At 44.7% G+C, this 539,858-nt stretch overlaps 5 protein-coding genes, 2 long non-coding RNA genes and 1 pseudogene across 10 annotated transcripts; 4 read left to right on the forward strand and 4 right to left on the reverse strand.

The window, feature by feature from the left end:
* The first annotated feature begins 3,034 nt into the window (after positions 1–3,034).
* GLDC (glycine decarboxylase) lies at positions 3,035–72,435 on the forward strand. The gene is made up of 25 exons (XM_075931612.2): positions 3,035–3,302; positions 3,437–3,515; positions 15,302–15,437; positions 27,940–28,104; positions 28,466–28,543; positions 29,934–30,081; positions 30,289–30,485; positions 33,460–33,556; positions 38,443–38,548; positions 39,795–39,934; positions 41,269–41,349; positions 41,973–42,070; positions 42,682–42,766; positions 42,861–42,902; positions 45,560–45,702; positions 48,989–49,064; positions 54,765–54,890; positions 60,377–60,526; positions 61,779–61,891; positions 63,779–63,920; positions 65,734–65,845; positions 67,416–67,511; positions 69,281–69,453; positions 71,405–71,485; positions 71,732–72,435. Exons 1-25 carry the CDS (start codon positions 3,075–3,077, stop codon positions 71,873–71,875), a joined length of 3,036 nt encoding a protein of 1,011 aa, XP_075787727.2. The 5' UTR covers positions 3,035–3,074; the 3' UTR covers positions 71,876–72,435.
* An 8,537-nt stretch (positions 72,436–80,972) lies between these two features.
* On the reverse strand, positions 80,973–225,974 carry UHRF2 (ubiquitin like with PHD and ring finger domains 2). Of its 2 annotated transcripts, XM_089779214.1 has the most exons (17): positions 225,449–225,974; positions 200,506–200,748; positions 188,235–188,497; positions 172,208–172,426; positions 144,731–144,840; positions 131,053–131,239; positions 126,673–126,796; positions 126,169–126,276; positions 113,840–113,943; positions 109,649–109,721; positions 99,668–99,774; positions 93,687–93,849; positions 93,045–93,182; positions 92,190–92,313; positions 91,552–91,715; positions 85,726–85,824; positions 80,973–82,074 (listed from the first exon to the last, which is right to left on the reverse strand). In XM_089779214.1, the coding sequence occupies exons 1-17, from the start codon at positions 225,599–225,601 to the stop codon at positions 81,928–81,930; spliced, it is 2,526 nt and encodes an 841-aa protein (XP_089635340.1). In that variant the 5' UTR covers positions 225,602–225,974; the 3' UTR covers positions 80,973–81,927. The 2 variants fall into 2 exon arrangements, with proteins under 2 accessions (XP_089635340.1, XP_075787729.1); XM_075931614.2 differs by lacking the exon at positions 109,649–109,721 and having other exon boundaries at positions 113,839–113,943; positions 225,449–225,973.
* Positions 225,975–226,015: 41 nt separating this feature from the next.
* LOC142829825 (uncharacterized) lies at positions 226,016–306,247 on the forward strand. The gene is made up of 4 exons (XR_012904644.2): positions 226,016–226,279; positions 235,515–235,636; positions 274,006–274,082; positions 306,158–306,247. It is a non-coding gene; the product is annotated as an uncharacterized LOC142829825 (long non-coding RNA).
* On the reverse strand, positions 298,929–321,929 carry LOC102452186 (uncharacterized; annotated as a pseudogene). The gene is made up of 7 exons (XR_016349857.1): positions 321,814–321,929; positions 315,907–316,110; positions 314,811–314,927; positions 310,576–310,623; positions 306,258–306,355; positions 304,599–304,664; positions 298,929–300,542 (listed from the first exon to the last, which is right to left on the reverse strand). The product of XR_016349857.1 is annotated as an uncharacterized LOC102452186 (transcript).
* Positions 321,930–367,159: 45,230 nt separating this feature from the next.
* Positions 367,160–369,891, forward strand: LOC106731449 (uncharacterized). The gene is made up of 3 exons (XR_001367727.4): positions 367,160–367,476; positions 367,571–367,803; positions 369,249–369,891. It is a non-coding gene; the product is annotated as an uncharacterized LOC106731449 (long non-coding RNA).
* A 38,176-nt stretch (positions 369,892–408,067) lies between these two features.
* On the forward strand, positions 408,068–481,160 carry BRD10 (bromodomain containing 10). 2 transcript variants are annotated; one of them, XM_075931609.2, is made up of 9 exons: positions 408,068–408,459; positions 408,794–409,381; positions 417,452–417,652; positions 429,614–431,034; positions 448,281–448,357; positions 459,182–459,271; positions 475,305–475,420; positions 475,898–476,085; positions 476,895–481,160. In XM_075931609.2, the coding sequence occupies exons 2-9, from the start codon at positions 408,897–408,899 to the stop codon at positions 480,524–480,526; spliced, it is 6,210 nt and encodes a 2,069-aa protein (XP_075787724.2). In that variant the 5' UTR covers positions 408,068–408,459; positions 408,794–408,896; the 3' UTR covers positions 480,527–481,160. The 2 variants fall into 2 exon arrangements, with proteins under 2 accessions (XP_075787724.2, XP_006115209.3); XM_006115147.5 differs by lacking the exon at positions 408,068–408,459 and having other exon boundaries at positions 408,466–409,381.
* Positions 481,161–490,350: 9,190 nt separating this feature from the next.
* Positions 490,351–500,316, reverse strand: MLANA (melan-A). Its single transcript, XM_006115146.5, has 5 exons — positions 500,198–500,316; positions 498,797–498,895; positions 495,192–495,288; positions 494,385–494,486; positions 490,351–494,045 (listed from the first exon to the last, which is right to left on the reverse strand). Exons 2-5 carry the CDS (start codon positions 498,868–498,870, stop codon positions 493,977–493,979), a joined length of 342 nt encoding a protein of 113 aa, XP_006115208.1. The 5' UTR covers positions 498,871–498,895; positions 500,198–500,316; the 3' UTR covers positions 490,351–493,976.
* Positions 500,317–506,022: 5,706 nt separating this feature from the next.
* Positions 506,023–517,240, reverse strand: LOC142829824 (monocarboxylate transporter 2-like). The gene is made up of 4 exons (XM_089779215.1): positions 517,061–517,240; positions 511,996–512,139; positions 510,344–511,150; positions 506,023–506,249 (listed from the first exon to the last, which is right to left on the reverse strand). The coding sequence occupies exons 1-4, from the start codon at positions 517,158–517,160 to the stop codon at positions 506,023–506,025; spliced, it is 1,278 nt and encodes a 425-aa protein (XP_089635341.1). The 5' UTR covers positions 517,161–517,240.
* Between the last annotated feature and the right edge of the window lie 22,618 nt (positions 517,241–539,858).

Consider the following 539,858-nt stretch of genomic DNA (forward strand, 5'->3'; position numbering starts at 1 on the left):
ATAGGCCTTTAGTTTACGGTAAAATTCTTATAGTTTTTTATTTGCCTCCCCTCCTACAACTGGCTACATGGCAGTATCTAAAATGCTAATAATCAAACACATACAAGAAAGATTGTGTAGCCTTTTTAGATTAAGGAAGATCATTTGCAACAAGTATAATTTAAGAATAGGATTGTCAAAATTTGTACCATGCCTACGAACAGAATGGAAAATGATAAAAGTTAATAAATACAGCAGAATTTCATCTGCTTAAATGCAAAGGGTCAGAATTTATTTGGATTATAAGGAGTTGAAGCAAAAGCAATTTCTATCATGGGTGAGTGGGTGGTGGGAGTTCATACAAATTATGGAAGTTGGAGTATGTGGGATAACTCTTTTTCAATTTTTTGGTAAGCAGTCAGATATTCTAATAATGGGCACCTAAAAAGCTAAATATTACCTGAATTCAGACCACGCTTTTCAGTAGAAGTATTATATTTATGGCTGATATTGTTTCACTCTTCTGAAAAAAAGCATTTTTTAATTTATGTTCTTCAGTGGCTAGCACTTGAACAGAACTGCAGCTGAACAGTAAGGCTATGTCTACACTGGCGCGATCTTGCACCAGAGATATGCAAATGAGCCTAAGTGTGGAATATCGCTGAGCCTCATTTGCATATCTAATGAGCCGCCATTTTGAGGCTCTTGCGCAAGAAGGAGCTGTCTACACTGCCCCTTCTTGCGCATGAAAAACCCTCTTGCGCAATGCCGTTATTCCTCAAAATAATCAGTGTAACGGCATTGCGCAAGAGGGTTTTTCTTGCGCAAGAAGGGTCAGTGTAGACGCTCCTTCTTGTGCAAGAGCCTCTTCCGCAAAAATGGTGGCTCATTAGATATGCAAATGAGGCCCGGCGATAGTCCACGCTTAGCCTCATTTGCATATTTCTGGGGCAAGATCATGCCAGTGTAGACATAGCCCAACTGTATTTTGCACTTACATAAACCTTGCCTGCCACTTCACATCACAGTTGCTGGCTGTAAATCAAATACAGTAGCAGTATCTTCTTAATAGTTTGGGATGAAGGGGAAGAGGACAGTGTGCTACAGAAATACAAAATATTGTTAGTCAGTCTTCAGCCATTTCCCCTTACCCCCCCCCTGCCCCCCGAGATCTGAATTTAGCTTACACTCTGGTACTTTTATGTGTTTACAAGCAGAAGATATTATGTAAACGGTGACAGGCACTTGGGCTATGTCTACACTGGCAGGTTCTTGTGCAAGAACTCTTGCGCAAGAACACGTCCACACTGCCATGTGATTTTGCACAAGAGCATCCATGGCTGTGTGGATGCTCTCTTGAGCAAGAAAGCTCTGATGGCCATTTTAGCCATAAGGCTTTCTTGTGCAAGAAACCGCTGCTGTGAGTCCACACTGCCCTCTTGAGCAAGAGCTCTTGTGCAAGAGAGCTTACACTTGTTAGAAAAGAGCGTAGCTCTTGCACAAGAAGCCCTCTCTTCCCATGCTTTACTGTAAATCTTCTTGTGCAAGAGTGGGCGGGCAGTGTGGATGCTCTGTGGAAGAACGGCTGTTCTTGTGAAAGAACCCGCCAGTGTAGACATAGCTGAAGAGCCCTTGGCATGTTTGCGCTGCTCCCTGACATGACATACCCACTCCTCACACCGGTTTCCAAATGGGCATATCAGCACAAAGGACAGAGTAGAGAGTGCTGAGCCAATGTGCAATTATTTCATCAAGCTATTCCTGATATTCACCCCCTCCTCCAAATGGATCTCCTCTGACAGAAAGCCCCCAAAACTAAGTGGGTCCATTTCCCCCTAGTGACTCGTTCCCTGCAATTGCAGCCCTGGCTCTTAGGAAGCCCCAAAGACACATGATAATCCAGATCATACTCCAGGGCTATGTCTACACTGGCAGGTTCTGTTCTTGTGCAAGAACCCGCAGAGCGTCCACACAGACCACCCGCTCTTGCGCAAGAAAAATGGCATCGGAAGACAGGCCTTCTTGTGCAAGAGCTGCGCTCTTTTCTAACAGGTGTAAGCTCTTGCACAAGACAGCATCCACATTGCCATGGATGCTCTTGCAAAAGCTCATGGCAGTGTGGACGCTCTCTTGTGGAAGAACATTTGCACAAGAACTTTTGCACAAAACAGTTCTTGCGCTAGAGGCCTGCAGTGTATACGCAGCCTTGATGTGTTATGTTTGCCAGTGGTTTGGTGCTTTGTTGTTCCAATACTGTTTCTGAAATAGACCTGAAAATTCTGAGTTGCTTGAGGAGAGGTATAGGGGTGGAAGCAGGGAAATGGAGGCTGGGATAGGGAGATCTGTAAGTGAAGGATGAGGAGCAGTGGGAACATGAGGAGAAAAGGAGCTGAAGGGTGAGAGCTTAAAAGCAGAGGACTGGTGAATGTGGGGCAGTGGAAGGGGAGATGAAGGGACTGGAAGACAAAATAGAAAGCTAGAAAGAGTCCAATAAGAGCCTGAGGAGCTAGAAGGGAAAAGTTGGGAGATGAGGACCATATGTGCAGGGTAAGTGGAGATACAGGGGACAAGGGCTGATTGTAATGGAATATGAGAGGGTGGAAGAGGGCTGAGGATGGAGAGGGCTGACCACCTGGGGGGATCCGGGGATGGGGAGGAAGATGACAGAGGTCTGGGGTGGGCAGCATGGGGCCTGGGGTGGGGAGGAGTAAGATGGATGGGACAGGGGGAGCATGGGGTCCAGGAGTGAGAAGGTCAGGGAAAGGGATGAGGTGGGGGATGGCTGAGGGGGTCAGGGGAAGGGAAGAGGGGATGGGGAAAGGGGGTCTGGGAGTGGCTGGCAGGACGGGGAGGGGCTGGCAGAGGAGGGGGAGAGCAGGGCAGGGGAGGGGCACAGTGGGTGTGAGGCGAGGGGGGTGGGCAGGAAGGGGGAGGGGCACGAGCGCTGAGGGGCGGCAGGTGGCCCCGTCGGGCCGGGCTGGGCGGGGCGCGGCCGCGGCCCCTCCCCGCGGGCTGCCATTGGCCGGGGCTCCAGGCGGGGCGCGGCGCCTCCCCAGCCGGCGGGCGGCAGGTGCGGCGGCGGCGGTGGCGGCACGATGCAGACCTGCGCCCGCTGGGGCCGGGCTCCCGCGCTGCTCCTGCGCCCCGGGGGCGGCCTGGCCGGCAGGTGGGGGCGGCGCGGCGCGGGGCAGCAGGGCGCGGCGGGGGGCAGCGCCTCGCGCGCCATCGAGCGGCTGCTGCCGCCGCACGACGAGTTCTCCGAGCGGCACATCGGGCCCGGCGACAAAGAGGCGCGCGAGATGCTGCGCGCCGTGGGGCTGGCGGTAAGTGCCCTGCCCCGCCCGCCCGCCTCCCTCGCGCCGGGGCTCGCCCAACGGTCCCGCTCGGGGATGAAGTTGGTGCGCACGGCGGGGCGGGCGAGGCGCCGGGGCTCACTGCCTGCCTGCCCTGTTTTCAGAGCCTCGACGAGCTGATTGCGAACACCGTCCCTGCCGGCATCCGCCTGACGAGGCCCCTGAGGATGGATGACCATGTTTGTAAGTGGCCCTTCCAGCCCCGCTGTACAATCTTCACCCTCTCCCTCCTCCGCGCCTTTCTCGTCCCTCCTGCCTGTGGTCTAATTCATCCGCATTAAAATTACTCCGCGCAGGAGCTGCAGTTGTGCTTTTCTTTATCCCGGTCATTAGTCTAACGATTCAACTTACATAAAAACTGTAACAATAAACGGGTCCCCCCCCCCCAACCAGTTGAAGTGGAAATGCAACAGGATTTAGCACAAAGAAGTAAGCCCAATCCCCCCCCCCCCCCCCCCCAAAATAAGAATCCAACTAAACTTAAATATCAGTAAAATGCAGGACAATGTAGCACTTTAAATATCAGTAGTTATTTTATCTGTGGTACAGAAGTTTCCTAGTCTTGTTTTATATTTTATTTAAAGATGCAAACGCTAAGCAATATGCCTTCAAAAGTGTTACTCCGGATTGGGAATGTTAACAAATGTTTATTTCTGTAAATGTGCAACTGCAGAATTTTTAGTAGTAACATGTTTACATGCAGGAGGGGCAGGAGGAACCCAGTGCTCGGGAGGAGCCAACTTCTAAAAGCACTTGCAAGCCAGTTCCCCCCGAGTACCAGCTCCTGCCTGCCCCAGCCTGCCTCCTGCCTGCCCCTGTTGATCTGCAGACTGTGATGTTGTACTTAGTTGTAGCCCTGTGTTGCCTAAGTATTCACCGTTCTCACATTTGAAACCAACAAGTAAACTTTTTTTATGGCAGGACGGGATTACCTCTAGATCTGTTCTGAGTTAACTGAATTGCAGTAAATCTTGGCATGCCCCAAAGGCACTATGATATGGCTTGAAAACTGCCACTCATAATAAATCTGAGTCAGCCTAGGAATTGGCAAACTGCACTTCTAAAATTACCTCCTATCCTGAATAGGGATGTTAAAGCTTATCGTTTACACAATAAACTTGTGCTCATTGGTTAATCCCAACTGTTACATGCATCCCCCCCCTTTTGCTGCTGCTCTGTCAGAGGCAGCAAGGGGTGGGGAGGCAAGAGCCTGTGGGGGTGGGTAACTGGTTTTTAACCAGTGCCTATGGATAGCTGGCTCTTTACATGCACAGGCTCTAGGGTTGCCAGGTGTCCGGTTTTGAACTGGACAGTCCAGTATTTGAACTTTCTGTTTGGGGAAACAAATTGAGAAAATCTAAACGGGACAATATAAATGTCTGGTATTTTCTAAATGAGATGTAATGTAGATTGTGATGTAATGTCAAGTGTCCAGTATTTTTGTTGAAACCATCTGCAGCCCTAAAAGGCTCCTGCCTCTCCCCTTCTCCCAATCCTGCTGACTCTCACAGAGGCAGCAGTGCAGAGGGGCAAGCAAGAGCTACCTGCCACCCCCCCCCCCTCCATGCTGCTGCTCCTGATAGAGAGGCAGCAGCGCGTGGGTGTGGGGAGACAGGAGGGACTGGTACACACGGGAATCCAGCTCCCTGCACATTTTGACTCCTGCAGAGATGCATGCCCCCCATGATGCTGGGGCAGGCAGGAGCTGGTACTCGGGGGGAACTGGCTTTCAAGTGCTTTTAGAAGTTGGCTCCTCAGGAGCACTGGGTTCCTCCTGCCCCTCCTGCATGTAAACATGTTACTACTAAAAATTCTGCAGTTACACATTTACAGAAATAAACATTTGTTAACATTCCCAATCCTGAGTAACACTTTTGAAGGCATATTGCTTAGAGTTTGCATCCCTAAATAAAATATAAAACAAGACTTGGAAACTTCTGTACCATAGATAAAATAACTACTGATATTTAATTTTAGTCGGATTCTTATTTTTTGGGGGGGGATCAATGACACGCATAATTAAACAAAGTGGAATAGAAATTTACTACATCATGAGAAACAAAGGTGACCCTTCTTTTAATCAGGGTTGGGAACCTTTTTTGGGTTGGGGGTTGCTGACCCACAAAATGAGTCAGGGGCCACACAAGTGAGAAGCAAAACAAAAAACAAACCAACCTTCACTGACACAGCTCCTGACTGAGGAAGAGAAAGACAGTCTCCTTACACACCAGAGCCTGGGGGGAGGGGCTGGTTAGTAGACTCTGTGTGCTCCAACTCCACAATGGGGCGGCAGAGGGGTGGAGGGGAAGCTGGAACACCAGCATGTGCTCTCTAGTGCAGGGTGTGGAGCCCTGGGCCTCAGGGCTCATCTCCAGGAAAGCTGGAGGTCACATCTGGGGTCTTAGGTTCCCCACCTCTGCTTTAAATATTGAAAGAAATGTAGCCATGTTAGTCTGGTGTAGCTGAAACAAAATACAGGACTATGTAGCACTTTAAAGACTAACAAGATGGTTTATTAGATGATGAGCTTTCGTGGGCCAGACGCAAGTGCAAGAAGATGGACATCATACCCAAAGAACTGAAAGTGAACAATCCATTAGTGGGTCTGGCCCACGAAAGCGCATCATCTAATAAACCATCTTGTTAGTCTTTAAAGTGCTACATAGTCCTGTATTTTGTTTTAAATATTGAACTCACTTTGGTGAAAACCTGTTTACAATATTTCAACCAAGCAGAAGTTTTTTGTAGTTGAATTATTCACCTGAAAATGGTTATTCAATTTGTATATAGAGGTGGCTTTTAATAGTAGTCAAAATCTCAACTATAATGGTACTAATGGTTACTACTCTTGGAAGCTTTAATTTGACAGGTGCTGTTAGAGTTAATTTAGTGCTCAATTATTTATCATGTACAGCATGTGAATGAATGCCTTGTAGCATATTCAGTAAGTCTTAGCAAATACTGTAATGAAGTTTTTTTTATTACTTTTAAGTCTTTGAGAAGTAGAGACAGTCTTGCGTGTGAGTCGTTTTAAGAAGTGTGTATTAGTGAGGATTTTGTTTCTTTACAGATTTAAAATGATCTGACAGGTTTGAGAATGAAAGTGACAAATGTCTTTTTCCTTTAAATAAAGATAACATTCCAATCGTAGCATATGCTATGTCCCCATTAGGATATTAAATTATCTCTACTACGCATACTAGGGAGTGTGAGGAAGAGTTTAAGATCTACTTTTTTTGAGAGAGAGAGAGAGAGGTGGGGAGAAAGTGAATTGAAAAATAAAATACATCCTTGCATCAAAGAGATTAAAAATCTGTTTCAATTGTGGTGTTTAAATTTGTATTTTATTATTCCTGGCTAGAAGTAGTGTTTTCAGGCTATAGTTTACCTAGTCGTTCTGGCTGCTGCCTGTGTTCTGTGATGTCATCTCAAACGAACCAGATTAAACTGGCCAGAAGCCTTACAGAAGCTGCTGGGCCTAAAGTTTACACTCAAATTGCAATTTGCTGATGAGCAAATACTAAAAGGAAGCAAGAGGAATCAAAATCATATGTCCTATTTGCCAATATGTTAAACACTACCATAAGCTTTGATGATGATACTGCTGTAGTGATTTTCAGGATGCTAGACATCTCTTAAGCTTTAGTGCAATTATTTAGTCATTAAGACTTCTAAAGCATTTTTGGCATCAGTGAGTTTTCCAGGACGATACTTTTATTATAGTCTTAATGCCTTATGTCCTGGGCGAATTCTGCAATTGTTGCATTTGGAGCCATAGTAAAACTGCAGAATTCGCATCAGGACTGAATTTGAGTACTACAGTAATTGTATACTTTCAACATTTTCCCTCTAATTAAACATTTGAGACATCCTTAGTTTTAAGGGATAGAAGTCCACAAGTTCCCCCTCAGCATCTGTCAAATCAAAGATTCCAAAAGTCATTTTCTGAGGTAATTTAGTGCACATTAGTACTACTACCGTTGAGATTCAGGCAACTATTAAGTAACCTCTATATAAAAGTTAAATAGTATTTTCAGGTGAATAATTCAACTAGAAAAAACATCTCCTGGGTTGAAATATTAAACAGGCTTTTACCAAAATGTACTCGAAGATTTACCTGACATTACTTGGGTCCTAAACTCAATTAATGTTTGTCTTTTTTCATTTTAAATCCTTGCTCTTGGGTAGGGCTGGAGCTGAGGGTTCAGTATGCAAGCTACCCTGAGTAGAGAGGACTACCCCAGCCCTCTCTCACTTCAACAGCTTGGGGCCAGGTGAGAAGCACCTCTCCATGGCTGCTGTAGCACCATCAGGCACAGCTGGGCGAGGGCTGCATATCCCCTTGCTGGGGCAGGTCCAGCTTCATATGCCCCCTGCACTCCTCAGCCAGAGAGAGGAATACAGGCAGTCCCCGGGTTACGTACAAGATAGGGACTGTAGGTTTGTTCTTAAGTTGAATCTGTATGTAAGTCGGAACTGGCGTCCAGATTCAGCCGCTGCTGAAACTGACCGCCAGTTCTGACTTATATACAGATTCAACTTAAGAACCCCAAGTCAGCTGCTGCTGAAACTGATCAGCCGCTGATTCCAGGAAGCCCGGGGCAGAGCAACTGTGCCTCGGGCTTCCTGTAGTCAGCGCTGGTCAGTTTCAGCAATGGCTGACTTGGACACCTGGAGCAGAGCACCTGAGCTTTGCCAGAGCAAAGCCTCAGAAGCGGGGGACCCCTCCACGGCTGCGGGTTTGCTCGCTGTGCCCCTGGTCTGCTGGAGACGGTCCCCAGCAGACCAGGGGCACCGCGAGCAAACCCGCCGGGGCTGCGGGTTTGCTCCTGATGCCCCTGGTCTGCTGGAGACGGTCCCCAGCAGACCAGGGGCACCGGGAGCAGCTTTTCTTGGCCCGGAGGTTGAGGTGGCTGACCGCTGCCTGTGAGCTCCAGGGCGAGAGAGCCCCGTTTGTAAGTGCGGATCCGACATAAGTCGGATCCACGTAAGTCGGGGACTGCCTGTACAGCAAACTGAGCACTTCCCCTTGCTCCCCGGTGAAGGGGAACAGCCAGCAATGTCCCAGTAAAAATAAGGGGGTTGGGGGAAAATTTCATCTCTCCCTTCTTTCTCTAAAGGGTGCCTGGGAGTGGGAGGCTTGGGGCTCAGGCAGTTCCAGATGGGGGAAGGAGTGCACCCTAAGTCAGCCCCTTTTACCTGCCTGGTGATTCTGCCTCTTTCTTCTGTCTGCTTCTCATAAACCTGTATAGGAAAAAAAATCACATTCGGGGTTAATCTGATTGTCCTGGCACAACCAAACACTTGCCTTGCTAAGAGGAAGCTGTAGACCAAATTTGGTCATCCTAGTTCTTACCATTTTGTAGGACTGTTGTCCAAACAGGCAAACTCTCTAAAATTATAGTGGATAAAAAGAGCACCTTTGTTTATCATGATGTGCTAAATTTCTATTCCAGTTTTAAAATTATGCATTTCATTGATTCCAATATTGGGACCAATGTTGAAACCAGCTGAAGTACAGTGTGATGCATTTTCCTGTCTAAAATGTGGTCACATACTAATTTGTATAATTAATTTATAATGGGTCTCCTGTGTCCCAGTTACTAGTAAGAGTTAGTGATGTTCTATCAAGAGTGGATTAATTTTTAAATCTAGGCAACTTAAATCATTGATTTTAAATTAGGGAGGAAGCCAGAGGGTGCGCAGCATGGCTCCAGCCTCCCCAGCCCTGGAGGAGGGTGCGCTGCATAGCCTGGCTCAGCCCTGCCTCTCCAGCCCCAGATCACGGGGAGGACAGTCACTGGGGGCAACAGCACTCTACCCCAGCATGTCTACTGCATGCATTCTGGGAGTGGAGTGTGGGTGGGGCTATGCCTGGCCATTTGGGAAGGCAGAGCCTTCCCCCACTTCACATACTGGATGCCTATGCCTACACCCTACATTGCTGCCCCTTTATCAATCAGAGATAGCAGCGTGGAGTGGCAGGCAGGAGCTGTTTCAAAAACCAGCTTGCCACACCAGAGTAGCTCCCACCTGCTACTTCTGATACCGAGGCAGCAATGCAGGATGGCAGCAGCCTCTGTCTGGGGGAGAGAGGGTCCGAGTCCCCCGTGGATAGGGGATAGGGGCTGTTCTGTGGGATGCTGAAGCAGCATCTGTCCATGGGGTGCTTGGACTCCCCACGGAGAGGGGCTGCTACTGTGGAGCAGCCTCTGTCTGTAGTGAGCCCAGGCCAACCATACAGAGGCTGATTTGAGGCAGCCTTCCCTGCTCCATCACCCCACTGCCTACCCAGCAGTGATAGAGCCAGCAGTACAGGTGGGGGCAGTTGGCATTGTGGAGCTTTTAAGCCAGCTCCCCTGACCATCATCTCCTGCCTGCCCCCTTCCCCTGCTGTCTCTGTAGGAGGCAGTAAATGGGGGGTGGGCAGGCAGGCAGATCCACTGAGCCTGCATGCATGGAGAATGGGCTTAAAAGCTGGCTCCCCGCATGTATTGGCTCTTGCCTGTCCCCCTCACTCTCCATGCAGCTGCGCCTCTAACTGATACAGAGGCAGCAAGGGGTATAGTGAGGACAAACATGTGTAGTCAACAGGATTAACCAATTAACTGATAAATCAGGGTTTATCGAGTAGTCCTCTACATATTGATTTCCCTAGACTCGGAAGTAAAATCAGGATGTCTACGAAAAGATGTGGAAAAAATAATGTAAATTGCACCAACTTAAATTGGTTTATAGCTTCTAGAAAGTATCTCAAGTACGTGGGCGCATGTGTTGGTGTGACAGGGTGAGGGAGGAGGGAGAAATTGGAAATGTACATAAGGCAAGGTAGCAGTGGGAGACCTTTCTGTTGAAAAACAGCAACATGTTTGTTTCCTGTAAGAGAAGTTGTGAAATCTAATAAATGTTCATGTTGAACTCCTGGCAGAATCTGTAGTGTTCTCTTGTCATGGTACAGTTATCTCAAACCCGTAGATCAGTGACCTCTGTTCTTGATATTGCTTCTGTCCTTGTACACTGAATTGAGGAACTAAACAAGGTCAGCTGCATATTTTCATCAAGAAAAGATTTCTCCATTAAGATACTTGAAGGATTACTAGACTAAATGCTTAATCTTAGCTCTCTCCACTGAAAATAATCTGTTCTGCCCTAGAAAACTGGCAGCAGGAGGTTGAGTGTGATGGCTGACTTCCATGTGTTGCTTAATCTGTACTCCATTTATCTATTTTTCACAGCTTGATATGATGCTTTGTTATTTCACAACCTGAAGAGGAGAGATCCAAGACCAAAGTTTTTTACAATGTAAAGTAAAAATAATACCATGCAGAACCTTTGTATGCAACAGATGTCACTGATCTTCTTCATACGATCTGTCTTCAGAGAATATGCGGGGGTGCAATTTCTCTTCAGGATCTGTGTATAGTAGGGATGTTAAAATGCATTTATTTGTGTAAACCTGTAACTCCTGCAACTTTTACACACCAGGAGTTTGGGGGCGGCAGGAAGCTGGTGCTCATGGAGAGGCAGCTTTCGGTTTCAGTGTAACTTGCAACTATTCACCTTTCAGTCTAGGACCATGTTCTAGGAATCAGGATTGCAACAGGATGTAAAAGAATTGGAGTCTGAGTCCAGTCAGGGTATAATTCAAAGGAGCAGGATGTCTGAGCTGCTATTTTAATACTGAGGCTGTCCTTAGTTCTGAGACAGAAGGCTAGCAGGGGACAAGTTTGCTTGGAGTGAAGCTTTAACAGCGGCAGGCATAAGATCTCTGCAATCAGGATCCAAGTAGCAAACTGAATGGAAGAAGTTCAATACAGTAGTGAGTTTTGTTAGTAAACCAGACTTCTAGAAGGGGAAGAATTATTAAGTAAGCACCACATTATGAAGTCTGGTTGCTTGGGGAAGAAGGAAAATGAGGCAGTAGCAGCACCACCTGAAGCCAGACAGTTCTTGATATGCCATTAAAAATTTGAAGACCTAACACCATGAAAAATTGAGAGGAGCGGAGAAGCTGAAGATTGACAGCTGGGGAGGGACAATTTGGGATTGTAAAATTAGTGTATTAATGGGTAGTTTCTTTTTTCTTTTTAAGTGTCATAGCTAGAAATGTTGAACTTAGTGTTAGCAGGTTTAAAAATTAGTACCCAAACCCACTGCTTTAGGCTCAGGGCCAATATCCAGGTCTCCACATTCTGCGACTACATTGAACAAATGCTTTGTGCACATAAAACTGCCCTCTTTGCTTTGTGGCAATAGCTGAAGACACTAGTGCATGAAAATTCCAATTAGAGAAATGGGCCCATCCTATTGAAATCTGATCAGTCTTGTCTAAAGTAACTGTGAGAGACACTTCCCAAGCAGAGTCCTTAAGCCATTAATCTCTGGGAACAGTTGCAATGAATATGACTTTATGAATGTACTAGTGGTGGTGGTGGGAGAAGTGAATTATTCATCTGCACCATAAAAAACATTATCGCGATGTAATCTAAGGATGTTAAAAGGCATTTATTTAGTCAAACATGTAACTGCTGAAAATTTCAGTGGTAGACACATACATGGGATGGTGGTGGTTCCTGTGGAGCTGGCTTTTTCCTCCTCCTTCATGCTGCTGCCTCTAATGCATGAAGGGGGGAGGGAGGCTGTATATAACAGTGAAGGTTAACTGATGAGCCCAAGCTAATCAGTTAGCCTGGTATACTTTTACATCCCCAGTGTGATCCAGGAAAGTTGGAATGTCTCTTCTGCCAATGGCCCTGTAAGCTTTCACAAAAGAGGTCCATTCCAAAGCCTACTCTACTATGAAACTGACCTGACTTACTCAGTATTGTCCTATAATTCCTTCTAGAATGAACTGATTCTTTTGTATTGCCACGACAGAATACTGAGAATTGGAGATGTAGTAATATAGTTGATTAACCAATAAGCAAAAGCTTATAGGTTAATGCTATAGACTGCCCCGCATTTCTCACTCCACCCCCACCCCCGCCAGTACACTTTTTAGCAGGCTGGCCAGCAGCCCAGCTTAGTCCTGGTTTGCACTGGGTCCTGGACCTATCCCCGCTGCAGCTCTGTATTTAAAGTGTATTAGGAGCCAGGCGGGCAGGCAGCCTGGCTCAGTTCTGGCTTGTGCTGGGTCTGGGAGCTCAGAACCCTTCCCCCTGGACAGGGGCTGCCTAGAGACTATAGGATAGTCGACTAACCAATAAGGACTCATGAGGTTAATTGACTATTGGATTAACCGATATTTAACATCCCTACTGAGAATAAGGTCAAATGTAATGTTGGCTTAGACACCTGACATCGATCTTCCTGAGTAGGAAGCTGGGCAAGTTTGACATTTCTATTTGACATGTTTCCTGAACCTTAATTGCGAATGATGCGCAGCCTCATCTAGCTGTTGGTTCTGCCAGTTCCAGGTGAGTACAGATCCCTTCCTGGAGTGCCTTTATTCAGGCATACACAACAACCCCAGAAAACATGTGGGGTCTTTAAAAAAACAAAAAACAAACAAACCCCACCCCAACATTCTTCCTTTGTGGTATGGAAAATGATTGCCTAAATTGTTATAGAGTCCAATGATTTAAGTTTTGGTAGAGGCATTTACTGTGTTTTAAATAGCTTACAATACCAATACAGTGTAGAACTAAAGCAAGAAAAAAATATCTTCTAAAATTTTTCTTAACACGAAAGATTTAAAGTTGGGCTAAGGACTAGTCAACTAAGGGATAGTCAGTCAACTAGTCGAATTCCATCCCCTCTGGATAGAGGCAGCAGGGCGGGGGCAGAGAGGTACTTCAGAGCAGCAGCCCTGCACAGCTGAGCCTGGGATCAGCTGTGTGGTGCTGCCACTTTGAAACGCCCAGGCAGTATTTCAAAGGGGCAGCGCTGCATGGAGCCTGGGGTCAGCTGGGGACTTCCCAGCTGATCCCGGGCTCCATGTGGCATTTCTGCCGAACCAGGGATCTGCTTGGGAGTCCTCCGCTGACCCCGAGCTCTGCATGGCATTTCAAAGCAGCCACGCAACATGGAGCCTGGGGTTCCCGAGCTCCATGAGGATGCTTCTGCTTTGAAACGCATAAGAGCCCCTGCTGGCATGCCCATGTGCAGCCTGGAGTCAGCGGGACTTCCTGCTGGCCCCGGCCTGCATACAGAGTTCCGCATTCTTCCTTTGAAACGTACAAGAGCCCCAGCGGGGACTAGGTGAAAACCTCAAAGGGCTTTCTGTAACCCAATCCATTGTAGTTACGTCCCACTTGATATTTAACATCCTTAAGTGGGATGTAACTGTGATGATTGGGTTACAGAAAGCTCTTTGAGGTTTTCACCTAGTGTGCCGATCAAGCCACCGATGTCCACCTTCCTGCTGTCTAGGGCTCCCCCTCTCCTCCCCTCCCCTCTCTTCTCCTCCCCTCCCCCAGGAGCAACTGGGGCTGTGGGAGCTTCTGGGGCCAGGACTGCAGTACTAAAAATAGCACCGTGGCCCTGGCTCCAGCCCCCACAAACTGCATTTCATGTCAAAAGTAAAAAGTTAGGAAGGGGCATGGGGAGAACTAAGGGGAAGGTGAGGAAAGAGGAAGGGGCTTGTGCTGAGAGGAGGGGGCCAAGGCAGGAGAAGAAAGCGGAAGGTACCAAGGAGCAGGGTGGAGAGACAAATGCCAGGGGGCCAAGACAATGAGGAAAAGGATAGGGAGGGGAGGGAAGATGTCAGTTGGGGGTGAGAAGGGAGGGGACTGGTGGATGCTGGGGGGGAAAAAGGGGAGGGACAGTGGGGGCAAGAGGAAGGAAGAAGAGAGGAGAAGTGGGTGCCAGGAGAAGAGGAGTTGAAAGGAGGGGAGGGCATGAGGAAGGCAGGGGAGGAGTAAGTCATGTGTGAGGGCACAGAGGGGCATGAGGAGAACTGGGGCAGAGGGTGGTGAGGGGGTGGGCACCAGGGAGAAGGAGGGAAGGGGGAGATACCAGAAGGGTGCAGGGGTAAGGGAAGGTGCAGGTGCCAGGGGGATAGTGGAGGTGAAGCAGAAGGGCAGACATGTGAAGGGAAGGGACGGGCACCAGAAGGGAGAGGCAGGGCCAGTGGGTAGAGTGAGGTGTTAGGGGAGGAGATGGGGAGGGGTAGCTACAGATAATCAGTGGGGCTAGAGGAGGAGTGGGTGTGAGGGAAGAGAAGAGGGTGAGTGCAGGGGTCAAGGAGGATGGGGAAGCGGGCAGGTCCCCAAAGGTCTGAGGGGAGTGAGAAGGGCAGGGGCCAAAAGGGCAGGGGCCAGAACAGCAGAGGGGGATGTGGGACAGTAGCAAGCACTTAGGGAGCAGATGGGGTGAGGGGAAGATGGGAGACATGGCAGCAGAGGGAAATGGGAGAGGTTGATAAGATATTTATTAATAACTTGGGTGCCACAGTGGCAGACATCTGAACAAACGCACATGAACTCAATGCTGGTGTGCAAGACAAAACTCACTCTGCTCATAGGTGGAAAAATCTTAGAGGGAACACTGCTAATGATCCTCATTAGCACATTTAGAATTAAAATCAGTCACACCTTATATTTCTAACTTCCCATACAAGAATGATACATGCACAGACATAGGATATGTAGTCTGAATCTATAACTTTAAAAGTGTTACACGACCCATTTTGAATAGTCTTGAGTTAGGCATATTCATATGCCAATTTTCATAAAGTATGGGGGTAGTGACAATCTGTATTCAGAGGAACCTATAAGGGAGGAGGAGAATAAATTAATGTTTAATGTTGGTATTATTCAAATCTTTTGCTTCTTGGAATATCGTTATATTTGGTAGACTTACTCTCTTCCTAAGTATTTTACTAGATTAATATCTCACTACCATTTCTTCCCTTATTTCTAAAACTTTTGACAACTGCTCATTTCTACATCAATCAAGCACAACTGTTTAGTCAAAATAACTAACATTTGGTCCGCTATACCTTTTTATAACATTTTCTTTTTAATTAGGTGAAAATGAAATCCTTGAAACACTACACAATATCGCAAGCAAGAACAAAATCTGGAGGTCCTACATCGGCATGGGCTATTACAACTGCTCAGTACCTCAGGCCATTGTGCGGAATTTGTTGGAGAATGCAGGATGGTAATGTACATAATTTCCTGATTAAAATCATAGAAACATGTCATGTATAGGTATAAGTATGATGCACAGACAAATGTATACAACAGTGGGCATGTCTTGACAGACAATGTTCTTGATACAGATGATGTACTCGTCAGATTGAAGCTTGGTTAAGGGAATTGTCAAAATGCTCATCCTACCTTCAGTGGGAGTTGAATCGATTATGTTGCAGTAGAAAGGCATTATATCCTACCCTTTCAAAAATTGAGCATTGTAAGAATTCTCGCTCAGTCCTGAGCCCCTGCCCAGTGCTCAGGCCTGTACTTCCTAACCCAGCGGCCCCTTTAGGACTAGGGGCCTGAGGGTGGGCCAGCAAATAGCTCTCAAAGTCAAAATGGTGGCCCAGGCCCTGGTTCAGAGCAGGGCAGGCAAACTGCTTTCACAGCACAAGTGGCCAGGGGGAGATTGCCACCCAATATAAGGGTGGGGGGGAAGGAAGTGGGCCTTCCCTACTCCACCGCATCCCAGCTCAGGGCCCCGCAGTGGCAGCCTTGGCATCCACTGGGGTTAGCAGGGAATCCGTTCTGAAGTATCCTGATAAACCTTACAGGGTGATCAGGTCCACCTGACCATCCTCCGCTTCCCCTGAGCCATTTCCAGACTCCACCTCAGTTTGTACCTGGCTCCCAGGCAGTGGCGGCTTCACAGGGTTGGTATAGGCCAAATTTAGGCATAGGGAGAAAAGGGTCTCCTCCTCAAGGCGTAGGACTGGTGGCCTGGTCCAGTCATCCGCCTCGGCCAGCTCCTCAGCTTCTTCAGGGTAGGCCTCTGCTCCCTACAACAACTGGCTCCTTACTGAGCTTCTTGGCTCAGCTTTTATACTTCTTGCCCCTCCCCTAGGCCTCTGTGGACTTAAAGGAGTTGGCTCCATCTCAGCCAGCCCAGGCTCAGAGAGGGATTCTTCCTCCTCGGGGTCAGTAAGTGGCCAACCCTGCTCACTACAAGCATCAATATAGTTTGGGAGATCTGGTGCCTAATGCTGAGCATTCGATAAACAGGTGGCATGAAAGAGATTATTCAAAGTGAATATATGGTGCGAGTGGAAAAGTCACATTTATTGTTCGCTTAAGCCAAACTTTGACATGAACAGAAACATTCGTAACTTCACTCTGAGAAAAATGTAAAGCAAGACCCCAGACTAAAATAGATTTATATTCTGCCTCAGATTTGAACTTTATCTTTTGAGGTACAGAGTACTTATTTTTATTCGCTGGCATCTTCATTTCTAGGTGGCTATATCTGAGTACCTTGAGAAGCAGTAATGATTGTCTTACAGGAAAGGAAAATAGCTGCAGAAATCTAGAGCCCCTGTTTCCCTGTTATTTCTCTAACTGTTTTGAATATGTACCCATAACTGGGGTTCTTCTCTTTGTTTGCCAGTTACTGATATAGAGGAACGAATGAAGTTGACCCACTATTGCTAAGAATTTTTAGATGCACTAAATGTCTTACTCAGTTTCTTCTCAGAGCTTATACACAGCAGTGCTCCTATCGGGAAGGCCCAAGAGTATTGTCAGCCAAATTAGAACTTTAGATTTAATATTTTAAAGAATCATTTAGTTACTACTTGAATTCTCTTCATACCATGTGCTTCACTGTAATGACAGTTGTGGCCCTTTACTCTTTTAAAGATCTTCCCAAACCACAAACTTGGACAGAGTATTTAAAACTCTAAATTAAAATATGGAAAAATTTAAGCGAGAATGTGCCCATGTCAGCTGTAACTGTTGCCTCTACCTCCACCCACTCTGATCAAAGATTGAAGAGTATCTAGTATTTTGACTCACATTTTATATGCACCATTGAAATTCCTTATCTTTAGATCAGTGGTTCCCAAAACTTTCAGGATTGCACCCCCTCCTGACTCCTGTCTGTAACTTCTGCTATCCAGGGCTGGGTGCAGGGCCATGGTTTGGGGTGGTAGGAGGGATGTGGCCAGGATAAGGCGCCCGGGGCTGGGAGCAGAGTTGCAGTTGGGAAGGATCTGGGTGTGGAGCAATATGGGTGGAGCTGGGTGTAGGGCTGAGGTGAGAATGGAGCTGGAAGCAGACTATCTCCCCTCTTGGGGGCTGGCCTGGGCCCTACTCTGCCACCTGAACTTTCCTCTGCATCTCTCCCACCTCCCCCCCGCCCCCCTCCCCCGAAGGCTGCACCCTCACCTCATTTTGGGGACCTTTTGCCTAGATTTTCTCTGCTCCTTTCTGCGCAATAGCGAATATTCAACTGAAGTTTTCACCTCTGCCTCTAAATCAACTTGGTCTGATTTGTAGGGTCCCAGGCATCCTGCAGCATTTGCAATCTAAATATTTCAGCACTGAGCTATTGCACTATACAAAAACCAAAAGTGGCTAGAAAGTGAATTCATGGATTAGATTCCAAGGCCAGAAAGGACCATTGTGACTATCTAGTCTGACTGCTTTGTGTATACACACAGGCCATAGAACTTTGCCAAAATAACTTCCACACCAGTGGTTTCCAACTATTTTTAAAGCACAAGATCACTTTCTGAATTCAAGTCAATCTGGGATCTACTTCAAACCCAAATACCCTTGCTCCCACTTCTTTTCCCTCTCCTTCTCTAAGGCCTGGCCCCACTCTGCTCACTTTGAAGATGGGAGTATGAGGATGGAGGGAGGGGGCAAACCCTGATATCTGCTTTCCTATGCTGCTCGCCCCCAGGAGCCTCCTGCTTGCTGTGTAGGGTGAGGAGGCATAAAAGGGGAAGGGCAGCTGAAGTGCTGGCACTTGATAGTCTCCTGGCCAAACCAGTCAGACTCAAAAATCCACCAGTAAATCCTGATTTACTGGTTGGTGACCACTGTTCTACGTGTTACGCCTTCGCAAAACATCCATTTGAGTTATGTTGTCAGTGATGGAGAATCCACCATGATCCTTGATACATTTTCCAATGGCTAATTATTCTCACTGTCAAATTTTTCCCTCCGTCTGAATTTGTCTTCAGCTTCTAGCCATTAGGGTTGCCAGGTGTCTGGTATTCAACCAGACAGTCCGTCTTTTGTGCCTTCTCTCCAGTAAACATAATAAGAAAATGTCCGGTATTTTCTGCTTTTTCCAGCTGGACGCCTGACAGAAGCCTGGCAGGGGGAATGGCTGGGGAGGCGGGGCTGTAATCAGTGCTGGGAGGTTCAGTAGTCAAAATATATCATATCTTTATTCTTCTCCCCAAAAAATTTGTTAGCTTCCCTGGAAGACTGTTTTCTATTTTCCTCTAGGAAAATAAACATCTCTATAGGAATCTCAGAACAAGCTGATTCAATCAGACAATGCTAAACAATTTTGTTTGACAATGAAAGGCTAAACAGATTAATTATATTTATATAAAAATTGTCAGACCAAGGCTATGAGTTTCCTGAATAATGCTTGTTTTTGAAGAGTGTGAAAGCTGTTACATTTTCTACATTCTAAAAAACTGTTTGATCAACCTTCAAAAATTAAACACTTTTTTATTTTGGTCTGAGGCAAGATGAGACTTTAGTCCAAAGGTAGGCTTGGTGTGTGTGGTGGTATAATTTTTTTTTTTTTTTTTTTTTTTTTGAGCAGTCAAAGTTAGCAAGCAGAATCTTAATTCTGTAATCTCCAATTTTTTCTCAATGAGGGAGATTCTGCCAGGCAACTCTTAGAGAAGCTCATTCAATTTTTTGCATGGCGTACACTGTTAATTTATTTCCATTTTGCCATTTACACAGGAATTTTACATGGTTTATAGGTTCCTTGTAAGCTCTGACACTAACTCTTAACATATTGCATAGGAAAGTTATGTGTTTTTTAGGTTTCATTTTATCCGATAGGGCATTCTGTTTTGCATTATTAGCATAGTGAGCTCTTGAGGTCTAGAAATAGAACCAAGTGATCTGCTAGTTTTTCCAAACCCATTTAGTCTTAAGTGTACAGTAACTAATTTATAGTAGCTCATATCTCTGAAATCCAGACAAGACTTTTCCTCGTGAGGCCACTTCAAAATATTGGTGATTTATCAAACATTAGCTAATTAGTAACTAGTGCTTAATCAGTATTATTACTTAAAGTTTCTGGTTGTTCAACACTACCTACCCAAAAACCCTTTTGTATGGTGTAAACTGCACAGCAGAGCAGAATTGTGTAAACTCTGAACATAAATGTGCACATGATTCCTGATGGTCTTCAGAGTATCATTGCATTGAACTGTTACCCTAGAAACAGAGCTAGTTAATTCCTGTGACCTGACTTGAATGTAAACACAACACCAAAGACTTTGGTTTCATAAATAAGTTTATAACAAGTCTAGACTTAATCTTGTGCATCTTTTGTGTTGGTATTTAGAGTAATATTCATTGTCTTTATCACAATCCTGTATTACAGACTGAGTGGTTAGTTTTGTGCACTTTGGAAAGGACAATTTTTGTAGACAAAGAGCAGGCCTGATTGTAAAACGTGTGTATATAGGAGGTTGAGGATTGCTGGAATGTGTACTCGTGAGCAAAACCACATGCAGCTTTAGTGCCCATTAACACTCAACTGAAATTGGGCTCCAAAGTCACTTAAGTACTCTTGAATGCCAATATATTATATTATGTTGAGTGTATTTGCATAATTTGTTTAAAATCACTTAAGTGTTTATTTTTGGGGGATGGGAGCAAAGCTATCATTTCATGTGCTCTGTGTGTTGCTGGCTGCTGTGTTTAGTGCAGTCACACTAGGTTATGGACGTGCAGCAAAAGTAACTGTTCAGTTTATTTGGATTAAGAAGGCACTGTTAATGAGGCCAAAATATGGTTCCACCCAAGTGGAGATAGACTGATAAAACCTTTTGAGGACCAGTGTAATTTTTTTTTTTTTTTCGAAGCATGGATAGGAAAAACCTAGTATGTGACCATGTAATTAAAGACTGTATCATAATGCATACACACAAGTGGCCAGAAGGAAGGTTGCACAGTTAAACTTAAATCGGGCATTTCTAAATATCTGATTGTTTGTCTCTGCAACCTTAAAGTTCTCAACATAAATTGTGTCTATAATACTTTGTTAAATAGACCTGTTGAATATTCTGACACATTCTTCATGGTGCCGTATGCCTTAAGTACACAATATACAGCAGTATTTGTGTATAATGTTTATTGCTACAACTTTAATTTTGTTCAAGATGAACACCTATTGCTAAAAACGAAAGCCAGGTATTTAAAAAACAATTTAAATATGGGGATTAGTGGCTTTATAATATAATAAAGAATAATATTCCATACTTTGTAGCATATGAAAATAATCATGTCAAATCCTGATAGGTATGGGGTGGGGTTCAGGTAACTTTAATATCCTAATTTTAAAAGTATGATGTCCTTTCCCCCCCCCCCCTTAACCTGTGAAGGTTTCAAAATGAATGCTCTGCATCCTGGAAACCTGGGAATCCATACATTGTAGCAATAGATGGTGTATATTTTTAGCTCTGGTTGCACATGATATTGTATTCTCAAATTTCAAGGTCCCTTAAAAGTTAATTTAAACCAGCAGGTTAGAAAACTATTAGCACTAATCCCGTGGTCCCCAATACGGTGCCCGCAGGCGCCATGGCGCCTGCGGGGGCATTTGTCTGCACCCGCCAAGTGCTCAGGGCTGGCCTGGCCCTGGGCACGTGGCGCATGTGTGGTGCCGGAGCTGGCCCCGGGCGCGTGGCGCACGGTGAGCGCCGGCCCCAGGGGCGCCGCGGATTGACCCCCCGCGGCGCATGGGGGGGAAGGGGGGGAAGAGAGCGCCGGGCGCGCGGCGCTTGGGGGAGGGGGGGGAGAGCGCCAGCGCCGGCCCCGGGCGCGCGGCGCTTGGAGGAGGGGGGGGAGAGAGCGCCAGCGCCGGCCCCGGGAATGTGGCTATGGGGGGGGCCCCGGGAATGTGGCTATGGGGGGGGGGCCCGCCCGGCGGGCAAACGGCCACGCCCCCTGGCGCCCAGAAACCCCAAATGGTTGGGGACCACTGCACTAATCCTTAACTGGGAGTAGTAATTCTTGGGCACAATGTGTAGTGATACAGGCTAGAAATAGCTAGACTATAGAAAGTATACTCTTGGACAGTTGTCCTAAGACTTGCTATGTTCTTAGGAATCAGACTTCTCATAAGCCTTCAAGCCTCTTGGGGTCCCTTCCAGTCTAACAACTCTGTGATTCAAGGAAACTCTGAAACATTCTGATTTCCACTACTTCATGAGCTAATTCTTTTGTACAGTAGCCCAATCTTACCAGCATGCTTACCCATTAACCAGAACCTCCTCCTCTCCCCACTCCTAGTTGTTCATCAGTCAGGGGCTGTCAGCTTCACTCTTGGGGAGGAGGCTCCCTGCAGCAAAGCTGCCTCCCCGTGAGCCGGGCCAGCAGGGACTGGTGGCCCTGCTCACAGGGAGGCTTCACTGCGGTATAATAAAGCTTGTTGAAACTTCATACTGCAGAGCCCGCAGTGCACGTAACAGCTAAGATTTTCAGTGGTTACACCATTACCTTTTTTAACCGACTTTTTACATCATTCGCCTGTAGGGGGTGGAGACGTAGCCTAATGCCCTGTGCAACATACAAGTTGCCATGTTTGAGGCACTATATGCAATTCCTTGGCGTAGTGGCTGGTAACCACTGTAGGCTGATGGGAGCTGATTTCAAGCCATTTCTGGCCTCAGGCAGGTAGGCTATCCCCTCCATGGAGTCCAGATGGGCCCTGATGAACTCTTTATCTTTTTTGTTGGGACCGGCATGGACTTTGGGACACTGAGAATGTGGCCCAGCCCATTGCAAGTTGCGTGCACCAGCCATGGAGGTGGAGAGACCGAACAGCAGTACTGTGAACTGATAATGTGAGCTGTTGACTGCAAATCTCAGGCATCTCCTGTGTGCTGGGATGATTATGTGGAAGTACATATCTTTCAGGTGGAGGGTGATGTCAGGCACCTGGATCCAGGGAAGGGATAATGGTGTCCGGGCAGAGCACATGAAACTTGAACTTTATGAATGTGCTGTTGTTTCAAAGGTCCAGAATGGGCCTGAGTCCCACATTTCTTTTGAGGATAAGAAAATATTGGAGTAGAAGCTCCTGCCCCAATCTCCTGAAGAACCTCTCCTATCGCCCATATGTGAGGCACGATTGCACCTCGTGTAGGAGGAGCTGCTTGTGAGAAATGTCCCTGGAGAGGAGAACACAAAACTGGATAGCATGTCTAACCTCTGCTGGATATGATCTGAGGTGATCTGGGCCCAGATCACCTCAGAAGTGGGATAGATGGCTCACAAAGGGAAGGCAAAGGATCCAGGATTAGGGCTGGTGAACCATCGCTGGGTGTACCTTCTGAAGTTGAATGTTAGATCAGGGAGCTGCTTAGAGGACTCCTGGTCCTGGCCAAAGAACTATGTTCCCGCCCTATGCTCCCCACCCTAAAAGAATACAACTGAACACTTGGAAACAAAAATGTAGCAAAAGGATGAAGGCAAAGCTGCTGCACCCAGGTCAGAAAAAGATCAACTCTGGCCTGAGATAAGAACAACTATTTAGGGTAAGAATTGGTATGTAGCAAGTTTCTTATGAGTGTTAGAATTAGCAGGCATCTCTTGCTTTTAACGTAGTAATTTACTTTGCAAGTGGAAAAAAGACAGATCAATCCTACTTTTTATACTTGGGATGGATAGGAGGAGTGCTGGCCAGCACCCCGTGACTAATGGGTTAAACTCAGGTAGCTAGAAGGGGGGTTGGCAGAGAGCCAGAAGAACTAATGTGGTACAGTGCTGAAATTTGATTTGTATAAGATACCTTGCCTGCTTTCTTTGTGTGGAAGTTAAGCCAGGAGTTGAGAGACACACAGAATGATTTAAACCCAGCTGGACTACCAGAAATCCCGGATGATCGGAAAAAGGCAAATGTAATGCCCATCTTTAAAAAAGGGAAGAAGGACGATCCAGGGAACTGTAGGCCAGTCAGTCTTACCTCGGTTCCTGGAAAAATCATGGAAGGGATCCTTAAGGAATCCATTTTAAGGCACTTGGAAGGGAGGAAAGTGATTAGGAATAGTCAGCATGGATTCATAAAGGGCAAGTTGTGCCTGACCAATCTGATTAGCAGCTATGATGAGGTAACTGGCTCTGCGGACATGGGAAAGTCAGTGGATGTGATGTACCTTGACTTTAGCAAGGCTTTTGATATGGTCTCCCACAATATTCATGCCAGCAAGTTAAGGGAATGTGGATTGGATAAATGGATGGTAAGATGGATAGAAAGATGGCTAGAAGGCTGGGCCCAGCGGGTAGTGATCAACAGCTCGATGTCAGGATGGCGGTCGGTTTCTAGCGGAGTGCCCGAAGGATCAATTCTTGGACCGGTTTTGTTCAATATCTTTATTAATGACCTGGATGAGGGGATGGATTGCACCCTCAGCAAATTTGCGGATGACACTAAGCTGGGGGGAGAGGTAGATATGCTTAAGGGCAGAGATAGGGTCCAGAGTGACTTAGACAAATTGGAGGATTGGGCCACAAGAAATCTGATGAGGTTCAACAAGGACAAGTGCAGATGGAAGAATCCCAAGCATTGTTACAGGCTGGGGACCAACCAGTTAAGTAGTAGTTTTGCAGAAAAGGACCTGGGGGTTACAGTGGATGAGAAGCTGGATATGAGTTAGTGTGCCCTTGTAGCCAAGAAGGCCAATAGCATATTAGGTTGCATTAAGAGGAGCATTGCCAGCAGATCCAAAGATGTCATTATTCCCCTTTATTCGGCTCTGGTGAGGCCACGTCTGGAGTACTATGTCCAGGTCTGGGCTCCCCACTACAAAAAGGATGTGGACGCATTGGAGAGGGTCCAGCGGCGGGCAACCAAAATGATTAGGGGGCTGGAGCATATGACCTATGAGGAGAGGCTGAGGGGTTTGGGTCAGTTTAGTCTGCAGAAGCGAAGAGTGCGGGGGGATTTGATAGCAGCCTTCAACTTCCTGAAGGGAGGTTTCAGAGAGGATGGAGAGAGGCTGTTCTCAGTAGTGACAGATGGCAGAACAAGGAGCAATGGTCTCAAGTTGTGGTGGGAGAGGTCCAGGTTGGATATTAGGAAAAACTATTTCGCTAGGAGGGTGGTGAAGCACTGGAATGGGTTACCTAGGGAGGTGGTGGATTCTCCATCCCTAGAGGTTTTCAAGTCTCGGCTTAACAAAGCCTTGGCTGGGTTGATTTATTTGGGATTGGACCTGCCTAGAGCAGAGGGCTGGACTTGATGACCTTCTGAGGTCTCTTCCAGCTCTATGGTTCTATGATAAGGTATGTGTTATACTGCCCATGGAGGGTACAAATATTTTAAATCTATTTTCCCTTTAAATTGGCATATCAAACAGTTCTTTAGAAACTTAAGCACACTGAGTTACATAAAACAGTAAAACAAGTGTATGAATTACAAATTGATGAAATATAAGTAATGGGTCATCAGAATCAAATGGTTACATGGCAAACAAGATTCTTAAGTTAGACGTTATAAGCTACATTAGATTCAAAACAGATTTCTCCCTGAATGCTTTTAAAAGACTTACCAAATTCTTTAGGTCACACTCATATGCCCAGAGTCAAACAGCTGCTTTCTTTGTCTCTTCAGGAGCAGTGAATGTGATGGATGGAGGGAGAGGGTCCCTTGGGATGTATTTACAGTTTCTGTTCTCTTGGAAACATGTTTCCAGCTGAGCATTACTAGACAGACTATATGCACGGAAGTTTCCTGCTGATTCGGCTGTTTGAAGTTTTTGTTTCCTTCCTGAATGAAGGAAAATATATTGCTTGAATGCAAAGGAAGGCAAACATGTGTTTCTTTGTCTAGGTGACTTCTGATTAGGTAGGGCTGTGGGTTTTGGACTGTGTGTTGATATATAGGGAAATCTTATAACTTTATAAGTTGTCCTACAGGTTGAACCTCTCTAGTGTGGCACTCTTGGGCCCTGACTGGTTCCGAACCAGAGAATTTTCTGGACCATGGGAGGTCATCATTGCCTAGCAGTACTTTAATGGGCTGTTAAAGGACATTTTAGGGGTAAATTAGTGCTAAATAACACTGAGAGGTCAGATTGGTGGCTGTAAACAAACTTTATGGGACTGTGGGACACTTGGCCACACCCATGAAAAGTGGACATCTGTCAGGGCTTGAGATGTGGGAGTGCAGGTGTCAGGACACTGGCTTGGGGATATGGGGGTTACGGAGTTAGGATTGGGGTATGAGCAGGGGCTGAGGGAAGGCAGCTGGAGGTGTGGGAAAGTGAAGTACTTAGAGCAGAGTGTGGGAGGCTCAGGGCAGGGGGTTGGGAGGAGTGGGCAAGCTTAGGAGAGGGGATGGGATGCCTTAGAGTGGATTTGAGGGGGCAGCCACCAGCTTCTCCCAAGAGTTGAGGGGAAGCTGTCCAGGCTGCCTGGCAGTTTCTCCTCAGGGCACTTGCTGCCCCTCTGGCTGTGTGTGAGTATAACTGTCCCTGTTATACCACACCTCTCTTGCCATTTGATTCAAAACAATCGCATGTCACGCACATCCCCTTATCTTAGCACAATCAAACCCTGTTGCTTTAAGTTATGAAAAAAGTAAGCTGCATACCAAATTTGGTGGTCCTAGCTGTTACTGTTTAGGAGGAGTTCTTGAACAAATGGACTCGCAGTCTGACGCACATTTCTAAGATGTATATATATAGAAAGATAAATTTGTGAACACCATTGCCACATTTATAACTGGAGAATTCTGGCCAGCAAATCATGATTTTTCAAATGATACCTTAGAAAACAAGCCTTATACAAACATTACTGCAGTAGCGCATTGACTGGGAACAAAGAGGTACATTCCATCATACCGCCCCCTGTACAAAGCTATAGTAAGGTTAGCCAGGGGCTGATCTGAAGGCATCCGGTTAGGTTTCGTATTTTTATACAGAGCTGTGATTGCAGGAACATTATTACTGAACTCCCCCATACAAAACTTTCTGTCTTAGTTTAGCAGACCTATGAAAGGTTGGACTTGTTTTTTGGGCTGGGTGAATTGAATGCGCGTCTCCTGCATGTTTATGTGAGTGCCCTACCCACTTGGCTAAAGATAATAAAAATGGGCATCTTGTCCTTCCTTGGGTGGTGGTGATTGTTGCTTGTGAGAGAGCTTATGCGCTTAATTTTTGGAAAGGGATTCCATGGCTGTGAGTTCTCAGCAGACAGAAGTGCCTCCCAGCAGGCTGTTGTACATTTCAAAGGCTGAGGCACCATAGGTAACTTCTCCTAGGGTGTGTCTAGACTACAGAGTTTTGTCGACAAAAGTGGACTTTTGTCGACAAAACTATACCTGTGTCTACACTACCGCTGAGTTCTGTCGACATAACGTCGACAGAACTCAGCAGTTTTGTCGACGCTGGTAAACCTCATTTTACGAGGCATAACACCTTCTGTCGACAGAGTTTTGTTGACAGAAGGTGTTATTGCATGTAGGGTTGTGTCTAGACTACAGGGTTTTGTCGACAAAGCAAGCTGCTTTGTCGACAGAACTGAATGTAGTCTAGACGCTCTTTGTCGACAGAAGTTTTGTCGACAGTATCAAAACTTCTGTCGACAAAACCCTGTAGTCTAGATGTACCCCTAGTTGCAGCACAATGAAATTGACCTGATATTTGTCAGATTTACTGCTATCTCCATCACTGGAGCTATTTAAGAACAGTTTGGATAGACATCTATCAGTGTTGATCTAGACCATGCTTGGACTGGACTTATTGATCTCTCAAGGTCCCTTCCCCTTCTTCTATGATTCTATCCACCAGAAAAACTTGTTTTAATATCTGGATCACATGGTATGCCACATTTATGAAGTGGGAATCTGTGGGCTTGATTCTGGGAAGTCTTGAGTGTCCTTAACTTCTACCAGGGCTGAGAACATTCACAGTCTTGCAGAACTGAGCCCTCTATCCTCAAAAAGAAAAAAAAAAACTAACAGTTTTTGCACTTGCATACTTGTCTGACTACATAACTTTAAGTATTTTATGCTTAGATTTTTTAAATGTCATAACAGTTTCATTAATACATTAGCTACAAACATCAGATTTCTAAACACAGGTTAAAAGCACAGTGCCAAGATACTGAATTTGTATAAGATCTAGATATTTTATGACCTGACCGACTTTCACTGTCATTAAGTTATGTTGATCCAACTAGATGTGTTCGCCCCTTTGCCTCGGTAATTAGATACTGGTTTTAAGATCATGAAATTAGATGTAACTTTTAACTTCATTTCTGTTCTAAATATGAAAAACAATCTATTTGTCAAGTTAAAAAAATAATGTTGGTGGATGGTGGGATAAATGTTCTCAACTTCCAGGAGTGTATTTTAGCGCTTTTGCACAGCTTTCCCTATTTATAGTCATGTAAAATAGAGGAGGGGGGGAGGGGAAATACTTATGTGTAAAATCACTTGCAAAGAAGTTTTAGGGACCTGATAATGTGTTTATCTACAGGGTTACCCAGTATACCCCCTACCAGGCAGAGATTTCCCAGGGTAGACTGGAGAGCCTGTTAAATTACCAGACTATGGTGTGTGACATTACAGGAATGGATGTGGCCAATGCATCTTTACTGGATGAGGGGACTGCTGCAGCCGAGGCTATGCAACTATGTCACAGGTAACACTCAAATAGGTGGCTAATTTAGAAGGAACTGTGACTTTTTTTTTGCCGTGTTTCCTTTTGTGGGACTGAATGGTTCAGTGGTCTAAAAATGATACTGTATGTTACGGTGAATCAGTCTTCTGGAGTTCCAGTCTAATGTATACAATTAATTTTGTGAAAAATAATACTACTTACATTGTTTATATTTTAGAAAGTATCAGAAGTATCAGAACTCAGAATGTTCTTGGTTTGAAATATATATTATATAATAACGTGTCTGAGTGAGGAAAAACAACTGTTCCATTATAGACTATACTTGAGTTTTTGTTCCCTGATCCACTTAACCTTTTTTTTATTCCTTCTTTTTTTTAAACAGGCACAACAAGAGGAGCAAGTTCTACGTTGATGTGCGATGCCACCCTCAAACAATAGCAGTAGTCCAAACGAGAGCAAAGTAATGCTGATGTCCATCTTGCTTAATATGTAGTACAAGCAGGCACATGAAATTTTGTCTTCTCACCGCTTATTCTATACTGATCAAATATTGAACATTACAAATATCTGGCTTCCCTTTGTGTATAGGGCACTGTTTATGCTGGTAGATTGGTATGCTTTGGGAAATGTAAGATAATCTGCAGCAGCTAGTTTGGAACTGACTGCGTATACTGTAAATACTTTATGGGACTGAGGATTTTCCCCACAATAATTCATACAAGCCTGGTAAAATTTATTTTCATTAATATCCAGCTTAGGTTCTGACTGATTAGATCCATTTCCAGTAAAATGGTACCTTAAGTTCTACTCTGTTTAGCTGCAGTTCAATATTTGTCCATGTAAACCAAATACAGTAATTTTGTGTCCTGTGAGTTTGTTTGTAACTAACCTATTTTCCCAAATAAACAGATGTGAACTCAATTCACAATTTTTAAAATGGAGATAAACCTATAGAAACAAGGAAATACGTTCCCTGTCTTCATTGTTAACATACATGTGCACACCTCAGCACTGAACTCCATTTGAACATTCTCTTACCTACCAGATGACATGTTACTTTTCAAGGAAATCAGTAAGATTTAGTTAAACTCTTAATGCATTTAAAAAATCTTGTATTAGATTCTTTAAGGCTATGTCTAGACTACAGAGTTTTTTCGAAAAAGGTGGCCTTTTTTTGAAAAAACTTCAGCAGCATCTAGACTGAAGCCACGTTCTTTTGAAATTAAGTTGAAAGAACGTGGAGGATTTTTCAACAGCGGTAAACCTCATTTTATGAAGAAGAATACCTTTTTTCAAAAGAGCTCTTTCGAAAAAAGGCGTTCTTGACCGCAAACAGGGCTTTTTTGAAAGAGAGCATCCAGATTGCCTGGTGCTCTTTTTCAAAAAAGTGGATCGCTTTTCCGAAAAAAGTTGTGGCTGTCTAGACAAGCTCTTTCAAAAGAAGCTTTTTTTAAAAGCTTCTTTCGAAAGAGATTGTCTAGACGTACCCTAAATAATAGTCTATAAAGCTAAGCCCTCCAGATTTAGGAAATGAAAAATGTAAGTTAATTCTGCTCCCTTCTATATATGTTTTATTTATATATATATCTATATATATATATATATATATATATATATATATATATATATACTTACAAGATCACATACTATTTTTAATGGCACAATATTGCTTTCAGTACCATAGATCCTAGCCCTTCCTTAACTGAAACCTCTTCACGCTGCTACACAATCTGCTATATTATAAAAAGAAAAATTTTCCCTACATTTGTGAAAGCCAAATCTGTCAAATGTTATCCCAAAGTATGAAATGTCTTGAATAACTTTTGCCTTCTGTATCTCTTACTCTGAAGTTATACTGGCGTTGTCATTGAGCAGAAATTGCCCCATGAAATGGATTTTGGAGGAAAAGATGTCAGTGGAGTGCTGTTTCAGTACCCAGATACTGAGGGGAAGGTGGAAGACTTCACTGAACTAGTTGACAGAGCCCACCAAAATGGGGTAAGATTCAATACTAGGTCTGACATTGAACTGTACTATAGCAGTAGGCATTGTAATTGTATTTATAGGTGAGGCACAGAGCAAAGACTACTTTTATACTTCAGTTTCACAGGAATGCTATAGAACAGTTTGAAGGCTCCCCAAATGGATACTATATGTATACTTTCAGCAAAGAGTCTAACAAATCTATGCTCTTTATGTTTTCAGACTCTGGTCTGCTGTGCTACTGACCTCTTGGCTCTGTGTATTTTGAGACCTCCAGGAGAATTTGGGGTGGATGTTGCTCTGGGTAGCTCACAGAGGTTTGGGGTACCACTCTATTATGGGGGACCACATGCAGCCTTCTTCGCTGTCAAAGAAAACCTGGTGAGAATGATGCCTGGGAGAATGGTGGGAGTTACAAGGTACATTTTTCCTTAATTTCTGAGCTGGAAATATCTGATATGGCCCTTAAATCATAGTATCTGACCACCTCATATTCTTCAATAAATGTATCCTCAGTACACCTCTTTCAGGTAGAGAAATTAAGATGATTTTCATTTTATTCATGCTGAACTGTGACTCAGACTAAGACCTGGGCTACGTTTTAGGGGAAGGTTAAAATAAGGTATGCAACTCCAGCTATGTAAATCAGTAGCTGGAGTCAACGTATCTTACATTGCATTTCCGTGCCATCCACACAGTGGGAGGCTGACTTGAGCAAATGCTTCCCTTACTCCTCATGAGGAGCAGGAGTACTAGTGCTGATGGCAGTGCCCTCTTGAGTTCGATGTAGTGAGAAGATCGACCAGGGCAACCTTGATCTTCTGAATGGTGGAGACATACCCGTGTGACTTGTCCAAAGCTCTATAATGGAACTAAACCAGGGTCTTCCAATCCAGTATCCTAACTATTCCACTATCCTTCTCTTAAATGAGGAGAATAAATCACTATCCTGAATTTTAGGAGGCAGACAGAAAATTCAGAAAAGCTGCTGAAATATCAAGAAATTTAAGTGAAGGAAATGTGAACTAAATAATGTGCTGAAGGTTTGGGGGTAGGAGGAAACACTGAACCGAATACCCCTTTTTATACTCAGACTAGTAGTGTTTGAGAATATGGAGAACATGCTTAATTGAGTGCGTTATAACTGTCACTTTAAATATTGTACACGTTGGAACAAAAACCCTTACAAATGCTTTGGAAACAATGTAACTTGTGAAAGTAATAGGTTTTAACGTACTTACTACCAGCACGTTTGTGAACACACATTTTCTTTTTTACATGTCGTCTTCTATTATTCCAAAAAGAACAATATGGTTGGTGTGCACACTTACCTCTTATGAGTGGCTCCCGTTGGGCCATGTGCAATCCTGCACATAACCTTTTACCTCAATCCCCTGTCGGTTGTTGGGCCCCCATCAGGCAAGTTTTGAGTGGCTCAGCCCTATGGCCAAATCACACATACACTTGCATGAAGGAACCCCTTTCAGGGCAATGAAGGTCCTACAAGGACTATTGCTTTTCCCTTGCTGGTGTCTGCTGTCCTGTCTCTGGACTCAGTCCTCAGCCCCTTCTGGGCTAGGATTAAGTTTCCCTGCTCCGTTACAGAGCAGTGCCCCAGGATGACTTCTGCCTGATCCAGTTCTCCAGCCATGTCACCTCTTACATTCAGTCCCTTTCCAGTGAGGTAATAACTGTCAACAAATGGTTCACCCTTTCTAGGGTCTTCATCCCCATTATTGAGCCCTTTACATTCTAGCTTCCTTCTTGGGCTTCTAAACAACACTTGTCCCCATCTCAGGGATTTGGCCACTCTGCCAGTGGCAGGGGAGAAGGTAACCTGGGCCCACCTACTACTCTAGGTCCTGGCTCAGAGACCCTACAAATAACAGCTACATGCTGCTCTCTTTAATCATTGCTACTGCTGTTCCTCGGGCCACTTGTCCCTTACTTCAAGGCCGAAGTTCTTCCTCACAAGAATGCCAGTGTCACCAAAACCCGTCTTCTGGTCTCACACAGAGTCCCATGACACTGGAGTGCAGAGAGTTTAAAATGCTGAACTACAGTCAGAACTATAATATTGCCCAAAGGCAGTTTGATTTGTTTCAAGTGGTGAAGGAAACAAGCCACATATTTGGAAACCCTAGGATAACTGCTGGATTCAGTTGTCTTTATCTTGGATGCCATACAGCAGGCGAGCAAATGCTGTTTGTGACTAGTTTACTGTGTGCCCTGAAGTCTTAGAAAAATGGCTGTTCTGAAACAACATTATGTTGTATACATGACTGTAGCTCTCAAATTTTCCTCTCTAGTTATGAAAATCTTAATTAGGAATTATTTAAGAATTAACTGATATGTGTAGATTGATGGATTGGTACTTAGTACAGGTTGGACCTCTCTTGTCTGGCACTCTTGGCACCTGACAGATCCCAAATGAGGGAATTTGCTGGACCAGGGGAGGTCCCCTGCTACCTGCCTCCCCTCCCTGCTTCTCCCTTCCCTGCTGGGCTGCCATGCACCTGTGGCCCCAGCAGCCTGGACTGCCGCGTCCCTACCTCCACTACTGGAGCTGCTGTGTCCCCGGTTGTGCTACCAGGCTTTGGTTCTGTCCCCAGTGCCGCCAGGCTCCAAGCCGCCAGCTCTCTTGCACTGGGGCTCCCAGCCAGAATTCCCTGGTCCAGGAACATCCGTGGTCCTGCTGGGCCATGGATGTTGCCGGACGAGGGAGTCCTGGTTTTTGGAGGTCCAACCTGTATCATCTTGTGCGTGTATCGGTGGATTGCTCAATTACCATTCATGTATTAAACAGTACTTTTATAACATAGCCAATTTTACATATACGGAGGATTCCTTCTTTCTTGCAGTGCCTGAATTCTGCCCCAGGAGTGTTCAAATTAAAAAAAAAAACCAAAAAACTGTTGAAAATTTTGTAGCCCTTGAGACAGAGAGACACATCAGTGCTTTTGTAAAACTGTAAAACCAGTAAAATGTGATCTTTACAGTACGTGATTAGAGGAGATTGACTAGATTCTCTAAACTTCCCCTAGAGATAGGGGCACTTGACAGATGTGATTTGAACAAAAATGTAGAAGTTTTGGATGTTTCAGAACCTTCTCCTGACTATTTAAGGGGTAGAGAGAAAGAAGCAGGCAGGTCTTGTACCCTTTAGTTTTATCTAAAGTGTTTGCTTCTTTATTCTATCCCTGAACAGATATTCATATTCAGGTTTGCATCAGTTTTTAGTTTACTCACAATGATTACTTATCACAGTTCTTCACCCCTAAGGAAATTCCACCAATTAGCTTCAAGTTAGCAAATTACACATTACAGATTCTGTATTAACTGAACTGTTTCAACGTAAACTAACAGCATTAATACTTTCTTTTTATGGTCCAGAGATGCAAATGGAAAAGAAGTATATCGGCTGGCTTTGCAAACTCGAGAACAGCATATTAGAAGGGATAAGGCCACCAGCAACATCTGTACAGCACAGGTGATTTCTATGGCAAAACTCTTGGAGGGTTTGCTTGGAATATTTGCTTGGGAAAAGGATGATTTTAATTATTAGTTTTCATTAAAAAAAAATTAGTCTTGCAGCCAATTTGTAATTGGGAAGGAATTCCACTGAGTTCGTATAAACTGGGTCAGGGCTACATAACACATGGCACCGCGGTGCAGTTTGGGTTTACGCGAGGCTCAACGCGCAGCCAGCAGGTGGGAGCCAAAACAAAAAAGTAGTCAATATAATGGTCTTCTGTTGATATGCGTTTTAGTAGTTAAATTCCTGGACTGTCATTGCTCATTAAAATTGCTGTCATATGGGTGGAAATCAGGAAAATATTGCATTTATTAATATAATCAGAACGGACTTAAATAGGGCCTGCATGTTGTGTAGTCTTGCCTTAATCTTTGTATTCATGCCCGTCAGTGTGAAAGAAGGTATTTGCATATATATTTGGATGTATATGCAACCACAATTAAGCTGTGGCCCTCCGCGTGTTCTGTGAGTATCATTTTGGCCCCCAGAGCTTCCAAAGTTGAGTAGCCTGAACTAGATGCTCCCTTTTTGTAGAAGTAGAATTTTAATACCCCAGACTGAAGATTTTTGCTATTTGTGCAGAAGTAATTTCAGAATTCAAATAGTGAAAATGTGAACTTCATAGGTTTCTGATGTGCAAATAGTTGTTAAATTCTTTTGATCCTAAAATAACTATTTTCAAATGGGAAGGTAAATGAAATATTGAACAAAGTAACTTTTTGCTTGAGGTTTTAAGAACTTCTTCGGTACTCTTCACAACTGTGATTATGACAAACATCTTTATAGTTAGATGTATTAAAAAAACTTTTGTTCCCTATGCAGGCTGTATTCATGCTCTTAAAGTATTTTGCCACAGTTTCTCTTTTGTGGATTAATACTAGATATTGAGAGTTTTTTTTAAAAATCTTTAGCGCTCATGGGAGATTTGATGGTAGTAAACCATTCTCCTGAGCACAGACCTTAAACAGTGATTCTTTTGAAAGTTATATTTAGGGATTTGTGAGATTCAAACCAAAAACTCAAGCTCCCTACTGAAGACTCAGACTATTGAAAACTGTGATGTATAAGGGGATATTGAATTTAATTTACCATGCAATGGTCTGAGAGGGTTCTGCCCCCAGATCAACTGCAGTGATAAGGTTGCCGCTGGAATGAAGGCCTCAACTAGAGGTTCTCAATGAGTGAATAAGGAACAAGCCTCTCTGTGTCCTGACTAGTAATGTTATAAACTTCAAAACAAACCACCACAAACGTAGCAAAGGTAATAGTTAATACAGAATGTTCAGCACTTGCATTACTCGCATCATCCCTTTTGAGAGACCCCAAAATTGCCACTATCCACATATTGGCACATGACCATGTATACCAGTTTCCACAGAGTGGGTATCCTCTTTTATAAGGAGTCACACTAATACTCACTTTCCCTATACATAGTCAGTGGTTGTTTTTATTTATATATTTCCACACCTCAATAATTTTGGGTTCTCTGTCTTGGTAGCCCAATTCGTCATTTACATTACTCATGAGCGATTATGTCAGTTAGTTGCCTTGGTATGTGTGTGGTTTGTGCATGTTTTCATTTTAAGTTCTGCATCTTTTGAACTCTCCCTAAAACTCCAGAAGTATGTTCTTGTGGTTCCATACTCTTGTTTACCATCATACTTATTTTGAGACTTATTCCCAGAGATTCGTATCATGCTAGGTCATGGTTCTACTAAGCTACCTGTCATACAGACCAGAGGCTCTACAGTAGGGTTGGGCAAATGTTTTGGCCTGAGGGCCACATCTGGGTGGGAAAATTTGTATGGCAGACTATGAATGTAGGACTGTGACTAGAGCAGGAGCTCGGGGTGCAGGAGGAGGTGCAGAATGCAGGCTTTGTCCTGGTGCTGCTTATCTCTGGTGGCTCCAGGGTAGCAGTACAATGGGGCCAGGGCAGGCTCCCTGCCTGCCTGGGATTGACATGGCTCCAAGAAGTGTTTGGTATGTCTGACGGTAGCTCCTAGTTTGTGGGGTGGCAGGGAGCTCTGTGTGCTGCTGCAGTCAGCAGGCACCAGCCCTGCAGCTCCCATTGACCATGGTTTCCTGTTCCTGGCCAATAGGAGCGGCGGGAGATGCCTGCAGGCTGGGGCAGCGCATAGACTCTCCCGCCCCCACGCTCTAGGGGCCAGAGGCAAGTGTTAACAGCTTCAAGAAATATCCTGCTTTAGCCTCACCATGATGCTGGATTGATAATCCTGTGGCCCGGATTAAAAAAAAAAACCCTGACAGACTGGATGTGCCCCCCGCGGACCCCCGGACATAGTTTGCCCAGCCCTGTATTATAGCCTTCTAATTCCTATGCCTTTAGAGACAATGTTTTTTGCAATGTGACTGTTCACAAATTTTTGTAAATGCATAGAAGTCTAAAATGCTAGAAGTCTAAATAATCAGATGGGTGAACTAGAGTACCTCCTATTAAAGGAGGATATTAATATAATAGGCATCACATAAACTTGGTGGAATCAAGACAGTGAATGGGACACAAATAGCAGGGTACAAAATATATCAGAAGGACAGAACAGGTCGTGCTGGTGGGGAGTGGCACTATATGTAAAAGAAAATGTGTAATCAAATGAAGTAAATCTTAAATGAAGTAAACTGTTCTATAGAATCTCTCTCTATGGGTAGTACTTTCATGCTCTAATAGTAAGAATATAGCAGTAGGGATATATTATTGACCACCTGACCAGGATAGTGATAGCCTCTCTAATCTCTCTCAGCATTTCATAGTCACTATCAAAATAAAAAACTCAATAATAGTGGGGGATTTCAACTATCCCCATATTGACTGGGTACACATCACCTCAAGACGGGATGCAAAGATAAAATTTCTTGATACCTTCTTGATAGCTTCTTGGAGCAGCTGATTCTGGAACCCACAAGGGGAGAGGCAATTCTTGATTTAATCTTAAGTGGAGCGCAGGATCTGGTCCAAGAGGGTAAATATCACTGGACCGCTTGGAAATAGTGAGCAGAATGTAATAAAACTTACCATCCCTGTTGAGGTGTTTTTCCCACAGCATCCAAACACAGTGGAATTTAATTTCAGAAAGGGGAACTACACAAAAATGAGGGGGTTAGTTAAACAGAAATTAAAAGGTACAGTGACAAAAGTAAAATCCGTGCAAGCTGCATGGAAACTTTTCAAAGACACCATAATAGAGATTCAAGTTAAATGTATAACACAAATTAAAAAACACAGTAAGAGAACCGGAGACATACCACTGTGGCTTACCAACCAAGTAAAAGAAGCAGTGAAAGAAAAAGGCATTGTTTAAAAAGTGGAAGTTAAATCCTAGTGAGGAAAATAGAAAGGAGCATAAACTCTGTCAAAGTGTAAAAATATAATAAGGAAAGCCAAAGAAGGAGTTTGAAAACAGCTAGGCAAAAACTCAAAGTAATAACAAAATGTTTAAGTATATCAGAAGCAGGATGCCTTCTAAATAACCATGGGGCTCCTGGATGATCGAGTTGCTGAAGGAGCGCACTCAGACGATCAAGTAATTGTGGAGAAGCTAAATGAATTCTTTGCTTTGGTCTTCATGCTTGAGGATGTTAGGGAGATTCCCAAACCGGAGCCATTCTTTTTAGGTGACAAATTTGAGGAATTGTCCCAGATTGAGATGTCACTAGAGGAGGTTTTGGAACAAATTGGAACACCGGGACCAGATGACTTCTGAAAGAACTCAAATGTGAAATTGTGCAACTATTAACTGTGGTTTGTAACCAAACTTTTAAATCACCTTCTGTACCTATTGACTGGAAGTTAGCTAATATGACATCAATATTTAGAAAGGGCTCTAGAGGTGATCCTGGCAATTGTAGACCGGTAAATCTAATGTCCATACCGGGCAAGTTAATTGAAACTATAGTAAAGAATAAAATTGTCTGACACATAGAGGAACATAATTTGTTGGGGGAAAGTCAATATGGTTTCTGTAAAGGGAAATCATGCCTTACTAATCTACTAGAGTTCTTTGAGGGGGTCAACAAACATGTGGACAAGGGGATCCAGTAGATACAGTGTACTTAGATGTTCAGAAAGCCTTTGACGAGGTCCCTCACCAAAGGCTCTTAAGTAAAGTAAGTTGTTGTGGTATTAGAGGGAAGGTCCTCTCATGGATTGGTAACTGGTTAAAAGATCATTTATTCCTACCCTTTGTTTCCTGTTAGTTTTCAGAATTGAGAGATGTAACTAGTGGTGTTCCCCAATGAACTGTACTGGGACCAATCCTATTCAACTTATTTATAAATGCCCTGAAGAAAGGGGTAAACAGCGAGGTGGAAAAATTGGCAGATAATCCTAAACTGCTCAAGATAGTTAAGACCAAATCAGACTGTAAAGAGCTTTACAAAGATCTCACCAAACTAAGTGATTGGGCAAATGAAATTTAATGTTGATAAATGTAAAGTAATGCACATTGGAAAAAATAATCCCAATTATACATACAATATGATGGGGACTAATTTAGCTATAACTACTTAAGACCGAGATCTTGGAGTCATTGTGGATAGTTCTCTGAAAACATACACTCAATGTGGAACAGTAGTCAAAAAAGCAAACAATGTTAGGACTCATTTGGTCTGACCAAATGACTAATTTGGCCATTCTTATGTTCTTATAATTTAGAAAGAAAGATACTTAGCTTTTTTCATCTCTTAACTTTGTAGATTACTAGAACTCAGTGTTCACCTTTTATTGATAGCTTTTTATATAGAGAGTTTATATAGTTACCCTGAGATATGGTTTACTGTTAGTTTAGTATGTGATGGTTTCTAAAATACGTTTGATGTTTTAGGCTCTTCTGGCTAACATGGCTGCCATGTATGGAATCTACCATGGTTCAACTGGATTAAAGCACATTGCGAAAAGGGTACACAATGCCACACTAGTTTTAGCTGAAGGTGCGTACTTAGCAATTATAAAGAGGTATGTCTTACATGTTCACACCTTAAAAACACTGACCTTCAATTTTTCACCCAATGGGTTTTAGTAGCAAACAAAATCCAAAATTATTGCACTGGGGTCAAGATAATATTTAGTGCTTTGTATATAAAGATATGCTAGTTCTTTCTGTTACAATCTATTGATTTCTAAGTAGTTTCTGCTACTGTTGTATATGGGACAGCTTCACCTATGCTGGACCAGTAGGAGTACTGTCCATTAACTTCTGACTGCTGTGGTCTAGAGCTGTTCTGATCAACTTGAAATAATCTGATGGTAAAAATGGTAACAGCTAACTTACACTAGTGCTGCTACCATCATTAATAAAGAAAGAGCTGGGCTGGTGCTAGAGCAACAATGGGGGATGTCCTTAAAATCCTCTGTATTCGCAGCCCTACCTTCAAGACTTGTGTGATCACAGGAAAGATCTCTAAACTAGTGGACTCTTCCTATTCCAAGCCAAACTCTAGGGCTACGTCTACACTGGCATGATTTTCCGGAAATGCTTTTAACGAAAGAATTTTCCGTTAAAAGCATTTTCGGAAAAGCGCGTCTAGATTGGCAGGACGCTTTTCCGCAAAAGCACTTTTTGCGGAAAAGCGTCCGTGGCCATTCTAGACGCGGTTTTGCGCAAAAAAAGCCCCGATCGCCATTTTAGCCATCGGGGCTTCTTTGTGCAAAACAGTACTGTGCTGTCTACACTGGCCCTCTTGCGCAAATGATTTGCGCAAGAGGGCTTTTGCCCGAACGGGAGCAGCACAGTATTTCCGCAAGAACACTGACCATCTTACAAGCGACCAGTGTAGACAGCTGGCAAGTTTTTCCGCAAAAGCAGCTGATTTTCCGGAAAAACTTGCCAGTCTAGACAGCCTAGGACTACTTAGATCTATAGATTTGTGTAAAGATTTGACTAATTTATTTATATTGACAGTGGGGGAGAAAATACAGAGCTTTATCTCTGTTGTATTAATTTAATAAGGTCTTATTTAGCCAACAGTTCTTTTAGCGTCTATGTACATTCAAAAGAATGCTCAGATGTAAAATATTATATGCAGAATTGCAGTTGGTAGACATGCTTCTAGATTTTACCATTCTGTGCATTCGGTGTAATGCCCTTTGTTAAAATAGTACTTGCTTGAGAGGCGAAGGGTGGGGAGAAGGAACCAAAGAAACATGGAATAACTGGAATTAACTTGTTTTCTTTAGGTCTTAAGCGAGCAGGTCACACGTTGCAGCATGACCTGTTCTTTGATACCGTGAAGATCCAGTGTGGATGTGCAGTCAAGGAGGTTTTTGACCGCGCAGGTCAGCGGCAGATAAACTTTCGGGGTTATAGCGATGGCACAGTAAGTCACATTTGTGTTTTTCATCTTTCACAAAGCCTGCAGCAGGTTTTCTTGCATTCAGAGCTATCGTAAAAGAAAAATGCTGTCGTGTTTCCAACAAGCTCATATGTCACTCCACGATTTGTTTCCCTAAAATACTTTAAAATGGGATATAAAAACATGGAATTGCTTGGCAGTGTACTGAATATTAATTAGTTTTCCAAAATCTGTCTTTCTAATACAGGCAGTCCCCGAGTTACGCGGATCCGACTTATGTCGGATCCGCAGTTACGAACGGGGCCCATCTCCCTGGTCTCCAGCAGACCAGGGAGAGGAAGCAAAGCGGCGGAGCACGCGGGCAGCGGACAGCCCAGACGCGTCTGGGCTGTCCGCTGCCCGCGTGCTTCTTGGCTTAGCTCTGCTTTGCTCCCTGCTTTGCTTCTTGCAGACCAGGGGGTCGGGGAGCAAAGCGGCGGAACACGCGTGCTCCACGGCTTTGCTCTGCTTTGCTCCCCGTCTCCCTGGTCTGCTCTAACTGGGGAGGCAGGCTGTAAGGTTGGGCTGGGTTGAGGAGCTTGGGGCTGGAGGAGGGTGTTCTGGGGCTACTGCAAGGAAAATGGATTCCCCCTTCCACGCCTGATCTTCTTGCAGTAGTACCTGGTCTGGGAGGAAAGCCACCTCTCCCTATAGCTCTGGGACTGCAAGATAGGTGCCTCTCCTTGGGGAAGGGGTGCCTCTCCTTGGGGAAGGAGCGAAAAGTTTGAGGCCCTCTCCTTCTTCCTAAAGGGCATCTGGGGGGTGGGAGGCTTGGAACTGTGGCAGTCCCAGAAGGGGAGGGTGCCTCCCTAGACAAGCCACTTTAACCTGCCTGGTGATTCTATCTCTCTCTTTTCTGTATGGTTTTATGAGAATCAATCCTATTTTGGGCATATCCCATATTCTGGGCACAACCAAACCCTGACCTTGTTTTAAGGAAGGATAAGAGGAAGCTGCCTGCCAAATTTGGTGGCCCGAGCTCTTAGTGTTTAAGAGTTCTTGAACAGATTGGCCGGCTCTCTCAAATATATAGTAGATAGCGGTCTCAAGCCCTGAAACTGAAAAGTGAACCTGGGATGGGTTAGGAAGGGGAAAAGATACTCTCTCTAATAGGCAAGAAATATTACCAGCATAACACAATTATATTGTAGTTTTAGGAACGGATGTCGTTTATAAATGATATATGAATAGGTCAGATGCATAAAATGAAATGAAGATCATATATTGTGTGCAAAACCACAGAACATGTAATGTAATCCCTGGGTTAGTGAACTCTGAGTAACTGCTGCTGCTGCTACTCCCCCCCCCCCCCCCTCCAGATTGGTGTGTCCCTTGATGAAACTGTAACGGAAAGAGACCTGGATGACTTGTTGTGGATCTTTGGGTGTGAATCTTCATCTGTAAGTAAAATATAAATCATTTAGAATTATTTAGCCAAGTGTTAACAGCACATGAAATCTGTACTTCAGTGAGCTACAAACCTATATTAAAGTGAATCAAGAACATTAATGAAAAACTCCTGGTCAGTTCTCAGGACTCTCATTCTTCCTGTGGACTCTGCTAATGTAGCTTGTGAGCTCTCTGGGGCAGGGACTGTCTGTATTCTATATGCTGTACAGGATTTGTCTTTTACTGAAGATATTAGATAAGGGTTGCCAAGGAGCGCCCTGCTCCAGGAGCATGCCACTTAATCCCCCGATTTAACCTGTGCTTGGGGGCACTACTTATTTTTGGGATTGCACTCTCAGGATTTGGCACAGTACTTGGTAATTTGCAGTAGTGCTCCTCAGTGAATTAGTGAGGTTTCTGTAATTTTTGTTATTTTATATAATGCCAGAAATGTTATGGATGCTTTATAGACACGTATACGGATAAAAATATGTGCTTCAGGGAACCTGTGACTATAAGATGGCAGTGTATTTCAGCTAACTGATAACTGCATAACTTGCTGGGAGAAAAAAATGAATTCTTTTTCTGTGAAGAGGTCTTATTTTATCACTTCCTTTTTCTCTACTTGTTAAAGGAATTGGTTGCTGAGAGTATGGGAGAAGAAACAAGGGGCATTCTGAGTACTGCATTTAAGAGGACATCCAAATTCTTGACACATCAAGTATTCAACAGGTTTGTGAAGTTTATTCCGACTGCAGACTTTCAATTTGTATGGAGATTTGGCACATCTCCTGCCCTCTCCCTCTTTTATACGCTGAGAAGGTGGTACCAGGGATTGTTACTTTATAGTAGCTATTGACTTATATTCGTGTCAATACTAAATGTCTATATTTACTCATTTTTATGTTTCTCCAAATTTTTGTAGGATTGTGCAAACCCTTCTTACTCTGGTCTGAACCAAGCTAAGAAATATATTTTTGTCCTTTTGTGGTATGCATGCATGCATACCAGATTGGTTTCCACAAAGTTTGAATTCATCTTGTTTGTCTTATTTTCATAAATTTTATTTGAAGACTTTGTCTAGTCAGAAGATTTATTAAAACGGTTTTATTCCATATGTGTGGTGGTGATACACTTCTAACCTAATAGCATTTCAGGAAGAACAAGCGTGTTAGGTACTTGTCTGTATAACACATTTGTAAAACATTAAAATTAAATACAAAAAGAAATAGCTTTTTTCCATTGTGCAGTCATTGTCAGTTCTTTTTAGAGCACTTTTGTACGGGTCATCCAGTATATGAAGTTCAACTGCTTGCCCTAACGCCACATTTTGTGCCCTCCAGCTATCACTCTGAAACGAATATTGTCCGGTATATGAAAAGATTAGAAAACAAAGATATTTCCCTTGTTCACAGCATGATTCCTTTGGTAAGAATTTACTAAATAAATAACATTAGGTAATTAATAGTTTCTTATTTTTTGGATGAATAGTAACTGAATACGTTTTTGATTTTTTTTTAAGGGCTCCTGTACAATGAAGCTTAATAGTTCATCTGAACTTACAGTAAGTTTGTCTGATAGATTTATTACTTGTTTGAAACCAGCCCAGAGTGAGCTGCTGAGTCAGCCAGAGTCCCAAACATTGTACATGTAAACACTGCATGTTGTCTGAAACTACCTGAGATATTTTAATACATTAGAGTGACATTTTCAGTTGGAGCAGAGTTGAGCCAACACCTGAGAATTTTTAATTTTTTTTCTAAATCTATAGAAAAGTAATTTTGTGGGGAGAAGGAAAGGTAAAAATGACAAATTCTGTCTTGTTTCGTTTGAGCCTATTTTTACCTAATTTCTTACTGACTTTATTCTGGGATTTTCAAAGATGCTTACGAGTTAAGTATCCATTTAGAGAGATGTCAAAATTCAGTGAAGTAGGAAACAGTGTAACTGCTGAAAATCTCAGTGGTTACACACTGTGGACTCTGTACAAGAGTTATACCATAGAGCCCTCAGTGAAGCCTCCTGTAGCCAGCAAGAGACTTCCCTGCTATAGAGAAGCTACCTCCCTGGATGGTAGGGGAGTAGCTGAGTGTAACTGGCACCATCACCTGATAAACATCATCTTACTGGTTAAACCGTTAGTCGGTTACACTCTGACATCCCTAGCATCCGATTCCTATTGCACATCCACAGCATTTGGACAACTAACTGGTCTTAAAGCCTCTTGAAAATCCTATCCTAAAATGTTATGAATGTGGTATTAATAACACCAGGTAGGATTAAGGAATTAGATTTTTTTTAAGCTCTCTAAAGAAGGATCTACTGATTATACAATGCCAAGCATAATGGGCCTTTGATCCTGATTGGGGTCCTTGGAAACTACTGCAACACTCAGTAGTAGTAATAATAAAAAAAAATCCAAATCTCCAATTTGTCTCGTCACCAAATAACAGGCTAGTCTCTTTTCAGTTTGATTTCTGAAACCAGTCAATGAAACCAGCTGGAGACTAGCTGGTAGGAGCAGCTGCACCCAAAAGCACTTAGGCATTGAGAGAACTTACTTCAGTTTTGACTGGACTTTCTCTGCCATGTGCAAATTGGCTGTTAATTCCAACCCTCATCTCCCTCCCTCAGTCTCCACTTTGGCTGCACTCCACTCCACTCATTCTCTTCTTATGCTCCTCTTTCTGGTCTGCCTCTATCCCCTCCTAATTAACCTTTGCCCCTCCCCTCCAACATAGTGGAACTAGCATGGCATTTGTTTTCATTGCATAGCTCACTCTGTAACATCCACCCTGCTTGTTTGGATGATAAATTATTTAAGGCAAAGAAAGACTGTTGGCTGCTTGTATGTTCGGAGCCTAGCACGATGGAGCCCCAAACAGTTCTTGTCTATGGACTTCTGGGATTAAAACACCATCAGCACCACTTCACCAGAGTTTAGAGCAGGGCTTAGCAAAGTATGATCTCTGGGCCAGATCCAGCTTGCAAGAGCCTCAGCCATCTCCCTGTCTGCCCCGCCCCTGCCACATTCCGCTCTGATGGACTGGCTGTTTTCTGTTTTGCTGATGATTGGTTGGCTATTTTTTTTGTTTGCCCCCGTGACACCAAAAATGTTTTCCATTTTAGTCAAGTAGTAAAGTGGGCTGCTGGAGGACAATGTGCATCTCAGATTGATTGCTGAGCCCTTGGGGCAGGGGGCGAGAGGCTTCTTACACTGCTCCCGCCCCCAGTAGCTCCCATTGGCTGGTTTCTGGCCAGTAGCAGCTGCCAGTTTACAGGACAGGCAGCATGTGAAGTACACATCTCCCAGGCTCACAGTGTTCACAGCAGAAAAAATGGCCCTGGTAGCTGCTGTGAGCGTGTACAAGGGCATGGAAGGCAGGGACCCTGGATAAGGAACCTTCTGGGCTGCTGGCTGGGAGCTGCCCAGGTAAGGTTTCCCAGACAGAACCTGCCCCTACCCCATGTAACCCAAACCACCTGCTCTTCTGCTCCCAGCCTCCATACACCTTCCCAGGTACTGCTTCCCCTCCAACGCCCCTGCTCAGGTCACATCCCTCTCCCAGACCTGCACCCCAATCTGTTGTCCCTGGTCACAGTCCAAACCCCTGTTCTCTCTCCTGCACTCCTGCCCCAGGTTACAACACTCTCCCAGACCCTCCATTCTCCTCTTCCTACGCCCCTCCCACAGGCCAGAATCCTCTCCTGCATGCATGCCCCTCCCAGACCCTACAGCCCCTGTCCCAGGTCACAACCCAAACCCCTGCACCTCTTCCATGAATATCTTGGAAGAGTGTGGCCCATGATCACTTAACAAATTCTTGCAGTGACTCCACACCAAAAACCCCCACCCCGATGTACAATCTCAAATTAATAGTAAGTATCAGAGGGGTAGCCGTGTTAGTCTGGATCTGCAAAAGCAACAAGGAGTCTTGTGGCACCTTATAGACTAACAGATGTATCGGAGCATAAGCTTTCGTGGGCAAATACCCAGTTCTACATGCATCTGATAAAGTGGGTCTTTGCCCACAAAAGCTTATGCTCCAATAGATCTGTTAGTCTATAAGGTGCCACAGGACAAATTAATAGCAGAAAGTCGTAACTCAGAGGCCTCTGTGTCTTAATTCTTCTCCCTCATCATTAACCCTTTTTACTCCAAACACATTGTTTACAAACGCAGTCTCTTGTTACAGTTCAGTATTTTGTTTTTTCCTCCAGCCTATCACATGGAAAGAATTTGCTAATATCCATCCCTTTGTGCCTCTAGACCAGGCTCAAGGGTATCAACAACTGTTCAGGGAGCTCGAGAGGGATCTGTGTGAGATCACAGGCTATGACAAAATCTCCTTCCAACCAAACAGGTAGGGGCTCTTTCACTGCACATGCACTCCCTGAACAAAACATTTATCTGCACTTCTAGTAAATGGCTTGCTGTCAAAGGCCTGGAGGCGGGGGTGTTCCAGACCTCTTTGAGATGGGACTCACTGCCCATCCCTGTGGAGCCACCTCTGCTTCAGCTGCTGGCCCTATCGCCTCTCCTGCTGAGTCTATTGTGCTCAGCCCTTGTCTTTCCCTTGAGCCCACGCAGGCCCTGAGCCAGTGCATTCCTGAGAGGGTAGAAAATGTTCTGGAAACTGGATGAGTTGAGGAGGACTTTTGAAGAAAGCCCCAGAGAAAGAGCCAGCCTCATAGCAGCAGCAAGGAGGAACGTGACCCACTCAGGATCTCCATCATGGCAAGGGTTGTTGGGCCAACCTGAGTGATGCTGCAACCCTCCCATGATCACTCACTCTATTTTCTACCTCTGCCACAATGGAAGATCAGTGGGGCCTGAGTCAGCAGGCGAGTGGCTAGGGCTGCTGCTTCATACCACTCCCAGTCATCATATGTACTGTGAGGACAGCTCTGAGCATCCCTGTTAGGAGGGGATGTAAAGTTAGCTGCTTTCACACTTTACTGCTTGAATCCAAGACTGGGACGTTGAGGCTTGACTATGGTAACACTGTATTAGAGAATCTTAATCTGGCAATGTTTTCTTAAAGTCTGAGGGTCAGGATGAATGACAGCCTGACTTTGCCCTTTCCCCCACTCCTTTCAGATTTATTTTGATGTTTGGAGTGTCTCTCTCCATTTTTTTTCTTCTTCCTACTTGTCATATGGATGTGGCAGCCTTTGGCTAGACAACTACTGTTTTAAACAGAAATCTGCATGGGTGATGGTGATTGGGAGAGATTCTATTGTACAGGGCCAAGCAAATCTCACCATCTTTTTCCTTCTGTCATTCAAGGCGACAAGGGTGCCTTGCCAAATCCCCCATTTGAGGGGTTGATGAGCAATGTTCCCTCTAATTTTTGCCATCCATGTGCAAAATCTATTTTATGTGCACTGAGGCATGTGTGAATGTGCACCACTGGTAAAAGAAAACATGCTGCAATTGACATCTCTCCTGAGTGGCTGCCTCCGTGCACAGCGTACAAGGAACACCATTGGCGAGCCATTTAATCTGCCCTCCTTGCAATAAGTGCAGATGAGTGCAGGAGTGATTGTGTTGTTGTGGAGGAATGAGAACAAGGGAGCATGGTAACAAGTATGTGCTGGCCAGCTGATTGCTCGGTTGTGCTATCACACTCCTTTCCTGAACTGCTTTGAACTTTTGGGGGCAAACATAGAGTGTTTTATCCTGTTTCCCCTCAGCCTTGATTAGTGTTGCTCTTTGAAGTACTATAATCCTGCCTCCATGCTGCTGCTATCATGTCTGAGAGCATTAGCGGAAAGAAGGCTCTTTCTAGAACCAATGAATTATACATAGATGGGGACTCCCAGATGATCTAAAATAAGACAAAGTGATCTGTCACTCAAACTGGCTGTCTCATCTTAGAGGTAAGGAATGTGAGACCCTTGGATACGTTGTTCGTTGTAACAAAGGGATAACATCTGACATACTCACGAGGAATTCTTTCTCCATGTCAAGAAGAGACACGAGTATTTCCTTTCACCACACAGGTCATCTTGATAAAGGTTTGGTCCCCCACTCCAGATGTCACACAGTAGTCTATAGTCACTATCCCTTCTGAGAATGTGGTGCATATTTGCAAGCACCTCGGTGCATATAGCAAGAAGGAGTGATTCTTCCCTGAGTTGGGGGGAAGCAGTTGACTGAGTAATATGAAGTGTTTAAATTCCTTACAGCCCACCTGAGTTTATCACTGAAGTGTAACATCCCTTAATTACTGTCCACTGACAAAATCACCATGGGCTGATTATACTGTTGAATAGTGCAACAAGCTTCCATGCGGGGGAATTGGGCTGAGCTCAGAGCCTGGGATTTGGGCTTTTGGAATCTAAGTGCGCTGAGGAAGGGCTAAGAAGCACGTTCGCAAAGCTGCTGGAGTAGCACTGTTTTAAATAGCTGTTAAATAAGCCAGTAATGTAAATCCTTGTTGGAAATTCTCTTCATTCATATGTAAGGTTTTATGAGACTAGAGAATCTCTAGGGTTTTACTGTAGTGCTCAGTGAATATTGTTGTGCTTGTAGGTAGTGGAATTACTCATTCGCTTCATGCCAAATATACTGAATTGTCTTCTGCTCTTTAAATGACTGTAAAAGGGTTCCAGTTTCTGGATATCTGTTATACTGTAATGCTTTATCCAGGCCTTTTCTTGATGGAGCTGCAGCTCTATACTAATTGTATGGGGTTTTTTTCTAGTTAAAGTAGTATTATGTGATTTAGAGACGAGGATCTATTCAATATTTACAACAGGGATGGGGAACCTTTTTTGGGTTGGGATCACTGACCCACAGGAAATCAGTCGGGGGCTGCTCACAATTGAGAAACACAAAACCACCTACCCCTTACCAGTGTGGGCTCCCCAAGGCTGGGGGTGGCCTCAAGCCTCAGGGGCCTGATCCAGGCAAGCTGGGAGCTGTATCCAGCCCCCAGGCCTTAAGTTCCCCAACCCTGATCCGCAATATTGTTGCATTTCTAGTGATGATCGTATATAAGCTAGTGATGACATAATAATATGCTTCACATAATGTTCTTGATAATGTGTGCACTTGTATCTCCTGTACATGTCAAGAAGTTTATAAGAACAAATAGCTGAACTAACTGAAAGTCACCAAGAATGGCTTGAGCAAGAATGGTTTTAATGATACTTAGGGTATGTCTACACTAGTTCGATCTAGGGAGGCTAATGAGGGCGACCGAAATTGCAAATGAAGCGTGGGATTTAAATATCCCGCGCTTCATTAGCATGTTCCTGGCCGGTCGCCATTTTAGAAATTGACTAGCCCGTAGTAACTGCCCATGCCTACATGCGGCAGTGAAATGGGATTCCGAATTAAAGCCCTAACTCAAATTAGTTGTTATTCCTCCTGCAATGAGGTTTACCAGCTAATTTGAGTTAGGGCTTTAATTCGGAATCCTGTTTCACTGCCGCATGTAGATGCAGGCAGTTACTTCGGGCTCGTCAATTTCTAAAATGGTGACCAGCTGGGATATTTAAATCCCGCGCTTCATTTGCAATTTCGGTCGCCCTGATTAGCCTCCCTAGATCGAACTAAGGGGCTAGTGTAGACATACCCTTAGAGTACTATATTGACAGTCTGGTTCATATATTATAATGGGATTTGTGTTGTTCTTACAGCGGGGCCCAGGGTGAATATGCTGGATTGGCTGCAATCAAGGCTTACTTAAATGCAAAAGGAGAACATCTTAGAAATGTAAGTATGAAAATGTGCACAAGACAACTCTTGTGGAGCAAATGCTTAGCATATGGTCCAATGGTTAGATTGCTAACCTGAGATTTGGGAGATCTAAGTTTAGTTCCTTGCTCTGCCAAAGACTTCCTGTACAAGCCTAGCCAAGTCACTTAAGCTGTGCCTCAGTTCCCTGTACATAACAGGTAACATCTCCCTTCCTCACCAAGTGTTGTGGTGAGCATCTCACAATTGTTTGACTTGACAAAATGCTACAAGAATGGGAGCCATATAAGTACCAAAGGTAAGTTCAGGTTGGACCAGAGGTATAAATAGGGTGGGACAAAAAGGGCACCTGCCCCAGGTGTAGAGCAGCCCCGAGTTGAAACCATGGGGTGGCAGAATAAGCAGCGCATGAGTCCTTTGGAGAATTTTACATGTGACCACTGGCAGCTCCTTAGAAGCCGGGTGGGCACATCAGAATCCAGACAGTAGCCCTGCAGACTGTTAGGACTACAGCAGCAGGCCTCTGAGTACCCTGGTTGGTGGGAAGGGGAGAAGGAGGAAGGGCTGAACTTTTTGTATAGCTGCATGCTGGAAGTGGAAGGTCAGTTGCACTAAGTGCCTGGGGTGCCACATAGGGAAGGGTGGAGGGGACGAGGACCATAAGGAAAGGCAGAAATTAACAGAGAAGGGGGGCACAGGAGGGGCGTGGACTCTGATATCTGCATGTCCTCAATGTGAAACTTTCAGATCCTTGGGACACAACTTGTTAATTTTCCTGCTTCAACACTACTAAAATTGAGCTTTTTAAAGCTTGAATATAGCAAACTTAATCTTACCTCTCCCCCACATAATTCCTTTCTATCAACATACATCCTTAGTGATATACTAATGTGTTTTTTGTAGAGTTAGAGGGAAAATCTGTCTTTGGTCATGGTTGGACAGACTATTCACCTACTTTTTCTCTTTAACTCAGGATTTCCATGGCATTAAGAGTTTAAATCAGATGGTTTTAAAGTAATGTCCCTTGATAATGTATCGGTCTGTGAAGGATACTTTTTTTCCCTTTTACGTTTAGAAAATAGCTAGGTACAATTTGTGTGGAGTTGAGTATTCCAAGATAGTTCTTGTCAGTCTTTCAAGGTAAAACAGAGTTTAAGTAAAGAGATGTCTATTACATTTTCTTATAAACTTCTTAGTATGAGGAAGGAAGCTTTTGTTAAGATTAGAAAAACATCAGTTGAAATTAACCTTGGGTTTCTTTGAAACTTGTTGCAATGCAGTGTCGGTCTCGCATTGTTCCATTTTTATATAAAGGTACTTCAGTGCTTATTTCTTCAGTGAGCCTAAGGGTACGCCTAGATTACATGTCGCCAGAGGCATGTAGATTAGGCTACCCGACATAGTAAAATGAAGCGGCGATTTAAATAATCGCCGCTTCATTTAAATTTACATGGCTGCCACGCTGAGCCGACAAACATTTTACTATGTCGGGTAGCCTAATCTACATGCCTCTGTCGCCAGAGGCATGTAGTCTAGACGTACCCTAAGATAAAGGCTACGTCTAGACTACACATCTTTTTCAAAAGATACTTTCGAAAAAGCCTCCTTTGAAAAAGAGCATCTAGACTACAATCACTACTTTCGAAAAAGAAAGCCGCTTTTTTGAAAGAGAACACCCAGGCAGTCTGGATGCTCGTTAGAAAAAGCACAGTTTGTTTTACATAGCACCTTTTTTCGAAAGAGCACTTTTGAAAAAAGGCGTTATTCCTCGTAAAACGAAGTTTTCCATGGTGGACAAAACTGCCATGTTCTTTTAATTTACTGTCAACAGAACGTGGCAGCAGTCTAGACACAGGTAAAGATTTTTCGAAAAAAGGCCACTTTTTTCAAAAAATCCCTATAGTCTAGACACACCCACAGTGTTTCACTTAAATTCACGCGCAAGTTTTGTTTTTTCTGTGTAATCAATATGAAGCATTTAGTCTCTTTCCCAGTTACAGTACCAAAACTGTTTTACAGAATCTTGTTATCAACAGCTATCCTAAAATTCCAATGTGATGTACACAGTGATGGGATATCTGGATTTTTGCAGAGTCTGAATATGAAAGCAAGCAAACCCTGACCAAGAGATATCTCCAGAATAAACCTCTTTAAAATTGGTCCCTGCTTGTGGGGAAAATATTCTGAAAGATGTAGGCAGTGCTCATGCCTAATCATTTACACTGTATACCAAGTGGTTGTACAACACTACCAGGTCAAAATGTAACATTGTATGTCTACTCTGAAATTTCGCAGCACAATTGTAAGTGATTATATTAGGTACAATACAGTGGAGAATGGGGCCCCTTACATGTTTTTCAGTATACCTGCTGAATTGTTAAATGTTATACAGGCAGTGCCCGGGTTACGTGGATCTGACTTATGTCAGATCCCTACTTAAGAACGGGGTGAGGGAACCCCGAACTAGCTGTGCTCCCCCGTCTCCCCAGAAGACCGCCGAGAGGCACGGCGGCACTCCTGCCGCCCGCGTCCTCCGTGGCGAGAAAAGCTGCTCCGCGTCTCCCTGGTCTGCTGGCCCCCCCAGGGAGACGCGGAGCAAAGCTGCGGAGGACGCGAGCGGCAGGACCGCGGCGCGTCTGGGCAGTCCCGCCGCCCACATCCGCGGCGAGGAAAGTCGCTCCGCGTCTTCCTGGTCTGCTGGAGGGGAGGGGGGGGCGCAGCTAGTGCGCCTTCCCTCCTCCCAGCAGACCAGGCTTTACTTGCCGCGGAGGACGCGGGCGGCGGGAGCGCCGACATGCGCCGCGGTCCCGCCGCCCCCGTCCTCCGGGGCGAGAAGCCTGGTCTGCTGCGGGGGGGGGGGGGCCCGTAGCTAGTGCGCCCTCCCCACCCCCCCAGCAGACCAGGCTTTTCTCGCCGCTGGTCAGTTTGAGCAGCAGCTGAATCAGGACGCCTGGGGTAGAGCAGCTGGGGGGCTGCCGGGTTGGTCCCACAGCGCCAAGGTGCGGCACTGCGGGGACTTACTGGCAGCACCCCAGCTGCTCTGTCTCAGACGTCCAGATTCAGCCGCTGTTGAAACTGATCAGCGGCTGATTCCAAGAAGCCCAGGGCAGAGCAGCTCTGCCTCGGGCTTCCTGTAGTCAGCCACTAGTCAGTTTCAGCAGCGGCTGAATCGGACACGCCTGGGGCAGAGCAGCTGGGGTGCTGTTGTGTTGATCCAGTAGCGCCGAGGAGCAGCGCTGCGGGACCAACCCAGCAGCACCCCAGCTGCTCTGCCCCAGGCGTGTCCGATTCAGCTGCTGCTGGTCAGTTTCAACAGCGGCTGAATCTGGACGCCTGGGACAGAGCAGTTGGGGTGCTGCCGGGTTGGTCCCCGCAGCGCCGCACCTCGGTGCTGCGGGGACCAACCTGGCAGCACCCCAGCTGCTCTACCCCAGCTGCTCTACCCCAGGTGTCCCCAAGTCAGCTGCTGCTGAAACTGATCAGCGGCTGATTCCAGGAACCCCGGGGCAGAGCAGCTCTGCCTCGGGCTTCCTGTAATCAGCTGCTGGTCAGTTTCAGCAGCAGCTGAATTGGGGACACCTGGGGTACAATATCTACCAGTTCCCACTTACATACAAATTCAATTTAAGAACAAACCTACAGTCCCTATCTTGTACGTAACCCGGGGACTGCCTGTATTTTATATGTTGCTGCAAAACAGGGTAGTTATGTTGGTGCCATAGTAGATTTTTTTTTAACAAAAATTTTACAACTTCTAACATAAAACAGCCAATTTTTAAATACTTGACTTGTAATTATATGGTATAAAACTAAAAAAAGTTACTCCAGCACTTCATTTAATTTGAAAGCATGTTATCTGTTGACTGTAAGGCACTTCATTATAAGCTATTTTAACTCAATTTAAATTAAGTAGATTTATTTACATACTCATTTTAATTTTAAAATTAATCTGTTAATCCAGAATTGGTGTTTACTAGAAAGGCATCACTGTGTATAAAAGAAGATTTGGTTTCATGGTATGAAAAGAATAGTAATGCAACATCAATAGCTGTTGGTAGAGAATTTAAAACATGTTTTTGTCTAATTCCTCTACAAAGTGGGGAAGTTTCAGTAAATGTGGTGAACAAATTTGTCAGATTAATTCATAAATATGCAAGAGCACCTGTGTTTTAAATATGCTCATGACACTTAGTAACAAATAGTTACTTTCAGGGTAGCTAATCTTCAAATTATTCCTATTATTTTTTTTAAGGTGAGTTTTATTGTCAGCATGAGTAGTTTTCCAAAGAAAACTCTATTCCATGCAGATGCCACTATTCTTTAGAAGTTCTATACAGAGATCAAATGTAGAAGAGACTAGAAAGTGTGAGTTGGGAGGTCTAGTGGAGAGCTTCTCAGTCTTCAGATGAGACTCAAGTTAGGATATGTTCCCTCCTGGTTGCGTGTGTGTGTACAGAGGATGACTAACATCTCAAAATTAGTGTGTAATATATCATTCCTCCGGAGATGAAATACAGACAATATGCAAGTAGAAATTGATAATGGAATTCTTCAAAAGTGCCCCTGGGTGTGAGAAATGCTCAGTAAATATGGTAATGTGGTTTGGATGCTGCAATGTTATGTAAACATTTCTTATATGAAAATTGTATTGAATTCTTGTTATACATGCGGTATTTCTGTTTGTCTGTGTGTACCTGTCTCTGGAGGTCTGTAGTAGGTTGTTGGTAGGGACATTTTGGTCTGTGCGAGGTCATTCCACCTCACTATGTTCCTGTGTGTCGCACACTGTTGGAGAATTAGCAGGGCAACATGCAGCCTTGGGTCCTGGCCTATAGTCAGGGCAGAGTAGCAAACATAGTTAAGACTCCAAACCCTTAATAACAATAGTCGCAAACTTGGGCTTGTATCTGGAGTTGAGCAACAAATACAGTTAAGGGGCCAAGAGCTTAGTCAGGTTGGGGCAACAAGTCATTAGGGCTCTGGCAGAGGTTGAGCACTGAGACCCAATGTAGGAGGCTTCGGCAGGGTTGAGCAGAGTCTAGCGTCCTAGTTTGGTGGACTCTAGGCTGATGTAGGCCTCCTGGCCTAATGAGAAGTACTGCCACCCTAGGGGGTAACAGGTGGGGACATAGGCCTGCCCAATTCCACAGCATCCCAGCCCAGGGCACTGACAATGACAGAATAGCTTGCACGGAGTCAGCGGGGAATCCAGCCACAACACGCTGACCAGGTCTCTGGAAACAAGGCAGCCGCACTGGAGTCAGCTATCCCTGGGCCTCTTCCCTCCTCCCACTCAGGTTGTATGTCACAGTAGAAGGCCCACAGCAGTCCCATCAACACCTCTGTGGCTTTTTCAATTCTCTCTTGGTGGCTCCAGCAGCTCTGCTCAGCCCTCAGCCCTGCAGGGGCCCATGACAGTCGTCCAGCTTTGGGAGAAGGCAGGAGGCCTCTGGCTCCTTTGGTGGCTGCAGCCCAAATGAGATCCCAGACCTACTTTTATACTTCCGATCCTGCTATTGACTTTGGTGGGAGGGATGCACATGGTCTGACTCCACCCACCAGAGGCTCAGTGAATGGTTCCTCCTTCTCTGAGTCTGTGGGAGGCCACCTCCCTCTCGATAAGGTCTGATAATGAAATGTACCTTTTGATGGAATTGACTGCATTACAATGTCATGGTGAGTCAGTTAATTAGAACTTAACTTTTTTTGTCCACTCAGGTTTGTCTGATTCCTAAATCTGCTCATGGTACCAACCCAGCCAGTGCCCATATGGCAGGGATGAAGATTCAGCCGATTGAGGTGGATAAGAATGGAAGCATTGATTCTGTCCATCTAAAGGCAATGGTGAGTGTCGCGTCGGCTGCTTACATTGGGAGGGAAGGGACATTCTTCTTTCTTTCTGGGTAATAGATTGTTAGCTGTAGAGATTTTCTGTTATGTGGGAAAATAGTGCAAATGCTAGATACCTGTTTTAAAAATAAAAGTCACTTTTCCTTTTCTTGCTAGCTTAGACACAAGCCATTAAACGTCTAAGCCCTCTTTTAAATCCTGGGGATCCTCTGTGGAAATGGTTGAAAGAGTCTGTACATTGTAGCTTCTTCCATGGCAGAGTTGTTTCCTCCCTTCTCTCCCCCGTGCTCAGTATCAGAGGCGAATGAAGCAGAATCATGTGATTCTCAAACATTTGTAGCTGCACTTTAACCTTCACCTTCTGGGTAAGATGTTGCTAGGCAACTGCCTCTGCATCTCTGAATTGACTGCTGCAGATGAACCTGAAGAAGTGGCAGAATATACTTACAAATATTTTGGGGCAGTTTGGTATTGAAATGATGATTGCACCACTGCCATAGGGGAGGGGGGAGACTGACAGCCCATTTCCTTGAAAATGTGAAAGATCAGTTTAGTTAACCAATGAATACAACTTGTCTAAAATCCCTCTCAGGTTGTGATTAAACTTGCATTTCGCATTCAAGTGACTGTGCACATATTCCTTACACTGTAGGGGTGTGTGGCCAGGGCATTCAAGTTGAAGACTTTTGCCAGCAGTACCAGTAGGCAGCACAAGTGCCCTGGCCACACTTGTGTGTGGAACTGAGGGCATGAAAAAGGTCATGTCTGCTGCCTTCCTCTCAGTTCCTTCTTACCACCCATGGCAAGTTTGGGCTCACCTCCATTCTTGAGCCTCATTTAGCTTCAAAATAGTTTTTCCCTTGTGCATAATTGTATTCCACTTCTGTGTAGTTCTTCTCTAGTTTCTTAATAGCTCTTTGGAGGTTTGAGAGTGTGCATGCCAGAGCCAGGCACCCCCCCGACACTAACCCAATGCCTCCTCTCCCCCCACCCCTCAGCCAGCTACCCACTGCTCTATTCCAATCCCCGACCCCCCAGAACCAGCACCCCCCTTCCCCCCCGCTCTAACCCGGGTCCTGGAGTTGGAGCCACCGTGGGGCACGTTCATGGAGGTGCGGGGCACATGCTCTGAGTGGCCAGCCTTTAGCATGAGCTGGCTGGGATGCAGAGCACAAGGGAGGGACATGAGCATCAGCAGAGCGGTGGAGTGAGTACGCACTGGAATGTGGCTCAAAGTGGCCCGGCCGTGAGCAACCTCGTGTGGAGCAGTCAGCGTGGTGATAATTTTTTTTTTTTTTAACATTTAATCAGGAGCCACAATTTTTTCATCAAAGAGCCACATGTGGCTCGCGAGCCAAGGGTTGGTCACTGCTGATATTGTATGTATAGTTGTGATTATTTTTTTCCAATGTTCTTTACTTTACATTTATCAACATTACATTTCATTTGCCATTTTGTTGCCAAATCACTTAGTCCTGTTTTTTGATCCCCAAACTATGTAGCACTTTAAAGACTAACAAGATGGTTTATTAGGTGATGAGCTTTCATGGGCCAGACCCACTTCCTCAGATCAAATAGTGGAAGAAAATTGGCATGACCATATATACCAAAGGATACAATAAAAAAAATGAACACCTATGAAAAGGACAAATCAAACTTCAGAACAGAAGGGGGATGAGGAGGGGAGGTAAATGTCTGTGAGCTAATGATATTAGAGGTGATAATTGGGGAAGCTATCTTTGTAATGAGTAAGGTAATTAGTGTCTTTAAGACCTAGGTGTAAAGTGTCAAATTTAAGCATGAATGACAGTTCAGAGGACTCTTTCAAGTCAGGTGTTAAAATGTCTTTGAAGCAGGATGCAGGTAATCAAGTCATTGAGACAATGCCCTTTCTGGTTGAAATAGCAGGAAACTGTTTTTTCTTTGTGATCCTGTCTAATATCTGTTTTGTGGGCATTGATCCTTTGGCGAAGTGTCTGAGATGTTTGTCCAATGTACATAGCGGACGGACACTTTCGGCACATGATAACATAAATTATATTTCTGGATGAGCAGGAATATGTGTTCTTGATCTTATAACTCAATTGGTTAGGTCCAATAATGGTATCAGCAGAGTGAATATGTGGACAAAGCTGGCAACGGGGTTTGTTGCAAGGGAAAGTTCTAGGGTTGGTATTAGCGTGGTATGTCCTGTGGTTAAGAGTCATCTTGAGGTTAGGTGGTTGTCTATAGGAGACTATGGGTCTGTCTCCCAGAGCCTCTCGGAGTTTAGTAGCCTGTTCCAGTTTAGGTTGTAGTTGATTGATTGATTGATGCGTTGGACAGGTTTAAGTTGGGGGCTACAGGTGATAACAAGTGGTGTTCTGTTGTTGGTTTTCTTGGGTATGTCTTGAGGTAGATGGTTTCTGGGTATTCGTCTGGCTCTTTCAATTTGCTTTTTTATTTCTCCAGGTGGGTAGTTGAGGTTTATGAATGCTTGGTAGAGATCCTGAAGTTTCTGGTCTCTGTCAGTGGGATTAGAGCAGATGTGGTTGTATCGAAGGGCTTGGCTATAGACGATGGATCGTATGGTGATTCTTACCAACAGCTACAGGACATACCACACTAATACCAACCCTGGAACTTTTCCTTGCAACAAACCCCGTTGCCAGCTTTGTCCACATTCACTCTGCTGATACCATCATTGGACCTAACCACTCTCTACAGAAAACCCACCAACTCATACAGTTACCTACATGCCTCTAGCTCCCATCCAGAACACACTGGTTTGCAATACGAAGCTGCAGGCTTCCCATGGCATAGGTTTTCCTACGTAGGAGGTCCAGCTTTTTAAGGTCTTTAGCCTTTGGTTTTGGCCCCAGAGGTCCCTGATGCTCCTTTTGCCCCGCTGCCTGCACAACTATGGACCCTGGAGGCGGGATGGGTAAAAAGATGTACATGCCCCACTTGTGGCATATAGTAACGCCTTTCTACCCCTTTGTGTTGGTGCGATTGACTCTGGCGTTTGCCACAGGGTCTTTGACAACCTATCGACAGTCTTGTTCAGTGGTAGTGCCACACGACCCGGGCCTGATGCCGACAGGATATCTACCATGGGGTCCAGGTCCTTGTGGATGTCTTCAGCCTGCACAGCCAGGTTGGCTGCCAACCTCCTTAGCAGGTCCTGGTGAGCCCTGGCATCCATGGAAGGGAGTTGGGGTGCCGGGTCTGCCAGAGCCTCATCCGGTGAGGACGATGACAACTCTCTCGGTGGCACTTGTCCTTCCTCACACTCCGGTGCCCTGAGGGGGGTGCCCTTGGGCTTGATGGTAGGCCCAAGGTGTCCAGAACAGCCGCAGCGGTTGTGGTTGCCACTGCGCCTGCCACTGCTGCTGGTCTGCCGAGTCCCTTTGCCCAGATCTGAGACTTGAGCGTGACCGATGGACGATCTGGCTGACCGCACGGATTCTGCCACGGACTCTGAGGAATAGTCTGATGCCGACCTGGAGAGGGAAGACGAAGCTTGTTCCCTCTAGTGCACGGTCATGGCCGATGTCTTACCCTTGTGCCCTGGTCGCGGTGCCAGGAGAGGCATCTGTTGGCCTGCATAGTGCCCATCAGCATCTGGTAGACTGGGAAATAGCCCTGTCATGCTGTGGCTGTCAGCGGCATCGAGGGCTGCTGCACCATAGGCACCATCTGCCTCTGTCCCAGTGCCGTAATAGGTACTGAGAGAGGCATCAGCGCCAGTGCCCTGTATGGTGCCAGTTGCACCGGTGCCGTCATGGTGGGCATAACGCTCGGTACGGGGGCCTGCACCGTCAAGGGTCTTATCAGCAGTGCCACCTCCTGCGACGCATAGTGGGGCACTGTATACCTCGTTGCCGTCAGAAGTGGCTGAAGATGCCCCATCTGTCCCGGCACCATCTGCTGTGCTGGGGCCTGCGCCATGCTCTGAGAGTTCCATGACCCCGATGTCGGTGCTGATGGGAGGACGCTCGTGCCGTGGGAAGGTGCAGCCTTCAGCTGCAGCGCTGGGACTTCTCCCTCGGTTGCAGTCAGTTCGATGAGCTTTCTTGTGGCATCGAACGTCTCTGGGGTAGAAGGGCGCTGAATCCCATCCCTGTAGCCTGCCCTGGGCTCTGAGCCTTGTCCAGGCTGCGCCTTCTCCTAGGCGCCTTGGAGGTCAAGTGCCCCTCCTTAGGGTGCACATTGTGGGCACGTCTTGCCATAGACCGGCCCCTCGAGCCTTTAGAGCTCCTCGGTGCTGGCGACTGTGACCTGTGTCTGGGCACCTTCAAGACGGCCGTTTGATGCTTGGCCGGTGCCGAGGCTGAAGCGGACGGTGCGCTGTGGACAGAGTGAGGACGTTTCTCGCTCGGAGGCTGCAATGCTGACTCCATCAACAGGAGCTTTAGCCTAGGGTCTCTTTCTCTCTTGGTCCTGGGCTTAAATCCTCTACAGATCGAGCAGCTCTCCTCTCGCTGGGCCTCTCCGAGGCACTTGAAATACAAAGAGTGCAGGTCGCCACAGGGCTTAGGCTTTGAGCACGAACCATGCGGCTTAAAGCCTTGGGAGCCTGGCATCCCCTACCCTGATGGGGAGAATCCCACTGAACTCTTTTTTCAACTAATTACGCTATCCAACAACTACTTAACAGGTACTTAACTACTGATTCTAACTATAATACAGGAACAGATGAGAATACAAACTGCTATGGGACAGGCAGATAGCCGTAACACATGCTCCAGCTACTGTCACTGGCGGTAAGAAGGAACTGAGGGGGTGGAGGGGCCAGCAGGGGTATATATGCACCGGTATACCAGCACCACTCCAGGGGACTCCCTGCCTGGCCCTATGGAGACTGCTAAGGGAAAAAAGCTCCGGAGTCCATGCACGTGGCATGCGCACACGTAATCAGAATGGACATGAACAAGCACTCGAAGAATGCCATGATTCTTTTTACACCCTTGGCTCCACACACAAGGGGACAGAGGCACACGTGCTGCCTTGTAATACTTCCGGCAAAGTCTCTGGCTCTACTGCATGGGGTGTACACACACTTGTATGGTGGCCTGGATGTGTCAGCCATATATATCTTGAGTGCCCATTATTGTACAGGCAGGTAACCATTTTTCATACTCCTTTTTTTCCCCTCAAACTATTGTTGATTTCATTTAGTCCTGGTGAAGAACAAACATTTCTACAAAGATGCTTCTGAAGGAAAACTAGAACTCATCAGACATTTGTCATTATAGAAAATTTGTATAAAAAAACATATTTTGACTTAGATGGTTAAATTTCTCCAAAGTCTACAACTTAGCACTAACTGCATGTGCCAGGTAGGAAGACTGGCAGTTATGACAGTAAATTTGCCTTTTGCTTGAGGAGATGGGTAAACTTGTTTTCAGGACATGAAACACTTGTGCTGGTGTACTTGATTTTTATGAAAGAATTTTGTGACCTCCTAGTGACCTTCTTCATCCCCTGTTTTCCTAAAGGTAGAGAAGCACAAGGATAAATTAGCAGCCATCATGATCACATACCCGTCCACCAATGGTGTGTTTGAAGAGGAAATCAGTGATGTGTGTGACCTGATTCACCAACATGGAGGCCAGGTTTACCTAGACGGTGCAAACATGAATGCCCAGGTATGAATCTGTTAAATCGATTTTTAACTATCAATTATTGGTGGTGGGCAGTAACTTCCAGAGAAACAATAAATGTCAGTTCTCACACGTTTTGAATCATATCACAGCTGCACCGTAAGACTAATATACCATACACATGCATGGGAAGAAACTGAGGTTATCAAAAACACCAGTAGAATTTGGATGGCAAAAAATACTGACACAATTCGGGTCAGCATCTCTCTCTCTCTTCTGACAAGGTTTTTAAAGCTGCACAATTCCCTGCCTCACAGATGATACTTCTAGCAAACCAGATTGTCCAAACAGCCCAGTGGCTGTGCTTTGCTTTTTCTCTCCAGAGGCTTTGAACAGCGGTTACAAGTTACCACCTAGCTCCTTATAAGCATGCACATTTGCTGAGGTGAAAGCGTTGAAGAGAAAACACAATAAAAGAACCTACATACATACATGAAAGCTTACCAGAGGTCACCCATCAGTCTGATGGGGCCTTCATAGATCAAGTCCTTCCATCCCTTCTGCAAGTATAGTTTTCTCTGTTGTTCCAAAAAGTCTGAAAGTTTAAAATTCAAAGTTTTTATTCAAAAGTCATGTCAGTTCAAACTGGATTCTCCACAGGCTAATCTAAGAGGATACCTCCTTGGAAGGGCTACAACCTGTCTTGTGTTAATCACCACCTTTTGTGTGTAGTTCCTGAGAGAGCTATTGTAAAACACTCTTACAAAACTATGATCTTCAAACAATGTACCTGAAAGAAACTTAAATCACTAAACTCTCCCAAGAATATGCAGGAAACTTCTGCATACCACACATAATTTAAAATGGGCTAAATGCCGAATAAGCAGAAATCTAGTATGTAGAATTATTTGTAATGTTCTGATCTGATTCAGAAGATGTCTGTGAAAAGTATCTGCAAGGCCAGAATAATCTAAAACCTTTTATCTAGTCTAGGTGTCTGTTATATGTTCAGATGAGAATTTAACATTTGTAAAAGATGTTAAACTTTCCTATACTTAATGGGGATATGACCTTTTAAAGGCAAACAAATTACCTTAATTCTAACAAATTTTTGCATCATTTGTGCAAATGGGCACAAATTGAAGAAACAACACTAATATGTTGTTCGTCATTAACAGATACAACTTTCTACAATGGTGACACCTCCCTGTCAAATGACATTGATGAGATCAGTTTGCACGTGACACTTATATTTTGAGTCCTCATTTGAGCCCTTTTGGTGATGATTCTTTGACAGGTGGGTCTGTGTCGCCCTGGAGACTATGGATCTGATGTGTCTCATTTGAACCTTCACAAAACCTTTTGCATACCCCATGGAGGAGGAGGACCTGGAATGGGGCCAATTGGAGTGTAAGTATCTGGCTCTAGCTCTCAAATTTACTTTGAGAGGAAAAGGGACCCTAGTTAAATTGTATATAACATTCCTATTGAAAGTAAGGGACCCGATCACTGATACGAGGATGGCTTTGTTTTGGCAGTTGTATACATTTCTATTCCAAGACTGGCATCTGAATACCGTTTTGTAGCCTTAGTACCTGGTTCTACTCCCAGTACACTAGAATCTTGACAAGCACCCACACCTTGGTGATTCTGCAGCCAGGCATATCCACTGTGCTAAACTGTGTACAGGAACTTAGTGACGTGGATCGATGTTAGATGTAGATATAGCACAAAGCTTATGAGTATCAGGCTATGTCTACTCTCGCGGTTTCTTGCACGAGAAATATGCAAATGAGGCTAAGTGTGGAATATCGCTGAGCCTCATTTGAATACCCAATGTGCCGCCATTTTTGCAAAAGAGGATCTTGCTCCAGAAGGAGCTGTCTATACTGCCCCTTCTTGTGCAAGAAAAACCCTCTTGTGCAATGCCGTTATTCCTGAAAATAATTGGTGTAGTAGCATTGTGCAAGAGCGTTTTTGTTGCACAAGGGGCAGTGTAGACAGCTCCTTCTGGCACAAGAGCCTCTTTTGCAAAAATGGCAGCTCATTAGGTATGCAAATGAGGCTCAGCCATATTCCACTCTTAGCCTCATTTGCATATTTCTCGTGCAAGAAGCCGCAAGAGTAGTCTCAGTGTTTTACATAGTACAAATAGTGCATTGAGACTAGGAGATATTAAGCAAAGCTAGTTTTTATTTAAATGGTGCTAAGAAATCTGCCTCACTGTGGCAGTGGCTCCCTATCTCTTTGCAGTGGGTTAGCAGATGGAAGTTCCCATAGCTCCCTTGCACTATCCATTATCCTGGAAATTTCTTTTCTATACTTTTTTGTTTTTCTCTCAATCGTAGAATGCTACATGCTGTTCTGGGTAGATGGGAGTCTTTTTGGTGACTCCTTGATTGCCTATGAGGAATGTCTTTGCAGTAGGGAAGAGATGCTTATGCTGGTGAGCTGATACTGATTCTGGAGTCTGCCCATGCAAGTTGCAGTCATGGTCAGCTGCATTAAAGGAACTGCTTGGGTAGCAAAAATGGGTGGTTTTCAAGGAGAAACTGGATACTTCACCCACAGCTGTTACTGAATTGGGTGCACATCTGGAGTTATAGTTTCCCAGTCTTTCTTCTAACTTGAAACTCTCACACTCCAGACCCTTACTCCTTTCTACATTTTTTCCCCTCCTTTCTCCCATTCCCAGTGACAAGTCTAATGCTCCCCAGGTTGGGAAATACCAGTCAGCATAGAAGGTGATGGGGGAGATTCCATCATTCTAGAATAACATGGGCAATGACCTGGTGTTTGCAAATAACAGGGAGGGAGGGGGAGGAAGGACTGTCATCCTGCTTGTTAAACCTGTTGACTTCTTGCAACATGAAAAGTCTTAAATATCATTAGGATGAAAAGCATAAGCAAAACAGAAAGGATAAAGGAAACTATTGCAGAACACTCCAATAATGAAGTGGTATGGGGAACAGCATAGTTGTGCATATTGTACTCTTGAAAGGCATTGGTAAGGAACTAATAATTGCGTATGCAAGTTCTCACTAGCTTACCCACTTACATTTATTTTTGAAGGAAATTGTCTTCAGTCTGGAGTCTATCTTGCAAAACTCACCACAATTGATTTCTTCATGGAAGGACTGAAGAAAACATAGATTGTCATGGCTATTGTTAAAGTGGATTTCGATACTTGAGTAGTTTTGTTCCTGATTTAATAAAAGAACTGGGAATCCTCTTCTAGAGCTAACCAAAATGATACAGGAATGTGTTTGTTTTAAAATCACCGTATGTGTGTTTCAGGAAGACTCATCTGGCTCCCTACCTGCCTACCCATCCTGTCGTTGCGCTGCAGCTTAATGAGAGTGCATGTCCATTGGGTACAATCAGCGCTGCTCCTTGGGGTTCCAGTGCTATATTGCCCATTTCCTGGGCATATATCAAGGTATGTGGTGTTCCCCCCCCCCCCACTCCCCCGGTAATATTTATTTTTCCTGGTGTGGTATTTCTACATTGGGGAAGGTGAAATGGAGTATTTTTAGACCTATCCAGCAATCATGCTTTCAAACGGATTCACATTTCACTGAAAATGATGGCACTGATTCACATGTTCTAATTACAGATACAGCATCTCTGTAAACTTGTTACAGCTTTCCCTGTCTGTCTTCTAACCCTTAACACAACCCATCCTTCACTGCATCTCTGTTCTACATTTCGTCTCCTTTTTCCCATCCCCGGTGACTAGTCTCATGTTCCCCAGGTTGGGAAATGTCAGTCAACAAAGATTTTGGCAGTATCAAGAAATGTCCATGAAAACTTACTAACCCAAGGAAAAAAAATCTAACTACTTGCACTTTATCTCAAGGAATTCTATTTTCCTTACATGTTAAAGGAGGAAAAATATTTTACTTGGGCAAGTAGAATGTAACAATGCTGATTAATGCCATCCCCCCCCAAAGACATGCACATGATAAACAAAATCAAACCAGTGCCTGTTAGATGTCCTAGAGCAGATTTCAGGAATAAATTTCAGTCTGAGATCTCCTTATTGTCTCTCTGGGTGCTGCTTCTCTAGATAGGGCAGTACAATTAACTAGTGTCCTAAATGAACACCTGCAATCTGTTTAATGACCTTGCTTGTTTCCTTTTAATATTTCTTGGGCCAGAGTTATAGCCACATATATAAGTAGAATATATCCAAGAAAGAAGCTTGTCCTTCTATTGTTTCTCAAAAACAATAGTACATTTAATTTCTTACCTTGTCTTAATATGCTGCAGTATGGTATTAAAAACGTTAGCAACATGCAGCAGCTAGTAAATGTTTTCAGGAAAGTGGCATCTTCAGGAGACAAAAGGTCTCAGGTGGAATCTCACCTATGAAAATCAAATCTGATTATAGTTTTTATTAGGGTACGTGAAAACTTGACTTTAGGGTTTATTTATATTTTTTGGAACAGAGTGAAACTTACAGCCTGTTCATACTATGTTAGTCGTGCTCATTTGTTACGCGCACAGTAAATTAACTATGAGAAACATGCATTCTGATACCCTGTGTAACACTTTGAACTGATATTCAAGGGAGAAGGGGATAGCATGCCTGGCTTTAAAAGTGGAATAGATGGATCCCATTTGTTCAGTTTTGCAGCTAATTTGACATCTTATTTAGTAAACATGATTTAAAATGTGCTTCAGATTCCGGAATTTGAAATGAGCAAATCTAAGTATACAAATGCCTAATTCCCATCAATACATAATGCTCCTTAGTATTGTAAATTGATTCCAATTTTGAAATATTCACACTGGAGCATATTGTTAAGTGCAGGTATCTCCCTGCTCTTTCATGCTGAGCATAGATAATAAAATGTGAACAGAATTTTGGAAATCCAGAGGTGCGTTTGGCCATGTCATCCCAGGAAACCTTTTCTGCTCAATTTAAAGCTATTGAAGGGCTGTTGTGTGAATTAGCCTGTTTGCTAAAAAGAGAACAAATCCTTACTGATATACCAATGTTCCTTTTCATATGAGGGAATGTGCTCAGTTTGTTTTTGTCAATTTAATGTAATAGAAAACTAAATATTTGAGTGAAATACTAAAACTTGCCCACGCTAATCACTGCAGAGAATCTTAGTGAAACCAGAAATACCTTGTGTGCTGGTGAATTTATAAACTGACATGTATAACCTATGAGACTGTGTTCATTGCTTATGGGTAAGAGGTTGTTTCACACTTGTGTTCTATAGTGTTTTTGCTCTTTTCAGATGATGGGTGGAAAGGGTCTTAAACGTGCTTCCGAGATTGCCATATTAAATGCTAACTACATGGCAAAAAGACTAGAGAAACACTACAAAGTCCTTTTCAGAGGGGCAAGAGGCAAGTATTGAACTTACTTTGTCTCCTGACATTCTAGTTTCTCCCAGTATCCTATGGCAGTTGGGATTGTAGATACTGCGTTTGTGGTTTTTTTTTTTTTTTTAAACTGAGGAAGTTGTTGTTTTTTTCAATCCCACTCTGAAATGCGGTGCATGGCAGAGGAGAATATTTAGTACTAATTCTAGACAGGAGTCAAAATGAAGCTAAGGTATTGGCAGAGGAGAAAACCACGCTGATGGTAACTAGTTGCAACAATAAAACTTGTAAAATGAGTCTTCTGCCTGTCTTTGAATCACAGATTGTTTTCCTCAAATTGACAATTATTTTAATTTAAATAGTGAAGAACAGTGTTCTAAATAGGAAGTAGTGAAGCTATAGTAATTCTATATACTATGAAGCACAATAAGCAAAGATGATATAAATGATTTCTTGTTCATACACCCTTTTATCATCCTAAAATGCCTGTAGTGATGGTTTAGGAGACTAATTTTTGGTATGAAATGTAACTTTTAGGGGAATGGTTTAACTGTTGCTTGCCCATTTTTTTTATTTTAAAGACAGGGTAGAAATTGTGAAGAATATCAGATTGCAAGTTTCAAGTCAATAGAAGACCTTATTTTTGAGACTGCCTATTTCAATTGAATGACATTAAAAATATCCAAAATGCATACCACATCATTCAACCATTGTGTGTAGATATGTAAATTCTTTTAAATCTGCTGACAATATTTTACAAATGAGAACTGTAGTTTACAAATACAAAACTAAACTTTTGAAAGGTCGATGAATGAAAATGTTCAATCTTCTGTTCAAGAGTAACCCAGTTTATCTCGAGAATTGATGGAAATGTATTTCAGTCTCTCAGATCATACTTGCATGATATTTTCTTTGTTACTCACCCAAGAGATAGTAATATCCTGCTTTTCTGAAAGAGCTGAATACAGTTTTCTTCCTCAGCCCATCATCAACTCTCAACGTTGGTTAGAGGGAATCATACGAAAAATAAATTAGCTGGGTTTTTTTTTTCCAGAATTTGAGCATGCTCGTTTCTCAGGACCTGCTGATTTGGGTAAGCTTGTGACCCAAATACTAATCATGTGGCAGTACAATGCTGCTGCATTATTGGACAGGACTGAGAAGGGCATGTACTTAATTGTATAGGAAGAAGGGCATGCACATAACAAGAATTCATTATTGGAGCATTAAGCTTACATATAAAAGGAGCAGCAGTGAGCATATGTCTGATTCTCTTCTTGATAAATCTAATAAGCTCCAACACGAAATGTTGCTTCTGTATGTGTATCAGGGAAATTTGTTTTCAAAGAAGTGTGGCAATGGAGAGGAAAGGGGAGGGGAAGTAACTATTCAAGTACACTTCTAGTTCACAACGTCTCTTAAATGTTCACACATGAAACTGCACTCTCCAACAGGATGTTCCTTGTGCATCCTTAAGACATGCTCTGCCGAAGCCACAGGAACAGAAATGCGGAGTTAAAATTAAGACCAATTTGTAGTTCTCGTTTTCTCCCAAAAAATGAGATCAGTGTACGTAAACTTTGTTCGCTTCCAGGTTATGTAGCTCATGAATTCATTCTGGACGCCAGACCATTCAAGAAAACAGCAAATGTTGAAGCTGTGGATGTTGCAAAGAGGCTTCAGGACTATGGTGAGAGTCTAAAAAGGACATGTCATTTACAGCAATAAGGGCCAAAATTTCTTAAACATACCTTCAAGGGCTCAGAAAGATTCTAGGCTTCTAATGTTCTATAGCCGCATAGCGGCTTCTATAATAGAACCCTATAGTCCCTATGTTGATGGTCTTTAGATGCTGGAATGATGCCATTGGGGCTATGGGCATCCCAGCACAGATGCTGTTCAAAGTACACGCAGACAGGATCTTAGGATCTGCCTTAGTCCAAGAACTTTTTAGGATTGAAATAGGATTAAACCTCTTTATGGAAAATGGGAGCATCTATACTTATATTAAATAGTTCAAATCCTCTAATTTTTTAAACATTCTTTTGTTTCGTGGTTTAGGTCAGCCTCTTGATAGAGGTTAGGCAAGAAACTCCATGCAAAATATTCCTTAGCCATTATGCCCTTTCTTGCACCTTCCACTGAAGCATCCACAACTGGCCACTGTCAGACAGGGACTACATGGACCACTATCGCTGGTCTGATCCTCTGTAGCAAATGTTAACAGTTACGCTGTTAACATGGGCAGATATCCCTAAAGTGCTATCCAGTAAGAGAATCACAATAAAATAGCTAACCCTAAAATCAGTTAACTGTTCAGTACCAGGAAATAAAAAACCCTCTTTGCTCTCTAACTGTCTGCTTGAAAGAGAATCTATTACACCTCCGCACCTACCAAATTCATGGCCCATTTTGCTCAGTTTCATGGCCATAGGATTTTTAAAATAAATTTCATTATTATAATAATTGGAGGATCCTGACCCAGATAGGGTTGCTGGAAGTAGGGGACCACAAGGTTATTGTAAGGGGGAGGATTGGTGGTACTATTCTTAGTTCGACAATGCCACTGGCCATGGTGCTGCCTTGAGAGCTGGGCATCTGGAGAGTAGTGGCTGCTGGCCAGGAGCCCAGCTCTAAAGGCAGAGCCACTGCCAGCAGCAGCGTAGAAGGATAGCCTGGTATGGTTATTGCTACCTTTACTTCTATGCTGCTACTTTCCCCCTCCCCGCAAATCCCTTTTGGGCCAGCGGCTCCAATTTGAGAGAGACTGGTCTACTCCCTTGAAATCTGTAAAAGTACACACAAAAGATCAAATTTCACTGAGGGAGACCAGATTTCATGATCTGTAATGTGTTTTTCATGGCCATGAATGTGGTAGGGCTCTAGTTTACCATTTAAAAATAGACAGGTAATATCTACAATATCTGATATGGCTCATTCCAGTCTAGCTTCTTACAGGGTGCCTTATTGACCTGGCTTCCTTAAAAATGACAACTGGACAGTTACAAGGAGCATTGTAGCAGCCTATTCCTTTTACCCTACTATAGCCCTATCTTCCTTTCCATGGAGGTGCCAAGTCTGCATCATCATCTTGACCCTATGCCTGTCGTAAGGTGAAAAAGCAACTGATGCAAGTGTGGACAGGAAGGGAAGTGGCCAGAAATATTGCTTTGGGGAAGAAAAAACTTGGCTTTGGATACCAGAACAAGGAAGTGGCCAAGCATTGAGGTTTTCACATCTCATACATTCAGAAAACTTGGAGCTTTGTATGTGCTGTTGGTGCATCATAATTGCCTCGATATGTTGCCCATCTGTAAGATTTCAGTTTGATGCTAATGAGTGAAGCTATTTCAAGAACTTTTTTTCAGCTTTTATTAAAATCCAACACATTGGTTACTTGAATACTTTTACTTGCTCACAAGTACTCTGTAATCAGTGATGGGATTCCTTTGTATTCAGGATTCCATGCTCCAACGATGTCCTGGCCAGTGCCAGGGACCCTTATGATTGAACCAACAGAGTCTGAAGACAAGGCAGAGTTGGACAGATTTTGTGATGCAATGATCAACATTCGTCAAGAAATTGCTGATATAGAGGAAGGCCGAATGGACTCCATGGTTAACCCGTTAAAGGTGAGTTGGTATGCAGAGCAATTCTATAACACCCCAGTGCCTTCAATGCTGCTTTTTGTTGTCATCTTGTTTTAGTGGTACTAAAGGCTTCCTTTCTGAAATTCAGTGTGGTATGTGTATATAGAAAACTTACTGTTTGCAAATAAGAATATGCAACAGTGAAGGAATAAGATATTCACTGATGTGCATATTTGAGTGAATAATGGTCTAAATTTCACAGATTTGGGGTGAGTTTAAGGGGTTCCATTGCCTTAAATCAGTGATGGGCAAGATACCTCTCATGGGCTGGATCTGGTCTGCCGAGCCACTGGATCCAGCCTATGAACACCCTACTGGGAACCTGAGCCACACATGAGCCTTTTTCAAGTGTAAGGTTGCTCTATGTGCTTTTCTCCTCCTGAGGGAAGGGGAGGCTTTGTGAGATCTGCCCCGCCCCCCCAGCCCATTCTTCAGCTCCTATTTGCCAGAAACAATAGGCCAATAGGAACTGAGGGATTGGACTGGGTGATGGGGGCAGAGCAAGCCTCTTTCCTCCTCCTGGAGCTGAAAGCCACATGGAGGGAGCAGCCTGCAGTTTTAAGTGGTCTGCGGCTGCAGCAGGCAGGGAGTCCACCCTGCCTTGGGAGGTGCTACAGGGCTCCTGGCCAGGACACTCTTAGGTAAGCCAGAGGCTACCTCTGGCACCGTAGCTCCCTCCCTTAGGTCACCATGCAAATCCTCTGCACCACCCTACCCCTGGTCACAACTCCTTCCCAGGCCCTATACCCCCTCCTATGTTCCTCCCTCTGGCCAGAATCCTCTCCTGCACCCAAACCCTGTACCATATTCCTCTGACTCAGGTCATAGCCCTCTTCACCCAAACTCCCTCTCAAACCACAGTCTCCTGCACCTCAGTCCCTTACCCCATGCACCATTCTAGACCCTAAACTCTCTCCATAGAAAACTGTGGCCCTTGATCACTTTCCAAAAATCTTGGCATCTTCCCCCCCCCCTCCCCCAATAAAATTATTGCCCAGCCCTGCCTTAAATGGTTTTCCAGAAAGCTTTTTGATTTGACTAGTTAGAAGTCCTGTCTGTGACAACTGATAGTCTGGAGACAAGTCGTAAGTTAGTGAACAATGTGTGTGTAATTTTATGGGTTTTTTCATGTTTGTATTTTCTGGGTCTTCTACATAGTAATGGGTAAAATACATTTATTCAGGGGCGGCAACTCCAAAACTTCATTGTAAAAACATAAAAATTGGAAGAGGCTCTTGAGCAAGTCTAGTACCCAAAACTACTCATAACTCATCTTGGGGGGAAACAGTCTGTGTTTTAAGTTGGCTAGACCTTCTCTAATGTTGCACTGGGTTTTAAAAATCCAACTTACATTTTCTTGGTATTGTAACCAAATTGTTCCAAGGACATGAGACCCACAAGATGAGTGATGTAATGTCATCTTCTGTGGATCAGCTTTGGTTGATGAGCTGCACAGAGCTCTTAGACTTGAAAAAGACTCCATATAGCTTGAAGTTCCACCCAAATGGGTTAGCAACTGTCTTGTAGTGTTGTTGAGGAATCCAGTTGCCCAGTACCAAAGTTGAGAATCCAATTACTGCTACTGTTCTTGTATTCAGAAATCTAGCAAGGGAGAAGGAACTTGGCCATAACTATAACCAGCTGCTTTGTGAACCATCTTCTTCATTTTCTTACTTTATTTTTCAGTGTTTCATTTTTGTTATTTAGCAAAGTTGAACAAATAGATATTCTGAATCATTTCAGTCTTTCCCTTTAAAAATCCAGTCTTTCATTTTGTTGATTAAACATTTTGTATCCACAAGAGATCCCCTTCAGTATTAATCTGAACTACTGAAGAAATATACATGTTGTTGTACCAGCAATAGATGGATTTAACTGAAATGTTTGATTGAACCTAGTTCTCCATGTTCTAACTTGCCTTTATTCTTTGTAGATGTCACCACACACTCTGACTTGTGTTACCTCTCCTAATTGGGATCGCCCTTATTCCAGAGAAGTAGCAGCTTTCCCTTTAGTAAGTAACTATGTAATCTCCATCTCTTAATTCCCACTGCTCATTAGTGTGTGATAAAAGGTAAATGTGGTTGTGTTTTTAGTTGCTTGTTAGGTCTGTTGCTGTGGTCTAGGTGCCATGGCATGAGACTGTGAACCACACTAGCTGTGTGGGTGGCACTCTGGAATCTTCCAAAAGACTGGTCTAATGAGAATGAACTAATGAATGATAATACCTCAAATTCTAAAGATGTCTTTCTGTATTTAGCCATTTGTGAAGCCTGAAAGCAAATTCTGGCCCACAATTGCACGAATTGATGACATCTATGGAGATCAGCATCTGGTTTGTACCTGCCCACCAATGGAAGTCTATGAATCTCCCTTTTCTGAACAGAAGAGAGCATCCTCCTAGGTTTTATCCTTTTATTTTCAGGTGGCTAGCAATTCACACTTTACTACTGCATTTCAGTTCACCAAGATGGCTTTCTCTTCCCTGCAACCAAATGGGGGAAATTTATATATCATGTCTATTTTTATAATCTCCAGACTGTTAATTGAACCACTGCTCTGTTAAAATGTAAATACAATCACTGTATTAGGTGGAAGCAAATGGAGTTGATTCAGTGCCTCAGTTTCTAGAAGTTACAGTTGCCTTGATTCAGCACCTTTGTCTTCTCTTTAGAGTGACGAGTTTCTCATTGTGTGCTAAGGACTTTAAATGTTAACATAGAATTTTTCATGGTTGTAAGGAAAGAGGACTAATTTTTCTTCCAATTATATCAGATGGCAGTATTTATAACAACTGCCACAGTAATTGTTTACATTTTTGTATAAGCACAGGAAGTAGATTTTTGTTACCTTATTTGCTGTTACAGCTGGGGTGGTTGTTGGAAGTTGTTAAATATTAAATGGTGGTATTTGTTTTTTACCTGTCAATGCTTCTATTCCAATAAATTCTACTAGTTTTAAGAATGGCTTTTTAAATCATTGCTAAATTCAACCTTGCATAGACGACTTTGCAGTAGTGGAGATGTAACATTTTGAAAGTTTATTTTCTTGGCCTCTGGGAGTGTCAAGTGATTTGTGGTCACTTATCTAGCCACAACATTCATGAATGGGGGGGGGGGGGCGCGCTAGGAAAATTTGAATATTTCCTGTGTGTTAGTGTGATTAGCAGACCTCAGCGCTGGCAGCACACCTGACCATGAGTTCCTAGGGTTGCAGACAAGCATCAGCATGGAGCACGAGGAGATCCTGGACATCATGGCTGTATGGGGAGAGGAATCTGTTCTTGTGGAGCTATGAACAGCAAAAGAAGTGCAGATATCTATACAAGATTGCAAAAGGCATGAAGGAGAAAGGATACACTAGGAATGCTCAGCAGAGTCCTGTGAAAATAAAGGAGCTGAGGCAGTTGAACCAAAAGACTAAGACAGACTGAGGATCATGGCCACAACCATGCCATCCCCAGGGGACAGAAGAGGACTAGTTTCCTGAGCCAGTAGGTGGATTCCTCCCAAGACACTTGGGTAGCAGCATGGAGGACAGCATAGTGGAAGGAGGAGAATGGTTAGCAATCAATCAGGACAACCAATATCACAGAGTCAAGAATTTTTTAATCTTAAGAGTATCCCCTTGCATGCCTGTCACCAAACCAAGTCAGCTGCTCCCCTAAGAACTGAAATGTACCTTCTGTATGATGGCTGCCTAAAAGCATTAACTGTGGCCTTGTACCTAATTAATCCCTATTGTCTTTTGTTTTATTTTAACAGGTTAGGGTTTATGCTGTACAACGTATCTCCTGTAAAGTCTGTACGTCACTTTTTGTTATAACGGGAACAGCAATAGCGTACATGTGGCCTTACTCCCTTTGCAGTACAGGCAGTCCCCGACTTACGTGGATCCGACTTACGTCGGATCCCTAGATACGAACTGGGTGAGGCAACTCCCGCACATGCGCAGCAGCATTCCCGGGGCTCGCTCACCTGGGTCCTAGGATCCTCCTCTTCCTCGGGCCGGCTCCAACTGGGGTCCCGCAGAGCTGCCAGGCAGAGGAAAAGTGCCTCCACACGCCCGCTGCCCCCCCTGCCAGCAACAGGCTGCCCCCTCCCCTGAGCAACAGGCTGCCGAACAGACAAAAGCAGCCTCTCTGCCCCTCCTCCCCTCTATACATGCCGGGCTCCCGGAGCGCAGCAGCGTCCCCGGGGCTCGCTCACCTGGGTCCTAGAATCCTCCTCCTCCTCCTCTTCGGCCGGCTCCAACTGGCCTCTGCCTGCAGCAGCTGGCCACAGGGACAGGGATCCCGCAGAGCTGCCAGGCAGAGGAAAAGTGCCTCCCCATGCCCGCTGCCCCCCCCCCCCCCCGCGGCCTCGCATCCTGCACGCCTCCCTCTCCCCGCCTGCCAGCAACAGGCTGCCCCCTCCCCTGAGCAACAGGCTGCCGAACAGCAGACAAAAGCAGCCTCTCCGCCCCTCCTCCCCCTATACATGCTGGGCTCCCTGGGCAAACAAAGACTACACCAAAACAAAGTGCTGGCCTCATTGTGTTAGCAAAAAAAGGACCCTCCTCCTAGAACCCTGGGTGGTGTGTGGAAATAAAGCTATTAGCTCAAAGCATGGTGCAGAGCTGTTTGGTATTTGATGAGTTACTCCTTTAGTCCTGAGTTTGTCACAGGGACAGAAATAGATGTGAAATCTTCTGAACAGGGGAACAGACAGCAAAACAAACAGAGGGGAGTTAACCTTTCCCTATGCTATCCAAAACTAAAAAAAAGTTTGGCTAGAGTTTCCCCTACAATATGTACCAGTTCCAACTTACATACAAATTCAACTTAAGAACAAACCTACAGTCCCTATCTTGTACGTAACCCGGGGACTGCCTGTACTCTAACTGAACGTCACATTATAATTTCACCTCAACAGGAAACAAGGAGAGTACCAATCTGAAAAGGACAGCTAAAAATAAGTTGATTGAAAATGTCTCATACTTGAGATCTGATAAAGTTAAGTTCATCTGCTCTTCTGAAATGTCTCCAGAGGTTCCCTAGTCAGTAGTACACTAGGATGTACTCTAAACTAATATAACCAGGGAAGCTGAACTAGATGCGATATCAACAGGCATAGGGATTATTCTTCTAACGGAAGCATCCAGAATCCTTATTTCTTAATCTTGCATCTGTCTTCAGAATTCAGGACTGCTGCTTTCTGTGTGCAGATGTTTACTTCTAGTTTAGTTGTTTGATGTACTTCAGCCACTCTATTTGTCAATGGATTGTTAGCTTTTCTAACCATTTGGGTGAATGATTTTTTTTTTTTTAAAGGTATCCCAGAAAAGTTATGCCATGTCCAAGGAATGCATCTGCTTTTTTGGAACAACTTCCAAAAAAGTAGATGCATTTTTACCCTGTCTGTAATCCTCATTGTATGAGGAAGAAGGGATATTCTGAAAGAGGAAGCTTTTCCAAAATTTGGGCCCATGTAGATCAGCCACACTTTAGAAAAGCCTCTTCTGAAAAAAGTGGAAAAAGATACACAAATTGCGGTTTGGAATTTGCATATCTTTTTTCAACTTTTCTTTGCAGTCTAGACATAGCCATAGCCATCATGTCTTGTTGCCATTAAGCTGAAAGTGAGCTTACTTCCTGGCTTAGGCCATCTGGGTATGGATCAATGGAAGAGCTAAACTCTTTACAACTGAATTTCCATTTTAGTGAGATGTCTACTTTTCAAAAAAAAATTGACAATGAAAGGTGCTCTCCAGAAATTGCACTATGAAAACATTTAGTTTTTAATACTAAAATAGTTAAAATGCTGTTTATAATTCTTGCCCCTCCTCCTGAATCAGAGCTCCTGGCATATCATAGTTTTGTATTCCATTATATAGTAGCCAATTGTAGAAAAAAATGGTGAAGTCATGCTAGGTACTGAGTAGAACAACCACCAGGTATACCTGTGCCAATTCTTCGGAACTAAGCTATGGAGACCATTATTCTCAATGGGTGAGGAACTATACTCTTTAGACAAGGCAAGAGAGCGAACAGCTTACACTAGTTTACAGGAAATGGCAATAGAGTAGGAAAATACCTAGGTATCCATATTTACAAACACTCACTTGATTTTAAGGATGCCTTGGTACCAACTGTACAAAGTTCAACAGGGACAGTGGTAGCTCAATACAGGGGATAAATTACAGCAATTGAACCTAAATTTATTATCATAGTGCCAATACACAGATGAGTTTATTCCTTTACAAATATTTCAATGCCATTTTAGTCTCTACATGACAAAAGGTTCTTACATTTTGAGGTCACTGTTGTATATCTTAGTGCTCAGGTTGCATATCTGCAATCATGAAATGTAAATCTTGTTTCCGTTGTGCTGCCAACTTGACCACAGTGCATACAGGCAATATTCTTACTGTTCATACTGAACTGTGAAACCATGATATTTAATAGAAGTTAATAGTGCTTAAATGAAATGCTGCAGAAGTATAGGCTTTGCAACTAAATGTATTCAGTAAAAGAAAACAGGAATTCTAAGTAATACATAATATAGATTAAAGTCTATATTCAGTGAGTTACTTACCTATACTTAACCCTCTTCACAAAAAACTGCACCATCCTATCCACCAAGAAGCAAATAATTCTTTATAATACTATAGTAGTAATGCAGGCAGTGAGGATCTGCTGGAACTTTATTTTAAAATCCCTTTAACACAAGTTTGGTTCTAAACGCCATACTTGCACTCTACAAAGTACTTAAAAGGTCTGCTTGAAGTAGTATAGTTTTGCTGCATTTAAATTCAGTGCATGATTTGTAAAATGAAAAGTCCCAAGGCTCCAGAGTACAAAGTTCAAATAGTAGCATTTGATCTCTGTAAGCAAACTGGATGAAATGTCTTTATAGCACTAAGAGTGACAGCAATAGATAGAGCACTGCATAGTGCATATATCAGCTATGCAGGCTCTCTCACCCAACTTTGCCACAGTACCTCACTCAGGCTCTGCTGTAGCCTGTTCTAATGAGCAAACCTGAATCAATGCAAATAAATACTTTATGTAACACTGCAGCTTTTGCAAGGTGCTGCCTCAAAACAAGAGGCCCAGCATGTCTGGAACACAGGATGGAGAAAAATACACCATCTGCTTATATTAGACAAGGTTTACTTAACAAATACTAAGCAACAGTTCTCTTGGACAGCTGTAATTTCACACTGGGGCAAATACTTTCCAGGGAATAATAGGACAGGTTTGTATAGAACAATAAAGCAAAAACTTTACAAGTGGTCATTGTAAGTGACACGGATAAGGGTGTGTGTGTGGGGTTTGTTTTTTTAACACTATTTCTGAGCCAAATTAAGTGGATCTGTAAAATGCCTGCTTTGGCTTTAGGAAAATGACTTTTCTTTCAGCTGATGTTTGCCTGGAGTGTTTGAAGAAAAGAAATGACTGAACAGAAAGAAATGATGTTCTCACCAGTCCAGTTGTATTAATTTCACACTTTCCAGCAAGAATAATAGAATTGGCTCTTACTAAAATTAAACAAGATTGTACATCCTTACTAACTACATTAATTAGTTAATGCTAAGTTTAATTGATTAAACAGGGTAGGCTGGAACTCCAGCTCCCACTGGTTAATCACCTGTTAAGGGGGAGGCTAACCAGTTAACCATTAACATTCTCAGTAGTTAAAGAAGAACTGTAGCTCAGACCTTGTCTGCTTCATGGAAAAGCCTTGATCACAGCCACTCGGGGAAAAAATCTAGACTATAGAGGGTAAAATAGAATAGTATCTTACAATTTTTTTTTAAAAGGGGTACTTTATAAAAAAAAAGCGAAGTACCCTTATTACCTACAGTTTTCAGACAATTTTTTTACTACTATTCCAACACATTTGTTTAAAACAACTTAATCATAGCTGGGCATAAAGAGAAAAATAAAATGCTGTAAAACTGAAAACAAAAATTCAGTTTTCTCCAAATTTAGGTTGTGCTGATGTATCCCCTGGACTTCTCTCGAGTACCCCTAAGGGTACTCGTACCACTGGTTGAGAAACACTGAACTAAAATATGGAGTGATTGTGCCCACTGCACACTTTTAATCAGGCATGAACCCCACAGCCATGGGACCAATGGATGTAACTGGTCTGAATCCTTATTGCAGACAAAGCTTAAGTTATTACTGGGAGTTGCCATTTTGCCATAACAGGGAGAAAAATGTTTCATTTCCATCCACTTCGGCTGCATTGTCTGGTTACTTCCTGCATGCAACAGTCCTCCACTTCTTTTCCACTAGTCACCATTTCACAGAAAACCAGGACCTTTTAAGCAGGTTAATACCATCCTTGGGTCCAACTATGAGCTGAGGCAAGTTAGTCCATCCCCAAACAGTGGCAATATATATCTCTGGATATGTCTCAGTTGCTAAACCCATTGTCTTTGTTTTTAGAAATGTCTATAGGCCTTATGATTCTGGCTTCCTGCCTCTACACAGTTCCTTTTCCCCTCCCCTCTTCCAACTAACAGCAGTGCACTGTACCTGCCATAAAAGGTGTGCAATTCTTTCACTTCGTAAATCTCATCAACTTCTGCAGAAGGACAGAATTATGGCTTCTCTAGCAGCTTTTCAGCAGTAGGTGGTGAAGCTGTAGAGAGCTGAAACAGAAATTCTGGACGTTGGCTTCACAGGCATACATGATAGCATCAGCCACAGAAAGTTGAGGGATCAGGGGAAAGGTTTATGGATGCCTGATTGAGATAGGTAAAGGAAATTGGAATACTGAATGCTGGGAAAACATAGGAAATATATGGAGAGTCCAGCTGATGGCAAAGAGGAAGAAACTTCTTTTTGTCAGAAAAAAGCAGTGACCTGCAAACGATGGGAAAATATCAGTTTCCTTGGTATTTGGGTTCTGTTAATTACTGATTGTCATTATGGATCCTTAATCTATAAAGATTCTTTTGAAAACAACTTACCCTGCTTTCTTAAAATGTTGCTCTTCCACATCAGGTGCCCATACACCGTCTTATGATGGGAGATTTACAGCCAACCGCATCTTTTCTGAATTGATTTACTAAAGCACATCCTCAGTATCCAAGATGTGTTAGTATCATGATTCTATTACTTTTGCAAGAATTGTATTGCAGTGTGGGGAGTTTGCAAAACACGTTTTATCTTTGATACATTAACACCTAATTGAATACATCTGTTGTAACAACCTACAGTCTGCGGGCTGGATCTGGCCTGCTGCTTCATTAAATCCAGCCTCTGGCAAGTCTCTGTGTTGCAGGCTGGAAGCCCCAAGCCTTCCCTGTTGTCTCTAGGTGCAGAGCAATCAGGAAGCTCAATGTGCTGTCCCCGTTCCCAGTTCCACAGCTTCCAGTGGTCACAAACTGCAGTCAATAGGAGCTATGGGGGCAGCACCGCCCAGAGCTGCCTGGGTCCTCCACTGACATGCCATACATGCTGACCAGTTCAGGAAGCACAGAGCCAGGGCAAACTCCACTGCACCACCAATTGGGAACCACCTGAGAGATGCTCAGCTGAATCCTGCACCCCAACTTTCTGCCTCAGCCATCTTCAGGAATAAAGGCATTGCTCAAGAGGGGTTTTTTTGCACAAGAAGGGGCAGTATAGACAACTCCTTCTGGCGCAAGAGCCTCTTCTGCAAAAATGGCAGCTCATTAAGTATGCAAACGAGACAGCAATATTCCATGCTTAGCCTCATTTGCATATTTTATACAAGAAGCTGCGAGTGTAGACTTAGTCAGTGGGTGCATCTACACTGCACAGTTCTTCTAGAAAACAATACTAGCATCCACAGCAATTGTGTTATTTCAAAAGAAAATTGAAACAGGTTTTTTTCTGATGTTGGTAAACCTCATTCCATGAGGAATAATGCCTCTTCTGAAAAAGCAATTTTGGAAGAAGGTGTGTGGCTGCTCCACTGCTGCTATGTCAAAATAGCTCCTCCCCAGGGCCTCCTGGGGCTCTAAATCGAATGTACCCTAATGTGTCCATATTAGAGGACCCTGCCTCAGACTAATTTTGAGGCTTCCCTGTAGTGTGGATGCTCTATTTTGAAATAAGCTATTCCAGAACATATCTGCAGTGTATACATACCCATATAAAACCTAACAGTTCGGATTGTTTCAAATTTAATCTCACTTCAGATTTGAAGTATTGTTCTCCTTATTCATCTTAATTTGAGGCACAACATGAACATTCAGGAAAAGCTTGAGGAACAATGGTAATATGCTACAATTAGAAAACCATACTATTGCTGAAGATCGTTCTTTTTCCATTGAAAAGTTTCTGGCTTTGAGATTTTATCTTAGAATAGTACATTATTATTAGTCTTGGAGTATCTTATGTTAATATGTTAGTGTGAGTCTCTGTTAGGACTGTCAACTGCGTGTTAATTGCTACTCATCATCAAACAAGTAAGGGGTTATCGTGAAAGGTACCATAAAAACTTTACAGAACCTAACTATTGTGTGGAAATAATGCAGAATGGAGCGTGTGCATCTTTCACATGTCAAGCTATTGTAGACTGCTTCACTACAGTGGGCATGCTGTGTATAATTAAGACATACTACAAATCAGTGTAGATTTTAACCAGAAGAATAGTCAGGTTACTGTTTTCAGATGAACCTACAGAAAGAAACTGTCAATATCAAAGGGACTTGGGCATCTAACTCTTAAGGTTGCTCTGAAAGCCTGAGTCTCAGTGTTCACAGCTCTGTTTGAAGGATGAGGTTAGAACCAATTTTATTCTATATTAAATATAGAAAACAATCAAAGGGAGAATAATTATCCTATTTCCTCTGATTTTTGTTCAGCAATAGAAGACGCTAACATTGGTGCCAGTACATTTTGCATTAGTAAACTTGCAGTGGAAATTGTCAATGAATGAAATTTTACTTTACATAGGAAGCTTTAACGGATTACGGGTCAAATACAATATTAGTTGCTTGCTAAATGGGTTAAAAATAATGCTGGTCCAAGCTTATCAGATACCTATTCCAAGGCCAATAATTAGAAGGAATAAAGTGATTTGTTTCTCCTCCAGTTTTCATAAGACAAACAACAGTTTCACATTTAGATCGTGCATGTGTGTCAGAACAGAAAACCGCTTTAAACCACTGAATTCATTGCTGCCAAGATATAAAAAGAAGATCTAATCAAAATAGGGTTTGGGTTTATTTTAAATCCTTGATTTGAAATGTATCTCTAAGGCAGAAACTCCCCAGTAACGCGAACCTTGGATTACATTGAGACCATTAGATATCTGTTAAAACCTAAAAACAATGGATTAAGCTCTTCTGTCCTTAATAAAAAAGTCTGTGGCCCAATATATTATTTGTCTTCAAAATTTGAAATGCAAGTTCATATAATACCTTATTTTATGTATAAAAAGCCCACTTGAAGAAAACATTTCTGCAAAAAAGTACTTTTTTGTTAATTATGACTTAAGCTACATGGGTGTTACAAAGCAACAAAAATTAGCAACTTTGTCTGAATCATAAAATATTTAATGTATATTTTGGGGGAATATACTGTATATAAAATTTCAGATCACAATATGAAGCGATTTGAACCCTCTCCAAGCTAGCACTGCCTTCAATGCTGTGTAAATGTATTGCCACTGATACAAGACCTACTAAAAGCATACAGTTTTAACTAATACAAAAGTGGCTTGTTTCAGATGAATTCTTTTTTACACAACTAGAGTGTCTTGAATACCCTCCTTAAGTGCAAAAAACACAGATCACTTTACACTAATGTAGCAACAATGCATTCATATTGTTCTCATTAGTCATTAGTAGTCAACTTGCATAAGATACAAGAAAAAGCACAATGAAGCTCACAAAAAATAGACTAAAAATCAGCCTGCAAAAAAAAAAAACCAAAAAAAAACCAAAACAAAACCAAAAAAACCCAGCATAATGGGGAAAAAAGAAAAAGGGATTATGCACACCACAGAATTTTTTGTTCTTTAATCAAGCTGGTTTAAGTGCTGCTTTTTTTTTCTTTTTTTCTCTTTTTTGTAAATCAAACTGTATGGACCAGGCACAACTAATATTCAGGAGGCAGTGTGTAGCTAAAACTTCACTTAACTGTTTTTAATTCCCACAAATTATTTTCCTCTGTCCTGAGGTAGTTACAAAAACTAAACAATATCAGCATCAGCTACAGCCGACCAGTCAGAGCTGAGGCTTTTGTTTTTCTTTTTAAAAACTAGTTGTCAACTGGACAAAACTACCTTTGATGGTGAAAGACAGCTGAAAATTTGAGTTCTCACTACACAAAAGAGATGGCTGTAGGGGGAAGAGAGCTAGCTGCTTCAGAATGTGATAATATGTTGAGTCCCATCAAGCTGGCTGGTCCACTGTTGAATTTCCCATGTTTATTCTCCTTTATTGTCTATAAAGTCACTGGGAGAAGTCAGGCAGGAGCTGAACATATCATCGTCCTTTGCTGTAACCAGGGAAGAACTGGTCAAGTAGTGTCTGCAGTATCTTGTTGGGAACCATGGTGTAGCCCTTCCCAAGGTCATGGCGGCAGGCAGGGCAGGTGAAGACTTCAGCTCGAAAGGAGCGCTGTAAACAGCTCTAAAACAGGCAAGGAAAAAAATTACAGCTTTTGCACTGTGCTGAAACTAGCTAAGCAACTACTAGAGAGCAAATGTAGTGCTCAGCATAGCTAGAACAGTTACTACGCTGTTACTAAGTCTTCTGCTACACATTTCTGCCTTTATACAGAGGACAACAACTTAAAGTACTCTGTTCTTGGCTACAGTAAAAGCCAGTGGGTCTGGCATGAATGAAAGCAGTGTCACCAAGAAAGGACTGCACTTCCCTCAGCCCTCCACCTCTCTGAGGGTAGAAGAGCTCCATCTGCAGAGTCTTTCTACATTCCTGCTAAACTTCTTAAACATCCCAGCCTTTCATTTCAAGCTATGACTTTGAATATGCAATTCTAGCTCGTATCTAATTTATCTAACTTAGGTTGCAAATCTTTTCCTCACTACAATGGCAACTAAGTAGCCATTTTCTTTTTTTTTTTAATGTTTTTAATTATTTAAATACTTAAAAAAAACTTTTTGTAAAGCTTACTAATTGTACATGAGACAAAAGAATCCAGGGCAAATATGTAATGGAGCAAGCACTAAACCACTTGCCAGCTGGGCGGGATCAAAGAGGGGTGGCTGCCCCTCTTCGTTAACTTACCGGCTGGAAAGGGGGCGGGGGGCAGAGGCACATGCATGCACACAAGGGTACATCCCTGGCTTGTCCCCTGCTCCAGGAGGGGGTGGAGGTGGGGGTGGGCCTGCTCTGCAGAGCTTGGTTTGGGTGGCTGGCATATGTGGCGCACCGTGAAACGCTGCACTGTTCCCTGCGGACTGTGTGCAGGTTTGGGGTGCCCCTTCCCCAACACCCTGCTGTGCCTGTCCAAGCTGGAGCCAAACCTGGGCAGCCCTTGGCTCTGCCTGCTCTAGCTTCAGAGCCGCTGCCTGCAGGCAAAGGGCTGAGCTGGGCAGCGAAGAGACTCAACTCCACCTCTCCCCACCACCCTCACCCCCCAGCTCTCCTCGCCCCAGCGCTACTCCCAGGAGGCTGCAAGTCTCAGGGATGTGGGCATAGGGATGTGGGGACAGTAAGTGGAGTGAAGGAGGATGCAGGGGCAGGATGGGAGGGGACAGGGGTTTACACTGATCGGCATGGGGCAATGCAGGGGATCATGGGGCTGAGGGGAGTGAGGCTGGAGCAGAGGGAAGATGTGAATTTTGCAGAAGCTGCACTTTACTTTACTCCCTACTTCTTTGCTCTCCCCCTCCCCCCCCTCCCCCCAACTAGCTATTCGGCTGCATTCTCACCTTTCATCATTTCTGGATTACTGCCCCAACCCCCTTCTGCTACCAAACTCTCTCTCCCACCCCCACTCCACACTCTCTCCTGCCACCGAACTCCCTCAGTCCTGCACACCACCTCCTGCATCCCCATCCCACTAGCTGGCAGTCCTGTCCTGCATATTGAGCCCCTCACTTTTGTTTACATCCCAGAGCCTAAGGTGCTCCACAAAAGCCACTAACTCTGGAACCCCAGAGTAAATCTGGCCTTTGGGAAGCCCTGAACCTCAGTCCTCCCTGTCTCTTCTCCACACCATGTGGGGGCTGAAGCAGAGAGCAGTGAGGTGTCTCAGTTGGGGGCCACATCAGTGAGGGCTGGGGGTTTTCGGAGGAGTTTGTTTGCTAAAATGCTTAACTGTTTAATCATTTAAATTAAACCGTTTTCCCCCGCTGCAGAACTAGCAAAATGGCTTCAGAAGTAATTATGCAATTAATGCTGAGTTTCCATGAGCAACAGGTAGTCTGCGGAAAGGTTTGGAGAGGGCAGGGCCACAAGAAAGGGGTGAGGTCTTGGGGAAAGGATGGGGGTAGATGCTGGCTTGCCATGACATTTAAAAAGTGATCTTGCATGTAAAAAGGTTGGAGACCACTGCACTAAACAAAAACCACATACAATCCATCTAATCTTTATGAAAGAACCCAATATTCAGTCCCCAAGAGGGGATATGTAGATTAATCATACACACTTCATTCCGGAGAATATCAAAAATTTACAAATAAAAATCCACTTCGCTTATCTGTTATCCCCAGATCTCATAGTTGCCTCTCTACTCCTTCCCTACATATGTGGGTAGAGTAGCTAGAGCAGAACCTCATGGACAGAACCAGCCTTTGGAAGCAGCAAGGACTTAACTAAGAGCAGCAGCAGGGACAAGGAGAATCTCATCCCCTGAACAGCAGTTATGTTAGCAAACTATTATTTTATAATTTGAACTTTGGACATTGTTTTCTTCCCTCATGGCCATTGTGTTGACACCTTTATTATCCTTGCGCTCTGGGATCCTCACCACTTATCCAGCTCTCTTCCCCCATCCACCTCCTCTTCCCCCCTCCCCTTACTTCTATTTAATCATCCTGCTGTGGTAGACCTGGCTTAATAGTAATAATATAAATAAAAACGAATGTAGCTTGGTCTTCTTATGTGTTTGTGCAACATCTAGAACAATAGAATCTATTTTTTTGCCCAGGACATCTTGGTGATCCATATAATAAATGATAATAAGTGACTTGTGTTATATGAGGTGCTAACACTTGCCTTAAAAATTAAACTTCTATGAGTAGATTTTGTATGTGGAAGATATAATGATCCAAGTACAGTTAAGTTGTTCCTCTTCTACAGAGCTAGTAAATCAATAATCTAAAATTACAATGCAATGGCAGAACTATTCTCAGGCATACACATCTCTGTAACCATGACCATATAGCTTATCACATAAAAACATATTGGAAGAGAAGATCTATACTACAAAGATAACTGACTGAAGCAGATATGACATGCACAATGCAGTGTGCGTATACACCCCCCTCCTCTCCCCACACACTTTCTCTCTCTCTCTCTCTCTCTCTCTCTATGTATATGCAAAGTCTTTACGGATTTTAACAGACTACCAAGCTCAACCCAGAGTAGTACAGAGATGGTACAGCTTCACTCTCTTTCCCAGGACTCTCTGGTTCGCCAGCATCCGTGGTCCAGCAGGATCACGGATATTGCTGGACCAGAAAGCCACTGGACCAGAGGGCTGGGTAGCCATGGCATTAGCCATGGCAGCCCTGGGACAGCAGAGCCATGGTGGCTCCAAAGCAGTGGATCCACAGCAGCTCCGGCAACCCAGGGGTAGCAAAGCTGTGGAAGTCATGGTGGCCATAAGGAGCAGAGCCTCAGCTACTGCAGCAGCCCTGAACTCCCCCACCCCTCGATGCCTCAAGCTTTGGCAGCACTGGAGCTAGGAAGCCGCAGCAGCCCTGGTGAGTGGAGACTTGGCAGCTCCAGAGCCATAGCAGTCCTGGCACCCCAGAGCTGGCAGTTTTGGTGTCTGAGCGCCACGGTAACCCAGCCGTGGCGATCATGGGACAGTGCCAGGGCAGTCCCTGGGCACTGGAGCTGTGGAAGCCCTAGAGTGAGTGGAACCTGAAGGTCACAGGGCAGCAGAGCTGCAGTGGTGGGGATTGGCCGGCGGAGCTGGTAGCCTGGGGGCAAAGGAATGCCTCTAGGTCTGCTGATGGGACTCCGGGAGAGCCCTAAGTCCCATCAGCAGAGGGATGGAATTGGCCTCCCTAGGTCTAGCAAATTCCCTCATTCAGGACCAGTCAGATTCTCAGGGTGCCAGACCAGGGAGGTCCAACTTGTACTTACTTTACAGACATTATGGAGGCACTCTGTTGTCACTGGCTGGTACACTAGCTCCTGGCAGCAGACACACATAAAGGATTGTTCCAGTTTCTTCAGAAAATTCTAGTGTAAGGCAAAGGAAAGAAAAAATGGATGAGAACATTCTACTAAGGGGACATCCATCAACCTGGCAAACTCCTAGGAATAATACCTTTGTGCAGATTGTCTAAAATTACCATAGCTAATGCAGTTTTTAACAAGGGCAAATCAATTGCCTTATTAATGTAGTAATCACATCTACTTAAAATGCTCTGCATAAGTCAGAAAGAAGCGTGTGGATTTGCAGAAGGGCCTGGTTCCTTTCAAGTAGAACACCAGTGCTCGCCTGACATCCAGAGCATGAATACACCTTTGCTCTTTGTTTGCGTGAGGCTTGGGATAAAAGACAGGTTAGAAAAATGTCCTGATCAAGATGGAATGCTGGATGAGGCTGAAGTGAAACCTTATCCTTGAAGAAGCAGATGTAGGGAGGCTAAAGCACAGAGCTCTGACATCCCTGTAGCAAAATAATCACCACCAAGACGACCACCTTAAATCAAAGCAGCAAAAGAATACATATGGCAAGTGACTTGAATGGCAAACCAATGAGCCTTGCACCAAGATCTGGTTTAGATCCCACTGCATATTGGGGGGGGGGGGGGGGGGCGCCTCGGATTTGAGGGAAAAGTCTTTCTAGACCCTTCAAAAACTGAGATGTGATGTTGTGGGAAAAGACAGAGCGACCTTGAATTGGTAGATGAAATGCAGAAATGGTGGCTAGTTGGACCCTCACTGAGGCCTTAGATGGAGAAGATAGTCACAGAAGCCTCAGACAGGATTATGTATCTTTGCTGAGCCCATGAGGAGAAACACAAGTGTATTGGGAGTTCTCTGCTTTCAAGGAGTACCCTCTGAATTTTGTCTGAACCGGCCAGCTCCTGGACGTTCAGCCAATGGGGAAACCACACAGTAAGGTGAAGTTGCCAGAAGTCCAGGTGCAGCAGGTGCTCATGGGCCTTGGATAAGAAGTCAGGACAAAGGGGCTACGGGACACTAGGGTCATGAGCAGCTGAACCAGTGCTGGCAGGGCCAGGCTGGCACAATAAAAATCACAGTTGTCTTGTCCCGTTTGATTTTCTGTAGGACTTTTCTGATGAGGGGAAACGGTGGGAAGGTGTAGAGAAGGCTTTCTGACCATGCGAACAGAAAGGGATCCAGCATGGAGACTGAACTGGTAGCAGAAATTGCTATTTCTTGAATTCTCCCTTATTGCAAAGAGATCCACTGGGGAGAACCCCATCCTGTGGAGGGGAGAGCAGGCGATGTCAGGGTGAAAAGTCCGCTCATGGTAAGAATTCTCTGCTGAGATGGTCCGAGACAGTGTTCCACACTGCAGGAAGGTGACACAGCCCCAGAACAATGTTGTGGAGATTGCAGAATTGCCAAAGGCGCATTGCTTCTTTGCACCTCCCTGTCTGTTGATGCAGTACACTGTGGCTGTATTGTCAGTAAGGAACCGGACCATCTTGCCTGAGAAGTGAGTAAGAAACACTATGTACACATTTCTGACCACCCTGAGCTCTTTTATATTTATATGGAGGGTCATAATTTCTGTAGCCTCTTCTTGGATCCATAGAGTATCCACGTGGACACCCTACCCATGATTGAAAGCATCGGCCATGAATTCTGTCGAATGTGGCTGCTGATGAAATATAACGGATATAACATATTCTCTCATGATCCACCACGAGTATTCGCAGGAAGTGATCCAGCAATCTTTGAGTGCTTGTTCACGTCGATTCCAATCAGGTGTATGCATATCGCATACATGAGCATTTGGAAATTTTCCCCCAGTAGCTCCCGTTGGGTCAGCTATGAAGAACTGTAGTGGCGCACCACTGTGTTAGTGCATATATATCTCAGCTGAACCTACCCCTCCCTCAGTTCCTTCTTAACATTCGTGATGGCATTGGAACCTCCTGCTTGTCTTGCCTAGGCAAGCTCCTGGTCCCTAGTGAATAAGCGAATAGTGATTTCAACTTGTCTTCTACCTTCGAGTTGAGCAGTTTTAAGACGTAGTGGGCAAGTGCCCAAGGACAGTTAGCCCCTCCAGTGTGCTGGGGCATGCCTAACACTCTCGGCTTGAAGACGTGTTCCATGTGCAAGTGGCTTATGCATGACAGTGGAGGTGCTGATAGCCCTTCCCCTGTACCCAGACCTCCTAACTCAACATCAGGGGCATCTCAGACACCCAGACCTGCACTCACTCCATCTCATGGCATGGAAGCTGGATGGTTCAATCCATTAGAGCTTCGATGCAGGCCTAGGTGCAGTAGATTTTATTGGGAAGCAGGAAGCCTTCCACCACGGCAGCGTTCTTGGCCAAGTGGAGGAGGTTTTTTACCTGGCGTGCAGAACAGAATCTCTCCCCAAGAAGGGCACCCATCCCAGTGGTATTGGATTACCTTTACAAACATTTACATTACGAACAAAGGGCCTAGCACACTCCTTGGTCAAGGTTCACCTAGCAGCTGTGTCTGCTTTTCTCCCGGGGTGCTCCCGCCATTCCCTGTTCAGTCATCCGATGGTAACCTGGGTTTAGGAAAGGCTTAAACAGGTAGTATCCATATTCTTATTTATCTGTATCCACTTGGGATGTTAACTTGGTGCTCAATAAACGTATGGGACCCCCCTCTGAACTAATGGCTGAGTGTTTGTTGCTTCATCTTTCTCTGAAGATGGGCTTTCTGGTCGCTATCACCTCGGTGAGGAGGGTGTCTGAGCTTCGAGGTCTTTCCTCGGAACCCATTGTGGTTTTCCACAAGGACAACGTGCAGTTCAGGCTGCACCCAACCACCTTACTAAAGGTGGTCTTCCAGTTCCACCTGGGTCAAGATCTCTTTCTCCCAGTTTTCTATCCAAAACTGCATTCTAGCACTAGGCAAAGGGTGCTGCCCATGCTAGACGTGAGAAGGGCCCTAGCTTTCTATAATAATTGTCCAAAGCGATTCAGGAAATCCATGCAACTGTTTGTGGCCATAGCAGAATTGATATAAGGGGATTTGGTCTCCACACAGAGTATATCATCCTGGATAGTGGTGCATACGCATTTGTTATGATCTGGCAGGGGTTATACATCCTACCCGTCACAGGCCACTTGACTACAGCACATGGCTCGTTGACTGCATTTGTGGAACAAGGTCCCCTTTAGGAGATCTGTAGGGCAGCCACTTGGTCCTCTATATGTATGTTCATGGCCCACTACCCCATCGATAGGCATTCCAGGGAGGATGCAACTGTTGGTAGGGCAGTGATCCAATCTGTGATTCTGAACTCCAGCCCCACCTCCACGGGGCAGCAGTTGGGGAGTCACCTGATTGGAATTGACGTGAACAAGCACTCGAAGAAAAGACAGTTGCCTGTTCCTGTAACTGGTGTTCTTCAAGATGTGTTATTCACGTCCATTCCAATACCCACCCTCCTTTCTCACTGACAGAGTAACCAGCAAGAAGGAACCAAGGGAAGGGTAGGGTTGGCAGTGGTATATATGCGCTAATATAGCGGCGCCACTCTAGGGATCTCCATAGCTGACTCTATGGGAGATGCTAAGGGCAAAGTTTCTGATAACTGTGCACGCGATGCACATACACCTGACTGGAATAGGCATGAACAACACATCTAGAAGAACACAAGTTATGAGAACAGGCAACTGCCTTTTCCAGTGAGTGCCTCACTGGAGCATACACAGATGCTAGCTACAGCTTGAGGGGTCTCATCTTAAGCCTGGTGAGGGGCACAATGTACATGTAGGCTGCCATGCGCCCAAGAATCCACAGATTCACTCACACGAGAGTTGTTGGTGGGTGAGCGCGTGGTTTTAAGAGGGTCGACAGGACTTCAAAATTCTTTTGGAGGGGCAACACACTGGCCACGGTGGAATCCCAAGATAGTGCGAATGAACTCAATCCTTCGGGTCTTTACTAACAATGATTTCTTTTAGTTTGCCAGGTGACCAAGGTGGCAGCACATGTCCAATATGAGTGCTACATCATGCTGGACCTTGAGCCTCATTAGTTCCTTGATGAGCCAGTCGTCTAGGTAAGGATACACCTGCACACCTTGGCACCTCAGATATGCTACAATGACAAACAGAATCAGTGAAGCCGTTGGGGGCCCATCAGCAGGCTTAAGGGCAGGATAGTAAATTGGTAGTGGTTCTGACCTACCTTGAATCATAGGAAGTACCTGTGTTCCTCAGGCTGGGGATAATGGAGGCTAGGGAGACCATGCAGAACTTGAAGAGGACCAGATACTTGTTTAGGCTACACAAGTCCAGTATTGGATGAATGCCCTCTTTGGCCTTGCGAACCAAAAAATATTGGGAGTAGAAACCCTGGTCCTTGAGACCAGACATTACTCTTTCCACGCTCCCATTTGGAGCAACTGAGTCAGCTCCTGTTCAAGGAGATACTCATGGGAAGGGTCCCTGAAGAGGGAAAGGGAAGGTGAATGGGAGGGCTGGGTGGAGGAGAGCTGGAGTCTGTAGCCATGCTGAAATGTGGCTAAAAACCCAGTGGTCTGAATAATGTCTCTCCATGCTGGAAGGAAAGCGTGGAATCTGGAGGAAAACAAACAGGGAGGATTTAATGAGTCTGGTATGCTGTGGTTGGGTGCATCCTCAAAAGGTATGCTTGTCCTCTGGTTGACTAGCAGCTCCATCCCAGGAACATACAGGCCCGGGTTCTTACAAGGTAGTACAGCAGTCCCAAAGCCAGTGTAATTTGGTGTCTGTTTGTTCTGCAAACAGGACACCTGTGTTAAAGGGGAAGTCCTGGATGGAGTTCTGGGCATCCTGTGAAAGGCCCGAGAGGAGGAGCCAAGCCACCTGCTGCATCGAGATGGCCAATGCCATGGATTGAGTCACCAAGTCTGACACAACCAAAGCCGTCTGCAGAGCCACCATATGTTGGAACTGAAAGTTTTATTCTTTTTATATTTGTATTTTAGGTTTAGTAATATAGTAATGTAGTTTAATAATGTAATATTAAATTAAGCTCTTTTAGTTAAATGTTTATTTGTCCCTACTAAAATTAGTGAATTTAGTAAATGGGCCTAAGTAAAAAGATAGTGTTAATGAGATTAAAGGGATGTTGAAGGCTGAGGCCTTAATTGCTTGATTTACAATGCCTCTTTGCTTTGCAAATGCAGATGTTGTGCCGCATAACCTTGAGAGCCCTTGTAACATTGCTTATGTGTGTGAAAAGGGCATGAATGTGTCAAGATATGGTGCAAAAGTTATTGCTCAGAACCAGATGGCCGAAAGAGGAGGTTGAGTGTGGGCGAAGACCAGACTACCTGGCGTCAAAGATGCTACCCATAATAAGGAGTGATTGGATTATTGGCAGATTGATGGACCTTGAAGCGAGCTGACACCCCCAAAAAAACAACTAATTACAGGATGAGCCTTCAGGAGATGTTCCTAGCAGTTCTCTCCCATTTCCTCTTTGACTTAGAATACAAAAATTATTTTGTTGTCAATTATTTTAGTGGCACTATCTTCATCTTTCTTTTTATGTATTATTTCTCATGCCAGCATCACGACACAGGACATATATTCACAATGTAGAAGATGATAGAGCAAATGTATTACTATTACGGTTTTTTCCAAAATCATAAATAAATCTTTTTAAAAAATTAGCATTGGTGTGTTTCAAGAATGAGAAACAAGATTATACAACTTCTCTTTCAAATGATGTAGGCTAACATGCTGGTTCGTGTGAAAATGTAGAAAATAAGCAAGCTGCAACATACTGGTCCTTCCTTAAGCGAAGCAAGCACTTCATCCCATAGTTTCTGGTTCATACAGTCTTCTCTAATCAACCACTGCTGTTGCTGAGTTAGTTGGAAAGCCTCTCCTTTCCCTCCATCTCCCATTCTCATGGCTTTGGGTGTGATTTTAGGCTCTTCTATACCTACTGAAAAATATCAGCACACACAGTGAACAGAGTGTTAGTTTGAACTGTTGGAAGGGAACACAATAAAGTACTTCACGAGTCTTAAATAAGCAACTCATTTGTGAACTAAACTGTAATACATTCTTCCTATTGTTGGGCTTTATTCTGGGCTGCATCACAAAGCTGCACATAAATGACTGTCCATTTTTTCCTTCTGAAGAAATAGAAAACATGTTAGGAAAGTAGGGGGAAATGATGCAGTATTTTCTTTTCCCCTGAAGTTTTATCCTTTCCAGCACTGAACACAATCTTATGTGAACAAACTTATCTTTTACAATTAGTTGAACACTTGCTTTACCAAGATTTTTCCTTGTTTTTTCATTCTGATCCCAAATGACTTCCCGTTTTTTTGAACAGTTTTCATATTATTGAATGTAAATATGTACAACTTGACAGAACTCGATCTTAAAAAAAAAAAAAAAAAAAAAGACATACCATTATCAATTGACCTTTTCTGGTTTCCATTGCTCTGTCTGGTTGGCTCCTGTTTCACGGTTTGCTTTTTAACCTTATCTTTTTTCTCTTTACTAGCCATGGCTTCCAGATAACCTTCTGGATACTAAACAGAAAAACAGATTTATTTTTTTAAAGTTAACACAAAACTTGTTGGAATTCAGGGATGTCCATTTCCAAAGAAAACTTCCACCACTAAACCTACGCATTGAAATAAATTCAAAGGACTCACATAAGCAAAAAAATGAAGTTACATATGTAACATCTATTTTTAATGAACTGTAATTCAGTCATAAAGAACTGATGAAGCTTGATGTACGAAGGACCATTTCAGTGGAAGATATCCATGGCCTTCAAAACGCCACAAACCATAGAGTTAAAGCTGAAGATGCTGACTTTGTGGTAATATAATCCATCCAAGGAAAAGGCTGGCCTGTTGAGAAAGGCAATACTGCCTTCAATCTTTCCAGGTCCAAAATAGGGAGTTGGCAAGCTACTTGGAAAGGAAGGGCAGGGACGGAAAGGGGAAAACTTATGTGAAAGGAGTTTTCAATTGCCCAAAGTTTCTGCAATCCTCAGAGACTGGCTTCTCTGTAAGTGAGCTCCACACTCACCGGGTACACACAGAGAAAAACAACAGACAGGTACATCTTTGTTTTCAAAGTTATCAAGAGAGTAACAATGGAACAATTCATATGACTACTATTCAAAGTGAATAAGGGTTGTCTTGTTGGGGTCTCAAATAGTCACAAATATATAAAAGCAAGGTAATTTAATGATTAGATACAACTTATTTGAACAAAACATTAAAACATATTTGTGAATTTAGATTCTAACCTGTACATTCAGACCCAATTTCTTTGATCGTTCTATTCCTTCTGAGGTCCAAGGTGCAGGTTCAACATCATCTCTTCTCAGAAGGTAACGCCAAACTAAGAATCCACATTTTCCAATTTCTGGCCAATATTTCACCACCTAAATCACAGAAGTTTTAGTACTAGTTTATGTATTTTCTCTAACAGCGTATAAAGTTGTGTCATATTAGGCCCTTAAATCACATCCAACAAATCTTGCCATAAGTCTCACTTCACTGGATTTTCATTATTTTGCTATAAACCAAGGGTGGGGAACCTTTTTTGGGTCAGGGGCCACTGACCCACAGAAAAATCAGTTGGGGGCTGCACACAAGTCAGAAGCAAAAATACCCAAACCCCCTCCCTAACATGGCCCCTGACTGAGAAAGCAGACACACGCTCCCCACAATACCAGAGTCTAAGGGGGACTATTTTCTATTATTATTACTTTGAATACTTTCATATCAAATGGTCTTCATAGAACTACTTAAGACACAATCTTTACTAAGACACCATGATCACTTTCTTCCAATGTGGTAATAAAGGCCATGATATGAAACACTTAGAATCTAATCTGTATTTTACTCTTAAAATGCAACAAGGTATAAAGCAGAAGACTGTGTACCTTATAAATGCCATCATATCTATTGCCTTCCTCAGGGGCGTATTTGCTGATTCTTCGTCCTTTGGAACTGCGCACCACTCGAACTGGTTTACCAGCTCTCCAGTTCTTAGACTCTGCTCCATTTTTATCATCCAATGGTGCATCACAGTTTAGGGCCAGTGCCCTAAAACATATCCAAAAGTCCTCATATAAGATAACGAATCATAAAATATACACTTTCAACATGTATATGACTTGGTCACACTATTTGCTTTGCCACATTATGCCTTCACCAACTAATAGAAGGGTAACAAAACAAACTTATTCCTTTGAAGGTATGCAAAAAGCTGAACATTTTTCATATTTTAGAATAATTATTTCTCAATAATGTATAAGGATTTATAATTTCTAAATGACCAGCATCAGCTAAAGCTAAACTTATATCTCAATATTCTTCTTTCCACATCATTTCAGGTTATCAGGGTTTTTTTAATATAGCATCTTTACAAAAACAAGATAGGAACTAGTATTGTTGCCAACCCTCCCCACCACACACACCTGAAGATATAAAACCTGCCAAAAGTTGCATCAGGAAAAGGTATTCAATAACCGTTCAACGAATGTCAATAGCTAAAGCATTGCTTTTCTTGGTCTGTGAATCTGCTAAACAATCGGTATTATGTGACCAATAACAATTTTAAGAATAGGCCAATGACCATCCACCAGGTTTCAAAAGCTCATACTCAAGAGCAGGAATGTCTGTATTGTACCACATCCCTAAATTAGTTGACTCAGGCCCTGAAACTTCCTCTCATGGACTTTTTTTCAGTGGCTACCCAATAAATAATGCTTTGAAAATTTTTCATTATTTCGGGGTAAAAACCTACAGAAAATGAACCAGTTTTCTGGTAAGGAATTCATCACTGTCTGAACTCTAAGGAATTTCACTAAGGGTATGTCTACACTTGCAGCCTATTTTGGAATAGGGCTGCAAATGTAGGCATTTGGAATTGCAAATCAAGCCTGGAATTTAAATATCCCGTGCTTGATTTGCATCTTCTTGGCCGGGCGCCATTTTTTAAATTTACAAGGCCAGAATAACTGCCCGCGTCTACATGCGGCAATGAAACGGGCGTTCGAAATAAAGCCCTATTTTGAACTACCTGTTAAACCTCATTGTGGAGGGGTTGGGGGTAATGGCTGCATCTAAATGCATTGCTGTATAGTGGGAAAGTGATGCATCAGCAAAAAGCAGAAGTGATTTTTATTAAAATCTCAGGTTAATAGGCTTTTCTTTCTTCAGTACAAAAAGAAATGTTTCTGGATGTACTGCATAAATGACAGCGATCCTGAACATTTTGGTGGAGCTATGAGAAGGCTAACATGAAAAAAAATGCAGTTAAAGAACAAGTGAAAGCGTTTAATGCAGTGGTCCCCAACATGGTGCCCGAGGGCACCATGGCACCCGCCGGGACATTTATGTGCACCTGACAAACAATCTAGGCCGGCACATGTGTGGGCGGGCCCCCGCCCCCAGGGCGCACGGGCGGCCCCCACCCCGGAGCGCGTGGCAGCCCCAAAAGGTTGGGGACCACTGGTTTAATGCAGTAGCTCAGGAGAGCTGTAATAGATTTGTTTTCCTGCCTGAGAATGACAATCAACGGATAGCCAGGGCATTGATGCACTGCATCAGAGATGTCATCAGAAATTTCTTTGTTATTATGCTATAATGTTTGGGGAAAGCATCATCACATTGTCAGTAATTCTATGTAAATAAGGTAGAGTTTATAAATTGTAAGGAATTTTCTGAGTAAAACAAACAAACAAAACAAACAAACAAGAGCACTTTTGAAGCACTTATTACAATCACTTCATCTGATAATAGGGAACCCCCCTATCCTCCTCCTCCCAAAAAAGCAACTACAGCTCTGAGGGACCACTTGAAGATAGCAGTAGCAGGGGAACACAAACACAAAAATACTACAGCAGAGTCTTGATTTTCCGACCTTCACTTATCCGACATTGCGTTTTATCTGACAGGTGCCGCCTGTCATGTGACGGCAAGGGGCTCCAGGGACACTTCATACCACAAGGCCTTGCTTTTCCTTTTTCCAGGGTTGGGCAGGAGCTCTGGTTGGCAGGTCTGTGGGGGCTCCCCTCAGCCCGGCACACAGTGCGGGCTTGGAAACCTTACCGCCCCACCCCACGCCTGGGGCAGCTCACACCCACGCTGCGGGCTCTCCTGGCGCTCAGGTATGCTGGGCCCGTGCCCTGCTCGGGCCCCAATCCTGGCCGTTCTGCCGCACTAGCGGCCCCGCTTTTAGAAGCAGGCCTGGACCTGCTTCCCCCTCACAAAACTTTGCGGGCGGGGGAGGGAGTTGCCCCCCTGTGGAGTGAGCCTGGCTCCCAGCCAAAGCAGGGAGTCCAGGCCGAGGCAGGAAGGGAAGAGGGCTGGATGGTTGGCGAAGGGAGGGGCCGCCACCAGGCTGAGGAGAGGCAGGAGCGCCAGGGCATTGGATACATCCAGGCGGCCCGGGGGAGGAGGGAGAAGAGGAAGGGGGAGGACACGGCCCCTCACGAGGACGCAGCATCCGGAATCTGCCGGGGAGGGGCCAGCACGTGTGCCAACTGCCCCGAAACAAAGAGCGTAGCCCGCCTGGGAGGCCCCCTCCCCCCAGCCGCTGCTACCATTGCTGCTCTGCTCCTGACCCTCTGCCAGAGCGCGCCGAGCTCCTGCCCCGCCATGAGCCAGCGTCGTCCCTATTATTCGACATTTCCAGTTATCCGACCATCCTCCAGCCCTAAGTCAGATAACTGAGACTTTACTGTACATAAAAAACAGTAAAGCTAAAAAACCGAAGATGCAAATACTAAGAAATGATTGTATTAAGGCTGCCTACCCAAAACTCCTCTAGCACGGTCAACCAAGCCGGATCCTATCCCTATCATAGAGCTGGAAGAGACCTCAGGAGGTCATCAAGTCCAGGCCCCTGCCCAAGGCAGGACCAATCCCAACTAAATCAACCCAGCCAGGGCTTTGTCAAACCACCTATATTTCTGAACCGCCCTAACCTTAGTTTTTGTTGCCCCCTTTCACATCCCTCAGTATTCTATTAAGGCTGTTCCTTCCCTTCTTCACTGTTTGGGCACCAGCATGTGGAGCACAGAGTATAGCAGTCTCCCATCTGTTTTGATGCACTGCATTATAGGCACAAATTTCCAGATTTCCCAAGGGATGCTTGATCCCCCCTGTTCTTAGGTCCCACTTTCCCCATTCCTAATACCCCACTTCTTCCTGACCCTGCTCAGTCCTTCCTCTGAGGATCCCCATATTCAACTAGGGAAGGCATGCTCTAAAGGGCAGGTTATGTTTCTCCCCTCTCCTACCACAGGGCTACCATGCTGTTCTCACCCTATGGTACCTGTACCAGTGGAGGGAGGAGGGGGGGTTGTCCTCCCACCATGTCTACTCCTTCCCCATGCACATTCTGCCACTCTCCCTGGCAGGATCCAAGACAGGGAGAAGGAAGCTGCTTTTAACACTGGCCCCATCTAGCCACTGCTCTGAAGCCCATCAGCTGCCTGAGAGTCTGGCTAGGGAGAAAACAGCTTCTGCTCCAAACCTGGGCTTAGATGCCAAGGACTCCAGCATCCAAGCCAGGGCAGGGACCAGACGCTGCCTCCTCCCACCCATGCTCTTTCATGCAGCTGCTGGGGAAGGCTACAGAACAGCATCTCAGCAACTGAACCTGGGCTTGGTCCCACGCCTTCCCTCCCAGACATGCACCGCCCATGTTCAACTCCTATTTCACCTCCCCTTCACTGACGTCATCTATTTGTCAGCATGCCAGAGGCACTGGAAATGAGGGAACAGGGATGTACTGATTGGCTAGGGCCACCACGGGGGAGGGGAGGGGCAGAGGAGAGGAGAAGGAAAGGCCCACCAGAGTATTTTTTTCCATGGGTGGTGCCAGAAGGAGTGATCACAGGGCAAGTTCTACTTAGTCTTTGCAACTCTGAACTGTACTTACGCTCAGTTGATCTATAACTGTGGTTCTCCAACTATGCTCCATGACCACCTTGCAGATACGCCACAACTTGAGGATCAGCTCTCCCCCACCCCAGTCCTGCAGCAGGGAGCACCCACCAGCGCTCCAGTCCTCCCTCCCCCCGACCAGCAAAACTGGAGCACCAGCACCAGATTCCTGCTAGGGGGAGGAAAGGAAAAGAAGCTCAAAGGGGAAAAAGCAACTCTGGGCTACTGCTCCTCTTCTCCCTGGCTAGGGGAAGGGCAGTGCATGGACACACTGCCTAGAAGCTTTCCCCACTGCTCCCATTGTCTGGAATCACTGCCAATGGCAGCAATGGGATGCAGTGCTTAGGAGGCTGTGCCTGAGATTCGTTGCCTCGGAGTGACTGGGCGGAGGTGAGTGAAGTCCAGCAAGCACTCCCTCATTCCCTGACTCCACTCCCATGCAAACCTCCCTGCTGAGACTCTGCACCCCCTGCCCACTGCTGCACCCTCCTTCTGAGCTGGACATCTAACAACCAGTTCGTGCCTGCACCCTCCTTTGTTCCTGCACCGACTCTCCTAGCCAGACACCCCAGCCCCAGCCCGCAGCTGCACCCTCCTTCTTGGACTCTCACTTCCCCCCTCCTGGCCGGACCTCAATCCTATCCCATTCCAATACCCCATCTCTCACCCAAAACCCCTCACCTGCACACTGAACCCTTCATTTTTGGCCCCATCCCACAGGCTAGGGGAGTTCACAAAATCTATTAACCTTCGGGCCCCAGAAGAATTAATCTGGACGGTGGAAGCCCTGAGCTTTTTGGTGGGAGGGTTGCCACTCACCTGTGTGTGGCCCCCAAATGATTTTTCTGTGGATCAGTTGCCCCAACCCAAAAAAAGGTTCCCCACCTTGCCATAAATAACAGTGTTGAAACCTTTTGTTTTGGACATTAATTAATTAATGTATTTAGATAAGCTACTGCATTTTGTCATCATGGGTGGTTGGCTGGTGATCCCCAGAAAGATTTGTGTTGAGCAGGACTGGCCCAGGGCCACAAAGTTTCAGAATCTTTTATCTATGCGAATAACGCATGCACAGTCCTGTCAGCATCTAGGAACTCTGTGATGATGAAACAAGACTACTGTAAGCAGAAACCTCAGAGAATATGGCTGCCAAAGTTTACAAAGACTATTGAGCATATCTAGACTGCTATTTTTCAGAGCCTTACAATTTGACCAAAAGCTTCAGTGGGTAGCTGAGTTAGTCTGTACAGAAAAAAAAACAACAAATGGCCTGGTAGCATTCATAGACTAATAAAACATGTAGATAGTATCATGAGCTTTCGTGGGCATGGTCCACTTCTTCAGATGACCGGTCATCTGAAGAAGTGGGCTTTGCCCATAAAAGCTTATGATACCATCTACATGTTTTATTAGTCTAATTTGACCAAAATTAGGCAGATTTTCATGGGAACAGCAAAAAGCATATCCCTGACATCAGGTCAACTTCGTGCTTAATGTAATGTGCTTCCTCCAATTCCTGGATGCACTAGGGCTTAAATGAAACAGATCACATTTTTTTAACATGGGTAAAACATATTTTCTGCTAACTTAATTTTTGCAAATAATTTTCACTAAATAAATAAGTCTGCCATAGGTAGATACTTGCTGTGGAAAATTTCAGCCTGAAGTCTCAAAGTTTGAAAAGGTTATGCCATTGAAAACAAGGTATCATAATGAAAAGTGTTAGGCAACCATAACCGAAGACAGCTGCCGGCTCAACCTATAATCCAGCAATATGTTTTATTGAGTTATAAATGCTGTTTTATATCAATGTAACAGGGCACTGATAAAATGGAACTGGATAGCCAGAGGTACCATCATTTACAAGGGTTTCATGAGATAAAAGGAACATATAAAAAATTAGGTTAAATTAATGGAATAACGTTATTTTTGTTTAAAGACTTTAATTTATTCTTCAAAAACTTACCTGTTCATGTGTGTTAAAGTTTGATCAAATGAATGTTCTCCAATCCTTTTATTACCAGAAAGATCTCTACCACCACTCCCAGTGTAAGTGAATTCATCGCCTCGGTCCTGTGCGAGAAGATTATCTTGTTTTAATATTACAAATGAAAGCATCTGAACTGAAAGCAAGTGCTTAATTGGTCCTGTTTGCTCAGAACAAGAACATTTCCCTGACACACATCTATTAATTTCTACATTCCTACAAGACTCACCTAGAAATTTTACCAACACAGCGCTGCTGGTGTCTAGGTTCCATGACGAGACATTGTTCATACCTGACTACTAAACCCTTAGCTTCTAAAAACATGTTTTCAGAGATGTAATACTATGGAGGGAGAGGATCATACACAGATCCTAATTATAGTTAAACCCAGAACAATTAAAGTTTATTTTAGTAGGAAATAAACTACTTACTATTAAGTATTTATAAAATATGTATTACCACAGATAAAATAGGGTTCAATTTTGCAAGATGCTGAGTACACCCTAGCACTGATCCAGAGGAACAGTTAAGCATATACTTACCTACACTTCAATGACACTTGTGCTTAATATTAAACATGTGTAAAAGGGGCTGTGAGCCTGTGTGAAGAGACATAGGCTTTGGACTCTCCTGCATCTAAGGGTCTATGAATTCCAGCTGCTGCAGTGGGGTTGAAGTGGTCTTTTGAAAATTTAGTTATAGACCCAATTTCAGGAATAGATCTATAATCTTTTGTGTGTCTTTCAAGGTATAGGTTAATGAACATACTTTGAGCTAGCAATCATTAAGATTTGGAAATATCACAATGCCTTGTTTGCCAAGGTGTGCTGCTACCACAGAAAGGACTTTTCAAGAACACCTTAGGTGCTGCTGATAGACTGAATGGGAGCACTTTGTATTGAAATGATCAGAACGAATCTTAGGAACTTCTGACAAAGTGGGTCTTTGCCATGAAAGTTTATGCTCAACACTTCGGTTAGTCTACAAGGTGCCACAGGACTCCTCACTGCTTTTGCAGATTCAGACTAACACGGCTACCCATCTGATACTCTAAATCCAGAATGGGTCTTTAACTGCTTTTCTTTTTCTGTATCAGGAAACATTTGGAATAGAAATCCTTCCCTCTCTGTTAGTTGGAAAAGGTTCTCTGGTACCTAGTTTTAGGTGGTGGTCAGTGTTCCCTGTAAGCTGAGCGCTTGGGTAGTTGCCCAGAAGAGATTCAAATTCAGCCTAGCTGATTAGCAGAGCTCCTGCAGCCTCCCACAGCTGGCAGCATGTGTTTATATTGGTGGTGCACATCTGTACATGTGCTGATGCACATAACATTTATTCCACACATGGATGAAAAACATTAGAAGAAACCTTGATGATGGTTCATCATGTAAAAGCTGCTTGTGAGAAAAGTCCATGAAGAGAGGCAGGGAGAGTGGTAAAGTGGATTGAATATCCTTAGGAGATTATCTCTAAGAACTCACTTGTCTGAAGTTATAAACTTCCAAATCTGACCAAAAAAAGAGTTAAGTAGTCACCAAACTGGGAAGATGTTTGGATTGTTGGAGCAAATGAGACTGGGAGTGGTAACTTGAGGACTCAACCAACACATCAAGAGTCATGTCAATAATTGTGGGACTGTTGGTCTCCAATATTGTAAACTCTCCCTCTTCCCTTGAGGATCATGTCTCTGTGAAGGAAGAAAGCAAGTAGGCTAGGATCTCTGAGTGTGCGCACAACTTAATGAATCTTCTTTTTTGGGCAGGAGTGTAAATACCCAGAGAACATAATGCAGCCTTAGAACCTTTCCGTGTGCGGAAGGATTTTTCCATTCTTTCTTTGAACAATTTAGATCCCTCAAAAGGGAGGTTCTCCACCATGACATGTACCTCTTTTAGAAAGTCGGACAGAGGAAGCCACTCTCCTCATGACAACTGCTACGAAGGTGGAACAAGCAGTCCTACCGGAAGCATTCAGAGAAGTCTGCATTGCTATCCTTGAAAGGAGCTGATCCTCAGCAATGATTTCCTGGAATTGCTCTTTCTGTTCAATAATGCGACATGTTCAATAATGATATTTAATTTCAGTTAACTGGTATGGTTGTATTTTACCATAACGGCTTGATAGTTAGGGATCCTAAATTGTAGGGTTGCTGAAGAATACTGTTTATGTCCAAATAAATACAGTAATCTTCTGTCATCATTTTATGTTGTCATTTTGCTGTAGTGCTGTGAACCACGTTCATTAAGTGACTCAACCATCAGTGAATATGGGGAGAAGAAAATAGAAGTTCTCCACTTTTGAGGGCACATATTTTTGTCTGCCCTTTTTCATGTTGGCAGTATTGTCCCTGGTATCTGCCATACAGTTTTCACCAGATCAAGCAGCGTCCCATTCACGGGGAGTGCAATCTTTGATGACATCTGTTGGATATCAAGCAGTTTGTGCTGTGACACTTCTTCAAGTAGGTTTTGTAGAGAAATTACTGAAGTTGAAGGCGTTCACCTTCGTCTAGCTCTCTGGGTGACATTAGAGATCCTCAAAAGTTGTTATTGTCCACATGTCATCCAGAGGTCCCAATCTGACCGGTGAGGTGATAAAAAGGGCAGTGGTGGAGGCATCCAGTAGTGTCAATACCATTTAGATGGGTCTCTTCTACTATGGTAATAGCTAGTTCTCTGGTGTTATAATGGAGGATCCTGGACATACACTGAGCATAGTCTAGCCTCATTATTTTCCTTGTCACTTGACAGAGGTGGGGTAGTCATAAATGGTAGAGTAGAATATCTCTAACATATTGTAGTGGGTTTGAGTGGCCACCCACTGACTCCGAGGGGGAAACACCTCTCCCTGAGCCTTGGTGAGCTCACCTGGATGACTCACCTGGGAGGAAGCCAGTGGGTGGGGCTGGGGATATAAAAGGCCAGCCTGCAAGGCCACTTAGGGCCAGAAACCTTCTCTCCCCAGCCAGCAAGGGAGCCAGAAGCCTGCTCTGCCCAACCCAGCAAGGCACTAGACCTGGGGGAAGCTGACGACTGGCAGGGCACTCCTGGAGGAATACCTGGAGGGCCTGCATATCTGGCCGGAGGACTTCAACCTGTGCTGTCCTGAGGACTTGGCCTGAACAAAGGTACAATCCGCGAGGAGAGAAACACAGCCGGCCCAGGGATAACCGACCTTGGTCTGGTCAAAGGTCAGTGGGCTGCAGCATGGACCCCCGCTGACCAAACAATAGGTCAGTGTATTTTGGACCAGGATCCCTGCTGACCCAGCAGCCGACTGCTCAGCTGCTGTTAGGGCCCTGGGCTGGGACGCAGTGGTGTAGGGAGGGCCCACGTCTCCCCTCTTGCTCTCTGTGACCACAGGCAAGGTGTCTGAAACCCTCCTGAACAAGAAGCTAGACTATCTACCTGTGCATACCTGCTGTGAATTAGTTTGCTTTTTTGCTGCAGCCCCACCCTGTACCAGGTCAGGGCTTAGAAACTGCCACCTTGCCCTGAGCTGGATCTGGGCTATAAACTACTAATTGCTGTGGCCTGCCCCTGCATAAAACTGCTTATTGCTGCCTCCCCGTCCTGCACTAGGACTGGGCTAGAAATTGCTTATTGTTGCAGCCCTGCCCTGAACCAGGCCCGGACTATAGACTGCTTGATGCTGCAGCTGCGTCCTGCCCTAGGACTAGGCTAGAAACTGCTTATTGCTGCAGCCCGCCCTGTACTAGGGGTACACCGCAAACGGCTTGGCTCCTGCTTCAGCCTATCCTGTGCTAGGGCTGGCCCATAGACTGCTCATGCGGTAGCCCACTTTGAACCAGAGCTCTGACTTAAACGGTGTGTAATGGGTTGGAGTGGCCACCCACTGACCCCAACAGGGACAACCCTCATTCCCCAGGTGCACCTCACCAGGCTACACATATGAAGACCTGGGTGTAACAAACAGTGGTTATATTGGTGCCTAGCAAGGGTAATTCAGGTGTCTCCAAGACCATCAAGTCTTTGGGAGAACCAATATTCCTGTGAAACCAGAACAGCCATCAGTAGTATAGAGGTCAGATAAGCAGGCACCACTGAAATGGACATACTCATTGGTACTGCAGGCCCTCTGTACTCCAGGGAATGGTTTGCAGGTGTCACTGCTGTCTTTTATGGTGCAAGAACAGTAAGTACCAATTGTCTACACCATTCTATTGGTGCTGTTTAGAAGAGTGGGTCTTTATTTGCAGCTCCTTTTCCCAAGGGGAACATTGTGCCTTAAGTCTGCCCTCATTGAGTCTTTAGGCTTACAGGGTATGTCTACACTGCTACCCTAGTTCGAACTAGGGTGGCTAATGTAGGCAATCGAAGTTGCAAATGAAGCCCGGGATTTAAATATCCTAGGCTTCATTTGCATCTTGCCGGGTGCCGCCATTTTTAAATCCCCGTTACTGCGGACTCTGTGCCCGCAGCTACACGCAGCCGGAAGTAGGTAGTTCGAATTAGCTTTCTAATTCAAACTACCGTTACACCTCATGGAACAAGCTTTGTCTACACTGGCAGTTTCATTGTTAAAACATTTGTTTTCATGATGAACAGCACTAGTGTGGACACTACTTTGTCAGTGGGCGCTCACTGGAGGCAGTTTTATTTTGTTGCCAGGAGGCCTCTCTCCCAGCGATAAAAAGAAGCTACCTAGTGCACCTTTCAACAGTGCATCTGCAGTGGCACAACCATGCTGCTGTAAGGTGCAAAGTGTAGACATAGCTTAAATGAAAGCAGTAGACAACTTTAGATTACGCTCTCCTTGAGACTGTTATTTTTCTGAATGTTGGTTGCTTAAAATCATATCCTTAAAAATGGAATCCATTTGCACACAAATTCCAACAATTTAACATTTTAGATTTTGTGTGTCCTGTGTTTCCCCAAAAATTCAAGATGAGGATGTAGATCCAATTTATCAAATTCAGGAGTACTGGTTTGGAGTCCCTTTTAACAAACTGTGTAACAAAAACACACACATGGCATTCTCAGAAAGACCTTATAACTGCCTTCTTTACCATCTTTTTCAGTTCAAATACCTTTTTATAGATGAAGTGCTTACTAAAAGAAAAGTGACAATTCTACATTGCCAAACTTTGAAATCAGTAAATTTGGATGACTCGGTTAATTTATAACATTTGGTGGAGCCTGTCAGTATCCCCATTTACTGATAGTAACAAACACTCTAAACTGAATGCATCAAATTGTTAAATCATGAAAGCACTGTTCATCTGATGGGGCAATTCAACTACTATTTGATATTCATAAACTTCCACGCCAACAAAAGTGGAAGAAGATTTATCCTTAAGCTTCCCTAATACTTTGAACAAATATTCGTTGCCAGAATTGAGTGACAGATATTAATTACTGCTCTTCTGAACAATATACAAAATCTGGTTTTCATTTTGTTCACATGAAGTTGCTTGTTTGTGCTAAATTAGCACTGTGAAAAAGGGATGATCAGAATAATAAACACACATTTCTGGAAGCAAACTAGTAAATATTATAATCACATGAAGCAATAAATCTTTGATTTACTTTCCCGTGAAACAGAGATGGAGGGAGCGGGGGTTAGTGGTGCCCACAAGTTGCTAGGCATTCTCCAAACAGCATATAAGGCATGGTGAATAGTATTACTGATTTCATCTGCAGGGACTCTCACAAAAGGAATGCCTACTTAATATCTCAGCTGACAATCTCTGCAGGCCCTAAGAATTAATCACAGGTAGCTATCACATGACTACTGAAATTACACAAACTAAGTATCTGACCTTGGAAAGATTCCAGAAAAGGAGAGACAGAAGAAGGGATGATGACTCAGTTCACCCCCAAAGAACATGAGACTATACCAACTCTTACAATGAAAAGTCAATGGTATCCAATTCTCCACAGCACCCTCAAGCTATTTAGACAGATCGGGGACCTTTAATATCTTAAATTTCACATAGAGCCTCATTGCATGTGACTTCTAAATCTGTGGTGCTCAATCCTCAGCACTGGGCTGCTAAACAAAGTTAAAGATTCTTTTTCAGGGGCGAAGGGGGGAGGAGATCAAGAATTGCTGCACCTTCAGCACCAGTCAGCAGATTTTAACAAACTGGGGACCTCTGATGTAAGATATAATATTCCTTTACTCAGTGGTACTTCAGACAGTCAACAGTACAGCATTGGACCAGGCTGAACTGAACACATCTGGAGACTCATGCATTGGGAACAGCAAACCAGTCTGAGCAGTAGTTTAGCTAAGTTAACTGTTCTGTATCTCTGGCATCAAACTAAGTTATCTCCGATGAATCTCAGGATCCTAGTACTATTAGAGTTGGGCACAGAGCCACTTCAACTAGTGGTCTGGAGAGTCATGCTGCTGTATCTTTTTCTTCCAGTCGAACCAGGGACTTTTTTGTCACTTGTTGGGAATGAAGGCATATTTAGGCCTGACAGAAGCCTGCAGTGGATGTTAAGTCTGTTCTGATAACATTTAACAGTGTGAAAATAAACAGAACTATGTACATGTGAGAAATTGCCAAATAATACATGTGCATAACACTAAACAGGAAGAAATTGCAGAGTAATTCCGTCTGTGACAACAAGTAACTAAAAAACTAGAAAAGACTGATCTGAAATAACACTAAGATTGTATTGATGAGGGAGGGAAATCAATATGGAAATGAGAAACTAATACATATCTATAACAAAAGACAATAAGTTTGTGTTACAAAGAAAAGTTGACGTATTGTCCACTGAGAAAATCATTATGATCAACTTCCCTTTTGGGAGTAACTAATCACCACGTAAAATGTATTTGTTGAACTCATCTGTTGAGTATGTAACCCTTAATCCAACACTACTTACATTGTGCCCCACCAGTTTTATGCAAATATTTCAGTCGATTGTACCAGATCCTCAGCGCCAGTCTGTCAATCCAGATGGATCCAGAGATCAACCACCACTTATACTGGTGCTAGATCACTTCAAGTAAATGGCATACCAGCCAAGAGTGCCAAATCCTTAGAAATGGACTTGCATGATTCAGACTGTTATGGGAATGTTAATGCCATGTCTAAAGGAGGTACCCAATGATTTCAACAAGCACTGCAGCACATTTTACGGTTTCAGATTCTAGGCAATTGACTTGCTTGACCTAGAGGGATCTGGGGACCTTACTGCCTCATAAATTGGGTGCCAAACCATTTCTGGTTCACTGAAATTGATGTTACCAAAGCCCTGGCAGCATGTCAACTGTTTTAGGACCTCAGCAATGAACTTAGTCTACCCACAGGGATTCCAGGACCTCAGCAACATGCTGATTGTGTCAGCATTAAGTCTACCCAGTCAACCCTGGGACTCTGATTTCATGTCAGCATTACTGGAATAGGTTGACCTGGACTGATCCAAGGACCCTATTTTGCTGTACCCACTGTACTCCAATCTCAGCACTGGGCTTTGCCATTCAGGACAACAGACTTGGATGCTTCATGAGCTGGAAATAGAGTCACTTGCCTAGTGAATCTCCAAAGTCAATGATGGATTTACACACTGCCAGATTTAGTTTCTGGGACTTGAAGATACTATGCATGAGAAGAGTGTGGCATCCTTCCTGCTCCATGTGGGTATAGATGACACACATGACAAATAGGTATCCTTTCTTCTTTGTTCTTAAATTAAGAAAAAATTGTTAATTAACTGCGAATCTAACTAAAATAAAAATAGCCCCAAAAAGATAGAAGGAAAAACTAACATAAATACACTGTGGACATTGTGTGTGATGTGAGCTTGCCGAACCTTTGGCACTTTTGAATGAACCCCAGGAGCAGCGGAGGACTCTCCTCCTCCAATATCCTTAAGAATTGCCCATAAAAGGAAGGAGAGGGAGGGGAAAGTGGCCTAAATACACACCACTCTCGAGAAGATTCTGTACCTCAACAATGTGAACTGGCAATCACACAAATAGAACTAAGCAGAGAGCTGTTGTAGAAAAAACAACATTCATTCAGATTAACTGCTGACAAAGAATCAGTACTTACATTAACAACCTTGATTAATATTCCTCAAACCAATCTGAAGGATGTACCTTGAAGTCCATTCACTGAGAGAACATGAACATCAGTTTTAATCCTGACTCAAAAAGTATTTTAACATTTCATGAAGCCATGAAAACTGACTCCAAAATCTACAAATTGACAGTATGGCATATTAAATCTTCAGCGATTTGAATTTGATACAGAGATGCTTCAAAAGGAATGAATCATGAAGATTCTGACTCCAAACTTCAAAGTAATTAAAAATGTCTAAAATCTGTAATATTGGCTCCTGATAAACATTGGTTGATAATGACAGTAGTTCTTAGACTGCTCAAATCCATGACAAATTTTGGAATTTCTTCTAGGTAGTGTTCTAGAGCCCTTTAAAAAAAAAAATCAAGAATAGGACTGAAAAAGTTTTATTTTTAACAAATCTAACAATCTGAATCACAGGGATCTAGAATTAGCGTATTTTAAATTAGATAGCTAAAGCAACTGAATGTCATTAAATTAGACAATCACGAGAAAAATACCAATATGCAAACATTTTAGATGCATATAACTTTGTGGAAATGTAGCATAAGCAGTGTAATTTGTAAGAGTGAATGAAACCCCTTTCTAAATTTGGAGCCTGATCCTACATTGATGTAAATGAGCAACTTTGGCTCACATAAATTCTGTTGATTTTAGTGAATAAAGTTACACGTGTGTGTGTTTGTAAAATCGGACAATTTCAGTTGTGCACTACAAAAGGATAAGAAAGGAAAGCCAAATAGTATTTTCCACTTCTTGCAACAAAATTTTGCAAGTGAAGACCCCCACTCATGTGATAAACAGTTGCTCATACTCACAAGGAGAGTGTAGAAGAATCTTGGAGGTTACTGGAAACCATGTAAAACATGTTATAAACGCATGCCATAAAACAGCCCCTAATATGCATTTATCACTCAATTCTGCAAACACTTACAGACAAATAACTATACTCAACTCATTAATTCTATTGAATCTTAAACCCCCTTTCCTTGGCCCTGTTTGGGATAGGAGTCCCAGCCCGTACATCAGTTTTTAATAAAATGTTTTGGTGGGGAAATGAGTTTGAATTCTTTGTCAGACAACTTTCTCCTTTAACCCTCCCCAGAAAAAAATGGGAAGATGGAAATTATCTGGAAATCTATGGAAAATGGGTCTGTGTAGGTTAGTGGAAGGGAGAAGTTACTGAAGAGAAATTTAGCATTATTACTAAACAAGCACCCAAATAACATTTTTTTTCCCCTCCATATCCTTAAAGAGCTCTAGGAACTAAGCCTAAAGGCATCTCAATAAACAGTCACTCAAATATCTGAGATTAGTAGCTGCAGTATTTCCTTCCCTCCCCTCTCCTTCTTTACTCCTTTTAAACTATAAAGCCCCACACGAGTATGATTTTACTTGAGTACCAGTATCTGCAATAGAACCTGGCCACAACATCAGTTTGATGACAGGACAGGGGATACCCTAAACTCCAAATTAATTTATTCAATATGAAGAAAAGAAGAATAAATGGCAGTTGGGATTAGTAAATTGAACATCAATACCACTGCCGAAAATAAAAGAGCAGAAATAACAGCATTCTCCAACTACCTAGCTTTGACTATATAGCAGCAGACGCAACAAGATGCCATGGCAATATGCCCTGGAGCTTGGGTTGGGGTTGATTCCACGCATGTAGTAATGTTCCAACACCAAGTACCTCCTCATGTGACTTCTTCAACAGAGACACACTGATGCCTTCGAGGCAAACTCCTGCAGCAGCAGCAGCTGGGTAAGGGCTGTTGGCAAAGAATACATAACATTCTGATCTATTTAGGATGTTTATTTCATTTCCTTGTCTAACGCCTTTCCCGCTGCAATTAACAGCAGCCTGTGTTTGTTTTTTTAAAAACCAGGATGCTTACTGCTTTGTGTTCACCTGTTGCATGATTCAGAATTCCACCTGAAAACACAGAGTTGAAGGAGGGGGAGTACCCAGTGTCAACATTATTTTGGTTACAGAAAGCAATCTATTTACACACTTATCTTGGTCAAACTCGTGAAAAGAAAGGACAGACAAGACTAACAATTCATATAGTTTGGTTACTTTGCTGAGGTGTTTATATTGGTCACAAATGTAGAAATTTCCCATCATCTTTTTTTCAGCATGATAAAATCATAGATTCACAGAATACCAGAACTGGAAGAGAACTCGAGAGGTCATCAAGTCCAGTCCCCTACTCTCACAGCAGGACCAAGCACCATCTAGATCATTCCTGGTAGATGTTTATCCAACAGGCTCTTAAATATCTCCACTGATGGAGATTCCACAACCTCCCTAGGCAATTTATTCTAGTGTTTAACTAACTTGACAGTTAGGAAGCTTTTTTCTAATGTCCAACCCTAAATCTCCCTTGCTGCAATTTAAGCCCATTGCTTCTTGTCCTATCATCAGAGACCAAGGAGAACAATTTATTTCCCTCCTCCTTGTGACACCCTTTTAGATACTTGAAAACTGCTATTATGTCACCTGTCAGTCTTCTCTTTTCTAATCTAAACAAGCCTAATTTTTTCAGTCTTCCCTCATAACTCACGTTTTCTAGTCTTTTAATAATTTTTGTTGCTCTTTTCTGGACCTTCTCCAATTTCTCCACATCTGGAAATGTGGTGCCCAGAACTGGACACAATACTACAATTGAGGCCTAATCAGTACAGAGTAGAGCAGAACGACTTCTCGTGTCTTACTCACAACACTCCTGTTAATGCATCCCCAAATCATGTTTGCTTTTTTGCAACAGTGTCACACTGTTTACTCATATTTAGCTTATGGTCCACTATGACACCTAGATGCCTTTCTAAAGTACTCCTATCTAGATAGTCCCTTCCCATTCTGTATGTGTGCATATGATTGTTCTTTCCTAAGAGGAGCACATTGCATTTGTCCTTATTAAACTTCATCCTATTTCCTCAGAGCATTTCTCCAGTTTGTCCAGATCATTTTGAATTATGACCCTATCCTCCCAGCTTGGTGTCTTCTGCAAACTTAATAAGTGTACTTTCAATGCCAATATCTAAATTATTGAAGAAGATATTGATCAGAACTGGTCCCAAAACAGACCCCTGAAGAACCCCACTTGTTATACCCTTCCAGCATGACTGTGAACCATTAATAACTACTCTCTCAGAGTGGTTATCCAGCCAGTTATGTACCCACCTAACAGTGGCCCTTCTAGGTTGTACTGCCCTAGTTTCTTGACAAGGTGGTCATGCAAGACGGTATCAAATATTTTATTAAAGTCTAGGCATACCACGTCCACAGCTTCTTCCTTATCCTCAAGACTTGTTATCCTATCAAAGAAAGCTATCCGATTGACTTGACATGATTTGTTTTTAACAAATCCATGCTGGCTGTTACCTATCACCATATTATCTTCCAGATCTCTGTGGATGAATTTCTTAATTACTTGCTCTGTTATCTTCCCTGGCACAGAAGTTAAACTGACTGGTCTATAGTTTCCTGGGTTGTTCTTATTTCCCTTTTTATAGATGGACACTATATTTGCTCTTTTCCAGTCTTCTGGAATCTTTCCTGACTTCTATGACTTTTCAAAGATAACTAAAGGCTCAGATATCTCCTCTATCAGATCCTCGAGTATTCTAGGATGCATTTCATCAGGCTCTTGTGACCTGAAGATATCTATCTTTTCTAAGTAATTTTTAACTTTAAAATTTTAACTTCTAAACCTACCTAGCGATGTGAATGACTAGTCGAGCTAGTCACTTCCCCTTCCCTCCCCGCTATCAGAAAGGCAGCAAGGGTGAGGAGAGGAGCGGGTGCTTCAAAGTGGCAGCTGACCCCAGGCTCCATGCGGTACTGCCACTTTGAAATGTCCCAGAGAGCACGGGGTCAGCGGGGGACTACTTGAGTCCCACACTGGCCCCATGCTCCCTGTAGCGCTTTTACCTTTTAAGTGTATCAATAGCCCTGGGGCTGTTGCTATACTTCATAGAATACTAGAACTTGAAGAGACTGAGAGGTCATCAAGTCCAGTTCCCTGCCCTCACGGAAGGACCAAGCACACTCTAGACCATCCCTGATACATGTCAATCTAACCTGCTCTTAAATATCTCCAGAGATGTAGATTCTACAACCTCCCTAGTCAATTTATTCCAGTGTTTAACCATCCTGACAGTTAGGAACTTTTTCCTAATGTCCAACCTAAATCTCCCTTGCTGCAGTTTAAGCCTATTGCTTCTTGTTCTATCTTCAGAGGCCAGGAAGAACAATTTTTCTCCCTCCTCCTTGTAACACTCTTTTAGGTACTTGAAAACCGCTATCACATCCCCTCTCAGTATCTTCTTTTCTAAACTAAATAAGCCAAATTCTTTCCATTTTCCCTCATAGCTCATGTTCTCTAGACCTTTAAATCATTCTTGTTACTCTTCTCTGGACCTTCTCCAATTTTTCTACCTTTCTCTTGAAATGTGGTACCCAGAACTGGACACAATACTCCAACTGAGGCTTAATCAGTGCAGAGTAGAGTGGAAGAATGACTTCTCATGTCTTGCTCACAACACTCCTGTTAATGCATCCCAGAATCATGTTTGCTTTGTTTTGCAACAGCATCACACTGTTGACTCATAATTAGCTTGTGGTCCACTATGACCCCTAGATCTCTTTCTGTAGTACTCCTTCCTGAACAGTCACTTCCGACTTCAAAGGCAGAGGCTCCCTTATCGACTAATTGAATAGTCAATGCAAATTGCACCGACTATTCAATTAGCCAATTAATCTAAGTTTAAAATCCCTAAATCTATCCAATTTCCACTAACATTCACTATGTCAGGTATCCCATCACCATCAATCTTCTTGGTGGAAAATGAAACAAAGAAGTCATTAAGCGCCTCTGCCATTTCCAAGTTTCCCTTTATTGTTTCTCCCTCTTCACTGAGCAATGGGCCTACCCTGTCTTTGGTCTGCCTCTTGCTTCTAATATATTTGTGGAATGTTTTCTTGTTCCCCTTTATGTCTCTAGCTAGACTGAGCTCATTTTGTACCTTTTCCTTTCTAATTTTGCCCCTGTATACTTGCGTTGTTTCTATTTATCCTTTGTAATTTGACCTAGTTTCCACTTTTTATGTGACTCCTTTTTAGTTTTAGATCATGCAAGATCTCCTGGTTAAGCCAAGGCAGTCTCTTTCCATACTTTCTATCTTTCCTATGCAGTGTAATAGTTTGCATTTGGGCCCTTAAGGCCCCTTTGAAAAACTGCCAACTCTCTTCAGTTGTTTTTCCTCTTTGTCTTGCTTCCCATGGGACCTTAACCTACCAGCTCTCTGTGTTGACTAAAATCTGCCTTCCTGAAATCCATTTTCTTTATTTAGCTGTTCTCCCTTCTACCATTCCTTAGAATCCTGAACTCTATGATTTCATGATCACTTCACCCAAGCTGCCTTCCACTTAGAAATTTTCCACCAGTTCCTCCCTATTTGTTAAAATCAAATCTAGAGCAGCTTCCCTCCCCCCCCCCCCCAATAGCTCTCTCAACCTTCTGAAATAATGCACTTCACAAACTTATTGGATAATCTATGCCCTGCTGTGTTAGTTTCCCAACATATGTCTCGATAGTTGAAGTCTCCCACCCACTCACCATGAACCAAAGAGATAAGATTATCCTAGACTCAAGATCTGTGGTGATTTTAAAAGTTCAAGATTATCTGCTTGACAGTTTTATGAACACGAAAGCAATAAAAGATGAATAGGGTAAGATCTAAAATGTATCCTTTACGAAGCCCACTGTCACAGCCTCATCAGATTTCACGTATTGATAATAAATTCAGACTATATAAAAATATCAGCTTTAGTGAGTAAACTCAAAATCAACTATAATTAAAGTATTTTACATGAGCACAAAGTTGCCCTCTGTCATTGATGATAAGATATTCTTAAACATTTGTTTTTGTTTAAATTAAAACAAGTTAAAATAATTATATTCATTACTCTATGAGCTTATATCTTATTTATGAGAGCTAATTTTAGCAGCAGCAATACACTTAACTCTCTGCATTCATAAAACAAAAGTCTTTATGTTGATTTGTATTTTAAAAAACATACCACTTCATCTTCAAATCCTCCAGCCAGCACAAGTGAATAAGCTCCATCATTACTGCGTCCATGGATTCCACCAACATGGGGTCTGTGAACGCCTGCTTCACTCACCTTGGATTAAAAAAAAAAGAGAAAATCTTTAAGCTAACCTCTTGAAACAACTGGCTAACAACACTAATTGTTAGTAATTCATTTTCTGTACCCTGAAGCATAATTCTGAAGAGACACTGTGCATAAAAGGTTAATATGAAACAAAGGTAGTTTAGGGCTCAATTTACTGTTATACTGTACCCTGAGCAGTGATCAGAGGTGGCTGAGTGAGGAAGGTTGTATGTGGGAACCAGTTTCAAAATGCATGCAGATTCCCAGGCCTGGTCCACATTAGGAGTTTGAATCAAATTTAGCTGCATATGGACAATTTTCTAAATGATGTGTCCACACTACTAAGCCTATTTCGTTGACCTTAGGGGCTGCTAAAGTCGATTTCAGTACTTCTGTTTTTCAAGAGGAGTGATGCAATTTTTTATCTTGACTGGGTTGAATTTATGGTAATATAGACCTGTAGCTAGAGAAAGAGAAGGTTACTCACCTTGTGCAATAACTGGAGTTCGAGATGGTTGCCCCCAGGGTGCTCCACCTTTAGGTGTGCCAGCATCGCTGCACTATTGGTTGGACACTTTTTATAGCAGTGCCTCCCCTTGGTCAGCTGTGCACATGGAATGCTGGTGCATGACACTTAAAATGACCATCCCGTGCGCACAGCCAAACACCTCCTCAGTTCCTTCTCTGACCAGGATCTAGTTGAGTCCAAAGGAGTGGGTGGTAGGGCACAGACAGGGACAACAATCTCGAAGAACTCCAGTTACTGCACAAGTGAGAGTTGTCTTCTTCTTGGAATGTCCCTGTGAGTGCTTCACCTTAAGGTGACTACAAAGCAGTATTCATGTTCGGTGGTGGGCGCTTCAGTAGTGTTGACTCAATAACTGCAAGTATGGTCCGGATGAAACACGTATCCATGTTTGCAAACGAGTGGATGGCATAGCGCTGCATGAATGTGTGGGCTGAGTTCTATTTGGCAGCTTTGCAAATGTCTTCTATTAGTACTCCCCTGAAGAAGACTGTTGTCGCTGTCATTGCTCTTGTGGAAAGAGCATGTATGGTTGCTGGGAGCTCCTTCTGGGATATGTTGTAGGCTAGCTGTATGCAACTTGAGATCCATTTAGATAGTCTTAGGATATGGTAACCCATTTGATCTCTCTGTAGATGATACAAAAGAGTTGTGAAGATTTTCGAAAGGGCTCTGTACATTGTAGGTAAAAGGCTATTGCCCTGTGGATGTCTAGGGTGTGTAGTGCCCTTTCTCTGTTGTCCTTATGCACTTTAGAAAAGATGGGTAACTATATGGGTTCATTACAGTGAAAAGAGGTAAGTACTTTAGGGAGGAATTTAGGGTGGGAACAGAAGACCACCTTGTCCTTATGAAATGTTGTGTATGGAGGGTCCGCCATTAATGCTCCTAGTTCCCCAACTCTTCTAGTAGAGGTAACTGTAACCAGAAAGGTGGCTCGAAAGGCTTGCCTGAGTGCCTGAGGACGTGGTTGAGATCTGTAGCCGGTCAGGCCTCCCAGAGGGTGGTCTCTACCTCCAGGTCAGTGGGTGGCCACTCCGCCCCACTATAGTGGGGACTAAACAAACCCCCAAGTCAGCAGCCCAAGCCTGGATCTCGGGCACGCAACAACGAAGAGAGGCCAGTGAGTAGTCCAGAACCCTGGCCTGGGCTCATGGTGGGGCAAGAGGCAAACAGTTCAGATCCTGGCCTTGCTTCAGGGCGAGTGACAGGCAAACAGTTCGGAGACAGGCCTTCTTCAGGGCAGGCAACAGGCAAACAACCACCATTAGTCTAGAATCCCCGGCCTTGGTTCAGGACGGACACTAAGCAACACAGTCATTTCCAAAAGCCCTAGCCCTTGTTCAGGATGGGCCATAAACAGAGTTAGTTCAGAGTTCAATAGGCCAAACCTTGCTTCAGACGGGCCAGCAAATACACACAGTTCAGGTGCCCTGGCCCTAGGTCAGGGCGGGGCAGTACACAAATATCGGTAACAGTTATAATCCCTGGCCCTGGTTCAGGGCGAGACAACAAACAGTACAATTAATTCAAAGATCCTTACTCTAGGTCAGGGAGGGGCAGCAAACAATACAGTTAGTTCAGGCTCCCGGCCCTGGTTCCATTTCGGCAGACATCAGCCAATTAGCATACACTTGTGAAGATGGCATGTGTGGACATCTAAGTGGTCTATCTGCCCATTTTGCTCTGTAAGCAAAGATTGGACTGGTAGGAGGCAGTACGGTGGATGTACACTCCGCTGTAACAGGTAAGGGATACCAGGTTTGCCTGGGCCAGCCCGGGGCTATGAGTATAACCTTGGCTCTGTCCGGCTTGATTATCATGATGGTATGTTGGATCAGTGGAATTGGTGGAAAAGCGTATAGGATGGGTGCTTCCCACTTCATGCAGAATGCATCCCCCAAAGATCGGGGCCCCAAGCCTGTGCTGGAGCAGTAATATAAATACCTCGTTTCTGTGGGTGGCAAAGAGGTCCACTATGGGAAAACCCCATTTCTGAAATAATGGTTCAGTATGGTGGAGCTGATCTGCCACTCATGTTTCTGTGCAAATTTTTTGGTGAGGCAGTCTACAAGGTCCTTGTCCTTGTCTGGGAGGTAGGTTGCAATCAGTATTACATTCCTCGGGGTGCACCATTCCCACAGTTTCACCACTTTAACAGTTTGCAAGATCCCGCTCCCTCTTGTCGGTTAATGTAGTACATTGTCTGACAATATCTGAATCATTTTATTCTGGATCTAAGTTAGAAAATGGATACATGTGGTTGTGTATTGCCCTGAGTTTGAGTACATTTATCTGTTTGCTGGCCTCCTCCATGTCCCACAGGGCCTGCATGACCTGCTTGCCCAAATGGACTCCCCAGCTCATTAGTGAAGCGTCTGTTGTGTTGTGGGTGGTCGTTGGAATGGGACCCCTTTGCACACATTTTGATGCAGTGTGCACTATATGAGCGTGGACTTTATTTTGCTTGGCATGGAAAAGTTTCTGTTTATCTGGTGCACGTGTGGCCTTAACCAGGCCTGTAGTGGTCTCATGCGCAGTCAGGCATGTGGTAAAACAAACATGGCTGCTGCAATGTGTCCCAGTAGTTGTAGGCACTGCTGTGCTGCCGTCGATGGACTGGTCTGTGCTAAGGATATCAGGCCCTTGATTTTTGCAAACCTGTGTGCTGGGAATGATGCTATTGCTTTTTTGCAATCTCCAAGTGTGTTCCTATGAATTCTATGTTCTAAGTGGGAGTATACACGCACTTTTCCAGATTTATCTGAAGGCCCAGAGTATCAAACAGTGTTCTGGTGGTTGCTACTGCCTGCTCTGTGTCATGCGCTGTGGGGTCTTTTTCCAAGCTATCGACTGGGTATGGGAATATGGTGATGCCACCTTTCCTTAGGTGAGCCGCCAGCACGGCCAGTACCTTTGAGAAGACCTTTGGGGCTTTGTACTAAAAATGTATGGTCCCCTATGAACCGGATGTATTGAGATATAAAAATATGCATCCAGAAGGAAGTGGGTGGACAGCCAAACTCCCTTTTCCAAGGCAGGAGTGATGATACATAAGATTGCCATCTTGAACCGTTGCTAGAGAACAAAACTGATTACTTTCTCACCACCAAGAAAACAGGGTTGGAGACAGATATTAGATCTCAAAAGATGAAGTGGGAATAGAACCCCTTCCCCTTGTGTTCCCCTCTTCTATGGCCCCTCCAATTGTAAGATGTATTGTATCTCTTGCATGAGCACTCGTGGAGATCGGGAGAGATCCTGGATAATTGGAAAAAGGCAAACGTAGTGCCCATCTTTAAAAAAGGGGAGAAGAACAATCCAAGGAACTATAGACCAGTCAGCCTTACCTCAGTTCCTGGAAAAATCATGGAAGGGATCCTCAAAGAATCCATGTTGAAACACTTGGAAGAGGGGAAAGTGATCAGGAATAGTCAACATGGATTCATAAAGGGCAAGTCATGCCTGATCAATCTGATTAGCTTCTATGATGAGGTAACTGGCTCTGTGGATATAGGAAAAATCGGTGGATGTGATATACCTTGACTTTAGCAAAGCTTTTGATACGGTCTCCAACAATATTCTTGCCAGCAGGTTAAGGGAGCATGGACTGGATAAATTGACTGTAAGATGGATAGAAAGCTGGCTAGACTGTCGGGCCCAATGGGTAGCGATCAATGGCTCGATGTAAGGTTGGCGGTCAGTTTCTAGCGGAGTGCCCCAAGGATCAATTCTTGGACAAGTTTTGTTCAACATCTTTATTAATGACCTGAATGAGGGGATGGATTGCACCCTCAGCAAGTTTGCAGATGACACTAAGCTAGGGGGAGAGGTAGATATAGGGATAGGGTCCAGAGTGACCTGGACAGATTAGAGGATTGGGCCAAAAGAAATCTGATGAGGTTCAACAAGGACAAGTGCAGAGTCCTGCACTTGGGACGGAAGAATCCAAAGCATTGTTACAGGCTGGGGACTGAATGACTAAGTAGCAGTTTTGCAGAAAAGGACCTGGGGATCACAGTGGATGAGAAGCTGGATATGAGTCAACAGTGTGCCCTTGTAGCCAAGAGGGCTATGGCATATTAGGGTGCATTAGGAGGAGCACTGCCAGCAGATCCAGAGAAATGATTATTCCCCTTTATTCGGCTCTGGTGAGGCTACATGTGGAGTATTGTGTCCAGTTCTGGGCCCCCCACTACAGAAAGGATGTGGACGCACTGGAGAGGGTCCAGCAGAGGGTGACCAAAATGATTAGGGGGCTGGAGCGCATGACCTATGAAGAGAGACTGAGGGATTTGGGTTTGTTTAGTTTACAGAAGAGAAGAGTGAGGAGGGATTTGATAGCAGTCTTCAACTTCCTGAAGGAAAGTTCCAAAGAGGATGGAGAAAGGCTGTGCACAGTCATGACAGATGGCAGAACAAGGAGCAATGGTTTCAAGTTACAAAAGGGGAGGTCTAGGTTGGATATTAGGAAAAACTATTTCACTAGAAGGGTGGTGAAGCACTGGAATTGGTCACCTAGGGAGGTGGTGGAATCTCCATCCTTAGAAGTCTTTAAGTCTCGGCTTGACAAAACCCTGGCTGGGTTGATTTAGTTGGGATTGCTCCTGCCTTGGGTAGGGGGCTGGACTTGATGACCTTCTAAGGTTTCTTCCAACTCTATGATTCTACAAGTTCGTGAGAGGGGTCCCTGAAGAGGGACGGGGTGGAGGGGTTGGTAGGGGATGGTAATGAATGGTACAGAGTAACTTATTTTGATGATCTCCAGCACCAACTTGTCCATGGTGATGGTTCGCCATGCTTGATAAAATGCAGCTAGTCTTCTGCCAAATATTGTACAGGGTTCATATTGCTGCCTTGGAAATGTTGGTGCTATCTGACCCTCCACCGGACCTATAAAACGCCTGATGGGGTGCTGTGGATTCTTGAGCGGCTTCTTGGTCAGAGGCTTGTCTGCCCCTGTTCTGTCTTGCTCGGCGTCTGTTGTCATAATATCTTGGCTGTAGGTTAAATGGGGTTGATTTATATCTGTGTAAAAGATCCTCCCTGATTTCTTTTATTCACAGATACATGGATGCATAGTCTGTAGTGTGGCTCGTGAGATTTTCTCCATACGTAGCAAGGCATAGATTCAGAAAACAGCTTTGTGCCTTTAAATGCTATATCTTCAACCATGAACTGGACCTCCCTTGGGAAGCCAGAGAGTTGGAGCCACAAAGCACACCTCGTGATGACTGCTGACTCCAGGGATCTTGAAGCTGTGTCTGCTGAGAGAGTGGCCTATAGGGCAGTTCGGGAGATTAATACTCCTTCATTGATGTTTGCTTTGAATTGCTCTCTTTTATTGTCTGGAAGACGTGCTGTTTGCCTCTCTGATTAACTGCTTCTACCACTAAGGAGTTTGGTGTGGGATGTGTGAATAGAAAGTCTATGTGGTTGGGGGCCACGTAATACTTGCGATCAGATCTTTTACAAGTTGCTGGGATTGTGGCTGGCGTCTGCCATATAGTTTGTGCAGGGTCCATGAGCACTTCATTCACGGGAATCACGAATTTGGCCTGCTGCGAAGCATGAAGAATACTCGTCAGCCTATGCTGGATCTCGGGCATAGCTGTCAGAGATACTTCCCATGTGTCTGTAACATTTAAAAAGTTCCTGAAATGATTTGAAATCATCCCCTGCATTTAGTGGTGGGGGCATTATTCTGTTGTCGGGCAATGAGGAAGACAGGTGTGTAGGTGGGGGGTGAATCTGATATTCGCTCTGTCCCTGTGATGTCAACTCCCTCTTCATCCTCTGAAAAACAGGTTTGTTTGGGAAACCGAGTACTGGGGACCCAATGCTTGGGTGCCAGTGGCAGCTGTGGCTGCTGGGGTTGCTGTCTTCTATATGCCGTCCACAGGTCCCAATATGGCCAGTTGGCTGGCATGGATGGCTGGAACCATTATGGTTGTTGCCACTGATGCACTTGCTGCATTGGTTTAGGCAACGGAGTTCTCGGAGTAAGTATCTGCATAGGTTCGTTGCTGTCATCATCACTCCTTATGGACGGTACCATGGTAGGTGTTAAGGAGAAACTGTGTCCTGTATTTAGGGGTGCCATCAGTCCCAAAGAATGGTGTCCCTGGCACTGACACCACTGTTAGTTCTGCTGCAGTGGTATACTGAGGCAGCATAGGTGGGGGAATGGGCACCGGTGGGATCTGGATCATCGGTACCAGCATTGTAGGTTGAGCCAGTGCCAGCTGCTTGTTAAACACCTTTGTGCACTTCCCAAGTGCTTGCACCGCATAAGCCTGCTCAGCAGTGCTCGGTGCTGGAACTGATTGTGGTCTTGCTGCTTTATGTGCCAAAAGTGCTTTCACCAGTGCTGTTATGGAGTTTGTCAGTTTCGGCTCCAAGCTCGGCAGGCATGAAAAAGGTCGGACCTTCTCTTTGGGGTCTCAGCTTTTGTGGGTGCCAGCCTCATTCCCTGTATGCTTCTCCCGCGCTTTAGCAGCAGTGGGGCCGAGGCGAGTTTTCCATTTGCCCAGTGCTTCCTGGGTGGAGAGTCAGAGCCCAGCGAACATTGGGACCTCTTTTGGGGCATTTTAGCTCTGTCCTGGTTCCTAGGGCTTAGGCAAGCGGGAGCCCCCTTATCAAAAGTCAACCCATGGAACATAAGTCTTGAGGCCGAGGGTCCAAGGACTGTAGCCAGACAGGCCCTCCCTGTCACATCAATCTTGCTTGCCCCTCTGAGGTGCCTGTATACAGGGCAGAGAAGGAGCAATAAAAATCAGCATAGCCATTAAGCTTCGATGCGAGATCAGGATATGCGGGCTCCTCTGACCCTTAGTAAGCTGAAAACAGATATGAGAAGAGAACAATTAAGGCAATAAGCTGACCTCGAGGCTGCGAGAACTGCCCTGGCTAGCACCTATGTTGATACGATCACACACAGTCGTCCCTGGGAGAAGAATCTCCCACTGAGAAAAGAATGCCCAATACTTCCAATTTAGTTATCTCTCTTACAAGTGTAAATTAAGTTCACAACTCCCTTGTAAGAACTAGTGTCACAAAAGACAGACCAGCACCATTTGGCATCACAGATAAGAAAGAGAAATACATGACCCCATGGGTATAAAGATGGGTCCAGCAGCACACTCACTTTGAGTGTCAATCTACCATCTATCTGCTGATCGGGTTAGGTGATTGACCTCCCAAGGTCCACGGGGACACCCACCTCGTATTTTCATCTTTCCGAGGAATTGAGGGACCGATCCTGGCCTGACACGCTAGGACCGAGCAACGAAGGGGGTAAAAATTGTACCCGTATGTGTCCTTTTGTTTTAGTGCATGCATAGAATAGAGCTCTTTAAAGATTAAGCTGTCACTTGGTACCATTACTTCCTATCTTCCTTTTTTCCTATGTAACCATAAGATCTGTATTTGCTAGCAGTTAGAAATAGAGCAATAGCCATTGTAACCATATGATTTATAAGCTTCTTTAATAAACCTGTAACTGTTTAAGTTTTAACCTGACTCCTTCAGTTGCTGTAACAGAACCAAGCACAATTTAAAAACTTCAGCCAGTCATAAGGGACAGGTACAGGAAGAGCTTGGGCATTTTGGATTGTGTGACTCCCAGGTGACAGATCCGTTGGGGCATCTCTCAGTCTTCCCTAGACTGCCCGCTGCAAAGGGATCCTGTATCCTAGCAGCTGAAATCTGAGATGTAATAAGCTCTTCCTATAAATTCTGGGGCGTCTGTCAGCCTGTTGGCTGCCCTCCGCGACGGGACCCCGGTCCTAGCGGTAAAGGCACAGGCGTTAAGCCTTTTTTCGGGGTGCCCTTCAGCCTCCTAGGCTGCCAGCTGCAACGGGACCTTGCGTCTCAGCAGTTGAAGATTTGGGTGTAACACACACACACACACACACACACACACACACACACACAGCCCTGACCATCGGCTGACAAGGTCGTACTTGGTGTGTTTTAAGATGGAGCTCTTTAGCTTTCCTGGAGTGGCTGGTCAATTTCAGGCAATGTGGGCACTGTTCTGTGTTGTGGTCCTGACCTAAGTAATGGACACACACTACTTGAAGTATCCAAGATTCCCAGAGTCACTACCCTCCACAGAACAGGGGCATTGATTGCCTTGGCTACTTGTATAACAGACTCCACTGGAGATTTCCCCACTCTGAATTGACTCCCAGCTGACTGGTATCTGGTGTGTTGTAAGTTTCCAGATGGCAATTGCAATGCACTGCTCCGCTGTCAGAGCAGGTCTCATTTGGGTGTCCTTGTGCTTCAGGGCAGGGGAAAGTCATTTGCAAAGTTCCAAGAAAGTGGTCTTGCATATTTGGAAGTTTTGCAGCCATGGCTGATCATCCCATATCTGTAGCGCTATGCAGTCCCATCAATTTGTACTTGTTTCATGGAACCAGAACCAGCATTCCACAGTGTCCTGAGGATTGATTGGTGGCTGTATTTCCATCAATGCAAGGGCTTGCCTGTACAGAGTCTCCATGGGATCCTGAGATTTGTCTTCACACTCTTCCTGGTGGAGTGACGTGCATACGCTCTCAACACAATAAACCATTAGTCGCATCAAGGCAGACATCACCATCTTAATGATTTGATGCAAAACGGGATCCGTGCTCATGCTGCTATGGTGTCTATGTGGGTAACCAGGGCCAAAAAAGGTGCAAAAAGACTGTTGCCCGTCGATCTCAAGCAAGGGAGGAAGGAGTAGACAAGTGTATTATGGGATGCTGATAACATGAACCCATAACCACCTGCTGTACAATTTTGGTCCCAGTGTGCACTAAGAGCATTGCCCAGAATACAAAGTGGTGCAGGCCCTGTGGGACAGCAATCGACAGTGCATCGCTCTCAGAGTTGTCAGCCATAGCCTTAATGGGGACATGCTACTTCAAACTACGTTGAGTTCCTCCCCACAGCGGGGACACAGGCCTTTGACTTTGCAAAATCTAGTGACCAAAAATTGACCTTCACAGATTCACCCTTATCTCATAGTGTAGACCTAGCAATCAGTGACTGGTAAGATTGGTGAGGCTAAGGAAACTAGCTAATTAAGTAGGGAGACTAGGAAAGGAAAACCATAGACCCCTAACTTTTAACTAGTTTACAAGGAAGAGCTCACAATGGGAGATAAATGGTGTGTCACTAGAATCGCAGTATACTAGAACTAGAAGAGTCGTTGAGAGGTCATCAAGTCCCCTGTGCTCACTGCAAGACCAAGCACCATCTCTACATCATCCCTGATAGATGTCTGTCTAACCTGCTCTTCGGTACCTCCAATTATGGAAATTCAACAACCTCCATAGGTAATTTATTCCAGAATTTTACCACCCTGACAGGAAGTTTTTCCTAACATTCAAACTAAATCTCCCCTGCTGCAATTAAAGCCCATTGCTTCTTGTCCTAGTATCAGAAGTCAAGGAGAACAATTTTTCTCCCTCCTCCTTGTATCCTTTTAGGTACTTGACCATTTGAGGCACTTCCTGTCTCTCTGACTGCACCTACTGGGGCCTCCGCTGGGCAGTCTGTCTCTGGAGAATTCCACCCTGGAGCTGTCTGGACTTGCTCAGACCACAGTCTGGCAGGAGAACCCTCTGATGTGTAAGATTTCTGTTGCTGGAGTCCCTCAGAAAACAGGCTGGTGAGCAGAAGGAGGGTGACACTCATTCAGGTAACATCTAGGAGCATGAGGACTTCATTGACAAAGCACACATGGAAATACCTGGGATAGAGAATACTAACCAGTTTCAGATGACTACAGCTGTACTAAAGGAGGAAGGAGAATCAGCAGCTCTATAATGAGGAGACTGGTTGCTGGTCACCTTGGGCAACAAAAAGTGATTCACCACCTATGCATATCGTTCATCCATCGCGATCAAGAACCAGTATGCAGTACTGGTAACAGGAGGTAATAAGCAGTATTCAATAACTAGGAGGAGGAACCATCCATCATCTTCTAGGGCTGGGAGGCTCATATTCATCACACACCACAGAAGAAAGCACTGTCTCGTTGGGGTCATAAATTCCCTTCTGAGGGAGACAGGTCATCTGGAGCTGGTATCAGACACATCACAGAAAGGTTGCCAAGACTAATCCATCCCTTTGACCATTTTCCCATGCTCTTCATCCACATGGGCACTAATAATACTGCCAGATATGACTCTGACCAGGTCAGCAATAACTAAAGGACTTTGGAATTGAGAATGAAGGAGTCTGGGACATCACATGTGTTCTCATCCACCCACCCATTTGTAGGTAAATTTGTAATTAGAAAGATACATAGCCTGGAGATGAATGCCTGAGTGCACAAATGGTGTCAATGAGAAATGGAAGTTACTCACCTGGTGCAGTAGCAACTGTTCTTCGAGGTCTGTATTCCTGTGGGTGCTCCACTGTAGGTGATGGGTCTTCCCCGGAGCAGCAGGATCGGACGCTTTTTCATAGCAGTTAGCAGGTGGGCTGTGCATGTGCAGCCAACATCTTGCGCTGCTGCCATTTACCGCAGAGCAACTGGACTCTGAGTAGAAGGGAGGGTTGTGGCACACCCAGGGGGGGAGAGGAGACACCTCCAAGACCAGTCATTACTGCACAAGGTGAATAACTTCATTTTCTTCTTCAAGTGATGTCCCCGTGGGTGCTCCACTGTTGGTGACTATAAAGCAGTGCGTGCTATGCTAGTGGGACTCAGAGTTACTGCTTCGTAGCGGCAGATAGAACCGCGTTAGCCATTGATGTGTCAGCAGTCAGTTGGGGCACGAGGGCATAATGTTTTGAGAACATATGGTTCGATGACCAGGTGGCTGCCCAATAAATGTGTTTGAGAGGCACGCTGTTAAGGAATGCTGTGGATGTTGCTATAGCACAGGAATGGGTAGAGTGTGCTCTTGGTGCTGTCTTTTGAGGTTTGTTACCAAAGGAATGGCACTAGAGAATGCAACCCGCTATCAGCTTAGAAATGTGTTTTGTGGAAATTGGGTTGCCCCTGAAATAGTTCACAATAGAGACAAACAGATGTGGGGACTTGCAAAATGTCTGAGTTCTGTCTATGTAAAATTCCAAAGCCCTTCTGACATCAAGGGTGTGAAGCATGGCGTGTGCAGGCGATGTACGTGGTTTTGGAAATAAACGCAGGTAAGACTATGGGTTCATTACTGTGAAAACGGATGTTGACTTTAGGTATTAAGGCTGGGTGTGGTCTCAAAGTCACTTTATCTTTAGCAAAGACCGTGTATGTTGGGCCCACCATTAGGGCTCCTAACTCCATGACTCTCCTTGCAGACGTGATCACCACCAGAAAAAGCACCTTCATTGTGAGGACTAATAGGCATGTGGCCAGACGTTCAAGGGGGCAGAGTCTCATAAGGGTCTCCAAATAAAGGTCCCATGAGGGCGTTGGTGTTCTATGAGGTGGGCAGAGGTTCTGGAGGCCTTTAAGGAATCTTTTCGTCATGGGATATACGAACACTGATGACCCTTCAATGTGGTTGTGAAAGGCAGTAATAGTGTATTTTTATGGAAGACACTGATAGGCCTTCACTCTAAGCCGTGTAAGTAGTCGAAGATCATATGCATCAGAGCCAGAATTGTTACATGTGTCCACTGTACTTCACATGTCAGCAATCAATAACAAAACCATTCTTGTACCCAAAGTGCCCCCACTTAGAAATAATTCTAAAGTAACATACCTGGACTCTGAATTTCCAGGTGGTTCCAACAGGAACGCCAGGTATAGGTCCATAGTGGTTAGAAGGAACAATAGTGCATTCCTTAGTGCGACCAACACAGGCCATACCCTAACAACATATCAGAGAGAATAAATTAATTTTACTATATGTAAGTTTCTTTTCAAAGTCTGATGCAGATATAAAGGATTTCTGACATTAATAAAATATTTTAAAAACATTTTCAATCAATTTTATACAATTTTTAATTTGAATTGATGATTTTATTTATGATCCTCATTTCTGGTCACCTTTAAAAAAGGATTTCTATTGTTCTAACTTTTAGAGACAATGAGCAAAATTCAACACTAGTTTACACACTGTGCAATTTCACTGAAAACTGCATGATGTATACTTTAGTATCAAACTGTCCAAGCTCAATGTATATATATATATAGTTACAGATATAATTAATACACATACACACACTCAAACACAAGTTATATTTATTCTTTCCATACACCTTACCTTGCCCCAGTCACGCTGACTCTCAGTACTGGCAGATGGCATCTTTGCTTTCTTTTTACTCTGCTTAAGCTTTTCCCCAGCCTTTACAACTTCATTAGAATCATTTTTGCAGGAAGGACAGTACCTTAAAAAAAATTGACAGGTTTTTAAATTATTGACCTAATGACAACATATTTACTGTAACCAGAACAGTGTTGATTAATCTAGCTTTTTAAAGTTTTGCCAACTTCAAACAATCCCCGGGTAATATAACTGCTATTACTGCTTTGCACTTGTACATTTCACCCTAACTTCTCGAATGTTCTCTTAACGCAGAGGTGGGCAGTAATATTCACAAGTGGACCACCTCCCGAATTTCTGTCTCTACCCCCCCCCCCTCAGAACAGGAGGGGACTTGGATAGAAGGGATGGGGATGGAACACTACACTAAGTAAATAAAGGTACTTCACTAGGACAGTGAAAATAGTGTAAGTAAGGAATGAAAAAAAAAAGTTAAATAATGAAAAAAGTTTTCCATCCATATGTAAGGCTATCAAAAACTGTAGGAAGTTATACTCTGTAAGTTGAAAAGTATATGCAATAATGCATATTTACAGTAAGGCAAATTTCAAAGTGTACATGCAGCTTTTACTATGGACTTTCTTGCTTAGCCAAGCAGTTTTAATGTTTTCTTAACTGAGTTTTGTATTGAATGTTAAATACTGTTTAGCATATAAATAGACTGGTTCTGATCTGTATGAGAATACCTTATCAGTATTTCCCAAACTGTGGGGTGAAACTGGGGGCTGCCACATTTAAATTATTAAAATTTAAAACGGACAATTTTCCACTTTTAAAATTAATGTATTCAACTAAGGGTCAAACTGTGCCATGAACCTAAATCAGTATGCAAGGCAGGAAGAAAATAAGGTTACACTTCTTTTGGGGGGGGGGGGGGCTCTCTCTGCAGCAGAATTGCATTGAGGAATTGTAGTACTTTATACAAAAATGAGTGCAAGGACTGCATAGGATTAGCACTGGTACATAACTCAGGAGGAGTGGCCAATTAGAAAGACCATAGCTCTGCCTCCACTGCACTGGCTTCCCTGGTCACAAAGTTTATTTACTTTCATGAATAAAACTCGAAATGCATAGTGGTAACAAAATAAAGTTAAATTTTAAAATAGAAGAAAAGTTTAATATATCTAATCAGTAAAATTTTTCTAGATGTGTAAGTTCCCAATCTTCTGACCACAACAGCGTGAGAAGCTGTAAATATGCCCTAGATACCCTATCTGATGGAATACATGGCTTTTTCAATTCTCCTGTAGAAGAGCGTTCCTAAAGCTGGATGAGCAGAGTTCCTTTACTTTAACAGAATAAGATCTATCCTCCCTAGGGGATTTTAGGTTTGCTATCTGATATTCTGTACTATTATCCATTTACATAATCTGAGAAGAAGTGGCCTGCCCTCTAAGGGTGTGTCTACACAGCAAAGTTATTTGAAATAATTTCAAATTAATGGACGGTTTATTCCAACTTCTGTAAACCTCATTCTATGAAGAACGACCCCTATTCTGGAACAGTTATTTTGGAATAGGGGCTGTGTAGATGCTGCACTTCAGCTATTTTGAAATAGCCCCTCACCAGGCCCGTTCTAAATTATTCCTCCTGGAACTCTGAATTAAGATAGCACATCTAAATAAGGGAAGACTGCCTCAGATTAATTTTGAGGCTTCCCTGCAGTGTAGACGTGCTATTTTGAAGTAACTGTTCTGGAATAGCTTATTCCAAAATAACCGTACAGTGTAGACACAGCCTAACAGTGCCACCAAACCATTACCTTTATATTCTTTAAAAACATCCTCTGTGGCTCTCCGGTGTAGTATGGAGGTCACTTCCTCTCAAGGGTCTCTCATGACAAAAGTCCATGAAGAAGGACCAGAAAGGTGAGTGGGGTACAGGAAAGATTTGAACTGAATTACATATCCTTTGGAAATTACTTGACTAAAAGTATGAGCTAATACCAGGTTCAAGACTGAGAGAATAGGAATAGATGGTTGCCAAACTGAAGAAACACTGACTGGGATTGTTAACTGTTATGTTGGAGCTCTTAAGACACCCATCAAGCCTGCTGCATCTTCAAAGACCCAACTGACCTAACACAGGGGGAAAGATCTCTTTTTCTGGCGGTGGCGGAGAAAGAGAACAAATGGAATATTGATATGTCTTTGTTTCAATCTATATTGAGAGAGCTTTTAGAATCCAAATGAATCCACATGACTACACTTCTTTTTGTTCTTCCGCAAAGTCTTAGAAGAGGAAGAATGGTACTGGATATCCATTTTAGAGCAATACTCCTGTCTGCCTCTCAATACTGAGGCACCTTTAGGAGGGAAAACAGGCTTATGCTGAGCTTCTGTACTTGCACTCCAAGAAATGCCCCAACGACTGAGGACCCTGAACTAATACCAAATGGTAGGGACTGAGGTGTTGCATCATGACCCGCCAACTAACTGTGGGACTTTACTGCTGCATAAGCCTATTGGATATGCCTGGTGAGCTCTGAATACTCCAAGTCCAAAAGGCAACCTTATGGAATGTTTCAAGAGTGAGAACTTGAAGTGACTGTCTTTGTCATCAAGTTCCATAAAAGAAATTCTGACAATACACATGCCTCTCTAAAGCTGAAGAAGCTGAGTTAGTCTGTACAGGTAAACCAAAAAAACAACGAATAGTCTGGTAGCACTTTATAGACTAACAAAACACGTAGATGGTATCATGAGCTTTTTGGGGCACAGCCCACTTCTTCAGATGACCAGAGTGTTGGATGTCTCCTAGACATCCAGTCATCTGGAGAAGTGGGCCGTGCCCACGGAAGCTCATACCATCTACATGTTTTGTTAGTCTATAAAGTGCCACCAGACTACTTGTTGTTTTTTCAGTAAAGCCGAAGAGACACTGAATATGCTCATTAGAGATAGATGTCATGCACAGACATCAGGCCATTACACAACAGGAAAGCTGATATACTTAAATTCTGCCAGGAGATGGGAATGGTGTCTTCACAGCAGTTGAGAAAGGTAAAGTCAACTGCAAAAAACACTTCTAATTTTGAATCCTACATCTATTCTAACTAATGGTAGGATGTAAACTACATGATATTGACTGACTCTAAAGATTCTGGCTAAATCTTAACAGCTCTGAAAACACGAAGAAGATATCACTATACTCCAAACTTCACTTTCACAAGTGTTAAGAAGGAACTAAGTGGAAGGACTTGAGAGGGGACAGGATAGCGGTTTTAAGTATCTGAAAGAGTGTTACGAGGAGGGAGAAAAATTGTTCTTCTTGGCTTCTGAGGATAAGACAGGAAGCAATGGGCTTAAACAGCAGCAAGGGAGGTTTAGGTTGGACATTAGGAAAAACTTCCTAGCTGTCAGGGTGGTTAAACACTCAAATTAATTGCCTAGGGAGGTTGTAGAATCTCCATCACTGGAGATATTTAAGAGCAGGTTAGACAGACGTATATCAGGGATGATCTAGATGGTGCTTAATCCTGCTGTGAGGGCTGGGGCTGAATTCGATTACTTCTTGAGATCCCTTCCAGTTCCAGTATTCTATGACTTATATAAATATGAGTGGGAAACCCAAGGACATCTAGGGCACATGCACTCCAAGAGATACGACTAGTTTAAGACTGCAAACTTGCATATCCCTGGTGTGAACATACCAACTGGATCCACATGGACAATACTCAAAGAACTACATTTACCTCTCTCTCTTCACACCTCCATACTTTTAAATAAATGTTAAACAGCCACTATCATGAAGTAATTTGAATCATCCATCTCCACAGGGAATTAAGACATTAACAGGCATTTTTTAATAAAATATGAATGTACTTACTACTTATGGAACTAACTGATCTGAAGTAAGGGTCTGCACCAATAGGTTATTAAAATTATATTGGTGTATACATAATGGATCATACGTTATATTATGTTCTATTTAATAATGGATCGATAAATGATTAATAGATATCATAAGCATGTTACAAATATGAATAGTTTAGGTTTTAAAACTAAGCACTTAAGCTGAAGGAATAATAGATGGTTATAAGCATCTTAATGATCTGTGGGACTAATAACAATTAATAATTTATTAAAGACATCTAATAACCAGTTACAAACTATTTATAAATGGAACCTTCATCCAAAGCATGACCATGACTTTTTATATTGATTCTATTCATGAAAAATACACACCAGCACTACAAGACTTCTTCCTCAATGTTCTGTATCTGTATATCCATGATATTTAGCACTTCTCTGTAGTTTCAAACAGTAAAGGCACCTTTTATAGAACAGAATTTTGCATAAAGTATCCTTTTATATTTACCAGTCCTCATCTTCTGGTATCTTGCTTAAAGGTGGATTCAAGCAGTATATATGGTAGGCCATATTACATTCATCACACAGAAGTTGCATGTGAGCATCCTGTTTTCCACCACACAAATAGCAGGAGCAAAAGCGGCATTCCGCATCGGGGTCTGCTCTACAATGCTTGCACTCAGGGCCACTCTTTCCTGTGAAGAAAAATTAGAAAAAGTGAAGCCTCATAACTTATTTCAGATTCATAATATGACATTATGGGGAGGGAAAAGGTGAAAGGGAAAATATACTTCCTGCCCTCATGGCATTGCACTTCTCTCTGTTTTTTAAAAAGTGGTCAGGCATAATGATACCTCTTCAGAATTATTTACTCACAAAACTACATATAAAACAGTGCTACATCTAAAACACTAATGGCATATCAATTCATGGTCTTGTATGAAAGACTTGCAAAACAGTCAATACCGATGAGCTGAGGCACAAAATCTCCTTAAACCCCTTGCCATTATGCTGGTGATGAAAAAGCAAAATGATACTTTACTTTTACTCCATCAAAAAGGATGAAATTCCTATGCCTATGATGCATCCCACTGATTTCGAGGAGAAAGTGCTTTTTACAGCAGAACAGATTAATTCCCCAATTGCATGGAGACTTTGTGACTGACTACTGCTGTGTATAACTATGTGTATTTTATCTGATGGAACTGCTCACATGAGAAAAGATATTCATTTACAGGCAGTCCCCGACTTACGCGGATCCGACTTATGTCGGATCCGCACTTACGAACAGAGCTTTTCTCGCCCCGGAGCTCACGGGCAGTGGGTCGCCACCCGTGTCCTCCGGGACGAGAAAAGCTTCTCCCGGTCTCCCTGGTCTGCTGGGGGGGGGGTCCAGCAAAGCCGCTGGATCCCCCCAGCAGACCAGGGACACCCGAGCAAAGCCGCCGCCTGGGCGGCTTTGCTCGTTTGCCCGGGAGCAAAGCCGCCCAGGCGGCGGCTTTGCTCGGGTGTCCCTGGTCTGCTGGGGGGGTCCAGCGGCTTTACTGGCCCCCCCCCCTGCAGACCAGGGGGACAGGAGTAAAGCTGCAGAGCACGCCCACAGCGGGACAGCCCGGGCGCGCCTGGGCTGTCCCACTGCGGGCGTGCTCCAAGGCTTTGCTCCCCGTCTCCCTGCAGACCAGCAGCTTTGCTCCCCGTCTCCCTGGTCTGACCTTGGACATCAATATGTAGCATCCTCTTCATCGGAGTCGATAGACCCTGGGTTGTAACGTCATCCATGGTGATGACCACTGTTGGTTCTGGAGTTTGAAATGTTATGCCCCTGCATAAATTGTATGGCTTTGTCCACCACCGTATTGATCTTTTTACTGTGTTGGGGACTGACAGTATTTTGGTCAGGGCTTGTAATTCAGTCTGAGCCATCACTGGAGGCACCTCATGAATAGTCGGGCATTGGGGATCACGGGGTTGCAAGATGCCACGTGTCCCAGGTGTTGTAAACAGTTGTGGACTGTGATGCATGGCATTATACGGAGTGATTGGACTAGCTCACAGATCCTCAAGAACCTGTCAAAAGGCAGGGAGATGATGGCTAAGGAAGAGTTGAGGTGCGCCCTGATTAATTGTATCAACTGAGTCAGCATACGGACTGACTTGCTGTCGTTGATTAGAAGTCCCAACGATAGGAAGTACTGTTGTACCAGATGGATGCAGCAATAGTATTTGTCTCAAATTCTTGCCTTGATAAGTCAATTGTCGAGGTACAGATAAATGGTAACATCCCATTTTCTGAAGTGGGCTGTAACCACTGCTAACATCTTGGAGAAAACCCTTAGTGCTCTGCAAAGTCAGAAGGGTAGCACCATATTTTGGGAGTGTTGCGTACCTAGGGTGAAATGGAGAAACTGTCTGAGTAGGTTGAGAGATGAAAATCAGTCACCAAGCTTGAGAAAGGGGATAATGGTGGATAATATAACCATTTTGAACTCTTAACTCTACAAATTTGTTCAGGGCCCTCAAATCAAGAATTGGGCACCAGCCTCCATTTTTTTTCTGGGTAAGTAAGTAATGAGAATAAAATCAGGTCCTCTGAAACTGAGGGAACAAGTTCTATAGAACACAATTGTAGGAGATCATCTACTTCTTGTAATATAGAGGACTCCCTGAAGAGGGACAGGATGGGAGGGGGTGAGGGAGGTGGGAAAGATGGACAGGAATGAGATGGTGTATCCGAATGAAATTGTCTGTAGCACCCATTTGTCAGGTGTAATGTTGCGCCATGTGTCATAAAATGGAAGAGGACAGTAAGTGAAAGGTTTCCTAGTATTTGGGAGGTCTGGAAAATGTCAGATGGTTTTCAGTTTCTTGACAGACACCTCGGATTTGTTTATTGGGCTGAGGTGGATGGTTGGAAGCACTGGCCTGATTGCGTCTATGCTGCTGTCTACCACGGCCACGCTGTTAGTATGGCGGATGATCTTATATTTGGTTTTGTATGTGGACTATGGGTATCTTGGCCTCTGGTATCGTTGGTATCTGTATTGCCTTCTCCTTGTTACAGGTGTCTGAACACCAAGGGAGCGTAATGTGGCCTGAGAGTCTTTTGTGGAATGGAGGACATCATTGGTTTTCGAAGAAAAGAGCTTTTCACCCTCAAACAGTAGATCTTCCATGGATGACTGGATTTCATGAGGGAAGGCAGAAGAATTGAGCCATGAGGCCCATCTCATGTGGCTGCTGTTCTTGTGGCTGTGGCCGCTTTGTCTAAGGCAGCTTGAAGGGCTATCCTTGATATTGCCTGGACCTCTGCAATGATTGCTCTAAACCACGTCTTTTTCATCTCTGGTATATTGTCAGTAAAGGTGCTGAACTTTGTATAATGGTTGAAGTCATATTTACTGAGGAGTGCTGCATAATTGGCCACTCTTATTTATAATGAGGCTGAGGTGTAGAACTTTTTGCCAAGCATGTCAAATCTCTTATTATTTCTGTCGGATGGCGTGGAATGGTTTAGCTGTTATTTGTTTTGCTAAGCTGTGTCGACTATCAAAGAGTTTGGAGGAGGATGAGTAAATAAATATTCCGAGCCCTTCATGGGACAGAATACTTGCAGTCTGCCTTTTTGCAGATGGGAGGGATTGAGGCAGGGATTTTCCAAAAGATTTTGGCAGGTTCCATGATGGCTGAGTTAATAGGCAAGGCGATTTTTCAAGGCGGCACAGCCTACAGGAGGTTTGTAAGCTCATGTTGTATATCCTGCACTTCCTGCATCGCAATGCTTAGTTCAGCTGAAACTCTCTTAAAAATTCCCTGGAAAGGGGTGAAGTCTTCAGTGGTTGCCAAAGGCAGTGGTATGATAGCCTCACCGGTCACAGATGGTGAGTTTGTTTCTAATAAAGCATACGGACCTAAATTGGTGGACTGCTGTTCATCGATTTCCTTCTGTTCCCTCTGTATTAGAGGGGATTGGGATAGGGGAGAAAGTGCTTTTATAGTGTGCTTGTCTTATATGGCCTCATTTTGTGATGTTGAGGCGATGGTCTCCAACATTGCCATTGTGGTGGATAAGGCACGTGTGGTGGTATCCCTGGCTATGGAGCCTAGGGGGCCATGCCCATGTTGGTAGAACGGCATGGAACAAAAATTGGCATGGAACAAAAGTCCTGATGTTTCTGTGCATGGTGACAGCTGGAGTGAGAAAAACCTTGGCTCCTCGTCGTCACTTGATAAAGTAGGTGATGACGAGTATTTGTATGGTGCTGAGTAAGATCGTTTGTCAGTGCTTAAAAATGGCGAGTTAAAGTTGAGGAGACCACAAGCTCTCTGATGTCAGTAGCTAATGGTAGGAGTGAAAGGCACCAAGACTAATGAAGTTGCAAGCATCGCCAGCACCTGTGGTATTAGAATCATAGAATCATAGAATCCTAGGACTGGAAGGGACCTCGAGAGGTCATCGAGTCCAGCCCCCTGCCCTCAAGGCAGGATCAAGCTCCGTCTACACCATCCCTGACAGATGTCTATCTAACCTGTTCTTAAATATCTCCAGAGAGGGAGATTCCACCACCTCCCTTGGCAATTTATTCCAATATTTGACCACCCTGACAGTTAGGAATTTTTTCCTAATGTCCAATCTAAACCTCCCCTGCTGCACTTTAAGCCCATTACTCCTTGTCCTGTCCTCAGAAACCAAGAGGAACAAATTTTCTCCTTCCTCCTTGTGACACCCTTTTAGATATTTGAAAGCCGCTATCATGTCCCCCCTTAATCTTCTTTTTTCCAAACTAAACAAGCCCAGTTCATGAAGCCTGGCTTCATAGGTCATGTTCTCTAAACCTTTAATCATTCTTGTCGCTCTTCTCTGTACCCTTTCCAATTTTTCCACATCTTTCTTGAAATGTGGCGCCCAGAACTGGACACAGTACTCCAGCTGAGGCCTAACTAGTGCAGAGTAGAGCGGCAGAATGACTTCACGAGTTTTGCTTACAACACACCTGTTAATACAACCTAGAATCATATTTGCTTTTTTTGCAACAGCATCACACTGTTGACTCATATTCAACTTGTGGTCCACTATGACCCCTAGATCCCTTTCCGCCATGCTCCTTCCTAGACAGTCGCTTCCCATCTTGTATGTATGGAACTGATTGTTCCTTCCTAAGTGGAGCACTTTGCATTTCTCTCTATTAAACCTCATCCTGTTTACCTCCGACCATTTCTCTAACTTGCTAAGGTCATTCTGAATTATGTCCCTATCCTCCAAAGAAGTCGCAACCCCACCCAGTTTGGTATCATCTGCAAACTTATCATCTGTATTCCAGGCACAGAGCATGCAGCGTCAGAAGTTGCTATGGTCAGCAAAGGTGGGTGGTGCCAATAGGCTGCCCTGTCAGTTGTTGCGATGCCATGGTAACCACTCTCGGCACCGTGATCTCAGGCAGTGCGCTGTGCAGCGCTGTACTTGGTGCTGAGTTCCGAGGCAGGCACTGAATGGCCTGTAGCCTTCGTACCAGCACCACGTGAGGCAAGTGTGTGGGGAGCTTGGTCAGCACCAGAGGTGCCTGGGTTTTTGTATGTGCTGAGATGTGATTTCTTTGCTTTTGTCACCTGCCTCAGTCAAACGCCGTTTAGGCGAGTGCAGAACCTGTTGCTGAGAGGTAGCACGTTTCTTCGGGGATTTCTCTGGTTTGTCCCCTTTATCATTGGCAATCTGCTGAGAGCCCGGGTCTGAGGAAGGGTGTTTGCCCTTCTCAATCATGAGCATTATTAAATGGAGGTCTCTTGTCTCTCCACATTTGTGCCTTAAGTTCAGCGTAGTGTGAGCAGTCCCTTTTGATCATGGGGGTTCCCAAGGCACTTGACGCATTCTGCATGGCCAACTGAGGCTGGCATTGCGTCACTGCAGTCGGTGTAACATTTGAACCCCGGCAAGCCCACCATTCCAGGTGATCTTAAACAACGGGAGAACCATCTTGGGGCGGACAGCTTTTTTTTTTCCTTTGAACAACTTGACGAACAACTAAGGAGAAGAACTTGGAGTTAACTAATCTAGGTACAAAGAACTATTGAGGAATGAAGAGAGCTGCGGAGGTCCGTCTTGAGCTGGGGACGGTATGAAGAAAGTGAAAAGAGGGTGGCCGCACATGCACGGTAGTGCCGGACAGCGCCACACAGCCCCAATGCACTGCTAGGAAGATAACAATGCACTGCTAGGACATACTGACACCTGCTGTGGGGAACCCCCAGGGATGTCTCTCGAAGAGCTACTGCTTTTTTCCTTCCCCCATTGTAGGAAACTTTCCCACACCAATCAGCAATTACTTGTGCATGCATGGGTCTAAACCTGCACATTTGCAGTAGATGCACCCTTGGATACTTTCTTACCCTTAGGAGTGAGATATTGGCTTGGAAAAAGGTGGAAGAATTTACAGCGTTGTCCCTATTTGCCTTCACTGACCCCTGAAAACATCACCTATCACAATTGCCCCATCTTGAACACCCACCCTCAACCTGGGCTGTACTCACTGTTTCCCAAAGTCATTAAGAAAGCGAGTGGTATGTTACAAGGGGTATATTTTGCTGTAATGGTGCTGACTTCTGTATATGAACTAACGAATAATCATGTTTCTCTGTATTGTTTTTTCTCTTCTGAAGACATACCATTCAGAGGCCCTCCCCCACACCAATGGAACCTGCACCCTCATGCAGCCCATCAGGGTTCTATATATGTGTCCCGCAAGACATTTTGTTTACCACTGCCCAAGCAGCAGGGTTGCCAGATTCCACTGGTTTCCATCTACCTAGCTATTTTCCAGTGGTATTACTTAAGTGACATGCATGTAAAGCAAGGTCACACGAAGTGAGGTTCATGCTAACTGCATATAACATTGACTGGGAGATCCAGGCACTCCCTGCGCAGCCAAAGCGCTACCATAGTTCAATCAGTACACCCCGCAAATTATAGGTACCCAAGCACAATTAGCAAAACTACCTTATCACAGGAGGCCATCTTGGTTACAACAATCTTATGGCCCATTGAAATGAAGAGGGACACTATTGTGGCTCACTTACTAACCTAGGTTTCCCATCACTACCTTTCACACTGGTGCAGTGCTTTTGACAGATAAAGGAAGTGAGTGAAGTAGAGCAGGAAAAACATTTTCCAAATGGCACTCCAATCCTCTGAGGTCAAAAAAAGTGAATGCGGGGAGTAGAGAGAAAAAGAAAGGCAGGAGAGTGAGAAGCACATTCTAAAGACCAGGTGTAGATGATAAAAGATGTTCTAGTCCATGAACCCCCAACAGTCAGAAGAGATGCCTATTTTCACCGCACCTAATACTAGGGATCTTAAAATGAGATTAATTTACTAATCAAGTAGCCAAAAGATTTTTATTGATTACTCAAGTAGTCAATAGGGGAAGGCGGCCTGCCCCCAGCCCTGGTTTCTACTGCATTTTAAATTGCAGAGCTGCAGCGGGGTTTGGTCCCAGACCTGCCACAAAGCAGCGATGGCCAGCACAGGCCGCAGTGGACAGGGGCTGCTGTTGGTACAGCCTCTGCCATGGACAGCAGGGCTTGGTCCCGGAACTGCCACAAAGCAGCCTCTGCCAGCAGCCAGCCTGGACTGCTGCTGACAGGGGCTGCTGCTGGAGCAGCCTCTGCCCACAGCGAGCCTGGGCCCACCAGTGAGCCTAGGCCCGCATCGTGGCAGGCTCAACTGTCTACCACCCCACTGCTGCCTGATAGAGGCGGCAGTGCAGAGGAGGGGTCAGGTGGTACCGCAGAGCCAGTGCTTTTAAGCCAGCTCCCCCAGCAGTGGCCCCTATTTCCCCCTGCCCTCCACCCCGCCCCCCCACCTTGCTGCCTCTGCCTACTCGCTTACATCTCTACCCAATTCAGAACTGTATTCCATGACTTCTTCAAACTCCTCCCACATAATCCTTGCAATTTCCTGGAATATCTTGGTACTCCGTTTACTCCACCCAGGCATAATTCCAGATACCCAAAATGATAACTCATAGTCTTCACTGCCCTTCACTGTTTTCTTCCTTCCGACCAGGCCTTTCGCGTGTGTTAATTGGTGTTTAATAAAAACAAACTCTCTGAAAGAGAACTACTTTGTGTTCTACATATAGTGATTGCTGGTAGCAATACATAGCTGTAGTTTAATCACTTTCTTAGTACAAATCCTGCAAATTCCCACAATTTTTAGGCAAAACATGATAACTGAAGTTAATAAAGCATGAGAGGGGTTTTGAGAATATTTTTATAATGAGCACCAGTAATGTATATTTTTATACTACAATCTGATTCTAACAGCCCCTCCTCTCACTAATTATGCCCTTCTAATAGCCACGACATCTGGTTGCTCAAAATCAGCAGCTAGGCAATCTGCCTCAGCGAGCCATTCTAGGAGAAACATTTCACCCTTAGCCTCACAAATATATGCAGCAGGGATGACCAAGGCAATGTTTTCCTCCTTTAGGTCTAAACTGCCATAAAGACAGTGCCAAAATGCTTTTAATCTGCCAAAGGCACATTCCACAGTCATTCTGCATCTGGTCAGCCTATTGTGGAAGTACTCCCATTTTCCTGTGTAAGGCTTCATCAGCCATGGGAATTAAGAGTATGCAGGGCCTCCCAGAGTCACTGCATGCTTTCAACATCCCCTACTAGAATCTTCTGGTCTGGGAAGAAAGTCCCTGCTTCCTGTACAAGCCAGTATTATGGAAGATTGTGTATCATGAACTTTTTTTTTTTTTTTTTTAAACACACAGACCATCCCAAGCTGGTTTCAATGAAATGACTATGATGGTCCACAAGCACCTGCAATAACATAAAAAGGTAACCCTTTCTATTAATGCATGCCATCACAAAATGGTCTGGAGCCAAAATGGGAATATACATACCAAGTATCATCCCTACATAGTTAGGAAATACCACTGCTGCAAAGCCATCTACTATTCCACACACATTATGAACGGTTTCTGTCCTTCGCAGCAGGATGTGTTATAGACCAGCGGTGTGCAACCTGTGGGTCACAACTTCCTTGGGGGTAACAGCACTTGGATCCGGCCAGCTACCTTTCCTGGCTTCCCAGCTCAGCACCTGACGTACATGCAGCGGAGGTGGGGAGTGGCAGGAGAGCGGCCTTACAGTTAAAGGGACCACCACTTTTTTGGGGGGGCGGCCCCTGTAAGGGCCGCAAATGAAAAAAAGTTGTGCAGCACTGTTAGAGACCATGCACATTTGGTGTTAACTGTGCCCTAACAATGGACATACTGACTCCAAACTGATTTGTGATAAAATGCTTGCAGTCTGGAGACACTAGCTTTCACACAGTGATCGTCATACACTTCTCTACTGAGAGAGCAAGCCTTACTTCAGTGTTCTTGCACCACGGTGGTGGGACAAACTCTGCATGCAGTTCTGGGAAGGTTGCTTTCCACAGATGAAAGTTTTGCCACCACTGTTTGTCATCCCACCACTCAAAGCTTGTTTCCTGAGCCCTAAAGCAATAGCCCACCATGTGCAGCTGCTTTGTGAATGCCAAAACTAATCTGATGCTATTTCTTCCCACAGCACCCAGCAGATAAGCAAATCCAATTCCTGTTCAGATTGGGAGCTCACAATGTAATGCACAATTATAAATGTGTTCATAACAATTACCACAAAAGTAGGGAAAAATTATGGGACCCATCGTTTAAGACACAGACTGTGGGCTCTCAGTAAACAGGGCAGCTTAAAAATGCCACAAAACACAGTCCGAAGCATGTGGAATGCCAGGGTGGAAATAAACTTCATCAGGGAACACAGAGCCATGATGTGTTGTGATCCACGCCCTCTTCCAACAAGTCCTAACTACAGAAGGCAGCAAGTAACAGAGGCAGATAGCTACTCTCACACACTGCTCTGACCATCATTGATAGAGTACCAAGTGGGGCTGTGCTTTGCCAACACAGAGTGTGGTATAAACATGCACAAGTGATATAATTATGGTGTTTTGACTGTCAGTGTAACTTGCATTGATAAAACGCTGGCCTTATTCTAATAAGATATTAATGTGGAAAAAATTAAAAAATATGGATCATTTTTATTAATCAAAATGTATTAATTAGGGTATATGTAGAGTCAGATCTAGCCTTCACTAGCAATGATCTAATCCAGCCATCTTTATTTACATCTAGAATGTGTTTTGTGAAACAACAATGCTACACCTTTGTCTGAGGAAAAATTATTCAACAATTCTTCCTCCATTCATTCTCTCCTGTTTCTCTACCTCCACATGATCATGGAAGATTTCCTAAAGAAAAGAAACATCTATGTTCAGTGGTTTTAGATGAGCAGTTATTCTTTATTCTGGACATATCAGTAGTTGGGGCACTGTTTCCCAAATCTAGGAAAGGTATTTCTGGGTTTCCCTTCACTACCCCGGAGATATGAAGTGAAGGTATAAGTATAGAAGATAAGGCACACCAGCAAAGGGAAAAGGTAGGTATAATTTAAGAAAATCTAGAAAAACAGATTGAGAGAATGATGTCACCTGTGCCAAGAACGAACCAAGGATGCCTGAGCCCTGGTGGAGTAAGCTTGGAATCTGAGGTGGAGGGACATGTACCCGCTCATAACAGATGTCTATAAACGCAGTGATCCATTTAAAAATATGCTGCAATGACACTGGCAGGCCTTTAATGCAATCCACACTAGGGTCAAAAAGTTGTGCCAACTTGAGGAAGGGATTGGTATACTCAAAGTAGAAAGCCAGCGCTCTAAGCACATCCAGAGCATGCATGTGACTTTCTTCTGCCATTTTGTGAAGCTTGGGGCAGAATACAAGCAGGAATGTGTCTTGGCCCACATCTCCTTGATCTTCCTTCAAGAACCTTAACATTTTCTATAGTGTTTTAATGGTCCTTTCCTGTTGCTATGAGATTATATCCCGGTATTCACTGTGTCTTTTAACAAGGATAGCCTATTCTCAGCTTCCTTGTAACTTTGATGTCAAGCTTTGAAAATAAGTTTGATGTTTATTAGTAATATGTTGGCTCTCGATTATGTTTTTCTCAAGATGTCCATTCTCTTGAAATTTGTTTTAGCCAGCCCATAATTTCATCTCTCAAAGCAGTAGACTCTCACTGATCAACCATGTTAGCTGCAAGAGGGCCGTCTGACCACCTCTGGCTTTTTTTAGAATTTTGTGGTGTTAGAAACAGTATCAATCTTCCTATTCTTAATAGTGATAAGACTTTCAAGCACCACACAATTTTTAGTTTGGCATTTAATGAATGTGTCAGGGCACATTTAATAAGCATCTATTGAATGGAAAATTCTAGCATGTTTTGGTTTTCCATCAAAAGTAGAATTAACTGTGTAGCCTGTGAAGAATATTTCTGCTGACCATCTTACCACTTTTGAAAGGACAAGGACTGTGGCTGGTCCAGATGAATATACAGTAACACATAGGGAGTGCATTCCTCTACCATGTCTCCAGAACATCAAACTTGATAAATTTCATGGAACACATATGGGACAGCCTCTATCTAGCTTTTGAGGTAGTATACTGCCCATTAGTATGAGTATTAGAGAGCATTTACCTGTTTAACAGGCAATGTTCAAGCATAGGTGGCAGCTATAGGGTCTAAGTATGGAGGAAATATAATTTATTATTTATGTGCATGGTGATTCACAAAAGAAACAGACTCTTTAGCCAGAAAAACATACAAAATAAAGAACAGAGTAAGAAGAGGGGTTGTTTGAAAGCAGTTGCATAAACGGAAGAATGAGATGGGCCACATGGGAAGGTTCATTTTTGAATCTTGGTGGTTAAATGTTTTCAGTTATTAATCATTTTGTACATGTTTAGAGCTTTGTTCTGAGATGCACCTGAGAGGCCGAAAAGCAAGAGCATGGGGGCAACATGAAAAAAGAACAGAAGTGGCTGTGAGAGAAGAATATAAAGTTGGCACCTAGATTAATAAATTGCACTGAACAACAAATAGTGAGGAGCAAAACAAAAAGTAAAGAGGTAAGGAGGATATTAAGTTGGGGAGGGCCCTGAAAATGAGAAGCTTCAATCTGATACCATGGATGTAAAATCCCATTTACACAGTTAACTGGTTAAACACTAATTCATTAAACCATTAAACAGGCCCATCACACCACAGGTGGCTCAGGCTAGGCTGGAGCTGCTGGGGAAGGGGGCTGCTTCAACCAGGCTGGCCCCGCTGCATAGCACTGTGGGCCTATTCCAGCTGGGCTGGGCCCACCAAACCACACTGAACCACGGGCAGGTGGGAAGCTGCTTCAGCCTTCCTGGGTTGCCAGTTAAACAGTGAAATCTCTATTGTAGCAGAATTCTACATCAGTGGTTTTCAAACTATGGGTCTCGACCCAATACTGGGTCATGGAAAGTCAGGCACTGGGTCTCATTGCTGCAGAGGGATCAGGTAACCAGTGGGAGTGCTAAGGTAGGCTACCTGCCTGTTCTGCACTGCAGACTGCACAGAAGGCCAGGCTCCTAGGAAAGATGGAGCTGGTACATGAGAGGAGCCAGTTTAAAAAATTAGTTCCCCATGCAGACTGGCTTCTACCTGCTGCTCCATGCGGTTGCCTCTGATAGAGACAGCAGTGCAGGATGTCAGCAGCCCCTGTCTCCACATATCAGCTCCCACCTGCTCTCCCTCCTCCCCGTCCTGCTAACTTTGATAAAGAGGAAGCAGAGCCGGGAGGGCAGGTGGCTCTGCAGAGCTGGCACATGCAGAGAGCCAGTTTAAAAGCCAGTTTCCCACGTATATCAGCTCCCATCTGCCTCCCTCACCATCAGCACCACTGCCTCTCTATCAGAGGTAGCAAGGGCGGGTGCATGTAGTTGTGTAGATTAACCAGCAAGTCCAGGCTTAGTGGTTAGTTGTTTAAATTACTATACACTAACATCCCTAATATACATTATTTTAAAATTAATTTCACTGCACTGAGGTAGGTAGAATATCAGCGTGTTAAACTATAACAGATTGCTCGTGGCCTCCAAAAGTATTAAGAAAACCAACTACACTCGCAAAACAAAATAATTGCATGTATAAATGCAAAGTAGATATCACTTAATGTTACATGTGCAGTTTTGGGGGCACCATAGAATTCTCTCTCAAACTGTCAGTTCCCAATTAAAATATTTTCTATTAAGAATACTCAAAACGAAATGGCCTAGAAATAGACTATGAAAAATAGTTAGTGGCAGTATTTTCATTCGCCAATCTTGTTTAAAATTAAAAACCTATAGCATAAGTGAAAAGTAAATTATTTTAAGTCTTTCCATTTATAAAAGTTAAGAGTGAAGTAGTAAAGGAAATTTGCTTTTTTAAAACAGTGATATCTAACATTATGGTATACTATGAAAGGGAAAAAAACACTGGGCACATTTAGTCTCTTGCATTACAGAACAGCTGAACTGTACAGCATGGACCCCAAAATGTGGCTGCTTTTTGTCACAACTACGACAAACATAATTCAGCAGCATCCACTAATGATGATGTACTCTCATTCACATTAGAAACACCATTTTACCTGATACATGTGTGTAGAAATTTTGATTTGGGGTGAAACTTTATTTTAAGACTTCAGATTAGAAGACACTGTCCTTTTTTGGTAGAGTCAAATTAGTTCTAGGAAGATCAAAGGTGGCCAAGTGATGGTCCTGGAGTCTGAAGTCTTCTATTTAATCACAGATTAGGTTTCCCACAAGCAGTGCCAGTGTAAGCTTCCTTATACTACCTGCTAATGTTCTTTCACTGTTCTTACAGGAGATCTGGGCTGAAGTGTAGCTCATGCATTAGGCCCATTCAGTCCTTGGCCTCTGCTGAGAATAAACAAAAATGCCAATAGTGATAGATTTTGAGATCTGAAAACTGGTCCACTAGGAATCAAAGAGCTATCAGCTGTTCTACCTATTCCCCTGCTTATGATGTTTAGATAGATACGAACATATTTTAAAAGTATTTCCCTGTAATCTATGTTTCATCAAAGAAGTGGCAATAGAGTCAAAGGGCTGTCTATGACTATATTATGACAACATAAACACACATTCATTAAAATTACTGAATCTGAATTGTTGTATCATTATCAACTATGATTTTTAAACATTTGAATACATAGTTTTAAACACCATTCCAAAACATATAATGAAAGAAGCATACTTTTGAACTCTCCATCCCCAAATGTCAGTGGATAAGCTCCTGGCTTTTCAATCTTGTACATTTCTTCTATAAAAAGGATTTTGCAATCATTTATTACGTCTTCTGGGCCTCTAGGGGGGAAAAAAAGAGCATATTTAACTTTGTTTCTTTGACTTTTGTTGCTATAACTGATAAACCATGGGGAAGAGCTGTAGCTAATGATCAGTGCCAGTTTTTATTTTAAAAATCCATAGAATTTTGGACCTGAAATGCCACAACTGTTACATTCAGCATTGAACAATTTGGTCTAAACTGACAAAAATTTACCACACTGATATAACTTCAAAAAAATTTTACATCAGCACAAGGTTAATTAAATATCATTCCAAAGAGCATTATATTGCAAAATAGCAAAGACAGCAACTGATAGTTCATTCATTGATAATATTTCATTTTCTTTAAGTTGTTTCTCAAACATTAAAATACTGTTTTATCATCTAAAGTTAGCAACAGCAGACTACACTAAATCAAAAGCTAATAATGGCAGACTAGTCAAGATCCAAAACATTAAAGCAGCAGTAAAAATATCATAACAAACCTGAAAGAATCCTTATTGTAGGAATGTAAATCATGATTAATCGACTAAGCAGTTACACATTAAGTTAACCTAATGTTTAACCAGTTAACTGACTAAGAAGGATCCTGAATAGGGAACCACTCTAGCTCTGCTGTAGCAGCCCCCAGACCACGGGGCTGGCAATGATATAATATACTGTTAGCAGTAACAGGAAATGGTGATTTTTAACTTGCAATGATGTGCACTATTGAACTTAAACAGAAAGAAAAATAATACGGTGATTAGTTTAAATTCTGTTTGTAGAAAACTCTTTCCAAATGTTTTCAGCTTCTAAATGTTGAAGTTACTTTTAAATTTTGCTTTAATGGGCTATGTTTAGGCTGTAGGCTGTTTTTGGAATAAATTTTTCTGGAAGAGATCTTATTTCGAAAGAGGGTCCACACACAAAAAGTGCAATGAAATAACAAATTGCTATTTTGTTGTGCTTTTTGTGTGTGGAAACTCTTTCGAAATAAACTGATTGGATGCTCTCTCACATTTAAGGCCACCCAGGACCAGTTCAAGCAGAGACTCATAGACTTTAAGGTCAGAAGGGACCATTATGATCATCTAGTCTGACCCCCTGCACAATGCAGGCCACAGAATCTCACCCATCCCCTCCTAGAATAATCCTCTCACCTATATCTCAGATATTGAAGCCTTCAAATAGTTTGAAGACCCCAACATACAGAGAATCCTCCAGCTGTGATCTGTACCCCATGCTACAGAGGAAGGCAAAAAACCATTAGGTCAGCAGTTGCTTCCAGGTGCTGTTGCATAAGGCTATCTGAGACATGTGCTTAAAAGGACCCCCCCGGACAGCTGTTTCTCTGTTTCTCCTGCTTGCTTGCATACCTCTCGGAGAGACAGCAAAGCATTTTGGACACCACAGCACACTCCTTGACATGGAGCCAGAGCTACCTGCCCTGATCCCACCCAGATCCCACACTGCCATGCTGCAGTTTCTGCAGCAGTTTGTGCAGGCTGCGTTCATGATCCTGCAGGAATGCGACTCCGAGCTCATCATCGAGACCCTGTGCCTGTGTGCGGGAGCAAGGCCCTTGCAACCACATCCCACAGAGGAGAGAAGATTCTGGAGGCTGGACACCAGTTCCGACTGGTGGGACCAGCTGGTGATGGAGCAGTAGGACGACCAGCAGTGGGTCTGTAACTTCCCCATGAGGAAAGCCACCTTCATAGAGCTGTGGGCCTGGCTCGCCCCTGCCCTCCATCGACGGGGTACCCAGATGCGACCCACCATCCACCTGGAGAAGCGGGTCACCATTGCTGTCTGGAAGCTCGCCACCCCAGACAGTTACCAGTCTGTGGGCAACCAGTTCAGTGTGGGAAAGCCCACCATCGAGGCCCTCCTCATGGAGATAAGGTGCTCTTGGGCTGCAGTCCTTGAAGGGGGCAGGGAGTACTGGAAAGGGGACCCTAGGGAAAAAGGGAGAAGCCCCTTCCCTGGGAGGTTCTGCAGTCCAGCCCTCACACAGCCCTGCATGGGTTGCTTCCTAGGGGGTGGCTCCCGGGATATTTGTGGGAGAAGGGGACCTCACAAGGGCTCAGGCACTCCCTCTGATTCTCTGTTTTGTGTATTTGATTTCTCCTTATGCAGGTAGTGACGGCCATCAACACCATCCTGCTGTGCAAAGTCATCCGCCTGGAAGACCTGGACCCATCATGGCTGGATTCGCCACCCTGAGCTTCCCTGACTGCGAGGAAGCCATAGATAGAGCCCATGTCCCCATCTGGGTCCCAGAACACTCAATAAAAACAGTTTTGTGTTAACAAAAATACAAAGGTTTTTTTGATAATAAAAGTAACTGGGGAGGAGGGGGGCTGAGAACCTGGGGAGGGGAAAGAAGGAGGGGGGCTTAGAGCTGAGGCTGAGAGTGGGGTGTGGTACAGCTGGAAGTTCCACCTCAGGTACAGAGACCATGGGGACCTCGCAGGTGGGGAGGGTGGGAGGGACAGGGCCAACAGGGGGATAGGCAGGAGGTTAGAGCGGGGGCAGGCATGGCAGGGAAGCGGGGACAGGAGCAGACTCAGGAACTGGGTATGCCATCATCTCAGTCCACACGTTGCGGCCCTGCTGCACCATCTCAGTCCACATTTGGGTCCACCATTGGTCGTCATCCTGGAAACTTCATGGCCACGTGCTCCCTCAAAGTCCTCCTAGACTCTCTGGTGTCTGCGAGCAGCTTGCTTGCGGGTGATCGCCCTTCAGGCACAGCTGGTCTGGCTGTGAAGAATGAAGAGGGAGTGATGGTCAGTTATCTATGCAGACAGACACTGTCCCCGAAGCCTTGCCCTCCTCGGTGAGCTGCGAGCAACAGCCCTCGGGGCACAGGACAGTGATGTCCCGGAAGCAAAGCCATGTGTGGCCTACACAGTGGGCCCAGAGGACTATGCTTTTGCCCTCTCCCCAACACAGACAGACAAGAAGGCAAAGGAAGTTTCTGGTCACACTAGGATCCCATGGGCAGGAGAGGGACTTGCAGCAGCCTGGCCTACCAACCTGACCACACACACCTATGCCTAGCAGCGCTGTCCCCAGGAGCGGGTGGTGCCTTGAGCATTCAGGCCTGCCTGTGTGCGGCACTCCTCATTCTGTATGCTAGAGGTTGTGCACCCTTGTCCCCAGCCTCCTTCCAGTGGTGGCTAATGCTGGGAGGGCGACTCCTCCCCCCCAAGGGGTCAGATGTATGTGTGGCCTCCCCAGACACTGAGCAGGAGCCTGGGGGTGTTCTAGGGCTACCTCCTGGGGCTGTGTGGCGCAGACTGGTGCTGCATGTGCATCCACGTGCACGGACTACAGTGCGAGGGTCAGGCTGACATGGCTGAGCAACGATTGCACCCCTGCCCATCAGCGCCCACTTCCCTGCGAATGTAAAAAACAAAGAGCACTCACCAGCCTTGGAGACATCCAGGCCCTGGGATACCAGCTCCAGGACTAAGGTGACACTGCTGGCCATCTCTTCCCTCCTCCTCCTCCTCAGCTCGGAGCCTCAGATGAGACACAATAGGCATTTCCAGCCCCGAGTCCATGCCCAGGGGTGGGGAAAGGGTTGCCCACCCCCCCCCAGAATGCAGCGGAGCTCATTAAAGTAGGGACAGGAGTGGTGTTCTGTCCCTGAATCAGAGCTGCATTCCCTGGCCCTCATGTAGCCCCGCCAGAGCTCCTTCACCTTGCTCCTGACCTGCTCTAGACTCATGAGATGGTGGCCCCCCCATGGCTAAGGACGTGGCCATCCGACCATAGATATTGGCATTGCACCGTCTGGAACAGAGATCCTGCAGGGTCTCCTCTTTGCCCCAGACCTCCAGGAGGGCAAGGATCTCCACCCTACGCCAGGATGGCACTTGTCTTTTTGTACCACAGGCAGGCTCCTGGGAGCTCTGTGCATGCTCCCTAGGATAGGCAGGGGGATCTTGGGGAGCTTGAGGCTGGGCAATGGGTGCCGAGGATTGTGGCAGCGAGTCGCGCAAGGAGGTGCACCTCCCAGGGCTGGATTCCTGCCACAAGCCTTGTCCCAGGTGCCTGCAGCTTTAAGAGCTGCCAGGAGACAGGAACTACAGAGTTGTGATGAGTGTGGATAGAGTGGCCAGTAAGGCCACCCGTGTTATTTCCTGGGGGGCTTTTTTTTTTTTGGACAGAACTCTCTTTTCTACATCCACAGGCCTTTTTCCAAAAAAGCTTTTTCGGAAAAAGCGTTATTCCTTATAGAAAGAGGTTCACCACTGTCGAAAAAAGTCCGCCATTTTTTCAACTTTGTCGAAAGAATGCAATTGCAGTGCAGACCCAAGAATTGGTTTTCCAGAATAACGGCCATTTTTCCAGAAAAACGCTGCAGTGTAGATGTACGCATGCTGATTTTCTCGGGCTGCTAAATGCTTCAGACAGCTAAGGCCCCAAATCCAACAAGAACACATACAATATGTAATTTTACACATTTTTACACCCTTGATGTCAATAGAACTTGGACAGCTTTACAATGCACAAATGGTTTACAGCTTTACAATGGTGCGTAGTTAGAACAAAATACTCATGTTAAGTGAGGTGATGGAGGGCATTAATTAGTAACAAAGATTTTAATCTTACAGCCTATACTCTACATAATTTTTCTCAGCATTCCAAACTGATTTTAACCGCAAAGGGTGACTGACAGAAAACTTAAGTCCCTCTCTATGCCAAGATAACTTTACAGCTGTTATTTGTGGCTCTCTCTTGCCACTTTCAGTTTCACAATATAAAACTAAATTAGGAATGGTTCATAGTCCCACTGACTTCAGTGGGCTATGTCTATTAAGTGATTAGAGGAACATACAGTTAAACCCAACAAAGGAATTTAGTTTCCAAATTTATTTTATTTCTCATTATTAAGGACATCCACTGATCTGGACATGACTTTATATTTTAGACCAGCTCATTCCAACAGTGTGGAGGAAATGTCCCTACTCTCAGAGTTTAAACTCCCTCTGCTGGACTGCTGCAGCACCATACTCTTGATTCCATCGAGTCAAAACTAAATAACCTGGTAGAAAAAGGTTAAACCACTGTGGACAGGATTATTAGAAATAAAAGAACACCACATTTCAGTCAAGAACATCGTGGTATGCGTAGGGAAAGTCTATTCATATATGAGAAGCCCCTTACCATGAAATGAAACTAATTTCTCTCACCCACTAGCTAGACATTAACGATAGGAATGATCTCTTACTACATTTACTTCCAATAGAGCAAAAGAAATGAATACAAAATGACATTTTGGAATTCAAAATAATGGACAATATACGTACTCATAATTTTAGGTCATTTTATTTTTTATTTGCTTGTGTGGTTTATCTTGAATGAAGCCAAAAAACCAACACACAGCAAAGTAGAAAAAAGATTATTATTATTATAGTGTTTATGAAAGACACTGCAAATTTCAACCAGTACACTGCAAAAGTGCCAAAATGTAAAGATTTATAGTTCTCTGTCCAAACGTCAGAAGGACTTTTTGCAGACCAACTGTCATGTTTCCAGTAGGCATCATAGAGGCTGTTTTGAATGTTTGGTATATATTCAATCGGAGCCAAAACAGAGACCAAGTACTGAGACCTTGAAGTGGTGTTTTAGACCTCTTCTGAAGACAAACAATAATATATGACTCTCATACTCAGAATAGATAGATTTTAAAGCCATTTCATACCAAAAAAAGGGAGACATTGCTTTTCTTATTGATGGTTGAGTTTAAGGTGGGGAGCCCACGCAGGCACTCCAGCCTCACCCTCCCCCTCAGGTTCAAGCACCAATGCCAACTTGGGGTAGGGGAGAGGCCTAATCATGGGATCCAACTTGCAGGGAAGAAGCAGAGCCAAAAGTGGCTCCATGCGCTGCTGCTACACCTCAGATGCTGCCTGAAGGCTTTCCCTGCTGCTCCCATTGGCCGGAATCCAACCAGACACCTTACTCCCAGACGACTCCTCCCACCCAGATCTTGCACCCCTACCCCATCCCACTCGATGGCAGCCCCGTCCTGCACACTGAACCCCTCATTTTTGGCTCTACCCCAGAGCCAAAGAGGGTCTACAAAATCTACTAACCCTGGAATCTCAGAAGAATTAATCAAGTCTATGGGAAGCCCTGAACCTCAGTTCTCCCTGTCTCCCCTCCCCCCACCCCATGAGGCTGGTGTGCCAGGGGAGTGAGGTGTCTCAGCTGGAGGCTACATCAGTGAGGGTTAAGGGTAGGTTTTGTTTTTGTTTGGGTTTTTTTTTTTTACGTTTAACATGTGTGGTCACTGATTGAGTCTTCTGTGGGTTCATGGCCCCAAAAGTTCCCCAACACTGCCATAAATACAGACAATGTTGAAAACTTTTGCATTAGACAAATTAATATTTTAATGTATTTAAATTAAGTTTGGTAAACTAACATGAGAAAGTGAAAGCGCTTAATCTGTTTAATAATTTCAATTAATATTTCCTTTCTTACTGGTTAAATTAAACCGTTTTCCCTAGCTGAAGCACTAGCAAAATGGCTAGGGCATAATTATATAATTAACAATGAGTTTCCATTAGCAGTTAGTGGTCCGTGGAAAGGTTTGCATTGACACAGGTGGGCCATGGGCCAAAAATTTGAGAACCATTGGTTTTGGGGGGAAAAAGGGATAAGAAACCATGGATTTAATCCAAAGTTGTCTTTTTTGGTTTTGAACAAGATCAGGAAAAGGATTCAGTACTATCTTTTTCAAGGAAGAACTGAGAACTTTAATTGAAAAAACTTTCATTTCAATAACTCTTCTGGCTGAAAGTAATTGCTATGAGCAGCAAACATGGAGAGACTTCCAGTTACGAACTTAAAAGCGGATTTTGTATAGTTCTGCTGACCCAGACTGAAAGTGCCACAGCAAAGGTCTCACTCCAGAAGTAACTGTAGCAGAGCTCCAATTCTGTGCCTCCTCAGAAGCTCTCCATGCATACGGAACAACTTTTGACATGCAGCTTAGCCCATTTACACATCATCATAATTCAGTACAACAATAAGAGAACCAGCTCAGTGGGTAGCCATTTGGAAAAGAAATAATGGTATCTGGAGGCTGATTCCCTTGGAGGGAGAAAGATTTTTCTCATTGATGCCCTCAATTTTATTTTTGTAATGTATTCAGATTTAAAATCTAAAATCTTGAAAAATGTTATATGACCTAGTAAGCCATTAGAAATAGAATAATTACAAGGAAATCTTAGCAGCATCCATGTAATCATTTCAGCAGGAACTCAGCCACATAACTTTTTCCCCATCATCACTCTTACCAGAAGCATACTCCCAGCCCTCTCAAGTCATACACATATACACAAACACGTATGTGCACATACAGACACACACAGAGTCTTCTGCATGCAAATTAAGGTCACTAAAAATCAGACTATTACAGACCAGGAGGAGAGCAAGTTCCACAGTCTTCAGAGAGAATCCCTTTTATAATGAGGGGATGCAGCTCAGGTGCCCCTGCTGACTGTAGTTGTGGCAATATGGCAGGTGACCCCCGAGGTAAAAGGTAAAGATAGAGCTACAATGGATGAGTAGGTAGCACTGAACTGATGATCTACTTGCATTACCAGAGGCAGAACCTTTAGCCCAAGGGTGAAAGTGGTTTGACCCAAACCCCAGTGAGTTCATGGAAGCATCTGGTCTACCTACAGGAACAAAAACAAAGCCCAGATTTCTCAGACTGAGGTTTGCAATTAGGTTCCTCAAAGTAGAAACAGGGTCCTAACATGTAGTAGAAAGAGTATATCTATGACAGTGAATGTGACTGTATGTATTATTAAATGGGATAGATGGGCTCCTAGTGGATGGGAGAAAGAAGAGGAGGTTGTCTAAAAAGCCCAATAAACACTATCCTCCTATTAGAATACTAGCCAATTAGCCCGTCATGAGACGAGATTTTCAGGTCTCTCCTCCACGTCTGTCTTCTCTCCTGAGCCTCCGGGCTCTCGGTCAATCTTCCTCTCTCTCCTCCTACCGCCTCCCACTCTCTCTCTCTCGCAGCTCTCCTCTACCTTCTGCCTCTCACGCTCGCTTTCTCTTCTCTTCCTCCTCCTGCCTCTCACTCTCTCCCTTCTCCTCTGTGTCCATCGGGGATGCACGCTCATCCAGGCTCCGCCCCCAAGGCTCATATATCACTGCCTCGCCCCCCTTCACCTCCGGCTGTGGCGCTCGGATAAGTTCTGCACCGCACAGCTGGGCCGCCACGGGGGAGCAAGCAGCCGTTTGGGCTCCCCCGCAGTGGCCCAGCTGAGCAGCGCAGAACTCAGCGGAGCACCACAGCGGGAGGCGAAGGGGGGGGGTGAGGCAGTGACGTATAGGGTTGCCAGGTGTCCGGTTTTCTACCGAACAGTCTGGTTTTCAGGCCCTCTGTCCAGTTTAAAAAAAAATCAGAAGATACAGGACATGTATAGTGTCCGGTATTTTCTGGTTCTCGGGCTGAGCGCCAGACAGAAGCCTGGCGGGGGTGGGGGAGTGGCTGGGAGGTAAGGAGCGATTGGCGCTGGGAGCCTCTAGTTGCCACTGGGAAGCAAGGGAAGCTCTGTCCCTGCTCCTGAGCACTGTTCCAGCGCGTGCTGGAGCCGCAGCTGGACTTGCTTCACTGGGACCATGATTGGGGCGGGCAGCACCCTGGGAGGTCCAGCTCCCCATCGGCTGATTGCCTTTCCTCGCCCCCTGCCAGCCAGTTCCTCCTCCCGATTTCCCACGGCCAGGCTCGCTGCCTCTGGCTCCCATCCCCGACAAGCTATGCTGCCTCTGACATGCCCCCCCTACCTCCTCCCAGCCAGCCCCGCTCCTCTCCCCTCCCGCCCCCGATCAAGTGTGTCCAGTATTTTTTTACCCTACCCTAGTGACATACACTGCCAGGGGGCAGGGCCATGTACATCACCGCCCCACCCCCCTTCCCCTCCCGTAGTGGTGCTCAGCTGAGTTCTGTGGCACTCAGCCAGGCTGCAGTGAGGGGGCAAGTGGCCGTTTGAGCTCCCCCGCAGCAGCCTGAGCAGCGCAGAACTCAGCAGAGCGCCACGGCATAGGTGAAGGGGGGGAGGGGAGGACAGGGCGGTGACGTACAGGGCCAGGCCTCACCCTCTGGCCATGTACATTACCGCCCCGCCCTCCTTCCCATCCCACGCTGGCCCTCGGCTGACTTTTGCGCCGCTCAGCTGGGCTGCCATGGGGGAGCAAGCGGCCGTTTGGGCCCCGCACTCCCCATGCAGCACAGGCCACTCAGAGGAAACAGCAAGCATTTCAGCATTACAGACATTGGGCTACTATATATATAGATATAGGTTAGATATAGATATATAGCCTGTCATCCTGTGCTGCTGCCTCAGATACAGAGAGACAGCAGCACGGGGTGGCAGCAGCCCCTGTCCAGGGAGGAAGTCTCAGCTCCAGGACCCAGAGCAAGCCAAAACTGAGCTGGGCTGCCTGCCCGCCCATGTCCTAATACAGTTTAAATGCAGAGTCGCAGCAGGAGTAGGTCCTGGGACCGTTGCAAACTAAGACTGAGCTGGGCTGCTAGCCAGCCTACTAAAAAAATGTACTGGACGGGGACTGGGGCAGTGGGGAAGCAATGTGTGTAGTCTATAGCATTAACCTATAGGTTTTTTTCTTATCAGTTAACTGACTACACTATTATACCCCTACACAGAATGACTTATGAAAATAGTTGGCAGATTGCTCAAGCCATGCTATTACTGCTAAACAATCTTTACAGTTATACAGGAACACAGTTTCAAAAATAAAAAGAAAATATCACCATCATAATTAGCACATTCATTGAATGTCATTTTAGGTGTATTTTAATCTTGAGTGAGATTATCTGAAACTGAAACAACTACAGACAAGAACATGTGTGACAAGCTTGGAAAAAGAGTAAAGGAAAATAATATCAATCACACAAACATAAAAGAAGATAATACTTTGACAACTTAAGTTTTAATAAACTTTGAAGTTAGATGTAATCACTATTTAGTTGCTATTTCACTTTTTAACTATAACTGAAATCTTAGCATACCCTGTATTTTTGACATCCTATACACAAAAATTGCCTAAAATAGTGCTTACCAAGCTGTTTTCCACAAAAGGAACCCTATGCTAGGTTCCACTATCCAAAGGAATAAATTTTAAAAACAAAATAATGCCCTCTCTGTGGGAAAGTTTGCAGAATGCTATTGCTGCACTTTCCAGCTCTGACTCAAAGCGCAGTACCCTGTATAAACCCATGACAGGCCCTCAGGAATCCGAGCACTCCACTAATAACTTTCTTTCCATTCTGAAAAAATATATATATAACTGAACATGTTACATAAACCTATGACAGATCCTCAGGAATCTGGGCACTCCAGTAATATATTAACTTTCTTTCCATTCTGAACAGTAACTGAAAATGCTGAACAATGATTACAGATGCTTGACAAAATATCAGAGGGGTAGCCGTGTTAGTCTGAATCTGCAAAAGCAGCGAGGAGCCCTGTGGCACCTTATAGATTAACCAAAATGATGGAGCATAAGCTTTCGTGGGCAAAGACCCACTTCATCAGATGCATAATATTAACTGTATTTAGCCTTATGGAGTGGAAATCTATCACATGCATCTGACTAAGTAGGTCTTTGCCCACGAAAGCTTATGCTCCAACACTTCGATTAGTCTATAAGGTGCCACAGGACTCCTCACCGCTTTGACAATAAAAGTAACCAAAGGTGAAATTTTAGCATGCTGGTTTTAAAAGTGAAGTCTCACGCAGACCTTCTCCTAAATATCAAGATAGCATATTTTGTTGAATTTGAAACACAACCTAATTCTGCTCTACCACATTGTTTAAAACAAGCATTGAACTCAGTGCAACTGTAATGAGCATTTGAGTGAAGGAACTTATCAAGATACCTTCAAGGATGTTCTACAACTGATTTGGTTACCATCGTAGAATGTACACATCATTAGAAAGCAAACAAATGATGAATTGTGTTTTTAACTTAATATTATTTTCATAATATTAACAAATCTCACAATGAAAACACAAGAATACAGAGTTGAATTCTCAGATAATTTGCCTCAAGAATAATTTTATTCCAAAGCACTAAGTTATGTAAACACAAGGTATCCTCTCTAAAAGCCTGCTACACTATTTACAGTTTGCTGTCAGACAAGCCACTCATTTTCTTAAAATAATTTGATCTTCAGGCAATGGACAAGCAGGTATCCAGGGTGGCTGGCTATTGCTCAGGACAGCAGCTAACCCAAGCATGCCCTGAAGCCAGAAAATACATAAAAGTCTGAATAGCAGATTTTTTTAAAGGTTAACTCATGGTTAAGGGTGTTCTCACTTATTATTCGGAAATATTCTTATGAATATGAAATAACTCAAATATGATTACAGGCAGTCCCCAGGTTACGTACAAGATAGGGACTGTAGGTTTGTTCTTAAGTTGAATTTGTATGTAAGTCGGAACTGGTACATATCCTTTGGTATATATGGTTGTGACTACTTTCTTCCACTATTTGATCTGAGGAAGTGGGTCTGGCCCACGAAAGCTCATCATCTAATAAACCATCTTGTTAGTCTTTAAAGTGCTACATTGTCCTGCATTTTGCTTCAACTACCCCAGACTAACACGGCTACATTTCTATCAATATTGTAGGGGAAACTCTAGCCAAACATTTTTTTAGTTTTGGATAGCATAGGGAAAGGTTAACTCCCCTCTAATGTTTGTTTTGCTGTCTGTTCCCCTGTTCAGAAGATTTCACATCTATTTCTGTCCCTGTGACAAAATCAGGACTAAAGGAGTAACTCATCAAATACCAAACAGCTCTGCACCATGCTTTGAGCTAATAGCTTTATTTCCACACACCACCCAGGGTTCTAGGAGGAGGGTCCTTTTTTTGCTAACACAATGAGGCCAGCACTTTGTTTGTTTTGGTGGAGTCTTTGTTTGCCCAGGGAGCCCAGCATGTATAGGGGGAGGAGGGGCGGAGAGGCTGCTTTTGTCTGCTGTTCGGCAGCCTGTTGCTCAGGGGAGGGGGCAGCCTGTTGCTGGTAGGGGGGGAGGGGGGAGGCGTGCAGGATGCGAGGCCGCGGGGGGGGGGGGGCACGGGCGTGGGGAGGCACTTTTCCTCTGCCCGGCAGCTCTGTGGGATCCCTGTCCCTGTGGCCAGCTGCTGCAGGCAGAGGCCAGTTGGAGCCGGCAGAAGAGGAGGAAGAGGTGGATTCTAGGACCCAGGTGAGCGAGCCCCGGGGACGCTGCTGCGCTCCGGGAGTCCGGCATGTATAGAGGGGAGGAGGGACAGAGAGGCTGCTTTTGTCTGTTCGGCAGCCTGTTGCTCAGGGGAGGGGGCAGCCTGTTGCTGGCAGGGGGTGGGGGGGGGGAGCGGGCGTGGGGAGGCACTTTTCCTCTGCCCGGCAGCTCTGCGGGACCCCAGTCGGAGCCGGCCCGAGGAGGAGGAGGAGGATCCTAGGACCCAGGTGAGCGAGCCCCGGGAATGCTGCTGCGCATGTGCGGGAGTTGCCTCACCCCGTTCGTATCTAGGGATCCGATGTAAGTCGGATCCACGTAAGTCGGGGACTGCCTGTATATAAAATACTTCATGTAACATACCATTTTAAAAATAATCTGCTGAATGTGTATTTCTATTTGTGCGCATATATCATTTCAATATTTGAAGTTAAAAATATGAGGACCATTAGTGGTACTTAAGGAACTTAATGGACAAGTATTGAGGGCAATGATCTGCATATAGTCTTGCTTTTCCTATAAACTGGGAGTATGGTTGATCTTACAAAGACATATGGCTATATCATGTCGTGCTGGAATCCATCTTGAATTTTGTACATTTCCACAGAGGTGTGGAGAATTGAATAAAGGGTTCCAACCAGTGTTCCCTCTAAGATTTTTTCCATGCGTGAGCAGAGTGAGTTTTGTCTTGTGCATCAATATTGATGTCATGTGCACTTGTTCAGATGTGAGCCACTGTGGCACCCACCAGTTACTAACAACATTATATATAAAAATATAAATATATATAATTTAAATAGTGTAAGAAAAAATATTAAAACAAGGGATAATTAAAAAGGCACATGACTCGGCTCCCACCTACTCTGAAAACCACCCAACCTGACACCCAGTCTCACTCCCACCCAGCCTTGCTCCCACCATTACTACATCCATGAGTTCCCCGACTCCTACACCCCCATCCTGTACACCCTTTACCACTAACTTTATTCTCTTGGAAGGTCACAACGAGCCTCTGAGGCTAACATTATCTGCTTAGAAGCGCAGGACTCTTGGGACAAGACAGGTACTCTGTCACAGGGCCCCAGAGGGCATACAGGCTGAGTGGCATTTTTGCCACATCAAGTGACAGTCTCAGGGGGATCTGACTAAATCCATCACCCTCACTGTTCATTACTTGCTAATCTCTTTACACACAAGACTAGTTTCCCTGTTTCATGTTTTGGATGTAACAATGCCTTTTTCCTATTGAGTGATAATGCCATATAACTAATGATGCTGAAATGAGCTTATTGTTTCACATGTGTATGATCATTTGTGGCAGATTTTAAACAGCAATCAAGTAACAGACTGATAATGTAGAAATACATAATCCAGCCTTTTTCCCTAATCTCATTGTTATATCTATGCGTCCTCTCCTTTCCTCTTTTTTAACTAAAAGGTTGGCATTCTTCGATTCTGCCTCTTTTACTTGGAATTTCTTTGGCACTGTGGGCCTCAGGCTGACCTTCCCTTTGGTTTAATCGCTCCTAAAATGAACATTTTCAGAAAAAGTCCCTCAATAATAATCAACAAAACTGGAGATAAAAAAAGTGAATTTAATATCTAACCCTAATAGTATGTATTTTAAGTGAAAAAAGAGACATTTGCCCTGTACATATATGCATACTTAAAACAGCCCATCCTCTAACTTTTACTACCAAAAGATACAAATAATCTTGCTGAATTACAGAATGGTTCTGTTCTGCAGAAGCAGTACAGACTAGCTCTTAATACATCTAAACTGTGATTTTTAGCTTCTGCATGAGATGACTGACATCTAGTAAGCAAATACATGGATTGTAAGTTGCAGTCTAGGACCTTCTAAGCAGAAATTTGGATTTAAGGACAAAGGGTAAATCTATCCTTATGGATGGGGTATAAATTAATCCCACTACCAGTTATTGGATTTTGCTCTTCTACCAAAACGTGGTAACGGCCTCTAAGAATGCCATCTTCTAGCAGAGGCTCCATCAGAAATAGGAGAACTACATTTAAGTCCTAAAGGATGGGAAAAACTCTAAGCAGGTGCACTTTGTGTGTGCATTAGCCCCTTTAAAAATTTAGTTACTGCAGGTTGGGGGTAAAACGTGTGTTCCTATATGGGCGGATGGGTAGAGAGATACTACTGCAAAGTGAACTCTATTAGAACTGCTCAAGAGCTATGAAGGTTTCAACAAACAGCTTGGGAGACTTACTGTGGCAACTTCTATCAGTTAATCAAGATAAAAATAGAGGTGCACACTTTGCCACTGCAGAGGAGTGGCAACCCTAAATAGGCACTCAGTAAATACCCTTGCAGCTGTATATAGGCCAAAAGCCAGTATGCTGAATTGGTAACAACTGTGTTTCACTATAAAACATAGGTACATCTTATGGGACATAAGGATGGAAATACAGCCTCCCTCCGAATTATGAACGAGTTACAGACCAAACACTTGGCCATAACTCGATCTATTCGTAACTCGGACCTGATTGAGTTACATAGCGACTGCGCTGTTCGTAAGTGCGGGTTGCATTCATAACTTGGGGACCACCTTTACAACTGCTCCATGAGAGCTTTGGTTGTAAATGTGAACGGTCATAACTCGACCATTTGCAATTCGGGGACCAGCTGTATGGAAGTATGCATCCTGGAAGTCAAGAGTTGCAGACACTTAGGTATGTGCACACTCATCTCAGCAGAGTTTGAGAAGTTTTCTTCCAGCTGTACCCACTGTGCCATGAACCTCTTCAGGTTATTTAATTGTAGCACCACCATGACACAGACTCTGGATCTTCTCCATTCCTTCCTTAAGGCACTGATGCAGACGAAAGGGAGGATAAGTCAGAATTACACTTCAATATCCACATCTTAAACAACTATTACAATCCAAGTAATCATTCTTTCTTCAAGTGGTTGCAGACCTGTAGTCCATTCAGGTGACAAACAGTACTAGAGGTGGAGAGGTTTAAAGTCTGTTTAAACAGAAAATGCAGTAAACTTTCCCAAAGTTTGCATCAGGATGCAGTCTGATAATGTAAACTAAACATATTTTAGAGGTTTGTCTGTGTGTTTAGCTGAGAGTCTGTTTGTCCAAGAACTCTCCTAAAGCAACTGACTCTGCTTAAGAGGGAATATCAGCTAGGTTTATACATTTATAGAAATAATTATTTTACCCAATGGATCATGTGCTATAGCAGCACTGTTTAAAAATCCTATACTGTAGTTTAAAAAAAAAGTAGAGGTGTAAATTTCAAAATCTGCTCAACCAACTCACCACAGATCTTAACTGCTTGAAAGCTGAGGCTTTGTCTACACTTAAACATTTAAAGCACAGCAGTATGTTTAACTGAAAGTGTGGCCATGGCAAGAGTGTTGGGAGAGGTCTCCTAGAACTCTATGTAAACCAGCTTCCACATGGGAAGTGGCTGGTTCACACTGGCACTTTACAGTGCTGCTGTAACTGGTTGCGTTCAGGGGAAAGGAGGGCTGTTTGAGAGTAGGTACAAGAAATCCTCTGGATTGCTGTTGGAGGATTCACTTTTCCTCATAACATTGATGCCCCAAAAACAAACAGAACTGCTCTATTCAGAACTGAAAATACAGAAGACCAATTAGTGCATTTTTTGGGCCTTGTTTGTACTCTACTCTTTCTGCTGGAAAAAATGAGTAGTCTCTAAGGTACACCTTAGAGCCGTGGTCACCAACCAGTAGATCGCGATCTACCAGTAGATCTCAGGGGCTCTAAGAGTAGCTGTGCAATACATTTACATTAGATTTCCTCATGTAATGTAGGCAGGGCTTCAAGGAAGGGGCGGGGAAGTAGATCTTCGCCTGTTCTGAGACTTAAGTGATCTTGGGTGTAAAAAGGTTGGAGACCACTGCCTTAGAGACTAACAAATACATACATTCTCATGAGCTTTCATGGGCAAAACCTACTTCTTCAGATGACCTGTCAAGTGTAGCACAGGTGCTAATGAGGCTGCGTGGACTGAAAGTGTCCCATACTTAGCTTTTGATGTAAATGGGTGTTAAATGTAAGGAAGGCTGGTTTTATAATGGGACATCCAGTTGACATCTTTGTTCAGGCTGGGGAAACAGTGTTAAGTTTGCATATGAAGGTCAATTCCACACACACTGTAATTGGCTTGTGAAATTCCTTTGTAGAAGAATTGCTACTTTTAAACCCATGACTGAGTGCCCAGGAAGATTAAAATATTCCCCTAAAGGTTTGTGCGTCTTCCCATTTCTGAAACCTGACTTGCATCCATTTATCCTTTGTCACAGACTATCCAGTTTTGCCAATATATATGGCAGAGGGGCAGTGTTGACACTTGAGAGAGAACTCCTACCTCAGAAAGCTCCTTGCTTCAAACACGACTGCCAAATTAAAGGCTTGTCTATAAAACACAGGAATACATGCCAGAGCAATGCAATCTGGAAAATGAACTAACATGCTTTGTTCTAAATGCCCCATGGAGGTACTGCTGGCATGCAAAAAAGGTACCTATAAAAATGAGGAGTCCTGAGGCATCTTATGCTATGTCTACACTGCCTCTTTTCTGCAAAAGAGGTAATGCAAATGAAATGCTCATTAGCAACTTCACACTTCATTTGCATATTCTCTTCCAATGCTTTTTGGGGAAGAGGTTTTTGTGCAAAAAAGCAGGCATTAGGTTAGAGCAGTGGTCTCCAACCTTTTTACACCCAAGATCACTTTAAGTCTCAGAACAGGCGAAGATCTACTGCCCCGCCCCTTCCTTGAAGCCCCACCTACATTACATGAGGAAATCTAATGTAAATGCACTGTGCAGGTGCGCAGTTCAGAGAGGGCTCAAGAGCTACTCTTAGAGCCCCTGAGATCTACCAGTAGATCGCGATCTACTGGTTGGTGACCACGGGGTTAGAGCAAGGGGGAGGAAGGCTGGGAGTACCTGGCTCAGGGGGAGGAGGGAGGCATTGGGTTGGGGGAAGAGGCTGGGAGTGTGTTCGCGTATGTCCACAAGAAACTACAGTGGACAATAGTCACCGGATAGGGAATGTTTCTTCTTCACTCCCATCAGTTTGTGGCTGGCTTATGACCTGAAACATGGGTTTTAATCTGGTTTTTTTAATCCTACCTATGGTATTTTAGATATTTTCATTATCAATAAGGCTTCATCCTTTTAAAAAAAAAATCTTACAAACTTTTGACCTCACTGCTATTTAATGGGAGTGAGTTCCACAGATGAATTGGGTTAAAAAAAAAAAAGTCCTTTTTTCAATTTTTAAATAAATGTAAAAAGAAATTCAATGAAGCCAGGTTAGGGTCCACCACTAATCTTTGTAATGCATTACAATATTTTCAGTGTTATGGATTTCATCCAATCACATGAATAATGATATGCTTATGCAAAATCTCAAACTTACAAAATATTTCAAATTTTCAGCAGCCTATTCTATTTAAATAACCACGGTCTATACTTGTTTTTATATCAACAAAACAAATTATGTATCATATAAAAAATTTAAAAGTACCTTAAATTTATATTTAAATTAAAATTATATATGAGCAAATAATTTTACACAAATTATTGTATTATAATCAAACGACTAAAATAATTATGACTTTCTGATGGAAGTACATTTTCTTTGGTATCCCTGAAAGCTATTAGTTTTCATTTGTTCAACCCTCAGTAGGCGTCAAGTTTGACATGCCTGGTCTAGCCTCATGGTGTCCAACTTGCTAGCCATTAGGTCTTGCCAGAACCTAAGAGGCTATTTGGCCGACTGAGTGTGGCTTGAACCCTGCAGCCACTTGGCCAGTTGAGTATGGCTAAAGAAGTGGCTACTGCTTCAGAACTGGTTGGACACCCCGAATCTAGCCTAAACAAAACTTTGGAATACTCCCTGGAACCATCTGTTGACCCATAAACAAATCCGGTATTCTCCCTGAACCATTGTTATATCCCTACAAACACTTCTACCCCTGCTGAAGAAAAATGTTCTGATGCCTGTATCTAAAGTCTGGATCAGTTCCAGCAAAACTACTTCCATCATTAGAGGAGGTTTTGGAATTAATTGATAAATTTAACAGTAACAAGTCACCGGGACCAGATGGCATTCACCCAAGAGTTCTGAAAGAACTCAAATGTGAAATTGCGGAACTATTAACTATGGTTTGTAACCAATCCTTTAAATCAGCTTCTGTACCCAACAACTACAGCTAATGTAATGCCAATATAAGGTGATCCTAGCAATTACAGACCAATAAGTCCAACATGAGTACTGGCCAAATTAGTTGAAACAATAGTAAAGAATAAAACTGTCAGAAACATAGAACAACATAATTTGTTGGGCAAAAGTCAACAGGGTCTCTGTAAAGGGAAATCATGTCTTACTAATCTATTAGAGTTCTTTCAAGGGGTCAACAAAGGTGGACAAGGGGGATCCAGTAGATATAGTATACTTAGATTTCCAGAAAGCCTTTGAAAGGTCCCTCACCAAAGGCTCTTACGTAAATTAAGTTGTCATTGGATAAGAGGGAAGATCCTTTCATGGACTGAGAACTGGTTAAAAGACAGGAAACAAAGGGTAGGAATAAATGGTAAATTTTCAGAATGGAGAGGGGTAACTAGTGGTGTCCCCCAAGGGTCAGTCCTAGGACCAATCCTATTCAACTTATTCATAAGTGCTCTGGAAAAAGGGATAAACAGTGAGGTGGCAATGTTTGCAGGAGATACTAAACTGCTCAAGACAGTTAAGAACAAAGCAGATGGTGAAGAATTTCAAAAAGATCTCACCAAACTAAGTGATTGGGCAACAAAATGGCAAATGAAATTTAATGTGGATAAATGTAAAGTAATGCACATTGGAAAAAATAACCCCAACAATACATACAGTATGATGGGGGCTAATTTAGCTACTGCTAATCAGGAAAGAGATCTTGGAGTCATCGTGGGTAGTTCTCTGAAGACGTCCACGCAGTGTGCAACGGCAGTCAAAAAAGCGAACAGGATGTTAGGAATCATTAAAAATGGGATTGAGAATAAGACGAAGAATATCTTATTGCCTTTATATAATCTATGGTACACCCACATCTTGAATACTGCATACAGATGTGGTCGCCTCATCTAAAAAAAAATATACTGGCATTAGAAAAATTTCAGAAAAGGACAACTAAAATGATTAAGAGTTTGGAATAGGTCTCATATGAAGAGAAATTAAAGAGACGACTTCTCAGTTTAGAAAAGAGGAGACTAAGGGGTGGGGGGTCGCGAAATTATAGACAGGGCTCAACAAATACACTTGCCTGCTTGCCCGTGGCAAGTCGATTTTACCAGCTTGCGAGTGCAGGGGCAAACTGGCCCAGTGGGCCGTTGTGACAGGCTGGCGGAAGCCTGCACTACTGCCGGTGTGGCCTCATCTGATCCGCTGGCTGGTGGAGAAGCAGAGCACTGCTGGGAAGGGGGAAGTGTGGCGATTCTTGCCACCGGGCTGCCTGTGTGCAGCTCCGGTGCGAGGAAGCGGGGCGGGATGCCAGGATGCTGGCGTGATATGGCCCCACTGATTTTGAAGGACCGCGGCAGCTCGGCTCTGGCCGCGTGTCCCTGGGAGCTGGCTGCAGTGCGCAGCGCAGCCAGAGGCCAGCTCCAGCCCTGCCATGGCCCCAGCCCCCCTTTGTCTCTGCGCCGCCCGTTCTCCCCGGACCACCTGCTCTCCCTCTTCCCTGCGACCCTTTGGCTCTGCACCGCCCTTGCACCCCGCATCCTGCTCCCCCCAATTCCTCCCCCCCCCTCCGCTCTGTGCTGCCTATTCCCTGCACTGCCCCATGACCCCTATCCCTCTGCCCATCCGGTTTCCCGCAACCCATTCGCTGTGCCTCCACCGCACCCTGCTCCCCGATCCCTGCGTCCTTCTGGCTCTGTACCTCCCATTCCCCACAGAACCCCCGTACCTCCTCACTGTTCCTTGCACCCCTCTGGCTCTGTGCTGTTGCTGCACCCTGCTCCCCCTGTGGGTCGGGAGTGAAGGATGCTTGTCCATAGGGAGGGGCTGGACAGGGCAGGGAAAAGGCTGCTGTGACCCAGCAGTGAGTGAAAGGTGGAGTTAACTTGAAGTGCCTTTGCCTTTATGGAAAAAAATGAATGAAAATGCTATTTGCTATTTATAGGGCTAAAATGCCAGGACAAAAAACAAAAACAAATCAAAAAAACCCATTGCAAAATGCAAACGTGTAAAAGACAACAAAAAAAGAAGGGGGTGACCAAAAAATGTTTTGCTTGGGGCAGCAAAAAACCTAGAGCTGGCCCTGGGGGAGGGGAAGGGGCTAGGCTGGGCTATGGGGAAGGGAGAGAGGAGAGGAGAGGAGAGGAGGTCAGGAGAAGAAAAAGAAGAAGAAAGGGGAAGGCACCAAGGCACCCTGTGGCTCTGTACCAGATCTGAAGCTGGATCTGGTGCAAAGTCTTGGGATTCTCTCCCCTCCAGCCCCGCCCCCCCATGCCGCAGGAAGAAAGGAAGGCAACACAGGGAAGGAAGGGAACACAAGAACGTGCGCGCTCCTCCCCTGCCCACAACAGCATGTGCGTTTTCTTGTCTGCCTTTCCTTCCACAGGCACTTCAAGTGCTGCCTGCAGATCCTGCCCCTCATCCCTGGCCAGACCCCTACCGCCATCCTGCACCTTCCCTCTAGCCAGATCCCCACCAGCATCCTGTCCCCCAGGCCAGACCCCCACTAGGACCCTGTTGATGCTCCCTGGCTAGACCCCCACCACCACCCTGCTCCTGCCCCCTCCCTCCTGGCCAGACACCTACCCCCAGTTTATTCCTGTACCCTACTTTCTACCCAGATTCTGCACCCCCATCCCTATCCCATTCAATAGCAGTCCTGTCCCACACACTGGATCCCTCATTTTTGGCCCCACCTCAGGAGCATAGAGGGGGCCCACAAAATCCACTAACCCTGGAACCCCAGAAGAGTTAATCTGGCCTGAGGCCTTGAACCTCGGTCCGACCCATCCTCCCCATGGGGCTGGAGTGCCAGGGTAGTGTGGTGTCTTAGTCGGGGCCATAACAGTGAGGCTTGGGGGGGGGGTAGGTGGCCCCCCCTACACACACACACACACACACACACACACACCCACCCACCCCTCACTTGTGTCGCTCCCAACTGGTGTTTCTGTAGGTCAGTGGCCCCTGAACCAAAACAGGTTCCCTGCTCCTCACATAAATAAGGACGATGCTGAAACGTTTTGTGTTGCACATAATATTTTATTTTAAAATGAAGCCTGGCCAATAAGCCTCCAACTGGGGCCAAGCCCACCTCTGGCCCACATTCAGCTGCAGCATCATAACACTACAGCACACACAAACCCAGATTCCAACCCTGAGCCCATCATACACCTGAACCCCCGTCCTGAACTCTTCACATCCCCAGTATGGTGCCACAACACTCCTGCACCATCTGCACACCACGAACCTGTGCACTAAGCCTGCACCATTCACACACTGCTAACCTGTTTTAAGAATACAGGATATAGAAGGAACTCACTTTAAGACTGCTGGATGGGAAGTATTAGGAAACAGTAATTGAAATCTTAAGAACAGCAAACTACAGTAGAGTCTCGTTTATCTGACCTTTCTTTATCCGACATTCCGTGTTATCTGACCTACCTGTGGCTGCCCAAGGCAATTGTGCAGAATCTACTGATAAAGGCAAAAACATTTTTTTTTAGAATAAGTTCCTAATTCCCTAACTCGGTGTTTTCCAATTTTATTTGGCCACAGAACCCTTTAAAAAAAAAAATGCCAGGGAAAACTGGTCAGGGGAAAAAAAAAAGCCACCCCGCCCCTAAGTCCGCAGTGGCCCCCGCCCATCCCTAAGACTGGTTGTGGGGTGCGGGGTTGGAGAGGGAAGGTGATCAGGTTCTCGCGGAACCCTTACTTTTACTTCATGAAACCCTGGGATTCCGTGGAGCACTATTTGGGAAACACTATCCTAACTCCATGCTCTTTTGCTTCCTGGTCAATAGGATCAGTGACATCAACCTAACACTGAATGAAGGTGCCAATAGCTTTGTCTATGTAGATTCTTGCAGTAGTACCCTTCCTATCTAGATGCTATCCTATGATCCTTAACTGCTTCTTTTAGCTACCCAATCTTTAGGTGCTTATAGACTACCAGCTCTGCCTACTTATTTTTCCTTTTGATATTTTCATACCCACTGCTCCTTGTTTCCCGCCCCCTACTTTTTTCCCCTCCCCCCATCCTTTCCCTTCTCCTCCCCGCCCCCTACTTTTTTCCCCTCCCCCCATCCTTTCCCTTCTCCCCCATTTATTTTGGGTCTGCACCTCCTAAACTCAAAACTCCGGTCATCTGAAGAAGTGGGCTGTACCCACAAAACCTCATGATACCATCTACATATTTTGTTAGTCTATAAAGTACTACCAGAACATTTGTTGTTTTTTTAAGATCACCTCCACAGCGCATCTAGAAGTAGTTTACACAGGTGTGTCCTTTGCATTTCCTGCCCTTCAACTAAATGCATGAAAAGTTGTGTCAAAAATCACTCAAAAATCAATTTAAAACCCTACCCCTATTTTGGCTCTCAAAATGTAATATCCTTATGGTATTAGACAGTACATGGGTAACTGCATATTTGCCTATTATTTGGAACCTTTTGAAAAACTATCCAGTCCCTCCCATACTACTATAAAAATAATAGATTTCTAGTGAGCTATTTGTTAAACAACTTCAGCCAAAGTGTATCCCAACAAACTACATTCTGCATTAGGCATACTCATCAAGGGCCATTTTCTACCATTCTTAGAGCAGTATATTCCTCCCTGATCAGTCATGTTGATTTTAATGAAATATTTGCAGAATAATGTACCATTCAATGTTAATAAACATGGCAAAACCCAGCAATAAATAGTTTTTGATGCAGTATTCTGTACTTTTTGTTGGTAGAAAGTTATTTACTCTTTCAGATGTGTTGTCCACACAGACTCCATTCTTGGACAGCATACACTCCATGCATGCAAGGTAAGACTGATTTTGACTAGAAGCATTTGTTGGGATCATGCCTGCTGTGCTTCTGCATTTAATTAATGTAGGTGGATTGGACCCAACCACATCTCAGTTCCTTTGCCAATACAAAAAAACCTATAAGATCAGGGCTCCACATCAGCAAGGAGAGCAAGTCATGAAATTCTGTAGATGCTTGTTTACAGATGCCACTCTTGGTGACAATCAGGTGGCTGCCAGTTTGCTGGGAAGCAGGTAAAAACAATTCCACTTGAATACTGATTAAGAGTCCTACCAAAATTTGCATCCAATATAGAAGACTACACATTTACTACACACTATTCCCTAACGAGAATCCATTCCACATTGCAACTCTACACTTCTCAGGTATAGGATTACTTGTGGAATCAGGCCTGGGCCCTATTAGAATGAGCTCTAATAGACCCAGGTGACTCTTCCTATCTATCTTATAACAAGTTCTGATGCAATCTGAGAACCACTTTATGTGGAAATAGCTTCACTCTTGACCCTATCAGAAAATGCCATGAGTAGACTAGGTGTGTTCCTGAATTATTTTGCTCTAAATAAAATAGCAATGTCTTCTTTACCATTAATAAGATTCTACCTTGGATGAAGTGAAGCATAAGGCAGATAAGAAACCAGGAAGTGAATGGACTGATTTATATGCAACATGATTTCTTAAGCAGGAACTTTAAGGTGAGCTCTAAGAATAACCTCATCCTTCTGAGACACTGTATGGGGGGGACCTGACAGAAGGCCTGAAATTCTCCTGTCCTCCTAGCTGGTATCTTGGCAAGCAGGAAAGCAGTTTCCACTGACAGGTTGTAAAGAGAGCAAGTTTACTAAGGGCTCAACTGTGCAGTCAACCCTGACTGTACATGTCCAGATCCCGAGATGATGATTGACTCTCAAACAGGATGATGGACAAGTGAAGGGTGTAAAATAGTATGAGCTTAGTTAGGAAGGGGATTTGGAGATACAGCTGCCACATGAACTCTTATTGAGCTGCTGAAAAAGTCCAGATTAATTTAAGGCTAGCAAACAGTCCAATATTGGGGGGCAGCAAAGGAGATATTAAATGGTTGCCTCAATAGAAATCCCTGCCTCCTCCTCAGTGGCTCAGAGAATCATAATGGTTGGCATTAATGTTCCATCAAGGAGCACCATCTGGAATAAGACTGTTGGTTTGGCAGATTTCTTCTGGAATTCAGATGTAGAACCCCAAAGAACACAAAGTGGCTCTGGAATCCTTCAGGACAGAGTGTATCCCAATGTCAGTGATATAGCAATTTTTTACTTCAAAGAGGGTGGGGAGAGCACAAGTTTTTCCAGGATCTCCCTAGAGATTCCTGCCCCTGTAAACATTGATGCCAATGCTGCCCTGGACAAATAGGATCTTCACAGAAAAAGTCTGGGACCCTGGAGTAAAACCATGGCTCATAAGGGCACTAATAATCATGGAGTGATTTGCACATAGAGGCATCTCCTGGAACTTGAAGATGCCTGCATCAACTTCTATAGCAGGAAGTGTGTCAGTTTCGCGACTCACCTACTGGGTGTGCTTGGAAAAGGAATGACAAATGGAACATCATTCCGTAATGTCCTTCCACAAGTAAATGAAACACTGAGAATGCCCATCATTTACAGTATAGTCACATGATCAATAGGTCTTGCAGACAGGTAGCTCAGCCTCTGCTGTGCTATGATCCTAGCACCCTTATAAAAGAGGGCTGTAAAAAGATAAAGTATTCTGAACAACTATTTTTTTTAAATATATATATATATGCCAACAGGCAAAAGAAAATTTAATCTATGAGCTAAAACTAATGAATTTATCTGAACGTATAAGGCAAAAGGCACAGTTTGCAATAAAAATTGATACTGCCAAGGATTTCAAACAACAGCCATAGGTAGTAAGGCAGACCTAATTTAGCAGCTGGGAAAGCTCCACCGCTTATGTCCTTGAAGGAGGTTATGAGGCCATCAAAGGCATTGGTGTAGCTCTAATCAATACTTCTACCCCTAATTCATGTGACTGCACAAACCTGGAATCCATGTGCACCAAAAGCAGAATATATATGGACAATCACTTGAAGAACGGTAACTGAGAACTGTATAGTGAATATAGTTAGCATCAAACTAGAGATTTTGGCCATATCTACAGATTTATAGATTTCAGCCCAATTAAGTTAGTGCAGCAAAAAAAGATTATGGAAGTGATCATCTCCTAATAAGGTTTATGCATTCTAATCAGTTATCGCCCAGTAAGATGGACAAAAAGAAAGGCTATTTGTTTCAAAAATCTTTTTCTTGTGATATGCCAAACAAAACAGTCAAATACTTCAATCAAGGATATTTACATTAAATAGGGATACTATGTTCCAATAATCCTTCAGAGAAATTTCTATATCCAAGTTAAAATATGCTGCTTTGATTCACATGAACTGTGTTAAGAAAAATGTTCTAAATGTATTCCAAAGGCATTACAGCCTCCATTGCTAAAAAGTCTGCTTCAGGGTTTAGCAAATACTCAACATCCTTAGCAGTGTATCAGGTAACTGACTAATCCAATAGTCGATGCATTTTTGCATCAACTATTTGATTAGTCAATAGGGCACCTCTGCCTTTGAAGTGTAACAACAATCCTAGGGCTGTTGCTACACTTCAAAAGGTGAAAGCACAAAAACCCAAGGTCAGATGGAGACTTCCCAGCTAACCCCGTGCTCCATGCAGCACTGCCACTTTGAAGAACTGCCCTCTTCTCCATCCTCATCCATCTGATAGAAGCAGCAGGGGGAAGGGGCGACTTAGCCAACTATCCTGTCGACCACCCTATAAGCATCTGCTTATCACATAGTCGACTAGTCCTTCACATCCCAACACACTACTATGAAAGAAGAGAGGCCTATCTGTCCAAAATCCAACACTAAGTCCACATAAAACTCAGAAGAATGCACTCTTATTGTTGCCTCAAAATCCTGTACTACAGGTTGAATCTCTGCTCTGGGACTCTCTGGTCTGACAACATCTGTTGGCAGGACCACTGATGTTGCTGGACCAGCAAGTCCTAGGAAGCTGGTATCATGAAACCCAGTGATCAAGGCTGGCCAGTGAGCCAGGAGCCCCAGGCTGGCTGCCGAACCACAGCAGCTGCAGCAGCCCCAGGGCTGGCTATGGAGGGCAGTCAACCCTGTAGGCAGTTGACTAGGTGACCCAAAGGCAGGGAATCCAGTTGTAGAGCTGGGGGGACAGGAAGGGAATCCAACTGGGTCTGCTGACAGACCAAGGAGAGCCCGGAGTCTGTCAGTAGAGGGGCCAGAATTGACCTCCCGTGGTCCAGCAAACTCTCTCCTCCCTCCCTCAAGTCCCCAGGGTGCCAGACCAGGGAGATCCAACCTGTACAGACTTGTGGAAGTAAATTCTGCCTCTGAAGTGCTGTCTTCAAGTACTTCACATAAGAGTCAGCTGAAAAATCTGAACTTTTCCATATAGAAATCTTATAGTGGAATTAGAGAAAACACATTCTGTTAACCCACTAGCCATCTGCCCCTGAAGAGTCCAACAGGACCACCTCCATCCCCCCAGCCATGCTGGAGCAACCCAAGCTGGACAGCCCGTAAACTAGTTAAATGTTACAGTTTTAGTCATTTAACTGGTTAACTTATTAAACAATTATTTACATCCCTCCTACCTATTAGGATCAGGCTATTCCCAAGGGGCCTGAACAAATAAAAAACAAACTGAAAAGGGATTGTTCAGCTGCTAGTCTGATCCAATGGGATCACACAACAGATCATCCAAGATTAGCCCACACTATACACACGCACAAAAAGCAATAAAGCCACCACCAACTCAAAAACTGACTTTTTTCCACCTGCATTTCAAATGCATTCATCTTAAAGTTTCCATCTGCTGAAGAAAAAAGACAAGTATTTCCAACACCAAGACACAGAGGTAAAACAGAATGTTAACAATTTTAAGCTAAAAAAACGTAATGACCAAAAATGAAAGTTGATATGTTTTTCTGTATACCACATGCTTTCAAAACTGGTCAAGAAAAATCTTACCCCAAAAGAATTTTGGCATGAACTTCTTTGTTAGTCCTTGAGATTTCTCGCAGGGAGGTAATTTCTGCATCAAACCAGAAACCTCTCTCCTCTGGAGTCTCTACATTGTAGTTAACCATCACCATATCACCCACATTGAGTTCACTCCACTTCAAAATGGTTCTTGCTCGTGGTCGAAGATTATTAGCACCCATTTCTACTATACCATTTTCTGGATACCTTGGGGAACAAAAAACAAAGAAAAAAGATATAAATTAGTATTTCCACTATTATAAGAAAGGTCAACATTTTAAAAAGTGCCTCAAGTGACTTAAAAAGCCTCAGTCCTATTTTGAAAATAGGATTGATGTTATTTTGAAATTTTTGCCTGTTCTGACTACGGTCTTGGGTAGCTGAGATTTGAAGAATTACACTTACGTAAATTTTTTGCTAGAAAGATGCTAAAACAATTTCAAATCTGAGGACAAACCTGTCCCAGTCTTGATTGTACTCTGGTTAATAGCAAAATTCCTGAACAGGCCCACAGTGAAAGGAAAGAAAGATTAGGAATGGGTTTAAGATACTAATTTAACTCTACCCCAATGAACTGGAAAATTTTCCATTAACTTCAATGGCATAGTTTTTGAAAATCCAATCCACAGCATTTACCAACAGAATTATGCAAGATGAAGCTACATTGAAAAAAAAATACATTTTTATTCAAACAGCAAGTAGAATAGTTCTGAAATTCCACAAACACACCTCTAACCACAGAAAGAATGTTTCTACGACTAGCACATAAAATGGCTAACTGTATTAATGTCTCATTTTATTTTGGTGACTAGCACTTTATTAAATGACAACATCTACAAAGCTAAGCAGTACCATATCTAAGGATTTAAATCATCAAGAATATATAGGTTGGACCTCCCTGGATTGGCACCCTTGGGACCTGACCCATCCCAGACAAGGGAGTTTGCCAGACCAAGGGAGGTCTGGAAGCATGGGGGTGCCTGCCTCCCTGCTGGGTTCCTCTCTTCAGCCCTGCTGCCCTCTGAGCTGCAGCGGCTCTACTAGCTGCCATCTCTGCTGCCCTGTGAGCCCTGCCCTCCCATCTTGCTTCTCCACCCCACCAGCTGAGGGATGCCTCAAGGGACCCACTGGCTCTGTCAGCATTCTCCGCTCTGAGCCACCAGCAACCTCTGCTGCTTGGGCTCTCTAGTCCCACAACATCCATGGTTCTTCCAGACCACAGAAACCCAGACTACAGAGGTTCAACATGTGGTAAGGATTGCAATATTGTAAAATCGGCTTCCTAAAAAATTAAAAATCTTAAATCACACTGGAGTTCTTCATTATTTAAATAAAATCCTGTTATTTTTTCAAATTATTTTAAATGAGACATGAATTCTTAGGTTATCACAAACAATTGATCTCATTTTCCTCTGAGTGCTGGAATATATTACTCCAGCAGAGATGCACTGCACACTAGAAATGTACTGTAGTAAATACTTCTAATGAGTTCCATTCCTTTAAACTGGGAAATGCCTATCTAGCAGGTTAAATGTAGAGATATCCATTTGAAAGTAACTACTTTAATACTAGTCAATTAGCCCATCATAAGACGGGATTTTCAGATCTCTCCCCCACCTTGGTCTTCTCTCCTCCTATGCCTCCCCCTCTCTCTCAGCTCTCCTCCGCCTTCTGCCTCTTTCTCCATCTCTCTTCTCACTCTCTCTCCGCTCTCCGTCGGGGATGCATGCTTGTCCAGGCCCTGCCCCCGGCCATGTACGTCATCGCCCCACCCCCCTTCGCCTCCTTCCATGGCGCTCGGCTGACTTCTGTGCGGCTCAGCCGGGCTGCCACAGGGAAGCAAGTGGCGCAAGCGGCCATTTGGGCCCTGTGCTCCCCATGCAGCACAGGAGTGCTGCATGGGAACTGCGGGGCCCAAATGGCCGCTTGCTCCCCCGCGGTGGCCCGGCTGAGCGGCGCACAAATCAGCTGAGCGCCACAGTGGGAGGCGAAGGACGTGACTCAGGCAACAGCATTTCAGCAACAGCGCCGACCAGAGGGAACAGCCAGCATTTCAGCATTACAGACACTGGGCTACTATATAGGATGAAATGAACATAGAATGTGCTCAGGCTTTTGGAGGAATCAAACACTATAAAAACACTTTCCTTAAATCCTCTGCATAAATCCATTTTGTAGAAGCCGCCACAGAGTTCTACCTACATATACACTTGGGAAAATGACAGAAGGAAGGCTGAACACCAAGAGGAAACTTTGTTGGAAGGAAGCAAAATTAAGATGCTCTGTTACAAAATGGAGAAGTCAGACTCTTCAGACTGAAATAAAGCAAGACTACAAAAAGTTCACTTTGTCTGGTCTGACAAGAGTATAAGGAGATTCCATTTTGTAACAAATTCCAGTCAAGAGGTCTATGGACACACACCCATTATGTGAGAACAGATGTCTGTACAAATTTAAAAAAAAATGAAAACAAAGATATTTTATAGTAAAATGTTTGCTTTAACAAATATTAATCTGAATTCCAAAGCAAACAAAATCCCCACTTAGGAATTTATACTGGGAGTTTCAGCATTACAAATTATACCAAACTGAATTAATGCCAGATAGTAGGCCAAAAATCCTACACTTGTCAATCTGAGGCCTGCTGAAATGTGAAGGAAGCCCGTTGCTCAGAGGCCACAGGAACACCAAACTCAATCCTGTACTTTACTGTTGCTGCTCCAAGTAATAATTGTATTTCCACAAGTCCCTGCTGCTGATGGCAACTTAAATGCTAGGACACTGATCAAACCATAGCTCTAACTCAGCTGCCCATGCCTAGAAGACTGATGCAAAATCTCTGCAACTAGTTCTCATATTGTGACCCGTTACTGCCCAGGTAAGCTATCCTATCCCTTCTTACGCTCTATGCATTGAGACCCTAGGGTTCTACCTGTCTTTCTGGTCCTGCACATAGACCTAGAAGTATTTCAAAAAAAACTACCATGAATTTTATAAAGCTAGTCCTGTGTGGAGCAGGAGTAACATTGGGGGCCGATTTAGAGTCTAAGAACTGTGAAAACCAGTGTTGGTCACCAATATACCCTTTTGTGTATATGTGAGAAAGAAACTCCATATAAAAAGGACAGACAGCCCACAGCTCCCTGACGTTTGTGTACACAGATGCTAGCATAACCGAAGACCCCATGTCTGCAGGTGTCCCAAATGAGCTCCCTACCCCCATGTCTGAGGCATCTGTGATTAAGGTAGGAGTGGTGAGGTGTGGCAAAAGCAACTCCCTTACATACTCCAGGCAGATGTGTTCACTCCTCTAGATAGGGCAAAATGTGACAGTGTATGTGCACTAACATGTCTATGTGGTGCTTTCTTGGAAAAGAGATCTATACTACACAGTCCTAATGGAGTCTGAGGTGCGGACCGTCATACTGGACTACTTAAGTACACACTGCCATGTGCCCCGAACACCTTGAATATCTTTCACCCCGGTGAGAAGCTAAGATCCCGGTGAGAAGCTAAGATTAAGTTGACAATAAGGCTTTTTATTGTATGAAGTCTTATCTAAAGCAGTAAAACCCTGGCATCGGTCAAGTCCAGGTCCACCCCCAATAAATTCTATGTTGGCAACAGGATAAACTTTGTCATCTGATTTGATCAGGAGCCCAGCATGCCAAAGGTGGATCAGAATATGCAAATAACCACCATCAGCAACCTGCATTGGCATTATCAGTCATCCAGATAAGGAAGCACAAACACCTAATCTCCAGAAAAATGCTACCACCACCTCAGCCTCTGAAAAAGCAAGTAAGGAAGCCAAGAGACCAATGGAGAACCGATAACGGTGGCTGCTGACAGCAAATCTTAGAATTTTTCTGTGACCCTTATGAACTGTCACACACAAAAAAAAGATACCCTTTAAGTCAAGAGTCTTGATCAGTCCCCCTGAAAGTACTAATGGAAGCTAGAGTGACCACCAAAATTCTATTTTTTTCAAGAACTGGTTAACCACTTTAACCCAAAAATAGGCCTCAGGCCCAATTTTGCCTTCAGGGTCAGGAAGTACTAAGAGTGAAACCTTTCCTGATAGAGAGGTAAAGGGAGGAGTGACCTCCTCTGTAGCTCCTACAAACTCTCTTGCAGAAATATTTTCTTATGTGAGGGCTCCGTGAAGAACAATGGGAGGGTGGGATGAAATGTATATGCCACTTTGACTATGTTTAGAACCCACCAATCTGTAGTGATGAGGTCCCAAGCATGATGGAAGTAGGACAGGTGATTTTCAAGAGCTTGGGGAAAAAGAAAGAAGGAAAAGATAGGCCTCTTAGAACTATCAGATTGATAGGCAGGTGGACAGCAAAGTGGTCTCTTGGAAGATGCCACATTCCTCAATGAGCCAGTGGCTATGAACACAGAGGTAGATTGTTAAGTTGCGATCCCTGCCTGTTTTCTTTGATAGGTCTTGGACTCAAGAAGCAAACCCTTGAAAATGATGAGACTGATTAGCACAGAACACCTTCTGCTTCACTCCTGGGGTGTAAATGCTCAGGGATTTCAGAGTTATTCTACAAAAGCGACGAGGAGTCCTGTGGCACCTTACAGACTAACATTTATTGGAGCATAAGCTTTTGTGGGCAAAGACCCACTTCGTTAGATGCATATCAGAGTTATTCTAGAGCCTGAGACTATCCAAGGAGTCTTATCAGTCTTTTCCGATAATAGTGACAGCCCTTCAAAAGATAAGTTCTGAACTGTTATTCTTCTGGCCTCCCTCCAGAGGTGCAGCCAGTATCGGGATGAGAACCCGATCATGATAAAAGCCAGGCCGCAAACCTGCAGAATCCTCTGCGACACCTAGCTATAGAGCTATTCTGATGACCAACGTCTCATCTACTAAAGACTGAAACTCCTGTTTCACCTCATACGGGAATAGCTTACTGCTGAACTTGAAAGCCATATCTAACAGGATGGAACCTTAGGATCCCAGTAAATCTTACTGATTTACAATACAAAGCTACAACTGATCCATGGAATAAAAGCCGCCTCCTCCTACATAAACCCAGCTTCTTGTCCTCTGTATTTGGGAAAGGGGGATCCCAGCTTTTTCAGTGGCTGCGTGCCAGAGAACCTGGATTGCTATATAGGTGCTCAAACCTCAGGAACAGGACACATACCATCTCTCCACTCATTTAGAATCAGAGGCACAGAAGGTGGAGTCTGTCAGAAGACTTTGTTAGACTCTATGATAGCCCCATTCAATTAGAGTTATTCAAGCTGATGTCAAAATGTCCACCAGTTAAGAGATTTTTTTCCCTGGACTTCCTCTGGTTGAATATCTTGGACTAATAACCATCCTCTGGAACAACCCGGCCGCTGGAAAATCATCCCCACGGTGAAGAAAAAGGTTTTGCTACGACTTCTTCATCTGAACAGAGTACTAACAGTACAGAGCTGGCTCAGTTCTTGCTCTTCTTGTGGCGGTGTGTGCGAGGAATCCTGACTGATGAGAATCAATGCTCTAGTGGTTGCAGAGACAATGCTCCTGACTTCCAGTAGATGGAGCTAGCTGACGTAATTGGGAGGTCATTTCTTTGGTATCAGCCCATGGATTCCAAAAGGACCACACTCAGAGTAGGCATCCCTCCTAATGGGACTGACTAGGAAAGGATAGATAGGAACCTACTTCAGAGTGTGGTGATTAAGAACCTTATTCCTGAAACCAAGATGGTACTGTTCACATTGGTACCAGTAAGAAGGCACAGGGTCTGAAGAAAGGGGAGCCAGTGAGACCATCCCTGGCTTTCCCCTAGATCTGTGGTGTCCAACCAGTTCTGAAGCACTATAGTGGCTATTGCTATAGAGAACTAGCCACACACAACCGGCCAAATATCCACATGTGGCTAGTGATTAGCATGGTGGACACCGTGGCCCTAGATATTCTCGACTCTGGTACCCACATCCAATGGAGCTACTTAGTACAGAAGTGAAGGTACAGGATGCATCCCACAGATGACAGTGCCAAGAGAGTCTCTTAAATCTCTGGAGATGGGGACAATTGGTTTAACAGCTCTTTTGCCACTACAAATGCCTCAGGAGTAGACTATACTTGAAAGATACCCTGAAGTACTGTGGCAAGAGGAGATGTTTCAAGATCCAATCTCAGCAAGTTCACACTGCGCTCAGGAGTGAATCAGCTCCCTGTGCAGATATGTGCTTTGGGGAAATACATCCTCCTTTAACACCATTCTGAGTTATTATATCATCTCATCCCTACTTGTGCCTTCTATGACCCCAGTACCAAGTATGATTCCGCTGATTCTTCACTGGTACCACCGATGCTAATCTGCCTCTTTTGTTCCAGTAGCATGCTAAAGACTGATGTTGAGTTGTTCTGTATCTGCACTGAGGTAAAGAATGCAAATGAAGGTAGTGATGCAAAAATTCCATCAATTTTTTTTTTAATCTGCCTTATCTCCTCTCTCCCTCACTGATAGAGAGGTTAAAATCTTTACAAATATCATACTTGCATTTACATAAGTCTCCTCCCTCAGCTCTTAAGTCAAACTGGGGTAACTATTAAATACTGACATGCCACAAGAGTGGCAGGGTTTGAAATCATAGCAGAGACAATGACATTTTTCTGTACTAGGGCTAGTACCCAAACTGGACAGCAGAATATAAAACAAAAAGCCACCAATTAGTTTGTTTAAAAGTAAGTAACTAACTATACATAGGTACTATTTACAGGAAACGAAGTACAGATATGAAGCAGCAAGGATCTAGAGCTTCAACAACCAACATGGCAGATAAGAAGAAACTGAGGGTGACTGGGGCAGCACTGCCTTTTGAGCCTGCAATGTCTGTGCAAGACAGCCAGTGCTGTTTGGGCTGCCCCCAATAGGTACTGTTGGGGCAAAAATTCTCTAACTGTAGATGTTTGTGTGGTAAACTGGACCACACAAACACCTAGGCTGCGTCTACACTGGCATCATTTTGGGCAAATATTTTTAACGGAAGACTTTTTCCGTTAAAAGTATTTGCGCAAGAGAGCGTCTATACTGGCATGTGCCTTTGCGCAAAAGATTTGCGCTTTTGCGCAAAAGCATCCGTGCCAGCGTAGACACTCTCTTGCGCAAGAAAGCTCCGATGGCCATTTTCAGGGCTCACCAAACCGCAGTGAGCCACGCTCACCAGCCACGCTGTCCGGTGATCTTCCGGGTTGCAATCTACTCGGCACGGGCGAGTCGATTATATTATTTGTCGAGCCCTGGCCATTTTGGCCATTGGACTTTCTTGCGCAAGAAACTGATGTTACCTGTCTACATTGGCCTCTTGCGCAAGAGACTTATCCCTGAGCGGGAGCATCAGACTATTTACGCAAGAAGCACTTACTTTGTACATTACAATGTCAGTGTTCTTGCGCAAATACTCACGGCCAGTGCAGACAGGCGGCAAGATTTTGAGCAAAAGTGGCCGCTTTTGCACAAAATCTTGCCAATGTGACACAGCCCTACAGTGGAATGGACATGTGAAATCCATCTTGTATTCAAGATGGACTAATTTGTTTGTTGTATAGGCAGGGTATAGGATAAAATTAACTAGAACAATGACGTGTACTACAGAGTAAGAAGTTATTTCCATGTGCAACTTCCCAAATTATTAAGCAATTTTTAGCAATAAATTGGTCTAGTTTTATAAAATGGTGTATCAATAAAGCAAATCTGCCCCCCACAGAGCCAAAGAATTTCAGCTGAATTGAAGCTTACAATACCAAACACTGCTTCTGAAAACACTATTGGGTGTAAGTGTAATTATTGTCAGTAATAGAGGTTGGACCACCCTGGTCCCGCACTGTTGGGACCCGACAAGTCTCAGGTCAGGGATTTTGCCCAGTCAGAGGCCGCAATTTCTGGACACCTGCCACCAGCCTCTGGTTATATCCCTGCCTGGGTAGCCATGCACTGGGGCTCTGGGACCCCCCAGACAGCCGCCACTATGGCTCCCTGCCCCACTAAGCCACTGCCACTATGGCTCCCAACCATGTGCCAGGTCTCCCAAACTCACGGGGCAGCCCCGCTGCCACGCACTGGGCGGTCCCACCATTAGCTCACTACAGACAGACAGCTGCACTTCTGGCCCCACAGGAGTCCCTGCTGCTGACCCTCTACTGGTACTATGAGCAGAGTGTCTCAGTTTAGAGAGTTTCAACCTGTAGTCATAAGAATTTGAACTTATAAAATCTGACTTCAAATATAAAGAATTAGAATTCCAACTAACCAGTAAGTTCCCTATCCCATGTCCTCAAATCTCCTTCCCCACAAAGAACAAAAATAGAAGAGGTAAGAAGTAGGGACGTGAAAGGTTAACCAGCTAATTGGTAAGTATCACCCCTAACAGCTGATGCTTACTGGTTCCAGTTAGCTGATGAGGGATGGAGCAGCTACCCACCTACCCTTCAAAAACGTGACTGATTAAACATGTTTAACCAATTAAATGAGATTTTTACATCCCTAGTAAGAAGAGAAAGGATAAATGGATCGCACACATTTCAGGTTTACACCAGAACTCCTACTGTAGTGGTCACCAACCAGCAGATAGGAATTTACTGGTAGATCTTGGAGCCTCTAACAGGTGGCCCTGACTGGTTTGGCCAGGAGGCTATCAAGGGCCACCACTTCAGGTGCCCCTCCTCTCACTGACATGTTTCTGCTCTCTGCCTTGAAGCTGCCTCCCCAGAAGCCTCTTGCTTGCAGATCAAGACAGGGCAGGGCAAGCCGGCAGGCACTGATGTCAGGGCGGCCCCTCCCACCACCCCTATATTCTATCTCCAGAGCCCAGAGATGGTGGAAGGGGTAGGGAGTGACAGGGTTCAGGATGGAGGGAGTTTGCTGGCTGCTTTCAGGAGTGGCATAAAGCCAGGGCCTGCCTGCCAAGTGAGGCCGGCTTAGCCCAGCTGCGCCACTGCCCAGGAGCTGCCTGAGGTTAATGGTGCCCAGCTGGAGACCCCATCCTGAACCTCTCCCAGATTCCTGAACCCCCTGCTGTACCCCAACCTTCTGCCACAGGCTCAACCCAGACCCCCTACAAAGTCCAAACCCCTTGGCCCAAAACCAGAACCCACACTCCCTGCATCTCAATATCTTGCTCCAGCCTGGTGAAAGTGAGTGAGTATGGGGGAGGGAGGAAGGAAGGATGGAGTGAGCAGGCTGGGGGCTTGAAGAAGCAGTGGGGCAGTGGGCCTTGGAGAAGGGGTGGGGAAGGAGATGGTGCAAGGATGTCTGGGTCTGATGTATAAGCTGAATTGCACTTAAATTCAAAAAATGATCTTGTGTTTAAAAAAGACAGGAGACCACTATCCTACTGTATGCCTATTTTAATGTGGCTTTATTTTATTTTTTTAATACAGTTTATTTATACTCTAAACACAAGTTTATATACTATAGACCTCCATTACTGTGGTAAGATATGCCATTATGGTCTTAAGAAAGGAGAAAATGTAGGGCAGTGTAAAACAGATATACAAAGAAACAAAAGGAAATCTTTCAAGAACACAAACTAAAATAGCATTAAGCAATTCTCTCTATTTTCACTAAAGAAACTAGGATGTTAGATATCATGTAAGTGACTAGTCGTGTAACCGCATGAAATCTTAGGGGTTACACAACTATTCGATAGTCCTCAGGGGGTGGGACTGGCTGCCACTACACACCCAGCCCCACTCCCAGGGATTCCCCTGCCACTCCACACTGCTGCCTCCTTATCAGAGGCAGCAGCACAGTGTGGCAGGTTCGAGCTGGTCCACGAGGAGAGCCAGTTAAATCACTAATTCCCATGCAGATCAGCTGCCTGCAGCTCCTAATACAGAGGTGGTAGTGTGGGGTGGTAGCAGCTTGTGGGGTGGGGTGGGGTGGCAGTGTGGGGTGGTAGAGGCCCAAGCTCCCTGCAGACAGAGCTGGTCTTCGCAGAGTGGTGAGTGTAGTCGACAAGATCAATCAATAAGCCAAGGCTTATTCATTAATCATATAGTCGACTATATGTTGACATCAGGTTAACAAAACCCTAATACAATAACTCAGACTCAAATGTGGCTACTTAAAAGTTATTTTTATTGCCTCTTTTTAAAGCTTTCATCACAACATTCAGAAGAAAATAGAAGGTGCATGCTTTTCTGTGGATTTCCTACCTAATACACTACACTACTAATAGTGGGCTAAATTTTGCTATTAGGGTACATCCACATCTCATTTAAATACTTGAAGCTAGCCTGTGTCTGCAGACTTGGGCTTGTAGTGTTCAAGATACACAAGGCTTTTTAATTGCTGTGTAGATGTTTGGGCTTGGGATCCAGCCTCAGCCCTGGGACTCAGAGGGAGAGCACCAGAGCCGCAGCAACAGCCCAAGCCCGAACTGCAACAGAACAGCCCTGTAGCCTGAGGCCCCCCCAAAACAGCTAAGACAGTGGGAGTTTAACTTCAGGGTAGGCATTAGGGATGTAAAATCCAGATTAATCAGTTAACCATTAAAAACTAGGTGATCTAATGTTTAACTAGTTAACCAATTAAGCAGGATCCCAGATGGGCAATCATTCCATCCTGGCTGAAGCAGCTCCCAGTGCTGGAACTGGTTTCAAGTGGGGTGCTGCTCCCAGGCACCATGTAACCAGTTAATTGGTTACCCAATCACACCACTAGTAGGCATACCCTCAATTGTAGTATATTTTATATAGTATCTTCTAGCTACAAATGTTCTTTAGAAATTATATTCACAATGGACTCGTGTGTTATTTTTAAGTTATGAACTTAGCATAATATTAAAAAGGAGACATTACAAAAATAGGTATAATATTAAAGATTGTGTACATACACACACACACACACACACACACACACACACACACACACACACACACACACACACCATTACACCCCTTTTGTTATCTGTCCCTTTACTGAATCTACTTCTAAATTTTAAATATTAATACTAACATAGCAAAATCCTTATGTCGCCTGACATCTCTATGGAAACCTCTTGGCAATAAGTTGCCTAAGAAAGATTCCAGTATTCCTTGGTCACAAGCACTGTTTTTGAGCATTACTAAAATGTGAGAGAGATATTTAGCAATCCTAAATCACATGGGCTCACCGAACCACGGCGAGCCCCGTTCGCCAGCCGTGCTGTCCGGCAATCTGCGCATGCGCAGATTGTTCTTCACATGCGCAGATCGCCTGAACCTGGCTCTTCCGGGTTGCAATCTACTCGCCATGGGCGAGTAGACTGCATTATTTGTCGAGCCCTATAAAATCACTGAACAAAATTTTCCTGGTACAAAGGAATTGCAGAGCATCCTTTAATCCTTTTCCCATCTCTTATCAAAAACTGTTGTAACTGAAGACACTTTAAATTCACACATTGGAACCAAAGTATGTGGTCGGGATTTTTCAGGCTAGGATTATGTTAGTTCCAAGACAATTTGCTACAATTCCCCTCCCCCCCCCCCCCCCCCACCGTATCTGTAATTTAAACAAAACCCAAGCTCATTACAAAAGACCTTTTAAATACACAATTAGCACTAGTAAATGTGTGAAACACCTAACTGAATAATAATGTTAGGGCAGATCTTCAAAATTAAATATCTTTACAACTTGTAAATTAAGGGTGTATTCTACAGCATCTTACCACACCCCTCACTAAAGCTTTTTCTTAATCATTTCCTTTTAAAAAGGAAATGATTAAGTTTAGTATTATTTTAAATTACCACCACCAAATAGAAGGGAATTTTGGTTCTCTGTAAGCTATCATGTGAATTTGGACATAGAAGTATCTCTTTCACCTCCCACAGGTAGAGACCTCATCTGGATTTGTTCCTCTTTACCAGTTCAACCATCTCCATTCTGCTAACCTAAAAAAAGGTTTCTCAGCCTGTGGTTGGGACCCAAAATTGACAGCTCCTGTCCATCCCAGGGCCTCCACTCCCAAACTACGTACTGTGGCTCAACAGGTCAAACTTTTTACAAATGGGTCCTGAGCCCAAAGACATTGAGAACCACCGATCTAAAAGATCTAAAAGAGGCTTCTGTAAAGTCATGCTTCCCAAATCCCTCAATAAAACAGGCAAGAAAGAGGAAAAAAAAATCAAATAGAAGGACTTCATAAGCGCTAATTCATTTTTCTTTAAGCAACCTGGGCTCTTAGGAGTTGTCTATCCCACTTTGAAAAGGGAACAAAACAAACTTCACTACCGAACATTTATTGGGTAGCAGCAGGGTATATATACACACACTCAAGAACCCAGTGCAAGGCAGATAAACACCCCAACTTGTCACAATCTACATGTTTGTGTAGACAAAGCTCTTAGGGATTGAATCTGGAAAAAAACACTACTAACAGAAGAGTTCAAGATATATCACTGTATACTAGTACCGGAGTTTGTCAGTTTTTCTTGATAACTACGACTGACTCGTTCCTTTCTTCTCCATACTTAACCCAGTATGTTTCAAATCAGGGTAATCGGAGGTCTCATTCCTCAACTTCCAAAATATTGCTTCAGCTGTACATTTCCAGATTTCATAAATAAGTTCCTTGAAGATATCTATGCCGCCCACTATTAGGAGACCTCAATGATGTACTGTAAATCCCCATTAACCCTCTCTGGGAAATGGGGAAAGCATTCCTAACAATATAGTTTTCCTCAGTCTCTTCAGCTAGAAGAGAGGGCAAACTTGGAACAATAACCAATCAAAAAGGCTCTTCTCTCCCATTTTTCTTGACAGGATCACCGTTGTGCCACTTCCTGCATTTGTTCCTAAAAGGAATACTGTTTTTCACTTAGATCTGTCCTTGTTTTTATATTCTGTTCCATGACCTAAACAAACAGTTGCACATCTGAAATTTGATCAAGTTAGTATCTTTTAGGACTCATGATTAATCAAAATATATTTAATCGAAAGATTAAAAATTATAAGTAACAGCACCTTTAATTGATACCTATTTAAACGACAAATATTTTGGATTGTTTTTCCACATTTTTGAATATTAAAGTAAAAAATATAAAATATTATACATTTAAATTGGTATTCTATTACTTAATAGTGCAACTGTAATTAATTGTAATTGAGTTAATTTGTTTAATTTCTTGGTCAACAGCAATTAATTGATAATCCTAGAATTCTGTTTATATACAAATAAGCCTTGAAGGAAGTCCAATAGATTGCTCTATTCTGTGTTCATACACAGATGAGTACAACAGGGTCCTAGTACCTTACTAGAGCGCGTAGGCTCTATGAAAATACAAATAATAATGATAATACACATTTTAGATAGGGGGTAAAGTGCACAAGTAATACTATCCACCTAGAAATATTGTGTCAGCTATTTTTCAGGTCTTCAGATGACTACTGAAGATCCCTGGGACAAACAGGGCTCATACGACCAGGTCCAACGGCAACTTCGAAACTATAAGCAGAATCATACAATAAGAACTGCCATGCAGCTACGTGGTCTTAAGAAACTTCCTCTACTTGACTCCACTTGACTCCAAGATGGTATTGTTTAGCCTCATGTGGCACACTTTTTGAATGAGTGTCCTTCTAGTTTCTCTTCCGTGTTCTGCAATAAGCTCTTCAACAACAAAATGGGTTGGAGAACAAAATTTTGCTCTGGTTCTCATGTCTATCCCTCCACCCCTCAATGTTCTTGGAGGATTTTTATTACTGCTTACTATTTCCCATCAATCCTAGATTAATGGAACAGTGGGTACCCACATTAGGAAAAAGATAAAATTAGTATCCTTACCTGTAGTGTTCCCACTGTTCCATTAGAACCCACCCTGTGCTTATATAATGTTGTTCTAAGTCTCAAATGACTTGAAAGAGCACAGGAATAAACATTTCTGGTTTGATAGGAGGAAATCTGGAGAGTAAGAGAAAGTGTTTTTAGTGGAGCACTTCAACTATTCAGTTTGTAAAAGAAGTTGTGACCAGCTGGGACCAGACCCCACTAACCTTTTTCAAACAAACTTAGTAGTCTTTTAGTTAATTTCTTAGCTATGGTAATAATGTGTGGGCTTTCAAAGCTGCTGTGCTACCTCATGTACCTGCAGTGGGAGCAGACATTCAACTGGGATTGGGTAGGATCAGAAGGATCGTAAGTCTGCCTCAAAAGAATGGAAAGAAGGCTGACACACACCAAGAGCACTCATCTAACAGAAAAGCTGGTAACTACTTAGAGGATTGATCCTACCCAATCCCAGTTTTGTTTTAGCACAACAAAAACTAATTTTTAACTGTGTCTAACGGTGAGACTTCCACGTCTCAAAAGACTATCCACTAGAAAATAGATATGACCCTGCTAATTTAATTCCATTTATATTTTAAGGCAAGTTCAATTAGTGTAGAGATACTCTTTGGTACAACATTGTCAGACTTTGCGCAACAGTTCTCAAATTTCATTTGTTTGCTCTACTAAAAAAGATGGAGGCTGATAATTCTTGAAAAATACTGAGTGCTGCTTTCTATTCCTTTTGTAGCGATTTACTCTTGGAATTTAAGGATGTAAGTGACTAGTTAACTATCCAATAAGGAAAGCTTATTGGATAGTTGACTAGTCCCTCAACTAGTCGCTTCCCCTCCCCCTCATGCTTTCTGCCTCTAGGGGAGCAGAAGCCAGCGCTTAAAAGCTGGTTCCCCCCAGCACCATCTCTGTGGGGGGTAGGGGAGTAGTGGTGCAAGCCAGGAATCAGCTGATTCCCAGCTTGCACCCAGTCCCAGACATTGCAACTCTGCTTTTAAATATATTAAGAACCTGTCGTCCCTTAATACATTTAAAAGGCTACAGTGCAGCAGGCTCTTAATACATTTACAAGGCAAAGCCATAGAGGGGCTAGCTCCCAGGGCCAGGAGCTAACCCAGCTGTGGCTCCCCCGCTTATCGACTAGTCAATGGAAAAATCCATTGACAAGTCGATTAGTTAATTAACCTATATTTAACATCCTAATGGAATTTGCAGACTATTTCAAATTTGTCTTGTATAGAATGCGGTTACATCTGTGTTATGTGTTTGTACGTTACAAAAGGAATGAGTTATGGCTTAATGCTGCTTTCTAACTGTAATTTTGAACTCCCTCTCTCTGGAATCCAAATTTCCCTAGTACAATAGGAACCTAGTCCATACCTGGGGCTCCTCAGTGCTCTCAACACAAACAATTAATAATATACATGTGGACACAATCTTTGGTTTATATGGATTCAGAAGAGGTGGTCTTCTAAAGAGGAACAAAAATCTCACTAAACTCAAACTACTGAACAAATTCACACAGAAGAAAAAGTCAACATCATTTGATTAAAGTTGGAGCTTGGGTAGATTTGCACCACTCATCTCTATTGCTAGCTATCTGTTTTGTCTGCCAGAGATAACAATTTCTAACTGAAGCTCTCACTACTAACTGAAAAAATTCAGAGATCTTCAGACAACTTCAAAATCTGACAGTGTAAATATTTAGCAACTTTGGTCCAATGAAAGTAGATAATCATGACTTACAGGCAATTACGGATGGTTAAAAAGAAGAAAATAGACTGCAGTATGATGGTCAATAGCTAAGAATACAAACTTGCTGCAAACAAGCACCAGACTTTGCTCCCATTAGAGTTTTTCCTCTTCATATGGACTTCAATGGGAATAGTGTAAATTTTAAAAAGTTATAATTTATACATATCTGATGCAGGAAACTAAATATAGAAAATCTGATTTTTAATTTCACTTTTGTTAAAGGGTGGTTTTTAAGAATCATAAAGGTGAGCCACAAGTTAAAATACTTTATAAGAATTCAGGATTAAGAAAAAAAAATCATCACACCCTGATTAGTCATTACATCCAAAAGAAATGCATTATGGCTTCTTAATACTGCTTTTTTGGTTGCAATTTTGAACTTGCTCTCTCTAGAACCAAATTTCTTCAACCATATTCTTGGTTCACACTAAGCAAATAAATTCATACCGAGTCCTCATAACAATATCAGGAGACTTACTCATCATACTTGATATGATAAATAGCATCTTCATCAGTATCCATACAGTCTGAATAAGATGTTGAAGGTGCACTGTCCAAATTATTTGTCTTGTCTCTAGAATGATCTTGACTTAAGTTTCCATTAGTCCTTCTGTAAGTATTGCCACTTTTTGCTTGAGCTTTACCATTTTTATGTCCTTTTGTTGCTCGGGTTACATTTTCTATGTGAGCTTCAAACCAGGATCCAATGCTGACATCACGAGCATCCACCAATTCATTTATCTACAAATGGAAGTTTGACAAGGAATTAATGTTTATTTCCTATACATCAGGTTAAATGGGGAGCAGGAAAGAACAACTAACTAAAAAAAACCCTGTCATTTTGAGCTAACCTGTACACAGTTTCTTAAGAGCAATATTCAGCTATTATTTACATCTAGTAAATGTAACACAAAACCAAACTCCTACACTTACATTGTGTGCTTTTAGGAGATACTTTAATATCTGACTCACTTATAATGTAATATTTAACATGTTTATAAATAGTTAAACAAAAACTCATGCTCAGTAAGATTAATTTTTATAAGAAAAGTTCGACTAGTTGATCATTCTCCTCCTCCTCCAGAATATTGTTCCCAATCATTAATAAGAATTGATGCCTTTAGGGACAGTCTTCCCAAGGACTGGAACTCAGGATAACTCACAACCTACAGAGTTTTTAAGACTTCAACTGATTCCTCAATACTAGAATAGTTATTTTTCTCCAGATGCATCTTTCATCCTTCTTGGCCCTTGATTCTCCCAACCAAGAGAACAAAAAAAGGCTCTTCAAACTTACCAAAGCTGTTTCCACAGCTATCCAAGATAGAGATTTAAGAGGCATGGAAACCTCAAAGAACTGTTTTACACTACAACTTAAGTCTATGTAACTTCACTCAGTTACACCTTTGGGATCTAAAAATCCACCCACACCCCCCCACACAGGGTAATTTACATCAGTCTAAGCACTGACTACACTGGCACTATATCACCTCTACAAGAGGTGGAAGCTATTATGCCAAATGAAAGAGCACATCTACTACAGTGCAGTTGCATTAGCGCAGCTGCGCCAACATGTATCTATCATGTAGACTTCTCCTACAAAACACAATTCTGGTCACTACAACATCCGTAGCTTCTGTGCACTTGAACCTGGAAATTTAGTATTATTGCTCAAAAACTGCCACTACTACCAAGAATCCTTCCATAGTATCATTCACTTAAACAAGAAAGTTTGTCTAAGTTCTTCTGCTAACTAAAAATATTACTTTAACTATATTTTAGTCAGTTCTCTGACTAAAAAATTACATGACCACTTAAGTAGAAAACAGATCAATTGCTCAAGGTTTTTTGAATGGACAGGGCCAGTTTACACTTGAATTCTGAACAAACAAGCACAGGTATTTTCTTTAAAACATGCAACAGGACTCAAGATGGTATCTACAAAACTCTAGCACACTTAATAACCTAACATCTCCATCCACTCTGTATTACAAACAAATGTTGTAGCAGTCTTGCAGAATGGTGCTGTACCACTCCCAAAAAAGGCATATAAAGTAGAAAAAAGTTACCTACATTTAGTAACTGTTGTTCTTCAAGATATATTGTTCATATCCATTAAAAGTAGGTGTGTGCACACTATGCACAGTCACCAGAAGACTTTTTCCCTAGCAATACCTGTTGGGTTGGCTGTGGAGCCCCCTGGAGTCACGCTTTCACGCCTTTTCAGTCCCTTCTTGCCAGATACTCAAACACAGGGGAGGCAGGAATGGACATGAGCAACACATCTCAAAGAACAGCTAATGAAAGGTAACTGATGTTCAAGTGATTGTTCATATCAGATTCCAAGTAGCAGAGTCCCAAGCCATTCCTAGGAGAAGGGATCAGAGTTCAGCATCTCTCACTGCAGCATGGCTCTTCTAAATGGAGCAGTCTCTAGCCTGCTGTGTAATGGAGCAGTGCAACATAAAGGCCCATTGCAGGTATCTGGAATAGGAACCTGCACCAGGAATGCTGCACAAGTTTGTGCTCTTGTGGAGTGCACTTCTAATGCTGGGGCAGATCTCTTTGCTATGTCATAGTAGTCCCCGATACAAGCCATGATCCACAGAGAGATCCTTTGGGACAACACCTGCAGCACCAAGCTTCATCAGTTTCCAAAATTGCTTTGTGCAACTCAAAGGCATCTATTCTCATGTATTAGCATATGGCTTAAGGAAAAACACAAAGAAAAAGGTGTCATGATTTGCATGAAACTGCCAAATTACCTTCAAGAGGAAAGCTAGGTTGGGCCACAACTGCATCTTGTCTTTATAGAACACAAGGGCGGGAGGGGGGAACTTTGTCTTAATTCAAGGTACTGAAGTCCGTCTCCTGGCTGACGTTATAGCCACTAGAAATGCTATGTTCCAAGAGAAGTGAAGTAGAGAGCATGTTGCTAGAGGTTCAAAAGCAGGATCCCATTAGCTTCAAGAGCACTAGATTGACATCCCCATGGGGGAACAGGCTGCCTTAATTAGCATACAGTCCATGTATCCCTTTGAGGAAACGGCCAACCATGAGATTAGCAAATACTGATCATTCACCTGATCCAAGATGGAAAGCCAAAATAGTAGCCAGATGCATGTCTACTGAAAATACTATTTTAAGTGAAGTAAATACTCCAAGATGAAGGGCACTCCTCAGTTACAGTTACAGAACCTTTTCCACTTAGCCATAAGTGACAAACTGCTTTCTGCTGCTAAAGAGAGCCTCCCTGACTGAGTCTGAGCATGCAAGGTCTAATGGGTTCAGCCATGGGGATTCCATGACCTGAGGTAAATAAATTCTACACTAGGATGTTGAATCCAGCCATGATCCTGTGTGATTAAGTCCACAGAAGCAGAAGAGCAGAAGAGCTATATGCATTTCCATGGACATATCTAGAAGTGTGGTAAACCAGTGTTTATGTAGCTACGCTGGTGCTACCAAGATTATTGAAGCTATCTCTGGTCAGATCTTCAGAAGGACCTTGTGAATGAACAGGAAGAGGAACGTATACAGTAGGTTAAGGACGTAAGCAACTACTTGAGTAGCTGACTACCCAATAAGCTTAGGCTTATCGGGTAGCTGAGTCACTACTCGCTCCCCTCTCACCAGAGCTGCCTCTGTATCACAGGCAGCAAGGGGGGGGGGGGGGGGGCAGGACCTGGTGAAGGGGGGAGCCAGCTTAAAAGTCAGTTCCTTCCAGAACCATCTCCACAATACAGGGTCATTTCATGTCATAAGATCCATGAAACATCCATGAGAATTAAAAATATCAATGAAATTCAAGAAATGTTAAGTCCATTAATTACCTCTTTAATTTCATAAATATTTAAAAATTTCCTAATTGTTAGGAAGTTACAGATATTCAAATAAGAGCAGCTGTTAGAAATTAAAGACCACTAGAAAAAGAAAATGTTGTAGAGCTAATAGTAACAAAATTAACAATTTAAGAAAAATTGGGTACAGAAGAATGAGAACAGGAACAGATAGAAGTCAGACCCCTAAAATCCCTCCGTTGCCTGTCTTAGGGACAGTAGTAAAACTAACTTCAACGGTTGTGTAAATGGGCCCCATGTTTGCCCCTTTTTGAAAATCTGTACTGCTATGACCTATTTCACTCCAGTGTATTACCTCTGCTATTTTGAAACCTAAGTGAGAAATTTTACTTCCATTATACTCTGAAGACTGATAATAAGCCTTTAAGTAACAAACCATTACACAATACCCCTAGACTTCAGCTGCAGCAGTATACAGTGCAGTATCAGCAAGTTTCCATGGTAACTGAATATTAAATGAGACATGTGAAAAGACCTCTAGATTTTTAGCCAAATCAAACCACCACTGCAAGCTTAGCTGTAGCTAAGAATACAGAGTAACACACCATGGAAGAAAATGTACCGCCATGACTTCAAACATAAAAGAAAGATACATGCAAGTATCAAGTACCGTATGTAATCAGCAAAAGGGAAACATGTTATCCAACAATTTCTACTGTTTCTTACAATACCTGAATTTGAGAAGGATTTGACAGCTGCATGGAAGAAAAATTCCTATGTCTGTCAACTTGTTAATAGAAGAGCAATGAAATTTAAGAAATATATGCAATTAACAATTGTTTAAGAGACATGAAAAAGCACAGTACGAAATGTACAGAGTCAAATTTTATAAAGATAGTGCAAGGAATAGAAAGTGCATGAGTTGGTCTATCCTGTATTAATAAAGTATTCTGAGCCAAAGACAGGATTCTGCCTTGTCCAGAATGATGTTGGGGAGGCTATGGAAGGGCAACTTCAATTTGCCAAAACTCTATAAGATGCGTGCTCTGGCTAGAATCTCAATAAACCTATAGAATCCGCACAAATTACAACAGTTTCCGCTACGACACATTTTTGGGGCCACTTCTGCTCACTTGAACTACTATGCTGACCCTTGGTGTTTACTCACCTCTTCATACGCTAATGCAAATGTGTCCTTTTTTATGGTAAATCATAATTCTTAAGCATAGGGGGCAATTTAGTGGAACCAAACTTGTAATACATATAACCTTGCCAGAAATCACGTTTTATAACAAACATCAATACTATCCAGCAAAATCATTTTAAACATTACTCTATTTATATCCATTTAAATTGTGAGAAATTGTGGAGGAGTCTACACAGCATGCATCACCTTGCCATGAGTCTGGCTAAGTCAAGTCTAGGCCCTGCTCAAGTCTGGTGCAAATGTGCATGTAGGTAGATCTGTAAAAAAAAGTATGTGGAAATGTAACCTCTTGCCCTAACTCATTGGGTAAGGCTTGACCATAAATAAAGTATCAAAATGCTGAAACTGCTACGTGTGATCATAAATAATAAGCATGGCTGAAATTTCCAGAATTATTGTTGCTACAGCTTGCAGGAATAGGGAGCAAAATAACAGACACACCTTGCATTTTTCAGAAATGCTAGCCAAAAAAAGGGGGTAAACGACTTGGGAAAATGGCATGCATTAGGTTCTGGACAAATAAGATCAAGTAAAAGAGGTCAGCCTAGTAATGATTCATAGAATAGGGGACCATGCACAGTTGGATGAAATGTCGCAATTATGGATGTGAACAACCAAGTGTTGCTTTGTTATAAAAATGAGCTTTTCAAAAAATATAATTGGGAGGTAGAAAATAGGATAGAACCACAGATCCTGCTCACGTAACTAGAAGCAAAGACTTTTCATCCAGCCATGCAGCACAAGACGTCTTTAAGCATGGGAGTCAAAGAGACCACGAACCTCCAGCCTTGACCAATGTAGGGGGCAATGAGTGAATTTTAAGTGAACTGAGTTTAAAGTTGTAGTAATTGGCGTGCAAAACTTAAAGGATTGTATTAACTGCTTAAAACTTACAATAAATAAGGAAGTGATTAAGTGTTTCTGGTGCGTCCTGCTCTTTCGGATCTAAAAACTCATATTGAATGACATGAGAGAAATTGTGTGAAAGCCAGACTTCAGAAAAAGAGAAAGAAAAATTCTGACAATTATTAAATGACAGAAGTTGAAATTTAAAAAAAAAAGTTTATAACCATAATACAAATATCAACATAATGTGTTAAAAATATGCAAAGTAAATAACATTAGATCATCTTATTAAGCTCTCACGCATCATCATTCTTACATTGCCATCTGTACATTTTTTTAATAATGGAAGTTTTGTTTGCATACATTAAAATGAATACTTACTGATAAAAATCTAATCTTTCCAAGCCTATATGAAAAAAGAAACCATGTTTAACAGCAATGTAATATTCAAGTAAATGACTGAATGGAGAGTTCTACAATTTCAAAAATCATGGAAATTCAAGCTGTGGGGATATCAGTTGTACTAAGAATAAAGAAGCTATTTTTATCAATGTTGTGAAAATACTGAAATACAAACAGGGACTGAATTAAACTCTTCGAAGGACGTACAACAGATTTTACTTTAAAAATCGAGGATAACTGGACAGCAATAAACAGAGCTCGCTGAACTGTGGTGAGCCCTGCTCGCCAGCCACACTGTTCAGCAATCTGCGCATGCACAGATCGTTCGGGCAATTGCCCGAACTCGGCTCTTCCAGGTTGCAATCTACTCACCACGGGCGAGTAGATTGCATTATTTGCCGAGCCCTGGCAATAAAGATTCAGGACAGGTAAAAATGTTTCCAGGTTATCTCCAAAATCTTTGTCCTGTATCTAAAGAGGTTTTGAAAACCCAGAGGAACAGGCCACCCAAAGACACCAGCATGCATGAGGAATGCAGATGATATACAAGAAATACCTTTAAGTTAAGAAGGCCTCACCACACAGATCAGGAAGAAACATTTCTCAAGTTCCATGTCACGTGTGTTTTCGTAATTAAATGAATAGTGCATACAAAGCCACAACAACAAAAGTGAGAACCTCTGTTATCACCCTGTTCAAGGGACCTGACACTAGAAGAGTAGGATTGCAACAAAAATCTAAAAGACTTGCCAAAACTGAGAAATTGAAAACAACCAAATATTCTGGGGCATTGTTGAGTGCTACCTCACCAGCAAAAATGTGAACTGATGGAAACAATTTTTTATAAATTGGAAGGTAGGAATCTAATATAGCAGGTAGGAGAAAGATCATAGTAATTGCATAATAAATTAGACACTCATCAATAACATGTTTCATGATGGACAATTATGGAAACATGATTAATGGAGAAGTTTCCTCCAAAACTTCTTCCTCCAAGAAAGTTAGATAAGGTTGAATACATTGAGGTAGACATTTTAGCACCCAATTTTCTGAACTAGATGGTGCACACATTGGGAACATGCAACAATTTGATGTAGTTTGACGCATCGCTTTCCCAGTAGAGTGGCTACCATAGACTGAGAATAATGCACTGTGGGTAGCTACTCATCAGCGTCTCCGCCCTTTTGTATTCTGGCTCATGTCCCCAGTGCACATCAGGACCAAAACTATTCAGCAGGTGAATCTGGATGCACGTTGTCAGTGTCCCATAATGTACTTTTTTCCTCCTTTCCCCCTGCTTGAGCAACAGGGGTCTTTTTGCACCCTTTTCTCCCTTGGTTATCCACACCGATGCCATAGCAGCAGAAGCATAGACCCCCATTCTACATCAAAGCATTATAATCATCATTTTAACCTTGATGGGCCTAATGCCGACGTATGACCAGAGCATATCCAGGATCTGACAGAATGAGGAAGAATCTCAAGAAGCCACGAATATACACTTTTGCAAAGCTCTTGAGTGACTGGCAAATGCTGCTTGCGATTGATCCTCTTGACCCATTAGAACATCAGCCCTAGTGCTTAGAGACAAGCACAGACTGGTGGAACTCACTGTGATGTGGGTATACAATGTGGCTGCGAAACTTGCATCTGTAAGGCCACTTCCATGGAAGTTATCAAATTGATTTCCCCCATCCTGAAGGGTAAGAATACTAGAACGAGACCCACTCTGATAGCAGAGAAGCAAGTGGCAACTGCTCTACAGAAGCTTACAATGCCAGACAGCTACTTGTCAGTTGGGAATCAATTTGGAGTGAAGTTAATTTGGGTTGGGGAGGGGCAGAGGGGAGGGACACCTACTGTAATCCAAGTAGCCAAGGCAACCAATACCTTCCTACTATGGAATGTAGTGACTCTAGGAAACAGGGAGTATATACACAAGAGGGGCTTGCTGTACTGGGGTTCCCTAAATTTGGTGAGGCAATAGATTCAATGAATATCCCCCATCTTGGCACCCAATCAACTTGCCAAAGAGCACATAAATCACAAGGGATACTTCTCTATGGTGCTACAGATGCTGGGGGAATCACAGGGGCCATTTCACTGATACAAGAGTCAGGAAAGATGCATGACACGCACATCTTTAGGAGCTCCGATCTTTTTCGCAAGCTGGAACTTTTTCCCCAGACTAGAAAACTACAACTGGAGACACTGAAATGCCAATAGTGAGCCTTGGCCACCCAGCCTACCCCTTGCTCCTATGGCTCATAAAGCTGTACAGGGGTAGCCTGGACTGAAGCAAGAAGCAGTTGGACTGCAAGCTGAGCAAGTGCAAAATGGTGGTAGAATGTTATAATATGCTTTTGAGCATTTACAGCAGCAGCAGGGAACCTTTTTTGAGTCAAGGGCTGCTGACCCACGGGGGGGGGGGGGGGGGGGGGAGGCAGGGGAAAATCAGTCAGGGGCCACACCCAAGTGAGAAGCAAAACAAAAACAAATTCTCACTGACGTGGCCCCCGACTGAGGGGAAAGACACTTTTTACATTCCCCTTGCACACCAGAGCCTAGTAGATTTTGCGTGCTGCAGCTCCGTGGGCAGGTGGAGAGGGCACTGGAGTGCCAACATGGGCTCCCCAATGCTGGGGAGGGAGCCCTGAGCCTCAGGGGCCAGATCCAGGCAAGCTGGGGGCCACATCAGCCCCCAGGCCTTAGGTTCCCCACCCCACTTCAAAAGGGAAAGTGTTAGGAATCTACTGATTAGATTAGACCTTAAATGAAACATTCCCATTATGATGGCCTGCTTTGTTCACTTTATTTGTGATTAAGAAGGAAGGCATCTTGGGCGGGGGGGGGGGGGGGCACACACAGAACAACTAGCTAGGGATTTTGAGCAGCCTGACACCAGGGCAATAAGGAGAACACAGCAAGGGGCAATGAAAATCAGAGACTGTGAAAGACCGTTTTTTATGAACGGCCAGTTTTGAGAGTTGGGTATGTTACTCTCAACAAGGAGCCCTCGCATTCACTGTGCTTATTGTAAACCTCCACCCTTTCCACACAAGCAATAGAGAGATTGTTATCAGAAATAATGCTCTTTTATTTAGGGAGCACAGCAGGGGACAGAAAAGGAGTCCAGGGCAGAAGTTTCATGTGGTGCGGTAGGGATATAATAGTATAGTTGATTAACTGATTAGCAAAACCTTATAGGTTAATGCTATAAACTACACACATTTTCCTTGCCGTCCGCCCCCGTCCCGCCAATAATTTTTTTTTTTAAGCAAGCTGGCCAGCAGCCTGTCTCAGTCCTGGCTTGTGATGGGTCCAGACCCCCCTTAGACAGGGGCTACTGCCACCCTGCACTGCTGCGTCTCTATCAAAGGTCCGCGAGGGGAGCTGGTTTTTAAACTCCAGTGCAGAGTGGCAGGGTGCTCTGCAGGGGTGAGGCTGGAGTACACTGGCTGCCAGCCCCACCCCTGGGAACTATAGAATAGTCAACTAGCCAGTAAGAATTTGAGATTACTCGACTATTCAATTAACCGATATTAACATCCCTAGGATGGAAGGGAGTAGATCACAATTGCAAGGATAGCCTTTTGTTTCTCAATGCATCCGTGGGGGTTGACTGTGAGGCTGCCCTTGGACTTTCCCCGCCCCCACTTTCTATGACCCATGGTAGAGGAGGCTACGGAACTATGAGAAGGAAATCTGATGCGATTTAATACGCAAGGGCTCAAGGGGCTGGGTGTGCATCCTGGAAAGCCATCATGTGGTCCATCACATCCATCAAGGATGACACCACTCTCTCCTAGTGCTTCACTTCCAGCTCCCCTCATGCTCTGTTCACTACTCCACCAGCAGCATATTTCTCCTCTCGCTTAAGCTCTCTGTCCAAGTTGACAGATTGCATTTCCTCCTTGAACATCTCTTCCCTAGTCCATTTTTGCTTACATATTTGTACCAGGCAGACTGTTGGTGAACCCAGAAGATTACACAGCAGCTCTCTGCTGTTTCTGCTGTAACAAAGAGTTAAGGGAAGACTTTATAGGAGATACATTGAAGAGTGTAAAACAATCTATTAGAATAAAGTCAAGGTCCATCTAAAGACATTAGGTACCAGGCCATGGTTATGCTTTAAAGCAGTCTACAAAAAGGTACACTTCTATTTTTACCCGGATGTGGTGGAAGAGCAGAGCAAGGTGTTTTGCACCCTCTCCCCTTTGCTGGGAGAGTGCAACTTCCCCTTCCCACACGATGTGCAGCAGGTCTGGATGTGGTGGCAGAACAGGGGCTCATGCAATGCTTTATTGAGGATGAGTAAACAGAAGTTTATTGCAGATGCATCAGCTAATAGACTCCCTACTTCACCTACATTCCTATGCGAGATATCAGTCTTCTCTCAATCACACAGTGTGACAGGAAGCAGTTGCTGACTGTGTCCAGAAATCTGGACCTTGCTCTGCAATGCTGTGTCGCAAAGACACCAGACCACTTACTGCTGGATTGGCATGGAAAAATGTCTTATTGGGGAGACTAGAGTAAGGCAGACCTTCCCAGAAACCTTGAGAGATGAATAAAAGAGTTCCTGTACGAGAGCTTTAAGATGTGCAGAGAAGATTCCTGCTCCATCTCCAGACACAAGTTGTTCCAGGGAGTTCCTCCCCTCCCCACTCAGTGTGTAGGTACAGGGGCAATCACAGATCACATCAGACTGCCCTAACCCACTTGTAGCAAGATAATAAAAAATGTAACCTCACAGAAGTGCCCTCCCCAACATCAGGGCCCAGCAGAGGAGGGGATTGTTTCCAAGGTTATTTAAAAAAAAAAAAAATTCTTGGCTCTCTGTGACCTCAGTTGCCCTGCTTGCCAGCTGAACAGTCTCCTCCTCCACACGGTCTTCCATGCTGCTCCCCGAGGCTGCCCAAGTGTCTTGGGAGGAATCCAGAGGCTGGCTTGGATTTTTAATACCCCTCAAGAAGTACTTAATACCTTTTGTATGCGAAGACAGAATGGCCATGAATGGGGTAGTAAAAAGAAAGGATTGCCACCACTTGTATCCAAAAAGAGCTACTGGCCAATCCTGACTGCTCAAGGTATCAAACGTAGTTAAGACTAAATGGTAGCAGGGCCTGTGCTACATCAACCAGGTGTGAGGCACTCCAGTAGTCAAATCTCATCCGTTTGCAAATGTACATGCATCTGGTCACATCACACCTGCAGTTCAAATTTATCTGACTGCATCTGAGCTGGTTGTTTCCTGACACAAGAGGAGGAACCAGGCTTTGAAGTGGAGGTCAGTGGATTTGGATAGAGAATGCATCTTTGAAAGGAGCCAAAGTGTAAGTGTAGAGATATCTGTCAAGGCCACGATAGAGCTAAGCTCAGCATGCATGAATTTTGCAAATTACTCAATAAGAGAGAAGGAAGGTACGCACAGGAGAACGTGTCCCCCAGCAATCTGCATGCCAGGCTCACTAACATAATTGAGGGCAACAGGAATTCTGCTGAGTGAAAAAGAGATCTATGTTCGCATGGCCCCACTAGTTAAATATTGGATGAAATGCTCATATATCCAGCTCTCGCTTGTAATCATGCAAGAATGTCTTGCTTAGTGTGTCCATGGTGGTATTCTGCTGTCCCAAATGGTATGAAGCTGAAATTGAGATGCAATTTCAATATACCAGTTTCACAGTTTGATCAACTCCATGCATAGTAAGTGGGACCTCACTCCACCCTGCCTATGGATGTATTATATGAAGGCAAGATTATACATCATCATTCTTATGGTAAACTGTTAGACAAGAGAGAAGGATGTTGGCAGACGTTGCAGACTAGTCATTCCTCTAAGAGACTGATGTATAAAATAAGTTTGGTTGACAACCATTTTCCCTTTGTATTCATGTAGATGCATTTCCCAACCAATTAGGGAGGCATTGGTTGTTAGGATCATAGTTTGTGATGGTTCTAGGAACCAATCTAGTGTCCCTGTTTTTTCTAGTTTTGGGTTTCAGGTCACAGCAGTGGGAACACTTCTGGGTAACGAGTCTTTCTCCCAGACAGTGGATGTGCTACAGGTGGCCATCTGTTAAGGAGATGGCCAAGAACAAGGCATCAAAGGAAAAAGGCTTTCAGATGAAATGGGATGAGATGAGAAAGAGACCAGGTTTTTCCTCATTCTTCGATCAGAAACTTCGGCATCATAATCCAAACACCTAAATCCCCAAACAGAGAAGTTTATCTAATGAACCTGCTTGCTGTAGTAGATCTTTTAACCAACTACTTTATTTAGAGATTTGTTTAATCTGGATAGTACAACTGGCCCTGATTCTCCCAATACTTGTATACATGCTTAACCTTTAAGGAGTACAGACCACTCGGACTTAAATGTAATATTAAACACAATAGCGTTTCTCAAGAATCTTTGCCTATATAAGCTGTAGAACTGAACCTGGAAACTTCAAAACAAGATGATTTCTATTTTCAAAACTTGCAAATACCTTATACAATCCAATGCCAGGATCAATGAGAAATGAGCGAGCTGATGTAGATGGCTGATTGGGCGATCCACTCCCTGTTGTTCTCTTGACTTTGTTCTTACAGTTGGCAATAGCACAAGGATTGACTTCTCCATCCTTATTAGTCAAGGAAGTGGTAGGAGCATCAGACTCAGTCCGTATCAAAAGCTGAACTATGTCATTTAGTCCAACGTTGTAATCAAATAAAGTATGTCCATCTTCCAGCTGTCAAAAAAAAATATTTTATTTTGCAGAGCCCCATCTAGGAGAAAAATCTTAGCAATGTTTCCATACAATAGAAAATTGTCAAGCACATTTTTTATCACTGCAAGAAAAACTACAAAACCAATGATCACGTAGAAGTCAACAATAAAACACAAATTCAATGGGATAAAGATTTAATCCAATATAATTACTCACGGACATAAAAACTATGCACGTGCATCCTTGCAAGATTTGGACCTTACTGTGCAGTATCTGAGATACTCCAGTTACTTCCTACTCAAAATGCAGACCATAACTATATTGTCTCTGATACCGTTATGTGGTTCAGCGTGAGGAAACAGTTTTATTGACAATCACTATATTGTATATAACTCCACAATTCACCCTTTACCAACCTTTCCAAAGCAGCAAATCAGTATCTTAGGCTTCATATTTGACTGGCACACAATTTCATAAAATAAGCAGATAACCACAAAAGCAGTAAAAAGAAACACTTTTTATGAAAGGTTATAATTAGAGGAAAAAGTGAAAGATGTACAGGGGCCTTCACAGTTCTAGTGAGGAACTCACCTGTATCAAGTGTGGGGATGTAAGCAATTAGTCCACTTAGTGACTCAACTAGTTGCTTCCCCCTCCCACCCCCCACATACACCCTGCTGCCTCTGTCGAAGAGTGTGCTGAGGATTCCCTGCCCCAGCCAACACCCTGACACCTGTTCCCACTGGCACTCTGCTCCCACTGGCACCCTGTCCCTTGCCTCCACTGACACCCTGTCTTCTGTCCCAGGCCCTTGCCCCGGAACCTACTGCCCCCCTTGTCCCTTGCCCCAGCCCTCATTGGCACCCTGCCACTCTTCCCCAATACCATGTCCCCTGCTCCCACCAGCACAGTTGGGGCAACATTAGTGAGGCTTTTGCATGAGTTTTTATTTTGCATCTCACTTGTGTGGCCCCAACTGACTTTTCTGTGGGTCAGTGACCCGACTCAAATCAGGTTCCCTGCCCTTCTCAGAAATAAAGACAATGCAGAAACTTTTTGTTTGACATAGTATTTTATTTAAAAATGAAGCCTGGCCAACTAACCCCCAATTGGCGCCAAGCCCCGCTCTGCCCACAGCATCGTAATACTCCTGCACTCCCCCTTCCCCTCTATCCGAACCTATCATACACTGGAACCCCCTGCCCTGAGCCACTCACATACCCTAACCCAAATTCCTGCACCCTCATGTCCACAAGCCTGTGGCTTGCTGAGTACCCTAACTCTACATCTGACCCCAACACTGCCCGACCCGAAGCTCTCTCCCTGACCCAGTGTCCCCTTCTCCACCTCCTCCTGCATCCAGATTTCCTCTCAGAGCTTTCACCTCTCACCCCTTCCCACACCCAAATCCCTCATTCCAACACCCCAGAGCCTACACATCTGAGCAAAATTAGGCTGACTTTTTTAATGCTCAGGTTTAAACCTAATTTTTAACAGTCAACTCAAAATGCTATTATCCTTTGGGTTCTTAAGGAATAGCCAGCATGGATTTACCAAGAACAAATGTTGCCAAGCCATCTCATTTCCTTAACAGGATGGATTACTGGCCTGGAAGAAAAGGTGAAACAGTAGACGCAACATACCTTGGTTTTAGTAAGGCTTTGTAATATAGTTCTTTCATTCTCATAAGCTAACTAAGTAAATGTGCTCCAGATGAAGTTACTATTATATGTTGCAAAACTGGTCGAGAAAGACAACACTTGGAGTTATCAATTATTTACTGTCAAACTGGGAGGGCATATCTTTTGGGGTGCCCACAAGTGTCTGTCCTGGGTCTAGTACCATTCAGCTTTTTCACTAATGACTTGAATAATGGACTGGAATGTACACTTAACCTTTGTGGATCACATCAAGCACAGGAGGAGTTGCAAGCACTAAGCAGACAGGACTGCAATGCAGAACAACCTTGATTAACTGGAGAATTGACCGGATATGAATTAGATGAAAATTCACACAATGACAAGTCAAACATTCTACACTTTGGGAAGAAAATCAAATCAAATGCACAATTACAAAATGGAGACTAACTGGATAAGTGGTAGTAGTGCTAAAGGGAATCCAGGGGATATAATGGATCACAAATCAGATGTGAGTCAGTGTGAGGTATCTGCAAAAAAGACTAACATTCTGTTAATATGCAAGATATGGCAGGCAATGGCCCATTCTATTTAGCACTGGTGAGGCCTCAGCTGGAGTACTGGGTCACAGTTCAGGGCATCACATTTTAGCATGTGGACTGGTGAGAAGAGAGTAACAAATAAAAGGTTCAGAAAACCTGACTATGAGGAAAAATCAAACAAGAACTTAGTATGTTTAATCTTAAAACAAGATAGCTGAGAGTGTCGGATAAATCTTCAAATGTGCGAAGGGTTATTATAAAGGCTGTTCTCCACATCCACTGAAGGCTATTTGCAGTCAGGATGGTTTGCAGGATAGTTTTATATATTGGAAGAGGCTTCCAAGAGGCTGTTGAATCCCCTTAATTGGAGGTTTAAGAACAGGTTAGACAAAATCCCAACAATAGATATGGTCTATTTTGGTCCTCACTCACCAGAAGGGGCTGGACAAGATGACCTCTCCAGGTCCTTTCCAACCCAACATTTCTGTGATTGATGAACTTCAGCAGAATTTTCAACTATTTTGTTGTGTAAAGGCTTCCTTGCAAGTGAGATATCACATTAGAATTACTGTTTAGAGCAGGGGTGGGAAACTTTTTTGGGCCAGGAGCCAATGCTGACTCTCAGAAGAAAAAAATCAGTCAGGGGCCGCACACAAATGAGAAGCAACCCCCCCCCACCAAAACCTTCACTGATGTGGCAGTGGACTAAAGGAGAAAGACACTCCCCACATTCCCCCTAGCACACCAGAGCCTAGGCAGGCCCACCCTAGTAAATTTTGTATGCTCCAGACCCGCGCAGAAGTGGCAGAGAGGCTGCAGTGTCAGCACGGCCTTCACAATGCTGGAGGGAGAGTCTTGAGCCTTGGGGACCAGGTCCAGGCAAGCTGGGGCCACATCTGCCCCCTGGGTCTTAGGTTCCCCACCCCTGCCTTACAGCATTCTCCCTTTCCTGAAGTCTATTAGCATCTCTAAAGACACGAAGGTAAAGGAGGGTGGAGATCGTGGGTCATAACTCAAAAATGTTTCAGTGAATAGCCCAGGTGGCTGCTATAACAGAGTTGAAATTTGTTTCTAAGTATTATCCAAGATAAAGAACTTGTATACAGAACTAGAGCATTAAAACATAATGAAGTCTCTAGAAGAATCTTGGTGGTTGGCTTTTTTTTCCCAAAATGAGGAGCCAAGCATAAAGGGAGAGTTAAACCGAGAGCACTGGTCAAGACAAACATCTATTTCTGGGCACCTTGCTGATGCAACAGATTCAATTTCTTCAGAGGGTTAATCAGAGTTCTTCCATTTGCTGTATTTACTGACAATGGCATCTCTTGGACCAATTAAACTAATAGAAGTAAATGAGGTTAACAATATTTGCGAACTAGAACAGCCTGCAAGCTCTACCTTGCAAAACTGCCGAATTCCTATCCAACAGCCTCATGACACAGAATGCTAAGCGATCTTGCGTGCTATGTCTCCCCCTGCCGAGGTAGGTCACGGAGACAAATGTATCATACTTATTTTAGCCTCACTGCTCTTTATGGGAACTATACTCTTCTCTAAGGATTACTATGACTTTGCAATAGAGACAAAAGTACTGAGTACACCGTTAACAGATGAGCCTTGCCTCATTGGTTTTGCATGCATAGATACACACAGGTCCCTCCCCTGTGCTGCTGCCTCTGTATCAGGCAGCAGCACAAGAGGGAGGTGCCCAGCCTGCACCAGTTCCCGCCTCCTCCCACCCATGTGAAACCACTGAAATTTTCAGCAGTTACACAATTACATAATTAAATGCATTTTAACATCCCTAGAATGAGGAGTGTTAACAGCTAGTCAGCTAGCTGTTCAATTGATAACCAAAAAACTTAATAGTCCCACTTAACTGTAACAAACCTGTGTGTGATCTGCATTTGAAACTTGGACTAGCAGGCTGGCTCAGTCCCAGTTTTCAATGAAGAGCACATAGGGGAGCTGCCTGCCACCCTGCACTACTGTCTCTAATACAGAGGCATCTGCACAGGATGGCAGGCGGCTCCCCAGAAGTGGAGCTGGGAGCATACTGGCTGTCTGCCACCACTAGGGGCAATGAGTAACCATGTAACTCACTTCAGAAATTTGTGAAGTGGACCTGGGTCACACCAGAAGGGGCAGAGCACCTTGGGCAGAAGGGGCACGGCCAGGACACTTCCATGTTTCCCTGCCCACAGAACCGGATTAGCCTGGGGGTAGGGGGAATGAGTGAAGTCTTTGCCCACCCACCCCCCAAGAGAACTGTCAGCTGTTCTGAACAGCTGGCAGTTCCCTCTAGGTACCCGTGCCCCTAAAGGTGGGAGGAAGTTTCACATCAATTAGGGCCTGAGGGTGGAAGAAACCAGGGAAGCCTCTTCCTCCCTCCCTCCCTCCCTCCTGCATGGGGCACGCAGCACTAAGAGTCAAATCTGGTTGTTAACTAAGCGTCACATGCTGCTGGTGGGGGAGGGAACATTGCACACTCTCCCATACCCAGGCTCTAATTTGCCTGGGGGTAGGAGAGCAGCAGGGCATCCACAGGCCAGATAAACCCGCTTGGTGGGCTAGATCTGGCCGATGGAGACACTTTTGCCCAACCCCTGATGTAACCGCTTAGAAATTTAGCGGTTACATGATTATTAAAATAACTGCTTTCTAACATCCCTATATATAGAATGTGTACAAATATTTGAACACTAAGCAGGAGACCAGAGAAAGTCATTTTACATAGATTACACTTATAGGAAAGTTCAAGAAATCAAATATATGCAATAGAATTTATTAATGTGCTTGAAAAAGGGAAGTAAAACAGCTTTACATTTGTAGGATTTCAACTTCAAACAATATTAATTTCATTGACTAATTATAATAAATAACTTTTGAATTATTTGATTTATAACAGTAAAAATTATCTTTGCACTAAAACAACAGTAGAATAGGCAACTCGATTTTAATTGTTAGCAAATTATTCATGAATTTTAATAAGTCATGACATAAGAATGGCCATACTTAGTCAGACCAAAGTTCCATCTAGCTCAGCATCCGCTCTTCCAACAGTGGCCAACATTAGATGCCCCAGAGATTGAACAGAAGCAGGTAATCAAGTGATCCCTCTCCTGCCATATGCTTCCAGCCTCTGACAAACAGAAGCTAGGGCACCATTCCAACCCATCCTGGCTAATAAGTATTGATGGACCTATCCTCCATGAATTTATCCAGTTCTTTCTTGAACCCTGTTAAAGACCTGGGTTTTCACAACATGCTCTGGCAAGGAGTTCCACAGGTTGACTGTGTGCTGTATGAAGAAAAACTTCCTTTTGTTTTAAACCTGCCACCTACTAATTTCATCTAGTGACTCCTAGTTTTTATGTTATGTGAACAAGCAAATAACTCTTCCTTATTCACTTCTTCCATACCAGTTGTGATTTTATAAACCTCTATCATATCCCCCCTTAGTCTCCTCTTTTTTAAGCTGAAAAGTCCAAGACTTCTAATCGCTCTTTATATGGCACCCATTCCAAACTCCCTAATCATTTGGTTGCCCTTTTCTGAACCCTTTCCAATGCCGACGTGTCTTTTGGGGGGGATGAGGCAATCACACCTGTATACAATATTCAAGATGAGGGTGTACCATGGATTTATATAGAGGCAATAAGGTATCCTCTGTCTTACTCTCTATTCCTTCCCCCCCCCCCCCCAATGAAAAACAAAAATAATTATTTAAACCTTTCATCCAGCATACTCCAGTGTAAGAAGTAGTGCATTCTAAAGATGTTAAATTTTGATTAATCAACATATTGAGCAATCGATGGAATTGCCATCAACTACTTGATTAGTCAATAAAGGATAGAGCGCTCGCTATCCTTGCTGTGCCTCTACCTTTGAAACATAGTAAGAGCCCACCACTTGATTCCCCACACTGCTTCTCACTTTATTGTAGCAAGAGCCCCACAGCTCTTGCCACATTTCCAAGGGAGAGGCACAGCAGTCAGACCAACGCAAGCAGGGACTGAACATTTCCCTGCTGGGCCCCCCACCCTTGAAAACTGTGCTGGGAGGAACCAACTTTGAAGCCAGCTCCCTCACCACCACTGGCTCTTCCCCCACCCTCCCACTGCCTCTCAAACAGGCAGCAAGGAGAGGGAGCGAGTAGTCACATCACTACTCAACTATCCAATAAACATAACAACTAGTCACTTACATCCCTAGTGCATTCAGCTAATTTAAGTAGCAGGATTGCTTATGCAAAATTTGGTATCTCTAGGTCAGTGGTCCCCAACGCGGTGCCCGCGGGCGCCATGGCACCTGCCGGGCCATTTCTGTGCGCCCGCCAAGTGATCAGGGCCAGCCCTGCCCCCGACACAGGAGCAGCACCAGCCCCGGAGTGTGGTGCCAGCACCCGGCACGTGGCGTATGAGCAACTGTGGCCCCCGGGCACGCAGCATATGGACCAGGCCCATGGCGTATGGGCAGTGACGGCCCGTGGGTGCGCTGCCCCGCCCCCAGGTGCCCAGCATGAGTGGCCCCGCCCCCCAGCTGGCCCAAAAGGTTGGGGACCATTGCTGTAGGTAATTGTGAAGTATGACTATTTTGCATAAACAAATTCACTCTTCAAAATAGATTCTCTCATGTGTGTGTCGGCTTAAGTGAACCACTGTCTTTTACCCAAAATTCTGGCAAGATTTCTGATGTACTATATAGCAAAGTAGAAAAAACATCATCATCAGAGTTAGTAGCACAAGTTGTAACTCCCTTAACCACGTCTCCCTGGTCCAGCAACATCCATTGTCCAGCACCGACCCCAAATGTTCCTGGACCACGGAGGTCTGACAGTGAGGCAGAAATGCCATAGAGAGCACCAGTGACTCAGTCAGGAGCCCTAGTGTGTGGGGGAGCAACAGAACAGGAGACACCAACAGGGAGTTCTTGCCCCAGTGACACCCAGGACACTCTGCCCTGGCTGCACAACTCTAGCCATGGTACTAAGGCCGCGACTTCAGCAGGGCCAGCAGCATCTATAGAGCTCCGGTGGGCTGCGGCGGCAGCAGCAGGGGCAGGTAGGTGCCCTAATCCAGTGGCAGACTGGGTCAGGAGAGGAGGGACCTCCCCTGCTCTAGCAAATCCTCTCGCTCAGGACCAATCGGGTCCTGAGGGTGCCAGACCAGCGAGGTCCAACCTGTAGTAAATCATTAAACTCGCAATTTGAGCCAGCTACCTAGTGATAAGTCATAGTTTCCCCAACTAAGGCCAGTCATAGTTTCCCCAAAGAAAAATGTCAACTAATCCAGAGGTCCCCAACCTGTGGTCCACAGATCCCTTGTGGTCCAAAAAATGGTACTGCAGGGGAGCCATGGAAAGTTTAAAAATAAGGGCCCGATCCTTACTTTCCTTGTACTTGTCTTTTCCTCCTCCAAGGACATGGACCTATAAGATTTTAACAGATTGAAAAGGGGTCCATACACAAGAGGGGTTAGGAACCACTGATCTAATCTACAAGTAGAAAATCAGAAGATGACTGGCATTAGCACCCAAAAAAGTGACCACTCCCTTATGAAGTCAGAATTCCTGCCACTCTCCTCCCCTTCTCTACAGGCTAGTTAAAATTAATGGTGGTAGGCCTGGTCAGAACTATTAACTACTTCTGATCACTAGTACCAATAGACAAATATAGAAATAGAAGAGTGATAACTATGGTCAGGGCTTGACAAACAATGTAATCTACTTGCCCGGGGCGAGTAGATTATACCCCCGGAAGAGCCGGGGCAATCTGCCCATATGCAGAATGATCTACACATGTGCACAGCACAGAACCGTGCGGCTGGCGAGCGGGGCTCACCGCCGCTCAGCGAGCCCTGACTATAGTCATTGTCTTCTTCCTTGCTTACCATAATTTTGTTCAACTAGTATTTAGCAAAAAGCTTCTCATTCCAAGTGATTGTTCTTACAGCCACAAACTGCATTAGAGACTAACTACAAGAAAAGTTAAGAGTTTTGAAAAGAGCTCCCTTTACCTGAAAGCTAAGCCTCTGTGTCAGTAATGTTACTTCCATGTAATCCTATTAAAAGCAATTTTCCTCAGATGTATAAAGGATGATTCAAGTGTGTAATTCAATTTTAGTTCAAATAGAAGTTTTAAAGGTTTTTAAAAAAAAAAAACCACATACCACACTGGTTTCATTTGTTCTCCAAGTTTTTTAAGCATGGCTTGCTTAATTAAAAAGCATTCTAAAAGCACTGTTCATGATTCTATTGAAGTTGTATCCCTTCAGGAGGATTTTACTTAACACTTCTCATATGCTTTATTGAGTTTTAAGAGAAAGTGGGTGATGAAATATCTTATTGGCCCAACTTCCGCTGGAGAGACAACCTTTTGAGCCGAACGGAGCTCTTCTTCACATCTGGGAAAGAGACTCCCAGAACCACAGAAAAATGCAAGATCAGACTGTTTGGCTTTAGTAGTTAACACATACTGGAAGGCACTATTAAACAAAGTGGCCAGTTAAAACTACTGCAGTCATACGAACAAGTGAGGGGGCTAATAGAGTACAGTTTGTTTATTCTAAGAAAGGGGTAGGCAATAATTTTTGTAGGTCGGCTACTGGGATGGAATTTGGGTGCAAGAGGGAGCTCCAGGCAGGGACTGGAGTGCAAGAAAGGACGCAGGGCTTGGTGCAGGAGAGGTTTCTGACCTAGGGCACGGGATTGGAGTGCTGGAGGGGATGCTGTGTGCCTACCGACCAGACCCTACACCTACCAGCATAGGCTCCTGACCAGTGGTACACTGGGGCACTCAGGTAGGCAGCGTTTCCAGCCAATGGGAGCTGTGAAGATAAGTGCTGGAGTCAGGAGCAACCAAGTGGAGCACAGAGACATGCTTGCCAGCAGTCCTTGGCCATGGCACTTCCAGAAGCAGAATAGGTGGAGCCACGACAGACAGTAAAGACTACCTGAGCACCTTCTGGGCTGCAGGACATTTTCCTAGAGCCCCAGCTTAGAAAGTCACGATGGTCTGGATGTGGCATGTGGGCCCCGGTACCATGACATAAATCCAGTGTCTGTGTTCAGTCCATGATTTTCAATGTCTAGCACAGGCGTCGGCAGCCTTTTTAAACCAAAGAGCCAAACTACATCAAAATTCAGAAGAAGTGGTCAACAAAGAGCTATATAAAAATGCCTGTTTGCATGACTGAAAATATACAACTTCACAGGTGCTTAACTCCACCCCAAAGGTTTGCCAAGGCAAATGCTAGTGTAAAGGGTGCTCTCCTGATCACAAAACAAAGGCTGCTCCTGGAGAATAGAAGCTTTTTGTCAGAGAGTATCGAACAGCATTTACACTGCCCAAGTTTTGGTGACAAGGCCCTGTCACTAAAACTGCAGTATAGACAATGACTCAGACTAGAAGTTAAAGGGAGGTCACCCAGAAGCAATGTGCCTTAAGGCAGGTTCCAACAGACAGGAGGTAGGAGCTCTCTCTCACTGGCTGAGTATTGCGTACAATGGGTCTATTTGCATAAAGTCAAATGCTAAAGAAGCAATTGCAGGGATTTCAGGGTAAGAATTTAACAAGAAAAGGTTAACAGTGGGAGGGTAAACGGAATCTTATGTACTAGTGAAAAAAATGATTAATCTAATATTTAGGGACGTGAAGACACCACAGCATTCTTCAACTAAGGAAATCAAGTCTGCTGGCAGTCGGTCTTACAAAAAGGACAGTCTGTCAGTCATCCTGGTTGAAAAATACTGCAAGAGGGACTTGGGCTAAGCAGTGCCTTATTAGATGAGACAATACCTTTTTATGTTAAATTCAGGCTTTAGTATGCATTTTTTCTTTTACATGTAACCAGGTTTTTTCTTTCTAGTTATTAAACTAATTTATTCTTGTTTTTGTCAAATCTAAATGCTGTGTGTTAAGCAAATTGGTGATCCAAGGTGTAATTGGTAAGCTGTGGTGTACTGTTTCTTTCAGAAAGAGGATCTGAATGCAAGTGACCAGTGGACCAGGATTTGGTTCAGGGAAAGCAATTTTTAATGGGCGGACCCCCCACTTGAACGTTTTGACAAGCAGTCAAGGACTGCATTTCTATGGATGGGGTGTGGGATCTGGGACTGAGGTTGGGTGCAGAAAACAGTTTGGGGTAGGGAACTGTGGTGCAGGAGCAGGTGTGGGGTTTGAGATAGAGTTTGGATGAAGGCAGGGACTGTGATCTGGGACAGGGGCTTGGGTGCATGGTCCAGGAGGGAGTAAAGAGTGCAGGAAAGGATTCTGGCATGGGGGAAAAGTGGTGCAAGGTCTCAGAGGGAGCTGTAACATGGATCAAAGCAGAAAGTTTGGGTGGTGACCTGGGGTAGGGATGTAAGCGACTAGTCGATGAGCCAATAAGCATATGTTCTCAGGTAGTCAAATAGTGACTCAACTAGATGCTGCCTCTATCAGAGAGAGGCGGGGGAGAGGGGGAGCAGGAGCTCATGCCAGGGGAGCCAGCTTAAAAGCCAGGTCCCCTCGAGTACCATTGGGGGCGGGGGGGGGGGGGGGGGGGAGAAGACAGGGGAGGCAGAGCAAGGAAACGGTGCAAGCAGGGACCGAAGCAGTTGGATTCCTTGCTGCACCTCTCCCTTTGAGAGCAGCTGGCTTTTTACAGCATGGGCTGTTCTCTGCCTAAGGGTTCCAGTGAGGCGGCTGCAGGCCAGATCCGGCATACTGGCAGCCTCTTGCACCCTGATCTGGTCACTCCAAGGTGACATCTAGAGGACTTGGGAATTCAACTGTACCTATTGCTAACCTGCCAAGGGAAGGCTGAGCCTCTGTAGTATGAGAGAATACTTGAGTTGCCTATGACTGCTGAAGTCAGCCCCTATCATAAACATAAGTAATAACGGTGAATGCAATTCCATCTTTACAGTTCTAGTAATATGCTATTGTGAGAGCAGGAAAAGGGCAATTGTTGATCTTCCTCTGCCATTAGTCAATGACACCACTAGTAAAGTAGTGCTACAAAGCAATATACACAAATGCCTATTAGCAAGATTTGTTGTATATGTTAGCTGTAAAGATTAACAGAAGTAAATGTGTAAACATAAAGCAACAGCATTCAGATTAACAGAAAGAATAGAGTTTAAAAATATCAGACAGTATTCCATGCTGTAAGTTACAAGAGATAACTGTCTTGAGTCACACAACTGTATTTTTAAACAAATCAGGCTTTTGATAAGCAGGTACCAATTTTAACATGGCTTAAGTGTATTAAGTCTTCCCTTGCCGCTTAATTATTGTGACATTCAAGGAACAGCTAGCCAAAAACTCAAAAAACAAAAGCAAAATGTTTTTAAAGTACATTAGAAACAGGAAGCCTGCTAAAAAACCAGTGGGTCCCCCCAGACAATAGAGATACAAAAGGAGCAATGAAGGACCACAAAGCCATTGCGGAGAAGCTAAATGACTTCTTCGCATCAGTCTTCACCACTGAGGATATTGGGGAAGATTCCCAAACCTGCACCGTCCTTTGTGGGAGATGAATCTGAGGAACTGTCCTGGATTAAAGTGTCATTAGAGGAGGTTTTGGAACAAATAGAAAAACTTAATGTGAACAAATCCCCTGGAGCGGATGGCATTCACCCAAGGGTTCTAAAAGAACTCAAATGGGAAATTACAGAACTGTTAACTGTGGTTTGTAATCTATCCCTTAAATCGGCTTCTGTACCTACTGAATGGAAGATCGCTAACGTGACACCAACATTTAAAAAGTGCTCTAGAGGCGATCCCGGCAATTATAGACCGATAAATCTAACGCCGGTACCGGGCAAATTAGTCGATCGTTATCGTGGATAGTTCTCTGAAAAAGTTCACACAGTGTGCTGTGGCGGTGAAAAAGGCAAACAATGTTAGGAATTATTAAGAAAAGGATAGAAAATAAGACCCAGAATATCTTACTGCCCCTGTATAAAACTATGGTACGCCCACATCTTGAGTACTGTGTACAGATGTGGTCTCCTCACCTCAAAAAAGATATTTTGACCTTGAAAAGGGTTCAGAAAAGGGCAACTAAAATGATCAGGAGTTTGGAATGGGTCCCATATGAGGAGAGGTTAAAGTGACTGGGACTCTTCAGTTTAGGAAAGAGAAGACTGAAGAGGGATATGATAGAGGTCTATAAAATCCGTGAGTGGTGTAGAGGATGAATAAAGAAAAGTTTTTCATTAGTTCCCATAATATAAAGGACTAGAGGACACCAAATGAATTGAATGGGTAGAAGGTTTAAAACTAATAAAAGGAAGTTCTTCTTCACACAGCACATAGTCAACCTGTGGAATATAACAGTTTAAAGAGAAGTTAGATAAATTCATGGAGGTTAGGTCCATAAAAGGCTATTAGCCAGGGGGTAGGAATGGTGTCCCTAGCCTCTGTTTGTCAGAGGCTGGAGACAGATGGCACAAGACAAATGGCTTGATCATTGTCTTCAGTCCACCCCCTCTGGGGCACCTGGCATTGGCCACTGTCGGCAGACAAGCTACTGGGCTAGATGGACCTTTGGTCTGACCCAGTACGGCCATTCTTATGTTCTAAAGTTGAGAAAAAGCTTAAAAAAAAAATCAAATGATCCTCTACGATTTCTAATGCAATAAAAACCAACAGAAATGTTGGTATGCACCTCCAAGGCACATGGTACTAAACATGTCAAACTGATAATTTCGGTAATAGTGGCTAGCAAGAATCCAAGGACAAAAGTAAAACACTGCGTATGTCTTTACATACAGGGACACCCCACACTAGCCAAATCTTCTTGATGCCATTCATTTTGGCCTTCAGTAGCTGCCATTCTTTCATCACAGCTCTGCAGACAGCAGTGAAGTAATAACAGTGACAACATTAATCCGTGCCATCCTTACTCTTGTGCAGCTGCTGGCAGCAGCTCTGCATTCAGAGCAGGACTCCTGGCCAGCAGCTGTCACTCTCCAGCTTCCCAACACTGAAGGCAATGCAAAAATAAGGGTAGCACTACTGCAAATGCCCCACCATAATTTTCTGACATCTTCCCCCAAACTCCTTTTTGGGGTCAGAACCACTGAAATTTCATGGTGGTGTAATTTTAGATTTAAATAGCTGAAATAATGACGCTTGCAATTTTTGAAATCCTAGGACTGTGAAACTAAAACGTACAGTACCCTACCTGATTTTGGTAGGGTACTATACATAACCCTTGCAGTGTATTAGACATGCTCATCACATTTTCCACTTGCTTGAATTCTCAGCTACAAGACATTTTACTCTTAAGTATCTATTTGTGTCTTACATAAAGTATATTTTCAAATCCTAAAGAGACTAATGCCAAATACCACAAAGGATAATTACATTTCAAAAAATTTGACCAATTTCCAAGAGAAACAGTTTGCATTTTTATTGGAGTTGTTTGTTAATATAGCAAGCAATTGATTTTTCAGTAAAAGCTCTCCTGAATTGCATAGTTTGAATCTATTATCCAACTTAAATTACCATTAACCTCAGCATTAACTCACTGTCAATATTATTTCAAGTACATTCTAATACAGTACTAATTCTGCTGAAACTTCAGGCTCTTGCAACTAAGGTACCCAGTGTCTTAACACCACAATTAACCAATTATAGATGGAGCTGACAATGCTACCTATAGTTATTGCTTTCAGCTGCTTTTAACTTAGCCAATTTTTATTCACTTAACCGGGGACAGGGAAGGGGGGGGTGTAATAAAATGGCAGCTCCCCAGGATTAGCCACTGGAAGGGCACTACTGCTATACAGGCAGTCCCCGGGTTACGTACAAGATAGGGACTATAGGTTTGTTCTTAAGTTGAATTTGTATGTAAGTTGGAACTGGCTCCAGATTCAGCCGCTGCTGAAACTGATCAGCGGCTGACTACAGGAAGCCCGAGTTGCTCTGCCCCCAGCTTCCTGGAATCAGCCACTGATCAGTTTCAACAGCGGCTGAATCTGGACTCCTGTGACAGAACAGCTGGGCTGCCAGGTAGGTCCCTGCAGGACCAACCCGGCAGCACCCCAGCTGCTCTACCCCAGGCATCCCACAACAAAAGCCTGGTCTGCTGGGGGGGGCGGGCGCACTAGCTGCGCCCTCTCCCCCCCCAGCACAGCAGGGAGACCCGACCAAAGCCGCACAGGCGGCGGGACCCCGCTGCCCATGCGGCTTTGCTCCTTTGCCCCGGAGCAAAGCCGCACGGGTAGCAGGGTCCCACCGCCTGTGCGGCTTTGCTCAGGTCTCCCTGTTGTGCTGGGGAGCCCCCCCCCAGCACACCAGGAAGACCCGGAGCAGCTTTTCTCACCCTGGAGGACGCGGTGGTGGGACCGCTGCGCTCTGGGCGGTCCCGCCTCCCGCGAGCTCTGGGGCGAGAAAAGCCCCGTTCGTAAGTGCGGATACGACATAAGTCGGATCCACGTAAGTCGGGGACTGCCTGTATTTACCTATGCCTCTACAAGTATGTACAACTGCAGCTTCTGCTGGCTGGAGATCTCTGTTCCTGGGTGTTAATGGTGGATCACCATCAACAGGTGATGCTTATGGGTAACGGTTAACCAGGAGAATGGTTAACCATGTATATAACCAACGGTTAACCATGTATATACGGTTGTGCCAATTTTCTTCAACATATTGATCTGAGGAAGTGGGTCTGGCCCACGAAAGCTCATCACCTAATAAACCATCTTGTCAGTCTTTAAAGTGCTACATAGTTCTGTCTTTTGTTTCAGCTCTAACAGAATCACTTACGCTAAGTTTATACTTAAAACAGCGGCAACACTTGAAAGTATGGCCCAGCACTGTATGTAAACCACATAAACAAAGGGCATAGCTCTCACTGCTGGGAGCTCATTTACATTAGCACTTTACAGAACTGTAATCTGCTATGCTGGGGGGCATGTTTTTCATACCCTTGTGAGAGAAAATTGAAGGACAATAAAGTGGCAGCACAAACGTGCCTTTAAATATGCATTTTTATGTAAAAAGCTAGCCTGAAAAGATTTCAAAACTTTCTGTTTACATGAGAAGTTCAGATGGAAGACTGACATGGTGACTGCATAATCCCAGCTGAAAGGTGAGTCATCAAAAGGGAAGGACACCTTATTTACAACTTGTTCTCCCTTATCCACTTCACATTTTGGATTAAGGGTGTCTCTCGTGACTTTACAGCACAATATTGTCAATAAAGCAGAAAACACTCAGCATAAACATCTAAGACAGGGGTCAGCAACCTTACAGAGGTGGTGTGCCAAGATTTGACTTCATCTCTATGTACAGGTCTGAGTGCTGGTGACAGTTTTTAAAGTTAATGATACTTACATCAGCTTCATTAATAAAGAAAGATGCAGATCTTACCTTTTACTGCAGAGGTCGGCAACCTTTCAGAAGCAGTGTACCAATATTTAACTTATTCACAAATCTGTGTGCCAGGGAGGAGGGGTGAGAAGGGGAGGCAAGGTCAAGCTGGGTATGGTAACCATATTTTCTGGACCAGTTGCAGCTAGGGAGAATGGTTTAATTTAAATTGTGAAACAGAGTAAGTGCTTTAACTCTCTCATGTTAGCTTATCAAACTTCATTTTAAATAAAGAAAATATTAATTTATGTCCAACACAAAAGGTTTCCATGTTTTATTTATGGCAAGTGTGGGGAACCTTTTGGGGGTCAGGGGTCACTGACCCACAGAAAAATCAGTTGGGGACCACAAAAAACTTCTCCAAAAACTCCCAACTGAGACACCTCCCCCAGCTTCATGGGGTGAGGAAAAGGGAAGGGGAAGACTGAGATTCAGGGCTTCCCATAGACCAGATTTACTTTTCTGGGGTTCTCGAGTTAGTGGAATTTATGGGCCCTCTTAAGACTCTGACAGTGACAAAAATGATGGATATGGTGTGCGAGACAGGGCTGCCAGCAAGTAGGATAGGAATGGGGTGCAAGATCTGGGAGGGAGGATGCAGAAGGGAGAGAGGTTGAGAGGCCTGAGTGGGGAACAAGGTGCAGAAGCAGGCTGGGAGAAGGGTGTCTGGCCAGGAGGAGGGAGTAGGAGCAAGGGAGGGTGCAATGTGTGGGGCCAGGAAAGAGGATGATGCAGCAGCAACAATGGATGCAGAAGCAGGGTGGGGGTGTCTGGCCAGGCCAGGGTGGAAGGTGCAAGAGCAGGGTGGATGTGACTGGTCAGGGAGGGTGCAGGAACAAAGGAGGGTGTCAGAGAAAACTCGGGGTGCAGGGTCTTGGGGAGGGGATAGGGAGGTCTGGGCATGAGGGGGGACCTTACCTGGCTTTGCGTTCCCTTGCAGCAACGGTCATGCTGTATTGGAGCCGGCCCCAGAGGCCCCGTTGCTGCAGGAAGGAGGGAGAGCTTCCCAACCGCTGCAAGGGGGAAGGGGGCGGGGCTGAGCCCCCTCCCACGTGCCACTGAAAATTGACTTGCTTGCCAAAGTGGCACATGTGCCCTAAGTTGCCAACCCCTGATCTAAGGCCTCAAAGAAGTGCTCCAATAAAACCAGAAACAAGACTTAACTGGCCTAACATTTACGGTTAAACAAGCAGGAGAAGTTGAACTCTCATTCAGGCTCTCTCTCTAAGTCAGGGAACTAGTTATTAAAAGTTTTAAGACTTCATAAAATAGCAAGCAAGCAAGGAAGAACAAGGCACATCTGCAGAAATAACTGGCCTTCAAGATGTATGTTGCAGATTAGTCTCATTTCAAAATCCTAACTTTCACTCTGCAGAGAGCCTTCATGAAGCAAGCTACGGACGAGACACCAAAGCACGAATAGGGGCGGGCCATGTGTTCTTCTGTGCAATACTGAACGCAGTAAACATTCATGTCTGTACGCAAATGTTTTAGTGTGAAATCTTAGCTGTGCATAGGGTTAGTTCCCTGATTAATTTTACTCCCCTTTTGGGCAAGAGTGCTGGATGCTTCAAATACATAGTAATGAAGGAAGTGGATGTCACACTACAATGGCTAAGTTTATGCTAATATATATGCCTGAAACAATAGGTTTTGGAAATATATCCTGAGAATGGGGTCTCAAACTGTAATGTGACTGCTTCTTTTAGAATGCAATTACATGTATTCATTACTGCTGAAACAAAATGAACAAGATATATTAAAACAAACTGAACACAGTACACCCTCACGTTCCACAGAATATACTTGAGGAGATTAAGTCTTTGTCCCTTCCACTTGCACAGCTGACTAACTTCCAACAGGAAATGTGTGTGTGCGCGCGTGCGTGTGCGTGTGCAAAACCACTTATTTTTAGCAGTTACACATTTACACACAGGGAGGACAGCTGGGAGGCAGTTCTGGGGAGGAACTGGCTTAAAAGCCAGCTCCCCGCAAGCACCAACAATCCCCCCTTCTACCCCCCTCCCACTGCCTCTGATGGGAGCCAATAAGCCCAAGGAACCACCTTGAAAGCTGCTTCCCGCATGTGTCAGCTCCCACCTGCCCACTCACGCTCCTCTCTAAGAAAGGCAGCAGAGCGGCGGGGGAAGGAGGGACAGGCAGCCCTACAAGAGCTGGCACACATGGGGCTGGCTCCCCATGGGCACCAGCTCCCAGTTCCCTCCCCCCACCACGTTGCTGCTTCTGATACAGAGGCAGCGTGTAGTCATTACGATTAATCAATAAATCTGGGTTTATCAGTTAATCATATAACTGACTACATGCTAACATCCCTAAAAGGAAAGGAGTTCAGAACCAGAATTTGTTTCAACTGTCAAATTAAAAAATTGTAACTTCCACCCCCTAATCTTATGAAAAAAGTAACCCATATTGTAAGTCACCCAGAACATCACATTAGCCACACAACAATTTGTCAATTCCCTCAGTAATCCCAAATTGCATTTAATCCTACAAAACAGTGATAAAGTTCTGCATATAGGCAAGAGGCAGAGTTAAGAACGGTTTGAAGTTTGTTTTCCCTGATTTAAGTTTTGAATTTCAGCCTCTTTTTAAAGCACAAAATATTATTCTTATTTAACCTCTCTGCAAGTGTGCTTGCCTTTTGTAAGAGGCCACCAAAAGAGTTCTTTACAGGTTTGTCTGAAAGTAATACCAATATGAATAACTCAGTTTAGCTGCAGCCTCATTAGGGAGTTTTTAACTATGCTGGTTGCTAGGCAGAGTGAAATGGTATTAAAAACCTCTTTAGACAAGCCCTTATTGTTTCCTATGTTTAAACATGAGCTTTTCAAACTTTGCCTGTTCCTCCATCCTGAGAATCAAGGACACCCCCCTATTCATTTTTAAAGCCACCTCTTATTCCATTCATAATTTACAAACAATGTTACAGCAATTGCTTACACAGAAAAGAAATATTAAGAAAACATTACATCTAGTTCAAGTAATATTAATGCAGGTTAGCTGCCTTCTTTTCCTTTTCCAAGAAAAGGCAGCAGCTAACCTACTAACTCCATTAGCTCTTTATAGTTAGGTCAACCTAACCCCTAGCACAGAGGCAACTAGACTAACAAAATTTTTTCCATGCACCCAGTGATCAGTTCTCAGAGGTGGATTAACTACACCAACAAGAAAATCCCTTCTTTTTGATGTAGGAAATGTCAACACTGTATTGTTACAGCAACAGCCCTGCAGCCTTGAAACTGTGCCACTCGTGTCGAGATCCTTAATTCAGAAACCTTCTTTTTAGTTCTGGTACAATTTCTTGATTCGCAAGAAATCAAATCTCAACGGAACACTATGCAGTTTAACTTTAGGGGAGAAGGAAAGAAAAGTATTTTATCAAATTTATAATTTGCAAGTTCTTAAATTTCTCAAACTTAAAAATTCAGATAAAACTATAGCTTTGCTGAGAATCCTAAGTGTCCATTAAATTGCTTTAAAAAGTACAATTGAAAAGAAATAAACACAGGAAGATTAGAAGATTTTACTGTTAATTTGTGGATCTGAACAGGTGATGGAGAAGCTACAGAGGGCAGGAGTCATCAGCCTATGCCAGTAAGCCATATCAAATATGGCTCTTTTGGCAGCTGCTGGAAGTTCCCTCAAAGGCGCCCACCTGCACAGTAGTGCACAAAACTGTAATCCTGCCCATCTCCTCACGCAGCAATACTCACCTTCTTTAGATGTGGAAGGTAAGCTGCTGCTAGTGGTGGGCTTGCTGGGAGAGTGGGGAGCTAGAATCACATGGTAGCTTCCCAGAAACTCCCAGAGCAGAGCCACATAGCAGGTGGCAGCCCTGCGAGCCAGGGCTGGAGCAAGGGTGCCAGCACCAGTCCTATCACATGGGACGGTTACCAGCCAAGCGAGCAGCTCAGCAGCCACCCTGCAGCCCTGGCCCCATGGTCAGCCCTTTCCCAGGACTGGCTCTGCAGTCAGAGCAGGCTGCATAGCAGCTGACGGAGCCAGGGCTGCAGTGTAGCTGTTCCTGGGGCCAGAACCACAGTGCAGCTGTCTCCACTGGGACAGCCACACACCTGCTTCAGCCCTGGCATATGGGGCAGCCACCCACCATGCAGCCCCACCCCAGGCACAGCTTGGCAGCCACCATGCAGCCCTGGCCCTACCTTCAACCCTTCCCCATGCTGTTTCCCCTTTATCCCAGCTGCTTGTAGGGTGAATTGCATGGTGGGCAGCTGATGGAGCCGGGCAGTAGTGCGGCTGTTCCATGGTCTGGGGCGTACTCCAGGAGCAACCACACTGCAACCCAGGTTCCAGTAGCCACCATGGGGCCCACCTTGGGAGCAGCTGGGGAGTGATACTGCTCTAGCTCCAGCTCCAGCCCTGGGTAGAAGCCAGATGGCTCTGGCCTCTCTGCTCTCACCTCCTCCAGTTGCTGCGAGAAGCTGCTTCCCATCACCCCTCAACCTGCACTGCAAGGCTGGTGGGAGCCCTTGGCAGGGGAGAGCTTGGGCTCAATGATATCGATGAAGGAGGACTAGGGTGCCCTGCAGGGTGCGCATGGGCCCTGCTGAGCCCCAGTGCAGGGTAAAGTCAAACATGTAGCTCTGCCGCCGCCGCCTCCTCCTCCTCCTCCTCCTCCTCCTCCTCCTCTTGGCCCTTCAGCAGCCCCGCCCCGTACCTCTGTAGTGCTCGAGAGGCATATCTCCCTTACCTGCTCCTTTATGTCAGGCAGAGCAGCCTGTATCTAAACCCTCACAGATGCTGTTGCCACCTGGGGGGAGGGGCCTGATCCCCCGCAACCTTGTTCATAGCTGCAGAGTGCTGCTAAAGGGCTGCAGAGTGACCTCTTTGCCAGAGGGAAATGTCAGTCCCCCCAGGGCAAATGGGCATTCTTATATGGCTCTTCGTTGATCACTCATTCTCAATGTTGATGTAGTTTGGCTCTTCGGTTTGAAAAGGTTACTTAATCCCTGCTGAAGGGCAACACCATAATCAAGAGTAAATGTGGCCTTTGCCAAGGTAAATCACGTTTAAGGGGCTCTACTGTATAATCTTCTCTGCCTTAAGAGCCAGTTTACCAAAAGCAAGATTTACCTCTCCACAACTACAGCAATTGTGGAAGTTATAGTTTAGACGGGGTCAGGGTTCTCTAATTCTCTAGGTCTGTAGCAGGTTTGGGCAAGAGGCAGCTAGTGGGCCCGATCTGGCCTAAGCCAAGCCACCGGACCCAGCCCACAGCTGCCCTGCTCAGACCCTTAAGCACTGTGGAGCAGCAGTCACTTTAAATGTTACTGCTCTATGCTCTGGAAGCTGGGGAGCACTGTCCCACCTCTCCCAGCAAAATCTCTCAGCTCCCACTGACCAGTTTCCAGCCATTAGGAGCTGAGCAATTTTGCCGGAGGCAGGGACAGCCAATGAAGCCTCCTCCATCACTCCCCCCCCATACTGCCCCAAGCAGAGCCATGTGGAGCAGCTTGCAATTGCAGCTCAGGTTCCTGCAAGGCTGTTGGCTGGAAGCTGTTTAAGTAAGTGCCTGCCAGTCACAGCATGCATCTGGCATCCCCCCCTCTTCAACCCCTCCCAATTATCTGCTTTAAGCCACCATTAAAATCCTCTGAACCAGACCCTGCACCCAATTCTATACCCTTCCCCCAGAACCTGTCACTCTGTCACTCACGCCTCCCTCCCTAACTGTGCCCCCTTTTCCCCTGCCCCAGGTCACCACCCAAATTCACTGCACCCCCTTCTACCAGCTCACAACTCCCTCCCAGACCCTGCATCCGCATTTGAGTCCCTCCCCAAGGCCAGAAGCCTCTCCTGCACCCATACCTTCACCTGGACCCTGCACTCCAAGCCTCTGCCCCAGATATCCTCTCCTTCACCCAAGCTCCCACTCAGACTCCACACCCCTCCTGCACCCTAGTCCCTTACCCGAAGCTCCCTTCTGCACCCAAACTCTGTCCCAGACCTCAGAGATAGAAATGCAGCCCTTGACCACTGTCCAAATTCTTGGAGGCCCCCCCCCCCATTAAAAATTATGACCACTCCTGGTCTATAGTAATAAATGCCTACCGAGATATTGTTTGGTTGGGGTTTTTTGTTTGGGTTTTTTTTGGCCATAGTTGCTGCAGGAAAGGGGGAAAAAGTAGTAAGTGGGGAGGCGGGGGGAGGACAAGTGAAAACAAAAGCAGTGACTTCCTGCTGTAACAGCCCTGTGTCCCTGCAATTAACAAGACAGAACCCAGTCTCCTTTTCAGGAAGTGGGTAGATGTACTGACATCAACATGACTAAAGGAAGGTCAAACTGACAATAACTGTGACCACTTCTAACTGTTCAAAGCTCTGCTTCAGCTTCTGGCTTTACAAGTATCAACTTTCTCAAGTGAAATTTTAACTTCCAGATTCTAATTCTTATGGCATGAGTGTTAATCTTAATACAGAACCTATCACAAAAATGATTCTCTCACTCTATGGAATAGGGATGTAAAATCCCAGTTAATCAGTTAAATGGTTGCTGCAAGGAAGGGAGAGCAGGCCCCTTCCAATGGGGCTCCCACCCTCAGCCCTGCGCTGGAGTAGCCACTTGCTCCCAGCCCCCACACTCTGCCGCTACCAGCCTCCCTGCCCCCAAGCAGCCTCTGACTGCGGGCTTCCCAGATCTGCTGCTGTGGCAAGCCCCCTGCAGGGCTGGAGCAGCCTCATGCCTGGGACAAGAGAGCTGCTCCAGCCCCCAAAGACTCCCAGTTAACCTTTCACATCCCTACCAGGAACACTAGATACAGTAAAACTTATGAGGAGTCCTGCGGTACCTTAAAGTAGGGATGTTAGCGTACAGTCATGTAAACGATTAACCAATAAGCTTGGCTTTATCAGTTAATCCCAACAACTATGTGCATTCCCCCCCCCCCTTGCTGCCTCTGTATCAAAGGCAGCAAGTAAGGGAGGGCAGGAGCTGGTGCCCGTGCGGAGTGGGCATTTAAGCCAGCTCCCCATAAACACCAGATCCTGTGGAGCAGCACAGAAGGTGAAGGGGGTAGGTGGGATCAGGTACATGTGGGAAGCTGGCTTTCAAGTCCGCTCCCTATATGCATCTACCCCCATGGAGTTGCCTCATCCCCACACTGTTGCCTCTGGATCAGAGGCAGCAGCACAGTTGTGGGAGGGAGGGAGGGAGGGAGGGAGGGAGAGGACAGGACTGGTGGGACGCTGCCTCTGCCCAGGAACAATTCAGACCTCATGTGGACTGGGGCTGCTGTCTCTCTATCAGAGGTTTTTTAACTGGCTCCCACCTACCATCTTGTGCCGCTACCGCTCTATCAGAGGCAGCAGCACAGGGTGGAAGAGGGGCTCCTGGGAGCAGAGCCAGGAGCATACTGGCTGCAAGTCCCACCTCCAGGAACCGTCAAATAATCATGCAACTGCTAAGATATGGTATGGTTACACAATTATTAAATTAAACAATATCTAACGTCCCTACCTTAAAGACCAACAGATGTGGGCATAAACTTTCATGGTTTTTGCCCATGAAAGCTTATACCCAAATACATTTTCAATCTTTAAGGTGCCAAAGATCACCTTGGGTTTTTTTTTTTGCAGATACAATAGCCATCCCTCTGATACTTGTTACAATACAAAGCATGGAATTTAGCCACATGAAGTAGAAAGCTATCAATTTCATGAAAAAGCTGGCATAAATACAGACTGATAGCATCTGATGAAGTGGGTTTTTGCCCAAATAAGTCTGTCTATAAGGAGCCATAGTACTCATTGTTTTTGCACATACAGACTAACCCTCTGATAAAGTGTCAGTAAAACTTTTGGTAAGGATTACCTGTTGGTGATTCATATTAAAATCCCATTCCATAGGACTACTGTTGTTCACACCAATAGATATCTAGTCTGTTAAATTTAAGGTTTAATTTTAGAGAAAAATAACCTGGCGATATTGGTTAGGGCCACACGGAACCCAATGGTAGCCTAAATCACTCTTTCTAGTAGTGATTTCACTCTTTCACCCACACTTACGTGTGCACCTCTGGTGCCATCACAGCCAACCTCTGTTTCCTTTCATCTTCTATGTGCTTCAAGAGTAGTAGAGGAAGAGTTCTGCATGTCTCATTTCCCACTACCATATGTCTAGGAGATGACGACAGCTCTACAGCTAGAGCCACAAACTGGGTGAGGTCCTCTTCAGATACAGCAGTATCTGGCAATGCTCTGGCCACAGCCTAGGTAGCCAACACAACGATTTTAAGCACAGGACGGCCGAATGTTCAAACCAGGGCCAGGCAATGCAAGGGGGAGGGCATCAGTGGTACCTTGTCTGCGGCAGGTCTCCCACTGGCGAAGCTGCAACTGTGGGAAGTTCGGGAGGGGTAGGGAAGAGACAGGCTCGTGTAGACAAGGTGCGCGCACAGGTCGTGCAGGGGCAAGCTACGCGCAGGCTTATACCGTTCTTTGCAAGCGAAAGCCAAGGCGGAGGGAGACTGTTTCTAGGAGCCCCCGCCCCTCCGGGCAGGGTGGCGAGAGCGTACCCCGCCCCACAGGAGACGGGCGAGTTCCTAGGCAGGCCCAACAACTCCGCAAAACCGTTAACCCGCAACGCCAGGCCAGGCCAGGCGGGAGGGAACCACCCAGCCCGGCTCCGGGCAAGCCCCGCGCGCCGGGCAGCGTCGCACCCGCCGTCCCCTCCCCCCGCCACATACACACGTGCGGGGCCCGAAAGCGGCGCTCCGCCCTGGAAACAGCCCCACACACGCAGCCGGGGGAGGCGCCTCCGCTGCAGCCAGCGGGGACACCAAGGGGGAAGCCTCCAGGAGCCGCCGCGTCTCCTCCCATCCCCAGGCGGGAGGAGGGAGGCGGCGGCGGCGGCGGGGGGGCGGGAAACGAGGCTGTCCAGCTGGGAAAGCAAACACAAAGGAGCCGATACCCTCTCCTCCCGGAGACGCCGCCTGGTTGCCTGTTCGGCGGAGCCGGGCTGCTCGGCTTCTCCTGCCTCTCACGTTGCCCTAGGCCCAGCGAGAGCGAATAAAGAAAAGCCGGAGCCGCCGGCTCGCCCGGCCAAGAAGCCCGGAGCGCCGGCCCTGGGCACACAAAGAGCGCGGGGCTGGGAGGCGCTGGCGGGGGGGGCAGGTAAGGGGGCGTTCCCGCCTCACCTGCTTGCCCCGGTAGAAGAGGCGCTGCCGCTCGGGGCTCACGCGGAAGCTCTCCTGGATCTTCTCCCGCAGACACTCGATCTTGGTCAGGCGACTCAGGTCGTCGATGGTCTGGGTCTCGGTGCCGTCTATGGTGCGGACCTGGATCCACATGGTGCGCGGCTGGCGACCGCTCGGAGGCGGAGGAAGGGGCGGGGGGGCTGCCGGTCGCGGCTCCCGCCCACTCTCCGGATGCGTATAGGGTGGGGGGCGTCTCTCCCGCTCCTTTGTTTCGGCTCAGCGGGGCAGGATGGCAAACTCCGCCGAGCAGCCCGAGCCTTCCCGGGCCGTCGGCCTCGCTCACAGGGGCGAGACCAGACGCCCCCCTCCCCGCCCCCGGCGCCCTGAGCGCGCCCGCGGCGACGGATGAGCGGGCGCCCGAGCTCCCGGCTGCAACGCGCCAAGCAGGAGCGCCCTGCGCGACCCGCCGCGGCCAGGTCTAAGGGGCACCGCCGGGAGCCATGTCCGAGCCCCGGGGAGTGTTTACCACCACCGCTGCCGCTCTCACATGGAGGTCACGGCGCCAAGGCTGATATCGCGAGAGTCTCCCGCGCCCCTCCTCCCCCTCCCCGCCTTAAAGAGACCACCTCGACATCATCCGGGAGGCAGCGCGCACCCGCCGCCTGCGCCTCCCGCGGGGCTCCGCCCCCAGCCCCCTTTTCCCGCCCTCGCGCTGACAGGCGGAGGGTTCGCGCGGTGACGAGGCGCAAGGAGCAAGCGGGGGCCGGGCCAGGTCGCCACGGCCCCCAGCACCCTCAGGGCGCAGCTCCGCTTCGTTGCTCCAGGCCGAAGGTAAGAGCGGGGCCTGCCACACCGAGAACAACGGTAGCGCTTGGGCCACGCACCGAGCCACGCCAGGCCCCTGCAGGGCGCCAGGAAACCAGGCCTCAACGTGCTGCCTTGTGAGCCCCCAGCTCCTCCTGGGCCCCATCCTCACAACGTGCGCACCGAGCAAGAGTGACTCACACCCCGTCCACTACTCCGTCGGAACCCAGCACCACAGAAACCTGGGGTTAGCCACGTGTGTGCCCTCAACCCGCACATCCCACAGCAGGCTAGCCACGCCTGTCCCCATAGACCTAGATCTTAAGACCAACCTGCACCCAGCTAATCAAATCTTAGGCCACAAGCTCCAACCAGAAGAATTTAAATAAAGAGCAAGTTGCTCTCCTGTTTCACTGCAAAGCAAAATAAAGAGCTCGGTGCTCCTACTTCATTACATTATCTGGATCACCACGTATCCTGGCCCAAAGCAGATCTGGCATCTGGATTGAAGAGGATCCAGACCCTAGCTACAGGCTTTTGTGACATTATTGCATCTGGAAGCATTGATGTCCATGTGTTATGTAAGGCAGTGGTTCCCAACCTTTTTGATACTAGTGACAAGCAAACCCGTTCACAAACTTTTGGCAGACTGACAGCATTTTATTTGCTTATTCATTATGCAAATGAAATATGGAAATAAACATTGCCCAGCTGCCAAAAGCCCAGCCCTACCCTAGAATCCCCAACCCCTCCACTATCCTCTGCTGCCAGTCACTGACCCTCAAGTCCCCTGCATTCAACACTCCCAGTTCCAGCCTCCCACCCTCAGAGCCTCCCGTGCCAGCCCCTCATGCCAAATGCCTCAGGGCCAGTCTCCCACCCCTTAGTGTCCCTATCACTAGACACCCCCCCCCCCCACCAGCCTCCTGTTTCCAAAGCTCCACTACAACCAGCCTCCCCAGAACCTCCCTCACTGCCAGCCTCCAATATTAGCCATATCCCCAGCGACCCCTCCCCATGCCAGCCCTGCCCCCAGAGCCCTCCCCCACTACTAGCTCAGCCTCCCAGCACTAGACCGGCTCCATCCCCCCTCAGCTAGCCCTGCACTGCTGCCAGCAGCTCTAGGGGCCGGGGCACACCACCAGTCATCTCCCCTCCCACTGCAGCTGTTGGGAGAGGCATGTCCTGCCCCATCTCTCAGCCAACCATTGCCAGGCAGGGGCGGGGTCTCCTCCATGTTTTGAAAGAGCAATTCCCTGTGCAATGGGACAGTATACCCCCACCTCTGCCCAGCATTGGTTAGCTGAGAGGCGGGGCAGGACATGCCTTTGCTAACAGCTGGGATAGGAGCAGTGTACCCCAGCCCCAAGAGCCTCCACAGCCTGGCAGCCAGAGGTCCCTGAGGCTCACTGGAAACCACTGCTGTAGGAATTCAGAGCAGGTTTACCTGTATTCTATGTGAAAATTTGGGAATTGGTGTCAGATAGGGTACAATAGGATTCAGTTGTTAAATATGTATTAATGGCACTGTTACATTGGAATAAAAGCAAACATTCCTGCATTCTAATTCCAGCTGTAACTGAACAAACTGACTGTAGCCTTGACCAAATAATTTATGACTTATTTACAAAAATGCTGAACACACTGGTGCATCTACAGTTGGGGAAAAAATGGGAGCTGCAAGTTCATGTGTGTCCAAAAATCAGCCCCTTACTCTTTTGCCTTCATCTCTAGGTCTCTAAAATTAATACAAAGGGAAGAAGAGGCTTTTGATTATTTAATCCCACTAGAGTAAGTCCAACATTCCATAGATGTTAACATGTTGACCTGAGAACAAGCATGGATTCCAGTAGCATAGATGGTTCAAGCACTAGGCACTTGAGGCTCTGGCTTTCTCTAAGTCCCAATGAACACTAACACACTTCAGGTAACAGAGAAGGAAGCCAGAAGTACTGTAGAAACAGTGTGAATAGGTCTCACAAAGAGACCCAGCCAAGAGTTCTCATTCCAACCATTTAGAAGCAATCTAGTCCAGAAGTCTGAAGCAACAGAGTCCTAGTACAACTCCACACTGCAACGTCATTCTTTTTTTCCCTGCAGAATACAGCCCAGTGTTCTAAAACTGCTGTCTCTCCCTCCTCTGGGTTAGAATGAAAAAAATTCAGACGTTAAATAGGAGGTTGAAACAGCTGGAATGGTGGTAAAAAGGATCATTATTCTGAGGAAAATCTGTGTGAAGATGTCAGGATCAGTCTGATCACAAGATCTAATGCCAGAGGTTCTATTTGCTTGGAGACCATGTTTTGGGGATCCTTTGGTTTGTCAGGCCTTTTGGGGAAAGAGGATCAGTTAATATAAGAGTTGTTGGATGTGAGGATGAGATCTCTGACGGCTGGTCAGAGACAACGGATTGAGCTGTTGTGTAGAATATGGCTTGATGAGTTTAATATGACATAGGATGGATTAGATACCAGAAGAGAAACCACTGGAAGAGAAAGATAAAGCATCTACATGTTTTGTGGGGCTAGTGGGTTCTCATAGCAACTAGTTTCTACTGATGAAGGAGAAAAATTGGCTGAAGAGTACAGGATATATTGGGGACTGGGCAAGAGTTGCACTGGGAAGATATACATTAGAGAGAATGGATTGGAGCAGAAACTTTGGACATGGAGATAAGATACGGTGGAGATGGTGACAAACTGTCACCAGATTGATTCATTGATTCAACTGGGAAACAAGAGGGTATGAGCAATTAAAAGTGGATGAAGTAGTGGGGGGGGGGGGGGAAGAGAGAGAATGAGAAAGTCTAGGTGAAAGAAACAGATCCAGGGAGAAAAGAAAAGAAAAATGTTAAGTGAAGAAAAAGAATATAACCAAGGAATATGCAATGCTTTTGAAATTTGTTAAGTAATGAAAATAAAGTTATCTAGTAAAATATAGAAAAATGAAGCATTTGTGCTTATGGTAACTTTGTGGGAAAGTGCTGGGATTGGAAAATGTGACTGTGGATGGAAGGTGGGTATTATCTACTAAGGAAAATAGAGGCTGGTTGTGAACCCGAGAGGTAGAGAGGAGGGGTACTTCATGGACTGCCTGTCCTGCAAACAGGCAAGTCCTATTGGTTGGAAACCGGCCATTGGGAGCTGCAAGATGGGGGTGAGGGCAGAGGGCAAAGTCTTTTCCTCCTTTCTCCCTGGGCTTGCAATGCTCACGGAAGAACATGGTTCCTGCAGCCAGGTGCTCTGACCAGCATGCTGGGGAAGGGTAGCCAGAGAGTCTGGCTGAAGGTCACCACTGAGTGAGGGGCCAGATCCAATCCATGGGGCATATTTTGCCTGCCTCTGGGTTAGTGTGATTGGACCACCCTATGCTTTATGTTATGAAATGGACTTATGGACACAAATATGCATAACTCGAAGATACTACGGAAAAATTGCCTCCTGTTACCTATCAGTCTAAAGGTCGTAATCCTCTGGGTCTGTATATCTTATTTTGATGTATGTATCATTCTTGTGTAAAGTTAGATATATGAAATATTGAATGGTTTATGTTTTTTAAATGTGCAAATGAAAGCCCTCAAGGGCATTTCCAGTGCTGGGAAGCCTCAGTGTCTGGGCAATCATATGCAAATAGACCCTTTTGTCCTTTAAGTCTTAGCAGTGGTTAGTCTTAAGAAGTCATGTGCTCTCCCTAACTGGTAGGGGCTTGCCAGGCCATATAAAAGCGGAATCTATAAAACATTGGGAAGCTTAGCAAAGTTTGGGAGTGGCATGCCAGCCAAAGACAAGACTGTAGGGAGGAGATTTCCCTAGGTTTGAAGGCTTGTCTGGAAAAAGAATAGTTTTAAGGTGAGTTTAAGGTGAGTTTGTACTGAGGTTTTAGTGTAGAATTAGCTAAGCATTTTCTGTTATTTAAAATTTGTAATCAACTTAGCTCTGCCTGTTTTCACTTACAACCTCTTAAATCCTACTGCTTCTACTTAATCAAATTACTTTTATTTACTATCAAGGCCACTGTAAATAATTACTACCTGGGGGAGCAATCAGTGTGTACATCCTCCTTTCATCGTTAAGGGGGGCTTACCTAAATAATTCATTTGGGGTTCTGATCCTATTTGGGGAGCGGTATCCCAGGAAGCTGGGCCCAATACTGCATTTAAACCTGAAGAGTTTCAATGTCTGTTCTGCTCCTGAGGGGGGCAGTGATCTCAGCTGTGTCTTGGCTGGGGAAGACCAGGAAGCTGGCCCAGTTGGACAGGGTAGCGAGAAGCCAGAGAGAGCAGGAAGGCAAGTGGCAGTGGCCTTGTCAGCTCCCCGGGAAGCAACCCCAAGGGATCTTCTGTAACCTCACTCCATCACAGTTAGAGAGAGAGAGATGGAGAAAACGTACAGACTCATGGGAGCCAAGAGAAGAAGCCATAGGTGAGTCCTGGAAACACGAGTGGAGAGATAGGATGGAGACATAATAAGACACAAGGGAATGGAGAACAGAAACAAACAGCAAAAGGAGAAAAATGAGAGCTGTTGAGGTAAAACCATGGTAGAAAACTCCAGCCCTGCTGCCAGACCTCCCTCTTCCTGGGCTCCGTGGGTCCAGGAACATCCATGGTCCATGCCAGACCACTGATATTGCCCAACCAGGGAGTCCCAGTTAAGAGAGGTACAACCTGTACTTGGATGTTACTTACATACAGCTGTTTCTTGCATCATGTAAAGAGAACTCTGGTAGAGATCTTAGTTGACAGTCAATGGATGCTGTGATGGTTCCATATTTTTAAATGAACCTGTGGTAGAAGAAAAGTCACCATCACATGTATCCGGTTACAGCTGTGTGTGCGCGCGCATGTATATATAATGGATATAGGTGGAATAATATCCTTTTCCTCTCCGACAAGAAGGACTGAAATGTTGGAGCTAGTTGATTTCATGCAATTTAGAATGACAGTCCGAGTGAGAAAAGTTTTTCTTAAACAAATGCACAAGGAATAGAGATATGAGTGCTTGTTTGGAGTTACAAAGTCGTGAAGAAAAGCTACATACAATGAGAGACAGTCTGTCTTGAAAAGCTTCCAGTCTATATGCTAGGGATGTGAAAGTGTAACTGTGTAAAGGGTTAACAGATGAACCTGGGCTCATTGGTTAATCTTCACAGTTACACACAGGCTCCCTGTACGTGAGGGGAGCACACCGGCTCCTAGGGAGCTGACTGCCTCCCTGTGTATAACCACTGAAATTTTCAACGATTACACGATTTCTTAATTACACTCATTTTAATATCCCTACTGGGTTCAAGATTCTACCACCCTTATTTGGGTTAAAATCAAACAGACTACCAAGGAGTAAGATGCTACTGACTGAGAGTAAGGCGAGTCCCAGACTGAAAGGGTTGTCTACACTTACAGTGTTGCATAGCCCAGCTCTATCAGCCACCTCTACCACTGTTTCTCAGGGTACATCTAAACTACATCCCTTTTTCAATAAAGGGTTACAAGATCTTTCTAATTGGGCATTTGTCTTGACCGCGTTTGTTTTTTTTATCCAAAAAGCCGCTTTTCATTATGTAAATGAAGTACGGGAAAAGGGATGTAGTTTAGATGTACCCTCAAAGTGGTCCCTGGATCCACACTGAGAAAGCTGCTATCGGGTCTCGCTCCCGTTTGTTTACTTACCTGCTCTACAGTCACAGAGCCTCGCAGCTCCCATTGTCTGCAGCCAAGGGATACTGCTTCCCACTGCTCCCCTTGGCTGCATACAGCAAATCCCAGCCAATGGAAGCTGCGAAGCTCCATGACTACAGAACCAGTAAGTAAACACACCAGAGTAGCCCAGTAGCAGCTTTCCCAGAGTGGATCCAGGGACCACTTTAAGAATCACTGACCTATACTTGCAGGAAAGCTTTTCCTGTCCATGTAGGTACTCCATCTCCAGAGGTGATAGCTAGGTTAATGAGAGAAGCCCTTTCTGCACTGGAGGTTAGACTGATATAACTGTCAGTCTGAGTGATGTAGTTATGCCAACATAAGTTGGTAGTATAGACAAAGCTTAGGACACTATGCCGTAGTTATAAAAGACAATGTACAAAGATAGGGAGATATAAAATAAGAGCACTATCCATTTAATAAACTTACAACTAAGTTTGAAAGTTGAGTCAGTTTGCCAAACTATTTCATTAGAGTTACTCTTGGTTAAATTAATTCTTAATGTATTTTTCATGTCTTGAAAAAAATCACTTTAATTGTAAAGCGAATAAGGATGTCAACTTAAAAATTGACTAATACACAAGAAATTGCTATTTTCTGAGCTATGTTTTTTAAAACCCATTTTCTTCATTTTCAGAGGTCTCTGGCAATACTCACTACTATGAAGGTATCAATAAAAAAATTACAGAAATAAGCAAACCTATTTGTACTATAATAAAATCTTGAATAGGCTTCTGAGTTATTTAGCATTCAGATACATTCCATGTCCCCAATCCTGCAGCATATACACTTGAAAGAAAATAGAGTACCTCACAAGATTTTATTTACGGATGAAATGTCACATAGATCTTTTATGACTCCCTTATATTAAGAGGCCTAACTTGAGTGAAATCATTGTGTTGATTATAGTAATTATAGTATAAATAAATGGTTTCTGTATATGATAAAAACAGCTTATTATAAAGATCTGTTATTGACTACTTAAGAAATAGATGATGTAACATTATATGTAGGGGTCGAGTCATTAAGAGTCAGCTCCTTTGCCCTGCTTAAACTACACAAGTTGGAAAATCAGCAGTATGGTTGCTGAAAAAGGTCATTTTTCTCATCAGTAGTTATAGGAGGGTATGTTTGAAGGATGTTAAGTAACCGTTATTTTACTAGTCAGGTAGTCGATAGACTTTCCATCAACTACTCCATAAGCACTTCTGCATGCTGTGGATCAGCTGTATGGAGCTTCCCCTTTGAACAACGCCTCCACATTTCAAAGGGACAGCTGAGTCCAGCTCAACTGTGCGGCTTTGAAATGCCCTCTTCTCTCCTCTCCCCTCCTGCCCCCCTCCCTGCCGCCTCTAATAGAAGCAGCAGGGGGAGAGGCATCAACTAGTCTCATGGTATAGACTGACTATACCATAAGCATTTGCTTATCCAATAGTCGACTAGTCCTTAATGTAGATACATCTCAATCTCTGTAAATCATTTTCTCATTGAAATTTTTATTTTAACTTTGTATCAAGTCCTTTTAGCATTGTAAGGAGTTTTTAGCTTTGTTGCATTAAGTCCTTTTATATAGCAACTTTGTATACTTTCATATAGAACATAGAAACTTTGTTTTAAGTTTTTTACATAGAAACATATCTTGTAGAATTTGTACCCCCTTTTGTTTAATTCATTGTCCTGTTGAGTGAATGGATAAGGCATGAAAGAAAAGCACCTCTGGGCACTTGCAAAGGTTGAAGAGGGGTGAAAGCCAGATCCAAGAACAATCAGAAGAACAATAGGACCTGTGAATTGGGCTCCTTGAAAGACAACTAGACATATTGACACCTTGGCAGTCAGCAACAAGTGCCTGCTTTTGGAAGCACCCTCTTTGAAGGAGAATGTGGCTGCATTGGAGACACCACCCAAAAGAAGGTGCCACAGATGTCTAACTACATATGCATATGAGGACTCTCACAGATGATACATATGCATGGGATGACTAACTGATGGAGATCTGCAGGAGAGGGAAGACACTCTTAAGTCTAAGGCATCTTGTAGAGGGACCCTGGATTTTCATCTTGTCAACATGGGAGTACCAATCCAGATCCACAAAAGCCCGGCTGGACCCCTAACTCACCTGGCCATTTGAGGTTCCTAAACTCTGGAAAGAATATAGTAGAGAGGGCCAAGGGAGAAACACTCTCCACAATAGTATTACCCCTCTGATACTTGACACAATAGTATTGTTATCCTCCAGATCTACAGGGATTTCCCTGTGAAATATTGTACTGTCTTCATAATATTGAGAACTATGCTCTTATAATTTTGTCCTGCAGGAGGAGGAAGTTGATCCAAGGAATAGCACAGAGGCACTGGGCTTCTGTGGAAACACATTTGACCACGGCAGATGTCCTGATTTCTTCACAGCTTCTCTTACATTTTCCCCACCATTACAATAGAATGATTGTGCATTTCTCTCGTCTTGGTCATGATTTGGCCATAAGATACATAGTTAGCATAGAGCTCAGTTGGATAAAATTAAGGATATTATCTTGTTTCCCAGATGTGGCTGTATTTGGCTGAAAGTTAAAGTGAAGTTCAGTATGTAGTTTGTAATTCTATAACCGTTATTTTGCAAACCAATCAACATAACTAAATAGTAAGACTAATTACTAAACACAGCTCTACTGAGATTAAACAGAGCTATCACGTGGTAAAATATTAGCATATTATTTCTTCCCATTGAGCTACTAAATATATGTGGGGTGTAGATGCAACATGAGTGTTCAATTTAAAGGAGACTTTCCTTTAAAATATATATTTTTATACCATTCTAAATGTGTGGTGTTCCCTCAAAATTTTTGTTCAACTACTGCACTTCCTCCTTCAAAAACAGAACTGATAGGTAATGGGCCTGGAAGGAACCTTCACCGTTGCCATGGCAGTATTCCACTGCTGACTAAATCATTCCAACAATTTTATACCTTATTTTGAAGTGTTTGTTACTGGAAGAAGTTCATGTGAAGTTAATAAGTGTTGTTAAATCCTCCATTGGTTTCTTGGAACTTTTCCAATGACTCCTAAATTAGTTTGTATGTGATATAAATCTTCTAATAGTTTCAACTGAGAATCAGTATTGTGTCTGAATCAAGATAGGATAGAAAAGCTAATTTAAAATCAGTGGAGCATTGCTAAAGCATCCATCTTGACTTAGGATTTGATAAAAATACTCCTTGCAAACCAATGAAGCAATCCTACTGAATCTCCATAACTAGCAAATCTATAGGCCATCTCCTTTAATTTAAACCATTTTACTCCTGGGGTAAAAGAAATAACATCCAATTTCATTAGTTATTGGGCATGCGTAATAACTACCTGTAATGCTGCCTGAACTGGCTCAGAATTGTGACTGTCAACCTCAGGACTAAGAAAAGAAATGATAGAGTTATTACAAAATTATATCAGGCAAGTTTACACACAAATGAATTACACCATATGGTTCCAACAGATGACAGAGCTGTAATAATCTGTCATCTCTGAGGCTGACTCTGACTTATGGCTACCTCTTCTTCTCTTTTGTAGGTCTGGCCTTATAAGAATCCAAACAGCAAAGAAATGAAGAAAAAAAATCCAGTGTTTTGTTTACTTCTTCCAGAATTCAGGCTGATGGGATGAGCCCTTTTGCACATAGTCTCTTCACAGAAGTAAGAGGCAATTAACAAAGTATTTGTATTGTGATGTCCCACAATGGCCCATTTAGTTTTGATAGACCATCTTGAAAGGCAGGAGACATCCCTCCTCACTGAGTTCAGTTTCAGTGAAAACATTTTTTTAAAGTTACAAAGCAAAAACTTAAGTAGTGCCTGATAACGTGTTAAAGAAATTGTAATTGAGAGTAATGCATGGAGCAATTACAAGCTTTTCATAAAGTTGCAGCATATTATTATATGTTCAGTACCATCTTAACAGTTCTAACAAACAAAACAGAACAATAAATTTGCAATGCTCAGCTGAGGCCTAAAGCTTTAGGAGGAGATGGCACCTCTTCTGCCAATATCACACTTTCTTTTGAGCCTCAGTTTTTCAGTTGTTTTAAAGTATTATTCCAAGCCTCTAGTTTAAATTGGAGTCCTAGAGCCTGCAAAGTTCTATAGAGCAGCTCATTAAATAGATTTTAGAAACAGAAGTGAGAATAAAAACAACCTGGGACTTAGTTCAGCTCCCATTAAAATCAGTGGAAAGACTTCTGTTAATATCAACAGGTCCTTGCTGAAGTTTTTGTTTGTTTGTTTTTTAAATATTGAAAACACATTTTTCTCCTGAAACAACGTGGTAAATTTAAGTTCAGTAAGAACCTTTATTGCAAAATAATAAACCCTCAAAATAGATTCATGATAGAAACTGTAATGTTACTATAACTATCTGGGTAATACTAACATCCAGATCCAGTCTTACCTGTTTCTGCAGGACGTAAAAACTGCCTTAGGGTGGGCTGAGCTCTATTTGTTCCAATCCCCTTTTCCTCTTCTTACCAAGAGTTTTCCCTGCACTCACTCCCAGTGAGGAAAAGGAAAAACATCTATGCTCTGACACAGCCCAATGCAATGCCATTTCATTGCTGTCCTTGTCGCTCACATTGTCATATGCATCTGAGTCTTCGTTCTCTGCTTTTAAGTGCATAAGTGGCTCTGCCACATCGTGTTATATCCTAAGCACATTTAACACAACATGGGAGAGAAATCTGGGAGCCATGATTTCTCTGCATTCAAGTGGAGTGGAATAAGATGGAAGCCCCAAGAGGGCTGGGAAGCAAAGAGGTAGTGGTAGGCATTTTGGGAATGTGAAAAAATGTCCCATCAGCCATGTTGCGCATTCCCACAGCGCTCAGAGACTGGAAGTGAGCCTAGGCACTGTGGGGTGCATATCCACAGTGATTTGCTCTTTCTGTAGACAGGGGAGCTAACAATCTGGCCATGATGTGGTAACAAAGGGTAGTAGAAAAAACAGGTTTGTTGAGTTTTCAGTTTTGGCAACTTTTGCATGTCAATAGCACTTTCATTGCTAAACATTTCCAGTGTAGCTATAGCCTGAAAGACCAAGATAACTGGTAAGTGGTTCTGAAGGGAAGGGTCCATTGTGATTTGGACCTGAAGCAAAAATCAGCCAGCCAGCCACTCAAAATAAAGAATAGTGATAGAAATGTAGCCGTGTTAGTCTGGGGTAGTTGAAGCAAAATGCAGGACAATGTAGCACTTTAAAGACTAACAAGATGGTTTATTAGATGATGAGCTTTCGTGGGCCAGACCCACTTCCTCAGATCAAATAGTGGAAGAAAGTAGTCACAACCATATATACCAAAGGATACCATTAAAAAAAAAATGAACAAATATGAAAAGGACAAATCACATTGCAGAACAGGAGGGGGATGCGGGGGGGGGGGGGGCAAAGGAAGGAAGGTAAGTGTCTGTGAATTGATGATATTAGAGGTAGGGAGAGTGGGATGTTTGTGAGTTAATGGTATTAGAGGTGATAATTGGGGAAACTATCTTGGTAATGGGTGAGATAGTTCAAATGTTTGTTAAGTCCTTGTTGGAAAGTGTCGAATTTTAACATGAATGACAGTTCAGAGGATTCCCTTTCAAGTGCAGATGGTATTATTGGGGAGGTTATCGATGATGCCACCATGGATGTAGAAGCTCTATATACCAACATGCCACATGAAGACGGATTACAAGCAATTAGAAACACTATCCCAGAGGACACTACTGCCAACCTGATAGCAGACCTATGTAACTTTGTTCTCACCCACAATTATTTCCAGTTTGAGAACAACTTATACCTCCAGATCAGCGGCACAGCCATGGGTACACGCATGGCCCCACAGTATGCTAACACCTTTATGGCTGACCTAGAATAACGTTTCCTCATCTCCCGTCCCCTTTCACCCCTCCTCTACCTACAGTACATCGATGACATCTTTATGATCTGGAAACACTGGAGATATTCCACAGAGATTTCAACAACCTACACCCCACCATCAACCTCAGCCTGGACCATTCTACACGAGAGATCCACTTCCTGGACACCACCGTACAAATCAACAATGGAAAATTAGACACCACTCTCTACAGAAAACCCACCGACTCATACAGTTACCTACATGCATCCAGCTCCCATCCAGAACACACCACACGATCCATCGTCTATAGCCAAGCCCTTCGATACAACCGCATCTGCTCTAACCCCACTGACAGAGACCAGAAGCTTCAGGATCTCTACCAAGCATTTATAAATCTCAACTACCCACCCAGAGAAATAAAAAAGCAAATTGAAAGAGCCAGACGAATACCTAGAAACCATCTACTTCAAGACAGACCAAGAAAACCAACAATAGAACACCACTTGTCATCACCTACAACCCCCAACTTAAACCTGTCCAACACATTATCAATAAACTACAGCCTATATTGGAACAGGATACCATACTCAAAGAGGCTCTGGGAGACAGACCCATAATCTCCTATAGACAACCACCTAACCTCAAGATGATTCTTACCAACCACCACAGGACATACCACACTAATACCAACCCTGGTACCTTCCCTTGCAACAAACCCCGTTGCCAGCTTTGTCCACATATTCATTCTGCTGATACCATTATTGGACCTAACCAAGTGAGTTATAAGATCAAGAACATGCGCATCCAGAAAAATAATCTATGCTATCATGTGCCGAAAGTGTCCGTCTGCTATGTACATTGGACAAACATCTCAGACACTTCGCCAAAGGATTAATGCCCACAAAACAGATATCAGACAAGATCACAAAGAGAAAACAGTTTCTTGCCATTTTAACCAGAAAGGACACTCTCTAAATGACTTAGCCACCTGCATTCTGCTACAAAGACCTTTTACATCTGCACTTGAAAGGGAATCCTCTGAACTGTCATTCATGTTAAAATTCGACACTTGCCAACAAGGACTTAAACATTTGAACTATCTCACCCATTACCAAGATAGTTTCCCCAATTATCACCTCTAATACCATTAACTCACAAACATCCCACTCTCCCTACCTCTAATATCATCAATTCACAGACACTTACCTTCCTTCCTTCGCCCCCCCCCCCCCGCATCCCCCTCCTGTTCTGCAATGTGATTTGTCCTTTTCATATTTGTTCTTTTTTTTTAAATGGTATCCTTTGGTATATATGGTTGTGACTACTTTCTTCCACTATTTGATCTGAGGAAGTGGGTCTGGCCCACGAAAGATCATCTAATAAACCATCTTGTTAGTCTTTAAAGTGCTACATTGTCCTGCATTTTACTCAAAATAAAGATACTAGAACTGTGCATCAGTATCTCTTAAGTCCAAGGATCAGTGTGTTCAGCTGTTAGCTTGTTGGGGTTTTGTTGATTTAGATTCTGAGACGATTTGCATACATCTCTGGGCTTAATGTAAATGCATGCATAAAATCCATACTAGTGCTGTTAGATCTCTCAGCAGTCTTCAGTATCTTTGGAGTTATTAATTCACTTGTAGGCTGCGGTAATGGATGGTAACAGGTTCTGGGCTGGTAATATATAGAGGTTGTTCATCTTAATTTGGAGCACCATTATTTGGAGTTCCTGCAGAGCTCTCTCATGGCTTTTCTCCTGTTCAAGGTGTAACTGAACTTGTTAGGAGAAATAGTTTAAATCGGGGTGGGGAATCTTTTTGGGCTGGGGACCACAGACCCAGAGAGAAATCTGTCTGGGACCCCACAAAATGAGAAGCCAAAAAAACGAAGTCACTCATTTGGCCCCCAATTGAGTGCAGGGGGAAAAAAAAAAAAAAAAAAAAAAAAAAAAAAAAAGAGTTCCCTCATTCCCCTTGAACTCCAGCTCCAGAAGGGTGTGCTGAAGCTCAGGGCTTACCCCCAGGGGCTCAGGACTAGTACATTTTGTGGGGTTAAAACAAGGAGTTCAGTGTGCAGGGAGGGGCTGCTGAGAAGAGAACTGGGGTGGGGTTGCAGGGTCTGGGCGGGAGGTGGGGTACAGGAGTGGAATGAGGGTGTGGGTCTGGTTGGATTGTAGGGTTCAGGAGCAGGCTGAGGGTCTGAGCAGGAGCTGAGGAGCAGTAGTAAGGTGGAGGTGTAAGGTCTGGGATAGTGGGGAGGAATAGGGGGGCATGAGGGTAGGGTGCAAGAGCAGGCTGGTGGTGCTTACCTGGCATAGTTCCCAAGGGGCACAAGTGGCTCCACACCACCTTGCACTTTCAGCCCTCCCCCAACTGCACCTATTGGCTGCAGTTCCCAGCCAGTGGGGGCAATGGGGGTAGAGCTTGCAAGTGAGTACAGGGACAGAGCTTCCTCGCTGTATCAAGCTGCTTCCTCATGCCTGCCATGTAGCACTTGAGGGCCAGAACCAGGTGAGCTTGCGGGCTGCAGCCAGGCAAGCCGTGGGCTGTAAGTTCCCCATCCCTGGTTTAAAGATATGGGCTGGAGTATTTTCAATGGGCCTCTCTCCTGTTCCAGCTAGTCCTGTTGATCTAGCACAGTGTTTCCCAACCAGGGAATAAATAACGCTGGGCAGGGCCTGGAGCCTCTGTCACGCCCTTCACCTCCCACCCTGGCGCTTGGCTGACTTCTGCACCACTCAGCCAGGCCACCATGCGGGAGCAAGCAGCCATTTGGGCTCTGCGAGTGAGAGGCAGGAGGAGGAGGAGGAGAAGAGAAAGAGAAGAAAAAGAGAGAGTGAGGCAGGAGGAAGAGAAGAGAAGGAGAGAGAGAAAAAATGCTCCATTTTTTTTTTTTTACACACACACACACACACACACACACACACACACACACACAGAGTAAGCTGACATATATAATATATAAAAATGAAACCGCTCTTTACAAATAAATTTTCTTGAAAATTTTTTTAGCAGTAATTGAATTGCGCTCCCCGCTGTCAACTTTTTCTGGACATGCAAACGTTTTCATAGGTAGGGGTTCCTTGGGATATGAAAAATTATTTTATGGGTTCCTCCATGGGAAAAAGGTTGGGAATCACTAATCTAGCCGTGTCCAAGAGAGACTGAGGCGTGTATGTGAGGTAGCTGACTGAAGCTTAGTCCAAATAGCACTGACATAATGCTAGTAAGTAGGGTCCCTTGTAGAAACCAGGCTTTAGGAATCTGCTAGAAATAGACATTCCCAATGGCTGGATCATTTTTTTCAAAGAATTGAAAGGACAGAAATCAAGAATACCATGGCCCAAAATCATTGTCTTTTCATGGTCAGAAATCTCAGAAAACGAGTGTACAATAGAACTGCAAGCCCATCCACAACTAATTTGTCTCTTGTGTGCATAGTTATTCACTTTTCCTTGCACTGATCATGATGAAAAAGATGAACACTAAAAAAGGACTGAATCCACACAAGTAATGTAACTACTACTAATAAATAATAACTTGAGAGCATTCACATTGATTTCAGCTGAAGAACTTGCAAAAGTAAAATTATTTGTGTTTCCAGGATCAGGCCCAACAAGAGACACTGATTGTCTAAATAAGGTCAAATTTAGATTAAGGGCAGAGAGGTGTTATGATGGGTGATTCCACAAAGTCTCCTTAGGTTTTTCCCCTAGTGTGCTGATCATGTCACTGATGCCCACCTTCTTGCCCTCTGGGACTCCCCACCACTCTGTCCTGCTGAGCCAGATCCTCTGGTCTCCTCAAGACGAGCTGCAGAGTTGAGATTACTGGCCCCCACAGAGCAGCACAGACACCGAATCAGTTCAAAGCTGGGAGGGTTCAGCTAGAAGGGGTCAGCACCCAAGAAACCAATCCCCACATCGGACCGAAAGCCCAAATAAACCTGTCTGAAAGCTGATAAGATGAAATAGAGATATGCTTCCACCCCACTCTCCCAGGTAAAGTTATTTACACTGGGCTTGATAATAAACAAAAGTGTTTTATTACATGCAAATTCTTATCCTACCCAGCTGTTCTTATTTCAGGTAAAAGCTTCACATCAGAGTTGATCTTTACTCTCACTTGGGTCTCCAGCATATTTAGAGTTATTTGTATTCCTTTAGGGTGGGCCAGGTAGGTTAAAAAGCCAGCTGAAGACAAAAGGTTGATTGCTTCCCATTGCTTAAATAGACTTTCCCCCACAGCAGGAACCTTTTGTTCCACTCCCTATCCCCATGGAAAAGTAGCAAGATCACCTCTTTCTAGGACCAACCACAGTTTGGGTTTATGGGACAAACATGGTTTAAGTGTGGAACTGGTTGCAGGAAGTATTGCCTTTCTCTGAACTAGCAGGTATAATTCCACTGTAGAATTATTATTTATATTATCTTCTCAGTCACTGGAACATAATAATCTCTTATGTGACAAGCCACCTCATTTTTAAAACAATTCTTTAAAAAAAATAGAAAAATCAAAATTCAAGTACACCACCTTTTGTAAAACATGGTGGGGATGGGGAGCAAGTGTTATGGTAGGGAGAAGCTTTGTAAATACACAGAAGTACTTATCTTAAGTTTCAGGAAAACAAAAAGGGCATTTCCCAAAAAATCCACATTAACACATCTGGATGGTTGGATTTTAACTATATCCGCCAAACAATTCTGTTCCTCTCCCTTTTTTCCTCCTAATCTGTTTTTTTATTTAGGAACTAAAAAATTCTCTTGTTTCTTTCTGAACATATTTGGCTTAATTTAGGTCTGACCTACATCATTTGCAACCTCTGTGGACATGCTTAGGATGTAAGTCAACTTGGGTCCAATTCTAACAATTAGGTGTTTTGGTTGCGTAAGAGCTTCAGAGCTGGACCCTTTAGATACACCTGCATGGCAGCAGAAATCTGCAGAAAAAGCCCCAGGTCTACAGACTTGAGCTCGTCCTGGCACTAAAAATAGCAGTGTAGATGTTCAGGTTGTGAAATCCACCCCATCACTAGGCTTCAGTACCTAAGTCTTAAGGTCTACACCGCTCTTTTTAATGCCATAGTATCAACCCTTAAAGTGCATATCTGTCAACCGTATCTGAAACCGATTTCTGCTTGCCATGTAGATGTTGCCTTAGGGCTTGAGCCAAAGCCAATTAAAGTAAATGAAAGGAATCTAAATTATTCAAGTGGGGCTTTGAATCAGGTCTGTATATAATCTGTCTTCAGAACCTTTCTTCGCAGCCTGCCTGCCATACTCTCTCAGGATTTTTTTGTGCTAATTACAAACCAGTCACAAGAAATAAATCTATAAAGTAGGGAATATTTTTCAGAAAGGACCTATAAGCGTCTTTGATAGTTGTAGCCCAAAGTTCAATAGAATCATAGGACTGAAAGGGACCTCAAGAAGTCAGAGTCCAGTCCCCTGCCCTCATGGCAGGACCCACTACTGTCCAGACCAGTGGTCCCCAACCTTTAGAGGCTCCCAGGAGGCCGGGAGGTGGGGCCACTCATGCGCCAGGTGCCCGGGGGGTGGGGCGACTCACGCGCCTGGGGCACGCCAGGAGACGGGGATGCCCTTGCACCTGGCGCCGGCATGTGCCCCAGGGACAGGGCCGAGGCTGCCCAAGTGCCTTGTGCTATGGGCCCGGGGCCGGCACCGCCGCCCGAGCCGCGCGCCTGGGGCCAGCACCAGCACCGCTCGAGCGCCACGCGCCCGAACACCTGCATGTGCCCGGGGCTGGGGCCGCCCAAGCCCTGCACACCCAGCGCCGGTGCGTGCTACGCACCTAGGGCCGGCGCCTCCTGTGCACCACGCACCGGGGCAGGCCAGGTTGTCAGCGGGCACGCACAAATGCGACGGCGGGCGCTATGGCGCCCGCGGGCACCACGTTGGGGACCACTGGTCTAGACCATCCCTGATAGACATGTATCTAACCTCCTCTTAAATATCTCCAGAGATGGTGATTCTACCACCTCCCTAGGCAATTTATTTCAGCATTTAACCATCCTGACAGGAACTTTTTCCTAATATCCAACCTAAACCTCCCTTGCTGCAGTTTAAGGCCATTGTTTCTTGTTCTATCCTCAGAGGCCAGGAAGAACAAGTTTTTTCCCTCCTCCTTGTGACACCCTTTTAGATACCTGAAAACCGCTATATTCTCTTTTCCAAACTAAACAAGCCCAATTCTTTTAGTTTTCCTTCAAAGGTCATGTTCTCTAGACCTTTAATCATTCTTGTCAAGTATCAGAGGGGTAGCCGTGTTAGTCTGAATCTGCAAAAGTGGCGAGGAGTCCTGTGGCAACATCATTCTTGTTGCTCTTCTCTGAACCTTCTCCAATTTCTCCACATCTTTCTTGAAATGTGGCGCCCAGAACTGGACACAATACTCCAACTGAGGCCTAATCAGCACACAGTAGAGCGGAAGAATGACTTCTCGTGTCTTGCTCACAACACACCTGTAAACGCATCCTAGCATCATGTTGGCTTTTTTTGCAACAGCATCACACTTTTGACTCATATTTAGTTTGTGGACCACTAGAACCCCTAGATCCCTTTCTGCCGTACTCCTTCCTAGACAGTCACTTCCCATTCTGTATGTGTGAAGCTGATTGTTCTTCTTAAGTGGAGCACTCTGCATTTGTCCTTATTAAACTGCATCCTGTTTACCTCAGACTATTTTTCCAATTTGTCCAGATCATTTTGAATTATGACCCTATCCTCCAAAGCAGTTGTAACCCCTTCAAGCTTGGTATCATCTGCCAACTTAATAAGTATACTCTTAATGTTGATATCTAAATCATTGATGAAGATATTGAGCAGAACTGGTCCCAAAACAGACCCCTGCAGAACCCCACTTGTTACTGCTTTCTAGCAGGATTGTGAACCATTAATAACACTCTCTGGGAACGGTTATCCAGCCAGTTATGCACCCATCTTATAGTAGCCCCATCTAAGTTGTATTTGCCTAGTTTATGGATAACACTATCATGCAAGACCTTATCAAATGCCTTACTGAAGTCTAGGTATACCATGTCCACCGCTTCTCTCTTATCCACAAGACTTGTTATCCTATCAAAGAAAGCTATTGCATTGGTTTGACATGATTTGTTCTTTCAGAAGATAAAATGGTTAGGTTAAAAAGTTATATAGGCCAGATTGTAATTAATGAAATAGCACTTGGATATCAGTGCACTGTTGTATGTGCAGGGACTTAACCTAAGGTGGAGGGTGAGCTTTGTCCTGATGAGTCCATTCTCTTAGGCTACAAGGTTTTTCCTGCAAAAACAGCTGGTTTTGCACAAAAGCCAACGGAGCGTCCACACCTCAAGCATGTTTTTGTGCCAAAACAGTAAATCAACAGGACAGAGGGCTTTTTCCAGTAGAGTTATTCCTCTCCCCAAGGACGCTCAACAGTGGTTTCTAGTGCAAAAAGCTCATCAAAGAAAGCACAGGTACTCTGATGGCCATTCTGTGAATGGCCATCAGAACTTCCTGGCGCAAGCTTGTCCATGAAATGTCTATGCTCTCTTGCACAAAAGCTCACCACTTTTGCTATGCACTTTTGAGTTGTGGATACGCTTTTACACAAGATCTCTTCCACAAAGAGCTTCTTGCACAAAAACCCTGCAGTGTAAACAAAGCCTGTGATGATTTTTTTTTTTTTTTTTTAAAGAAAAGTTGCTTTGTACCTTAACTATGGATTTAAGAAACTAGTGGACTATCCAATAAGCATTTGCTTATCAGATAGTCAACTACTTGACTAGTCGCTTCCCTCTATCAGAACACCAATGTGCAGAGCTCGCCGAACTGCAGCGAGCCCCACTCGCCAGCCGCATTCCGCTCGCCAGCAGCGCTGTCTGGCCGTCTGTGCATGCGCAGATCGCCCGAACCCAGCTCTTCCAGGTTACAGTCTACTCGCCCATGGCGAGTAGATTGTATTATTTGTCGAGCCCTGCCAATGTGGTTTATGATCCTATTTTAATGGGTCACCAGGGCTGGCTTAGACTTGCTGGGGCCCAAGGCCAAAGCCTAAGTCCCACTTCCTTGGGCTGAAGCCAAAGCCTCAGGACTTCAATCCTGGGCATTGGGACTCAGATTACAGGCACCCTGCCTGCTTGGGGCTTAAGTGCTTGAGCTTTGCCCCCTCTCCCTTGCACGGTGAGGGGCCCAGGGAGTTTCAGGTTTCCTTCCTCTAGGGTTGTGTAGTAATTTTTATTATCAGAGGGTCATTGTGATGCAATGAAATTTGGGAACCCCTAAATAAGATATCATATATAAACTGATAACACACTCGTCCTGCAAATCATTTTGTGGTGTATGTATGACATGTGTACAAAGTGTTATAAGTATGTGTTGGAAATACATTCTTAACATGTATTTGGCAAGCAGTGCCTATGCCATACCTGTTCCAGACAAAGGAATGTAGTTCTGACTGCTTGAATAAGTCTCCAGGGTAAATTGATCAAGGTGTGACAAGAATAAAGAAAAGCACATGTACATGCAAATTAAACAAAGGCTCAGGAGAGCAATTATGGAAAGATGACTGTCACAGTCTCAGAGGATGGAGACAGCACCCCAGGAAGCCTTCCTGCCTTTTGAAACATTCCTGCCATTGGCTCTGGTTCCCGTCTGCAGCCCAGGGGAGCCACAGGAAGCGGTGGCCCGGGTCACACTGCTTCCTGCGGTTCCCCTTGGCTGCAAATAGTGAACGGCAGCCAATGGGAGTCATGAGGTTCTGTGGCTGCAGAGCCGGTAAGTAAAGCAAAGTTGCTATCCAGCCGCTCTGGTTTCTCAGAATGGGTCCGCAGACCACTTTGAGAAACACTACCTTATACTGAAACCTAGTCAGGGTCATCAGCTGCTGGGTACTGTCTCTTTAAGGAAGCAGTGAACTTATCCTCTCACTGAACACTTAAAGAAGTTAAGACACTAAATTGCAGTTTGGGGGAAATTCAAGACTGAGAAGTATTGGGGTCACCCTGCAAATAGTAAACAAGGATGGAAGCAGCCAGGCTGTTGTGTTACCGGCATGCTATTGGTGCCCGGACTATGAACCAAAGCTGAATATCACAGACACCCTTAGGGTTATAGAGCAGGGAGTGACAAAGCTTAAGCCATCTGGAGCTCAGCAACATCCAGTCAACTGTTTCTAACTCTAGGTCTTTAAGGGTATGTCAGTACTTAAAACAAAAAAACACAACACACCATGGTAATGAGTCTCTGAGACCAAGTCGACAGACTTGGGCTTATGCTGCAGCACTAAAAATAGCAGTGCAGATATGGAGCTTCGGGGGTAGCCGAGTTAGTCTGTTACAGAAAAAAAAATGGTTGGGTAGCACTTTTTAGACTAACAAAACATGTAGATGGTATCATGAGATTTTGTGGGCACAGCCCCACTTCTTCAGATGACTGGAGTTATGAGTAGGGGATTTGAAAGCTCGAAATAAATAGAAGGGGGGCGGGAGGAGAACAGATATGCATACTTAGGCTAGGACCCACATTCCTTGCCTGGTTCTAGCTCAAGTTAGAATGTCCACACTTCTATTTTAGCCCCATAGCACAAGCCCTGAGCCCGTCAGTTGACGTAGCCTGTGAGACTTACTGCCATGGGTTTTTCCCCAGTGTAGCCATAACTTAAGCTTTGTTTCCTCTTCCTTGGGGGATTAGAATGTAAGCCAACATACCTAGGCTTTGAAACCAGTGCTCTAACTTCACAAGCCTCCCTAGTTAATTACCTGAGTTCTACCTTTGTGGCCACTTTGGTTCATAGATTAAATTTCTGGAGACTATGCAGCAGGTAATGTTAAAAAAACCCAACATTTACTCTCAGAACAGGCAGGCATTATATATCTTTAGCTATTTCAATGAACACCCATATTCTGCCTCTCCCCTAAATCTATGGTCACCCCTTCTTTTGAGTCCTTATGCCCAGTTCACATCATATGGGTAGATCCCTCCTGCCCTCGACCTCGTGCAGTCCTATTGCCCGATAGTCTTGCTGGTGAGAGTTCAAAAGTCCTGTCACCTATATCATGTGATCAATTGGTCAGCTTTATACCCCAGTCAAGTTGGTTGCCCTCAAAAAAGTCCTGATTATGAAAGCCAGTTTTTTTCAGTCTAATAGTCACTCCCAATAGCAAAACCTTTGTCCTTGGTAGTTATTCTCATGCTGCCTGCAGTGGCTTACCCCTGAGCTTGCCAATCACAGGTCACTGTCAGAAAACAGGGTACATAAACCCAAATTGGTGGTATAGTCTATATCAGGGCTTCTCAACACGCAGGCCACATGCAGCCCTTTAGTTTGCGATCCACGGTGTGGTATGTGTTTACACGGGGCTCAACACATGGCCTGCACATAGGATCCTTGTGAAAACAGGCTCTTTTCTGGCCAGGCCTCGTGCGCATAGCCTTCCTAGCCCAAGTTTACCTTCCCCTCAAACCAAAAATCCTGCACTATGTGACTTAGGATCAGTAAAACCAGGAATAAAACACTAGGCAGGTAAGGGTCATACAAAGCTCGCGCCACTCAAGGGCCATCTCACCCCCTCCCCTTCCCCTTCAGCCTGTCACTAGGCAGACTGAATCTGTCAAGCCTATCACAACTAGGCGCGGGAAAGCTCTTGCTCTCTCTATAAAACAGCTACCCCTCCTGCATGCAGTTGAGGGTTCCCGAACACTTGGAAGGCAGAACACGAGCCAGGTTGAGGGCTGATCACCCGAGGACCCCCTCCCGCTCACCGAATCTACAGAATCTTTTGCAGAGAGTAATGAATAACGAATATGCTGTTGTCTCTTGTATGTCTGATCATTGTGAGTATTGCTGTGTAAAGTTAGTTAAAGGGTTGATAAATAATAGTGTTAAGAGTAAGTTAGTTAGAAGTTTGTTAAATAGTACAGTTAAGAGTTAAATAGATGTTAGAATTTATGAGTAAAATTAATGCAAATATAACTGATAAAAATCCCTGGGGTGTTATTGATAATTACTTAGACTTAGAGAAACCCCAGGGCATTTTCCTCTATTGTATTGCAGTTTGTTTGTTGTTACTGTTAATTATCTGGTGCCCATGCATGTAAAAAGTTGATAAATAAAAAGTTATAGTTAAAAGCATTTTAATAAAAGTTAAAAAATATTCAATACAAGGCTGCCTGTTTCTGCACCTCTCTGGGGCTGGCCACATTCTCGAACCTTCCATTTTACCTTCCACAATCCTTTAAACATGGCCTCCACTGGGAACATGCTCCACAACAGCTCCCTATCTCCCAGGTGGGATAAGCACTAAAAGATGTAAGTAGACAGGCTGGCTGGAACAGACGGGTACAGGGTGTCAGTGTTTCTGGCTCTAAGGAAGTAGGTGCCAGGAGCACCAGGGCATTGTGCGCAGTGCTGGCTGCTTAGCCATGTGTGCAGAGCCTGAGAGGTGCTGACTGGCTCACACTGGCCATGTTTGGGTGTGGCGCTGCAGCTTAAGGCTTAATTTTTGTATTCATGCCTGTCAGTGTGAAAGAAGCTATCTGCATGTACAGGCAGTCCCTGAGTTACGCGGATCCGACTTATGTCGGATCCGCAGTTACGAACGGGGCTTTTCTCGCCCCGGAGGACAGGAGCGGCGGGACGCCCAGATGCGCCGCAGTCCGCCGCCCCCGTCCTCCGGGGCGAGAAAAGCTGCTCCCCGTCTCCCTGGTCTACAGGGAGATGGGGAGCAAAGCCTTAGAGCACGCCCGCAGCGGGACAACCCAGGCGTGCTTGAGCTGTCCCCCTGCGGGCGTGCTCCGCGGCTTTGCTCCCCGTCTCCCGACCAGCAGACCAGGGAGATGGGGAGCAAAGCCTCGGAGCACGCCCGCAGTGGGACAGCCGCGGCGCGCCTGGGCTGTCCCGCTGCAGGTGTGCTCCAAGGCTTTGCTCCCCGTTTCCCTGCAAACCAGGGAGACGGGGAGCAAAGCCACGGAGCACGCCTGCAGGAGGACAGCTCAAGCGCGCCCCGGCTGTCCCGCTGCGGGCGTGCTCTAAGGCTTTGCTCCCCGTCTCCCTGGTCTGCAGGGAGACGGGGAGCAAAGCCGCGGAGCACGCCTGCAGCGGGACAGCCCAGGCGCGCTTGGGCTGTCCCGCTGCGGGCGTGCTCCGCGCCTTTGCTCCCCGTCTCCCTGGTCTGACCAGCAGACCAGGGAGATGGGGAGCAAAGCCACGGAGCACGCCAGCAGTGGGACAACTGCAGCGTGCCTGGACTGTCCCGCTGCCCGCGTGCTCCGCGTCTCCCAGGTCAGCAGACCAGGGAGATGGAGCAAAGCCGTGGAGGACTTGGGCGGTCCCGCCACCCCCGTCTCCCTGGTCTGCTGGGGGGGAGGTGCAGCTAGTGTCCCCCCCCAGCAGACCAGGCTTTTCTTGCCTACCCCTGGGGTAGAGCAGCTGGGGGCTGCCAGGTTGGTCCCGCAGCGCCGCTCCAGACCAACCTGGCAGCACCCCAGCTGCTCTGCCCCAGGCGTTCTGATTCAGCCGCTGCTGGTCAGTTTCAGCAGCGGCTGAATCATGACTCCTGGGGCAGAGCAGCTGGTGCGCTGCTGGGTTGCTCCAGTAGCACCGAGGAGCCGCTCTACTGGAGCAACCCAGCAGCACCCCAGCTGCTCTGCCCCAGGCGTCCCCAAGTCAGCCGCTGCTGAAACTGACCAGCGGCTGACTACAGGAAGCCCGAGGCAGAGTTGCTCTGCCCCAGGCTTCCTGGAATCAGCCGCTGATCAGTTTCAGCAGCAGCTGACTTGGGGATGCCTGGGTTTCTTAAGTTGAATCTCTATTTAAGTCAGAACTGGCATCCAGATTCAGCCTCGGGTGAAACTGATCAGTTTCAGCAGCGGCTGATGCCAGTTCCGACTTACATACAGATTCAACTTAAGAACAAACCTATAGTCCCTATCTTGTACGTAACCCGGGGACTGCCTATACCTGCAACCACACTTAAGTTGCAGGCCTCGGAATGTGCTGAGAGTACCACTGTGGCCTCCAGGGCATCCAAAGTTGAGTAGCCCCAGTCTATATTTAGATTTTACCAAACCAACAACAAATGCATTGTCGTAGAGCACTACTCAGAGGCAAAAGTAATTGGGTGGGCCCTGGTGCGCAGCTCTGGGAAAAGCTGGCTGAGTTGTGGCAAAAACCAATAGGGAGCTATGTAAGGGATGTCAGGGACCTTGGTTGCAATAGGACAGTGCCTGTAAAAAAAAAAATCTAAGTTACTTTCACCAGTGACTATTGCTTCATTCTGCAGAGTCACAGACAGTTATAGACATTGCACTCTATATTATGTCCTGGACTTCTTGAAAGATTATTAAAGCCAAAACTCACCACATTAAGTTCTTTGAACCCCAGAGGACCAGTCACTTACCCCCCCAAACAGAGCCATCCCATTCACAGGACAGCTTCGGGCAGCTGCAGGGCTCAGGGCCCCTGCACTCACCATAGCAGTGGGAGCAGTCTGCTCCACTGCCATTTCCCAGCTAAGTCACTCTGCTTCCTGCTGCCATGGTGAAGTGGAGTGACTCAGCTGGGAGATGGGGGCAAAACAGAGCAGGCTGCTGGGTCGCTCCACTTCCTGCAACTCTTGATGCAGCAGTGAGTGTGAGGAGACCTAAACCCTGCTACGCCCCCCCAACAAGTCCCCAGTAATCCTCCCATGTTGCATCTCTTGGAGGGAAGAGGGCTTTGGAGAATGGGAAGCAATAGATGGTGGAGTTGGAGTGGGGCCTAAGGAGGAGGGGGGGGGTTGCCCCAGGCCCCATATTCCCTTTGGGACAACCTTGCCCCCAGATCAAAATGTACTCCAGATTAGGGATGTAAATACCCCTTTAAAAGGTTAACCAGTTAAAGGATATAATTTTAATCATTTAAATGGTTTACTGGGGGTCTGGATAGCCCACAGCGGGGCAGGGGAAGAGGGGGCTCCTCCAGCCTGGCATCTCCCTGGTGGGGATGCTCCAGCTGGCCACAGTCCAGCCATGCGGCCACTCTGGTCAGCAGGGGTCCCGTGGCATGGTGGGCCTGCGTGAGCTGTAGCAGCCCCCCACTCAAAATGGGTAGGTGAGAGGGCTGCTCCAGCCTGGCCAGACCACCACTTGCCTGGCAAATATCACCCAGTAAGAGCGATGCTTACTGGTTAACCCCTTACATCCTACTCCAGATCTCACCAAATATAACTCTGTAACCTGTCCTTTAGTAAACTAAATATTTATTAAGTAATAAGAATTATTAAATGGTTAAATCAGGTAAAATCATTGCAGTTGGATCAATGAACATAGTCCACATTATTAGCGGGGATGTTAAATCTGCTAGTGGTTGGGTTTTGTTTGTTTTTTTAAATAAGTTGCCCAAATAGTTTCTCCTTTAAGCATTCACCAGACCAGAGATGGGGTAGGAAAGAGGTACCCATGAGCCTTGTGTTCTCCTCTTTTATATCTTTACCCTTTCTGATAGAAAAAACACGGCCTGTCTTGTGAAGTAAGGAGCTCTATGGTAGTGGTCCTCAACGCGGTGCCTGCGGGCGCCATGGTGCCCACCGGGCCATTTCTGTGTGCCCACTGAGTGATTGGGGCTGGCCCCGCCCCTGGGCGTGAGGTGTATGGGCAGCACCAGCCCAGGCACCCGGCACAGGGGTAGCACCGGCCCCGGCCGCGCAGCACAGGGGCGGCCCCACCCCCAGGTGTGTGGGCGCTGCCGGTTCCTGGGCGCACAGCGTAGGGGTGGCACCGTCCCTGGGCATGCAGCACATGGGCAGTGGCGGCCCTGTCCCCGGGCGCGTGGTGTATGGGCAGTGGCGGCCCTGGGTGCACGGCACAGGAGCAGCGCCAGCCCTGGACGTGCATCGTATGGGCAGCTCCACCCCTAGGCGTGCGGCACAGGAGCGGCCCCGCCCCCGAGCGGCCCTAAAAGGTTGCAGACTACTGATCTATGGAGTATATGCTTTGGTATCTGTTCCTCATATGAATTGCTAATCTTTGCACCTTTCTGCATATACTCAGCCTGATGTATCTCTGGGGTGACACGCAAGTCTCTTGTTTATAGTCCCTTTGTTATTTCCGAGAGGTTAGTCCATTGGTGTTTCCTCGATTCACAACATATTTTAATAACCAACATAGCAAAGTCCCATAACTTTGTATATAGTGATGATGCACACATTTAAATTGGAAATACTTTTAAATGATACTTCACGAAGTTCACTTTGCACAAGATTTACTTGTATGGACATGCATAAGCCATCACATTTTTCAGGACTCAATTTTTTTTCCAATAGAAATGGATTTTAACCACAAATATTCCCAAGACATCTTCAATAGTGTGCCCAAAACCTCAGCTATGGACAGGGAGCACAGAATTCAGCTCAGGCATGGGATGTAAAGGTAGAATCCCCTGCATCAATTCTGAACGGGTTTGCTAGCGTAATTTAGAGAAGAACAAAGGCTGCTGTAAATTATACTAAGTTAAAATGGTACAAAACGTCTCATACAGCAGCTGCAGGTTAGGCGGGCAAAGAAGCGTGGAAGGAAGTGATATAGCAGCTGTTGTGCCTGCTCTGTGTCACCAAAGGCTCCCCTGCAATAGGCCTGTACATATTGTAAATGCAGAATTGGCTGGTAGTATTGTGCAGAGGGGCCATACTACACCTCACCAGATTCTCAATACAGTATATAGGGTATACAGGCCCAGACAGACAGAGTTTGAGCAAGTGAGCCTGTCTATTCAAGAATTCCTCCTAAACAGTAAGCGCAACCACCACCACATTTGGTACGCAGCTTCCTCTTTTCATAACTTAATGCAAAGTAAGAGTTTGCTTGTGTGGGGAAGGGAGGAATGAAGCTTGCCCTCTCCTTCACTCCCCCCCCCCCCCCCCAATGCATACAGGGGCACATAAAACCATACAGAAAAGGAAGAGACAATTACCAGGCAGGCGAAAGGGGCTGACATGGGGCACACGCACCCCCATCTGGAACTGCCCCAGCCCAGAGTCTCCCACCTCCCAGGTGTCCTTTAGAGAGGGCTGGGAAGACTGCAGGCTCTTTCCCTCATTTGTTCAGGAACATGGCTGGCGGTCCCCCCTTTGTCAGGGAGCAAGGGGAAGTGCACAGTCTGCTGCATTCCTCACACTGGCTGGGCAAGTGTGTGGGGTCGGTGAACCTTGACCTGCCCCAGATGGGGGAAATGGTTCCTTCCTTCACTGTGCCTACTGGAACTGCAGCAGCTATACAGGGACACTTCTCAACTGGCCCTAAGATGCTGCAGTGGGAGAGGACTAGGGTGGTCCTCTCTCCCTAGGGAGGCCTGCATACTGAATCCCTTAGCCCCAAGCCCCATAAAGAGCAATCATTTAAAATGAAGACAAACACAACATATTTGAGTTGAGGACCTGAGCAATGCCAGGTAAATTTGATATATATCCGAGTGTGTCTGTCTGCGAGTCTGTTTGGGAAGACTCACCGGATTGGTTATGCAGCTTCCTCTCCTAACTTAAAGCAAAGTTACAGGCTGGTTGTACCAGGAGAACTGGAAGCCTTGGGAAAAGGACAGTTTTCCATAACATGCCAAGGGAGTGGCTGCTGTGCCAAGGGACTCAGTATGCGAGTGGCCACTGGGGGCAGCGAGCTCCCAGGGGAGAGCTATCCTGCTGAGTGGCCACTGGGTGGTGTCCTTACCACCAAGGAAGTGGCCAGAAGCATTCAGGGGCTCCACCATCTTGTCTGTGAGCACATCAATAAGGAGACCCCTGTTACAAACCCTTTGGCCCCTCCTGGCTCTTGACAATTCCCCCTCCCGCCCGGGCTACAGGACATGGCAGGGGTGGTCCACTGGAGGCCTAGACTGGCCACCAGAGTCTGCCCTGATGGTAGACAGCACAGGCTGCCGCTGGATGCCAGCCTCAGGCCTAGAGCCTGTCCTGCCTACAGACATCCAGCATGCTGTGGGGGGAGGGCACTGCAGACAGGGGCAGCCCTCAGAGCCAGCCCCCTCCACGCAGAAAGCCTACAGACTATGAAGGGGGGGGAAGGCACTGGAGGCCAGTGCCAGTCCTTAGAGCCTTGCCCCCCTCCCTCACAGACAGGCTGCAAGTATCCCTCCCCCCTGCCCTGGACAGGCTACAGGCCATGGAGTGGGCACTGGAAGCCAGGGCCATCCCTTTGAGCATCATTCCCCACCCCAGTCAAGCTGCAGGCCTGTGCCAGCCCATGCAGTCCTGGCATCCCAGGAGGAACCACCAACTGGGGATTGCAGCCCTGGCCCCACAGAAGGAGCCGCCAGCCCGGGAGCACTGCCATGTCCCCCTCCCTCCGGGATAAGCTGCCCCCATAGCAGCACTACCCTAGGTGGTCCCAGTAAGCTTCCCTCCAAGCCCCCTGCCCTGAGTCCTACATCTCTCACTACTGGACTTCATTCCTGCACCTCCACCCCATACATCCCACACACCCAACGCCCTGCTCTGAACCCCCCTCTCCCATCTCCTTGCCCTATGCATTCATGTAAATAAAGCATCTACATTTTCCTTTTGAATTTACAAAAACAAACCCCAAACATTACTACAATTAAGGACCCAAGCAATGGCAAGTACATCTGCTAGTATTTAACATAAGATGCCCTGGTCTTTCTTGCTGCTTAGGCAAATATAAAATTTCATTTTATTAAAAATATTTTCTTCAACAGTTTCACTTTTTAAAGCAAACATTAAGAAAGCAAAAATAGTAACATTCATTTAACTCACATGAGCAGTTCCATAGATATGTTACCATAATTAATAGTGGCAAACAATTCAAGCTTCAGTGAAGGCTTTTACCACCTGGTGTAGTATGTATTGTATGCCATATTTCCTGCTAACTGAAACCAAATAGAAAATGTACTTACTAGTTCTTCATTTTGTCATAGAAACTCTATCCTCTGGTTTCCTTGCTGGTTGTTTTTCTCCTTCAGTTTGTTTCTTTTATAGTACTGGCCAGAAGAACTGTCTCTTGACAAAGCTTGTTTTCTGTGTGTTGGAGGGGAAGAAAGATTAACAGATAGACCCCTCTGTACTGACTTTCAGCAGAATTGAGAGTGGTGAGGAAATCAAAATCAATATTACAGGCAGTCCCCGGGTTACGTACAAGATAGGGACTAGAGGTTTGTTCTTAAGTTGAATTTGTATGTAAGTCGGAACTGGCTCCAGATTCAGCCGCTGCTGCTGAAACTGACCAGGGGCTGACTACAGGAAGCTGGAGGCAGAATTGCTCTGCCCCCAGCTTCCTGGAATCAGCCACTGATCAGTTTCAACAGCGGCTGAATCTCGAGCCTGGGACAGAACAGCTGGGCTGCCAGGTAGGTCCCTGCAGGACCAACCCGGCAGCACCCCAGCTGCTCTACCCCAGGGTCCACAACAAAAGCCTGGTCTGCTGGGGGGGGGCGCACTAGCTGCACCCCCCCCCAGCAGACCAGGGACACGGGGAGCAAAGCCACAGCGGCGGCGGAGTCCCGCGCCTCCCCGGCTTTGCCAGAGCAAAGCCTCAGAGGCGCGGGACCCCTCTGCCTCCCCGGCTTTGGTCCAGGTGTCCCTGGTCTGCTGGAGACGGTCCCCAGCGGACCAGGGGCACCCGGAGCAGCTTTTCTCGCCCCGGAGGTCGAGGTGGCGGGACTGCTGCGCTCTGGGTGGTCCCGCTGCCTGCGAGCTCCGGGGCGAGAAAGCCCCGTTCGTAAGTGCGGATCCGACATAAGTCGGATCCGCGTAACTCGGGGACTGCCTGCACTCTCACCTGTTTGTAAAGTTTTGGGGATTGGTGAAGAAATTTCTCTGTTTAAATAACAGTAACAGAGCTTAAAGGATTTGGAAGTTTTAAGGTATTGGAGTCCATATTTTTGCAAATTGAAGAGGATAAAGAAAGATTGAAAATGTAATTTCTATTCTGGAATATTACATTGTCCTTTCATATTTTACATTATTACATACATTAGTAGGTTAGAAGTTTCAAAGTAACTTTTTTTTTTTATATAGACACACCCATGTAATATAACTGCTAGCTGGGAAAATAGGGCCTGATTCTCTCCCTCTGTACAGGTCTTTCCATCTCCTCAGATGCTGAAAGGGTAGAGGGTCAAACTGTCCAGATCAGAACTAAGGATTCCCTCAGTAAGGGGGTGCTCTCTGCCGGCATACTGCTGCTATAGCCATCTTCTATTTTACCCTCTATATAGCTGCTGGCAGGGTGGGCTGTGACTTGAGTATTATGATGGGTCAGCCATTTTCTGCTGGACTCTTTCGGGACTCTTGCAAGTCAGCACATAAAAGCCCACGCTATGCCCATTGTTTGCTGTGCAAGTCCTAGGAGGAGAGAATCTAGTCCAGGGATTGTAAATAAGACAACTGCTATGTAGCAGACCTTCACTCTGGAGTGGAGAGGAAGGCCACTCTCCCTCACTAAAGGCAAACTGCAAGTCATTGTTTCTAGGGAAAACTCCAGCCCACTGGGTGGGGCAGAACCACAAACAGTCTATAGCCCAGCACTTTCTGGCTGGAGCCAAGAATAATTAACTGTTTATAAAGGGAGCAGTAGAGAATACAAACACTTTAAACAAATCTAGCAGCCTGGACCCTTAGGCTAGGCAGGGCACAAAACAAAACAATCAAGCATCCTTACCATAGCAGATGGCTGACAAACATAGGCCTCTGGGCCTACCCTGGGGAAAACTGTCACCCAGGGTGGAGTGGTAGGATGATGGGGATCTGTGCCCTCCTGATTCCACCACATCCTAGCTCAGGATCCTAACAGCAGTAGAATGTTAGGATAAGTGGGGAATCCTAAACCAACTTGCTGACTCACTCTAGTGGCAGAGCCAAGCCTGAATCCAATTTTAGGCTAAGCCCAGAGACACTGCAGCCCCTTTGCACTGCTTCAGTTTCATCAGCCAGCTGAAGAAGTGTGGTGGTAATCCTTGATTGGTATAAAGCAGGTACAGCTGATTTCAATTCACAAGGGCTCCATGAACAGACACTAACTTATTTGGTTTTCTTAGAGTTTTTGGGTTCATGCACATTAAAATCAACAGGGACTCAGGGGCTATGTCTACACTCGAGGCTTCTTGCACGAGAAATATGCAAATGAGGCTAAGCATGGAATATTGCCATGCCTCATTTGCATACACAATGAGCTGACATTTTTGCAGAAAAGGCTCTTGCACCAGAAGGAACTGTCTACACTGCTTGCACAATGCCGCTATTCCTGAAAATATTTGGCGTAACGGCATTGCGCAAGAGGATTTTTCTTGCGCAAGAAGGGGCAGTGTCGACAGCTCCTTCTGGCGCAAGAGCCTCGTCTGCAAAAATGGTGGCTCATTAGGTATGCAAATAAGGCTCAGTGATATTCCATGCTTAGCCTCATTTGCATATTTCTCACACAAGAAGCTGCAAGTGTAGACATAGCCATGGAGCTCAGCCCCTCTGAAACTTAGGCCTTTCCCATGTCATTTCTACTCAGTACTATGGAGCAGCCTTGGAGACTTAAAGCTTAGCATAGCAACAGGCAAGCAGAGAAGCTGACTATTTCCTGCTCAGCTACTGCTGCAGATCTGTGGTGGGTGGGCAAAATGTGAAGTTAACGGTATAATCTCAAACTCCCTTACTCCACCTCCTGCCCCACCCAGAGGCCATGCACCCCCATTCTCTGAAGTCCTGTTCCCATTCAATCCATTCCCTTCCTTCCTCACTTGTTCTCCCTCACTTGCATTCACTTCCCCAGGAGGAGATAGCGAATTGGAGTGCAAGCTCTAGACTGGGGCTGAGGAGTTTGGAGTGTGTGAAGGGGCTCAGGGCTGAGCCGGGGTTAGAGAGTTGGGGTGTGGGAGGGTGCAGGTTCTGGGACAGGGAGTTGAGGTACGGGGAGAGTGAGAGGTGCAGGTGCCAGTCAGGCAGCACTAACCTTAGGCAGCTCTTGGTCAGCAGCACATCAGGACTAAAGCAGGGCCTGCCTTGGCCCTGTGCCACTCCCAGAAGTGACCAGCATATCCTAGCAGCACTTGCATGGGCAAGTGACTCCATGCATTGCCCATGCCTACAAGCACTGGCCCCACAGCTCCCATTGGCTGCAGTTCCTAGAGGATGCAGGGATGTGCCAGCTGCTTCTGGGCGTGGCAAGAAATCCAGGACAGACAGCCTGTCTTAGTCCCAATGCACTGCCAGACTTATAACACCGTAAAATCTCATGGTTTGGCTTCCATAGCCTCAAAGAGATAGAACCCATTTCTGGGAGACTCCCAGTGAAACTGGTAGGGTTGCTAACCCTATGAGGAAGAGTCTCTCTGGAATACTTGTCCTTTTCTGGGTTCTGTCATCTCCTGTCTTGTACACACCCCATCTTCTGGGATGTCTCCTTTCCTTTCTGGAAAGCTGCTCACACTTTGGGGGAGCCTCCTACCCTCTCTCTGACAACACTGACAACGCTATACCTACTTCTGGGACATCTCTCTCTCTCTGCAACACTGCACTCATTTCTGGGACATCTCCTCTCTCTCTTTCTCTGCAACACTGAACCCACTTCTGGGGTGTCTACTTTCTGTTCTCTGGAATGCTATGCCCATTTCTGTGGTGTCTCCTCTCCTCTCTCTGGAGTGCTGCCCTCTCTTCTCAGATGTTTTCTTTCTAGTCTTTGGAATGCTGGATCCAGTTCTGGGGTGTTCCATCCCATGGATGTTTGCACTCACTTCTGGAGTGTCTGCTCTCCACTCTGGAACCCTGTGCCTTGTTCTGGGATGTATCCTCCCCACTCTGGAGCCCTACACCCAGTTCTGGGGTGCCCCTTCAGAATTTTTGAGGGAGGAGGAGATACCCCAGAAGTGGGTACAGTATTCCGGAGGGGGAAGGAGACACCTCAGAAGTGGACACGTCACTCTAGTGTGAATAGGGAACATCCCAGAAGTGGGCACAGTGTTCCAGAAGGAGGGGAGGAGTCCCCCAAGAAATGGGTACAGTGTTCTAAAGAGAAGGCAGGAGACACCCCAGAAGTGAGCACAGCATTCCACAGAGTGAGGGGGAAGCTCCTCAGAAGTGGGTGTAGTATGTCAGAGAGAGGAGAGGAGACAGTCCAGAGTGGGTGCCTAATCCAGAATGAGGAGTAGACACCCCAGAAGTGGGTGCAGCATTCTGGAGGGGGAAGAACACCCTAGAAGTGCATGCAAAGATCCAGAGTGGGGGAGGCACAAAGGGCAGCAGATGGGGTATGTCTACACTACCCCGCTAGTTCGAACTAGCGGGGTAATGTAGGCATACCGCACTTGCAAATGAAGCCTGGGATTTGAATTTCCCGGGCTTCATTTGCATAAGCGGGGTGCCGCCATTTTTAAAACCCCGCTGGTTCGAACCCCGTGCAGCGCGGCTACATGGGGCTCGAAATAGGTAGTTCGGACTAGGATTCCTATTCCGAACTACCGGTTCCTACACCGAACTACCGGTGGAACGTGGTGTACCGGTAGTTCGGAATAGGAATCCTAGTCCGAACTACCTAGTTCGAGCCCCGTGTAGCCGCGCTGCATGGGGTTCGAACCAGCGGGGTTTTAAAAATGGCGGCTCCCCGCTTATGCAAATGAAGCCCGGGAAATTCAAATCCCGGGCTTCATTTGCAAGTGCGGTATGCATACATTACCCTCCTAGTTCGAACTAGGAGGGTAGTGTAGACATACCCATGGTGATGAAGGAAAGTGACAGCTATAGTACCTACAGGGCAGTAGGGACAGCAGTGTGTTCCTGGAGGTAAAGGGTAGCTATACTGCGTTCCTGCCACTGGGGGCAGCAGAGGGTGAAAGGGATGGTTATATCACCTAAAAGGCATTAGGCCAGCTGTGGGCAATAATTTTTGCCTGGGGGCCACTGCAAAAATTTTGTAAGTAGCCCTGGGCCACACCGGAAGGGTTGGGACCTAAACAGGAAGGAGAGGGCTACCCCACCCCCAGACCATGATTGGTCTAGGGGTGGGGGATCTCCTTTGCCCTCCTTCCCGCTAGGCATCCATGCACTGGAAGAGGCTTGGCACGTTCCCCTACCCCCAGGACAATCAGCGGGTGCAGAGCGGAGAAGGCTTCAGGTGATCCCCCAGGCCCTAATTGGCCTGCAGGGCAGGGGAGCAGCAGGGCCTTCATGAGCTGGATCCACCCGCTTAGTGGGTCAGATCCAGCCCTCAGAGGCCTTTTTGTCCACCCCTGCACTAGGCCATCTGGTAGGGATATAAAAGACTAATTGACTAGTCGCTTCCCCCCCAGCCCTTCCTGCTTCTACCAGAAAGAGGCAGCAAGTGCGGAGGGGGGAGGAGGAAGAGGGAAACATAGGGGGTGCTTCAAAGTGGCAGTGCTACATGGAGCCTGGGACCAGACCCCAGCCTCCATGCAGCACTGCTGCTTTGAAATGCCACATACTGGAGTCCCCAGCTAGCCCCAGGCAGATGCAGTATTTCAAAGCAGCAGCGCCACGCAGAGCCCGGGGTCAGCTTGGGGACTCCCCCACTGACCCTGGGCTCCATGCAGCACGGCTGCTTTGATATGCCACAGGGAACATGGGGCCAGCAGGGGACTGCTTGAGTCCTCTTGCTGGCGGGAACAGCAGGGTCACAATACTGTCCAATCTGTCCCATGCTGGTCAATACAAAGCTGAAGAGGTCTGAGCCTGAGTCTGGCATGTTGCATCTTGTAGGTACATGCAGCCATGTGTCCCAGAAGCTTCAGGCAGTTCCTTGCTGTGGTGGTGGGAAATTGTCTGAAGCCTTGAATAATATCATCCAGGGCCTGAAACCTTGCTTCCAGCAGGTATGCCCTAGCTTGGGTCAGGTCTAGTACAACCCTATTAAACTCTCTTCTGTGCATGGGGCACAAAGTAGATTTTGCTTCATTTAGAAGGAGACCCAGATTGTCGAAGGTGTCTTTGATGAAGTTGACCTGAGCTTCCACTTCAGCCGTGGAGCGTTCATTGGTCAGCCAGTTGTTGAGATACAGGAATCTTAGAATCATAGAGCTGGAAGAGACCTCAGAAGGTCATCAAGTACAGCCTCCTGCCCAAGGCAGGACCAATCCCAACTAAATCAACCCAGCCAGGGCTTTGTCAAGCCGAGACTTAAAAACCTCTAGGGATGGAAATTCCATCACCTCTCTAGGTAACCCATTCCAGTGCTTCACCACCCTCCTAGTGAAATAGTTTTTCCTAATATCCAACCTAGACCTCTCCCAATGTAAATTGAGACCATTGCTCTTTGTTCTGTCATCCGTCACTACTGTGCTCACGAGAAGGATTCCTAAAGAAGCACAGGCAAGAGGTCTAGAAGGGCCCAGAATTGGATGGAATATCACCTGTCTACCATGCATCAGTCCAAGGTGATAAGGGACCATGCATGGTAGAAAGAGGATAGTCGGGACGAGAAAGTAAGGTGGGGCAGATTCATTGCCTGGTGTAGTACACTGTGCCTTCAAAAGATAGGCTCAGAACCTGAGGATGATTTCATTTGTCCCAAACTCTGGCCAGACGGTTGACACAGTCTCCTCCTACCACTTGTATTGTGCCTTCTGGAGACATCTGATTGGTTTTGCTGACCAAATTGCTGAGTGGGCTGCAGGTGGCAGTGCCTCTGCTAATTGGAGGGCATTTTGAGGCTGAGGAGCCTGAGGATGGCTCTGGAGTCTTTTAGGCTGTTTAGCCTTTTGTCTGTTTTTTCAGAAAACAAAGTCCCACCCTTGGAAGATAGGTCTTGGGTAGTCTGTTGGACCTCAAAGGAGAGGCCCAACACCTGGAGCCATGAGCTCCTTCCCATGGCTGCCCCTGTGGCCATGACATGAGAAGCTGCATACTCTGAGTCTCATGCTGCTTCTAGGCATGCCCTGGAGGTCAGCCTGCCCTTCTCAACCAACTGTAACAGGTCTCAGTGCTGAGACACAGTTCCATGGTCACGTCAGTACTGTAGGTGCTGTCATCTGGTGAGCCTATGATGTAGCAGATGTAGTATCTGTGCCAGTGTCATGGTTAGTGCCATGATTGTCATCAAGGCTGCCGGTTCTGAGAGTGTGGCCGGCATCATGCCTGGGTAGCCAGTACATCTGGCACTGAATACAACAGTGGAGCAGAAGCTGCCATCAGCATCGGCACCATTGATGTGGATGCTGGCAAAGACTCCAAGAGGTATCTGCTGGGTTGATGGGATAAAGGTGGTCAACACTATTGAGCTGTGTTCTGCCATTGAGGAATACATTGTCTCAGTGAGGTCCACCTCTGTTGTCTGGAAGACTACCATCTTCTTCTGCTCCTGCTATATTCAGAACAGTAGGAGTCCAAAACCTCAAGAGTATGAGGACCAAGGCAGAGCTCTACACCCCTGGAGTACCAGGAGTCTGATGATCAGTTCCACTTTCTGGGAGCTGGTGCTGTTACCTGCATAAATGTCTCTATCCCTTCCACACTGTAGGGACACACACCTTTACCCAATTCCTAGGGCTCAGGGCAGAACTTGCTTGTGAATAGGTGAGTGCTAACAGGGAGTTTAGAGAGGGAGTTGGGAAGGGGAGAGGGAAGGGCGTGAGGTTCTCTTGCCTTTCTTTTTTAATCCCTTCTCCAGGACAGCAGCCATGGATGGTGATAGGTCTGCTGTTGTTACCTGCACAGAGTGTGCCATGTTTGTCTACCTCCCGGAAGAAAGAAGGGATTTCAAACTTGGAGGAACAAGCAGTATATGAAAAATAATCCCTTTTACACCCTCTCCTAGTTCCAGCCTTCGGTGAATCCAAAACTACAAAACATGTGGACAGGTTTGAAAGATCCTGGCTCTCTAAGGCTGACTGGGATTAAAATCACAGAATATCTTCTGCCAAACGTATTCTTTGAATGGCATATTTTCCATTACCTAACTCAAAAACAAGGTTGAATGTTTTGATGGTTTTGTAGTATGGTAATGGGCAAAGGTTTGAACTGGTTCTCATTAGGGATATAAGCAACTAGTCGACTATCCGATCAGCAAAAGCTGATCGGATAGTCAATTAGTCCCTCGACTAGTTGCTTCTCCCCTCCCCCTGCTGCTTCTATCAACAGGCAGCAAAAGGGGGGAGGAACCAGCTTAAAAGCCAGTTTCCCCCAGCACCATTTCCATGGGAGGCAGGCAGGTAGCGGGGACCAGGCACAACTCAGGAATCAGTTGATGTGCTTTTTCTTAAGAGAGCGTCCACACTGCATGGATGCTCTTGCGCAAGAAAGCTCTGATTGCCATTAACAGAATGGCCATCAGAGCACTTGTGCTTTTTCTGATAGGCTCTTTTTGCGCAAGAAACCCCTGCGGAGCATCCACACATGCCTTTTTCTGCAACAGCTGTAGTGCAAAAAGGAGTTATTCCTCGTGAGGAGAGGAATAACTCTATGAGCAAAAGCCCTCTGTCCTGTTGATTTAGTGGGGTTTTTTTGTTTTGGTTTGGAGTTTTTTTTTGCCCAAAAATGAACTTAGGGTGTGGACGCTCCATGGTTTTTGCGCAAAAACTTTGTAATGTAGACATAGCCCCAGTGTTTATATGCTGAAATGTTTTGAGCCACTGGGGACTGGATGTGTCAGAAGATTGATAATGGATATATGAAGCCTTTTACTTGGAAGTCAGTTCAATGCTGGTCAAAATCTTAAATGAATATTAAAGAATAAAGAAATAAAACCAAAAGATTCTCCCACATATAATTTATAACAAAAAGGCACTAGAAAGATTCTTGCTTTGCTTTGCTTTGCTTGGACAATAGGGGCAAGTAAAATTTTGTGTCTAAAATTAACTAAATAAAGAGCAATACATTAGTAAATATTTATTGTAGTATACAGGATATTTTATCAGACCTGCATATTGAAATTCGGCTCCATTCCTTTCCCTCATATTAGTATGCTATTAGTTTCCCAAATCTATATAAGAACAGAGAAAACAAATGTTTAAACATTCTTCTAATTCAGAAGAGTACATTTTCCCAGCATGAGTATCACAATTATCATTAGGCTATTTTCATTATTATTTTTTTTTACTATTGTAGGGATAACATATCAATGTATTAAAAATGTGATTCCCCCAAGTGGAAGTGACTCCCCATAATTTGTTCCTCACAACTTAAAGTGTTTAGATTTAGTATTATTATTATTATTATTTAGATTTATTATTATTATTATTATTATTTGTTAAGATTGTTAAATGTTTAGATTTATAATTATTGCCCCTCTAGAATATAATTTGTTAGGAATATAATATTAGGACTATGTAGCCAGAAATAGCTCCCCGCCCCTCCTCTGTGTCCCAGGGCATGCTCAAGCTTGTGCAAGGGGCTGCTTGAAATTGAGGTTGCAGAGATACATTGTAACAATGCATTGTCAAGCCACTAACTCTGCTCTGGGAGCCAAGACCTGTAATTGACTAACGCCATTGTTACATAATTGACGCCTGTTCTCTTCAAAGCAACTGTAACTAACTCAGCACTCAGAGAGAGAATGTTTCAAGAAATGCCACCCAGAAACTTGACTTTTTTGTAACTACAACTCTTGAAAATATGTAAAGTTGTTGTTATACGAAATACTGTATGGGAAACATTAATTAGGGAATGTATGTAAGCGAGAGAGTGCTTGGATGATGAATGATTGGTTCTGAGAGGTGCCAGCCTGAGAATACAGCAACAAAGGGCTGAAGAAGGCGTCAGGTGCCAGTGCAACCAAAAGGTGTCAAGTGGAGAAAACCAAGTACAGGAGGTCCACCCGATGAGATCACTGATGAGCACCTGGCAGCCACCCTGAAGACATCAGCATGATGCAGCAATTTCCATAGACTGGCATAGGAAGAAATTCCTATAAAAACTGGACTAAAAAACTATGGAATCAGAGTCCAAGGTTCTGCTGCCAGCCCACCAGGAGCTTCAGATGCGCATCTGATCAGGACTTCGCTCCCTACTACCATCACTTGTGTACAGAGTACCTGGCCAGTATTCTGTCACAAGCAACTTCCAGGCTGGTAACTATACACAGAACTTGAATGAATGGATGTATGAATGAATGTTTATATATATAAATATATAAAAGTGTATAAGGGTTAAGTAGTGATAGGAATAAGTAGTTAAACAACGTTGTTTGCTTCTATCTTTTCTTTATTTTTTATTATTATCTTTACAATAAATGTGGCTTTTTGCCTTATCCCCCTCATAAGATCCTGCTTGCTTTTATTGGTATAACACTATCAGAAGGATTAGTGAGACATTGGCAAGAAAGGCTGCGACAAAAGTCCCAGTGGAGCTACCTGAAGGTCACTCAATTAGGGTGACCAATTCCACTTTACCTCCCAGGTCAGTGAATATTTCCAGAAATATATTTTTATAGTCAATTGTTATCAATGAAACTAAAATGCTGGTTTTTTTTTTTAAAGAAATGGGAGTGTTAGTTAAAAGTGTTTGGGGGGAGGAATAGCTCAGTGGTTTGAGCATTGACCTGCTAAGCACCGAAGTTGTGAGTTCAATCCTTACATGGGTCATTTAGTGATTTGGGGCAAAACATTGTCAGGGATGGCACTTGGTCCTGCTGTGAAGGCAGGGGACTGGACTCTTTGACCTTTCAAGGTCCCTTCCAGTTCTAGGAGATAAGCAATCTCCATTAATTTAAAAAAAAAAAGTAAAGATTGATATACAGCATGATGAATATAGTTCTGAGATCAGATTCATAGTAGAGTTGTTGAGCTTTGTAGATGCAGAGAGTTCTTGCATAATTAGTCCTGATGTTATAGTCCAATGTCCATATTTCAGGATGAATAGAGGTAGGTTTGGAGATATCAGACAGGAGCTTAAAGCTTTCCCTGCTAAAGCATCAAGCAGATCTGGGATAAAAAGGGTCAGGACCTAAGGACATTTTATACAGTTTTAAAGCAATCTTTTAATCATTCATGCCTGGGTGAGCAATAGGCAATCATGGGCTACGCCTAGACTATACGCCTATTCGAAAAAGCATCTAGATTGCATTACGCGAATCGAAAAATAGATCCGCTTTTTCGAAAAAGAGTGTCCAGACTACTGGATGATCTTTTGGAAAAAAAGGCACCCGGAACTGCTTCTGGCAGGACATGGAAGCAGCCTTTATTTCCTGGTGCTTCTGCATGTCCTTTGCAGAGACATGTGCTTAAAGGGATACCCCTGGACAGCTGTTGCTCTGCTCTTACTTCTGGCTTGCCTACCTCCTAGAGGGAAAGCAAAGCTGCTGCAGTGCTTGCTCTGGTTGCCCTGCTTTGTTGGACACCACAGCAGTTTATTTTCTGGCGGGGGGGAGGTGTTCTGCTTTTCACTGTGGTTTTTGGCCACAGAGCTTGAGCTATCCCTGGGCAGGCGACGGCCCCACACTGCCATACTGCAGCTTCTGCTGCATCTTCATGACTCTATCATGAATCTCCTGCCCCATATGGACCCGGACCAGACCCACGAAACCTTTGTCCGGGATGCAGGAGCTCTGTCCTTGCCCCCAAACTTCTTTGGGGACAGGCAGATTTGGAGGCATGAGATGAGTTTGGGCTGGTGGGGCCGGCTCGTCATGGGGCTTTGGGACGACGGCCAGTGACTCTGCAACTTCCAGATGCAGAAGGCCACATTCCAGGAACTGTGTGCCTGGATACCCCCTGCTCTGCAACACCAGGACACCCACCTACGGCCCGCCATCCCTCTTCAAAAGCGGCTTGCAATCGCCCTTTGGAAGTGGGCCACACCCGACAGCTACCACTCTGTGGGACACCAGTTTGGCATGGGGAGGTCTACCGTTGGGGCCATTTTCATGGAGGTAAATCACTTTTGGGGGGACAGGCCCTGCTGTGTGGGGGGATTGAGAAAGGGGGACTGCCAGGCAAGGGCAAGAGGGAGTGGGGGATGGAGTGGCACTTGGAGGCAGCTCCTCGGCCAACCATGCGCTGATGCCGTGGAGGGGACATCCTGGTTTCTGTCTATTTTTCTCTTGCTACAGGTGGTGAGGGCCATCAATGCGGAGCTGCTGAAGATGCTCGTCCATCTCAGGGACCTGGACTACATCATTCCCGGGTTTGCTGCCCTTGGCTTCCCGAATTGTGGAGGAGCCTTCGATGGGACACACATCCCAATCCGCACACCGCCCCATCAAGCAGCCCAACTTATAAACAGGAAGGGCTACTATTCCATGGTGCTGCAGGCCCTGGTCAACCACCGGGGACATTGTATGGACATTTGTGTCAGGTGGTCGGGGCAGGCATATGATGCTCTCATATTCCACAACTCCTATCTGTATCGCAGGTTGCAGACAGGAACATTTTTCCCCCAGGGGGACCTCGCACTCGGGGACATGCAGATGCCAGTGTGCATTGTGGCCGACGTGGCCTACCCCGTGATGCCGTGGCTCATGAAGCCCTACACCGACCACTTGGATGCGAGCAAGGAGCTTTTCAAAATGCATCTTAGCCAGACTCACATCTAGGTGGAATGTGCCTTCGGCCGGCTGGAAGGGAGGTTCCGTTGCCTCCTAACATGCCTAGAGATGCGTGAATGCCACATCTCGGAGTTGGTAGCCGCATGTTTCGCCCTCCATAACCTGGTGGAGAGGAAAGGAGAGGCCTTCCTGCCACGGTGGGAGACAGGTGCTGATGGCAAGGGGAGGCAATTTGGGCAGCTCCGGATGGCTGCTGTCTGCCAGGCTCACCAGTCTGGTGTCCAAATCCAAGAGGCCTTGAGGGAGAGATTCTCAGAAGGAGCCCACTGACTCTTCCCCAGAGCCTCCCCCATGGTGGGGGGGATACGTTGGCCTGGCCCACCTCTACTTGCCCCTCCACTACCCTCACCCTCTTCCCATAAAGAATACATACGCACCCGGGTTTTTTTGTAAACAGATATTGTTTTTTTATTAGAAACGCTATCAGTAAGGAAAATGTACTGTTTAAAAAACTTTCTCTTTTTACTGTTCAAATGTTTATATACAAGGTAAAGCTTTCACTCAAAAATAAAGATTTTGTTACATAACTGAAATGTCCTTTATATGGGGTGGTAGGGGACTGAAAATCTGGAGGGGGTCAAGTAGGCCGCTGCTTCCCTGATCGCAGGGTCCTGCCACCTTCTTGCTTCCTGGCGCCACCACAACCTTGGGTTCAGGTGGAGCGAGAGCCTGTCCTTGCCAGAGCAGGAAGGAGAGACAGCTGTTCGGCCTGTGAGGGCACAGGAGCAGGAGGGGCTGGGGAACAATGGGGGGCTGGGAGAGCAGGGTCCTGGCGTTCAGGAGGATCAGTGCCCATGACAGGGACAGGCAAGGCTAGGACCTCCCACATAGTGGCACAGATAGCAGTGTGCTGCTGGACCAGCTCATCCAGCAGCTTGTTGCGCCGCATGGCCTCTGCCTCTGTCCTCTGCTGAAGAGTCCTGTTGAGGCCTGCAGGGCCACTAAGTGCTTTTTCAGCACGTCAGTGTAGACACGCCACTGCCTGCGGGTGCCACATGTCCAGGATGGTGATGGGGCAAGTGTGGTGCTCCCCTCTTGGGTGGAGGATCTGGCTGTGGAGGAAAAGAAGAGGAGACAATCAATGTATGTGCCCCCCTTCCCCCACTGTCCCGAGGGCATGCCGTCGCTGTCGGTCTCTCCTTTGGACAGGAGACTCAGGGGTGTTACACGTGACACTGTGTGTGAGTTGAGCAGCAACCTGAAAGCATCACAGGGGCCCCACAGTGGCAATGGGACTAGATGGCCACCCACACTTCCAACCAACCCATGTGTGGTGACCCCTCAAAGCACTCACCCGATGTTCCCTCCCTGATGTCCATGGATGCCTGGGGAGCCTCCTGGGAGAGGGTCCCTGCTGTTTCTTCCTCCTCCTCCAGGTGCAGCTCTCCCATCCCTCCTTCCTGGTCATCGTCCCTCAGGGGTTGGTCCACAATATGGTGGGGTAACCCAGACTCCACCACACACAGTGGAGTCTGGGCTTCCCCACCTCCAAGAATCTGCTCCAACTCTGTATAGTATGGGCAGCTCTGGTCTCGGGCCTTGGCATACCCTTACCGCAGTTCTTTCACCTTGGCCCTCACTTAGTCCATGGTGCAGGGGTGATGCCCTTTCTTGGCCAGTCTCTGGGCCATGCACTCATATATGTCTGCGTTCCTACGGTGCAGCTGCAAGGCCTACAGGGATTCTTCCTGGGACCAGAGCTCCAGGAGGTTTTTAATTTCTGGCCCTGACCAGGCTTGTGCCCGCCTTTTGGTGCCCCTGGGTGGGTTCTCCTCACTGTCCCGAGAAGGGCCAGGGGGGCCTTGAGGCTGGGACATGGGTGCACGGGTGATCTGGCTGGCTTCCTGACAATAATACTTGTTTGGGTGCCTGTGCCTTTAAGAGGCCGCGGACAGAAACCATAGAGGTTTGTAAAGGATGGACTGTTGACCAGGGCTTCTTCCTGGAGGCCTTTTTGTTTTAAAGAACAGGCTCCCCGTGTCCACACACACCTTTTTTTGACAGATTTCTGTCGAAAAAGACGTTCTTCCTCATAAAACGAGGTTTACCGCTGTTGACAAAACTGCCACATTCTTTTGATTTACTGTCAACAGAACGCGGCGGCAGTCTAGATGCAGGTATTTTCAAAAAAAGACCTCTTTTTTCGAAAAAACCCTGTAGTCTAAAGATACCCATGGAGACTTCCAAATAGACAGATCTCCCAAGCATCACCAGTTATTAGCTATATGGATTACTATCAGACAATGGCCCATCATTCACAGATGATTTGCTGTACATTTAAAAGAGAGATTAATACAGTATAGACAAGAACCATTTGATTACCTTGTTAATCTTTAACAATATACATGCAAACACAGAAAAACACAAATATTATCTACCAGTGTATATCACTCAAGTTTGAATTTGGGTCATTTATTCTGCAGGATGTTTAACCCTTTCCTGGCCATGAGTCACAAAGGCCAAGAACTAGTTCCTTATCTATCTATCATACAGATTCTTTGTGCAGTTTTTATAAGTTTGTAAAAATATTACCATTGTGTAGCTAAGTCGCAGTATCTATTTTATACCTAGAATAGTTCAAAATAACCAAAATTCATACCGAGCTATTTTTTCCTAATAGTTATAAAAGCTGTAACAGTTGTAATTCCCTTAGGGTAGAGCTACACTGTGGGTTTTTTTCCCCAAAGAAGGTATGCAAATTGCACTCGCATTTGCACATCTTCTCCGGGGGTGGGGAGGGATTTCCAATATTTGGCTTGTCCACACGGGGCGAAATGTCGGGAAAAAAAATCTCTTTCGGTTCTATGTTTTACGAGGAATAAGGGGGCTTCCGAAAGAGGTTTTTTTTCTGACATTTGGCCCCGTGTAGACAGGCCAAATATAGGAAAATCCTCTTCCAGAAAAAAAAAGGAAGAAGATATGCAAATGCGAACGCAATTTGCGCAATTTTGCATACCTTCTTCGAACCCTCCCCCACACAGTACCCTTATTCCACAGTGGTACAGCTAGGCTATGTCCAGACTCAGGGGTTTTTTCGAAAAAAGTAGCCTTTTTTCGAAAAAACTTCCCCTGCGTCCAGACTCAAGCCGCGTTCTTTCAAAATTAATTCGAAAGAATGCGGCTTTTCTTTCGATGGCAGTAAACCTCATTTCACGAGGAAGAATGCCTTCTTTCGAAAGTTCCTCTTTCGAAAGAAGGCGTTCTTCAATGTAAATAGGGCTTCTTCAAAAGAGAGCATCCAGACTCACCGGATGCTTTCTTTCAAAAAAGCAAGCCGCTTTTTCGAAATTTCTCCGTGCAGTCTAGACGCTCTCTTTCGAAAGAGGCTCTTTCGAAAGATGCTTTCGAAAGAGCCTCTTTCGAAAGAAGCCTGCAGTCTAGACATAGCCCTACAGTGTAGCTGTACCCTTTATTCCACAGTGCTATTCTAGTAAGTGAAAAGGATAGTGTATGGATATTAGAAATACTGCAGAGCGTTCTGCAGCAGATTTTACTACAGTACTGGAGAAGTGAGTTCTGGCTTTGGAGGGTGTAAGTTCTACTCCTAGCTCTGCCAGTGATTTATTGTTTGGCTTTAGGAAAGTCACTTCACTTTTCTGCCTCAGACTCTCCATTTGTAAAATGAAGATAGTCATATTTACTTACATACCCCTCAAGAGCATTGTGAGGATAAACTATTATTTAATAACTCTGCAGAATTTTGACCCAAGTAGGCACTCCAAAAATGTTGTGTAGTATTATCACGTGTTAAAACAATGTAATTGTCTATTAAACAATGCTCCTGTAGCCACAGTATTCCTTCACAGCTCTCAGGCTATGGAATAATTAATTGTGGCATTTTTTCATCCAACAAGTGTACTTGGATGTATAGTGTATATCCAAGGAAATATGGGGAAGCCAAACATCATGACAAAACATGATATGAATTGGAGGATGCGCATATATGGCTCTGTATGCTACCGCTACTATTGTTGAAACTAGTATTTTACGTAGTTAAAGATCTTTCTACAGAGAAAGATAATACTACATTGGACATAAGTAGAAGAAAACACATGTAATTAAGAGGAAGATAATCCATAACTCTTTTTTTCAGCTGTCCTGTAAGACCAGAGTGGATTTAAACTAAACAGTTTAGATTCCCGCCTAAAACTTTTCAGTCCTTTTTTAATGGATTCTTCCTTCCAGCCTAGCATGTTCCTCTGCATCAGATAGATTTTCCTCCTTGTCCTTTAGGATGACCTCTTATCTTCCTCCCATTCCTGAATTCTTAATGTTCTTCCTAAATATGGCAACCACACCAACCCTGTTGCATCATCACAGAAAGCAGAATGGCAGCCATCAGCTGTGCATTGCATCTCTTTCTTTTGCGTGGCTGCATATTCACTGCTGACCATGAGCTTCATCTGACCCTAAATGTATTTACCCACCCATACTACAGGTGTTGATTTTTGTACTGTGTACACATTATCTTTTTTGTAAGATCTAGTTGCCGAAACTATTGAGCAGCCATTCTGGTGAACTCCAGTAATAAATTTATCTTCAAGCTGTTTTAAATGCAATATAAAAGGAAAGAACGTTTACTGGACAGCTACTGCAATGAATCCAGGCCATCTTCTTAACCAGATGGTAATTGAATTTTGCAACTGTTTTTTTTTTTACCAGCAAGGTTATGTATCCTTGGAAAAGAAGGTTATGCACCTTGTGCAGTAACTGAGGTTCTTGGAGATTGTTGTCCCTGTGAGTGCTCCACTTTAGGTGTTTTAGTGCCATGCATTTCTTGTTGGAAACTTTTGGTAGCAGTGCCCTGATTGGCCATGCATGTGCATCAGCCATCTCATGTATCTTTAAGAGGCTACTATGGAGGAACAGTCAACCCTAATTCAGTTCCTTCTCTATCCCCGAGGATCAAATCAAACTCCAAAGCTGACAGGCACAGCAGGCCCCTGGGCAAGGTTGGGGGGAGTGTAGCTTGGCTCCATGCTCCCAAAAGGGGTGGGGCTGAGGGCAGAAGGGGTGGACTGCCCGGAGTGTGCTGTGTGGCACATTTGCCTCCTCAAGCAGCCCTAAGAGCCGTGTGGAGAGCCATGGCAGTGCTCCAATAGAAATTGTATAGGGGTTGGGACCCTTTGAATCACAGGGACCTGAGGCAATTGTCCCCTTTGCCCTCCCCTGCCAGTGGGCCTCCCTGAAATAGAGGGGAGGTGGATGGGTATTCCATCTTGAAGAACTTCAATTACTGCACAAGGTAAGTAACCTTCTCTTCTTCTTCAAGGAGTGTCTCTGTGAGTTCTCCATTTTAGGTGACTGAAGAGTAGTGCCCTTCGGTGGACAGGAGGGGCTTTGGAGTTAATGTTTGTACAGTGGAAAGCACCAATAGCCCAAAGTGAGAATCTGCAGCTGACTGTTGTTCCAGGGCATAATGTTTGGTAAAAGTATGGGGCAATGCCCATGTTGCTGCTTTACAAATGTCAATGATGGCTTCATGTCTGAGAAAAGCTGCAGATGTGAACATAGCTCTAGTGGAGTGCATATGAAGTCCACATGGAACTTGCAAATTGTAGTTTTGGTAACATAGCTTGATGCAATTAGAGATCCATTTAGAAAGTCTCTGTTTGGAAATAGTTTGGCTTCTGGATTGCTCTGTTGTAGATATGGATAGCCTGGAAGATTTTCTGATTGTTTTTGTTCTCTCTACCTAGAACTCCAGTGCACTGTGGACGTGTGGTGTGTGATGGGAAACTTCCCTTGTCAGCATGTGGCTTAGGAAACAATACAGGTAAGTCAATGGGTTTATTAAGATGGAAGAGGGAGATAACCTTGGGTGTGAATTTAGGGTGTGGGCATGCCATTAGAGCAGCCAGTTCTCTCACTATTCGTCCTAATGTGATCACTACTAAAAAGGCGACTTTCATGGATGAGTGTACTAATGAGCAGATCGCTAGTGGTTCAGAAGGTTTGCCCATGAAGGCATGGAGAAAAAAGATAAGGTCCCACATAAGGTTCAGGTTCCTTCATGTGGGATGAGTGTTCTCAATACCCTTGAGAAAGCGCTTAGTCAGTGGATGGGTGAAGACAATGAATCCATCCACCCAGTATGAAAGCTGGTGATGGCTGATAAGTGCACTCTGATTGAGCTAGGCAAGAGACTTGATTTTTTTTTAGTGTCAATATGTAATAAAGGATATTGGGTAATGGGGTCAACTGTGGAGTGATTTCCTTGTCTTGACACTAAATGGAGAATCTTTTATGACCTCCGGGGTGAGAAAAGCTGCTCCGGGTGCCCCTGGTCTGCTGGGGACCGTCTCTGGGGACCGTCTCTGGCAAAGCCGGGGAGGTGCGGGACTCCGCCGCGCTGCGGCTTTGCTCCCGGTGTCCCTGGTCTGCTGGAGACGGTCCCCGCCGCCGCTGTGGCATTGCTCCCCGTGTCCCTGGTCTGCTGGGGGGGGGCACAGCTAGTGCGCCCCCCCCCCCCAGCAGGCAGGCTTTTGTTGTGGACCCTGGGGTAGAGCAGCTGGGGTGCAGCCGGGTTGGTCCTGCAGGGACCTACCTGGCAGCCCAGCTGTTCTGTCCCAGGCTCGAGATTCAGCCGCTGTTGAAACTGATCAGTGGCTGATTCCAGGAAGCTGGGGGCAGAGCAATTCTGCCTCCAGCTTCCTGTAGTCAGCCCCTGGTCAGTTTCAGCAGCAGCGGCTGAATCTGGAGCCAGTTCCGACTTACATACAAATTCAACTTAAGAACAAACCTCTAGTCCCTATCTTGTACGTAACCCGGGGACTGCCTGTACTTCTTTCGAGTTATGTCATTCCAGGATTAGCCATGCTTGGGATGAAGCTTAGGAATGTTGGGGTGACAGAGGTGACCTGTATCTTGTGTCAATAGATGAGGCCAGAGGGGAAGGGTTCGTGATGTGACAGACATCTGGGTCAGATATGAGAACCATGTTTACTTGGATCCTGAATTTGAGTAGTCTGATTTTGTGTAGGATGCAACTCAACAAAGGAGTAGGGGGAAGGTGTATAGAAACGGGACTTCCCATTTGACGAGGAAGACATTTCCGCCGCCCAGTCTACCTTCCCACAGTGCCCAGGACCGGAAGTTCGTCAGCCCCGCCCTGCACCTGGCTCCGGAACTGACCCGCCCCAGCTCTCAGCTGTGCTGCGGGTCCCTGTAGCGGCCCCACTTCCACGCGGCCGTGCCCGGGGGGCTGAAGAAGGGGAAACAACCTGGGAGGCGGGGCCACGATCGGTGCTGGGAGCTTGTAATTGGACTTCCAGCCACGCCCCCCCTGAGTGGTGATCATGGCCCCGCCTCCTAGCTGGGACTCCCAGGCTGGGAGAAGGGGCCGCGATCGGCGCTGGGAGCCTGGCTTCTGCGCAATCACAGGTTCCTAGTGCTGATCATGGCCTCGCCTTCCAGCCGCTCCCCCCGCCCGTGCCAGGTTTCTGTCCTGTGTGCAGCCAGAAAAATCAGAAAATACTGGACATCGCACATGTCCGGTATTTTCTGGGGTTTTTTTTACTGGACAGAGAGCACAAATACCGGACTGTCCGGTAGAATACCAGACACCTGGCAACCCTAGGCCCACACCCCCAGCTGTTAATGAGCCCTGCCCACTAGGGAGATCCATTCCCTGGAAGGTGCATGCCTGTGTGGGCACTAAAAGTTCTCCTCTCACTCGTCCACAGTGAATGACGCTGCGGATGGCCCCATCTGCCATGGCTAGAGCCGGGCTGCAGTGAGGCTGCCCATACTGGGAGCCCTTTACTGTGTGGCAGGAGGGCTGCGCAGAGCCTGGCAGGGCAGCCTTAGAGCCCCTTGGTGCAGGGCTAGTATTGGGAGAGCTATGGGGATGGGGCTAACGTTTGGGGGCTGGCACTGGGGGGAGGCCCTGAGGGTGTAGGGTGCAGTGGGGCTCTGGAAACAGGAGTCTGGCACTGGATGTCTGGTGGTGGGGGCTCTAAGGGGTAGGAGCTGGCACTGGGGGGATTTTAGGGTGGGAGGCTGGCACTGGGGGGTTGGGTGCAGTGGATTCTGGGGTCAGTGTATAGCACTGGGGGTAGTGGATGAGTGCAAGGCTCTAGGGGTTAGGGCTAGCACTGGGGGACTCTGGAGGCTGGGGCTTTTGGTGGACCGGTAACATTTTATTTGTATAGTCATTTTTTACACAATGAATATGAAAATACGCAAATAAAATTTCACGGGCCCTCTACAAATTTGCGAATGTGTTTGCCAGTCCCTGGTATCAAAAAGGCTGGGAACGACTGCTTTAGGGTGTGTGAGGCTTTCTTGGCAAAGAGGTCTAGGCATTTCTAAACTTTATCATAGGGAGTGGTTTTGGTTTGATGTTGATTAACCACCTCTGCTATCAACAAGTTTGCAGTAAGGTAAGTAAACAAAAACTCAGCTCCTTTATCTGCATGTAATACTTCTTGCCTGATCACTTACAAGAAGGTGGAGCTAAGGCTGGATTCAGCCATATGGTTTTTGCTGGGTCCGTGATGGCAGCATTAATAGTAAGTGCTATCTTTGCTACTCTTTTAAACAAATCCTGAAAGGATTTAAAACCTTCTGATGTGGGAGGAGATGGATGAGTAGCTGGGAGGGTGTCACCCTCTGGTCTGTCTGCAAGTTCAGCAGCTTGCACCTGCAGCAATGCTTGGGAGCCTGGAGCAGATGGCAGAGGCGGTCGCCACATTCTGGATCTGGCTGGGTTGAATGGCTGGGTGTTCTGGGCTCTGCATAATGCCCAGGGTCCCAGTATGCTCGCTGCAGTGGGAAAGCCATAGAAGGTGGCACCCATTGTGGGTGTTGCTTTACCCACCTACAACCTGTGACTGAGGGGTCCAGATGTAGGAAAGGAATGCTGAAATGATCCCACTCTTATTTCTCCTTCCTCCTCTGTATCACTGGAGAGAGAAGGAGCCGAGCCAGCAGGTATATTACTAAAATTTGCCCCCTCCCGGCCGGAGTGCCATCGGTGCCAAAGAGTGGCGTTCTCAGCGTGGAAGCAATAAGGAGGACTGCAAGAATAACAAACTTGTGCCAACGGTGCAGGCAGGCTGAAGCTGGGAACCAGTTTTGTCTGGCTGGAAATATGTTATGTTGTATTGGGACAGCAGGTGGTGCCCTAGTGCTGCTCTGGGTCTAAGGTTTTTTTTTCCTCCCTGCCAAGCTCTGAGGCTTAGGTTTGCTACTGCTGCTGTAAGAGGGAACTTGAAAAGCAACCTCACTTGTGTGTAACGCATGTCTCCCCAGGCCATGAACACACTGCCAGTGCTTGTCTGTCCCAGGGACTGAGAGCTTGCAAATCTGACCGTGCTTGAAACCTGGGGAGCCAGGCATGTCAGCGAGGCTGAGTTGAATAAAAATGAGAATAGTCCCAGTCTAATGCCTGACTCTTCAGAATCTGCCTGCCTGCAGAGGGGAAAGAAGAGAAGTTGGGTTTTTTTAACGGGGGGGAAAAAACAGAGAGAAAAGAAATGTAGAGTTTAACCAGGAAGGAGTTAAAACTGAGACAAGGAAGAATGTAGGGAAAGTGAAAGCAGATAAGAGGGCTGCAGTCATTCTGATAGGAGGTGGAAAAGGAACTTAGGCCTTTTCATATCCGGGTCTATTTCTGGTCATCTGATTTTGCAAATTCAAAGATCTATGTCCCCACTGTGTGCAAGAATTCAATGTAGTGCAAAGAAGTATGTCTCCAGTAGGGAGACTGCCATAGACTTTGAGAGTGATGCAATGTTGGTAGCTATGCCACAGTGCCAGTGCCACTTTGCAGTCTCGGTTATGCTCCAAGGGCACCCTAGGACAAAACTGTTCAGTGTGTGGTTATGGGTTCATGTCACCAGCATCCCATAACCATAATGCACTCATCTACTCAGACCTCTTCCTTGAGATCAACAGGAAACAGTCTTTTCTTGCCCCTTTTGGTCCTGGTTACCTGAGAATATGCCATAGCAGCATGAGGATGGCCCCCTTCATGGATCTTGTTTTGCATGAAAGCATTGTGATGTTGAGATCTACCTTGGTGTGCCTAATGGTGCAATCTTTCAAGAGTGTAAGCACAGCACACCAGGAAGAAGACAAGGAGGAATCTCCTCCATCTCGGGCTCCCCTGGGCACACTGTCCAGGCAACCCCTTGCATTGAGCGAATTGGAAATGCAACTGACATTTGATCCTCTGGACACAGTGGAATGTCAGTTCTGGTGCCATCAGACAAGCACAGACTGGTGGGACCCCTGCAGGCATGAGACAATTGGCAGTGGCTGTGTGACGGACCCAGCAGGGTCCGCACTAGGAACGGGGGAGGCCCCTCCTCCCTGGCGGAAAGCGGCGGCCAGGGACGGCCAGAAGCCGCTCGGCGCGGCGCCGCCGGCTCAGCAGCGGCCAAAGGCGGGGGCGGGCGCGCGCCAGAGGAGACGGGGGAAACCCCGGGGGCCTGGGAGGCGTCCGGCGCGGGCGCCCCGGTTCGCGCCCCGGGCGGAAGCCGCGGGCACGCTTCGGCCGGAGCAGCGCGGGGACCCCCTGGAGGGGGTGGGGCTGACGCCCCTGACGTCACCCGTCCGCGCCCATAATAGGGGCGCCGGGACGCTCAGGCAAGGGGAAGCGAGCGGGCAGCCACCCTGGCTTCCCGGCACCCCAAGCACCCGGCTTTCCGGGCGACCAAGGGAGACGATCCCGGCAACTGGAGGCTCGCCCTGGGACGAACCCGGCACCTACGACGGGGTAAGTGACTTGGCTCTGCACCGGCCCGGGGGGTCGGCGCAGCGGGAGTGGAAGGAGTCCGAGGCGGGGCCGTTCTGGCGCCCGTGGGCAGGCGAGTTTCGGGCGGCTGCCCCGCCTGCTGTGAGGGGAGCGCTTTAAAGCACCCATCTCACTTAGGGCCTCGGGCTGGGACCCGGTGGTGAGGGCGGGCCCGGGTCCCCCACTCCCCCACGCCCCGACCTCAGCGTAGACCCAAAAGGCGGCGACGGTCGCACACAACACCCCTCCCCTTCCCCGCGGAGAGGGGCAACAAGGCAAGGGGGCAAAGAGTAGAGGGATGGCTCAAGAGCCCCGGTCGGGCCCCCGGCCGGGGGCCGCCCGGGAAGTTACAGGTCCGGGTCTGCCGAGCCCCCTCGGCCCTACTCGGGGCGAGGGGTGATCGCACCCGGGGCCAGACTCGCCCGTGAACCCCGGAGGGCGGGGTAACTGGGCATTTGGAAGGCGGTGGGTTCGCGGAGCCCCACCCCACCCCGCTGGCTTAGCCCGGGGGATTTGGGGGTGCGGAGCTCGCACCCTTAAAACCCGCCACACTGGTGGAGAATGTGGGCATCGAGGTAGTTCCCTCCCCGTAGACGAACGTGAACAGGCCAACCGGCCGACAGAACCCGCGGGGGGCGAAGAAGGAACGGGCGACCCGATGGAGCCCCGACCATTCCTCGAATGGTTCAGCGAGAACCAACAGCAGCAACGCCAGGTCCAGCAAGAGCAACAGGCCCAATTAGTCCAACAGCTGACCACGCAGTTCCAGGAACATCAGAGGCTGCTGATCCAAGAATTAGCAGCCCAGCAGGAGCGGTGGCGGCAGACAGTGGAGAGGCGATGGGGAACCCCGGTCGGAGCACCGGGGACATCGGGCGAAGGACCCAACCTACCCCTGCGCCTGACGAAGTTGGGACCTCAGGACGACCCAGAAGCATTTTTAACGACTTTTGAAAGGGTGGCGACGGCTGCCCGGTGGCCGCCGGACCAATGGACGACACTGTTGGCCCCCTACTTAAGCGGACCCGCCCAACTCGCCTACCGCAGCCTGGCAGTAGCGGACGCCTTGAATTACCCGAAGGTCCGCGAGGCGATTCTAGATCAGGTGGGGCACTCCCCCGAGACTTGCAGGCAGAAGTTTCGGCAGGAAGTGTTCAGAGGGGGCGACCGGCCTCGGGCGGTAGCCCAGCGACTAAAAGAGTGGGCCAACCGATGGCTAGAGCCCGAGCACAAGACAGGCAGCCAGGTATCGGAAATGGTGGTGATGGAGCAGTTCATCCACATTTTACCGAGGGACGGGCAAAGATGGGTCCGCCGGAACCAGCCCGCAACACTCAACGAGGCCGTGACGCTGATGGAAGCCCACCTCCTCGCGGAGAGGGAAGAGGGCGTCGGCGGAAGAGCCGCCCCGCCCGCTCCGAAGGTAGGGGGGCCCCGACCCCAGGGGAAGCCTCCAGGGGGAGAACCCTCGTCAGGGGGGCGCAGGGGACGCGACACCCCCCCCCTTTGGCACTTTGAAGTAGGAATAAGAGCCTCCGGAAAAGGGCGCTTTTTCCGGAGGATCGGGGCCAGTGTAGACGCTCTTTTCCGGCTTTTCTAAAAGCTGGAAAAAAGCGGCAGACATTTTTATTTAAATGCCGTGGGGGATATTTAAATCCCCCGCGGATTTCCCTACTACGATAGTTGAAATTAACATGCCCCTTCCGGAAAAGGGGCCAGTGTAGACGTAGCCCTATAGAATGTAGTGACTCTGGGAAACATGGATACCATAGTGGAGGGATTTGCTGCGATTGGGTTACCTAACTGTTGTGGGGTGATAGACGGAATACACATCCCCATTGTGGCCCTGGATCACTTTGCCAAGAAGTACATAAACACAAGGGGTACTTCTTATGGTGCTGCAGGTACTGGTGGATCACATGGTGGTTTCACTGACATCAGTGTGGGATGGTTGGAAAGGTGCATGACACATGCATCTTTAGGAACTTCTGCCTCTTCAGAAAGATGCACGCTGGAACTTTTTTCCGAGACAAGAAAATTAGAATCGGAGAAGTGGAAATGCCAATAGTGATTCTTGGTAACCCAGCCTACCCTTTGCTCCCATGGCTCATGAAGCTGTACACAGGCAGCCTGGATCCCATTAAGGAGCAGGTGCTGAGCAAGTGCAGAATGGTGGCTGAATGTATTTTTGGGCGTTCAAAGGAAAGGACTAGGAGTCTACTGACTAGGTTGGACCTCAGCAAACTCAACATTCCCTTTGTGATGGCAGCCTGTTGTATGCTCCATATTTGTGAGAGTAATGGGGAAATGGGATGGGGAGGATGAGCCAGAGCGCTCAGGATGGGGAGCTTAGCCAGAGAGCCCACCCAGAGACTTTGAGCAGCCAGACACCAGACCAATAAGGACACCATGAGGGCAGTACAAATCAGAGAGACTTTGAAAGGAAGTTTTATGAATGGCCAGTTTTGAGAGTCATGCATGTTGCTCTCAATGTGGTGCCCCTGCATTCAGTGTGTTTGCATGTAATCCCCCACCCCACCTCTGCAATGCAAGCAATAAAGAGACTGATGTGCAGAGATCATACATTTTTATGTAGGGAAGGCAGCAGGGCCAGAAAAGAAGTACCTGGTGGGACCTGGGGGAGGATGGCTCAGAAACACAAGAAGGTTTTGCCTCCCGAAGCCCTGGAGGTTATTTGAAGCTGCCTTTATGTTCCTCTCACTGTGTCCTCTGGCCCTTGGGGGCAAAGCCTATGGAACTGAGTGAGGAGAGACATTGTTCTGCATTGGGGCAGGGTTCACTCCAGGCTCACCGCCGGGTGCTCCATCTAGGGCCGGCTTGAGGCATTCTGGTGCCCCGGGCAAAGGTGTGTGGCCCATGGGGAGCGGGACCACCCCCTTAGGGTGCACAGGCCCGCCCCTGGGGCACAGGGTGCAAACGTGGCCCAGTCCAGCCCGGGTGTCACTGGTGGCGCGTGCGCCAGGCTGTGTAGGGCCCTGTGGCCGTGGGGAAAGGGCACCACGGGGATGCAGGCAGGCCAGCGCTGCGGGAGCCAGGCACGTGGCGCCTGATGGCAGCTGTAAGTATTAGAGGTGATAATTGGGGAAGCTATCTTTGTAATGGTTAAGGTAGTTGGGGTCTTTGTTCAATCTCCCTCCCCCCCGGAGAGTGTCGAATTTTAGCATTAATGACAGTTCAGAGGATTCCCTTTCAAGTGCAGATGTAAAAGGTCTTTGTAGCAGAATGCAGGTAGATAAGTCGTTGAGACAGTGTCCTTTCTGGTTGAAATGGCAAGAAATTGTTTTTTCTTTGTAAAGAAAAATGTGTGTTTGTAAAGAAAAAACAATTTCTTGCCATTTCAACCAGAAAGGACACTGTCTCAACGACTTATCTACCTGCATTCTGCTACAAAGACCTTTTACATCTGCACTTGAAAGGGAAAACTCTGAACTGTCATTCATGCTAAAATTCGACACTCTCCGGGGGGGATTGAACAAAGACCCAAACTACCTTACCCATTACAAAGATAGCTTCCCCAATTATCACCTCTAATACCATTAGCTCACAGACACTTACCTTCCTTCCTCCCTTCCCCCCCGCGTCTGCCTTCTGTTCTGAAATGTGATTTATCCTTTTCATATGTGTTCATTTTTTTAATTGTATCCTTTGGTATATATGGTTGTGACTATTTTCCTCCACTATTTGATCTGAGGAAGTGGGTCTGGCCCACAAAAGCTCATCATCTAATAAACCATCTAGTTAGTCTTTAAAGTGCTACATAGTTCTGCATTTTGCTTATTTTAATATGGCACTCCTAGGAGTGCCTGGAGAATCCTTCCTCCACCAAACCCTATGCTGTCTTAGCATAGATATTAGCATTTCTTTTGCTGTTTTGGAGCTCTGAGAGAATGGGTTCCTCTCCCCATGACTCAATGAGGTCCAAGATCTCCTGCACATTTGCACAAGAAAATTGACAGAAAAGAGGGCTTTTGCTGCTAGAGTTATTCCTCTCCCCATGAGGAATAACTCCTTTTTGCGCTACAGCTCTTGAGCAAAAAGTCAGGTATGGAGGCTCTGAAGGGGTTTTTGCGCAAGAAACCCCTATCAGAAAAAGCACGCATGCTCTGATGGCCATTCTGTGAAAAACCCTCCTGTGCAATGCCGCTAGGCTGATTATTTTCAGGAATAACGGCATTGCGCAAGAGTGTTTTTCTTGCGCAAGAAGGGGCAGTGTAGACAGCTCCTTCTGGCACAAGAGCCTCTTCCACAAAATGGCGGCTCATTAGATATGCAAATGAGGCTTGGCGTTATTCCACGCTTAGCCTCATTTGCATATTTCTGGTGCAAGAACCCGCAAGTGTAGACATAGCCCTTGTGTCTTGCTCACAACACACCTGTTAATGAAACCCAGAATCATGTTGGCTTTTTTTGCAACAGCATCACACTGTTGACTCAAATTTAGCTTGTGGTCTGTTATAACCCCTAGATCCCTTTCTGCCATGCTTCTTCCTAGACAGTCCCTTCCCATTCTGTATGTGTGAAACTGATTGTTCCTAAATGGAGCACTTTACATTTGTCTTTATTATACTTCATCCTGTTTACCTCAGACCATTTCTCCAATTTGTCCAGATCATTTTGAATTATGACCCTATCCTCCAAAGCAGTCGCAACTCCTCCCAGCTTGGTGTCATCTGCAAACTTAATAAGCGTACTTTCTATGCCAATATCTAAATCGTTGATGAAGATATTGAACAGAGCCAGTCCCAAAACAGACCCCTGCAGAACTTCACTTGTTATATCTTTCCAGCAGGATTGAGAACCGTTAATAACTACTCTCCAGCCAGTTATGCACCCACCTTATAGTAGCCCCATCTAAGTTGTATTTGCCTAGTTTATTGATACGAATATCATGCAAGACCGTATCAAATGCCTTACTAAAGTTTAGGTATACCACATCCACCACTTCTCCTTTATCTACAAGACTCAATATCCTATCAAAGAAAGCTATCAGATTGGTTTGACATGATTTGTTTTTACAAATCCATGCTGGCTGTTCCCTATCACCTTACTACCTTCCAAGTATTTGCAGGTTATTTCCTTAATTACTTGCTCCATTATCTTCGCTAGCACAGAAATTAAACTAACTGGTCTGTAGTTTCCTGGGTTGTTCTTGTTTCCTTTTTTATAGATGGGCACTATATTTGCCCTTTTCCAGTCTTCTGGAATCTCTCCTGTCCCCCATGATTTTCCAAAGATGATAGTTAGAGGCTCAGATACCTCCTCTATCAGCTCCTTGAGTATTCTAGGATGCATTTCATCAGGCCCTGGTGACTTTCAGGCATCTAACTTTTCTAGGTAATTTTTAACTTGTTCTTTTTTTATTTTATCTTCTAAACCTACCCCCTTCCCGCTAACATTCACTATGTTAGGCATTCCTTCAGACTTCTCGGTGAAGACCGAAACAAAAAAGTCATTAAGCATCTCTGCCATTTCCAAGTTTCCTATTACTGTTTCACCCTCCTCACTGAGCAGTGGGCTTACTCTGTCCTTGGTCTTCCTCTTGATTCTAATGTATTTATAAAATGTCTTCTTGTTTCCCTTTATTCCCGTAGCTAGTTTAAGCTAATTTTATGCCTTTGCCTTTCTAATCTTGCCCCTGCATTCCTGTGCTGTTTGCCTATATTAATCCTTTGTAATTAGTCCTAGTTTCCATTTTTTATATGACTCCTTTTTTATTTTTAGATCATGCAAGATCTCATGGTTAAGCTAAGGCGGTCTTTTGCCATATGTTATATCTTCCCTATACAGCGGAATAGCTTGCTTTTGGGCCCTTAATAATGTCCCTTTGAAAGACTGCCAACTCTCCTCAGTTGTTTTTCCCCTTAGTCTTGATTCCCATGGGACCTTACCTATCAGCTCTCTGAGCTTACCAAAAGCCGCCTTCCTGAAATCCATTGTCTCTATTTTGCTGTTCTCCCTTCTACCCTTCCTTAGAATTGTGAACTCTATGATTTCATGATCACTTTCCCCAAGCTGCCTTCCATTTCAAATTCTCAACCAATTCCTCCCTATTTGTTAAAATCAAATCTAGAACAGCTTTCCCTCTGGTAGCTTTTTCAACCTTCTGAAATAAAAAGTTGTCTCCAATGCAGTCCAAGAACTTATTGGAAAGTCTGTGCCCCACTGTGTTATTTTCCCAGCATATATCTGGATAGTTGAAATCCCCCATCACCACCAAATCTTGGGCTTTGGATGATTTTGTTAGTTGTTTAAAAAAAGCCTCATCCACTTCTTCCACCTGGGTAGGTGGCCTGTAGTAGACTCCTAGCATGACATCACCCTTGTTTTTTACCCCTTTTAGCCTAACTCAGAGACTCTCAACACTTCCGCCTCCTATGTCCATCTCCACCTCCATCCAAGTGTGTACATTTTTAATATATAAAACACCTCTTTCCTCTTTTCCCTGTCTATCCTTCCTGAGCAAGCTGTATCCTTCCATACCAACATTCCAATCATGTGTATTATCCCACCAAGTTTCTGTGAAGCCAACAATGTCATAGTTGTATTTATTTATTAGCACTTCCAGTTCTTCCTGCTTATTACCCATACTTCTCACATTTGTATATAGGCATCTAAGATACTGATTTGATCTTGCCTCCCAGTTTTTCCCTGACCCGCCTTTTTCTCTGCCATTATAGCCCACGCTCCAACCCATCTCCCAGGTCTCCATGTTCTCCACTTACCTGTGGGCTTTGCTCACCTGTCCCCATTTAACCTAATTTAAAGCCCTCCTCACTAGGTTAGCCAGTCTGTGTCCAAATAGGGTCTTCCCCCTGCTCGAAAGGTGAACGCCATCTCTGCCTAGCAGTCCTTCTTGGAATAGCATCCCGTGGTCAAGGAAGCCAAAGCCCTCCTGGAGATACCATCTTCCGAGCGAGGCATTTACCTCCAGGACACACCTGTCTCTGCCCGGGCCCCTACCTTTGTCAGGAAGGATCAAAGAGAATATCACCTGTGCTCCAGACTCCTTCACCCGTACTCCCAGAACCCTGTAGTCGCTCTTGATCTGCTCAATGTCACACCTCGCAGTATCATTTGTGCCCATATGGATGAGTAGCATGGGGTAGTAGTCAGAGGGCCGGATAATCCTCGATAATGCCTCCGTAACATCTCGGATATGGGCCCCCGGCAGACAGCATACCTCCCGAGATGAAATGTCCGGGCGACAGATGGGCGCCTCCGTGCCCCTCAGAAGAGAGTCTCCGACCACCACTACCCTACGTTTCCTATTCGCAGTGGTGGCAGCAGACCTCCAAGCCTTGGGGGTACGAGGCCTTGCTTCCTCCATTGTAGAAGGTGATTCCTTATCTCCTGTATCAAGAAGAGCATAACGGTTTCCTAGTACCACGGCAGGAGGGTTCGGAGCAGGGGTGGGGCACTGCCTGCTGCCAGAAGTAACCAGCTGCCAGTGTCACCCTGAGCCGTCTCCTCCTCCACTAGTGGTGTGTCCGCAGTCCTGTGTATTGGGACAGCTAACTCAGGTGTCTCCTCATGTACACGGTCCAGGAATTGCTCATGTATTTGGATGCTCCTCAACCTAGCCACCTCCTCCTGTAGCTCTCCTACCTGCTGCCTGAGGGATTCCATCAGCAGGCACCTTTCGCAATGGATGCTCTCCCCAGCTTGTATATCAGTAAGTGGGAATTGTAAGCCACAGTCCCTGCAAAACTACACCAGGATTTGGGTAGAGGCATCCATGTTCAGGCGCTCTGTCTGGCTGCAGGCACAGGTGGAGAAGACAGAAGCAATGCTGGCACAGATGTGGGTCTCCTGACCATCGTAGGCCTCTCTCTGTCAAACTCTCTCTTAAACTCTCCTGTCTGCAGCTCCTGTCCACTTCGCTCCCCTGGTCGCTCTGCCTCTGGCTTTTAAAGCCTGCTTGCCTAGGTCAGGCCTGCCCACTCATGAATAGTTGAGTAACCTCATAAATTCTTATCTGTTAGGGTATGTCTACACAGCAAAGTTATTTCGAAATAACTTTACTAGCATCTACAAAAGCCAACCGCTATTTTGAAATTAATTTAAAATAGCGGAGGGATTATTTTGAATTTGGAAAACCTCATTCCACGAGGAATAACGCCAATTTCAAAATTGCTATTTCGAAATAAGTGCTGTATAGATGCTTATTTCGAAATAGGGGCCTCCAGCCCTTCCCAGGGTGCCCTGCTGGCCACTCTGGCATCAACTAAGAAAACTCCTCTCCCTTCCCCCCTCCTCTGAGCCCTTAAAGGGGTAGAGTCTGGCCACAGTGCCTGTGCCAGCTCCAAACCTGCCAGCTCAACAAACAGTCTGTCCTGCCCCTGACCCAGTGGCCCCAATATGAGCCAGCAAGCCACCAGCAGCCAGCCCTCCACCACTCTCCAGTAGCAGTCTGCCAGTTCCCAGGAGTCTGCAAGGGTCCAGAAAAGGCGGGCGCCTTCCTGGTCTAGTGCGGAGATTATGGACCTCATTCAGGTTTTGGGGGACTCCTCCAACGTCCATGATCTCCACACTAGATGGAGGAATGCAGCTGTCTATGGCAGGATAGCTGCCAGCATGGCCAGCAAAAGCCACATCTGCACCCAGGAGCAGGTGTGGATGAAAATAAAAGAGCTTCGGCAGGCATATGCCAGGGCCACAGGGGGCAACTCCCAACCATGGGCACACACACCAAGCTGCCCCTATTTCAACACCCTGGACCATGTCCTCGGGGGCGGGATGGTTCGTGTCCCACAGATGGTCATCAATTCTGGGGCAAACGGCCCTTACCAGGGCATCTAGGAGGAGGAGGAAGAGAACCTGGAGCCTCAGCAGACCAGACAGAATGTGCTGAGCAACCAGGACCTCCGAGCCGCCCCAGCGGACCTGTTGCCGGTGTCATCCGAGGCCAGGGAGGCAACAACAGGTGAGTGCCATCACTGTCCCCTTATGTGGAGGGTGGGGGGAGAGAGAGTGGGATGGAAACCAGGGACTGCGTGCGTGGGCCTTGCTGTCCATGGATCATGCAGAAATCTATGCATGTGTGAGCATGTGCCATGCCACTTCACGGCATTTGGCCCCAGCTGGCTGCCACACAGGGGCCTTACCCTGTTAGACACATGCGTGTGTGAAGAGGCATGACATTCTCCTGACTCCGGGGTGAGACACAGCAGGATGCCCTCCCTTCGCAAAGCCACTCTACACAGAGGCAGGGGACATCTCCCCTTCATCCCACCCACATTATATACAGCACGGGGGCATGGATGCGGTCTCAGGGATTGCAGGACATTCCAAACATGGTCTCTTTGCAAGCACATCGGCTCTGATGGTGCAGGGAATGGTCATCTTCACCTTGCAGAGGGGGGCTGGGCTTCTCCTACTGTGTCCCCAAGGATAAGTTTGCAGATGATACCAAACTGGGTGGGGTTGCAACTTCTTTGGAGGATAGGGACATAATTCAAAATGACCTTAGCAAGTTAGAGAAATGGTCAGAGGTAAACAGGATGAGGTTTAATAAAGAGAAATGCAAAGTGCTCCACTTAGGAAGGAACAATCAGTTCCATACATACAAGATGGGAAGCGACTGTCTAGGAAGGAGCATGGCGGAAAGGGATCTAGGGGTCATAGTGGACCACAAGTTGAATATGAGCCAACAGTGTGATGCTGTTGCAAAAAAAGCAAATATGATTCTAGGTTGTATCAACAGGTGTGTTGTAAGCAAAACTCGTGAAGTCATTCTGCCGCTCTACTCTGCACTAGTTAGGCCTCAGCTGGAGTACTGTGTCCAGTTCTGGGCGCCACATTTCAAGAAAGATGTGGGGAAATTGGAAAGGGTACAGAGAAGAGCGACAAGAATGATTAAAGGTTTAGAGAACATGACCTATGAAGCCAGGCTTCATGAACTGGGCTTGTTTAGTTTGGAAAAAAGAAGATTAAGGGGGGACATGATAGCGGTTTTCAAATATCTAAAAGGGTGTCACAAGGAGGAAGGAGAAAATTTGTTCCTCTTGGTTTCTGAGGACAGGACAAGGAGTAATGGGCTTAAAGTGCAGCAGGGGAGGTTTAGATTGGACATTAGGAAAAAATTCCTAACTGTCAGGGTGATCAAATATTGGAATAAATTGCCAAGGGAGGTGGTGGAATCTCCCTCTCTGGAGATATTTAAGAACAGGTTAGATAGACATCTGTCAGGGATGGTGTAGACGGAGCTTGATCCTGCCTTGAGGGCGGGGGGCTGGACTCGATGACCTCTCGAGGTCCCTTCCAGTCCTATTATTCTATGATTCTATGATTCTATAACTGACCACTGCTCTTGTTTCTCCACAGCTGCACCAGTTGTGCGTGCAGGGCACACCACACCATCCAGGACATGCTTCCGCACCCGAGGGCTCCGCAGGACCACCAGTGCAGTGGAGGGGTACCAACAGCAGCACCTGGGGGCACTATGAGCCCTGCAGCGCACCTTCCAGCACTGGGTGCAAGAAGACCTGCAGCTCCGGTGGGAGCAGCTTGTCCAGAGCCGTGCCATCTGCCAGCACCTGCAGACCCTGGTACAGAGCATGCTGCTTCCTGCCGCTCCAGCGCCTGCTGCCTCCCCAGCTACCAGTCCTTCTCCCACTTCTTTTCCTCCTCATGCTTCTCCCTCCACACCCTTCCCACTCTCCATCCCCTCCCCATCCACCTGGGGGCTGAGGCCCCCACACCCGCAGTGCTGGGAGACAGTTGGCCCAGCAAGACCACCAACCCTGAGCCCTGAGCTTCCCCTCCACCTTGTTCCTGTTGCTTCCCCCTTCCAGCTCCCTCCTCCCAGGTTTCCCCCTCCCCTCTCCCACCCTCTCTCCTCTCTTCTCCCGCCTCCTTTCCCCAGTCTCACCAGAGTTTCATTCCCCCACCCCAGTGTTGTTCAATAAACAGAGTTTGTGTTCATGAAAATACGTGTATTTTATTTGACATCAGGAAGGAGGGTTGGAGAGGGGTAAGTGGAAGGACGGGAGGGAGGAATGAGGCACAAGCCCCCAGTGGGGCATACCAGGGAGACTGTTAGTGCTCTTCAGGGTGAAAGCTCTCCCTCAGGGCATCCTGGATACTGACAGCCCCCCAATGGACCTCCCGGATGGCACCCTGCAGAGAGTGCAGCCAGGCTCGAAGCAACACATCCAAGAGAAGCACCTGAGTGCCCAGGGGCAGTTCTGGCTCAATGTTGCAGAGTGCTGTGGTGTCCCAAGTGAGGGCAACCAGAGCACACAGAGACAAAAATGCTTTGCTATCCCTCAGTGAGATAGGCAAGCAAGCAGGGAAACCTGAGAACCGGCTGTCTGGGGGGGGCGGGGTCCCTTTAAGCACAGGCCTCAGATAGCCTCAGGCAGCAGCCACACAAAGTAACTCCTGACCTGATGCCGTGCTTGAACTGGTTCCGGCCAGTCTTAAATGCGATTCAGCATCCACTCAGTGTGGACGCACTATTTCGAAATAGGAAAATGCTATTTCGAAATGCATTTTGTGTGTAGACGTGCTATTTTGAAATATTTTATTTTGAATTAACTATTTAGAAATTAGATATTTTGCAATAACGCTGTAGACATACCCTTAGTAGATGTACCCTTAGTGAACTATTCTATGGTTCCTCTCTTCCAAGGAGCACCCTGCCACTTGGTGCTGGAGTTTAAAACTCAGCTCTCCTCACGGACCTCTGATAAAGAGGCAGCAATGTGGGGTGGCAGCAGTCTCTGTCTAGGGCGGGTCTGGACCCATTACAAGCCAGGACTGAGCCAGGCTAGTGGCCAGCCTGCTAAAAAATTTACTGCCAAGGGGCAGGGGAGGAAAATGCATGTAGTTTATAACATTAACCGATAAGCTTTTGCTTATTGGTTAATCAACTACACTATTACATCCCTAAGATGGAGTACACATTAGTTCTCCTGTTGAAAGAAGGATTGTCCCCTTCATTCAATACTTGCTTTTATTTCATCCTCTCTGCATTTCTTCTCAATGGCTGCTCAGTTTCTGTCTTCTCTCTTTCTTATCACCTTTTCACTCTTGTTTTCAAATTTTTTACATTTTTCTCTCCTGTATTTTTTATCCTTTTTTTTCTAATTCCACCCTCAGTTTGGTGTCTCAAAAGAAGTGCATTTACCAATGGAGCAGCTGCAGCAGGACATTAAGCAACATTCTAGTCAGTTTTCCTCAACAATCTTTGAATGCATTTGCTTTGAATACAGAATTTGCCTTACAGCATGCTATTCATAATATGGGGAACCTGACTAATAAAATAGTAACTTTCACTTTGTAGCCAGCTAGTATGTGCTAAGCACTGAAATGCTATTGTTGTTCATGGCACTTACTGGTGGGTTAAATTACACTACATGGGTTCTAAAACTAGGGGGCGTGCCCCCCCCCCCCCCCGGGGAGGGGGGAACGTGTCAAAATTCTGGGGGGGAGTGAGCTACAGTTCATCTTCAAGTTTGACACAATCAACTCTGGATTAAACAAAGACTGTGAATGGCTTGCTAACTTCCAAAAGCAGCTTCTGCTCTCTTGGAATTCACACCTCCAGATCAGCTGCTAGAAGTGGGCCTCATCCTCCTTGATTGGATCCACCTCATCATCTCCAGCCTGATCCTGGCCTGCATATTTATACCTGCCTCTGGAAATTTCCACTACATGCATCTGACAAAGTGGGTCTTTGCCCACGAAAGCTTATGCTCCTACACTTCAGTTAGTCTATAAGGTGCCACAGGACTCCTCGCTGCTTTATTTCTGCTATGCATTGTTTTCTTTCCTAAATACATGATTTAGTCATTCTTTCTGTTGACAACTGATTTTGTATTAGGCATTACACGCAGATGTCCAGAATTCAATGCTTTTTTTAATGCAATGGAGTGTGCTTACTTTATATTTTGTATGCTTTAGAAATATGAACAAAAAAATTTATGAGACATGAATCTAACATGTTTGTCACATGAAAACTTGTGACCTGGAAGAGTACACTGCACTTATACATGTCTTATTTTTTAAAAAAATCCTTACGTTAATAAGAAAAACACCTTACATTTATTTTCTATGTTTTAATCAGTTTAAACTTGGAGGTGGCTTCTACTGCTTTTCAAGATCAGAGGAATTTTTCACTGCTCACACTTTTGCTTGGCACTGGATAGATTTTGGCCTGATTAGGCACAATCCTAAAAAGACTTCAGGGTGCGCTGTTCAGGAGTATGTGTTTGCAAGATTGAACTTTCTTATTTAGTCTTGTTCCTACATGGTATATTGGAATAGTTTTGCTCATCTGTGACATAATTTAAAAAATACAAATGAATAAGGATGGAAGAGTTTTCATTGGACTGCAGCAGACACATAAAATACAGGTTTGAGCCTCTCTAAATCACAATTCTCTGGTCAGAAACATCTGTGGTCTGGAAGGGCCATGGATTTTCCAGGACCAGAGAGTCCTGGCGCAGGTCTAGTACAGGGGTGGAGAACCTAAGGCCCAGGGGACGGATGTGGTTGTTGGCTTGCCTGGATCCGTGGCAGCCCTCTCCCACACACTGAACCCATTTTTGGCCCCACCTCAGAGCCTAGGCAGGCTCATAAAATCTACTACCCTGGGGCCTCTAGGCTTTGGTGTGCAAGGGGAATGTGGGGAGTCTTTCTCCTTCTTAGTTGGGGGCCACATCAGTGAAGTGGTTTTTTAGGTTTTTTTGTTTTGTTTCTTTTGTCTGGCCCCTAACTCATTTTTCTGTGGCTCGGTGGCCCCGATTCAAAAAAGGTTCCCCAACCCTACTCTAGTGCCTGGGAGCTCTACAGCGGGGCTGGAGTCCAGTAGCGGGGCTGTCCTACAGAAGCAAAACTGGGAGCCTGGTAGCATCGATGCCTCCCCATGGTGCAGCAGCCCAGTGGGACCAGGAGGCAGTGGGGCTGCCCAATGGCAGAGTCAGGAGCCTGGCAGTGGGACTGGGAGCGGGGGAGCTGCCCAGCAACACAATCAAAAGCTAGTAGCCATGCTGCTGCCCAGTAGCAAGCTGGAGCCCAACAGCGGAGCTGTCATTCAGCAGTGCAGCTGCCCAGTGGGACTGGGAGGCAACGAGGCCGCCCAGCAGTGGGGCCAGGACCTCAACAGCTGAGCCTCCTAGCTTTGTAGACAGGAGGCTGGGAGCAGGGTTACCACCTGGCGGCATAGCCAGAAGCCCAGGAGTCCCATTGCTGCCCAGTGGAGCTGTCTGGAGTGGCTGGGAGGCAACAGGTCTGCCCAGCCGGGATGGAGTCCAGCTGCAGGGCTGCCACCCAGCAGCTCAACTTCCAGAGGGGACCAGGAGGCAATGGGGCTGCTGTGTGGAGCCCTGGCACAGAGGGGTCTGTGTAGGGTTGCCAGGTGTCTGGTTTTGAGCTGGACAGTCCAGTATTGGAGCTTTCGGTTTGGAAAACAAATTGAGAAAATATAATTGAGAAAATATAAATGTCCGGTATTTTCTAAATAAGTTGTAATGTAGATTGTGATGTAATGTCAAGTGTGTCCGGTATTTTTGTTGAAACCATCTGGCAACCCTAGGTCTGTGCCAGGTGGGGAGCCGGCTCAGATGCTGGCAGCCATGCCATGCCTGGGGAGGGTGGTGATGGCGGGGGAGAAGGGAGGGGAAGAAATGATCTCCCATAGTCCAGTAAAATCCTTCATCTGGGACCGATCAGGTTCCGAGTGTGCTAGACCAGGAAGGTCCAACCTGTACTTCCTTTGCCTGGTCCTACAAAAATACATATTGAAAAGGGGAAGAATTCTTATTTTTCACCCGGACAGTCTAATGTTTTCTAGATTTTTAGCAATTGTATATTATTTGAAAAAAAATAAGGCTTATATACGTTTCCCTGAAATCATGCAAGAGAATGACTAATGTTTTTCAGATAATTTTGCCTGATATGCTGGAAGCTTTTATTTTTTTCATATATGGCTTTAAGGAAGCCACTATTCAGGTATATTTTATGTCTGAGTTGTGTGGCTTTGGTATTTAATATTTATTTGTATTATAATTATTCATATTACATGTTTGTAATATATGGGAATTCTTTTGGTGTGCAATATCTCAAAATACATCAAGAAGCATAATACCACTCGGGATTATACCGTAAAAAGGCCATGCCTGATCATTACCTGTACTAATGACTTAGGAGTCAAAATAAATAGAAGAGCTAGTGTGGAAACCCTTGTAATAGGTTTGGTCACAAAGATCCTCTTGAAGCTGTCAGTGGATGTGCTGTCATACCACTAAGCCCACCTCCCTCCCCTCTTAGCACTGGCAGATATGGGGTCTCAGCACATAGCAGACTAAAACAGAGACTGAGATCAGATCAGCTGTTAAGGCTCAGTCAAAGTGACTTGCCACGGTACTCATTTTCACAGCCCCAGTGGGACCAGAACCTCAGATAACTCCATCTTAGTATAAAATTTTATACTAAGATCTCATATTGTCCATCCTTTTTCTTTTATAAAGAAAGAGATGCACAGTTGCTTCTCCTTCACCCCGCAACAACTATTTGCACGGGGTTTATTAATAAGCAGTGATTTTATTAAGTATAAAATGTAGGATTTAAGTAGTCACAAGACAGAGCAATGTAGTGTACTAAACCAAAATAAAACAAAACATGACAGCTCAGGCCTGTACTCATGAGGCTGGGGCAGCGCATTACCCCAGCCTCTCTCCCTTGTGCTCTGGCTGGCTGTTGGAAGGCAGGAGCAGTGTGTTAACCCAGCCTTCCTCCCCCATACTCCGGCTGGGAGAAGGCTGGGACTGATTTCCCCTCTCCCCTGGGAATGAGGCCACGGTGCAGCTGGGCCACCGTGACAGAGGCGGGATAGCCACCAGCCCCTCCCACGGCTCGCACCCCCACCACAAGTATCAGAGGGGTAGCCGTGTTAGTCTGAATCTGCAAAAGCGGCGAGGAGTCCTGTGGCACCTTATAGACTAACTGAAGTGAGTCTATAAGGTGCCACAGGACTCCTCGCCACCCCCACCACAGAAATTCCTGCATATGGATCTGCAGCTAAGCCTAATACCCTAAGAGACGTGTTACATGCAATATCATATCCTAATGGTAGTTATAATAATCTTTTCTTACAATCTCAAAAGCCTCCCAGCCTGGCTTGATCCTTCTCTCTGCTCAGTCTTAGATGTTTCCAGAAGTCATCTTGAGTGGTAAGAGGGCTCTCCTGTCATCCGGCTGCCATCCCTATTGTTTGCTTTCCCACCTTTTACATAGATTTTGCCCAAGGCAGGAATCCTTTAAGTTCAGTTTAAACTTTTTCTCACCTTCAATGGAAAAGTACAGCATTCAAGATAAGTCCCAGCATCAGGTGACATGGTCACGTGTCTTTATGGAAGCCAGTGTATGTAAATCAGTAGCAGTATAGCAGGATTGCAGAAAGACAGTTCTTTCCCAGTCAATTGTCTCTTGCTAATGGGCTGTTAGTTCTATGTCTGGCTTCTTCATTGTCATTCCTGATGAGCTGGTTATAGGCTTTTCCCAACATGAACAGATTGATAATAAAACTACAGTCAGTATTCCTAATCTCAGATACAGATATGACACATACATACAGTTGGAATAGACACATTCTGCAGATTATAACTTTTCAAATGATACCTAGTATATTGCATAAAGCATTTTTCAGTTAAGTATATTTATAAGCATATTTCCATAAAAATATGAAATGCACCATCACAATCCACTCCTGCCTAGTCACGGAGGGGAGAATATTGGAAGAACATCCATCAAGAACACATTCTCAGAGTACTCGGAACACACACTATCTTTCTTTCTGTGCAAATCCTACCTTACATTCCTGATAAAACAAGCAAAACCAAGTTCCTATAAAATAAAACAGCATTTTACTATCCTCACCACAAAACAAATATGAAAATGGATGTTGACGCTTGCCCAAAAGCAGTACTCAAAACGGAATACTTTTCACATTAAAAGGAACGTGATGTAAGCACTTTCCCATCTGGATAGGGAAGATTGCAGTCTTCATGGAATAAATAAGTTTTATCATTCTTTGTCATATTGTATGTTTATAGGGAGAGAAAAGAGGGGAGAGGAGTTACAAGTCTGCATGATTATGCAATATTGGATATCACTAGCATTTGCAATTTACAAACAAAAATTTTGTTCAAATGGAAATAGAGTTGAAATAGAAGCTCAGTCTTCTCATTGCCTTTTACTGTTTAAGCATAATAAATCTGAAAATAAAAACTTTTAAAAAACATATTTGATTATTAATGTTATTCCAGAAACACTCAGATGTTTGTCTTTATCCAGGAAAAAACTTACACGCTTGCTTAAAATAAAGCATGTGTTGTCTCAATGGAATAAAGTATGTGCTTGAAAAATGTTGCTGAATGGGCGCCTCAGTAAGTTTGTTATATAACTTGCCAGCAGTGTTTAAGAATCTCCACTTTGCAACTGAAGCCGAAAATGGCAAAGAAGTTTGTGCATGAAATCAGTGTCGTACTTAAGGAGCAGAATCTAGCAGACCTGACTGCCAGATTCCTAGTCTAAACATTTGATCACATTAATCCTTTCTGGTTAAACAAAGCCTTGAATGGAGTAATGCACCATCACTACCCATTCCTGCCTAGTCACATTGATCTTTTCGTGGTGAATGAATATAATGGAGTGGGCTTAGATCTTTCTTTTCCATGAAGGAAAGACTCTGGGTCCCTCCAGAAGATGCTACAGGTTTCCTGGGGAGAGACATTCTCTCAGTGGCATAGTTACTTTTGACAAAATAACTATCAGAGTAATCATTAAAATCTTGATGGTAAATGATTATTTTGCTTTAGAACAACTTTTCCAGTTAACATACTTCTTTTCATTGTTCCGGCATGCTTTATTTATTAGCAAGTTCTGTAAACATAATGACTAATTTCCTCTCACAAGGAGAGAAAGTAAATTATTATTTTTGGTAGAATACTAGTCAGTAGCTTCCAAAAATTTAGAAACTTCATACCTTTTCTCACAAAACATTTAAAATGAAGTTCCAAAACACTTATGAAAGGTGCCCAGTTTATTAAAAACATTTTAATTAGATAAAAAAACCTTTATACAAAACATCTGTTTGTAATAGTACACACAAAACAAAGTGTTCTCTCTCACATTGCTGCAGGTCAGTATTTGCAGAATAGATTGATATGAAATTTTGCAATTTTATTTAACTATTGGATGCATAACATATTTTTTTCAAAGAGTTAAATATTAGGGCTTAAATTTTCAGAAGTTCCCACTAATCCTGGTTGCCTGATTTGAGACGCTTGATTCTCACACATGCTCTGCCTCAACACGTCTGAAAAATCAGACCCCAGGTTGGGCCCTCAGAATCACTATGCACTTTTGAAAGTGTTGGTTGACATTTTTTGCATAAATAATCGGAGCCCAGCAATTCATTTATTTTACTAAGAATTTTGTGTACAGATGAACATAATGAATTTACCATTTGCTCTGTGTTTTCAGGAAGGTTATTGACATTACAATGTCCAAACCCAATATTTATCTACCAGCGGTGCATTTTATACTTGCTTATTTTTTTAAATATAAAACGTGTTTTAAAAAAGGAAAAGCCTTAGTTTGTTAAATATTTGAAGTAGAAAGAGTGAGGGAAAAAATATGCTGTGCGTGTAAACAATCCAAATGCAAGATAACTACATACTTTACATGTGGCATCACTATTCAGATTTTAACTACAGGCCTGATTCAGAGGTCATAGAAACCAGAATGACGCTTTCCAGTAACTTCAAGTAACTATCAACTTCATCCGAAGTAGGGATGTGAATGGGTAACTGGTTAACCAGGTACCTGGTAAGCATCATTCTTACTGGCTGATGCTTATCAAGTAACAGTTAACTGGTGCCCGGGAGCAGCCTATCGCCTGCTGCCGGATAGAGGTGTGCTCCATCCTTGCTGGGTCTACTGCACTGAGGGCCATGCGGGAGGCAGCAGCCATAGAAGGGGCCAGGAGTGAATTAGGGTCTTTGTTCTCCTGCCCTCACTTTCAAAATAATGTTTTTGAAATGTATGGTTTTGAGATACTGTTGTGTAATTCATGGATGTTCTATAGATAGTTCGATTTATCACTTAAAGTCACTCAGGTCTGTGGTTCATCCCATGGAGATTTCAAATAATTAAGATCTAGAGCAATGTACATTGGAATCAATGGCTGTCTTTCACTAATTTCAGTGGTTTCAGAGCAGACACCTGGCTTCGTAAGAGCTTTTAGTCAAAACAAAGGGGTTATGTCAGAATCTCTTGTTTATTGAGCAGTAAAAGCTTTTTGGTTTCTTCACATATTTGGCACACGTTCTCTCTATTTAAAGAATCTAACAGGGCATTAGCCCAGCAGTAGCATTATGCATACCCATGTGAGAAAACTTAACTTCTGTTCAGAGGTTAAGAAAAGGGCAACTAAAATGATTTAGGGGTTTGAAACGAGTCGCCTATCAGGGTATGTCTACACTACCCCGCTAGTTCGAACTAGCGGGGTAATGTAGGCATACCGCAATTGCAAATGAAGCCCGGGATTTGAATTTCCCGGGCTTCATTTGCATAAGCGGGGCGCCGCCATTTTTAAATCCCCGCTCGTTCGAACCCCATGCCGCGCGGCTACACGCGGCACGAACTAGGTAGTTCTAACTAGGCTTCCTAGTTCGAACTACCATTACTCCTCATTCCACGAGGAGTAACGGTAGTTTGAACTAGGAAGCCTAGTTCGAACTACCTAGTTCGTGCCGCGTGTAGCCGCGTGGTTCGAACGAGCGGGGATTTAAAAATGGCGGCGCCCCGCTTTATGCAAATGAAGCCCGGGAAATTCAAATCCCGGGCTTCATTTGCAATTGCGGTATGCCTACATTACCCTCCTATTTCGAAATAGGAGGGTAGTGTAGACATACCCCCAGAGAGGCTAAAGAGACTGGGACTTTTCAGTTTAGAAAAGAGGAGACTGAGGGGGGATCTGATAGAGGTATTTAAAATCATTAGTGGTGTGGAGAGGGTGAATAAAGAAAAGTTATTTACTTGTTCCCATAATATAAGAACCAAATGAAATTAATGGGTAGCAGGTTTAAAACTAATAAAAGAAAATTCTTCTTTACACAGAGCATAGTCAACCTGTGGAACTCCTTGCCAAAGGAGGCTGCGAAGGCTAGGACTATAACAGAGTTAAAAAAAGAGCTAGATACATTCATGGAGGTTAAGTCTATAAAAGGCTATTAGTCAGGGAGTAAGGAATTGTGTCCCTGGCCTCTGTTTGTCAAAGGCTGGAGATGTATGGTAGAAGACAAATCGCTTGATCATTGTCTTTGGTCCACCCCCTCTGGGGCACTTGGCATTGGCCACTGTTGGCAGACAGGATACTGGGCTAGATGGACCTTTGGTCTGACCCAGTATGGCCATTCTTATGTTCTGTTCTTGCATAGTCTCACACAAATGTGAAGCCTTTTATACTAGAGAATTGCTTGGTTGCAACATGGTCTAGTATAACTGAGGGTCCACATTAGGTTTCCTGTTTCAGCACACAATGTATGATATCCACACAGAACACTCTCTGCAAGTGTTGTGGTACCTGTTTATTGGTTCTCTAATTCTTGAGTCCCAGGATAGTACCCTGGAGCAACTGTGTAACATCCAATATTTGATGCCTGGTTTGCTGTTGTTTAGTCATTAACACCAGAGTAGCCTTGGACTATGCATGGAATTGATGCCTATGCCTCTGTCTTTATGATCTTTTTCAGATTTCAGGGGTAGGGGCAAAATTGCTGGTGCAATAAAGTACATTGTACACACATATTTATGTACTTGTAATGGCTGCTGAATGATTATTTCTCCCCACTTTTTAGGTGAATTCATGTGGAACATTTAAGAAATAAATGTTCATATTACCAAATGTAAAATTAAAAGTGATTTCTATTTTATCTTCTGTGATTTTCTCTCTTCCTATCTTTGGGTCCCTGCTGCTGTCCCCCCCACTTCCCAACTCAGCTTCCTTTGAAGTACAAATATAATGTCTAGAAAAAAAGCTAGAAAGAAATTGTTTTTATCTAAAACACAGTTAGCCACCCCCTTCGAAGTTACATGCATCACTCAGGTGTAGTATATTTAAAACCTAAACTGACCTCTCCCTTAGACATCAAAAATAGTGAATCATGAAACAGAGGCTATAGAAAAATGTTATACAAACTAAGGAACTTAATCACCCCCCTATGATGTCAGTCTCCCTTATTTTCTATTTTGTGTTGGCTTATTTTGGGGGCTAGATACATATATCACCTTGAAATCAAAGTCTTTTCCTCCACTAGCATCTGTTTCTTTCATCCGGCATATATCAACTGAGTCTTTGTTCACATGAAGGTAGTAGTTCTTATCCTGATAACACTGAAACTTAACTGAATTTTCTTCATTCTTATGCATGATGAACAGCTGGTCTTCTTGACTTTGTTCAGTCAGCTATAAAAAACACACAAAGTTATGCATGTATTGTAAAATTTCACCGTGTTTCTAAAAGATATCTGAAGTGAAAAGTTAAAATGGAGATGCTGCTAACTTATTACATTTTAAAATGCAATATTCTCCATTTATCAGTTGAAGTGCCACCTGTCAGTCAGGGTATGTCTAGACTACATGCCTCTGCCGACAGAGGCATGTAATATAGACATACCGACATAGTCAATGAAGCGGGGATTTAAATATCCCCTGCTTCATTAGAATAAAAATGGCCAACGTGTTGTGCCGGCTCAGCTGTTTGCCGGCTCAAAGCGGCAGTCGAGACAGTGATCGGTTGACAAGGAAAGCCGTTGTTGACTGATCCCTTATGTCTCGTGAAACAGGCATAGACTATGTAGGTATATCTAATTTACATGCTTCTATCAGCAGAGGCATGTAGTCTAGACATACCCTCAGAGTCTGAATCTCAGGGAAGACTTGCTCTTCTTTAGGACAATACAGAGCTAGCTGTGAAAAATGTGCATGTCAGGTATTAAAGTCACTGGATCTGGGTAGGTCCAAACACCTAAAGCAGTGTTCTGCGACCATTAAAAGTGTTCTGCGACCATTTTCCCCACTTCTTTGCTCAAGACCCTTTCTGTTTTTCATCTTATTCTTTCCTTACCTTCTCTTTCCTCTTCTGCTCTTTCAAGAAGTGCCTCCAGCTGTTAATTTCAGGCCAAAGTTCTAAGAGAGGTGAAGACTATGTAGCGTACCCATACTACCTACATCAGTGAGTACACTTTCTTAGATGGGGCCCATATGCTACACCTACCACTACTAGACTAACTCCTCCCTTCATGCTTTTGATATCATAACATTGAGAAGAGAAAAATCAAGACAAAGAGCAACACAAAAATATGGACTTCATAACTCCCTCTCTCCTAGCACACAATGTCATGCCAAAATATTCAAGGCTCTGATTCCAGTGAATCTTCTCAGGTTTCCCATTCCCACTCTATTAAGATGATCTTTGTAACCCTCCTCCATTCTCTTAAGGCTGAGGTCTAATATCTGATTGGATACCCTGTATTATTGGAATTGTCTGGCTCTGTTCTACATACCATGAGATCCCACTGGCCTTGAGTTTACCCCATATAGTTTCCTTGCGAAGAATTCTCTCTGATTAAGATCATCCTGGCCTGATTTTTCTTTATCTACACTAATGAGAAAGCAAATTAAAGTGTAATAGAGACTTCTTGATATAATCAGAGAGAGACTTCAGACCACTGAAAGATTTGTCCTACTTAGGGAAATTTTCCTCATTCTCTAATCCTTAGACATCATTTTTTCCAATGTTTCTCATTCAGAGCCTTGATCCAGAAACACAGAGGAAACTATTTTGGAGAAAGCGTTCCAGGGAACATCTTAAAATAAGAGAGGTGGGGATGAATATACAAAACACAACCAACAGTAAAAAGGACTTTGGTTTCTTTTCCTACAGTTCCTCAGTTTTCTAAAGTTACTAGGAAAATCAAGGGGAAATAAAGTCAAAAATCCTTTCTGGCTTAAGAGACAGGCTTCTTTAGTTGTTAAAAATGGCAGCTGGCCATCTTGGTGTTTTTTGGTTTCTCCAGACCAACTTTTCTGGGACCAGTTCTGTAACTGAACTGATTCAGTCCAAAATATATTGCCTGTAAGTGGAAAGATTAACATTTACATTTGTCCAGTCCTGAAGAAATGTGTAGCTCAAAAGCTTGATTATTTTGCCTGTAGAGGTTGGTCCGATAAAAGGCCACCTTGTCCATTTCAATTTGAATACTGCTATGTTAACCTGACTGCTTTTAAATACTACCATAAATGATTTTGGTAATAAACAAAGTGTATGTCTACACTGCAACACTACTTCAAAATAACTAGCACTGTTCCGAAATAACTTAGTCTGCTTCTACACTGCAGGCAATTATTTTGAAATAGTGTCAAAATACTGTCTAGCTCTAGCTGAAAGGCTTCCTATTCCAACTCCTGTACCCCTCATTGTACGAGGAATAAGGGAAGTTGGAGGAAGAGGGCTCTATTTTGAAATAAGTGCTGTGTAGATGCACCCAATTTCAAAATAAGCTATTTCAAAATAAGATACGCAATTGAAATAGCTCAATTTGCGTAGCTTATTTTGACTTCGGCTCAGCTGTGTAAATGAACCCTAAATTGTCTCCATTTTCCACTGGATACGGATGTCTGTTCAGATAAATATATGCTAAAGCTACCAAACTAATCTTTTTGTGTGGGGGGTTGCCAGATGGTTTAACCAAAAATACCGAACACCGCTCCCCCCCAAAAAAAAACACCGGGAAAAAAATTCTGTTGAGAAAAAAAAAGGGGGAGACCAAAGTTGTTGAAAAAAAAAAAAGGACCTCGACAGCAGTTATTAAGCATGGCCTCTTTAAGAAGAGGCTTTTTTTCTGGTGGCCATTTTGTTTTTTCTGTTCCAGCCACAAGACAAGCCCCTGTGGAAACAGGTAAGTGCGGGGGATGTCCAGGGACTGGGCCCGGTTGCTGAGTGTGTTGTTGGGTTGCCAGGTGTCCAGTATTTTTACCTCCTGGCAGGGAAAAAAACAGAAGATACCGCATATTTTAGATGTCCAGTATTTTCTGAATTTTTTTACCAGACAGGAGGCAAAAATACTGGACTGTCCAGGTTAATACTGGATACCTGCCAACCCTATATTGTGTGTGTCCACATTACCTTATCCATTTCTACTTATGTACCAGTTAAAAGCAGACTTTTTACAATGAAATATGATACGCTGACACCTAGTTGTTTTTTCATACATTCACAAGATATTACGATGTTGTTTCATGGTCTTCTATTGATGCCGGTTTAACTTTCAAGGTCCTGCAGAATAGTTCATTTTGTATTTCTGATTTTATATTTGGTGTCTGTCAACTTCCCTTTTCTGGGCCTACTGCTTGTTGTTTATTTTCCAGTAGTTCTGACTTCAGATAAGTAGATGCACTGTTCTTAAGAATGGGACAGTTTTGCCTTCCCTATAAGTTGGTCTTCTCATAGGCACGTATCTATCAGACTAGAGTCCCCTCTTTTTTCTTCTTTCTGTTCCAGCTGTGATGTGTATTTGCAATAAGGACCTTAGCTTTTGTACTGCATGTCTCTGCTGGCTCATATGTCTGGGCTTGCCCAGCTTCAGTCCTCTGGGATTATTTTGAGGAAACTTTTCTATATCTTCTAAATTCTAATCCATGCCGAATGGTTGACTCTGAACTGATGGATACACTCCTATTACATGACACTGTTGCTCTCTCACTTGATGTTAAAAATCAGAAAGAACAGGAGTACAGATAATTGGTGAAATATAAATAGGGTTGCCAGATGGTTTAACCAAAAATACCAAACACACTCCTTCCCCCCCCAAAAAAATGACACCGGGGGAAAAATTCTGTTGAGGGGAAAAAAAAGACTGAATTTGTTGAGCCAAAAAAAAAAAAAAAAAGGACCCCTCCGCCCCCAAAAATTATTAAAATAACTTATTTTATAAAAAATAACTAAATTAAAACAGCATGGCCACTTTAAGTGAGTGCAGAATCAGAATAGGGATAGGAAGAGGAGAGGTTGAGCACTAAGGCTCAGGGAAGGCATTGTTTCTCCTTGCTCAGATCTTTAAGCCATCTTGTTTTCTTGGTGGAGCCAGAAGGGAGCTTCCCTGCGGAACCAGGAAAGCAGAGGGTCCGGGGGTGGTGGCCCTGGGAGGTGTCTAGGGCCTGGGCCCAGTTGCTGAGTGTGTCATAGGGTTGCCAGGTGTCCAGTGTTTTTACCTCCTGGCAGGGAAAAAAATCAGAAAACACCGGACATTTTAGGTGTCCAGTATTTTCTGATTTTTTTTACTGGACAGGAGGTGAAAATACTGGACTGTCCTGGTCAATACCAGACACCTGGCAACCCTAAATATAAACAATATAATTTATAGCTAATGGGTCTGAAGCATCAGGGTTGTATCCTTTTCACAGTGCCACCTATTGTACAGGTATGTGAACATATATACATTTATTTGGTTGAGCATGTACCTGTTTGGGGTCAGGAACATCCTTGCTTTCTTTGGTCACCGACTCTATACCATTTGGATTCAAGACCTGTGAAGACAGCCACCAAAATCAATGCATTTCCCTTCCCATTCTGATCTATATTAGCCACTGGTTGTACCATCAGTGCCCAAGTAATTTTAAACAATCCCTCTTATGGGAAATGTTAAAGATTTTTTTAAAAGACTAGGGGTATGTCTACACAGCAGCGCTATTTCAGAATTGCGTGTCTACACTACAAGCCTTTATTTCGAAATAATGTCGAGCTGGAGGACTTCTTACTCCGACTCATGGTAACTCTCGTTTCACAAAGAGTAAGGGAAGTCAAAGGAAGAGTGTTCTTCCTTCAATTTCCTGATGTATAGACAGTGTCAAAAGCTGAGTTAATCTATTTCGATTTAAGCTACACAATTGACATAGCTGAATTCAACTTTAGCCCTGCTGTGTAGATGTACCCTTAACATCCACCTTAGTGACTGCAGAATGAATCAAATGGAGACCAGTTACCATAAGGTAGTTCCTCAATTTGGTTCAAAACATAATTCCATTTTGCAGCCTGGATTGGATTGGACCATATTTTTATTATATTCCCATAGTATTTTACAGCCGTGGGGACCTAATCTATGCCCACTGAGCTCAAAGAAAACGTTCATATCCTTCTGGGGGATAAGGCCCACTGACTCACCAAGGTTGTCAGTTCTGCGAAACTTAAATTGTATTAATTGAAACTGAAACTATGTAATAAACATGTCAGGGAATGCTAGATCTTCGAAACAGCTCATTTGCAGTGACAACAATGGAGGTACAAAGTTCAAATATTTCCAGATTCTGTAGTACCAATTTCAAAAAAGTAATTTTTGGACATTTAATCTCTGAATCAGATAAATCCTTTGTAAGGACTTGCTTTATTTTGCCTATCATACATACCTATTAACACCTTTTTTGCCTTAATTTAGTTGTGTGCAATCCATTTTAGACATACCCCTGGAGTCAATCAGAACCAGTGAACTCAAGGTAAAAAAAGTGTTAGTTTATAACACTAGTGTAACATTACCTTGATTGCTTTTCCTATCTATACAAATCCTCAATGGCTTGGAGAACAAAAATAAAAACAAAATGCCCTTCTAATTGCACAGGGTAAGAGTGTTTACAAATATGTTAGCACACAGAATTGTGGTTTCTCAGATCAATACTCCTGTCTGTATCTAAAATTTCAGTTTGTCCTGAGAAGAGAATTCCACACCCAAGTCCTCTTCTTTCATGTGTCACACCTCTTTTCTCTTCCTGCACACCACCTCCTGTTGCAGTAGTCTCTCCCTCTCTAATGGAAGCTACAATCTAGATTCGCACACTGAGCTCTAACAATTTTCTACTAACATTTGTTATCAAGCTTACTCAGTGCTCTTCATGCACTTTGTATTCAAATCTCAAACCATGTCATATCACATAAGTGTGCTCTGAGATTTAAAAAGAGATAGGAGCCTGACAGCATCAAGACACCAGAACCCAGCATAAGCAGCCAACCTTATAATTTCCTTTAACAGGAGCTGGAGGAGACACTGAAAATCCTGGGAAAACTGGAAAGCTGAAGACAAACAAAGATGGTGTGACAAAAAGATGAAGGGTAAATAAACTACTTCTTACCTTCAGATATAGTTGTTTCTTATCCTTGCCCAATAGGACAAAGTTATTTTTTGATCGCTGGGTCATGGTCACCAAATTTCTACCTCTTTTTTTTCTGTCTAAAGTATAAATATAAAATACCTACTCATTTTTGTGAATTGAAATATAACAAGAAAATCTTTTAAACAGGCACTGTTCAGTTTTCACTCTATATTGCTAGACACAAGAATATTAACAAGCCTAAGCATTCATGATATTGAACACCTTTGTAAAATACTTTGAGATCTACCAAAAGCACTATATAACTAACAACAGCAACCATGGCTTTAAATTCACCTTCTAAAAATCAATGATGTGAAACACTGTAGATTCTGAGTCATATTAAAGGTATGGTCAGATTTACTTCTATTTGAAATAACATTCTCTAAATAGTATAAAATCCAGGGAAACAATAGGGTGATTGCAAAATTTTAACAAATTCTAATAGCAGTAAGTGAAAAAATATCCATTTCTACTGGGCATTTCAAAACAAAACTTAAGTTTTAGGTTAAAAAAAAAATCTGGAGAAACTTATAAGCAGAAAGGATATGAACTAAGAATACCTTCTACCAAGTTATATGAAATGGTAGACTGAAATATGTTGATTTGCTAACTTCAAGAGTTACCAAATAGGGGGCCCCACAAATAACACAGTTTATTTTAAAAGGAATTCCTATAGTAAATACAGTATAACTAAGTCTAACCAGGTCAGACAGTATTTTTTTTGTTTAGAACATGTCTGGTGCTGAAGTATCTGAATATCTTTACATCAGTGCATTTAAAGACTTTTTTTTATTGTTTAAGAGAGCATTGTATTCTTTAAAAAACAGGTAGAGTAAATGGTCCAAATTAATCCTTTTGGTCATCAGTGAACCTCTCACTGTGACTGGTATGTACTCTGTGAAGGAACATCTACACAGCAGGCTCAAGCTGAAATAAGCTACACAACTTCAGTTACGTCAATTGCATAGCTTAAGTCTAAATAGCTTATTTTGGCTTTTGGCGCCATCTACACAGCAGGAGGTTTGAGGAAGAGCACTCTTCCTCCAAATTCCCTTATTCCTTGTAAAATGAGAGCTACAGTAGTCGGAGTAAGAAGTCCTCTAGCTCAACATTATGTCGAAATAACTGCTTGTAGTGTAGACGTGGACGATGTTATTTCGGAAAAACATTAGTTATTCAAAAATAACAATGCTGTGTAGACGTGCTCTGAGAGATTGCTGGAAAGAATTATTGCTGAGTCAGCCTTCTTCTAACTATTGCATGGTGTCATGCCTCCCGCCAGCTTATGAATGTGTGTAACTCAAAGATGCTTTAGGCAAAATGCATCATGTGACATTTTTAAAGTTATGATCTGCTAAATGTGAATATTCTATTTCTGTGCATGTATCATTCTTGTATGTGAAGTTAGGAATATGAAGTGTGAATCTGTTTATAATTCTAAATGTGTTAATGAGGGCAGTTAGTGATACCCTGGAAACATAATGGCTTGACATTCAAACCAACAATCTGTGAATTACTTTGTTTTTCTTGTAAGCCAGGAGTGGGGAACCTTTTTTGGGTTGGGGGGCACTGAGCCACCTAAAAATCAGTTGGGGGCCACACACAAGTGAGAAATAAAAAGCCCAACCCTCACAGACATGGCCCCCAACTGAGAAGAAAGACACTCCCCTTGCACATCAGAGCACCAGAGTCTAAGAGGTCCCAGGCCAAGAGACTTTGTGTGCTCCAGCACCACAATGAGGCAGCAGGGAAGGGGGGGGGGGGGCTGGAGCACCTGTGCAGACTCCCTAATACTGCGGGGGGCTCCTGACCCACAGGAGCCAGTTCCAGGCAAGCTGGGGGCCATATCCAGCCCTGCTGTAAGCCCAAAACGTGGTGGTCCTGCCAGGATATATGGCCAGGCCACCTGATGCTGGAACCTCTTTTGGATCTTGTAATTTTCCATTGAAGATGAGACAAGTTTGAACTGATCACAAGAATTCCCACCCTAGCCAAAGGGGATATAAAGGTGGGAAACCAAACATTAGGGAAGTGGCCAGATATCGGGAGAACCCCAACTTACCACCCAAGACGCTGGAAACATCTAAGATTGAAGAGGGGAAGGATCAGACCTAAGCTAGAAGGCTGCCTAGCTTATAAAAGAGATGATTAGAACTACTCTTAGGGTAAGAATTTGCATGTAAAAGTTTCTTAACATATTAGGCTTAATTGGTGTGTTTTGTTTATTTTGAATTAGTAAATAACTTTGATCTGTTTTCATGTGCAATCACTTAAATATTACTTTTTTACTTAATAAAACATTTCTGTTTATTAGCAAGCCCTGTGTTAGCTGGCTGGGAGCCATAGCTGTGCATCTCTCTCTTTCATGGATAAAGAAAGTGAGCGTTGTGACCTTTCTCTGTGTAAGACTAGATTTAGTCGATCTTTTGGTCCCGCTTGAGGGTTGTGTTCCATGGATGCTATCAAGGCTCTATCGCTGAGTCTTCCCACAGCTGAGCTGGTTCAGTGTATGTGTTGCTCTGTGGGGGAGATCTGTTACCCCAACTCTGTGCCTTGGCTGAAAGAGACCAGAGCTTCTGGCCCAGCACGACAGGGTGGTTGGGTGCCCCAGATGGCAGACAGGTGGACTGAGTAGCACAATCACCACAGTGGAAGACGGTCCCAAGGGACCTCTGTGATCAAACCCATTATACATGGAAACCCTCTAAAATCCTTGGTAGAATATGGAGCACATTCCAGCCATGGGCGGTCAGTGCAGCTGGGGTTGGATGAAGCAGACCCCCAGCCCCACTTAAGGCCCCACCCCCTCTGCTGAGGCCCCGCTCCCACCATGGAGAGAGGAGGAGCAGTGTACCGAGCGCATGCCCCCCACCACCACAGAGAGGGGAACCACACGCGCCACAGCCTCCTTGGAGCACCGGGGAGCAAAGAGGCCATGCAGCCGGAGCTGGCCCAAGCCTTGCTGACCCCTGGAGCAGCAGGGAGGGAGGCAGCCACACAATCCGACCCAGCTTAAGCCTCCCCAGCCCCAGGACTACTGGGGAGCAAAGAGGCCATGTGGTCAGAGCCAGCCCAAGCCTCCCTGGCCCTGGGATCACTGGGGAGCAAGCTGGCCCAAGCCTCTCTGGTCCCCAGAGCAGTGAGAAGGGGGGCAGCCATGCAGCCATGCAGCCTGAGCTGGCCCAAGCCTCCCTGACCCCCTGGAGCACCAGAGAGGGATGAGACCATGCATCCCAAGCCCCCGGAGTAGTGGGGATGGAGGTGGCCATGCAGTCCATGGAGCACCAGGAGGGTGGGCGCTGGGGGCAGCAACACTTCACCCCTGAACATCTACAACAGGGGTAGACTGTCAGTGTGGACAGGGGTAGACTGTCAGTTTGGGAAGGCAGAGCCTTTTCCCGCCTTACATACCAGACACCCATGATTATAGCACGGTCTCTATGTGAGTACATCTCAATGAAGGTGGTCAAAGTCTGAAAGAAGGTATAAAGTACACCATTTAGCTGTTCCTCAGCAGGTAAATTATATTTGAAATCTGGGAGGGCATTTGGTGTCATATGAAAGATCCTTTTTCCTTGCATTATAGCCTTTCACTCCATGGGCTAAATTCAGAAGTGATGTGCAAATTGCACATCAATGGGTGCAACTGCATGCAAGGGGGCTATAAGACTGCAATTCACATTCCAAGAGGAATGTAGCAATCAAAGCTGACAGGAGGACACATCTCCTACTTGAATCCTCACTTTACGTGTTCTTCCAGCTGACCAATGTTTGTAACACCAACTAAGACTTCCATACACATTGGTATTAGGATGTAAGTAGATCTAAGGGAGTTTAATGTATGTACCACCTTTGACTATGTTTGAAATGGCCTTCTGAAGCTTGCGCATGAGTTTGAAAGTCAAGATCTTGTTCTAAACATCTCTCTGTCTCATTGAACACTGGAGTTAAATCATTCCAACTCTCTAAGCCCATCCGCCTAATAAGTTTAATAAGACTTTCTTACCCAACAGACATGTTTTGATTAATATTTAATATTTGTATGGTACTGTATAGGTGCCAAATATTATTAATGTTCTGAATATTAATATCAGTCTTAGCAATGCTTTGATACTACAGTGAGGAACATTATAGAAAAAAATTAAGACAGAGGGATCACTCAGATCAGCAATACCTTCTTTTTGCATTACTAACCTCTGTACTTCCCTTAAAGGTTCATCAAAAGCCTTTTCAAAATCAAACCCTGACATAAACAAATACAGTTGCGTTCTCTGGGTCATAGAAATCAAAATCTTACCAAGATCATTTGGTTTGTTGCTTTTGAAGATATCTAACCATGCAATATCTAGAATATAAAAATATTTTCGCAAATAAACATACATATGCCGTAAGCTAGGAGAAGATTAAAAGAGCATTCTTCACAAACGCAACATTCAGTTTTTCTGGAATATTCAGTAACAACAATAGGAATCAGACTTCATTTCTTTCTAAGTCTTCACCATAGTTTTACCTTTGTACATAATTACAATGGCATTATCAGCCACTTGCTGCATCTTATGTATGCACAGAACAGTAGAAGGTAGGCTGCTTCCACTCGTCAGAGGGTGCGTCTAAACTGGCAAGATTTTGTGCAAAAGCACCTGCTTTTGCACAAAATCTTGTCAGCTGTCTAAACTGGCCGCAAGAATTTGTGCAAGAACATTGACGGTCTAATGTAAGATTGCCAGTGTTCTTGCGCAAGAACTCTGACGCCCCTGCTTGGGAAAAAGCCCTCTTGCACAAGTGTTCTTGCGCAAGAGGCCAGTGTAGGCAGGGACAGGAATTTTTTGCATAAGAAAGCCCCGATGGCGAAAATGGCCACTGGAGCTTTCTTGCGCAAAATCGCATCTATATTGGGCACAGATGCTTTTGCGCAAAAGCAAATCTTTTGCACAAAGGCACCTGCCAATATAGATGCTTTTTTGCACAAATACTTTCAACGGAAAAACTTTTCAGTTAAAAGTATTTGCGCAAAATCATGCCAATCTAGACACAGCCAGTGTGTATTTGCATGTAGCAGTGAAAGGCTCAATTGTGGAGGATCTTCAACAATCCACTGGGCCTGGCTCCCTCCCATAGCTTCTTGCATCCCTTGATAGAACATTTTGACTTGTTTCTTCTTCATTTGCTAGCTGCCTTTAAAGCCCCAACAATGGGGGCCTTCCATAGATACAGACACTGCATAGATAGATCCTCAGCTGGAGTAAATGGACATAGGGTTGGCAGATGGTTTAAACCAACCCCTCTCCCCCCACCCCCCCAAAAAAACAGGGAAAAAAAATCTGTTGAGAAAAAAAAGGAGGTGACCACAGATGTTGAGCAAAAAAAAAAAAGTACCCCAAGCCAAAAAAGAAAAATTAAGCCAAAATTATTAAGTCAAAAAAAAAAATTTTAAAAAAAACCAGCATGGCACCTTTAAGAAATGCCTTTGAGGCTCTTTGGCCCTAACAGGCGGCTGCCGGCAGCCATCCACCATCTTGTCTCCCTGCTCTGGGCCAGATAGCTCCCCTCCGGAACCAGGTAAACACCCGGTATTTTCACCTCCTGGCCGGGAAAAAATCAGAAAATACTGGACATTTTAGGTGTCCGGTATTTTCTGAATTTTTTACCAGACAGGAGGTGAAAATACCAGACTGTCCGGGTCATTAACAGACACCTGGCAACCCTAAATGGACATAGGTCCTGAAAGGAAGCAGTTATGCTCAGTTTCACCACTCAAGGCCTTGACTTTCAGTCTGCAGTATCTTGCATTGTATGGGTTTGTAGTGTGAAGAGGGAAAGGCACACAGTGAAGAACAGCTTCCTACCAGCCTCATTCCAATTCTGGAACCCTATGGAGCTCCTATTGCATGCCTCCTTAGCAATGGTATGTGATTGTAAGGCAGTGGTTTCCAATCTTTTTACACCCAAGATCACTTTTTAAATGACAGACCAAGCCAAGATCTACCGCCCCGCCCCTTCCCTGAAGCCCCGCCCTCTCTATTCTCCTCCTCTCCATCACTTGCTATCCCCAATCCTTATACTGCTGCTTATTTTTTTTTTTATTCTTCTGTAGGAAGAGGTTTTTCCAACATTTGGCCTGTCTACACTGGACCAAATGTCAGGAAAAAAACCCCTTCTTTTGGAAGCCACCTTATTCCTTGTGGAAAGAGGAATATAGGGGTGACTAAAAGAGCCTGTTTGCTCTTCCACTAAAAAAGCGGAAGAACAAACGCAACCCTGGATGCAGAAGAGTTTTTCTGGGATATCTCCAGAATCCTGAAAAACTCCTGCAGTCTAACTGGACCCTTGCTGTGTTGAGACAGGATGTGTAGGCTCTTGGATGGGAACGAGGGATTTGGGTGTGGGAAGGAGTGAGAGGTGCAAGCTCTGGGAGGAAATCTGGATGCAGGAGGAGGTGGAGAAGGGGACACTGGCTCAGGCAGGGGGCTCCAGGCTGGGCAGTGTTGGGATACTAAGCAAGCCACAGGCTTGCGGATGTGAGGGTGCAGGAATTCGGCTTGGGATATGTGAGGGGCTGAGGGCATGAGGTTCCAGTGTTTGATCTAGGGTCTGTGGAAGGGGGAGTGCAGGAGTGGTTGTGGCCAGATGGGGGCTTGGCCCCAATTGGGGGTTTGTTGGCCAGGCTTCATTTTTAAATAAAATACTGTGTTAAACACAAAAAGTTTCTGCATTGTCTTTATTTATGAGAACGGCAGGGAACCCGCATTGAGTCAGGGGTTACTGACCCATAGAAAAGTCATTTGGGAGCAGGGGACACAGTACTGGGGAGGAGTGCTAGTGGGTTCTGGAACAGGGAACAGGGTGCCAGTGGGGGCAGGGGAGAGGGGGCAGGGTGCCAGGACAGGTTTCTGCAGCAGGGGACAGGGTGCTGGGGGGGACAGGTTTCTGCAGAGGGGAGCAGAGGACAGGTTTCTGCAGTAGGAGACAGGGTGCCAGAAGGAACTGGTTTCCGCAGGGGGGGCAGGGTGCCAGGGGACAAGTTTCTGCGGGGGGGGGCAGGTTTCTGCAGCGAAGTAAGGGGGGCAAGGGAGAGGGAACAGAGGGCCAGGAGGGCGGGGGACAAGTTTGGAGCAGAGGAGAGGGAACAAGGTTGGGGGCAGGGAGTTCCCTACACCAGTCACGGAGGGAAGCCTCCGACCTGCGCTCCCTCCAGACTGACCACAGGACAGCTGGGCTGGAGCGAAGAAAAGCGGCTGCCCGGCCAGCTGGCCATGGTGCTTAGCCAGGGTGCCACCAAGCTCCATGTGAGCAGGCGCAGAGGGGAAGCCACCCAATCAGCTGGAGCGCAGTTCAGTCTCCTCTGGGCTGAACACCACAGCCAGCAGGCCAGGCGGCTTCTCCTCTGCGCCAGCCCACATGGAGCATGGTGCACCCTGGCTGAGCACCATGGCCGGGCAGCTGCTTCTCTTCCCTCCAGCCCGGCTGCTCTGCGCTGAGCCCAGGGAGGCTACGCCTAGCTCCAGCTGTGCTGTGAAAGCCACAGTCAGCTGGCTGGGGTGTTTCAGCCCTCCTGACCTCCCAGCTCCCACCATTCCTCGCAGCTACTCACCTGTGTTGTTGCTCAGTGAGTAGCCACTCCTCAAATGAGGAAATCTAATGTAAATGTACTGCGCAGGTGCGCAGTTCAGAGAGGGCTCAAGAGCTAGTCTTAGAGCCCCTGAGATCTACCGGTAGCTCACGATCTACTGGTTGGTGACCACGGTTGTAAGGCTTCTCTGTCCATACAAGTGCAGGGCAGCATTTGTCTCTATAGTTAGCTCCTCAAAACTGTATTTAGGGGAAAGGTTGTTTTATCTTAGGGAAAAAAGTACAATAACAGGAGTCTTAAATATTTGCTGCTTTTAACCTGTGAGCACATCAGAAGATCTCCGATCTGCAGCGCCGGGACAAGCCCGACACCTACAGCGGAGCACCCACGGGACACTGCTCGAAGAAGAATAGAGATGTAGCCATGTTAGTCTAGTAACCATCTTGTTAGTCTTTAAAGTGCTACTTAGTCCTGTTTTTTGTTTGATACCACAAGTAGTGCTTCCACTCTCTTTACCACATTGTGGGTGCTCAACTCAATCACTTTTATTTGCTTTTTCTCTCTTTACCATTTCCTTTCCCAATACCTCTAGCAACTATCCTTCGGAGGCTGGTTGGGGTGTCTTTTTTTATTCAGAGATTAGAGAAGGATGTTTCTATATCTCCTTTTATTTATCTCTGTACTCTTACCAAATGATTGTTCTACCCCCTTTCACCTACTGGAATGCAAATGTGTTTTTTATTCTAGCGCCCAGCAAACAAGATAATCTGCTTTTCATTTAACTTTATACCATATTTGAAGCCTGTATTTGTCTTTGCTTTGTAACTACGAAAACACCAGACTAGCGGCATTAAAAGTTTCTAATGCTGAGTGTTCATATAGTGAAAGCAAGCTCATGGAAATACATATAATCGTCCTGTTAGACAACATATATTATTTTTATATAGAAAGAGAAATTGTACCTTCAGGGGATTGTGAATCCTCAATTGATATTTTACAATGGCCATCCTCGTCTAAATCAAAACGCACAGTCTTTGAATCCCTTGTCAGTATGTAACATTTCTTTCTTTTCTGGTGTTCTAGTCATAAATGAATTTCAATTAGTTTTGCAGATCACAGAACTAGAAAGGTTATTTAACAGAATATTCTTTTGGCTATCCGTGCAAAGTGGAAAAACTAATCAGATCTTAAAATATAACCATAGACAACATGAATATAACATAGAGTGGGCTCAGGCAGCTATGTTTTTGGGTTTGGCTAAAGTTCAGTCATTATTGACTTTGTAATGACAAAACCAAACCCAGTGCTAATTTTGGTTTGGAATTCAACACGTGTAGGAAAAGTTAAAGACAGAAATGGCTTGTCAATAGGGCTAAGCCCCACCAATACTGTCACCAGGGCTGAATTACCCAATAGGCTGACTAAGCACGTGCTTAGGGCACCAGCAAAGCAGGGGCACCAAAAAATATTAGATTTTATGGTATAGTATTGTCTTTATTTTGAATTACATATTGGGGGGGACACCATAATTTTTTTGAGTGCTTAGGGCCTCTAAAGGTCTTAATCCGGCCCTGGATATCACTACTAAGAAACCTCTGTGTTTTTCCTTGGAATTGTGAAGATACAATTGCTCCTGGAAAACTTTGCTGATGCTTCTACCACCTTTGTTTAGAGTAAACTGGAACAGAGTACACACAGAGTGAATAAGCAGATTAAGAAAGCATATGGTGAGTTCTTGCCTCCCTGCCATTTCTTCCCATGAGGAAATAACCTGCTCTAAACATTTCAAGTATTAGTTTTGGAGCTGGGATAGGTCTCGGGACGATGATATGAAAAAAAGTGTATTTAGGCTTCTTTTTATAGTGTGTTTAGGGAAATGTTTGTTGCTGGATCTTGTCATTTTTAGGCTGCTCCAGATACTTAAATAATGTATTTCTGTGCTGAATGTCCTCCACGGCTTGTTTATTGATTACTGAATTTAGGCCTGCATTCTGCTTTGCCCATCACCTCTCTCAGTCACACACTTTATAGTAAAGGAAGGTTGACCATCACATTTACCTATTGACTTAGGTATGACCGGATGTACACTCTTAGTGGCCAAGGATACTGATGTCTGCATTGCAGTTAATTTTTTCTGTTTATTTTTAGAATTCTTCATTAGGCGTTTTCTCCTCTTCTCCTTATAAGGTTTTCGGGATCTTGGGCGTAAGATCATTGTTGGATACAAAATCCTGGTAAGGTGTCTTGCAACTTTCTTGTAGTCTAAATATAACAGTATAGTTCAATCACATTTGCATTTCACATTAGAAACAATTTTTATTTTGCAAAGACTGTTAACGTATTGACTTCTCAAAGCAGGGTAAATTCAATCTTTGCATGAAGCCATTCATGGTCACTGAAAGATGGAACTGTGAGATAGCAGTAGCTAATATTTGTTACATGGGTAGTCAACTAAGCCTCATATTGTATCTTTATTTTCTGTTCATCCTTTTTCTATCCAAGTTGCTTCCCTGTATTTCGTTCTTAACACAGCCCCTCCTCCAATTCTCAGTCTTCTGGTTTCTCTACATCTCCCAGCTCCTTTCTTTAGTTGACTGCCAATCCTTCAGGCATACTGCACAGTACCTGGTCTCCCATAGAGTCTATACTGCAAAGTTAATTCGAAATAACAGCTATTATTTCGAATTAACTTTAATAGCATCTATACGTGCAAACCGCTATTTCAAATTTAATTCGAAATAGCGGAGTGCTTAATTCGAATTTGGAAAAACCTCATTCTACAAGGAGTAACGCCAAATTCGAAATAGCTAATTCGAAATAAGTGCTGTGTAGACAATTCAAATTAGCTGGCCTCCAGCCCTTTCCAGTTTCCCCTGGTGGCCACTCGGGGCCAAATCAGGAGAACTCCTCTCCCCTCCCCCAGCCCCAGAGTCCTTAAAGGGGTAGACTCTGGCCAGACTGCACGTGCCAGATCCAGGCCCACCAGCAGTCTCTGCCCCTGACCCAGTGGCCCCACCATGAGCCGGGCAGCCAGTGCCAGCCAGTCGTCCCTTGCCCAGTCCCCCAGCACCTAGGAGCCAGCCAGGGGTTGTAGACGCCGCGCTCCCTCTTGGACTAGTGACGAGGTCATAGACCTCATTGAGGTTTGGGGGCAGGCCCCCAATGTCCATGATCTCCGCACCAGATGGAGGATCATGGCTGTCTACGGCCGCATAGCTGCCACCGTGGCCCAGAAAGGCCACAGGTGCACCCAGGAGCAGGTGTGCCTGAAAATTAAAGAGCTGCGGCAGGGGTACACCAGGGCCACTCGGGGCAGCTCCTCAGCAGGGACAGACACCTGCCCCTAATTTGAGGCACTGGACCACATCCTTGGGGGCGGGACGGTCTGTGCCACTCCGGGGGGGGGGGGGGGGCAGTGAGCTGGGACTAGAGGTCCCTGACCAGGGCACAGAGGAGGAGCCACCATGGAGGGTGCCACACCAGGGTCATCTGGGGAGGCCACACCATGTAAGTGCCATCACTGTCCCCTTTGCAGGGGGTGGGAGGGTGGGGAGGGAGACCAGGGACTGCACGCGTGGGCCTTGCTTACCACGGATCACGCAGCAACTTGTGCACGTGTGAGCACGTGCTGTGACACCCCTGGGCAGGTGGCTCCAGCTGTGTGCCACACAGGGGCTGTGGCCTAATAGCCACACACGTGTGTGACATGCTCCTGACCCCGAGATGGGACACAGTAGGACGCTCTCCCTTCACAAGGGTCCCTTTAAGCACAGAGCTCAGTTAGCCTCAGGCAGCAGCCTCACACACTAAGTTCTAACCTGATGCCCTGCCGGCACTGGTTCTGGCCAGCCTTAACTTCGGTTCAGGGTCCACTCAGTGTGGACGCGCTATTTCGAAATAGCAAATCACTATTTTGAAATAGTTTTTGTGTATAGATGCGTTATTTCGAATTAGCTTAATTCAAATTAACTATTTTGAATTAAGTTAACTTGAATTAACGCTGTAGTGTAGACATACCCATCCTATCCCGATTAAGCTATCTTCAATGACAGAGGAAAGGGGTTGATTGGATTTTGGCATAGCCTCCCCTAGCCTTCCCTACTGGCTGGGATGGCTATGGCTACACTGTAGCCTTCTTCTGGAAAAGCTTATGCAAATGAAGCACAGCGTTTATTCCTCATTTTTTTCAGGAAGAATGGCTCTTGCGCAGAGGGAGGTTTTGAGCAAAAAGGAGCCATCTACACAGCTCCTTTTTTGCACAAAAGCATCTTGCTAATTAATTATGCAAAAGTGTCTGCTAATTAATTATGCAAAAGAAGCGCGGTGATATTCCACACTGCACTTCATTTGCATAAGCTTTTCCAGAAGAAGGCTACAATGTAGCTGTAGCCAATGTGGCCCTCTAGCCAAAAAGTTTACCCATCTCGGCTCTTCCAAATCACTCTGTATCTGTGCTGCAATCCTTTTATGAGACCCTCTCTCCAACTTTTTCCCCAGCTAGAGTTTATCCCTAATTAGCCTCCCTATGCAAGTAGGTAGGTTAATATAACTTCTGGGACACATCGTAATTAGGGATGTGAATGGTTAATTGTTTACCTAGTAATCATGACCCTTACTGGGGAATGGTTAACTGGTTCTCTGAGAGCAGCCCCCCTATTGTGGGCAGAGGGCTCCTTCTTGCCTGGTTGAGGCTGGGAGCCGCCAACCATCCCCAGGCCCAGCTCCAATGTGAGAGTTGGGAGCCAGCAACAGCCCCTCCCCCAGCATGGGGTCTGGGAGCAGAAGCCCTGCAGGCTAGGGGGCTGGACTGGTGAGATTCCACTTAGTCTTTTAACTGGTTAAATGTTAGGTCAACCTAACGTTTAAGCGGTTAACTGATTAACTGTGATTTTACACCCCTAATTGTAATCCTTTCGTGATGTTTGGGTAGGGTTTCCAGATGGTTTAAGAAAAAAATACCAAACAAACAAACAAACAAACAAACAAACAAACAAACAAACAAACAAAAGGACCCCGAGAGTTGTTAAGCAAAAAAAAAAAAAAAAAAACCCAAAAAACCAACAGTGTGGCCCCTCTAAAAAAAACGTGTTGTGAGGCTTTTTGGCCCTAACAGGCTGCCGGTGGACGCCTGCCATCTTTTCTCCCTGTGTAGGGCCGGACAGCTCCGCTGCAGAACCCGGTAAGCACTAGGGTTGCCAGGCTGCCTCTGTATTGAGCCAGACAGCCTGGGATTTTCACCTCCTGGCCAGGAAAAAATCAGAGAGTACCGGACATTTTAGGTGTCCAGTATTTTCTGAATTTTTTTACCGGACAGGAGGCAAAAATACCAAATTATCCAGTTCAGTACCAGGCACCTGGCAACGCTATGTTTGAGCTGAACATGTCATCAATCATGCTTTAGCTGAAACTCTTTCTCCTCAAAAAATGAGGGTACAGGAACTTTCTGAACAGTACATTTCTGTCGAAAATGCCCCATCTAAAACTGCGAGTTGTTTTTTTTTTTTTGTTGTTTTTCCCCAAAAAAGCTCTGTTTTGGAAAATAGTGGCGTCCGCCATTATGCAAATGAAGTGTGGGAAATTCAAATCCAGGCTTCATTTGCAATATTGATGTGCCTAATTTACATCCCTTTATCGAAAAAGGGATGTAGTCTAGACGTAGCCTTTGTGTCTGGTGAGGCCACTGTTTTTTTCCAATTATGCTATGTTACTGACTGATTTATTTTGTGAATGTTTCTTCCTAACTGCTTTGGTAGAGGTTTTTACTATTTTTAGTTTTTGTATAGCATTGGCTGAACATTAAAATACTGGTATTTTGTTTGCTATGTTCCATTTGGAGGATCTTATCAGAAAGAGCAGTATAATTTAACATATCTTGTTAATGTGATTTAAATCATGCATTTGAGGTCATCAGCAGAAATGATATATTAGGTGCTGTGCATAAACTGTATCTTCTTTGCCTTTTAAAGTGATACAATATTGCAACATTGTTAATATTTCATTTATTTTCATTTTGGATTTTTTGTTTGTAATCAAGCATTGAAGATTGTACTCTAAGCAGCAGTAGATTGGAAAGCCTTCATCCTAAATTATCAATCACAGCAAAATATTGACAGAATAGCCAACATTTAAATTTTTAAAATACAATATTTTCCAGAGGTCTAACTATCCCCTGGACATCTGGAAAATTGATTGTTTTTAAACACTGACATCAGGAGGGTCTAAAGATATCCTCTTGCTCCTCCCAATGATGGGTCTCTCAAATAATTCCTGTTTCAACTATGCATCTCATGTGTTCCACTCACAGGATATGAGCAAGACAAGGTAGATGACTTATCTTGTATCTGATTAATAAAATTTGGTAAAATAAAAGATATTACCTTACTCACTTCATCCCTCTTCTTTAAACATTTTACTATGTGTATTTATGGTGCTTTTAAATTAGATTAAGCCAAATCAATTGTGTTACTGCAGTTGAAATCTTTCAAAGCCAAATATGAGAAATGGGTTAATTACACAATATGCACTGGCATTGTTAGCGATCACACTATCATGGAAGCCAGCAGATTATAGTACTATACTATAGTATTATAGTACAGTTAAACACTCATTTAAAATTCTGTACAATACAACTACTGCTGTCTTGGGTTGCTCCTTCTAAATTCCTAAAATGAGGTTCCAGACAGTGTATTTTGTCTTCATGATAATAATATTTCAACTTTCACATAGGTATACAATGTTAGCCTGCAAGGACTGGGATCTTCAAACTTTGCTGGGAATATTTGACTGTCATGCATGCCATATATGAGCAAAACTGTTTCCTACCACTGCTATGCAACCCAAATTTCCAAAATATTACACTCTTTCACAAAATTAATGGATTTGAAAGAAATTTCCATTACATCTAACTTCCAAGTGATCCTGCTCACTTGTTTTTCCCTCTAATGCTCATGATACTATACATATTTTTTGTTAGTCTCTAAGTTTCCACAGGACTACTCATTGTTTGTAATTATGAAGAAATTTAACAAAATAACTTCTTAGTCACTAGCATACTGCGATTACATAAGTTATTTTACCCTTGAAAAGTTCCAAATGTTTTAATACACTTAAACAGTGGCTCCCAGTCCAGGCCCACTGATGCGGAAAGAGGGGGAAGAGTAGTAGTGCCTTGAGGTCTTTAAATCGCTTCAAAAGTTTGCACAGCATGTTCTGGGAAGCTTTTGGAAGTGGAGAGGGGTCCTGCAGTCCAGGTGGTGCTGAGGGCCAGTTGCCCAATCTGCGTCCCTTCCAGCTGAGATCCTGCCCTGTTTGGAAGCATGAAGTCAGTCCACCCACCTTGCCCAGGGGCACTGCAAGGCTGTTGGCTCCCTTGGTGGCTCCCAAACGTAATTTTGGAGTCCCACTCTAACACACCATTCCCACCATTCAGGCCTCAAAAAGCTATGATACTTATATTTCCCAGCTTCCCTAAGACAGTTGAATCTGACTTCATGGTGAGAAATTTGGATCCAAAGATTTCCTGAGAAGACAGCACACGTGCAACTAATTTTCAAAAGTATATATATATATATATATATATATATATATATACGAAGCAGACAGACTCTTAGGAAGAAAAAAAAAACTATTCCTAATTACTGAAGGACTGTTCTAAATCCATGCACTTTTGTTTCATTCAGTTGCGAGCCTTCTTGAAATAAGCATATGGACGAACTGAAAGTCTTTCTGATGGGGCTTCACTTTTTGTTGGATAAATAACCAGGCCGTTTTCCCCACAACTATAGCAATGGAAGTCCTTGTTGACTGTGAGAAGGACTTTGAAACAGGTTTGCTCACACATGCCTTGAAATAGACTGACTGACACTCTCTTAACCCCATCTTCCCCACCATTAACTCCAACACATACCCTTGCAGTTATCACCACCTCTGCATTTTTTCTATTCTCTTGCTCCTGGCTTGTATTACCTTCTGTATTTATTTTGTATCCCTTTTCCTGTCATTTTTTTGGCTATTTTCTCTCATTTTTTCCTTGTTATTTTGTTCTTCCTGGAAATCTTCTCTTCATTATTTCTTCTCCTTCCTCTCCTCCCTACCCCAAGAGAGACCATGCTGTATAAAAACACTTTGTTAAACAGAAAACTATGTGCTGCTCAGGGGAGGGAGACTGACTTCAGAAGCAGTAAAAACAAACAGCAGCATCTGGTTTTAAGATGAGCTGAGTATGAAAGGAGCAAAAGAAATTAACTTTGGCTATTGAAATGTTGGATCTTGCAGTCAAGTAAATCTGAGTAGATCCAATGACTGATCTCATAGGGTCCTCCAAGAAGCAAGGGTTAGAAGAATATGCCTGATGCATTAGCCACATCTGCAGGAGTATTCTAGGGGTAGGCAAGACAGAATTCTGCAGCTTTCCTTATCCCCACTACTTTTCTCCAGAATTGCTGCTCCCATTTCCCCTGACATACAAATTACACTATCTCTGTTGTAAACTAACACATAATACTGCATATTAAAGTGGAATTTAAAAGCCTCACTTCCAATGCAATATGATCCAAATGTTATTTCATTCTATATATAAACTCAAAAGTAAGTTTATTACTAAATCTCTTCATGAAAAGAGGACAGGCATTTTTCACTAAATTATATTAAGGAGCAGTGTGTACTCAACTTGAAAAAGCCTATTTGGCAAAGGTGATTGGTAACTCCTTTGAGTTTTATGTACGTCTTTAAATGTTATAATTAAACAAAAGATTACATAGAACCTATACTGATCTGCACCACAATCTTGATCAACTGAATTATCGTGTAGTTAGTTAATCTTTAGCAAATCCTCAACTTCAAAATGGAAAAGAAACTCAGACTGAAAAACAAGCTTAAAACAAAATCATTATAAGCCAATTGTAGAATCTTTTTTAGTTTCTAAACTTGCTATCTGACAAAACTTTTTAAGGTAAAGCCCTTGTAGAAACGTATTGTCACTTATTCTTGCTTACCTTTTTATGTTGGCTAGCGCCTTCACTGGAGTGATGTGGCTCAGAAATTGCTCAGTTACAGCCAATTTATTCACTGAACACGTGGCAAGGAGCCAGACTGCAAAAGAAAAAAAGCTGGCTGTGAACCCAGTCCTTTCACAGGATGAAATAATGAGTGTATCGCTTCATCTATACACCCACTCATCCACAAAAGTCCAACTAAATAGTCTTTGTGCAAGAGAACTCTGTGGACGTAATCAGTATAGGCAATCTTTTCTACATTCCATTTATTCTAGAACTAATGGTGGAAGGAAATCCACAATGTTTTGCTAGTGCCAGACTCTTTTTTAAAGGCTCAAAGGACTAACTGCCAGAAATAAGACTTCTTCCAGTAAGTAGAGAAAAAACCCACACATGGGAAAAATAAATTGGATACTAGTAATGCAATTTGAATAGCCTGTTAAACTTTTTGAAGATTATGCAACAGATCTAGGGCCTGAATCATAGCCTTTCAATTGGTGAAAGAGTAATGGCCAAAAGACTACTCACTTTATGAAAAGGGGAAGAAATAGCGCCAAAAATATTACACACAAACATACAACATCTAAATATGAACAACTTGATTATTATGTCTTGCCAGTTTTATGCTGATGGACAAACTGGTCTACCACTGATAGAAATCTGGGACAGCTGATCTCATAAGATTTCTCAGAGCCTGGATTTCAGCTCACTTGGATCTGGAAAACAGACCACTTTAGATTTTGGATCTGATTTAGAGTTAAAATACTAATGGTGCATTTGGCTCCCAGTTTCTCACCTAATCTCAATGGATTTTAGGGATTTAAGATTAAATATTGTGTAACTCCTAGTGGCATGCAAAAATATAAATTAGACTGTGACAATTTGGTACCAAAATTCTTCTCGAATGTTTCTTCAATGTAACATTTTTTTCCAAGCGGTGAAGATAGTAACTACACTTGGTTTTAGGGGCTGTTCTACAGCAGCTTCACAAAACAGACTAAGTGTTAGTCCCATTGCAAATGTATCAATTCATTTTTGGGAGGGGACAGGGGAAGGGATGTGCTGTTCTAACGAACAAATTTTCTAAGAACTAATAGCCATTCTTGCTATGCTTCTTTTCCTGTTTACATACTACTATATTTATATAGCCTATATATAGGCTATATAGCACACTCATTTGTAGTCCTATCTGCTGCTTACAGTACATCCAAACTGTCATGAACTAGTTTGAGTTCTTGCTGGGCAATAAAGCTAATTTTTCTTGCATTGTTTGTCATTCAGAACTGCAGTCTATTTCATTTGAAAGCATTTGGGTACACTTACGTACACTTCATTTAGACCTATTCCTCAACTTCAGAGGTGTTTAGGGCTGCCAGGTATCTGGTTTTGAACTGGACAGTCCAGAATTTGAGCTTTCTGTTCGGGAAACAAATTGAGAAAATATAAATGAGAAAATACAAATGTCCGGTATTTTCTAAATAAGATGTAATGTAGATTGTAATGTAATGTCAAGTGTGTCCAGTATTTTTGTTGAAACCATCTAGCAACCCTGTGTCTGAGTACAACTGAGGGCAGAATTTGACCTTGTACAGCTAATGAACTTTGAAGAGATTGATTTTGCCTGCATATGATCATGCCTATGCTGTTAATTGTATTAGTCTATCAAGACCAAGAAATACTTACTTCTTTAAAAATACACAGGAAAAAAATGTGGAAGATCATGTCCAGAGCCCTTCTAATGCTGCCCAGCTGCTTGTGTATTTCTTTGAGTTATACTGTATTGAATGTTATAAGTTGTTCCTACTTACTATAGCTAGATAATGCTTGATCTATACATAGATCACATACACGAAGGTAAAGTTTCCTGTACAGGGAAGTTTTTGTCTTAATTTTGATGGCGTATATGGGCCCAACGAGTTAAAGGTGTTAGCATAACCAGTGTTCCCTGTAAGCTGTGCACTTTGGCGGCCATCCAGGAGAAATTCAAGCGCAGCCCAGCTGACTAGCAGAGTGCCCGTAGACAACAGCATGTGTCTCTACTGGTGATGCACATCCACACATGACTTCGTACACATAACACAATTTTTTCTGCACATGGATAGAAAAAAATAGAGGAAACATTGAACATGATCCTGTTATTGTTTAATAGTAAGCTATTTAAACAAGATTTGAGGTTTAGTATAGAGATCTTAGCCTGCCTAAACAAAAGACAGGACTGGAAGTGGGTCTGGCCCACAAAAGCTCATCACCTAATAAACCATCTTGTTAGTCTTTTAAGTGCTGCATACTCTTATCTTCTGTTTCAGCTAGACCAGACAAACACGGCTACATCTCTATTACTTTTAGCCTGCCTAGTACCACAGCAAACACCATTAAAAATTAAGAAGATAGTTAAAGCATTTGAAATGTAAAGTACTGACAAAGGCTTTTATTTTAATAATATTTCTTGCTGAGGTTTTTAATGGTGGAAAGTTGTTTTTGGAAAAAAAACTTTGATAGTCTTTCAGATGATATGGCAGATGGTAATAGCTGTCCTTTTTGGGAGAGAAAAAGAAAAAGTTAAGATGGGATGGTGCTCTTATTATTTAAGTCCAGTTTTGCTTTTATAAAACAGAGCAAGACACACACACACAAGGGAGAGAAAAAAACCAGCAAAGATAAGACTTTTGTTTGCAGCCTCACTACCGGAAAAATATAAGCAGCGCACACAGTCTCATTAGACACTTCGAACCTGACAAATTTGTACCAGCATTGGGCTGTTTAGGGCATAGATTTTAATTGCCTTTTTGGTTACAGGCTCATCGTTGTGTTGTAAAATACAGTAGAACTCCGATGGTCCAGCATCTGATGGTCCAGCACCATCAGGAACCCGGAAGTGCTCCGGGCAGCCGGACCATTGGAGCTGCTCTGCCCCCAACTTCCCCATTCAGCCGCTGCTAAAATTGACCAGTGGCTGAATCGGGGAAGCTGGGTGCAGAGCAGCTGGGGCGCTGCCGGGTTGGTCCCGTAGCTCTGCCCCTCGGGGCTACGGGACCCAACCCGGCAGCACCCCAGCTGTTCCTGATTCAGCCCCTGCTGAAACTGACCAGCAGCTGACTCCAGGAAGCCCGAGGCAGAGCTGCTCTGCCCCAACCTTCCTGGAGTCAGCCGCTGATCAGTTTCAGCAGCGGCTGACTTGGGGACACCTGGGGTAGAGCAGCTGGGGTGCCGGGTTGGTCCAGTAGCGCCGCTCCTCGGCGCTGCGGGACCAACCCGGCAGCACCCCAGCTGCTCTGCCCCAGGTTTCCCCAAGAGCAGCTGGGGTGCTGCCGGGTTGGTCTCGCCGCGCCAAGGGTCGGCGCTACCAGACCAACCCCGCAGCACTCCAGCTGCTCTGCTGCTGGCATCTGACCAGCAGCGACTGAATCAGGGACGCCTGGGGCAGAGCCAGACTATCGGAAGGGGGGGCTATGAGGGGTCTGGGGTGGCATCCCCCCCCCCACTCCAGACCCCTCATAGCCCCCCCTTCCAATAGTCCGGCAAATCTTATAATCCGGCACCCCCTGGGTCCTAAAGGTGCCGAATTATCGGAATTTTACTGTATACAGGCGTGGCCAGCTAAGACAGACTTTTATAAGACAGAAGGCAAAAGGAACAGGATAGAAAACAGAAATAAGGTAGGGAAGGAAAAGGACTTATAGTGGTCTGGAGGGATGACAAAGTCTAAAACCGCATGTGGATTTCAGAATTTAGACAAAGCTGTGATAACAACTATGTCATCTGGTCCCTGTCTAGGACCTTGCCCTTGTCAGGACATCTTTCAGCAGCAGGACTATAAAGGCACAACTATACTAAGGTGGATCCCTGAGTTGCAGGAGACACAATAGGGAATGGGAGAATTTTGCAGCAATCATGGTGTAGGCCAGGGCTACTCAACTTTGGAAGCCCTGGGGGCCACAATTATACTCACAGCACATGTTGAGGGACACAACTTAAGTGTGGTTATATATGCATGCAAATATATATGTAAAGATATGCAAATAGCTTATTTCACACTGATGGGCATGAATACAAAGATTAAGCCATGGCGCCAGACCCAAACTTGACCAATTTGAGCCAGTCAGCACCTCTCAGGCTCTGTCCACAAGGCTAAGCTTTTACCCAGGGTTCTTTCAACCCAAACCTCTTGGTAACTTTTACTCTCTGCGAGGTGGTGTCAGGAAATAATTCAGGGGAGACACGGTCATCCGATAATAGATGGATGGTACAAACTTTACTGAGTCTCAAGCACTTACACACGTCCGCAACAGGTTAGTAAAACACTCCCTCCCTCGATAATTACTGAAGTTGAGTGTGGCTCTCGAGTGACACCGAACAGGCTTCCGATGGCCAGTCTTCCGTCTGCCGGTGGGGACGAAGATGCGTCCAGAAGTGAAGAGTCCTCAAGGAGTCCTCGAGGCGTCCCTCCAAGTGTTCCTAAAATTGTCCTCCCAACTCAAACTTTCCTTCCCTATTTATCCATTAGTATTACAATAACATGTCACTCAAAAACTTGTTAGGCAATCCCTTTTTAAAGATTAGGCTAGAGGTTTTCTTCTGATCATCACTTTCACCAGTTGTGTTTTTTTCTTTTTTAGAGACTTCATGCTTGGGGTCCCTGATAGATAGGGCTCGACAAACTGAGGTGAGAGCTACTCGCCAGCCCCACACCGCGCATGCACCAGACTGGCACTGCGCATGCACGCAGCGCCAATGAATGGGGCGCATGGAGCAGCCAGCTGAAATCTACAGGCAGTCCCCGAGTTACGCGGATCCGACTTACGTCGGATCCGCAGATACAAACGGGGATTTTCTCGCCCCGGAGGACTGGAGCGAGAAAAGCTGCTCCCCGTCTCCCTGGTCTGAGCTGATCTGGAAATGCCGTGGGTCCGGCCCCGGGTCCTGCGCTGCTTTGCTCAGCATCTCTCTGGTCTGCAGACCAGGGAGGCTCTGAGCAAAGCCGTGCAGGACCTGGCCGGACCTGCGGCGCTTCCAGCTGATCTGGAAGCGCCGCAGTCCTGCCCGGGTCCACCGCCACTTTGCTCCGCGTCTCTCTGGTCTGCTGGGGGGGACGCAGCTAGTGCCCCCCTCAGCAGACCAGGGAGATGTGGAGCAAAGCCCGGGGCCTGTGGGAGAGCAGGTGGGGCGCTGCCGGTTGGTCCCGCAGCACCGCTCCTTGGCGCTACTGGACCAACCCGGCAGCACCCCAGCTACTCTGCCCCAGGAGTCCTGATTCAGCCGCTGCTGATCAGTTTCAGCAGTGGCTTAATCAGGACGCCTGGGGCAGAGCAGCTTGGGTGCTGCTGGGTTGGTCCAGTAGCGCCGGGGAGCGGCCGCGCTACTGGACCAACCCAGCAGCACCCAAGCTGCTCTGCCCCAGGCGTCCCCAAGTTAGCCGCTGCTGAAACTGACCAGCGGCTGACTACAGGAAGCCCGAGGCAGAGTTGCTCTGCCCCGGGCTTCCTGGAATCAGCTGCTGATCAGTTTCAGCAGCAGCTGACTTGGGGACGCCTGGGGTTCTTAAGTTGAATCTGTATGTAAGTCAGAACTGGTGTCCAGATACAGTGGCTGAATCTGGATGCCAGTTCCGACTTACATACAGATTCAACTTAAGAACAAACCTACAGTCCCTATCTTGTACGTAACCCGGGGACTGCCTGTACTCATCATGGGTGAGTAGAAACAGTGGTTTGTCGAGCCCTGCTGATATATATATGTCTTAGGTCATTTAGACAAACTTCCTGTTTTTCTTAAAGTATAGCTCAGCGATTTCACTAGAGATTTGGGCTTCAGGAAGAATGTGGGGTCAAGCTGCCCTCTCTGTGGCACCCAAACTCCCCCTTCTTCCCCCTCCCTGACTTGGTCATGCTGTCTAGCCTGTTATCTTGGTTGCTAACGTTTAAGCAGTAAGCAATAGTGGTACAGGTGTTGGAACTGAAAGTTTTATTCTTTTTATATTTCTTAAGTTAGGTTTAGTAATGTAGTAATGTAAGGTAATATATAATCATATTTAAGATTGTAGTAAGTCAAATCCTTTAGTTAAATATATATCTCCTATATTTCCTTGTTCTAAAGTTTAGTAAGTACAGAGACAAGATCTCATACTGTGTCTATGTTAATGAGATTAGAAGAATGTTGAAGGCTGAGAGGCCTTAATTGCTTGATTTACAATGCCTCTTTGCTCTGCCTGATGCAGATCTGGGTATCTGCGTAACCTCAAGAGTCCTTGTAACATTGCTTATGTGTGTGAGAGGAATATGAATGTGTCGAGACAAGGTGCTCAGAACCAGATGGCCAAAGAAGGAGGGTGAGGAAGCGTGGGTGAAGACTAGACGACCTGGAGGCAGAGAAGCCATCTATAACCATTGATGCATATCCCTACTCATAAGTTGATTGGATATTGGCAGATTGACGAGCCTTGAAGCAAGCAGGCACCCCCGAAAGACGATTAATTACAGGATGGACCTTGGAAAATGTTTTGGGAACACTGACATCAAAAAGATAACATTCTGGTCACAAGCTGACAGAGCAGAATCCATGGATTTCAACAGAGAAAAGGATTATAAAAGCAGGGTGCTTTGCTATGGAACTTTGGGTTCGTCTTGCCACTCCAGGAGTATCAGATCGATCGACCAACAGAGCCCGGCTACCCCTCTGTGTTCGATCTAGCTGGCCACTAGATTGATACAGACTTTCGACTGGTAACTATAACATTGTCTGGCAAGACTGTGTGTGTGTATGTTTGTGCGTGAGTGATTGAAAAGCATATGCAACTGTTGTATTCTCAATAAATGCGGCCTCCTGCCTTTTCCCCTACAAAAGATCTCATGTGCTTCGTTTAAGCAGATAACATGGGCACATTACTGGATTTGCTGAAATCTCCCTGTACAGTTCCCCTCCTTAAAGCAGGGGTGGCAGGTTTGTATAATTTTTGGTGGTGCCCAGAATGGGTCTAGTCCCCTCCCCCACCCGCCCTGTAAGCCGATATATATTTTATTAAATAACGTAAAAATGGACTGAAAACCGTAAGTGTTTAACAGTTTCCCTTTATTGCACAATATCACAATCGTAAGAAAAAATTATTTAACTACGAATATCAACATTATTGATACTCTTTTGAATATGGAAACAACCAAGCACTCTTTGATCAATAACCCTCAAAAGCAAATACTTTCTAAAATGAAAACAATATAGCCCCTTCTTTTGCAATGTTCTTCTGGCCCCCACCCTTCTGGGAGCTGTAGGACGTGGTTTTTCCATATATAACAGATTTTGGAACAATATTTTGTATAAAATTTATAACTAGTCATTGGAGAAAATTGGTTTTACTAAGTTTTTTTTTATTGCAATAAATGACAAAGACTGAGTGGGAGATTCTTAGTGCAGAGATTCTTATCTATACCTTTTTTTTTTATAAAAAACCAACAAAACGCTCCCTGAGTATAAGTTAGCTAATTTGGCACATTTTTTCTTACATAAGAGTTTTGCTATGGCTTGTAGATTGCTATCAAAGTGCATGTTGGAATAAGATTGAAATATTTATTAGAAACTCTTTGTTCATTTTTTCACTTCTTATAAATACTTTGACCTCCCATCTTTCTGCTGTTGGGTGAATTATATTATCTACAGCATCTGAAGTCATGGACCTGGAGCATGTGAAACCAATATGTAAGGCCTTTTAAAGCTCAGTTACCTAGAATTATGTTTAAAAATTCCAGTTAACAAACATACATTGTGGCAACAGTGTTGATTAATTCTAACCATCTTTTTATTGCTAAACTGCATCCTCATTGTTATCACTTTTTAGTTAAGTTGTTAGTATGCTTGTTGCACAGTGTAGGTTTATATTTTATTTAGGTGACTATCTAGTGTTTTTATCCAAGAGATAAATGTGACAGACAATAGTAACTCCAGATGGTCTCATGTTTCAGGTATTGTTACATACATTCTGCAGGTATGTTGGGATGGGTGTTTTTGGATGTGTAATACATTCTGTTATACTGTGTATATTTGCCCATTGTCACCATGAAAAATTGCTCTTTTGAGACTGACATTCTAATCAAGCTTAAAAGATCCATAATTTTGGCCCACAAGGAACTGAAGATAAACTTATTTGCATGTGTACTCTATTACATGGTTTCTTGGGTCTGGAAGAAAAACTGAGACGAAACATTTTCAGTAATCATGAGGCTGGAGTTGACTTTGTTTTAAAAATAACAATTAGCTGATTCCCGCCCTCCGCCCCTTGGAAATCTAATCAATTGTGCTCAATTAATGAGTGTAAATCAAAATAATATGGAGTCGTCAGCAGATTTACTCTATGTATACATTCATTTAAATAAGCAGGACTTGGCCCTGTGTTTATATTTAAGGTTTATTTTTATAAATTAGAATTGATATTTGCACAGAGTTTAAGAAGACAGGGTTGTTTAATTAGTAATTAATATCTCAAACATTACTGAAAACATTTCTCCTAACCTTTCTGGTCCGGCACTCCTGGACTTGATTGGTCCCAAACCAGGGAGTTTGCTAGGGGAGGTCGATGAAGACCCAAGGGCACGTGGCCCAGCTCCTCTCCCAACCCCAGCTGGGTCCTCGGACTCTGTTCCCCTGCTGTCAACTTGGCTCTGCTACTGGGGTTCTCTGATCTGGCAACATCTATGATTCTGCTGCCATAGTGCCCCCTCCCCACACATACACATTGCTCCAACCACAGGGTCCCCAAGAATGCCAAACCATAGATGTTGCCAGACCAGTCAGTCCCAGATTAGAAAGGTTCAACCTGTGGTCTGTTTTTTACTTTTGAAGATCAAAATTTACAGAATGAATGTTCTTCTTCGAGTGGTTGCTCATGTCCATTCGAAGTAGGTGTGCGCACCGCGTGCACCGCGTCTTCCCGAGCGTTTTCCCTAGCGGTACCCGTAGTGCCAGCAGGGTGCCCCCTGGAGTGGCGCTGCCAAGGCGGGGCATAAGTACCCCTGCCGGCACTGTCCCACCTCAGTTCCTTCTTACCGCAGTGACGGTCGTTGGAGCGTCTCCATATCTCTCAGTCTCTTAGTTAGTTAATGGTTCCTGTTCTCACATTGGTTTGTAAATAGTTCTTGTAGCTAGATAGTTAGGTTCTTTGTTTTGTTCCTTCCCCCTTGGGGGTAAGGATGCCAGGGCCGCAAGGCTTCAAGACGTGCGCTGACTGCGGGAAGTTTATGCCCAGGGGTGACCCACATGACAGTTGTCTTAAGTGCTTGGGTGAGGCTCATCTGCCTATTGCCTGTAAGATCTGCAAGTCCTTTAAGCCCCGTACCAGAAAAGAAAGGGTTTCCCGCCTGAAGCTTCTCCTCATGGAGACAGCGCTTCAATCGGTGCCGCCGGAACAGCCTGCGGTGCGCAGCACACCGGCTTCCATGCGGGAGGCTCCTCACCGGCACCATGCATCGGCGTTGAGGTCTCGGCACCGGTCTCACTCTCCTCCAACTAAGGGTATGTCTACACTACCCTCCTAGTTCGAACTAGGAGGGTAATGTAGGCATACCGCACTTGCAAATGAAGCCCGGGATTTGAATTTCCCGGGCTTCATTTGCATAAGCGGGGCGCCGCCATTTTTAAAACCCCGCTCGTTCGAACCCCGTGCAGCGCGGCTACACGGGGCACGAACTAGGTAGTTCGAACTAGGAAGCCTAGTTCGAACTACCTAGTTCGTGCCCCGTGTAGCCGCGCTGCACGGGGTTCGAACGAGCGGGGTTTTAAAAATGGCGGCGCCCCGCTTATGCAAATGAAGCCCGGGAAATTCAAATCCCGGGCTTCATTTGCAAGTGCGGTATGCCTACATTACCCCGCTAGTTCGAACTAGCGGGGTAGTGTAGACATACCCTAAGAGAGTGAAGAAATCCCAGCGAAGGTTCCCTTCGAAGAAGGCAACTTCGGCTGGGCACCGTGCCGTGGGCTCACCGGTGCGCGTATCGCCCTCGCCGCACCGTGGGCGCCGAGGAGGCCTCGATAGTCCTGGTCGCCTGCCTCCACACTGCCCATCCACGCCGGGTACGTTCGAGGTGGCACAGGACCTTATTAGCCTCACGACCTCCCCTCCATCCTCGGTTGACTCGGAAGGGTCGAGGTCACCATCGTCGGAGGCTCAGCTGGCTACGGCTTCACCCCAGCATGGCCCAGGTCAGCATGCTAAGGTGGCTTATGCGTCAGGACCACCCCATGTGGGGTCATTACCGATTGCTACTTCGGCACCCTTCTCGACGCCGAACCGTCATTCTCAGGGAGTTTCCAGCCATGCGCAAACTTCGCTGCAGATGAGCTCCTTGCCAGCTCCCCGCCTGGCGGTGCCGTATCTGAGTAGCCATGTGGTGTCCACTCAGACATCTCTCTCCTCCATGGAGGTCACCCAGGAGCCAGCGTCTGTCTCCGTGCCTTCATCTGCACCGGCATCGACGCAGTGATCTCGCCAGGCACCGGGCCTGGGTACCCCGGTGCCGCAACCGCCGGCCGCAACTCAACCGGCACTGGGCCTGAGCACCCCAGTGCCGCAGCTATTGGCAGCATCTCACCCGGCACCGGGCCTGAGCACCCCGGCACCACAGATGCTGGTGACTTATCAGGCACCGGGCCTGGGCACCCCGGTGCCGCAACTGGCAACGTCGCAGTCTGTACCAAGTCTGGGCACCCCAGTGCCACAACTGGGTGCCGTAGAACCTTCCGGCATCGGGCATGGGTCCCCCAGTCCTACAGACAGTACGGCCCCGACGTTCTCATGCGGGTAAACCAGAGTCCATGGCAAGGTTTGCCCCGCACTCCTCCTCGGCTCCACCCTGGCCGGACTCGGATGCTGTCTCCGTCCGTTCAGGCTCTTTAGGAGCATCCTCGGCCCACAGGTCCAGGTCCAGACATAGGAGGGACCACACTCAACAAACGTGGCCTCTGCACCCGCAGTGGCCTTTCTGGACCCCCTGGGCCTACCATCAGTGGCAAGGTCAGCTGCCTCCTTCTCTGGGGTCGGGGACTTCAGGGCACCGATCCCAATCGTCAGCGTGCCTGTCCCAGCCCCCCCCTGCCTTCGGGTGCCGCAACCTGATCCAGCGGCACCGCAATCACCAGCACCGGAGGTGGACCCATCGGGAGCGCAAGCCGCCCAGACGGCACCGCAGTTGGCGACAACTGTTCCTGTGCCAGTTCAGGAGTCCTCGTCGTTGTCATCTCCGGACGAGGCACTAGCAGACCCTGCACCGAGTCTGCCATCAATGGATGCATGCACCAGGACCTCCTCCGCCGCATGGCTTCCAACCTGGCTGTTACGGTGGAGCCTGTCATCGAGGACACGGATCCAATGGTGGACATCCTCACGGAAGATGCACCCACGCGATTGGCCTTACCGCTTAACAAAACGGTGTCAAAGATTACTAATGCCCCCTGGCAAACGCCAGCAACCTTGACCCCTACCCTAAAAGGGGTCAAGAGGCGTTATTACGTTCCAAACTCGGGGCACCTGAATACCTGTACTCACAACCCATCCCTGGGTCCTTGGTTGTGCAAGCCGCGGCCCAAAAGGAAAGACTCCCTCAGCCTGGTCCTTCTCCAAAGGTGAGGGAGCCTAAGCGGCTGGACCTGTTGGGCCATAACATTTACGCCACAGGAGCGCTGCAACTCCACATCGCGAACCAACAGGCGATGCTAAGCAGGTATGCCTTTAACACCTGGCAGGCCGTCGGAAAGTTCCAAGACAGACTCCCTGTGGAGGACCGTCAGGAGTTCGTGGCTGTTGCCTCGGAGGGTAAAGTCATCGCGCGAACCACTCTCGAGGCGGCTCTGGACACTGTGGACTCAGCAGCCCGCATGATGGCGACTGGTGTCGTTATGCGTCGGGGGGACATGGCTCCATGTCTCAGGAATTCCCCCGGATGTGCAGCATACGATACAGGACTTGCCTTTTGAGGGCAAAGCTCTGTTCTTGGAGCACACCGACTCTAGGCTCCATACCCTAAAGGACACAAGGTCTACCTTGAAGTCCTTGGGCATCCACAGGCCGGCCCCGCAGCGGCGACAGCTGCCCTATAGGCAGCAGGGGAGGGAGCAGCCCCAGGTCCCCCGTGGGGATTACTGGAGGCGCCGCTCCCGGGCCTCCAGTGGAGGTTCCGGGGCGGCTGCTCACCCTCAGGGTGCTAGGGGTCGACGTCGTCGCCCCAGGACCGATGCCCAGAGGGGAGGTCCTCACGGTCCTTCCCATCAGGGCAAGCCCCAGTTTTGACGCCCTGTTCGAGAGTCCCGTACCAATCTCCCGCCCTGGCCCCCCGTTTGGGGACAGGCTATCCCTTTTTGCCCATGCATGGGCCATAATAACATCAGATGCCTGGGTTCTGAACATAGTAAATGGAGGCTATTTTATCCCGTTCCTAGGCCCACCGCCCTCAAAACCCCCTTCTCCGTCCCTAGTAAGGGACACCCCTCATGAACACATCTTGTACCAGGAGGTGTCTGTGCTCCTCGGAAAAGAAGCAATAGAGGAGGTTCCTCCGCATCTGCGAGGAAGGGGTTTTTACTCCCGTTATTTTGTTGTCCCCAAGCCGAAGGGAGGGGTCCGCCCCATCTTGGACTGCCGAGATTTAAACAAGGTGGTCATAAAACACAGGTTCAGAATGGTGACCTTGGCATCGGTCATCCCAGTGCTACAATTAGGAGACTGGTACACGACTCTCGACCTCAAGGACGCGTACTTCCACGTGGCGATCAGACCCAGCCACAGGAGGTTCCTCAGGTTATGGTGGGCCAATCCCATTTTCAGTTTACGGTGCTCCCTTTTGGTTTATGTACGGCACCGAGGGTCTTCACGAAATGCATGGCGGTGGTTGCCGCAAATCTCCGCAAACAAGGGGTGCACGTGTTCCCATACCTCGACGATTGGCTGATCCGAGGTCGCTCGTTCGGGCAAGTAGAAGCTCATGTGGCACTCACAAGAGCCCTCTTCCTAAGGTTGGGACTCATGATAAATGTCGAGAAGTCATCCCTGACTCCCTCCCAACAGATAGAATTCGTGGGAGCCCTCCTCGATTTGAGGGTGGCAAGGGCGTTCCTGCCCAAGAGCAGGTTCCTCTCCATACTGGAGCTGATCTCGGGGTTAACCCGGTCCCCTATCACGACCCCTCAGATCTGCTTCAGGCTCCTGGGCCATATGGCAGCATGTACATACACGGTCCGCCATGCCAGATTGAGGATGAGACCCCTGCAGGCGTGGTTGGCGAGGGCCTTCAGCCAATCCAGGGGTCTTTGGGACTCGATAATTACGGTGCCCACAGAAATTCTGGACTCCCTCCTATGGTGGACCCAGGAAACTGTGGTATGCAGCGGGGTTCCTTTCAATGCCCCTCCCATCTCCCTGATGCTGGTCACCGATGCGTCTGATCTGGGTTGGGGAGCACACCTGGGGCGGCACAGGACTCATGGCCTTTGGTACCCCTCCGAGCGAGCCCTGCACATAAATGTCTAGGAATTGCGGGCGATGAGGAGAGCCTGCAAAGCCTTCCTGCCAAGGCTCGCTCACCGCTCGATCCTGGTTCGTATGGACAACACAGCGGCGGTCTTTTACCTCAACAAGCAGGGTGGGGTGCGATCACCTCCCCTCTGCAAAGAGGCCCTGCAACTTTGGCACTTGTGCATCACACACGGTATCACACCTCAAGCGGAATACCTCCCCGGGTGCAAAAACCTGCTAGCGGACACGCTGAGCAGATCCTTTGGAGCCCACGAGTGGACCCTCAAGGACTCTGCTCTCTGCCAGGTTTTCCGCAGGTGGGGTTATCCCTGCCTAGACCTGTTCGCCTTGGCAAGCAATGCCAAGTGCAGGAACTACTGTTCCCTGCTGGGGCTGGGGAAATATTCCCTGGGGGATGCCCTGACGACCGTATGGACAGAGGGCATTCTCTATGCCTTTCCCCCATTTCCCCTAATTTCCAGGGTATTGACCAGGGCGAGGACCTTTCGGTCCTCGATCATTCTCATAGCCCCCAGGTGGCCCAGACAGTTCTGGTTCCCCATCCTAGTAGACATGCTTGTCCAGGACCCAATAGCACTCCCTCTAGTCCGGGATCTGCTAACTCAACCCTGGGGTAAGGGGATCATGGTTCACCCGGATCTCCGGTCTCTCCATCTAACAGCATGGTTTATCCGTGGTTGAACCAACCAGAAAGGGAATGTTACCAAGAGGTTCAGATGGTTCTCCTCAGTAGCAGGAAACCCTCTTCTAGACGGTCGTACGCTGCCAAGTGGCGGTGCTTCTCGTCTTGGGCGTCCCGGAGAGGAGTACACCTGTCCTGGACTCCTATTCCAACTATTCTTGACTATTTTTTCCAGCTTCGGTCTAGTGGCCTGTCTTTTTCCTCTATCAAAGTCCATGTGGCATCTCTCTCCGCCTTCCATGTTGGTACGGCAGGAGTCTCCCTTTTTTCTAACCTGGTGGTTACGAGGTTTCTTACTGGTTTGGAAAAGTTGTATCACCGCTTCCCGCCTGGGACCTCAACGTAGTCCTCCACAGGCTTATGCTACCCCCCTTTGAACCGCTGGCCACGTGTTCCCTGCTGCACCTTTCATTGAAGGTTGCTTTCATTGTGGCCATTACATCGGCTCGAAGGGTGTTGGAACTAAGGGCGCTAACTGTAGACCCGCCCTACCTTGTTTTTTCCCATAACAATGTAAGGCTACGGACTCATCCAGCCTTCCTCCCAAAGGTGGTATCACCATTCCACCTGTCCCAGGAGATTTATCTCCCGTTTTTTTCCCCAAAACCTCACGCCTCCTCTAAGGAGCGGGTCCTGCACTCCCTGGACACCAAGCGGGCGCTGGCGTTCTACATTGATAGGACCAAGCCCTTCCATAAATCACAACAATTGTTTATTGTGTTTGGGGACAGGGTGAAAGGGTCGCCTATTTCGATACAAAGGCTATCAAGATGGGTGGTGCAATGTATCACAGAATGCTATCAACTGGCTGGTAAAACCCACCCAGGGTGAAGGCACACTCTATCAGGGCGCAGGCGTCCTCGGTGGCCTTTGGTGCCCAGGTACCAATCACAGAAATTTGCAGGGCAGCCACCTGGTCTTCCCTTCACACGTTTGCAACACACTAGGCGCTACCTCAGCAGGCCAGGGAGGATGCAAGGGTGGGCTCTACAGTCCTCGAATCTGTGATGTAAATATGTAAATATATATATCCGGTTGTCTTTGTTCTTAATTGGTGCCTTGTCAGTGTTGGATTGTTCAATTAAATCTGTTTATTGATCACCTTCCTTCATGACTCCGGTGGTATGACTGCTCCGACCCCTCCTCCGTGGGGTTAGCTTGGTAGTCACCTACTTCGAATGGACATGAGCAACCACTTGAAGCAGAAAAGAACGGTTACTTACCTGTAACTGTTGTTCTTCGAGATGTGTTGCTCATGTCCATTCGACTCCCACCCTACCTCTCCTTCGTCGGAGTGTCTGGCAAGAAGGAGCTGAGGTGGGGCAGCACCGGCAGGGGTACTTATGCCCCGCCATGGCGGCGCCACTCTAGGGGGTGCTCTGCCGGCACTACGGGTACCGCTAGGGAAAACGCTCTGGAAGACGCGGTGCACGCGGTGCGCACACCTACTTTGAATGGACATGAGCAACACATCTCGAAGAACAACAGTTACAGGTAAGTAACCGTTCTTTTTTAATGACTCCTCATTATCATAGTATGCACTGTATTCTAAACCTTCAACCCCCCTCCTACCCATGAAAAGAAAAATCTTAAGTATTTGCAAATGATATTTGAAAATGATGTCTGTAAAGTTATTTTATCAAAACTCCTACAAGTGAATTCCTTCATAATTCACACACAAACAAAAAGACAGCATTTTCAGTCATTGCCTGCATCTTACTTGGGTTTTTAAGAGAGAACTCTTTAACATATTAAGTGAATCCAGGAAAGAAATATTGTCCATAATTGACTCATTCTATCTCTTTTAGTTCCTTACTCTCTTTCACAGAATCTCTTTTGTTTACTAGATCTCCCAAAGTTCTTTTACATGAAATAAAGCAACTTACTTCTGCTTACAGTGGTGTCTAATTGATCATGAAAATAATGTCACCATACCATTGTGCCTGCATGGATGTTCCATAATAATGTCTATATTCAAACCAAGGATTTTGTAAAATATTGTCAGGTGATTTTGTAACGTAGTGGATTGGTCAAAAACTTATCATAATGTACTAGCTTGGTTTTGTTCTAGTGATGTATAAGACATTTTTCAATGTTTTTAATAGTCTTATAACTTTCTCCCTGACTATTTTGTAATAAAGCAATCACTGTCAAATGGTTACATCTAGTGTCAGTTTGATAATTGGCTTTAATATGTACATTTGTGAGTGTGAAGGTGTTAGCCAGGGCTTCAGTTATTGTGATTTTAAGTTCACTAATAAAAAGTTCAAAGTTGGCTTTGTACAATAATCTTTATTTGAATTAGACCTACTTTAAAACACAAAGACTACTTTTTTCTGATGCTTGCTTCCAAAAAAAAAAAAAAAAGGCACTTTACTGGCAGCCCAACTCTCCCCTTCAGTTTCTCTTCAAAGGGATAGAGCTGTGATCTCTCTGGCTTCTGGCTATTGTCTCTTCACACATACTTGTTACATAATTGCCTTTTCCTTCTGGGCTATTGCCCTTAATTGCTTCATTCATTCAAAGAATGAACAGCAAACAGAAAGGCTGAGGCTGCCCTAGCCTCAGTCCTGGGAGGGGGGAAACGGGACCTAGCTCCAAATATTGGTGGAGCAGGGCCTCTGGCTCTGAATATTTTTGGAGCCTTATGCTCTCGAACAAAATCTGCCAGGCTGTTTCCCAACATGACTTAGAACTGTTTTTTCTTTCCAGATGTTTCCCCCATCTCTGGACATAATTCTTCACTCAAGCAGGCAATCAGCCTGAGTTCTGAGTCCCAGTAACAGAATGTATCCGTAAATTAACTCGCGAACTGCAACATGGTCACTTGTAGGGAGCGACCCCATCCCGCCATCTTTTACCTCCTATTGCGGTGGACAAACTACCAACTGTTTGTACCAACCATCTCCTTCCTCTCAACCATCCTCGCTGGGGCCTCCAAAATCTGTTACCTGGGGTTCTTTCAACTCAAACCTCTTGGTAACTTTTACTCTCTGCAAGGTGGTGTCAAGAAATAATTCAGGGGAGACATGGTCGTCCGACCGATAGATGGATGGTACAAACACGACAACACGAGTGCTTTCACTTAAAGCTAAACTTTACTTAGTCTCAAGCACTTACACAACAGGTTAGTAAAACACCCCCACCCTCGATAATTACGTTGATAATTAAGTTGAGTGTGGCTCTTGAATGACACCGAGCAGGCTTCCGAAGGCCAGTCTTCTGTCTGCCGGTGGGGGCAAAGATGCGTCCAGAAGTGAAGAGTCCTCAAGAAGTCCTCGAGGTGTCCCTCCAAGTGTTCCTAAAATTGTCCTCCCAACTCAAACTTTCCTTCCCTATTTATCCATTAGTATTACAATAACATGTCACTCAAATACTTATTAGGCAATCCCTTTTTAAAGGTTAGGCTAGAGGTTTTCTTCTGATCATCACTTTCACCAGATGTGTTTTTTTTTTTTTTTTTTTTTTTGTCAGAGACTTCATGCTCGGGATCCCCGAAAGGTATAAGCCTTAGGGCATTTAGACAAACTTCCTGTTTTTCAATGTATAGCTCAGCGATTTCACTAGAGATTTGGGCTTCAGGAAGGATGCGGGGTCAAGCTGCTTTCTCTGTGGCACCCAAACTCTCTCTTCTTCCCCATTTCTGACTTGGTCATGCTGGGTGTGTCGAGACTACATGGTTCTGTCAACGGAGCCATGTAGATGAGGCAGGATGACAAAGGGAAATGAAGCATCAATTTAAATAATCGCAGCTTCATTTAAATCAAAATGACCACCGCAGTGTGCCGATCAGCTGTTTGTTGGCACAGCACGGCGGTCTAGACGCGGATCTGCCGACCCCAGAACCCTTCGTCAGCAGATCCTTTATGCCTCGAGGCTAAAGTTTAAGCAGTAAGCAATAGTGGTTCAGGCACATTACTGGATTTCCCGAAATCTCCCCGTACAAAGCAGCCAGCACTTCCCACAATGCTCCCAGCATTCCTGGCACTTCCTCCCTGGGGATTAGAAACACCGACATCCTATACCCATCTATTCCAGCCAGCTTGTCAACTTGCATCATTCAATGCTAACTCAATGCGTGTTCCTCTTGGAGGCCATGTTCAAAGGATCCCCTGCGGGCCATGTGTCAAGACCCGCGTAAACACAAATTGCTCCACAGGCCGCAAACAAATGGGCTGTGGGCCACATGTGGCCCACAGGCCATGTGTTGAGTAGCCTTGATGTAGGCTGTAGATAATGTCTTCTCCTCTACCTGTCTTTCAGCCAGCAATGTTGTTAGGCAGTTTGCTGACATTTGCCTCCTCCCCTCCCCTCAAAGTATTTTATTTTAAGGACTCCAAAAGGAAGTGATGGGTGGGAAGCCCTTCCCTTGGTTATTTTGTTTACAAGTTAGGCCTAATTTTAGGCCTGGTCTACACTAGGAGCTTAGATTGAATTTGCCCGCATAAGGTCAATTTTCTAAACAATGAGTCCACACTACCAAGAACATTCTGTCATTTTCAGGGGCTGCTGAAGTCAATATCTAGACTCCTGTTTTTTATGAGGAGTTACGCAAAATGTGACCTTGCATGGTCACATTTACGTAGTGTAGACCCCGTGTTGTGAAAGTTGACATTCATGGTCTCTGGGAGGCATCCCACAGTGCCCCACTGTGAATTCTTTGGCTAGAATTGTTGGCTCTACTGTTCTCCAGATGAACAGGAAAAGCCCTGGGAAAGTTTAAATTTCATTTCCTATGGGTCCAGCATTATGAGCAAACCTCAGAGCAGGCAGCACACCTCAGAGCAGGCAGCACACTCATAACACATGGCCATGACTTCAAATCCCATAAGATCCATGAGCATCAGTTCCCAAAGGAACGGGAGAGCACCAGTGTGGAATGTGAAGGAGATCTTGGACTTCATTGAGGTATGGGGAGAGGAACCCATTCTCTTGGAGCTCCGAACCAGAAAAAGAAAGGCTGATATCCAGGGCTCGATAATCTATTGAATCTATTTGCCCGTGGTGAGTAGATTTCAGCCTGGTGCCCCGTTTACCGGCTGCGCACTCATGCGCAATGTGGCTCTTGCGCATGCGCAGTGCGGGGCTGGTGAGCGGCTTTCGCCGCAGTTCGTCAAGCCCTGCTGATATCTATGTGAAGATCACAAAGTGCATGGTAGAGAAAGGATATGTCAGGGATGTCCAGCAATGCCGTATTAAAAGAAAGGAGCAGAAGTAGTCCTACCACAAGACTAAGGAGACAAATGGACTGTCTGGTGCATCGCAACAAACATGCTGCTTCTACGACCAGCTGTATGCAATCCTAGGGGGAGGACTTGAGCAATTTCCTAAATGAAATTGTGGAATCCTCCTAAGACAGTCATCAGGCAGCAGCATGGAAGACAGCATGAAGGAGGAGAAGGCGGAGGAGAATGGCCAGCTGGCAAGCGGAGAGAACCAAGAACTTTTTATGACCTTGGAGGCAATCCTCTCCTCCCAGGACATCTCAGAGTTGGGCACTGATCCAAGGATTCAGAATAACTTCATTACAGCGTGCACAGCAGGGAGCTTGCTGCGTACAGCCCTGGCACTAGCAGCTGTCTGGTTCACACAAATCCATGGCAAAAATGGAGAAGGGAAGACATGTTTAAGGAGCAAAAGGAATGGAGGAATACGCTACTGAAGGAGAGGACAGTGAAGTAGGAGGAGAGGACATTGTGCAGGGAACTGCAAGTAAATCACAGGAGAATATCTTTTATGGCCGATGGCTGTGAGGAAGTGCATGGCGGTGTACCTGGAGAGGATCCCCCTTGATCCTTTGCAGAACAAATTTCCCTCCTCACCCAGTTCCATAGCCTCAACCCCTAAAGGCCCTAAGAGAGAGGTGGCCAACCTGAGGCTCGCAGGCCGCAGAAAAAAATTGCAGCCCCTGACAGAACCAGTATGGAACCAGGAACCACTCAGATCAGCTGCTCTCAAGAACATAAGAACATAAGAATGGCCGTACTGGGTCAGACCAAAGGTCCATCTAGCCCAGTATCCTGTCTACCGACAGTGGCCAGCACCAGGTGCCCCAGAGAGGGTGGACCAAAGACAATGATCAAGCGATTTGTCTCCTGCCATCCCTCTCCAGCCTCTGACAAACAGAGGCCAAGGACACCATTTTATCCCCTGGCTAATAGCATTTTATGGACCTAACCTCCATGAATTTATCCAGCTTCTCTTTAAACTCTATTATAGTCCTAGCCTTCACAGCCTCCTCTGGCAAGGAGTTCCACAGGTTGACTACACGCTGTGTGAAGAAGAACTTTCTTTTATTAGTTTTAAACCTGCTACCCATTAATTTCATTTGGTGTCCTCTAGTTCTTCTATTATGGGAACTAGTGAATAACTTTTCTTTATCAGCCCTCTCCACACCACTCATGATTTTATAGACCTCTATCATATCCCCCCTCAGTCTCCTCTTTTCTAAACTGAAAAGTCCCAGTCGCTTTAACCTCTCCTCATATGGGACCCGTTCCAAACCCCTAATCATTTTAGTTGCCCTTTTCTGAACCCTTTCCAAGGCCAAAATATCTTTTTTGAGGTGAGACCACCACATCTGTACACAGTATTCAAGATGTGGGCGTACCATAGTTTTATACAGGGGCAGTAAGATATTCTGGGTCTTATTTTCTATCCCTTTCCTAATAATTCCTAGCATCTTATTTGCCTTTTTGACCTCCGCTGCACTCTGTGTGGAAGTTTTCAGAGAACTTTCCACGATAACTCCAAGATCTCTTTCCTGATTTGTCGTAGCCAAATTAGCCCCCATCATACTGTACGTATAGTTGGGGTTATTTTCCCCGATGTGCATTACTTTACACTTATCCACGTTAAATTTCATTTGCCATTTTGTTGCCCAATCACTCAGTTTGGTGAGATCTTCTTGGAGTCCCTTACAGTCTGCTTCTGTCTTGACTATCCTAAACAGCTTGGTATCATCTGAAAACTTTACTACCTCACTGCTTACCCCTTTCTCCAGATCATTTATGAATAAGTTGAAAAGGATTGGTCCCAGGACTGACCCTTGGGGTACACCACTAGTTACCCCTCTCCAATCTGAAAATTTACCATTTATTCCTACCCTTTGTTTCCTGTCTTTTAACCAGTTCTCAATCCAAGAAAGGACCTTCCCTCTTATCCCATGGCCATGTAATTTACACAAGAGCCTTTGGTGAGGGACCTTGTCAAAGGCTTTCTGAAAATCCAAGTATACTATATCTACTGGATCCCCCTTATCCGCATGTTTGTTAACCCCTTCAAAGAGTGCTCATGGCCCACGCCATTCCTCTCACAGCCCCCAGTGCACTATGTCATATCCTGCAAGTGCAGGCCAGGTCACACCCAGCATCCCAGCCTGCACATGCTGAGCATAGGCAGCTGCTTTGGCAGTGGCTCTGGGATCCTGGCATAAGGCTGGGGAGGGGAGATGCCTGGCTCTGGGGAAGGGGGTGGGGACAGTGCGTGTGCCATCCCGGATGTGGCGCAGCACCTCTGGTTCTGGGACCGCAGCATAAAGTTGGAGGGGACGTGTCTGGCCCTGGGGAAGGTAACAGGAGAGGAAGGGGAAGGGAAGGGGGATTGGTTGTGCATTGCGTCCCAGCCAGCTCATGCTCAAAGCCAGCCGCTCAGCACCCGTGCCTCAGCACCTGGAGAGAGACGCGTGGCTGCAGCAGCAGCAGTGGCTCCGGGACCCAAGAATTAGGTTAGAGCCGGGGGGAGGGGGACTGGTTTGGGGGGGATGTGCCTGGCTTTGGGGAAGGGGAGGAAAGGGGGATCAGGTTGGGGTGTCTGTGTGTCTGGCTTTGGAGAAGGAGAGGAATGTGGGATTGGGTTGTGGGTGTGTGTATCTGGGTTTGGAGGAGGGGAGGAGAGAGGGATTGGGATTGAATGGGGTAGCGGGGATGCCTGGCTCTGGGGAAGGGGAGGAGGACTGGGTTAGAGCAGGCCGCTCTTCCCTTCCCCTAAATAGCTGGCACGCTTCCTGAAAATGCCGGGTCTGTTGCACCACCACGGACTTTTCCCCCAGCTGCCTGCCTGTTCAGGGGGTAAGGAGGGAGGGAGTAGGAATCCTGGGACTGCATTCCAGCTCCAACTTCTCAGGAAGCACATGGCTGTCATGGGGAGCAAAGGAAGAGCATGGACTCCTTTTCTGTTTCTGCTGTCTTCCCTAAATGAAAACATATGATCTCTGAACAACAGTTATTGTCTATACTGCAGGGGTGGGATGAGGGTATAGAGGTGTAAGCAGGGGCTGAACTACTGCGTGTTATCAGCCAGCTAAAAGGAGGGAGCTGCTCTGGGGGTGGTTGTGCTCACTCCAATTGTTTAGCTCTGCAAGATAATTAACTGTTGACTGTTGATATCATAGGCATATGCACTGGATGTGCTGGGTGTATTCTGGCGCCATGGGCGCATGGCACATGCGCGGGCCCACCCGTGGGGAGTGGGTCCACCCCGCTAGGGTGCGCAGGCCCGCCCCTGGAGTGCATGGCGCATGCGCGCCCTGGCTACGGCCGCCAGCACGCAGCCCGGGGCATGCCCCTAGGGTGCACAGTGCGAACGCGGCCCAGTCCGGCCCAGCTGTTGCTGCTGATGCGCGCGCCAGGCCATGTAGTGCCCCGCAGCCATGGGGGGAAGGGTGTTGCTGGCCGTGGGGATGGGGGGAGCTGGCGCTGTGGGAGTCGGGCGCGCGGCGATGGCAGCTGTAAGGTTGGCGCCCTGAGCAGCTACCCAGCTCACCCATGCCTCCGTCTGGCCCTGCCCCCCCGCCCCCCCAGCAGGAACCCAAGGTGGCATGGGCAAGCCCAGAATTGCACCACATGGCCCAGCACATGGTCTGGAGCCCCAGAAGCAGCTGGGGCCAGGGCTGCAGGGACTTCTGGGGCCCAACCACAGACTCCAGCCCTGCAAACTGGAAGGCAGAAGCCAAAGGTAAGGTAAGGTACGGTGGGGAAAGGGGAAAATAGGGGGAAGGGGTGGGAGAGGAAGGGGCTTGTGCTGAGGGGAGGGGGACAGGGCAGGAGAAGAAAGGGGAAGGTACCAAGGGACAGGGTGCAGGAGAGACAAATGCCAGGGGGCCAAGTGGAGGCAATAAGGAAAAGGGCAGGAGGGGAGGTGTCAGTGGGAGGGGGTGATGCTGGGAGAGGAGAAGGTAAGGGCACTGGAGGCTAAAGGGGGGAGGGGGAGGTGCCGGGAGAAGGATTGAAAGAGGGGTGGGCATGAGGAAGGCGGGGATGGAGCAAGGCATCTATGAGGGCACAGGGGCATGAGGGGAACGGGGTGCAGAGAGTGGTGAGGGGGTGGGCATCAGGGAAAAAGAGGGCAGGGGAGGGACCAGCACCAGAGGAGAGAGGCAGGGCAGGTATGTAAAGGGAGGTGTTAGAAGAGGGGATGACGAGGGGTAGCTCACATGATCAGAATGGGGCTACTGGAGGAGTGGGCACAGGGGGGAGAGAAGGGCTAGTGGAGGGGGGCAGGTCCCAGGAGGGCTGAGGGCAGTGAGAAGGGCAGGAGTCAGGACAGCAGAGGAATGTGAGGGGTTGGGGGGCAGCAGGCACCAGGGGAGCTGATGGAGCAAGAGGAGGAGACATAGAATCATAGAACCATAGAACTGGAAGAGACCTCAAAAGGTCATCAAGTCCAGCCCCCTGCTCTAGGCAGGACCAATCCCAACTAAATCAACCCGGTCAGGGCTTTGTCAAGCCGAGACTTAAACACCTCTATGGATGGAGACTCCACTACTTCCCTAGGTAACCCATTCCAGTGCTTCACCACTCTCCTAGTGAAATCATTTTTCCTAATATCCAACCTGGACCTCTCCCACCTCAACTTGAGACCATTGCTCCTTGTTCTGCCATGTTCTGACATGGCAGCAGAGGGAAAAGGTAGAGGTTTATAAGATATTTATTAATAATTTGGGTGCCACAGTGGCACATCCAACAAGCCACATGAACTCAGTACTGGTGCACAAGACAAAATTCATTCTGCTCATGGGAGGAAACTCTTAGAAGGAACACTTCCCCCAGCCTCTCCGACCCCGAGTTAATGTCACACACATTGAGGTAATGCATTTGCAGAATAGTTGCATGAGGGGGGTTTCATGGGGGCCAAACTAATCCGTATTGGTAGGAAGATGATGGGAAAAGTCCTTGGGGGGGACACCTTTTACTTTTGGTCATGTGTCCATTTTGCCCTGAGAGTGTTACCTCCAGAGGTGTGGCTAATGGGAGTCAAGGAGTGTGGCTAATGGGGTCAAAGAGTACATTTTTAAAAAATTCTTTGGGTGCACACCCTAATGAAATGTGCTGCGCACACCTATGATTGATATGTAAAGACAGCTCATGCCAGGAGGGGGAAGGAATCTGAGGTGTGGTTATGTAAATCCAATTCAGCCAGGGCTGATGGAGGATCAGTGTTGAAATGGAATGTGGTGTATTGTAAATAATTTGGGGCTGTTGTGGAGGTCACAAATCATGCTACCCCTAAATGTGAGAACTGTAAAACATGACACCAGTGCTTGCAGGATAGACACTATTACTGTAAGAGGTCTTCGAGGAACAAGCCTCCCCCCCTTCCAGAGTTGAGTGAACTGATTTGAGGGGGAAGGGCTTAAGTCAGCCTGCTTCATGCCTGCCAAGTGTGAGCTATAAGACTGACCCAACCTGCCTCTTTCCCCCTTTTGTTTTAAGGACAGACCTGAAGTAGACTCCATGAGGAGTCTTTTGCTAGTCCAGTGGAAGCTGGAATCTTTGGCTAGTCTAGGTGATGGCCAATAGGAGCGGTGGCAGGCAACCAGTGGAGCAGCCAGTGGAGTAGAACAAGACAGCTGTTGGAGCGTGGTGGAGTGGCTCGTGGTAAAGGCTGCAGCAGAATTGTACGTAGAGGTAGCACCATCAGCCTCAGACCACGTAAGGTGCCCCTATCAACCCCCCTACCCTCCCTTTCCACCCAGGTTGGGAGGTAGAACCCTGCAGGTCAACTTTTGAACTCTGGGCGGCACTGACCAGGGACAGAGACTTTTGGGCTGTGTCTATATTGGCGCGATCTTGCACCAAAACAGCTGCTTTTGCGCAAAAACATGCTGCCAGTCTACACTGACAGGGAGCTCTTGCACAAGAACACTGACATTCTAATGTGTGAAATCAGTGCTTCTTGCACAAGAACTATGATGCTCTGTCAGGTGGTGCGCTCGTGACCGCCACCCTCCACTGTGCCTCAGTGCCCCAATCGACTGTCTTCACCCAGTCCAACGCTAGACCGCCTACAGTCTGTCTCGGGTGCTCATCACCGGCATAACCGTCACCCTACCCTACTTCCGCCTGGCCCTCCTAGCCCCCGCTAACAGTGCTACCCCGACACCCTCGTTATGGAGGCAAGGGGTACCGTGGAAGGGAGAAGGGGGGTCCCGGACCTGCCCTCGCTCACGGGCCCCAGCCCAGGGCCCTAAGGACCCGGATCCGTGAAAGATCTGGTCCGGTCAGTGGGGCGAGCCACCTAAACACACTGACCCGCCAACCACACCGGGTTCTGCCCTGGGCTACTTCCCTTCCCCCGAGGGTCCCTGCCCCATGGAGCTCACCTTCCCCTTTTGGGACAGGATTGCAGACGAATAAGCAACCGCTCTTGTCCGCGGCTGGCCGCTTTTCTCAGGGCCTGGGCCTCTCCTCTTCCAGGCTTGGGGCTCTCCTCCTGGCTGGGCTAGATCCCTTATTCCTCTTAAAAGGTTTATTTTCCGAAAGATCCCTGCCTAGACTGGCGCTTTTTTCCGGCAAAGCCCCGAGCTGGAAAAAAGCGGCAGCCATGTTCATGCAAATGCCGCGTGGAAAATTTAAATCCCTGTGGCATTTGCAATTCCAAAGTGTCTCATTAGCATCCCTTTTCTGGAAAAGGGTGCCAATGTAGACACAGACTCCATGAATGAGCCTCAGGTTCAGAAATGACTCAGTCACTGCAGAGGGGCTGCTCTCTTCTGTCAGGGATCCTCTTCAGGCAGGAATCAGGCTTTTTCGGTCCCAGAATTTCCCTTCAACACAAAGGGGTGCAAGGCTCAAGACGCAGGCCACACAGCTGCACCAAAATTCAAACTATAACCTCCTACCCCAGCATTCAGACTAACACACAGCAGGCAGCAGCCCCAAACCAGCAGACAGAGCAGAGCTGACCATGCGGTGACTGGTCTCACCCAGGGAGCTGGAGAGCCAACTCAGCCTGGCTGGGGACGCCTCCCAGCAAACTCCACAAACTGGGAATCAGCAGTGGAGAGATAAAACCCAGCTGAGGGATCCTGCCTTCAGGTCCCTAGAAGCTAGTTCTCAGGGGGAAGCCTGCATGCAGGCCTGGGGCTTACTAGCTCCCACACAGGCAGCCTTCCCCTTGCCCTGGCTGGCTCCAGACTTCCTCAACAATGGCCCCTCCTTCCCCTCCTGAAATCCCTGGGAGGGACCTCTCACTCCCTATGAGTTGCTCTGACCCTGGTAGGGAAGGGGAGCCAAGGCAAACTCAGAGTGCCTCTCCCTGAACTGCCAGCAGACAAAGCCCTGGGAATCTGACTAATCTCCTTTGGGGTTACATGTAAGTAGGTAAAGTTTAGATAAATCCATTAGGTTTTCTTGTTTTATGGTTTGGTTATGGGATCTGATGTCTGTGCACTTTTTAAAAGCTGTTTTGGATTTTCTTTGTGACTAAGTTCTAGGCCCATGGAGTTTCTCCAGGGCTGTGTCTAGATCGGCCAGTTTTTCCGGAAAATCAGCCGCTTTTCCGGAAAAACTTGCCAGCTGTCTACACTGGCTGCTCGAATTTCCGCAAAAGCACTGACTACCTACTATAAGAAATCAGTGCTTCTTGCGGAAATACTATTCTGCTCCCATTCAGGCAAAAGTCCCTTTTGCGCAAAAGGGCCAGTGTAGACAGCTCAGATTTGTTTTGCGCAAAAAAGCTCCGATCGCGAAAATGGCGATTGGGGCTTTTTTGCGGAAAAGCGCGTCTAGATTGGCACGGACGCCTTTCCGCAAAAAGTGCTTTTGCGGAAAAGCGTCCGTGCCAATCTAGACTCTCTGTTCCGAAAATGCTTTTAACGGAAAACTTTTACGTTAAAAGCATTTCCGGAAAATCATGCCAATCTAGATGCAGCCCAGGAGTATATTTTGTTACCTTACATCTAGTCATTATGCTTGCAACAGGAATATTGTTGTAATACTAAAAGTTCTTTCTCTTTTCTTTAATAACCTGGGATTGGTTAATTGTATGCCCTGATTTTTATGTTAGGGATGAGATTTCCCAAATGATTTCTTTATTAATATTTGGATGGTGGCAGCGGAAGTTTTATTCCCAAAATCTAGGGTTTTAATATTTTTGGGGAAGTTTTATACCAAAGCCTGGTAGATAAGGTTTTGGGGTACACTTGCTGGCCCTCACTTCTGCATTTATCATGCCAGAGTGGGGAAGGAGCCATGACAGGTGCCAAGATGGAGATGTGCATTCTGTCTGTTGCCCCACCACAGTTAGGGAACCCCATGGTGGCAATGTCCTCAACTGTGACATCCACATTTTCTAGACTCATTACCCTCCGTAGCAGAATGGTGTTGATTACTTTCGCTAATTCTATGACAGCAGCTGCCATTGGAGATTTCCCCACTCCAAGTTGATTCCCAACTGACTGGTAGATATCCGGTGTTGAAGGCTTCCACAGGGCAATTGCCATGCGCTTATCCACTGTCTGAGTAGGTCTCTGTGAGGGGGCAGCCCTGCCCCGCACTATAAGTGAGCCTATGGGCAGGGCCCAGCTGGCTGAGAGGATCCAGCTGGTGGAAATTGCCCCTCCCCCACAGCCCTGCAAGGCATGCTCACTGGTGAGCTGCACCATAAAAGGCCCTGAGCCAGCTCACTTGGGGCTGATAGCCAAAGGGGAAGGACTGACAAGGCCAGCTCCTAACCCGGAGGGGTCCCCGCCGTTGGGACCGACACAACCGCCCCCGCTGCTGCGCCAGCCTTGGACCTGGGGGCTGTGGAGAGGTACAACCACAGAGAAAAGGCGGAGAGGTAGGAAGCAGCCTTGGGCAGGGAGTAACAGACCCCTGAGTGCTCAGCAGGTTACGGGGAGGAACCCCTCACTGAGTAGGCAGTAGACCAAGCTACTGCCAACAGGACCCTGGGCTGGGACCCGGTGGAGCGGGAGGGCCCAGGTCCCCCTATCCTTCCCCTCTGCATCGCCCCAGAATCCAGAAGAGCCGACAGGCTTGAGGACTAGGCCGCAAGGCCGTATTTACCCCGAGAGAGGGGAACTCCAAAGATTGTGCCAAGAGGCTGTATTTTACCCCAAAAGGGGAGGACTTTAAAGACTGAGCCGTTGGGCCAGTATGGGAGAGATTCCGACCAAGGGGAGGTACCCCTCAACAGTCTCATTCAGGTATTCCTGCACTTCAGGGCAGAGAAAAGCCATTCACAAACTTTCATGGAAGTGGTCTGGCATGTGCAGAAGTTTTACAGACAATGCTGATTTCCCATACCTGCAGCACTATGCTGTCCCACCAGTCCGTACTTGTCTGCCAGCACCAGAAGCAGCATTCCACTGTTTCCACAGGACTGGATGCCAGCTGTGTTTCTAATTTGTTCAACCCAAGAGTTTGCCTGTAAAGCATGCCCATGGCATCCTGAGAGTCTTCCTCCTGCTATTCCTAGAGTGATATGCATTCAGTCTTGACATACTCCACCATAAGGCCTACCAAGGTAGGCATGAACATCGCAATGTTTTGATGCACAATGGGATTCACCAGGGGAACCATGCTCACAGTGCTATGGCATCTGCACGAGTTACCAGGGCCTAAAAGGCTATTTCTTTTAACAAAAAGACTATTCCTTGACTATCTCAAGGAAGGGGGGAGGGAGTAGACAAGTGCATTATGAGAACTTGATTACATGAACCCAGAACCACCCACTGCATAATTTTGGTCTCAAAGTGCACCATGAGAACCCAGAATGCAGAGTGGAATAGGCTACCCATAGTGGATCACTCTTGAGGTCGACAGCAGTCTCCCTACTGTGGATACCCTACTTCAAACTACATTGAATTCTTGTGCACTGTGGGGACATGGAACTTTGACTTCACAAAATTGGGTGGTAAGAAATTGACCTTAAACATTCTATCTTCTCTCATACTGTAGGTATGGTTTTAGATACAATTCCTACACCACTCTCAGGCAATTATGGTCAATTGGAGCAGTGGGGGAAAGCCTCCAGACTAGGGGTATAAGCCGACTACCCAATAAGCATATGCTTATCAGATGGTCGAATCACTACTTGATTAGTAGCGTCCCCCCTGATGGCTGTATAAGAGGCAACAAGGGGGAGAAGCAAGAGCCAGTGCTGGGGGGAACAGTTAGTAAGTGGCTCAGCCCTTGTTCAAGGCGGAGCAGTAGGCAAACAGTAAGGCCCAAGCCCTGGTGTAGGGCAGGGCAAACAAACAGTCAGAAATACAAACCAACAGTAGCTAGTCTATACAGTTCATATTAACCAAACAGCTGGGTCTCCTTGTTTGGGACAGAAATCCAGCAAATCCAGGCAGTCGGCCTCAATGGTTGGAGAAGGAAGACTGCCACCCAGGATTTGTGTGGTGCGGGGAGACACAGGCCAACCTACTCCACTTTGTCCCAGCTCAGAACCCTAACAGCAGCAGAGCAGTCTGCTTCTGGGTCAGCGGGGATCCGGACTGCAACATGCTGACCCCAGCTCTGATTCAGCCAAACTGTGGTCAGCTATCTCTGAGCTACTGCCGTTTACCCCCTCCGTATATACCTGGGTCTCTGGCAGGTCTGCTGGGGTGTTGGGGCTGGACATCTTCAGCAAGTCCGCTGGTCCAGGCCAGTGCTCAGTCTCCCAGCCCGGGAGCACAGGGCAGGCATCTGATTCCTCTGATGGCTGGGGCCCCACTGAGCTCCTGGACTGGATTTTCATAGTCCTTGGTCATGCCTCCTTCCTTCCAATCAGATGAGAGGGTGGGGTCAGGCTTTGCCCAAGTGAGCTCACAGGGGGGCTCTTCCCCCTCCTGGTCAGCAGGCAGCCAGTCCGCCCCACTACACCCACCTTGTCGACTAATCAAGTAGTCAATGGAAATTTCATCGACTACTCCATTAGCTGATTAAACACAATTGAACATCCCTGTGCCAGATAGCATTTTGCTGCACTGAGGTTTCCCCAGCTAGGGAGAGGGAAAGTGATAGGGTACAGAGCTGCTTCCTTCCCCTGCCAGGCACAGCCTGTGGATCAGATCTGGACCCTGCTTGCCTGACTCCAGCCCCTCTCCCAGTGGGCAGAAGGTACTGGTATGCCAGAGCCATGGCAGAAAGGGAAGGATGAAGGGGGCTGCAGGCCTGAAGTGCCAGTACAGGATCCTTGATGTTGGGGCGGGGGTGAGGAAAGCCCTGAGCATCAGGGGCTGGATCCAGCTTCAGATCCAGTCCCTGGGCCTTAGGGGTCCCACCGCAGCATAGAGAATACACTTGTAAAGTCTGCAGAGTCTTTTGGATGAGAGGGTTATAATTCAGAATGATCTGGGTAAACAGGATGAAATTAAATAAGGACACATGCTTGTACTTTGTTTAAGAAAGAACAAGCAGGTGCACACATTCAAAATGGGAAATGACTGCCAAAGGTATACAGTAGAAAGGGGTGTATGGGCCACAAGTTAAGTATGAGTCAACAGTATGATACTGTTGAAAAAAAAGGAAAACATAATTTTATGATCTTTTAAGAGGAGTGTTGTCAGTAGGATATGTGAAATAATTCTTCCCTATTCCACACTGACTAGACCGCAGTTGGAGTATTGTTTCCTGTTCTGGGCAGCACATTTCAGGAAAGATGTGGAGATATTGGAGACATTGCAGAAAAGAGCAGTAAAAATGATTAAAGGTCTAGAAACATTAATTTTGAATTATACAAATGACAATCTATATTCTTCATTTCATTCGCTATGTATACTAATTTCTTGTGTGCTTTTTTGACCACAGTGACACATTGAACAGAGATCAATACCATCCAGGTCCCTTTCTTTTATGAATACAGTTACTCTAGAATCCTGTAAGAGTTTTATTGAGTGAATGTTTGGAAAGCCAAACAAATTGTACAGGATGAAATAAAGGATAGACAATCTGCGGCTCAAGGGCAGGTTACAGCACTGTATAAAGGTTACAAGCAAGCCACCTAACCTGCCCTGTCCCGGATACAAGTGAGGAAGTAATTAAACTTTAGTCCATACACAACCCGAGGGGCACCACCCATAGAGCAGAATAGAGTCTCTGTCTTTGAGTATAGGCTATAGAGCAATGGGTGGAGTTAGCCCCACTGAGGGGATCAGTCCTTAGTCCATTAAGTCTTCTTGGAAGGGGGAAAAAAATCAAGCTCTGTCCATCAGGTAATGAAAGCCAATGCTTCCTCTGACCTAGGCCCTCATCGTCCTCAGTCATGTCCCTCGTTGGTGGTCCATTGTCCTTCTGTCTTGGCTGCAGTCTTTTGTTGTCCTGGTGATGGTCTCCTCTGGCACCTGAGGGGAAACACATCTTCGGGTGGAAAGAAGGGGTTGGGACCCTGGCTGTGTCCCTCCTCGGTGGGTGACCAAGTTATGCTCTTACAAAAGCAGAGTCCATAGTCCATCAGGGAAGAAGATAAGAGAGTTCCCTGACTGTGTCCCCAGCAGTCATCTGTCGTGTCTCCGTCGTGGTCGCAGTTAGTCGGTGTCTCGTTGATGGTCTTCTCTGGCACCTGTGGAGGGAAGCAAAGCCTCGGAGGGAGAGAAACGGTTGTGGCCCCTGCTGAGATCCTCCTCAGTGGGTGACCAACTAAGGTTCTTTAAGAATAGAGTCCATAGTCTGTCCTTGACCGTGTCCCTCATTGAAATCTTTCAAGTCGGCCAGAGTCCCTCAAGGTCCAGCACCTGTGGAGAGACATGGCCTGAGGGCAATAAATGGTTAGAGTTCCTGGCCGTTCCTCTCTTTGGTGGGCAGACCGCGTAGTCCTCCAGTGTAGGAAAGTCACTGTCCATGTCAAGGAAGGGGGAGGTTCTGCGGATGGTTGCCAGGCTGTAGCAGGTGTTGTGAGGGAAGCAGGTTGCTTACTCCTCCCGATATTGACGGTGGCCCGTTACATGCTCCATATACATGTCCCGGGACCACTTGATGGCATCAGAGACCATCAGCTGACGCATGAGGCAGGCATAATGGCGGCAGATGCCACAGGCCTCCAGCACTGACTCGTTGTGGGGGTCCCAAGCATCCAGGGCCCCCACCAGCAGGGCGTAGATCTTGACGGAGTATCTTCTGGCTCGCAGGGTGTCGGCCAGCAGGGGTGTACTTCTTGATCTTCTTCTCCCAGGCTGCACGGAAGGCCGCTGTCCGGTTCTCAAAGGGTATGGTGATGTCCACCATGGTGATCTTCTTGGCTTGCTCATTGGAGATGACGATGGTATACGTATTTTTACTCCAATGTGCATTTTGCAGTTATCACTATTCAATTTAATTTGACACCATCGTGTCAAATTACATGGTTTGGTTAAGTCTTTTTTTCACCTCCTTGCTATCCCCTCTGCTCTTGACTAACTAAAATAACTGTCATCTGGAAAGTCTGCTTACATCACTGCTCACCTTCCTCTCCAAATCATGGACTATGTTCAACATGCAAGTGAACACGGAATTTTGAGGCTCCTTACTTTTAATCTTTTTCAGTGATGAAAATTAGCCGTTTATTCCTACTCATTGGTTTGTCTCATAGCTTGTTTTTGATCCCAGACAATACTTTTCCTTCTCATATCTGGGGTTTGAATAGATATTTAATCTGTTCAGAAAAATCTTAGTTTAAACAAAACTGTGCTCCTTCAAAAGCTATTTATTGTCGAACCTTAGGTGCAAAATTTAGTTTATAGGCTTTGATTTTTAAACCGGAAAAAAATTCATAAAGGACAGAGTTCAAGGGTAATTTTTCCTGTTGTGTGTGTTAGTAATGAATTGGCACTGACTCTCTTCTTAAGAAACAGGAGGCATTAGTAATAAGTACTGCCTCCCTATCTAGAATGCAATATGAGTAACTGTGGAGGGAAAGAATAGTGGGAGAGAGTGAAGAGATCAGCTAGAGCCCAAAGGAATGTTTGTTTTCCTCACAGAGAGATTCACAAGATCTCAGTATAGTGTCTGATTCGTACAGCAAAATCCAAACAGGAGATATTTCTTGCTATTTATATTAACAAAATTGAATATGCAGTAAATTGGGCATAATAATGCATAAAACTGCTATGAATTCCCCTGCTCCCACTGTAGTACAGGTTGAACTTTTCTAGTCTGGCACCCGTGGGACCTGACCAGTGCTGAACCAGAGAAGTTGCCGGATCACAGGAGGTCAATATTGTCCAGCAGCATTAGCAACACTTCCACTGCTTACTGGGCTCTTAGAAGCCATTTAGGGTTAAATTAGAGCTAAATACCAGCACAGAACACTTAGAGACAGGAATAGTGACTGTAAAACTTCATGGGACCACGGAAAACTTGGCCACACCCTTGATAAATGGACACCTGGCTAACTAAAATCATGATGGACCATGGATGTTTCCGGACCAGAGCGTGCCAGACCAGAGAGGTTCAATCTGTATATACAACTGCTCTTATTTGAGGCCTCTACACAGGGTGGCTGTGTCTACACTGGCACCCTTTTCCGTAAAAGGGATGTTAATGAGACACTTCGGAATTGCAAATTCCATGGGGGATTTAAATATCCTACTTGAAAGTAGGAATAAGGGATCTTCCGGAAAAGGGCTTATTTTCCGCAAGATCCCGTTTAGACTGGCGCTTTTCTCCGGCAAAACCCCGAGCCGGAAGAAAGCGGCAGCCACTTTCATGCAAATGCCGTGGGGGATATTTAAATCCCCCCGCAGAATTTGCAATTCCGAAGTGTCTCATTAGCATCCCTTTTACGGAAAAGGGTGCCAGTGTAGACACAGCCGGTGTGTGTGAAGGGTGCGAACACTTCCCCCCCCCCCCAATGGTCCCTCAAATAAGCCACTGCAGGGCAGGTGGGTTGCCAATCGCACAGACAAACACCTGTTTCACAGCCCAGCCATGGAGTGTGAGCTGCGTGTATGACACACTCACGCTTCAGGAGCCATTTCGATTACTTGATAACTGCTTCACATGTGTGCATGGAGGTTGACAGAGGCACACAGACAAGCCCTCTTTGAAATGTCCTTGTAGGCCCAGTCTCCAAAGAGGCCCTGCTCCTTGCCCAGGCATTCCTGGACCAGCTGGGCTAGAAGCTGGCAGTGGGGTTAGTGGGGGAGTTGCTCATGAAAGCCGGCGCTTAAGGTTTGTTAAGGCTACAGAAGCAACCCTGGTTCCAGAATCCAGGAAATGTCACATGCAAGCCCTCGGAGCAGTGCCTGCCAGCAGCTCTTCACTAGTGCTGGGAAGTCCCTGCTCTGCATGTGGCCTGGAATGCAGAATGCTGGGCTGGCAGCAGGGGAACAAGGAGATGCTGAGGGAAGAGGTCAGGGGAAACGTAGGGCTCAGTGCCTGTCACCCCTGCATGGAGGGACCAGCTGGGCTGGGGGGCTGCGCATCTGGGATCAATGGGGCAGAGGGTGAGTGGAACATACGGGGCCCCCCAAGGCAGTGTGGACGGAGGGTCCTTGCTTTGCTGGCCTGGGGTGGACACCCGTTCAGCTCCCAGTCACTACTGCCTTGGAGCACCGCTGAGCCCTCCCAGGCAACCGCTCTCCTGTTGCTCTGGTTCAGCTCCAAACCCTGCCCACATGGGTGCCATTTCAGCAGGTTTGGGGGTGCTCACCAGCCAGGTTGAGAGGCATGCACGGAATCCACTTTCCCCTCACTCCCTTAACATCAGGGGAGCGGGATGCAAAGCTGCTGCCTTCCTTGTTCTCCCAAAATTGCACCCTTGCATGCCCAGTCTAGCTTCCTTTCCCATACATCAGGCAGCAGTACCGGGGGGAAAGGGAGCAGCATGGAGTTAGCAGCTCCGGGGCAAGCAGGGTGTGAGATGAGGGCAGAGAGTCCTGTGGTGCTGAGCCCACTGCACTTTGCATTGCAGTTTCCCTACATTCTGCTTCTCTTCCCTGACCATCTCAACCCCCCTTCTCCATGTGCACAGCCCACTCCCCCATGTCCCCTCATTCCTTTCCCAGCAGGCCACCCCATATTCCGTACAGTATACATTCATAGCCAACCCTCCACAGATTATTCCTGTATCCCTGCACAAGCCTGCTTTCCTGCATGCTCTCTACACTCTGCCTTGTCCACCTGTCCCCTCCAGAGCCTGTACCCCAACTCATACCCTTTAAATGCACATCCACTATGCAGCCAAAATAGACTTGGATGAAGTGGTGGATATCTTTGCTGGGAAGTTCCCCAGAAGACTGGAGCTTCACACTCTCCTTAAAGATGGAAACTAACTATGAACATGTCTTAGACACTGCTGTGAACTTACTGTCACGAAGAAAAGTTTGCTATTACCTACAATCTATTTCACTATTGGTTGAAACTTCTTAATCTGGATGTCCTTGGTCTGGCTACACCCTTGGTCCAGCATCCTCGAGGGATCCCAGGAGAGAACTCATGGGATAAGCCATGGAGCTGAGGCCAGGAATACAGGCCAAACTACAGGCCAAGATTGAGTCTCGTGGGCAGTAGAGCTGCTGGGAGGAATGGAGCATGGCTGCTGGAGGGGAGCACAGAGTCCTCTGGGGCTATAGTGAAGATGCTAGGGGGAGCACAGTGCTGTTGGGGGGAGCATGGAGTCCCCCAAGTGTTGATTTGACTAGATTTAAAAAAAATTCTAATCAGAAACTCCGTTGCTGCTGGAGGGAGTGCAAAGCCACGGGCAGCAGTGGGGCTGCAAGGGGGAGTGCAGAACCCCTCAGATATCAGCGAAGCTTCTGGGGAGAGCATGAAGCCCCAAGCAGCAGAAGGGCACTGTGGGGGACTGCAGAGCTGCCAGGCAGTAGTGAAGCTCCAGGAGGTAGCAGGGTTGCTGGTGAGAAAGCGGAGCTCCTGAAGGAACAGCAGGAACCCAGAGCCCCAGGCGGCAGCGACGCCACCAGGGAGAGAGTGGCGCTCCGGACAGCTGAAGCAAAATGCAGGACAATGTAGCACTTTAAAGACTAACAAGATGGTTTATTAGATGATGAGCTTTTGTGGGCCAGACCCACTTCCTCAGATCAAATAGTGGAAGAAAGTAGTCACAACCATATATACCAAAGGATACAATTAAAAAAAATGAACAAATATGAAAAGGACAAATCACATTGCAGAACAGGAGGGGGATGCGGGGGGGAAGGGGGAGGAAGGAAGGTAAGTGTCTGTGAATTGATGATATTAGAGGTAGGGAGAGTGGGATGTTTGTGAGTTAATGGTATTAGAGGTGATAATTGGGGAAACTATCTTGGTAATGGGTGAGATAGTTCAAATGTTTGTTGAGTCCTTTTTGGAAAGTGTCGAATTTTAACATGAATGACAGTTCAGAGGATTCCCTTTCAAGTGCAGATGTAAAAGGTCTTTGTAGCAGAATGCAGGTGGTTAAGTCATTGAGAGAGTGTCCTTTCTGGTTAAAATGGCAAGAAACTGTTTTCTCTTTGTGATCTTGTCTGATATCTGTTTTGTGGGCATTAATCCTTTGGCGAAGTGTCTGAGATGTTTGTCCAATGTACATAGCAGACGGACACTTTCGGCACATGATAGCATAGATTATATTTCTGGATGCGCAGGAATATGTGTTCTTGATCTTATAACTCACTTGGTTAGGTCCAATAATGGTATCAGCAGAATGAATATGTGGACAAAGCTGGCAACGGGGTTTGTTGCAAGGGAAGGTACCAGGGTTGGTATTAGTGTGGTATGTCCTGTGGTGGTTGGTAAGAATCATCTTGAGGTTAGGTGGTTGTCTATAGGAGACTATGGGTCTGTCTCCCAGAGCCTCTATGAGTATGGTATCTTGTTCCAATATAGGCTGTAGTTTATTGATAATGTGTTGGACAGGTTTAAGTTGGGGGTTGTAGGTGATGACAAATGGTGTTCTATTGTTGGTTTTCTTGGGTCTTTCTTGAAGTAGATGGTTTCTAGGTATTCGTCTGGCTCTTTCAATTTGCTTTTTTATTTCTCTGGGTGGGTAGTTGAGGTTTATAAATGCTTGGTAGAGATCCTGAAGCTTCTGGTCTCTGTCAGTGGGATTAGAGCAGATGCGGTTGTATCGAAGGGCTTGGCTATAGACGATGGATCATGTGATGTGTTCTGGATGGGAACTGGAAGCATGTAGGTAACTGTATGAGTCGGTGGGTTTTCTGTAGAGAGTGGTGTCTAATTTTCCATTGTTGATTTGTACGGTGGTGTCCAGGAAGTGGATCTCTCGTGTAGAATGGTCCAGGCTGAGGTTGATGGTGGGGTGTAGGTTGTTGAAATCTCTGTGGAATATCTCCAGTGTTTCTTGGCCATGCGTCCAGATCATAAAGATGTCATCTATGTACCGTAGGTAGAGGAGGGGTGAAAGGGGACGGGAGTTGAGGAAACGTTGTTCTAGGTCAGCCATAAAGATGTTAGCATACTGTGGGGCCATGCGTGTACCCATGGCTGTGCCGCTGATCTGGAGGTATAAGTTGTTCTCAAACTGGAAATAATTGTGGGTGAGAACAAAGTTACATAGGTCTGCTATCAGGTTGGCAGTAGTGTCCTCTGGGATAGTGTTTCTAATTACTTGTAATCCGTCTTCATGTGGGATGTTGGTATATAGAGCTTCTACATCCATGGTGGCAAGGATGGTACTATTGGGGAGGTTATCGATGTTTTGAAGTTTCCTTAGGAAGTCAGTAGTGTCTCGGAGATAGCTGGGGGTATTGGTTACGAAGGGTTTGAGAAGAGTGTCTACATAGCTGGATAGACCAGTAGTGAGCGTGCCAATACCAGAGATGATGGGACGTCCGGGGTGCCCAGGTTTATGGATCTTGGGAAGTAGATAGAACAATCCTGGTCGGGGGTCAGAAGGTGATTCTGCGTGGATTTGTTCCCGAGTAGCTGTGGGGAGGCTTTTAAGGAGACAGTGTAGTTTCTTTTGGTATTCCAAGGTGGGATCAGAGGGGAGAGGTTTGTAAAATGTGGTGTTCGAGAGTTGTCTGGTTGCCTCCTGGTTATAGTCGGCCTTATTCATAATGACCACAGCACCCCCTTTGTCAGCTGGTTTGATTACAATGCCCAGGTTGTTTTTGAGACTCTGGATGGCATGGTGTTCAGCGCGGCTAAGATTGTGTGTCGCTTGTTGTCATTTGCGAATAATGTCAGTCTGTGCTAGAGTCCTAGGCCACTGTGGGGAGAGTGGAGCCCCTGACTGCAGTTTTGATCTTCCCTGGTCCCTCAAATTCCTTGGTCCAGGACCCGAGAGTGCTGGACCAGGAAGGTACAACTCGTAGTACTAGCCTATATATAGTCTTAACTGAGAAACTCTGAAGACAAAAACAGGAATATTTTTGGAATATTGTTTTTCTCTTCTATTACAGCAAGATCCCAGAAGGTAATTTCTATAAAGCTTTTATTACTGTATAATTTTTAGTATGTTATAACAAAATAATGTTACCAATCACTATTTCCACTCTTATTTTTCATTAACATCTCTTATGTGCACTCATTGCGTGACTATTTTGAACTCCTTTATATTTAAAAAAAATTGCGGACCACATTTACAAAAAAGTCTACATTCCTGCGTACAGGCCTGTATTTTGCTGCATGGTCTGATGCCCTCCTCTTTAGAATAGTATTAGAGATGTAGCCGTGTTAGTCTGATCTTGCTGAAACAAAAGAGAGGACTATGCAGCACTTTAAAGACTAACAAGATGGTTTGTTAGGCAATGAGCTTTCGTGGACCAGACCCACTCTGAGGAAGTGGATCTGGCCCACGAAAGCTCATCACCTAATAAAACCATCTTGTTAGTCTTTAAAGTGCTGCATAGTCCTCTCTTTTGTTCCTCCTTTTTAGAAGCTGCGATCTGAGTGATCTGGTAATCACTTTGCTCTGTCTCCTGTGGCTGGCCCAAGCTACCTCTTTTTGCTGTACCAGCTGCTCATATGCTGTACCAGAACTGCTTATAGGGCCTAATCTCTGCTTGCCACTGGCTAGACAACTAGAATCTTCAGTGAGTTCTGCTCACATAATAAAATTGAAGCTAACAATGAGAGATACAGTAAAATCACAGGTCAGGCCTGTACGCAAGGGGGTGGGAGATTATGAAGGGTACAAAAGCACCCTCTATGGTCACCCAAGTAAGCATGCTCTAGCTGGCCAGGGGAAGGCAGGAGCAATATGCTGCCTGAGTCTTCCTCCCGCCAGCCCTGGAAAGGGTGGAGCTGATTTCCCCACTTACTTGGCAGGCCATGGGAGGTGCATTCCCACCCTTGCAATCCACATTTACAAAAAAAAAGCACATACACACCCCACAGAAATTCCTGTGCCTGCAGATTGATGGGAATGGACAAGTGAACCTTGCATTTCTGCAAGTTTCTTACTGGATGTCTGTGTGAATTTCTTTAAAAAGTTGCTTTAGCTAATAAGTAGAAATTGAAGTTTTGCTGTTGCTAGGAATGTTGTTTTAGCCCAACAGATGTTATGATTGATTAGAATGACTGTATAGTTATGCTTTGAGTAAAACAAATTGGTTAAGAGATTGATAAGGATTCTCATTTAACTATATAGTTGAGGATCAGATGAGAGGCCCATTGGACTCTAACTCTGAGACCAAAGCTGCCAGAACTCTTAACTCCTGTCTAACCATACTGTACAGAAGCCAGAGCCCCAGGCAAGATATTGGTCACTGGGCGATGTCTGTCTGCTTTATTGGGAATGGTGAGCATTAAATTCTTGGTTTGTGTGTTCTACCAATTAACTGAGAGTAAACACATGTACACATTTAAGAATGTGCACTGTGTGAAGGCTCATTCACTGGCAAAGTTCCTAATAATTTGTAGAGGGCCATTGGAATCACAGGTCCAGGAGGGCTGGGGATGCGAGGCCTAAAATATGTGTATGGTAGCCAAAAGAGCAGTCGTGGTATCTTCTTTAACAGCCTGTATTCCTTGTAACTTCCACCATTCTTACTTTCTGCCATTGCGTAAACATTTCCTTATTGTTTATCACCACTGACACATCACTGGAGTAGCACCACGTTTCCTTGCCACGACATTTCCTGTGTTTGGTTTGGCCGCAGGCAGCTGCACTGTTTAATACATATTCCCCACCCCTCTCCCCAGTCTCATTGATATCAAGGTGGTCAGTTTGATTGTTGTTCAACCTTGACAGAACTGCATCCTCAAATTTCATGCCAACTTCCTTATTGTCACTATTCTTTATTTCACAACTCATTCCCCCACCCCCACTGTTTTCACACAGAAGTCCATTACAACCAATCTATTTTGCTCTGCAGTCTGCTCTCAGGGGATCATATGGGTTTCTTGGGTTTGGGGGTTTTTTTTAGATATGTCTTGTCATCATTGTAACCCTCCAGTGTTCTTGGAGTCAGAATACAGTATCCTGTCTGACTCATGAAAGACCTCTTTCTCTGGCCTTTCCTTGAACCAATGCTGATCTGAAAAAAGAGGAAAAGCAATGAAAAGGCAGGGGAAAAAAATCCCCGAGACTCCTTTACATTAGAAATGGGACAGAGAGGCATCACCATTAGCATATAGAATGGAGACCACAAATTGCAAAATAAGAACCACACTGATCTCTGGGATACAGAAAACAGGAAAGCATTGCCTGATGGGAAATATGTTTACAGATGCTAATGAAGCTATGCTTTCCCGCTCCCAGATCAGTAAGTATCAGACCAATTCTAGTAATAAATCCTCTACTGGTAGCCAAAATACTGAAGCTGCCTAATTGCATGAACTCCCTCGAAGGAACACTGCCAATAGCCAGGAGTGATCAGTTCCTGTTGTCCAGCCCAAACAAATCAACTTTGAATACTCCTTTGAATCATCAGTTTACACATAAACAAATCTAGTATTCCCCCTTGAACCATTGTTGTTTCCCCACAATGAGTGGGGAACCTACAGCCCATGGGCCCGATGTGACCAATGGCTTGACTGGATCTGGCTTATGAGGCTCCTCACCTACAATGGGGAGCCAACGCTGTCACTCCATGGCCTCCTCACGGACCTGGAGTGCCAGCATCGCTCCCTGCTGTGGAGGGGGGAGGGAATCCTGAACCTTATGGGCTGGATCAGGGCAGGCCAGGGCTGGATCTGATCTGTAGACTGCCTGGCCAGGGGAGGAGGTGGCTCTGCACTGCCTCTCCCTCTGTCCCCCAGTTTGGGAAATGGCAGTGTAGAGAACCGCTTGCCTGGAGGCTTTTCCCTGCTGCTCCCATTGGCCGGAATTCCAGTCAATGGAAGCAGTGGGGGGCAGTGTCTGGGAGCAGCAGGGAGTGCAGAACCATGTGTGTACCTGGGGAGTTGAGCAGGCTCCCCATCACCCTCATCCCATTTCTACACCCTACCACCTTCCCAGACCCTGCACCCCAAGCCTGCTCCTGCACACTTTGGGTATGTCTAGACTGCATCCCTCTGTTGGCAGAGGGATGCAGATTAGGAAGGTCAACATTGCAAATGAGGCAGGGATTTAAATACCTTGCGCCTAATCTGCATAAAAATGGCCATCGCGTTTTGCTGACTCAGCACTTTGTCGGCAAAAAGAGGCAGTCTAGAGGGGGATCTGTCGAGAAAGAAAGCCTCTTTTGACAGATCCTGTAAACCTAGAGGAGGCATAAGGGATCTGTCAAAAAAGGCGTTCTTTCTTGACAGATCCCCCTCTAGACTGTCGCTTTTTGCTGACAAAGTGCTGAGTTGGCAAAATGTGGTGGCCATTTTTATGCAAATTAGGTGCGGGATTTTTAAATCCCTGCCTCATTTGCAATGTCGACCTGCCTAATCTGCATCCCTCTGCTGACAGAGGGATGCAGTCTAGACATACCCTTCCTTTCACCCAGATCCCTCCATCCCCAGCCCATTCCTGCACTGTACCTCCAAGGCATATTCCCCCACCCCCACTCTGCTCCTGCATCCACCCTCCTTCCCTCACCCCACCCCACATCTGCACCTTATCTCTCTCTCAGATCCCACATGTACCCCCAGATCCATCCTGCACCCTACCTCCTGCCCAGACCCTGCACACCCACCCATAGCCCACTCCTGCACCCTCCCACACACTGAACCCCTCATTTTTGGCCACACCCCAGAGCATAAGAGGGGCACAAAATCTACTAGTCCATGCCCCCAGGGAGTTAATCTGGACTGGGGAAAGCCCTGAAGTTCCTCAGTGCTCCCCTCCCACCCTCCTGAGGCTGGAGCATGAGGGGAGTGAAGTGTTTCAATTGGGAGCCACATCACTGAGGGTTTTGTGTGTGTGTGTGTGGTGTTGTTTTTTGCTTCTCACTTTTATATGATCCTCAACTGATTTTTCTGTGGGCCAGTGGCCTCTGATCCAAAAATGGTTCACCACCTCTGTCCTATAAAAAACCTCTACCCACACTGAAAGTGTTCTCATGCCTGGATCTAAATTCTGTATCAGCTTCTGAGTGATCTGGCTGGGGGCCCTGCTCTGCCTGTTTCGCACAGTCTTGATCCACAGCAACCATCACCTCTTGGAAACCCGGATGGATTCAAGCTTTACAGAGTGGTGAGGTCTCTCTCTCTCTCTCTCTCTCTCTCTCTCTCTCTCTCTGGCTGTGTCTAGACTGCATCCCTTTTCCGTAAAAGGGATGCAAATTAGACACATCGCAATTGCAAATGAAGCGGGGATTTAAACCCCCCCGCTTCATTTGCATAAAAATGGCTGCCTTTTTTTTCCTGCTCGGAGCTTTATTTTAAGAGGAATAAGGGATCTTTCAGAAAAGGCTTTATTTTCCGAAATATCCGTGTCTGGACTGGTGCTTTTTTCCGGCAAAGTTCCGAGCCGGAAAAAAGCAGCAGCCATTTTTATGCAAATGAAGCGGGAGGGATTTAAATCCCCGCTTCATTTGCAGTTTCGATGTGTCTAATTTGCATCCCTTTTATGGAAAAGGGATGCAGTCTAGACACAGCCTCTCAGTATAGCCTCTTTTCCCTACTCTGTGTGATATGTTATGATTTGCTAGTCCTGACTTTTATAAACAGATTTTAAGTTAGATTTATTATTGCAACAGTTTTATTTCTTTGGCTTCTTTTGTATGGTTACTGCCTGGAAATAAATGACGTTTGTGGTTAAGCTGTTTAACTTTCTCTCCTCCTCCCCAGAGGGTGTTGTTTTTGGCTTTTCCATTCACTCTGCAACAAAGTTCCTTGTGCCTAAGCTAATGATCCATGTAGTGCCCAAAAATCCTGTGGGGTTTGTTCATCAAGTGGCAGAACAGCAGAACAGTTGTGTCATGAAAATGGAGATAAGTGTATGAAGGTGGCAGCTGAAAGTGCTTTTTAAACCCAGCCCACTGAGTCCAAGAGCACGTGAGGGTCACAGCTGGGCTTTGCTGTCCAACCCAGATACTGAGTCCAGGGACATATAAGGAGTCAGCTTGTGAGTGCTGATTAACCTGTCCTCTCTGACATGCTCTGGTCGTACTTGTGTGTTCTGCTAATTGTTGGGTGAGAAGAACCCAGCCCAGGGGAACACAGAGCCTGCAGGACAGCTCCATTGGGAGGGAACTGGCAGAAGGGAGAAGCAGAGGTCCACATAAGAACACAAGTGACACAAGCAGTACATTCCCTCAGAAGACTAACCGTAATAAATGAGCATATATCAAAGTAATGGGCAAATCTGGTAACATGATGTAATTGATCCAGAATCTGTTAGCACTGCTTTGGTCTATGATTAAGTGCAGATCCTTCTCTACAAAATATGTGTTAGGAAAAATTAGATCATGCTAAGATATGCTCATGAATTACTATGTGCTACTGGCCAACTCAGTTTTTTAAAGTTACAGACTAACACGGCTATTACTCTGAGACTTCTAAAATATCCTACCAGCTTCTTTTCAAGTGCCAAAGCCTCATCCACTGACAAAAGTTCATTGGAATTTACTCCGATAATTAACTACTCAGCTAATGGTACTTCACTTAGCGTTGGGGTACATATGCACATAGAACATTAAATATTTGTTCTTTACTCCTAACTTTAATCAGCTGGTCACTCTTTTCAGTGGCTCACCATACATTTATCCTGTAATATTTCTGCGAATATTATTGCTATTTCATGACTTGCTATTGAGCCATAATGCAATATTTGGTAACCTTCCCTGGTGTCCATGGATTTTTGACCTTGCTTCCATTTTGTCTCTTATTTACAGGCAATGGGCAGTTTACTACTTGTCAGCATCTTTTTTCTTCTTGATTACCCAATTATTGTCCCCACATTCACAGAAGCCAAATGTAGGTCTTGAAGTTACTTCTTTAACTCCTTGTACCCAGAATGCGGTTGCCTTTTTCCACAGCCATAAGCAAAGCTGTTGTGCTTTTCTTACAGAGACACCCTAGTATGTGGTCCTTGAAGCCAAGAATGACACAATTTTTTCAAACTGTCTGGCCAACTAAGACCATCTTGAATTGAAATCAGTCACTTCTCATAGGACAGTGAATTGTCTGTCTACCATTGCTAATGAGGTTCAGCTGCACAAATAAATCCGAGAAGGTGCCAGACACTTCCTCCACTGCCTTCCACACTTCCATTTTTCAACTGGGAACTTCTGTCAAGAGAAGGTAAGTGGTAGAAGTTAGTTGTGAGTGACTAAAGCTATGTCTAAACTCCAGCACTATATTGGGATTCCTCCAATATCCTGAAATAGCTATTCTGCGTCTTTGGAGTGCGCCCATTATTTCAAAATATAACTGGCTCACTATTCTGACCTCCTTGTAAATCTCATTCCACAAGGGAATAATTTCTGGACACTCTGGATGCAGGTGAAAACAAGTCAGAGGGTTTATTAAACACTCAATGCTGGGGGAGTGACACCCAGGGGTTAACCTGGTGAACACTAGTTAATCAAAACATTACAATAGGCAGCAGATGGGCAGAGTAGAAGCAATTTAATAGGGTCTGGCGGCAAGACATAATGAGCACATAAGCCAATAAACTACAAAGGTTACACAGCATCTCTGCCCATTGCCAATTAAACATCAATAATACATGTAGTTAGTTATTCTTAACAAGTTAAATAAGCCAACATAAACAAAACAGACATGTTATTGGTAACTTTGTCTGCTGAAATTATGATGCATCTACTGTGGGGTGATACTGCCTTGCGTTGGCGTAGTCCTTGGGTTCCAGGCTTATTATCTACGGGTAAAGGAAGACAGTGAGAACAGTTTCCACAAAGGTTGTTTTGGTACCAGCCTGAGTCTTATCAGAGTGAGGCCCTCTTGGAATGTGGTTGCCAGGGTGACCAGGGTCATGTTAATTGCTTCTGCTGTGCATTCCCAGGCCTACCCCGAATTTAGGAAAGCTTAGGGGTTCTTAGCAAAATACCATGCCTCAGTTTACCCCTACAAGGAGTAAGGGACGTTTTGGAATAGCAGGTTATTTCAAGATAAGTGCTGTGTAGACAGTGCCAAATTTCAAAATAAGCTATTTTGAAATAACATTGAAATAAGATATGCAATTTGCATGGCTCAAATTGCATATCTTTTATTTCGACTTACAGTGCACTCTAATATCTCTTGTTAGCTAATATCTCTCTAATATCTCATGAGGCATTCTCTAGGGCAGCGGGTTGGCAACCAAATATGGCCTGAGCTCATCCCCCCTCGCTCTCCCTCCCGCAATGGGAGCTCGTGCTGGAGATCCAGCATTGCACCGCCTGCGAGATTGGAGCCAGCACTGGATTCCTGCAGGTGCAGGGAAAGCCCCAATGCTCTGTGCTGGATCTGGCTTGTGGGGAAGCACGCATGCATGCTGCTCCGCCCTCCTCGCCCCCAGCAACGCAAGTGCTTCCTTATTCACACTACCTTCTCCCATGCTCCAGGGAGATGGGACATGGGAGCTGAGCAGCCTCCCCGCTGCCTGATCATCTGAGAAACCGCAGCTGGCTGTCAGATGTGGTAGTGATGCACGTTGAGTGCACAGAGGCTGGGTGGGGAAGGTGGCTAAGATGGTGATGGAGGATCCAAGCTTTGGGGACTAGGAGCAGCACGTGTGTTTCTTCCAGCGCTGCCTGCCGATCCTGCCCGAGAGGTTTTCATTCCTGGAGACCAGCAGCTACTGGCCGAGCTGGGGAGGCGATGGGAGTGGGATGCTGCTCCTGCAAAAAGCAAGCAAGTGCCGCCCAGACCCTGCACATCCCTCTCCCCTAGGCCAAAACACTGCACCTCCAGCCTGCTCCTGTGTAGGGAGGAAGGGAAAACAGAGGGGGAGTGAGTGTCACCAAGTCATAAAGCTTCACAAAATTAGTCAGATAGAAAGGGGAGTGAAGTGTTTCAATTGGGAGCCACATCACTGAGGGTTTTGTGTGTGTGTGTGTGTGTGTGTGTGTGTGTGTGTGTGTGTGTGTGTGTGTGTGTTGTTTTTTGCTTCTCACTTTTATATGATCCTCAACTGATTTTTCTGTGGGCCAGTGGCCCCTGATCCAAAAATGGTTCACCACCTCTGTCCTATAAAAAACCTCTACCCACACTGAAAGTGTTCTCATGCCTGGATCTAAATTCTGTATCAGCTTCTGAGTGATCTGGCTGGGGGCCCTGCTCTGCCTGTCTCGCACAGTCTTGATCCACAGCAACCATCACCTCCTGGAAACCCGGATGGATTCAAGCTTTATAGAGTGGTGAGGTCTCTCTCTCTCTCTCTCTCTCTCTCTCTCTCTCTCTCTCTGGCTGTGTCTAGACTGCATCCCTTTTCCGTAAAAGGGATGCAAATTAGACACATCACAATTGCAAATGAAGCGGGGATTTAAATCCCCCCTGCTTCATTTGCATAAAAATGGCTGCCGCTTTTTTCCTGCTCGGAGCTTTATTTTAAGAGGAATAAGGGATCTTTCAGAAAAGGCTTTATTTTCCGAAAGATCCGCGTCTGGACTGGTGCTTTTTTCCAGCAAAGCTCCGGGCCGGAAAAAAGCAGCAGCCATTTTTATGCAAATGAAGCGGGAGGGATTTAAATCCCCACTTCATTTGCAGTTTCGATGTGTCTAATTTGCATCCCTCTTACGGAAAAGGGATGCAGTCTAGACACAGCCTGCTCCTGCCACCTCCCCTTGGCCAGACACCCACCCACATTCTGCTCCTGCCACTTCACCAGACGCCTACCCCAGCTTGCTCCTGCATCCTACCTCTCACCCCAATCCCTATCCTACTCTCTGGCAGCTCTGTCTTGTTCACAAGACCCCTTATTTTCGTCCCCACCCCAGAGCCTGAGAGGAGCCAAAAAATCCACCAACCCTGGAACCCCAACAGAGTTAATCTGGACTGAGGCCTTGAACCTCAGTCCTCCCTGCCCTTTCCCCTCTCCCATGGGGCTGGAGTACTAGGGGAGTAAGGCGTCTCAGTTCGGGGCCACATTAGTGAGGGCTGGGGGTTTTTGGCGAGGTTGTTTTTTTGCTTCTCACTCATGTGGTCCCTGACTGACTTTTCTGTGGGGCAGCGGCCCCGATGAAAAAGAAAGGTTCCCCACCCCTGCGATAAATAAAGACAATGTTAAAACCTTTTGTGTTGTCCATAATATGTTACTTTATTTAAAAACGAAGCCTGGCCAATAAACACCCAGTTGGGGCCCAGCCCCCATCTGGCTACAGGATCATTACAATCCTGCACCCCACACACACTGCAACCCTGAGCCCCTCACCCCTCCACCTCCCTGCTATAACACTCCTGCACCACCTCCACAACTCACCCTTGTGTACATCATACACCCAGCCCCCCTGCCCTGAGCCTCTCATACACTCCAACCCAAACTCCTTAACCCCCACATTCCTAGCCCCCAACCTAAGGACTCATCTAGATTATGCTAAAGTGTCAAAAGAGGATATGAAGATTCCACGGGAATTTGCATATATTCTTCCGATCTCACTTTCAAAAGCTCTGCTTTTGAAGGTATAAGTAGTTTGGATGTGGCTTTTTCTGTGCCCCCCCCCCCTCTTTTTCGAAAAGAAGCTCTTCCTCAAAAAATGAGGTTTATGCGGCTTTTCAAAAAAGAGTGGGGGTCACCAAAAAACCTGTGTCCAAACCACTTTCCTGCGGAATTTGCATATCCTCATTCGACACTTTAGCGTAGTCTAGATGAGCCCTAAGATTGACAGAAGAAAGGCTGAATGCGTGCATGAAACTGAATTTGACCAGTTATGATGTAAACTTCAAAGAAATGTGTGAAGAGATACAGCAGCAGAAGTCCCATTAAATAGTCTTTGAGTAGGTTTCATTAATACTGTTATTAATCATTATGTCAATCATCAATAATAAGTTGTATATTTTCAGTCATAGAAATGGGCATTCTTATACAGCTCTGTTGACCACTTGTTCTGAATTTTGATGTAGTTTGGCTCTTTCGTTTGAAAAGGTTGCCGACCCCTGCTCTAATCCGTCATCCCACACCTGCAGTACAAGCAATAAAGAAACAGAGAGCATATATTTTCATTTAGGGAAGACAGCAGAAACAGAAAAGGAGTCCATCGTGGGACCGAAAGGTGTGTATGGGAGGAATCAGAAATGTGAGGACAGACTTTTCCCTTGCAACAATCTGAAGGCTGTGTGTGAGCCTGCCCATGAGTTCTCCCACGTGTCCTAGGGCCTTCAGGAGTGGAGTCTATGGAACTGGGTGAGGAGGGAAATTTGTTCTGAAAAGTGTCGAAGGGGAACCTTATCAGGCACACCACCATGCACTTCCTCACAGCCATCGGGCATACAAAGACATTCTCTTTTGCTTCACTTGCAGTTCTGTTCACAATGTCCTCTCCTCCCACTCCACTGTCCTCTCCTTTGTCCAGCCCCACTAAAATGCTAGGCTCGAAGGGGATGCTGGAAGGATGAGACCATGACTCAAAACTAAAGAGAAATCCTGGTTTTTATTATTACAAACACTGGCACTCCTTTAACTTTTGGGAGAGTTCACCTGAATATGATTTACAGTCAATTATAGTCAATTACAACTAATTACAATTACATATGTGGACGCCAAATAATCATTAAAATAAAAAACAAACATATCACCAGGCAATAACAAATAATTCCCTGCGGTTTTTCTAAGTCACAGTAATTGGCAAAGTGGACCCAGGGGTTGACAATGGTAACATTAGTGCTGGTCTCATTCATGGAGGTAACTATTTACACTTGCTATCTAAATGTGGGATAAGAAAGACTATTAGTGGTCAAGCAAAATACAGGACTATGTAGCACTTTAAAGACTAACAAGATGGTTTATTAGATGATGAGCTTTCGTGGGCCAGACCCACTTCTATTAGTGGTCAGTTATGTGTGAATGGGTGACTAACAACTCTTGTCACCTCTAAACCAAATTTCCAAGGAATAACAATCAAGGAACATCAAAGGGGACCAAAGCAGGTCAATTACAGAGTTGATGGCAAACAGTGTGGGAGGGGATTATACCGTTTCCGAAGACAGCAGGAACACAAGGACCAGCCACATGCTCTCTAAGGGTATGTCTACACTACAGCGCTAATTCGAACTAACTTAGTTTGAATTAGTTAATTCGAACTAAGCTAATTCGAACTAATGGATCCAGACTAAAAAACTAGTTCGAATTAGCGTTTTGCTAATTCGAACTAGCATGTCCACATTAAGTGGAAGCAGTGCCGGCAGGGCATCAGATGAGGACTTAGAGCGTGGAGCTGCTGCCTCAGGCTAGCCGAGGGCTGTGCTTAAAGGGACCCGACCCCCTCCCCGGACAGACAGTTCTCAGGGGTGCCCCGCTTGCAAAGCAGTCCTGGCTTGGATTGCCCAGAGTACCCACACTGGGCACATCACAGCACTCGGCCATCAGACCGGCTGCACTTGCCGCAGGCTGCCATCTGGGGAGAGGGTGCAACTGGGGGGCTGCAGGAGAGCTTCCACCCCCAGAAGCCTGCAGAGCCAGCCCAGTCCTCCCCATCGGGGGCTCGTACCCCATTCCTCCCTCACCTCCTTCCACTTACACCTCCCTAACCCCCCTTCCTGATGTACAAAATACAGAAAACGTGTGGTCAAAAATAGAATCTCTCTTTATTGAACAAAACTCGGGGAGACTGGGAAAAGGAGGTGGGAGAGGGGAAGAGAGAGCGTGGGAGAGGGGAGGGCAACTAAAATGATCAGAGGTTTGGAAGAGGTCCCATATGAAGAGAGGCTAAAGAGACTGGGACTTTTCTGTTTAGAAAAGAGGAGACTGAGGAGGGATAGGATAGAGGTCTATAAAAGCATGAGTGGGGTGGAGAGGGTGCATCAAGAAAATTTCTTCATTAGTTCCCATAATTGAAGGACTAGAGGACACCAAAGGAAAGGAATGGCTAGCAGGCTTCAAACTAGTAACAGAAAGTTGTTCTTCACAAAGCAAAGAGTCAACCTGTGGAACTCCTTGCTGCAGGAGGCTGTGAAGGCTAGAACTAGAACAGAGTTTAAAGAGAAGTGAGATAAAGTGATGGAGGTTGGGTCCATGGAGTGGTATTAGCCAGGGGTAGGAGTGGTGTCCCTGCCCAAAGTTTGTGGAAGGCTGGAGAGGGATGGCACGAGACAAATGGCTTGGTCACTGTCTTCAGTCCATCCCCTCCAGGGTTCCTAGGGTTGGCCGTTGTCGGCAGACAAGCTACTGGGCTAGATGGACCTTTGGTCTGACCCAGTACGGCCATTGTAAGTTCAGGGCTCAGGGTCGGGGGTCTCAGTGGACCACCTTGATTTTCATGCACACCTGCTCCTGGGTGGCCAGGCTGGCAGCTCTCCTGCCCTAGACGGCCACTTTCCTGTGCCTAGTGCGGAGGTAGTGGACGAGGTCCACGATGTCCGCACTAGACCAGGCGGGTGCCCGCCTCTTGCGGTCCCGGGCAAGTTCCCGGGAGCAGCCAGCCTGGTCCCGGGAAGAGGGGGAGGGCTGGGGGGCATCGGGTGGCTGGCTCGAGCCGTGCCAGGTGCAGGGTCTGCTAGCTGGGTGCTGGCAGGCTTGCACCTGGCACGGGCACCGTAGCCAGCCCGTGCCCCTTTAAGGGGTCCGGGGCCGGGAGAGGGGCAGACAAGTTTCCCTGGTGGTGTCCAGAGTGGCCACCAGGGAAAGCTGGGGAGGGCTAGCCTCCCACTAGTTCGAATTAAGGAGCTACACACCCCTTAATTCGAACTAGTAAGTTCGAACTAGGCTTAGTCCTCGTACAATGAGGTTTACCTGGTTCGAACTAAGCACTCTGCTAGTTCGAATTAAGTTCGAACTAGCGGAGCGCTAGTGTAGCACCTATCAAAGTTAATTCGAACTAACGTCCGTTAGTTCAAATTAACTTTGTAGTGTAGACATACCCTGACTGCCTCCACTCAGGTCGACCAAACTCGAATATGCTCAGCAAACTCTTGGGAGCAGGGGAGAACAAGGCGTCTGGGTGATTAGGCCAGGCGTTCACAGGTTGCAATTCCCGGTGAGAGAGGGGTTGCCTGCTGTTTTATCACCTGCTTACAGATCCAGCTCATTGGCTGGTTTTTGCTGCAGTGGGAGGAGTGAGCAGGGGAGAATAATTATTCTGTTTAAGCAAAATACAGGACTATGTAGCACTTTATTATAATAGTCCTGTATTTTGCTTCAGCTACACCAGACTAACATGGCTACATTTCTATCACTATTCTGTTTAAGTTTTTATGCCCTTATATGGAAGATGTTCCACCCTGCTGACAGAGCCCCCTATCCCTGCTCCTGCTTATGAGATCTTCTGTGGTTAGCTCGCGACGGGCAGCCATTTTGTATGGTTCTGCCTCGGACATCCTTCAGTAGCATATTCCTCCATTCCTTTTGCTCCTTAAACATGTCTTCCCTTGTCCGTTTCTGCCCATGGATTTGTACGAACTGGACAGCTGCTAGATCCAGGGGAGTATTCAGCAAGCTCCCAGCTGTTCCCACTGTAATGAAAAGTTACTTAATCCCCAGGATCATTGCCCTACTGTGAGATGTCCTAGGAGAAGAGGATTGTCTCCAAGGTCATAAAAAGTTCTTGGCTCTCTCCGCTTGCCAGCTAAAAGTAGGACTCCAAGAGAGCCAAGAACTTTTTATCACCTTGGAGACAATCCAAGGTCATATGATCTTCTCCTCCTGCTCTTCCTCTATGCTGTCTTCCACGCTGCTGCCTGATGACTGTCTTCAGAGGATTCCACTGTTTGGCTTGAAAAACTGGTCAGGTCGTCCCCCTAAGATTACATACAGCTGGTCGTAGATGCAGCATGTTTGTTGTGATGCACCATTTGTCTCCTTAGTCTTGTGGTAGGACTACTTCTGCTCCTTTATTTTAATACGGTATTGCTGGGCATCCCTGACATATCCTTTCTCTACCATGCACTTTGCGATCTTCACATAGATATCAGCATTTCTTTTACTGGTTCGGTGTGCCAGAAGAATGGGTTCTTCTCGCCATACCTCAATGAAGTCCAAGATCTCCTTCACACTCCACGCTGGCACTCTCCCGTTCCTCTGGGAACTGAAGCTCATGGAGCTTATGGGACTTGAAGTCATGGAAGTCGTGGCCATGTGTGCTGCTGAGGTGTGCTGCCTGCTCTGAGGTTTGCTCATAATGCTGGCCACACAGGAAATGAAATTTAAACTTGTCTAGGGCTTTTTCTGTTCACCTGGAGAACAGTAGAGTCAATAATTCTGGCCAAAGAGTTCACAGTGGGGCACTGTGGGATGCCTCCCAGAGACCAAGATTGTCAACTTTCACAACACAGTGTCTACAGTACCGCAAATTTGACCATGCAAAGTCAAATTTTCTGTTACTCCTCGTGAAAAGCAGGAGTACCGAAACTGTCTTCAACCTTCCTTAAACATGGCAGAATGTTCTTGGTAGTGTGGACTCATTGTTTAGAAAATTGACCTCATGCGGACAAATTTAATCTAAGCTCCTAGTGTAGACCAGGCCCAAAATTAGGCCTAACTTGTAAACAAAATAACCAAGGGAAGGGCATTCTTCCCATCACTTCCTTTTGGAGTCCTTAAAATAAAATACTTTGGGGGGAGGGTAGGAGGGAAATGTCAACAAACAGTCTAACGATATTGGCTGGCTGAAAGACAGGCAGATGAGAAGACACTAGCTACTCTAAACTATTTTGTTACAGCAGCACAGCTCCAGTCTTGAAGCTTTGCCACTGTAATGGGGACATTTTTAATTCAGAGACCTCCTTTCAGTGTATTAGTATGACTTCTTGATTTGCAAGAATCAGATCTAAACTGAACTCTGCAGTTTAATTTTAGGGAAGAGGGAAAGAAAAGTATGTTATCAAATTTAAAATATACAAGTGTACACTTCTCAATCAAATAAACTTAAAAATTCAGATAAATCTGTAGCTTTGTTGAGAATCATACGTGTTGTTGAACAAGTTATGAAGAGAAGCAACAGAGGAATCCTATAGGGCAGGGGTAGACAACCTATGGCACATGAGCCACACATGGATCATGACGGAACCAAATATGTAGCTGCAGTGAGAGTGGGCTGTGTGGTAGCTGCTATGCTGGGGCTGCAGTGCTGCTACTCCTGGGGCCAGGGCCATGGTATGGCTGTCTCTACTGGAACAGCCACGCTGCAGCCCCAGCTCCAGCCATGGCATAAAAGGCAGCCACACACCATGCATCTCCAAGAACAGCCGGGCAGCCACCTTGCAGCTCTGGCCTTACCTTCAGCCCTTTCCCAGGGCCACATCATGGCTGCCCAGCTGCTTCCTTGGTGGGTCGCATGGCAAGTAGCTGCTGAAGCTGAAGCTGGGCTGTGATGCAGCTACTCCAGGGTCTGGGGTGTATTGCAGTCCCGGTCCCCCATCCCAATACACTCACCCCTCCCCCTGAGCCAGGCATCCCCAGAGCCGGGAGCACCCTGTCCCAATCAAATCCTCTCTCCCTCTTCGCCTCCCGCAGAGCCAGGCACTGGAGAAATGGGATGGCCAGATAAGGAAATCTTACTTTTAAAGTCACCGCTCCTGCCTCCCGGCCCAGCTGCCTCAGCTCACAGTGTGTAGAGGGAGGCATCACGTGTCCAGCTCCCGGGTCTCTGCTCAAAGTGTCACGTGGGCCAGAGTAGTGTGCACTGCACTCCCACCCCAGCCCAGCGGCCCCCTAGCATGGTGCCTGGAGGCAATTGCCCCCTCCTGCTCCCCCACCCCTTCGCTATGCCTCTGTAACACTCCTCACTCCCCTGCTCCTGCCAGATGCAGCAGGGGAAAATTGTCCCTGCTGGGCTTCTGTCCGAGGGAAACAGGAAATACCGGACATTTCACATGTCCGGTATTTTCTGTTTTTTTTTTTTACCAGATTGGGAACCCGAATAACAGACAGTCTGAGCGAAAACCAGACACCTGGCAACCCTAGCTTCAACCCAGGCTCCAGCGCCAATAGTCACTATGGGGCCTACCCCAGGAACAGCTGGGAAGCCATCACATGGTTCTGGCCCAAGCTCCAGCTCTAGGAAGAGGCTCGATGGCTCTGACATCTCTGCTTCCACCTCCTTGGGTTGCTATGGGGAGCCACTTCCCACCGTGTCACAGGGCTGGCGGGAGCTCCTGGCAGGGGAGTGCTCGGGCTCATTGAGGTCCACGAGGAGGGACAGGGGTGCCCTGTGGGGAGCGTGTGCGGCCTGTTGGGCTCCAGTGCAGGGTAAGGTCAAACCTGTAGCTGTGCCTCTTCCTTCCGCTGCCCTCCCTGGGGCAGCCCAGCCCCGTCCCTCTGAAGTGCTTTCAAGAGCTGTGTCACTTCTGCCCTCTCCTTTCTCTTTCTGTCAGGCAGAGCATCCTTTATGTCACACCTCACAGCCTTTGTGTCACCTGCCTCCTGGGGGTCCCATGATCCCATGCACGCGTGTTTGTAGCTGCAGAACACTGACCAAGGGTGGAGGAACTGGCCATGTGCTGCATGGTAATCTCTTCACCAAAGGGAAATATAACTCACCTCCCCAGGGCAAATGGATATTCTTATGCTGCTCTTTGTTGACCATTTGTTCTGAATTTTGATGTAGTTTGGCTCTTTGGGTTGAAAAGTTTGATGACCCCTGTTCTAGGGAATGTGAGTTCCTTCTCAAACGCGCTTGACCACAACAGCTTGCTAGGAGGGTCTTTAATAGATCTGAATAAACAAAATATGAAGTGCTGGCTTCCACAGAGGCATTGCTGCTTGTATGACTCATAATAAGGAGCAAAAGGGAACCAGAAGGAACCAGAAGGGAACCAAACAACCCTAGCTTGTTTGTCTGGAAATGGATGTCAGGAGAGGGATTATGTGAGGATTACCTGTTGAGTTCCCTGCCCCTGGGGCATCTGGTATTGGCCACTGTCGGCAGACAAGATACTGGGCTGGATGGACCTTTGGTCTGACCCAGTATGGCTGTTCTTATGTTCTTAACTTGATAAAAAAGGCTAGCGTATGCTGAATGAATAGGAAAAATATAAAATTCTGAAGAGGTGGAAGGAAGTCTAGCCACAAAAATCTGACTGAATTTAAGCCCCTGTATGGGATAGAAAAGTTTTAATGTGGTTAAAATGTCATGCTGTGGCTATACTGGGCTTTCCAAATAGATTCAGAAAAGGAACTGTAATTGTTGGGATATAATACTTTACCTATACTCCATTTTTTTCTCAACCAACTGGTTTAATTAAGTTGATGAGTCTGTGCTAACGATAACTAAATAGTTACAAGGATACCATGGTCTTTATATTACTGGGCTATAATATATAGTTTCCTTATTACTTAATCTTTCCATTTACTGCCACAAGGCACTTAACCACAAATAAGATGATTGCCCCTTTTTCATAAGTAGAAGGATAATATATCCTCTCCCCTCCAAAATTTAGAGAACTGTCTTAAATATAATATACTTTCAGCTATATTTTCTATGGAAATACACTGTGACAAGGCTCTGACCTTGTATTGGTAGGTCCCACACTTCTGGATGGATTCTTTGGCTTCAGAGGCTCACTACCACTCTCAGGGTGACCTCCGTCTCTGTCTAAAGGCAAGGACCAAAGACTACTGAGCCACTTTCATCACAGGTCAGTATCGGAGATGGGAAGGTGACATGGACACCATTTCAGATTTTAGTAGGGAGGCAGCTGTAGGCACTTGAAAACTTATTTGTTTTATTTTTTTGCAGGTATTAACTTAGAAATAAGCTGACAGGAACACTGTTCCTAGACCCCATATAAAGAAAAAAATATAACACCAGTTAAAACTATATTTTAAGTTTATTTGTAAACTTAGCGCACACAGCAAGATGCTTCCAATCCCAAATCTTGAGGTGTCAGTTTTGGAGCCTTAACATGGCTATTAGAAAACGGAAATTTGATATATTTTTTACACTGTCTTTTATAGCGATAGATAACATTTGTTTACTCCTGCAATTGTTAAATATTTTATGGCCCAAATTGTGAAGAGGCAAATGAGTGAGTTAATTTCATCCAGCAATATTTAAAAATAAATGACTGAAAAACAAAAAACTCAGCAAAAATAAGAGTTACCAGTTTTCTACTGAATCAATAGTCCACAGTCACTTAAAAAACAGTAGCCCAAAAGTATCCTAAACTATTCTTAAATTATTTTTTATTACCACATTGGTATAGACCAGTTGTCCCCAACCTCTTTACGCCAAGGTCACTTTTGGAATTGAAAGGCAACCCAAAATCTACTCAGCACTTGAGGCCTCACCCCTTCCTCAAAGCCCCACCATGCTCATCCCTCCCCCCATTGCTCGCTCTCTCCCACCCTCACGTTTACTGGGCTCGGTCAGGGGTTTGGGAGTGAGAATGGGGTGCAGGAAGGTGTGCTGTCTCTCAAACAGGGTCAGGGCTGGCTCAGAGGGGGTAAAAAAGGGGGTGCTGGCTCTGGAAAGGGGCAGAAGGTTGTGGTGAGGGCTCCTGCAGGGTAGCACATACTCCTGGTGCACTGCCAGCTCAGAGTTAATGAGGCTATGGCAGGCTCCCTGCCAGCTCCAGCCTCATGCTAGAGACCTGTATGGGTACAAATGTCTACTTGCAGACATCGGTATCCACTGAGCCACAAGGCTTTGTTCCTAGGAGATGCTGCAGCCAAAGGAGAGGAATGTGGTGCCGCTGCTCACAAGAGCTAGCACCCTGTGCCTGCAGCTTCTCCTGGCCATCTGGCTACAGCCCTGTCCTCAGCCACGTCTCTTGGCTAGGGTTGTACAAAGGAAACATCCCCTTTGTGGAATTCACTGAAAGTACACAAGTTTGAGATACTCTACCATCCTCAGAAATATTAAAAAGTAAGTAAACAGGAACGAAGATTACCAGTTCAAAGGGAAGGACATACAGCATAGCAGACACTAATCTTAGGGCAGCATCTGTATGTATGTGCACATGTAAAGGACCAACAACTCCTCAAAAGGTATTTGAGGAAAATGTCCTAGAAATAAGAAGTCCAACTGCAGCCCTGCTGAGGAATCAGCATTTGTACGTAACCATTGTGAGGGCAGCTTAGAGGGCTAGATGAGAGGGTTATTTCATAGGATTGCCAGATGGTTTAACAAAAAATACCGAACATGCCCCCCCACCCCCAACAAAAAGACACCAGGGAAAAAATTCTGTTGAGGGGGGGAAAAAAAGGGGGAGACCAAACTTGCTGAGCAAAAAAAAAAAGGGAATCCAAGAGTTATTAAGCAAAAAAAACAAAGAAAAACCAGCATGGTCCCTGGTGCCTGCAGAGTGCCTGCAGAGTCAGAATAGGGATAAGAACTGGGGAGTGGTTGAGCACAAAGACCAAGGGAAGTCATTGCTTCCCCTTGCTTCAGTTCTTTAGGCTTTTTGCCGGTGGCCATTTTGTTTTCTTGATCAAGCCAGAACGCAGCTTCCCTGCGGAACCAGGTAAGCAAGACATCCAGGGGCTGGGGAGGGGCAGGGGAAGAGGAGTCCGGGGGCTGGGCCCAGTTGCCAAGTGTGTTGTAGGGTTGCCAGGTGGCTGGCCGGCAAAAAAAATCAGAAAATACTGGACATTTTAGGTGTCCGGTATTTTTTGAATTTTTTTTACTGGAGAGGAGGCGAAAATACCGGACTGGTCGGGTCAATACTGGACACCTGGCAATCCTATTACTTCAGGGCAGCCAGGAGCAGCTAACCTGAGGCTATTAAGGGAAGAATGGAAGCAGCTGGGGCAGGGCTGCTATAAATCAATTAAGGGCCAGGTGGTTTGACCTCAGGTAGCCATGAGGCCTTTTAAAAATCCTTCCCTGCTGAAGGGTGGGGGAGAGAATGGAGGTGAAGAGGAACTTGCAATAGATAAGGAGAGTCAGAGAAGCTGAGAAAATCAACATCAGCATTGCCAGAGACCACAAGGGAAGGTGAGGGGTTCTGACAGGAAGTGTTTAGGCTCCCTTCCCCCAGTAGCCTGAAATTCCAGCTGGTAGCTGAGGAGGACTGGTTGCCTAGCCCAGGCTGACCAAGGAGCATCTGCCCCATACCCTTTTAGAATCATAGAGCTGGAAGAGACCTCAGGAGATCATCAAGTCCAGCCTCCTGCCCAAGGCAGGACCAATCCCAACTAAATAAACCAGCCAGGGCTTTGTCAAAACCTCTATGGATGGGGATTCCACCACCTCCCTAGGTAACCCATTCCAGTACTTCACCATCCTCCTAGTGAAATAGTTTTTCCTAATATCCAACCTAGACCTCGCCCACTGAACCTGAGACCATTGCTCCTTCTTCTGCCATCAGTCACTACTGTGAACAGCCTTTCTCCATCCTCTTTGGAATCTCCCTTCAGGAAGGTGAAGGCTGCTATCAAATCCCCCTTCACTCTTCACTTCTGCAGACTAAACAAACCCAAATCCCTCAGTCTCTCCTCATAGGTCATGCACTCCAGCCCTCATATCATATAGGCCGCCCTCCACTGGACCATCTCCAAGGAGTCCACATCCTTTCTATAGTGGGGGACCCAGAACTGGACACAATACTCCAGATGTGGCGTCACCAGAGCCGAATAAAGGGGAATAATCACTTCTCTGGATCTGCTGGCAATGCTCCTCCTAATGCACCTTAATATGCCATTAACCCTGTTCGCTACAAGGGCACACCATTGACTCATATCCAGCTCCTCATCCACTATAATCCCCAGGTTTTTTTCTGCAGAACTGCTACTTAGATATTTGGTCCCCAGCTTGTAACAATGCTTGGGATTCTTCCCTCCCAAGTGCACTACACTTGTCCTTATTGAACTTCATCAGATTTCTTTTGGCCCAATCCTCTAATCTGTCCAGATCACTCTGGACCCTATCCCTGCCCTCCAGCGTATCTACCTCTCCCCCTAGCTTAGTGTCATCTGCGAACTTGCTGAGGGTACAATCCATCCCCTCATCCAGGTCATTAATAAAGATGTTGAACAAAACCGGTCCAAGTACAGAAACTTGGGGCACTCCGCTAGAAACTGACTGCCATCCTGACATCGAGCTGTTGATCACTACCCGCTGGGCCTGGCCTTCTAGCCATCTTACTGTCCATTTATCCAATCCACATTCCCTTAGCTTGCTGGCAAGAATATTGTGGGACACTGTATCAAAAGCCTTGCTAAAGTCAAGGTATATAACATCCACTGACTTTCACATATCCACAGAGCCAGTTACCTCATCATAGAAGCTAATCAGATTGGTCAGGCCTGACCTGCCCTTGGTGAATCCATGTTGACTATTCCTGATCACTTTCCTCTCTTCCAAGTACTTCAAAATGGATTCCTAGAGGATCCCCTCCATGATTTTTCCAGAGACTGAGGTAAGGCTGACTGGTCTGTAGTTCCCTGGATTATCCTTCTTCCCATTTTTAAAGACGGGCACTTCATTTGCCTTTTTCCAGTCATCTGGGATCTATCCCCATCTCCACGAGTTTTCAAAGATAATGGCCAAAGTTTCCGCAAGGACATTTGCCAACTTCCTCAGTACCCTCGGATGCATTAAATCTGGGCCCATGGATTTGTGTATATTTCGCTTTTCTATATATTCCTAACTTGTTCTTTCCCCACCAAGGGCTGTCCACCGTCTTCCCATACTGCGTTGCCTAATGCATTTGTCTGGGAGCTGACCTTGTCCGTGAACACAGAGGCAAAGAAAGCATTGAGTACTTCAGTTTTTCCCGTATCATCTGTCACTAGGTTATCTCCCTCATCCACATAAGCACCCCACGTCCAGTAAGGGCCCCACACCTTCTCTTATCACCCTCTTATTGCTAATATGCTTTTAGAAACCTTTCTTGTTATACTTCACATCCCTTACTAGCTGCAATTCCAATTGCGCTTTCACCTTCCTGATAACTCCCCTGCATTCTCGAGCAATATATTTGTACTCCTCTCTAGTCATCTGTCCAAGTTTCCACTTCTTGTAAGCTTCCTTTTTGTGGTTAAGCTCACCAAGGATATCCCCAGTAAGCCAATCTGGTTGCCTACCATATTTGTTTTTCTTGCTGCACATTGGGATGGTTCCTTCCTGTGCCTTTAATAAGGCTTCTTTAAAATACTACCAACTCTCCTCGACTCCTTTCCCCTTCATGTAAGCATCCCAGGGAATCCTGTGCTTCAGTTCTCTGAGGGAGTCAAAGTCTGCTTTTCTGAAATCCAGGGTGTGCATTTTGCTACTCTCCTTTCTTCCTTTAGTCAGGATCCTGAAATCTACCATCTCATGATCACTGCTTCCCAGGTTGTCACTCATCTCTACTTCCCCTACTAGTTCCTCCATGTTTGTGAGCAGGAGGTCAAGCCGCGCATGGCCCCTCATCGGTTCCTTCAACACTTGTACCAAGAAGTTATCCCCAGCATTCTCCAAAAACTTCCTAGATTGTCTGTGTACTGCTGTATTGGTCTCTCAACAGATGTCAGGGTGATTAAAATCGCCCATGAGAACCAGGGCCTGCGATCTGGAAGCTTCTCTCAGTTGTCCGAAGAAAACCTCGTCTACCTCATCCACCTGATCCGGTGGTCTGTAGCAGACACCACCATAACATCACTCCTGTTGCTTCCACCTCTAAACTTAACCCATAGACTCACCAGGCTTTTCTCCATCTATATATTGGAGCTCTGAGCAATCATACTGCTCTCTTAGGGTATGTCTACACTACAGCACTAATTCGAACTAACTTAATTCGAATTAGTTAATTCGAAATAAGCTAATTCGAATTAGTGCATCTAGACCTAAAAATGAATTTGAATTAGCGTTTTGCTAATTCGAAATAGCATGTCCACTTTGAGTGGACCCTGAACCGAAGTTAAGGCCAGAACCAGTGCCGGCAGGGCATCAGGTTAGGACTTAGAGTGTGGAGCTGCTGCCTCAGGCTAGCTGAGGGCTGTGCTTAAAGGGGCCCGACCCCCACCCCGGACAGACAGTTCTCAGGGTTCCCCGCTTGCTTGTCTACCTTGATGAGGGACAGCAAAGCAGTCCTGTCTTGGAGTGCCCTGAGTGCCCACACTCGGCACATCACAGCACTCGGCCATCAGCCCGGCTGCACTTGCCGCAGGCTGCCATCCAGGAGGGTCAACCGGGGGGCTGTCAGGATCTAGGAGGCCCTGCAGGAGAGCTTCCATCCCGAGGAGCCCGCAGAGCCACCCCAGTCCTCCCCATCGGGGGCTCGTGCCCCACTCCTCCCTCACCTCCTTCCACTTACCCCTCCCTAGCCCCCCTTCCTGATGTAAAAAATAAAGGACATGTGTGTTCAAAAACAGAAACTCTCTTTATTTAACAAAACGGGGCGGGGGGAGATTAACCTCTAGAGAGACTGGGAAAAGGAGGTGGGAGAGGGGAAGAGAGAGAGTGAAACAGTAGAGGGGGAAACCTGGGAGGAGGGAGCTGGAAGGGGGAAGCCAGGGGAAGAAGGAGGAGGGGAAGTATAAAACTATGGTACGCCATATCTTCAGTACTGTGTACAGATGTGGTTGCCTCACCTCAAAAAAGATATTTTGGCCTTGGAAAGGGTTCAGAAAAGGGCAACTACAATGATTAGGGGTTTTGAACAGGTCCCATATGAAGAGAGGCTAAAGAGACTAGGACTTTTCAGCTTAGAAAAGAGGAGACTGAGGGGGGATATGGTAGAGGTCTATAAAAGCATGAGTGGTATGGAGAGGGTGAATAAAGAAAAGTTCTTCATTAGTTCCCATAATAGAAGGACTAGAGGACACCAAATTAAATTAATGGACAGCAGGTTTAAAACTAATAAGTGAAAGTTCTTCTTCACACAGCACATAGTCAACTTGTGGAACTCCTTGCCACAGGAGGCTGTGAAGGCTTGAGCTATAACAGAGTTTAAAGAGAAGTTAGATAAATTCATGGAGATTGGGTCTATGGAGTACTATTAGCCAGGGGGTAGGAATGGTGTCCCTGGCCTCTGTTTGTGGAAGGCTGGAGATGAATGGCAGGAGACAAATTGCTTGGTCATTGTCTTCGGTCCATCCCCTCTGGGGACTGGTGCTGGCCGTTGTTTGCAGACAGGCTATTGGGCTAGATGGACCTTTGGTCTGACCCAGTACGACCATTCTTATGTTCTTATGTTCTAAGCTCAGGGCTCAGGGTCGGGGGTCTCACTGGACCAACTTGATTTTCATGCAAACCTGCTTCTGGGTTCGCATGTGGCCTTTGGTGGCCAGGTTGGCAGCTATCTTGCCCTAGATGGCCGCATTCCTGTGCCTAGTGTGGAGGTCGTGGACGTTGGAGGCCTCCCCCCAAACCTCGATGAGGTCCACGATCTCCTCACTAGAGCAGGCGGGTGCCCGCCTCTTGTGGCCCCGGGCAAGGCTCCTGGGAGCCGCCAGCCTGGTCCTGGGAAGAGGCGGAGGGCTGGGTGGCAGCGGGTGGCTGGCTCATGCCGTGCCAGGTGCAGGGTCTGTTGGCTGGGTGCTGGCAGGCTTGCAACTGGCACAAGCACTCTAACAAGACCGTGCCCCTTTAAGGGCTCCGGCACCAGGAGGTGGGAAGAACAGTTTCCCTGGTTTGGCCCAGAGTGGCCACCAGGGCAACTTGGTAAGGGCTGGCCTCCAACTAGTTCAAATCAAGTGGCTACACAGCCCTTAATTCGAACTACTTAATTCCAACTAGGCGTTAATCCTCGTAGAATGAGGTTTACCTAGTTCAAATTAAGCGCTCCGCTAGTTCGAATTAAATTCGAACTAGCGGTTTGCATGTGTAGCCGCTATTAAAGTTAATTCGGACTAATGGCTGTTAGTTCGAATTAATTTTGTAGTGTAGACATACCCTTACATACAATGCAACTTCTCCTCCTTTTCTCCCCTCCCCGCCGTTCTTCCTGAACAGTTTATACCCTCACATGACAGTGCTCCAGTCATGTGAGTTATCCCACCAAGTCTCCATTATTCCAGTCAAATCATAGTTCTTCGATTGGGCCAGGGCTTCTAATTCTTCCTGTTTGTTTCCCAGGCTTCTCGCATTGCTGTACAAACACCTTAGATAACCACAAGAAGTCCTGTGTCACCTTATAGACTAACAGATTTATTGGAGCATAAGCTTTTGTGGGCAAAGACCCACTTCGTCAGATGCATGTCAGATAACCAGTTGATCGCCCTACCTTCTCCATCCAAATCTCAGTGTTTCTCAATTTTATTTGGCCATGGAACTCTTTTAAACTCAAAAATTTTTTGCAGGACCACAAATAAGTAAGGATAATAATAAACAAATGCCAATCAAGGTCATGAGATCAACATTTAGTTTAATTGCACATATTTAAAAACAAAAATCACATTTAATGTGTACAAACCGTTAACAGTGGTATATAAAAGGCAATCACACCACTGACTGACTTCATGCGCAGCGCGAGTAGTGACATCATTGTCCCCACTCTCTGGCTAAGCTGGCATCACACAAGGACACTTATCGTAGCAAACACAAGTGAAAATTGTTTTCAATACAATTCATAAGTGCTTAAATATTATTATTTTTTAAAAATCATAAAATGATATTGTAAATGGAATTTTCTCAAGGAACTCAATTTTCTCAATTTTCACTTTGCTGAACCCCGGGGTTCTGTGAAAACCATTTAGGAAACACTGCCCTACCTGGTAACCTGGCTCAAAGCCCATTGTAGGCAAAGGGAAGACTCTCACAGACAAGTGAGACTAGATAGAAGACTAGACGGCCATTTTGGAGTGTTGCCTTCCCTCCAAAATTGGGGGGAAAATGGGGAAGTTTTAAGTGTAATTTAAGCAATATTTGTGGCATGACACCTCATATTTGTTTCCTGACTGCAAGGAAAGTTCCCAGGTTCCTTAGCTCTGCTGCTCTTGCAGTGAAGCACAAAAACAGAGATAGGGAACTTTTTTTGGGTCAGGGGCCACTAACCCACAGAAAAAAAATCAGTCAGGGGCCACATAAAAGTGAGGAGGGAAAAAAACCTAAGGAACATACACCCACGCACAAAACTCCTTGATGTAATGTGAAATGTGATGTTCTTTTTTATTTGCTGTTTTAGAGTGATGGCTAAGTTTGCTTTTCCTTGCGGAGCCTTGTTATGTCTGCAGGAAGTGAAGATGTTGCAATTCATAGCTGGCTTTCAGATTAATGTCTGTTAATTTGGCACACAGATGGTTCTTTGCAAGAGAAAGCTTGGAAAAGAACTGCTCAAGGCAGTACGCAGTGCCAAATAGTGATGCAGTTTTCAGCTGGTCTCCTCAAGTTTGGAAATTTTATCAGCACCTATATAGATGGTAGAATTCCAGCAGAGGTAGTTTGTCTTATTTATCTATAAGTTCATCAGTGCTTTTTATTTCTATAAGTTCATATTGAAAGCCTTCAGGTACATCGAGACTTCTGTATTGAACTGTCTGGAAAAAGTGTTTAATTCCAGTTCCTTCGATCAGACACTAAATTTGTTCACTCCCTGATGTAATCTACTGTTGATGCAGATTTTTGTTCCTGAAGTATTGGGAAATGCTGTTGTCCTTTTCCAGTTGCATTTGCCACATCTGTAATTTAGCTTCAAATGTTTTGACATTTTTTAAAAAAGGAAGTAAGAAGCTGGTTATGCCCTTTGACACCGAGCTCTGATAAGTGTTGAGAAATGCCAACTATGAATGCAAGATCACACAGCCACAGGGTTGCTCAGCTCAGCCACAGGTTTTCCCTTCATCTCCATTGAAAGTTTAATTCCTCAATTCATAAAACTGCTTCAGCATACCCTTTCGGTTCAGCCATTGCACTTCACAATAATATATTAAATCACCATACTCTGCTTCAAGGTATTTCAATAGCTCTTTAAATTGGGCCGTTTAATCCTTTACTTTTAATAAATGTAATGCTTGGTACTGTTGTCGACATTACATTGTTTAGTCACATGGACTGTGTAGACAGAATCTCTTGAACGATGCAATGACACAATCAACTTACTTGGATCAAGACCAACATGATCCATTTCTTTCTTGACTAAAACGACTAATCCCTTCTGAGATCCAACCCTAGCTGGAGCACCTGTAGTAGTAAGATGGCTCAGTTTTTCTAATGATAACTGAAGCCTGTGCATTGCTGAAGTAACAGTCTCAAAAATGTCTTCATCTCTGACAATGTCATGCAATGGTACTACAGAAAGTATGTCCTCTTGAATCTCAAAACCTGATGTGATTCCGCACAGGAAAATGGCCAGCTGAGCTGTATCTGTTATGTCTGTTGTCTCATCAACAGCCAGAGAGTAGAACTCAAAATCAACTGTAGAATCTTTTGGAAACATTTCAAAATCCCGAGTCATATTCTGAATTCATCTGGCATGGTCCTGCGAGATAAACTCACACTCTCAAATAATCTAAGTTTCTCAGGTGCCAGTAAAGCTGCAGTTGCAATAATGCACTCTACAAACTCTCCTTCTGAATTAGGCCAAATTATTTTTGCAATAAGTTCACTCAACACATCCACCTCCTTTTGTAATTTTTGTGAAAATTGTTTGCTGAATATACAAATTATATTTTTACGTTTTTAAATTTTGTCCGCTTGCAACTGTCCATGATATTCATCATATTTTATATGTTTTGTTTTGTAGTATCATTCTAGATTTGATTTTTTTTCGGGACAGAAATTGCTTCTCCACACATCAGGCAAACAGGCTTGCATTTCACATCCAGAAAAAAAAGTAGTCATTTGTCCATTTTTCATTAGAAACATGACACTCCGAGTCTCACTTTCTTCTTTTGCTTGAAGAAGCCATCTTGAATTTGAAAAGTGTTGGAATTTTTATCGTGATGGTTTTGCCCTCCCATGCTTTATGAAATTGACTTATGGATACAAACATGCAGAACTCTAAGATGCTTTGGACAAAATACCTCATGTAACCTATCACAATCTGCTGGGTTCATATATCTTATTTTGGTGTATGTATGGGGTGACCATATTTTCTGAACTGAAAACAGGGACACCTTAGGCCTCTCCTGCCTGCCACAGGAAGTCCCACCCCTGGAGTAGTCTTTCAGGGTCAAAATGAACACATGACTGGAAGTAAAGGGTGTCATGTGACTCCTCTAAGAGCTCCTCCCACCATCCTCTACCAATAGGTTCCCATATCACTGCAGTGCTAGGGCTCCAACCTTGATTCAAGATGAGATCCAGGATCTAAGACCTATTACTTTGTATTGTAGATGCAGCCCCATTTGACTCAGAGCCTGGGAATCATCCAGAACTATCCCACAATTTCATGGGACAACTTCCATAGTCCTCTAAATGGATGACGTTTGCTGGTTCTAATTAACTGGTAATCAGAGGGGGCTGGAAGTGGCCCGCTGCAGAATGGCTGCTCTTGTTCAGAGCATTCCCTGTCTCTGGGGAACCTGGGGACCCCACAGGGACTGCACCAGTGTCCAGAGTAGCCTCTTTCCATGGGGAGTCCAGCTTGCTGTGGACAGGGGCCGGTCCAGAGGGGGCTGGGAGCCAACGGCAGCCCTAGTATGACCTAATATTAACTGGTTAAGTGATGAATGGGAATTTACATCTCTAATGAATCATAGAGCCATAGAACTGGAAGAAACCTCAGAAGGTCATCAAGTCCAGCCCCCTGCTCTAGGCAGGACCAATTCCAACTAAGTCAACCCGGCCAGGGCTTTGTCAAGCCGAGACTTAAACACCTCTAGGGATGGAGACTCCACTACTTCCCTAGGTAACCCATTCCAGTGCTTCACCACCCCCCTAATGAAATAGTTTTTGTTAATATCCAACCTGGACCTCTCCCACCACAACTTGAGACCCTTGCTCCTTGTTCTGCCATCTGTCACTACTGAGAACAGCCTCTCTCCATCCTCTTTGGAACCTCCCTTCAGGAAGTTGCAGGCTGCTATCAAATCCCCCCTCACTCTTCGCTTCTGCAGACTAAACAGACCCAAGTCCCTCAGCCTCTCCTCGTAAGTCATATGCTCCAGCCCCTTAATCATTTTGGTTGCCCTCCGCTGGATCCTTTCCAATGCATCCACATCCTTTTTGTAGTGGGCCCAGAACTGGACACAATACTCCAGATGTGGCCTCACCAAAGCCGAATAAAGGGGAATAATGACATCTCTGGATCTGTTGGCAATGCTCCTCTTAATGCAACCTAATATGCCATTAGCCTTCTAGGCTACAAGGGCACACTGTTGACTCATATCCAGCTTCTCATCTACTGTAACCCCCAGGTCCTTTTCTGCAGAACTACTACTTAACTGGTTGGTCCCCAGCTTGTAACTGTGCTTGGGATTCTTCTGTCCCAAGTGCAGGACTCTACACTTGTCCTTGTTGAACCTCATCAGATTTCTTGAGGCCCAATCCTCCAATTTGTCTAAGTCACTCTGGACCCTATCTCTGCCCTTACGCGTATCTACCTCTCCCCCCAGCTTAGTGTCATCCGCAAACTTGCTGAGGGTACAATCCATCCCCACATCCAGGTCATTAATAAAGATATTGAACAAAACCGGTCCTAGAACTGAACCTTGGGGCACTCTGCTAGAAACTGACTGCCATCCTGACATCGAGCTGTTGATCACTACCCGCTGGGCCTGGCCTTCTAGCCATCTTACCGTCCATTTATCCAATCCACATTCCCTTAGCTTGCTGGCAAGAATATTGTGGGAGACTGTATCAAAAGCCTTGCTAAAGTCAAGGTATATAACATCCACTGACTTTCCCATGTCCACAGAGCCAGTTACCTCATCATAGAAACTAATCAGATTGGTCAGGCACGACTTGCCCTTTGTGAATCCATGCTGACTATTCCTAATCACTTTCCTCTCATCGAAGTGCCTCAAAATGGATTCCTTAAGGATCCCTTCCATGATTTTTCCAGGAACCGAGGTAAGACTGACTGGCCTATAGTTCCCTGGATCGCCCTTCTTCCCTTTTTTGAAGATGGGCACTACATTTGCCTTTTCCAATCATCCGGGATTTCTCCCGATCTCCACGACTTTCAAAGATAATAACCAAAGGCTCCTCAATGACATTTGGCAACTCCCTCAGTACTCTCAGATGCATTAAGTCCGGACCCTCTGATGAGAGATGTACTGCAACTACATTTTTTGAATTTACCGCGAAAAAAATCAAGTGTCCTCCATTTCCACAAGCCAGAATGACAATACTGAACTAACCATGACAATTACAGGGTGGACAACACCATGTCACTAACCCTCACCAGCACTGCTTGCAAGGTATATTTCCCATAGAGATAAATGGGGCTGGGCTATTTTATATGTAAAGCTACTTAGAAATGTATATGTCAATACCATGATGGCAATGCCTATATTACGTAAATAATACCTAATAATAATTGCCAGATTAGACTACTTTCCAACCTGCTCACAAAGCACCTGATCCAATTTAAATTTTAAACTAGGATTGGGCCCAAAGCAATCTATTGCTATTACCCAAGAAGATCCAGTTAATATTTAGTCATCCTTCAAAAATGTAAGGAACCAATCAGCCAAAGCCCCACTGCCTGGTAAGGGGATCTTTGAAGAAAATTGGAGAAACTTTGAATTTACTAGTTCTGACAGTAGTGCTTTCTCTCACTGGACGTGGGGTCTTTAGCACAGGTTTCACTTTGTGTCAGAATAACTCAGAAATGTGTTGTCAGAGCTAACTCCATTCAAGTCTAGGCAACGTGGAGCCCAAAGATTAAAGAACAAATCCCTTGAAGCTGGAAGTCAAAACATCTCACCTCTTCACAGAGCTCACAAAGGGCTTGTTCACCATGACACAACCCTCTCTGGAGAGAGACAATACATCCTCTCTCTCTGTGGATGCACCAAGTGCTTTCACATGGCATCTTGACACATTGTTTAAATCATCAACTGCTTGGATGAGGAAAACTCACAAAACATCTGTCCATCATCCACACGAGAGTGACATGGTGATTTCACCACCATGGTAACAGACCCAATCTCTCTGTGGGCTCTTCAGGAGCAACAGGGAGTCTGGCGAGGTCTCTCAGGGGGAGAGGCCAGGGGTACCTCTATTTAGTGATTCTCAACCTTGTTGTCCTGTGAACCCCCTGGCTCAATGTAAACCTTTCCATGGACCACCAGTTGCTAATGGAAACTCACCGTTAATTACATAATTACACCTGAGCCATTTTTCTAGTGCTGCAGCTAGGGAGAATGGTTTAACTGAAATTATTAGACAGATTAAGCTTTCACACGTTTATAAAACTTCATTTTAAATATTAATTTATGTCCAACACAAAGGCTACGTCTACACTGGCCCCTTTTCCGGAAGGGGCATGTAAATTTCAGCAGTCGTCGTAGGGAAATCCGCGGGGGATTTAAATATCCCCCGCGGCATTTAAATAAAAATGTCCGCCGCTTTTTTCCGGCTTTTAAAAAAGCCGGAAAAGAGCGTCTAGACTGGCCCCGATCCTCCGGAAAAAGTGCCCTTTTCCGGAGGGTCTTATTCCTACTTCAAAGTAGGAATAAGACCCTCCGGAAAAGGGCACTTTTTCCGGAGGATCGGGGCCAGTCTAGACGCTCTTTTCCGGCTTTTTTAAAAGCCGGAAAAAAGCGGCGGACATTTTTATTTAAATGCCGCGGGGGATATTTAAATCCCCCGCGGATTTCCCTACGACGACTAGTGAAATTTACATGCCCCTTCCGGAAAAGGGGCCAGTGTAGACGTAGCCAAAAGGTTTCAATATTTTCTTTATTTATGGCAGGGGTGGGGAACATTTTTTGGATCAGAGGCCATTCAGCCACAGAAAAATCAGCTGGGGGCGGGTCACACAAGTGACAAGCAAAAGAACTCCCCAAACCCCCAACATTCACTGATTTGGCTCCCAACTGAGACACCTCACTCCTCTGGTGTTCCAGCCCCAAGGTGCCAGGGGAAGGGACAGGGAGAACTGAGGTTCAGGTCTTCCCATAGGTCAGATTTAACTTTCTGGTAGATTTTATGGAGACCCCTTAGGTTGAGGGGTGGGGACAAAAATGAGGGGTTCAGTGTGTGAAACAGGGCTGCCAAAGAGTGGGACAAGGATGGAGTGCAGGATCTGGGAGGGAGGTGGGGGCAGAAGATGGAGAGGTTCTGGATGGCAGGTAGAGTGCAGAAGCAAGATGAGAGTAGGGTGTCTGGTTAGGGGGAGGGAGCAAGAGGAAGGGTGGGTGCAGTGTGTGGCCAGGAGGGAAGGTGCAGGAGCAACAGTGGATGCAGGAGTGGACTGGGGGTAGGGTGTCTGCCCAGGAGGGTGGGTGTCTAGCCAAGAGGGAGGGTGCAGGAGTAGACTTAGGGGATAGGGGTTGGACCTCCCTGGTCTGGCACCTTCTGGACCTGACTGGTCCCAAATAAGGCATTTTCCAGATAAGGAGAGGTCATTTCAGGCCCCCTGTTGCCACCCACCATATTGGGCTTCCTGACACCCCCTTTTCCCCAAATTCCAACTGGGCTGGGAGCTACGCCTTGGCCCACTGCCCTGGGCTGGCCCTGCCTAGGCCAGCCAGGCTGCTCTTCGGACTCCCCAGCACTGCCCTGCCTGCGCCACTCTTCAGCTGGGCCAGGCTGCTCTTCGTCCCTCCCCACCCTGGCCAGGCCAGGCAGTGGATTGCTTTTTGCCCTCTCCCCCCAGATGAGCTGCATTTTAGCCTCCCCACCTGAGCCAGCTGGGCCCCTCTTTGCGCCCCAAACCACATCCCAGCCACTTACTTGTGTTCTGTGGGCTCCTAACAGGCAACGCCTCCTGCTGATTCTATTGGCTGGACCCCCAGCCCCAGGGAAAGACTGCGAAGTGTCCCTGACTCCTCCCCAAGCTGGGAGAGGGGAGGGGAGAGGAAGGAGGAGGAGAATCAACTGCACAGCCACTTCTTGCTGTGCTTGGAGCGTAGGGACTTTTTCCCGGACATATCAGAGCTACCACGGGGCACCAGGATAGGACTTAAAATTCAGGACTGTCCCGGATTTTCTGGGCCATATGATCAGAGTAGTATGTATCATTCTTATACGTAGAGTTAGAAATATGGAGTATGGAATGGTTTATGGCTTTAAATGTGCAAATAAAAGCCATTCAGTCTGTTTCCTTCAACAGCTGGGTGGCTACCTGTAAACAGCCTCTTTTGTCCTTTAAGTCTAAGCAATGGTTGGTCTTAGGAAGACTTGTGACCACCCCAACTCATCTGAACAGGCAATTTTCCATGGAAGGAAAGAATGTGAAACAAAGAATTCCCACCTGAAAGGAATTCTATTTGAGATGCAAGGTTTTCAGGCCTGTGGCTGGCATGTCACTCCCAGGAGAATGAACCAGAGACCCCAGGAAAAAAGATCTTTCCTGGCTTGGAGGTTTAGCTGAAATAAGAACAGTTTTAGGGTAAGTTTGTAATGAACTTTTAGTATGTTAGAACTAGTTATGCATTCTGTTATTTTAAATTTGTAATCTAGTTCATTGTGCCTGTTTTCCTGGCTTGGCGGTTTAGCTGAAATAAGAACAGTTTTAGGGTAAGTTTGTAATGAAATTTTAGTATATTAGAACTAGTTATGCATTCTGTTATTTTAAATTTGTAATCTAGTTTATTGTGCCTGTTTTCACTTGCAACCACTTAAATCCTACTGTTTGCACTTCATAAAATCTCTTATTTACTATCAAGCCCAGTGTAAATAATCGTTGCCTGAGGGAGCAATCAGTATGTACATCCTCCTTTCATTAAGAGGGCTTACCCTGAATGATTTTGGGGGGGTTCTGATCTCATTTAGGGGTTGGGTTCCTGGTAGCTGTGCCCAAAATGGCATTCCCCTCAGACATGAAGAGGTCCAGTGTCTCTATTGCTCTTCAGGGTGGTAGTGACCTCAGCTTTGTGCCTTGGCTGGGGGAGACCAGGAGATCTGGCTCAGCAGGACAGAGTGGTGAAAAGTCCCAGAGAACAAGGAGACAAGTGTCAGTGGCTTTGTCAGCACTCCGGGAAGTACCCTCAAGGGGTCTTCTGTGACGGCATCCTGTCACATTTCTCTTCAAGCAGCCACCTACACTGTCATGTGCTAAAAATTCTATTACAAACAATTAAAACACAAACAAACAAAAACCGCAAACCAACAGACTGTTGCAGCAGCCCCAGCCAGAGCAGAGGCTCAGGGGCTGACCTGGCACTGGTCACCCCTTCCTTTTTCCCAGCTCCCACACATTTGCTTATCAGATAGTCAACTAGTTGTTCACATCTCTATTGGGAGCTCCCCTTCCATCGCACTCTCGCACACTTCCTTACCTGGTTCCAGGAAGAGAAGTTACTCGCAGCATCTGGCTGGGGCTGGATCCTGCAGGAAGCAGCTGCCTGGCATGGTTCTCTGACAATTGGCCCAGACAGGGAAGGAGTTCATGCACTTTCCCAGCTGTTGCCTGGTGTTGTTTGCGACAGCAAGTGATCAAGCAGGGAAAGAGCTCCTGCCATTTCCTCACTGCTGTCTGGCACAGCTCTGGGCAGCAAGTGCTGAAGCAGCTTTCTATACTGTTGGCTGACTGCTTGGCATGGGGAAGGAGCTCTGGTGCTTGTTGTACTGCTTTCTGGCATGGCTCTGGGCAGCGAGCAATGAAGCCACTTTCTGCATTGCTGCCTGACATGGGTAAGGGGCTCTGGCACGTTCTGCGCTGCTGCCTGGCCACCAAGTCACCTCATCTGCATGCACTACCTCTCCTATGTGCAGAATGAGGAGCCAGAAGTGTCCAGCGGGTGCTGCAGGTGAGATTGGGGTGAGATCTTAACCCAGCTGCTGGACCCTCTGCAACATTGAATGCTGCTGGACCTCCCAAGGACTGGTCTGAATTGGCTGGGGAGGGCTGGAAGTTCCCAACCCCTGCACTAAAACATCCAAAGCTGGGTTAACATGAATTATTTAGAAAAGTCTGCAAGTCACCAGAGCCTGAAGAAATATATCCTAGAATACTCAAGGAGCTGATAGAGTTGGTATCTGAGCCTTTAGTTATCATCTTTGAAAAATCATGGAAGTTGGGAGAGATTCCAGAAGACTGGAAAAAGGCAAATATAGTGCCCATCTATAAAAAGGGAATAAAAACAACCCAGGAAACTACAGAACAGTCAGTTTAACTTCTGTGCTAAGGAAGAAAATGGAGCAAATAATTAAGGAATTCATCTGCAAACATCTGGAAGATAATAAAGTGATAGGTAACTGTGAGCATGGAGTTGTAAAGAACAAATCGGATATCAAGCTTTATGGATAAGGGAGAAGCAGTGGCTGTGGTATACCTAGACTTTAGAAAGACATTTGACACTGTCTTGCATGACCTTCTTATCAATAAACTAGGGAAATACAACCTAGATGGGGCTACTGTAAGGAGGGTGCATAATTGGCTGGATAACCGTTCTCACAGAGTAGTCATTAATGGATCACAATCATGCTGGAAGGGTATAACAAGTGGGGGTTCTGTTTTGGGACCAGTTCTGTTCAATATTTTCATCAACAATTTAGATGATGGCATAGAAAGTACGATTCTTAAGTTTGCATATGATACCAAGATGGGCAGCGTTGCAAGTTCTTTGGAGGATAGAGTCAAAATTCAAAAATATCTGGACAAAATAGAGAAATGGTCTGAGGTAAACAGGATGAAGCAGTTTAATAAGGACAAATGCAAAGTACTCCACAGAGGCTATAGCTACACTACGAACTTTTTCCAAACTTTTTCATTTGCAAATCTCGCACTCTCATTTGCATATTCTCTTCCGATCCTTTTTGCGGAAGAAGTTTTTGTGCAAAAAAGCACTGTGTAGATTGCTCCTTTTTGTGCAAAAACTCCTTTTTTTGCAAGAACCCTTATTCTTCATTTTTTGAGGAGTAAGAGTTGTGCAAAAGGGTTTTTTTGTGTGCAAAAAGGCGCCTTCTACACAGCGCTTTTTTTACACAAAAACCTCTTCTGCAAAAAGGATCAGAAGAGAATATGCAAATTAGCGCTCCATTTGCATTTCCTCTTCTGGAAAAAGTTTGTAGTGTAGCCGTAGCCTTAGGAAGGAACAGTCAGTTTCACACATACAGAATGAGAAGTGATTGTCTAGGAAGGAGTACTACAGAAAGGAATTTAGGGGTCACAGTGGACCACAAGCTAAATATGATTCAACAGTGTGACACTTGCAAAAAAAGCAGACGTGATTCTGGGATGCATTAACAGGAGTGTTGTGAGCAAGACACAAGTAGTCATTCTTCTGCTCTACTCTGTGCTGATTAGGCTCAGTTGGAGTATTGTGTCCAGTTCTTGGTACCACATTTCAAGATGTGGAGAAATTGGAGAAGGTCCAGAGAAGAGCAACAAACATGATTAAAGGTCTAGAAAACATGGCATATTAGGGAAGACTGAAAGAATTGAACTTGTTTAGTTTAGAAAAGAGAAGAGTGAGAGGAGACATGGTAGCAGTTTTCAAGCATCTAAAAGGGTATTACAAGGAGGAGGGAGAAAAATTGTTCTCCTTGGCCTCTGATGATTTAGAGAGGTTTAAGTTGGATAATAGGAAAAACTTCCTAACGCTGATTATTTTCAGGAATAACGGCATTGCGCAAGAGGGTTTTTCTTGCGCAAGAAGGGGCAGTGTGGACAGCTCCTTCTAGCACAAGAGCCTCTTCCGCAAAAATGGTGGCTCATTAGGTATGCAAGTAAGGCTCGGCGATATTCCATGCTTAGCCTCATTTGCATACTTCTGGCACAACAACCCGCCAGTGTAGACATAGCCCAAGTGAACCCACGGAGATGTTATTCAGGGCTCTGGGCCAACCACGGATTCCTTTATATCCCAAGGGCTTTCACCACATGGACCAGGATTCCAGAATGAGTCAAAGGAACCTAAGAGCTCTGCTGGATGTCCCCTAGACGCAAATCCCCACACCCTTTAGTGGAGGCTGTGAAGGGAGGTGCCCACAGCAGCTCAGAGATTCCAATCCTCAGGCAGCTTCTATCCTGTAGCCGGATGGTAGGCCTCACTCGAGCCTTCATGACGGAGTGACAGCAGGATGACCAGAAGCAGCAACAGGCCAAGGGCCGGTGGACCAGAGGACCAAGCAGCGAAGTGTTCAGGAGGAGAAGAGCAAGAGTCCCTCAGGTGACAGTTCTTTTAAAGTTCCTTAGGCGGGAAAAGCAGTAAGGGTGCTGAGTGCACCGTCTCAGTGCCATGTGCAAAAGGTCCCATGCCGTGTGCAGCGTAGTGCACGCCTGAGGTGATTTCAGCTTTGGCAGGAAAAACTGGATGGAGCTGATTTTCCAGTGCAGGGCACAGTCCAAGATGGAGTTTAGTAAGACAAAATGGAGTCCATTGTCTAAGATGGAGTTTGTTAAAACAACATGGAGTCCATCATAATAATAAAGAGTCTTTAGTTCTTACAGGAGGCAGGAGATAGATTCCTGGTATGCATGGCAGACTCTTGGAAGGGGAAAACTCCCTAGTTTCTGTTGCCCCTTCAGGAATGCTGGGGGTAGTTCAGCCTCTAGTCCCCTCAGATGCACTTATAGATCAAGGAAAGGGGAAACGAAGCCTCACCCTTTTCTCAATGCCTCCTTCACCAGGTTAATTGGATTCAGGTATCTTGATTAGCCTAGAATAGCCTGTGTTTGGATCCCCAAGAAAAAGGGACTTGATCATGGTGAGGCTAATGTCCTTTACTCTTTTATGTCCTCTTCTGAGTCTGCTGCAATGTGTAAAGGCATGATCTGAAATATTTTTAAACAGTTACAGTCTTCAGGAATCTTTGACCTCAATTTAACTATGGGCTGAAAAAAATTGACCATAATTTGACATTTTCCAGGAAGTCACATTAAATATATACAAAGAAACGGAAAAGTTTTTGGGTGAAATTCACCCCTATATAGAAAGGTAGTACAAGGTATATGATGTAATGAAATGTATAAGTTTATTTCATCTGATAGTTACTTATGATTTTAAAATATCATACCACTTTCTTGGACATGGCATACCACAAATACAATTTGTTATACAGAAGAATGGGAAAATATCTTATCACTTCATTTCATATTTAATTAGTAGTTTTTATGTTGCAAGAGCCACATCCTTATTTCATTTATATTGATAGGAGTTCTGCCTCTAGCATCAGTGGGTCCAGGATTTGGTCTTTATGCAATACCTCTCTCCTGTGGAGAAACTTACAAATTGCATTTAAAAGAATGTTTTCATTTTTTGCATTTAGCACAAGATACAGAACTTTTATTCTGTGTATGAGGTGTTTTTTTGAGATTTGTGGTGGTCTTTTCGTCTCCTGGCCAAGCTCTGCTCCCAGAACCTCCAACCTGTCTAACTTACAAAAGCCATTCCCAATGCTAGATGTGTATATCCTCTAGGAAAACCAGCCAGCCCAGCTCCTTGCAGCAAACTCACATTGCTTTGCTCTGCGGCTTCCCTTTCATATGGCTCAGCTGCACCCTAATTATTTACAGCTGCACCTGTACCTGCCTCCCAACTAGGCCTCAGTTTTAGTTGCCTGCCACTCACCTCCCTAGGTTGGTTTTAACCCTTGTTGGGTATGACAGACCCATCACAGTCATGTTGAGCTCTCTGTACCTTGATTCCCCTTCTGTTAAGTGGGGATAATAGTAGGGATGTCAAATTTAGATTAAATTGGCTAATCGAATAGTCGACGTAATTTGCATCAGCTATTTGATTTAGTTGATAAGGGTGCCTCTGCCTTTGAAGTGTGGAGCCCAGAGTCATGCTCCATGTGGCATTTCAAAGCAGCAGCTGGGGACTCCATGCAGCACTGCCGCTTTGAAATGCCATGTTCAGCATGGGGCCAGCTGGGGACTCCATGTGCAGCCGGGGTCCAGCTGCTGCTTTATAGCACCACCATCCTCTCCCCTCCTTGCTGCTTCTTTTTGATAGAGGCAGCAAGTGAGGAGGAAGTGATTAGTCAACTAGTGTGTCAATTATCCAATAAGCATTGCTTATCAGATAGACGACTAGTCGTTGACATCCCTAGAAAATGGAGAAGAACTATGTCACAAGGGAGTTGTAAGGATTAATGCATTAAAGCATATGAAGTGATCAAATTCTGTGTTACCATGCTGAAAGCCAAAAGCATATCAGAGTGCAGTCTTTGGAAGGGGCAGAAGCTGAGATCCAGTTCTGCCAGTGTTATGAAATAGAAGCATGTTTTGCAATTGTTGTGGAAGGCTGCAATCCACTGTGTGCATGATGATTGGCCCATTATCAGTTTCACAGCCATGAAAAACATGTAATGGACCAGGAAATAAGCCTTCTCATGAAATCTGATTCCCCCCTGCTTCTGGGAGTGTCCCAGCCAAAGAGCTCCAAGTTGTGAGTCCATTGGCAGCAGGTATCAAAAATAGGGAAAGCCTTCCCAAATTGTCTGGCTGGCCCCGCCCATAGTCCACCCTAAATGCTCCCATTCAGCATGGCTCCCCCGGTTTCCTGGGGCTGCCTGAGTTTCAGCCCTATGCTGCCAGCCCTCCCCTGTTTAGTTATCAGTTTGATTCAAAACCTCCGTCTGGAACTGTTCCTCAGATTTGTCACCTAAAAAGAATGGCTCCGGTTTGGAAATCTCCCTAACATCCTCAAATGTGAGCATTGATGCAAATAATTCCTTTAACTTCTCCATAATGGCCTTATCATTCTTGAGTGCTCTTTTAGCTCCTCAACCATCTGGTTACGGTTAGCAGGCACTGGTACGGTTAGTAGGCATCCTGCTTTTGATGTCTTTAAAAAATTGCCATTCCTTTTTGAGTTTTTGGATTTCCTAAGGATTAGGGTTGGGACATGGGGAGAAGCACCTCTCCAAGCACAACCTCATACACCCCAATTTGCTCCTAATCTACCATCTATTCCCCACCTAACCCAACACCTCTCCCCTCTCCTCTGGTTGTGCAGCTCTCCTCATCAGGTGTGTGGCCCTTGATAGGCTCCTGTGCAGCCACACCTGAGAGGGAATGCAGCTCAGCAGGATCAAAAACTCCTTGAACTTGAAGAAAATTCCAGTCAATATATGTAAAGGGATCCCCCTTCTGGCAGACAATGACATCGCCACTACGTACCACTGAAGAATCACTTGGGGTATGTCTACACTACCTCCCTAGTTCGAACTAGGGTGGTAATGTAGGCAACCGGAGTTGCAAATGAAGCCCGGGATTTGAATTTCCCGGGCTTCATTTGCATATAGCCGGGCGCCGCCATTTTTAAATGTCCGCTAGTGCGGACTCCGTGCCGCACGGCTACACGCGGCACGGACTAGGTAGTTCGGACTAGGCTTCCTATTCCGAACTACCGTTACTCCTCGTTTCACCAGGAGTAACGGTAGTTCGGAATAGGAAGCCTAGTCCGAACTACCTAGTCCGTGCCACCTGTAGCCGTGCGGCACGGAGTCCGCACTAGCGGACATTTAAAAATGGCGGCGCCCGGCTATATGCAAATGAAGCCCGGGAAATTCAAATCCCGGGCTTCATTTGCAACTCCGGTTGCCTACATTACCACCCTAGTTCAAACTAGGGTGGTAGTGTAGACATACCCTTGGAGTGTACATTTTAACAGCCTCATAATGCAAGGGAAGTGCTCGCCTGTGGAGATCAATCTCCTTGAACTGAGAGCAGTCAGGAATGCCTGTGGTCATTTCCGCCCACTGGTAGCAGGATCACATACACAGATCCAAACAGACAACGTTGCCTGCCTGTACTACTTCAACTCCCGGGAAGGGGCCAGTTCACTTTTCCTGTGCACAGGAGCAATGATGGTATGGAACTAGTGCATCTCTCATGATGACACCTGGTCCACAGCTTATCCTCCAGGCAAGCAGAACTCAACAGAGGACAGTCTCAGTTGCAAAGGCCCACAGATGAGTGGCAGGTGAAGTTTCCCACTGGGGAGGCCAGCTCCCTGCCCTGCTTCTTCTGATCAAGGCCATGCCCCGGATAAGTACTCTCAACCTCCCATTACCCAGCTGGGGGGCAGGAGCAGGGGTGGGCCTGAAAGCTTGTTTGGAGCCCTGGGGGTATGGTTCTGAGAGCTTGGCCCTGGCCAGGGTTGAGCTCTCAGCCTTGGCTGGGGGTGCGGTAGAGCTCTCTCAGTTGTGGCAGGAGCTCTGTCTTCACAGTGCCTCCTCCTTTCCACCCATGGCCCTGCCCATGGCCTTACTCCATTCCACCCTTTCCCCTGGGCTTTCCCCTGATTCCACCCACAGTTCCATCCTTATGCCACCCATGTCCTCATGGCCCCGCACTCATTCCATTCCCTCGCTACCTCAACCCCCGCTCCCCGAGGCTCTGCCCCCTGCTTAATCCCCTGCCCCCTCCCCCTCCCAGCTCTGACATTGCAAAAGCTCTGGGGCTATGGCGTGGAGTTACTCCAGCCCTGGGGCTGCAGCAGGGGGAGTTTTTTCCAAGGGACTCCAAATCTGCCACTGCCACCCCTCTGGCAGTTTGAGGAAACTTAGCCTCCCCCCTCCTTAACATGCTACCTATGTTCCTACCTGATCATGAGGGGGAGATGCACCTGCCAGTACTTTATGACTTGCTTACATGATGTGAACATCGCCCACAGATCTATTTGCCATTGACCAGAACAAGAAGTGTCCACACCACTGAAAAGTGTCCACATTTCAGATTTGATGCACATCCCAACAAATCTTTCCAACAACAACATCTTCTACATATTCTGGAATATGTTCTGACCCTTAAAAAACTGGAGTTATCCGTAACCTCTGTCAGGGTCCATCTAGCAGCTATCACACTTTCACCTAGGGATGTGAAAGGTTAAACGTTTACCTGGTCAGCATCACCCTTAATGAGTGCTGCTTACTGGTTCTGGTTAATCAGTGGGGCCTGCAGCAGCTCCCTGCCCATGTCCCATGGGGCTTGCCATGGTCAGGAGTGTTCCAGTCCAGCTGGAACAGCCCCTGTCCACGGCGGGCTGGAGTGCCCGTCACAGGCAGAGAATGCTCCGGTTGTCCGGAGCAGTTTCTGTCCCTGGTGATCCCAGGCAGTCCGTCACAGTCAGCGGATGCTTCGGCTGGATCTGCGCAACTCCCCTTTAATCAGTTAGCTAGTTAAACATCATGTTTAAATGGTTAACCAATTAAATGGGATTTTACATCCCTAGTTTCAGTACTATGGCACCCAGGGCCGTCCCTACCAAGATGCAAAATATGCAGCTGCATTGGGCCGTCCTTAGGGAAATGCAGGACCTAGGACAACTCTCCATACTCTGTTCTGCCTTGCTCCCACTCCACCCCTTCTCTCAGGCTCCCTCCCGCAAGTGATGCAGAGATTAGCTGTGGGGGCTGACACTGACAGCAAGGGTCAGGCCTACACCTGCACTCACTGACAACAGTGGAAAGCAAAGAGACCCAGCCTGCTCAACACCACCCATTCCTAGCTGCATTTCTTTGCTTCCCACTGGCAGTGAGTGTGGGGGTTCCAATCCCTCCCTCAATTCTCCTTCCCTGAGTGACATGGCTGGAAGTTGGGGGAGCGCATCACTCTGCTTCCTAGCACTACTGGTGAGTGTGGGCAATGGCCCAACTCCTGCTGCCTTCTTGTCCTGCTCCTGCCTCCTGCAGTCCTCGAGCACAGGACCTCTGACCCTTGTGGAGGGGCTGGCCCCTGCAGAGAGATCCCCCTTGGGAGGTGCAGGGGCTCAGGCTGCGTACGGCACCAGAAATTGTAGGGATGGCCCTGATGGTACACAAACACTAAAAGTTTCCTTAATAAACACCTTCCCTCGACTTTTACTTCCTACCCCCTTGAGGGACCTAAACCTGAAAGGGCTGACTAGGTCCTGTCCTTTGAACCCATGGCCACCTATTCACTAAAGTACATATAATTGAAAATGGATTTCTTAGTATCAGTTATCTTGGCGAGAAGAATAGGGATTATAGTAGCTTTGATGGTACATCCCCCCTACACGGTATTCTTTCCAGAGGTTACTCTCAAGTTGCATCTGAAATTCATTCCTAAGGTAACCTCCCTGTTTCATATGATAAATTTAAAAAACAACAAATGGTCTGGTAGCACTTTATAGACTAACAAAACACGTAGATGGTATCATGACTTTTCGTGGACACAGCCCACTTCTTCAGATGACCAGAGTTTTGAGTTTAGGATGTGCAGACTTAAAATAAATAGAGGAGAAAGGAGGGAGAGGGAAGGAAAAAAATGAGGGGGGGCACTCAATATGCCTTCCAGTATTCTGTCACAAGCCTCACCAATATAACAGGAAGACAGTACTACATGCCTGAGATGTTAGGGGAGCCTAGCACTTTGCCTTGACAGAACAAGCACCTTTAGAAATTCCTAGCATTTCCCTCTCTATGGTGGAAAGATGCAAGAGCTCAGCAATATCAGCCCAAAGACTCTCTAAATCAGTCTCCTGATCTGTCACCTTAAGAATGTTCCGATCTCAGAGATGTGCAGAGCAGCATCAATCCACACCTCTGCGGAACTCTATGCAGTCACTTGGGATTCTGCCTCTGATGCCATCTTCAGCTGCAAAATACTGTTGTATGTAACTCTGAAGTCTGCATCTGGCGTTGGCCTCTGTTGGAAAACAGGATACAGGGCTGGATGGACCATTGGTTTTACTAAATATGGCCATTCTGATGTTATTATATAGAATCAACATGAATCTGCTCCATGCTATAAGCCAGTAGACTGTACTCCACTCCCAAAGTTGAGCTAGAGCCCAAGAGTCCTGATAGTTTCTCTTTTTCTTCAGAGTTAGCAACTAAGTAAGAATATATATTAAAATGTTAAGCCTAACCAGTGTTACTTAAGTGACTTGTAACAAGATGTCAGAATATGTTAGTATTAGAGTAGCTGGGTCTAATATTTTTTAAATTTTCTTTCTTTTATATATATATTTCTTATAGGAATTAGATACCGTACAGTAATTCATTTGGCTAATTGCTAAGTTACCCGCCAAAGAGTTTTCAAGTGCTTTTGTAGCTCCTGGAAAGAGGTGATGCGTGCAGGGAAGGGGTCATCTGCTTGGCTTGTACTGAGCATGCTCAGTAACACTGCTGAAACCGCTGTACTCACTCTGCCTCCCATCACAGCATGCACAGGTTTCCCCTCCACTAAAATCTGAAATGGCACCTGTTCTGATTATTAGTATCTTTTACTATCTTTATATAGGTGAAACATGTTACAGATTAGCTTTGGTATTAATTTGGATGTTTGTGGATGGTTACAGTATAGATGTGACAGATATTATGGATGCTTAGCATCTCCAAAGAGCACTGTATCAACTTTATAAATGTTGCATGGGTAATTGTGGGCTAGGGATTACATTGTTTTCTCCATGGAGTTACAGGAGTTTCCTAAAGGAACTAAAGTCATTGGAGGGATGGGGGAGGGGATAATAGCCCATTTGAAAAAGCTCAACCCTCTGGGCAAACTTAAAGAAGGCTATCAAACAAAGAACTAAGAACTATATAAAGTGGTCACCTGCTATATGAGGGAACAAGGTCACTCTCACTTGACCCAAGAAGTGACATGACATTGTGACCAAGGACAGAGCCTGAGGAAAAAGTTTGAAATGCTTTGTCAAATACGAATGACTACCTGTAAGTTAACATTTGTATAAGACTATCAAACAGTTAACAGGATACTTCATACTATTAAAAAGGGACATGAAAAGACTCTTAGTACAAAGAAGAACAAAGGAAAAGAAAATGTTCAGGCTCTTTTAAATAGCTCAAGCAAACCATTATATTAACTATAATGCAGACCTACACTAGAACTTGATATTCATTTAGGAGATATTATAATGGAAGAAGTTATTGAAACCATCAGTAAACTGAAAACTTGGAAAAGCAGCTGGAGAGGGTAACATTATTAGAGAGATGCTTAAAGCAAGTAATTAAACAGCTCTCCAGACTTTCCTTGTGTTTTGAATAGATAGGCATATTGTAACCATATTTTCTGAACCAAAACCAGGGACACATTAGCTACGTCCCCAACTCCCTTTAGCCACACCCACCTGCCACCAGAAGGGTTTGTGCTTAGTGCACGTTCTGCCTTTTAAATTGAGTAAGAACCATTCAGCTTCTTAGATTCAAGTGCAGCTCCATCTTTTAAATCTAAGAAGACCCACGGGGCTCTTACTAGGTTTAAAACACAGAGCAGCAGCACAGCAGGAGTTGGAGCTGGGAATCAGCTGATTCCCAGTCCAGCTTCTGCTCTGCCCTTTAAACCTAGTAAGAGCCACACAGGTCATCTTAGATTTAAAAGACAGCATGGCACTTGAAATTAGTTGATCCTGGTTTGTGCAGAGTGCTGGCTCTGCCTTTTAAATCTAAGAAGACTCGTGTAGCTCTTACTAAATTTAAAGGGCAGCGGGGTTTCGTGGAGAGGGGTGTGAGGGGGAGGAGGCCACTTACCTACTGCTTCTTTACTGGAGTAGTTCCTGAGAGAACTACCTGCATGCCAGAGCAGCAGAGGGCCAGAGGTCAGGTACTGCCTCCCACTACTTTTATTGGCTAGGTTCCAGAGAATGGGGAAAAATCTGTAGGAAGGTCCCTGCATACCTGTGTTGCCCTGGGAGAGGGAGGAGAAATAGCAGCATGCAGCCACTTCTAGCTGCATTACCATTTCCAGGATATTTTCAATGTTTTACAGGGCAGCCTGACAGGAGATTGAAATTTGGGACTGTCCCGGATTTTCCAGGCTGTATGGTCAGCATAGACATGCAGAGAAGAACAAGGAGAATTTAGTCCACAATTGTTTCCAGGCCCATTATTAAACAAAGTATGAAGCACACAATTTTTTGAGAATGCAACAATTGGGAGATGAAGGGTAGAATCCTAAGTGGATCAGAGATGGGATGTGATATATCAGCAGAGGATGGCCAAGGGGTGAGATAGGCCTTTACGGTAAACACAAACAGCTCCATTTAATGAACCAGTATAAAGATGGAAGTGGGTGAAGGTGCAGAAAGACACAACCATCAATGCAGCAGTGTTGTGGATGAGGACAGGCAGCCAAGGCTGTATTTGATAAAGCCAGAACACAGGAAATTGCAGTGTCTGAGTAGCAAAATGACAACAGCAGTTGTCTGGTCCTGCCCATGGACTGCACTAGGGTTGCCAGATGGTTTCAACAAAAATACTGGACACACTTGACATTACATCACAATCTACATTACATCTTATTGAGAAAACACTGGACATTTATATTTTCTTAATTTGTTTCCTGAACAGAAAGCTCAAATACTGGACTGTCAGGTTCAGAACCGGACACCTGGCAACCCTATGATGCACCAATTTCCTGCGGCCCCCTGGCTGGTCCTAAGCACCTCTCCTGAAAGAGATGCCAGCCTGCCTCCAGGAAAAAGCCTCCACACTGCGCGTGCGCACTGACTTGCCTGCCCGTAGGCAAGACAGCCCCGCCCTCCAGGCTACGCATGCGCCTTAGGTTTGCACTCCGGCCACAGTATGTCGCTGTCTAATGACGGCATCGCAGCTGGCGTCCAAAACAACCAGCGCACACTCTCGCGGCCGCCGCTGCCAATACGCATGCGCATTGCACGGGGGGGTGCTCCTCTCTCTCTCGCCCCTTCCCAACCTGTCTGGGGAGGAGGGGGACTGAGTCGACCCCCCCCTCCGCGGCCATTAACTGACAGCGCCGCCGGCTCCAGCCCCCGCCTCCCGGCCATGGTTCTCCGCGGGTAGCGGGGCGGGGGACAGGCCGCCCGGCCGGGCCGGTCCCCGCCGCTCCCGGCCTGAGGCGCAGACCGGGCTCCGGCCGCCGCCGCGCAGCCAGGCCCCGCGCGACTGAGGCGAGGGGGGGAGCGGCCGCTTGGCGAGCGCCGGAGAGCGGGGCGGGGCGGCGGCAGCTGCGCGGCCCACGGGGAGAGCGAGGCCCGAGGTAGGGTCAGGCCGGCCCGGCGGCGTCGGGAGCCGTTTTGCTTGGGCGCGGGAGGGCCGCGCCGCAGCGCCCGGCGGGGTCGGGGGAGGCCGGTTCAGGCAGCGGACGTGGCCGGGCAGAGGGGAGGCCGCGCACCCGCCAGGCGCAAAGAGCAGAAGCGGCGGCCTGGGCGCTGATTGGGGCGGGCGGGGACCCGCGCGGGGAGGGGGCTGATGCGGGCGAGGAGCGCGGCGAATTCTCGGTTGTTGGGACGGGAGGCAGCAGCACCTTGCCCGGGCTGGCGCGGGGCAGGAGTGAGGGGCGCGGGCGGGCTGAGCTGTGTCTCTGTGCGCAGGTGAACCTGCCCGCCCACCCGGCAGCTCGAGTGACTGGCCTGAGAGCTGATGCTAGCAGCGGAGCCCGGACACAGCGCGAACCTGGAGTAGCCCAGGCGGGACATGGAGTCTCCGGCCCCCGGAGAGAGTTCAGAGGGTCCAGCCCCAGTCGGCGGCTTGCCAGAAGAAGAGCAGCAGCAGGAGAACGAGAGGGACAGCAGCTGCCGCTGGAGGCAGAACCTGAGCCCGGAGCTCCAGCAGGGTTACCGGATTCTCTGCGAGTTTCTGCTGGAGAAGCACCGGCCCCTGACAGCTCCTTTTCTGAAGCCCCTGGGAGACCATTTAATAGTGCCGGAAGAAGGCGGAACTACCTCCCCAGCAGATCGCACCGGCAGCGATTCCCTTCCACAGCAAGCGGACGGAATGTGGCTGCTGAAGATGGAAGAGAAATTTGCCAATGGACAATACGTTGGGATCACGGATTTCGTGGCTGATTTTCGGCTAATGCTTGAGACGTGTTACCGGCTGAACGGGGTGGATCACTGGCTCTCCAAACAGGCCCAGAAGCTGGAGATGATGCTGGAACAGAAGCTAGCTTTGCTCTCCTGGTAAGTGTAGCAGACACGTTTGTCTTTCTGAGCCCCTAAAGAGGTTCTGACAGCTGCCAATTTTGTGGAGTAAGGATGCCTTCCATGCGGGGACTTAAAAGAGTTTGAAGCCAAAAGGCACTTTCTGCTTCCTTTTTCTTAGTGTGTTCTGTGGCTATCCAGACCCAAATATGTAATGAAACCACATGCACACTAGGGCTCAATACATTGAGTTTATGGAACTTGCTTCTGAAGAAGGGTTTGAGCCCAAGCCTCCTTCCTTAAGGAAAGCTGCAAATTGTATTTGTTTGTTTTGTTTGCCTCTAAGCTCTTCCTTCCATGATATTTAGTACGGCAGAACCACATAAGAATGCATAGCCACTGTAGACACTCTTCTTAAAAGAGCTTTATTACCGGAGGCAGATCATACAGCTTTTGATTTTTTTTGGCACTTATGATGCAGTAATAGGTACTCTAGATATAGCTGTAAGTAAGATAAAATTAAAGGGCCAGATCAACGAACCCTCTTTAACAGGCATCACTATGATCCACGAACTCCAGCTCTGTCTGCTGTCTAGTGTGACAGACACCAAAACTTTCTGTTATAAAATTTCCATAGGCAGTGCATAAGCTGTCTTTGGGGGAGACCAGCCCCTGGTCCCACCCCTTCTGCCTGAGATCCCGCCTCAACTCCCACTCTCACCCACAAGAGCCCCAAACCCCTCCTGATCATTGCAGCCCTGGCACTGCTGCCTCAGTCTCAGGCTGCCCTACCCAAACACTCTCAGCTCCCAGGCACTCAGTGTCACAGCCCCAGTGCTTCCAGGCCCTGCTGGGGTGCCAACCTTGGGAACTATGGCCCCAGTGCCCCCCAATACTCCTAGTTCATCCACCCCCCGACCACCAGACAACACAGTCCTAAACCTGGAGTGCTAAGTGGCCTGAGTGCTGGAAAAAGTGGCTCTAGTGCCCAGGAGTAGAGATGTTAAATATCGGTTAATTGAATAGTTGAGTAACCTCATGAATTCTTATTGGTTAGTCAACTATTCTATAGTTCCCTGGGGTGGAGACAGCAGCCAGTGCACTCCAGCCTCACTCCCAAAAAGCCCCCTGCCACTCTGTGCTGGAGTTTAAAAAACAGCTCCCCTCACAGTCCAGTTGCCTGTTGCTCTGTGCTGCTAGCTCTGATAAAGAGGCAGCAGTGCAGAGTGGCAGCAGCCCCTGACTGGGGAGAGGAGGGGTCTGAGCTCCCAGACCCATCACAAGCCAAGACTGAGCTGAATTGCTGACCAGCCTGCTAAAAAATTTACTGGCAAGGGTCAGGGAGGGAAATGCGTGTAGTCTATAGCATTCTTAACTTATAAGCTTTTCCTTACCAGTTAATCGATTAATTGACTATACTATTACATCCTTACACAGGAGCTTCCCAACACTGGCCACAGGCCAGCTACTATAACCCCAGCCCAAACACACTTCCTAGAAGAAGAGCTCCATAGTTGAGTTGGGGCCAAGGGGGAAGTGGCCCGCAGGAAGGGACTTTGGAGCAGAGAATGGGTGGGGCCCTGCAGAGCTGTTTGAGGAGGTTGAGTCTTTCCCAGTTTGCGATACATGCTGCCATGAAAAATTCCCTGGGCATTTGAGTTTCTGTGCCCGGTCATGTGCACTGCTGCCTCTCTCTAAGCATATAGACACTTGTCGTCTGCCTAAGTTCTAGAGCAGTGCATGAACTAAAAACGTTAAAATACGGGTAATTGGGTAACCATGTAACCATTGAAAATTTTAGTGGATGCATGGTTACACATATCCGCAAAGTGTGTGGGCTCCCTGGGAGAAGGTGCTCACTGGGAGCTGGCTTTAAAACTGGCTCCCAGCCATGCTGGATCCCACCCTGCTCCTGGGGAGCCGCCTGCTGCCCTGTGCTACTACCTTTCATGCTCCTGTTCCTGGTAACCGATAAGCCCATGCTTATCAGTTAATAGTATAAATAGTTATCCTGTTACATCCCTACCATGAACTTGAATGCCTCTCTCACCTGCAGGTCTCAATCTGGTATGTCTACTCAGAGGTTGCCTGCTGGATTGAACTCCAGCCAAAATTGGGGGTAGGAGAGGAGATGTTGCTCGCTTTGATGGATGCCTTTAGCCCTGGATTAGAGTCATTCTCATTGTCTCCCCCCAGTGACTGTTAAGAATTTATACACAGAGGAACATCTTCAACAGAAGAAATTGAGTGTCCTCTCCTTGGTCTATCCCAATGGCTAGCTTAGACACTACCTGCCTGGCGTGTTGACTTTTGTGGATCTTCTTCTTCTTAGATGCCTATCTTTCCCTATGCATTTTATAGGGAACTTAGGCAGGAGTTCTCACAACAAAATTTTGGTGGCCTCTGAGTGCAGACACCAACCCTTGCTGGATATCACTGACAGTTTTTCCTAAAATACTTGCATAACTTTAGGAAAACAAATATGCACATATACATGTCCAAATTATTGAAAGTTTATCTATGTAGGATTTTTTCTGCAGACTCAATAATAAAAATAATGTACTGTTGTCTCTCTTCTTAGCTGGACCTAAGGAAATATAATTACAAATAAGACATATGTTGAGCATTCTTCTTTTTTTTTTTCTTGTTTCTTTTGGTTTTTTAAAATCTTGCTAGATACTGTGTGTTGTGGAAAGTGATATTAACAACATACAAATATTACTTTTCATTTCAGACTAACTCAGCATTGGCAAGTGTGTTTAATAAATGAAGTCCTGGATGGGGAGATGGGTACAGAGGCAGAAGGGGCTCGGGTTAATGGGGCACTGGGGGCGGGGGGGTAATGAGCTTGAGGGCAAAGTCCACCACCACAGAGCCTGAAGCCCCATGCCCAGGAAACAAGTCCCAGGAATGGAGCCCAAAATCCCGTGGGTGGAGCCTGCTGTCCACCACCCCAGGGCTGAAGACTGCCCCCACCACCGTCAGAAAGCTGGGGGACTCATTGGATGTCTCTTCCTCTTGCTTTTATGCCTAAAGAAGGGCAGGGTCCAACCACTGCTGGTAGTCTCTGGGGCGGGACCACTGCTTTGTGACCCTTCCTCAAATAACCACAAAGGAGGTTTTGGCCACAGGAAAAAGCCCTTAGTAACCACATTTGAGATAAGGATGTTAAAATGTGGTTAATTTACCAGTTGACAGAATTTTCATTGACTAGTCAATAGGCACTTCGGCATTCCTCTTTTGAAATGTGCAGGAGCCCCTGCTGGGGCTTCTGTACATTTCAAAGGAGGCATGTAGAACACCGCATACAGCCAAGGGCCAGTGGGAAGTCCCGCAGTCTCTGAGCTGCATGTAGCATGCCTGCTTTGAAATGCACAAGAGTCCCCAGCAGGGGCTCTTCTGCATTTCAAAGTCATGGAGCTCGGGGCCAGCGGGGAACTCAGTCCCCCGCTGACCCCGGGCTCCACTGACCCTTTGAAAGGCACAGAGATGGCATTTTAAAGTGGTAGCCTGCCGCACAGCTGATCTGCAGATCAGCTGTGCAGCGGCTGCCCCTTTGTAACGCTGCCTTGGTGTTTCAAAGTGGCAGCACCACTGTGTGGTGCTGCCACTTTGAAGTATCCCTTCCCCCCCTCCTTTGCTGCCTCTATCTCATAGAGCAGTGTTTCTCAACTAGCGTACAAGTACCCTTAGGGGTGCTTGAGAGAAGTCTGTGGGGTACATCAACACAACTGAAATTTGGAGAAAACTGAATTTTTGTTTTAAGTTTTACAGCGTTTTATTATTTTTGTACTTTTTACACCCAAAAATTTCATCGCCCGCCCTGCTACCATTAAGTTGTTTAAACAAACATGTTGCAATGGTAGAAAAAAATATTGTGTGGCTGACAACCGTAGGTACTAGGGGGTATTCTTTTTTTTTTTTTTTAAAGGAGTACTTTATAAAAAAAAACTTGAGAAACACTGTCATAGAGGGCGATGCAGCCAAGCGGGGGCAGGGGGAATATTGGCTAGTCAAAATACTATCCGATAAGCAAATGCTTATCGGATAGTTGACTAGTATTTTACATCCTTGGATAACACTGAGCTTCCTGATCCACTAGGCTGGGGGTCCCTCTTCCATTGTATTGCTTGATAAACTATCAAACCTTCTCCAGCTTACACTCTCACCAGCATACATACAGGAAGGGACACACCCAGCTGCAGTAAGGGCAGGCAAGTTCTTTAACCAGGCCCTACGATTAGAAGGCTTCAACTAGGTCAGCTCCCAGGTCCGAACCTCACCCCGGGGGTTTTAACCCAAACTTATAGGCTGTGTCTAGACTGGCCAGTTTTTCTGGAAAATCAGCTGCTTTTCCGGAAAAACTTGCCAGCTGTCTACACTGGCCGCTTGAATTTCCGCAAAAGCACTGACTTCCTACTGTAAGAAATCAGTGCTCTTTGCGGAAATACTATGCTGCTCCTGTTCGGGCAAAAGTCTCTTTTGCGCAAAACTTTTGTACAAAAGGGCCAGTGTAGACAGCTGAGATTTGTTTTGCGCAAAAAAGCCCCAATCGCGAAAATGTCAGTCGGGGCTTTTTGCGCAAAAGCTCGTCTAGATTGGCCACAGATGCTTTTCTGCAAAAAGTGCTTTTGCGGAAAAGCGTCCATGCCAATCCAGATGCTCTTTTCCAAAAATGCGTTTAACGGAAAACTTTTCCATTAAAAGCATTTCCGGAAAATCATGCCAGTCTAGACGTAGCCATAGTGTCTTCTGCTGCACAGGGAACTGAACAGCATAAACTCATAAAAGTTGCCACCTTCCTTAGGATGGAGAGGAATATGGAACAGCTTTCTCCCACTGGATTATGATTCCTACATGCTAGTTTTAGATAAACATGTTTGTGCTTTATTAACTTCAAAAGATAGATTTTAAATAACTGCCGGGGATAGCAAACAGAGCAAAGCAAATGACCCATCAAATAAACAAAAAATGCACAGTAAGTTTAATATTCTAAATAGATTGGCTGTGAATAGCAGATTCTCCTCTTATCTGATAATACAAGCAGGCTGTGGATTCCTGAGGGGAAATGTGCACTTGCTTACAATTTGGAATCTCCCGGTGTTCCATTCATAGGCTAAAAATCTCTTTAGCTTGGGACCAGCACTTCTCCCAGTTCAGTCTGTGTTCCTTAGGTGTTTCCACATGTTTTCTTGGGTGGGGAGTCAGTGAAGAACCCAGATGATATTCCTCCCCTGCCTTATACAGGTTTTGCATATGATGGGAAGCTTTTGTTTCAAAGCCTGGTTTCCATACCAGGCAGTGAAAAAATGGTGACAACTCATGATGGAGTATACCACCAGGAAACCTGGTCCCATGTCATTGTAGTGTGACAGCAGCCATTAGTTGGAGACTGTCTGCAACCTCCTCACGAAGGCTTCCAGCTGGGAGATAAGCTTCTTCTAGCATCTATTGTTCTATTTAATGGACCTTCCTCACCCACTATCTACAAAGAAAGCATCTTGTCTAGTTGGCCTTCCCCAGCTGTAAACATATTTGAAATGCAGATACAGAGGCTAAGTCTACACTAAAACTTAGGTCTACACCCAAAGGTTGACATACAAAAATAATTCAAGGTTATTCACACTTGCTCCCTCTGTCCACAAAGCATGTCCACACTGGGGGCACCATCATCGACAGTGTGAGCAATGCATTGTGGATATTTATCAGAGTTCTTCCACAGCCTTCTCAGCTGGTGGGAGTGGCATCATGAGTACAGCACAGTAGTCTTTGTATCTTCTTCCTCTTCCCCTCCCCCCCATTCTTAGTGCAGTGCAGAACAGAAGCATTCCAATGACTTTGTTCTTTGTTTCCCAAATGGAGCAGCACGCTCATTTGTCAGATACTTCCTGGAACTTTGAAAGCCGAGGGGTGCATACCTGCAAAACAGCAGAGATCAAAACACTGAGCAGAGCCGTCAGAGCAGCCATTGTGGGATATTTGTTCTCTTGACCAAACAAACAACAGTGTCTATTCTGGACCTTTCTTGACAATAAAGGGAGGGGAAAAGAAAACATTACTCTCACAGGGATGGAAGAGTTTTGTTGCTCAAACTGGGCATTTTCCTGACAAAAGTTGCATGTCACTGTGTACGTTCTCCCTGTTTTGTCATCAAAAGGTAGTTTTTGTTGACAAATTTGGTAGTGAAGACTACCAATAATCACTACTCAATGTTAGGTGCAAAAATTCATCGTAGATACGGCTAATTCTATGATATCACTTTGAAGTGATGGAATATTTTAAATTGAGAGGCAGGGTAAAAATATTTTAAAATCAATAATAAATATTGGGTACAGTGTCACAGGAATGTTCTGTTCTTGACACTTCCCAAGATTGCACCTTTAATGCTTCATGTTCAGGGCGGAGGAGTGAGGAGACATTGCTTTAAAATGGGTGTTATAAACACCTGAATTTTACTTCTTGCTCTCCAGTTGATCATTAGTGACTGATGTTGGAATGACATTGTGGCTTTTGCATACCCTATGTACTCGGGATATAATAGTGTAGTTGATTAACCGATGAGCAAAAGCTTATAGCTTAATTCTATAGACTACAATCATTACCCTTTCCTCCCCCACCTTGTCAGTAATTTTTTTAGCAGGCTAGCCAGCAGCCCAGCACAGTTCTGGATCACACTGAGTCCACGCTGTGGCTCTGCATTTATAGTGTATTAGGAGCCATGTGGGCAGTCAAGCCTGGCTCAGTTCTGACTTGTGCTGGGTCCGGGAGCTCAGACCCTACCCTGAACAGGGGCTGCTGCCATCCCATGCTGCTGCCTCTGTATCAGCAGCAGTATGGGGCGACAGGCAGCCGGTCCATAAAGAGAGCTAGTTTTTAAACTAGCCAGTTTTTAAACTGGCTCCCCTCACGGACCAGCTCCCATCTAGCACCCTGCAATACTGCCTCTGATACAGAGGCAGCAGCACAGTGGGGCAGGTGGCTCTTCGGGAGTGGGGCAGGAGTGTGTTAGCAACCGGCTCCACCCCGGGGGACTATAGAATAGTCGAGTGACTGATAGGAATTCATGATATTTAACATCTCTACTATGAACCTGAATGTGAGAAGGTTGGTTTTTTTTTTATAGCTTCTTTGTGCCCCAAACTTCTGCACCAGTATTACAGGGAATATATTAAATTAATAAAGTTCCTCAAATATATTGACAGACAATATCTGTATTTATTTTTTTATTTGCTGTCATAAAATCTTATAACCCGAAGTACTGTTATTTGCACACAGGTCACATAATTGCTTAGTCTTATTAATAACTGTTTTGCTGTTCGTACTCATTATGAAACAACCTATAACTCTTCAGTTCTTAACTGTTCTAATATGTCATCGTGTATATATTTTCCTTATTAATTTGTAGTGGAGAAAGATGTTCTCTGTTTTGTTAGATTGAGTTTGGGAAACTGGTAGTGGTTTCAGTTCTTACCTTTAGTGACCCAAGAAAAGAGTGTGTAATTTTTCTTAATTTTGGCAATCTAAGAAGATGACTAATTGAAGGAAAAGACAATGTTGTGAAAAGTATTTTTCATATTAAACTTAATTAGTGCATTTGAGTTCCCTAGCAGTGTGAAAGAAAGACAGTCAAAATCAGAAAAATATTTTTTCAGCTTATTTCATTGTGTAGATATTTCAGAGTAAAATATTTTCTATTTTGTACGTGTCAAATTTTACATTACAATCTCTAATGTTATTGAGCTTTCAATAAATCTTTTGTTTCAAAATGCTTTTCTGTCTTTTGAAAATGGCCTTATTTGAGCTTAAATATGTGTTTTGTAGATATTTTCAAAATATCTATGTGGAAATTAATTTAGAAAATCTGTTTAGGAAGTCTCTATTAGAAATAGTCAGTAGCTTAGGTCTTCATATATTCTCAGGCGATGGCATCTAAATTTAATATTTTTGCAAAGGAGTGGTCTGATCTCTAAAGAATTTGACTGCCCAGTTGTGGATAGAGATGACACTTTAAAAATATCCATTTTTTTCTGACCTAACCTAGTTGTTACGCATTTTAAAGGCATAGTTAGTGGAAAAAATATTGTACATTGATAATTTTTTTCTTTCAAGGCACTTGAGAGAGAAGACAACAATAGCAGTAACATCGAAAGGGTGCTATGGGTTGGAAGATGAGAAAGGAACAGTATGTACTTCAACAAGGCGTCGTTCCACAGCTCGCATTTTAGCAGGATTGACCACAGGTGTTTTTGAGTCTGTAATGGTTCAGATTCTGAGACAAGAAGAACACCAGAGAGCAAAAGAAGAAAAGAGGTAAAAGGACAAAATAAATTTTGTAATCTTGCCTTTCCATTTCTCAAATACTTCTCTTCTGGAAAACCAAATATATCACCTGTTCTTTATGAAAGAATGTTCACTTTTGAACCCTGGACTAGAATATAGCTAAGAACGTAATTACATCACCGTGACTGTCACTGTCACAGAACCAATGAATGTTGTCATATATTTCGGTTTGACTCTGGAAGGTCATCGCTATCCTGGAACCCTATAGCTACAGGTTAGCAGTTAGTTAGTTTGTATTAATCTAGTTCTTTGTGGGAAAGGAGCCAGATCCAAGGAAACTGACATTCTAACGCATAGCATATGCTTGTAATGAATTGTTCATGTAGACCAAGGGTGGAGAATAATTTTTAATATGGGGGCCACTCCAAGAATTTTCTAAGTGGTCAAGGATCGCCCTCTTCCATGATATTAATGAAGGAGGTGTAGGGTCTGTGATGAAGGTTGTGTACAGAAGGAAGCTTGGGGTAGGGAATTGAGGTGCAGGGTCTTGGAGGAGGTATCGGTGCAAGAGAGGATTTTGACCTGAAGGAGGCAGCAGGGCTGGGAAGGAATTGTGACCTGGGACTGGGAGTGAAAGAGAGGTTCAAGGATTTGGGTTGTGACTTGGAGAAGGAGATTGATCTACAGCATTCTGGGAGTTGGTATGGGTACAGGATCGGAGGTATAGAGGGTTTTAATTATATAGAGTAGAGGTGCAAGAGGGGAGGCAGAGAGCTGGGGGAAGGGAGGGGCGTGGGTGCCAGAGGCAGGCGCTTGCTGGGAGGTGTTTATTTAGGCGGCTCTCAGCCAGTGGCCCTGCAGGTCCCTCAAGCAGGCTCCCTGCCTTCCACACTTCCACATGTCTCAGAACACTAGCTGTAGGGGCCATGTGCTGCTCTGAGTACTGTGAGCCTTGGAGGAGTAGGTATTTCACTCATTCACTGCCTGCCCTGCAAACAGGCAGCTCCTATGGGCTAGTTTCTAGCCCCTTTTACCTTCCTGTTGATTCTGTCTCTTCTCTGTATGGTTTTATGAGGAGCGATCTCATTTCCCTCGTACAACAAAACCCTTACTTTGCTTTAAGTTACGATAAGAGGAAGATGTAGACTGAATTTGGTGATCCTAGTTTTTACCATTAAGGAGGCATTCTTGAACAAACAGACAAACTCACTCGTGCATATTTACAGTGTAATTGAGAAGCAGCTTGCTTTTCCGCTTCTGATTTTTCAAAATGTTACAGATTGGATACACAAGTATGTATGGATGCATCATTTGGGAGATGGATATGCCAGTTTGTGATGTTTCTCTTCTTTTCTAAGGTTGTTCATATGGTACTCTAAATCCTGTTGGAATACTTTATTTCATACTTAGACTGAATTCACAGATAAGCTAAGAAAAAGGGGAAAAGTAAACATTACTTGCTTGCTTGTCTGAGTGGCATGTTCACCTGTTTTGACCCAACATGGAAAGAACCAATGGGTGTGAAAATTTTTAATAATATCTATAGTAGTTTGTTTGTTTATGTATTTATTCATACATTTTATTTATTTATTTGTTTGTTTTTTTAAATTGACACATTTTGTATTCTTGGTGTACTAGTATCAGCTTTATATTTTGTTCTACAGTATTGCATATACAGGCAGTCCCCTGGTTACGTACAAGATAGGGACTGTAGGTTTGTTCTTAAGTTGAATCTGTATGTAAGTCGGAACTGGCGTCCAGATTCAGCTGCTGCTGAAACTGATCAGTTTCAACAGCAGCTGAATCTGGATGCCAGTTCTGACTTACATACAGATTCAACTTAAGAACCCCAGGCATCCCCAAGTCAGCTGCTGCTGAAACTGATCAGCGGCTGATTCCAGGAAGCCCGGGGCAGGGGCTTCCTGTAGTCAGCCACTGATCAGTTTCAGCAGCGGCTGACTTGGGGATGCCTAGGGCAGAGCAGCTGGGGTGCTGCTGGGTTGGTCCAGTAGCGCTGCCGCTCCTCGGCGCTACTGGACCAACCCAGCAGCACCCAAGCTGCTCTGCCCCAGGCGTCCTGTTTCAGCCGCTGCTGAAATTGACCAGCAGTGGCTGAATCAGGACCCCTGGGGCAGAGCAGCTGGGGTGCTGCCGGGTTGGTCCAGTAGCGCCCAGAGCGGCGCTACAGGACCAACCGGCAGCGCCCGAACTGCTGTACCACAGGCGTCTGGAGCAAAGCCGCGGAGCACGGGGGCAGCAGGACAGCCCAGACGCGCCGTGACTGTCCTGCTGCCCTCTGGCTCCGCGGCTTTGCTCTGCTTTGCTCCCCATCCCCCTGGTCTGCAGACCAGGGGAACGGGGAGCAAAGCGGCAGAACACGCGGGCAGCAGACAGCCCAGACGCGCGTCTGGGCTGTCCGCTGCCCGCGTGCTCCGTGGCTTTGCTGTGCTTTGCTCCCCGTCCCCCTGGTCTGCAGACCAGAAGGACGGGGAACAAAGCAGCGGAACACGCGGGCAGCGGACAGCCCAGACGCGTCTGGGCTGTCCGCTGCCTGCGTGCTCCGCCGCTTTGCTTCCTCTCCCTGGTCTGCTGGAGACCAGGGAGAGGGCCCCGTTCGTAACTGTGGATCCGACGTAAGTCGGATCCGCGTAACTCGGGGACTGCCTGTACATGTAATAACATCTGACTATTTTTAAAATTTCCTTGTATTCAATTTTCCCCATGTTCCTTATTCTGTGGATTATCAGCTCCATGCTGTGGGAGCTTTAGAAGACCTCTTTGGCTGTTTGCTTTAATTAAGAATTAACAAGAATAAAAGTTGTGAACTGGGTTTAGTGACCAAGAGCCAGATTATTCAAAAATATTTAGACATCTCATGGAATTTTTAAAACCATAAGTACCTCCAAAATCCCACTAGGCACCTGTCTACATTTTAGAGACCTAATATTTTTCAGAATCTGACCTATAGCTATTTTATAGAAAATATTTTTATTTAAAAAAGGCCCTATGTTAAAAGAATGTAATTTAGGTTGCAAAGTAAAGCACTCAGGAGTTCTGAAATGGCAGAATTAGATTTCCTCATACAATCTTAATTCTGAGCCCATGTATCCTTTGTGTATGAATGAAGCAGGGTTTGTGGGAAAATATTGTGCGATCTTGTAATTGAAGACTATCATAAAGTAAACAAGGTGGCAGAGTTAAGATGGTAAGGACCCACCTAATTCCAGTATAGGTTGGTTGTCTGAAATCATCAAGGACTTTCTGGTCTGGTGGACCATGGATATTGCTGGATCAGCGAGCTCCAGCTGGCCAGGTTGAGAAGTGCAGTCCCAGCCAGGAGCCAGTGTAGAGGAGAGCTGGAGGCAGAGGGGCTGGCAGCAGGGAGCATAGCCCTGTTTGGCAGTAGGACCTACTGCATTGACCTCCCCTGGTTTGGCAAACTCTGTGGTTAAGGATAGGGATGTTAAATTTAGAATAATTAACTAATTGAATTATTAGTTACTGCCAGCTCTTGCTACAGTTCAAAAGCGGAAGCCCAACAGGGAGCGTGGGGCCAGTGGGGGACTGGCCTCACACTCCCTGCGGTGCACTTCCGGTTGGGCTTCTGCTTTTGAAATGTACAAGAGCCCTACTGGGGCTCTTGTACATTTCAAAAGCAGAATCACAGCAGAACCAGCACAAGCGGAGACTGCTTCAGTCAATCTCTGTTCACACCGTTTCCCGCTTTGCTTCTACCTCCCCTGTCACCCGCAGAGATAGTGCTGTGGGGAACCAGCCTTTAAGCTGGCTCCCCTCCAGCACTGGTTCCTGCTCCTCCTCTTGCTGCCTCTCTCTTATAGAGACAGCAACTGGGGGAGAAGTGACTAGTCACATCAATAGTCAACTGTCCAATAAGCTTATGCTTATCAGATAGTTGTTTAGTTGCATGCCTTCCTAGTTAAGGACCATTCAGGTCCCAAGTATGCAGGACCAGGGAGGTCCCACCTGTATTTTGCAACTATTGAGTGCTTGATTGAACAATCAAATTAATGTTTCAAACTAGTAATATTGTAAGTTACCTAGTTTTGTATTTTTAAAGGCCAAATACATAAAATCAAATGTTCTGTGTGCAACTATAACATATATGGGACATGGGTGGCACAGGTTGGTTGTGCCAACCTGCACTATGTACCACTGAAGGATCATGCATAACTGAGCTCTATCTTACATACACAAGGTACAATCAAGGGCATAAAATAATCAGAAAAAATATTTTTCTTTAACAGAGTATAACAGAAGGAAATTACTTTTAAAAGTAGCAGGTAAATAATTTTCAGGGAGAATAATTTTTGTTCACATGTAGCATTTAATGCTTTGTTTCAGATAGATTTACCATCTAGCAGTTACTTTTGAAAGTTCTCTCTCCGTAGAAAGCATGAGAAGTCTTTAGGTGCAAGACCTAGAACTGACAGGTTCATATGGCTGCTAAAATGCAGTTAGAATGCTTATTCACTGAAGTCAGTGGGAATTTTTGCTTGTCTAAGGAATGAAGGATTCAACTAGAACTGTGTTTCCCAAATGAACCCTGGGGTTACACAAAGTAAAAGTAAGGGTTCTGTGAGAACCCGCTCACTCTCCCGCCCTCTCCCCCACCACCCAGCATGTCTTTGTGCACTGGCTCCTTTTCTGGCTTCTCACCAGCTTTCAGACGTCTCCTCTCCCCCACTGCCACTCTGCGTCCTGTTGCCCCACTCTGTGCATTTCCAAAGTGTGACTCCTGGATGGTTTATTGCTTGACAAATTTTCCCTATGGCTGTAGGGGTTCCTCAAAATTCTTTGAGTTTAGAAGGGTTCCATAGCCAAATAAAATTGGGAAACACTGAACTAGAAGAAGCAGCAGCCTATTTGAGAGCCAGTTGGACATGTCATTCAGCGAAAAATATTCCTAGGTTTTATTAGATAATAGTTTTGTCTTGTTGCAGCCGCTCATCATGTCAGTGTTTTGACGTTACCGAATGTTCAGTACTTCTCATTATTACCAATGTGACTTGCAGATTAAAATATAGATTCCTGTTTAAATGTCACTTTACACACAATCATGCCTCAAGTATTGTGGCAGCATGATTGAAGGGGGCTGCAGAAGCCTAGTGGAAGGCACTTACATGGTGAGTTGGGTGTGTGGGTTTATGTTCCAGGAGTAGGCTTCCAGAGATTGCAGCCCAGCCGTTAGGAGTCAGCCTGGAAGGTGGACTGATTGGAGCACCTGCCGACGGTTAAGGCTTATGGGCACACAATAAAAACCTTCCCTCAGGCCCTGGGAGGGGGCCACTATTCAGTGGGGCAAGGGCCAAGCCTCTCAGCCCACTCGGGCTAACCCCTGTTCCCCTAGGGTCCTGAGCTGGAACCTGGAGCAAATGGGTGGAACTGGGTTCCCCACAACCCTCCTCCTGGCTGGTGGGCTGCCAGCAAGAAAAGGAGAGACCCTGTGGACTAATGGAGGGACGGACCTCCAAAAACCCTGGACTGGCCCATGATTAAAAGGGCTCTTGAAGCACGGTAGCCTTGCCTTGTCGGTAGTGGTAGGGACACACGCAGAGACCCAGCAGCATGCGCAGGACCCAGGAGGCTTAGCCCAGACTTGCCAAAGTATTCAAATCATCTTTTAAGTTTATGTTTCTTTTTCTAAACTAGATATGCAATACTGGAAATAAAATATAGCTTCAACAAAATATTGTGTGATTAAAAAGACTTTAAAACTTTGTGTAATAAATATTTATTAAATTATGTAGATTCATTCTTGAGAGCCGATTTTAAAAATAACAAAGTTTATACTAATTGCATGGATTTTTGCCAGGCAGTAAGCAAAGATGTCTTTAGCATTTAGTTTTTATTTTGAGAGTTAATTTTTAATTGTCTTTTTGATGATAGTGGGAAAACATTTTGACACTGCTGTAATTTAGTGGAATTGTAGAGTATAAATCTTGCATTACTATGGTTTTCTGGTTATACTTTTTTCAGTTTGTTTTAATATAACCCATCATAGTTCTGTGTAAACTGTGCAGCCATCTTAGATATACAGCACAAATCAGAAATGATGCTGCTTATGGCTCCACTGGGTGGGCCCAAAAGGGCTGTGGTGTGGCTTTTTAAAAGTTTGCTTGTTCCTGGCCCCTTGATAGGGGAGGGCTTCTGGTTTTGGGTCATGCCAAGCCAGGAGGAGATAATGTCTCTGGGATGCTTCTTGTGCAGAAGTTCAGATGAGGGGCCTGGTTGGGCTCTGTGTTGCTGGCTTGGGTTAGTAGGGATGTTATTGTGTACACAGTTAACCAATAAATCTGGGCCCATTGGTTAACCCGCCCAGTTATATGCACACCCCCACCCCCTGCATGGGTGAGATGTGCAAGACCGTGCTCATGGGGAGCCATCTTAATTATATAGCCACATCTCCCCGGACTGCCCTCGCTGTTGCTTCTGATACAGAAGCAGCAGTTTGGGGATGGCAGCTGGTATGTACGGAGAGCCACTCCCCATGCGTACCTGTCTCCACTGCCCTCCCCTCCTCCCCCGCATCTCCCACAGCAGAGGCAGTAGTGTGAGGAGTCAGCAGATGGGAGCCATTGCTCACGGGGAGCCTGCCCGCCCCCCTGGATGTAAACTTGTAACCATAACTTGTAACTTTGTGACACATTTTAACATCGCAGTGCGTTAGTGGAAGTTCCAAAGCTACAGCCTGATGGGGCTGAAATACATAACCCTGACCCTATATCTCATACTTAATTTGTCCAGTAGTTGGTGTCCACAGACATAGCAGTTGCTGCTGTCAAGAGGCACGGGAGTGAAACTGCAGCCCAGTCCCTAGTGTGTGTATCTGAACCCTCTGGCCCAGCGAAAGTGTTATGTTTGTGTGTGTTGCTGCCTCCAGCTCCTAAGACAGCTACTGCATAGCACATAATTTCCATCTGGGACACTATGAATGGTGGCAATAGAGACCAATGTGTGATACTGTAGAGGAGCCACCCTGGAGCAATTCTCCCACTGCCCCCCAGAACCACCCCATAACGCTCTGTAGCTCATACATGCACAACTCTTCTCGTATGTACTCCTTGTGTACACACAATTCTCTTCCACACCCCACCATACACATTCCTCTCTTTTTTGTGTGTGTTTTTTGTTTTTTATGTTGGTTTAGTAGATGGCCGGAGGACAAAAATGTAATTTTCAGTGACATTTGTAACCCCCGCAATATAAAAGAAAAATAAATTGAGGGAATATTGATGCCTATATGTTTCACTAATTCAGTACTAATTGCATGACTGTTTTCCTATTTACTTTAATTACTTTCAAAAATATTTTCAAAGTTCTATTGTGATTACTAATTCCATAGTAAACTAAAAAGGCTTACACATGTTTTTCCAACAGATATAGTGAAAATATTTGTGTTATCAGATTTATTATTTGTATTCTCTGTGGGTGTCTCTACATGAGGTCTTTGACTGCAATTTCAATATCTTTAATAAATGAATCACAACCAATCCTAACAGCTATTCGTAGTGATAAATTCACTTCACCATCTGCTCAACCTGATCATTTTCTTGCTGGTGGCATTGCTCCCATTTCCAAGGGGCAGGCACCCTTTTGGCCCCACCTTTTCTCAAGATCAAGTGCTCTAAAATACACAACTTACCTGCACATGTATTTCAATGTGGAGCTTACATATTCAAATAAATGCACTACTGTATGTGAGCGTATTTAGTTGCTTGAGAGAAGATAAGGCATTTGGAAGCTGCCTTATGCAGTTGGGAAGGAATGGCAGGCATCTCACAAGTGGCTAAGATGCTCAGCAGAGTGACACAATTGAGTGGGCGCGTGAATGGGAGCACTTAATTTTTTTACTTTGTTTTTTCTATTCTTTTACTGCCCCACCCTCAAGAAATTAATAGAGAAACCCGTATTTTAATACAATGTTGAAGTATAATGGACAAAAGTATAAAGCAGGGCTACTCAACTTTGGGAGCCCCAGGGGCCACAATGATACTCTCAGCACATGCCAAGGTCTGCAACTTAAGTGTGGTTGCATATACATGCAAATATATATTCAAAAACTTCTTTCACACTGATGGGCATGAATACAAAGATTAAAGCAAGACTACACAACACACAGGCCCCATTTAAGTCAGTTCTGCTGATATTAATAAAATGCAATACTTACCCGATTTCCACCCATATGACAGCACTTTTAATGAGCAATGGCAGCCTAGGAATTTAATTTCTAAGATGCATATGAACAGAAGACCATTATATCAGCTACTTTTTTGTCTTAGCTCCCACCCGTGGGCCACAAACAAATGGGGCCGCGAGTTGAGTAACCCTGGTATAAAGTATAATGAGCCTCAGGCTCACCTGCAGAAGTGGGTTTTGCCCATGACAGCTCATGATACTATATATATATATATTTAGTTTCAAAGGTGCTACAGGACTACTCGTTTTTAAAGTTACAGACTAACATAGCTACCCTTCTTAGATGCATAATGAACAAAGCTAGGAAATGTAAATAGTACAGTTAATTCAGACACCTTTGTACATGGGTTTGTTACTGGCCTATATTTAACATCATAACATAATAATTGTCAATCCTGAAATATAATGCAGGACAGATATAGGTCACATCACTCATGCAAGTAGTCCTGTTTACATCAGTGGTCTTAACTATCCAAGTAAGACAAGCAAGATTTGATCCATATATATAATGTGTCTGAATTAAAGCTGATGTGGGAATACAATTTTTGAATTTAGTCAACTTTTTAAATTTAGTTTTTCACTTTTTTAGTGTTGCTTTAATTTATCTATCTTAATTTCATAGATAAATAAATGACATATATCCAACAAAATAGTCTTGGGAAAATTTGTTAGATGAAACTTTCATTGGAATTTTATTTTGATATCAAATGGCTATCTGTCTGTAGTTCCTGCTCATTCATAAATACATACTATACATTCACTGTGTGTAAAGTTCTGTGATATATTTCTCTCTGCCACAAAAATGTAGTCTAAACTAGTTAAAGCAACACGTAGACATTACTCTGCCACTTTATACATTTTATGTGTATTTTACAGGCTAGTGTTCATTAACGGTTTTCTGTCATCAAGTGGAGGAGTCAATTAGAAGTTGGATTTTTGGATTTTTTGGTTTAATTAGGAGAAGTTATTCCTTTTTAATTCATATTTAAAATTTTTTGTGTGTTGAGAGAGAATTGCAGCAAGCAGTTTGAAAATAAGACAGTACCATCTGCAACATAGGTTCACTTGGGAGAGGGGAAAGTGATCACAAATAGTCAGTATGGGTTCACAAAGGGCAGGTCATGCCTGACCAATCTGATTAGCTTCTATGATGAGGTAACTGTCTCTGTGGATATGGGAAAGTCAGTGGATGTGATATACCTTGACTTTAGCAAAGCTTTTGTTACGTTCTCCCACAATATTCTTGCCAGCAAGTTAAGGGAATGTGGATTGGATAAATGGAATGTAAGATGGTTAGAAAGCTGGCTAGACTGTTGTGCTCAACAGGTAGCGATCAACGGCTCGATGTCCGATTGGCAGTCAGTTTCTAGCGGCGTGCCCCAAGGATCTGTTCTTGGACCGGTTTTGTTCAACATCTTTATTAATGACCTGGACAAGGGGATGAATTGCAGCCTCAGCAAGTTCGCAGATGACAGTAAGCTAGGGGGAGAGGTAAATACACTGGAGGGCTGGGATCGGATCCAGAGTGACCCGGATAGATTAGAGGATTGGGCCAAAAGAAATCTGATGAGGCTCAACAAGGACAAGTGTAGAGTCCTGCATTTGTGAGGCAGAATGTCAAGCATTGTTACAGGCTGGGGACCGAATAGCTAAGTAGCAGTTCTGCAGAAAAGGACCTGGGGATCACAGTGGATGAGAAGCTGGATATGAGTCAACAGTGTGCCCTTGTAGCCAAGAGGGCTCATGGCATATTAGGGTGCATTAGGAGGAGCATTGCCAGCAGATCCCCTTTATTTGGCTCTGATGAGGCCACATCTGGAGTATTGTGTCCAGTTCTGGGCCCACTACTATAGAAAGGATGTGGATGCATTGGAGAGGGTCCAGCGGAGGGTGACCAAAATGATTAGGGGCTAGAGCGCCTGACCTATGAGAAGACACTGAGGGATCTGAGTTTGTTTAGTCTGCAGAAGAGAAGAATGCGGAGGGATTTGATAGCAGCCTTCAACTTCCTGAAGGGAGATTCCAAAGAGGACGGAGAAAGGCTGTTCATAGTAGTGACGGATGGCAGAACAAGGAGCAGTGGTCTCAAGTTACAGTGGGAGAGGTCTAGGTTGAATATTAGGAAAAGCTATTTCACTAGAAGCGTGGTGAAGCACTGGAATGGGTTACCTAGGGAGGTGGTGGAATCTCCATCCATAGAGGTTTTGACAAAGCTCTGGCTTGATTGATTTAGTTGGGATTGGTCCTACCTTGGGCAGGGGGCTGGACTTGATGACGCTGGCACGCCAGCCTGCTTCACCAGCCTTTGTGGGGCTGGAGTACACAAAATCTACTAGCCTGGGCATCTTGTGTGCAAGGGAAACATGCGGAGTGTCTTCCTCTTCAGTTGGGGGCCATGTTAGTGATGGTTTGGTGTTTTTATTGTTGCTTCTCACTTGTGGCCCCATATTGATTATTTTGTGGGTCAGTGGCCCTCAACCCAAAAAAGGTTCCCCACCTCTAGTCTAGTGTATATCCTCCAGCAAGAAGATTTATATCCCATCCCAATTTAAAAAGAAAATCACAAAACAAACAAAAAACTTCACTAATTGAGCTTTGGAAGTTTTCCCTATCCATACATGTGTCTACTTATACACATGTCCAGTTCTTCTTTAAAACTTGTTATTTCTTGGCATCTGGCCGGTGGAATGAATTGCCACAATATAGGATAATTTTGTGTGTAGTAAAAATAATTCTTTTGGTCAGTTTTAATTTTGTTGCCTTTCCATTTCACTGAATGTAGTAGTTGTGTACTTTCATTTTGAAAAAGGTAAATAGATGTGCCTTGTCTATCTTCTCTATGCTAGTTGCATCTGACAAAGTGGGTCTTTGCTCACGAAAGCGTATCGTCCAATAAATCTGTTAGTCTATAAGGTGCCACAGGACTTTCTTGTTGTTTATGCAGATTCAGACTAACACAGCTACTCCTCTGATATCTAGGCTAGTTGTTGTTTTGTATACATCTATCAAAGTTGTACTGACTTTCAATCTCTTTCTACTCAAATTTTTCTAGGCAGAACTCTGTATTACCTGTCCCTGAATATGAACTATTTCTGCTGTGGTTTTGTTTTTCATGTTGTACAAGAACTGAATATAGCTGCAGGCATACAATTTAGAAATGTATTATGTTTTCAGCATTGTTTTCCATCTCATTATTTATGTATCCTGACGTTTTATTGGCTATTTAACGTCCCATTGCACATTGGGTAGTAAAACATACAGTAAGAAACTGCATGTATACACAGAAGAAAAGGTATTGTAAAATATATTTGTATATAAATTAGATGTTAAATTAAAACAAGAGCAAGATAGCTCTTATGTCATAGTACAGCAGTATGAAGGTAAAGTCTCAACAGGTAAGTAGTTCAATATGGTTGTAAATGGATATTTGGTGAGCAGATAGTGACAGATGATAAAAAGACTATAGGAGTATTACTGGGGGAAACACCTGATGGTATCTGCCAAGGCTTGCTCCTCCCCTAACCTCTTTTTCTAAGTGGTAACAGTAAGAAGTATAAGGTAAGGTACGTTTTCCTATTTTGCATACTGATATGTTATGTAACCCATAATGAAACCAGTTGAATTCAGCTATATAACAAAGACAAACTTAATTCAGATTTCACTTGCTGTGTGCTTTGTTGCTTTAGATTATTCTGTTTTTCTGATTTTTCTCCTTCGCTTTTTAAAAATAAATCAGATATCTGAATTTTTGTGAAATTTCTTTCATTTCAATAGGCTACGAGAGCAAGAACGGAAAGAGGCAGAAGAAGTTTGTCAGAAAGAAATAGAAGAATGGGAAAAGTCACTTTTAGCTCAAGCAGCACCTACAAGGATGGAGACTATGTGGGAAATTCCAGCTATTGGTCATTTCCTCTGTTTAGCACAACAAATTCTAAACTTGCCTGAAATAGTCTTCTATGAGTTGGAACGTTGTCTTCTAATGCCTCAATGTAATGTTTTTTTATCTAAAATAATGACGTCTTTATTAAGTCCTCCTCATCGTAGAGCTACATTGCATCGAAGACCAACTCTTCCTTATAGGACTTGGGAAGCAGCACTTAGACAGAAGGTACAACAGTGGTACACAGTTGTAGGGCAAACTGACAACCCCGATGGCTGTGCAGAAAAGCTTGGACTATGCCCCCAGTTTTTTAAAGTACTTGGGGAAGTTAATCCTTTGGAAGGAAAACCATTTCATGAGCTCCCATTCTACCAAAAAGTATGGCTGCTAAAAGGCTTATGTGACTTTGTTTATGAAACACAAAAAGATGTTCAAGATGCTGTTCTTGGACAGCCTATACATGAGTGCAGGGAAGTGATCCTTGGTTATGATTTCTTGGAGAATGCCTATGTTCATTTTCCACAGTTCTGTGGTGCTGATGTACGGATTTACAAACAGAAGCCTTTTCAAGCTCCTGCATTTCCAGCCCCACCTATCAAAGTAAAAAAGGTACCACGGATTAAATTGGAGAAAGTGAAATGTGAGTACCTCAGCAAGAGCAATGGGGAAGTCAGATTTGGTGATAGAGAAGAGCTGCTACCTCACTGTAAAATGGAAGCAGGGAAAAGCATGGATTCTCTTATTTGTTGCCCAGCAAAAATTCACTTGGATAGCTTCAGTCTCACTACAGAAAAAGAAATGAAACCTAACTGTGAAATTAAAATGCATAGAACCTGTGACATAAAAAAACCTGGCTGCTCTAAAGAGAACCAGGAGATGCCAATTAGTCCAGGAGAAATTGATGGCTTTGGAGAACCTCTTAGCCCAGGAGAAATTAGGGTTGTAGAAAATGGAGAGAGAGATCATGAAGCTTCCCTAATAGAAACCGAGCCCAAGCCATTAAAAACAAATACCCTTAAAACCTGCCAAGTACATGTGAATGGGACTCATAGCAACAATCCAGACATAAATTGCCACAGAGTTGCTAGAGAACTGATTTTGGAAAATTCATTATGGAATAATAAGAAACTAAAACTTACTAAGATGCGGGCAAAAAAGAAGAAAAAGAAAAAAAAGAAATTGAAAGACATTTTGAATGAACATCTTCAGAGAAAGCGTGAGATTCATCCTCATCCATTCAAAACTTACAAACCTGAGATTCATAATAAGTTTTTTATCATCAAAAAGAAAGCAAAACACAAGAAGCACAAATCTGGTAAGTTAATTTTATTAGAGGACAAATGAGAGAGATGATGATAGTGAGGTGTTCTTAAAATAGCCTATTTGTTATTTCTTTTGTGAATGGGAACACACATGTATTATGCATTATTTCACATCCAATATGTCTTATGCACAGGGTAGGTTTATAAGTTGATAAAAATTGACAAAACATGATACATGTTCAGAGTTTTCAGAGTAGTCTGTAGTGAGTGTAGTTTGCGAGGCTTCTTTCTTAGTGCACAAAGCATCCGAAGCCATTCTTCACAAATGGTGGTATGTAGAGTACACAGATACCTTATGTCCCTTATCACAGATATAAGTATCAGGGAAGGTTGTTTAAACAGGATATAAATTGTGTAAACTGTTTTACATTGTGCTATTATATTGGTATTGTCCAACTCCATATCAAGGTAATCATCACTAGCAGTGCTCTGAGAAGTACCTGTTGTATTTTAAAGAAATGATTTTACAGAATATTTTGAAATTGTACATAGAGAAGTGTGTTGTGTCGTTTTTTTTTTTAGCCTTTTGAACACTCACTCTCAAGCACCAAATTCAATGGAAGTTATGCTTTTGAATTCAAAGTTAGCAGGAGTTTTTAGTGTGATAACTTGATCACTATAACTGAGAGTTCAGGGGAAATGCTTTTTTCGGTTAATTTACTTTATATATCGTTCACTGAGCACTAAAAATCCCCAAAATCTTTGTATCACATGTTTCTCATCTGTATTAATTGTTATAGCGATCGTTTGAGGCCTGTTTTTTGTAACAAGCTAACTTTTTTTTTCATTTTGTTGTGGTTTTTAAGACATTAATAACATTATCTTGGTTAAGATGTTTTCATGAATTAGGATCTCCAGTCACATGAGTCTGGGAGACAGTTAATGTAATTGGTTTGATTCTATTTAAAGGGCTTGTTTATTTCTACTAATCTTTATTAAGGTATAGTTTGGGTTCAGAGCTTGTTATACTGGGAGAGCCTGCTATAATAGATATGAGTATGCTAGGCTGCAAATTAAAAAAGGAAATGTGGGCAGTGAAGTAGTATTATATTAATATAAAATGAGCTTTTGTAACTAAGTAGTAAATCTAGCAGCAGTAAGCTAGTGGGAGTTAGGGATGTTAACGGTTCAAGTTCACGGTTAACCGATGAGCCTGGGCCTCTCGATTTACATGCAGCCTCCTCTCTACCCCATGTTGCCTCTGTATCAGGGAGTAGGGAGGCAGGAGCTGGCCCCCGCCGAGCTGCCTAACTCTTCTGCTGTTCTCCTGCCTCTCACAGATGCAGCAGTGGGGGATGAGGAGCAGGCAGGAGCTGATGCTCTTGGGGAGCCAGCTTAAAAGCTCTGGCTCCTGTGGAGCTGCCTTTGCCCTGCCCTGTGCTCATGCTTCATCCCATCTGCATGTAAATGTGTAAGCACCAAAAAATTCAGTGGTTACATGGTTACACAAATATGCACATTTTAACATCCCTAGTGGAGGCATGTGGTTATTTATATCAAATTGCACTTTGTGTTGCAAGGAATTGTAATTTCATACTGGAATTGTTATGACGAATTTGTCATGGGAAATACTGAATATTAGTGATTTGGTTAAAAAATACATTTCCCTATAATTCTAGTCTAAAAATTACATTTTCCTTTCATAGATTCCCACTGTAAATTACAGTAGCCTCTGGTAGATGGCTTGGACGTGCTTTCACACATTAAGAGATGTTCATAATTTTGTGTATCGAGTTGGCTGTTGGGAGCATGGAATACTGTCTCCATATGTTTTATTTGTATAATACATGATGCTCTTCTCAAGGCATCTGAGTACCATGCAGAGGAGCCAAACACACACACACAAAAACCCTTAAGCATAATCAGTTAAGAGTACAATGTGTTGTATAAACACCCTCTCACCCCTCAGAATACTGCCAGATGATCAGTTTTGAGCTAGTAAGAGAAATAGATACAAGATGATTTAAAAAAAAAAAAAACTCTAAGGAGGGAATCCATAGACTAAAAAATTAAACTTCTAGCATGCATTAAAGCAGATGTGGGCCTCTGATGGCTGGATCCGGCCCGCCAAGCTGGTTGATCTGGCCCACAACCACTCAGCTCCTCTCCCACAACCAGGCCAATCAAGACCTGGGGACAGGGGAGCGTGCAAAGTCTCTTCTGCCGGCCATGGGCCCATTGCACCTAGAGTGAACCACCAGCTGTTTTGAACATCTGCTCCCAGGCCCTGATTAGCTTGGGGGTGAGAGGAGCTCCAGAAATGTCCTCCCAGCCTTCAAGGGGCAGGTGACACTTAGAATGAACTACCAGCTGTTCAGAACAGCTGGCAGTTCTCTTTAGGGGCTGGGGAGGGGACAGAGATTTCACGCACATTTAAAAAACCGAGGCATTTGTGCAGGGTCCCCCTTGTGCTTTTTTCTCCCCCAGTACTTCCCCTTCCCCCCCCCCTCCCCCACAGAGACTGTGCTGGGGGAGGGAACCAAAGCTGGCTCCCCCCAGCACCAGCTCCTGTTCCTTCCCCCGCCCCTTGCTGCCTCTGTATCAGAGGAAGCAAGGGGTGGGGAATCAAGTAGTCGAGTAGTGACTTGACTAGTCACTTACATCCTTATGTAGGACCATTTTATTTTTACAAATTGTAACAGGGCTCTTGAAGTATCAGGCCTCTATGTTTGCCATTCAGCACCAATGTCCTCAGAGACGTGTGTCACTTAGATTTCATTTGATCTGTTAATGACACATAACACAGAACTATGTTAATTGATTCATTTGTTGAAAAATCTCTGCTGTTTTGAGAACATGCAAATGAAGACAGTGTCAGCATAGAAATCCCTGAAATCAGCTTTGTTTCTTGATTTGATGGAATCCTAAACCTTGCATATTTCTAGATGAGGAGGAGTTGAGAGGGAATAGAATAGTCTACATTTAAAAATAAATGATGCACCTAATAAATACTGGATTTCAGTTGCCCTCAGAAATTCAGGAATTAACAGGAGGGGAAAGTGTATTCTACATCTAAAGATAACCAGATATTACTATTTCTGTAAATAGGTGGTTCTGGCCTTCAATTTAAAATCTGAAAGGGCAAATCATGGATTTTTGTCATGAAATTTGGTTGAAAATGTTAGAATTTGTGTAGTCAGAGGTCCAAGGACAAGATGGCTGCATTAGTTCACCCTTAGTCTTGGTCTACACTAAGAAATTAGATTGGTGTAATTGTGCTGCTCCGGGGCGTGAAAAATTCACACTCCTGATCGACATAATTAAGTGTACTTAATGCTGGTTAGATAGTGCTAGAATTCAGCTGTAGAAATTTAAGTGTAAGTTAGCTTGCATTTTGCTATGGCTAATGGCAAGAATTAGATACACTCATAGGCAGGGCTCGCCAAACCGCGGCGAGCCCTGCTCACCAGCCGCTCTGTACAGCGATCTGCACATGTGCAGATTGTTCTGCACATGCGCAGATCGCCCGAACCCGGCTCTTTCAGGTTGTAATCTACTCGCCATGGGTGAGCAGATTGCATTATTTGTCGAGCCCTGCTCATAGGATTCAGAGACTCCTCTCAAAAGCTCCATTACGAAGATGTTTTAATCCACTAAAACAAGTTACCAATAGCAGTAACCATATTTTTCTGTGCACTTCATCTTTTTTTTTTTTAAACTTTGAGAGTTTCAGATCTTGTAAGCTATTACAACTTTGAGATGAGGAATTCCTCACAGGCTACAGCTGAGTATCATTTGCAACATATTCTGAAAAAACCTTTTCCAATAGCCAGGTTCAAGAATCTCAATGAAAAAAAAATGTTTATCCAGCATATTGTGAGATTTGAGAGGTGTGCATCAGTGAGAGCTTACTGTAAAACTTACAAAGTAAGTAGTCTTGTTATAGGTCAGAATGGTAAATATAAACTTCATTGTCCTTGTTAAAATGAATCATGAGCTTCAAAAAGACGTCTATGGTGTAATTATCAGATTATTGTAGTGGCACATCACTTGATAAAATTCCTTTCCAGGCTAGTGACAAGTCATTAATATTCAGTGAGTGAGAGATCATTTTCAGATGTGTAAATGTGGCTGATCAAAGGTTGCTTTGAGAAATGGATTAAAATATCAAACTTAAAACTGGTATAGTGCAGAAGTTATTTGGGTATTTGATATATTACCTTTCTTAGATTTGCTATAAATTTGTCTTATTACTGTATGTTATCAGACCTTGGCAGAGCGGGACCAAGTGAGGCCTCGCAGCAGCTCCCTCTCCTTCCCCAGTGGCTGGGAGCAGGGCCATGTGAGGCCTCGGAGAGCCCCACCTGTCCCCAGTGTTTGGGAGAAGCGTGTGGGACCTGGCAAGGCCTCAGCCCTCCTCTGCAGGTTGGAGAGAGATGGGGAGAGCGGCCTCAGCTTTGCCTGGCAGTTGGAGGTAGGGGGAAAGAGCCGGGACTAGCTGCGGCTTTGGCCTGGCCCATCTCTCCAGCAGCTGGGGGAGAGAACCAGTGCTGGCTGCACCATGGATTCGGCCTGGCCCAACCCCCCAGCTACAAGGGGGAGAGAGCTGGGCCTGGTCCAACCCCCTCCCGGAGGCCAGGGACAGAGAGCCAGCCAGGCCTGGTGCAGCCTTGTTCAGGGGATGGAGTTAGGATTAGGGCACAGGGGTGGGGTGTGTGTTGGGGGGAGGGAGAAGGGGTTCGTGGGGGTTGGCGCTGGAGGGGGAAAGGGGAGGGACCATGTAGTGAGCAGGGGGTGCAGCCCCCTAGTTGCCTTTTTGAAAGTTGTTTTCTAGGTCAGAATTTGAGTCCCACGGATATGGCATTATGGAGGAAACTTGTCCTCTTATTGCCAATGCTTGATTTATGTAGTAGTCTCCAGAGATGTCAATACTGAAGTTTCCACAAGCACTAAAACTTAAGAAGGTCCTTGTTTTAGAACAGACCAGTGGAGCTTTATATTAATTCAGAATAAGGAAGGGAAAGCTCTCTTTGTCTATGGGAGAAAAGAGAGCTGCAATTAGATTTTCTCAGAATGGGGGCAGTGAATTTTGATGAAATCTCCATAGGCACCTTGGACTTCAAATTTAGTAGTCCAACAAGAATTTTTATTGTTATTTTTCTAGTATTTTGGACTTTGGTTCCATTCCTCTCAAAATAAAATAGTTACAACTGAAAAGTTACAAAGGACTCGAAAAAAGCTAATTTTTGCCATTATTTTTAAAAGTTACATGTGACTACTGGATAGGTACACATCTGTTTGCCTGACGTCAATCCTGGGGAAAATAATGGAATGGCTGATATGGGCTTTGATTTATAAAGAATTAAAAGAAGGGAATATATTGATACTAGTTAACATGAATTTAAGGAAAATAAATCTTGTCAAACTAACTTTGAGATTAAGTTTGGGTGATAAAAGTAGTTGTGTTAATATAACAGACTTCTGTAAGGTATTTGGCTTGATACTGCCAAGCATTTTGATTAAGAAACTAGAATGATACAAAATCAATATGGCGTTTGTTAAATGGATTAAAATGGGCTAATAGGCTTCAGAATGTAAATTGAATAATCAGTAAGCATTTATGCTTCTAATGCTGATGCTACACTATTTATTTTTACTAATGAGCTGGAAGAAAAAAATAAATTAGTAACTGATAAAGTTTGCAGGTGGCACAGAGATTTTGGATATGATAAATAATGAAGAAGATAGATGACTTATCCAGAACAATCTGGATTGCTTGATCTGCTTTGGTGCAAGTAAGCAATATGCATTTTATTGTGGCCAAGTGTAAAATCATTCATTTAGGAACCAGTAAGGTAAGGCATACTTATAGGATGGGATACTATCCTGGGAAGCTGTGACTCTAGAAAAGTTTTAGGAAAGCCCTGGTGGATAATAGCTGAGCTCCCAGGGTGACATTGTAGTTAGAAGGTCTGATGCTGTCCTGGAGTGCATGAACACATGAATATTGAATAGAAATGGTAATGAATTTATGTTACTGCAGTATTTAACATTGGCATGACCATTATTGTTGTAGTGTGTCTGGTCAGCCATCTGATTTGTTGACATTTAAAAAAAAAATCTCAAGTCTGTGCATATATAATGTTTGTGTTCAAACAAGTATGTAATGCAGGGAGTGTTTTGCAAATTAAACATCTTGGCCCTGACAGCACCAGCTATGTATGCAATTTAGGGCTGTGAAGCGATTAAAAAATGTAATTGCGATAATCACATGAAACACCCCTTTGAAACACCGCAGTGGCGTTTCAACGGGGCAGCACTGAATGGAGCCCAGGATCAGCTGGAGTTCCCAGCTGACCCCGGGGTCCATGCAATGCTGCCTCTTGGAAGCATCACTGCCGTGTTTCAAAAGGGCAGTGCAAGGCAGAGCCCGGGGTCAGTTGGAGTCCCCAGCTGACCCCAGTCTCCGTGCAGTGCTGCCCCTTTAAGGCAGCAGCACTTCAAAGGGGCAGCGCAAGCGGAGCCACAGCTCTGATGGAGTCCCCAGCTGATCAGTCCCCAGCTGATCACTGGCTCCACATTGCAAACCCCCTTTGAAGTGCCGGAGTGGCACTTCAAAGGGGCTTTGTAACAGCGGAGCTGGGAATCGGTCCCCAGATAATCCCCAGCTCCGCACTGAAAAGCCCTTTGCAATGCGGAGCCAGGGATCAGCTGGGGACTGATGTCTGGCTCTGCTGTTGCAGAACCTCTTTGAAGGGCCGCTCTGGGGCTTTGCCGCTCCAGGGCACTCCAGCTGATCCCCAGTTCTGCTTGCGCTGCCCCTTTGAAGTGCTGGAGTGGCACTTCAAAGAGGCAATGCAGCATTAATGCCCACTTATTTTTTTAACTCATTAATCCTGTCCTGTGTTAATCACAGGTGTTAACACAGGTCAATTGACAGCCCTAATGCAATTGCAAGGTCATCACATATTAGAGGGAATCCATGTCCCTCCTAAAATCATATAATATTGTGTTCTGCAGTAACAGCAAGTAATCTAATAATAATTTAATGTATCACAAAACCTATTCTGTCTTGGCTGAAAAATAAATACTTGTGTGTCTTTCTGCCTTAGCTGTACACATCTTCCACCTTCTCCTACAAATGAGGTGGAGTCCTAAAAACAACAGCTATATTCACTTCACATCCCACATTGCTTCACTGAGCACTAAATGGGACAAAAGTCCTGTGGAAAGAAAATCATGTAATTAAACACTCAGTTGTGGTGCATACACAAAATAATAAAAGCCGGCTCCTGGCATGCACTGGTTCCTGAAGAGTCGTTTGCTGCTCCACGCTGCTGATACAGAGTGAGTTGTCAGGCGAGAGCCGATGCACACTGGGAGCTGGGCCAGGTGCAGCCTGGGGAGCTGGCTGCTGCCATGCATGTAACTGTGTGACCATTGAACATTTCAACTGTTACACGGTTAATCACTTAACACTCATTTTAACATCCCTAGTGGTAACTCTCCTACCTGAATAGGCCATCATTGTGACACATTATCCCCTTATGATTAATTATTACTCTAAGTCCATGAAGCATGTTTTACATTACATTATTCCTTAAATATTATATACATCTCTCAAAGATTATGAATCCTGGCAAGTTATGAGGTTTCTGTAGATACTTTAGGGCAGCGTTTCCCAAAGTGTGGTCCGCGGCCCAGTACCGGTCCTCAGAAAAAAAATACCAGTACTCAGAAAAATTTGCATGCATGATTCTTGGGAGAGAGCCTGCCACCCACAGCATCTCTGCTGGGCATGCTTCTGGGCAGCAGGGCTAGATCCGGCGGGCACTAGGACCCAGAGCGAAGGCCGGGCGCGCCGATGCAGAACTGGAGCCGGCACCGGCTGATAAAGTGGCCGGGATTGGGGCCAGGAGAGGGGGCAGCGACCACGCTGATGCTACCTCCAGGGACCACGGAGGCAGCGCAGGCTTCCTGCGGGGTCGGGAGGAGTTCTGCAGCTGCGCGCCAGGTCCCAGAAGTGCACGGGCTGCTCTTCCCTCTGTTCCAACAGCCAGTGTGGTACCCAAAACGCCAGTCCATCACTGTGCTGGCTCTGGTTGCTCGGGCGGCTTGCGCTGCCGTGGGGAGCAGAGGAGCAAGGCGCGCACTGCCTCAGCAGTTGGGGCTGGCATGGTCCGGGACTCCCCCTCACCCTGCGCAGGAAGGCATCAGGCATGCGACGGACCAGTGTTTCAGGTACCGCGTGGCTGTTTGGGGATGGAGTTCACCTTTCCAGGAGCGGGAAGGCCTTGTTTGGACACAGACTGGCTAACCTTGTGAGGAGAGCTTTAAACTAGGTTTGTCGGGGGCAGGTGAGCAAAGCCCACAGGTAAGTGCTGAATGTGCGGGACTGGGAGATGGGTTGGAAATGGGAGGGACTACGGCCTATAATGGCAAGGAGAAAGGAGGGTCAGGGCACAACAGGGAGGCAAGATCAAATCAGTATCTTAGATGCCTATATACAAATGCGAGAAGTATGGGTAATAAGCAGGAAGAACTGGAATTGCTAACCAATAAATACAACTATGATATCATTGGTATTACAGAAACCTGGTGGGATGGGACGCATGATTGGAATATTGGTATGGAAGGGTACGGCTTGCTCAGGAAGGACAGACAGGGAAAAAAGGGAGGAGGGGTTGCCTTGTATATTAAAAATGTGCACACTTGGACTGAAGTGGAGATGAACGTAGGAGATAGCTGTGTAGAGAGTCTCTGGGTTAAGCTAAAAGGGGTAAAAAACGAGGGTGATATCATGCTAGGAGTCTACTACAGGCCACCTAGCCAGGTGGAAGAGGTGGATGAGGCCTTTTTTAAACAATTAACAAAACTATCCAAAGCCCAAGATTTGGTGGTGATGGGGGACTTCAACTATCCAGACATATGTTGGGAAACTAACACAGCGAGGCACAGGCTATCCAATAAGTTTCTGGACTGCATTGGAGACAACTTTCTGTTTCAGAAGGTTGAAAAAGCTACCAGAGGAGAAGCTGTTCTGGATTTGGTTTTAACAAATAGGGAGGAACTAGTTGAGAACTTGAAAGTGGAAGACAGTATAGGGGACAGTGATCACGAAATAATAGAGTTCATGATCTTAAGGAAAGGTAGAAGGGAGACCAGCACAATTGAGGTTATGGATTTCAGGAAGGCAGATTTTGATAAGCTCAGAGAACTTGTAGGTAAGGTCCCATGGGAAGCAAGACTGAAGGGAAAAACAACTGAGGAGAGTTGGAAGTATTTCAAAGGGACATTGTTAAGGGCCCAAAAGCAAACAATTCCGCTGTGTAGGAAAGATAGAAAATATGGCAAAAGACCAGCTTGGCTTAACAAGGAGATCTTGCATGATCTCAAAATAAAAAAGGAGTCATATAAAAAATGGAAACTAGGACAACTAACAAAGGATGAATATAGGCAAGCAACACGGGAATGCAGGGGCAAGATTAGAAAGGCAAAGGCACAAAATGAGATCAAACTAGCTACAGGCATAAAGGGAAACAAGAAGACCTTTTATAAATACATTAAAAGCAAGAGGAAGACCAAGGACAGGGTAGGCCCACTGCTTAGTGAGGAGGGAGAAGCAGTAACAGGAAACTTGGAAATGGCGGAGATGCTCAATGACTTCTTTGTTTCGGTCTTCACCGAGAAGTCTGGAGGTGTGCCTAACGTAGTGAATACAAGCAGAGAGAGGGTAAGTTTAGAAGATAGGATACACAAAGAACAAGTTAAAAATCACTTAGGAAAGTTAGATGTCAGCAAGTCACCAGGTCCTGATGAAATGCATCCCAGGATACTCAAGGAGCTGATAGAGGAGGTATCTGAGCCTTTAGCTATGATCTTTGAAAAATCATGGCAGACAGGGGAGATTCCAGAAGACTGGAAAAGGGCAAATATTGTGCCCATCTATAAAAAGGGGAATAAGAACAACCCAGGAAACTACAGACCGGTCAGTTTAACGTCTGTCCCAGGGAAGATAATGGAGCAGGTAATTAAGGAAATCATATGCAAACACTTGGAAGGTAATAAAGTGATAGGGAATAGCCAGCATGGGTTTGTGAAGAACAAGTCATGCCAAACTAATCTGATAGCTTTCTTTGATAAGATAACGAGCCTTGTGGATAAGGGAGAAGCGGTGGATGTTATGTACCTAGACTTTAGTAAGGCATTTGATACGGTCTCGCATGATATTCTTATTGATAAACTAGGCAAATATAACTTAGATAGGGCCACGATAAGATGGGTGCATAATTGGCTGGATAACCGTAGTCAGAGAGTTGTTGTTAACGGTTCTAAATCCTGCTGGAAAGGGATAACAAGTGGAGTTCCTCAAGGGTCTGTTTTGGGACCCGTACTGTTCAATATCTTCATCAACGATGTAGATATTGGGATAGAGAGTACGCTTATTAAGTTTGCAGATGATACCAAACTGGGTGGGGTTGCAACTTCTTTGGAGGATAGGGACATAATTCAAAATGACCTTAGCAAGTTAGAGAAATGGTCAGAGGTAAACAGGATGAAGTTTAATAAAGAGAAATGCAAAGTGCTCCACTTAGGAAGGAACAATCAGTTCCATACATACAAGATGGGAAGCGACTGTCTAGGAAGGAGCATGGCGGAAAGGGATCTAGGGGTCATAGTGGACCACAAGTTGAATATGAGTCAACAGTGTGATGCTGTTGCAAAAAAAGCAAATATGATTCTAGGTTGTATCAACAGGTGTGTTGTAAGCAAAACTCGTGAAGTCATTCTGCCACTCTACTCTGCACTAGTTAGGCCTCAGCTGGAGTACTGTGTCCAGTTCTGGGCGCCACATTTCAAGAAAGATGTGGAGAAATTGGAAAGGGTACAGAGAAGAGCGACAAGAATGATTAAAGGTTTAGAGAACATGACCTATGAAGCCAGGCTTCATGAACTGGGCTTGTTTAGTTTGGAAAAAAGAAGATTAAGGGGGGACATGATAGCGGTTTTCAAATATCTAAAAGGGTGTCACAAGGAGGAAGGCGAAAATTTGTTCCTCTTGGTTTCTGAGGACAGGACAAGGAGTAATGGGCTTAAAGTGCAGCAGGGGAGGTTTAGATTGGACATTAGGAAAAAATTCCTAACTGTCAGGGTGGTCAAATATTGGAATAAATAGCCAAGGGAGGTGGTGGAATCTCCCTCTCTGGAGATATTTAAGAACAGGTTAGATAGACATCTGTCAGGGATGGTGTAGACGGAGCTTGATCCTGCCTTGAGGGTGGGGGGCTGTACTCGATGACCTTTCGAGGTCCCTTCCAGTCCTATTATTCTATGATTCTATGACAGACAATGTAGCAATGACTGCCATGTTAAATGCCTTCTTTTGTTTATTTTCACTAAAAGGTGAGCAGTGATCAGATAACTTACCATAGTGAACATCAGTGTAAATGAGGTCATAGCTGAGGCTAAAATAGGGAAAGAAGAAATTATGCTTTATTTACTCCATGTCTATACTTGCAGTGCTGCAACAATGCTGCTGTACTGATACAGCTGTGCTACTGCGGTGCATGTAGTAAAGATGCTTTATGCCGACAAGAGAGATCTCCCATTGGCATTTAATAAAACAAACCTTCACAAGAGGTACATGCTTTGTTGGTGGGAGAAACATTTTTGCCAATATAAGGCACATGAATGCTTATGTTAATGTAATTTATGTTGTTCTGAGGGTGGCTTATTCACACAAATGAGCAACATAAGTTATGCTGACGTATGCTGTTGTGTAGATATAGCCTAAGACAGCTTAGATATCTTCAAGTCAGTAAAGCTTGACAAAATACATAATAGAATACTTAACAAACAGCATGATGAGATCTCTGACCATTAGTGATTACTGTTGAGAACTTGCAGAGGACAGAAGGGATCCCAAAGCACTATATTTGCTCTCTTCCTGTCCTATCTATAAGAAGGCAAAAAAGACAACCCTAAGTAACTATACACCAGTCAGCTTAATTTTGGTATCTGAAAAGATAATTGAGCAAATAATCAATTCGTATTTAAAAATTTAGAAGATAATAAGGTATAAGTAACATTCTAACGGATTTATCAAGAACAAATGTCAAACTACCCCAATATTTTTCCTTGATAGGAGAACAAGCCTGTGTGGATCAGGGTTGGGAGCAGGAGCAGGGGGCAGGAGCAGTAGATATGAAATATATTTACTTTAGTAAGGTTTTTGATACTTTCTCACATGACTTTCTCTTAAACAAACTAGTAGACAAAACAATTATAAGGTAAGTGAACAACTGGTTGGAAAACAGTGCCCAGAGTAGTTGTCCATCTGTCCTGATCCAGTTGTTGATGTCTTCATAAATGTGATTAATGTCCTAGAGCAGGCATGTCAAACTCAAAGCCTACTGAGGGCCACACAAAAGAAAACTGACAGCTTTCAGGGCCAGCAAAGAAAATGTACTTCTATTGGAAAGTCTTAATTATTTATTATTATAGATTATGTTTTAGATATATTTTATACTTTTTTACGTCTTGTTTTAATATAATACAGTAATTTGATGTGTAAAATTGTTATTTTCCCATATAAAATAATTTTTAATTTAAATATAAATGTAAGGTACTTTTTAATTTTTATATGATACATAACTTGTTTTGTTGAAATAAAAACAAGTATAAACAGTGGTTAATCACATAGAACAGGCTTCTGTGAAAATTTCAGATACTTTATAAGTTTGAGATTTTGCATAAACATAATATTCATGCAGTTGCAAAAAATTGACATATTTATTCATATCACAAAATGTATATTAATTTTATTTTATTTGGGAATAAATAAATAAAAAACAAAATGTTTACAAAATATCCTCCTCCTCTCCCCCGGAGCCAGGCAGTCCCATACCCCCGTTCTAACCCAATCCCCCACTGCTTCCCCAGAACAGCCCCCGCGCTCTAACCCAATGCCTCACTCCTCCCCCAGAGCCAGGCACTCCTAGTTTCCGTCCCTCCCCTCCGCTCTAACCCAATGCCTCATCCCTCCCCCAGAGCCAGGCACTCCCATACCCCCGTTCTAACCCAATGCCCCTCCGTTCCCCCAGAACACACTCCCCCCGCTCTAACCCTATGCCTCACTCCTCCCACAGAGCCAGGCACTTCCAGCCGCCCTCCCTCCCCCCGCTCTAACCCAGTGCCTCATCCCTCCCACAGAGCCAGGCACTCAGAGCCCGCCCCGCCCTCGGCTCTAACCCAATGCCTCATCCATCTCCTCCCCCAATGCCTACTCCCTCCCCCAGAGTCAGTCCCCCCAACCTAATGCCTCCTCCCTCCCCCAGAGCCATGCCCACCCCCAACCTAATGCCTCCCCTCTCCCCCAGAATCAGGCACTCCTAGACCCCCAACCTGATGCCTGGGTCCCGGTGCCACAGCCGCTACACATTTCTTCTTCAGGTGCTCAGGGGGTGGCATGAGCACAGCAGCCAGCTTTGAGCAGGTGTTTGATGCCTGTCCAGAGTGGCCGGCTGGCCGTGAGCAGTCACTGTGATGCCATGCGCAGAGTGGCCCAGCTGGCCATGATCTGCATGCAGCTACATGCTCTGAGCGGCCGGCAGGCTGCAAAAAATTTCAATCGGGCCACATGTGGCCCACCAGAGGCCTGTTCGACATGCCTGGCCTAGAGAATACACTTATAGTCTTTGGACAACACCAAGCTGGGAGAGGTTGCAAGCAGTTTGGAGAGCAGGATTAGAATTCAAACTGGAGGATAAAATTCAGTAAGGACAAATGCAAAGTGCTCTGCTTAAGAAAGAATAATCAGTTACACAAATGAAAATGGGAAGTGACTACCTAGAAACCAGTAGTGCAGAGAAGGATCTGGGAGTTATAATGGATTACTAACTAAATCTGAGTTAACAATGTAATAATGTTGCGCAAAAAAGGCAAATATTCTGGGATGTATTAGCAGGAGTGTTGTAAGCAAGACACAAAAAGTAATTCTTCCGCTCAGCACTAGTAAGGCTTTAGCTGGAGTAAGGAGTCATGCTTTGAGAAATGTGTGGACCAATTGGAGAAAGTCAACAGGGAGGTAACAAAATTAATCAAAGATCTAGAAAATATGACTTAGGAGAGAAGATTTAAAAGTTGGGTTTTAGTCTGGAGAAAAGAAGATTGAGGGAAATATAACAATGGACTTCAAGTACATAATAGAGGTGTGAAAGGTTAACCGTTAACCGGTAAGCAGACTGGAGCAGCTCCCAGCCCGCAGAGGGCACGGGGTTGCTCCAGTGGGATTTGGGAGCCGGCGGCAGCAACAGCCCTCACATGGGCCTGGGAGCTGAGCAGTCCCTAGCCTGGGGTGCCGCTTAGTTGGTTAACGGGTTAAACATTATGTCAACCCAGCATTTAGCCAGTTAACTGATTACCTGGGATTTTACATCCTTATTATATAAAAGATTGTTGTAAGGAGGAAGATAATAAATTCTTCTTCTTATCCATTGAGGCAGGACAAGAAGTAACAGGCTGAAATTGCAGCTAAGGAGATTTATGTTAAACATGAGGAAAAACTTAGCTATAAGGGTAGTTAAACTCTTGAACATATTACCTAGGGAGCTTGTAGAAGGCTTGTTATAGGAGATTTTAAAGAACAGGATAGACAAACAGGAATAATGTAGATAACGCTAATTGCCTCAGTGCAGGAGAATTGACTAGATGACCTGTTGAGGTCTCTTCTAGTCCTGTACTTATGTAATTCTAAGAGGTTTATAAATCCCTTCAGTAAAAACGTTTATAATGTATGTAATTGTGGATGTTCTCATTACTCATTTATATATGTAATTTGTTTTTGAATCCTACTAAGCTACTGGTGGGCAAGATCTGGCCCATCAAGCATTTGAATCCATCTCGCAGTCTGCCCTGCTGGGACCTCAGGCAGGGAGTAGCTACACACCGCTCAAAACGGTTGGCTGCTCCACGTGCCCCTTTGCCCTGGGGGTGGGGAGGTATGCTTTGCATGCTGCCCTTACTCCCAGCACAATCTCTCAGCTCCCCTTGGCCAGAACTCTTCCTCCCCAGTGCTTGGCATATGGAGCAGCCAATCACTTTGTGCAGCGTGGGGCTGCTGCCCGAGGGTCCTGCTGTCCTGATCAAGTGCCAATTAGTGGGCACCTCCCGGCCACAGTCTGCTTCTAGCCTCTGACTCTGCACCCCAACTCTGTGCCCCAGGACACCACCTAAACCCTCTGCACTTCTCCGGCCCAAGTCACAACTTCTGCAGTCCTGGATCCTGCACCCCCTCCTACACTCCTCCCACAGGCCAGAATTCTCTCCTGCACCGATACCCCCTCCTTCACCCAATCTCCTGCCCCAGGTCACAGCCTCTCTCCTTCATCCAAACTCTGTCTCAGATTCCACACCCTCTCCTATGCCCTAGTCCCCCCCTATCCTGAGCTCCCTTTTGCGCCTAACCTCCATCCCAGACCTCACACCCCCTCCATAGAAATATGTGGTCACTTACTAAAATATTGCTCATCTGTGTATTAACTGGTTGGTCATGACGAATCTTTGTGACAATGAATTCCACACATTCTTTCTGACTTCTTAAAAAACAGTGTTTTCATTTAATAGTTGTATGTCACCTTTCAGTTTGACTGTCCTCTTGTTCATATGTTGTAGCAAACAGCAGGAGCTGCTCCTGCAGGGGCTGGAAGCTGGGAGCTGTCAGAGCTATGTTGTTTATCATGTCATCTTTCTCATGTTTTCTCTAAATTATTATACTCCAGCAGTTTTCAGCTGCTTCTTATATGGAAGTCTTTCCATATTCACAAACATATTGGTTGTCTTCTGCTAGACTGCTTCTGTTTGTTCTATGTCTTCTTTGAGAGAGATTGATAAGAACAGATTATTCCAGGTGACAATATACCATTGATGTATATAAATAATATTTTCACGATTATTTTTCTATGAGATTTGATATGCATCCTAATAAAGCCATATCTTTGTAATTGTACTGCAAAGCTCATGGAATTCTAAAATAAATTAAAATGTATCAAACCAAATTTGTAATCATTTGAACTAAAATATGGTTAATGAAATTTTAATTACCTCACAAAAAAACTTCCAACACTTATTCTAGGCTACTCATTGAGAGGAATATGGTACTTTTTTACATGATCCATACGAGGGGGATGGACTTTTGTGGTAGGCTGCTTTTAAATTATTTGAAATTTTTTTCATTTGCAGCTTTTTGAAAATTATTCAGAGGTTTAGAATAATAATAGTAAGCTTTGCAGAGATGTCTTAATGTTTAGAGTGCAAATGAAGAGGTCAAAGATATTTAAATATGTACAGTTGTATGCTGTTGTAGAAACAAAAAATATTCTCTCGGTATCTTGCCCATATGTAACATTTATAGCTATTTTGTTAGATGAGAAGTAACAAGGAATATTATCCCTGAAATTTCAGGATAAATTGATTGCCTTTAAAGTTGAGACTGAATTTTTCTTTCCTATCGTTACATTATACAGTTGGGCAGGAAGTGCATTGTGAGGAAGGTATTTGCCGCCTTCTAAAGCAAGATTTAGTTTTGGCTGCTGCTAGGTACAAGTTGCCAGACTAAATGGAAACAGTGGTCTGTCTGTTATGATAACTTCATTGTGTTCATTAGGGAGGTAAAAAGCTAACTGCTTACTTTGTTAAGCATCATCTGGTAAGGGTGATGCTTACTGGGTACCTGATTAATTGGCGGGCCTTGCTGGACTGGAAACCCCTTTTCCCCCATCTGCAAGATCCTGGTTAACCAGTTAAATTTAATGTTTAACTGGCTACCTTTTTAAACAGAATTTAATTCCTAGTATCCATGAGGTAATATTTAGATATACTTGTGCTCTGAAAGCACATTTAATAGTGTGTGGATCAGTGTGGGATACTAATGTCAGAGAAGAGTTTTTGTAGGTAAGTGTTTATTTTAACCAATTATGTTTCCAATTTAAATTTTATGGATACCCTTCCACTCTTTCACAATGGCAGTGTGAATTTTTCTTTCATGGTTAACTAATGTTCTTGCAGAAATACTTGAATTTTCATATGACGTGTTTTGGAATTTATAGTGGATTTGTTCATTGTTGAAATAAGGCTGCCCTGCACGCAGGTATTTGTAGTTTAATGTTTGCTTTTGCTGAGTCCAGCTTACCATCAGCCATCTGTTAGTTATAATTTAACTTTCAAGGCTGTATGTAATTTGGTTTTATTAATGAAGTTCAATAAACAGCATTATGAAGCTTTTCTCTTTTAACCTTACAAGGAAAAAAATCCATATCTAAAAAAGCAATCACAAAGAAGAGGAAAGCTGTTACAAAGCCTACGGTGCCAGACTTTCAGGTAAATGTCTTTAATTTTTGTTTTGGGTATGCTTGAAATCTAAATGTCTTTAGAGCATGTAGCTGTTAGCTGAGAGTCTAGAAATTATGCTTGCAATTGAGGAGTGACTTTCTCACTTTCTTCCCACTGCAGACAAGCAGAACCAATGAATTAATCTGATAGCGTTTTCAAATGTTTGCTTCTTTTTTGTTGATAGTAAATGTTCTTGAATTTATTTATCATGTGTAGACTCACATGTGTAGACTCACAGAGTGCTACTTAAAAGTTGTCAAGGAAAAAATACAGAAAATGCTTTGAAAAATAGTGATTTTATAACAGTTAATATTGTTAACAAACCTGTAGTTTTCTGAGGTATAATTAGTTGCATTTTTTATGGGTTGTGTGACATTCCATATCCATAGAAACAACGAGGAGTCCTGTGGCACTCTAGAGACTCCTCATTGTTTTTGCAGATACAGACTAACATGGCTACCCTTCTGAGACTTTATTCCATATCCTTGTATAGTGAGATTTTGTTTGATTTACTCTGAGGCTGAGAAAAGCTAGACTTGTGAATTTTTTTTTAACTTCTTAACTTGTAGCTGTAAATGAACTTTAGACTGGAGAGCTGAAAAAAAATGCTAATTATAATAGTGTCATTTTCTTATGCTACTACAGCTAAAGTATTTCAGTTCTTTTGTTGTAGATCATGATTTATGAATGCATGTTCACTTGGATTGCAGTGCTCCTATAAATATAAGAACATTTAAGAAAGGCATCAGTAATATTCTTAGCACTGAGACCTTACGTAAGTTGTAATTACTCTGCAAAACCCACAGACAGAACCATTTCTTCCACCACAATGCAGTGTCCCAGAAGGGGGTCTTGGGTAAAATTTTTAAATGCTAATACTTAATAACTAACACTAGATGCTAGATCACTATCTATAGCTAAACATTTTTCTTGATAGTGGTTCTAATATTATGTACTAGAATTGTAGTTAGCATATGTAGAAGTGTTAGGTTATGGGGGAGGAAAAGGTACTAATAAATAAGAAGGGGAAAGCAAAGTGTAAAGTATGCCACAAAAATTGTATTTTCTAGGCATTTTATCCATATGTATTTTTAATTCATCATTAAATAATCTTACAGCCCTACCCATGCTATTGTTTTAATCTAATCCACTGGCATTACCTCTTAATGCCTCGTTAGCACATGTTGGATTGTAAACCCCTTTCCTTCATCATTCTTCCCACCCACGCAGCCAGAGTATTCTACTGATCAATCAGCTTTTATCATATATTGATCAAGATTTGTCCTACAAGAAATAGTATAAGCCAAACTGCCTTAAACATATGGGCTTCATCTGTTGTGCATATGGACTTCCAGCTCTGGGGTGGAACATGGCAACAGTTTAACAGCAAATGACAATGCTGTGCAATAAGCCGGGGGACAGGGAAATTGTACAAAGCTGAAATTAAGTGAAGAAAAAAATTGTCCTGTTCCTCTATGCACTGTGGTATAAGAACTAGCCCCAGCACAGCAAAGCAATTAAGCAGATGCTTGAGGTTTTGTGCTTCACTGAATCAGTGCCACTGTGCCCTTTGCTCCTCTGCAGAGGCCCACTCCAAGGATGATGTGAACCATTTAATTCTCATAAGCTCTCAAAGTAGGGCTTACATGGTGTGGAACATCTGTGCTGGACAGCTGGTAAAATTCACAATACACAGAGTGCAATCTCTCTGGATGGACCCTTCTACAATACCTAGCACATAGCAGGTTTGAATTGAGCCTCTGATATAGTAGGTTAACATAAGAACAGCCGTACTAGGTCATTGCCAGGTGCCCTAGAGGGTATAAACAAAACAGGTAATCGTCAAGTGATCCCTTTCCTAGGAAGTCATCCATTCCCAGCTTCAGACAAACAGGTTTGAGACACCATGCCTGCTATCCTGGCTAATGATCGCTGATGGACCCACATGAACAGAATGTATGTAGTTCTATTTTGAACCCTGTTAAAGTCCTGGTCTTCACAACCTCTTGAACTCCTTGTCAGAGTATGTTATCTGTATGTTGTGTGAAGAAATACTTTCTTTTCTTTTTTTTTAAATCTGCTACCTATTCCATTTGGTGACCCATAGTTCTTGTGTTATGGGTGCCAGTAAATAACTTTTCCTTGTTTACTTTCTCTACAATGGTAATAATTGTATAGAGCTCTGTCATATCCCCTTTAGTCTCCTCTTTTCTAAGATGAAAAGTCCTAGTTTTATTACTCTCTCCTCATATGGCAGTTGTTCCAAATCCCTAATAATTTTTGTTGCCCTTTTCTCAACTTTTTCTAATGCCATGATATCTTTTTTTGAGATGAGGTGACCACATCTGCATGCAATATTCAAGATGTGGACATACCATGGATTTATATAGACCCAATAAGATATTCTCTTATTCTCTATCCCTTTTTTAATGATTCTTAGATTTCTCTTTGCTTTTTTGACTGCTGCTGCACGTTGAGTGAATGTTTTCAGAGAACTATCCACTATGACTCCCAAGATCTCTCTTTTGAGTGGTAATGGCTAATTTAGTTCCCATCATTTTTTACATATAGTTGTTTTCCAGTATGCCTTATTTCGCATTTATCAGCATTAAAATTCATCTGCCATTGTATTTAGTACCCTAATTTTTTAGATCCTTTTCAAGTACTTCGTAGTTTGCTTTGTTCTTAACTATCTTGAGCAGTTTAGTATCATCTGCAAATTTTGCCACCCTACCATTTACCCGATTCTCTAGATAATTTATGAATATGGTGAATAGGATTGGTCCCAGTACAGATCCCTGTGGGATACCACTAGATACCTTTCCATTATAAAAACTGACCATTTATTCCTAACATTTGTTTCCTATCTTTTAACCAGTTATCAGTGCATGAGAAGACCTTCCCTCTTATCCCATGACAGATTACTTTAAGACCCTTTGGTTAATTTGTTCCAAAACTAGGGATGTAAAATATAATTTAATTTAATGATTGTGTAACCACACCAAAACTTAACAGTTACATGATTATTCAGTGTTCCCTGGGGCCATCAGCCAGTGCACTCTGAGTCCCTGCCACCCCACACTGCAGCCTCTGTATCAGAGGCCGCAGTGCGGGATGTCAGGCAGGAGCCAGTCCATGAGGGGAGCTCCCCGTGGACAGAAGCTGTACCAGCATCCCACAGAGCAGTCTTTATCTATGGTGAGCCCGATCTTGCCACTGACAGAGGCTGCTCTGTGGCAGAAGTCTCAGTCTGCAGGAGGCCGAAGCTCCCTGCAGAGGGGGGATGTGCTAGCATTCCCCTCCCATCCCCTTCTCATGCTTCTATCTCTGATAGTGGCAGCAGTGCAAGAGTAGGAAGTGGCTCCAGAAATCCGGTGCTCGTGGGGAGCCAGCTTTTAAGCTAACACCCCCCTGAGCACCATCTCCCCCACCCCGAGCTGCCTCTGTGGGAGGCAGCAAGGTAGGGAGGCAGCTCCACCTGAGCTGATCCACACAGGTAGCTTGCTTGAAAGCAGGCTTCTTGCATGTATTGTCTCCTGCCTGCTCCTTCACTCATGCTTTGCTGCTTCTGATACAAAAGCAACAAGGGGTGTGTGGTCGTTAAGATTAACCGATAAGACCAGGCTTACTGGTTAATTGTTTATATAATTATATGCTAGCATAAATAATTGTAAGCTAGGTGCCTGAAAGTCCTGAAGTTTGTTTTCAGTCACCATGTGCAAAAGCCATGAGGGACGTGGGCTTTCTTCCCATTTGCTTTTTCTTGTTCAAAATATTTCATAGTAGAAAGTGTCTTCTTTTACATGGTGTTCTTCAAAAATAACTACCTACTACCTATCAGGATATTATAACAGGAAGAAAAAACATAGACCATCCAGTTTCATTAGTAATATTTTCTCTTAAGTTGAGTGGCAAAAACTTTGAACTACTTAGAAGTGCAGTTTTAATCACAAAAAATCTGACATTGAATTCAGCCTATACTTTCCATCTAAGTTGTTTTTAAAGAGAACGCTCTGGTGCTGTTCACGTAGTCTCATTCGAACAACTGACTGCTTGTTCTCACATCAAAATAGCTTTCATAAGAAAACATACTGTTTTTGTTATTTTTATGTAAATAAAAAGTCAGCAGGAATTATAGAGGAAGATAGAATAATGTATTTGAAATCTTGTATAAAGGGGAAACAGTCCATTATGGTTTGGCAGTCTTTTATCCTCTTCCCAATACACAACAAGTTACAGTAAAAAGTCTCAGGTTAAACCTTCAAATGTAAGAAAATACAAAATGAAGGCTGCAAATATTTCTTTGATTTGTCTCATGATTGAAATATTGGAAATAATATGATCCTCCATTAAGGGACCATAAAACCAGCCTTTAAATTGTATTTCCCACAAAAACTGTTAAAATATTGTACATTTTCAAAGTCAAGTACCCCGAATTTAGGCAATTTTAAAATAAAAATAACCTGTGTAACCTTAATTCTGCCCCCTTACACATTTGAAATATGATAATGTCTCTAATTACATGATCACATACTATTTCCCCCCCACAGAATGTTGTCTTCATTCAGTGCTCAGAATTGATGGTATTCACAGACGGCGTTGCTTTTCAATATTTTGTTATATTCTCTCTCAATAAGTGGCCTCAGACTTTATTGCACATTCTTCAAACATTGCTGTGAATACACAATTACTGATATTTTAATGGAGTCTTAAAGACATTTATCACTATAGTATCTGAGGGTACGTCTAGACTACAGGGTTTTGTCGACGGAAGTTTTGTCGACAGATACTGTTGACAAAACTTCTGTCGACATAGAGCGTCTAGACACATTCAGTTCTGTCGACAAAGCAAGCTGCTTTGTCGACAAAACCCTGTAGTCTAGACGCAACCCTACAGGCAATAACACCTTCTGTCGACAGAACTCTGTCGACAGAAGGTGTTATGCCTCGTAAAATGAGGTTTACGTTATGTCGACAGAACTCAATGGTAGTGTAGACGCAGGTATACTTTTGTCGACAAAAGTCCACTTTTGTCGACAAAACTCAGTAGTCTAGACACACCCTGAGTGTTTCACAAGCATTAACTAATTTACTTTAGCAGTACGTCTGGGAGTTGAGGGGATGATATAATTCACGTTTTACATGAGGAAGATGGAGATACCTAGAGATTAAAACCAAAAGTATTCACTTTGGTTGCCTAACTTGACACCCAAGTAGGGATGTAAGTGAGTAGTCGACTACTTGCTCACCCTCCCTCGCCTGCTGCCTCTGTATCAGGAGCTGCAAGGTGGGGAAGCGGGAAACAGTGCTGGAGGGAGCCATCTTAAAAGCTAGTTCCCCACAGCACCATCTCCATGGTACCATCTGCCCCCACTACCATGCTGCTGCCTGTATCAGAGGCAGCAGTATCGGGTGGGGGGAGCAGAGGAGGCTGCTGGGAAGTAGCTCACGTCTGCAGTGACCCAGGCTAGCTGTAGCAGAAGCTGCTCTGGCAGTAGCCTCTGTCTGCAGGGAGTCCCAGTATGAGCTGGGACTAGGCTCGGGTTTCTCAATCCCAGCTCACGCCAAGTCCGGGACCTACTCCCACTCTGCCTCTGTAGTTTAAATGTAGTAGGAGTTGGGTTGCTTGCGCACCCAGTTCTTACTACATTTAAACTGCAGAGCTGCAGTGGGGTAGCTCTTGAACCCGGCGTGGGCCGGGCCTGAGGAAGCCTTCCCTTATTGACAAATCTTGTACTGTAGTTGATAAAAATTGGCTCCAGCTGAATGCTGTGGCAGCCTGGCTCCGCTCAGCACTTGGCCCCGGCTCAACAGTGGCGCAGCTGCCATGGCACACGGAGCTAAGTGCCACGTGGAGCCTGGCTGCCAAGGCACTCAGCAGGGCCCTGGCATGCCGCCTGCTCCGCACAGTCCTCCCACCACGCAGGGAAGCACTCTGTGCTCAGCTGGCAGCTGGGAGGCAGTGGCAGGGCTAAGTGAGGGGGGCAACGCTAGTGCTGAGGAGCTCTGGGGGTGGGGAGCTCTAAGAGGCGGGGTGGGGGCTGACACAGAGGGGCACTGTGACATCTAGGATGTGGAGCTGGCACTGGGGAGCTCTCGGGGTGTGACTAATAGGGAAGGGACTCGGGGGAGGGCTGGCACTGTGGGGAGGGCTAATATTGGGTACTGGGGGCCGGCACGGGAGACCTGGGAGGATTGGGTACAGTGGGGCTCTGGAAACAGGAGGCTGGTACTGAGGCATTTGGGGCAGAGGGATGGGAGTAGGGGACTCTGAGGGCAAGAGGCTGGCACTGGGGTGGTTGGGTTCTAGGAATTCTGGAGTCAGTGGCTGGCGCTGGTGGGTAGTGGAGAGGTGAGGGGCTCTAGAGATATAAGCTGGCTCTAGGGACCAGGGTGTTTTACACCATGAAACAGTAACATTTTATTTGCACAGTTGAATATTCATTATTTGCATAATCAGTATGCAAATACACAAATGAAATGTTACCGGTCCACCAAAAGTTATGTGAATGGGTTTGCCGGTCTCCGATATAAAAAGGTTGAGAACCACTGGTGTAGACGACTACACAATTAACTGATAAACCTAGGCTTAATCCTGTCCCACCCCTTGGGGAAGGTGGGAGCCAATGCCCATGGGGAGCCAGCTTTTAAACCATCTCCCCCATGAGCGCTGGATCAGCTGGCCCCCCTCTCCAACTCTGCGCTGAGGGGGGTAAGCAGGTACTGATATGTGCAAGGAGCCAGGTTTCAAGCTGGCTCTATGTACGTGCTGACTCCCCAGACCTGCCTGCACCCTACCTCTTGCTGTCTTCTACAAAAGCAGCTGTGGGAGGGGCACAAGCAGGAGCTTAAAGCCAGCTTAAAACCCTCTATCAGAGGCATCAAGTGTTGCAGGCAGGGGAGGCTGCTGCGGAGCAGCCTCTGTCTGTGCGGACCTTGGGCGCCCCGTGGACAGGGGCTGCTGCCATCCCACGCTATCAGAGGCAGTAGTGCAGGGGAGCAGGCGGGAGCCAGTTTGCAGCCCCTTCCCTAGAGGACCAGCACCCGTGTGCCACCCCACACAGTTTCCTCTGATAGAGAGGCAGCATGGTGGGTAAGGATGTTACAGAGCGGTTATTTGGCCAATTGTGTAATCAATACAATTTGTATCAACTACATGATTAATCGATAAAAGCCACTCTGCTGTGGGGGTAGCTACTGGAGCTGGCCCGAGCCGGGACTGAATAGTTAAATTTAAATTTAAAATGCAGAGCTGTGGCAGTGCGGAACCGGCACGAGCCGGGTCCAGAAGCCTCTGTTCACCATGGCTGCAGGGGAGCCCAGCTACCTGATGGGACCCCTGGCAACTGGGGCTGCTGCCATAGCAGCCTCCCTTATCTCCTCCCTGCTTCCTCTATCTCAGAGGCAGGGAGGAGGGGGAGGCAGCACTGCAGAGATGGTGCTTTTGGGCACCGGTTCCTCTCCCCTCCCGCTTGCTGTCTCTCATACAGAGGCGCCGTTGGGGAGGGAGGAAAGCGAGTAATCGAGTACTCCACTCGACTACCCAATAAGCATAAGCTTCTCACTTACATCCCTAGCATGGGGTAGTAGGGTCTTCCCTGGGAGTGGGACTAGAGTGCACGAGGTGCTGGCCCTACTCCTGCCCCATGGGGTCTATTGAATAGTCTTGTATCGGCTAAAGTTTTATGCTGTTACATGACTATTCAGTTACACACTATCTAACATCCCTAATTTCAAGTTTGTTTAATAAAATTAGAAATGAGTTACTCCACTTTCTAAAAAGAACCCACTGAAGTGTGCACAAAACTTTATTTTTTTCTTCAGTAAAATGTTATGGAAGGTAATTCTTGCATGTGTGCATTAGCTATCTTTCAAACATCTGTATCTTGCCAAAAGATCCAATGCCATATTTCATTGACAAGGGTATTTTCAAAAAATATAATAATAGAATACTATAACTGGAAGGGATCTCAGGAGGTCATCATGGTAGGACCATGCCCTCATGGTAGGACCAAGTAACATCTAGATCATTCCTGACAGATGTCTGTCTAACCTGCTCTTAAATATCTCCAATGATGGAGATTTTACAACCTCCCTATGTAATTTATTCCAGTGCATAACCACCTTTATAGTTTTTACACCTAATGTCCAATCTTAACCTCCCTTCCTGCAATTTAAGCCTACTGTTTATTGTCCTATTACCAGAGGTTAAGGAGAATACTTTTTCTCACTCCTCTTTTAGGCACATGAATACTGTTACCTTGTTTCCTCTCAATATTCTCTTTTCCAAACTAAATAAACCCAATTCTTTCAGTATTCATAGGTCATGTTTTCTAGATCTTTAATCATTTTTGTTGCTCTTTTTTGGACCTTCTCCAATTTCTCTATATCTTTCTTAAAATATGGTGCCCAGAACTGGACACAATACTCCAATTGAGACCTAATCAGCATAGATTAAAGGGGAAGAATTACTTTTTATGTCTTGTTCACAATATTCCTGTTTATGTATCCCAGGATTATGATTTTTTTTTGTTTGGTTGGGTTTTTTGCTCATATTTAGCTGGTGTTGAAGAAGGGAAGTATCAGAAACAACAATAAAAATTGTATTGGAGAAGATAGGCCTATGGATGCTTTGGAGCCTAAAATAGTCAAATTACTGTACATAAAATTTGCTAGATTTGTGTTTTTTATATTAATTTGCTCTCATGCTAAAATTTCGTGTGTTAACTGCAAGCAGGCCTTGTCTTCACTCTGCAGAAGATTGACGATTCTGTGATCAATCTTTCAGAGTTCTATTTAGCAAGTCTAGTTAAGATTTACTAAATTTAATTCAGAGGGCGCCCCCCGGCAGCCGTTAATCCTGCCCTTACAAGGAGTAATGGAAGCTGACAGGAGTATTTGCTTCTGTTGACCTTCTGCTGTGGGGATGGCACCAAGATCAGCTTTTAAGATAAGCTGACTCCAACTCCATGTTCTGTGTAGCTGGAGTTGTGAACCTTAAGCTGAGCTTCCGAGTCTAGTGTAGACCTTGCCTCTGAGTGTGTTAGACTGATTTTATGATTTGCCATAAATATTAGTAATTATTTTCCGTCATTTTTAATTTTTGTTCTGTTGTTAAAAGATTTCAGTATGTTTGTAATCATTGATGAACATTTTTTAGATGGACTTGAATGTTTTTTTGGTATAACTCATTTTGACATTTAAAATCAAGTCTAACCACACAGGATTTATTATCTCAGGTTGTTGTAGCCTTTGGGGAAAAGTTGCCAATAGCCTAAAATCGCTCTGTCTTTTGCCCCACCCCCCCACCAAGTTTCTAGAGTTCTTTAAATTAAAATTAAATTGTATGAATTAAAAATGTGTAGTTTTCTCGTTTCCAGCTTAAAAGCCTACTGTTGACATAAATGTTAGTAAACCAAAATTTTCCTGCTGTTGGGTCACGTTATATTTTCACACACAGGCTTGCTCAACTCTAACCTGGTTTACCTATTTTAGGATGTCAGTAATCCAGGCCAGTTAGTATCATAGTTAAATCTACCTAAATCCTCCATGTTGTAGACAGTGCAAGCTACCACCTTTTGGGAAGGTTGGTTATCTGTGCCAATATGGGAATCCCTTCTCTTGGTGTAGGCAGTGTCTGCCACTTCAGCAGTGCAGCTAGACAAGCCCATAGTTAAACAGTAAATTAACAGCCACATTCTGAAAGGAAATATTATTAATAAGTCATCTGTTGAAGACACTAAAAAGTAACAGGAATATATACATTACGATGGGTTATATTATATTACATTGCTTTAGTTTTGTTCAAATCAAGTTATTTTGTGAAAACAGTTGTGTTTATTGGATTGCCTTTAATGGATGTCTAATCTAAACACATGCAACTCATTTGAAATCAGTGGAGTTGTGTTTTCTTACACCAATATTGAATTTGGCCCACTGTCTTTTGCTGGGGTTCTGTTTTAAATGATAGTTACACTTAGGCTACGGCTACACTGCCATTTTTTTCCAGTAAAAGATATGCAAATAGCACTCACATTTGCATATCTTCTTCCAATTCTTTTTGCAGAAGAGGTTTTCTGCTATTTGGCCCCCTGTAGATGGGGCCAAATGTTGGGAAAAAAAACCCTGTTCCTCAAGACCTTGTAAACCTCAATTTACGAGGAATAAGGGGTCTTGCAAAAGAGGGTTTTTTTCTGACATGTGGCCCATCTACACGGGGGCCAAATAGCAGCAAAAGCTCTTCTGCAAAAAGAATCAGAAGATGATATGCAAATGTGAGCATGATTTGCATATCATCTTCTAAAAAAATGGCAGTGTAGCTGTAGCCTTATTTACCAATGATTTATATAAACTAATAAAAATAAGATGTAATTACTTTACTAGCACAATTGTTTGGAGTTGTTTGGAACATGCATGCACAAAAGTATTCAGAGACACAGTTAAAACTAGGGCAAGTTTCCTGTTCTGTGTCATTCTGCACTGTGAGATTCGTCTTTTAGAAAGTACCCAGACTCTGATGCAGGCATTGACAAGTGAGAGGGTAAATTATGTAAGAACATATGGGACACATAGCTATTGGTATCAAAATTTCAGCTGCTCTTTGTATATATAAGACTGAAATCTGTCTCATAAGGTTTTTCTCTAAAAGTTATGGGGATTTTTCCCTTGTTTGTTGTATATCAATTTCAGAAGTAAAGAAAATATCAAGTGGTAAATTTAAGCATTAGAATGTGTTTTTAAATGAGATTTTTTAACTTCAGTATGTGTTTTTTCAATGACGTATTACCAAATACTTTTATGTTTATTTTTTAGCTAATTTGCACTAATCTTGATGAACTCAGGGAATTAATCACAAAAATCGAGAATGAACTCAAAGATCTGGAGAACATTAGAAAGAAATCGGTATGTGAAATTCAAAAGCTTTCTTTTGTATGGGTATAAAATTGTTCCAGTTATTTTGAGGCCAATCAATTGTTAGAATGTATGTCTTACAAATAGTTGTATAGAAACCTCTAGAGTTCACTAGATAGAAAGATTTTTTTTAATTCGTCATATCTTTTAGTATTCAGTTCACAATTATTGTTAAGAAACAGTGCAATTAATAATTAAATAGGAATCTTCAAGCACTTTTTGTGATTTTTGATTCCGTAAAGTTTGGCCAGGAGGTAGGTTTATTTTTAATTATTTTCTGAGCACATCTTCTTGGGGCCATATTCTGTTGCTAGACATAGGGTACGTCTAGACTACATGCCTCTGTCGCCAGAGGCATGTAGATTAGGCTACCAGACATAGTAAAATGAAGCGGCAATTTAAATAATCGCCGCTTCATTTAAATTTACATGGCTCTCGTGCTGAGCTGACAAACAGCTGATCAGCTGTTTGTCAGCTCAGCGCGACAGCCATGTAAATTTAAATGAAGCGGCGATTATTTAAATCGCCGCTTCATTTTACTATGTCTGGTAGCCTAATCTACATGCCTCTGGCGACAGAGGCATGTAGTCTAGACGTACCCTTAATCGAGGAATGGAATCCTCATGTATTTGTGATCCTGCTTAGCTTTCTAGCCATACACATGGTTATACAGAGCGCTGTGATACAGCCATTTAAAGTGTATACTGATGTCTAACTCCTCCCCTTCCACAAATCTGTAGTCAGATTCAACTTAGCCTGACTTGTGTATTTATAGTCAGCTGTCGAAGACTTTATTCAGCAGGGCAGTGGATCGTCATGAGTACATCTGGCTTTGGAGGGAGGATCGAGGAACAGTTTCATACAGTTGTACCTAGCAGACTTTGAGCTGCCATAAACCTAGAATCCAGAATCAGACCCATTGGACCAAAGACTCCAGCAGAAGTTGGGTGTGGTAGCAAAGAGGAACAAACTCCCATTGAGATGAATATTTTTAATAGCATAAGTTGTGAAATCTATCTATTTTCTTGATTCTCTGGCTCACATCCCTTATTCTGTTGATCTTCATTCTCTTTTCTTCCTTTTTCATAAAAGTTTTATCAATGGCAATGGTGATCAATACAGTTCATAACAGAAATGCCTGTTACTAATGATTACCACAGAAATGCCTAACAATTTTAAATGTCTTTGTATCTCTATTTTAGAAGGAAAATTAGGCTATTCAGCCTGTATTGTTTCAGGTGTTTGAAGGCATGTGTTCAGGTCACCATAGATTATTGATACAGCAATTGTTTTATTGTCATAAAAAAGTGGATTTGGTAGGTTTAGAGAAATAGAAGAAGTATTAAATATTAACCTGGACTATGGAAATAGAGACTTCAATTTAAAAATTCAGAATGATACTTAAAATAACACTCAAAGCTGCAGTTATGGACCCTATTTGAAATTATTTTGCAGCTGCAGGACAGCACCCTGGTTTGAAGACCAATAATTCAAGAGGGGTTTACTGGAATGGTTGTGATTAATAATGTAGAAGTAGTATCTATTTACAGCAGTACAAATTAATATGTGTTGTGCTGCCTCTGATTATTTAATACCAGTAAGACTTTTAGAATGGTACTTAAATGTCTAAACATTAAATAATTGTTCTTAAATAAGGTTGCTAGGTGTCTGGTTTTGAACTACACAGTTCAGTATTTGAGCTTTCTGTTCAGGAAACAAATTGAGAAAATATAAATGTCCAGTATTTTCTAAATAAGATGTAATGCAAATTGTGATGTAATGTCAAGTGTGTCCAGTATTTTTGTTAAAACCATCTGGCAACCCTATTCTTAAAATTGAAATGTAACAATACCTTTATATATTCTGTGCTTGGTTCTGCTCACTCTGTCTCTAAAAGTATATAGCTGGGGTTCCCAAACTTTTTGACACGGGGACCAGTAAATCCATTCACAAACTTTTGGAGGACTGGTAGCATTCATTTGCATATTTGCATATTCATTAATCAAATGATGAATATTCAAATAGGTTGTTTCTGGTCCTCCCAAAGCCCCCAGTGCCAGCTTTAGCAAAGCTTTTGATATGGTCACCCACAATATTCTTGCCAGCAAGTTAAGGAATATAAATATGGATACATGGAATGTAAGAGACACAGAAAGCTGGTTAGACCAGGCTTTCCCAAACGTTTTACTTTAGTTGGCACCCTTTTTTTTCCATACTGTTTTTTGCAGCCCAAAAATATAAACACATAAAAAACAAACTGAGAAAATACCAGACATATAACATGTCTGGTATTTTCTCATTAGGTAAGTTTTATTATTACTAAATGTATCAGTTTGTAGTTTCGAACTGCCTGGCTGGTAGATGTGCTCAGACTGCATGAGTGTGTCTACCAGCCAGACAGTTTGCAACTACTCGAGGGGGTGAGAGGGGGGTGGGGGACACAATAGAATCCCTGGGCCAGACTCACTCGTGCTTTGCAGTGGAGGGGAGGGGGGGCAGCGCCCTGAGAGCCACATATGGCCGGGTCAGTCCCACTCCCCGCTGGCCAGTTCGCTCCCCCTGCTGCGCCTCTGGCCAGCCCCACTTCCCCCAATCTCCTCCCGCACAGCCAGTTCTTCCCCGCTTCTCCCAATCTCCCTTGGCCAGTCCCGCTGCCCGCTTCCAGCCCTTCTTCCAGCGGCAGCTTCTCCCCCTCCCCCTCATCTTCCCTGACCAGCTCCTTACCCCTGACCTTGCGCTCCCCGGCAGCCCTGCTTCCACCAGCCCCCCAATCTCTCACAGACAGTCCCGATGCCCCAGGCAAGCCCTGCTTCCAGCGGCCACTTCTCCCCTACTCCTCCTCCCAATCTCCCCCAGCCAGCCCCTTGCCCAGCTCTGCTTCTGCCGGCTGCCCCTCCCCCAATCTCCCTGGGCCACCCCGATTCCCCCATCCAGTGCTGCTTCTGATGGCCAGCTCTCCCCTTCTCCTCTCCCCTGCCCCCCGACTTCCCTTAGCTACTCATCTGCCGGGAGCTGGAAAATCCAGCTGCAGACTCCGCCCAGGCCGGCAAGGGCTTGGGAAACCCGGTGTCACACAGGCACTCCGGGAGCCCAGAACACCCTGGCAACCCTGCTGAGGCCCGGTACTTTTTTCCTGCAGCCCGATACCGGGCCGCAGCCCATAGTTTCGGAAACGCTGGTATATAGGCTAAATTCTGGGGAGTACAGATACAAACAATGCGAAGAACCAGGAAAAGTCTTACATGTAAAGGCTCTCTGGAGGAGGTTCCATAACATTTTGTATGTTTGTATAGGCCTAACATAATGAGGTACTTATCTGGTTAGTCTTTGGGTGCTACAGCAATGTAAATATTACAGAAAATAATTAACATAAAAAGACTGGAACTGCATTTAGTTTAAAGAGGAAGTTACTAAACGAGGATTTGATAGTAGCTGAAATAATGCAAAATAATGAATGCTATTGAAAAGGTAAATCATATACTGCTATTTACCCTTTTTCATTATACAGGATCAGAGACATTCAATGAAATCATAAGGCAACAAACTAAAACTGAGAAGGAAGTAATTTTTACAACACATGATTAACCTATGGATATTGCCAGGAGAAGTAATTGAAACTAAAAGTTTAGGAGGCTTCAAATAAATTTATCTCGATAGCCACAGTTAAATTAGATAAGAGATTTAAAAAAAATTATTTATATAAATGTATAATTCTTAAGGGCATGGGCCAGTCTCTAACTAGCAGAAGTTAAGGGATTATCTACATGGAAACTTAGTGAGTAGCAAGCTTGGATGACAATCTTCATCACACTAGCCTGCCATGAACTAACTGACTTTGTGGACCCTATTACTATATACTGAAAGTTCTGTAGTTTGTAGGTCAGAGTGTACTGTTGACTTGTAATATGCAGTGGCAGGATATGCAGGACAAGTTAGTACAACAGTTTTCAAACTTTTTTTGTCATGACCCAGTTGAAGAAAATTGTTGATGCCCATGACCCAGCATAATTTGACGAGCGTGTGGGCTCTGGGGTGGGGCTGAGGATGAGAGTTGCAGCTTTGAGGGGCGGGTCAAGGCTGGGGCAGAAGGGGCTTACAGTGAGAAGCTCCCAGTCAGCAATGCAGCGGAGGACCTAAGGCAGGGTTCCTGCCTGTCCTGGCACTGCAGACCATGCTGCGCACCAGAAGCAGAGTCCAGTAGGTTCTAGCCAATGGTAGTGCAGAGCTAGTTCTCAGGGCAGGAGCCATGTGTGGACCCTGTGCGCTCTTCTGTCCCTTGCCCTCACCTAAGGAGCTGGGCCTGCTACTGGCTGCTTCTGGAGTGCAGCGCAGTCTACAGTGCCAGGACCGACAGGAAGCCTGCATTGGCACCCCCATTCTTCGCTGTGAAGCAACGAGACCCAGTGCCTGACATTCCATGACCCAAGACTGGGTCACAACCCATTGTTTGAAAACTACTGAGTTAGTGCATTGCAGGCCATTGTGCACTAAGTCTTCCTTTAGATAAGCCCTAAGAATAACTCTGCCTTTTTGGGATACAGTTATTTAAGTGTTTGCTATGAGGTTTTTTACTACTGTCTTTGAAATATCTAGTTTTCTCAGAGACAGCACTCTGAGAAACCACAGTCGGACATGCAATTCCCATGTTATCACATCTTGGTAGTGAAGACCAGACTTTTTGAATTTGTTGCTGTCATGAGTGACCAGTACCCAGTGACTAAGGGGTTAACTCCAGTACCAAGCAAAGGTGTTGGCCAGGGGGCTGGGAGAGTCAAGCAAGAAAGCAGGTAGCGAATCTATATTGAATTCAAATTCCAAGCCTCTACCTTGATTGGCTCTCTAGGCCAGACATCTTTACTAGGGATACCTGAATTAACCCCTTAGTCACTGGGTGCTGGTCAGCACTCCTCTTGTTCATGAAGGTTGCCAAAAAAATTTAGCAGCTTTTTATATCTGATGATCTTGGGTTGTGTTGTATTCTTCTGAAAGCCCATTTTGTTTTTGGCTCTCTTTGTGTAGTTGTCCAAAGAATGACACTGAAACTCTTTGTGCAGGATCATTGGAAGAAGTTGAAATATCAGAGGGCTTTTTTTGGAGTTATGACCCCTTTGAAGCAACTGGAATTTGTCTCTCCTTCATGACATTCCCCTTGCTGATACCCACTGTAGGAGTTGTATTACCTGCCACAATGAAAAATTGCTGGGGAGAGGATATATGTCCCTCAAACCCATTTTTAAAAAAATGAGTGTGTAAAATCTACCCACAAATCATCCCTCAGTTTCTCTCTACTAGTCTATTCTGTCATGTAATAGAACTCTCTCCCTGTGTGGTTGTACTGTTAAATTAGTCATATCTTACTCTATTAAAACTTGGTCACTGCTATAGTGGGATTTTGTCTACTAACTTCTTTGTAGTTGCAATTAGTGCTGTTTGTGGGAACACAGCTGGTGAAATTCTGATCTTTCAGTAAAGATGCAAAGGTGATAGACTTATTATTTGAGGGAAAGAAAAGGGTGTTATCAGAAGAGCCAGTTCGACTAGCTGCTTTTCCTCCTTAGGTGGATGTCAGTTTTACCAAGAATATAGGCTAATGATCTGGAAGATTGATCTACTGGAGGCATAAATCTTTTGAGTTGGTCTCAGGGATAAAAAGCTCATATGAAGATTTGTCCGAGAACTTTATTCTTTAGGCACTTTACTCTTATGCTGCTTCCATTTAGGGACCTTCTGTCCTCATTTTTCCCAGATTTGTAAATGTTCCTTAAGACCAATAAGTCCTTTGAGTTTATCTGATGATGGTAGGAGCATGCCCTCTAGTCCCGAGCCAACTTCTTCACTTCTTAAGAGATTTTTTTCATGAGAGACTGCTATCAGAAGTTATCTTCTTAGAAACTGCAGAATTGATTCCAGAGCCTAATAAGGGCAGGGATTTTTATTTCTACATTTAGTCATTTCAAGCTTCTTTCTCCAGATTTTATTTGTACATACATACATATATGTTCCTTCTCCTTGCTGCTTGGGCACTAGAACAGGAGTGTTGAGAACACAGGAGAGACAGGCTCCTACTCTCAGTTCCTCTACCCAGCACCACAGGGAGCACTTAAAGCCAGGAAGAGCAATTACCAGGGAAGTCCTGCTCAGCCCATGCCTCTCTAGAAATGAACATGCTCAGTCTCCATGTTGGGTTTAGTGCATGTGCTATTCTGTCAGCACTTAGAAACTATGAGGTGATGGAACATGCACAGTGCAGTTAAATCTACTCTGAATTTAGTTGCTAAGTTAATGTGTTTCTGAGCATGTGCAAACTGCAGTTTTTGTAATCTTGTAGTTTGGTCAAACTTGGGTGGATTTTCAAAGGAAGACCCGATAAGCATTTTTGATATACAAAGGTAACTGCTTCTAGGTTTCACATCCTTCCTCCAAAACATGAGGATGCCAGGATCTCTTAACTAAGTAGTAGTAATATTTCTTTAACATAGGGAGAACAGCATATTTTCCTCAGATCTCATTTTTTTAAAATGGCTAAATAATTTTATCTGAAATATCTAAAACATTTCAGTCTGAGGTAAATTTGAGGCATGACAATTTCAGGTTTTAAATTTTACAAAATTATAGGCAACTGAAAACACGTTCATATAATGGAAACGTAGTTATCAGTGTTGTGATCAGCTCTGCCTTCAATAGTGCCAGGCTGTGGGAATCAGAGATACAGAAGTAAGTTAAACAAATCTGCCGTAGCCTAGGGGAGTATCTAGCAAAGGCCAGGGCAGCCCCAAAGAGGGTAAAAAGAGGAAAAGCTGAAAATTGTCAACCAGGTATAGCTCTCTGATTCTTTGCCCTATCTTAAGTTGGTGTGTCCTGCGGGCTGCTTTTGACTCATACTAGCTGGTAATATCTTCTAGGAGGGGCCGTACACCAGCCAGGGATAGCCAGAGTACACTGTGCTCAAGCTGTTAACTCTGCTCACACACTTTGTGCCAGGGGCTGTAAAAGAATAGGAGCTGGCTATACTAGCTGTCGCTCCAGGGGAATCCCCAGGTGGATGTTAGAGAGTGGTTTCTCCCCACTTTCTCTACCTGAATGATCTAAAGCAGTGTTTCTCAAACTGTGCTCCACGGAGTCCCAGGGCTCCGTGAGACATCTCCAGGGGCTCCGTGAGGTTGATAAACTGAAAACATTGATAGGAACAACACATACAATCAGTGGACCACTGGGGCTCCGCATAAGTATAACACAAACAATCAGTGGACCACTGGGGCTCTGCCTAAGTACAACACATACAATCAGTGGACCACTGGGGCTCCGCCTAAGTACAACACATACAATCAGTGGACCGCTGGGGCTCCGCATAAATTTTTACGCATGTACCGGGCTCCAGAGCCCAAAAAGTTTGAGAACCACTGATCTAAAGGAAGAAAAACAGGGCACTAGTTGGTCCCGAAGAGAGAGTTGGGACAAGTAGAACTATGGGAGTTTCTATGTCTCTGATTTCATTAACACTTAAATCACACAGATACATGCGACATTTAAGGAATCAGTTTTTCACAGAGGAAACTGACTTGCTTGCTGAAATTCTTAGAATCCTAAATTAATGATTTGGGTCCTACCAAAACTTACATAATTTCACTAGACTCTCCTGCTGATAAACCGAGGTGCCCTATGGAATCTCCTCATTCAGTATCTGTGGATTCTTAACATATATACTCGGTCATAAGCCACATTTTTTTTTAGTCCAACATCTTAACCCCTTAGTCATCACAACTGTTAAAGGAGGACAGGCCACTTTGCCAAAAGTGTCCAATGGTCAGCATGTGGCTTGAATCTATCACCTTGGCATAATTAGCACCACACTCTGACCCGCCGAGCTTTTGCCCTAGTCTTCAGTTTTTTTAAAAAAAATCCTGTAATGCCTGTTCATTCCCTTTATTTAACACACTTTTTTCCCCCTAGCTGCTCTATTTGACTCCTTCTGCAGATAACTTTGTGTATTCTTTCATACTTTTTCTTATGTTGGAGCAATTTTCCAGTTAATATTTGCCAAGAACTTCTGACTACATACCTGTTCTCCAAACCGGTCCAGTTGTAAAAGCCACACACTACTCTGGGTGTGGTTTCTTTTTGGGTGTGTGTGGTGTTTTTTGCATTGTATTGATTCATGCCTTTAGACTATAAGATCTTTGGGATAGAAATTCTGTTGTTTGTTCAACTTGTTCTAAAGTGCCTTATATACCTAGTGATAGCTATTTCTTTGGAGATTAATATATAAGGCAACATGTCCAAACATCAGCAGCAATTATAATTAAATATCTAACTTATTTTTAAAATATTGGTGTGGAAAAAAAGTAAGGAAATGTTTGATTATCAGCAGTTAAGAAGAGGGTGGAAGATTCAATTAACTGGAAGGGAACTTAACAGTATTGTTAAGGAAAAACACTATAAATCTTCAAGAGATGTCGTATAGCATATGTTGTACTGTGTTAAGACAATGAATGTTGGTAAAAACCAGAAGCCTCTTTTGACAGAGAGTAACAAATAATTAGTCCAGTGCTAAAGAATGTTACTGTCTCAAGTTAGATTATAATGGTTCTCACCAGAGGTGGGTTAGAGGTCTTTTAGGGATACATCAACTCATCTAGATATTTGCCTGGTTTTACAACAGGCTATATAAAAACCCTAGCAAAGTCAGTACAAACTAACTTTTTAAGACTTATTTATACGTCTATATGCTATATTCTGAAATGTAAGTACAATTTTTATATTCCTATTGATTTATTTTATAATGATATGATAAAAATGAGAAAGTAAGCACTTTTACAGTAATAGTTGATTATTTTGGTGTCTGACTTTGTAAGCAAGTAGTTTTAAAATAAGATTAAACTTTGGGGGCTGTACCAGAAAATTAGGCTCCTGAAAGGGATACAAGAGTCTGGAAAAGTTGAGAATCATTTAAAGTTTATAACATTGAGAGAGCTCAATTTGAGATTAGGAAAATGGTCAGCTATTTTTAATTTTTTTTTTCAAATTTTCTTTAAAAAATAAGATGCTGTAAATTAACTACTGAAATAATTTGTTTCCTTAAGGAAAAGTAGAACACTTGACTGAATGGCCTACCAATGTCTGTTTGATTAGGCATGTTGTAATAAAAACTAAACCACAAAATGAAGGTGTTATCCGCTGTTAGGAATCTATCTCTAACTTGCTTTCATTTTGAGATTCATTTTGTATTCTGAAAACAGAAACAAGATTTGTTTATGTTCAATTATTATACTTTTTAAGACTCATTTCTGAAAGACAAGTTCTGATATAATCAGTTGGATTTTGCATGATTCTGAAAGTGTATCCGCGTGGATCTTTCATGGTAAAACATAATTGGCTGCTGTTTAATAATTTAGCATAGGAAAAGTTTAATATAGTGCGTTCTTCCCTGAGGAGACCGCTGTTGAGGTTTGGGATGAGAATCTACAGATGTGTATTTTAGTTTTGCACCTTTGCCCGCTAAGAAAGCACATGTGTAAGAGAAACAAATTATTACTCATTTTGTATCAGAAATTAAGACTTATATTCTTTTGAAGGAAATACTGTTAATATTAATAGACAACCTCCGAAAGCCTTATTTGTGGGAACAGATTGTTTTCTTTGCTCTCCCTGCACATCTTTAAATCCTAAGCAGATATTTTTAAAGAAACATATTGTGCTGAAGGTTGATCATTTCCCTGCCAATTCCAAGCCATAGAAGAAATTCTTAACTATATAATTGATGCAAAAATGGGCAATGAGTTTTTTAGAAGTTCTTTCTTCTCAAAATGAAAGATAGTACAGATTTTTGTTTTTTTCCAGTCCTGTTCCTCAGATGATAACTAAAGCCACATATTATATATATAATTTTATTGGAAATTATATTACAGAAGTTAAAATGCATGTAATTGATCTATAGCCACTTTTGTTGTTAAAAAAAATGAAAGCACCTATGTGTTACATGTTAAATGCCCCCATAAGGTCAAATCCTGCATTTTTAGTCACTCAAAGCACCTTTTGAAGCCAGGGACACTGGGTAAGAAGTGTTGTAGCATTTGGCCCATAACTAAGGTAAAAAGTGCATTTAAAGCATTTTGAACTTAAAAGTTACCAATTTTTTTCTTAGGTGTCTGATGTCCAAAGCAGCTGCAGTTGATCAGCTCCCTCTCCGTGTAACATCACTAGAACGTGCTAGACTGGTGATGTCACACATTCCACCGAACCCCGCTGCAGAATGGAGCAGGCCTATAAGGGTAAGGTAAGTTTTCTCCTTCCACCACCACCCTTTTTGAACAATATTGCATGGTTTTGTAAGATTGCTTATATTCTTTATTTTATGTCCCATAGGATATAAAAAAAGAATTGTAAAAAAAAATCTTATAAAACTGCATAATATTGTGGTTGTGTGTGTGTGTTTATTTAAAAAATAAAAGTTTAGTCCTTACCCCCTGTATACATATCCTGGCTCCAGTCTGCTTTGGGGTTCCATGATGAGTATGCCATTATCAGACTAGTGTATGCTGGGGCATCACGGAGAGTGGAGTCAGCATTCCATGGCTGCTCTGGATGTCGGAAACCTATTTTTTTAAAAAAAGGTAAGTTTTAAGTTCAGAATTTGTTGATTGTCTCTCTAACCTTAGTAATATGGGATCATTCAGCACATAATTCTAAATGTTATTTTCCTTTGTTAAATTTAGTTCTAAGCCACTACTAAAGAGCACATTTTATGCTTTTCTTTATACAAATTGTTGATCATTTGTTCAAAAGTCCAAATATCATAACTTATTGCTATCAGAACAAAAATATAATTTTTGCCACTAACTTTAATCAGGAGTCCCATTGGGGAAAAAGTGATGATACAGGTACTCTCTCAGCTCTGCCACCAGTTTAAAGCTCTATATGCAATCCTAGAGTTGCTGGATATTTCTGTTAAAATGATCAGTAGAGAAATAATTAAGCATGTTCATTGTAAAGTGTTATAATTTTGCTCTGCAGTAAACTCAAAGAAACAAATTGTAAGAGTTCACATATCTCTTCAAAACAAATGTTAGACCTCTTCTCAAAAAGCATGTGAGGGGAAAGGATCCATACTCCTCCGGTACAGTAGTTGTTGTGGAGCATCTCCACTTCTGCTAGTACAGTGGTTTTCAAACTTTTTTTCTTGTGACCCAGTTGAAGAAAATTGTTGATGCTCGTGACCCAACATAATTCTTTTGATTAGAGTGCGGGCTCAGGGGTGTGTGTCCAGAAATGAGAGGTCTGTGGTGGAGATGGAGGCTCCAGGTTTAGGAGGGCTGGGGCAGGAGGTTGATGCTCATGGTTTGGCACTGGCTTACTGCTAGTGGCTCTTGGTCAGCAATGCAGTGGAGGTGCGAAGGCAGGCTTCCTGCTTCTCCTAGCACCGCAAACCATGCTGTGCTCTGGAAGCAGCCAGCAGAAGGTCTGGAGGCAGGCAAGCAGCTCTGCATGCAAGCATAGATGCCGCCCACGCCAGCTCCCATTGGCTGGGAATTGGCTATTGGCAGTATGAAGCCAGTGCTCAGGGTAGGGGCAGTACATGGAACCCTGTGGCCTCCCCGCCTGGGAGCCAGACCTGATCCACAGTGCCAGAACAATAAGGAAACCTGCAGTAGCACCTCTACTAGTCACTGGGTTACCTTACAGTAAGGGTGGAGTTGCGACCCGTAGTTTGAAAACCACTGCATTAGTACAACCCATAGGATTTGGTAATGCTGAAACCCATATACATACCTCCCTCACTGAGGAAATGAGTTGAGTGTGGAATCATAAGGTAAGAGATTTATTAGTCATTCTTTGAAACTGCATCTGTAGAGTTCCCAGAACAGCCACACCCTCTTACATTGTGCAGTACAGTCATAACTGTTCCACTTTGTTTGGCCCGACCATCTATACCAAAGTGATACAATCAAAAAAAAGCGAACACACATAAAATTGACAAATCAGATTTAAGAACAGAGAAGCGGTGAGGGGGGGGAGGTTAGTGTCTGTGAGGTAATGACATTAGGGGTGATAATTGGGGAAGCTATCTTTGTAATGGGTGAGATAATTAGCATCTTTGTTAAGACCCATACGTAAAGTGTCAAATTTAAGCATGAATGACAGTTCTGAGGCTTCTCTTAAATCTGATTCGTCAATTTTATATGTATTCACTTTTTTTTTATTGTATCACTTTGGTATATATGATCGTGCCAATTTTCTTCCACAAATTGATCTGAGGAAGTGGGTCTGGTCCACGAAAGCTCATCACCTAATAAACAATCTTGTTAGTCTTTAAAGTGCTGCATAGTCCTGTCTTTTGTTTCAACTAGACCAGACTAACATGGCGGCTTCTCTGTCACTGTCCTGAAAGCCACATTGAACTACATTGATATAAAAGTTCAAAGCCACTTGTTTTACTGGGTCAGGTTTTTTTTTCTTATTCACTGTGTGCTTTGAACATATGTGAGAAAAGCGTACTCTACACATTATATTCCACTCATCTTTAGAGATTACTACCGGGGGTTTATTTCCAACTGCTATACTCCAGGATCCAGAGAAAAGGGGACAGTTGGGATTTAAGAAGATAATTAGATTTAAAATAAGGTGATATTTTGTATCCTAGTCTCACAGAAATTACTTGGAAAACAAACAATTAGAAGTTGTCCAGAAATTTTAATCTAGATTATACACATTTTCTTAAGAAATTAAATTTAGAGTTTCTCATCTTTTTAAATTAGAGGAATGTGATCTTTACACATTTGATGTTGTCTCCTCAGGTGATCTTAATCTAATAAAAACTTCTAGTCCATTTCTACACTAAAACCTATGCTTGTGCCAATTTGGTCAGAACATTATACAGTTCTTTATTTAAAAGTTTATTCAGTGGTCCAATCCAACTAATATAAATTCTGCTTTCCCTACCCAAACTAGAATATCGGTCATCTACAAGCTACATTTCACACATTAATCTGTCATCTTTTTCTTACTTTTGTGTCTTAATCTGTTCAAGACATATAGTATCTCAGGATATGTCTACACTGCCACTCTAGTTCGAACTAGGGTGGCTAATGTAGGCATTCGAAGTTGCAAATGAAGCCCGGGATTTAAATATCCCGGGCTTCATTTGCATCTTGCCGGGCACCGCCATTTTTAAATCCCCGTTAGTGCGGACTCTGTGCCCGCGGCTACACGCGTCATGGAGTAGGTAGTTCGAATTAGGCTCTCTAATTAGGAGTCCGCACTAACGGGGATTTAAAAATGGCGGCGCCCGGCAAGATGCAAATGAAGCCCGGGATATTTAAATCCCGGGCTTCATTTGCAACTTTGAATGCCTACATTAGCTACCCTAGTTCGAACTAGGGTGGCAGTGTAGACATACCCTCAGTGTTCTGAATCAGTCTCATTCTGTTTACTGTATAGACTTGATTATAAGCCTAATTTTTTTGGTAAAAAAAAAAAAGACACGGTAAAGGGGGTGGAGGACTGGTTTATAAATGTCATTGCATTATACCATTTTCATTTTTTAACTTGAGGAGGGCCGGCAAACTTCAGTTCCGAGCCCAGCAGAGCAAACCATTGGCTCGCCGGGACCTTTTATGTACCTGGAGTGTCTTCAGGCATTGAGCCCCTCAGCTCCCAGTGGTTGCTGTTTGCCGTTCTGGGTCAATGAGAGTGGTGGGAAGTGGCAGCCAGCACGTCCCTCTTCCCGCATCTCCCATTGGATGGGAACGGCAAACAGCAGCCATTGGGAGCTGAGAGGCTCTGTGTCTGCAGATGCTTCAGGTAAACAAAATGTCCTGATGTGCCAGTGGCTTACTCTAACTGGCTGGAACAAGAGATTTGCAGACTGCAAATATAGAGTTGTCTTATGGACAGGTCATTGTGATTTTTACAATTTTCTTTTAATTTGGGGGATTGGCTTATGAACGAATGGGCTTATGATCAAGTATATTTGGTACTTATTTTAATGTTTAGTTTTTCATGTAACCCATTTTATGTATTCCAGTAGTACTAAATCATAAACCCATTTTATGTATTCCAGTAATACTAAATCATATACAAATGCATCTGCTGAAACTAATATTGTTTTACTGTTGTAAATAGTTCTATTGATTACTCATATGAGTAATCAGTGTCAGGATTCCAATTAGGCTATATTGCACATATATAACTTTTTATTATAGTACCTGACAGTTTTTCTTCAATATGTAATATATGAAGTGTGACCCACTTACACCTGGGAGAATTAAAATACGTTTATTAAATCTTAAGCATAACTTGGCATTAAAGTATAGCTTTTCAAATACGTGGGTTTTTGTCATTTTAATCAAGAATAAGCAATGACTCATCATTCATTCAGCTCTATATGATTGCACATTATAATAAAAACAGTCTAGCAACCTAAGTGATCATGCTGTGCGCTGGGGAAGTCTTCAGGGGATAGGTGGAAAGGAATCCTTCCAATAAGCCACGTAGAAGTTGATACTGAAGACTTTTGAAGAGCTGTAACTTCCGGCTCTAATCCACCTCTTCTTGTAGCCACTTGACCCAAAATTCCACGCATTCTGGGGTAAAGGTAGTCTTTGTAGAGTAGAGCTCTGCAATAAGCTACAGGTGCAGATCAAACTTGGAGGTGAGTTCCCAACCACTCTCCTTGTTTTTGCAGCAGAACCATTCAGTCTTTTAGTAAGTCCAGTTCTTTCGTCTAATACACTGAATTTAGTGAAGTGGCAAAAGTATAAGGTCAGAGTTTGAATAATTAAGCTCTTGTGGCAAATATTTATACAGCATATTTGTGCTGCTCGTAAAGTGCATGTAAATGTATAGGATTATATTAGCAAATTTTTAATAATCACAATTAATGCCTACTTAAATAACTGGTAAGGAAAACAGAATACTGTACATGCATGTTACTCTGTTTGATATACATTCTACATGGAGGATTGTACAATCTAGTATTCATTTTGGAAAAGAAAACTGTTTGGAAAAGAAAACCATCTTTGAGTTAAGGTTTTTATGTTTTTTTCCAGTCACAAAAAGAAAGTGCTCCTCCTCCTATTCTCTGGTAAATCAGATATAGCTCAGGTACAGAACTTTCCCAAGAAATTCATTTTTGGATAAAATATAATTGTAAGAAACTATAGCCTCAAAAGTAATTTTTCCAGGAATCTTATAATCTGAAAAATTATAGAATACTTTTTCTTTTTATAATTGTCCATATAAATGTGAACATTCATAAAATGAACATTTTTAATTAAAGGCATAAACATTTGCTGTAATACAATTTTAGACCTTAATCTTGTAATCATGTACACATGCAGCTTTACATACGTGACAAGTCCCCTTGAATTCAATGGGAGTACCTTACATATTGAAAGTTATTCATGGAAGTAAAGTTAAGCACATGTCCAAATATTTGCAGAATTGGACCTTAGTCACAGTTTTCTGCAACCTGAAAAGGTAAACATTTTTCTAGGAGTGTATATACCAGCACGACTTAGCTTGAAATAAGCTGTGCAAATTGATCTGCATCAGTTGTGTAGCTTATTTCAAAATATGGAGCATCTATGCAGTACTTATTTCAAAATAGAGCACTCTCCCTCCGACTTCCATTATCCCTCATGCGATGAGGATTACAGGAGTCAGAATAAGAAGTCCTTCATACTTTGACATTATTTCGAAATAACTGCCTGCTGTGTAGATGTGGACTAAGTAATTTTGAAATAACTCTAGTTTATTTAGAAAAATGTTGCTGTGTAGACATACTCTTAAGAGACCTTTATGAGGATTTTGTTTCTGGGTTTTCAATAAAAATACTGTAAAGATTAGAGTTTGACTTACTAAAGCTGAGAAGGACAGTACTGATGAAGTCAAATATAATATGTATTTAGTTTTGTATTTTCTTTTTTATATGTTTCATGGAAGTACACTGACATTGGTGTCAGACTAATATATTTATTATGTGCAGACATAATACAATAATCAGTAAATGGTGATTTTATGTTTTCAGGGAAGGTGGTACCATCGGAAACAAGCAGTAAAGGAATTGCACGGCACACTGATACGATTGCTAAATGAATTATTACCATGGGAACCAAAGCTAATGAAGGCTTTTCAGAGAAACAGGTAAATTTAGGTACTCTTTGGAACAATTTGAGAGAGATCAACAAAACAGAAGTTACATATTTTCAGGTAATAAAGTAATTGATGCTAAAATCCTGGTGACAGTAATCTTTTGAGGCTATGTATAAGGTAAAACAGTATTTTAGTTTAAAGATATAGATGTTTAAGTGTTACAGAGGATTGCTAAGGATTCCATAGATAAAATTGAACAGAGTTTTCTCAAAATGCCCTAAAATCTCCATGCATACCCAGATTGTTTTGAGAATTATCATGCCAAGTCAATGCCCAGAGTAGAGTTTCTGGTACAAATTTAGTTTCATTTCATCCCATGAATCTTGTGCTAAGGAATCTTAACTATATGTTATCTAAGGTTTTGGGCAGTAAGTACAAGTGCAAGTATAAGAAGTTAAGTATTTCCTTGATAAAATTATTTAAAATAGGTTGCAGAAGTTAGTCGTCATGTGTGACATTCTGTTCAAGGTCTCGATTGAAGAAGGACTATGATGATTTCATAAAACAGCCAGACCATGATAAATTTACCAGAGAACTATGGAGTAATGAAGAAAGTGAAGTTGATAATGGAAAAGAACCTTTTAGTGCAGTAACCAGTAAATCTTCAGAATCTGCAGAGCATCTGGAGATCCTGCAAAAAGATCACTCAGAGTTTGGTAAGCACTTAGCTGGGATTTAGTGACCATGTGGACGTGTTACAAGGCCTACCAGATTTCTTGCATTTGGTGTTGTAGTTGCGTATACATGTTATTTTTACTATACTGAATTATATTTGTTTAGATTATGTGCTGCATTTCCTGGGAAGAATAGCTCAGAGAAAGGGTGGACAAAGATGGCTTTATCTTTATGCTACCTTTATGCCCTCTGGATTTTGGCCTGTAGAAGGTACTGAAATGGCACCTGTCATAAATTGGAGCTTAGAACTTACAGCATCTGCTGCAGGACATGATAGTTTGACACCACAAATTCCTGTTACCCCTTTCTACTCCTTACCCAACACCAGCATTTTTCCTGTAGTCTTTTCATAGTTGGTGTGAAAGGCAGTGGAGCCATATCTATCTATTGATTTTGTATAAAAACTTCTGGATTTCTTTTTTAATTCATGAATTTGCTTTAAATTAAAGCATTGTAACATCAAATCCCGGAAACTATACTGTCACTTAAAATGCAAATTTTGTAATTTGATGCATTTATAAATCCTCAGAATTTTGGGGTTTTAATGATCTTTTTAAAATCAAATTCTCAGTAGGATTTGAAATGTAAATTGTTTGGAGCCTAAGTTATTTTTTAATGAGATGATTAGTACTGTCGTTACATCGGAAACTATTCTTGACATGACAACAAGCTTATGACCTACTGCATTACTTTTAGTTTAGCAGTTTAAAATGATCATATAGCTGTGTCCAGTTGCAAACATATAACTTGTGATTATATTTACAGCTACTTGTTTTAATTCTTTTTGCAGATGAAATGAAACTGTTAGAAATGGATTTTTCTGCAGGAAGGAGCAGGCTACTAAAGAAAGACTTGACTTCTAAAGAAATACAGAAGATACTGCCCAAATCTATTAAACGTCAGTCTAAGCAAAATAGTTACTTAGATGATAGCACAAAAGAACTTTCACCAAGGAAGAAAGTTAAATTAAGCACAAATGACGCTATAGTTCAGAGTACAGAAATTGAAGTGCAGACTAACAGTTGTTTGAATGAACTGAAACAAAGCGAGCTACCACCTCCAGAATCATTTGCCCTGACTGATTCTGCAACATCAATATCAAACTTTCTGAAAGGGACCAACCCCATCCAAGCTTTGCTTGCTAAAAACATTGGGAACAAAGTGACCTTAACGAATCAGATGACACCACCTGTGGGTATGGACATAATTACTTCTGAAAAGGCAGTTATGTCACCTGTGGAGTCATCCCCACTACGGCCAGCAATGCCCTACCAAACCAATTCAAAGAGTCCTTTACAAATGGTATACAAAATGCCAAGTGGCCACTGTGTACCAATAGATGTCCATAACAGCTCAGTGAAGATTCAGATGCAACCAGTGATTGACCCTAAAACAGGAGAAAAAGTCATGCAACAAGTTCTTATGTTACCCAAAAATTTTCTCGGACAACACAAAGAAGGAAAAGGTGTAACAAAGCTGCACTGTCCATCTTTCTCACAGACAACAGATATTAATGATTCTTTATCATCTGTTCTTGCAAACCCAACAGTAAATGCTACCACTCAAATGTCTTGTACAGTTTTTAACAAGAGTATTACACATTTGTCACAAGTGACTAGTCCAGTGAGCAAACCACAGCCTTTGTCCTCTGTAACATCAACAAGTAACTTACTAACATCAGCTGTTAAGATGAGCCAAAGTGAGACTGGCCAAATGGCAACTGCAGTTTCATCTGCCATATTTTCTGTACCTTTGCCTTCATCTACTGTTTCCACATTAGATCAGCATTTGGCGTCAACAACACTAAGTGAATTTACAAATACTTCATGTTCCATCCACAGTCTAGCACCTCAGCAGACTAGTAGCTCCTGTGAATCTAAACAGGAGCTGAAAACTGTGTGTATAAGAGAATCACAATCCATTCTTGTCACAACACGAGGGGGGAACACTGGAATTGTTAAAGTACAGACAAACCCAGGCCAGATTTCACCTAATGCTTTATCTCCAAATTCAGTTTTCACTTATGCACCTCCGCTTCAGGCATTTTTGGTTCCAAAATCCCCAACATTGTCAACTTCTACTTTTCCATCTGCAGCAACAGTGACATCTAGTCTCCCACTGTTTGGTGCCTCCTCAACATCATCTTCTGTTGCCATTCCTGCAGGCTTAAACCAGTTAATAGGGAAAAATCTCAAATTTCCAGTAGGGCAGCTTCCCACTAGTGGCAGTTTGGATCGGGTGATAGCGAAAACTCAACAGGTGTCCTCTCCTACTTTCTTGTCCTCCATTTCATCAACTAGCACTTTGGTGTCAGCAACTCCAAATAGTACTGTTAATGTAATTAACATTTCTTCAGGAAGTACTGAACAGAGTAATGCAGATATTACCCATATTCCTTCTATTCAGCAACAAGTTGATATCACAACCAAAAAACATCCTGTTATGCAACCTGAGATTGCTTCAGCAACAAATGGTGATATGCCCCATTTAAAAAATCCTGTTAAAAAATTTATGTTGGTCACAAATCCACCTATTCTTTCTCCTTGTGGAGCTACAGGAGTAAATATAATACCAACTCCAACATCCACTGGGTTTAGTGCCCAGAAATTAGTTTTCATTAATACCCCAATTCCCAGTAGCCCATCAAACACCAGTCTAATTACAGAATCATTAAAGAAGACACTGCCTTCCTCTATTGGTAAAACATATGTTAATGCTCCAGAACAACCTCAGTTGCTTCTAATTCCATCTACAATGGGCACACCAATGAAAGTAAGCTCATCAACTACTGTGTCTCAAGTAAAAGATGTTAAAATTGGACTAAACATAGGTCAGGCCATTATAAATACCACAGGAAATGCACCACATGTTCCACCAATTAACATATTGCAGTCTGCAGCTCCCAAAGGAACAGATGCCATAAGCAACAAGGGTTTTATTTTGCCTTCATCAACAAGTGGTAGTTTGGTTCCAGGATGTTCTAGTTTTGTGAGTCAAAATATTACATCTGTTAATGAATCTATAGGTGTTGCAACAAAAGCAACACATGATTTTACAGTAACAACAGCGAATGCATGTTTAGATTCTGTTTCAGTGACTGCAAGTGGGACTTCTGCTGGGACACGACCCACTGTTTTGGTTAGTGGAAATGACACTTCAAGAATAAGGCCACTTTTAACTAATCCACTGTGTGCATCAAATATTGGAAATACTATGGCCATATCAACTGTTAAAACAGGACATCTTGCTTCATCTGTTCTTATTTCAACTACACAACCAAGACTATCTTCTCAAAGTATATCATCTGGTTTCCAGTTTCCAGTTACAGTTACCTTGCCTGGACCTATTGCAGCCTCCACTAAAGTCATACAAACAGTTCCTTGCTTAACAGCAGTTCCAGCTGCTGCACAGTGTCTCCCCCTCCCAAAAGGACATCCCCCCACACTAGTACAATTTCAGTCACCAGGACTTTCAGCTACAGTGCCAAGTAATGCAAACGTTCATAAACCTCAAAATGTATTGCCAGCTGCTTCACCAAATGCAGGTAAAAAAATTAGTTTTTCCAGCTTTGCTTCTCTCCCATGCCAGCAGAAGCCTACTAATTTATCAAAACTAGCTCAGGCTTATTCTTGTGCTCCAGGTGCCTCTGTCCCTCAGTCTACTACTGCTTCTACTACTGTAACTAGCCAGGCAGTAGCTCAGTTGAATGAAACTTGTTTTCAACAGAAAATAGTTATTAACACCTGCACCCCTTTGGCACCTGGAACTCATATCATGATTAGTGGCACTCGATTTATTGTTCCACCACAAGGCCTTGGCGCAGGCAGTCATGTTCTTTTAATCTCTGCTAATCCAAAACATGGGCCTCCGTTAGTTATTAACAATGGCCAAGGTGCTCAAGGAGTACCATTTGTTAATCATATTCCCCAAAGCATTATGCTAGCACCAAGTAATTCATTAAGTTGGCAAACATCAAAACATCCTTTGAAAAGCTCTACAAAAATTGTGAACTCTCTTGGGACAGCAAACACTCTGCCTATTGTACATGCAACACCACAGATAATAAACACTGCTGCTAAATCATGTGCTCCACCCTCTACAACTACCCAGTTTGTGTCTTCAGTGATAAAACCTCCAGTTAATGTTTTAGCTAAAACTTCTTTGTTTTCTGCCATAAATGCTGGTAACTCTCAGTTACCAAGTAGCACTTCAGTATTACACTTAGATACATCTATCAAGAAACTGTTGGTCAGCCCAGAAGGAGCCATTTTGAATGCTATAAATACTCCAGCATCTAAGGCGGTTTCTTCTCTATCTTCACCCCTGTCACCCATTGCAGTGTCCAAAAGCATAAATCCAACCAGTGTCTTCCCTGCTTTTCAGTCTTCTGGCCTAAGTAAATCTGACAAAGCTGCATCCTGAATTAGGAGTGAATGAGCCAATTTTAAATGTTTGGGGCATTCTTTGTATTTTGAAAATCATTACAAACTGTTGAACATTTCTTACGCTGTTTGAAACTTTAGTTGATTTCTTTAAATTACTTTGTATTAGATTGCAGCTGTTCTCAGTTTACTTGTGCGAGATGTGGAGAGGATCTGTTTGATTTCCCTCTACTACGCATTCAAAGGTTTATTTAATAAAATGGTCAAAAATAACCTGTAAATATACATAGCAAAGTATAAAATTTTATTTTAGTTTAAAGGAATCTAGACTTTTGCACATTTTACATTGACATGTTTCATTTTACAATTTGAAATGTTAGGCAGCATGTTTGTAAAAGTATGTGTCTTTATTTTTGTCAGATATTATTTTTGTTTGATTTCTGTAAAAACATATATTTATGCATTGTAAAAATCCGGTCCATGGTGTAAAATTGTACATATTCCTGGTCCCTAACAATCTGTACTAAACTATATGTACAAAGAAGTATGCTGTCTTATTTATGTTTTGTTTACACAATGTATAGTTTTTTAAGTATTTTAGTAATTTTTGGACCAGTGTACTGTTAAGCAACAATGCAGAAGACTCTGCATGTAATAAATCAAGTTGCTCTGTACTGCTTTGTTTTGACAGTATTTTAAGATACTGCATCGTGGGAGATGAATATATATATGCACCTTTTTTATAGTGTTCATGCATTAATACAGAAAAACCCTGCAATGTGGAACTTTACCAAACAGAAAATTATTTAAGACCCCAAGCTTTTTAAGCATTCCATATACGATTTCAGTAATGAGGAACAGGCGTCCTGTTTACAGATTTCTTATTTCTATGAAATTCTGATTTTGAGGTGATTTTTGACCTTTTGCTTTTTTCCTTTTGATGTTGTGGAAGAAATCATTGTAATTCTTGAATGTGTCAAATTTGCGTATGAAGGCCAGTTCTGCAGACTCTCTAGCTGGTTCCTGAAATTACTTTGTAAGAGGATAGCCATTTTTAAATCCATTAAAGAGTGCCCAGGCAAGTTAAAATGTTCACCATCAGGTTTCTCTTTGTTACCATTTCAAATATCTGATTTGTGTCCATTAATCCTTTGTCACAGAGACTTTCCAGTTTGGCCAGTATACATGGCAGAGGGGCATTGCTGGCACTTGATGGCATAGATCATGTTAGTGGATGTGCAGTTGTATGAGCCTCTAATGTGGTGGCTTATGTAGTTACGTCCTCTGATGATTTCACTTGTGTAAATATCATAGAATCATAGAATCATAGGACTGGAAGGGACCTCGAGAGGTCATCGAGTCCAGCCCCCTGCCCTCAAGGCAGGATCAAGCTCCGTCTACACCATCCCTGACAGATGTCTATCTAACCTGTTCTTAAATATCTCCAGAGAGGGAGATTCCACCACCTCCCTTGGCAATTTATTCCCTTGGCAAAATATGTGGACAGAGTTGGCACTGGAGTTTATTGTGGGGGTGGGTTCCTGGTTAGTATGATTGAAGTGTGATGTCTGGTCGCTGGAAAGAATTTGTTTCGGGTTAGGAGGTTTATTGTTTTAAGGTTTTTTTGGGAAGTCTTTGTATCAGTCTCTTGTGACAGATGTGGGACCTGAGCACTGTAAGTAGTTGAAAAGACTATACTTTGCCAGACAGACATGAACTTTTGTGATAGAAATGTAGCCGTGTTAGTCTGGTGTAGCTAAAACAAAATACAGGACTATGTAGCACTTTTGTGACCACTTGTGTTAAGTGTGTCTCCTGGGTAATCCTGGAGGGATGGTTAATGCAAATTCTACAGCACTGATTATGTAAAAACCCAGCCTTTTGAAGATTTGCCGTGAGGAGTGAGCTGTTGACTAGTGTTACTGGAGGCCAGAGATCAGAGACCCAAAGTTTTATAAAGAAATGATTGGGTTGTTCCAAAGCGGTCTTTTTCTTAAAACTGATATGAACTGGTAAATGAGAGAGAACCCAGGAGAAGGAGTTGGAACACTGACATCTAGTAGAGCCCATTTTGGAGTTAGCGGGGTGATCTCTGGTAAGCTTTCAACTTGTATGTAGCTTTGTTTGTTTGTTGATGTTTTCTCTGAAATGTTTTAGCCCTAAGAACAAGTACACTTTATTTTGTGAGGGTTGGTTCATTGTAGCCCCTGGAGAAAGAGTTAATCACAGGTGCTGGACCCTGATCAAACCTGAGGAAATCACAGTGTGGAGCAGAGGGATTGTAAGCCGAAATCCTCTGTCTGGAGTGAAAGACACATAGGTCTTCATCCAAAAGAATTAACAGCTGAAAAGTTAAATGGATGCCTGCAATGAAGACCAGAAGTAGGGTCAAATGTCCAGCTGAGCCTGAAATATTGCAGATTTTAGGACAGATCACAAAGTTACCAAAGAGACCTTCTACTAATTCTCATAATGCAGAGAAGTCATCAGAAATGCAAAGGAAGTAGCAGCATCTTCCTCTACTGCGCAGAGAGAAGTTAGACACGATTGTCAAGAGCCAATCACAACCACTGGAAAATCATACCCATGACACCTGCTTTTGATGACCTCCACGTTTATTTTCAAGAGGGCTGGAATCAGATACCTTCATACCATTGAGTTCTAGAAATTATGACTGAGGGTATTCCATTGAATTTCAGTTGCTTCTGTCCTCCACCTTTCTTCCCCATCCTTTTGCAGGGCCACCTATCATGAAATATTGTTAAATCAATAAGTTGATTTTCTTTTAAATCTCAGGGTATAAGGGTGTAAGAGATCCCTATAGAATTCAGAAGCAAAAGATTGTATTGCTATTACATTCCAATCCTAAAGAAAAAGGGGAGGGGGTAATTCTAGATTTTAAATATTTCAACCAGTTCATCTGACATTTCAAATTCCCTTCATTAGATCCCCAAGACTGATTCTTTACTTGCAAGATGCATACTTTCACCCAACACAAAAGGATATTCACCAAGTACTTGGCAGTCCATGGGGGCTCACCTGAGAGGTCAGTGGGATCCAGGTATATCTGCAACTCCTAGATTGGCTAGAAAAACACCCCATGGCAGATGAAAATTCATGATTCACTAGATACTGCACCTTTTTACTCAACAAAGAAATCTGTAGAGCCCTGCAAATCTGCAGATATCCACAGTTCATTTTTCTGGGTATGGATGTGGATACACATTTTGGATCTAGAAATATGCAGATTTCTGCTATATATCCCTGGGTATCCCCATCTGCGAATGTGGATGGATCATTTTCACAGACTTTTGTATCCACTCAGGGCTTTAGAAATCTCTGTCGCAAGCACAGAGGATAAAATGTATAGCGGCTCCATGAGACTTTGCGGCAGCAAGAGCAGTTATCTATTACAAAAGTAGTAACTGATTATGGTGGATCTCATCAACCCTTTACACGCTTTCCCCTGACTTCTGTCTAAGTATGCTTCGATGTTCTGGGTCATATGTCTGCTTGCATTTATGTCTCACAACATGCCAAACTTCATCTATGCTGCATGCAAGGGTGGTAGAAGCCAGTGTACAGCCCTTTCTGGCATCATCAGGACATGGTCTTGTGTGTTCCCTCCCCTTCCAATATCGTCATTCCAGTGCTGTGAAAGAACATCACAAATGCATACAGAGGGATCTCCTGCCATCCTCCATACCCTCCCATCCAGAGCAAACGACAGAGCTTCATTTCTGGGGTGTCGAGCACACAAAGACTTGGCTCTTGGGCTTCTGGACCCCAGAAAGAGAAAATTGCATCTCAGTCTCTTGGGGCTCGTCTACATTGGCCCCTTTTCCGGAAGGGGCATGTTAATTTCAGAGGTCGTAATAGGGAAATCCGTGGGGGATTTAAATATCCCCCGCGGCATTTAAATAAAAATGTCCGCCGCTTTTTTCCGGCTTTTAGAAAAGCCGGAAAAGAGCGTCTACATTGGCCCCGATCCTCCGGAAAAAAGGCCCTTTTCCAGAGGCTCTTATTCCTACTTCAAAGATCCTCCGGAAAAGGGCTTTTTTTCCGGAGGATCGGGGCCAGTGTAGACGTTTTTTTCCGGCTTTTCTAAAAAGCGGAAAAAAGCGGCGGACATTTTTATTTAAATGCCGCGGGGGATATTTAAATCCCCCGCAGATTTCCCTATTACAACCTCTGAAATTAACATGCCCCTTCCGGAAAAGGGGCCAATGTAGACGTAGCCATGGAGCTCAGAGCTGTGCACATTGGCTTGCAGCTCTTTCTTTCTGACATCAGTGTCAGTTGGTCAGATAATGACTGACAGTACAACCATCACATTCTACATTAAGAAACATGAGATCGTCCCCTGCTCTGTGAGGAAGCTGCCACAGAGGAAGGTGCTCCTAAACTCCAGATTTTTGCACAAGACACAGGTGTTCAGGTTCTCTCTGTGAGATGCTACCCAAGATATCTACATGATTGTGTTGGTGGCTGCTGCTGGGGAACTGAATTGCTGCTTGAGAGAGATGTTACTATCACGTGGGCCATTAATAGCTACCATGCTGCCATGTTTCCACAGCTTTTCAGGATGTAATACTACTAGAAGGCTAGAAAAATCATATTATCTTTCTGGAAGGCATTTGATTCAGCTTCCAAATTCAGTCTCCTCACTCTGAAGATGCTTGAAATGGATGAGACCGTTACTGATGAGGGCATCAGTTCACAGGAGGCGTTCATCTGTTGAGTTTACCATTTTCAGACCACCATTACAACACTTGCAGAGCTATATCGCTGGATGTTTTGCAAGAACAGCCAAGCAGAGAAAAATGTCCACCAAGGGATGCATTTATACTTGCTATGAAGAGGGAAAAATATGAATGTTCAAGTGCATCCAAAAGTTTCCTCCCTTATTGGGCATGGATCTGTCTTAAACAATGGACTGATTACACCAGCTATATGTGAAATATCACACGCTCCTGAATCTACCCTTCAGCTAATCAAATCCTCTTGTGTAAAGACTAGATGCTCACCCATTAGCAAATGTTTGACCAGCAGCCTACCTTGTATGGAGATGAGTGAATGTAGGATGAGGATCAGTATGATATGTCTAGCAGTACTCTAGACAGAGATGACACTGATGATAACTTTGATGAATAAATGTTTTCAGTCTTAATACCGAAGCTAATTTCCTGAGGATTACAAAAAAAAATCTTTATGTAATTAGTACTTTTCTGTGTTAAAACACAATTTTAAAAAATATTCTGAAACATTTTCTCAAATACCTATCTAGAACAATTTTATAGATATTTTTGTGCCATTGTCTTCACAGAAGAGATCTTTTGAAAGATAACCAATTCAATTGATTTTTTCTTCAATTATATTATCGACATTTCTACCATCTTGCAGAACTAGGAGCTGGGGAGGAACCAAATACTGCAGGGCAGCGTTTCTTAAACTTTTTAAGACTGAGGAACACTAAACAATAATTTTTTTTCATGAGGAACACCAAGGATTTCTTTTGTTGAGCAAAAAAAAAAAAAAACGGGGGGGGGGGAGTTATTGACAATAAAAAGGGGTCGGGGGAAAGTTGTTGGGGGGGGGGGGAAGTCACCTGTCCCTTTCAGGACAACCATTTTGAACTCTGTTCTCCACAGCACACCTCCAACTGCCTTGTGGCACACCAGTGTGCTGTGGAGCACAGTTTAAGAAACATTGCTGCAGGGGGTTACACAATTGCAACTGATTCTGTAGATCTTGTGACAGACCCAGACTAGCTGGGTGCTGCAGTCAAATGTAGGGCAGGTATACAGGGTGCTGAATAAACAGTTTTCTATTCCCTGAATAAACTCACAGAGTCTGCTGCCCCGTAACTAAGGCAGGCAGACACCTGAGGCTAATTAATAGTTGGCCTGAAGGAGCAGGCTAACCAGACACCTACAACCAATTAAAGCTGGGGGGGGGAGGAGGAGGAGGAGCTTTAAAAGGTTTCCCTCAGGTCAGGAAGTGGGAAAGGACAAGTGGGACAGACCGAGAGGGGGAAGTGTGTTTGTGGAGAAGCTGAGAAGGGAAAGATTCAGTCAAGTGCCAGAGGAAAGGTACTAGGGGAGTATTTGGGGAAGTGGCCAAGGGAAAAGGCTGCTGTCTTGGGGCTATAAAACCCGAGCAGTTGCCGCTGCCATGTCCCTGGGCCAGAACCTGGAGTAGTGGGCAGGCCCGGGTTCTGGGAAAAGAACTAATTCTGGGAAAAGGAGGTCGAGGAATTACAGAGCAATCTCCCCCATCCTATTCATGACTTTGCCGGTGATGAAAATGGCTCAATAAGCTGTAACCCTGACCTCTAGAAAAACAACATAGAGGGTCACAGCAAGCCTCTGAGGCATATAATAACCACCTAAGGAGCGCAGGACCCACAGGGCACAGCTGGAACTCTGCCACTATCTGCAGATCTATTCGTCTTGAGAAGAGAAATAATGAGAGGTACAACCATATACATAAAGAGACTGTGTCACTGTCTTGGACTGTGTGAGAGCCTGTTAAAAGGTGACAGTTTGCAAGCTCATTCCACTAGAGCCCAGGCAACTTCAGAAATCGCTTAAAATGTGCTGATCTTCAATATCTGTAGTAGGGATGTAAGTGAGTAGTCAACTACCCAATAAGCCTAGGCAAAAAGTGGGGGAGCTCGTTCCCCCCCCTGCACCATCTCTAGGCTCAACGGGGGATCCGGCGCGAGCAAAGACAGCTGAGTCCTAGCTTGTGCTGGGTCCCACTACATTTAAAAAGTGTAGTAAGAGTCCCCAGGCTCCTCTTATATTTAAAAAGCAGAGCCACAGCGGTTCCAGAGCCAGCGTGAGGCGGGACTGCTCAGTCCTGATTCGCACTGCCTCAGGAGCTAGCCCCCTTATTAACTAATCAAGAAGCGGACTAGCTTACTGCCTCAATTTAACATCTCTAATCTGTACCTGAGAGACCATTTATATGTTTAAAAGACACAGTACTCTGACAGATGCTTCCAGCTCTTGACTTTGCATTCAGTCGAGCTATGCTGCAATTTTTATTCTCCTAAAGACTCCAAGTTTCTTCTTCCATTGCACAAGGTAACTGGTTTGGAGTCGCCCTCGGTGGAGTTTGCATGTGAACCTCAAAGGAGAATGAGAAGTTACTTACCTGTACAGAAGTTAGAGTTTTTAGATATGTTGTCCACATGGGCATTCCACCTCACGTCTTCCATCCCCTGTATCTTTATACCTGGGAGTCTACAGTTGAGAGGAAATTGAATGGCAGCTGGCATACTCTGCTGCTATATGTCCTTGACATAGAGCATGATGACACTTAAGGCACTTGTGCACCATACAAATACTACTAGTCCTAATTTGAGCACTTGAGGTGCACGCACCTTATAAGTGGAATTTTCACGTGAAAGATGCATCTCAAACAACTGCAGATACTTTACAGTTAAGTAACTTCTCATTCTTTGGCATGTGTTTGTCCAAATGTATTCCACAACCTTCCCTCTTTTCCTCTTACTAAGGAATATCACTGTATCATCAGAATTCTCTTTTACAAAGGTACTAAGATACAATTGAGCCAGCTTTGTCCTGTTTGCCTTCTGAGCAGGGGAGGGGAAGAATGAGGGCTTCTGGGACACCGTTACTGTAAAATAAATGTCTATACTTTTCATTTGCTTGAATGGAAAACTTCCATATCCTCAGAATCCAAAATTGCTGAAACTGTTGAATAAATTAAAACATTTTGTAAAGATGCTCAGTTTGGAGGTTCAAATCCAAGGATTATTTAAACTAACGTGTGTTTGACTGTAGAGTGATTTCTCAATTTCTCCCATCTGCTGTTAGTTCATAACTTTTTTTTTAAATGCAAACAAATGTGGAGGTGTATGGTCAAGTTAAGACATTAAATCATCATTCATATATAATCACTATAAAAATGAGTTTTGATGGCATGGCTATATTAAAAAAATTAGACTATCAGTGTTTGAAGTTACACAGTTTAATAAACTATAACAACAGTAGAATACTGTCATAGAGAAAAACAAGATTTCTCGAAAGCACAGAAAATTTTTCCTTGTAACGAGAAATAACTCATTATATAGAGAAATAACGAATCAGTATGCAAATCAGGAAAAAATAAATTTGCTTTAACGTTTTGTGAACATGTTCTGTGTCTTAAGAGCTATGCTCTCAGAATGAGGTGTTTAAAATAAAAAAATATAAAATTTTTATATATTTGGTTAAAATTGTCAAAATATACTACAGGGTAATGATGTGATAAATCTTTGGTATTAGATTTGCTTAGGAATCCATTCATTCTAAAAGCATTTAACTTGATATTTATTTTTGAACAACCACATATAGCTAATACTAATAGGTGGTTTGGATTTTATTTCTCATACATTCTAAGCCAAGGCCACTTTAAACCACCCTAGCAGTGTAAAAGCACTTTATAGCAGGTTAATTATTGACACTTTGTTTATGGTTGCCAGTGCCAGAGCAATGTAAAGACACCTTGCTGTAAATCTGGTCATCGGTGTCCCTTTGTGTCCATTCATATCCTGGCTACTTGCCTTTTTGTTTTTCATGGAGGATTATTACAGAACACTAGTTACTTACCAACATAGCAAGTTGGATAGGCTATTAGTCTAAAATACCTGCTATTTCTAACAGTAAAATGGTTGCCTTGTTCTGCCCAATTTTCTATGCACAGAGTGATTGCAAAGTCATTTTTTTCCACATTAAGGGTGAGTCTAGGCAGTCTTTTACTGTGAGACAAGTCAAGCTGTAAATCTGCAACACACTAGCCTGCCATTCATGTGGATCCTGCTACCAGGCATTAAAAGTTCCACAGAATGCCTTGACATACTGAAGTTTCAAAGTATGTCCAAAGTGCATTACAGAACTATTTGCATGTGGTAGCAGAGTTCACACAACTAGTTAATATGCAACAGGTTTGAGTGCTGTACATTTACACCCTACTTTGCTTTACCCTTGCAGATTATGTAGATAATACCTAAGATTTTGCCTGTGTTTGCCACTACTATATACTATTATAGTATACAGGGATAGCTATACTAGCAAAACCTGCTGGAGATGTAGCTTAAACCAGCAACAGTCTTTTTTGCCAGTATAGCTTATACATTTCCCTGAATAAAATAATCTATACTGATGCAAGGTTTATTTTGTGAATGGAATTGGTTCTACATTAACACTTTTGGTGGCATAGCTGTGTCAGTTGGGGTGTGTGTCTCTCCCTCCCATCCCCCATAACACACTCCTAAACAACACAGCTGTTCCAGAAAAATTTTGTGTAAGTCAGGCTCAGCCCTGAGCCTGAGGGAATGGGTTTTGTAGACAGACCACTCCAAGTAAAGTAGGAACTAATAGTTTACTCACAAGCATGTTCATTGCTCCCCTCTTGCTTTGAGGGAAAGTAATTTATTGCAGACCTGAAAAGGGGTACAGTTCATTTCTCCCTATTGTGCTTATCCAGAGCTGCTGATTGGCATGTCTTAGTGTTAGTTCTGCCTACTCAGTCACCCTCTTCCTCCTGTGGTGAAAAACAGTTTGAGTACAGTCTATGTAAACAAGAGCCAGAACCACAATGCAAGCAGTCCTAATGTGACCACTCAGGAGAGTGGCTAGCCCCTTACACCACTTACATCCTTGCATGATTCCATTAGAGCAGTGTTTCCCAATTGTATTTGGTCACGGAACCCTTTTAAACGTGAAAGAATTTTGCAGAACCCCTAATAACAGTCTAATATATGGAGCTGAAGAAGTAGACCACAAATAAGTAAAGATAATAATAAACAAATGTTAAACAAGGTCATGAGATCAACCCTTTAGTTTAATTGCACATATGTAAAAACAAAAATCACATAATATTAATTATTCTTTTTTAAAAATAATAAAATATTATTGTAATGGAATTTTCTCGCGGAACCCTTATTTTCACTTTGCGGAACCCTATTTGGGAAACACTGCATTACAACAATTCAAAATCTAATACTTTGAAAGTACCTAACACTTCCAGGGCAAACTTAAAAAACAATAGACTAGTGGCACCTTCAAGGCTAACAAAACATGTAGATGGTATCATGAGCTTTCGTGGGCACTGCCAACTTCTTCAGATGACAGCAGCGTTAGAAGTCCAGATCCCGTTAGCCTCATGTTTAAAGGAAAGATCACAGCCCTCTTCATGCCTGCCAGGGCACAGATTTCCATGCATTTCTCAGTTATGTGTTTCCTTGAAATTGTCATCTTGCCATTTACTTAGTGTAGCAGCTAAAATTCTGATTGGGTGTGCGTTTAAGATATAGAAAATAAAATATAACATATATTTTAAATGTTAGCCACCTTGACAGGATATCTATGGCCTGTCGAGGACAACAGATAGCTACACTACCTCCTGGAATAGATAAACTGTTGGTTTAGGATTCAGTTACTCTCTCTTTGCCTATCACCCAACTCCAGACTTCCTTCTTCCTCAATTCTGTAGGACGTATAATGTGTAAAAATGATTGGAATCACTTGTGAATATTCTTGGCAATTTTTAGTATTGTGGAAAAATGCTTCGGGCCTTTCTAGGTGTTCCTGTAAAGCTCACAGTATCACAACTCTAAATGGGTAAATTACAGTTTCTTTGCATGGTGCTTTTTACACAGCAGTCGTCACGGAGGATTTTGCTTTCCACTCTTTTCAAGTTGTCAGAAGATCTGCTGGGGTTGGATTTTTATGTCAGTGATGATGGAAAAGCATTAGCAAATAGATGGTTCTCGCTATGTGCAGTTTTAGCAAACAGGTATCTCTTGCAACCAAGATTGGCTTCACTTTGACTTGTCTACTCTTTTCGTTTCATTCCACAGTGGACTCCCCTTAGTTACAGACCCTATTTTGTGCACCGACAGGCCAAAGCTGACCATGGGATAGTTTAACATGAGTGGTTAATTGTAAATTTTTTTATTAAGCACTCCAACAGTTCTTATTTTTGTCACTTGTACCTTCAGACACAAATTGAAAACAAAGCCCACTGCTTGACAGTATGCCTTGTGACCACACAAGGGTGCCTCAACTGGAGAAGAATAAATACTGTGGCTGGAGTTCTCTGAAGAGCTCTGCACCCACAGGTAGGGCCTGATTTTCAAAAGAACTCAGCTACCATTTGGGCACTTCTAAATCAGTGTCCTGAAATTCAAAATAGGTCAGCACTTTGGTTGCGGAGCTCTAGAAATCTAATTCCATGTAACTTTGGCTAGCAGCCATTAGTGCCTCTTGATAGCACTCAGTGTGTGATTGATACAGATACCTTCAGCATGGCTGGATTCCTGTGCAAATCTAACTTGGATATCCATTATCAAAGCATATTAGTAATCAATTAAAGCTTTTGTGGTTAACCTCAGCTCTTCTGAACAGTTCTTCATTTAACCCTTATTGGAATTATAAGGATTAAAAAAAATAAAAGTATGTGTATGTATTCACTTCCTTGAAATGTTATTTCCTTAGAAAGGATGTCTCAGTATACCGAATTATTGGTTATTTATACATGTCCATTTCAGGCTGTTCCTTTGACTTTCATTCCTGCAGAAAGTTAATCTTTCTACCATTTCCTTTATTTATTGATATTTCTAACAGAATAAACTGACCATCTTGCATCTTTTTCTATTAATTCTTCTTTCTTATTGCTAAACAAATCCAAGTGCTGCCTGCCTAGAAGAAATGCAAATAAACAGTTCGTGTAAGTAGTCAATTTGTTCAAACTCTGGCATAATTTTAGTTTGGAGATTAATGGAGGATACAACATTAAATATTCTAAGTACAGATATCTAATAAATTATAAAATCAGATATGCTAGTTATAATTTGTCAAAATTACTATACAAGCATGGAGGGATCTAATTTAACTGATTCCACAAACAATTTATGATATAAGTATCAATACAAATGTAGGATTGGTTATGTACCTCCATACAAAAGATTGTTAGGTAAAGAAGTCACTGTAGATTTAAAACTTCTTCTGTCTTAAGGGTTTTTTATTTGCATATTGATTTAAGGAGAAACCAGATTCTTAACCACTGGCAAGTTACTAATTGTTTCAACCTCTCCGTCTTCAGTGCTTGGCAATGAATTAGCTACAGATGAAGACTTCGTAAAAATATGATTTTTTTCTTAAAACTCATAACTCTTAATTATACATATGTGTGTTAAAGATCTTAATACATGCTTATTTTCTGTTGAAGTTAGTGTGCATGAAAGGTGGAAGACTGACAGCGCTGAAGACTGAAATCCTCTGTGTATTTTTCATGGAATATGAACTGCCATGCCTCCCAGTTCATGATTAGTGTCGCAAATCTGATTTCTATAGACAGGATGGTATTTCAAACTCCATGCTTCTTCCGTCCTTCTCCACTCTGGTGTGACTTCCAACAAGGATCTAAATGCAATGGTGACTATACCATAATGACAGGTATGGTGTAAGATAGATAAAACTTATTTACTTTAAGCAGCAATTCCTGTGTTGCCTCATTCATATTTTAAGTTTCCTGAGGAGCTGTGTCTAACACGGATGCAGAATCAGTGACATGGGGATAAGACCCAGAAAAAGAGAATATTTTGTCAATTATACGCATGTTCTGGCTTTAACTGAGTCCCTGTGGCTAATGTGCTTTTCAAAACTGCTTGTAGGAGAAATGGAAAGTGTTTACAATAGTAGATGTAGTAAGACAGTTCTTGCTGCCCATTTTATGCTGACTTTTTGTAGAAATCTCAGACGTTTATTTTTATAAGGAGCATAAAAAGGAGAGGGAGAGCAAAGATATCTCTGCTCACATGGGTGTGTGTGTGTGTGAGGATACGTCTAGACTACAAGCTTCTTTTGAAAGAGAGCGTTTAGACTACAAGAATTTCTTCTGAAAAAGCAAGCTGCTTTTTTGAAAGAGAGCACCCAGGCAGTCTGGATGCTCTCTTTCGAAAAAGCGCTGTTTACATTCAAGAATGCCTTTTTTCGAAAGAGCACTTTGGAAAAAAGGCATTCTTCCTCATAAAATGAGGTTTACTGCTGTTGAAAAAACTGCCACGTTCTTTCGATTTAATTTTGAAAGAACGCGGCGGCAGTCTAGACGCAAGGGAAGATTTTTTGAAAAAAGGCCACTTTAAAAAAAAAAAAAACCTGTAGTCTAGACACAGCCTGAGTGAGAAAAAATATGGGGAATTAAAAAAGATAGCCAGTTTTGTGATCTTCATGCATGTTGAATTAATCTACCTAATGGAATGAAAAGTTAAAGCCAAAACATGTTCAACTTCATCTGTAACTGACACTTTGGATGAAAGGTAAATTGAACAAGACAGTATGTGCCAGCAACTATTCATGGAAATGTGCATTTATTATTACAGTTTACCCATAAAGAACATTAGGTTTGCATGTGAGTTTAAGCAAAAGCACGAAGAGAATCAGTTGGTATACTTAGCATTTAAAACTGACTCAACATCATGGCGAATAAGGTGGTGGTGATGGTGCTGCAGAGATTTTGTCATATGCTGGTGGAGCATCAGGTACCTGTGGTAATGAAAATTGGGGTGAAGATGCTAAATAGAATGCACTGAAGGACAAGCAAACTACATTTCATCTGAAATATTATAACGATCTTTTAGCTGGCTATGTATTGCTATTAAAGCATTTAATATCGATTTACTTGGTTGTCCTTAAATAATACTGCTATTAAGAGCAGCGGAACCATTAAAAAAATATATTAGCATTGCTTTTCTGGCTGTGCTTAAGAGTTCAGTAAAAAGAGTGCGGCATTACTACTTTACCAACAGCTGTCTCACCAACTAACTCCAGTGCAGACTAAATGTTGTAATTTGTACGTTAACAAAACCTTGGAATTCAGCTTACCACAGAGTGAAAATTGCTGCACTCCTGTAAAAGTGCTTTGCTATCCAGTGGGACATCTTCACTTGCCATGCTTCTCATCCTGCCAGCGCCAGAGCTTTTACTCTGAGATAGACAGTAAGGAAAGGTGAGAAAGTGACAGAAAAAGAAACCTTGAGTATGCCTATAAATGTATCACTTATAGCAGGGCTAGTTGCAAATACATGCACATTTTATACAAATATATGCAAATAGCTTATTTCACACTGATGGGCATGAATATAAAGATTAAAGCAAGACTACACAACACACAGGCCCCATTTGTCAGTTCTGCTGATATTAATAAAATGCAATATTTACCCGATTTCCACCCATATGACAGCACTTTTAATGAGCAGTGACAGTCCAGGAATTACATGTACTACTGCTCTATCAAACATACAAGCTTGTAATTGTAACCTTTGTCGTCCTCTTCCCTCCCCCACTCCATTTGTTATTTAGATGTAAACTGTTACAGGGAGAGACTGACTTTGATTTGGCTTACAATGCTTAGCAGATTTGAGGTGTTCAATATATATTAGTGGCAACAGTATGTAAATGAATACATACTGGACTGAGAGACTGCAGGACGGTTTTATTTTTGGCTCTGCTGCTAATGTACTATGTAATTTTTTTTTTTTTTTTACAAATCACTTCACTTTTCTGTGCCTTGGTTTCCTCTCCTTCATCTTCTTATTTTAAAAGCTCACTTATATTACATGTCTGAGTCCTTTAGTCACTACTATAATAATAATGATTGTGTACCCTACCAGAATGAGTTGCCGAACTTACCGGAAGACTTTTATAGCCACATCGTTTTTTGTAATACCAGCAGCCAATGATCAGTAAAACTCCAAGAACCACAACAAGGATTCCAATACCTGCAGCCCTGTTGCACAAGAAAAACTAGATGAAGTTCTTTCTGAGTGTATTTAGCACAATTGTGTAAAGTATTTGCATTTATCAAGCAATTTCAAGAGGCTTATGTGACAACACAAACTATACTGTGCTTTTAAAAATAAAACTATTACTATATTGATCTCTAAACCATTGGACAGTGAGTAGTGAATCCTGCCGTGTCTGGATGATATACAGAATATGAAGCTTGGGATCACAAGGTGAACATAAAAGATAAAAATAATTGTTGAACAGCAGTATTCTTTATTGTACACTGTACAACCTGCCCACTAAATGAAACGTCCATCATTTGTTGGAATTTCTGAGCCATCAGTATTTCATGGCGAACAACTTTTTTGAGGATTAGATAACCATAGAAAAGGAAATGGCCAAAACTTTTCAGTGAAATTTGACAAAACAATTGTTCTTAGCTTCAACTGCTCTGGTCTAAGGGTCTCAGGTTCCTGCCAACCTCCCCAATGACTAGTGAAAGTCCTTGCCAAAAGCGAGACCATTTCAGCAACTGAGAAAATGCAGTGAGAGCCTCAAATACTGATCTGCAAAGAATTAACCCTTATAGAATGCACCCTACTCCCTGAAAAGATCATACCCATAATGGAAAAAATATGTAAGCAATGAAATGCCTCACCTGTAGGAAGACATCCCATATTTATTAGCTGAATCTCTTCAGGCAAAGAACACTGGGATCTTTGTCCAGCATGTACCTTGTTATAGCAAATTCCAGAGACAAAAGGATTGCCACTGGCTTTATAAATAATTTCAGAACTTAAGAAAAGAGGTAAGACTGTAAACTGTGCACAGACTGCTTCCTAACTTACTTATGTTTCATGCCACGTTAAGCACGGTGATTGTGTGGTAGAGGGTGGGGATTTGGGTTACATTGTGTTTGGGGGCTATGGGTTTAATAGTATATGTTGACATCTGTCTTTCTCCCGTTCTATGTTGGGGATTCATTCAAGACTGCCATTTAAAGAAGCCAGGAGACAAAGAATTGTGAGATTTTACCCATTTAATAAGTTCTTGTTGGTTCCCTCCTTCCTTCCAATTCTGCTGCTGCCTTCTAGTTAGAAGCATGGGATGCTCACTTCAGTTCCCCTGTTCTGTCCCTATCCTTTTAACTGTCACTCTTTCTGCTAGAGGAAAGAAGAATGGCTTTCCTTTCCTCCTTTTTCTATTGCTAAGACGTTGGACACAGAAGTGAACAGAGAGAGTGGGCGTGGAAACCACAATACTTTATATCTGTGCTTCCTCCTTGCAGAAACAATTGGGGGCCTTCAGCTCTCTGCAATCAACTGGATTCTTAAGCTCTCAGGGTGTCAAATTCTGGAAGGCCCAGTTATCACTCTCACCTTCTTCCAGCAGGCTACCCTCACCTGGCTGGAGACATGTTACCTGTCTCGTTGCACAGACTAACTGCTTGCTGCTTTCCTTTCAGCTCTGCACAGGAGTTTCCCAGCAGATGCATTGTTATGCCAGAGCCTAGCCAGGACATGAGAAGACTCTACTGGCAGTGTTCCTGTGTCCAATAATCTCTTCTCAGAGAAGCCTCACACCCTTCGTCCGAAAACAACAGTCTGGTAGCACTTTAAAGACTAACAAAATATGTAGATGGTATTATGAGCTTTCATGGGCACAGCCCACTTCTTCAGATAACCCTTCCTCCAACAACTGCCATTAGTCTCCAGTTCTAGGGATCTCTTTCCCACATCTTAGTTGTGAGTTACCAAGGCCAAAGCCTTCTTCACCCCTCTCTCTCTCTCTCTTCTGCCCCATGGCTCACCAGGCACTTCCCAAAATTCACACCATGTGGCTTGTTGTTATCCTGTCTCCCTCAAGGGAGCCCAGGATAATTTTTATCTAACAGCTGGATGTTTCTATTGATTCCCTGCCTGTTACCCCATCTCCACTGACACTACCGCTCTCGTGCAGGCTCTATAGATAGAGGACCTGGTCTTTTCTGCAGAGCTTATGAGAGTGTAACTGTGGTACTGAAAATTGTGTGGATGGCAACGTTCATATCCTGAATGCTCCAAGTGGACATGGAGAGGCCTTTCCTTATTTTGTCTCTCTTTGAGCCTAACTACCAGGTCCTCTTCACTTCTCTCCCTGCCTCCCGTCTCCCACACACACATGCTATAATCCACTTCATAACTGTGTGATGCTTCATTTCCTTGCAGCTAGATCCAGCTGAGTTACTGTGGACAGATGTAGGTACATTTGACTCAGAATGAATGCGGAGACTAAACCGACTTTCCTTCCCTTTTAGGGGATCAGGCTTTTGGGGGCAGATCTTGGGAATACCCCTTCCCTCTGCCATCTTTCATTATTCTCTGCTCACAAGGTGAAATGTGGGGAAATGGGTACATCTTGCAGCATAAAGTAAAGGTCACCAAATCTGGATAAACCAAATACAGAGCAAATTCTACATCTGCAAATCAGGAGGGGGCTGTTATGTCCAGGATCTTTGAAAATGCCAACTTCGCTAATATTACCCAAATGGCAAGTTAGTCTCTCAGGACACAAGTAATAAGCCTTTACGTATCAAAGCGAACATCTCACATTTGTTTTGCATAGGGTTAGTCTCACCTGGTGCTAGTTTATGTAGACTCACTTTCATGCATCGTTACTAAAGGTTTGTGTACACTTACCTCACTGCAGCAGCACCACTGCAGCACATAGCGAAGACATTACTGATGTTGATGGGAGAGCTGCTCTCCTCAGCGAAGGTATTCCATCTCCCCAGGAGGCAGTAGCCATGTCGACAAGAGAAGCGGTCCCGTCAACAGTGCTGCCTACACCAGGGCCTAGCTCAGTAGAACTGCATCTGTCTGTGTGAATTTTCCATACGCCTGAGCAACGTAGCTACGCTGACATATTTTGGTAGGATAGACCCAGCCTCAAAGCCTCCTCCTGTTTGGGGAGGCACAACACTGTATGCCGTGGGTTTTGGCCAATACCGCTCACATTTGGTCAGATGATGCCCCTGTTGAGGTTCTGATGACATAGCAAAACCAAAATTCAGTGCAGCTTCCTCAGATGAATAATGCTAAATAAGCATCACACTCTTATTACAAAAGTCACTAACTTTAATGCTTGTGGTAAACTGAATTAATAATGCAGTTTAAACTTCCATTAATTTTGTTTATTCTTTCATCCTCTGGTTTGGATTCTGCCATGCAGAGTTTATTTAATTGTTCAGTGCGTCTCTTTATACGTAAGTGATTGATAGTATAGAAAACTACAAAATAGATAGACTTTACTTTCCTCAAACAGAGAAATTCTAATTAATTTTTCTTAGATTCTGTTTTTCCTTTGGGAGAACCTGGATGGAAAATCCTACCTTACAGAGTTCTGTTCCCATCATGGAGGAAAACCTCTAAGATGAGTCATTTATAAACAGGCTTTAGAAGGTGTCGCATATCTGAATGTAACTCTTTTCACTGGCTTTGACATTGTCAAGGCTTTTGTTTGATACTTACTCTTCTGCTGTAAGATAAGTGTATCGCTTCCCTCTGCTGAAGATGCCATCTGTTTGGTGATCTCCTTTGGGCATTTTGTACGAATGGTTTTGGTCACACCTACAAGGACAAAAATATGGCCATTCAGTGCAAAGTGTAATCCATTACTATACTCCTAAAGGATAATATATTATTTATCGCCATGTCTATTTATCAGAAGAAAGAGGGTGTTGTTTTTTAAAAAAAAATTTTTAGAAAGAAGTAGATCCATTTACATGCAAGGCGGTGATAACAAGAACACAGTGCATTGGATCAAACTCAGCTGTCAGTCACGCTGCCATAACTTTGAGTTTGTTTCCGTATAACTCCACCAACTTCAGTGGAGTTACTACTGGGATTGCACTACAGTGACCAAAAGAAGGACTTGGCTTATTCTTTTTTGATGTTAACAATTTGCAGGTTTCAAGAGTGAAATGAGTTTTCCTTGCAACCTTAGGTGAGTCCACTGTAGTTTGAAATCACTCCTATAGACAATGTAGATTTTGTAAATTAGTATGATCACCTGATAGGTTCTTGAGAGACTTTTAGAGAGCAGGAATAATCTGTTGATAATACACTTTATCTAAGTTTGAGGTGGGGGAGAAATATTTGAAAGAGAAGGTGAATGTTTTACTTGGTGTGTTTCTGTTCCTTTTAAACACCCAAAACCAGATCCCTTAGACCTGGTCTATGCTAGGAAACTAGGTCATATAATTGTCACCCAGGAATGTGAAAAATTCAGACCCCACATAATGCAGTTAAACCAACCCCAATAGTGACACCACTAAGAAGCTGGGGGAAGTCTGTCCATCTAGCCTTTCTTTAGGGGATTGCCTAAGCTGGCAGAAGAATCCCTTCCATCAGTGTAGCTAGTGTCTTCACTGGAGAGCTACAGCAGTGCAGCTGTCCTGGTGCTACTGTGCCACTGTAATAGTTGTCTAGATAAGCCCTTTCCTAGAATAAATTGGCACTGCTCCATTGACTTGGAGAGAGCGGAGCGGCACCAATTTACATCTGCTGAGGATCTGCATTTACTGTACATTTGCTATCTGTGCATGCTTAATTGCCAAAGTGCCTGAGGGAAATTAACCATCCAAATCTGATCAGACAGAGCAGTTCAAATCTAATTTACCTGACACAACTATAGAAAGAATACATCAATTAATACATTGGGCTTGATTAAATAGCATGAGCAAATCTTACTTTGTATTCCCAAAATAATTTATCACCAAATTAAGACAAAATGACCCATTTAGAAATGAATGAGGCCTAATTTAAATAACTTCTCAGAGAATTCAGACTGAGCTAGTAAATCTCTTCTGAAACTTAGTTTTAAAATAGCATAAGGAAGTTCTAGCTGAATAATAAGCTCAAAAGCCTTACCTTCTTCACAGACCCACACTCTGCTTACTAGATGGAGGCATATGCAGCTTTTTTTCTCTTACATTTAATCTTTTCTCTCTTTTTTTTGGTCTCTACAACTCATGACTATCACGAGTTGAAATTCCAAATGGTGCAGCCTTTGATAGCTTTAATTAGCGTGAAAGAGGCCTTGCAGAGAGACAGCTTTCTTCCCCCCCCCATTCTTTTTAGCAAACAGCTACTAGATCTGTTACTTTCCGTGCTCTCCCATACATGGCATATGGCTGGTCCACAAACAGTTTTTGCACCAATTTTCCTAAATCAGCCAAAATGCCTAGTGTGGACATACTTGTCCCCATTTAAAATTGTTTTTATTGTTTTTTGTTTTTGAGTCCGTGCTTCTTGACACAAAGTTTTTGCATTATTGAGGGTTTATCTACACAGGTTTTTGTACTAGTGTAGCCATATCAATTTAGAAACTTAGATATTTAAATAGGTGCAAATTGTGTGCATACAGTTATACCAGTTTAAAGAGCCCTTATACCAATGTAGCTCAACAGATACTTGTAAGCAAGCGCTCTAGTAAAAAGAGAAAAGGGAACCACCTCCTAAACCATAACCTCAGCACTAAGATTTAGTTAGTGCAGGGTTCAGAAAAGCAAGACATTTTTTCTGCACTGTTTTTCCCCCTGTTTTGGCCTTATTAACTAATATGGTGATAAAAACACCTGAACCTTGTCTACTCTACAGCTGCCTCCATTGTTGATACCAGTGCAATGGATTTTTCCTAGTGTGTTTAGGACTTACTACTTTTGGAAAATGTGTACAAACATTTCAAAAATGTATACACTTCTGGACAAACATTTCAAGCTAGCATAGTTCTCCCAGTCTGGACAGCATCTTCCTTGTTAATCAGTTCTACTCATTGAGCCGAATTCTGCTTTCCATTATACCATGGGACCTAAGAAATCCTCTTTGCTGGAACCATGACAATACAACAAATGCAGTGGAGAACATAGTAATTAGAAGCAGAATTGTCCCATTTTGAATAAATGTCTCCTATATAATTATCTGGTCTAGCAGTGTTTCCTCTGCATTATTCCACTTGTGCTCTGTGAGTTTTGAATAGAAAAGGGGTTGAAGGATCAGGTTTTAGACCTGTATATAACATTAAAAAGGTAATGGTATCAAAACTGATCTTTCCCAGTCCCCAACTTTATGTAATGGCAGATTTCATATTCTTTATAAGCATGTCTCCACCCTTGGACAACTGTTTCACTGCTAAGAGAGAGATGCTAAATAACAGATGTAATTTTTTTCTCCATCAGTGCCAGCAGACCAACATTCATGAAAAACCCATGTGATAACACAACCCAGTATATTATTGTTTTGTCTTGCCTTGGGCAGTAATGAAGAAATATTTCAGCTGATTTTAATATTTTTTGCTTCCAATGATTTGGCATTAATAGCAGTGAGTGGAAAAAATGTGCAACTGCCTTATTGCACAGAGGTATAATGCTGTAGTTGAAGGCTTGAACAATTGTTAAGGTGAAACGCAAATCCTGTTCTCATTTATGCTGTTGTAAAACCTGTGTCCCTGTACATATTGAGTTCATTGGCATTGCTCCTGATTTACACCAGATTGAGATCATTGAAACCCCAAGTACCAGCTCTGTAAGAACTGCTGTGATGGGTCAGGGAGGCCACACATCAGGAGAGGGGGGCAAGCCCGCTGAGGGGGAGCAAAAGGGGCAAGTGCCCTGGGGTCTGGCAATTCAAAAGGGCCCAAAGCTCCAGTAGACGCCACTGCTGCAGTTGTACTGGAGGCTGGTGGAGATAGGCATTGTGGGCAGCCTGGGGGAGGCTAGCCCCAGCCCCACCTCTTCTACCCAAGGCCCTGCTCCTTCCAGGGGCATGGAGCCACCCCCACCTTGCTCAGGAGCCCAGCGAGGGTTAAGGGAGCTGGCAGGCTCCCCAATGGCAGTGAAAGGCTTAGGGAAAACCTATGGATCCCAGTGCCTCAATCTGCCACACTTGCAGCCGACTTCAAACATGGGAAGGAGATATAAAAGGAGAGGGCCTAGCACTTGTTGGTCACAGCTCTGTGTGTCTCATGGTGGAAGAGAAGCCAGGCTGCAGTCTTGGGATGGAGCTCACTGGAGAGCCAGAGCAACTGGAAGGGACAACCAGACAATGGGAAGGGGATCTACGGAAGCACAGATGGTTTTGGAAACAAGTACTGAATGCAAGGGCAGGGCCCCACTGGGATGTTTGTGGGATGAATACAGTTTGGGGTAGTGTTTTTGTTACTGATTAACTTTGAACAACCTTAAAGGACTGAAGTAAGCATAGTGCTGGATCTTTGTGGGGCAGAAATGTATTTGTGGAGACCCAGAGCTTGAGTGAGTTCTGCCCAGCTACCTTGTCTTTAGGAATCTGCTCTGTGAGTTAGAAAGTCAACTCTCTGCTGATTGCATTTTGGAAAGAAAAATTTAAAAATACGTTCAAAACACAGAACAATCCAGACGTTCGCTGACATCCATCAGCCTCTGGCAGGCTATTGTGGCCATCCACTGGGGGAGAATAAAGGCTTCCTGTGTAATTGAAAATGCCTGGCTGACCTTTTAAACAGTGGGCCCATTGTCTTTATGTCATCAGTTGTGTCATTTCATCGCTCTAGGATGAGGTCTTGTGATTTTTTTTTCAGTGAAACTTAAAGTCCGAAAAGTAAGGAAGAACTAGGAATGTTCAGTAACGTGGGACCTGATAACGTAAGATGTTTTGTGCCTCTTGTGAGATGCAGAGCGTGCTTGACGAATGGTAAGTTCATTGCAAACTCAGAGCACTTGGACTCTCCGACAAAGCGCTCGCCAGCACCTGGAGCTGGATTGAGTTGTTAATTATAGAAAGCTAAGTTAGCATTATTCAGTCCTTACCAGAAGATTTCATTATTTTTAATAAAAATAGGGACAGTTCCTTGGCTGCAAGCTGGTGATTGTGCTACTTGGCTGCCACAAAGGGCCAGAAAAGCAGACAGATCTCCTTCAGCTAAGGGTTCCTCAGTGCCTTCCAAGAGAGAGGGGAGAGGGAGAGAATCTCGAGTGCTCATAGCCAGGTCCTGTGACATCTCACAGCAGAGGGGTGTGTGAAAAGGGGTGTGGTAGAAGTGCTTTGTGTTGCACCAACCCCCAACAATTAGCCAGCTTATATTAGATTAGGGCAGCTTCCAGTACTGGACTGAGGCCTTACTGAGGGGGTATGGATTCTGGTGGCTGTATTATGCTGCTGGCACCTAAAGTGCAGATATATGTGTATTTGTGTTGGAAACTTTTTCCAGCCATACCCGTAGGCAACACAAGTTGAAGTTAGAGCTCCTCATGACCTTTGAGCCTCAGGTAGCTAGCCTTAGATAAATTCTCCTTCGGTCTATCATTGTAGTTTAGTGTTAGTATTTCATGGGGTTAATATTCAGAAAATTCCAATCGGCATACCATGTATGGGGCTGTGATCCCTGTAAGTGAGAGGCAGAAGCATTGCTTAGGTGACGGGCATGAGAGGGACAGATATCCTGTTTGCACCTCCCTCTCAACAAGAGCATTAAAGAAGGAGGGTTTCTCCTCAAGGAACATATTCTTGAGAAGACAATGTGTCCCTCTTCAGAAGCCAGCTGGACATGTGGGATGATGATGGTTATACCAAGCATGATATCTTCTCCATTTCTGGGGGCAAGTGTGTCTTGTAGACGTGGTTGTTTATAGACACCAGGTAGTTCAGATTGTGTTTGTTGTACACATAGTGTCCTGAGCCACTCCAGGAAACTCTGAAGATGTAACCTGCAGCTCTATGTTAGAACGCAAGCTGCCCTATGCCCCAGAAGCTACTAACATGAATTTACTGCGTAAAGCTCCAGGTCAATTTCTTAAGATTTATTTGTGGCCCTAGAAGGGGAAAAGCCAAGTTCTTCTTAGAACTGCCAACTGCCCTTCCTGATAATACCAGTCTTTGAGTACTCAGTCATAGAGATATGGAAAGACTTGTTACTCCTAGATGGTGTAGGTGGGCTGCTACGGCCACCATATTTTTTGAGAAAACCCTTGAAGCAGAAGAAAGGCCAAAGGACCCTTTTCTTCTGTATTGAAATGGAACTGGTATGGCTCATAGAAATATGAACAATGTCATCTGCTGTGCCAGCTACTGATAGTGAAAGGGGTCTGAGAAGCAGGGTCCAAGGCAGGATGGAGGTAAACAAGATAGTATAACCTGATTAATGGCCTCCCATGCCCATTGTCTGGTGTTATAGCTTCCCATGTTTGCTGGAATAGAGAGAGTTGGTAGCCAAATTTAAAGAAAGGGGTCATATAGTGCATCTGAGATAACCTGACTACTGGGTGGTTTAGACTCTTGACCAAACTATAAACACTGGCATTTTGAAGATGTTGATGGTGAAGCAGCTGAGGTAGTCACTGGTGTCTTTTTAGAAAATTGATTCTAGGTGTCAACTTCTTAGCTGGCATATCTATTGTTCTTCATATCTCTAACAGCTTATTTATAAGATGGTGGTTTAGAACATTTTCCAAAGTTTTGAAAGATTTCCTTTAGGAAAATGTTATTAAACGTTTATATGTATTTTAGAGTTTGAAATACATGAATGTAAATTGTCTTTTAAAATGTATCCTGTATTTTGTAATGCTTCAAAATATTCTTCCTCATCTTTCTTCAGTGCTTTCATTAGCAGTGAACTAGATAACAATATTGCTATCTAAAGATTATCACTGGCACTTAAAACACCCTTTTGGAATGCTGACACCTTAGAGCTGTAGTCTCAGGCTCTCTTCAAACTCAGACACGTCTCTGAGCTCATGTTTTGGAAATTCTCTTTGCTGTCCTAGCAGCTAACGACTAACTTAAAAAATTGAAGCTAAGACTTTAGGAAACAACTGAAAGTCTCTGTCTAGTCCACCCCATCCAATTAGTCAATCATGCCCACTTCCCAGAGGTGTGCCCACATTCTGAGCAACACTGGTTTAGCATACGTGGTGAATGTTGAGACTATAGGTGAAGTATGGTGGTTTTGCAGTATTGTAGTTTGGTGTAAAGAGGTTGTTGGTGGATAGGGAGGACAAAAGTGTTGATAAAAGGTCAGAATAAAAGCAGGTGGTAGAACCTTAGCAGGGTGTCCAAAGCCAGCAGCATGTATTTCTAGTGGTGGTACACATCCACATATGCCTCAGTGCACATAACAAAATGTATTCCATACATGGATGGAAAAAATTAGACGGAAAATTGGTGAGGAGAGGTGTCCCAGAAACATCTCACTCTCAAGGGACTATGTCCACACATTGAAGACGTTTAAGAACTGCTCTTCAGTTCTGTCCTGCCTGCCGCATGGGCTCAAAATGTTGTCAATAAATATCACAAGACAGAAGTGATTAAATGATCCAGATTATAAATAAAACATAATAGGCACTTAGGGAGTGAAGATTGTATGGGTAAAAAATTCTGTTAATATTTTTGCTATTTTCTGTGTATTTTAATCTCTTCTCCCATCCCCTGAAAAGAAAACAACCTAAAAATTGCATCTTTGGGGTTAAAATATATACATTTAATTTCATAATTGGATTTTTATTCAGATGGACTGCAACTTTCATATTAAAATATATGAACATTTGGGAATTTTTTGCATTCAATTTGTGACTTTTTTTATGAATTTTACACAGCCCTACACAGAGTATCAGCAAGAATTGTGTAAACACAACTTCAGTAGCCTTGGGGGAAAAAATCTGGAATGTATTCAACCTAAACATTTAAATAAGCCCCTAAATTTTCTCAGAGATGAATTGCAATGGTCACACTCCCATAGCTTGATCTTGACACTTTCCAGTCTTAAGTCTCAGGAAATGGAGGGAAGGGAAGAGCAGAACTTGCTTCTTTGATTTAGTGTCAGTCTGGTTCTCTTGCTCTTTCTTCTGCTGACGTTGATCTATAGCAACCAAAAATACAGTGGATAGGATGAGAGTGGCTCCTGCCATGTAGAAGCCAGCACTGTAGTCTTCTGCCAGGTCCACAATCAAACCTAGTGGGAAAAGCAAATGGTAGTGGTGTGACTTTGTCAGGAAGAATCATAGAATACTAGGACTGGAAGGAACCTTGAGAGGTCATCGAATCCAGTCCTCTGCCCCCATGGCAGGACCAAATACTGTCTAGACCATCCTTGATAGACATGTATCTAACCTACTCTTAAATATCTCCCGAGATGGGGATTCCACAACCTCCCTAGGCAATGTATTCCAGTGTTTAACTACCCTGGCAGTTAGGAACTTTTTCCTAATGTCCAGCCTAAACCTCCCTTGCTTCAATTTAAGCCCATTGCTTCTTGTTCTATCCTCAGAGGCCAAGATGAACAAGTTTTCTCCCTCCTCCTTATGACACCCTTTTAGATACCTGAAAACGGAAATAAATGTGAATTGCTGAGAGAGTTTATTAAGAAGAGAAATACATTTTCTCGGTAATAGAGTCCATCTTCTGGCTTTGTAAGGATTAATTCACCAGTTTAAAAAACTTGTCTGGACAGCAAATGTAGAAAAGGTTTAAGCCCGTATTTACAAAACTAGTTGTCTAAACTGTTCTGTTTGCAACGGCATCCTTCATGGCTGCTGATGGGCTCTTTGCTCAAACACAGTAGGTAACTGTGTGTGTGTGTGTGTGTGTGTGTAAGCATCTGTTAGAGGGTGCAGTCGCCACTTCTGCAGGTGCAAATTTGGGATGCAACAGGCAGATGTATGTGTGCAACTTAAGCAGCCAGAAATTTGTTGCCTCAAAATTTGGCCGCGTGGATTACAAGGTATCTGACTGCTTGTTTCTTGCAAGCCAGTAGTCCCAGCTTTGCTAGCACCATCCCAGCTTTTGAGCATCTGTCCTAGTGAACTGGTTTCCCACGCAATTTCCATGAACTGTAGAGCAGGCAATGGCTGCCAGCTGGGCTCTTTGACAGATACCTCTCCCTCAGCAGCAACAGCTACTGCTGCTGGGCTGGAGGGGGCAGAGTGCTAGTGAAACCACAGACAAGGTCAGGAGGCAACAAAGAGCTTGGGGCGGGGGTGACAATCAGTGGGAGGGGAGAGGGAACAAAGATTGGGAAGAAGCCATGTAGGGAAACAAAGAGCAAAGGGGAACCAATGAGGACAGATGGGAGAGCCCTGATGCCAAAGCCATGTAGGGCGGAGGTGATAAGATGAGTTAAATGGGTAGCCATTGTGAGTGAAAGAGGGAAATGACAGATTTTACTGTGGATTAATTTCCAAACAATGTAGTAGCTATTGGAGAGTTTGTGCTATCTCTCGTGAATTCTGAAGTGTTTTCCTGACCCTACTAAAAGAAAATCTCCTAACATTCATCAGGCTAGTGATAGAGGCCTCATGGTCTTCAGTGTATTTGGGGTTTCTCACATGCTTGCTGGTATTAGCTATGGCAGTGGTCCCCAACCATTTGAGGTTGCCAGGCACCAGGGGGCGTGGCCGTTCGCCTGCTGGGCGTCAGAGGGCGGGGACACTTGCACGCCCAGGGGCAGGGCCCCCCATAGCTGCACGCCTGGGGGTGGGGACCCCCAATAGCCGCGTGCCCGGGGGCGGGCCCCCCCATACGCCACGCGCTCGGGGCCGGCGCCCCCTCCAAGGGCCGCGCGCTCGGGGCCGGTGCCCTCCCCCCAAGCGCCGTGTGCCCGGAGCGCGGGCGGCCAATTCAGCACGCGCCCAAGGCTGGCATGCCCCCCTCCCAAGCGCCGCGCACCCAGAGCACAGGCGGCCAATCCACGGCGCTCCTGGGGCCGGTGCTCACCGTGCACCATGCGCCCGGGGCCGGCTCCGGCACCATGCATGCGCCACATGCCCGGGGCCAGGCCAGCCCTGAGCACTTGGCAGGCGCACACAAATGCACCATGTTGGGGACCACTGAGCTATGGTAGTGTCAGACCTATGCCAGGTCAGATTAATGTAAAGGATCGGAAAAAAACATTAAATACTTAGGTCCCTTTTTTCATGATTAGCCAAGCTCCACTCTAGGGCAAGCACATGCAGTTCCCATGAAGTCGAAATGGACTTTGCACCTGATCACTCCAGAGCACCAGTGACACCTGTTTGTAAATTAAGTGCATGGCATTTTCTGAGTCCCTAAGGCAGCCTGGGGGCCCCCTTCAATTTTCTCTTCCACTCTTGCCTCAAAGGCCCTACACTCCCAGCAGAAAAGGGATGTGTTTTGCCATATCAAACTCTCTTGGTGGACTGCCAAGCCTGATACTCTGTCTCTGATAGTGGCCAATGGTATAATGTGCAGGTGCCAGGTACAGTCATCCTAGGGCTACATGCAGCTCATCTTCCTTGTAGATGTTGGAATGTGCTGGGAAGAGTCCTTCATTTGAAATATCTGTTATACCATCAGCCACTATCTGCAACTCTCTGTGCTAAGAGCAGTAGCTGTGGGGATATTCAATCACTCCTATTATAGTAATCTTAAAAGGAACAATTCAGAGAACAATTTACTTATCATTTATTTTGTGTATATGAATTTAATGTTAATGAAAGATGCCACCAGACGGGCAGCTCTACAGAATAAAATTCTCTGTTTAGCCAAAAAAATGGGGGACAGCACAGACAGTGGCACCTGTTTATACATAAACACAAACCCTACTGTACTTTGCTGTAGATGCTCAGTGCACTGCAGTGTTGCTGTTGTAAAATTCTTTATTTTGGATAGTCATTGGCGAGTACTATAGTAATTTTCAGAAAGAAAGTGTGAGCTGCCCCATGGCAGCCTGATAGTCAGTCTCAGCCATGACCTGGGGCAAGAAGGGGTCCTGTCATCTGGTGCATTCTATTATTGGTTTCTCTGCTCTTTGGGATAGTCCTTTTTTCAAAGAATCATGGAAATTAGAAAAGAAACTCTGATTTCTGGCTGGGCTTCAACACGGCCTGCAGATACCACAGACACATGCATGGCATAAGAGAACATGACTAGATGGATAGGGTATTGAGGGTGCACCATCATGATGTAGCAGTGAAATGCAGGTAAAATTAATTTTGTCCATGCTCATCCATGTAGACAGCTTTCTGGTTTGCAAATGCAGTCGGATAACTAAGGCTGTTCAGTGATTTCAGTTCAAATGAAGTTAATTGTGCTTAAAATGCTGGAGGTGGTCTGACCCAAAACTATATGGAAAAGGGCTATAAAAACATCTTGCTTTCTGACATGGTGCTGTTACGTGGTACTGATTCAAAAGTAATTGAAAAGACTCCCACTGAATTCAGTGGTCTTTGAATAGTGCTCCTATGCATTGGCTTACAATCAAATTAGTGTTTTCTGTGCCATATCACATTGCAAAATCATATCTACATGGACTGTTGGTATGCCAGGATGCCTACTGTAGGCCTACTGAACCCGCCTTTTCCATGCTCAGGGGCTGGGAGGCTGGGGCCCAACTGCCCTCCTCCCCTTCCCATGGAGGGAGTGCATGTGTGGCGTGCTGCCCCGCCTCCCTTTAGTGGGGGGTGGGGAGGTGGCTTGGCTCCTGTGGGGGGCGAGGCCTCAGCCAAAGGGGCTGGGGGTAGCCTCTGCCAGCCCTACCTTCACTGACCGCCCATGCACATCTACTTTGCTGTCCACTGTCACCCCAAGTCTCCTTCAGCATCACTGCTTAGCAGCCTATATAGCTATCTTAGTGTGGCATTTTTTTTTGCAGTGCTGTAGCTTGAATTTTTCCAAGTTGTTTTTTTTTTTTCAGCCCGTATTTCTACTCACTCTAAGTTTCTATGAGTGATCTGTATCTTCCCACTCTTTTTTTATGCCAGCTTCTCATTTAATATACTAATAGGCTGAGATGCTCCCAGAAAACACATTTGAATATCTAAGTTCATTTCCTTAAGATGCACTTGTTGTACAGCCTAACTAGCCAGCCTGGGAACCCTCTCACCACCATTACCTCAGAGCAGTTCCAGTGCTACTCCGTGGTCAGTACTAGAGTCTCAGGGCAGTAGTAGCCTTACTTGAGACGTGGCTAAAATCCATACGAGGGGGAAATTTGGACCAGATCCAAACGTCTCAGCTTGAGACCATCACTACGAAATAACTAGCAGTTCACTAATAAGCTGTGTTGATGAAAGTGCCATTTCAACTTACCAGCAAGAGGAGGCCCCAGAAAACTTCCAGTGCTTCTAATAAGCATGAAGAGCCCCAGGGCACTGTCAAAATCTGACATGCCCACGACATCTGCCAGCACTGTGATGTGGATGGACACTGTCGCACCAAAGAAAAAGCCATAAAAGCCAGTGAATATTGCCAGAGACAGGTAAGTGTTAGCCAGCGGCAATAACATCAAAGACGTGCTGATCAGAACAACTGTCACTGTCAGCAAATGGATTGTCCTAGTAAAGCGGAGGTTAGCATACCAGCCACACAATACTCTGCCCATGAAGTCCATGATAGCCAAAATGGACCGCAGAGATGCAGTCCAAGACTCATCTATCCTTAGGCTGTAGCTAAATGGAACCAAAAATAATGGAGGAATGAAAAAACTCATAGCAGCTAATATACCAAAAATGGCATAAAGCATGAATTCCAGTTTCTTCAAAAGCATCCAGTTGAATGTTTTGTGAGTGATGAGAGATGCATGTTTCTTGCCAGTCTTAGGCTCAACTTTGCAGGATGGTCTCTGAACTTCAAAATTCTTAGCTTCAGGAACACACCTGTATTTCAGGGGTCGCATCACTGCTCCACAGACGCATATATTGAATTGAATGCCACCTATGATCAACAGAGCACTTTTCCACCCATATAAACCAATTAACCATTGAAAAAAAGGACCAAAGGTGAATGCAAAAGCACATTCTCCAGCACTGGCAACAGCATTGGCCAAAGCCCGTCTGTTAGAGAAATAATGACTGACGATGCTAAAGGCGGGTGTCCATAATAAGGAAATCCCAAGTCCTGCAGAGAAAGAGAAAAAAATTACACTTCACCATATTCACATATCTATGCAGTAAGAGACAGTTACAACAGAAGCTGTTTTCACATTATTATTTCTGTGTTAAATTTGCACAGTTAAAATCAAGACTTGTAAAAAGTTCTGTTTCACCATAAACATTAGCTCTGCTGTGCTGCATGTTCTGTAGGTTTGTGTCAAGCATTTTATGACTGTTAGATATACACATTTAATTGGAAAAACCGGAATACAAAGCAGTTCATATAAATAAGTTTTCATTACTGCCTCCTCACCACGGAACCTTTGTTTTTCCAAAGACTATTGCCCAGTTTGCTATTGGCTGAAACAAGTCAGGTCAGCATTATTCCCTGGTCAAGGAGAATCTCCAGCTTGCTGAATACAGGCACGCTGCTCTTGCTTCGATGCAGCAATGCACAGATTTGGAGGCTGAGGATTTTACCCTGTGACTAAGAGATTTAAACTCATTCCATACCAAGTGCAGCATTAGGAATGTATGTTGTTGCACTTTTGCTTCTTTTAGGCCCTCAGGGTGCAATGCAAAACTTTTAATGCCTGATTAATTTTAACATCAAGAGGTGCTGGTTTTCTGGTTGCAGTTAGTTGCAGGGGGAAATGATGGCAATCTGCCTGTTATGACTATTGGCAGTTGCAATTTTCTCCTGCATAGTCCTACTCACATAAATGAGGGGAGAAGTAAATGTGTGCATTAAAACTTTAAAATAAAAATAAATAAAACCAGTAACATTATAGTGGAAATTAGATATTTAAAAAAGCACCCTAAAAGAGGGGTCAGAAGAAGTGCAGGTGTGTGACATGATTTGGATTGTACCTTGTAGAAAGCCAGTAGTTGTATACATCCAGACAGTGCTGAAACCAAAAGACCCCAGTGTCATCCCTGAGAAAGCCAGGAGTCCTCCAATGATCACAACTGCTCGATGGGTGTATCTTGCGCACAGGCTGCTGGCTACTGGTGCTAAAACAACAATGAAATAAAGATAAGGCAACACTAGGACATGAAGCTCGCTAAACCAATTATACAAGAAAGGGAAACATTTAAGGAAAAGTTTCCCCCCCTCATCTGTATCAGGCATCTCTCTGACCCAGTATTCTGTTGTTCCTACATGTGTGAGAAAATTAGATCTGAATTCCATTGTGGTGACCTCGAAGGAGGATTCCCCTCCCTCAAATTTAAGACTTTCTACCGAGGAAGGGCAGCTATAGCAACATAATCAGGATATGTTTAGGAGTAGAGAGCAGACTTTCTGCAGAAATAAAGAATTTCAACATAGGGATGAAACTAATAATAATCTTTTGAAATTACAATATTCTTTAATAGAGAATGAGATCCCAGCTATAGGATATAGAAGTCAATGTATAGATTTTAGTACTAGAACATTAGATCACTCTGAAAGTCTGGCTTAAAACTTATATAGAAAAGTGATCAATTATCTGTTATGTTCTCTAGTGTTTATCTAAAGGGGATTGTATGGGCAGAGAGTTGCTAAAACTGATTCCTTGTTGAAGTTGTAAACCTTTTGAAAAGAGCTGAGGGAGGTGCAAGAGAGCCTCATTTGATTTGAGGCATTTTTCCAATGTGGTCTCAGATTCAGTCCCTAAACTTGTTGGACATTAGGGACTTCTGCGTCCCTTGGTGAGCTATGGGAACAGTACAACACACACACAACAGCATAGCATGTATAGTTTTCTTGAGTACTGAGCAGTTCTGCATGTGAGGTGGTTTTCACTTGTCATTCACAAGTTGCTGCAAAAATTTCAAAAGCATTGAACCTGTGATCCAGTCACATTTCGCAAGCATCAGTAATGTTCAGCGCATACGCCAGTACTTTCAGGACTGAGTAACTATTTGTCCATCAATATCAACGGGCATTGGATCAGGTGCTTATTGCTTGCCATTTAAGGCATTGCTTTGTCTTCTGCTTAGTTACTGACGTGGCTAGATGCTGTGGGAAAGGGTGTGAAATTTCTATAGCCACTAGAGGGAGCTGACGTAACAGATCACTGTGCTGTTTGATTTCACTGTAAGAAAATGAAGTTCCTATGCCCAGACAGATAAGAATCTGAGGTTGGAATGACATTTAGCTCACTGGTCCAAAGTCAGGGAGCAAATTGTTTTTGGTTGTTCAAATACCTACTTATATGAAACCACAACAATGGCAAATGACCTCTTATTAACATTCAGACATTTCAATAAGATTGTTTATCCTGAATCTTGTTTTAAATATTACAGGGGGAAATCTCTGTCCTGGGTGGGGAATAATAAAGGGAAAGAATTGGGGGTAGAGGGGGAATGAAGCCACAACTATGCTAAGAGTAATGGTAAAGGTACAGTCTGAAGCTAAGAAATTCATGACTGATGGGATGAGTTCTGGACGGACCAATTGCCTTCTTACACTGGAGTCTCAACCTGGTGGCTGATGCTAAATATGCTGGGAATGAACAACTTAATGGGTACATTCCCCACTTCCTACAATACCTGAAACATCAGTTTACATACCATAGGAGCAGCAAGAGGAAGCATGCAGGAAGGAAAGTCAAGTGTCTGACCTCAATAGGCAAATGAGTTCAGAACCACAGTTCTGTTCTGGGCTGTTAACTTGAGAACCACTGTTCATGGCCTATGCCCAGTCATTTATGCACATGTCTTACATGGAAATCCTGGTGTCGAGTATGGAACAGCCCAAGTTTCTCTGCATGTTAGAACACTTACACCTGAATTATAGATGCTGATGCTGGTACAGATGAGGTCACCTTCTTCCAAGTGCTTGAGAAAGATGGAAGCTGGAGAAAGTAGGAACTTCACCCAAGTCTGAATGCACTAGCCACTAACTAAAATACTCAGCAGCTTTTCATAAACCTTTGATTTCTCTGTGGTTAAAGGTAACATTTAGAGGGAACAGTCATCATGTATCCCAGTTGTGAGAGGAAATTAACTTGGTCCTAGGGGACAGGATAATGATGACTGTATGATATTTGTATAGTGTCTGTACAATATTTGCAGACACTTTGTCTTTCTAGAGTCTGTTCAATCCAAAGATCTGAGTGTTTAACAGATGATGAATTAATCCTCAAAAGCCTCCTCTGAAGATATGTGACCCCTGCTATTTGGATAAGACATTGTGAGAAGAGAAACAGTTCATACAATTTGCCTAAGGTCAAACAGTGAGTAAGCAGGCCATGTGTAACCAGAAGACACTGTTTGCCTTCAAGATGGTGTAGATTTATTTCAGTTATTTTACTGTTGTGAGGACACCATACTTTCTAAGCTACGTAAGGCTTCCTGTTTTCAAAGTTGGATGGTTTTAGGAAGGGAAGAAAGTTGCCTCAAAGCATGAGATTGTGGAAAATGTTTGACATAATTTCTTTTCTCCTCCTACTCATAAAAACTTCACATAAAAACTCTCTAAATATGGATTTCACAGTTGAGGATAGTTTGGGGTAAAAACATTTTGAGATAAAAGAAGAACTGACCGGAAATCACCTGAAATTAAACCTACATGTTTTTTTGAGGTAATACTTAATCTGTGCATGTTCATGTATCCCTATCTGAAAATGAGAATGCATCATAAGATTCCCAGCCACTAGAAAGATTCTAATCAATTCTGACAACTTTCGGAATGGAAACTTTCTACCCAACTAATAAAATCACAAAATCCATTTCCTCACCCCTGCATACTGGCACTAGGAAGAAAACTCTTGTTTTCATGTTATCCGACTGGCTTCACAGCCTGCGGAGCAGATCTGTATTTGGTACATTTTCTGATATGTCTTTCTAGATTCTGTTGAATCCAAAGATCTCAGTGTGTCTAATAAATAATGATTTAACCCTCATCCCGTGTTATGTTATGATCTAGAAGTACATATGAAAACATAATTTTTCCAAATAGGCTTTTTTTAGACTAAAATTGTATATGAAAGTCACACAAATAGTATCACAATGGGTCACTGATTCTGACATCATGGACCAAGCTAGCAGATTTCCATTATGATTTATTATAGTCATATAGTGGAGTAGAGTGAGGGATAAGGAGGGCGTGCTCTGTTTTTAAGAGCCAAAATACCTGCGTATAGATTAGTTGCTTCAGAACGTAACAACCCACACATTGAACATTGTGCAGTGGGACTAATAATTGATTGGAAATTGACATATATGAAAAGATGGCATTTGCTGGCTTTGTTCTGATTTGCTGTAGCAGCAATTCAAATGGTATCTTCAGACAATTCCCATAGAACTTTCTTTATAATCCTGCTGTTTCAAAGGGATTTTCTGGGAGAGACTATATGGTGGGTGCAGACTTGATTAGGGTATCGAATTCAGTTTATTTGCAGGGATCTATTATAAAGGTTCTTCACAAAAAATTATGCTATAAATTGCCTTCTAATTGCTGTTATTTTACTATATAGACTGAGGGTATTACTATAAAGGGATTACTTAATGATGTAGCTTAAAGATTGTATCTACATTTATTTGGGATTATTGAATTATTAATGGTGAAGAACGAACTGCTTTGCAGAACTATAAATGGCTATACCCAGAATTAGTGAAGAATTAGGTGCAATGAGTCTGTTCTCCCTTTATTGATGATAGCATGTCCTGGACTGACTAGCCTTGGCTGCCATAGTTTCACTGCTACTGTTATTCAAAGCAGTGAAATCAAAGCTATCTGGGGTATATCTGCAGGTGTTGCAGGCTCACCTGTGGTTGCACTGTAGACTAGTGTTTCCTCTAATCTTTTCCATCCATTTGTGGATTTTTTCCATGTATGTACGGAATAATTTTATGTGCACTGAGGCATGTGTGAACGTGCACCACCAACAGAAACGTGAAACCAGCTGTGGGTGGTCTGCTAATCAGTTGGGTGGCATTTGTATTTCTCTTGAGTGGCCACACTAGCATACAGCTTATAGGGAACACAGATGAAGATATATGCTAATTCAGAGGGGAATCCTTGCCCCGTAAGTCTAAGCACAAAGAGTACTAAAGAAGAGAAAAATGATAAATCAGCTATACCTCCAGAAATGACCTCAAGTGGCCTTTGCACGCCTGAAAGTGTCATAGCTTTAAAGTCTAATATTTAGGGCCTTTTCATGGCCAGAAGTGAGTGCTGTGGCCCCCATTGGGAATCTGGGCATTACCCCTTCCCAGTTTCTAGCACTGTCAGATTTTAAAGCTGTGATATTTTGAAGTACTGTACACACTGAAAAGCTGTCACTGGCGTCTCTTGGGTCTCAGTCCTTTTTGTGATTGAGAGAGGAGCATTCCCGTTTGCATCTGAGAAGGAATTACCATTGTATTTGGTGGCTCTTTGAAGTTGTTTGGAGGTTTGAAATCTTGGGATAAGTATTAGTGGGGATGCATTAACAGGCAGGGTTTGCAGCCAGAGACAAAGGGAAAGTATTTATTAGAAATCTGTGTAATTTAGTACAGACTTTTCCAATGTATTATGTTGTAGCACTGTAATATACATATGAATGTGGGAATGGGATATGTCTAGGCTTTTTGTGGGTCATGGGGAGAGAATCCTGGTCTCTTGGTTGCCAAAGCGCTACTATTTGTTATCGCTGTTTATCTGAACATCCTGCTTTTTCCTTCATCTTTTATTTTTTGGCAGATATGGTAGCCATGTGGATGTTGGTTTGGAACTGGATACCGTCAGTTTGATGTTCGTGTAAACATGCCCTTTATTTACTTAATCTGGTGCTCTGTGTGTGCGCGCGCGCGTGCATGCTTGCCCAGCCTATTTGTGTACCTCTATATAGCTAGACATACATGACTTCCTTTTAGTGTTTGACAAGTTTGTGAAAATAATTTAGGAAGTATGAGTCACACAATAAACACGAGATCAACAGGAGTGGGAGAGAACGCTTTTACTCACGTCCTAAGTGAAAGATAGCAATAGTTATTGATGTAATCCAGGAAGTGGTGCTTGCAAGTTCGTCAAAGTGCTGTTGAATTTCAACAAAGAACAAACCCATCTGGAGGGCTGCTTACTTTGTCCTGCATCATCTTGAGTTTTCTCGTAATTGGTTTTGTGCAGGGTTTTTTTTGTAATAGTCCTGCAAAATCATAAAAGGTTTACCATTAAAAAGATGACATCCACAAAGTGATGGAGCAAAGAATAAAATGCATTTCAGCAATTTGGTTTAACATGTTCACTGAAGGGGTCTCTGAGCTTAGAAGCAGGAGTCTCAGAAGAGGAATAAAAAAGGATCAAAGGAGCAAGAGGACAGGGAGAAAATGAGGAAGGAGAAGACGAATAATGATGTGGAAATGGAAAATAGAGAGAAAAAAAAGCCAGAGGAAGAGAGAGGACTATTCTTAAAAAATCAGAGATCCCAGCTCGTTCTAAGCTTTCAAGAACCCCAACCTGCTTACTTTTTAAAGCCATGCTGTTAAGGCTGCCAAGCCCCAAATTTGATTCTTGCCATGACATTATGTAATTTGAAATATCCCTTAGGCAGTAACCTTCCCACTTTACCTGCTCTCTAAAACCAGGGTGACAGCTGGTAAATTGCAGCCTCAGGGATGAGTTAAACAACCTGCTCTGTTGCAATGTGTGCATAAGAGATGAACATATTAATCACGCTGTTCCTCTGGCTGGCACCGTTTGTGTAACTCAATAGAAGATGGAAACCAAGAAAATTCCTGCTGTCTCTGAGCTCCAGGGGGCAGGAAAAGACACTAGTTTCAGTTAGGGTGCCCAGGTGACCCTATTTTATTGGATAAACTTAAAAAACAACAAATGGTCTGGTAGCACTTTAAAGACTAACAAAACCTAGATGATATCATGAGCTTTTGTGGGCACAGCCCACTTCTTCAAATGGCTGAAAGCAAAGTAACTTTCCCAAGATTCCACTGAAATTTAGTGGCAGAACTAGGGACTGAACAGAAGTTTCCTGATTCCCAGTGCAGTGCCTTAACCACAAGCATTCCTTCTGATCTTGAGTATTTATTTTGTCTGTTTTTTAGGGAAATTTGTAGGCAGAGTTCAGTCCCCTTTGTAACTGATTAACTTGTCTGCCTTTTTCAGACAGCCCTGTCTCAGTTATGCAAATGCATTCAGTTCCACATCTGTCTCTTCTTAAAAACAAATCATGGCCAAATAGATGCACACAGCTGAGCAGAGGCCTGAGGAGGTCATAGTGCTATGCTTGGACGAGAGAGTGCAAGCTGTGCCTTTGTGCAGATAGAATCAGCTTGGCTGTTTGTCATGCTTCAAAATAATTATGAATCCTTACAAAGGTGTAATGCCTCCTAACATCACCTTGCACTCCTCAGCATCCCAGGTTGGCTCTGCCACAAAAAGATGCATAACAGCTCATAAATATACACAGCAACCTAACCTTCTCCTGAGTGCAAATATATCATCTTTTAGGCTACTGCTCATAGTGCAGGCTCTGGTTAGTTCGTAATAATCATGCCCTAGGGTACCCTCAGTTATTAGTGTAATTAATAATGTTACTGTAGCACAATTTCTGGGAGTTTTCCCTGCTTTACAGGACTAGAATGTTCTGTTGTTAACAGCACATTTTCATCAAGATTCTCCTTTTTCTCACTTTCATGCTTAGGCACAAGGAAATCAACCCACCGATCCAAGGACACAAGTGAGACAGTAACTCAACTGGATGTAACATCAGGATCTCCTCTTACCTCCCTCTTGTGCTCTAATTGCTAAAATGTGGTGAGTGCAGAACATTTCTCAAGTCCCCACATTTTTATCTTGCCACTGTGACTTCCCTATGCAAGGACAGGAGAAAAGGAACACTTTCTCTAACAGCTGGCTATACACTCTCTTGATTAAAATGCCCAAACTGGAAAGTGCAAGCAGCCTTTCTAATCAGAATACTTGCTAATTCAGAGTGCACTGCCAGCATGGATGCACAGGAAAAGAGGACTGAGGGAGCCCCTGTACAAAAGGCAGCCACAGAGTTGTTGACTGAGTATGTGTGATGGGGAAGTAACATGTGCTGTTCAGCTTAGAGAGCAGATGGCTATGAACCCATCTACCTCTGCACACTCGAGGTTTCTAAATAACCATCAAAGATTCGTTAAGATGCACATTACAGTTGCGTGGTACAGCAATAGTAGTGTTTCCATTCTGTAGATGGAGAAACGGTGGAATGGCAAGTTTAAATGACTCTCCACAGGTCATGTAACAAGTCAGCAGCAGAGCCAGGAATAAAATCCAGAAATTCTGAATCCCAGGCTTCTGTATGAATACAACCAGTATTAGGAAAAGTGGCATAATTATTTAATTTACTCTCAGTTAAAGCCTGATCCCGTGAATTCAGTGGAAGTTGACAGTGCTTAGCAGATAGCAGAATCAGGGTCATAACAAAGAAAAATTTAAGTGCTGAGCTTTGGGATGTTGAAAAGAAAGGCATATTTTATTTTATTATTCATCACTTTTTCTTTTTATATAAGTGCCAGCAATGGTACATTGTCCCTTGGTCGTAAGAGAAAGGAAGCATCACTGAAGTAAACAAGGTACCACCCCTCAAAAAAAAAAAGCAGAATAAATCACTTTTCATGTAAAAGGCTGGTACTGTGATACCATCATTATAAAAGCAATGTTGCAGCAGAACTATATAACCCATTTGTAAAAGGGATTGTTTGACTTGAAGATATTTCCATAGCTGCTGACTGTCTATTTAATAAGTGAGCAATAAACACATCAGAATAAACCTTTGTTAATTATCTTCAGATGAAAAGACTGGCAAAGGAGAGAACAAAGAACACAAGTAGCAATGCATGCTGAAATCCACTTTGTTTCTGTGCCTTGTAATCATTGATGGTGCCCCAGGACAGCCAGGCTGTAGATTCTTTGTGTTCCCATTTAATCTAATACTTTCTGATAATTATCTGATGTTATAAATTGGCCCAGACTACACCCTTATGCATCAGTTTTCTCCCAACAACTTTCAGGTGTTACATCAGTGTTGCTGCTGATTGCTCCTGAAGCATAGATGGCAGAAGATGACTTATTTAATAAACTCTTCCTTTGTTCATGTTATGTAAGTGAGGGACAGTCCAAACTAATACAGGCAGTTAGTAAGGTATACATATATCTTAACACATATATATTGTAACAAAAAGGCTGAGAATGGCAGAATGCTGCCTAGGAGCCTGTCTAAAATAATTAAAGTATAATACAACACTATGGATTATTACCTTCAGATAAGAACAGCCCAGGTCTGAGCTATTTATGCAGCTCCTCTATCTTCTGGTGTCACATCTGGTGTCTTGATCTGTATTGCAAACTACCAATTGCTATTACTCATTCTTCTCCATCTGCACAGCAGTCTAGTTAGAAAAACAACAACAATCTCTCTCATTTGGGATATGTTCATAGTTCACGATTTTTTGAACAAACAGCAGTACAATATAGGAACTCCTTTTTTCCTAAGTCATTTGGCTCCTCCTACACTCAAAGAAGCAGTTGTATACTACTAAGAAACTAGAGAAAGCAAGATCGTGGTGCGGAGCTAGGTGGGTGAGAATGTATAATAGGTGTGGTTATATTTGTATTAGACATGGATATTTAGATCCACAGTTTTGGTTCACTCCAAAATGGAGCAAGCCCAAAAGTTTGGATCTGAATTGTGCCAGTGTTTATTGAGAACTGGGGTTTGATTGTGGCTCATCTGAGATTTGTAAGTGTAAGGCCATGCCCAGATCCTTTGCTGCAGCTGAGGAGCACACAAAACATGGCAGCGTAAGAGGACTGCAAAGGCACTGCAAAGCTTGCCTTTGTGCTCTCCAAATCCTGGGGCTGCTGCTTGTGCAATCAAACCCATTCACCACATTAGAGCTGCTCAGGGTTGAAAAGTTCTTTTATGGGACCCCAATTACTTTTAAGGTCAAGTGCTTTGCCGAATTATGATCAGAATTTGCACTGTACTGCTGCTTCTTTGTACTGTACTTTGCTTCTGCTGCTACTATTTTGGTTACTGATTCTGTGCTTAGTAAGAATACATTTCACTGTCCGCTAGCGTGACAATTCTGTGCAGGATTCTGTGGCAGTAGCTTGTTTGTTTTTTGCTTGTCGTAGTGATCAGGTGATTTGGGTGCTTGACTTGATTAATATTCAATGCCAGTTATGTATATTTGTTCCACTGACCAGGAGGGAAGTACGGTTACATCTTTATCATCCATTTTTAAACAACATCGCTCTTATTTTCTTTCAGATTTAGCTTTTAAGCCACTGGTGCACTGAAAGGAAAAGATTAGCACCTCTGCCTGGGGTGACACCAGGCATTCAAAAGTCATTTTTAGTGCAGATTAAGAGGAGAAAAATAGACCCAGTTCTGCTCTGCAGCAGATTGGCGTAGCTGTTCAGAGGCAAAGTGAAGAATAGAGGAATGTGTTGAGGTTCTGCAGGTCTCCGTTCTGAGGGAGGAATAAGGTGAGCTACTTAGCACAACGGGGAAGATGGGTCAATGTAGCAGTGAGTCTTCCTCTTCTTTCTCCCCACCCCCATGCAGTAGTAAACTCAGCCAAATGATACTTCAAATTAAATTTCTTCAGACAAGTTATACTTTGGCAGCAATGTGAATTTGGGATTTTAAAAAATGTGCTGGAATGCTACACAGGCCCATACCAACCAATTTCAGCCTTAGCTGTGGAGGATAGGTTGTCAGGTTGACAGCACAACATGCTCAGATATAAGTGTCACTGTCTGTACGTGAATCACTGAACTAAATATATATAAAAACCATTTGCAGTTGCCCTTCAGTTCTTCAACTATATATGAACAGTTCTTTGTATAAGACATTGGACGTATGGCAAGAAACCACTCTGGCTTAACCAGGAGATCTTGAATGATCTAAAAATCAAAAGGAGTTCTACAAAAAGTAGAAACTAAGTCAAATTATAAGGATGAATACAACAAATAATACAAGTATGTAGGGGCAAAATTAGAAAGGCCAAGGCACAAAATGAGCTCAAAGTTCCTACTTAAACTCAGTGGGGCCTGCACTTTCAGGTGGATTTCCTTACCTTTGGCTTCAAGGTTTCTCCAGGTGCTGTATGCTTCTGTGGAGTGCTTGGTTAAGCACAACTGGACCCTGACGGCACTGGTCTGCTTCGGGGTAGGAAAGGGAGGAGGGGGCGGTAAGTCAAGGCTGACCGCTGTCAATTCAGCTATATACTCTGGCCTTCAAGCCCTTCCCCTGTCTCCTTCGCAAGAGGTTGACGGGGTTGGTGCTTCGTGAGCTGGAGATGCGGCTGGTCCTGTCAGCATAGGCCAACAACATATTCCTTGTCATCCAGGACTCTGGCATGGGTGGAGGCCTGCCATGGGTGGAGCCATCTACTTGGCAACCCGCCTACTTGGCAGCCTCCTCCGCCCGGGTCAGCTGGGTCAAGAGCTTTGGCCTGGTGGTCGGGGCTGGGTGGCAGGCAAGTTCCCTCCCACCCACGCTTCAGGCCATCCGGTAGAGCACGGATCCACTGCTCTATCTTAGCATTTTTCTTTCTACCACACATCCCTCTCCGGCAGGAGAACTGGCGAGGTTTAGAGTCCAGGGTGGCTGAGCAGTTGCGGAGATGGACAGACTGCTCCGGTACCTTTCCCTGCATGGGAGGGCACATTTGCTTAACCAGCTAGTCCTGGCCATGCTCTGGCACTTTCTCAACACCCTGGTCCTGACCCCAGGTTTCCTGGCTCAGATCCAGCAACTAATGCTGTGGTTCTTCTGGCCAGGACTGCATTGGGTCACTGCACGGGTTCTCAATCCTTCCCCATGTTTGCGCACGTGGATCCATGTCTTCTGCCTCCAGGCCCTGCAGAGGCTTCTAAATGTTGCAGGTAGTCTGGCATGGAGCATGTTAATGCACATTTTCCTTTGCTGCTTTCAAGGGCTCCGATATGACCAGCAGCTCCTTTACTCGAGAGGTCTTCTGCAAGACCTCTCCAAGCTACCGGCCTTCTACCAGGACCTCCTCTGGACCTGGAAGCTGCTTTCAGCCACCAAGTCCTTGGAGGCCACCATGGGGGCAGACCTCCTTGTGGAGTCCCTGCTACACAATCCCCATCTCCATGTGCAGGTGGTAGAGTTGCCCTCGGTGCGCCAGAGGTTGGTCCTGGCAGAAGTCATCAGGATTGGAGACCACCTGCACTATGGCTGGGGAGCCTGGGTGGATCCTCTGGCACTTGTCCAGTGCATGGGGCTCACCCCCCTTCATACTCCCTGGCACGTACTTCAGGAGGTGAGGGATGCTTTGCTGCCTGCTGCTCAGTTTACCTTGACTAGGTCCTGAGAGAGGGCGCATCCTGCCCACCACTCCTCCCTGGCCCTCTGGATGTCTCCATTGGCCCCATGTGCCTTCCCAAACGCCTCCCCCTCCTCACCCGAGCTCTCTGCAATGCCCCTTTCGAACCGTGCCAAATAGTTATCCATACATGCTCATGCTTCACATCATTCGCTGTCCCACCCAGATAACAAAGAGCGGGGCCTCTTATCTTCAGTAGAGGGTGGGGAACACCGGTGGGCCAGTCTTTCCTTTGGTTCCGCGGCCCACCAAGGGTATCGGCTGGAGTGTCCTCCACAGCGCTGTGAGCATGGGCGTGTACTTGGCGCAGTTCACTCCAGTTCCCGACATTTGCCCCTTCTGTGGCTTGAGGGAGACCCTGGTGCATGTCTATCTTGAGCGAGCCCGGTTACAGCCCCTCTTTTGGCTCCACTTCTCCCCATACCTATTAATGTATGCACACCCCATCCGTGGCCCCACAAAGTCGCAGGACCTCCTCGTCAACCTCCTCCTGGCTATAGGCAAGAAAACCATTTACAAAATCATGGAGCAGAGGCTGGCTGAGGGAGGGGCCTGTGACTGCGGGGCCTGTTTCTGCTCCTGTATCCATTCACACATCCAGGCAGAGTTCCACTGGGCGACGTCCACTGGCTCTCTCTCTCGAACTTCAAAGGACAGTGGGTGCTGTCGGGGGTTCTCTGCTTGGTGTCTCTATCCGTTTCCCTCATTTTTGCCCTTTGACCTCCACAGCCCTGCCTGCTTCCTCTTTGTCCCCCATAATCATTTGGTGTTTCAGGTTCTGTGGAGGGAGGTCCTTTAGATGTGGGCAGGCTTATGGCTGCCCGCCTCCCGGACTCCAGTAGGACTATTTTTTTGTAACTTTCTGACCTGATCCTGTCATACTAGCTAGAGACATAATGGTTAACAAGAAAACATTCTACAAATATATTAGAAGCAAGAGGTGGGCCTATTACTCAATGAAGAGGGAATAACAGAAAATGTGGAAATGGCACTGGTACTTCTTTGTTTAGGTTTTCACCAGAAAGATTGGTGCTGGTGGGATGCCTAGCATAGGCTATGTCTAGACTGCAAGCCTCTTTCGAAAGAGAGCGTCTAGACTGCACGTTGAACTTTTGAAAAAGCGGCTTGCTTTTTCGAAAGAAAGCATCCAGTGAGTCTGGATGCTCTCTTTTGAAGAAGCCCTATTTACATTGAAGAACGCCTTCTTTCGAAAGAGGAACTTTCGAAAGAAGGCGTTCTTCCTCGTGAAATGAGGTTTACCGCCATCGAAAGAAAAGCCGCGTTCTTTCGATTTAATTTTGAAAGAACGCGGCTTGAGTCTGGACGCAGGGGAAGTTTTTTCGGAAAAAGGCTACTTTTCCCGAAAAAACCCCTGAGTCTGGACACAGCCATAGTGAATGCCAGTGAAAATGGGTAGGTTCGGATGCTAAAATAGGGGAAAAAACAAATTAAAAATTACTTACACAAGTTAGAGGTCTTCAAGTCACCAGGGCCTGATGGAATATGTCCTAGAATATTCAAGGAGCTGACTGAAGAGATATCTGAGCCATTATCTATTGTCTTGGAAAAGTCATTAAATACAGGAAAGATTCCGAAAGATTAGAAAAAGGGCAAATATAGTGCCCATCTATAAAAAGGGAAATAAGGACAACCCAGGGAATTACAAATCAGTCAGCTTAACTTCTGTACCAGGAAAAATAATGGAGCAAGTAATGAATGAATCAATTTGCAAACATCTAGAAGATAATAAGGTGACAAGAAATGGTCGTCATGGATTTGTCAAGAACAAATCATGTCAAACGAACCTGATAGCTTTCTTTGACAGGATAACAAGACTTGTGGATAAGAGGAAAGTGTAGATGTGGTAAATATAGACTTTAGTAAGGCATTTGATACAGTCTCGCATAACCTTCTAATTAACAAGATAGAAAATACAACGTAGATGTCGCTACTGTAAGGTGGGTGCATAACTGGTTGGATAACTAGAGGTATCCCGAAATAGCTACCCTGCATCTTTTGAACACGTCCGCTATTTCGAAATATAGCGGATATGCTATTTCACCATCCCTGTAAACTTTGTTGTACAAGGAGTAAGGGATGGTTCGAAATAGCCTATTTTGAAATACAGGCAGTCCCCGAGTTATGCGGATCCGACTTATGTCGGATCCGCAGTTATGAATGGGGCTTTTCTCGCCCCGGAGGACGGGAGCGGCGGGACACCAAGATGCACCGCGGTCTGCCGCCCCAGTCCTCCGGGGTGAGAAAAGCTGCTCCCCTTCTCCCTGGTCTGCAGGGAGACAGGGAGCAAAGCCTTGGAGCACGCCTGCAGCGGGACAGCCTGGGCGCGCTTGAGCTGTCCCCCTGCGGGCGTGCTCTGCAGCTTTGCTCCCCGTCTCCCTGCAGACCAGGGAGATGGGGAGCAAAGCCTCAGAGCACGCCCGCAGTGGGACAGCCATGGCGCGCCTGGGCTGTCCCGCTGCGGGCGTGCTCCAAGGCTTTGCTCTGCGTCTCCCAGGTCAGCAGACCAGGGAGACGGAGCAAAGCCGTGGAGGACTTGGGCGGTCCCGCCACCCCCGTCTCCCTGGTCTGCTGGGGGGAGCAGCTAGTGCCCCCCCCCAGCAGACCAGGCTTTTCTTGCCTCCCCCTGGGGTAGAGTAGCTGGGGGCTTCCGGGTTGGTCCCGCAACGCCACTCCGGACCAACCCGGAGCACCCCAGCTGCTCTGCCCCAAGCGTCCTGATTCAGCCGCTGCTGGTCAGTTTCAGCAGCGGCTGAATCAGGATGCCTGAGGCAGAGCAGCTGGGGTGCTGCTGGGTTGCTCCAGTAGTGCCGAGGAGCCGCGCTACTGGAGCAACCCAGCAGCACCCCAGCTGCTCTGCCCCAGGCGTCCCCAAGTCAGCTGCTGCTGAAACTCACCAGCGGCTGACTACAGGAAGCCCGAGGCAGAATTGCTCTGCCCCAGGCTTCCTGGAATCAGCCGCTGATCAGTTTCAGCAGCAGCTGACTTGGGGACGCCTGGGTTTCTTAAGTTGAATCTGTATGTAAGTCAGAACTGGCGTCCAGATTCAGCCATGGTTGAAACTGATCAGTTTCAGCAGCGGCTGACGCCAGTTCCGACTTACATACAGATTCAACTTAAGAACAAACCTACAGTCCCTATCTTGTACGTAACCCAGGGACTGCCTGTAGACTCGAAATAAGATACACAATTTGCATAGCACAAATTGTGCATCTTATTTCGAGTTTATGGTGCTGTGTAGATGCACCCAGTTATCAATGGTTCATACCTAGAAGGGCATAATGAATGGGGTTCTGCAGGGATCAGTTTTTGGGTCTGGTTCTGTTCAATATTTTCATCAATGATTTAGATACTGGCATAGAGAGTGTGCTTATAAAGTCTGGAGATATCACGAGGTGGGTAGGGTTGCCAGGGCTTTGGAGAATAGGATTATAATTCAAAATTATCTAGACTAAATGGAGTAGTAGTCTGAGGTAAATGGGATGAAGTTTAATAAGGACAAATGCAAAGCACCCCACTTAAGGAATAATCAGTTTCACACATACAAAAAAACGAAATGATGGCCTAGAAGGGAGTAATCCAGAAAGGGATCTAGGGGTCATAGTGGACTACAGGTAGTCCCCGAGTTACGCGGATCCGACTTACGTCGGATCCACAGTTACGAATGGGGATTTCCTCGCCCCGGAGGACTCGAGCAGTAGCGTCCCGCCGCCCGCCTCTTCCGGGGCGAGAAAAGCTGCTCCCCGTCTCCCTGGTCTGCTGCGGGAGCCAGCAGACCAGGGAGACGCTGAGCAAAGCGGCGCAGGACCGGGGCCGGACCCGCGGCCGCTTCCAGATCAGCTGGAAGCGCCGCGGTCCGGCCCGGATCCTCCGCCGCTTTGCTCTGCGTCTCCCTGGTCTGCTGGGGGGGGGGGGGGACGCAACTAGTGCCCCCCCCAGCAGACCAGGGAGATGTGGAGCAAAGCCCGGGGCCTGTGGTAGAGCAGGTGGGGCGCTGCTGGTTGGTCCCGCAGCACCGCTCCTTGGTGCTACTGGACCAACCCGGCAGCACCCCAGCTGCTCAGCCCCAGGAGTCCTGATTCAGCCGCTGCTGATCAGTTTCAGCAGTGGCTGAATCAGGACGCCTGGGGCAGAGCAGCTGGGGTGCTGCTGGGTTGGTCCAGTAGCGCTGAGGAGCGGCCGTGCTACTGGACCAACCCAGCAGCACCCGAGCTGCTCTACCCCAGGGGCCCCCAAGTTAGCTGCTGCTGAAACTGACCAGCGGCTGACTACAGGAAGCCCGAGGCAGAGTTGCTCTGCCCTGGGCTTCCTGGAATCAGCTGCTGATCAGTTTCAGCAGCAGCTGACTTGGGGACGCCTGGGGTTCTTAAGTTGAATCTATATGTAAGTCAGAACTGGTGTCCATATTCAGCGGCTGAATCTGGATGCCAGTTCCGACTTACATACAGATTCAACTTAAGAACAAACCTACAGTCCCTATCTTGTACGTAACCCGGGGACTGCCTGTACAAGTTAAATATGAGTCAACAGTGTGACTCTGTTGCAAAAAAAAAGCAAACAGGCATGGTCCAAGCAAGACATAAATAATTCTTGTGCTCTACTTGGCACTGATTAGGCCTCAGTTGGAGGACTGTGTCTAGTTCTGGGCACCACGTTTCCGGAAGGATGTGGAGAAACTGGAGAAGGTCCAGAGGAGAGCAAAAAAAAAAAAAATGATTGAAGGTCTAGAAAACATGGCCTACAAAGGAAGATTGAAAAAACTTTGGAAACATTTGGAAAAGAGAAGACTGACAGGGCATTACAGCTTTTAAGTTTCTAAAAGGTTATTACAAGGAGGGAGAAAAATTATTCTCCTTAATTCCTGATGATAGGACAAGAAACAGTGGGTTTAAATTGCAGCAAGGAAGTTTAGGTTGGACATTAGCACAACCATGAGTTCTGATGTGATACTTTGTGATGCATCCCACTCCAGTTGTGATAGCAGGCAATTCATGGCAGAGGGGGCTGCATATCCATGGTAGGTAAATTTGTTTTCTGTGTATACTTTAAATGCTGCAGATGAAAGTATTCAGTTGTTTTCTTTGGCAGTGTTGAGTTTGGAATGATTCAGCACCCAGAACTGTGGATCTTTTTAAATTTACTAGCTGAATGTTAAAACAATTAAGAAACACAGATAATGCAAAGCCAAATAAACGTCATGCTATCATAATGCAACACTAAAGGGTTTGAGAGTGACCTGACCTGAGTTACACTAATATACATTACCTACACACCTCATTCCAAGGATCAAGATGAAAAATCTTATCCGGAACTTACATCAGCTATTTTTCCTCTAAGAGACATGCTATACTCTGTATTAGTGTTTGAGCTTCTGCTGTTTGTGGTTTATTCAGTTAACAGTTATAAAAATGTATGTATGGACATATACTAAACATACTTGCTTTTTGGACAGTCAACTTCGTGCCGCACTACCATCTGTATTCTTTTTTGCCCTCTTCTCACCAGTTCCTAACCCCAGAATAAACATGTCCCCCTCTCATTTTTCCATGAGAAAATTTTGTGGATAAAAGAAAAATCCCTAGACTGCTTAAACTTATGTATATTCCATTTCAAATTCCTTTGGACTGTACGAGATTTGTACTCTACTAAGAGGCTTTTCTTGGACTATGACCTGTTTCAGATTATAAGTGAAAGATGAAGGGAACGCCCTCCACCTGGCTGCAAAAGAAATCACCTCTGATCAGATCCAGCCTCAATCTGCCCAGCTTCTGAGTGAGTTAACTTCTACCTGTTTGCACAAGGTTCTTAGTGCTTTAACTATGTCACTGCTGCCTAACAACATGCCTTTTGTATGGTGATGAGGAGCTGTGAGACTAATGTGAGGGAAAGGAAAACTAATAAAATACACTTCATGTCTTTTGCAACTCCCTTTGCTATCTGTCCATGCCCACGCTCCAATTTGTTGGAGAATGACAATGTAAATCGTCATTACTTTTACAGTGCCCAGAAATGTTCTGATAGCTTTACAGAGCAACTAATTAGAAGCAAACCCTTCCCCCCGAGACCTTAGGGCAAGTTGCAGCAAGCGATGGTAAAAAACATTAGGGAGGGTATGAGGAATGGCAAATTCATAACAAGAATATCACATTTATCCAGTTTTAAGGATGTGAGTGTCACAATGACTGAATTAAAATACTTGTTAAAATTCTTTTTAGTGTGAGATGTTATTCACTGACCAAAAAACAAACATTGTTACAATACAGCTGATCTCTGATGCCCTTGCAGAAAGTTGAGATCAGCAGTTGAGTAAAAGCTTTTGAAATTCAGGTAATATCAAATTTAGGTATATGCCCAGATACCTTAATCTATCTGCATGTGATCCAGATGCACTTGATGTGTTAAGTGTAGCCATATTGAACAGGGGAGAGTTTATTTGGAGCAGATTGGCAGAGCTGTGATGGTGATATGAAGTGATGTGGGGGATGTCCCCCTTTTGGGATGTATGTGATCAAAATAAATAGGTGCATGGATACCTTGAGCAATCCAGAGTGCCTCATTCAGTGCTGATTTGAATAGCTTGAATAGCAGGGGCATAGGTATTTGCTTGCTGTGGGGATTGTCAGTAGGTCATGGTGAAATGAGTATGGTCTGTGGGCGTAATAAAGGATAAGTGACAGAATATAATGTTAAATTACATGGTGTACATATAATGGAGAAGAGGCTGTAAAAATGGATGAAGAGATTATTGTAGGTGGTACGTGTGATATTCTGTCTGTGGAGTAGGTTATGTTTGCATGTGTAGAGCAAATGTAAATAGCTAAGTTCTGTATAATGCAAAGGCAGAGTTATGGGTCTTTTGAGACATTGCTTAGAGGGAATGGGTATGTGCTTTATCCCTAGTTTCTTCTTTTGAGTGATTGCTCATGCCCATTCAATATAGATGTGTGTGCCTTCCACGGGTGCTGGAAGTCTTTCCCTAAGCAGTACCCATAGGAGCCGGGGTCCCAGCGCCCCCTGGAGTGGTGTATGTATACCGCGCTATATAGGGCGCTCCACTGCTCCTCCCTCCTCAGTTCCTTCTTTTCTCCCAATGACAGCAAGTGTGCTCCAGCCTCCACTATGGCAAGCACTCCCTTTGCATTCAAGTCCCCTTAACCAACTGCAAAGTACTTGTGAACTGTTAATTATTAACTTCTATGAAAGACTGCCTGGGGGATGGACTTGCCCTGCTTCCCTTCCTCCCCCACCCCTTCAAAGCTTGTGCTGCATGTCGCAGACCCATGCCTGTTAGAGTACCACTGGAATTTGAGAAAAAGGGTTTCTACTTTTGCTACTTCCTGAGTCCCAAGCTGAAGGGGGTGCATAAGACCTAAACTGGACCTGCAAGGCCTCAACGAGTATCTGGCCTGCTTCAAATTCTGCATGGTCTCCCTGGCCATTGTTATCCCCGAACTGGATCCTGGGGACTGGTATGCTGCCCTCAATGTCATAGATGCGTACTTCCACATCGCCATCTTTGAGGGCCACAAGTGAGTCCTGAGATTTATAGTTGCAAAGAAACACTTCCAATGTGTGGTCCTCCCCTTTGGTTTATCTATGGTCCACAAACCAAGGGTCTTTACCAAGTACATGTAGGCAGAGGCAACATACCTGAGGCGTCAGGGCATTCAGGTGTACCCGTACTTGGACTACTGGCTAGTCAAAGGGCCGTCCAAAAGGAAGGTTGAGCAGGATGTCCACCGCCTCCTGGACATGTGCTGTTGGCTCGGCCTCCTGGTAAATGAAAAGAAATCCCTCCTGCTGCCAACCCAGAGGACAGAGTTCATAGGAGCAGTCCTGGACTCCTATGGACAGAGCATTGCTTCCCCAGGAAAGATTCAAGGCACACTCTGCTCTCATTCGTCAGCTCACGCTTGCCCCCATGACTACAGCATGAGTGTGTTTCTAGATCCTGGGACATATGGCACTGTACACATACGTGGTGCCCTTAACCAGGCTCAGAATGAGGCCCCTCCAGCTGTGGCTAGCCTCAATTTACGCCCTGGCAAGACATTCCCTGGAATGGATAGTGACTGTGCCACCCGGGGTCCTGTTGGTCCTGGCCTGGTGGACAGACTCAGCAAGGTTATGTTGGGCATGCCATACCACCCTCCACCACACTCCAGGGAGCTGGGAGCTGACACGTAGAACTGCGGTTGGGGAGCCCACATGGGGACCTTTCACACACAGGGCATGTGGTCCCCTCAAGAAAGGGCATTCCACATAAATGTGAAAGAGCTACAGGTGATTAGGAATGCTTGCAAGGTCTTCCAACCACATCTAGGCTGTGTCTAGACTGGCCAGTTTTTCCGGAAAATCAGCCGCTTTTCCGGAAAAACTTGCCAGCTGTCTACACTGGCCGCTTGAATTTCCGCAAAAGCACTGACTTCCTACTGCAAGAAATCAGTGCTTTTTGCGGAAATACTATGCTGCTCCCGTTCGGGCAAAAGTCCTTTTGCGCAAAACTTTTGCGCAAAAGGGCCAGTGTAGACAGCTCAGATTTGTTTTCCGCAAAAAAGCCCCGATCGCAAAAATGGCAATTGGGGCTTTTTTGTGGAAAAGCGTCCGTGCCAATCTAGATGCTCTGTTCCGAAAATGCTTTTAATGGAAAACTTTTCCGTTAAAAGCATTTCCAGAAAATCATGCCAGTCTAGATGTAGCCCTAAAGGGCAGGTTGTTGCGCATACTCACGGACAACACAGCTATCATGTATTACATAAACAGACAAAGGGGGGCCCAGTCTCCAGAGCTCTGCACAGAGGCAATGAGGCTCTGGGAGTTTTGCGTCCTGCACGTCACGCTGGAAGCCCATCACCTCCCAGGGGTCCAAAATGCAATTGCAGATTTTCTCAGCAGAGCGTTCTCCTCTCACCACGATTGGGCACTCCGTCCTAAGGTGACTGCTTCCTCTTCCGAGATTGGGCTATGTCCTAGTTGATCTCTTTGCAGTGAGAGGCAATACAAAGTGCCAGATGGTTGTGTTCCGGGTTCAGTCTTAAGCGGGGCTCTCTGCCAGATGTGTTCCTGTTCAGGTGATCAGAAGGCCTCCTGTACTAGATTCTCCTCATTGGCAGGGTCCAACAAAAGGTCAAGAGGGACAGGGCGACAGTCATCCTTGTTGCACCGTCCTGGCCTCGCCAGCACTGGTTCTGGGTGCTGATGAACCTGGTGTCCCACGTGCCCAGGAGGCTGCTGTTGAAGCTGGACTTGCTTTCCCAAGACCAAGGTGGCCTGCTCCTCCTGAGCCTCAGCTCACTCCACCTGCGTGGTTCATCCGTGGCATGTGTGGGAGATGTACAGTGGGTCCTCCTTGTGAGTCTCAAACCCTTGACAAGATCCAGTTACACAGCTAAGTAGACCGGCTTCTCCATGTGGACATAGCAACGGTGGGTGGTTCCAGCCGAAGCCTCCCTTTAGAAGATCCTGAACTACCTGCTGTCCCTGAAGCAGCAGGGGCTGGCCTTGGCCACCATCAAAGTCCACTTGGTGGCTATCTCTGCCTTTCACCCACTGCTGCAAGGTCATTCAGTTTTCTCCCATGAGGTCACCTCTCAGATCCTAAGGATCCTGGAGCAACTGTACCCCCAGGTCAGGGACTCTCCTGCAGTGGGCCCTGAACCTGGTCCTGGCAAAGCTCCCGGGTCCCCCATTCAAGCCATTAGCTATGTGCCCCATCACTACTTTCCTTCCTGTTTGCCATCACCTTGGCTAGATGGGTGCCAGAGTTCTGAGCGCTGATGGTGGAATCTCCGTATACCCGGTTCTTCAAGGACAAGGTCCAGTTAAAGCTGCACCCGGCTTTTCTCCCTAAGGTGGTCTCTGACAAGACGTTTTTCTGCCAGTCTTCAACCCCAAGCCTCACGTGAACAATGAGGAAAGGTGCCTCCACACACTTGATGTGCATCAGGCACTGGCTTTTTACCTGGAGAGGACATGGGCCTTTCATAGCTCTATGCAGCTGTTTGTGGTCTAAGCAGAGCATGGGAGGTGTTCCCCTATCTCTTCCTAACAACTGTCTAAATGGATTACTTCCTGCTTCTGCATGTGCTATGAGTTAGCGCAGGCCTGGCCACCAGAGTTGATTAGGACCCGCTCCACTAGGGCTCAAGCGTCCTCACGAGCTTACCTGGCGCATGCCCCAATCCAGGATATCTGTAGGGCAGTGACATGGTCATCGGTACATATCTTCATGTCTCATTATGCCATCACTCAGCAGGCCGGGGGGATAACATGTTTGGCAGGGCTGTTTTGCAATCTGCACTTACATAACCCCTACCCAACCTCCTCAGATACAGCTTAGTCACCCATGTTGAATGGACAAGAGCAATCACTCAAAGAATAGACAGTTACCTGTTCTGTAACTGGTGTTCTTTGAGATGTGTTGCTCATGTCCATTCAACTTCCCACCCTCCTTCCCTCTGTCGGAGTTCCAGCAAGAAGGAATCGATTAGGGATGAGCCAGGGGGTGCCCTACACAGCGCTGTGTGCGTACAACACTCCAGGTACTGCATATGGAAAAACTTCAGGCACTGGTGCATGAGGCAAGCACACATGCCTATGTTGAACGGACATGCGCAACATACCTGTTCTGTAATTGGTGTTCTTCAAGATAACTGTCTTTTTCAGACGTCTGAGTCTGAAATATCTCCATTCTTCATTTCCTGATTTTTAGAAGCTTTGCTGAACTCCACATTCTGGAAGGGCACTAAGTAACCTCAAGCAATCTTTTCATAAGTGAATTTTCTAGTTTTTCAACAGTGAGAGGAATGATGTTGGTAAGAGATAATGGTTATTTTAAGCAGTTGTAGTTATGTAAATTTTCAATTAAGATAATAAAATGGCCAAGTAATGATGATACCTAGTTTGCAGAGAACTTTACCAAGAAGGAAACTTTATTATCCCTGTTGTACAGAAGGGAAACTGAGGCATAGGGCAGTGACATGACTTGGGTTCCCTAGCAGTCTAATGGCAGAGTTGGTTCACAGTAATTTTAGGCTTGTGAAAGAAGAGTGATTTAAGTCTCTCTCTCTTTCTCTACCCACAACACATAGCCCAACCCCTGACTGTCACCATTTCCTGCTCACCCCTCTCTATCCCATTGAGGATTAACTTTTAGAAGCTGGGTGTGCACACAAGAAAAAGAGCTGTTAATATCTTTTTGAGTTTTAAGAAACACTTATTTCCCCTGTGGGCTGTAACTTGAGAATTTTGCTCATATGTCCCCAAATTTAGTTCAGTTACCCTAACCACACTCCCCTGAGGTACAGCAAATTTCAAGACAATCCGAGTAAGCATGCAAATGTTAGCAGACTAAGACAACTCAACCTTGAAAAGACTTGTCATTTTAGCTATTTCTATTGCTAGTGCTATGCTATAATATTATGTGAAATTAGTAATCAGCAACTGCTATGTGATATGCTTCAAGTATGTACATTCTCAGTCTCAGGAGTCTGTTTTTTTATGCATGTTCTTGGCTTCCTAACCAGGGTGGCCAGGGCTTCCTCAGATTGCCCCACATGTGGGGCATGGAGAGAGGCTCATACACCCTCAGAGACATGGAGTCATCTTGCTTCCACTTGGAGACAGGGATTCAGAGACATTCTCAGAGGGAAAGTGCCTTGCCAAATCCTGGCACATACATGGAAAGGGACAATGTGGGGCTGATAAGCATTTATGTCCCTAATATCTCCCCCTGCCACCCACCTCCACGTCACCCTTGACAGTATACATTCCCTTTCCTCCAACTCCCCCTAATTCCCAGTGCCTGTTTTTTCAGCTGAGCCCTTCACTGCCCCCTGCCATCCATCCTCATAATTCTCTGCCCCTCACTGCAGTCCCGTGTTCCTATTCTCCCCACTCCTCCAACCCATCCCAGAATTCCCCATCTTTCCAACATGTAACTTATTTTCTTTTTTTTTAAAATAGCTTGAGCATCTTCTAAACGTTTTCTGTACTCAGATTACATTTCAACAAAATTAAATGAAACAATCACAGCTGACAGAGGCAGAGCATAACCACATGCCTACTTGGTATCTATCTAGACATCTGGCCCATCACCATAGCATCTGTGGATGCTTCTCTACCTCTTAGGTGCTGAGATAAGTGATTGGGAGAAATCTCTTTTAATCACTAACGAATGGTGAGGATGCCCAATTCTTGGATCACCTTAGGATGTTGCATGGGGAGGTCTCTTACCTTACCATCATATTTTCTTTGGAAAGGGAGATGAAGGCAAATTTGTGACTACATGGGCCTTAGTATTATCTCTGTGATTTGACTTCGTTTATCCCTGGCCCCACTGAATAGTTTGTTATACATGTAAGTTATACATCTAGAAACAAAGAATGCAAACCATACTTACAGGAATATTATCCTGGAAAACAGTGACTCTAACCAGGATGATAATTAACCATTAGAACTAGTTACCAAGGGTTGTGATAGATTCATATTTACTGGAAATATTTAAATCAAGACTGCATGTTTTACTAAAAGATATAGTTGCAATTGTAGTTCAACCACAGCTGTTGGACTTGACGTAGGAATTCTGAGAAGTCTTGTGCCCAGTGTTAAGCTAGAGGGTCAGACTAGATAATTTTAACGGTCCTTTCTGTCCATATGATCTGTTAACACTTATATTTTTACCAGAGGCCCAATCCTGCTCCACGTAAGTTACTGGGGCTCTTATTTTCACAGGTACAGTAAAACTCCAATTGTCCGGTATCCAGTGGTCCGGCACTCCTGATAGTCCGGCACCAACTGGAACCCGGAAGTGCTCCGGCCAGCCGGACAACTGGAGCTGCTCCCCACCACTTCCTCAAGTCCGCTGCTGCCACTGCTGAAACTGACCAGCTGCGGACCTGGGCAGAGCAGCTGGGGTGCTGCTGGGTTGGTCCCACAGCGCTGCCCCTCACCAGCACCTGGTTCGCTTCACGCTGCACCATTCCCCGCCCAACCCCCCACTCACAGACCCGTCACAGCCCCCCTGCCAGAGTACCTCCTGATACTCTGGCACATCCGATAATCCGGCACCCCCTGGGTCCCAAAGATGCCGGATTATCAGAAGTCTGCTGTATTTGGGTGGCTAACTCAGAGTATGACTACACTACACAGCTTTTAGTACCAGGTTGTGTTGATACAGCAGTGGCCCCTTAAAAGTCAGAGGCTTCGTTTACACTGCTGGTTTTGCTGGTAGTGAGTATGCAAATGAGGGGTGGATTAGCATATCATTGTACCTCATTTGCATAATGCATGCAAGCCATTTTTGCAGGAAAAAAAAGTAGTGTGGACGTTTTCTTTTTGCGCAAAAACCCCTTTTCCCATCAGACCCTTATGTCCCAAAAAAGGAGGTTTACCGATCTGGTGGGAAAAGGGGTTTTTGCGCAAAAAGAAAACGTCCACACTGCTTGTTTTTGCATAAAGAGACCCCTAGGCAAAAACGGATTGGCAGAAAATATGCAAATGAGATCACAACTCATGCAAATGGGTCCATTATTAGCATATTTTTTGCCGAGAAAACTCGTAATGTAGACATAGCCAGACAATGTAAACACTGTTCACACTTTTGCAGACAAAGCAAATGTTGTCTTTGAGGGATTGAGAGGAGTAAGCACCGGTGAAGGACAAAAGCTTTGTTGCTCAATTGCCAGTGTAGACAAAGCCTCAGTGGGAGAGAGATGCCTAATACTTTTGAAGGATTTTGACATGGACCTGGGAATTTTATAGTTAATTTCAAACGGAACAGAAGCAGGCCTCAGGTTCCTAAGGATCCAGATGCTGAATTCTTATTTTTTCTCCAGTTACAATAATGCTTACAATCAACTCATATGCTCCAGTGAACAAGGCTTTCCTGCCCAATTACCCCGTGAGAAAATGGAGTGGCAGTGAAAGAATTATATGCTAAACTAAGCACACATTTACATAAACAAAGTCAAACTGAAAAACTGCTAAATCATTTGGTCCAAAATTAGGTCAGATTCTGTAAAGAAAGGAAGTTTCCCTGAGTAACATAGCATAAGGGCTCTGTTCCATGTTTTTTTGACTGCCATTCAGGTCATATTGGAACATATACACAGTGCAATATGCATCCAACTTGCTGTAGGTTACAAAGAGCTATCCTAAGTGTTGTCAACTTTTTTGAGCACTCACGAGTATTGTCAGTTGGAGAAGTCTCAGAAAACTGTCTTCAGTAATAGAGAATTATTTGTGAAATTTGAATTGACAGAGTGATGCCGTGTTATGTTGGTCCAAGAATAGTAGAGTCTAGGTCAGAGGTGAGCAATAATTTTTGACCACAGAAGGGGCAGGGCCAGGACCCTTCCATGCTTCCCCACCCACATACAATGATTGGTCTGGGGATGGGGAAGTGTCCAAAGTCTCCCCCCTCCCTCCCGAACTGTCAAGCTATTCTGAACAGCTGGCTGTTCCCTCTAGGTACCCATGCCCCTGGTGTGGGAGGAGACTTTGCATGTTCCCCCTGCTGCCCCTGGGTCAATCAGGGCCTGGGAAGGGGGAGCACATGAAGTTTCTTGCTCCCTGCCCCTGCCCTGCAAGGGAGCTCTGTGCTTAGAGTCAACTGCCTGTTGAGCAGCAGCTTTAAGTGCTGAGCCCTTTGAGGGCAGGAGGAGACTTCGTGCGCTCTCCTCTGTTCCCAGGCCATGACTGGCCTAGGAGCGGGAGGAATGGCAGGGCCTCTGCAGGCCGGATCAACTCCCTTGGCAGGCGGATGTGGCCCACAGAAGTCCTTTTGCCTACCCTTGGTCTTGGTAGATGATGTAATATTTTCCATTGGATCAATGGAAGTTGATCCCAGTATATTATCTTACTGACCTTGTCTGTTAGAATAATAAAACAGAACTTTAGTCTACAAGGCATACTGTTAACACTGATAGGTCTTAGATTTACATCTTACCTGAAAAATAAATATTTTTGGTTTTCTAATATCCCCACTAATAATAAAGCCCAAGCAACCCCCCATGACACTTTTTAAAGAAAAGGCTGAAGCAATATTAAAATTCTAATCCTCAGAGAGTCCATTGAATTTAATAAACTTGGGATAGGAGATTGTATGCATGTCTAAGCATCTTGTGTTCTCTGTATTCTCTCTGCTGTCTCCATTCCAGTAAGCAGCTGCAGATTGAAATTTTCAACTATTTGAGTCCCTTGCCCATTTACAAAATGAATGGTACCTGATGCGAGGCCATAGAATTTTCCATGAAGACAGCCAGCAGCATTGATGGATGAGGGGAGATTCCTCTTTTCTTTTAAATAGATTTTTCATACCATCTACAATGTTAAGAATGTAGGACCTATCCCTTACAGCCATTACTTACCAGAACAGTCCCTTGAGTCATTACTGGAGTCAAGTGAATCTGCTCTTGGGGAAAAATGGGCTTCCTATTGGTTTACTCCTCTGGTAACAACAGATGAGGAACCAGGTTCTTATTTTGTAATTTAGACTCTGGCATGGTAGGCACAATGGCTTGGCATTGTTGGCATCATAGGCCAGGTATGCAGAGGTGGAAGTAAGGTAGTGCACCAGTAAGAAAGTGGGTGGCTGGGGGTGGGCTCCAGGGCCGGCCTGAGCCCTATTGGCACCCGGGCTCGGGGCGCTGCCCCCAGGCGCACAGCACATGTGCGGGCTGGCCACAGCTGCTGGTGTGCAGCCTGCGGCTTGTCCCCGGGGCGCACAGTGCATGCGCTGCCCGGCTCGGCCTGCATGCGTGCCAGGCCCTGCAGGGCCCCATGGTCATGGGGGGAAGGACACTGTTGGCTGGCGCCACAGGGGCCGGCGCTGCGGAAGCCAGGTGCACGGCGCCTGATGGCAGCAATAAGGGACGCCGCACGCCCCTTACAGCTGCTATCAGGTGCCCTCCATCTATTGACGCCCTGGGGAGCTGCCTGTCTCACCCATGCCTCGGTCCGGCCCTGGCGGGGTCTTAATCTTGTCCTCCTCCCCACCCCACCAATTGAGCCTGGCAACTGGGACCCTGGCAGGAGGGACACATGGTGCCGGTAGGAGAATCTGGAGCCGTGCAGCTGAGACACCCTGGGGGGAGCAGCAGAGGGGTGTGTGGGTGAGACTGACCCTGCCCATTCTTAGCTCCCGTCCCGTCCCATCCGCTACCCTCAGCCGTCCACTCGGCATGGGGCAGGGTCCCCAACAGGGACTGCCCCAGCTCAGAGCCTCTCATCTCACCCTCCCCAGCCCCTGCCATGGCCCCTCCCCCCCCCCAGAGCCTCTCATCTCACCCCCCCCCCAGCCCCTGCCATGGCCCCTCCCCCCCCCAGAGCCTCTCATCTCACCCCCCCAGCCCCTGCCACCCCTCCCCCCACCCAGAGCCTCT

The sequence above is a fragment of the Pelodiscus sinensis genome, chromosome 6 (genome assembly GCF_052426305.1).
Source record: "Pelodiscus sinensis isolate ZL-2025 chromosome 6, ASM5242630v1, whole genome shotgun sequence".
Classification (NCBI taxonomy): domain Eukaryota; kingdom Metazoa; phylum Chordata; order Testudines; family Trionychidae; genus Pelodiscus; species Pelodiscus sinensis.

Excerpts from the sequence above, each read along its gene's own strand:
- GLDC (XM_075931612.2), top strand. The coding sequence starts at position 3,075 with ATGCAGACCTGCGCCCGCTGGGGCCGGGCTCCCGCGCTGCTCCTGCGC. Across the intron at positions 28,544-29,933 it reads GTAGTCCAAACGAGAGCAAA|TTATACTGGCGTTGTCATTG; the intron begins GTAATGCTGATG and ends CTTACTCTGAAG. Across the intron at positions 42,071-42,681 it reads ACACATCAAGTATTCAACAG|CTATCACTCTGAAACGAATA; the intron begins GTTTGTGAAGTT and ends TGTGCCCTCCAG.
- UHRF2 (XM_089779214.1), bottom strand. The coding sequence starts at position 225,601 with ATGTGGATCCAGGTCCGCACCATAGACGGCACCGAGACCCAGACCATC. Across the intron at positions 113,944-126,168 it reads CCTGGAAATTCAGAGTCCAG|GTGAGTGAAGCAGGCGTTCA; the intron begins GTATGTTACTTT and ends TTTTAATCCAAG. Across the intron at positions 92,314-93,044 it reads AATTGGGTCTGAATGTACAG|TATCCAGAAGGTTATCTGGA; the intron begins GTTAGAATCTAA and ends TTTTCTGTTTAG.
- BRD10 (XM_075931609.2), top strand. The coding sequence starts at position 408,897 with ATGGAGTCTCCGGCCCCCGGAGAGAGTTCAGAGGGTCCAGCCCCAGTC. Across the intron at positions 417,653-429,613 it reads AGAGCAAAAGAAGAAAAGAG|GCTACGAGAGCAAGAACGGA; the intron begins GTAAAAGGACAA and ends TCATTTCAATAG. Across the intron at positions 448,358-459,181 it reads CTACGGTGCCAGACTTTCAG|CTAATTTGCACTAATCTTGA; the intron begins GTAAATGTCTTT and ends TTTATTTTTTAG.
- MLANA (XM_006115146.5), bottom strand. The coding sequence starts at position 498,870 with ATGCCCAAAGGAGATCACCAAACAGATGGCATCTTCAGCAGAGGGAAG. Across the intron at positions 495,289-498,796 it reads ACTTATCTTACAGCAGAAGA|GGCTGCAGGTATTGGAATCC; the intron begins GTAAGTATCAAA and ends CTTGTGCAACAG. Across the intron at positions 494,487-495,191 it reads GTGGCTATAAAAGTCTTCCG|AGTAAAAGCTCTGGCGCTGG; the intron begins GTAAGTTCGGCA and ends TGTCTATCTCAG.
- LOC142829824 (XM_089779215.1), bottom strand. The coding sequence starts at position 517,160 with ATGGGTTTGTTCTTTGTTGAAATTCAACAGCACTTTGACGAACTTGCA. Across the intron at positions 511,151-511,995 it reads AACTACTGGCTTTCTACAAG|GACTTGGGATTTCCTTATTA; the intron begins GTACAATCCAAA and ends CTTTCTCTGCAG. Across the intron at positions 506,250-510,343 it reads TCTGGGGCCTCCTCTTGCTG|GTTTGATTGTGGACCTGGCA; the intron begins GTAAGTTGAAAT and ends TTTTCCCACTAG.